The sequence below is a fragment of the Rutidosis leptorrhynchoides genome, chromosome 8 (assembly GCF_046630445.1).
Source record: "Rutidosis leptorrhynchoides isolate AG116_Rl617_1_P2 chromosome 8, CSIRO_AGI_Rlap_v1, whole genome shotgun sequence".
Taxonomy (NCBI): domain Eukaryota; kingdom Viridiplantae; phylum Streptophyta; class Magnoliopsida; order Asterales; family Asteraceae; genus Rutidosis; species Rutidosis leptorrhynchoides.
This window is the reverse complement of record NC_092340.1, coordinates 308,677,739-309,254,454: the sequence shown is the minus strand read 5'-3', so window position 1 is coordinate 309,254,454 and position 576,716 is coordinate 308,677,739. Positions and strand designations below refer to the sequence as shown.

Sequence of the window (576,716 nt, the reverse complement as noted above, 5' to 3'; positions counted from 1 at the left end):
ATAATCGTTATATATATCGTTTTCGAGTTTCTTAAATTAGTAGTCTCATTTTTATGTATATAACTCATTGTTAAAATACCTAATGAGATACATACTTATAATAAAATCATGTTAACTATATATATAACCATATATATGTCATCATATAGTTTTTACAAGTTTTAACGTTCGTGAATCACCGGTCAACTTGGGTGGTCAATTGTCTATATGAAACCTATTTCAATTAATCAAGTCTTAACAAGTTTGATTGCTTAACATGTTGGAAACACTTAATCATGTAAATAAAAATTTCATTTAATATATATATAAACATGGAAAAGTTCGGGTCACTACAGTACCTACCCGTTAAATAAATTTCGTCCCGAAATTTTAAGAAGTTGGAGGTGTTGACGTATCTTCTGGAAATAAATGCGGGTATTTCTTCTTCATCTGATCTTCACGCTCCCAAGTGAACTCGGGTCCACTACGAGCATCCCATCGAACCTTAACAATCGGTATCTTGTTTTGTTTAAGTCTCTTAACCTCACGATCCATTATTTCGACGGGTTCTTCAATGAATTGAAGTTTTTCATTGATTTGGATTTCGTCCAACGGAATAGTGAGATCTTCTTTAGTAAAACATTTCTTCAAATTTGAGACGTGGAAAGTGTTATGTACAGCTGCGAGTTGTTGAGGTAGCTCCAGTTGGTAAGCTACTGGTCCGACACGATCTATAATCTTGAATGGTCCAATGTACCTTGGATTTAGTTTCCCCCGTTTACCAAATCGAACAACGCCTTTCCAAGGTGAAACCTTAAGCATGACCATTTCTCCAATTTCAAACTCTATATCTTTTCTTTTACTGTCTGCGTAGCTCTTTTGTCGACTCTGGGCGGTTTTCAATCTTTGTTGAATTTGGATGATCTTCTCGGTAGTTTCTTGTATTATCTCCGGATCCGTAATCTGTCTATCCCCCACTTCACTCCAACAAATCGGAGACCTGCACTTTCTACCATAAAGTGCTTCAAATGGCGCCATCTCAATGCTTGAATGGTAGCTGTTGTTGTAGGAAAATTCTGCTAACGGTAGATGTCGATCCCAACTGTTTCCGAAATCAATAACACATGCTCGTAGCATGTCTTCAAGCGTTTGTATCGTCCTTTCACTCTGCCCATCAGTTTGTGGATGATAGGTAGTACTCATGTCTAGACGAGTTCTTAATGCTTGCTGTAATGTCTGCCAGAATCTTGAAATAAATCTTCCATCCCTATCAGAGATAATAGAGATTGGTATTCCATGTCTGGAGACGACTTCCTTCAAATACAGTTGTGCTAACTTCTCCATCTTGTCATCTTCTCTTATTGGCAGGAAGTGTGCTGATTTGGTGAGACGATCAACTATTACCCAAATAGTATCAAAACCACTTGCAGTCCTTGGCAATTTAGTGATGAAATCCATGGTAATGTTTTCCCATTTCTATTCCGGGATTTCAGGTTGTTGTAGTAGACCTGATAGTTTCTGATGTTCAGCTTTGACCTTAGAACACGTCAAACATTCTCCTACATATTTAGCAATATCGGCTTTCATACCTGGCCACCAAAAATGTTTCTTAAGATCCTTGTACATCTTCCCCGTTCCAGGATGTATTGAGTATCTGGTTTTATGAGCTTCTCTAAGTACCATTTCTCTCATATCTCCAAATTTTGGTACCCAAATTCTTTCAGCCCTATACTGGGTTCCATCTTCCCGAATATTAAGATGCTTCTCCGATCCTTTGGGTATTTCATCCTTTAAATTTCCCTCTTTTAAAACTCCTTGTTGCGCCTCCTTTATTTGAGTAGTAAGGTTAGTGTGAATCATTATATTCATAGATTTTACTCGAATGGGTTCTCTGTCCTTTCTACTCAAGGCGTCGGCTACCACATTTGCCTTCCCCGGGTAGTAACGAATCTCAAAGTCGTAATCATTCAACAATTCAATCCACCTACGCTGCCTCATATTCAGTTGTTTCTGATTAAATATGTGTTGAAGACTTTTGTGGTCGGTATATATAATACTTTTGACCCCATATAAGTAGTGCCTCCAAGTCTTTAATGCAAAAACAACCGCGCCTAATTCCATATCATGCGTCGTATAATTTTGCTCGTGAATCTTCAATTGTCTAGACGCATAAGCAATTACCTTCGTTCGTTGCATTAATACACAACCGAGACCTTGATTTGAGGCGTCACAATATATCACAAAATCATCATTCCCTTCAGGTAATGACAATATAGGTGCCGTAGTTAGCTTTTTCTTCAATAACTGAAACGCCTTCTCTTGTTCATCATTCCATTCAAATTTCTTCCCTTTATGCGTTAATGCAGTCAAGGGTTTTGCTATTTTGGAGAAATCTTGGATGAATCTTCTGTAGTAACCAGCCAATCCTAAAAATTGACGTATATGCTTCGGAGTTTTTGGGATTTCCCACTTTTCAACGGTTTCGATCTTTGCAGGGTCCACCTGGATACCTTCTTTGTTCACTATGTGACCGAGGAATTGAACTTCTTCCAACCAAAATGCACACTTAGAAAACTTAGCGTACAGTTTTTCTTTCCTCAATACTTCTAGCACTTTTCTCAAATGTTCTTGGTGCTCTTGATCATTCTTTGAGTAAATAAGTATGTCATCAATGAAAACAATGACAAACTTGTCAAGGTATGGTCCACACACTCGGTTCATAAGGTCCATGAACACAGCTGGTTCATTAGTTAAACCAAACGGCATGACCATAAACTCGTAATGACCGTAACGTGTTCTGAAAGCAATCTTTGGAATATCATCTTCTTTCACCCGCATTTGATGATACCCGGAACGTAAGTCAATCTTTGAATAAACAGACGAGCCTTGTAGTTGATCAAATAAGTCGTCAATTCTCGGCAGTGGATAACGGTTTTTGATGGTAAGTTTGTTCAACTCTCTGTAGTCAGTACACAACCTAAATGTACCATCCTTCTTCTTGACAAACAAAATAGGAGCTCCCCATGGTGATGTGCTTGGTCGAATGAAACCACGTTCTAATAGTTCTTACAGTTGGCTTTGCAGTTCTTTCATCTCACTGGGTGCGAGTCTATAAGGAGCACGAGCTATTGGTGCAGCTCCTGGTACAAGATCTATTTGAAATTCAACAGATCGATGTGGAGGTAGTCCCGGTAATTCTTTCGGAAATACATCGGGAAATTCTTTTGTGACGGGAACATCATTGATGCTCTTTTCTTCAGTTTGTACTTTCTCGACGTGTGCTAGAACAGCATAGCAACCTTTTCTTATTAGTTTTTGTGCCTTCAAATTACTAATAAGATGTAGCTTCATGTTGCCCTTTTCTCCGTACACCATTAAGGGTTCTCCTTCTTCTCGTACAATGCGAATTGCATTTTTATAACATACGATCTCTGCTTTCACCTTCTTCAGCCAGTCCATGCCAACTATTACATCAAAACTCCCTAACTCTACTGGTATCAAATCAATCTTAAATATTTCGCTACCCAGTTTAATTTCTCGATTCCGGCATATATTATCTGCTGAAATTAATTTACCGTTTGCTAATTCGAGTAAAAATTTACTATCCAACGACGTCAATGGACAACTTAGTTTAACACAAAAATCTCTACTCATATAGCTTCTATCCGCACCCGAATTAAATAAAACGTAAGCAGATTTATTGTCAATAAGAAACGTACCCGTAACAAGCTCCGGGTCTTCCTGTGCCTCTGCCGCATTAATATTGAAAACTCTTCCGCGGCCTTGTCCATTCGTGTTCTCCTGGTTCGGGCAATTTCTAATAATGTGGCCCAGTTTTCCACATTTATAACAAACTACATTGGCATAACTTGCTCCGACACTACTTGCTCCGCCATTACTCGTTCCAACACCATTTGTTCCTTTCGTTCTGTTAACCCCTGGTTCGTAGACCTCACACTTCACCGCGCTATGACCATTTCTTTTACACTTGTTGCAAAATTTGGTGGAGAACCCCGAGTGATACTTTTCACACCTTTGGCATAGCTGCTTCTGATTGTTGTTGTTGTTGCAGTTGTTATTGTTGTTGGGATGATTGTTGTAGTTGCTGTTGCTGCTGTTGTTGTTGTTGTTGTTGTTGTTGGGCCGTTTGTTGTAGTTGCGATTGATGTTGCGATTGTTGGGATAATTGTTGTAATTGCTGTTGTTGTTGTATTGGTGATTCTTATCACCGTTTTCCTCCCACTTTCTTTTGACTTGCTTCACATTGGCCTCTTCAGCCGTCTGTTCTTTAATTCTTTCCTCAATCTGGTTCACTAGTTTGTGAGCCATTCTACATGCCTATTGTATGGAGGCGGGCTCGTGTGAACTTATATCTTCTTGGATTCTTTCCGATAATCCTTTCACAAACGCGTCGATCTTCTCTTCCTCATCTTCGAACGCTCCCGGACACAATAGGCACAATTCTGTGAATCGTCTTTCGTATGTGGTAATATCAAATCCTTGGGTTCGTAACCCTCTAAGTTCTGTCTTGAGCTTATTGACCTCGGTTCTGGGACGGTACTTCTCGTTCATCAAGTGCTTGAATGCTAACCACGGTAGTGCGTACGCATCATCTTGTCCCACTTACTCTAGATAGGTATTCCACCATGTTAACGCAGAACCTGTGAAGGTATGCGTAGCGTACTTCACTTTGTCCTCTTCAGTACACTTACTTATGGCAAACACCGATTCGACCTTCTCAGTCCACCGTTTCAATCCGATCGGTTCTTCGGTTCCATCAAATTCCAAAGGTTTGCAGGCAGTGAATTCTTTATAGGTGCATCCTACACGATTTCCTGTACTGCTAGATCCAAGGTTATTGTTGGTATGTAGGGCAGCCTGTACTGCGGCTATGTTTGAAGCTAGAAAAGTACGGAATACTTCTTCATTCATATTCACGGTGTGTCGAGTAGTCGGTGCCATTTTCTTCAAAATAGTCAAATGGAACAAGTTAATCATACAGAATATTAAGAGTAGTTAATAGTATTTCGTAGCATAATATGAACTCATTTATAAAAGCTTTTTCTTCATATTAGCGTTTTATAAGTTTAAATTCGGGTAGTACCTACCCGTTAAGTTCATACTTAGTAGCTAATATACAATTCAACTACTACAATTCTATATGAAAAACTGATTGTAATAATATTTCGCGTTCAAACTTTTATACAATATTTTATAAACTTACAATACCGCTTATTTTACATAAAGCATGAAATATAGCACACAATAACTTTGATATAAGATAGTTGTGAAGATAATTCTAGCTAGTACACAAGTCGTTCAGCAAAGGCAATAAAGACACGTAATTCATACGTCCAGAAACAAGTCATGCATTCTGGTTTTACTAGGACTACTTCCCATCCTTGGTCTTGTAGAACATAACCGTTATGGCCGTTGATAAGACAGCGTGTTGTAACGTCGTCAAAGGGACGAGGGTTACGTAATGACCAACAGTCTCGTAATAACCTAAAAACCTCATTTCTTACCCCAATTACCGACTCCGTCACTTGTGTGAACGTTTTGTTTAATAGTTGTAGCCCAATGTTCTTTTTCTCACTTTGGTGAGAAGCGAACATTACTAACCCGTAAGCATAGCATGCTTCTTTATGTTGCATGTTAGCCGCTTTTTCTAAATCATGAAGTCCTATATTCGGATACATTGAGTCAAAATAATTTCTTAACCCGTTGCGTAAAATAGCATTTGGGTTCCCCGCAATATATGCGTCAAAGTAAACACATCGTAACTTATGGGTTTCCCAATGTGATATCCCCCATCTTTCAAACGAAAGTCTCTTATAAACCAAGACATTCTTGGAACGTTCTTCGAATGTCTTACAAACTGATCTCGCCTTAAATAGTTATGCCGAGGAATTCTGACCGACTCTAGACAAGATTTCATCAATCATGTCTCCGGGTAGGTCTCTTAAAATATTGGGTTGTCTATCCATTTTGTGTTTTTAAACTGTAAAATAGACAAGAGTTAGATTCATAAAAAAATACTTATTAATACAAGCAATTTTTACATATATCATAAAGCATAAGCACACTATATTACATATATTACACCACACGAATACAACTATCTTATTCCGACTCGCTTGTTTCTTCTTCTTCGATTTTGGTTCGTTTTGCCAAGTTTCTAGGGATATATGATGTTCCCCTAATACTAGCTGTCGTTTTCCACAACGGTTTAGAAAAACCTGGTGGTTTAGAGGTTCCCGAGTCATTGTTACAACTTAAGGACTTCGGGGGTTGACGATACATATAAAGTTCATCGGGGTTGGAATTAGATTTCTCTATTTTTATGCCCTTTCCCTTATTATTTTCTTTTGCCTTTTTAAATTCAGTTGGGGTAATTTCTATAACATCATCGGAATTCTCATCGGAATCCGATTCATCGGAGAATTGGTAATCCTCCCAATATTTTGCTTCCTTGGCGGAAACACCATTGACCATAATTAACCTTGGTCGGTTGGTTGAGGATTTTATTTTACTTAACCGTTTTATTATTTCCCCCACCGGTTCTATTTCCTCCTCTAGTTCCTCCTCTTCCGGTTCTGATTCTTCTTCCGGTTCTGATTCTTCTTCCGGTTCTTCTTCGGGAACTTATGAATCAGTCCAATATATATTCGACTCTTCGTTATTATTAGGTGAGTCAATGGGATTTGTGCTAGAGGTAGACATCTATCACACAATATCAAATATGTTAAGAGATTAATATATCACATAATATATACATGTTAATAATATATAGTTTCCAACAAAAATGTTAAGCAATCATTTTTAAAGAAAACACGGTCGAAGTCCAGACTCACTAATGCATCCTAACAAACTCGATAAGACACACTAATGCAAATTTTCTGGTTCTCTAAGACCAATGCTCGGATACCAACTGAAATGTCCCGTTCTTATTGATTAAAAACGTTCCATATTAATTGATTTCGTTGCGAGGTTTTGACCTCTATATGAGACGTTTTTCAAAGACTGCATTCATTTTTAAAACAAACCATAACCTTTATTTCATAAATAAAGGTTTAAAAAGCTTTACGTAGATTATCAAATAATGATAATCTAAAATATCATGTTTACACACGACCATTACGTAATGGTTTACAATACAAATATGTTACATCGAAATCAGTTTCTTGAATGCAGTTTTTACACAATATCATACAAACATGGACTCCAAATCTTGTCCTTATTTTAGTATGCAATAGCGGAAGCTCTTAGTATTCACCTGAGAATAAACATGCTTTAAACGTCAACAAAAAATGTTGGTGAGTTATAGGTTTACCCTATATATATCAAATCGTAACAATAGACCACAAGATTTCATATTTCAATACACATCCCATACATAGAGATAAAAATCATTCATATGGTGAACACCTGGTAACCGACATTAACAAGATGCATATATAAGAATATCCCCATCATTCCGGGACACCCTTCGGATATGATATAAATTTCAAAGTACTAAAGCATCCGGTACTTTGGATGGGGTTTGTGAGGCCCAATAGATCTATCTTTAGGATTCGCGTCAATTAAGGTGTCTGTTCCCTAATTCTTAGATTACCAGACTTAATAAAAAGGGGCATATTCGATTTCGATAATTCAACCATAGAATGTAGTTTCACGTACTTGTGTCTATTTTGTAAATCATTTATAAAACATGCATGTATCCGCATCCCAAAAATATTAGATTTTAAAAGTGGGACTATAACTCACTTTCACAGATTTTTTACTTCGTCGGGAAGTAAGACTTGGCCACTGGTTGATTCACGAACCTATAACAATATATACATATATATCAAAGTATGTTCAAAATATATTTACAACACTTTTAATATATTTTGATGTTTTAAGTTTATTAAGTCAGCTGTCCTCGTTAGTAACCTACAACTAGTTGTCCACAGTTAGATGTACAGAAATAAATCGATAAATATTATCTTGAATCAATCCACGACCCAGTGTATACGTATCTCAGTATTGATCACAACTCGAACTATATATATTTTGGAATCAACCTCAACCCTGTATAGCTAACTCCAACATTCACATATAGAGTGTCTATGGTTGTTCCGAAATATATATAGATGTGTCGACATGATAGGTCGAAACATTGTATACGTGTCTATGGTATCTCAAGACTACATAATATACAATACAAGTTGATTAAGTTATGGTTGGAATAGATTTGTTACTAATTTTCACGTAGCTAAAATGAGAAAAATTATCCAATCTTGTTTTACCCATAACTTCTTCATTTTAAATCCGTTTTAAGTGAATCAAATTGCTATGGTTTCATATTGAACTCTATTTTATGAATCTAAACAGAAAAAGTATAGGTTTATAGTCGGAAAAATAAGTTACAAGTTGTTTTTGTAAAGGTAGTCATTTCAGTCGAAAGAACGACGTCTAGATGACCATTTTAGAAAACATACTTCCACTTTGAGTTTAACCATGATTTTTGGATATAGTTTCATGTTCATAATAAAACTAATTTTCCCAGAATAACAACTTTTAAATCAAAGTTTATCATAGTTTTTAATTAACTAACCCAAAACAGCCCGCGGTGTTACTACGACGGCGTAAATCCGGTTTTACGGTGTTTTTCGTGTTTCCAGGTTTTAAATCATTAAGTTAGCATATCATATAGATATAGAACATGTGTTTAGTTGATTTTAAAAGTCAAGTTAGAAGGATTAACTTTTATTTGCAAACAAGTTTAGAATTAACTAAACTATGTTCTAGTGATTACAAGTTTAAACCTTCGAATAAGATAGCTTTATATGTATGAATCGAATGATGTTATGAACATCATTACTACCTCAAGTTCCTTGGATAAACCTACTAGAAATGAGAAAAACGGATCTAGCTTCAAAGAATCCTTGGATGGCTTGAAAGTTCTTGAAGCAGAATCATGACACGAAAACAATTTCAAGTAAGATTTCCACTCGAAATAAGATTGTTATAGTTATAGAAATTGAATTAAAGTTTGAATATGATTATTACCTTGTATTAGAAAAATAACCTACTGTAAGTAACAAAGGTTTCTTGATCTTGGATGATTACTTGGAATGGATTTAGAAAACTTGGAAGTAAACTTGCAATCTTGAAAGTATTCTTGATTTTATGAAACTAGAACTTTTGGAATTTATGAAGAACACTTAGAACTTGAAGAAAGAACTTGAGAGAGATCAATTAGATGAAGAAAATTGAAGAATGAAAGTGTTTGTAGGTGTTTTTGGTCGTTGGTGTATGGATTAGATATAAAGGATATGTAATTTTGTTTTCATGTAAATAAGTCATGAATGATTACTCATATTTTTGTAATTTTATGAGATATTTCATGCTAGTTACCAAATGATGGTTCCCACATGTGTTAGGTGACTCACATGGGCTTCTAAGAGCTGATCATTGGAGTGTATATACCAATGGTACATACATCTAAAAGCTGTGTATTGTACGAGTACGAATACGGGTGCATACGAGTAGAATTGTTGATGAAATTGAACGAGGATGTAATTGTAAGCATTTTTGTTAAGTAGAAGTATTTTGATAAGTGTCTTGAAGTCTTTAAAAAGTGTATGAATACATATTAAAACACTACATGTATATACATTTTAACTGAGTCGTTAAGTCATCGTTAGTCGTTACATGTAAATGTTGTTTTGAAACCTTTAGGTTAACGATCTTCTTGAATGTTGTTAACCCATTGTTTATTATAACAAATGAGATGTTAAATTGTTATATTTTCATGATATTATGATATATAATATATCTTAGTATGATATATATACAGTTAAATGTCGTTACAACGATAATCGTTACATATATGTCTCGTTTCGAAATCATTAAGTTAGTAGTCTTATTTTTACATATGTATTTCATTGTTAATACACTTAATAATATATTTACTTATCATTTAACATAATTAACTAAGTGTATCAATATCTTAATATGATTCATATGTATCTAGTAAGACGTTGTTATAACGATAATCGTTATATATATCGTTTTCGAGTTTCTTAAATTAATAGTCTCATTTTTATGTATATAACTCATTGTTAAAATACCTAATGAGATACATACTTATAATAAAATCATGTTAACTATATATATAACCATATATATGTCATCCTATAGTTTTTACAAGTTTTAACATTCGTGAATCACCGGTCAACTTGGGTGGTCAATTGTCTATATGAAACCTATTTCAATTAATCAAGTCTTAACAAGTTTGATTGCTTAACATGTTGGAAACACTTAATCATGTAAATAAAAATTTCATTTAATATATATATAAACATGGAAAAGTTCGGGTCACTACATATCACATTGGGGAGACCGTAAGTTACGCCGTGTTTTCTTTAAAGCGTTAAATGCGGGGAACCCAAATGCAATTTTACGCTACGGGTTAAGAACCTATTTTGACTCAACATATCCCAACATAGGATTTCTTGAATTAGAAAGAGCTTCTAACATGCAACATAAAGAAGCATGTTATGCTTACAGGTTAGTTATGTTCGCTTCTTACCAAAGTGAGAAAAAGAACATCGGATTGCAACTTTTAAATAAAACCTTCCCACAAGTGACGGATTCAGTAGTTGGGGTGAGAAACAAGGTTTTTAGATTATTACGGGGTTGTTGGACATTTCGAAACCCTCGTCCTTTTGACGACATTACAACATGTTGCCTAGCCAATGGTCATAACGGTTATTTTCTACAAGACCAAGGATGGGAAGTCGTCTTAGTAAAACCAGAATGCATGACTTGTTTCTGGACTTATGAACTACGTGTCTTTATTTTCTTTGCTGAACAACTTGCGTATTAACTAGGTTTATCTTCAAAAACTGTCCTGTATCAAAGTGTACTATATTTCATGTTATATGTAATATAGCGAAGTTGTAAGTTTGAAGAATATTAGTATGTGATATATTATTATAATCAGTTTTTCATATGGAATTGTAGTAGTTGAATTGTATATTAGCTACTAAGTATGAACTTAACGGGTAGGTAGTACCCGAATTTAAACTTATAAAACATTAATATGAAGAAAAAGCTTTTATAAATGAGTTCATATTATGCTACGAAATACTATTGACTACTCTTAATATTCTGTATGATTAACTCGATTCAGTTGGCTATTTTAAAGGAAATGGCACCGACTACTCGACACACCATGAATATGAGCGAAGAGGAATTTTGTACCATTCTTGCTGCAAACATAGCCGCAGTACAGGCTGCGCTACATACCAACAATAACTCTGAATCTAGCAATGTAGCTAACGGCACAAGAAATCATGTAGGATGCTCCTACAAAGAATTCACTGCCTGCAAACCTTTGGAATTTGATGGAACCGAAGGACCAATTGGATTGAAACGGTGGACCGAGAAAGTCGAATCGGTGTTTGCCATAAGTAAGTGTACTGAAGAGGACAAAGTTAAGTACGCTATGCATACCTTCACAGGTACTGCGTTAACGTGGTGGAACACCTATCTTGAACAGGTAGGACAAAATGCTGCTTACGCACTACCGTGGTCGGCATTCAAGCAATTGATGAACGAGCAGTACCGTCCTAGAAACGAAGTCAATAAACTCAAGGCAGAACTTAGAGAGTTACGAACACAAGGTTTCGATGTTACCACATATGAACGACGATTCACGGAGTTGTGCCTATTGTGTCCGGGAGCATTCGAAGATGAAGAAGAGAAGATTGACGCATTTGTAAAAGGGTTACCAGTAAGGATTCAAGAAGATGTGAGTTCACACAAGCCCGCTTCTATACAGAAGGCAAGTCGAATGGCTCATAAACTCATAAATCAGATTGAGGGAAGAATTAAAGAGCAGGCGGCCGAAGAAGCCAACACGAAACAACTCAAGAGGAAGTGGGAGGAAAACGGTGACAAGAGTCACCAGTACAACAACAACAACAACAATTACAACCACAATCGCAACAACTATCCCAACAACCGCAACAACAATCGCAACAATAACCGCAATCCTAACAATAACTACAACAAACATCCCAACAACAACAATAACTACAACAACCATTTCAACAACAATAACAACCCCAACAACAACCTCAATAACAACAACGGCAACAAAAACCAAAAACAGCCATGTCATAGGTATGAAGAAAATCATCAGGGGTTTTGCACGACATTTTGCAACAGGTGTAAAAGAAATTGTCATAGCGCGACAAAGTGTGAGGTCTACGGACCAAAGTTTAACAGAACTAAAGGAACAAATAATGTCGGAACAAGTAATGCCGAAACGAATAGTGTCGTAGCAAGTAATACCGACGCTGTTTGTTATAAATGTGGAAAATAGGGCCACATTATTAGAAATTGCCCGAATCAGGGGACTACTAATGGGCAGGGCCGTGGAAGAGTTTTCAATATTAATGCGGCAGAAGCACAGGAAGACCCGGAGCTTGTTACAGGTACGTTTTTTATTGACGATAAATCTCCTTATATTTTATTTGATTCGGGTGCGGATAGAAGCTATATGAGTAGAGAATTTTGTGCTAAATTAAGTTGCCCATTGACGCCTTTGGATAATAAATTTTTACTCGAATTAGCAAATGGTAAATTAATTTCAGCAGATAATATATGTCGGGATAGAGAAATTAAACTGGGTGATGAAACGTTTAAGATTGATTTAATACCAGTCGAGTTAGGGAGTTTTGATGTAATAATTGGCATGGACTGGTTGAAGAAGGTAAGAGCAGAGGTCGTTTGTTACAAAAATGCGCTTCGCATTATGCGTGAAAAAGGAAAACCTTTAATGGTGTACGGAGAAAAGAACAACGCGAAATTAAATCTTATTAGTAGTTTGAAGGCGCAAAAACTAATAAGAAAAGGTTATTACGTCATTCTAGCACACATCGAGGAAGTTAAACCTGAAGAAAAGAACATCAGTGATGTTCCCATCGCAAAAGAATTTCCCGATGTATTTTCGAAAGAATTACCGGGATTACCCCCACATCAATCCATTGAATTTCAAATAGATCTTGTACCAGGAGCTGCACCAATAGCTCGTGCTCCATTCAGACTCGCACCCATCGAAATGAAAGAATTACAAAGTCAGTTACAGGAACTTTTAGAGCGAGGTTTCATTCGACCAAGCACATCACCATGGGGAGCTCCTGTTTTGTTTGTCAAGAAGAAAGATGTTACATTCAGGTTGTGTATCGACTACCGAGAGTTGAACAAACTTACCATCAAGAATCGCTACCCACTACCGAGAATCGACGAGTTATTTGATCAACTACAAGGCTCGTCTGTTTATTCAAAGATCGATTTACGTTCTGGATATCATCAAATGCGGGTGAAGGAGGATGATATTCCAAAGACTGCTTTTAGGACGCGTTACGGTCATTACGAGTTTATGGTTATGCCGTTTGAATTGACTAATGCACCAGCTGTGTTCATGGACCTCATGAACCGAGTGTGGGCCATATCTTGACAAGTGTGTCATTGTTTTCATCGATGACATACTTATTTACTCGAAGAATGATCAAGAGCACGAAGAACATTTGAGAAAAGTGCTAGAGTTGCTGAGAAAAGAAAAACTGTACGCTAAGTTTTCAAAGTGTGCATTTTGGTTGGAAGAAGTTCAATTCCTCGATCATATAGTGAATAAAGAAGGTATTCAGGTGGATCCAGCAAAGATTGAAACCGTTGAAAAGTGGGAAACCCCAAAAACTCCGGAACACATACACCAATTTTTAGGGCTAGCTGGTTATTACAGGAGATTCATCCAATATTTTTCTAAAATAGCAAAACCCTTGACTGCATTAACGCACAAAGGGAGGAAATTTGAATGGAAGGATGAACAAGAAAAAGCGTTTCAATTGTTGAAGAAAAAATTAACTACGGTACCTATATTGTCATTACCTGAAGGGAATGATGATTTTGTGATATATTTTGATGCCTCAAAGCAAGGTCTCGGTTGTGTATTAATGCAACGAACGAAAGTAATTGCTTATAAGTCTAGATAATTGAAGATTCACGAGCAAAATTATACGACGCATGATTTGGAATTAGGTACGGTTGTTTTTGCATTAAAGACTTGGAGGCACTACTTATATGGGGTCAAAAGTATTATATATACCGATCACAAAAGTCTTCAACACATATTTAATCAGAAACAACTGAACATGAGGCAGCGCAGATGGATTGAATTGTTGAATGATTACGACTTTGAGATTCGTTACCACCCAGGGAAGGCAAATGTGGTGGCCGACGCCTTGATCAGAAAGGACAGAGAACCCATTCGAGTAAAATCTATGAATATAATGATTCACAATAACCTTACTACCCAAATAAAGGAGGTGCAACAAGGAGTTTTAAAAGAAGGAAATTTAAAGGATGAAATACCCAAAGGATCAGAGAAGCATCTTAATATTCGGGAAGACAGAACCCGGTATAAGGCTGAAAGAATTTGGGTACCAAAATTTGGAGATATGAGAGAAATGGTACTTAGAGAATCTCATAAAACCAGATACTCAATACATCCTGGAACGGGGAAGATGTACAAGGATCTCAAGAAACATTTTTGGTGGCCGGGAATGAAAGCCGATGTTGCTAAATATGTAGGAGAATGTTTGACGTGTTCTAAGGTCAAAGCTGAGCATCAGAAACCATCAGGTCTACTTCAACAACCCGAAATCCCGGAATGGAAATGGGAAAACATTACCATGGATTTCATCACTAAATTGCCAAGGACTGCAAGTGGTTTTGATACTATTTGGGTACTAGTTGATCATCTCATCAAATCAGCACACTTCCTGCCAATAAGAGAAGATGACAAGATGGAGAAGTTAGCACGACTGTATTTGAAGGAAGTCGTCTCCAGACATGGAATACCAATATCTATTATCTCTTATGGAGATGGCAAATTTATTTCAAGATTCTGGCAGACATTACAGCCAGCATTAGGAACTCGCCTAGACATGAGTACTGCCTATCATCCACAAACTGATGGGCAGAGCGAAAGGACGATACAAACGCTTGAGGACATGCTACGAGCATGTGTTATTGATTTCAGAAACAGTTGGGATCGACATCTACCGTTAGCAGAATTTTCCTACAATAACAGCTACCATTCAAGCATTGAGATGGCACCGTTTGAAGCACTTTATGGTAGAAAGTGCAGGTCTCCGATTTGTTGGAGTGAAGTGGGGGATAGACAGATTACGAATCCGGAGATAATACAAGAAACTACCGAGAAGATCATCCAAATTCAACAACGGTTGAAAACCGCCCAAAGTCGACAAAAGAGCTACACTGACATTTAAAGAAAAGATATAGAATTTGAAATTCGAGAGATGGTCATGCTTAAAGTTGCACCTTGGAAAGGCGTTGTTCAATTTGGTAAACGAGGGAAATTAAATCCAAGGTATATTGGACCATTCAAGATTATTGATCGTGTCGGACCAGTAGCTTACCGACTTGAGTTACCTCAGCAACTCGCGGCTGTACATAACACTTTCCACATCTCGAATTTGAATAAATGTTTTGCTAAAGAAGATCTCACTATTCTGTTAGATGAAATCCAAATCAAAAAAAACTTCATTTCATCGAAGAACCCGTCGAAATAATGGATGGTGAGGTTAAAAGACTTAAGCAAAACAAGATACCAATTGTTAAGGTTTGATGGAATGCTCGTAGAGGACCCGAGTTCACCTGGAAACGAGAAGATCAGATGAAGAAGAAATACCCGCACTTATTTCCAAAAGATACGGCAACACCTCCAACTGCTTAAAATTTCGGGACGAAATTTATTTAACGGGTAGGTACTGTAGTGACCCGAACTTTTTCATGTTTATATATATTAAATGGAATTGTTATTTACATGATTAAGTGTTTTCAACATGTTAAGAATCAAACTTGTTGAGACTTGATTAATTGAAATAGGTTTCATATAGACAATTAACCACCCAAGTTGACCGGTGATTCACGAACGTTAAAACTTGTAAAAACTATATGATGACATATATATGGATATATATATATAGTTAACATGATATTATGATAAGTAAGTATCTCATTAGGTATTTTAATAATGAGTTATATACATAAAAATGAGACTATTGAATCAAGAAACTTGAAAACGATATATATAACGATTATCGTTATAACAACGTCTTACTAAATACATATGAATCATATTAACATATTGATACACTATCTTTAATCATTATAAATGATAAGTAAACATGTCATTAATTGTATTAACAATGAACTACATATGTAAAAACAAGACTACTAACTTAATGATTTCGAAACGAGACATATATGTAACGATTATCGTTGTAACGACATTTAAATGTATATATATCACATTAAGATATATTAATATATCATAATATCATGATAATGTAATAATTTAACATCTCATTAGATATAATAAACATTGGGTTAACAACATTTAACATTATCGTTAACTTAAAGGTTTCAAATCAACATTTACATGTAACGACTAACGATGACTTAACGACTCAGTTAAAATGTATATACATGTAGTGTTTTAATATGTATTCATACACTTTTGAAAGACTTCAAGACACTTATCAAAATACTTCAACTTAATAAAAATGCTTACAATTACATCCTCGTTCAGTTTCATCAACAATTCTACTCGTATGCACACGTATTCGTACTCGTACAATACACAGCTTTTAGATGTATGTACTATTGATATATACACTCCAATGATCAGCTCTTAGCAGCCCATGTGAGTCACCTAACACATGTAGGAACCATCATTTGGCAACTAGCATGAAATATCTCATAAAATTACAAAAATATTAGTAATCATTCATGACTTATTTACATGTAAACAAAATTACACATCCTTTATATCTAATCCATATACCAACGACCAAAAACATCTACAAACACTTTCATTCTTCAATTTTCTTCATCTAATTGATCTCTCTCAAGTTCTATCTTCAAGTTCTAAGTGTTCTTCATAAATTCTATAAATTCTAGTTTCATAAAATCAAGAATACTTCCAAGTTTGCTAGCTTACTTCCAATCTTGTAAAGTGATCATCCAACCTCAAGAAATCTTTCTTATTTACAGTAAGATATATTTCTAATACAAGGTAATACTCATATTCAAACTTTGATTCAATTTCTATAACTATAACAATCTTATTTCGATTGGAAATCTTACTTGAACTTGTTTTTGTGTCATGATTCTGCTTCAAGAACTTTCAAGCCATCCAAGGATCCTTTGAAGCTTGATCTATTTTTCTCATTTCCAGTAGGTTTATCCGCAAAACTTGAGGTAGTAATGATGTTCATAATATCATTCGATTCATATATATAAAACTACCTTATTCAAAGGTTTAAACTTGAAATCACTAGAACATAGTTTAGTTAATTCTAAACTTGTTCGCAAACAAAAGTTAATTCTTCTAACTTGACTTTTAAAATCAACTAAACATATGTTCTATATCTATATGATATGCTAACTTAATGATTTAAAACCTGGAAACATGAAAAACACTGTAAAACCGGACATACGCCGTCGTAGTAACACCGCGGGCTGTTTTGGGTTTGATAATTAAAAACTATGATAAACTTTGATTTAAAAGTTTTTCTTTTGGGAAAATGATTTTTCTTATGAACATGAAACTATATCCAAAAATCATGGTTAAACTCAAAGTGGAATTATGTTTTTCAAAATGGTCATCAAGACGTCGTTCTTTCGACTGAAATGACTACCTCTTACAAAAACGACTTGTAACTTATATTTCAGACTATAAACCTATACTTTTTCTGTTTAGATTCATAAAATATAGTTCAATATGAAACCATAGCAATTTGATTCACTCAAAACGGATTTAAAACGAAGAAGTTATGGGTAAAACAAGATTGGATATTTTTTTGATTGTTGTAGCTACGGGAAATATTGTTACAATTCTATACAAATCATATCCTAGCTAACTTATATTGTATTATATATGTATTCTAATATATTATGTAATCTTGGGATACCATAGACACGTATGCAAATGTTTTGACATATCATATCGACCCATCTATATATATTATTTGGAACAACCATAGACACTCTATATGCAGTAATGTTGGAATTAGCTATACATGGTTGAGGTTGATTCCAAAAATATATATACTTTGAGTTGAGATCTAGCCTGAGACGTGTATACACTGGGTCGTGGATTGATTCAAGATAATATATATCGATTAGGGATGGCAATGGGCAAGAAAAAACCCGTGACCCGCGGGTACCCGATCCGTGATGGGCGGGTAAAATCATAAAATCTTACCCGTGGGCACGGGTACAGGTAAAACATTATACCCGCCAACGGGTCACGGGCGGGTCGCGAGTACATACTACCCGTAGCGGGTAAAACCCGACCCGCTAGTTTATGATACTTTTTTTTAATTTATCCGCAAATTTATACATACAATTATTAATTTAAAGGGGATTTTACTTGTAATACAATAATGATTAAAAATATAATATTACATATAAGTAAAAAACTTGACTTTCACGTCATATTACACATGTTTAATTGTACATATTGTTTATAATTAATAAAATTTACTAACTTTTATAGAAAAAAAAAATAACGAAGTTGTATATTATTATTACCCGCGGGTCACGGGTATCCGCGGGTCATGGGCATGGGCAAAATTTTTTTACCCGCGGGCGCCATCCCTAATATCGATTTATTTCTGTACATCTAATTGTGGACAAGTAGTTGTAGGTTACTAACGAGGACAGCTGACTTAATAAACTTAAAACATAAACGTATTAAAAATGTTGTAAATATATTTTGAACATACTTTGATATATATGTACATATTTGTTATAGGTTCGTGAATCGACCAGTGGCCAAGTCTTACTTCCCGACGAAGTAAAAATCTGTGAAAGTGAGTTATAGTCCCACTTTTAAAATCTAATATTTTGGGATGAGAATACATGCAGTTTTATAAATGTTTTACGAAATAGACACAAGTAAATGAAACTACATTATATGGGTGAATGATCGAAGCCGAATATGCCCCTTTTGCTTGGTAGCCTAAGAATTAGTAAACCGATCTACTAATTGACGCGAATCCTAAAGATAGATCTATTGGGCCTAACGAACCCCATCCATGGTTGCGGATGATTTAGTACTTCAATGTTGTTTTATCATGTCCGATGGATTTTCCGGAATGATAGGGGATATTCTTATATGCATCTTGTTAATGTCGGTTACCAGGTGTTCACCATATGAATGATTTTTATCTCTATGTATGGGATGTATATTGAAATATGAAATCTTGTGTTCTATTATTACAATTTGATAAATATATAGGTTAAACCTATAACTCACCAACATTTTTGTTGACGTTTAAAGCATGTTTATTATCAGGTGATTAATAAGAGCTTCCGCTGTTGCATGCTAATATGTGGACAAGATTTGGTGTTAGCATGCTTGTATAATATTATTTAAAACTGCATTCGAGATTTATTTTGTTGTAACATATTAATATTATAAACCAATATGTATTGGTAGTGTGTAAGTGTGATATTTTTAGATTATCATTTCTGGATAATCTAGGTGGTGTCTTTTTAACCTTGTCGATAAAATAAAGGTTATGGTTTGTTTTAAAAAAAATGCAGTCTTTGAAAAACGTCTCATATAGAGGTCAAAACCTCGCAACGAAATCAATTAATATGGAACGTTTATAATCGATATGAACGGGACATTTCAGATGTAGATCGATGATGTGTTATATCAGACAAGTTTATATCAACCGATCACTCGTGTTAAACCTGAAGAGATGAAGCATGAGGAATGAGATTTATTGGATAGAAAGGCACTTGGTGTAGTCCAGCTTTCTCTAGCCAAGAATGTCGCCTACAACATCGTCGGTGAGACCACGGCCAAAGGTGTGTTGTCTTTTCTAGACAACATGTACTAGAAAGCCTCGGCTTTAAATAAAGTCTTCTTGATCAGGTAGCTAGTTAATGCAAGGATGAAAGAAGGGTCTTTTACCGCAGATCTTGTAAATGAGTTCAATCTAATTTTGACTCGTTTAAAATTAGTTGATTTTAAGTTTGAAGATGAGATGGAAGCCTTTTTTAACTTATCTTTGTTGCTCGAGAATTGGTCTGGCACAGTTACAGCAGTTAGTGGATCATCCAGAACTACTAAGTTGACCTTTTAAAAGATTCGAGATTTAATTCTTAGTGAAGTAATCAGGAGAAAAGATTCTGCTGGCGAGAATACATCGACGGTGGTTAAAGATGCATTGATATGCCATGAGGATTTACTTGACGAATCTTGGGTTTTAGATATGGGTGCCTCGTATCATGCATTCCCGTACATTAATTAAAGAAAAAGAAAAAACAGTTACTGAAGCTGTTGATCTCGTGAAACGCGAGATGGGTGACCGAAAAGAGAAAATATTGGCAGGAGCGAACTTTGGGGGAAGCTGTAAATCTTGCATTTGAGAGATGAATCTCAATTTTGGAAGACCCCGCGAAACGCGCGGTGATGCTCGCAAAATGCGAGATAGTTTGTGTCCAACAAGTTTTCGGTTTTGGGAAATGATTCATTTTTTGCCCTATAAATTGTAACCCTTTTCTCATTAAATCTGAAAACACCTACAAAAAATCAATAAGAAAACTCTCTCTGTTCGGCCGTGGACTAAATCAATCGTTAGATTAAACGAATTGACATAAACATTTTAAATTCCTTAGTTCTTTACGTTTCTTACACTTTACTTTAACGTTATCTTTGTGTGTTCTTGTTAATTATATATTTGTTGGTCGGTGGGTGATAATTAGGGTTATCAATTTCTTGTTTAGGGCTCGCTAAATTCCTAACAAGTTTTATCTTCGGTAAAAATTCCACCTATATCTTTGTGTATTAAATTCTATATAATTTTTCATTGGTTGTGCTTGGAGTCGCTCTGTTATATCTTTGAAGTTTCCCGGGAGCACCTAAACCATTCTCGACTAAACACCGAACCCTCGGAAGAATGCCGAAGGCAGCTGAATCGACAAAAATTAGAGAACATATAAAGAACCACAAGACCTAACAAGCCGCCACGAAAGAGACCCCATTCGCAAAAAAACTGTCTCGCACTCATTTCAAACCACATCTTCAACTGAGAGATCACTGTCTGTTCCAAATCCAAAGGTGTAATCGAAAAAGAATAGACCCATACTTTATAACCACGGCTACAAGCATACATAAAATCCATGACCGGACCCACGCCTACCACCACCACCCTTGTCCCCTGTTAACCACGAGTCAACATGGTTGTAGGTCACTCGACCAGCCCGCGGAGGTCGAATTCCTGCAGCCGCTAACAGCCAGCCTTCAGCAGTGGCCCCCACCAATAGGGTGGCGACCACCAATTCCGCCCGTAAGAAAAATATCCAGTCCCAAAAACGTCCAAACAGCCACCAGTGACCACCACTAACTAAGTGGTGAGAAACCATTACTGTCAACACATCTAGAAATGCCAGAAACTGGAGTGATTTAGCCACCATACTACAGCAGCAGCGAGTGGCCACAACCAACTAGGCGATGTGCCACCATCTGCTGCCATTAAAGGCAGCTTTGGCGAGGCTCGATGCTAGAAAAATGCTCGAAATCGACGTCAATATGCATAGACAAACCCACCACAAGAACGATAGTGGAGAGAGAGGATACGACCGCCGGATCAAAATCTCTGGACACCGAAAAAAAAGGAGGTTCATGGCTTCCAGAAAAAAGCAGAGAGAAATGCAAAAAAGAAGGTAATGGAGAGAAGATTTGAAAAGGGAAAAGGAAAGAAATGACAGAAGCCAATAGAGAAAATCTGAGTTTGGTCGTACCTCCGGAGAGATGCCAGAGGTCGGTGACCTGATATACCAAATAAGAAACTAGTCAAAATATTAGACAGAAGCTGAAGAAATCGTCGGAGGAAAAATTGTTTCAATTAATTAAATTTATTTAAGAACGACGATGTTCTATATGAAAAAATGTAATAAACATTTTTCGGGCTATCCCATGCTTAAGGTATAAAACCAAAATAAAATTAGGAACATGGAGTAAAAACTCAAGAACATAATGTTTATTTTGATCAATAAATTACAATATGTTTGGCACACTAGATTGGATTAATCAACAACAATTTTGAACTTTACTCTACTCAAAAAACTATAAAGAAAAATAGAAAATAAATGGTGATCGGTGGTGGTGGTGGTGGTGGTGTGGTGGTTAATGGTGGTTCAAGGTGGAGGTGAAATGGGTATAAGAGTTGGTGGAGCTTGGGAGTATTTGTGTGTGTATTCATGGTTTTCAATCTCTCAGCTCACACACAATAGAATGAGGTTGGTGTTGTTTCGTGTGGCTGGTTTTTGATCAAAGAGATGATATAAGGCATGTGGAAGGATGGCCTAAAAATAAATAGATTGTTTGCTTTTGAGGTAATTGGATAGTTGGTTTAAACTATTCTAAAAGTGGGTTTATGCATTGGTTTTGTGTAAGTATAGGGTCGTGACATATAGAATGTATTTTAACAAATCACGCAAAAGTAACAAACTCTGTTAAGTTAGTTTCTATCTAAAACATGAGGTCGTTTCGCTACCGAAGGTTAGTGTCAAGAATAATTTTCAAACTTGAAGAAGTGACTTCATCAAATTACATATAAAATTGCTACATTTTACAGTAAGAATGCATGGGTATAGAGAAGGCAGATAAAGGCAGTTAACGATATATGCATAGATATTTGATGTAACACCTACATGATAGAAGTGAAGAAGTTGGTTTGTGATACGATGGAATATGATATTTTGTTATCGAGCATGAATTAAAACCGAGTTTAGAAGACATATTGTGGACATGGCAGGGTGATCAACAAAAAGCAACTACGGCAACAAAACCAACGGAGATCATTCGTCATCAACATAAGTGATTGATTTAGCATATGTATACGGCAACATAAGTGTACGGTTGCTTATAGGTGGTATAGTAGCGCTTAGAAACGACAATGACGAAGAGCTGTTCGTGGAGAGGCTGAAATCGAGCAACTTGCTGCATTTAATTCGCTCTTGCGCAGTATTCTTGCTCTGATGGAGATGATAAATGGTGTTGGACGATCGCTTCTAATATTGTCTTCTTGTATTCTTCGATTTATCAATTATTAGATTGCTCAATGGATGTTTGTCAAAACACCTACTGGAACAAGGTTATCCCTTTTAAAGTTTTAATTTTTATTGACGTTTGTTGCTTAATCGTCTCCCGGATAAGAAGAATCTTCAGGTTCGTAATATTATTTGCGCAAGTTATTCATCTTCGGATTGTGGCCATTCTATGGAGGATGTTGCTCACATATTTTTTCTTTGCCCGACTGCGACCCAAGTCTGGTTCTCCACTGTTGTGTGGGTTAGTGTCTCTTTACCTAGATGGACGAATGGTTTGGACTTCAGCTGCTTCTACAAACCCAAAGAAATCCCATGTGCTTCACTATAGCCACGCTTTGGTCCATATGGAGATTCAGAAATGATGTTGTTTTCAAGTCTGGATTATTTAAGAAGGGTTACATTTTAGATAACATAATTGTATCTGCTTTCGAATGGTTACATTCTAGATCTTTTTTTCCTAAGGCTGATTGGAATGTCTGGCTCTAACATCCTACGAATTTTTTGTAATTTTCTATCTCCTTGCTAGTTTTTAATATATTCTGATGTTCTAAAAATTTATATTACCCTATTTTATTAATTTTAACAATGTTGACACCTGTATAACCCCATTTAGTATATTTAATGAGTTCTTGTAAGCATATAACTAATAATTTCTGGTTCTTGCAAGCATACAACAATTAACGTCAACGTGTTATAGGTGATGAGGGAAGTCAGGAGTTCGACCTCCATGAGATTCAAAATATTTTTGTTGAGGTTACTTGCTCATTTAATGGGCCTTGGAGGTCTCCGACGTCTTGCGTTCCAACCTCACCCGAAGGGTTTTACCACACGCGATGCCCGAATGAATTCGTTGTGGGGGTTTCCTCTTCAGGGGAGGTAGGACTATAATATTCATCATAGGAAATGATCGGATGGTGGGTCCTGACTTGTTCAGACCCCGTCAATGACTCCTAACTTATAGATTTCATACTTTCTTACATAAATCCATAAACAATACAAGAAAATAAGATGGCTAATCAAAATTCTAGTAATAACTAACACTAAATAAAGGGCTACTAAAGAGCCATGCCAAAATATCGGTGATAATGCTAAAAACGAACATATATTTCATAGCATTATTCCTCAAGAAAGACAAGCTTTTAGTTGCAATTGTTCTATTTACAAGTGATATTCGTTTAAATAATAAAAGGTGAAGACAAAAGACAGATTCGACGAATTGAAGACGCAAACGACCAAAAAGCTCAAAAGTACAAAAGACAATCAAAAAGGTTCCAATTATTGATAAGAAACGTCTCGAAATTACAAGAATACAAGATTCAAAACGCAAAGTACAAAATATAAAATTGTACGCAAGGACGTTCGAAAATCCGGAACCGGGACCAGAGTCAACTCTTAACGCTCGACGCAACGGACTAAAAATTACAAGTTAACTATGTATATAAATATAATATAATATATAATTAATTATATTAATTATATATATATTATATATATATATATTAAAAACCGTCGGCAGCAAGAAACTCCAAGGGTGTGAGCTGTAAATACATCTCCGCGACTCGCGGAGTTTTAAGGGCATTTTGCCGCGAGTCGCGGAGCCCCAAATTTCACTTCTGGCTATAAAGCAAACCGAATTCTGATCAAATTTCATATCTTATTTCTCAATCTCTCTCTCAATATATACGTAATATATATATAATTTATATTTTAATTTTAATTTTAATTTTAAATCCTAATAATAAGGGTATGTTAGCGAATGTTGTAAGGGTGTAAGTCGAAATTCTGTCCGTGTAACGCTACGCTATTTTTAATCATTGTAAGTTATGTTCAACCTTTTTACATTAATGTCTCGTAGCTAAGTTATTATTATGCTTATTTAAAACGAAGTAATCATGATGTTGGGCTAATTACTAAAATTGGGTAATTGGGCTTTGTACCATAATTGGGGTTTGGACAAAAGAACGACACTTGTGGAAATTAGACTATGGGCTATTAATGGGCTTTATATTTGTTTAACTAAATGAAAGTTTGTTAATGTTAATATAAAGATTTACAATTGGGCGTCCCTATAAATTACCATATACACTCGATCGGACACGATGGGCGGGGTATTTATATGTACGAATAATCGTTCATTTAACCGGACACGGGAATGGATTAATAGCCACTAGAATAATTAAAACAGGGGTGAAATTACATTCAAGGGTAATTGGTGTAATTGTTAACAAAGTAGTAAAACCTTGGTTTACACGCAGTCGATAACCTGGTGTATTCATTAAACAAAGTATTAAAACCTTGTTACAATTCGAATCCCCAATTAGTTGGAATATTTATCTTCGGGTATAATAATAATTTGACAAGGACACTTGCAATTTATATTTATGACTGATGGACTGTTATGGACAAAAACCAGACGGACATATTGAATAATCCAGGACAAAGGACAATTAACCCATGGGCATAAAACTAAAATCAACACGTCAAACATCATGATTACGGAAGTTTAAATAAGCATAATTCTTTTATTTCATATTTAATTTCCTTTATTTTATATTTAATTGCACTTCTAATTATCGCACTTTTATTTATTTTATTTTATCGCACTTTTAATTATCGTACTTTTTAATTATCGCACTTTTATTATTCGCAATTTCATTATCGTTATTTACTTTACGCTTTAATTTAAGTCTTGTATTTATTTTATATTTTACATTAGGTTTTAACTGCGACTAAAATCTTAAAATCGACAAACCGGTCATTAAACGGTAAAAACCCCCCTTTATAATAATAATATTACTTATATATATATTTGTATTTTTAATAAAAGTAACTAATATAGCGTTGAGCTTTGTTTAAAGATTTCCCTGTGGAACGAACCGGACTTACTAAAAACTACACTACTGTACGATTAGGTACACTGCCTATAAGTGTTGTAGCAAGGTTTAAGTATATCCATTCTATAAATAAATAAATATCTTGTGTAAAATTGTATCGTATTTAATAGTATTTTCCTAGTAAAATAATAACTATTTTATATACACCTCGCTTCACATCAAGTATTTTTGGCGCCGCTGCCGGGGAAAACTATTAAAAGTCGGAAGCGCAACGCTAATATAAAAAAAAAAAAAAGATTTTTTGTTTACTTTTATTAAAATTCGCTTTTGTAAAAATACGTTTTTAAAAATATAAAAAGAAAAAACAAAAATATAAGTATTTTTAAGATTTTGTTAAATATTTAAGTTTTATAAGTTTCTTTATCTTTATTTTAATTTATAAAAATATAAATTTTATTAAATATCTTTTATTTAATTAAAAATAGAAAACAGAAAACATAAAAAAAAAAAATAAAGAAAACGCGTAAAAATTACTACCTGTCAACTGAATTTCTGAACCCCGCGACTCGCGGGGTTTTCTTCTTTAATTGACGCGACTCGCGGAGACCTTCTGACACACGGACAAAAACCCTAATCAAGCATTGATTACGGGTTATTTTTAATTATTATTATTATTAAAACCTAATTATTATTATTATTATTATTAGTTTTAATTTTACTTTTACTTTTTATTTATATATTTTAGTTAAATTAGTTTTATTAAATTATAAAATTAGTAGTTTAATAAAATAATAATATAAAAATAATATTTTTATAAAAATTGTACTTTTTACAACTTTTTGTATATTTTTATATTTTGTACCTTTTTAATCGTTGTAGCGTAATATTTGTATTTTTTTAGCTCATATTTAATTTTAAACTTAGTTTTTGCTATAGTTATTTTTACTCCTATATTTTTAGGCTTTGCCGTAGAATTCCTTAAGTGCTTTTTCTTTAGACTAAGATTTAGGTGCTTTAGAATTTTGCGACGCCTTTTTAAGTTTTAGTTTCTTTTTAAGTTATTTCCATTTGGGATTTAGTTTTTCCTTGTAAGCTTTAATATTTTTAGACCTTTTACTATGTACCAATTATCATTCCAATTAGTAATTTCAATTTGCGATTATAATTTTAAGTTAGTTGTAGTAATAAGGTTAGGTTAGTTAAGTATTTTTAAGTTTTTATAAGTTTCTTTTATTTTTCCGTCACCTTTTATTTTTCAACCATTTTTCTTTTTCGACCTTTTGCGACGAACTCTTTTTCTCTCTTATTTCTCGCCATTCTAGTTTTTAGGACTTAGAATTTTTTCTACTTCTTATCTAAATTTCTTAAAATTACGAAAATTTATTTTAAGTGGTTAAATTAATAGACATCAAAATTTTCTGGTTCGTAGTAATAGTTGGATTTGTACGTGGACCGGGTTATTGGAGCCAAACAGTCCTCAATTATATTGAGACCAAACGAATCCTGCCCCTCTGCTGCATCTTTTGGCTATTCGAAACGTGGGCAAAATCAGAAAAGTCTATTGATTGGATAACTTATTATAATTTTTCTTTCCTTTTAAAAACTAATAGGATATTCAGTGAATGCACCGAGCAAGACGTTCATCACCTTTTGTACGTTCACCACCTGTAACTCGATCAAGACATCGTTTAACAAATATAACCGCCGTTGATTTTTCTTTAGAATCGTCATCCAGTCGACCAAGTACTTCAGTTCAAATTTCCGATAATCCATTTTTTGAACCCGACCTCACAATTGAGAATCCAGAAAATATTCAGGAACGGTTCGTAGATCCTGAACCACTAAACTTTCCTCCGGAACCACCAATCATTCAAACAGAGATTGTTGAGGAACGAACTATTAAATCAGAATCATCTATTGATACCGATTCAACAAATTCAATTATGGAGAATCTGGAACCTTTAAGTATGGAAGACCGAATGAGAGCTAAACGCACTGGCCAAGGTCACGCAATTACTCATCCAGACATTAATGCGCCAGATTATGAAATCAAAGGACAAATTCTACACATGGTGACTAATCAATGCCAATTTAGTGGTGCGCCGAAGGAAGATCCAAATGAACATCTACGTACCTTTAATAGGATCTGCACACTATTTAAAATTCGAGAAGTGGAGGATGAACAGATATATCTCATGTTATTTCCCTGGACTTTAAAGGGAGAAGCCAAAGATTGGTTGGAATCGTTACCTGAAGGGGCGATCGATACATGGGACGTTTTAATTGATAAATTTCTTAAACAATTCTTTCCTGCATCTAAAGCCGTAAGACTTCAAGCAGAAATTGTTACGTTCACACAGAAACCAAATGAAACTCTATATGAGGCGTGGACAAGATATGGAAAGTTGTTAAGAGGATGTCCGCAACATGGTTTAGACACCTATCAAATAGTACAAATATTCTACCGAGGATGCGACATCACTACAAGAAAAGACATAGATATAGCAGCTGGTGGTTCTATTATGAAGAAAACCGAAACTGATGCTTACAAAATTATTGATAATACTGCTTCCCACTCACATGAGTGGCACCAAGAAAAAGATATCATTAGATCATCTAAAGCAGCTAGATCCGATTCTAGCCATGACTTAGATTCCATTTCGGCAAAGATAGATGCTTTCGAGAGACGAATGGAAAAGATGACTAAGGATATTCACTCAATACGAATTAGTTGTGAGCAGTGTGGAGGACCACATTTGACAAAAGATTGTCTCAGTATTGAATTAACAATGGAACAAAGAGAGAATATTTCATACATAAACCAAAGGCCTGGAAATAATTATCAGAATAATTATCAACCGCCAAGACCGATTTACAATCAAAACCAGAATTATAACCGAAATATTCCATACAATAACCAACAAGGTCCTAGCAATCAACAAGTATCTAATAATACTTACAATCAGCAAAGACCTAATTTTCAAAACAAACCACCGCAACAAACCGATGATAAAAAGCCGAATTTAGAAGATATGATGACGAAGCTAGTTGAAACTCAAACGCAGTTTTTCACATCTCAGAAACAAACCAATGAACAAAATGCTCAAGCATTTAGAAATCAACAAGCTTCTATTCAAAATCTGGAACAAGAAGTAAGTAACCTAGCAAGGTTAATAGGTGAAAGAAAACCGGGAAGTCTACCTAGCGATACAAATGCTAACCCCCGGAATGAAACAGCTAAAGCTATTACCACAAGAAGTGGTACAACACTTAAACCACCTGAAATACCTGTAACTTCTGATGAAACTATTCCTACTCCACAAGAACCACAACCTGATCAAGAAAAGGAAAAAGAACCGGTAGTTGAAAAGGTTAATGAAGATAACACAGTTAAGGATAAACCTTATGTTAAACCATATCAACCACCACTTCCTTATCCAAGTAAAATGAAGAAAGAAAAACTTGAAGCCGAGCAATCCAAATTCTTGGATATGTTTAAACAGATAAATGTAAATCTTCCTTTCATTGATGTGATTTCAGGAATGCCAAGATATGCTAAATTCTTGAAAGATCTAATCACGAATAGAAAGAAAATGGAAGAACTCTCGGCTGTTACTATGAATGCTAATTGTTCAGCAATGCTGTTGAATAAGATACCAGAAAAATTATCTGATCCAGGAAGTTTCACAATTCCATGTTTTCTGGGTAGTCTTAGTTCAATAGAAGCATTGGCAGACTTAGGTGCTAGTATAAATCTAATGCCGTATTCACTATATGCTAAACTAGACCTTGGAGAATTAAAACCAACAAGAATAAGCATACAACTAGCCGATAGATCAATAAAATATCCTAGAGGGATAATGGAGAATATGCTAGTTAAAGTTGGTACTTTAGTATTTCTAGTAGATTTTGTTGTTTTGGACATGGAAGAAGATTCTCAAGTTCCTCTCATATTAGGAAGACCATTCTTAAACACGGCTAAAGCAATGATAGACGTGTTCGGTAAGAAACTGACCCTAAGTATAGAGGATGAGAGTGTTACCTTTTCAGTTGATAGAGCAATGCAACAACCACAATCTGCAGATGATACATGTTATTATATTCAAACTATAGATGCACATGCAGAATTATTAGAAGAATTTCCAGAATTACAAGGAACGGGAGAATGTTCTTTAGGAGAAGGTAATGAACCAATTGATGAAGCTGAAATGTTAGCTACACTTATAGCTAATGGATATGAACCAACAACATAAGAAATTCAAATGCTAAAAGAAGAAGACAGATATCGATATAAATCATCGATAGAAGAACCTCCGAAATTAGAGTTAAAGCCACTTCCAAACCATTTGGAATACGCTTATTTACATGGTGAATCTGAATTACCTGTAATAATATCGTCTTCTCTTACTGAAAATGAGAAATCACAACTCATTTCTGTGTTGAAAGCTCATAAACCAGCCATTGCATGGAAGATTCATGATATTAAAGGAATAAGTCCTTCGTATTGCACACATAAAATCCTTATGGAAGAAGGTCATAAAACGTATGTGCAACGCCAATGAAGACTAAATCCTAATATGCAAGATGTAGTTAAGAAAGAGATTATTAAACTGCTAGATGCAGGTTTAATTTATCCAATCTCTGATAGTCCATGGGTAAGCCCAGTTCAATGCGTACCTAAGAAGGGTGGTATGACTGTCATTATAAATGAGAAAAATGAGCTTATTCCTACTAGGACTGTAACAGGATGGCGTGTATGTATTGATTATAGAAAATTAAATGACGCCACCAGAAAAGATCACTTTCCCTTACCTTTCATAGATCAAATGTTGGAAAGATTAGCCGGAAATAGTTACTATTGTTTTCTAGATGGATTTTCCGGATATTTTCAAATTCCAATAGCACCCGAAGATCAAGAGAAAACCACATTCACGTGCCCTTATGGTACTTTTGCTTACAAACGCATGCCATTTGGACTTTGTAACGCCCCTGCAACCTTTCAAAGGTGTATGATGGCGATTTTTCATGACATGATAGAAGAATGCATGGAAGTATTCATGGATGACTTTTCAGTCTTTGGTGATACATTTAAATCATGTCTAGTTAATCTGGAACGAATGCTAATTAGATGCGAAAAATCAAATCTAGTACTTAATTGGGAGAAATGCCATTTCATGGTTAAAGAAGGCATCGTTCTTGGACATAAAATTTCAAAAGAAGGGATTGAAGTGGATAGAGCTAAAGTAGATGTAATTGCTAAACTTCCACATCCCACTAATGTTAGAGGAGTTAGGAGTTTTCTAGGGCATGCCGGTTTTTACCGACGTTTCATAAAAGATTTTTCTAAAATTGCCACTCCTATGAATAAACTCCTAGAAAAGGATGCGCCATTTATCTTTTCAGATGTGTGTATCAAATCTTTTAATATTCTTAAAGAAAAACTCACTAATGCGCCGATCATGATAACACCAAATTGGAATCTACCATTTGAACTAATGTGCGATGCAAGTGATTTTGCAATGGGAGCCGTTTTAGGACAAAGGATTGAAAAACGATTTCAACCTATATATTATGCTAGTAAGACATTACAAGGAGCACAAACGAACTATACAACTACTGAAAAAGAACTCCTTGCTATTGTCTTTGCATTTGACAAATTTCGATCATATCTAGTTCTAGCAAAAACGGTGGTCTATACCGACCATTCTGCTCTTAGATACCTATTTTCAAAACAAGATGCTAAACCAAGATTAATCCGTTGGATCTTACTCTTACAAGAGTTTGATATTGAAATCCGAGATAAAAAAGGAGCAGAAAATCTCGCCGCTGATCATCTTTCTCGTCTTGAAAATCCCGAATTAGAAGTTCTGAATGAATCGGCCATACAAGACAACTTTCCTGATGAATATCTATTGAAGATAGATTATAAAGAAATCCCATGGTTTGCAGACTATGCAAACTACTTAGTTTGTGGATTTCTTGAAAAAGGATTATCGTACCAAAGACGAAAGAAATTCTTTAGTGATATAAAACACTATTTCTGGGAAGATCCACATCTGTTTAAAAGTTGTCCCGATGGAATAATACGCCGATGTGTATTTGGAGATGAAGCTAGTAAAATTTTAAACCATTGTCACACAGGACCAACAGGAGGGCATTATGGGCCTCAACTAACAGCAAGAAAAGTTTATGAAGCTGGATTCTATTGGCCTACAATTTACAAAGACGCACACCTTCTTTGCAAATCATGTGATGCATGTCAAAGGACCGGAAAAATAAGTCAACGTGATGAAATGCCACAAAATGTCATCCAAGTATGTGAAGTATTTGACATTTGGGGTATTGACTTTATGGGTCCATTTCCAAAATCTCATAATAATCTATATATACTCGTAGCCATTGATTATGTATCTAAATGGGCGGAAGCACAAGCTCTCCCAACTAACGATGCACGAGTTGTAGTCAATTTTTTAAAACGTATTTTTGCAAGGTTTGGAACACCGAAAGCTTTAATAAGTGATCGGGGTACTCATTTCTGTAATAATCAACTTGAGAAAGTTCTTAAAAGATATGGAGTAACTCATAAAATCTCCACCGCATATCATCCACAAACAAGTGGACAAGTTGAAAATACCAACCGAGCTTTAAAACGTATTCTAGAGAAAACCGTAGGATCAAATCCGAAGGAATGGTCCATTAAATTGGAGGATGCACTCTGGGCTTTTAGAACAGCCTACAAAACTCCAATTGGAACCACACCTTTTAGACTTGTTTATGGAAAAGCATGTCATCTTCCAGTAGAAATTGAACACAAAGCATTTTGGGCTTTGAAGACATGTAATCTTGATTTACATGAAGCCGGACGTCTACGATTAAGTCAACTAAATGAATTAGAAGAATTAAGACATGAAGCATACGAAAATTCGTTAATCTATAAAGAAAGAACGAAGAAATGGCATGATAAAAGAATCAGAAGTTCAAAAGAATTTAAAGAAGGAGACAGAGTTCTTCTTTTCAATTCACGATTCAAGCTATTTCCTGGAAAATTGAAATCAAGATGGTCTGGACCATTCATAGTCAAAAGAGTTTTCCCATACGGAACGATAGAATTGATAAATTCAAATGGGATTGAATTTAAAGTTAATGGTCACAGAGTTAAACATTACATACATGGTCCGATGGAAGTCGACAACGAAGTTAATCACAATTTCGACACCACAGCTAACTAAGTGTGGGGAGAATCAAGTCTTTAAAGGATAATATGTATTTCTGTTAGAGTTAGATTGTCTGTTTTCGTGTAGTTCTCGAAAATGGAACACGTATGGTCTTTCCCTAGCAGACCCTAAAGAACTAGTCTTCTCCCCCCATTCTGAATTTTTATTTTTTTTTAGGTTTTTACGAAATGAAGACTGCCTGTGAACTAAACCATGGTCTAATGCTACACGCTTTGATCACTAAAAGAAATAATGATATACTACCGAGCGAATTAGTATCAGTAATCAGAGAAAGAATGGACGGAGTTAGAAAAGGATCCAGATGCGAAGATAATAAGTTACAATTTGGTAAAGGAAAATCAAAATCCGCAGCGAAAAGAAGAGCACGACACCTAGAACGATGTCACAAATGCGGAAAATGGTCACATGGAGGTAAATGTTCAAATAATCAAACCTATTCAAATACCGAATTTGTTACTTTATGCAGAGAAGGACCGTTCATATGTTTAGAAGAAAAGACACTGAATGCTCGAGGTTACGCCTTTGGAGCCATGGAAAATCAATTAAACCGACTATCTTATGAATATAATAGATCATATAACTAAGAAATCTATTTCACAGGTATGTCTGTACAGTTTTTAGTCTTTATTTTTATTTTTAACCTTTTGATAATAAACGCTAATTTGTTCGCTAAAAAGTATTAAATTGTTATTGAATAAAATTAGGTTTGGCGACCGAAATTATTGATATCATTCAAAAATTTATTACATCACTGCGAAATTTAACGTTTATTCTTAAGGTATAAATATCTTTAATCAATCAACCCAAAATATTTCAAAAATTCGTCATGAGTTAAATTAGGTCTTGGAACCGAAATTACTTTACCGAAAAGAGGGGCGCATATTTTTGATAATATTTGATTGATTAAAGTGGGATAAAAAAAAAAAGACAAAAAGATTTTTAATTTTTTTTACCATATTTTTAAAATTAATATTTAAATCTTAAATTAATATTGTAAACTTTGTAAAAACAATATTTTTAAAATTGTAAATATTTGAAAAATTAATATAAGTTTGGTATGAATTTATGAATTTTTAAATTAAGTTTGGTGTGAATTTTTAATTTTTAAAATATGAAATTTTAATTTTATGCATTTCAAATTTTAAGTTTGGTGTGAATTTTTAATTTTTAATTTTTAATTTTGAATTTTATATTTAAGTTGTGTGAATTTAAAAACAAAAATTTACTTTATCTCATTAAGTTAAAAATATGATTTTTAAAATTCGTCGTAAGTTGAAGACTAGGTCTTTGAACCGAAATTGCTTTACCCGAGGGAGGGACGAGAACTTTTATTATCATTATTTTTAATCTTATTGATTTAAAGTATGCCAAAAACATTGAAAAAACCCAAAAATCTTAGCTTTTAAAACAATCGCTACAAAAAGACAAATTTTAAAATTTTGTCGAGGGACGGACTAGGACATCGATCCGAAACGACCTCATCCTAAATAACAAGGGAAACAAAATTTTAAAATTAATTTCTTAATTGTTTTCAAAAGTTAAAGATTATATAAAAAAAAAAAAAAAAAAAAAAAAAAGAACAAACTCCGCGACTCGCGGAGTTTGAAGTACAAAACCTCCGCGACTCGCGGAGGGATCAAAAATCAGAAAAAAAAAATAAAAAGAGCTGCACGATCAGTTCACTTCCCCCACACAAAAACACCCAAAAACTGCTGCGATATACTGCCGAAAAAACCCGAAAATCACCCCCAAAAATCCCAATTTTTAACCGTTAATCACCAAATTTTTTGCTAAAATCATGTTGAGAAGGATGATATCTAAGAATTACTCAAGAAAAACGGTAAATTTCTACACCTAAACACCATTAATTCGAAATTAGGTGTTCTTGAGCTATTTTTTCCCCAATTTGATTTTGATGCTTTTTAGTGTAATTAGACTTAAATTGTTTATGTATTATGCTTGTATAACCTAGATTGATGCTGTTTAACATGATTATAAGCCTTAAACTTCAAATTTTGAATAATCTAGGGTTTGTGTTCTTGAGCAAATTTGGGGCTTTTTGATATAAACAGGTTATGGCCGATTTTTGTCATGAATTGTTGCTAAATTGAGTAGTGTAACATGTCTAGGTAGTTAAATGATCCAAACTTTGAGCCTAAACATGATTTTGAGAATTAAAGTGGACTTTTTCAAGTTCAAAATTCATGAACTTGATTTTTGAAAGATAATGCCATTTGAGACTTGTTTGATTGTTAGTAATGATTATTTTGACATGTTATTTGAGTTGAATACTTATGAACTTGGCGAAAATTTTCGTATATGCTTATTTGAAAAAGTGTAGATTTGATAAAAATGTGAAAATAAGCTTAAGTTTGATATAAATTGATAATGTCATTGTAATTATTTTGATTGATGATTTTGCTGACACTAATGCATATTTGGATGCACAAAATTTGTGCTTGATGTGTTTTGCAGAATGAAAGGGGTGAATCTTCATCCCAAGCCCGCCATGCTCCTGCTGAGAATTTGGAACAACAGGAGGTAGATAACTACTACAAGCAGGATGTACCTCATCCAGTCATGACCTTTTCCGATATGCATTTGGAAGAGTTGCACCCGAACCTGAGATTTGACAGACTTTGGATAGATTATCCAAAATATCAACGGGGTTTGCATACTCTTCATTCCAAGGTTGTTGAGGTACCGAGGGTCATAGAATGGGGACCCTTGGAAGCTGTAGAATTGGCCGGGCCAATTAGGGAATTACTTGTACAGAGGTATGGTAATTCTTCTTTTAATGACTGGATATGTTTATTCACCATACGCAGACCTGTATATAAAGTATGGTGTGAAGAGTTGTTATGTAGTATAGAGTTGAATGATCGGGTAGCTAGTTTAACCGATCGTTCTTTTATTAGATTTTTGTTAGGCGGTTCGATGCGCCACATGTCTTTACTAGACATGGCTCAGGCTTTACGTATATATACGCCTGAGGAGTTAGCGTCTGCCGATTGTAGAGGATTGATACTAAACGGTAGAAAGATAGATGAGAATTTTGATACACACGGTGTGTGGAGTCAAATGACAAGCCATCACCGTTTCAAAGGGGGAAACTACTCTTATTTGGATATAGATAGAGCCGAATTAAGAGTGATACATAGGTTTTTAGCCAATTCGATTACACAAAGGGGTAAGAACAAAGAAAAGGTAAATGAACAAGATTTGTTTTACCATATGTGTATTCGAGACCCACACAGCGCTGTAAGTATACCATATTGTGTGGGTTATTATTTATCAGCTATGGTTCGGGGGATGCGTCCACATAGCATAATAGGAGGTAGTATTTTTATTACTTTGATTGGTGAATATCTCGGTGTGGATATAAGTCGGGGGGGATTATTAGTAGAAGAGCCGGAACCCCGCGACACTATAGGTTTAAATGTATACCATGGTGCGAAAGTTTTGAAGCGGCGAAATAACGCCGCAGTACGATACAATGGTAGACATCCACAGGTAGAGAGAAACCAGCAGCAAGGTAATGTAGGAGGGGGGAATGAGATGCAAGAAATGCATAGGTTTATAGCTTCTCAGGAATACGAAAATGCTAGACAGAGAGCATTTGAAGATTGGCAAGTTCATCAGAACCAGATCATAGCGCATTGCCAACATATAGGTAGAAACTATATTCCTACACCGAAACCCGTCTTCCCTCCTTGGTCGATAGAGATGCAGCCACCATATCCTACGTATGACCCTGCCGAAGCATTCTATAGCACTTATGGTTATGCGTGGAACCCCTATTGGTACCAATATCATCCTTAGTTTATTTATTATTTTTTATTATTTTGTAATTTGTAATTATTAATATGTTTAATACTTTTGTTAATATTGTAATCATTTTTATAATTATCTAACTTTTATTTTTAGATTTTAATAATTTTTGAATGTGGGGTAATATACCAAACTTCAAAAATATGTATATATGTTTGCAGTTTATCTTATGTACACAACAGGGTAAAACAACGCATTTTCAAAGACTGGCATTAAGTTCAGCAAAAGCAACTAATTTTGACGACAAGATGCAAAATATATGTGAAATAACAACAAGACGGAATGAACAAATGATGTGCACCATTTATCATTCAGCAAACAAACGCCAATATATTTGGAAACTTTGGTAAAAATTTAATCATTTTTACACAAATCACCCTCAATAATTTAAATTGTTACTGATTTCTTGCAAATGAGGGCATTGCAAGATCTTAAGTGTGGGAAGGGGTTAAATTCTTTCGGATTTTAAAATTTTTTTACACTTGGTTACCATTAAAAATACTAGTAAAGCAGTAGTTGTATTAGAATCTAGTGCTCTCTGATAATAAAGAACAGCCCTGGTCTTATATACTGACTACCCAATTCTAGTAAAATTTTTCAAAATTTTCAATTAAATGAATTCAAAATCATGTTTATACATATTTATGAACGATAAAACTAGGTTTTAACACCGAAATTATTGTTACCTCGGAAAGGACATAAATTGAGAAACAAACTAAAATGTTAAAATTCATTTAAAATGGAATAGAGGACGATAAAAAGAAAAATAAAAAGCCAAGTGTGGGAAAATTTACCAAGTTATTTTAAACATATGTCACATATATCTGTAACAAATAACTGAAAATACTTTTGCTTTGGACTAAACTAAACTGTTTTACCCGATGAAAGAAAAGAAGAGATGGATCTACACGATGAATCAATTCCATCATTAAAAGGAAGTAAAGTCTTCCGAAAAAGAAACGCGCTTCTTGATTTAGGTCATGAAGTTGTCGTTCAGACCAGCTGTAGGTTGACGAAAAATCTAGAAAAGTCATCACTAAAATCAGCAGGAAATCCACGGACCTCAGCATTAAACAGGGTCGCCAAGTGGTCAGATTTATCCTAACCATGAGAAGGATTTATCTCGTACAATGGGGGGCACCATGCAATTTAGCTGGATAAGACTAATGAATCAGATCCCCAGAAAGGATAATCTCCTTAAAGATTAAAAATCAGCTTTTAAGACTGATATTACTCAATCCTAGAGATTGACCTTAAAGATTGAGAATTCAAACTCATGGAATTCGATGATATCTAAACTCGAGCTTAAACGAGAAAATATTTTGATCAAAATTATAAACCGATTTGTTTTCTGAAAACCCATTTTCAATGCGTTCATTACCATTGAACGTAAAATCCTAGGAATTCACCTGGAATTCATTAGGTCACCTGAACTAAATCGGGTGTCAACCGTAAGAACGGTGGTTGCATAGTGGTCAAAGACAGGACCTTGTGCCAGACCAAAAAAATTATAAGGGTGAGCTTTACTATTGCTCCTACCAAGGATAGTAATTGCGTCCGACACGTTATAGACCATAATCAAAAGCATGTCACGGGACATTGCCTTAACAGTTACTTGTTCAACGCTTTCCTTTACAACCGGACGGTAGTTTGCCGAAAGGTAATATACGGGACAAGTAAACTGGACGTGTTGCTTTCCAAATACAAGGTTAGCAAGTGGGTGACACAAAACCGCAAGTTTTGAGCTAAAATTTTCAAATCTGAAACCCACCAAACCCACAAAAATATTTTGCAAACACCGGTAAAGGGTTATTCCGGAAAACTTATCTAGGGTAAAAACTAGATTTCAAAAGATCAAATGTTTTCATAAAGATCCAATTTCCTTAATGGATCTAAATTTTTATAGTCATGTGGGACTGTAAACCATATCGTTACTACCATTGTTTATACCGCCGTATAGAAATCACTGATGTACAAAGTGTGAAGAATAAAGAAGTGATTCTAGTATTTCAAGACAATATTGCTTGAGGACAAGCAACGCTCAAGTGTGGGAATATTTGATAATGCTAAAAACGAACATATATTTCATAGCATTATTCCTCAAGAAAGACAAGCTTTTAGTTGCAATTGTTCTATTTACAAGTGATATTCGTTTAAATAATAAAAGGTGAAGACAAAAGACAGATTCGACGAATTGAAGACGCAAACGACCAAAAAGCTCAAAAGTACAAAAGACAATCAAAAAGGTTCCAATTATTGATAAGAAACGTCTCGAAATTACAAGAATACAAGATTCAAAACGCAAAGTACAAAATATAAAATTGTACGCAAGGACGTTCGAAAATCCGGAACCGGGACCAGAGTCAACTCTTAACGCTCGACGCAACGGACTAAAAATTACAAGTTAACTATGTATATAAATATAATATAATATATAATTAATTATATTAATTATATATATATTATATATATATATTAAAAACCGTCGGCAGCAAGAAACTCCAAGGGTGTGAGCTGTAAATACATCTCCGCGACTCGCGGAGTTTTAAGGGCATTTTGCCGCGAGTCGCGGAGCCCCAAATTTCACTTCTGGCTATAAAGCAAACCGAATTCTGATCAAATTTCATATCTTATTTCTCAATCTCTCTCTCAATATATACGTAATATATATATATAATTTATATTTTAATTTTAATTTTAATTTTAAATCCTAATAATAAGGGTATGTTAGCGAATGTTGTAAGGGTGTAAGTCGAAATTCTGTCCGTGTAACGCTACGCTATTTTTAATCATTGTAAGTTATGTTCAACCTTTTTATATTAATGTCTCGTAGCTAAGTTATTATTATGCTTATTTAAAACGAAGTAATCATGATGTTGGGCTAATTACTAAAATTGGGTAATTGGGCTTTGTACCATAATTGGGGTTTGGACAAAAGAACGACACTTGTGGAAATTAGACTATGGGCTATTAATGGGCTTTATATTTGTTTAACTAAATGAAAGTTTGTTAATGTTAATATAAAGATTTACAATTGGGCGTCCCTATAAATTACCATATACACTCGATCGGACACGATGGGCGGGGTATTTATATGTACGAATAATCGTTCATTTAACCGGACACGGGAATGGATTAATAGCCACTAGAATAATTAAAACAGGGGTGAAATTACATTCAAGGGTAATTGGTGTAATTGTTAACAAAGTAGTAAAACCTTGGTTTACACGCAGTCGATAACCTGGTGTATTCATTAAACAAAGTATTAAAACCTTGTTACAATTCGAATCCCCAATTAGTTGGAATATTTAACTTCGGGTATAATAATAATTTGGCAAGGACACTTGCAATTTATATTTATGACTGATGGACTGTTATGGACAAAAACCAGACGGACATATTGAATAATCAAAGATTGAAATCTAATGTAATAAACCAGACGGACCGCTATTAAATCTAATGTAATAAACCTAATCAAAGATTGAAATCTGAACGATACACGAATCGAGACTTGTTCCCGGAATGATTAGTACCTTAGAATGACCTTGAAGATCTCCAAAAATCACCTAAGTTCGTCAAAAAGTGGCTGGAATTCGTCAGGATGCGATTAATTGTCATTGAGAAACCACAATTAATTTTGTTCCATCTTTACGCAATTAAAGCGGCGCCAAAAACTTGATGTGTGAAATCTAGTATATAAATTATCTCTGGAAATATGACTGGTTAAAGATTACTACACACTTACGGGCAGTGTACCCGATCGTGTAATAGTATAAAAATGGTAATTCCAAGTATCGTTCCAAGGACAGTATTAACGTGAGAATTAAGTTTGAAACTAATAAAAGTAAACTAAGTTAAACTATGAAAATTGAAATTACGAGATAGTTTGTTTTGCGGCTATTTAACGATTAGCCAAATCAAGATAGCTTTAAAAGTAAAAGACAATATTTTTGGATTTTTAAGTTTAGATAAAAGAAATACAGACTCAACGGGAAAATAAAGATATTGGAATTCAATGGATAGAAGAATGTTCGCCTAGATATCCTATTCGCAGTGTTGGATGATTTGTTATTAAGCACTAGCTCTATTGATCAATGCACGCAATTACAGAGTCGGTTTACCCAGAGTTCTCTTTCAGCAAACACGTCAAACTAGGATTAATTGGCTTAGGGTTCCCTTTTACCAAATACCATCTTTCGTTTGTGACTTAGTAACTAGCTAATTATAAGATTAAGATTCAATTGGTTACGCGTTCGCTCCACACAATTCACCCCTATTTTGTTCAATTACGTTACCCGGTTTACCCCCTTGGTCCAGTAAGCACCCAATCGGTTAAGACAAATCAATTGGGAATTAGATCACTAAATTGAAACAGGGTTCCCTCTGTTCAAACAAGATTCACTAATCAACCTAGTATCAATAATTAACACCCACAAGAATGGTTCTTAATCAAAACTCATAATTATCATGCATCAATTAATAAAACCTCAAAGTAACATCCAAACACTTGCAAATATTCAATCTAGACAAACATTAAGAGTTTAGCCTACAATCATGGCTGAAATCAAAATAACAATCAAAAACATAGAGAAATTTATTGTTGATAACAAAAGAATAAACCTAATCAAAGATTGAAATCTGAACGATACACGAATCGAGACTTGTTCCCGGAATGATTAGTACCTTAGAATGACCTTGAAGATCTCCAAAAATCACCTAAGTTCGTCAAAAAGTGGCTGGAATTCGTCAGGATGCGATTATGATTGATTAGGGTTAAATTCGGGCTTAAATACTTGCCAAAATAGCTGAACCGACAGGACTGTCGCGCCGCGACCTTATTTGTCGCGCCGCGGAGAAACACGTGAAAATTGAACCTTCTTATCCCACATTCTGATCTGGAAACTAGTGAAATGCCGTGCCGCGGAGGCCTCTGTCGCGCCGCGGTAAATAACTGAAACTGAATCCTTCGGCTATTTTCACTATTTCTTCACTTAAATCCTTGAGAAACCATAAAACCTGATGTATACTTAATGTTTTCATCCTCGATGCACCAGTAGTAACAAACGATTAACAAAGTGCCTTAAAAACATCATAAATCACCGCTTATCAACAATTACCTCTTCAAACTCGAACCTTCTCAATATCATCAATATAACCGCCAAATCGTATCCAAATGGACCAAAATGTAACTGATATCGCTAATGAAAATGTGTATAAAATACGCGATATCAAACCACCCCACACTAGAGTTTTGCTTGTCCTCAAGCAATTAAACTCGAAAATAATCTTCTACAATATAATAATGTCTTCAAATATGAATGTAGAACCAATGAATCAAGAAACCAAACAAGCATCTAGCGTGGGCACGATTTGGCAAAAATAACAACCATGGTTCCCACTTGCATTCCCCCGATGTAACTTCCCAAACCGCAATCAAAATGAATCATTATAATAACCAAAAGTAATCTCGATAACGTACCATAATGATGAAGTAGAGAATCTCGAATATAATCTTCAATGGAACCGGGAATCAAGTGGGAACCTAGCACCAAGGAATAAGCAATCGAACACATGTGCTAAGAGAACACACGGGCTACCCCGCAATTGGTCAAGCCAAGCCTCCCACAGTACCTAACATCGTGAGATGTCGGTAGAAAATAATGTGCTTAGGAGGATACACATTACGTCCGGATATCATCGATGGTTATGAGGTAACCGTCTAATCCGTTAAGTCAACCATAAAGATTGAAGTTCATCAGGCTTAAAAGCTGATATCTTACCTTTCCGGAGGTTATCCACTGGGAATCTGATCAATCACTGACATTTTGTGTATCATGGTGCGCTTCCCATTAAGCTAGCAAATCTCCCTCATTGAGATAAGCTTCGACTACCAGTTTCCCTGTTTGATGTTGAGGCCTGGTAGATTTCCAGTCGATTTTAGCAATGACTTTTCAAGACTTTTCGTCACCCTACAACTGGTCTGGACTACAACTTCTGAAACAAATCAGCAAGTGTGTCGTTCGGGAGACTTGACTCCCTTAAGGATGGAATGGATACATCCTGTATGGTCATAAAAGGTGGTCGAGCGCATACATTGTCCTTGTTAGGAGAAACAATGAAGACCGCCCTATAAAGTTTTCGATCTAGCGTATGGCCCGGCTTCGACCACACGATCCAATCACCGTTCATACGGTTGACACCCGTTTTTGTACAAGTGACCTACGTATGAACTGAATGTTCATGTAGGATTTCACATTCAAAATAATGAACGTGTTTTGAAAGTTCAAGACTTTCTCCTCTAACAGTACCTCATCGTGAAATGATGGGTAATGAAATGGCACGCTTAAGAGGTATACGAACCAAGTAGGACGATCGGAAGACTTTACTTCCTTATGAGTGGATCTGAATCACTCGGAAGTGCCAATCTGTTTCAATTGACACCGGTTTTGAAAAATCCCGAAAACCTTCGGGTTCCATAGCTTTTGGCTATGGGTTGTGTTGTCTAAGCAAACACAAGCACGTAGCTATTGCTCCTAAAAAGGACAGCACTGGTGAAGATCAAGGCTCCTCTTCCCACAGTATCACACCATTAGATGATGTAATAATAAAATGATATAGTTTCAGAAGTATGCTATACCAAGTAACCAAAAAGTTTTTGATCTGGCACGTGATTCGGTCACAATCACGCTATGCAATCACCGCTCTCTCACGGTTTACACCCGTTTTGGTACAGGTGACCTACTATTTAGTTCCCCGAACTAGTAGGATTTCATGTTCAATGGTAATGAACATGTGGAACCACTTTGGCTTCTTTAAACATAATGAAATAAAGATATCAAGCCATACTTAAACAAGGGTTTTGGTCGAATTTTTAACTACATTTTATATTTTTTTTTTCTTTTTTCACTAACTAATTTTTCATTTTTTTTTTTTTATATTTTTCCCTAAATTTTTCAAATTTTTTTTTTTTTTTTTTTTTTTCGACCAAAACCCCGTGAAACGTTAAGTCTTTTAGATGTCAAAACCAAAATAATGATGATTCTATTAATAACCAACCCGAGAGATTTTACATCCCCCACCCCACACTTGATGGATTAAAATCAAAAGGGTAAGAAAAATAAAAACTTATCGAGCATAACCACAGATCGTGGAATGACAGTGACAGATGGCGCTGAACTGACTGCCAGCATAAGAACATTGTCCATTCCCGATTCTCACACCAATATCATCACTCAAGTAGTTTTGCTGAACTTAATGCCAGACTTGAAAACTCGTTTCACCGACAAACCTATGAAAAAGAAAAAAACACACCAAATACATAAATGGGCAAGGTGGTACCACCCGGTACCGAAACGCCTTGCCCCTAATAAGGTCTCAAGTTCATCATATGAAAAATAAAAATATCAAGTACAACCAAATCGAAATGAAAATAGTTTTAAACGAATACAACAAAGATCACGGGCTCGCAGGCCCTCGTCACTGAAAACCGCCATACGGCCAGCTGCCGTATGGGTACTGCTGCTGAAAACGCTCTCGCGCGTTCTCCAACCTTTCCTGCTCGTCATAAATCGGGGCCTGAACACGTGGCCGAACATCACTGCGGTAATAGACTGGTGTCTGAGCTGTGGTGCCATAGTAATTATTCGGATCGTAATAATAGAGGCGATCATTGTGGCGCTGCCAGTCATTGCCATAGGCAATCCACTGCTGATCATGGTTTATCTCATCTAACCTTTCCTCCTGCCTAGAATTACTCGTCTCTATTCTTTGTTGGCTCGCCCACATGCGGTTATCATGTTCCCGCTGATCACCCCGAAAATCACTAAACCCTCTCGACATACCAACCTGTATATTACCCACTGATGAAACCAAACCATCCCAAATTTCTTGGGAAATTCCCCATTGCTGCTCACCCCCTGCTTGCACATTTGGAGCAACCGGCTCCGGCTCATTTACACCCTGATTAGCACCCCCAACCTCGGGTGCTTGTGGCTCAACAAACGGCACCACAACATCTCGACTCGCATTCCACATAACGAAATTAGCATTAAAATAAAACCTTAGATTAAAAGGTTTCATAATCTGCAGCTGATCAGTCAATCTGGTGCACCTGCTGAAATCTATATTGAAAAATTTTGCAATTCGCGTAACATAATGGCCACCAAGAATTGGTCGTGTGGCTCGAGTCTCTCGTGAATGATTTGACAAATATGTGCCAATAAGATTGCACAAATCCACATGTGCACCTCGCGTATACCTAAACAAAATCCATAACTCGGTGGAATTTACTTTATCATTCCCATTCCGTCGAGCACAAAAAGTACTTGATAAAAATTTTTGAAACAACCGTAAATCCTTTCGTTGAATATCAGAGCCCTTGGATTCATTAGACACGAATGGTACCAAACCCGATATTTCCTCCCAAAAATCTCGCTCAAGATAACCTTCCTGACTACCAATAAATTCTGTTTCCTGTAAATACCGTTTCAAAAGATTGTCGGTCCACCCTTCAAACAAATTCAACGCTCGCGCTAAATCGAATCGACTCATCGCCCTTCTCTCGCCCCCCAATCGAAAAGTTAAGAACCCTTTATCTTCCCCATTTCGTCTAGTACGGAAGCTAAGAGAGGAGAAAAATTCAACAATTAATTCCCTATAAAGATCCTCCCTTAGGGACATAGCGCGTTCCCATGAATCTAGTTCGAACCCACAATAAGACATCGACAATATGGACGCAATTTCCTCTTTAACCTCATCAGATGCTCTGTCTAACTCATCCCAGCTGAAGAACCAAGTAGCTTGGATGTTTCGAACCGAAATAAATGCATAGTACTGAGAAAAGTTTTCCTGAACGGTTTCCAACCAAACTTCCGGGTTTGTTCGTCGTTCTTCCTCCATACGGGCTTGAGCCGTGGAGGAAGATGGTGCATTAGTTCTGTTTCTCTGCACAAATTAAACAAAAACAAATCCAAACACAAAACATTTAAGAGTTAGCGTTAAGCGAAGTCAACATGTTCCACATACTTGCATCAATTGCCATTAAAACAAATATAAAATACTTGATGTGAATTATATATATATTTAACATACAGTCATATATATATAAGTAATATTATATATATATTTTATTTATTTTAAAATCATTATTATTAAAAGTGAATGATTTTAAAATTTTTTTACACTTGGTTACCATTAAAAATACTAGTAAAGCAGTAGTTGTATTAGAATCTAGTGCTCTCTGATAATAAAGAACAGCCCTGGTCTTATATACTGACTACCCAATTCTAGTAAAATTTTTCAAAATTTTCAATTAAATGAATTCAAAATCATGTTTATACATATTTATGAACGATAAAACTAGGTTTTAACACCGAAATTATTGTTACCTCGGAAAGGACATAAATTGAGAAACAAACTAAAATGTTAAAATTCATTTAAAATGGAATAGAGGACGATAAAAAGAAAAATAAAAAGCCAAGTGTGGGAAAATTTACCAAGTTATTTTAAACATATGTCACATATATCTGTAACAAATAACTGAAAATACTTTTGCTTTGGACTAAACTAAACTGTTTTACCCGATGAAAGAAAAGAAGAGATGGATCTACACGATGAATCAATTCCATCATTAAAAGGAAGTAAAGTCTTCCGAAAAAGAAACGCGCTTCTTGATTTAGGTCATGAGGTTGTCGTTCAGACCAGCTGTAGGTTGACGAAAAATCTAGAAAAGTCATCACTAAAATCAGCAGGAAATCCACGGACCTCAGCATTAAACAGGGTCGCCAAGTGGTCAGATTTATCCTAACCATGAGAAGGATTTATCTCGTACAATGGGGGGGCACCATGCAATTTAGCTGGATAAGACTAATGAATCAGATCCCCAGAAAGGATAATCTCCTTAAAGATTAAAAATCAGCTTTTAAGACTGATATTACTCAATCCTAGAGATTGACCTTAAAGATTGAGAATTCAAACTCATGGAATTCGATGATATCTAAACTCGAGCTTAAACGAGAAAATATTTTGATCAAAATTATAAACCGATTTGTTTTCTGAAAACCCATTTTCAATGCGTTCATTACCATTGAACGTAAAATCCTAGGAATTCACCTGGAATTCATTAGGTCACCTGAACTAAATCGGGTGTCAACCGTAAGAACGGTGGTTGCATAGTGGTCAAAGACAGGACCTTGTGCCAGACCAAAAAAATTATAAGGGTGAGCTTTACTATTGCTCCTACCAAGGATAGTAATTGCGTCCGACACGTTATAGACCATAATCAAAAGCATGTCACGGGACATTGCCTTAACAGTTGCTTGTTCAACGCTTTCCTTTACAACCGGACGGTAGTTTGCCGAAAGGTAATATACGGGACAAGTAAACTGGACGTGTTGCTTTCCAAATACAAGGTTAGCAAGTGGGTGACACAAAACCGCAAGTTTTGAGCTAAAATTTTCAAATCTGAAACCCACCAAACCCACAAAAATATTTTGCAAACACCGGTAAAGGGTTATTCCGGAAAACTTATCTAGGGTAAAAACTAGATTTCAAAAGATCAAATGTTTTCATAAAGATCCAATTTCCTTAATGGATCTAAATTTTTATAGTCATGTGGGACTGTAAACCATATCGTTACTACCATTGTTTATACCGCCGTATAGAAATCACTGATGTACAAAGTGTGAAGAATAATGAAGTGATTCTAGTATTTCAAGACAATATTGCTTGAGGACAAGCAACGCTCAAGTGTGGGAATATTTGATAATGCTAAAAACGAACATATATTTCATAGCATTATTCCTCAAGAAAGACAAGCTTTTAGTTGCAATTGTTCTATTTGCAAGTGATATTCGTTTAAATAATAAAAGGTGAAGACAAAAGACAGATTCGACGAATTGAAGACGCAAACGACCAAAAGGCTCAAAAGTACAAAAGACAATCAAAAAGGTTCCAATTATTGATAAGAAACGTCTCGAAATTACAAGAATACAAGATTCAAAACGCAAAGTACAAAATATAAAATTGTACGCAAGGACGTTCGAAAATCCGGAACCGGGACCAGAGTCAACTCTTAACGCTCGACGCAACGGACTAAAAATTACAAGTTAACTATGTATATAAATATAATATAATATATAATTAATTATATTAATTATATATATATTATATATATATATTAAAAACCGTCGGCAGCAAGAAACTCCAAGGGTGTGAGCTGTAAATACATCTCCGCGACTCGCGGAGTTTTAAGGGCATTTTGCCGCGAGTCGCGGAGCCCCAAATTTCACTTCTGGCTATAAAGCAAACCGAATTCTGATCAAATTTCATATCTTATTTCTCAATCTCTCTCTCAATATATACGTAATATATATATAATTTATATTTTAATTTTAATTTTAATTTTAAATCCTAATAATAAGGGTATGTTAGCGAATGTTGTAAGGGTGTAAGTCGAAATTCTGTCCGTGTAACGCTACGCTATTTTTAATCATTGTAAGTTATGTTCAACCTTTTTACATTAATGTCTCGTAGCTAAGTTATTATTATGCTTATTTAAAACGAAGTAATCATGATGTTGGGCTAATTACTAAAATTGGGTAATTGGGCTTTGTACCATAATTGGGGTTTGGACAAAAGAACGACACTTGTGGAAATTAGACTATGGGCTATTAATGGGCTTTATATTTGTTTAACTAAATGAAAGTTTGTTAATGTTAATATAAAGATTTACAATTGGGCGTCCCTATAAATTACCATATACACTCGATCGGACACGATGGGCGGGGTATTTATATGTACGAATAATCGTTCATTTAACCGGACACGGGAATGGATTAATAGCCACTAGAATAATTAAAACAGGGGTGAAATTACATTCAAGGGTAATTGGTGTAATTGTTAACAAAGTAGTAAAACCTTGGTTTACACGCAGTCGATAACCTGGTGTATTCATTAAACAAAGTATTAAAACCTTGTTACAATTCGAATCCCCAATTAGTTGGAATATTTATCTTCGGGTATAATAATAATTTGACAAGGACACTTGCAATTTATATTTATGACTGATGGACTGTTATGGACAAAAACCAGACGGACATATTGAATAATCCAGGACAAAGGACAATTAACCCATGGGCATAAAACTAAAATCAACACGTCAAACATCATGATTACGGAAGTTTAAATAAGCATAATTCTTTTATTTCATATTTAATTTCCTTTATTTTATATTTAATTGCACTTCTAATTATCGCACTTTTATTTATTTTATTTTATCGCACTTTTAATTATCGTACTTTTTAATTATCGCACTTTTATTATTCGCAATTTCATTATCGTTATTTACTTTACGCTTTAATTTAAGTCTTGTATTTATTTTATATTTTACATTAGGTTTTAACTGCGACTAAAATCTTAAAATCGACAAACCGGTCATTAAACGGTAAAAACCCCCCTTTATAATAATAATATTACTTATATATATATTTGTATTTTTAATAAAAGTAACTAATATAGCGTTGAGCTTTGTTTAAAGATTTCCCTGTGGAACAAACCGGACTTACTAAAAACTACACTACTGTACGATTAGGTACACTGCCTATAAGTGTTGTAGCAAGGTTTAAGTATATCCATTCTATAAATAAATAAATATCTTGTGTAAAATTGTATCGTATTTAATAGTATTTTCCTAGTAAAATAATAACTATTTTATATACACCTCGCTTCACATCAAGTATTTTTGGCGCCGCTGCCGGGGAAATTATCTTAAAAGCCGGAAGCGCAACGCTAATATAAAAAAAAAAAAAAAAAAAAAAGATTTTTTGTTTACTTTTATTAAAATTCGCTTTTGTAAAAATACGTTTTTAAAAATATAAAAAGAAAAAACAAAAATATAAGTATTTTTAAGATTTTGTTAAATATTTAAGTTTTATAAGTTTCTTTATCTTTATTTTAATTTATAAAAATATAAATTTTATTAAATATCTTTTATTTAATTAAAAATAGAAAACATAAAACATAAAAAAAAAAAATAAAGAAAACGCGTAAAAATTACTACCTGTCAACTGAATTTCTGAACCCCGCGACTCGCGGGGTTTTCTTCTTTAATTGACGCGACTCGCGGAGAGACCGGATTACAGAAAAAAAAATAAGAGCTGCAAACGATCAGTTCACTCTCCCACACAAAACACAGCAAAAATACTGCGAAAACAGACCCGAAAAAACCCGAAAATCACCCCCAAAAATCCCAATTTTTAACCGTTAATCACCAAATTTTTTGCTAAAATCATGTTGAGAAGGATGATATCTAAGAATTACTCAAGAAAAACGGTAAATTTCTACACCTAAACACCATTTAATTCGAATTTTAGTGTTCTTGAGCTATTTTTTCCCCAATTTGATTTTGATGCTTTTTAGTGTAATTAGACTTAAATTGTTTATGTATTATGCTTGTATAACCTAGATTGATGCTGTTTAACATGATTAGAAACCTTAAACTTCAAATTTTGAGTAATCTAGGGTTTGTGTTCTTGAGCAAATTTGGGGCTTTTTGATATAAACAGGTTATGGTCGATTTTTGTCATGAATTGTTGCTAAATTGAGTAGTGTAACATGTCTAGGTAGTTAAATGATCCAAACTTTGAGCCTAAACATGATTTTGAGAATTAAAGTGGACTTTTTCAAGTCCAAAATTCATGAACTTGATTTTTGAAAGATAATGCCATTTGAGACTTGTTTATTTGCTAGTAATGATTATTTTGACATGTTATTTGAGTTGAATACTTATGAACTTGGCGAAAATTTTCGTATATGCTTATTTGAAAAAGTGTAGATTTGATAAAAATGTGAAAATAAGCTTAAGTTTGATATAAATTGATAATGTCATTGTAATTATTTTGATTGATGATTTTGCTGACACTAATGCATATTTGGATGCACAAAATTTGTGTTTGATGTGTTTTGCAGAATGAAAGGGGTGAATCTTCATCCCAAGCCCGCCATGCTCCTGCTGAGAATTTGGAACAACAGGAGGTAGATAACTACTACAAGCAGGATGTACCTCATCCAGTCATGACCTTTTCCGATATGCATTTGGAAGAGTTGCACCCGAACCTGAGATTTGACAGACTTTGGATAGATTATCCAAAATATCAACGGGGTTTGCATACTCTTCATTCCAAGGTTGTTGAGGTACCGAGGGTCATAGAATGGGGACCCTTGGAAGCTGTAGAATTGGCCGGGCCAATTAGGGAATTACTTGTACAGAGGTATGGTAATTCTTCTTTTAATGACTGGATATGTTTATTCACTATACGCAGACCTGTATATAAAGTATGGTGTGAAGAGTTGTTATGTAGTATAGAGTTGAATGATCGGGTAGCTAGTTTAACCGATCGTTCTTTTATTAGATTTTTGTTAGGCGGTTCGATGCGCCACATGTCTTTACTAGACATGGCTCAGGCTTTACGTATATATACGCCTGAGGAGTTAGCGTCTGCCGATTGTAGAGGATTGATACTAAACGGTAGAAAGATAGATGAGAATTTTGATACACACGGTGTGTGGAGTCAAATGACAAGCCATCACCGTTTCAAAGGGGGAAACTACTCTTATTTGGATATAGATAGAGCCGAATTAAGAGTGATACATAGGTTTTTAGCCAATTCGATTACACAAAGGGGTAAGAACAAAGAAAAGGTAAATGAACAAGATTTGTTTTACCATATGTGTATTCGAGACCCACACAGCGCTGTAAGTATACCATATTGTGTGGGTTATTATTTATCAGCTATGGTTCGGGGGATGCGTCCACATAGCATAATAGGAGGTGGTATTTTTATTACTTTGATTGGTGAATATCTCGGTGTGGATATAAGTCGGGGGGGATTATTAGTAGAAGAGCCGGAACCCCGCGACACTATAGGTTTAAATGTATACCATGGTGCGAAAGTTTTGAAGCGGCGAAATAACGCCGCAGTACGATACAATGGTAGACATCCACAGGTAGAGAGAAACCAGCAGCAAGGTAATGTAGGAGGGGGGAATGAGATGCAAGAAATGCATAGGTTTATAGCTTCTCAGGAATACGAAAATGCTAGACAGAGAGCATTTGAAGATTGGCAAGTTCATCAGAACCAGATCATAGCGCATTGCCAACATATAGGTAGAAACTATATTCCTACACCGAAACCCGTCTTCCCTCCTTGGTCGATAGAGATGCAGCCACCATATCCTACGTATGACCCTGCCGAAGCATTCTATAGCACTTATGGTTATGCGTGGAACCCCTATTGGTACCAATATCATCCTTAGTTTATTTATTATTTTTTATTATTTTGTAATTTGTAATTATTAATATGTTTAATACTTTTGTTAATATTGTAATCATTTTTATAATTATCTAACTTTTATTTTTAGATTTTAATAATTTTTGAATGTGGGGTAATATACCAAACTTCAAAAATATGTATATATGTTTGCAGTTTATCTTATGTACACAACAGGGTAAAACAACGCATTTTCAAAGACTGGCATTAAGTTCAGCAAAAGCAACTAATTTTGACGACAAGATGCAAAATATATGTGAAATAACAACAAGACGGAATGAACAAATGATGTGCACCATTTATCATTCAGCAAACAAACGCCAATATATTTGGAAACTTTGGTAAAAATTTAATCATTTTTACACAAATCACCCTCAATAATTTAAATTGTTACTGATTTCTTGCAAATGAGGGCATTGCAAGATCTTAAGTGTGGGAAGGGGTTAAATTCTTTCGGATTTTAAAATTTTTTTACACTTGGTTACCATTAAAAATACTAGTAAAGCAGTAGTTGTATTAGAATCTAGTGCTCTCTGATAATAAAGAACAGCCCTGGTCTTATATACTGACTACCCAATTCTAGTAAAATTTTTCAAAATTTTCAATTAAATGAATTCAAAATCATGTTTATACATATTTATGAACGATAAAACTAGGTTTTAACACCGAAATTATTGTTACCTCGGAAAGGACATAAATTGAGAAACAAACTAAAATGTTAAAATTCATTTAAAATGGAATAGAGGACGATAAAAAGAAAAATAAAAAGCCAAGTGTGGGAAAATTTACCAAGTTATTTTAAACATATGTCACATATATCTGTAACAAATAACTGAAAATACTTTTGCTTTGGACTAAACTAAACTGTTTTACCCGATGAAAGAAAAGAAGAGATGGATCTACACGATGAATCAATTCCATCATTAAAAGGAAGTAAAGTCTTCCGAAAAAGAAACGCGCTTCTTGATTTAGGTCATGAGGTTGTCGTTCAGACCAGCTGTAGGTTGACGAAAAATCTAGAAAAGTCATCACTAAAATCAGCAGGAAATCCACGGACCTCAGCATTAAACAGGGTCGCCAAGTGGTCAGATTTATCCTAACCATGAGAAGGATTTATCTCGTACAATGGGGGGGCACCATGCAATTTAGCTGGATAAGACTAATGAATCAGATCCCCAGAAAGGATAATCTCCTTAAAGATTAAAAATCAGCTTTTAAGACTGATATTACTCAATCCTAGAGATTGACCTTAAAGATTGAGAATTCAAACTCATGGAATTCGATGATATCTAAACTCGAGCTTAAACGAGAAAATATTTTGATCAAAATTATAAACCGATTTGTTTTCTGAAAACCCATTTTCAATGCGTTCATTACCATTGAACGTAAAATCCTAGGAATTCACCTGGAATTCATTAGGTCACCTGAACTAAATCGGGTGTCAACCGTAAGAACGGTGGTTGCATAGTGGTCAAAGACAGGACCTTGTGCCAGACCAAAAAAATTATAAGGGTGAGCTTTACTATTGCTCCTACCAAGGATAGTAATTGCGTCCGACACGTTATAGACCATAATCAAAAGCATGTCACGGGACATTGCCTTAACAGTTGCTTGTTCAACGCTTTCCTTTACAACCGGACGGTAGTTTGCCGAAAGGTAATATACGGGACAAGTAAACTGGACGTGTTGCTTTCCAAATACAAGGTTAGCAAGTGGGTGACACAAAACCGCAAGTTTTGAGCTAAAATTTTCAAATCTGAAACCCACCAAACCCACAAAAATATTTTGCAAACACCGGTAAAGGGTTATTCCGGAAAACTTATCTAGGGTAAAAACTAGATTTCAAAAGATCAAATGTTTTCATAAAGATCCAATTTCCTTAATGGATCTAAATTTTTATAGTCATGTGGGACTGTAAACCATATCGTTACTACCATTGTTTATACCGCCGTATAGAAATCACTGATGTACAAAGTGTGAAGAATAAAGAAGTGATTCTAGTATTTCAAGACAATATTGCTTGAGGACAAGCAACGCTCAAGTGTGGGAATATTTGATAATGCTAAAAACGAACATATATTTCATAGCATTATTCCTCAAGAAAGACAAGCTTTTAGTTGCAATTGTTCTATTTACAAGTGATATTCGTTTAAATAATAAAAGGTGAAGACAAAAGACAGATTCGACGAATTGAAGACGCAAACGACCAAAAAGCTCAAAAGTACAAAAGACAATCAAAAAGGTTCCAATTATTGATAAGAAACGTCTCGAAATTACAAGAATACAAGATTCAAAACGCAAAGTACAAAATATAAAATTGTACGCAAGGACGTTCGAAAATCCGGAACCGGGACCAGAGTCAACTCTTAACGCTCGACGCAACGGACTAAAAATTACAAGTTAACTATGTATATAAATATAATATAATATATAATTAATTATATTAATTATATATATATTATATATATATATTAAAAACCGTCGGCAGCAAGAAACTCCAAGGGTGTGAGCTGTAAATACATCTCCGCGACTCGCGGAGTTTTAAGGGCATTTTGCCGCGAGTCGCGGAGCCCCAAATTTCACTTCTGGCTATAAAGCAAACCGAATTCTGATCAAATTTCATATCTTATTTCTCAATCTCTCTCTCAATATATACGTAATATATATATAATTTATATTTTAATTTTAATTTTAATTTTAATTTTAAATCCTAATAATAAGGGTATGTTAGCGAATGTTGTAAGGGTGTAAGTCGAAATTCTGTCCGTGTAACGCTACGCTATTTTTAATCATTGTAAGTTATGTTCAACCTTTTTACATTAATGTCTCGTAGCTAAGTTATTATTATGCTTATTTAAAACGAAGTAATCATGATGTTGGGCTAATTACTAAAATTGGGTAATTGGGCTTTGTACCATAATTGGGGTTTGGACAAAAGAACGACACTTGTGGAAATTAGACTATGGGCTATTAATGGGCTTTATATTTGTTTAACTAAATGAAAGTTTGTTAATGTTAATATAAAGATTTACAATTGGGCGTCCCTATAAATTACCATATACACTCGATCGGACACGATGGGCGGGGTATTTATATGTACGAATAATCGTTCATTTAACCGGACACGGGAATGGATTAATAGCCACTAGAATAATTAAAACAGGGGTGAAATTACATTCAAGGGTAATTGGTGTAATTGTTAACAAAGTAGTAAAACCTTGGTTTACACGCAGTCGATAACCTGGTGTATTCATTAAACAAAGTATTAAAACCTTGTTACAATTCGAATCCCCAATTAGTTGGAATATTTATCTTCGGGTATAATAATAATTTGACAAGGACACTTGCAATTTATATTTATGACTGATGGACTGTTATGGACAAAAACCAGACGGACATATTGAATAATCCAGGACAAAGGACAATTAACCCATGGGCATAAAACTAAAATCAACACGTCAAACATCATGATTACGGAAGTTTAAATAAGCATAATTCTTTTATTTCATATTTAATTTCCTTTATTTTATATTTAATTGCACTTCTAATTATCGCACTTTTATTTATTTTATTTTATCGCACTTTTAATTATCGTACTTTTTAATTATCGCACTTTTATTATTCGCAATTTCATTATCGTTATTTACTTTACGCTTTAATTTAAGTCTTGTATTTATTTTATATTTTACATTAGGTTTTAACTGCGACTAAAATCTTAAAATCGACAAACCGGTCATTAAACGGTAAAAACCCCCCTTTATAATAATAATATTACTTATATATATATTTGTATTTTTAATAAAAGTAACTAATATAGCGTTGAGCTTTGTTTAAAGATTTCCCTGTGGAACGAACCGGACTTACTAAAAACTACACTACTGTACGATTAGGTACACTGCCTATAAGTGTTGTAGCAAGGTTTAAGTATATCCATTCTATAAATAAATAAATATCTTGTGTAAAATTGTATCGTATTTTCCTAGTAAAATAATAACTATTTTATATACACCTCGCTTCACATCAATCGGTTAACAGCCCCCTTTAGTTGGAGCGTGAGTGATTGAACCCTCAAACTGATCATTATTTTCGAATTTTTTGTGTCATTGGTCCCTCCATTATACACAAAAAGCTAACAACGTCCCTCCGCCTTTTTTGGCTAACAACATCCTCTATTATCCCATTTGAACATACAGAGTCCCTCCGTCAACCATCTGTTAGAAATGTCTGTTAAGTCATGACATGTGCATTGCATGTGAAGGTGAATTCGACTTTTTACCTTCTTTTTCATCTGAATCTTCAACAAACCCTAATTTACGAAATTTATAACTCGTACAGTGTTCTTAGTCACCATTCACTCATGAACTCAAAATGCAACCTCATCAATTCGTGATTCTTAACAAAATATGAGTTTAGAAACTTGATCTAGAACAGAATCTAAAGCCTCATGATCAACTTCTATCGATTATCATCAATAAAAGCATAGTGAATTCGATCGTGTTCATCGTTTGTTCGAAAAATAAAAAGATCGATGAGTTGTGGAAGATTATATTTACTCCATCAAAATATGATCTGAGAACAGTTTTGAAAACATCATAACCTAATCATGCTACGCGAAGCCTAAAATCGAATGGAGAATCACTTCTGAACTCAAGATTTTGAAATAAAACTATTGTTCTTCACGGTCCGCGTTTTAATTCGAGAATTATAGTATGTTTCTGAATCAATTGATGATTGACGAGTGTTAAGGTGATGATTACGAACACATTTCATGATGTAATCATGACCTCAAAGTGTCTGATTTTCGAAATCGAATTTGAAGTTCATCAATGGTGGTTGTCATAGAGGAGGTGTTTCAATTAGGATCATATTAAACGAATACCATGTTGTTTTTCATATGTTTCCTTTCCATCAAAACATCACACACACACACACACACACACACACACATATATATATATATATATATATATATATATATATATATATATATAAACACACAAAGATAACTATGCCAAGAGACACACTAATAAATGTGAAAACACCCAAATGCCTCTTACCCTCGCAGTTGGATCGGGAGAAAAACAAACGGCCTAACTAGATCATTTTTTCCTCGCATTTGTTGCTATGAATATACTGAAATTCCCTAATATGGTTGTGTATTGCTTGACCGTGTGTTCCATTCGCAACAAATAAGAAAAAATTGTCTTTATTTATTTATTTATTTATTTATTTATTTTATTAACCTTTTAGCGCTCTCTTAAGTGGCGAATCTAAGATTATAATTCAATGGGGTCCTTAATTTTTTTTTTCCAGTACTAAATATATTTGAATGATATTTTAGTGGTAGCTTATTTTTACAAAACTACAAATTCAAAAAATATAAGGGGTCCGATTAGTTAAATTTGATGGTGTAGTTTATAATATAAAAGAAAAAACTATAAATCTGAAAAATATATGAAGCCCTGCAGTTAAATTTAGTGGTGTCCTATACAATTTAAAAAATATATTTTCTACTAAAACTTTTCGAACTAGTGGTGTTCCGTGAATTTACGGGCTTCTTACTAAACTCGCCACTAGTTCCCTTTTAGTTCGAACTTTCGCGTTTTCATTTTTGACTGCTAATTAAGGTTGGTCCAAGTTCACTTGTGGACGTAGGTCCATTGAAGTTTTGTTAAGTGTTGGGACATGTAATCGTTATAAATACTCGATCAATACATTATTACCTACAGATTTTGTCATCTAACACTAACTAACTGCCGTTAAAAAAGACCATATAAGCAAACCTTTTAATCAATCTGAGTAATTAAATTACTCCATATATATTACGAACTCACAGCACTTCTTCAAAAGTGTGGAATCTATATATAAGAAGAATCCCCAACCATCTCAAACGAAGGTGTTGCGGAGTCGAGTGATTGGTGTTGATGAGAAATCTGATTCGACTAGTGTGGAATCTATATATAAACCTGTTAATACAGGTAAGATGATGAGGACCTGGTTAAGCCTGATGCACAGATCGAAGATGATGAGCTGAATACATTGAATAAGCATGGGAAACTAATGGATCAAGATGATAAGTGTAGCGTCAATGCTACAACGAGTTCATCAGATGAAGAGGATGGGAAGAAGCTAGGTAAATCCTACTACTCTCCTAATCTTCATGTTATGTCTCCTGTTGACAAGGAGAATCTTGAAAGTAAGGATGCACAAAATGGGAAAGAAGTCCATAATACAAGTTCTAAAAACTATATGAAGGCGCTTGGTGGGCAATCTGAAAAGCATAAGGTACAGTTTTACTTGTATGAATCGGATGAGATTCTGGATGATGGTATTGATGTGGAAATCCCGATAGAGTCGGTTCAAGAAGCGTCAAGTCGATATAGTAATACTTTGTACGGGTATTTTCTTAGTAAGCGGATTGCTTTTCCGGTGGTTCAGAGCTATGTGATGAATGTATGGAAAAAGTTCGGTATTGAAAAAGTGATGATGAACGCTAAGGGATTTTTCTTTTTCAAGTTCAACTCGGAAAAAGGTATGGGAGAAGTCTTGGAGAATGGTCCTTGGATGATTAGAACTATCCCGATTATTTTGAATAAATGGTCTCCGGATATTTCTCTTACTAAAGAGAATGTAACGAAAGTGCCAATATGGGTTAAGTTGCATGATATTCCTCTTGCGGGATTTACCGAAGTTGGTTTGAGTGCTATATCATCGAAAGTGGGTCGTCCGATGATGTTGGATTCCCTCACAAGCATGATGTGTTTGGAATCGTGGGTTCGTCCAAACTATGCGCGTGCCATGATAGAAGTTTCTGCCGATAAATATTTAAAAGAATCTCTTCGTGTTGCTACTCCAAATTTGCGTAATAAGGAGAAAGTGTTAGATACGGTTCGGGTAGAATACGAATGGAAACCTCCAAGATGCTCGGAGTGTAAGGTGTTCGGACATTGTGACTTACAATGCCCTTATAGAGTTCCAGTCATAGAGGAGAAGAAAAGGGTAGATGATGATGGTTTTACTATTGTGAACAAGAAGAATGCGAAGGTGAATGGTCTGAAACAGAAGGATGGCTTTGCATTTGGGAAAAACAGACAAAATGTAGTATATCGTCCTATTAAGAAGACTCCCAAGGCACCTAGTGTGAGTAAGGTGACTAATCATGATGATGTAGGAACGAGCACAAAGGAGAAAGGTATAAAGGTTAATAATTCGTTTGGAATTCTTATTGATGAACTGAGCGATGTAGAATCTGATGAAGATGAAACGGCAAGATTTATAGCAAGAAAAAATGATACCAAGACAAGAGCCCCATTTGGCATGAAATCGGGGTGGTTGTAGGTGGAATTATTAGTCCTGGTCTAAGTGTGTCGTATGTGTTATTGATTTTGCTAGTCCTTTTGTTGTGTAGGTTCTAGCTTGGTTTTGTTTTGGTAGTTTGTGAGGCCGCAAGACACGCTTGCGGTTGCTGTTCTTTATTGTTTGTTTTTATTATTTTTTATAAATAATATTTACCGGGTGAATCCCTTTACCAAAAAAAAAAAAAAAAAAAAAAAAAAAAAGCACTTCTTCAAAAGGATGTATATGTAAATGTGTATAAATGGATGCACAAGTGAAACAACAAATTAAATGGGCCTGGAGTTCGCCTTTCAACGATTCAAGGACACGCAAATGGGCCTCAAGAGCTACGCTATAAAGGGATTATCATTAAAAAAATAGTTAACGATTTACCCGCGCAAGGTGCAAGGCGCATGGTGCATGTTTGCGACCTTGCTTCCCGGTGGACGCAAGGACGCAAGGTGCCTCTTGCGACCTTGCTTCCCGGGGATGCAAGGACGCAAAGTGCCTCTAGCTCCTGCCTGACATCATGATCAATGTTTTCTTCCAGACATTTCAACAAACACCTTACGTGCATCTTACGTGATACGATTTTTTACGAGTTATTTTGAAATGTGATTGCTTTGATTAATCAGGTAGGAGCAAGATAATTAGTTGCAAAAAATAAATATATTACTCCGTATTGTATATACTTTAACTTAAAGGCCAGTCACAAAAAATAAACTAAGCAGCTAGTGAAGAAGAGAAGTAAGTGATCTGTGCCAAGATTCTTATATTTGGTACAATAATAATAATATTGTTTATATGCTCTTCCCTTTAATTACTATATGTATATGTATATGTATTGTGCATAAATAAAGGTGCATGTACGTATTTTCAGGATTAATGTCCTATAAATTTTATGGCTTATATTACTCAGCATTCGATTTATGTATATCATGATCAACCTTATTTTGTTATAGCATATCAAGTAGTTGACTTCCAAAGTTATGCATGTAAGGTGTTTGATGAAATGTCTGAATGAAAACATTGATTATGACATCAGGCGGGAGCAAGAGGCACATTGCGTCCTTGCGTCCCCGGAAAGCAAGGTCACAAGAGACACCTTGCGTTCTTACGTCCATCGAGAAGCAAGGTCGCAAAACAGGCACCTTGCGTCCTTGCGCCTTGCGGGAGCAAATTGTCAACTTTTTCTTTTATGAATTCTGAGTCAAAAAAAGGGGACAAAAAATGACCATTTTAGTGATAACCCCCGCTAAAAAAGAGGGAAATGGGCCTCAGGGGCTTAGAGCTCACTATTTTGACAAAATCCAATTGTCCAAATATGCATATATCAGCTTGAGCTATATGGGTTCCTGATCAATCCTTAATTAGCGATGTTACTTAATTACGGATTGAGTGCAATAAGATTGTAATGGGGGATGGAATGTTTGATGATTATTTTGGGCTCCGATGATCGTCTTTCACTTTAACTATCAAGTGATCAACCACCCCGACCCGGTCTTGATTGTTAATTAGCATATTTCACCTTTGCGCAATGTAAAAATCCCTTGGGCAAGATCACAAGTGGAAATTACAAAGGCTTAGGTAAAATGGCAGAGAATCAACAACCTATAAATGAGAGGCCAAGCTCCCTATTTATAGTATTCGAAATATCCGCGGTTTGCGAGTTACTTAACTATCCGCGGAAACTCAGCGGATTAAACCGCGGTCTTGCATTAATGCGAAAACATAACCGCTGTACTTACTTTCAGTGAATATTCCATAGCTTTGCATTATAATTCGCGTAGTTTTGCCTTTGGCTTTTAGCAAATAAAATATACATATACAACGCCATGTATATGAACAAGTCCCCCCAGTTTATTATGATGCATTTTCGCGAAGCTAATGCATCATGATAAACTCTAAAAATAAAGAAATGCTTCTTAAAATAGTTCGCAAACAATATTTTATATTTTTTACCGCTCATTTATTACCGTTGTTTTGATTAAGCTCAACGCGTAATTACAACGGTAACTTTCGTCAATCTGTCAAATCAGCACGCTGTAACGGCTAGAAAATTACCGTTTACACGTTGCGGTAATTTCAGCCATTTAAATGCAATGATTATCTTTTCAACTTGCTCGCCCTAATTCCAATTATAAATAGCTGTTTATTCCGCATAAAAACTTTACGCCTTTCTCTCCCAATTTCGCATTCAATCGTATTCTGCCAATCACAATCATACTTTGCAATTAGCCAATCCAACCTTCAATTTCATCAATTCAACCTCCGATTTAGCTTTTCTTTTCATCAATGGATTCCTCTTCGTCTATGCACACTCCGGGGGGTTATGTTTCCTATATGACAGAAACAAAACTCCAAACCTTACAAGAGTGGTATCCGCCACTTGCACAATTTGTGCCTACCGTACCTTTACCAGAAGAGCGAGCTGACACTCCCCCTAAGGGGATGATCACTGTATACGAGGCTGCCATCTCTCAAGGCAACCTTCGATTTCCTCTTACCACATTTTTTCGTAGTGTCTGCGAATACTATAAGATTGCCATGGCGCAGCTCCATCCGAATGCGATTAATAAAATTGTTCTGTTCGAGATGTACTGCAATGCCACCAATGTACAACCACTGCTAAACGTGTTTCGCACGTGTAACAGTCTGATTTTATACGATGTGGGATGGTTTTCATTCCGCAGCAAGATGGGCATGATGGTTTCGCCCAATGACTCAATAGGCAACTGGCGCGGTTCGTTCTTTTACATCAACGACACCGTGTATGTGGACAGCAACATACCAAAAACATGGTGTACAGAACTTGATCCCGATCTCAATGAGAAACCTGTACTTGATGATCTTGAGCATGATATTCTCAAGACACTCAAAAACGCAGGCCTAATTCTGCGAGCTTATTCAAATGTACCGCTGTACATCGGCAGAGTTTCAATTCAATGGCCATGGAGCGACTATGACGCGCTTTTGGTTGACCAGGCAAAAAATGGTATTTCGCTTAAAATTATCGCATAATCTTTCTATAGTTTTCGCAGTATATTTTTGCTTTTCATAACACTATATACTTTTCATTTTCTCAGTGATTGCTCTTGACCTTATCATGAGGTCACCTGATATTAGCAGGATCTGCCCTGCTCGTCGCCTAAAGAATGGCGACGGGGAGATTATTCTTATTGATGAGCCCATCATCAACACGCTTTATATTACCGGTGGAGAGGACCGAGGCAAGCGAAAAGTTATGGAAGGGCCCCCCACTCCACGTAAAAGACGACTACGGTCTCTTTCTGAACAAGAAACAAGTAAGCGATTGCTAAGTTCGCAGTATTCGTTCATTATGCGCTTTGTTATTTTCGCATAGATTCACTACATTTGTTTATCTGATTATAGTTGTTCTTTCAGAGTCATCCGCTGAAACCACCCCGCTCTACAACATTAGAGGGAGCATTCCTACAGATGTTTTTGAAGTGCCCGAGCGTGAAGATTTATCTCTTCCATCTGACGCAGAAGCGTCTAATCAAGAAGGAGAAGGAGAAGCTGATGCAGAAGAAACCGCGACCGCAGAACATGCCAACAAATTATACCGCAGACTCTATAAATTTCTCCCCAAGGAGACAAAGGATAAATATCGCAGTTTATCATACCCCGAAGATGCAAGATAGTGATTGTACAATTGTTATAATGCTCTTTGTCTTACTGTTGATAGCATGGATCGATTCACCGAAATGTCGGATGAATATGATGAGGCGGTGAAGGCTGCCAACGCCTAGGAGAAAAGAGCACAAAGAGCTGAAGCAAAGCTTAAAAAGGCAACGGAAGAGATCGCCAGGCTTAATAGTATGGCGAACACTGCGGAACATGAGTTCGCTCAGCTTGTCAAGTATTTACCCAAGTTCGTGGACAAAGTAATGGATTCAAAACTTGTTACTGAGAAATTTCAGGCGTATGCCCAAGCCGCAAAACTTGCAACACGCTGCGAATGGCATGACCTTTTATGCAAGCTTGGCGACCTTTCTCAACCCCTACCTTCTGACATGGAGAATGAAATATGTGCCACAGACGATGCTCGCGAAGCACTTGAGAAGGCGAAGAAGGAGGTTGAGAAGGTGAACATTCCTGCCTTGGAGGAGCTCAGTCAGCGTGAAGGCGTTTCGTTCGCAGATATTAAAGCATTAGAGCTTTAAGTTTATGTTAGCTATTTTTCGATGTATGCTCGCAATCTTAAATTGCGTTTTAATGTAATTATTCGCGACGCGTTCGCTCTGAATATCAATCACTTATTTACAATTCGCAGTTGCAACTTCTTTTATTTATATAGCGCTTCACTTTAACATTTATCCATAATTCAGACTTGTCCATTGCAATTTCCGCATTCGCTATTGTGCACATAACAAAGTGTACTTTATGCGAAACAATCTTTTAACATTATGAATCTTCTAAGTCCGACACATCGATCCATAGGCAAATTTTAGCATTGCGAAGCATCTAAGTGTTGGCAAGATCAGACACTTAGGAAATTTTATCCTTTCGCAATTATTTTCAAATTAACACAAGTGGGCAATTTCATCACCTGGTTTTTATCAACTTATTCCACAATGCATTTTTGCATTTTCATAACATTTAAGCAGGCTATGCTTAGCGAAAATCATGCCACCTTACTTAAAGCATCGGCAAAGCAAACATTAACTTAGTGTTATAAAAGGCAAATAATTGTATTCTGCAAAATAAGCACTACGCGTGGTCACACGCAGTGTTTTCGCTTAAAGAAACAATTACTAACACTGAAATTAACTTTGCTTTATTCATTATTATTTCCCATTACAAGATTCGAAACATAAACACAACATATCACGCATTAATGAAATTTGCCATAGTATCTTATTACAACTTTTTACTGCAAACTTTTGCACTATGCAGGGTGAATTGAATGCCCCTTAATACCGATATTTGCACTTGCCATAACCATAGCGCAGAAAGGCTCCACTTCCGCAGAAATCAGCGTACCAATGCCCTTGTTGGCAGAAAATTTTAGCATACCATGTATGGTAGATGGTATAGCGCCAAACATGCGCAAAGCTGTGCGCCCACGTATCATATTGAATTGCGATTGATTTCGCATTATGTACAGATTCAATAAAGCTTGGCGCCTTAGCGACTCGTCGCTGTCATCAACTATCTCCATTTGTAATTCCAACTGGCCAACGGGCCAGGATGACTCTCCTGAGAACCCAGCAAGTGAAACCACATTAGGTTTCATCAAAGCCTGAATGTTCGCGGGCAACTTGCTAAAGCATTGTTCGTACATGACGTTGACACTGCTACCAGTGTCCACATGTACCTTCATTATCATTATACCAGTATTCGCAATGCGACATGAAACCACTACAGGTTTATCAACATCCGCAGTCAAGCTTGCAGGTGGAAATGTAATAGAGGGACATTTCCAACTAACAATCTGTTCTGAAATTTGCAGTACCGACATTTCACCCTGCACTTCTACCACGTTGATCACCTGGATTCCGCGCTGATTTTCTTTTTTGCTCACCATTTTTACCCCCAGATTTTTTACTGCGGGAGCCTTTCGCTCAACCGCGTTTGACGCATTCGAGGTGTTAGCTTCTGTAGGCATTATAATCGCATTCGCGGTATTTTGTGCGATTAAATGGTCCAGCTTGCCTTGCTCGTATGCTTCTGCAATGAATTCCGCCAAATCTCTGCAACGATTGGTGTCATGACCGTAATCGTCATGGAAAACACAAAATTTTGATCTATCGTGCCTGTTATTTTCTCCCAAACGCTGCGGATCAGGAAAAGGCTTAGCAACTCTTTCTTGCAACAAAATTTCCTTGGGTGTTTTTGTTAGCGTCTGAATGATGTTGAATGATTCATTGCTCCACTTTCGCGTAGAATAGCGATCACGGCGACCATATCCATGATTATCATTTTGGCCTTGAAACCTGTCATTTCGAGGGTATCCACCGCCGCCATTTCTCCGCGGAAGACCTGATCCGCGGTAATTATCACTGTTACCATCGCGAAAAGAGTCATTGTCATCTCGCCAACTTTTGTCTCTACCCCATCCACACGCAGGGGTTATACTGCTATCCTCTCCACCGTGGAGATAATCATATGTTTCCTGTTGAACTTTGCCAAAAGTCAGCGGGACATCTCTTCGCAACCTCTGCACAAGAGTAGGATGTCGTTGTGGGTTAATAGCATGCAAGAAACCAAAAATTTTATGATCTTCATTCAATCGTGAAATTTTTTGGCACTCGTAAATGTACCACGTAAGTAGTGCGCTTAGAGTCTCCTTGTTGCCTTGCTTAATATCGTGACATTCTATGTGTGTCTTTTTCTGCGGTAATAGATTTTGAAACTGCAGCAAAAAATTTTCGCGCAAATCTACAAAGCCAATGATACTGCGAGATTGCAAACTATGAAACCATTCCCTTGCTGACCCTTGCAAGGCCATGAGGAACACTCTACACGCGACTGGTTCATCCCAGTTATAAGTGCTTACTACGCCTTCGAAGCGTTGTAGAAAATCCAAAGGATCGGTTAGACCCGAATACACTCCCAGAGTTGCCGGCACGATCGGCGGAGAAACAATTGGATAATCAGAAATGTGCTGGACAAACTTGTCCGCAGCAGTGGTGATTTCTATTGCCTTTTTTGTGCGAGTATCTGCATTCTCCGCACAAAATTTAGTAAGCATGTCTTGCAAAAAATTTGGTTGATCAAATTTATGTTGCATTGACTTTGGCGCAATGCTTCTGAAAGCATCCGCCAAAAAATTCTGGGCATTTTCTCTGCGAGCAGTGTCAGATGTGTCACCTTCTTCCCCATAGCGAGGGAAAGGTGTTGGTGGTCGCTTTCGCTTAATTTGTGGATTTTTAACAAACTCTTCTACGCTGTCCGAATCATCAGAAAATTCGCTCTCTTCTCTTGGTGTTTTTGCCATTTTTGATTTGTACGCAGAGTTCAAATGAATGCGATCTTCTGTATTATCACTATCACTATCATTATGCTCAAGAACTAGACGATCAACTTGTGATCCTGAATCATTCAATGGCCATAAGTAAGTGCGCGGTATGCGAGATTCGCAATTACGCTTAGCATCTCTCTTAGCTTGCTCGATTGCAGTACCAACAATTTTGTCAGTTCGCAGACTAGATTTTCTAGATAAAGCTTTTGGTCGCTTCCCATCAGCAATTGTTTCATTGCGATTTTGCAGCAAAGTTCTTCGCTTAATCATTTTTTCAGCAGCAACTTCTGGCTGTGAGTCACTAGCATTGTTTTCAGCAGATGTTTTAGCGATCGGTTCTTGAACCGATTTTCCCGCGGTTATACTAGCATTTGTTTGCAATGGAAATATCACGACGTTCTGTGAATCACCAGGCAGTGCATCAGCATTCGCAGAATCACCAGTTTGCTTTACATTTGTCATCATGATTGTCGAGCAGATCGACTGATCGCGTATTCCAAAAGCACCTGCAAATCATCACAACAAAAACACGATTGAAATTAAACCGTCGAATTAATTGTTTAACGGCATAAAACAAAAAAATTTCAGTTTAATTCGTAAATCGGGTCCCACGGATGGCGCCAATTGATCAATCCTTAATTAGCGATGTTACTTAATTACGGATTGAGTGCAATAAGATTGTAATGGGAGATGGAATGTTTGATGATTATTTTGGGCCCCGATGATCGTCTTTCACTTTAACTATCAAGTGATCAACCACCCCGACCCGGTCTTGATTGTTAATTAGCATATTTCGCCTTTGCGCAATGTAAAAATCCCTTGGGCAAGATCACAAGTGGAAATTACAAAGGCTTAGGCAAAATGGCAGAGAATCAACAACCTATAAATGAGAGGCCAAGCTCCCTATTTATAGTATTCGAAATATCTGCGGTTTGCGAGTTACTTAACTATCCGCGGAAACTCAGCGGATAAAACCGCGATCTTGCATTAATGCGAAAACATAACCACTGTTCTTACTTTCAGCGAATATTCCATAGCTTTGCATTATAATTCGCGTAGTTTTGCCTTTGGCTTTTAGCAAATAAAATATACATATACAACGCCATGTATATGATCAGTTCCGATTTTCTGTCTTTTTGAATTGATTCGATGAAACTGTCTCTTCTCTCTTTTCTTTTTGTATATTATTATTATTATTATTATTATTATTATTATTATTATTATTATTATTATTATTATTATTATTATTATTATTATTATTATTATTATTATTATTATTATAAACTAAATACAAAAAATGAATGGCCCCTGATTGGTCGGGATACTATTCACAACTTTTACCTTTTTTGACGTTTTTACTATTCTGGTTTTTTATTGACGTAACAACGAAGTGCGTTTCACGTTTTTTTTTATGGTGTAGACATATATATGTACGACAATTGTTACTAATGAATTTTTATAATAACTTTCTTTGTTTCTTTCTGTTCGAGTTTGTGGATCAATGAAGTGGGCCAAAACACACATCTTGTTATATAACAAAGGCAATATTAGCAAACCATTTTGACTAAATATAAAAATGAAAAAATTTTAACCCTTAAATTCATAAGAAACTTTGAATTAAGATCATTGGATCAAACTTAATAGTAATATTTGCAAATATATGCGAGACCAACATGTGTATTTAGAATCATAATATATAAAGGAAAACGGAGTAATTTTGGATAAGGCATTTTGAATGTGTTAATTTTAAGGAATATCCAAAGCTATTTTTTTAATAACTTCGAACGGGTAATGTAATCTATAGTTTCTATTAAAATCCTATAATGATAATGTCATTATTAGGCTATTTCCTTTGTTAAGAAAAAAATCAAATATAAAAAGGAAAAAATCTAAGTCATCTTGATGATGTCATTAACATTAATTAAATATTTTATTATTTATTTAGAATTCTTATCATATATACCCTTCTTAACTTTAATAATAACATATTTACCCACTTACATATGATTATATCATATGAGCCCATTTTAAACATATAAACTCATCATATTTACTCATTTATTCAATCTTAATGCGATACGTCTTTATGCCCTAATTTACTTAGCGGCAATTATTCATGCTTGCTTTTTTTCTTTTCCGAGCTATGTACTATGATTAGAAAAATAATAATTGTGATCAAAATTGAAAGTAAGTGGTGAGAGAATAAATGTAGTTCATTTATTCTGACTAAGTTAAGTATATCAATATGTTTGTAAAAACAATGACAAGTTTCTTAGTCGGAATATGTGGTTCCACGAGTCATTAAACTAAATGACTTTAGTATTTACCTTCACTTAATACATTAAACACATCGTTAAACTGTTTCATTTAAACAAACCCGTGATTCCACGTGTCATTTCACTAGTTAAAATCCTATAATGATATTGTCATTATTAGGCTAATCTACTTGTTAAGAAAAAAATAAAAAAATAAAAAAATAAAAAAATAAAAAAATAAAAAGAAAAAAAGAAAAAAATCTAAGCCCTTAAGGTAATGTCATTAATCTAATTAATGACTAATTAAATTAAATCTACTTATTTATTTATTTCATGTTTTTGGGGAATTCACTCTCATTAATTATTAATTATTATTATATTATTATTCAAATTTAAATATGAGTTCTATTTACTAGATTAATTATTAAGTTATATATGTATGTGAAATACACGTCTCAATAAAAGGTTGTAATGTAGACTTTTGACAATAAAAATAGTAACTGTGATAAAAAAAAATTAGAAGGTGATGGTGAGAGAATAAATATAATTCATTTATTCCGACCAAGTTAAATACATCAATGTGTTTGTAAAACAACGACAAGTTTCTTAGTCGAATTCCGTCAGGTTATTAAACTAAATGACTTTAGCGTCTATAATTTCTATTAAAATCCTATAATGATGATGTCGTTTAAATTTACTTAATACCTAAAATATACCATTAAACTGTTTCATTTAAACAACTCTGTAGTTCACGGGTCATTTTACTGGTATCTATTAAATATCTAAAATGATGATTTTAAAAGTAAATATTTTCTATGCATAAAAATAATTCAAAATAAAGAAGAAATATCTTAAAACATCTTTGATGATGTCATTATTTTATATTAATTTAATTAAAAAAAATATGAAATCTTTTATAAAAAGAAATACTAATCTCTCCTAATATAATAATTGTTATAAAAATACTCAATGAATACATTTATAAATTTTAAAGCATATTGTACAACCTTTATATAATAAAAAGACATTTATTATTACTAATAATTATTATCAAAAATAAAAATACTCAACTTTAGGCAAACCTTATTATTATTATTATTATTTATTTTTATTATAATAATTGTAATTATAATTATAATTTTTTTTTGAAAAGCAAGTTATAATTGTAATTATTATATTATTATTATTATTATTCAAATATAGATTCTCTTTACGAGATTAATTAAGTTACATATGTATGCGAAAATACATGTCTCTGTATATTTGTAAAAACAACGACAAGTTTCTTAGTCGAACGGGTCATTAAAATAAATGACTTTAGCATTTACATTCACATAATACCTAAAACATGTCATTAAATTGTTTCGTTTAAACAAACTCGTGATTTCACGGATCATTTCACTAGTATTAATATTAATAGGGTATTTTAAGATATAGTTATTAACAAGGTGGCAAAATTCGCTATTCGGGGATTAATCGGTCAGGACTTTCGAAGAATTAATCGATAATTCGGGGATTAATTGGGGATTAATCGGATTGTACTGTATACATTTAAATATTAAATTTTAAAAATTATATGTGTAAATATAGATAAAAACCATAAATATAAAAATAAACTTTAACATAATTGTCTAAAATTATTCATTTTGCTCAAAAATATAGAGTTAAAGTTTAAATTCATGTAAAAATGTTAACTATTTTTGACTTTGACCGACTTTGACTACCTAATTCGATTTTGACTCATCAATTGATGTTGACCATTTAATTAAACGGATTTTCAGAAATCGGAACGGATTGCTCTTAGAAATAATTAATCGGGGATTAATCGGCGAGTAATCGGGTTTTTTACAACACTGGTTATTAATATGCAAGCATGAGATCACGAAATTTAGTAACTTCAAATGGGTAATCAATTTTCTTAATCACTTTTTGACGACTTAACTGACTATTAGAACCTAAATTAAATTCCAGACAAGATTTAAAATCCATGAAAATTTGATTCTACCATTTTCACGACGTTTATTATTATATTTATTTTAGTATTTTTATATTTTTGTAAATAAAATTTCTTACTTAAAAGTCGAATGTCCTCTCAGAAACAATCTTTTTATCCGTCGAATAAAGAGATGGATGACTTTTTCTACTCTTGAGAGTGTTTCACTCTGGGTGGAGAAATAACTTGTCTTTTATTCTCGGACAGGGGAATGATTGTCTACATATCACCTTCCCCATACACCACTCATGTGATATTGAGTTTTGTTGTTGTTGTCGGTTGTTTTTGTATGTATTAATAACAATTACGGAGTAGAATTGATTCTTAAAGATTATACATTAAATAAACCAAGCTTATCAAGTTGGTCATTATTGACTATTTCGACATATTTACGACATTAAATAGTAAAATTTTAAATATCTTTCAAAATCAAGATAACTTTTTCTTTTTAGTGAAAATTTAAATTATTTTCATGATTTTTTTTACATATACTTTATATATAATGTTGTGGTAAATGACTACATAATATCATCATATTTTAACTTGGTGTGTACATTTAATCATATAGATATATTCAATATTAACTGTAGTGACCCGAACTTTTCCATGTTTATATATATTAAATGAAATTGATATTTACATGATTAAATGTTTCCAACATGTTAAGCAATCAAACTTGTTAAGACTTGATTATTTGAAATGAGTGTCATGTAGACAATTTATCACCCAAGTTGACCGACGATTCACGAACGTTAAAACTTGTAAAAACTATATGATGATGATTATGATGATGATGATGATGATGATATATATATATATATATATAGTTAACATGATATTATGATAAGTAAGTATATCACTAGATATATTAACATTGAGTTATATACATAAAAATGAGACTACTAAGTTAAGAAACTCGAAACGATATATATAACGATTATCGTTATAACAACGTCTTACTAAATACATATGTATCATATTAAGATATTGTTACACTATATTTAACATGATAAAATGATAATTATATATATCATTAAGTATATTAACAATGAACTACATATGTAAAACAAGACTACTAACTTAAGAATTTTGAAACAATATATATACGTAACGATTATCGTTGTAATAGTATTTTAACATATATATATATATATATATATATATATATATATATATATATATATATATATATATATATATATATATATATATATATATATGATGTTAAGATATATTCATACACCATGTTATCATGTTAACATAACAATTTAACATCTCATTTAAGTATAATAACAATGAATTAATTACATTTAACAAGATCATTAACTTAAAGGTTTCAAAACAACACTTACATGTAACGACTAACAACGACTTAACGACTCAGTTAAAATGTATATACATGTAGTGTATTTAGATGTATTAGTACACTTTTGAAAGACTTCAAGACACATATCAAAGTACTTCTACTTAACAAAAATGCTTACAATTACATCCTCATTCATTTTCATCAATAATTATACTCGTATGCACCCGTATTCGTACTCGTACAATACACAGCTTCTAGATGTATATACTATTGGTATATACACTTAAATGATCAACTCCTTAGCAGCCCATATGAGTCATTAAACATGTGGGAACCATCATGTGGGAACCATCACAAAATTACAAAAAATATTATAAATCATTCATGAATTATTTACATGAAAACAAACTTACACATCCTTTATATCTAATCCATATACCAACGACCTAAAATACCTACAAAAACTTTAATTCTTCAATTTTCTTCATCTAATTGATCTCTCTCAAGTTCTATCTTCAAGTTCTAAGTGTTCTTCATATATTCTATAAGTTTTAGTTTCATAAAACCAAGAACACTTTATAGTTTGCAAGATTACTTCCAAGCTTTCTAATCCATTCCAAGTAATCATCCAAGATCAAAAAACCTTTATTAATTACAGTAGGTTATCCCTCTAATTCAAGGTAATACTCATATTCAAACTTTGATTCAATTTCTATAACTATAACAATCTTAATTCGAGCAGAAATCTTACTTGAACTTGTTTTCATGTCATGATTCTACTTCAAGAACTTTCAAGCCATCCAAGAATCTTTTGAAGCTAGATCATTTCTTGTCACTTCCAGTAGGTTTACCTACTAAATTTAAGGTAGTAATGATGGTCATAACATCATTCGATTCATACATATAAAGCTATCTTATTCGAAGATTTAAACTTGTAATCACTAGAACATAGTTTAGTTAATTCTAAACTTGTTCGCAAATAAAGTTAATCCTTCTAACTTGACTTTTAAAATCAACTAAACACATGTTCTATATCTATATGATATGCTAAGTTAATGATTTAAAACCTAGAAACAAGAAGAACACCGTAAAATCGGACACACGCCGCCGTAGTGAAATCGGGGACTGTTTTGGGTTAAAAAAATAAAAAGTATCTTAATCTTTGAATTGGAAGTTTGTTTTCTGGAAAAATGATATTACATATGAACATGATACTATATCTAAAAATCATGGTTAAACACAAAGTGAAAGTATGTTTTTCAAAATGGTCATCAAGACGTCGTTTTTTCGACGGAGATGACTACCTCTTTAAAAAATGACTTGTAACCTGTATTTCTGACTATAAACTTATACTTTTTATGTTTAGTTTAATAAATTTTAGTTCATTATGAAACTATAGCAACTTGAATCACTCAAAACGAATTTGAAACGAAGAAATAACGGGTAAAGCAAAATTGGATAAACTTGCTAGTTTTTGCTACGAAAATTTTGTAACAAATCTAGACTAAACATATCCTAACTAATTTATATTGTATTATACAAATTATGTAATCTTGGGATACCATAGACACGTATACAATATTTTGACATATCATATCGACCCATCTATATATATTATTTGGAACAACCATAGACACTCTATATGCCGTAAGGTTTGAGTTAGCTATACAGGGTTGAGGATGATTCTAAAAATATATATATACTTTGAGTTGTGATCTAGCCTGAGACGTGTATACACTGGGTCATGGATTGATTCAAGATAATATATATTGATTTATTTCTCTACATCTAACTGTGGACAACTAGTTGTAGGTTACTAACGAGGACTGCTAACTTAACAAACTTAAATCATAAAAACGTAATAAAAAATGTTGTGAATATATTTCGATCATACTTTGATATATATGTACACATTTGTTATAGGTTCGTGAATCGACTAGTGGCCAAGTCTTACTTCCGGCAAAGTAAAAATCTGTGAAAGTGAGTTATAGTCCCACTTTTAAAATCTAATACTTTTGGGATGAGAATACATGCAGCTTTATAAATGTTTTACAAAATAGACATAAGTACGCAAAACTACATTCTATGGTTGGATTATTAAATCGAATATCGCCCTTCAAGTCTGGTAGCCTAAGAATTAGGGAAATGGCCCCTAATTGACGCGTATCCTAAAGATAGATCTATTGGGCTTAACAACCCCCATTCAGGTTATGGATGGTTTAGTACTTCGAGATTATTATACAGACGAGAGGTTCTGTTTTGGGGATATTCTATGCATTAAGTTAACGTTGGTTACCAGGTGTTCAACATATGAATGATTTTTATCTCTATGGAGTTTGCGAAATGCCTGATATGAGATGTGTTATAAAAAATAAAATCTTGTGGTCTATTATTATGATTTGATAATATATAGATTAAACCTATAACTCACCAACATTTTTATTGACGTTTTAAGCATGTTTATTCTCAGGTGATTATTAAGAGCTTCCGCTGTTGCATACTAAAATAAGGACAAGATTTGGAGTCCATGCTTGTATGATATTGTGTAAAAATTGCATTCAAGAAACTTATTTTTGATGTAATATATTCTTATTGTAAACCATTATGTAATGGTCGTGTGTATACGGTATATTTTAGATTATCATTATTTGATAATCTACGTAATGCTTTTTAAACCTTTATCGATAAAATAAAGGTTATGGTTGTTTTAAAAATGAATGCAGTCTTTGAAAAACGTCTCATATAGAGGTCAAAACCTCGCGACGAAATCAATTAATATGGAACGTTTATAATCAATATGAACGGGACATTTCAGTTGGTATCCGAGCGTTGGTCTTAGAGAACCATAAATTTACATTAGTGTGTCTTATTGAGTTCGTTAGGATGCATTAGTGAGTCTGGACTTCGACCGTGTTTACTTGAAAAACGATTGCTTAACATTTTTGTTGGAAACTATATATTGTTAACATGTAAATATTATGTGATATATTAATCTCTTAACGTGTTTGATATTGTGTGTTAGATGTCTACCTCTAGTACAAATCCCATCGACTCAACTAATAATAATGAAGAATCGAATATAGTTTGGGAAGATTCACATATTCCCGAAGAGAAACCGGAAGAGGAGGAACCGGAAGAGGAGGAACCGGAAGAAGAGGTTCCGGAGGAGGAAATATTAGGAACCATAGAAAAATAGATAAATAAAAGAAAATCCTCAAACAATGGACCAAAGTTAAAAATGGTCAATGGTGTTTCCGCCGAGGAAGAAAAATATTGGGAAGATTACCAATTTTCCGATGAATCGGATCCCGATGAGGATTCCGATGATGTTATAGAAATTACCTCGACCCAATTTGAAAAGGCAAAAGAAAATAATAAGGGAAAGGGCATCAAAATAGAGAAACCTGATTCCAACCCCGATGAACTTTATATGTATCGTCAACACCTGTATTTCTTAACTTGTAACAATAACCCGGGAACCTCTAAGCCACCAGGTTTTTCTAAACCATTTGTGAAAACAACGGCTCGTATTAGAGGAACATCATATATCCTTAGAAAATTAGCAAAACGAAACAGGTCCGAAGAGGAAGAAACTAGTGAGTCGGAATAAAGAGTTGTAATCATGAGGTGTAAAATATGTAAAATAAGTGTGCTTGTACTTTTCTTTTTGTATGTGAAAATTGCTTGTATTATTTGATAATTATCTTTTACAAATCTAACCCTCATCTATTTTTACAGTATTAAAACAAAAATGGATGTTAAGGATAGACAATCAAAAATTTTAGAAGACCTACCCGGGGACATGATTGATGAAATCTTGTCTAAAGTCGGTCAGAATTCATCGGCACAATTATATACGGAGAAATTAGTGTGTAGAACATTTGATGAACGTTCCAGGCATGCCTTAGTTTATAAAAGGCTTTCATTTGAAAGATGGGGTATATCACATTGGGGACACCGTAAGTTATGCCGTGTTTTCTTTAAAGCGTTAAATGCGGGGAACCCAAATGCAATTTTACGCTACGGGTTAAGAACCTATTTTGACTCAACATATCCCAACATAGGACTTCGTGAGTTAGAAAGAGCTTCTAACATGCAACATAAAGAAGCATGTTATGCTTACGGGTTAGTGATGTTCGCTTCTCACCAAAGTGAGAAAAAGAACATCGGATTACAACTTTTAAATAAAACCTTCCCACAATGACGGATTCAGTAGTTGGGGTGAGAAACAAGGTTTTTAGATTATTACGGTGCTGTTGGACATTACGAAACCCTCGCCCCTTTGACGACGTTACAACATGCTGTCTTGTCAACGGCCACAACGGTTATGTTCCATAAGACCAAGGATGGAAAGTAGTCTTAGTAAAACCAGAATGCATGACTTGTTTCTGGACTTATGAATTACGTGTTTTTATTGCCTTTGCTGAACGAATTGCGTATTAACTAGGATTGTTGTCACAACTGTTTTGTATCAAAGTTATTGTGTGCTATATTTCATACTATATGTATAATAGCGGTATTGTAAGTTTGTAAAATATTTTATAAAAGTTTGAACGCGAAATATTATTATAATCAGTTTTTCATATAGAATTGTAGTAGTTGAATTGTATATTAGCTACTAAGTATGAACTTAACGGGTAGGTACTACCCGAATTAAAACTATAAAACGCTAATATGAAGAAAAAAGCTTTTATAAATGAGTTCATATTATGCTACAAAATACTATTGACTACTCTTAATATTCTATATGATTAACTTAATTCTTTTGAGCTTTTTTTGAAGGAAATGGCACCGACGACTCGTCAGAATTTGAACATGAGCGAGGAAGACTTCCGTGTTTTCCTTGTAGCAAACATAGCTGCGGTACAGGCTGCAATGCAAAACAACAACAATAACTCTAAATCTAGCAATACAAATAACGCCACAAGAAATCATGTAGGGTGCTCCTACAAAGAATTCATTGACTGTAAACCTTTGGAATTCGATGGAATCAAGGGTCCAATCGGATTGAAAGGGTGGACCGAAAATGTTGAATCGGTGTTTGCCATAAGTAAGTGTACTGAAGAAGACAAAGTAAAGTACGCTACGCATACCTTCACAGGTACTGCGTTAACATGGTGGAATACCTACCTAGAGCAAGTGGGACAAGATGCTGCGTACGCACTACCGTGGTCAACATTCAAACATCTGATGACTGAGCAGTATCATCCCAGAAACGAGGTCAATAAGCTCAAAGTAGAGCTTAAAGGATTACGAACACAAGGTTTCGACATTACCACATACGAACAACGATTCACAGAGTTGTGTTTATTGTGCCCAAGAGCGTTCGAAGATGAAGAGGAGAAAATTGACGCATTTGTAAAAGGGTTACCAGAAAGGATCCAAGAAGATATAAGTTCACACGAGTCGGCCTCCATACAAAAGGCGAGTCGAATGGCTCATAAACTCATAAATCAAATTGAGGAAAGAGTTAAAGAGCAGGCGGCCGAATAAGCCAACACGAAACAAATCAAGAGAAAGTGGGAAGAAACCAGTGACAAGGGTCACAATTTTAACAATCAACACAACAATCACAACTACAATCGCACCATTTTTCGCAACAACAAACGCAACAACAACAACAACAACAACAACAACAACCACCCCAGCAACAACTACAACAACTGTTTCAACAACAATAACAACCGCAACAACAACAATCCCAATAATAACAACAAGAGGCAGAAACCATGTCAGAGGTGTGAAGGATACCATCCGACTGGGCTCTGTACGGCAGTGTGTACTAAGTGTAAAAGAAAGGGCCATGGTGCGACAAAGTGCGAAATCTACGGATCAATGGCTAAGGGAAAAAATAATGTCGGAACAAGTTATGCCGACATTACCTGTTTCAGATGCGGGAAGAAGGGCCATTACAAAAATGCGTGTCCAAATCAGGGGGATACTAATGGGCAAGGCTGAGGAAGAGTCTTCAACATTAATGCGGTTGAAGCGCAGGAAGACCCGGTGTAATGACCCGGAATTTTACGACCAAATTTAAACCTTGATCTTTATATATTTCCGACACGATAAGCAAAATCTGTAATGTTGAGTCTAGAAAGTTTGAAATCTATATTCGGATAATCAGTTAACCTTGGACCAAGCCCGAAGATTCACGAACCATTAATTATAAATAAAAATGTATATATATAAATAACAATATATGTAAATAAATATACATATAAAGATACGGTTATATAAATAGAAATATAAAAATATATATATATATTATATAGATATATACAAGAATAGATACTGATATATATATATATATATATATATATATATATATATATATATATATGTATATATATATATACATAATTCGGATGATTATACAGATATAGTTTTGTACAAACACAATTTATAAACAGATGGGTACGCTTATATCACTATCTGCTTTTTCATTTTTTTTCTTCTGTCTTCTATGCGTCTGTGATTCTTTGTCGTCCACCAACAATCAAATTGATCAATAAATACTACTAAGTTTTCGTATCCATTTGCAATCCCCATGAAACCATCATCACGACAAAACCCTCAAAAATCACTCACCATAACCGCCATCTTCCACCACTTTGAATCTTTCAATCTCTTCTCTACCACTCTAACTTGAAAGTGTAATAAACTATTATATCACTACAACAACATATCATGATTATCGGCTTACAACGTTACTGTGTTGCTGCTACTTTACCCTATCGATTTGCTTCTCGATCGGACCAAACCCACAACCCACCACATCACCACCAAGAAACCCATCGAGCCTAACCACATGTCTCCTGCTTCAGCTACTATTTTGTTTACAGTTGAACAAGACCAAGACTCCAACTTTTCTTCTTCGGTTTATCAATTATCGCCTCCTTCAACCATCAACCCACGACCATAGAACCACCACTCTAATCCGCCACCGTACACCATCGAACCAACCATCACGTTTATCTCTCTATATCTATCTCTCTCTCTCTCTAGACCGAGAACCACCACTATCATTAAGGCTACGATCACCACCCCATCAAATCACCTAGCTTCTTCGAATCAACCTCACCTCTGATCTTCTTCCTTCTATCTTGTTCGATCACCACATTCATCATATAAAATCATCACCATCTTGAACTTTGCTGCACGACATACTGCTGATATGTTTTAATATTTTTGTTTCCTCTCGAGCCACAACCAACCGGTGCCGATATCTATTTTGTCCACTCTATTTATTTAACTATGATGATAAGGATAAAGAATGATGATGAATTGAATAATTATAAAGTGCCTTTTTCTTTTCTTTTCCTTCTGGCCGACGGATACAATGGAGCCAAACCCCACCCATTAATCTAAGTTTGGACTATATTAAATCATGCAAGTGGACGACTTTTGAGAGTCTATTTTTTTTTATTTTGGTCGACAAATTGAAAACAGAAAGACACAAAACCCCAAAAGAATCCCACACTCAATCCATTCCTTGCTTTCTTTTGTAAAAGTTAGATTTAATATTGTATTTATGACCAGATGTCGAGCTGTTATGGTTGATTATAGAAAATGACGTGGATATATGATGGAAACGTACCTAGGATTCCAAATTCAACAAACTAGGTGAATCAGTTTTCCTTATATAAATATCGAGCCACTGTTGGGCCAATACGTTTTCTCTTAGGGCCGAAATATAAATTTCTTTGTTATAGTATTGGACTTGCAACATGATCTGCTGGGCCGAGAAGTTGCTAGTCTGTTAGACTTTGAATTTCCTGTTGGGCCATGAGCTTTTAAAATTTCTGTTAGGCTGAGAATTGAATGGTGATCGAGATGTTGGTATATGGTGGTGATTGAGAATGATTTTTATGATGATGATGCTGTGCGTGTAGATGATAATGATAATTAGGATTGATGATGTTAAGAAGATGAAACCATATGGGTGTTCAAAATAGGTTAAATATATTTTAGGAGTAAAATAAATCAGAAAAACAGAAGGTGCTTGGATGGTTGGGCAATGGGTTATGGAGCGGGATGTCTCGGGGTCGAGACCCGGCTGAGCCATTTTTTTTTAAATCCGATTATCTTGAGGTAGTTTCATCTTTTTATTATTATTATTATTATTATTATTATTATTATTATTATTATTATTATTATTATTATTATTATTATTATTATTATTATTATTATTATTATTATTATTATTATTATTATTATTAATAGAAATATAAGTATTATTATTATCATTACTATTAATTAAAAATTTTCATGTTATTAAAATTTACATTATTAATTAAATTGTTATTTTTATCATTATTATCATAATTAGTATTATTATTAGGTATTATTATCAATATTATGGTTTTCATTATAAAAAAAAATAACTTATTATTATCATTATTATTATTATTAGAGATTATCATTATCATTTTATTTTTAGTATTATCATTATTAAGAAAGTTATTATTATTATTATTAGTAAATTCTTATTTTCAAAAATATCATTTTAACGAATAACTATAAAGATAGCATATAACCTAAGATATAAAATAAGTAAAGGTTTTAAATTGAATTTGGTATAAATTCTACATAACTATAAATAAATAAATAATATACATATTAATAAATGAAGGAATGAGATTTCCATTATATTTATTGATAAATATACAAATGATATAGGTTCGTGAATCCGAGGCCAACCTTATACTTGATCAATGATGTTATATGTATTTTTACTACAAAATACAGTATGGTGAGTATATAGTCCCCTTTTAAACTCTAAATATTTTTGGGCTGAGAATACAGGCGCTACTTTTATAAATGATTTACGTTATGGAAACAAGTGACAAAAATTACGTTCTACGTTGAGTTGTACCACTGCATATCTCCCTATAACTTGGTAACTATTAATTACATGGGCCAGTGTAAACGCGAATCTTGTTGATAGATCTATCGGGCTGACATCCCCAACCGGGCTGGACGACTAGTTTTCAACGGTTGCACAGTACTTCGTTTAGGTGGCTACACTTGGTACGGTGTAGTGCGATTATATATAAAGGGAATATGTGATGTTTATTATTTGTAAAGTTTGGTTACCAGGTGCTCAACAAACTTAGAATGTCTTTCATACACTTGCGAGTGTACTATGTTTAAATATTTGAAATCTTGTGGTCCATAGTTATAACGCTGCTAGCAACAAAACCTATATATCTCACCAACTTTATGTTGACGTTATAAAGCATATTTATTCTCAGGTACGAATTAAGTCTTCCGCTGTGCATTAGCTCATACTAAAGACATTACTTGGAGTCGATCATCGCAATGGAACCAAATGTTGAAGACTTTGTCTAGGTGGATAAGGACGAGTCTTTACAGGTGGTATCAGAGCGGTGGTCTTAGCGAACCAGGTCTTGCATTAATGTGTCTGACTAGTAGTTGTTAGGATACATTAGTGAGTCTGGACTTCGACCGTGTTTACAAGTCAAAAAGTTTTGCTTATCATTTCTAGTCATAAATCACCTGCTTATCATCCTTAGGAAATTGCCTGCTTATCATTCATAAGTCTAGACACGTCTTACTGCATTTACTGCATTGATAGTGTATAGACAAAATTCATATCTTAGTGTATCTGATAATTCATATCTTAGCGCATCTGTAGACTTGCCTGACATATGCTGTAAATTCCTCTGTAGTATACGAAATCCTTAGGACTATATATATATATATATATATATATATATATATATATATATATATATATATATATATATATATATATATATATATATATATATATATATATATATATATATATATATATATAGATATTCTATATAGTTAGAATATCATCCGATATCCGAAAATCATTTCACATCGAAGATCCTTTTCTTCTACCAAACTGCCCTCTTGGCGATGAACCATAAGCACTTACCGGCGAACCTATTCGAAACACCATTTTCTTTTTCATTTCTAGAGTATCTCATCACAATTATATACTGTCCCATATTTCGAATCTTATTCATTCACTCGCTTCAACTGCCAATCATCCGGGTATAATAGAAGAAGTCAACGAGCTTCGCGTTCGGATAGTGGCTTTAGAGAATATAGTACGAAGGTTACAAACACCAGCAGCAGCATAATTAGCACCACCATCATCAACGTCAACAGTACTCTTATCACCCCCAAACCACAACCGCGCCGTAACTCTCAACATCACAATCTGTATCTCGGATATCAACCTCACACGCTTCAATATCACCATCTGTACTTCGAGTATGATCTTCGTTCTACATATCATTTTACATCGATTATCTTCGCTTTACGTATCGTTCTACCTCATTTATCTTCATTCGAAATGACGATTATGTAATCTCTAATGTTTTAGAGACCATGTAATCAGTTACTAACGATAAATCAAATGAGTTTAATATCTTATTGACTCATTAAATCCATGATTACATCAGAAGAAAATATATATGCAAGTATATTTTCATAAAGATTATAATTAAAAATTCTTTCGTACAAACTGTTAATGATGAAAATATTTTAACAGGTAGGTAGTACCCGAGGAATATTTAGATTTCACATTAATAAGTTACACTGTACATCCTTCGAATCTGATTCAACGGCCATTTACTATCCTACTTATAACTACCGATATACGTATCCGTTCACCACAGAACAACCATTTCCATTCAAATTACATATTTGGATTTTGACCTATCAGAATCCAACAATTGGCATAACGAAGAAAACATTGGACAAAATAAAAAGTGTTAGAAACAAACAAATTAACTATGATGAATTTTGTTAAGATTCCACGCTAACTGTTCCTAGCTAACTGTTCCTAGCTAACTGGTTACATTTTATTTATCGCAATTTACATTCTCGCAATTTTATTTATCGTCATTTAATTTCTGTTATTTACTTTTACGCACTTTAAATCGGGACACATGTACACAATGCATCGGATTAATTCTGAGACAATACGTTGTACACGGGTCATGATATATATTTATTTTACCCACCTTAAATAACGGGACACGTATACAAGGTTTCGACCTATCATATCGACCCATCTATATATATATTTCGGAACAACCATAGACACTCTATATGTGATTGTTAGAGTTGGCTATACAGGGTTGGAGTTGATTCCAAAATATATATATGGTTTGAGTTGTGATCAATACTGAGACCGGTACACGGGTCACGATACGTATTAAATAATTATATATTAAATTATATATGAATTCATTTGACTATTGGACAATTGGACTATTGGACTGCTAACTTTGGACAATTAAAATGAAATAAAATATTGATTATAACATATGAAACTAAACAATTCTTCAAGTTTGCCACTTGATTTCATCTTAAACCTCATTTGTACCTAGACAATTACAATCCGCGTTCAAGTCTTTTCATGATTCTTGAAAATACCTCAACCGAAAAGTTGAACCAACCACACTTCATCTACGAAAGAAAAGATTTATGCACCTGAGAAACTCTCGAACCCAAAGTCATAGTTTAACACGTACCGCGTCGAATTCTTTATCATTCATTAACAAAAACAACCTTACAATTCCTTTTCAAAGTAGCCAAATTTTGTCACAGCTCCAGCAAGTCAATTTCGACTTTACAGTTAGACTAATCTTATTATAACCTTGAAATATAGACGTTGTCTCCTCACCTTCGTTACCGGAAAATCTTTTATGTTTCACCCTGCTACCATCAGCGTTTAACCATCTAAAAATACAATTATCCTAAAACCACCTTGGTTTGATAACCGATGACCCGGATCCGTTAACTTTAAAAATGCTGATGAAGCAGCATGTTGTAGATGGTCTTAATGGTCAAAAGTTGATAATAAAGAAGGAAGTGTTAGGAACGCTCGATAGAAAATTCTGAAAGGACCCGTCCTAATCCACCTGGACGAAGTCATCAACATTTGGTCCCATTGCGATGATCGGCTCCAAGTAATGTCCTTATATTGAGCAAATGTACAGCGGAAGACTTAATTCGTACCTGAGAATAAACATGCTTTAAAGTGTCAACCAAAAGGTTGGTGAGTTCATAGGTTTATCATAACAATCATTTCAATATGTTAATAGACCACAAGATTTCATAATCATAAACATAATACACTCGCAAGTGTATGTAAAGCATTCTAAGTGGTTGACCACTTGGTAACCATACTTAACATTTAATCAACGTCGCATATTCCCTTTATTATGAAATCTTACTACACCGTACCAAGTGTAGTCACCAAAACGAAGTACTGTGCAACCGTTGAATACTGGTCGTCCAGTCCGGTTGGGGTTGTCAGGCCCGATAGATCTATCAACAGGATTCGCGTTTACAATACCCATGTAAATAATAGTTACCAAGCTACAGGAAAATATGCCAGTGGTACAACTCAACGTAGAATATATTTTTAAGTACACGTGTCTATTTTGTAAACATTTATAAAAGCAGCGCATGTATTCTCAGCCCAAAAATATATATTGCAAAAGCAATTAAAAAGGGAGCAAATGAAACTCACTTTTGCCTTGAAGGTATTTAATTCGACTTGGTCTCCGATAGATATCACGAACCTAACCATATATATAATATATCAATATATTTTCTTTTTAAGTAATTGTTACATATATATATACTTTTAAGTAATTGTTACATATATATATACTTTTAATACTTTTAATATTTTCTTAGTTCGTAGTTAGCAGTCCGATGTTAGTGGTCCAAAATTAGTTGCTTAAATAAAATAAATAAAGACCCCATCGTATTCGTATTGATCAGAATTAATCTCGACCCATGGTACCATGTTGTCAAATGACGTGTTGCGTACATAAAGTACCGTGTTGTCAAATGACGTGTTGCGTACAATCATGAGGTCTTATGATTAATCTTCTCGTGTTGTTTACGGGTGGTCCTGAAATATATAAAATCAAATCATAAGTAATTATATATAAAATATCATATTAATTAGAAAAGATATGATTAATTTACTTTTTCTCCAAATATTTTCGTAGCTAAACTAGCTTCGGATACCCAATCTTGCTTTAGTCGTAGTTTCTTCATTACAACTCCGTTTTTGTTGGTTCAACTTGCCACTTTCTTGGAACGAGTCAAATTTTAAGAATATGAACTGAAAATACCTTAGTTTGTATTTGAAATCATAGGTTATAGGTCAAACTTTGGTGAAACTTATGAAAGTGATTATTTTCCATCATAAAAACAACATTTAATGATCATTTTTCTAAAAATACTTACACTTTGAGTTAAACCATGAAATTTTTATGTGTTAACATATTCATAAGAAATATCATTTTTCCAGAACATGAACTTCCAATTCAAAGTTCAAGATGGTTTTTAATTATCCAACCCAAAACAGCCCCCGGTTGCACTCCGACGACGTAGATTCAGTTTTTAAGATGTTCTTTGTAAAACCGAGTTATATCTTGTTAGGTTAGCATATCATTATGATATATTACAGGTCTTGAAGTATTTTAAAAGTCAAGTTAGAAGGATCTATTTAGTTTGCGAACAAGTTTGAAATCATTCAAACTATGTTCTTGTTGTTAAAATTTTATACCACAAAATAAGATAGCTATATGAATATGAATTGAATAAGATTATGAACAAGGTTACTACCTCAAGTTACTTGGACAAAGTTACTGCAAAAGATAAGAAATAATCTTGGAATCAAAGAGTTTTGGAGTTAGATCAAAAGGTTGGAAGTAAACTTCTTCAAATGGGTGGTTATTTTGATATGTTCTTGAAAGAGTTTTCTTATGGTGTTTAAGGCTTGTAATTGAAGCTAAATGATGGGAAAAATGCTTGGAGATGATCAAGTATGAAGTTAGGAGTATTTTGAGAGAGAAATTAGGGTGTAGGTATGAGAAAATGGAGTGAAGAAATGGTGTTCATTTATAAAAACGTTTTTAGTTTATAAAGAAAGAAAAGGATTCCTAATTTTGTTTTCTTACTAATAATTCATACTACTTGACAAATTCTAGTTACCTCATATCTAGGGCAGTAATAATTTTGATTAGGATGTTGATTTGATGTGTATATACCAATAGTAAATACGTATAGAAGCTGGGTATGATACGGGTACATATACCCTAGATATACGTATAGAAATCTTGAGGAAACGGAAGGAGAATTCAAATATAGCTATCTTTTGTGAATATACTTATATTGTTTTATGTATTTAAGTCCTTAAAAAGTGATTAAATACATTATATATACGATACATGTATAAGCATTATAGATTATAAGTATATATATCAAAGAATGTTACGTATAGTTATCGTTTTGAAAACTTAAGTTAGTAGTTTCAAAATATACTTATAACTCATTGTCATTAGTACACAATGAGATGTTAAACCATCCTAAGGTCATGGTAAATATATATAAATACATATATATACACAAACGTATAATTATCGTATGTTATATAGTTCGTGATATCATCGGTCATATTGGACGGTCAAACGTTGTGTAAAACTCTTTTCAAAAACACAAGTCTCAAAAATTTGGATTTCTTATCATGTTGGTATGGTTTAATTTATGTAAATATTAATCTCATAAGTATAATTTGGTCGGAAAATTCCGGGTCATTACAGTACCTACCCGTTAAAGAAATTTCGTCCCCGAAATTTGATAGAGGTTGTTATGGATAACAATAAGAAGGTTTTCATGACAAATATAAGGTGATAATGGAGTTTTATCATCATTGAGTAATGTAGATAAAACGATTAGATTATGCGAAGAATATAAATGAGACTATCGTAAAAGAGTGAGATGAGTAAAATATATTCGTCTTAACCGATGACGTAGTTATGATTGATTTTCGAGATTTAAGGGATTTAAAGAGAATCTTACGTAATAAGATTTGGTTCTTTGGTGATTAAGGAAATCAGGATCTTCTTTGATTATATGCAATAATCTGTTTCGATTGCTCTGTCGGATATTTCACTATAAATTCACCCCTTCGTTTCCTTATTTTTCACGACTCACACCTTCTATTCTTTCTCCCTTGATTCTTACTTTAAAACATTCATCAATATGCTTCATCCAGTCCTGATTCTTGATATACTCCTAACTTTTATATCTGTCATTCTTCTTTTTCATCTACCACCAGAAGAATCTATTTACTTCTACTATACTCTTGTGTTTATAGTGTTTCTAATTCTCCCGTGTCTCTATATTGCTATCTGCATCGATATACACGGTTAGTAATTTCGGGGTTATTATCGAAGTTTATATTCTTCATTATTTTTCGGAGCTTCATGCTTTCGTTTTCTCTTCCCGACTTCGAGTCAAGCGAGTAATGGTCCGGAATTCGTAGATATGAAATTCAGAATGAACATAGCTAATGCTCTAAGAAGAAAATGGTAATAGAACGATTTTGATTTGTTAAATTACCAGAATACCCTGGAGAAGACCGAGTCATCCAGAAAAATATTCTCTTGATATGTTTAGAGATTAGATAGAATGTAAGAGTCATGTAAATGGCACACGATGACAGTACTGTGAATCATCATGCTTCATTAGAAACTCAGCATGACTTACTGTAATATAATGACGTTGATCAAGTATCATTATATTATACTAATCCATGCTTCAGTTCCCAACACTACTTCAAAACATTCATATTTTAAAATCGATGGTTTCAGAATTTAGAAACTAACACAGTTTCTTTTATGTTGCAGATATTACGGAGAGATAAATGATCTCAGATAAGAATAGTTGTGAAAATATCGCCAGAAATATGGAGGATATTTATAATAGAACGTACGAGAATATCTTAGAATTTCTAATATCAATGGATGATGAAGAAGATTTGTCTGTGAAGGTTTAGAATGAGAAATAAGATGTTTGCTAACGATTTCAGCAGGCACAGAATCATTTGGATTATTTGAAGGCAAACTTATTCTTTGTGATTTGTCCACGGCTTTCTTCATAGTTTCACATAATCCGCTTTTCGGTACTAAATTTTCTATCGAGCGTTCCTAACACTCCTTTCTTTATCATTAAACTTTTGGCCATTAAGATCATCTACAACATGCTGCTTCGTCAGCATTTTCAAAGTTAACTGATCTGGGTCATCAGTTATCAAACCGAGGTAGTTTCAGGAGAATTGTGTTTTTAGAATGATTAATCGCTGATGGTAATATTGTGGAATATAAAAGGTTCCCCAGTAACAATAAAGAGTACGCATATATATCGCGGTTATAATAAAGTTGTTTCGGATGAAAAGTCGGAGTTGACTTGCTGGAGCTGTGACAAAATTAGCTACTTTGGAAAGGGATTGCAAAACGATCTTCGGTAATAACAATGTCAAAGGAACTAGAACAGATACGTGTCAAACGTTTACTCAGTTTCCGAGGGTTTTTCAGGTGCATAACTATATGCATCAATCTTTTCTTCCGTAGATGAAGTGCGGTTGGTTTATCCTCTCGATTGAGGTGTTTTTAAGAATCATGATAGATTTGAACGCTGATTGTAATCGTCGAGATACAATGAGGTTTAAGATGAAATCAAGTGGCAATCTTGAAGAAATGTTTAGTTTCATATGTTATAATCAATATTTTAATTCATTTTAATTGTCCAATGTCATTAGTCCACAGTCGATAGTCCACAGTAACAGTCCAATAATTCATATATAGTTTAATATATAATATACGAATTAATTAATACGTGTCGTGACCCGTATACCTCTCAGACTCGATCACAACTCAAACTATATATATTATTGTAGAATCAACCTCAACCCTGTATAGAGAACTCGATCATTACTGCATATAGAGTGTCTATGGTGATTCCAAATAATATATATAGATGCGTCGATATGATATGTCAAAACATTGTATACGTGTCCCGATATTTAAAGTGCGTAAAATAATTACAGAAATTAAATGACGATAAATAAAAGTGCGATAATTAAATTGTGATAAATAAACTGCGATAAATAAAATGTAATCAGTTAGCTAGGAACAGTTAGCTGGAACAGTTAGCGTGGATTCTTTACAAAATTTTTCATAGTTAATTTGTTTGTTTCTAACAGATTTTATTTTGTCATATGTTTTCTTCATATGCCACTTATTGGATTCTGGGAAGTCAAAATCCAAATATGAAATTGAATTAAAATGGTTATTCTGCGGTGAACGGATACGTATATCGGTGGTTGTAAGTAGGATAGTAAATGACTATTGAATCAGCTTCGATGAATGTACAATGTAACTTATTAAGATGAAATCTAATTATTCCTCGGGTATTACCTACCCGTTAAAAAAAAATTCACCATTAATATTTTGTACAAAAGAACTTTTAATTACAATCTTTATGAAAACATATATACATATATATTTTCTTCAGATGAAATCATGAATTTAATGAGTTAATATGATATTAATCTCATTTACTTTTTGGTTTGAGCTAGAATAAGAAATCTCTAAAACTTTTTGAGACCACATATTCTTTGCAGAATATCAATGAAGTTATGGATCAATACTTCATCGTTCATTATTGTTGGTACTCCTTGGTATCTATGGTGCGTATGATGTTGATGTTTGTGGGACAGATTATGATATCGAGACGTGTGATGCGGATGTTGTTTGTTAGTGGTGATGATGGTATTGTTGATGTTATTGATGGTGGTGCTGATTATGCTGCTGGTGCTGCTGCTGGTGTTTGCAACCTTCGCACCATGTTCTCCAAAGCCGTCACGCGAGCGCAAAGTTCGTTAACTTCTGCTAGTACACCGGGATGATTGGCGGTTGGAGCGAGCGAATGAACAAGATTTGTAATATGGGATAGTATATAATCGTAATGAGATACTCTATAAATGAGAGAGAAAATGGTGTTTCGAATAGGTTCGCCGGTAAGTGCTTCAGGTTCATCGCCAAGAGGGCAATTTGGTGGATGGAATGGATCACCTTCTTCTTGTCTCCAGTGATTTAGTATATTACGAACCCATCCCCAATTCATCCAGAATAGATGATGGGAAATTGGTTGATCCATTCCGGTGACGCTGCTTTAGGATCCCGAATGGAAATCCATATCGGCATAACTGTCGGAATCTGAAGAATTCGAACTAGATGCGGAATCCATCTTGTATAATGGGGAAAATGAATTTTTGGTATGGAATAGATTATAGGAGTTAGATTTGGTACTCTTCAATACATAATTTACATATGTATATATAATACCAAAATCCCGTAAATTACGGAGAATCTTTGAAAAGATATCAGTCAAAGTTCGCAATAACAGATATGCTAAGATAAAAATTCGTTTATACACTATCAATGCAGTAAATGCAGTAAAACGTGTCTAGACTTATGAACGATAAGCAGGTAATTTTCTAAGGATGATAAGCAGATGATTTCCGACTAGAAATGATAAGCAAAACTTTTGACATGTAGACACGGTCGAAGTCCAGACTCATTAATGCATCCTAACAACTACTAGTTAGACACACTAATGCAAGACCTGGTTCGCTACGATCACCGCTCTGATACCAACTGAAAGGACCCGTCCTAATCCACCTGGACGAAGTCATCAACATTTGGTCCCATTGCGATGATCGGCTCCAAGTAATGTCCTTATATTGAGCAAATGCACAGCGGAAGACTTAATTCGTACCTGAGAATAAACATGCTTTAAAGTGTCAACCAAAAGGTTGGTGAGTTCATAGGTTTATTATAACAATCATTTCAATATGTTTATAGACCACAAGATTTCATAATCATAAACATAATACACTCGCAAGTGTATGTAAAGCATTCTAAGTGGTTGAGCACTTGGTAACCATACTTAACATTTAATCAACGTCGCATATTCCCTTTATTATGAAATCTCACTACACCGTACCAAGTGTAGTCACCAAAACGAAGTACTGTGCAACCGTTGAATACTGGTCGTCCAGTCCGGTTGGGGTTGTCAGGCCCGATAGATCTATCAACAGGATTCGCGTTTACAATACCCATGTAAATAATAGTTACCAAGCTACAGGAAAATATGCCAGTGGTACAACTCAACGTAGAATATATTTTTAAGTACACGTGTCTATTTTGTAAACATTTATAAAAGCAGCGCATGTATTCTCAGCCCAAAAATATATATTGCAAAAGCAATTAAAAAGGGAGCAAATGAAACTCACTTTTGCCTTGAAGGTATTTAATTCGACTTGGTCTCCGATAGATATCACGAACCTAACCATATATATAATATATCAACATATTTTCTTTTTAAGTAATCGTTACATATATATATACTTTTAATACTTTTAATATTTTCTTAGTTCGTAGTTAGCAGTCCGATGTTAGTGGTCCACAATTAGTTGCTTAAATAAAATAAATAAAGACCCCATCGTATTCGTATTGATCAGAATTAATCTCGACCCATGGTACCATGTTGTCAAATGACGTGTTGCGTACATAAAGTACCGTGTTGTCAAATGACGTGTTGCGTACAATCATGAGGTCTTATGATTAATCTTCTCGTGTTGTTTACGGGTGGTCCTGAAATATATAAAATCAAATCATAAGTAATTATATATAAAATATCATATTAATTAGAAAAGATATGATTAATTTACTTTTTCTCCAAATATTTTCGTAGCTAAACTAGCTTCGGATACCCAATCTTGTTTTAGTCGTAGTTTCATCATTACAACTCCGTTTTTGTTGGTTCAACTTGTCACTTTCTTGGAACGAGTCAAATTTTAAGAATATGAACTGAAAATACCTTAGTTTGTATTCGAAATCATAGGTTATAGGTCAAACTTTGGTGAAACTTATGAAAGTGATTATTTTCCATCATAAAAACAACATTTAATGATCATTTTTCTAAAAATACTTACACTTTGAGTTAAACCATGAAATTTTTATGTGTTAACATATTCATAAGAAATATCATTTTTCCAGAACATGAACTTCCAATTCAAAGTTCAAGATGGTTTTTAATTATCCAACCCAAAACAGCCCCCGATTGCACTCCGACGACGTAGATTCAGTTTTTAAGATGTTCTTTGTAAAACCGAGTTATATCTTGTTAGGTTAGCATATCATTATGATATATTACAGGTCTTGAAGTATTTTAAAAGTCAAGTTAGAAGGATCTATTTAGTTTGCGAACAAGTTTGAAATCATTCAAACTATGTTCTTGTTGTTAAAATTTTATACCACAAAATAAGATAGCTATATGAATATGAATTGAATAAGATTATGAACAAGGTTACTACCTCAAGTTATTTGGACAAAGTTACTGCAAAAGATAAGAAATAATCTTGGAATCAAAGAGTTGTGGAGTTAGATCAAAAGGTTGGAAGTAAACTTCTTCAAATGGGTGGTTATTTTGATATGTTCTTGAAAGAGTTTTCTTATGGTGTTTAAGGCTTGTAATTGAAGATAAATGATGAGGAAAATGCTTGGAGATGATCAAGTATGAAGTTAGGAGTATTTTGAGAGAGAAATGAGGGTGTAGGTATGAGAAAATGGAGTGAAGAAATGGTGTTCATTTATAAAAACGTTTTTAGTTTATAAAGAAAGAAAAGGATTCCTAATTTTGTTTTCTTACTAATAATTCATACTACTTGACAAATTCTAGTTACCTCATATCTAGGGCAGTAATAATTTTGATTAGGATGTTGATTTGATGTGTATATACCAATAGTAAATACGTATAGAAGCTGGGTATGATACGGGTACATATACCCTAGATATACGTATAGAAATCTTGAGGAAACGGAAGGAGAATTCAAATATAGCTATCTTTTGTGAATATACTTATATTGTTTTATGTATTTAAGTCCTTAAAAAGTGATTAAATAAATTATATATACGATACATATATAAGCATTATAGATTATAAGCATATATATCAAAGAATGTTACGTATAGTTATCGTTTTGAAAACTTAAGTTAGTACTTTCAAAATATACTTATAACTCATTGTCATTAGTACACAATGAGATGTTAAACCATCCTTAGGTCATGTTAAATATATATAAATACATATATATACACAAACGTATAATTATCGTATGTTATATAGTTCGTGATATCATCGGTCATATTGGACGGTCAAACGTTGTGTAAAACTCTTTTCAAAAACACAAGTCTCAACAATTTGGATTGCTTATCATGTTGGTATGGTTTAATTTATGTAAATATTAATCTCATAAGTATAATTTGGTCAGATAATTCTGGGTCATTACAAATTCGGTACTGAAAATCGAATTGAGCACACCATGAAGGAAATAAAGAACAAATACAAGGATCAAACCCTATATTCAAAGAATCCATATGATTCTGTATCTGATGAAATCTTTAGCGAACACCTTGCTTCTGAATCTAAACCCTTACGGGTAAATCTTCATCATCATCCTTCGATATTAGAAATTTCAAGATATTATCGTATCTTCCATTGAAAATATCTTCAGTACTTCTGAAGATATCTTCAAAATACTCTCGTCCGATATTATCTCTCCGCTCAATCTGTACTACATCATAAAAGAAACTATTTTAGTTCTAAATTCTGAAACCTTCAAGTTTAAAATAGGAATGTTTTGAAGTAATGTTGGGAACTGAAGCATGAATTAGTATAATATAATGACACTTGATCAACGTCATTATATTATAGTAAGTCATGTTGAATTTCTAATGGAATGTGATGATTCATAGTACCATCATCATGTGCTATGTTACACGACTCTTACATTCTATATAGATTCTAAAAATATCAAGAAAATATTTCTTGATGATTCGGTCTTTTCCAAGATATTCTGGTAATTTGACAATCAAAATTGTACCATTACCATTTCTTTCTTAGAGCATTAGCTATGTTCATTCCGAATTCCATACCTACGAATTCCGGACCATTGCTCGCTTGACTCGAGGACGGGAAGAGGAAACGAAAGAATAAAGCACCAAAAATAGAAATTGGAGTATAAATCGCAGCAAATAGAAGAGAGCATTAACTATGGATGACAATGATTATAGAAGAAAGAAGCAGGGACATCGAGGTATAAGGGAAAATATAAAACCCAACAACCACCCAGAAATTACAAACCGTGTATATCAATACATATAGCAATATAAAGACACGGGAGAACTAGAAACACTATGAACACAAGAGTATAGTAGAAGTAAATAGATTCTTCTGGCGGTAGATGAAAAAGAAGAATTACAGATACGAAAGTTAGGAGTGTATCAAGAATCAGGACTGGATGAAGCATATTAAAGAATGAGTAGAGGGAGAAAGAATAGAAGGTGTAGAGAATAAGAAAAACGAAGGGGGTGGATTTATAGTGAAATATTCGACAGAGAAATCGAAACAGATTGTCGCATTAAATCAAAGAAGATCCTGATCGCCGAAGAACCAAATCTTATTACGTAAGATTTTCTTTAAATCCTTTAAATTACGGAAATCAATCATAACCACGTCATCGGTTAAAACGATTCCATATTTACTCATTTCACTCTTTTGTGATAGCTTCACTCGTACGCTTCACATGATCGAATCGTTTTATCTATATTTCCCAATAATGATAAAACTCCATTATCACCTCATTTTCGTCCTGAAAACATTCCTATTGTTATCCATGACGACCTCTATCAAATTTCGGGGACGAAATTTCTTTAACGGGTAGGTACTGTAATGACCCGGAAATTTCCGACCAAATTTAAACCTTGATATTTATATATTTCCGACACGATAAGCAAAATCTGTAATGTTGAGTCTAGAAAGTTTGAAATCTATATTCGGATAATCAGTTAACCTTGGACCAAGCCCGACGATTCACGAACCATTAATTATAAATAAAAATGTATATATATAAATAACAATATATGTAAATAAATATACATATAAAGATACGGTTATATAAATAGAAATATAAAAATATATATATAGATATATACAAGAATAGATACTGATATATATATATATATATATATATATATATATATATATATATATATATATATATATATATATATATATATATATATATACATAATTCGGATGATTATACAGATATAGTTTTGTACAAACACAATTTATAAACAGATGGGTACGCTTATATCACTATCTGCTTTTTCATTTTTTTTTCTTCTGTCTTCTGTGCGTCTGTGATTCTTTGTCGTCCACCAACAATCAAATTGATCAATAAATACTACTAAGTTTTCGTATCCATTTGCAATCCCCATGAAACCATCATCACGACAAAACCCTCAAAAATCACTCACCATAACCGCCATCTTCCACCACTTTGAATCTTTCAATCTCTTCTCTACCACTCTAACTTGAAAGTGTAACAAACTATTATATCACTACAACAACATATCATGATTATTGGTTTACAACGTTACTGTGTTGCTGCTACTTTACCCTATCGATTTGCTTCTCGATCGGACCAAACCCACAACCCACCACATCACCACCAAGAAACCCATCGAGCCTAACCACATGTCTCCTGCTTCAGCTACGATTTTGTTTACAGTTGAACAAGACCAAGACTCCAACTTTTCTTCTCCGGTTTATCAATTATCGCCTCCTTCAACCATCAACCCACGACCATAGAACCACCACTCTAATCCGCCACCGTACACAATCGAACCAACCATCACGTTTATCTCTCTCTATCTATCTCTCTCTCTCTAGACCGAGAACCACCACTATCATTAAGGCTACGATCACCACCCCATCGAATCACCTAGCTTCTTCGAATCAACCTCACCTCTGATCTTCTTCCTTCTATCTCGTTCGATCACCACATTCATCATATAAAATCATCACCATCTTGAACTTTGCTGCACGACATACTGCTGATATGTTTTAATATTTTTGTTTCCTCTCGAGCCACAACCAACCGGTGCTGATATCTATTTTGTCCACTCTATTTATTTAACTATGATGATAAGGATAAAGAATGATGATGAATTGAATAATTATAAAGTGCCTTTTTCTTTTCTTTTCCTTTTGGCCGACGGATACAATGGAGCCAAACCCCACCCATTAATCTAAGTTTGGACTATATTAAATCATGCAAGTGGACGACTTTTGAGAGTCTATTTTTTTTTTTTTGGTCGACAAATTGAAAACAGAAAGACCCAAAACCCCAAAAGAATCCCACACTCAATCCATTCCTTGCTTTTTTTTTGTAAAAGTTAGATTTAATATTGTATTTATGACCGGATGTCGAGCTGTTATGGCTGATTATAGAAAATGACGTGGATATATGATGGAAACGTACCTAGGATTCCAAATACAACAAACTAGGTGAATCAGTTTTCCTTATATAAATATCGAGCCACTGTTAGGCCAATACGTTTTCTCTTAGGGCCGAAATATAAATTTCTTTGTTATAGTATTAGACTTGCAACATGATCTGCTGGGCCGAGAAGTTGCTAGTCTGTTGGACTTCGAATTTCCTGTTGGGCCGTGAGCTTTTAAAATTTCTGTTGGGCTGAGAATTGAATGGTGATCGAGATGTTGGTATATGGTGGTGATAGAGAATGATTTTTATGATGATGATGTTGTGCGTGTAGATGATAATGAAAATTAGGATTGATGATGTTAAGAAGATGAAACCGTATGGGTATTCAAAATAGGTTAAATATATTTTAGGAGTAAAATAAATCAGAAAAACAGAAGGTGCTTGGATGGTTGGGCAATGGGTTATGGAGCGGGATGTCTCGGGTTCGAGACCCGGCTGAGCCATTTTTTTTAAATCCGATTATCTTGAGGTAGTTTCATCTTTTTATTATTATTATTGTTGTTATTATTATTATTATTATTATTATTATTATTATTATTATTATTATTATTATTATTATTATTATTATTATTATTATTAATAGAAATATAAGTATTATTATTATCATTACTATTAATTAAAAATTTCATGTTATTAAAATTTACATTATTAATTAAATTGTTATTTTTATCATTATTATCATAATTAGTATTATTATTAGGTATTATTATCAATATTATGGTTTTCATTATAAAAAAAATAACTTATTATTATCATTATTATTATTATTATTATTATTATTATTATTAGAGATTATCATTATCATTTTATTTTTAGTATTATCATTATTAATAAAGTTATTATTATTATTATTAGTAAATTCTTATTTTCAAAAATATCATTTTAACGAATAACTATAAAGATAGCATATAACCTAAGATATAAAATAAGTAAAGGTTTTAAATTGAATTTGGTATAAATTCTACATAACTATAAATAAATAAATAATATACATATTAATAAATGAAGGAATGAGATTTCCATTATATTTATTGATAAATATACAAATGATATAGGTTCGTGAATCCGAGGCCAACCTTATACTTGATCAATGATGTTATATGTATTTTTACTACAAAATACAGTATGGTAAGTATATAGTCCCCTTTTAAACTCTAAATATTTTTGGGCTGAGAATACATGCGCTACTTTTATAAATGATTTACGTTATGGACACAAGTGACAAAAATTACGTTCTACGTTGAGTTGTACCACTGCATATCTCCCTATAACTTGGTAACTATTAATTACATGGGCCAGTGTAAACGCGAATCCTATTGATAGATCTATCGGGCTGACATCCCCAACCGGGCTGGACGACCAGTTTTCAACGGTTGCACAGTACTTCGTTTAGGTGGCTACACTTGGTACGGTGTAGTGCGATTATATATAAAGGGAATATGTGCTGTTTATTACTTGTAAAGTTTGGTTACCAGGTGCTCAACAAACTTAGAATGTCTTTCATACACTTACGAGTATACTATGTTTAAATATTTGAAATCTTGTGGTCCATAGTTATTACGCTGCTAGCAACAAAACCTATATATCTCACCAACTTTATGTTGACGTTATAAAGCATATTTATTCTCAGGTACGAATTAAGTCTTCCGCTGTGCATTAGCTCATACTAAAGACATTACTTGGAGTCGATCATCGCAATGGAACCAAATGTTAAAGACTTTGTCTAGGTGGATAAGGACGGGTCTTTACACTCGGAGCTTGTTACAGGTACGTTTCTTATTGATAATACATCTGCTTATGTTTTATTTGATTCGAGTGCGGATAGAAGCTATATGAGTAAGGATTTCTGTGCTAAAATAAGTTGTCCATTGACGCCTTTGGATAATAAATTTTTACTCGAATTAGCAAACGGTAAATTAATTACAGCAGATAAGATATGTCAGAATCGAGAAATTAAACTGGTTAGCGAAACGTTTAAGATTGATTTGATACCAGTAGATTTAGGGAGTTTTGATGTGATAATCGGCATGGACTGGTTGAAAAAGGAGAGAGCGGAAATCGTATGTTACAAAAATGCGATTCGCATTGTAAGAGAAAAAGGAAAACCCTTAATGGTATACGGAGGAAAGAGCAACGAGAAGCTAAATCTTATTAGTAATTTGAAGGCGCAAAAACTAATAAGAAAAGGTTGCTATGCCGTTCTAGCACACATCGAAGAAGTCAAACCCGAAGAAAAGAACATCAATGATGTTCCCGTCGCAAAAGAATTTCCCGATGTATTTCCGAAAGAATTACCGGGACTACCTCCACACCGATCTATTGAATTTCAAATAGATCTCGTACCAGGAGCTGCACCAATAGCTCGTGCTCCATACAGACTCGCACCCAGCGAAATGAAGGAACTCCAAAGCCAATTACAAGAACTCTTAGAGCGTGATTTCATTCGACCAAGCACATCACCATGGGGAGCTCCTGTTTTGTTTGTCAAGAAGAAAGATGGTACATTCAGGTTGTGTATCGACTACCGAGAGTTGGACAAACTTACCATCAAGAACCGTTACCCACTACCGAGAATCAATGACTTATTTGATCAACTACAAGGTTCGTCAGTTTATTCAAAGATTGATTTACGTTCCGGATATCATCAAATGCGGGTGAAGGAGGATGATATTCCGAAAACAGCTTTTAGGACGCGTTACGGTCATTACGAGTTTATGGTTATGCCATTTGGTTTGACTAACGCACCAGCTGTGTTCATGGACCTTATGAACTGAGTGTGTGGACCATATCTTGACAAGTTTGTCATTATTTTTATCGATGACATACTTATCTACTCAAAGAATGATCAAGAGCACGAAGAACATTTGAGAAAAGTGCTAGAGTTGTTGAGGAAAGAAAAACTGTACACTAAGTTTTCAAAGTGTGCATTTTGGTTGGAAGAAGTTCAATTCCTCGGTCACATAGTGAACAAAGAAGGTATTCAGGCAGATCCGGCAAAGATTGAAACCGTTGAAAAATGGGAAACCCCGAAAACTCCGAAACACATACGCCAATTTTTAGGATTAGCTGGTTACTACAGAAGATTCATCCAAGATTTTTCCAAAATAGCAAAACCCTTGACTGCATTAACGCATAAAGGGAAGAAATTTGAATGGAAGGATGAACAAGAAAAAGCGTTTCAATTGTTGAAGAAAAAGTTAACTACGGCATCTATATTGTCATTGCCTGAAGGGAATGATGATTTTGTGATATATTGTGACGCCTCAAAGCAAGGTCTCGGTTGTGTATTAATGCAATGAACGAAGGTAATTGCTTATACGTCTAGACAATTGAAGATTCACGAGCAGAATTATACGACGCATGATTTGGAATTAGGCGCGGTAGTTTTTGCATTAAAGACTTGGAGGCACTACTTATATGGGGTCAAAAGTATTATATATACCGATCACAAAAGTCTCCAACACATATTTAATCAGAAACAACTAAACATGAGGCAGCGTAGGTGGATTGAGTTATTGAATGATTACGATTTCGAGATTCGTTACCATCCGGGGAAGGCGAATGTGGTAGTAGACGCTTTGAGTAGAAAGGACAGAGAACCTCTGCGGGTAAAAGCTATGAATATAATTATTCGTACTAACCTTACTACTCAAATAAAGGAGGCGCAGCAGGGTGTCGTAAAAGAATGGAATTTGAAGAATGAAATACCTAAAGGATCGGAGAAACACCCTAATATTCTAGAAGACGGAACCCGGTATAGAGTCGAAAGAATTTGGGTACCAAAGTTTGGAGATGTGAGAAAAATGGTACTTGGAGAAGCACATAAAACCAGATACTCAATACATCCCGGAGCAGGAAAGATGTACAAGGACCTCAAGAAACATTTTTGGTGGCCGGGTATGAAAGTCGATATTGCGAGATATGTAGGAGAATGTTTGACGTGTTCTAAGGTCAAAGTTGAATATCAAAAACTATCAGGTCTACTTCAACAACCTGAAATCCCAGAATGGAAATGGGAAAATATTACCATGGATTTCATTACTAAATTGCCAAGAACTGCAAGTGGTTATGATACTATTTGGGTAATAGTCGATCGTCTTACCAAATCAGCACACTTTCTGCCAATGAGAGAAGATGATAAAATGGAGAAGTTGGCACGATTATATTTAAAGGAAGTTGTCTCCAGACATGGAATACCAATCTATATTATCTCTGATAGGGATGGCAGATTTGTTTCAAGGTTTTGGCAGACACTGCAACAAGCATTGGGGACTCGTCTAGACATGAGTACTGCTTATCATCTACAAACTGATGGGCAAAGTAAAAGGACAATACAGACCCTTGAAGACATGCTACGAGCATTGTTATCGATTTCGAAAACAGTTGGGATCGACACCTACCGTTAGCAGAATTTTCCTACAACAACAGTTATCATTCGAGTATTGAGATGGCGCCGTTTGAAGCACTTTATGGTAGAAAGTGCAGGTCTCCAATTTGTTGCAGTGAAGTGGGGGATAGACAGATTACGGGTTCGGAGATAATACAAGAAACTACCAAGAAAATCATCCAAATTCAACAACGATTGAAAACCACCCAGAGTCGATAGAAGAGCTACGTGGACAGTAAAAGAAAAGATATAGAATTTGAGATTGGAGAGATGGTCATGCTTAAGGTTTCACCTTGGAAAGGCGTTGTTCGATTTGGTAAATGGGAGAAACTAAATCCAGGGTACATTGGACCATTCAAGATTATAGATCGTGTCGGACTAGTAGCTTACCAACTTGAGTTACCTCAACAACTCACGGCTGTACATAACACTTTCAACGTCTCGAATTTGAAGAAATATTTTGCTAAAGAAGATCTCACTATTCCATTAGACGAAATCCAAATCAACGAAAAACTTCAATTTATTGAAGAAACCGTCGAAATAATGGATCGTGAGGTTAAAAGACTTAAGAAAAACAAGATACCAATTGTTAAGGTTCGATGGAATGCTCGTATAGGACTCGAATTCACCTGGGAGCATGAAGATCAGATGAAGAAGAAATACCCGCACCTATTTCCAGAAGATTCGTCAACACCTTCTACAGCTTAAAATTTCGGGACGAAAATTATTTAACGGGTAGGTACTGTAGTGACCCGAACTTTTCAATGTTTATATATATTAAATGAAATTGATGTTTACATGATTAAATGTTTTCAACATGTTAAGTAATCAAACTTGTTAAGACTTGATTATTTGAAATGAGTGTCATGTAGACAATTGACCACCCAAGTTGACCGACGATTCACGAACGTTAAAACTTGTAAAAACTATATGATGATATATATATGTATATATATATATATAGATATATATATAGTTAACATGATATTATGATAAGTAAGTATATCACTAGGTATATATATATATATATATATATATATATATATATATATATACATATATATATATATATATATATATATATATAGTTAACATGATATTATGATAAGTAAGTATATCACTAGGTATATTAATAATGAGTTATATACATAAAAATGAGACTACTAAGTTAAGAAACTCGAAACGATATATATAACGATTATCGTTATAACAACGTCTTACTAAATACATATGTATCATATTAAGATATTGTTACACTATATTTAATATGATAAAATGATAATTATATATATCATTAAGTATATTAACAATGAACTACATATGTAAAACAAGACTACTAACTTAAGAATTTCGAAACAATATATATACGTAACGATTATCGTTGTAATAGTATTTTAACATATATATATGATGTTAAGATATATTCATACACCATTTTATCATGTTAACATAACAATTTAACATCTCATTTAAGTATAATAACAATGAATTAATTATATTTAACAAGATCGTTAACTTAAAGGTTTCAAAACAACACTTACATGTAACTACTAACGATGACTTAACGGCTCAGGTAAAATGTATATACATGTAGTGTATTTAGATGTATTAGTACACTTTTGAAAGACTTCAAGACACATATCAAAGTACTTCTACTTAACAAAAATGCTTACAATTACATCCTCATTCATTTTCATCAACAATTCTACTCGTATGCACCCGTATTCGTACTCGTACAATACACAACTTCTAGATGTATATACTATTGGTATATACACTTCAATGATCAGCTCCTTAGCAGCCCATGTGAGTCATTAAACATGTGGGAACTATCATTTGGCAACTAGCATGAAATATCTCACAAAATTACAAAAAATATTATAAATCATTCAAGAATTATTTACATGAAAACAAATTTACACATCCTTTATATCTAATCCATATACCAACGACTAAAAATACCTAAAAACACTTTAATTCTTCAATTTTCTTCATCTAATTGATCTCTCTCAAGTTCTATCTTTAAGTTCTAAGTGTTCTTCATATATTCTATAAGTTCTAGTTTCATAAAACCAAGAACACTTTCAAGTTTGCAAGATTACTTCCAAGCTTTCTAATTCATTCCAAGTAATCATCCAAGATCAAGAAACCTTTGTTACTTATAGTAGGTTATCTCTCTAATTCAAGGTAATACTCATATTCAAACTTTGATTCAATTTCTATAACTATAACAATCTTAATTCGAGCAGAAATCTTACTTGAACTTGTTTTCGTGTCATGATTCTACTTCAAGAACTTTCAAGCCATCCAAGAATCTTTTGAAGCTAGATCATTTCTTGTAACTTCAAGTAGATTTACCTACTAAACTTAAGGTAGTAATGATGTTCATAACATCATTCGATTCATACATATAAAGCTATCTTATTCGAAGATTTAAACTTGTAATCACTAGAACATAGTTTAGTTAATTCTAAACTTGTTCGCAAATAAAGTTAATCCTTCTAACTTGACTTTTAAAATCAACTAAACACATGTTATCTATCTATATGATATGCTAACTTAGTGATTTAAAACCTGGAAACACGAAGAACACCGTAAAACCGGACATACGCCGTCGTAGTGAAATCGGGGGCTGTTTTGGGTTAAAAATATAAAAAGTATCTTAATCTTTGAATTGGAAGTTTGTTTTCTGAAAAAATGATATTACATATGAATATGATACTATATCCAAAAATCATGGTTAAACACAAAGTGGAAGTATGTTTTTCAAAATGGTCATCAAGATGTCGTTTTTTCGACGGAAATGACTACCTCTTTAAAAAATAACTTGTAACCTGTATTTTCGACTATAAACTTATACTTTTTCTGTTTAGTTTCATAAATTTTAGTTCATTATGAAACCATAGCAACTTGAATCACTCAAAACGGATTTGAAACGAAGAAATGACAGGTAAAACAAAATTGAATAAACTTGCTAGTTTTAGCTACGAAAATTTTGTAACAAATCTAGACTAAACATATCCTAACTAATTTATATTGAATTATACATATTATGTAATCTTGGGATACCATAGACACGTATACAATGTTTTAACATATCATATCGACCCATCTATATATATTATTTGGAACAACCATAGACACTCTATATGCAGTAATGTTTGAGTTAGCTATACAGGGTTGAGGTTGATTCCAAAAATATATATACTTTGAGTTGTGATCTAGCCTGAGACGTGTATACACTGGGTCATGGATTGATTCAAGATAATATATATTGATTTATTTCTGTACATCTAACTGTAGACAACTAGTTGTAGGTTACTAACGAGGACTGCTAACTTAACAAACTTAAATCATAAAAACGTATTAAAAAATGTTGTGAATATATTTCGATCATACTTTGATATATATGTACACATTTGTTATAGGTTCATGAATCGACCAGTGGCCAAGTCTTACTTCCGGCAAATTAAAAATCTGTGAAAGTGAGTTATATTCCCACTTTTAAAATCTAATATTTTTGGGATGAGAATACATGCACCTTTATAAATGTTTTACAAAATAGATAAAAGTACGCAAAACTACATTCTATGGTTGGATTATTAAACCGAATATCGCCCTTCAAGTCTGATAGCCTGAGAATTAGGGAAATGGCCCCTAATTGACGCGAATCCTAAAGATAGATCTATTGGGCTTCACAACCCCCATTCAGGTTATGGATGGTTTAGTACTTCGAGATTATTATACAGACGAGAGGTTCTGTTTTGGGGATATTCTATGCATTAAGTTAACGTCGGTTACCAGGTGTTCAACATATGAATGATTTTTATCTCTATGCAGTTTGCGAAATGTCTGATATGAGATGTGTTATAAAAAAATGAAATCTTGTGGTCTATTATTATGATTTGATAATATATAGATTAAACCTATAACTCACCAATATTTTTGTTGATGTTTTAAGCATGTTTATTCTCAGGTGATTATTAAGAGCTTCCGTTGTTGCATACTAAAATAAGGACAAGATTTGGAGTCCATGCTTGTATGATATTGTGTAAAAACTGCATTCAAGAAACTTATTTTTGATGTAATATATTCTTATTGTAAACCATTATGTAATGGTCGTGTGTATACGGTATATTTTAGATTATCATTATTTGATAATCTACGTAATGCTTTTTAAACCTCTATCGATAAAATAAAGGTTATGGTTGTTTTAAAAATGAATGCAGTCTTTGAAAAACGTCTCATATAGAGGTCAAAACCTCGCGACGAAATCAATTAATATGGAACGTTTATAATCAATATGAACGGGACATTTCAGTAACCATCATGATTAAGTCCCACAAAATCGCGAGTAATAAACTAGTTTGATTAAAATATTGAGAACCAAATCATTTAAATGTAAATAGTTTAAACGAGTATAAAAATAGCCCGCATTGTTGCGAAGAATAACTTATATATATATATATATATATATATATATATATATATATATATATATATATATATATATATATACCACCTAAGTGGTGTATGAGAGATGTGAGATGTAGACAATCCTTCCCCTATCCGAGAATAAAGACAAGTCATTTCTCCACCCAGAGTGAAAACACTCTCAAAAGTAGTGAAAGTCATCCCTCTCTCTATTCGACGAATAGAGAGATTGCTTCCGAGTGGACCTCCGGCCAATAAGTAGGAGAATTTTTTTTTTAAAATTAAAAATAAAATTGAGACGCCATGAAAATAGTAAAATCAAACTTTCATGGGTTTTAAATCCTGCCTGAAATTTACTTTAGGCTCTAAGAGTCAGTCAAGTCGCCAATAAATCGACGCTTGCTGTCGACTCAATAACTAGAGCCGACATATATATATATATATATATATATATATATATATATATATATATATATATATACACACACACACACACATGACATATTCCTCTTTTTTGTCTTTTCTTTCAAATTTACAATTTACTCTCCTAGCACTTGGGTAGTAATTGTAGTTTATTAGTGGTATAAAAGTTAAATTCACTATTTAATATAACTCATCAAACAAAACCCACCAAATTTTTTTAATAGATTTATCTTTCTGTTTACCGCGAATTAGGTTTCACCGCCATGACCGTTCAACTCGAAATAATTTTACAAACAAATTGCAATAAATTGTATTCAAAATGGAGCTTCGATGCACTACCAACGGGCAAGGGAGCATTTCTTTTTAACATTAAATATGGAAGTAATTTGAATTTACAGTTTAATTCCGTAAAATATTTTTGAACACGCAAATATAACTATTATAATATTAATTATATATGACGACTCTCCCGATTACCATTAGTTTTCTGAAATGATTAACAACTTTTCAAAAACCAAACTCGCGGGTTAAACTTTTATCCAAAAAATAATTGTATATAATAATCTTAAAATAATATAACTTATAAATTACTAATGTTACGTTTCACTACAAATTTTGAATGCATTCTAATTATTACTTAGTATATAATTTATATATTAAAAAGATATTAATGGTGAGAAAAAAATTGTAAACATTAAGTTACTAAAACTACCCAAAACCACTTTTAAAATTTGTCAACACCACAGGCTTTTAAACTCAAAAGAACTTTTGAAATTCGTCAACATCACGAGGTCATAAACTCAAAAGGAATTCTTAAAATTTGTCGACACAACGGGGTCTTAAACTTAAAAGATTTTAAAATTTGTCGACACTACGGGGTCTTAAACTTAAAAGATTTTTTAAAATTTGTCAACACCACGAGCTCTTATATAACTCTTATACTTCTCCTATTTTTTTTAGTATCGTTATTTACATACCATTATGAACAGCAAATTACATTTTTTACAGAGTTTTTTACACACCCGTGTAACGCAAGAGCGCAAAAACCTAATTCTATGACAATATACATATAATATAAATAACACCAAAAACATTTCATTTACACGTAAATCACATTTCATCGCTGATTCGCCACCATGAAAGTACCACCCATGACACCTTTCTCACATCGCGTTGGGAGGTAAGGGGGAGGGAGTTTTACCGTTCATGTCACGTATGAGATTGATGCGGGTTTCCTCCTAGGCACCCAGTTGGGGGCGGATATAGCAACTGCGTGAGATGCTAGTGTGGGTGGTTAAGTCCCCTGAGTGATCCAAACTAACTGATGTTCAAAAAAATATATAATAATGATTAAGGATAATAATATTATAGTTATAATAATTTATAATAACAATAATACCATAATAATAATAATAATAATAATAATAATAATAATAATAATAATAATAATAATAATAATAATAATAATAATCAATAATAATAATATACTCCGTATATGATAACAATTATATTTATAATTGTTAAGATTTGATTTTTTATTTTATTTTTTAAAGACAAGTATTTGCTAACATTTTACATATGCCTTTTTATCTTTAATTTGGTGGGTGTGTTATAGATTTATAGACATCATGACACATAAGACCTTTTATCATCACTTTGGTGTGTTATTTTGAAATAAAAAAGAAGAACATGTGATATTGAAAATATTTTTGCAAGATGGGAGAAATCTAATGATCTAATAAAATATGGACTGAGTTTAGCTTAAAAATTAAGTCCCGAGTAAACCACTATCATGTTGATAGAATAATACATGTAGAACATTAAGTCTTATTAATAATTAATGAAATTTACCTTTATTTTTTATTTTGCTATTTATTCAATTTATTTACATATGTACTTACATTTTTTAACTTACAAAAAAACTATTATTTTAAATAAATTATAACTAAGTGTTTAACCATTTTTACAGGCCTCGAATCGCACGGGCTTAATGATATAATGAATGCGATTTATCTTATTTAACTTTTAAGTGATTTATCAACAGCCGTGCATCGCACGGGTTTAAAAGCTCCGTTTCAAATTTGACCGTTCATAGACCTATCCAAGGTCATACTTTCCACTATTAACCTTAGTCATAATATAGAAAGCGATTTAGGTCCTAGCACAACAAATATTAACCCCACCTGATATCTCGTAGATTGTCTTTACAATTAACGACATGTAAAAACTTGACCAATCGAGGCTTATCAACCACTCGCGCGATCATCTCCCGCAGTTGTATAACCCGGCACCAACTGCTGCCCTGGAGGGAACCCGTATAAATCTGAGGGCATGGCCTGTAAAACCCTCCCTCCCAGCTTCCCCCGCAATGCAATGTGCGAAAGGCAACTTTTGGTTGATTTCAAGGTGAGGGGATACTTTTTTTGCAATGTTGTAGTCCTCGAGAGTCAAACTCCTGACCTTTAACAAAGAGTATCAGACCACAACCACTTGAGCTACAACACAAAGTTCTCGAACATCAGATAGTTTAAAATATGCTCTCACTTTCCATCTAGCCAAAGGAATACTTGAGTATATGTTGGAAAACAAATTATACAATGAATAGCTTCTAAAACATTTCTAAATGACATTCCTATTAAACAAAATGACTAAAATTCTAGCTTGTTTTTAGTATATATAAACAAATAAACAAAGAGTGACGTGATTTCCATTAATTTTCTATAGCACTTTTATTGAAGTTTTAGTACATGCATTGATGTGTTTATATAGTATAATCTATTCATGTATACATAATACCTTAATCAAATACCAAAGGGCTTCTAACCCAGCGATATGAAGTATTCTCATTAACCTCGAGGTTATGACTTCAAATCCTGTCGTGGACAAAAAAGGGTGTGTGTGTGTGTGTGTGTTGGCGTTCCAAATAAAACTACTTTCATAAAACATCAATCTGTGGCATAAAGGTTGTGACAACCCGGAAATTTTCGAACAAATTTAAACTTCATCTTTATATTATTCCGACACGATAAGCAAAGTTTGTTAAGTTGAATCTCAAAAATTTTAAACTATGTTCATACATTCATTAACCTTGACCGAACCCCGACGATTCACGAACCAATATATGTAACTTGTTTTGTACATAAATGTACATATATACTATAACTAGAGAACGTTAATAAATGTTCTAGGTATATGTCACTGTACATTAAACATCTTGGTCTAAATACCTATTGGATATATTTACTTACGGAGTTAAAAGATAATTTTAAATGATTGAATTATCAGATACATTGAATTATGATTACAGATCTCTATTGTGAGGTCCACATTGATTTGAGAAATCGTTCCTTTTTAACGGTATTCGGAATATTTGGTAAAGTGATCTACACATGAAAACAAAGTGTCAAATAACGAGAATTAGACAAAAGTTAGTGGAAGACTAAATTATATAATAATCAATTGATTTAGATTCAAATGTACGAAAACGTTTATCGATATAATAGAACTAGATTATTAATGTCTTTGTTTAAATAACGTAAGTTGATAGATATGTGAATAGCTTGCAACGTATATTAAAACGTGTTTATGATATACATGATTTTAAATTAATAGTAACACTCGCTTATTGATTCGATTGATATTTGGACATGTCAAGTAGTACGTTAAGAAGTTAAAGTAAACACTAGTACACAAATGAACTATATCTATTTAAGTTTTAGAATGTAAACGTTATATGGTACAATATTTTCTATTATGTAAACGATTTTAAATTATACTTTGAAAAATAAATATCTTTTGAAAGACTACATAATATATTACTAAATAAATATTTCTAACATGGTTAAATTACATTTCTAAATGAAAATATATTTATATTTTACAAAGTGATAGAATATAATATTAACTTACTCATAAAACGTTTTGATTTAAAATAATATTATTAAATATACTTTGATATATAACGAGGCATTGATTTGTAGAAGCAAATGACCAAAACACTCGATTGCCCAAGTTACACTTCAAGTGATATAGTTTATTTACAATTTAAGTCAATTTATTGTTAAAGGTTCACGTCGCGTATCATTTAATACAAGTTTTCTCAACGTACGAAATAGCGTTCGAGAAACCATAACCGAGATGTAAGTCGAGCGTGAATGAGCAAGTCATCAGAACTTATATTATGAGTCAACTTTACACATAAATATAATATAATATATATAAAATTATAAAGATTAATTATATATATAAATAATTATTTGAAACTGTCGGCAAGAAAAAGTTAAGCGAAAATGAGCTGGCCAAGTAGCCCATGCGATCGCATGGCTACAAGGCACTAACCCCATGCGATCGCATGGGGGTTAGGTGCAGCAAAGTTGTTTAAATTCGATCGAATTCTGTGTTTTCTGAATCACAATTCACTTCTCTCCGTATATTATTTATTCAATTTAAATTATTAATATTAATATTATTATTATTATTAAGATTAATAATATTATTAATCTTATTATTATTATCAAGTAGTATTAATAATATTATGTATTATACATAAAATACTACGACGAAGTCATGAGCGAGTTATTTCAAACGGATTTTTCGAGCGGGATAGAGCTAAGGAAATTATGGGTTATAGCTATGGAGGTTATGGGTATGGTTCGGGGGTATGCTCGTGAGATCAATTTAGTGTTTACCATTTCCGTTGCGTCCGCGTACTTTTCCTGCAATATTGAATCTCAATATTGATACGTGAGCACTCATATCCTTACTCTTATATACTAATAGTGTACCCCTGACTAGTACTCGAGTATATAGGATTATGCATGCTTGTATGTTTATTTTTCGTCGTTATATAGTTTATGATAAATCATGAATTTAATACATATGCTACTGAGATAAAATATATGATATGCATGTCGTTGGAAAGTTGGCGAAAAATTAATAACTTTTCATTTAGAAAGCGTATGGTTTTGATGAACGGATTAAAAGATATAGTCAACTGAATTATCATTAATTTTTGTATTATTATTAAAATGATTATTATTACAATCTTCGTTATCGTTATCGTTATCGTCATTATTATTATTATTATTATTATCTAATAATTAATATTATTATTATCATTAAGGTTATTATTAATATTATCAATATTATTATTATTATTATTATTATTATTATTATTATTATTATTATTAAAATAATTAATATTTTTATCAAAACTATCATTTTATTATTTTTATCGTTATTATTATCATTAAAAGTATCATTAACATTAAAACTATCATTTTTATTAAAATTATCATTTTTAATAGAAATATCATTGTTATTATAAAATATCATTATTATTATTAATATCATTTTGGTATTATTATTAAAAATTATCATTTTGAATAGAATTATTATTTTATAAAATATTATCATTACAGTTAATATTAAAAAGTAACGTTATTATTAAAGTTATCTTGATTAGAATTATCATTTTATCATAATTAATATCATCATTAGTAAATATAAATATTGTTATTATTATTATTAGTAAAATAATAATAATTATTATTATTACAAAATAATACAACTTTTACTCATTGTTATTATTATCAATATTATTTTATCAAATAATTATGTGATGCGAATATATTTTTACCACACGTAATATAATTACATTAATAATACATACCACTATATTTTTATGATATTAAGTGAACTTTATAAATTTTATTACTTAAGATATATAAAAGTATATTTTTATCATATATAAATTTAAATATAAATTTTTACTTATTAATAAATGATTTGTATTCTTTACTTTAATAAAAATATGATAAATATATTTAAATATATAAAATGATTATATTTAAGTTATATAATAAGCATGTATAGATTTTGAAAGTCATTTTGGACCAAGTTGACTTTTGTTGACTTTTGCATATCAGTCTCGAGCATTAGGATTGTGATACACTATGACCTGACCTAAATTGTTAGACATTTATTTGACCAACATATACTAATATAGGTTCGTGAATCCGAGGTCAACCTTGCACTTGTTCAATGCCGTCATATGTATTTATACTACGAAATACAGTATTGTGAGTTTCATTTGCTCCCTTTTTAAATGCTTTTGCAATATATTTTTGGGACTGAGAATACATGCGCTGCTTTTATAAATGTTTTACGAAATAGACACAAGTAATCGAAACTACATTCTAAGGTTGAATTATCGAAATCGAATATGCCCCTTTTTAGTCTGGAAATCTAAGAATTAGGGAACTGGCCCCTAATTTAGGCGAATCCTAAAGATAGATCTATCGGGCCCAACAAGCCCCATCCAAAGTACCGGATGCTTTAGTACTATGAATTTATCATGTCCGAAGGGAGTCCCGGAATGATGGGGATATTCAATATGCATCTTGTTAAGGTCGATTACCAGGTGTTCACCATATGAATGATTTTTATCTCTATGTATGGGATGTATATTTATGAGAAATGGAAATGAAAATCTTGTGGTCTATTAAAAATGATGGAAATGAATATTGATGATAAACTAATGAACTCACCAACCTTTTGGTTGACACTTAAAAGCATATTAATTCTCAGGATTGAGAGAAATCTTCCGCTGTGCATTTGCTCATTTTAAAGATATTACTTGGAGTCATTCATGGCATATTTCAAAAGACGTTGCATTAAAGTCGTTGAGTTCAATAAAGATCATGATTAAGTAAATGACAGATTAGGTCATTTATAGTTGGATATTATGAAATGGTATGCATGCCTGTCAACTTTCGATGTAATGAAAGTTTGTCTTAAAACGAATGCAATGTTTGTAAAATGTATCATATAGAGGTCAAATACCTCACAATGTAATCATATGTTATTGTATTCGTCCTTATGGATTAGGACGGGTCGTCTCAAAGGTTAATAAAAGGAAACCCCAACCGGCTAACAATCAACAGTTAATTCAATAATGTGGGCAATATACCTGACTCATTTCGCAATTGTGGCTATGGGGGTGACAGGATTCGAACTCCTCACCTTTGCATATTTGTGGTAAAATGCCACGACACATTACCAACTGAGCTACTAATCATTGGCTTCACCAAACATAAATGTTAAGTGTGAAGATTGAACGAAAATGAAAAGGATCGAGCACGTGTGATCTCACAGATCGCGAGTTGGAGCTCGCCGATCGCGAAGAGTGGCTTGATTACAAGGCAAGTTAGGAAAACGTGAAGAAGTGGTTCAAACATTTTGAAAGCTAGAAATCAAGACCCTCGCGGATCTTGAGGGTAGGTTCGCGAAACCCAAAGTTTTTCGTGTCCAACAAGTTGCACAATTTAGGAAACGATTTCATTTTTGCAATATAAATTGTAACCCTAATTCAACCACTGCTCAACTTGAACCGGATTCAACAGATGCGCAAGTTGCTCAAGTTTTTCGTGTCCAGCAAGTTCCCTTTCATACAATCCTTGAACCATATTCAACAGCTGCTCAATCTTGGGAACGGTTAAAGAGCATTTTTCAGGATAACAGTAACTCTCGTGCGGTGTATCTTCAACATCAATTAACGAACACTCGTTTGGATAACTTTCTAAACATATCAACTTACTTTTAAGAATTAAAATCCATCGTTGATCAGCTTTCTAATGTGGGTCCAACAATTAAGGATGATCAATTAGTTTTACAACTAAGGTGCTGTTTTTTTTTAAGATGTTTTTGTCTGAAGATCTGCAAACCATGTCTGTAGAGAAGATGTGGCCTAAAGGTCTGTAAGCTGAACATTGAAGACTGTTTGTTTTTATATCTGCTAAATACAATATAAAATCCCGAATTATTATAATTTCAGGTTTTTATCTAAGAACATAAAAATTGTTGAACTAAAAAGTAATAAGAAAATATTTATAATAAGAATCATAACTTAATACAGTAACTTAATTATATCACAAAAATTAAAATATCATAACATTTAGAATTTTTATCGTAAGTTTTGAACTTTGGGTATTACAATTACAATAGCATACAATATAACTAAACTATTAAAAATTCAACTTGCAAAAGGAGTAGATTTCAGATACAATCGATAAACATAAATGAAATATAAAATACAGGTATCATATTTTCTCATTATTTGCAACATTCATCAAATAGTCGCTAAACAACAACATGAAGAAACTCGCTTGTAACAAAAATCTCAATCTCAAACTCAAACAACATTCATTCATCATCAAAGTTATTGATTAGTCAAAATAGATCTCAAACCAAAACAAACTACACTCACCTACCACATATTATCCCAAATAAGAAATTGTGTTGTAACCACATTGTAAATATAGTTCGAACAATTATACCCACATATAGAGATGTTATCTCAAACAAGAAATCAAAGCCAAAAACAAAATTAAAATTTTGGAGTGCAACCGTGTGTCGCCGTTGCTAGTAGTGCCGCTGCTGGTGGTGGTGCCGCCGTTTCTAGTAGTGTCGCCGATATTGGTGATGCCGCCGGAGGGTGCCGCCACTAGAGTTAGAAGATGGTAAGGTTGGTGGTGAAGGAATAGAAGAGAAGAGAAAAGATAGGTAACAAAATGGTAATGGTATCTGTAGTTGTCAATGTTGAAGAGAAGAGGATGTCTTATAATTTTAGAAGCAGTAGTTTAGAGCTCTGAAATTGAAGACATTTTAAGACCCTATTTTGTCTTATGTCTTCAGAAAAACAAACCGTCTTTAACAAAAACGTTTGCCCGCCCGCAGACATAACACATAATAAGGTTTGGAATGGAAAAAACAAACAACACCTAATTGTAGGCCATACCAAAAATTATGATGGTGTCAGGTCCATTCTTAAGCATAATAACCCTCTCCCATGTATTTTTTTTTTTTTTTTCTTTCTAAAAAGCAAGAAATTTTATTGATAAAAGGAGATGTTACAAAGAGGAGAGCAACACGAGCAACACGAATTAGAGTGAAACTCGAGGACCTACACTAGACATAAAGAAGGAGACTAACAATACGTGGATTCCCCAACTTCAATTATAATCTCATCAATATTACCATCAGTATTACCTTCATCATCTACTAATACAGAAAAAGGATTACTTGTTTCAATTCTATCTTTGGAATAAGTCGTCTTATTATTACCTTCACCATCAATGCCGTTCCCTTTATCCCCTTTCTTCAAAACATTATGAATATGACTTTTATGGGACTGACTTTGTTGACTATTCTTCTTAACAGATTCATTGATATTTATATCCTCATAAGCCTTTCTTTGATTAAAATTACCTTGCCATTGATCTTTATATCCTCTCCCATGTATTTACAAGGCCCGATCTAAACTCGTCATTGATGAAACTCGCAAGATGAAGAAGCCTCTAACACTACTACTGCTACTAATACATCTCTTATTTCTACTACTTTTAAGCAACCTCAGACCATCACTAACAACTCCACTATGAAAAACTATGGTGCAAGCAATAGGGGACGTAGATACAAAAAAGAAACAATCAAAATCGTGGTGGAGGTAATCGTGGCGGTGGACGAGAAGCTTCTTATATCAAGTTAATTACCCAACCTAACCTCCATGGGCTTACGGCCCTTGGCCAAGTACAAAAATCAATGGACTTCAGCACCCTGTCCATATCCTACCACTTATTGGGCTCGACAAACACTGGAGCTCGGTAACCCACTCGATCTCCTAGGCCTACGTCCACAAGCATATGAAAATTCTGTTGCAGGTAATCCACACCTACTGATATAGTGGTAGCGATGCACAACATGACACTTAATATGCCTGACAACAACTGGTACCTCGACATCGGTGCTACATCCCATTTGACGGATCAACAAAGTAAACTCTCGTCTTATGTTCAATCAAGCTAGCCAAAATTATAATAGGTTGTGATGGTATATGGTCATTCTGTTATCTCTCACATTAATCGCCCTTTATATCTATCTAACGTTCTCTATTGTTCAAACCTCATTTAGAATTTAATTTCAGTTCATAAGGTTTCTATTGAAAATAATATCTCAACTGATTTTAATCTGTTTGGTTTTACTCTGAAGGAATTTTCAAAAGGGACCCCATAATGCGGTGTTTTTGCACATGTGATTTAGTTTTATCATGTTGGCAGCGTAATAGCAACGGTGACATCAGTTATAGAAATGATTCTCTCTTTCGTGATCTATTTGTAGTGTCGGTTTATCAAATAACTCTGATACATGCGAATGGACCATTGGCAATGATGATCAATTTCAAGTTTGTACAACACGTAATCACATCGATGATGGGATACTTCCGATTTCTAAGCATGTCGCAAGATGGGTCAAGATCATTCCTAGGAAGGTTAACATCTTTTTATGGAGAGTAGCTATTGAAGACTCTCAACGAGAATAAATGTATCTAAAAGAGGGTTGGAAAACCAAGACATAAGTTGATTGTGACCATCGGGTAGAATCTATCGATCAATCTTTTTCTCGTGAACGACGACGCTTGCTTTTATGGGCAAAAGTTCGCAGGTGGTTGGATATCAAATTTCCTCATTTCGATTCATGGTCCACCCTTATAGATTGGTTCGACTCCCTTACACAATCTATGATGGTAAAGGATCCTTATGGTTTTTTGCAGCTACCTTATGACATATTTAGAGGTTTTGAAACGATCTTTTGTTCACTAAAAGATTGATAAAGAAGGAGACTTTATTTGATTATATTTGTATTATTTCTTTTAATTGGTTTTGTAGTCGTAGTCGTATTAATTTATAATGGTGGTATGATTAGCTCATGAAGTCCTTGTAAGTTAGTTTTTCTCCTAGCTTCTGGTTAGGGTGTGATGTTAATCAAATTTGTTGTTCCCAAAAAATTAGCACCGGTGATCAACCCACTCAACCACTCCTTGTTGCGCCGTCATAATATACCTTCTCCTTTTATTGTTTTTTCAACGAATTTATGGCGTCATCTTCTCCAACATCCCGGCGATAGTGTTCTAAATTCCCTTAGAAACAAAAACATTTTATCCATTGTATTCTAGCAATAAAAATAATGTTTGTCATTCTTGCATACTGGAAAGCACATCAGATTGCCTTTTATGCTTCAAATTTCACGACTCATGGTAAACTAAGTTCAAATTCAGGCGCACCTTACATTAATCCAACCTATTATGGGAGCCTAGCCAGAGCTTTGTAATACCTCACAATTACTCGACCCGGCATCTCATATGCGGTTCAATGAGCGTGCTTGCATATGCACGCTCCACGTGAATCTATTAGTTCACAATAACTTGATTATGAACACTAAACTCTCAATAAACAATAGATACAAATTATATGAACAAAATTGAGAGAACACGAATGATATATAATATGAAAGACAAAGTAATCGTGCTTAAGAGATACAAAATACAATGAACATCGTACCCCTATTTATACAAGGTTAAACCAAATCTCCAAGATTTGGTTTCCAAAACTACTTGACTAAAAGATAGGAAAAGATAAACTAAAACTTATTAATATTCTAAACAAATCAGTGTTTATCTTCTAGAGATAATATCAAATCAAAACGTGATCTTCTAAATATTTATCCAGATCTCCAGAATTCCCATAGCTTCTTTACCAAGTAATTAAACCGTTCACACAAACAGATTCTACAACTTGCATCTCCAGACTCTAACTTCCAGACTCTAACTTCCTGCAAAACATTTTGACTCATCAGATCTTATTCCAACAATCTCCCCCTATCTGATGATGTCAAAAACTACCCTTTCTACTTCTTCAGTTTTGCAAGCTCTTTTTCGATCAACCTACATTTGCTCTTCATTGACTTAATGCTCTTCAACATAAACAACTTACCTTCCAAATGTTTCAACAATTTAACCCGAAAAGGATGATTCTGTTCATTCGTACACCTAGTCAACAGTCCAAGCAACAAGTTAATATCAGCACCTTCAAACTGCTCTACTCTAATCAGCATCCTTTGGTTTCTAGTCGTTTTAATCATCAGAGCATCTAGATATTCAACATAACATTCATCAATGAACTGCAAATGTTCTGGAACAGAGTATCTACCAACATGTCCTCTAAATCTTCTCTCTTTCATCTCCAAATTGAACATACTACAGAAAACTTCATAGTCCTTCGAGCTAATAAAACCTTCTTCAAACACAAGATGAACTAAATTACAAACTTTCTTAAACACTTCATCAACAATTTCCTTATCTCCCTCACATCTTTGAATACAAACAGCCAACCCTCTCCATTCACAAAAACCAAGTCTCAAAATATGACTCACTTTCACCTTTATTCTTCTATCAGACAAATGGGTCATGGTTAATAACAAATTCACCTCAGTTTCAATCTTCACAATCTCAACACTGACAACATCTCCTTCATACCTTTTAAACCTAAACCTTTTATTCATCAAAGACCTCAGCCTCTCTTGAGCAGCAGCAATATCAAGAACACTTTCTTGACCACCAACTATGATTTGATTTGAGTACCACTTTCACCAACATCGGTTTGAACACCAGATTGATCAACACTAGCACCACCCTCTTCAACATTCATTTGTACATCCTCACCTGTGTCAACACCATCACCTGTACCCATTTGACTTACATTTGCAACCACAACTTGAACATTTTCAACATTTTCTTGAGAAACTGCTTGATCACCATCATCTCTAACTTGATCACCATCATCTCTAACAACAATCTCATCTTCAACCATTGGAACAACTTCAGCATCAACAACTTCAGTTTCAATAACCTCAGCTTCAATTTCAGTTCTTTCATTATCATTATTCTCCCCCTCAACCTGTAACTCCCCCTCAATATGAGCCCTTTTGGAAGACTCACCATCACCACCTGCAGCTAACCTCTTTCGTTTCTCCCCCTTTTTGACATCATCTTGAGAGAGAGCAGATAAGAATCTCCAAATTTCAGCTTGATCATCCTTAATAGACTTGATATCGGAGGCAAAACCAGCAAAACACTCTTTAATTTCTTCAACACCCTGCATCTTAGCCTCCAAACTGCTCAATCGATCACCAAAACCTGCAATATCACCAGAACCCTGTACAATCCCAACCAACCTCCTAACCTCCAACACCTCATTATTTGAAACCAAATTATTATTAAAGTTAGAATGAAGTTTATTAATTTGTGACTGCACACCCTGAAGCTTGTCATCAAACTCCTGAGCCATAGAAGTCAAAGCTTGAGAAAAGCCAACCTCTGTGACTGGTGCCTCAGCCTGCAATGTAGAACCAGTTGGGATTAATAAAGGTTGTATGTCCTCAACACTTACCTGTTGTGAAGTAGAGTGATCCTTGGACAAAGAAGTTATTGAGACTTGTACTTCATCCTGTGATCTGAATGAAGCATTGGCAGCCTGTGCAAGAATGTGTAAGAATTGGACATTTGGAGAGTGGAGTGGCAGACTGATGTCTGAGGTAGGTTTAGCCATAGATTGGTCTTGAGTTTGGTTTGATAAGTCCAGGATTGGGACTTGATTTAAGTTATCTGAGGGGGTTAATTCAGTAACTGTAATGAGGTTATCCAAGCTCACTATCCTAGATGGTTTAGGCTGGGTTAAAGTACTCCCCTCACCAACCTCTAGCAGAGGTGGTGGAGTTGTACTTGCAGCACCTTGCCTAATAGATGTTTGATGTGCATCTATGGGTGCTGGAACAACTAGGTTTGCAGACATGTGAATATTCTCAGTATGAGCTGGTGAGCTCACAAGGTTGTTTAATGAAGAATTTTGTTCTTGAGCAGTGGGAGAAGGTGGGTTTGAATTGAGTGGGATTTCCTCATCCATCCCTTCTGCCTGCTCTGTTTGTGTAATATCATGGGTTGGAGTATACCGTTAATTCCAATGATACCAAAAAGGCTCTCGTTATTGGTTTTAGCCCCAATAAGGCTCTAGTGTGCGGTTCATCCGCGGGTTACAAGCTTGTGTATTCAAAGTTGTTCCCTGTTTCGAAACAACCACACGTCGAGTAAAATTACCGAGCCAACTAAACCCGGTGTCGGTGTAGGGCGGAAAAGATACTCGAGAATGACAATTTGTACAATTCAATTCAATTCAATTCTTGGGTAACAACTTTGATTCTGATTGCTCAGAATCTGCAGGTTGGTCTGCACGGCCAAGATTGACCCAATGCATCATAACAGAAAGTTATCAAAAAGATTGACACAATCATTATCAAATTAATACTCCTGACAAAAAATTTTTTAAAAAGTTACCATTAACTCCCTTTATTAATATCAAATTTGACCCTTTTATTTTAGGAAATAGAATAAAGAAAAAAAAAATTTAGCCTAAAAACGAAATTTAAAAAAAAACTTTATTTGACGAAAGAAGGAAACAAATTTATACACAAAAATACACTTGAGTAAACTTTCCCAGACTCTGAACAATATTACGTCACCCAGACTCTAAGAAAATAATTCAGACTCAAGAAATATCATTACTGGACAACATTTCAGCTGATGGATTTAACATTCCAAGTTGTCCAAGAAGATAAAAATGCCTTTCTTCAGGAAGTGCTTTAGTGAAAATATCTGCCAATTGATCTTTTGTGCCAATATGTTTTAACACCACTTTGCCTTTCTCAACACAATCTCTTATAAAATGATGCCTGATCTCTATATGCTTAGTCCTGGAATGAAACACTGGATTTTCAGTAATAGCAATAGCACTTTCATTATCACACATGATTGGAGTTTTGGTTAAAGTTAATCCAAAATCCAATAGTTGATGTTGCATCCAAAGCAATTGAGCACAACAACTCCCTGCAGCTACATATTCAGCTTCTGCTGTTGAAGTAGCAACTGAATTCTGCTTTTTACTTGACCAGATCACCAATTTGCCACCTAACAATTGACAACCACCAGATGTGCTTTTTCTGTCTAACTTACAACCTGCATAGTCTGCATCTGTATAACCAATTAGATCAAACCCTGAGTCTTTAGCATACCAAAGACCCAGGTTAGGAGTACCTTTCAGGTATCTAAAAATTCTTTTCACAGCCTTATAATGAGACTCTTTAGGATCTGACTGATAACGTGCACACATACATGTAGCAAACATTATATCAGGTCTACTAGCAGTTAAGTATAACAAAGATCCAATCATACCTCTATAGGTTGATTGACAAGTTGGTTTTCCAGATTCATCTTTATCAAGCTTTTCAGAAATACTCATTGGGGTTCTTAAAGTGGAACAATTTTTAAAACCAAATTTAGTAAGCATATCAGAAACATAATTACTTTGGTTAATAAAAATACCCTCTTGACTTTGCTTAATTTGAAGCCCAAGAAAATAGTTTAGAGTACACAAATTACTCATCCTATATTCTTTTGACATTATATCTGAAAACCATTTTCTCAAAGTTGGATTAGTAGACCCAAAAATAATGTCATCAACATAAATTTGAACCAGTAACACATCACCTTTCTCCTTTTTGATGAATAGAGTCTTGTCAATAGCTCCTCTAGAAAATTTCTTTTCTAGAAGAAATGTTGACAGAGTATCATACCAGGCTCTGGGAGCTTGTTTCAGACCATACAAAGCTTTCTTCAACCTGTAAACATGCTTTGGAAACTTCTTATTTTTGAAACCAGGAGGTTGTTTCACATACACCTCTTCTTGCAAAATACCATTCAGAAAAGCACTCTTCACATCCATTTGAAACACCACAAAGTCTTTATCTGAGGTATAAGCTAGAAACAATCTGATTGCTTCAATTCTAGCAACAGGAGCAAATGTCTCATCATAATCTATACCTTCTTCTTGTCTATACCCTTGAGCCACCAACCTTGCTTTGTTTCTAACCACAATACCATCTTTATCAACCTTGTTTCTATAAACCCACTTAGTGCCAATTGCAGTTTTACCTTCAGGTTTTGGAACCAATTCCCACACATCATTTCTTTCAAACTCTGTCAATTCTTCAGTCATAGCTTCAACCCAATCATTATCTGACAATGCTTCATCTACTTCTTTGGGTTCAATGAGTGAAAGAAAATTTGAGAAGAAACAATAATTAGCAATTGCAAAATCAGACACAGGTGTCTGAGATGAAGAACCAGTTTTAGGTAAACCAGTAGGATCTACAACATAATCTTCAAGATGCTTTGGAATAACAATATTTCTAGAAGATTTTCTAATAGGAACAACAGGATTCACAGTAGTATTGGAAGGTGGATCATCTTCATGAATAACAATTGGCTCATCTTCTTGTTGAACTTCTTCAGTGAGAGCATTATCTGCAGAATGTTTCAGTCCAGACAAATTAAATTCATCTGTCTCAGACTCTGAATCTAGAGTCTGAGTATTGTTACCAGAAATTAAATTTGACAATTCACCAAGTGCAGAATGCTCAGAACTAGAGAATTGATCCATTTCAATGGGACTTTCATCAAAGGAAACATTAATGGATTCTTCAATCTTCATCCTCCTCTTATTATACACTCTATATGCTTTAGACACAGAAGAATAACCAATAAACACACCTTCATCAGATTTTGGCCTCATCTTTTCAAGCTGATCCCTTTGATTCAAAATATAGCACTTACATCCAAATACATGAAAGTAATGAATAGTAGGCACCTTTTTATGATACAATTCATAGGGAGTTTTGCCATGTCTCTTCACAATTAATGACCTGTTTTGAGTATAACAAGCTGTATTGACAGCTTCTGCCCAGAATCTGAGTGCAACATTTGATTGACATAACATGGTTCTGGCTGCCTCAATAAGTGTTCTATTTCTTCTCTCAGCAACTCCATTCTGTTGTGGAGTTCTAACAGCTGAGAAATTTTGACCAATTCCAGATTCTTCACAAAATTCAATTAAAGTAACATTCTTGAACTCAGTGCCATGGTCACTTCTCAATTGTTTAACAAGAACACCTTTTTGAACCTGCTCTTTCTTGATTAAATTAATGATTTCTTCAGGAGCATCACTCTTTGCAGCTAAAAAGATAACCCAGGTAAACCTTGAATACTCATCAACAACAACCAAAGTGTATCTTTTCCCACCTAGACTACTAGTGTTCATTGGACCAAAAAGATCCATATGAAGCATATGAAGTGGATCACTAATAGTAGCTAGGGATTTTGAGGGAAACTTTGTTTTGGTTTGTTTACCCATAATGCAAGCAGAACAAGGTTTATCTTTCTTGAAAGGTTGCTGAGGCAAACCTCTAACAAGCTTCTTTTTGGAAAGCTCATTAATATTTTTAAAATTCAGATGAGATAGCCTTTTATGCCAAAGCCAATTAAGTTCTGGAACAGACTGAGAATACAAGCATGTTTCAATTTCAGAATCAACAGAATCCAAATCCAGCATATACACATTTTGAAATCTCCAGGCAACAAGAGTTGGTCTTCCTTTAGGATCATAAATAATTCCAGCTTTCTTTCTTATTCTGATCTCACAATCTTCATCAGCAATTTGACTCACACTTAGCAGATTATGCTTTAACCCTTCAACTAAAGCAACTTTCTTGAATGACACACTTCCAGCAATAACAGTACCATAACCAATAGTTTTTGCAACAGAATTATCACCATATCTCACAGAAGGACCCTTTTCTTCTACAAACCCTACAAGATGCTCTTTGCATCCAGTCATGTGTCTTGAGCAACCACTGTCTAAATACCACTTATTACCCTGCTACACAAGACACAAGCAAAAGAAAAATGATTAAATCTTAGGGGGAACCCACTTTGCAGTGGGTTCAGATGGAGTGTCTTTAACTCTCCATACAAAAGCTTTGTTACCAATCCAGATCAACTTATCCATCACTGTTTTCAAAACACCTTTATTTTCACAAACTTTAGGTTTCCATACCTTTTTGAAATTTTCAGGAAAACAAGATGATTTTGAGAATTTTTCTTGACCCTTTAATCTTTCACTAAGCTTTGAAATTCTCCTTTTCAGTTTTTTAATAGTCTTAGCCTGTTTTGACTTTGACTTTCTTTTAGTTGACCATTTAGGATCTGGACAAGTGACACTATCAGAAGATGATTCAGTATCACTTATGCTACTTGATTCTTGGGTGTCAGATTCTAGGTCAGAACATACACTTTCACTTTTAGAGACTAAACTGTTAGAGTCTGAAGGTTTCAATAGTTCAGACTCTGATGGATTTCTACAATCTAAAATTATAGTCTCTGAAGGTTTAACAGGTTCTAATGATTTTACAAACTCAGTTGATCTTACAAAAGCATTAGTTAAAATTTTTCTCTCACCATCAAATTTTATAAAAGTATTTGGTAAAATGTCAGGCTTAAATATAATAGGATCAACTTCCACATTATTATCTAATGTGTAGTTTTCACCAAGTATAGCTTTGACATCATTTGGTACTTGCTTAGCAATAGCATCAGAATTCTTTTTGGAAGAAACACACCAAGATTTGCAAATATTTTCATAATGGTTTGCCTTTTTAATTGATCTTCCTAATTCAGTATTTAACCGTTTAGTTTCTTCTGAATATGCCATTTTGTATGTGTCAAGTTCTACCTCACATTCTTTTAATACTTTAATTTCAGCATCTTTATCTTTGATGGTGTTCTTAAGCTCAATGATCTGTGTTCTTAACCTGTCACTATCTTCTAAGCACCAATTGAAATCAAGCAACAAATACTGAAACATTCTCACTTTTTCATTATTAAGATAGTTTACAAAGTTTTGTACCTTATAGGCAGAACCTTTGTTACAAGTAGAGTCTTTATCCATCTTCTCAATAGCTTTCAAATCTTCCTCAAACTTGCTAGACTCACCATCCTTTTCAATTATAGCCATCAGACACTTATCCTCTTCATCATCAGATGATGAATCTTCATCTTCCCATGCTTCTGTGTACAATGCTTTCTCCTGTTCTTTATTCTTCAACTTTTCTGCTTCACCTTTCATCTTCTTGTACTTGAGTTTATACTTTCTTGCTCTGTCAACAGGTTTGTTGAAACTTGAACCTCCTTCACTCTTGGACCAGCAATCAGCAGCTATATGACCTACCTTGCCACACTTGAAACATTTAGCTTTCTTTGGATCAAAAGAACTCTTGCCTTTACCCTTCTTAAAACCAAACTTCTTCTGCTCAATCCTTTGAGTCAAAAGAGCCACTTGACTTTCCAGATCCTGAATCTCCTCATCTACATCAGAATCACTATCATCAGAGGTCTCATCACTTTCAGAATCAACCCTACTAGAGTAACTAGAGAACAATTGCTTGTTCTTCTTAGTAGTAGCTATCAATGCAGCTTCTGGATCTTTAACAACTCTCTTAGCATTGATCTTGTTCTTCAACTGTGATTCTTCAAAGTTTGACAATATGCCAAACAACTCACTTAGTTCATAAGTGTCTATCTTTTCACTGATTACCATTGATGTAATCACAGATTCAAAGTTTGAAGGTAACAGTTCAATGAACTTTTGACACAACACTTGTTGTGTTTTCTCTACACCAACACTTTCAAGATCATTAATCAGAACCTGGAATCTTGAATGAAGATCACTCAATGATTCTTTAGGCTGAGCAGCAAAATTTTCATAACACCTTATCAGATTCTTTTTCTTCTGAGTCTTAACAACTGTGACACCTTCATAGTCATTAAGCAAGAGATCCCACATAGCTTTTGCAGTTTTAGCATGACTGATCTTCCTGAGAATTGGAACAGTAACACCATTACCTATAATACTTCTTATCTTGCTATCAAGCTTGAACTTTATGGCTTCTGCTTCTGTCCACTTATCTCTTGGTTTTTCACGAAGATAAGCAGGTTGAGCAGAAGCAGTACTTGTAGCAGGAACAGCTTCAACCATTGTACCAGGTATAATAGGTCCTACTGTAAGGACTTGTTCAGCATCTTCATGAATCGAACCAAGAAACCATAGAACTTTTAGTTTCCAGGTTGCAAAGTCTGTGCCATCGAAAATTGGCACTCCTTTACCAGCCATAACTGGAGTTGGGATGGTACTGGAGGACATCTTTGAACAATATATGGATCGTTTTAAGATTACCGAATTGGATTTACACCAAACCCGCTCTGATACCAGTTATTAGTTCACAATAACTTGATTATGAACACTAAACTCTCAATAAACAATAGATACAAATTATATGAACAAAATTGAGAGAACACGAATGATATATAATATGAAAGACAAAGTAATCGTGCTTAAGAGATACAAAATACAATGAACATCGTACCCCTATTTATACAAGGTTAAACCAAATCTCCAAGATTTGGTTTCCAAAACTACTTGACTAAAAGATAGGAAAAGATAAACTAAAACTTATTAATATTCTAAACAAATCAGTGTTTATCTTCTAGAGATAATATCAAATCAAAACGTGATCTTCTAAATATTTATCCAGATCTCCAGAATTCCCATAGCTTCTTTACCAAGTAATTAAACCGTTCACACAAACAGATTCTACAACTTGCATCTCCAGACTCTAACTTCCAGACTCTAACTTCCTGCAAAACATTTTGACTCATCAGATCTTATTCCAACAGAATCTCACATACTAGCTATCAAGCATATAATAAAGTACTTACATCTGACTAAATCCATATCGCATGATCTTGTTGCTTACACTATTGGGGTGGTTGCCCCTTAACATGGAGGTCTACTTCCGAATATTGCTTCATCTTATAAGGGAACAACTTAATCACTTGGACTTCTAAATGACAGTCTCTATGTCTGGTTCTAGCACCGAAGCCGAGTACGATGGAGTAGCAAATGTCGTGGCTGAGTCTTGTTGGCTTAAAAATCTGCTAGTGGAACTCTAATGTCCAATTTGTAAGGCAACCTTGGTTTTTCTTGTGAGCATATAAGTGCAACATATCTATCGGGAGCTTTTCAATATATATATATATATATATATATATATATATATATACTAGGTTTTTTGAGCCCGTGCGTTGCACGGGTGTGTAAAAAACTGTGCAAAAATGTAATTTGCAGTTCATATTGGTATGTAAATAGCGATATTAAAAAAATAGAAAAAATATAAGAATTGTTTAAGAGCCCGTGGTGTTGACAAATTTTAAAAATTCTTTTCAGTTCAAGAGCCCGTGGTGTTGACAAATTTTAAAAACTCTTTTTGAGTTTAAGAGCCCGTGGTGTTGACGAATTTTAAAAGTTTTTTGAGTTTAAGAGTCCGTGGTGTTGACAAATTTTAAAAGTTGTTTTGGGTGGTGTTACTAACTCAATGTCTACAATTTTGTTTTCTCACTATTAATATCTTTTTAATATATAAATTATATACTACGTAATATTTAGAGTACATTAAAAATTTGTCATGAAACGTAACATTAGTAAAGTATAAGTTATATTATTTTAGAATTATTATATACAATTATTTTTTGAATAAAAGTGTAACCCGCGAGTTTAATATTAAAAAAATTGTAAGTAATTTTAACAAAATAATGGTACTCTAGGGAGTCGTCATGTATAATTAATATTATAATAGTTATATCGCGTGTTTATAAATATTTTAAGAAATTAAACTGTAAATTCAAATCACTTCCATATTTATTGCTAAAAAGAAATGTTTCGTTGGTAATGCATCGAAGCTCCGTTTCGAATACAGTTTATTCCATTTTATTCGTAAAATTATTTAGAGTTGAGCGGTGATGGCGGTGGAACCTAACTCGCGAAGAACAGAAAGATAAATCCGTTAAAAAAAATTAGTGGGTTTTAATATATATTCCTAATATAAATATATAATAATAATAATAATAATAATAATATATAATATATATAATAATATATTCCTAATATTTTAAGTATAGTAAAATACGGAATACATTTTAGATATATATTATTATATATTATTATTATTAATTATTAATATTATATATATATATATATATATATATATATATATATATATATATATATATATATATATATATATATATATATATATATATATATATATATATATATATATATATATATATATGATGTAACGACCCTGGAATTTCCAACATTTATTTATTAATAATTATTATTATTAATACGTGTGATTAAACGAATGTATGTTATTACATTTACATGTTGCCTTGATTGCCCGTACTTGACTTTTAAGAGCCCGAAACGTCTTTGTGACACCCGGAACTTTCACGAATAATATTTTTAGATATTATTTACATTCATGATTAAATTTATTAATCATTTTAATTAACTAAGACTATTAGTTAGTTACTTGGGCTTTAATTGGTTTAACTTGTGATTTATTTGAACTTGGGCTTTGTTAGTGTAATGGACTCATGTTATTGGACTTCCAAGCCCACCCTACATTATTAGTGGACTTAATTAGCCCAACACTACTTGTAAGTATCAATTAGTTCATGAACTAGTTGGTTAAAGAAGACTTGGAATCTAGTTTCACACCTTCCCCATGCATGCACCCTTAATACCCATCTTTTGTAAGCTTTTCATCCAAGTATCCAACAAACAAACTTCTCCCTCCTAAAATTTGCAGCAAAACCGTGGACTTAGGGCCACCATATGGAGGTTTTGATTTCATTTTTACTTTACTACTTCATTACTTGTAAACCTCATTCAAACACACACACATACTTGCAACTTCTTTCTCTCTTTTCTCTCTTGCTTTTCTCTCAAATCTAGTAAGTAGCAAGATAACTTTTCTCTCCTTTTTACTTCTAAAAACTGAATTCTACATCTTCATCATCATCATTCTTTTATTTAAATGTTACTTGTCTTTGATTTAAATCATGTTGTTGTTACTTACTTTGTAGTTTCTTGTTACTTAATTACTAGCTTTCAAGAATCAAACTTACTAGTTTGAATTCTTCATTTATCTTGTAATTTCAAGAACACCCAAGAACTAAACTTACTAGTTTATGTTCTACATATATTGTTTCAAAAGATATAAGTTCATTGTTGTTGAAATCATACTTGTAAGTCATGGAAGTAAACTTAAAGTTTACTTTACTTAAAGATCAACTTTGGTTGAATCTTTAAAGTATGAGCAACCCTTGAACTAATTACTTGTTTAATTAACTTGTTTCTTTATTTTATACACTTTAATTTCATGTAGTTAGTTTATATGGTCAAGTACTACAAGTTAGTCTTGATCTCATATCTCTTGAACAAATTAAGTTAACTTTGAAAGTTCAAGAACACACAAATAAGTTTTCCTTAAATATAACTTTGGATCTAGACTTTTGAGTCTTGGATCTTCAAGATCAAACTAAGAACTATGTTCTACTACTTATGATCTTGATTAGTTAGTTAACTTCCAAGTTTATAGTTCATGTAAGTGTCAAACCTAAGACTTTGATGTAACTTTGGTTCATCAAACTTCATGCAACTCTTAAGTGAGTTGTGCTTCATGTCTTAGACTTGCACATGGGTTATGATGGTCAAGACTTGGTTAAGATGATGTAGATACATCAATGATTTGTACACTTGAAGCTATATGCATCAAGGATGAGAACCATGATGAACATCAAGCACCAAGACCACCGGAACCCTTTTAAACTCACTGTTCTGTCCAAAACCTACTGACCTGATGATTCTGGAACAGACCAGTAGACCTGGGCTGTTCTAACCTTGATTTTTAGATAGAAATTTTCGAGTAGATAACTTTTCATATAGGACTCGTCTTAATCCGAGTTACGGTTTAGGATTTATGGCCCTCCGATCGTTACTATGTCCTTTAACGTTGTGCAGAAATTTCTGACCTACTCGCACTTAGACCGTCGCCACGGCCAAACCAAGACGAGTTTGCTTCTGTAAATTTTACCACACTTAAGGGACTCATAGACGGAGCCATGGCCACTGGTCTCACCTTAATTCAGTAAGGGTAGAGGCCGTGGTGACTGACTGAAGTCAGACTTTGTTGAAAACTACTTTCATAAACGAAACTTACTTTACGCCTTTTGTTTGATGATGAATGATGATGACCCTTAAGACCTTAATTACATACTTTTAAACCTATTAAGACGATTTACTGACTTAGTACTATTTGACTTAGGTTGAGGACTTCGGACCATTTACTTGCACACCTTTCCCGACTACTACTTTACCGCTACATATCATTGTGAGTTATAGCATTCCCTTTTTACTTTAACTTATTTTGGGAACTGAGAATACATGCGGATTTTATGTTTTACATACTAGGCACGAGTACTTAAACTTATATATGTGTGGGTTATACAACGGCATAAACATTCCCTTTAGCTCGGTAACGTTTAATCATTGGTTTTTGAACCGTGAACGCGAATCTTAGATATGGATCCATAGGGTTTGACATCCCCACTCGGGCTAGTCGCGCTAGCAGTCAACGAGTGTTTAATACTTCGTAAACATACGCACTCGCCAAGTGTACTTTCAGGGGGTATTTTTAAACGTTAAGTTAGTTACCAAGTGCCCACGGTTAACATATACTTTATCATACTGTTTTGAAACGCTCTTTGTAGCACTGAAATCTCGTGGCCTACCTTACATACTGTTATACTTAAACTATAGCTCACCAACCTTTGTGTTGACGTTTTTAAGCATGTATTTCTCAGGTGCTTGAGGTTGCTTCCGCTGTGTACTAAGTCGTGCTGTAGAACCCGCTGCTTAGAGTTGTTATCGCATGACTACTTATCTTGCATTCAAACTTATTTACTTTTGAAACTATGTTATGTAACGACCTTTGGGGTCACGTACACTTATTTATTTGCTTCTACTTAGTGAAGCATGCTTTTGAAATGTAAAACATTTGATGTCGGTTATGACATCACCTTTTTATCGTGAATGCAATTTCTTTAATTACAGCATATAGTACTTAACCTTGTAATGATCCTGTTGTTGATGATTCGTACACGATGGTTTTGTACGGGGCATCACATATGAAAAAGTTATTAATATTATTTATGGATACTTATATATATATATATATATATATATATATATATATATATATATATATATATATATATATATATATATATATATATATATATATATATATATAGGCAGGTTCAAACGAAAACCAATAAAAATGTGAGAACTGCGAGAACTATTTAGTTTAATAGTTTTTATGCGTTTAAATGCAACAAATTACATGTAAATGTTAATTAATGCACATATCATTAACAAACATATGTTCATTATCTCAAATTACATGTTAAACTGTTAATTATATGTAATTGTTCACATGTTCGGAAACAAATATGCACATATGAACTAGAAAACTATATATTTAATTATATAGGTAAAATATAAGTGTTTTTCAAATATTTTATGTTCATTCATACTCTTCGTCAAGGTTTATGTGTGATTCAATCTAGTTACATGTAAAAATCTTTATAAATCAAAAGTTCTCGCGGTTCTCGCCTTTTTTTATGGTTCTCGTTTGAACTTTTGGGTATATATATATATATATATATATATATATATATATATATATATATATATATATATATATATATATATATATATATATATATATATATATATATATATATATATATAGAGAGAATTCAGTTCAACATCAAAGGATAAAGCATATAGAACTTTCATTTGTTAGGGAGAAGGTAGCACGTGGAAAAGTTCGGGTATTGCATGTTCCCACTCTTTATCAAACGCGAATATATTCACGAAATGTCTACGCCGGATATTGTTTGATGACTTCATGTTCAGTCTCTGCATTTGTTTACCTCGAGCTTCGATTGAGGAGGTAACAGATATAATAGGCAACCATAACAAACAATGTATAGATTTATGATAAATAAATGCCAATGTATATCTTCACCTAAAATAGTGGAAGACTGGCCACGGAGGTTCGCCTGCAATGACTCATGGTCACAGAGGTTCGCCTGCAATGACTCCAGGCTGCTCGCAAAGCGGGTAGTCGCCCTGGAATTAGTCAGTTAAATGTTGGATACACAGGTTACCAAAAAAAGAAAAATTAGTGGAAGACTGGTTGCATGATGTAGCCTGGCTAGCAATTGTCAATATATAGACTGTTGTAGAGTTAATGAAAATCATCGAGATCGAACAGCTTACATTATAACTTTTAGCTAGTATCATTTTGGCAAATCACATATTGTGCTTGCTTGCATCATCACGATATTTTGTTATCCCTGTAATCTAATACTAAGAAGCAAAGAAAATAAGTAAAATTTAAAATAAAATAAAAACTTAAATTGTCCCAAGAAATGGATCATGAGTCGGGCAACTTTTTAATAAATTAGACAAAATATTAAATTCAATTATTACATTAAAGAAATGTGAAATTCTTATCCCCTCGAATGATGAATTACGTAATTCTTAATTAAAGAGAATACCTTGGAAATTCATAAGGAATTTACTTGTTTATGTACTGTTCCATTCGATCTTTTAAGTCCGAACATCACCTCGATGGTTAGGCACAGAGGCGAAGCCAGGATTCAAGGATAGGGGATGCATTTCACAAAAATTAAATATCAACATAAAATTTTTATATATATATCGTAACTATGAGATATTTAAGGGATACTTGTATTTATTATTTGGGGATATTGACAACTAATATACAATTTTTAATCACTATATAAAACGCTTATTTGAAGAGTTGGGGGATGCAAAGCATCCACATGCATCCCACTGTCTCCGCATCTGATTAGGTAACGATGCCCTTAAAGTCTATATGTGATAGATAGCCTCTTGTAATCATGACATCTTTTCTATTTACTACTTGAACATAGTTTCTTTTTAAAAAAGGAATTGCTTAATTCCACAAAAAGAAAAGTCTATTTTTACGAGGTATAACTAAAAATTATTATGAAATCGACCATAGATCAATTCCCTTTTTGGGAGCGTCTAGAGTACATTCTTAATTCTGAGCTTCATGTTACTCCTACCAAGAAACATGCCAGGTATACGGAAAACGAATTATACAATCATTCCATCGACTTTCTAGGTTATCGTTCAAGTGTGCGGCTAGAGCCTTCAATGATACGTAGTAAAATGCTAGAAAATACATTTCTAATTGATAATGCAATTAAAAAGTTTGATACTCTTGTTCCAATTACACCTCTAATTAAATCATTGGTTAAATCAAATTTTGTATAGATACCAAATTGACTATTTAGACTATGTTGCCTATAAATAAAAGGGATTTGTTGGGAGAAAAAAAAAAAAGAAGCCCGGCTTTATATATATATATATATATATATATATATAAGGAATACGACAACACATGTATCGACAGAGATTAGATAACAACTAGATAAGTGGTTCGCGCGTTGCAGTGGATCTGTTGATGGCGAGGAATGCAATTAATATTACGCACTTGGTGGTTCTCTTCGTCTACTGTTGTGAAGCCACATGATTTCACGTATCTGTATATACAAAGAGCTTTATTTTTTAAAAAGTGATGTACAAATATACAATATACAAAGACTCGCAGCTACTCAACTACTTACCATAAACTACAAGTATGGTAGCTGGACTTACTGCGAGATTATGCCATAGTATCACTTAGGTGCTTAGCACATGACAAAACATCAATTCAAGAATCGAACATGTGACTACTTCTCCTTGTCCCATATTCGACAAAACGTCATCGATGTTGACCATCATTCGTTGCTTGTAGAACTGTAAGGGCAAATTAGAATGTATCAATATCTAGGGTATATACTTTAATTAATAATCACATGTATACACAATTAATAGAGCAAATATATCTTGGCGTTGTAGAAACGCTTCAATCTCAGTTGATGATACCATAAATTGCTCAACATTACAGTCAACAGTATCATGTACATTAGCATGTAAGCTAGCTAGTATTACCATCTATATCTATATTTAATAATATAAAACAACATGAAGAAAAATTGATCAAGATAAAGCACTAATGTATTAACTACAAAAAACAATCAAGTATTATTTAGTGATAAAAGCATGAATAACAAATTAGCAATTAATTAGACACCATTGCAAACAGTAAGAGAGTTGATCAATACTAATACCCAAACTTTTATCATTATGACCTAATCTATGACTTAGTCATGTATCTGTTTATTAGTTTATTTATGTTTTTAATAATTTCAAGCAAGAAACTATTTAATAGCAAAGCATAACCATATACTCTATAATTAGGCAGAAGTTCGTTATAGACCATACTCAATCTAGTAGCAGTAATAATGAACATTAAAATAATAACAAATCATTACCACTACCATGAAGAAGTGCAAAAACTGGAAGACAACCAACATGTTCTGATTTCAATGGATCATCAAAGGCCTGACATGCTTTTTGATTCGATTTTAGGGTATCAAAATGTGGCGGTTAATGTTACACAATATTGAGGAACACCTAAATTACCAGTTGCACATTCGAGGGATTAAAAGATTGTGAAGATAGAACCAATCTCTTCAACAAATATAATTTCAATAAGGAAAACCACATCAGGTAGTGTAGCAATAATATAAGTTGCAGTTCACAAAAGGGTAACCACAATTGCATTGTAAGAAGGATAGTGAGGCACTAACTCGATGATTAAAACGTAGCATAAAAAGTATATGGTGACAGGCGCGATATGCAGTTGAAGAATTACTTCTTCAGCATCAGAGTAGAGCCACCACCAACTGAAAGAAACAATAATAATAATAACATGAGTTGTTTGCACAAAGATACAGTAACAAACAAAGGGAACACCAACACGTAAGGGCAAGGTGCACATGAAAACAAATTGAAGAAACATAAAACGTAAGTAAACTAACATTCTGATCCATTAACGTAGCTTACCCGTAGATACATACCCTTAGGTTTTAAACAAACAACGGGAGCACGTCTCAACAAAGGTTTCTCTAATAGGGATGTCGTTAGCCATATATTTCTAGTGCTGTTTCCACAATTTTAAAACAATTGCCGGCGTGGTCCTTCATGTTCAAGCAAACAGTCAGAGTGTAAGACGTCCCATGCCGGATACCTAACTTAGAAAAAGTCACCTTCAAACATTCAGCAGAGAAAGAGCCAAATATCCTGTAATAAAAACAAACAACAGCATAAAATACGTTATATAGGATATTAAATCAACTTACACCATCTAAGTTAACAAAACAATGCAGAAGAAACTACCTCCCTCCACCCATCTACTTAACAAACGGCAGAGATTCGATGTTAGAGGACGTCGTTGATGCCTCATTAACAACAGGACAACGGGAACAACAGAGCTGGATAAACTTTTACCCATATTTCAAGAACAAAATTCTGTCACATGACTACTAAATGCATAAGCTGTTGTAAAACCCAAAATTAGTAGCGACACAAAAGAAAACAAATCCAAAACAGAAGAAACGGCACAGATAAAACAAAAAATGTACTTAATTAGAAGCTACGAAATCTCCACAAAAGTCCTAAAAAGTAGAAGTACCTGATTATAAATAATTTAGGTATATTGGTTAATACTACGCACCAAATGATTTTTCTGAATTAGGTTTTAGGGCTTATATAAGAACTGGAACACGAAGAAAGTAATTAACATAATCACAATTTAAAATAAGCACAAACTTGTATGGAACAACAGTTGTGGATTCTTCGGCAATCCTAATCGCTTAAAAATTGAATCAACACATAGCTACATGTACTTATAAAGTCATACATATTTAACAGATGCCAAATAACAACAGTCACAGTATGTTGATTGACACCTATATCAGCAACTAAAAAAGTTTTGATACATTACAATTACAATTCAAATAATAAAGATGTCTAAAATTGAGCTTAAACACTATTTCAACACTTAATAAGACCAATTGATGTCGTAATCTAAATAACTGATCTGATTGTACCCAAACTAAACCAAAATTTTAACACTTAATAATTCCGATTTAAAAAAATATATATATCGAGCCAACCTCGAACTCAAAATTTCAGCAACAAAATCGACCAAAAAAAGAAGCTTACATGAATCAGATGAATTGTTCAAAGGATAAATAAATCACCTTAAAAAGTTGCTGTGGACCAAACGCCGAGGGCTCAAACCCTAATGGTGGTAGATGGTGTACAGTGGATGGTGATTACCGAACAACCCATCATGTCACAGTTTTGCAAATCATATAGTTTAAGATATCGGTCAATAGAAATCGTACCGCAGCGGCTGCGCTAACCTGAAATACTCAAGTTCACAATACATTAATACACTAACATAATGCTCTAGTATGCATATATCAGTATGCATATCAATCCTAATGAAGCTTAATATATTGAGTGTATATTATTATTTATAATTTAAGAGAGGGTTCTAATAAGAAGTCAAATTATACATAAGAATTGAAAGAAATATTATGGACCCGGTCATTTGCTTACTTTATGATTATCATCAAGTACCCAGATGAACATCTCCACAATGATAATTTCTTTTGTGGGTTAACTCACCATCAGCAAAACAACAAAATCAAAAAGAAAAAAAAAAATCATATTCAAGAACAAAAAAAAAAAAACTTCTTTAACTTAAATTAATAATCTTCTGAATGTATTCAAGCCTCAAAATCTATCAAATAAAATTAGAAGGGTCAAGATACTAACCTGATTAAAACCTGATTAAAAGATGTACCAAAACCGATTGATAGCTGCAATTGCTTATTACGTTGTTGTTAACCCGGAATCATCAATTTGCTTCTAACGGAATAAATTATAATCATCGATTTGATTCTAATGGAATAAATTATAGTATATGATTGGATTTTGGTAAAAAAATCATCAGAATCATCGATTTGCTTCTAACAGATTGATTGGATTTTGATATTAAAAAAAAAAAAAAAACTAAGCGGTCTTCTCCAGAGAAAAAGTAGTGTGGTTTTTTTTTTTTTTTTTTGGAATGTTACTGCTATACTGTACAGTTTACTGTTATACTGTAGTTGGTTTGCTTTATTTTTTACTGAATTAGTATAGAGTATAATATAATAATATAATATAATGAATATGACGTTTATTTGTTAGTCACCTTCATTGATCCATCGGTGTTTCTTTACATTAAATTGCTAAAACAACTTCAAGTGTAGTCGACAACATTCTACACAACACCAATATATATATTTCTATTAAAATAAGATAAAAAAAATACATCTAAAATAAAATACACAACATTACAAACAATTCATATACATATACATACAAACAAGGTTACAAAATTCGCTATTCGGGGATTAATCGGTCGGGACTTTGAAAGGATTAATTGACAATTCGGGGATTAATCGAAGATTAATCGGATTGTACTGTATACATTAAAATATTAAGCTCGACTTGAAGGAACTTTTATTGACCGAGGACATGACTTCTGATAGGCTTACGTGGAGGACTAGAATTAGAATAGACGAGTAGGTTGTTGTTTGTTTTGCGTTTGTGGGTCTGTGTGTTTGTGTGTTTACCTGGACCTCTTCTTGGTTTTGTGTATGTATGTATGTGCTGGTTCGTATGAGTTTGTTTGGTTGTAGGGTATGTATGTTTGCTTGTGTTGGTTTGTTTGCATGTTTATGTTTAGGGTTTGGGTTATGGTTGCTAGCATGTGATGTAGGTATGTTTTTGGGTATGCATGTTTATGTTTGTTGGTATGCGTGCTTTTTTGTTGGCCGTCATGTCTATGGTTGTATGCTCGTATGTTCTCGTATGTATGTATGCGTATGCAGGTATGTTGGTATGTAGTGTAGCATTTCCCGTCATCCCTTGAGCTTCGCACGGCAGTCTAAGGTACGTTCCCATATATATATATATATATATATATATATATATATATATATATATATATATATATATATATATATATATATATATATATATATATATATATATATATATATTTTATGGCTCTACTAAGTGAGTCAACGGCAAGCATCGATTTATTGGCGACTTTACCGCCACTTAGAGCCTAAATTAAACCCCAGGCATGATGTAAAACCCATGAAGATTTGATCTCACCATTTTCATGGCGTCTCGTTTGTATCGTTTTTTTTTTTTACTTTCTGGCCGGAGGTCCCTGGAAGCAATCTCTCTATCTGACGAATATAGAGAGAAAGGAATTTCTCTACTCTTGGGAGTGTTACACTCGGGGTGGAGAAATGATCGCTCTTTATTCTAGGATAGAGGAAGGATTGTCTACGATCAACCTCCCCCATACCCCACATTGGTGGGATTGGGTATTGTTGTTGTTGTTGTAAAAATTATATGTGTAACTATAGAAAAAACCCCATAAATATAAAGACATTTTTAATAAAATTGTCTAAAATTGTCCATTTTCCTTCAAAACTATAAAATTCTAGTTTAAATTCATGTTAAAATGTTAATCATTTTTTACTTTAACTAACTTTGATTACCAAATTCGATTTTAATCCATCAATTGACGTTGACCGTTTAATTAAACGGATTTTTAAAAATCGGAACGGATTGCTCCTAAAAATGATTAATCGGGGATTAATCGGCGAGTAATTGTGTTTTTTACAATACTTCATACAAATATATATTACTCAGTGTACTCTCTAAAGTATGCATATAGGTGTGCAATGTACTTTGAATATTCCTTGTATGCAACGAACCTTCAAAGTTGGTTTTAACTTCTAAGGTTTACATATGCAACCAATGACCATAACGCACAAGCAATGGACAACATTTTCCAACAATTTGTACTCTACACTTTATAAAATGTATATTGTACACGTTGAAATATACATAAGAGTAAATAACGCACTTTTAAGTACTTATACAAAGTACATTGCTCCCGTATCTATATCTAAAAGAGTACGATGTGTTTTTTCAACTAACCAAAATATCACCAAACGTTATTTATAGACTTTTTGATACACTCGTACATACATTACACAAATCATCTAATCAAAATAATATCATAACATCGTATCCACCAAATCCTGATCCAGTTAAGCGGTTACTAGATAGCAGTCAAACAACTTATTAACGTTACAGAAAAATAATACTATTTAGGTATAGAAAGTTAGCTTAAAAATTAGCATAACATACCATATCAATCATTTAAAAAAGGGTTATAAAAGATGACCCCTTTTCAAAAATCAAACGATAATTAACATGTTAAACTGATGCTAATTTTTAAACTTACTTAATCATACACTAATATCACTTCTCAAAATCTTTAACTTTCTCTTTGGCTTCAAAATCGTTGACTTTTTCTTTGACTTTTTCATCCGATATAACAGGATCTGGCAACATGAGTGTCCTTAAACCGGGCCTAAGTTCACGATCAAAAAACTCATCGTATTCAACTCGATCACCGGCTTTTTTCTTAACTTCAACGACTCGTAAACTCGGTGTTAACTCAAATATCTCAGCCGCAATGGTTAACGGGCCTTTTACGCCTTCTCTTGATCCTTCCAAACTGACCCGAAAATCCTTTTTACGAACTTTAAAACTAGTCACTTTCGCGATATCTTCAAGTTTCGATATGATAGTTGGTATTGAAGCACTCGAAACAAATCTCGACTCCTCGCCCCCATCTTCAAACAACCCGGACAAACTAAACCCTCGAGAGAACGAAATCAAGTCAAACGCGTTCAAACTCGCAGGCCTAGGTAAAGTCACAAGCCGTTTTCGGGCATCAAATTCGGTTGGTGCCTCATGACATTCATCCAATGAATAATCAATCCCATCGGATTCGATTTCATCTTCCCCTTCAGTTACACTATATATTTGATCATCTTCAAAGTAAAATTTAACATGTCGAAACCCTTTCTTAAACCATCGATTTTCCATAATCTCGGGTATGGTCATTCGGGTTTCGGGGTTTGTATGAAGTAACCGTTTCAATAAACGCGTTAATTCCGGTGAGAACCATCTGGGACACCGGAATTCGCCTTTATAAATTTTTTTATACATAACCATAACATTTTGATCATTAAAAGGTAAATAACCAGCCATTAATACAAATAAAATCACACCACAAGACCAAACATCAACTTTAGCCGCTTCATAACCTTTTCGGCCCAAAACTTCGGGTGCCACGTAAGCAGGGGTCCCACAAAACGTATGAAACAGCCCATCTCCTCGAATTTGATCAGAAATAGCACTTAGCCCAAAATCAGAAACTTTTAAATTACCATCTTCATCTAATAATATATTTTCGGGCTTTAAATCTCTATGAAAAACACCACGTGCATGACAAAATCCTACAGCAGAAATTAATTGTTGGAAATAGTTTCTAGCAATTTCTTCTTTTAATCTACCTTTAGCAACTTTATTAAATAATTCACCTCCTTTAACATATTCCATAACGAAAAATATTTTAGCTTTTGTAGCCATTACCTCGAAAAGTTGTACGATATTTGGATGTCTAACACGTCTTAGAATTGAGATTTCGCGTTTAATATGCGAAATCAAACCGCCTTTTAAGATTTGTTCTTTATCGATAACTTTAATCGCAACGAATTCGTTCGATTTAACGTTACGAGCAAGGTAAACTTTTGAGAAGCTACCGTGACCAAGAAGTTTACCGATCTCGTAACGGCCTAATAAAAGACCCTGGCCTTCTTTTCGAGTTGTTGAAGGTGAATTTAGTGCCATAAAAGTGGAATTTTTGATTAATTTGGTGTGGTTTTGAGTTGAGATTTAATAGTTAGATTCAAGATTTGAAATGGGTTATTGATTGTTGTTGAGAATTGAAGTTTTTTAATTGAGGTGGGTGGAGTTTGTTGATGATGTTTGTGAGGTGTAAAGAAACAGACAATAACTTGTTTGTATCGTGGGTTGTATTAATATTTGTATTTATATATTTATTTTTCATATAAATATAAATAAATAAATAAAATAAGATAAGATATAGATGACAAAAAAATTCGTGATACCCAACGAATGTCATTCATGGTCCATGACTATTTCAAGTAAATTATTACTATGCTCACGTGGTAAAGTTTCTCGTTCTAAGACTAGGACTAGAATCCACTAAGGCCACTCCCTATCGTAACTAAACTATTCATCCTCTTAACCTTTCACATCAACGCCACATCAATACCAATATCCTATAACTAACTCATAATTAAACACTCCCTATCATGGCTAAAACAATACTCCTCTTAATATACAACGTACAAGCAATAAAGCATCAAGTCCAACAATAAAAAGCACTGGGACTCGCAATTCCTATAACTCTTCCGTTAAATCTATGGTGAAAGCGGGTAACTAACGCGGGTAACTAAGTGGTACCTATGGTTAGTTACGGGTAATGGGCGGGTAACTAACCATAGGAGGTGGTCTAACAATGCTATATTAGCACTCTCTTCTCAAAACTAAACCAAGAATTAAATATTTCTAACAGTGGCACTCTTTCTTTCCATTAATTAATTAAATGTACAAGTTTAAAAGCAAAAAGTACTATATATATTAACAATCCCTTTCGTCCTAAAATATTTCAAACGCACAAATGAAGAGATGAATTGGAGGGCGGCTCCTTAGGCGACATCTTGGGCACCTTGCTGCCATTAATGTCCTCCTGGGTGAAGGTGTGGGCGGGAGGGAGGACAAGACCATTGGGACCAGCCCATTGGGACCAGCATTATTATTATTACTACCTTTATCTTGTACTGTATATATAAATTTGACGATTGATATTTACATCTCTACTTTCTCCATCCAAAATATATCATTTTTCTTTAAATAACGATAACATTAAAACAATGTTTTTCATCCATAGATGAAAAGACGAACTAAGATACAAACAAATCAAAAGCGCTGCAAGGCTCGAAAACAGTAAACGATCCCTACCACTAACTAAGGAGCAAATGCTAACTAAACCCGGGCCTTAAACCAATAGTTACAAGCAAGACCAAAACAAAAAACCAAAACAAATTAACATATGACAAACATCCTAGGAACATCAACACGAGCACAAACTACCCGACAACCTTTTTACCTTTTCGCGTCTTTATGATCGCCTTATCAACAACAACGTCCACCTTCAATATACTAAATAACTTGCCCGCCCGATTTTCAATCTCATAAGAAGAAACCTTTGTCGAAGAGCTACCAATCCTAAAACCCGACACGAGAGGAGGGAGCGAACATTCCATCGCAAGACCTTCGAAAAACCAAGGTTCTGATCCATATCAATGTCACAAACAGCCTCCCGGGCTCCCCCAACTACGCAACCCGAATTCAAACCCGAAGTACCAACTCCATTCTTGTCCGCTCCACTATTCTCCGTTTCTACTTCGTCCTGAACCACAACATCCACAACTCTACCATCGCCATTACCGGAACCCGACGATCCCACATCACACTTCTTACATATACCTCCAGATAAAAGAGCCACAAACATCTGAATGAACCTCGGAATTGGTAGCAATATCCGTCGAACAAAAAGTAGGGGAACACGGATGCACCAAGCCCACATCATCGTGTAGCGAGCCAAACTTTAGGTCAGAACCCAAGCCTTCTTTGCTGGGGCTCAAGACAGGAGGAGCACTCTCCTGAGGATCCAAACTGCCATCTGAACTCGAAGTCGCCGAAACACAATTCAAATGTGAAAATTGAGCATAAAAAACTGAAGAAGTGGAGCATTCGCTTGCCTATCATCAACCAAAACAACATCTGGGCAATTAGAAACGATAAAACTATCATTATTACATTGTATTATATTATATTATATTATATTTATAATGTATAGTTTTACTCTTTACTTTATTTTTTATTTTATTACATAGTATTATATATTTAATTTAGTTATAGTTTTACTCTTTATTTTTATTTTAAGTTTTTGCTATCTAGTGATGGTTTTTATTTAACCTTTTGTTTTACAATTATACATCAAGTGTAGTAATTAGCTATATCTTATTTTTCTATTTGTTAAGTGGACAATTAATTTGAGAAAACCTAGAAAGAAATAGTGGACTATTAATTTGGGACGAAGAGAGTACTGTGTTACTTCTATTAATTTGGGACGAAGAGAGTACTGTGTTACTTCTATAAATTTGGGACGAAGAGAGTACTGTGGTACTTCTAATTTTCTCCTTATTACAAATATCTGTATTGTCATTTTTTTTTTTTGAAAAGCTGGTTTTGGAATCACTGACAGAGATCAAAAGCTTCCCGTCCGATCATTTCTCACGAACACACGCGTTTTTGAGCGGATACCAGACCGCATAATAGGGACCTGATCTAATAATACATTCGTGCATGTGGATCGAGCCGAATTCCTGCTACGGGTAGGTAAAACCTCTCTCACGGACTTTTTACAGAGCCATTGGACCTTTACGTGCTCAAAACTCAAGGTATTGGGGTTAAAACATTGGGCCACTGATGATGGAAAACCACACCTAAAATATTTATACTAACTAAATGGTTTTGTAACATCCCGTTTTCTTCATACGTGTCTTAAGGTACTTAGTTAATCGTTCGAACGTTTATATTTCGAATATGGATCTGATTGGAGCATTAAACCTCAACCACTTATCTCATTTAATTCATTTCCTTTTTCCTTTTCTTTCCATTTTCTCTTCCAAAACATAAAACCCATTTGGATTAAAGGTGAGATTCGAAGGTGAAGACTTGTGATTCGATCTTTGGAGCAAATAGGAAATTTGTTCTCCTCGTTTTTAGCTACGACTTGATAGTATTGGTAAGTCTTAACTCCATGTTTTGAGTTTTAGTTAATTTATGGCTAGGGTTTTGGCCATTTGAGTCTTGTGAGACCCATTTGGAAGTTAAATGGGTGAATTTGGGTTATATTGATGTAAGGAAACCCTAATAACTATAATCTAGGGTTTGGTTATGTAAATCGAGATTTGTAAGTGTTAGATGGTGTTATTAGTCACTAATACACTTGTAAATGATGAAAGAATTGTTAATGGGTCATGTTGACGAAAATTGCAAGTGTAAGTGTCAAAATGAGTCAAATGTATAATAGTTGACCTAATTGGGTGAAATGGGTATGGAATGCCCATTGTTCGGGTTAGTTGGTGTTAGTAGACTTACATCACTTGTTCCTAGTGATTTATGACAAGTCTTAGCCATTAATGTGCGGTTTTGGTGTAGTTGAGCCATTTAATGCAAATTAGGTCATTAAATACTCAAGTGTGAGTATTGTGGTTAATTCCACTAGTTGTGTATTGAATATGTACTTAATGTATTAGGTACCTTGCTCGAAGCATAAGGAAGTGTTAAATCACCACCGACGTGTTAAGGTGAGTGGAATAATTATATATGTAGGTATATGATTTATTTGCTTGTGGGATATGGGTTTAAGTTCGATGTTGACGATACCATATCCTAGAGTATATTGTTTGTTTGGATGAGGGTTAAAGTTCGATGTTGACGAAGCCATACCACTATTGTAGTGACGTTAGTTGATGAGGGTTTAAGTTCGATGTTGAAGATACCTCATATGTGGGTTTAAGTTCGATGTTGACGATACCACATTTATTGGGAAGAATGGGGATTAAGTTCGATGTTGACGATACTATTCGTAGGGCTAGCCTTGGGATTGAGTACTAATGGATGTTGTGAACATCAATGTTTGTGTATTGTGTTATAGCATATTATATTGCGCGTGATTATATGATATTGTTATACTAGCTTGTGTTATCGGAGGTTTTGCGTTATACTTTAAGATGGTATGCTAATTGTAATGCTAGTATGTATGCAGAATTGTGTAAGTGTTTGCAAGTGAGTAAGTTATATATGTATATGTATAATTATTGCATTCACTAAGCTTTGCTTACCCTCTCGTTGTTTACTTTTTAGGTACGAACGCGAAAAAAGGGAAAGGGGTTGCCGGGAATTAGATATTCCATTATTGATGCTTGTGGAAGCTTTTTGGAAGTCGACCTAGCGTTTTGGGTAGTTTAGCCCCAAACCATGCTCGAGTGTCGTTTGGTTTAAAACTATCAAATATGGGTCGATTTTGTATTACTTTTGATTAAGGGTCTTCGTGCCCGTGATGTAAACTTTAAACATGTTGTACGTTCGAGTGGGTTGTATGAAATGGTTTACGTTATGTAACAAATTATTTTCGGGCGTAAATGGTTGATTAAGTTAAAAACAAAAAATTGTCCGGTTGAGTTCGGGTTGGGTTGTTTCAAGTGGTATCAGAGCATGGTCTAAGGGATTTAGGCGACTTGAGATAGGTGCCTAGACTTAGACTTTATTGTGTATGCGCGTTATGCGGGACTTGTAGGAGACGGGTCGGACCGGGGATTGGTTAGTGCCTAGGTTTAGGTGGACTAACTATGCGCTAATTGTTTTGTGTTGTGTTTTGCAATCATCAAGCAAGATAGACGTTGTACTAGCGAGTTAATGCAACGTGCTCGCGTAACAATGATTAGCTACCATTGTTACGGGTTCAAATCGTGTCAAACAAGCGATGTACGACGATTATTGAGCAAGATGGGGAGGTGTGGTGTTCATGTATATTGTGTCATGTCTTATCGTTCGTTATTTAATTTACTTTGTTTTATAGAATGAAGATGTGAAATGGACATGATACCAATGAAGGAGGCACGAGCGAGGACGTTGAACTCACGACCAAGGTTGAGGCCATCTTTAAAAGGCTAAAAATGGAATTTCTTGACGATGACCGAAAGGTTTTCCAAGAATCGGTTGATGGGCAAGTAACCGAAATGATAAATGAGCGAATGAATGCCGCGATCGAGGAGACATTAGAAGATAGAAACATCATCCTCGTGGCGAAGGGGGTGATGGTAACGGTGGGATGGAAGGCGGGACTTCCATTACAAAAATTTCAAGGATGCTCAACCCCCGATGTTGTGCGAGATCCGTTGAAAAGTACACGTTGGATTTCCGATATCGAGGGAGCTTTCCGTACCGCGAAATGTCCTCCCGAGAAGAAGGCGAGGTATGGTTCTAGCATGTTACGAGAAGAGGCGAAGTTGTGGTGGGATGATAAAATCCAATTATATGGTGAAGAGCAATGCATGAGCTTGACGTGGGAGGAGTTTAAGAAAGAATTCTTCAAAGAATACCGAACTTCTTCTGACCTTGATAGAATCCGGGACGAGTTGCACAATTTGCGACAAGGTTCAATGGACTTGGTTACTCTCAAGTCTACCTTCTTGGCAAAGACTCGTTTTTGTCCGGAATATGTTGGCGACGATCACAAGTTGATGAAGGATTTCTACCGTACCATGGATGATGAGTTTAAGGGTAAGATTAGTCAAGGAGCAGCTAAGTCTTTTGAAGAGTTATTTGAATTGGCTCGAGGTTTTGAGCCGGAGGTTCCAAGAAAAAGCGATTTCACTTTTTCTAAAATAAAATTTGAAGGATCAAGTCATTCGAACTTTTCAAACAAGAAGTCAAAGAAAGGTTCCGAAAGTGTAAATAGTGTGAAGAAAGGAGGTTTCGGGAGCTTTATCCCTACTTGCTACAATTGTGGGATACGAGGTCATTTGGCTCAGGATTGTACAAAGCCTCGTTCAACAAACAAGCTCACTTGTTTTAATTGCAACAAAGAAGGGCACCGAAAGTCGGAGTGTCCAGACTTGAACACCGATCATGTTAAACGGTTGGAGAAAGCGGCGGGCACGGCTAGGGGTCGCAAGTATTTGATGACGAATGAGGAGGCCAAGCAATCCAACGAAGTCGTTTCAGGTACTTTCATGGTTAACTCTAATCCGGCACAAATCCTATTTGATAGTGGTGCTAATTTATCGTTTGTTTCTCCAAGATTTGTGCCAAAGTTAAATAAACCGCTAGTTAAGTTAAGTCATCCGGTAGAATTTGAAATAACGGATGGCAAGACGGTGCTAGTGATTGATGTGTGTAGAAATTGTAATGTTGTGTTTGGTGCCGAAAGTTTTAAAATCGATCTCATTCCGATGACTTTGGGTGATTTTTATATCGTCGTTGGTATGGATTGGCTCGATCGTTATAGAGCCGATATTACATGCCATGATAAGTTTATTCGGGTAAAGATCCCGAGTGGGGGAGAGTTAATTATTCACTGTGATATACGAAGAAGACTTGTGCCGATATGCACTTTTGCACGGGCACGTCATTTTCTTGTTAGTGGTGGCATGGCTTTTCTTGCCCATGTTGTTGATACTCGTGATGAGCCTCCACCCATTCGTGAAATTCCGGTAGTGAATGAATTTGAAGACATTTTTTCGGATGAGTTACTGGGTGTTCCGGCGGAAAGACAAGTTGAATTTCGCATTGAGTTGGTTCCGGGGGCTACCCCCATTGCTAAAACTCCTTATCGTTTAGCACCAACGGAAATGCAAGAGTTGTTAAATCAAACCCAAGAGTTGCTTGAGAAGGGTTTCATTCGACCGAGTGCTTCGCCATGGGGCGCTCCGGTTTATTTGTGAAGAAGAAGGATGGTAGTATGCGGATGTGCATCGATTATCGGGAGTTGAATAAAGTGACGATCAAGAATCGTTATCCATTGCCTCGGATTGACTATTTTTTTGACCAACTCCAAGGTGCAACGTATTTCTCTAAAATCGACCTACGGTCCGGCTATCACCAAATGCGGGTCCGCGAGGAAGATATTGAGAAAATGACTTTTCGAACGCGTTATGGGCATTTTGAGTTTGTAGTTATGCCTTTTGGTCTTACGAATGCACCGGCGGCATTCATGGATCTTATGAAGCGAGTGTGCCAACCTATGTTGGACAAGTAGGTAATTGTGTTCATTGAGACATACTTGTTTATTCGAAGAGTATGAAGGAACATGAACATCATTTGCGTGGTGTGTTGAAGATGTTGCGGAAGGAGAAGTTGTATGCTAAATTCTCCAAATGTGAATTTTGGCTAAGGGAAGTTCAATTCCTTGGCCACATTTTGAACAAGGATGAGTAGATCCGGGGAAGATAGAAACGGTGAAGAGTTGGGGACAACCGACTACGCCTACGGAAATCCGGAGTTTTCTCGTATTGGTCGGTTATTATCGTCGGTTTATCCAAGACTTTTCTAAGATTGCTTCTCCATTGATGAAATTGACAAGAAAGAATGCTAGATTTAATTGGGAGAACGAGCAAGAAATTGCTTTTCAATTGTTAAAAGAGAAGTTATGCCAAGCTCTGGTGTTAGTATTGCCGGAAGGTGTAGAAGACATGACGGTTTATTGTGATGCGTCTTTAAATGGGCTCGGGTGTATTCTAATGCAAAGAGGTAAAGTCATCGCTTATGCCTCTCGACAATTAAAGGAACACGGAACGAGATATTCGACTCATGATCTTGAGTTGGCGGCGGTTGTGCATGCGTTGAAAATTTGGCGCCATTACTTGTATGGTGTTAAGTCTACGATTTATTCGGATCAGAATAGTTTGAAACATCTTTTTAATCAACGAGATTTGAATTATCGTCAACGTAGATGGATGGATGTGGTGAAAGACTACGATTGTGAGATACTTTATCATCCGGGCAAGGAGAATGTGGTCGCGGATGCGTTGAGTCGAAAGAGTCAACATCTAGCGATACGAGTAAGATCGTTACGCATGACTATTACTAACGATTTTCTTGTAAAGCTTGGTGAGACTCAAATCGAAGCTTTTGTTAACAACAAACATGAGGAGCGAATCGTGGGCCAAATGGAGCTCATTACCTTAGGCCTGCATGGTTTGTTATTCTTTCAAGGACGAGTGTGGGTGCCTAAAATGAGTGATAATCGACGAGTGCTACTTGATGAAGCTCATAAGTCAAAGTATTCCATTCACCCGGGCGCAACGAAAATGTATCTTGATTTACGAAAGGAGTATTGGTGGCCGGGCATGAAGCGCGATATTGTTAAGTATGTTGAACAATGCGTCACGTGTTTGCAAGTTAAGGCCGAACACCAAAAGCCATATGGTATGTTACAACCGTTAGAAATCCCGAAATGGAAATAGGAGCACATTACCATGGATTTCATTACAAAGTTACCAAGGACGGCGAGAACCCAATTTGATTCGATTTGGGTGATAGTTGATCGGTTGATGAAGAGTGCCTTGTTTCTTCCCATTCGGGAAGCGATATCATCGGAGACTTTGACTAAGTTGTTCATCAAAGAAGTGATATCAAGGCACGGGGTTCCTATATCTATTATTTCTGATCGAGATACCCGTTTTACATCTCGATTTTGGGAAAAGTTTCATGAAGATATGAGTACACAACTGAAATTGAGCACGGCGTATCATCCTCAAACGGACGGTCAAACCGAACGTACAAATCAAACATTGGAGGATATGTTACGGGCGTGTATTATCTATTTCGGTGGTATTTGGGATGAGCACTTACCCTTGGTGGAATTCTCGTACAATAATAGCTATCATGCAAGTATTGGAATGCCACCGTATGAGATGCTTTATGGGCGAAGGTGTCGAACTCCCATTTGTTGGGGTGAAGTGGGTCAAAGAGAAATCGGGAGTACCGATTTGGTTTTAGAGACGATTAGCAAGATCGATATGATTCGGGCTCATTTGAAAAAGGCTCAAGATAGACAAAAGTCGTATGCCGACAAACGAAGGTGACCGATCGAATTACAAGAAGGCGACATGGTGATGCTTAAAATTTCGCAATGGAAAGGTGTCATTCGGTTTCGAAAACGAGGAAAGTTAGCTCCTCGGTTTATTGGTCCGTTTAAGATTTTAGCTCGTGTTGGTGAAGTTGCGTATCGTTTGGAATTACCCGAAGAGCTTGCGGGGATCCATAATACATTTCATGTTTTCCATCTCCGTAAGTGTCTTGTGGATGATCCTTCATGGGTACCATTAGATGAGATTGAGCTAAACAACAAGTTAGAGTATGTTGAGAAGCCGATTGCTATACTCGATGAAAAAGTAAAGAGGTTGAGACATAAAGAGGTGAGAACTTTTAAAGTTCAATGGAGTCGTAGTAAAGGTTTCGAGTTTACATGGGAACCCGAAGAGTTTGTATTGGTGTATCTTCCGGCTTGTCATGCGGCTTGGATCGCGAGGACGCGCTCCGATTCAAGTGGGGGAGAGTTGTAACATCCCGTTTTCTTCATACGTGTCTTAAGGTACTTAGTTAATCGTTCGAACATTTATATTTTGCATATGGATCTGATTGGAGCATTAAACCTCAACCACTTATCTCATTTAATTCATTTCCTTTTTTCTTTTCTTTCTATTTTCTCTTCCAAAACATAAAACCCATTTGGATTAAAGGTGAGATTCGAAGGTGAAGACTTGTGATTCGATCTTTGGAGCAAATAGGAAATTTGTTCTCCTCGTTCTTAGCTACGACTTGATAGTATTGGTAAGTCTTAACTCCATGTTTTGAGTTTTAGTTAATTTATGGCTAGGGTTTTGGCCATTTGAGTCTTGTGAGACCCATTTGGAAGTTAAATGGGTGAATTTGGGTTATATTGATGTAAGGAAACCCTAATAACTATAATCTAGGGTTTGGTTATGTAAATCGAGATTTGTAAGTGTTAGATGGTGTTGTTAGTCACTAATACACTTGTAAATGATGAAAGAATTGTTAATGGGTCATGTTGACTAAAATTGCAAGTGTAAGTGTCAAAATGAGTCAAATGTATAATAGTTGACCTAATTGGGTGAAATGGGTATGGAATGCCCATTGTTCGGGTTAGTTGGTGTTAGTAGACTTACATCACTTGTTCCTAGTGATTTATGACAAGTCTTAGCCATTAATGGGCGATTTTGGTGTAGTTGAGCTATTTAATGCAAATTAAGTCATTAAATGCTCAAGTGTGAGTATTGTGGTTAATTCCACTAGTTGTGTATTGAATGTGTACTTAATGTATTAGGTACCTTGCTCGAAGCATACGGAAGTGTTAAATCACCACCGACGTGTTAAGGTGAGTGGAATAATTATATATGTAGGTATATGATTTATTTGCTTGTGGGATATGGGTTTAAGTTCGATGTTGACGATACCATATCCTAGAGTATATTGTTTGTTTGGATGAGGGTTAAAGTTCGATGTTGACGATACCTCATGTATGGATTTAAAGTTCGATGTTGACGAAGCCATACCACTATTGTAGTGACGTTAGTTGATGAGGGTTTAAGTTCGATGTTGACGATACCTCATATGTGGGTTTAAGTTCGATGTTGACGATACCACATTTATTGGGACGAATGGGGATTAAGTTCGATGTTGACGATACCATTCGTAGGGCTAGCCTTGGGAATTGAGTGCTAATGGATGTTGTGAACATCAATGTTTGTGTATTGTGTTATAGCATATTATATTGCGCGTGATTATATGATATTGTTATACTAGCTTGTGTTATCGGAGGTTTTGCGTTATACTTTAAGATGGTATGCTAATTGTAATGCTAGTATGTATGCGGAATTGTGTAAGTGTTTGCAAGTGAGTAAGTTATATATGTATATGTATAATTATTGCATTCACTAAGCTTTGCTTACCCCTCTCGTTGTTTACTTTTTAGGTACGAACGCGAAAAAAGGGAAAGGGGTTGCCGGGAATTAGATATTCCATTATTGATGCTTGTGGAAGCTTTTTGGAAGTCGACCTAGCGTCTAAGTGAATACAAGGAATTTAACTACTACTCATCATCATGTAAGGAGCAATAAAACACATAATAGAATTAATCATAACCATTGAATAAATTGAAATAAAAGGAATCATTGTTACCGAATGATTACAAGTGGCCATGATCAATCCAAATGTGTTTAGCAGTCAAAATAATGATGAAAAGAAGATAAAAATTCGTAACCTAAGTTGCAGATGGTACAAATTCGTAATAAAAATTGCATAACCTAATTTGGGGTTAAAACCCGACTATATATAGAGTTTCCAAAAAGTCAGTAAACCGCCACGTGTCGCTTTACGTGACACACTTTCACGATCTGCGACTTCCCCCAAAACGCGATGAAGTAGCTCAAAATGCGACAGAATGATCAGGACCGGATTCTCACAGCTAGCTGCAGTTATCGCGTTCCACCCTTACATGTCGCGATCTGCGACATTTCCAAACGCGACAACAATTACCAAAACGCGATAGACACTGTTGATCTTCATTTTTTCACTTTTTTTTTTTTACTGTTTGTCTTCATCTTGATCTTGATTTTGGCTAAGTGTTCAATAAAATCTTCAATAAAATCTTCAATAATGAACCTTTAAACTCAATCTTAACCTTTATCTTCATTTAAGCTCAAACACACTAATATAATCTTTAAAAATCCTCAAAATATGCATGAACGAACAAGATAACGCATGACTATAAATATATGAATAAGGCATTATCAGCCACAAAGCCCAATAACTCGTAAGAGTCATTTTAAGTTGACTCAAATTCTGTATTTTCTTTGAAACCCTCTAAAATAACTCGTAAAAGTCAGATGTCTATAAAATACTTAAACCGAATACCCACATGTGACATCAACGAGTATAATCTCACTTTTTCAGAGGTTGTAAATACTTGCCAATTGTATGACCCGGACATGTTCTCTTTTTGGCAATGACTTTCACACAATGGACCCCAACTTTTCTAGGAATGGGTACCACTGAGGTATTTTTATTTTAAGTTGTTACTCACTTCATTCCAAATCTATAATCCAGTATTCCATTCTGAGCCGATCTAAATTAATTGTCCACTTCCAATAATAAATAAGAATAAAGAGTTAAACAACGATGTAGATAAAAGGTAAATGATAAAAAATTGTAATTTAAACAAATGTATAATGTCATAATGACATTTTTAAACTATTTGTTTATGTCTGATGACAATAGTATTGAAACAGAGAGAATATATTATAAAAATTTATTTTTATTTCAGTCAATCAAAATAGATTTTGGACAGTAAAAAAGAGATTTTTTAAATGAAGAAATAGTTTAGTAAAATAACAATATTTAACACGAACAGTTTAGAATTTAGAGTTTTGGGTTTAGGGACTAAACCCAAAACCCAAAACCCTAAACCCTAAGCCCTAAACACTAAATCGAGTTAAATCTTGAAAAAAAAAACGTCACATATGATGGAAAAGAAACGCTCGAAGAATAACATTGATGCATGTTATGAGTTTTTTCATCGAGCGTTTTCCTGTTAAAATAATAACATTCATCATAAATTGACTTTTTAAATGTTCATATTTTCGTGTGCTCTTAATGTTGAAATTTTTTTTTCCCCTAAACCCAAAACTCAAAACCCCAAACCCTAAGCCCTAAACCCTAAACCCTAAACTCTAAATCGGGATAAATCTTGAAAAAAACTTCACATATGATGGAAAAGAAACGCTCGAAGAATAACATCAAGGAATAACATTACGGATGATGTATGTTATGAGTTTTTTCTTCGATCGTTTTCCCGCCAAAATAATAACATTCATCACAAAGTGTCTTTTTTAAATGTTCATATTTTCGTGTGCTCTTAATGTTGGAATTTTTTTCTTTGAAAAAACGAAAAAATAAGAAAATAAATTTGACTTCCCCTTCGCTCCAAAAAAGTGCCCCCCTCTTAATTATGACCCATATATATATATATATATATATATATATATATATATATATATATATATATATATATATATATATATATATATATATATATATATATATATATATAAAAGCTAGTGAAAATAATGAGAAACATATACAACATCATAACCTAAATCAGTAATTCAATGTTTTCACTACATTCAAAGGTTAATATTTAACATATGGGTTAAAGCCACAAATTGGCTTTATACTTTCTCAAATATCTTGATGTCGCCCATATACTCATTTGCGTCCCACTGTCGTTTACAAATTTTTAAAAAATGTACCAATGTCAACATTCCGTTACCGGCTACCTGCTGAACCGGTAAAGTTAATTAATAAACTTTTCTTTTTTCATTTTATATGTCCCGATGTCGCCCATATACTTTCAGTTTCTGTTCCGATGTATCATCGACTTGTCATGACTACTTAGAAGCCACATCATCAATTGTTTTCGTTACAGGTAAAAAAGTATAATGGGCGACATCTGTACATTTTTTGAAAATTTGTAGACGATAGTGGGACGCAAATGGGTATATGAGCGACATCAGGACATTTGCGAAAGTATATAGCCAATATGTGGCTTTAACCCTTAACATATTAACAATTTACAAAAGATGATACTCTGTATAATATAATTTATTTATTTATTTATTTTTTTATTATTATAGAGGATAGAAGAGAGAGGAGAGAGTTTGTAAGAGTTGCAAGTAATATTAACATGAGACAACAATTGATCAATGAACGGTATTCATTGCCGAGTATTTCAAAATCAAACTACCTAATTGAGTGCATTATCGCTCATTTGTCATTACTATCTACAAACCAATTAATTTTGGATACATAAACACCAACCATGATTGTTAGTCACATAAACATCAAGCATGATAGTTGGTCACATAAACACTAATCATGATTGTTGATTTAGAACTTGAAAGCTTTCCAACGGGACATTTGATAAGAAGGAAAAGGACATGATAACCTTTATGTTAGTAGTGTAATTAACTAAAGTAGATGGGCATATTAATCTTTTACATGACGTATATAATTGAGCTAACGCCGGAATGAATCATATTAGACTCATCCTAACGTAGCGTGAGATTTCATTTTTAACGCCTCAAACTCCTAATTGGCATGTGATGTGAGGTAACATGGAATTTGACACTCAGACGCTCTTAACCATGACGCCCTAGGAGCGTCAGTCACAAAACCAACCGAATGTAATGAGCGCGTTTGGGGTATTTCAACTAATCAGATTCCACCATTCATTTTTATATATTATTAATTTATTTATTTTATACTCAACTTTTAATAATATTTTACCACATCACTCAAAATATTTTCACTCACTCGAATTTAACATTCACAACTATTTAACTTCATTGTCACGTTACAATCAAAAATCCACTTTTTCACCCAACTACACCTGAGCGTCAGAGTTAGGAATAGTCATATGAGTGTGCTGTAACTTTTGATCGTTGTTATGTAAGTTATTAACATTCATAAATGTAACTTTACTTTTTCTTTAAAGATTATATAAATTTTCAAGCATTTGTCAAATAAACTTCTCTTTTTTAAACAAAATTTTTTCAGAACTTAATATATGAAAAATCATTCATAAAAATTCGTCATAAAAAATAATCATAATACTAACTCCAAAGTAAAATTATGGTAGTTCAACTACATCATTGGCATTATAATCTTCAAAAAATAAAAAATTGTTGGTGCATAATTAGTCCCCGAATTCATTATAATCAAGTTATAGTGCTTTATTGTTTAACTTTCTATGCTGGTATACAACCGCACGGTTGCAGGAATGCAACCGTACGGTTAGACAGGCAACTGAACGGTTGCAAGGTGCAACCGCACGGTTGCAACGTGCTGTGTGTATTTAATGGGTATTAAGGGTTCATTGTTAGGGTTACGAATCCTAACCTATCCTACACGTACAATTCGATACCCTGGTGTTCTAGCATTCATTATAGTCGATCTTTAACATATCTAAGTCGATTTTGTCATTAAGATCAAAGCTTTACATTGGATTTTGAGTATAAAACCCAATAACGAGATTTTCTGCACTCGTTATTGAATCTAAGATCGTTTAATCCTGTTTACACGATCCTACAAGTGGTATCAGAGCTTGTGTGATTGATTAAACGCTCGGTTTTTGTCTAAATCGTTTTATAAATTGTGTTTTTAGTGTTTTTGGCTAAAACCCACTTAAAATCATAATTTTTTGCGTGTTGATTCGTGTTTTTGTTGAGTAAAAGTGTTAATCTGGTCAATAACTATATTTTGGACGTAAAACAATCAGTGATTTTGTTCCAGATTGAGTGCTAGATCGACCAAAACCTTAAACCCTAGTTTCTGTGCAGTTTTCTGCCCAGATCCGACCATGCATACAACCGCACGGTTACACTCTGTAACTGCACGGATACATCAACCGAATACCACAACCGCACGGATACTCATTGCATCTGTGTAATCTTCACCCGTTTAAACCACAACCGTATAACTTTACAACCGTACGGGTATACTCTGCATCCGTCCGGTTATACCTTACACCCGTATTACTTTATCCGGTTACACTTTGCAACCGTGTAACTTACATCCGTGTCAAATTTTGCATCTGTGTAATACAACCGTATAGTGCAACCGTACGGTTACAATGTCAGACGTGTTTGAATCTTCTGAAATGCAATCAGCTCTTGTAGGTACTTCGTCATCAGGTCTACATCACTTATTGAAGACAGAAAATGAGATTGATAGTTCTTATTGAGTACCTAGGCTTGAATCTTTGGATGATTTTGCAGAATGGAAACCTAGGTTTTTGATTTCGTTAAACGGAATTGACTCTAAGTTGTATAACTTCTTGAAGGTAGAATATGTTTTTCCGACTAAGGATCATGGGGGAAACAAAGACACCCATGGAACTGTCTGCATGTGAGCGTGAAGATAATAATCTTGAGTGCAAAGCATACAGCCATCTTACTCAAGCACTGTCTAAGGAAATATTCCATCAGTTTGAAATGCATTTAACAAATTATGCTTTGTGGAATGCTCTAGAAAGTGGAAATGAGGGGACAGCTGAGTATAGAAAAACAAAAGGTAAGGTTCTGAAGAAAGAGTGGAAGAATTTTGCTATTCAGCCCGATGAATCTTTAAAAGATGTTGTTGCTAGATATCGTCACCTGTTGACCGAACTTAAACGTGTTGATATTGTTTTTCCAACCAAGAAGCTAGTACAGTGCTTTCGTGAGGGACTACCGATTAAGTGGGATCCAATGATTGTTGAAATTGAGAGGTCCTTTGCTATCATGGATAATTCTTTAAGTGCGTTTGTTACTAAGCTACAGGCAAAGGAGCTCGAGTTTCAAGAGAGATTGAAGAGGTTAGAGACTGTTCAGAATCCAGTGAAGTATAAAGCACCAGAAATTGGTTCAGCTGAGAAGAAGCACGCCCAACCACAAACAGCCTTTACTTTAAATACAGAGAAAATAACGTCAAGTTATGTCAGTCCAGCACCTCAAAGTGTTCTTTATCAAACAACTTCAAATAAGGAGGCAAGTACTGAGGTTTTGAGAATAGAGAATATTCGCTTGCGTACAATTAAGGGAGTTGAGGAGGATATGGCGTTAGTCTCTATGGTAGTGAATTCTTACAACGATTTGCTATATGGTAGAATTGGTAACAGTCATTTGAAACAAGAAGACTACGATCAGATAGATGAAAACGAGATGGAGAAAATGGACATTCTATGGGCTATGGGAAGTGTAATTCGCAGGGCAAAGAAATACATTGAAAAGACTGGTGAGAAAAACTTGGGTGTGAGCAAGAATACCAAGTTTGGCTTCGACATGAACAAAGTAAGGTGTCACAATTGTCACGAGTTGGGTCATTTAAAGCGAAACTTGAAATGTCCCGTTCTTATTGATTAAAAACGTTCCATATTAATTGATTTCGTTGCGAGGTTTTGACCTCTATATGAGACGTTTTTCAAAGACTGCATTCATTTTTAAAACAAACCATAACCTTTATTTCATAAATAAAGGTTTAAAAAGCTTTACGTAGATTATCAAATAATGATAATCTAAAATATCCTGTTTACACACGACCATTACATAATGGTTTACAATACAAATATATTACATCGAAATCAGTTTCTTGAATGCAGTTTTTACACAATATCATACAAACATGGACTCCAAATCTTGTCCTTATTTTAGTATGCAACAGCGGAAGCTCTTAGTATTCACCTGAGAATAAACATGCTTTAAACGTCAACAAAAATGTTGGTAAGTTATAGGTTTAACCTATATATATCAAATCGTAACAATAGACCACAAGATTTCATATTTCAATACACATCCCATACATAGAGATAAAAATCATTCATATGGTGAACACCTGGTAACCGACATTAACAAGATGCATATATAAGAATATCCCCATCATTCCGGGACACCCTTCGGATATGATATAAATTTCGAAGTACTAAAGCGTACGGTACTTTGGATGGGGTTTGTTAGGCCCAATAGATCTATCTTTAGGATTCGCGTCAATTAGGGTGTCTGTTCCCTAATTCTTAGATTACCAGACTTAATAAAAATGGGCATATTCGATTTCGATAATTCAACCATAGAATGTAGTTTCACGTACTTGTGTCTATTTTGTAAATCATTTATAAAACCTGCATGTATTCTCATCCCAAAAATATTAGATTTTAAAAGTGGGACTATAACTCACTTTCACAGATTTTTACTTCGTCGGGAAGTAAGACTTGGCCACTGGTTGATCCACGAACCTATAACAATATATACATATATATCAAAGTATGTTCAAAATATATTTACAACACTTTTAATATATTTTGATGTTTTAAGTTTATTAAGTCAGCTGTCCTCGTTAGTAACCTACAACTAGTTGTCCACAGTTAGATGTACAGAAATAAATCGATAAATATTATCTTGAATCAATCCACGACCCAGTGTATACGTATCTCAGTATTGATCACAACTCAAACTATATATATTTTAGAATCAACCTCAACCCTGTATAGCTAACTCCAACATTCACATATAGAGTGTCTATGGTTGTTCCGAAATATATATAGATGTGTCGACATGATAGGTCGAAACATTGTATACGTGTCTATGGTATCTCAAGATTACATAATATACAATACAAGTTGATTAAGTTATGGTTGGAATAGATTTGTTACCAATTTTCACGTAGCTAAAATGAGAAAAATTATCCAATCTTGTTTTACCCATAACTTCTTCATTTAAAATCCGTTTTGAGTGAATCAAATTGCTATGGTTTCATATTGAACTCTATTTTATGAATCTAAACAGAAAAAGTATAGGTTTATAATCCGAAAAATAAGTTACAAGTCGTTTTTGTAAAGGTAGTCATTTCAGTCGAAAGAACGACGTCTAGATGATCATTTTAGAAAATATACTTCCACTTTGAGTTTAACCATAATTTTTGGATATAGTTTCATGTTCATAATAAAAATCATTTTCCCAGAATAACAACTTTTAAATCAAATTTTATCATAGTTTTTAATTAACTAACCCAAAACAGCCCGCGGTGTTACTACGACGGCGTAAATCCGATTTTACGGTGTTTTTCGTGTTTTCAGGTTTTAAATCATTAAGTTAGCATATCATATAGATATAGAACATGTGTTTATTTGATTTTAAAAGTCAAGTTAGAAGGATTAACTTTTATTTGCGAACAAGTTTAGAATTAACTAAACTATGTTCTAGTGATTACAAGTTTAAACCTTCGAATAAGATAGCTTTATATGTATGAATCGAATGATTTTATGAACATCATTACTACCTCAAGTTCCTTGGATAAACCTACTGAAAATGAGAAAAATAGATCTAGCTTCAAAGGATCCTTGGATGGCTTGAAAGTTCTTGAAGCAGAATCATGACACGAAAACAATTTCAAGTAAGATTTCCACTCGAAATAAGATGGTTATAGTTATAGAAATTGAATTAAAGTTTGAATATGATTATTACCTTGTATTAGAAAGATAACCTACTGTAAGTAACAAAGGTTTCTTGATCTTGGATGATTACTTGGAATGGATTTAGAAAACTTGGAAGTAAACTTGCAATCTTGGAAGTATTCTTGATTTTATGAAACTAGAACTTTTGGAATTTATGAAGAACACTTAGAACTTGAAGATAGAACTTGAGAGAGATCAATTAGATGAAGAAAATTGAAGAATGAAAGTGTTTGTAGGTGTTTTTGGTCGTTGGTGTATGGATTAGATATAAAGGATATGTAATTTTGTTTTCATGTAAATAAGTCATGAATGATTACTCATATTTTTGTAATTTTATGAGATATTTCATGCTAGTTGCTAAATGATGGTTCCTACATGTGTTAGGTGACTCACATGGGCTGCTAAGAGCTGATCATTGGAGTGTATATATCAATAGTACATACATCTAAAAGCTGTGTATTGTACAAGTACGAATACGGGTGCATACGAGTAGAATTGTTGATGAAACTGAACGAGGATGTAATTGTAAGCATTTTTGTTAAGTAGAAGTATTTTTATAAGTGTCTTGAAGTCTTTCAAAAGTGTATGAATACATATTAAAACACTACATGTATATACATTTTAACTGAGTCGTTAAGTCATCGTTAGCCGTTACATGTAAATGTTGTTTTGAAACCTTTAGGTTAACGATCTTGTTGAATGTTGTTAACCCATTGTTTATTATAACAAATGAGATGTTAAATTGTTATATTATCATGATATTATGATATATAATATATATTAGTATGATATATATACAGTTAAATGTCGTTACAACGATAATCGTTACATATATGTCTCGTTTCGAAATCATTAAGTTAGTAGTCTTATTTTTACATATGTATTTCATTGTTAATACACTTAATAATATATTTACTTATCATTTAACATAATTAACCAAGTGTATCAATATCTTAATATGATTCATATGTACCTAGTAAGACGTTATTATAACGATAATCGTTATATATATCGTTTTCGAGTTTCTTAAATTAATAGTCTCATTTTTATGTATATAACTCATTGTTAAAATACCTAATGAGATACATACTTATAATAAAATCATGTTAACTATATATATAACCATATATATGTCATCGTATAGTTTTTACAAGTTTTAACGTTCGTGAATCACCGGTCAACTTGGGTGGTCAATTGTCTATATGAAACCTATTTCAATTAATCAAGTCTTAACAAGTTTGATTGCTTAACATGTTGGAAACACTTAATCATGTAAATATCAATTTCATTTAATATATATATAAACATGGAAAAGTTCGGGTCACTACAGTACCTACCCGTTAAATAAATTTCGTCCCGAAATTTTAAGCAGTTGGAGGTGTTGACGTATCTTCTGGAAATAAATGCGGGTATTTCTTCTTCATCTGATCTTCACACTCCCAGGTGAACTCGGGTCCTCTACGAGCATTCCATCGAACCTTAACAATCAGTATCTTGTTTTGTTTAAGTCTATTAACCTCACGATCCATTATTTCGACGGGTTCTTCAATGAATTGAAGTTTTTCATTGATTTGGATTTCGTCCAATGGAATAGTGAGATCTTCTTTAGCAAAATATTTCTTCAAATTTGAGACGTGGAAAGTGTTATGTACAGCCACGAGTTGTTGAGGTAGCTCCAGTTGGTAAGCTACTGGTCCGACACGATCTATAATCTTGAATGGTCCAATGTACCTTGGATTTAGTTTCCCCCGTTTACCAAATCGAACAACGCCTTTCCAAGGTGAAACCTTAAGCATGACCATTTCTCCAATTTCAAACTCTATATATTTTCTTTTACTGTCCGCGTAGCTCTTTTGTCGACTCTGGGCGGTTTTCAATCTTTGTTGAATTTGGATGATTTTCTCGGTAGTTTCTTGTATTATCTCCGGACCCGTAATCTGTCTATCCCCCACTTCACTCCAACAAATCGGAGACCTGCACTTTCTACCATAAAGTGCTTCAAACGGCGCCATCTCAATGCTTGAATGGTAGCTGTTGTTGTAGGAAAATTCTACTAACGGTAGATGTCGATCCCAACTGTTTCCGAAATCAATAACACATGCTCGTAGCATGTCTTCAAGCATTTGTATCGTCCTTTCGCTCTGCCCATCAGTTTGTGGATGATATGCAGTACTCATGTCTAGACGAGTTCCTAATGCTTGCTGTAATGTCTGCCAGAATCTTGAAATAAATCTGCCATCCCTATCAGAGATAATAGAGATTGGTATTCCATGTCTGGAGACGACTTCCTTCAAATACAGTCGTGCTAACTTCTCCATCTTGTCATCTTCTCTTATTGGCAGGAAGTGTGCTGATTTTTTGAGACGATCAACTATTACCCAAATAGTATCAAAACCACTTGCAGTCCTTGGCAATTTAGTGATGAAATCCATGGTAATGTTTTCCCATTTCCATTCCGGGATTTCGGGTTGTTGAAGTAGACCTGATGGTTTCTGATGTTCAGCTTTGACCTTAGAACACGTCAAACATTCTCCTACATATTTAGCAATATCAGCTTTCATACCTGGCAACCAAAAATGTTTCTTAAGATCCTTATATATCTTCCCCGTTCCAGGATGTATTGAGTATCTGGTTTTATGAGCTTCTCTAAGTACCATTTCTCTCATATCTCTAAATTTTGGTACCCAAATTCTTTCAGCCCTATACCGGGTTCCATCTTCCCGAATATTAAGATGCTTCTCCGATCCTTTGGGTATTTCATCCTTTAAATTTCCCTCTTTTAAAACTCCTTGTTGTGCCTCCTTTATTTGAGTAGTAAGGTTAGTGTGAATCATTATATTCATAGATTTTACTCGAATGGGTTCTTTGTCCTTTCTGCTCAAGGCGTCGGCTACCACATTTGCCTTCCCTGGGTGGTGACGAATCTCAAAGTCGTAATCATTCAATAATTCAATCCACCTACGCTGCCTCATATTCAGTTGTTTCTGATTAAATATGTGTTGAAGACTTTTGTGGTAGGTATATATAATACTTTTGACCCCATATAATTAGTGCCTCCAAGTCTTTAATGCAAAAACAATCGCGCCTAATTCCAAATCATGCGTCATATAATTTTGCTCGTGAATCTTCAATTGTCTAGACGCATAAGCAATCACCTTCGTCCGTTGCATTAATACACAATCGAGACCTTGCTTTGATGCGTCACAATAAATCACAAAATCATCATTCCCTTCAGGCAATGACAATATAGGTGCCGTAGTTAGCTTTTTCTTCAATAATTGAAACGTCTTCTCTTGTTCATCCTTCCATTCAAATTTCTTCCCTTTATGCGTTAATGCAGTCAAGGGTTTTGCTATTTTGGAGAAATCTTGGATGAATCTTCTGTAGTAACCAGCCAATCCTAAAAATTGACGTATATGCTTCGGAGTTTTTGGGGTTTCCTACTTTTCAACGGTTTCGATCTTTGCCTGGTCCACCTGGATACCTTCTTTGTTCACTATGTGACCGAGGAATTGAACTTCTTCCAACCAAAATGCACACTTTGAAAACTTAGCGTACAGTTTTTCTTTCCTCAATACTTCTAGCACTTTTCTCAAATGTTCTTCGTGCTCTTGATCATTCTTTGAGTAAATAAGTATGTCATCGATGAAAACAATGACAAACTTGTCAAGATATGGCCCACACACTCGGTTCATAAGGTCTATGAACACAGCTGGTGCGTTAGTCAATCCAAACGGCATAACCATAAACTCGTAATGACCATAACGCGTCCTAAAAGCAGTTTTTGGAATATCATCCTCCTTTACTCGCATTTGATGATATCCAGAATGTAAATCGATCTTCGAATAAATTGACGAGCCTTGTAGTTGATCAAATAAGTCGTCAATTCTCGGCAGTGGATAACGGTTTTTGATGGTAAGTTTGTTCAACTCTCTGTAGTCAATACACAACCTAAATGTACCATCCTTCTTCTTGACAAACAAAACAGGAGCTCCCCATGGTGATGTGCTTGGTCGAATGAAACCACGTTCTAATAGTTCTTGCAGTTGGCTTTGCAGTTCTTTCATCTCGCTGGGTGCGAGTCTATAAGGAGCACGAGCTATTGGTGTAGCTCCTGGTACAAGATCTATTTGAAATTCAACAGATCGATGTGGAGGTAGTCCCGGTAATTCTTTCGGAAATACATCGGGAAATTCTTTTGCGACGGGAACATCATTGATGCTCTTTTCTTCAGTTTGTACTTTCTCGACGTGTGCTAGAACAGCATAGCAACCTTTTCTTATTAGTTTTTGTGCCTTCAAATTACTAATAAGATGTAGCTTCATGTTGCCCTTTTCTCCGTACACCATTAAGGGTTCTCCTTCTTCTCGTACAATGCGAATTGCATTTTTATAACATACGATCTCTGCATTCACCTTCTTCAGCCAGTCCATGTCAACTATTACATCAAAACTCCCTAACTCTACTGGTATCAAATCAATCTTAAATATTTCGCTACGCAGTTTAATTTCTCGATTCCGGCATATATTATCTGCTGAAATTAATTTACCGTTTGCTAATTCGAGTAAAAATTTACTATCCAACGGCGTCAATGGACAACTTAATTTAGCACAAAAATCTCTACTCATATAGCTTCTATCCGCACCCGAATCAAATAAAACGTAAGCAGATTTATTGTCAATAATAAACGTACCCGTAACAAGCTCCGGGTCTTCCTGTGCCTCTGCCGCATTATTATTGAAAACTCTTCCGCGGCCTTGTCCATTCGTGTTCTCCTGGTTCGGGAAATTTCTAATAATGTGGCCCAGTTTTCCATATTTATAACAAACTACATTGGCATAACTTGCTCCGACACTACTTGCTCCGCCATTACTCGTTCCGACACCATTTGTTCCTTTCGTTCTGTTAACCCCTGGTCCGTAGACCTCACACTTCGCCGCGCTATGACTATTTCTTTTACACTTGTTGCAAAATTTGGTGCAGAACCCCGAGTGATACTTTTCACACCTTTGGTATAGCTGCTTCTGATTGTTGTTGTTGTTGCGATTGTTATTGTTGTTAGGATGATTGTTTTAGTTGCTGTTGTTGCTGTTGTTGTTGTTGTTGTTGTTGTTGTTGTTGGGCCGTTTGTTGTAGTTGCGATTGTTGGGATAATTGTTGCGATTATTATTGTAATTGTTGTTGTTGTTGTATTGGTGATTCTTATCACCGTTTTCCTCCCACTTTCTTTTGACTTGCTTCACATTGGCCTCTTCAGCCGTCTGTTCTTTAATTCTTTCCTCAATCTGGTTCACTAGTTTGTGAGCCATTCTACATGCCTGTTGTATGGAGGCGGGCTCGTGTGAACTTATATCTTCTTGGATTCTTTCCGGTAATCCTTTCACAAACGCGTCGATCTTCTCTTCCTCATCTTCGAACGCTCCCGGACACAATAGGCACAATTCTGTGAATCGTCTTTCGTACGTGGTAATATCAAATCCTTGGGTTCGTAACCCTCTAAGTTCTGTCTTGAGCTTATTGACCTCGGTTCTGGGACGGTACTTCTCGTTCATCAAGTGCTTGAATGCTGACCACGGTAGTGCGTACGCATCATCTTGTCCCACTTGCTCTAGATAGGTATTCCACCATGTTAACGCAGAACCTGTGAAGGTATGCGTAGCGTACTTCACTTTGTCCTCTTCAGTACACTTACTTATGGCAAACACCGATTCGACCTTCTCGGTCCACCGTTTCAATCTGATCGGTCCTTCGGTTCCATCAAATTCTAAAGGTTTGCAGGCAGTGAATTCTTTGTAGGTGCATCCTACACGATTTCCTGTACTGCTAAATCCAAGGTTATTGTTGGTATGTAGCGCAGCCTGTACTGCGGCTATGTTTGAAGCTATAAAAGTACGGAATTCCTCTTCATTCATATTCACGGTGTGTCGAGTAGTCGGTGCCATTTCTCGTTAAGTTCATACTTAGTAGCTAATATACAATTCAACTACTACAATTCTATATGAAAAACTGATTATAATAATATTTCGCGTTCAAACTTTTATACAATATTTTACAAACTTACTATACTGCTTATTTTACATAAAGCATGAAATATAGCACACAATAACTTTGATACAAGATAGTTGTGAAGATAATTCTAGCTAGTACACAAGTCGTTCAGCAAAGGCAATAAAGACACGTAATTCATACGTCCAGAAACAAGTCATGCATTCTGGTTTTACTAGGACTACTTCCCATCCTTGGTCTTGTGGTACATAACCGTTATGGCCGTTGATAAGACAGCGTGTTGTAACATCGTCAAAGGGACGAGGGTTACGTAATGACCAACAGTCTCGTAATAACCTAAAAACCTCATTTCTTACCCCAATTACCGACTCCGTCACTTGTGGGAACGTTATGTTTAATAGTTGTAGCCCGATGTTCTTTTTCTCACTTTGGTGAGAAGCGAACATTACTAACCTGTAAGCATAGCATGCTTCTTTATGTTGTATGTTAGCCGCTTTTTCTAAATCATGAAGTCCTATATTCGGATACATTGAGTCAAAATAATTTCTTAACCCGTTGCGTAAAATAGCATTTGGGTTCCCCGCAATATATGCGTCAAAGTAAACACATCGTAACTTATGGGTTTCCCAATGTGATATCCCCCATCTTTCAAACGAAAGTCTCTTATAAACCAAGACATTCTTGGAACGTTCTTCGAATGTCTTACAAACTGATTTCACCGTAAATAGTTGTGCCGAAGAATTCTGACAGACTCTAGACAAGATTTCATCAATCATGTCTCCGGGTAGGTCTCTTAAAATATTGGGTTGTCTTTCCATTTTGTGTTTTTATACTGTAAAATAGACAAGAGTTAGATTCATAAAAAAAATACTTATTAATACAAGCAATTTTTACATATATCATAAAGCATAAGCACACTATATTAGATATATTACACCACACGAATACAACTATCTTATTCCGACTCGCTCGTTTCTTCTTCTTCGGTTTTGGTTCGTTTTGCCAAGTTTCTAGGGATATATGATGTTCCCCTAATACAAGCTGTCGTTTTCCACAACAGTTTAGAAAAACCTGGTGGTTTAGAGGTTCCCGGGTCATTGTTACAACTTAAGGGCTTCGGGGGTTGACGATACATATAAAGTTCATCGGGGTTGGAATTAGATTTCTCTATTTTTATGCCCTTTCCATTATTATTTTCTTTTGCCTTTTTAAATTCAGTTGGGGTAATTTCTATAACATCATCGGAATTCTCTTCGGAATCCGATTCATCGGAGAATTGGTAATCCTCCCAATATTTTGCTTCCTTGGCGGAAACACCATTGACCATAATTAACCTTGGTCGGTTGGTTGGGGATTTTCTTTTACTTAACCGTTTTATTATTTCCCCCACCGGTTCTATTTCCTCCTCCGGTTCCTCCTCTTCCGGTTCTGATTCTTCTTCCGGTTCTGATTCTTCTTCCGGTTCTTCTTCGGGAACTTGTGAATCAGTCCAATATATATTCGACTCTTCGTTATTATTAGGTGAGTCAATGGGATTTGTGCTAGAGGTAGACATCTATCACACAATATCAAACATGTTAAGAGATTAATATATCACATAATATATACATGTTAATAATATATAGTTTCCAACAAAAATGTTAAGCAATCGTTTTTAAAGAAAACACGGTCGAAGTCCAGACTCACTAATGCATCCTAACAAACTCGATAAGACACACTAATGCAAATTTTCTGGTTCTCTATGACCAACGCTCGGATACCAACTGAAATGTCCCTTTCTTATTGATTAAAAACGTTCCATATTAATTGATTTCGTTGCGAGGTTTTGACCTCTATATGAGACGTTTTTCAAAGACTGTATTCATTTTTAAAACAAACCATAACCTTTATTTCATAAATAAAGGTTTAAAAAGCTTTACGTAGATTATCAAATAATGATAATCTAAAATATTCTATTTACACACGACCATTACATAATGGTTTACAATACAAATATGTTACATCGAAATCAGTTTCTTGAATGCAGTTTTTACACAATATCATACAAACATGGACTCCAAATCTTGTCCTTATTTTAGTATGCAACAGCGGAAGCTCTTAGTATTCACCTGAGAATAAACATGCTTTAAACGTCAACAAAAATGTTGGTAAGTTATAGGTTTAACCTATATATATCAAATCGTAACAATAGACCACAAGATTTTATATTTCAATACACATCCCATACATAGAGATAAAAATCATTCATATGGTGAACACCTGGTAACCGACATTAACAAGATGCATATATAAGAATATCTCCATCATTCCGGGACACCCTTCGGATATGATATAAATTTCGAAGTACTAAAGCTTCCGGTACTTTGGATGGGGTTTGTTAGGCCCAATAGATCTATCTTTAGGATTCGCGTCAATTAGGGTGTCTGTTCCCTAATTCTTAGATTACCAGACTTAATAAAAAGGGGCATATTCGATTTCGATAATTCAACCATAGAATGTAGTTTCACATACTTGTGTCTATTTTGTAAATCATTTATAAAACCTGCATGTATTATCATCCCAAAAATATTAGATTTTAAAAGTGGGACTATAACTCACTTTCACAGATTTTTACTTCGTCGGGAAGTAAGATTTGGCCACTGGTTGATTCACGAACCTATAACAATATATACATATATATCAAAGTATGTTCAAAATATATTTACAACACTTTTAATATATTTTGATGTTTTAAGTTTATTAAGTCAGCAGTCCTCGTTAGTAACCTACAACTAGTTGTCCACAGTTAGATGTACAGAAATAAATCGATAAATATTATCTTGAATCAATCCACGACCCAGTGTATACGTATCTCAGTATTGATCACAACTCAAACTATATATATTTTAGAATCAACCTCAACCCTGTATAGCTAACTCCAACATTCACATATAGAGTGTCTATGGTTGTTCCGAAATATATATAGATGTGTCGACATGATAGGTCGAAACATTGTATACGTGTCTATGGTATCTCAAGATTACATAATGTACAATACAAGTTGATTAAGTTATGGTTGGAATAGATTTGTTACCAATTTTCACGTAGCTAAAATGAGAAAAATTATCCAATCTTGTTTTACCCATAACTTCTTCATTTTAAATCCGTTTTGAGTGAATCAAATTACTATGGTTTCATATTGAACTCTATTTTATGAATCTAAACATCCCATACATAGAGATAAAAATTATTCATATGGTGAACACCTGGTAACCGACATTAACAAGATGCATATATAAGAATATCCCCATCATTCCGGGACACCCTTCGGATATGATATAAATTCTGAAGTACTAAAGCATCCGGTACTTTGGATAGGGTTTGTTAGGCCCAATAGATCTATCTTTAGGATTCGCGTCAATTAGGGTGTCTGTTCCCTAATTCTTAGATTACCAGACTTAATAAAAAGGGGCATATTCGATTTCGATAATTCAACCATAGAATGTAGTTTCACGTACTTGTGTCTATTTTGTAAATCATTTATAAAACCTGCATGTATTCTCATCCCAAAAATATTAGATTTTAAAAGTGGGACTATAACTCACTTTCACAGATTTTTACTTCGTCGGGAAGTAAGACTTGGCCACTGGTTGATTCACGAACCTATAACAATATATACATATATATCAAAGTATGTTCAAAATATATTTACAACACTTTTAATATATTTTGATGTTTTAAGTTTATTAAGTCAGCTGTCCTCGTTAGTAACCTACAACTAGTTGTCCACAGTTAGATGTATAGAAATAAATCGATAAATATTATCTTGAATCAATCCACGACCCAGTGTATACGTATCTCAGTATTGATCACAACTCAAACTATATATATTTTGGAATCAACCTCAACCTTGTATAGCTAACTCCAACATTCACATATAGAGTGTCTATGGTTGTTCCGAAATATATATAGATGTGTCAACATGATAGGTCGAAACATTGTATACGTGTCTATGGTATCTCAAGATTACATAATATACAATACAAGTTGATTAAGTTATGGTTGGAATAGATTTGTTACCAATTTTCACGTAGCTAAAATGAGAAAAATTATCCAATCTTGTTTTACCCATAACTTCTTCATTTTAAATCCGTTTTGAGTGAATCAAATTGCTATGGTTTTATATTGAACTCTATTTTATGAATCTAAACAAAAAAAGTATAGGTTTATAGTCGGAAAAATAAGTTACAAGTCATTTTTGTAAAGGTAGTCATTTCAGTCGAAAGAACGACGTCTAGATGACCATTTTAGTAAACATACTTCCACTTTGAGTTTAACCATAATTTTTGGATATAGTTTCATGTTCATAATAAAAATCATTTTCCCATAATAACAACTTTTAAATCAAAGTTTATCATAGTTTTTAATTAACTAACCCAAAACAGCCCGCGGTGTTACTACGACGGCGTAAATCCGATTTTACGGTGTTTTTCGTGTTTCCAGGTTTTAAATCATTAAGTTAGCATATCATATAGATATAGAACATGTGTTTAGTTGATTTTAAAAGTCAAGTTAGAAGGATTAACTTTTATTTGCGAACAAGTTTAGAATTAACTAAACTATGTTCTAGTGATTACAAGTTTAAACCTTCGAATAAGATAGCTTTATATGTATGAATCGAATGATGTTATGAACATCATTACTACCTCAAGTTCCTTGGATAAACCTACTGAAAATGAGAAAAATAGATCTAGCTTCAAAGGATCCTTGGATGGCTTGAAAGTTCTTGAAGCAGAATAATGACACGAAAACAATTTCAAGTAAGATTTCCACTCGAAATAAGATGGTTATAGTTATAGAAATTGAATTAAAGTTTGAATATGATTATTACCTTGTATTAGAAAGATAACCTACTGTAAGTAACAAAGGTTTCTTGATCTTGGATGATTACTTGGAATGGATTTAGAAAACTTGGAAGTAAACTTGCAATCTTGGAAGTATTCTTGATTTTATGAAACTAGAACTTTTGGAATTTATGAAGAACACTTAGAACTTGAAGATAGAACTTGAGAGAGATCAATTAAATGAAGAAAATTGAAGAATGAAAGTGTTTGTAGGTGTTTTTGGTCGTTGGTGTATGGATTAGATATAAAGGATATGTAATTTTGTTTTCATGTAAATAAGTCATGAATGATTACTCATATTTTTGTAATTTTATGAGATATTTCATGCTAGTTGCCAAATGATGGTTTGAACATGTGTTAGTTGACTCACATGGGCTGCTAAGAGCTGATTATTGGAGTGTATATACTAATAGTACATACATCTAAAAGCTGTGTATTGTACGAGTACAAATACGGGTGCATACGAGTAGAATTGTTGATGAAACTGAACGAGGATGTAATTTTAAGCATTTTTGTTAAGTAGAAGTATTTTTATAAGTGTCTTGAAGTCTTTCAAAAGTGTATGAATACATATTAAAACACTACATGTATATACATTTTAACTGAGTCGTTAAGTCATCGTTAGTCGTTACATGTAAATGTTGTTTTGAAACCTTTAGGTTAACGATCTTGTTGAATGTTGTTAACCCATTGTTTATTATAACAAATGAGATGTTAAATTGTTATATTATCATGATATTATGATATATAATATATCTTAGTATGATATATATACAGTTAAATGTCGTTACAACGATAATCGTTACATATATGTCTCGTTTCGAAATCATTAAGTTAGTAGTCTTATTTTTACATATGTATTTCATTGTTAATACACTTAATAATATATTTACTTATCATTTAACATAATTAACCAAGTGTATCAATATCTTAATATGATTCATATGTACCTAGTAAGACGTTGTTATAACGATAATCATTATATATATCGTTTTCGAGTTTCTTAAATTAATAGTCTCATTTTTATGTATATAACTCATTGTGAAAATACCTAATGAGATACATACTTATAATAAAATCATGTTAACTATATATATAACCATATATATATATCATCGTATAGTTTTTACAAGTTTTAACGTTCGTGAATCACCGGTCAACTTGGGTGGTCAATTGTCTATATGAAACCTATTTCAATTAATCAAGTCTTAACAAGTTTGATTGCTTAACATGTTGGAAACACTTAATCATGTAAATAACAATTTCATTTAATATATATATAAACATGTAAAAGTTTGGGTCACTACAAAACTGCACTAAACCAAAGCAGCAAGGATTCCATAACCCATTTCATAATCAGAAGCGTGAATCGAAAAATACAGTCAATGTTCCTATTATGGATGAGTCATCAAAGACTTTAGCAGTTACATGATGAGTCCTATGACTGGTCTATCGATGTAACTAATGCTTTCGATCGTCATGCAAATGTTGTGAGGATTCAAATGTCTGAGGAAGAGGCAGCAAAAGAAAAGGCGGAAAAGGAAAAGATGGGTTGTGTTGGAAGAGATAAACAATGCAAATGCCTAGGATGCAGAATGGAAGATAGGATTGACAGAGCATGGTACTGGGCGAATTACTTGCGTCGAGGGTATGTAAACAAGAGGGTGCAAGAGAAGTTTAAGTGGGCCATTCACAGTGATGGGGATATTTGGGCAGACAGTGAGTCATCCTCTTCAGATGACTCCTCAAAGAAATCTTGTGTGTATGTTGGTCAGTCTTCTGTGTGCAACTCAGCAACTGTTAGGAAGAAGACATTGAATGAGGAAAGGTTGGTCAATTTGGATCTTGGTTCGAATAGCTCTAGTTCAGAGTCGAAATCAGAATCCGAATCAGAGTCTGGTGAAGTTAAAGAGAAGGCTCCACATCTCTATGCGTTTATGACAGACTCTTCAAACAACTCTAAGGTAACGCCTGAAACTAATACTGTTTGTAATAATTGTGTTAGCTTAGACTTGCAACTGCATGAACTTAGGGAGTCAGTAAAGACGTGTAGTAGATGTGTGACTTTAGAGGATCAGGTTAAAAGATTGTCTGACATTTGCCTAAACAGTAATAACTGTACGGCCTTAGAACAGGAAATTGATATGCTTCAAAAGGGAAATCAACTTCTTAAGAAGCAGTTTGAGGATAATATGTACCTTAAATCTAGGTAAAATGAGTTTAGGGAAATAATTAAAACCTTAGACGATCAAGTGACCGATTTGAAGTCGAATGTGCTGTTAAATACTCAGACCATTATGAGACAGATCACTGAGATAGATGAGCTTAAGCGAGATAAACAATCCTTTAGGATTAGTTATGAGACTGAAGGAGATAAGGCTTATATCTAGGTCTGCTTTCATGCTAGAATATTGTCAAAATGTAAGAGGAATAGAAACTAGTGGTGATTATAAATAGTGTCCTCCTCCATTTGAGCATGACTATAGTTTCTCACATCCTGAGAAACAGTTCGGTGAAGATTATGTTCCCATTCAACCGACCGAACAAGATAAGGGTAAAGGGATAGGTACTTCTGGAGCTCCTAGTGTAGGAGTTGATAAGACTGAAAAAGTAGAGAAACCTAACACTAAAATAGTTAAAATTTTGAAAAATCCTGCAAATCAGAGACCGATAAAGATTAGGAACCGATCGCCAATTAAATTTGTTCAAGGTCCTAGTTTTAAGGAGGAGGACTTCTTGAAACCAGCTTGTAATTCACAATCAAAGTATGTTCCTCCATCGAAACGGTCTCCTGAGAGAACTCCTGAGAGATCCCCTGTGAACAGGAGGTCTCCACCCAGATATTTTAGAAATAGATCTCCACCTGCTCGTAGACATAGCTTCAATTCCTATTTTAGGAATGATAATGTAGAAACTGTGCGTACATGTTTGCATTGCGGGTTAGTTGGTCATCGGGCGGTTCACTGTACTAAACGATTTGTAGCACCCAGAAGGAGGATTGAGCTGAGTCCCCCTAAAAGTTTTCAAAAATTTCGATCAGCCTCTCCTAAGAATCAGATGTCATCTAAACCTAACTCTCAAGGGTCAAGTCAACATGTGATTTATAAGAATTTGTCAAAGACTGAAAAGAGTGAAAGGGTTAAGCAAGATAATATTTATTTTAAGAAACCCTTACATAAAATTCAAATGTGGGTGACAAAGGAGGGTTCTAATGGGACTTATGGTTCGGGTACTACCTTCAGGGAAAATGAAATGGTTGTTAATGTAAATGGGAAACCCATTGCCGAAAAGGCGTGGGTATCCCCCTCAAACTAATCATTTATCTTTTTGCTTGTGCAGGTCGCCTACAGTCCAAACAAAAACACTTGGATTGTTAAGGAAAACTCAAATCATTCTGTTGTCTGTGATATGGGTTGTGCCGATTGATCTAGATATCTGGGGACATCTTCTAGAGGGTATTCTGACTTAGAATTCCATCACCCCCAAAATCATCATATCATTTCATCATTATTAGTTTTCCGCTCAAGCATGGGTTTATAGCGACTGGTAACTGTGTTCTTACGGAGTATGCAATAAAATTGAGATAAATAAAGCCTTCTGAATCGAAAGGTATAAGTTTAAGATAGAAGCTCATGGCTGACAGGGTTGCTAGAAACATCGTGAGATGTTCCTGTTCAATCAAATCGAAAGTACATCGAGGTGATAGCGGACATCGTCAATATATTGTGCTCAATTGACTACCTAATAAATTTATACGATCTCAAGTGAGGACTAAGTTTAAGATTATTTACCCATGTGTGCAAGTGATTTTCAAAAAGTCTGGGAGGAAAGTCTGATAGGTTTATTGATTTTCAAAGACTGAAAGTGTATGTACTTGAAAATCAAAATGGAACAAAAAGTTCTGAATAAATTTAACAAGGTTAAATATTGCAAAATATAGTTCAGTTTTGATCCCATGAATTGGTTGATTAATTCATCTTCTCACAAAAATATGAAGTTATGTTGTGCTAGCTGTATAGTTTGTTCTTGATAGTTTTATTTATTTTCATGCTTGTGATAGTCACTATATGGTTAGTTTATTGATTTAATTCATCATAATATATATATGCATGCATTATTTTACTTTTCCATAGTTTGAATTATAAAATGAAAAAGATAAAAAGATTTAGTGTGTTCTTAATATTTGTGCATGTTTCATACTGTATATTTTGCATTTGCATTTTGGTGGTTACTTCATAAACTCTGTATGAGTGGACCAGGGGGAGTAAGCAAGTGTGAAAGAGTTAGTAAAAGAGATCCGTAAAAAGAAAAGTTTATTAAGTCGGGTATTAATTTAATTGACTTAGGTTAAAATACTTTTGGATCTGGAAATGATGGGAAAAAGTTGAGATTTTATGGTTTAGATTAAATAAGTGAGATGAATTGATTGAGAATTAAAGCTAGAATTGAAGATTAAATGTTAATGGTTAAATTGCTACCGGATGGTTACACAATGCAACCGCACGGTTACACAATGCAACCGCACGGTTACACCATGTAACCGCCCAGTTACGTGTAATTAAAGAGTTTTTGAACTTCAGTTACAACCGTACGGATACAATTTGCACCCGCACGGTTGCATAATTTTTGGGCCGGATACAACCATGCAACCGTACGGTTGCAAGATGGATATATATACCCCAACTCAGAACCGTGAGTTGTTTGTGCTCAAAATTGGTTAAGTGTAAAATTCTTCATAAATTGCAAAGTGCTAAGGGGAGTTTTTGATCTCGTTTTTCTGATTCTACTTGAGTTTCTCATCAATTTCATCTACAACAGGTTCTATTTCATCCATTAAATCTCTTGTTATAATTAGTTTTTATTTTGTATGAACTTAAGATCAATATACGGAGTGTTGATGTGTTTTAACTGAAATTGTTGTTTTAAACATGCTAATCGGAGGTATTAGATGCTATTACAATGATTTATTTGATGATCAACACTTGGTTTGGTGGATTTGGGTTTTGAAAGCCATAACTGTTCGGATGAATACAATCGCACGGTTGCAAACCTGTAACCGCACGATTGTGCTTGCAATCGAGTACTATTCTGTGCATCCGCACTGTTGCACAGCAGTTTTAAAAATTTAAACAGGCATTGGTGCATCCGTATAATATAGATCATACCCGTACGGTTACACTTGCAACTATTTCCGTTTCCATTACAACCGTACGGGTACATGTCAGAAACACTAATTTTGATTTTTAGCTAATAATTTTTGTGTTCGCGATATTGTGGCTGTGTATTTCAGATATTTCTGGAACTCCCGTTTCAAATGTTCCTACTACCAGGGCTACCAGTTCAGGTTCTGGTCAGTCACGTGCTGAAAAGAAGTCTAAACCAAGAAGGGTAACAAAGTCTCGATCTAAGAAGGCTGCTGAGCATAACAATGAGTTGCAGGTTGGACCCAACAACAACATGCTTGCAAACTTGAATAAGATTGATACTTTGGCTGATTATCATGGGATTATGGAGTTTCTTGAGCATTCTCAGATTTACACGGCTATCACTATTGATGTGCCAGCATATGTTTCTCATCAACGAGATTTTTGGAAGAATGTTTCTTTGTCTAAGGCAATGGATGGTGAACGGAGGGTTGATGTGCTAAACAGTGTGGTTCAGGGTAAGCCAATTGTTGTTACTGAAGGGCATATCAGGAGGCTGTTGGACTTTCATGATGCAGCGGATATGAAAACTAGGCTTAATTTGGGACTTGTCAAAGGCTGTTTCCAGAGATGCAAGTATTCTGGAGATTTGACAAAGTCAAAAGTGTTGAAGTCAGGTTTCTGTCCAACTTTTAAATACTTGGCCCATATTATCGTTCATTGTCTGAGCTCGAGAAGGGAAGGTCATGATGATTTGAATTTTGTGATGCAATCTATGATGGTGGCTTTAATTCTGAATCTTCCGTTTAACTTCTCTAGGGTTATTTTTGATTACTTGATCGAGAACAGCAAGTTTAAGTCTGATCCTTATATGCTATATCCTCGATTTCTCCAGCTTGTTATTAATTCTCAATATACCGAGCTTATCAGGGAGGATAAGGACCTCATTAAGCTAAACGTTATGACAAATGATTTGGTAAGGCATATGATTTACTACAAGGGTAAAGTGGCACCACCAAACCGTCCTTTGTTTGGGCATTTGAAAAAGGCTGATTATGTGGCAAGGAACCCTAGAATGTGGAGAAATGAAGATAGTGATTCCGACAAAGAGGATATTGTTCCTAATTTTGCTGAAACGGAGGATGAAGATGAGGTTGTCGAGGTTGGGACTCAATCGGGTCGAATATCTGATGATCTGGAGAACTTCAGTTTGGAAGATGAGGTGACTGAAGGTGGTGAGTTATTGATGTCATTAAAAAGGAAAGACATTCAGGTGGATGAACCTCTGAGAAGACCGAAAAGAAATAGAGGTCATGTAAGAAGGGCTGTAAATCCTTCAGGTGGGGCTTTTGATACTCAAAGAGCTGAGGAACCGTCTATTCAGCGTGTTTAGGCACCTTCGGTACCACCTGTTCAACCTACTCAACAAGTCACAACACCTCAAGCTGCTTCTACTAGGAGGATAGCTCATTGGCTCTTGCAAATACTAATCCTGCATTTGTTACTCTCCAAGCTACAGTGCTCAAACTGGTTAATAAGGTTGATGATGTGATTAACAAGGATAAAGACAGAAATAAGAAGGTGAATGAGTTGCAAGCTCAAATGAACTCATTGACCTCCAAACTTGAGAAATCACAGAAGTTAGCTGCTGACCTGAAACAATTGACAGAAAAATGGGCAAAGAGAATCAGATGATTGGATCATTGTGATAGGAGGTTCAAGGATAAGTTAGGGGCCGATCCTCAAGATGGGTTAATTCGTTTGAAGTTAGAGCACAAAGATGATGATCTCTTGTCTACAGAAAGCGAATCCTCTTCAGACTCTTCATCTGAGGGGACTGACAACGTCAGTCAGATACAGGAGGTACATTTTCCTAAACATCTGTATGTTGATATTCATAAGTTAACATATTTTTTGGACCATCAAGGTACAATGATTAGCACGCTAGACTATGATGTGGAGGAGGGGTAAATTGTACATACAATGACAGATGAAGAGATAGCTAGAATGTTTGGTATAGAGGTAGATAAGTTGATTGCTGCTGAAAAAGCTCCCAATACTGCTGGTATGCGTGAAAAGAGGCATTCAAGTGATGGCAGTGCTGAGGAAGTTATTGTTGAGGATGCTTCGGATGATGAGAATGTTGCTGATAGTGCTAATGAAGATGACTTGCCAGAGTTTGCTGATCTTTTTAATCAACAAAGTGATGATGTTCTGAATAGGAAAGTGAATGAGAAGAGAACGGCTGAAGAAGGTGAGTCATCTGGCGTGAATAAGGAGGGTGAGAATCTTGATACAATAAACAAACAGAAAAACAAGGAATGGAGGGAGTATCAGAGATCCTGCTCCAAAACATGGTGTAAGGAAGTACCGTTATAACCAAAATACAAGTTATATCACGATCGAATGGGCAAGGTTACAAGAGGAAAGATTCTCATTTGGGCGTATTTGAAAGATTTGAATTGCTTTGCAGTACGTAGAGAGAATGGGGTGGATTATTTTAAGCATGCTGTTGATATGAAAACACTTCCATACTTTGAGATGATGGAACTTGCGAGATTGACACTGCTTTATCATGAATCTGATGGATGGGGGCAGTGAATGCAGTTTAAGATTAGAAAGGAATTCAAGTACGGCTGGTCTGTGTTAGCAGTTTCTAAAAGTTTCTTATCGTACTGATCAATCAACTGGGAACATTGTTAGAGTGGTTAGGTATAAACGTGCAAAGACTATGAGGTTTGCACCGGTTCGTAAAATGCCACAGAATTTTGGTGATCGTTTCAGATGGTGGTATTATGATGGAAGAACAGAAGAAGCGGTGATTGTGTTGGATAATCCTGATGGTACCTTGGATCAGATAAGGATTATTGATCCAAGGTGGATTCGAAATTTGTGCAAGAATGATATCAAGGTGTTAAGGAAACACCCAATATTTCATGAGTTGCCGAATACTGATAAGGCAATTCAGTTTAATCGTGCTATTCGTACTTGTTATGCTTATGATATCCATGCTTAATGTCTATCTTGTGTTTCTGTTTTCATGAACTGTGAACCTGAATTTAAATATTTCATTTTCAAATTTATTTCGATTTGGTTGTAATTACTTGATTTTAACGTCTTAATATTCATATTATTGAATGTGTTTGACTGTTGATTAGTTGTTTTGCAGGGAAAGTACAGTTTGTGGTTTTAGATAATTAACTGGGTCCTAGGGGGAGTTTGTTGGTGCATAATTAGTCCCCGAGTTCATTATAATCAAGTTATAGTGCTTTATTGTTTAACTTTCTCTGCTGGTATACAACCGCACGGCTGCAGGAATGCAACTGTATGGTTAGACAGGCAACCGCACGGTTGCAAGGTGCAACCGCACGGTTGCAACGTGCTGTGGGTATTTAATGGGTATTAACGGTTCATTGTTAGGGTTACGAATCCTAACCTATCCTACACGTACAATTCGATACCCTGGTGTTCTAGCATTCATTATAGTCAATCTTTAACATATCTAAGTCGATTTTGTCATTAAGATCAAAGGTTTACATTGGATTTTGAGTATAAAACCCAATAACGAGATTTTCCGCACTCGTTATTGAATCTAAGATCGTTTAATCCTGTTTACACGATCCTACAAAAATTTAGATTAATAGATCAAGTAGAGGTCATCTTTTCCCTTGTTACATTGTCAACTTTATTTCAGTTTGAGTGTAAAGACTTAGGTGGTGTTTGTTTTACAAAATATTTTTGTCTGATGATCTGCGGACAACGTATGTAAAGAAGATGTGGACTGAAGGTCTGCATGGTGAATATTGAAGACTGTTTGTTTTTATGTCTGCAAAATAACTTAATCATGTCTACAGCAGTTAGAAACAAATTTCTAAGTCTGCGAGGTTGCAGACAGAATAAGACATTATTTTATCTTATGTCTTCAGAAAAACAGTCAGCAATAAAAACGTCAGTGAGTGCGCAAACATAAGACATAATAAGATCTGCAGACTAAAAAACAAAAGACATCTTGGAGTTAATAATAGATTAGTGTTTAACACCCGGTAAATGTACGAACACAATTCAATTTAAGAACAATCAAGAACAACTATATAGGTCATTTATTGATGGAGTGCAGAGAGTAAAAGGTAAGGATTGTGCTTTGTATTTATAGGGTAATCATAACTACTAGAAGATTGAAAGTTTCTATTGTGCAACTTTCGCGCATAATAATACCAGTAAAAGGAAATAATCATATATATATAAGAAGATAATCATGAGACATATATTGAACCTTTGAGTCACATATTAATAGTGTGCGGAGAGTAAAAGGAAAGCACTATGCTTTGTTTTTATAGGCAAATCATAAGTTCTTGAAGATTAACCGTTTATATTGCATAATTTTCATACATAATACCAGTTAATGTCCTTAATGAAAATCGGTGCATGAATGACGTATTGGGAAGAGATGCCTTAAAGACGCAGTGATGGGATGTAGAGCTAATAATAGATAGAGAAGCACTATGTGGTTCTCAGATGTGATGCCATGCGCGTATGCACCACATTGCACTGTGTTGATGATTTTAGCATGATCCAACATCATTTCAATTGATTGGATTGCTAAGTTGAAAGTGATTAAATCGTTGAAATGCTACACGAATATGGAGAGTGTGGAGTACACCTTCATAAAGGGTATTATTGTTTGAGGTAATGTAAATAAGCTTGAAAATAATGTTTGGAAAAATAGAAATGTGAAACGCGACTTGAAAGGTCAAACGCACCAAACCACATAATGAAAAAGAACTTCAAGCGTGCAGTGGCTTTAAGCCACGATGCAGCTCTTGGACCCGCGGCGCGGCCTAAAGGGTGAAATACTGGCTGAGAGTTTTGCTTATTTTGGGTGTTTGGATCTTTGTTAAGCCGCGGCGTGGGTCTTTGGGCCGCAGCGTGGCTTAACACACGGACGCTGAAAAGGTGTCATTTCAACCCAAAATGTGCATTTGATCCCCAAACGTTTTGGGGTTGTTCCAGGACATTTTAATACGGTTTTTTCATGTATTTAGACTATTTTAAACATAAATGCATGAATATTAACTTCCAAGTCATGTATGGGTTATAATTGAAAGGGTGTATCTCTTCAAGACACCTTTGACCCATTATAAATACATTCTTCATGTATTGAGAAAAGGTTTCAGGATTTTAACCTTTCTTGCACACTTCAACATTCAAACAAATTGAATATGCTTTCTGCAATTGTAGAGTTGATTTCTTTTAGCCAAGACATCAATTCATATTTGTCTTATCCCAATTGAAATTTCGTGCAACCCGTGGCTAAGTGGGTCAAAATATTCGATTAGGAAAGTGAACACACGATTCAAAGATCAATCGGGAGTCATTACCGTTTCAGGCACGAAAGCAACACTAACACCTATTTTCTATAACATTCTAATCGAATAGCTTTGATCACCATGTTCGATAAAACGGTGAAAGAGATGACTTTAAGGTTTGCAAAATTGGAGAAGTTTGAAGGGGCAGATTTTAGGAGATGACAAAAGAAGATGCAATTTCTTTTGACTACATTGAAATTGATTTATGTGTTGTCAACTCCAAGGCCCACTGAATAGGATGAAGAGACAATAGAACATGCCCGGTTAAGGAGCAAATGGGACAACGATTACTTGATGTGTCGTGGCCACATTCTAAACAGTATGTCCGATATTTTATTTGATGTTTACAATTCGGTTGAATTGTCAAAGGAACTTTGGGATATATTGGAGGCCAAATATATAGTCGAGGATGCATCTAGCAATTTACCCAACATAACATAAGCTTGGATGAAACTTTCTCGGTTTCTTCCATCATAGATAAATTGCCATTCTCATGGCAAGATTTTAAACACACACTTAAACACAAGAAAGAAGATATGAATGTGAATGAGTTGGGTAGTCACTTGAGAATTGGGGAATCAATTCGGGCACAAGATAGTGGCAAGGTAAAGGTTAAAGAAGTGGTATTTTCTTCAATTAACATGATTGAAGATAAGTCCCATGGGAACAAATTCAACAAGAAACCAAACAACAAGAAACATAAGTTTGATGGCAACAAGAATGCGTCTAATAAGAAGGACAAGAAGTCTTGTTGGAGATGTGGCAAACCCAGTCACTTTAAACGGAATTGCAAAGTCAAGATGGTAGAAGGAGGAAGAACATCGAGTGCGGGCCAAGGATCAAAGGATCCTACTCCTAATCAAGGTCAAATTTTTGACTTTGTGATTATTCCAATTAAGAACTATGTTTCACATATTTATGATGCATTCTATGTACATGATGATACAATTGGATGGTTCATAGATTCGAGTGCAACTTGCCATGCTTGCAAGGATCGTGAATGGTTCAAGACTTTTGTACCGAAAAAGGATGTTTTTCACATGGGCAACGAATCTATTGCTAGTGTTGTTGGTTATGGAAATGTTGTATTGGAGTTTAGCTCCGGAAAAACTATTACTCCTTATAATTTATTGTATGTACCTAACTTGCGTAGGAATCTTATATCTAGTCCCATATTAAATAAATGTGGCTATAAACAAGTGTTTGAAAGTGACACGTATATATTGTCTAAAAGTGGTGTGTTTGTTGATTTTGGGTATTATAATAATGGTATGTTCATGCTTAATCTCAAGAATGTTCCTAAGGCCATAAATTCTACTTGCATGATTAGTTTTAGTTCTTGTGATTCCAATTTATGGCATGCTCGTTTAGATCATGTGCATTATAATAGAATGTATGAAATGTCCAAGGATGATTTAATACCAAGTTTTGATAAACATTTAGATAAATGTAAAACTTGTATGTTAACCAAAATCACTTGACAACTTTTTTAGGAGATAAACCGGAAATCTTTGTTACTAGAACTAATTCATATTGATCTATGTGATTTTCATGCTACTCCTTCAATGGGTAACAAGAAGTACATGATTACTTTTATAAATGATTTGTCTAGGTATTGATATGTGTATCTTTGCATTTTAAAGATGAAGCTTTAGACAAATTTAAAATCTATAAAACTGAAGTAGAATTGCAACTTGATTGTTCAATTAAAACATTGCGTACCGACCGAGGTGGAGAGTATTATTACCTGGATTATTTCCAATCGAAAGTAGTGATTCACCAAACCATGACTCCTTATACACCACAAAAAATTGGTGTAGGTGAAAGGAAGAATAGGGCACTTAAAGAGATGGTTAATTCCATGTTGTCCTACTCGAGTTTGAGTGAAGGGTTTTGGGGGCAAGCCATGATGACGGCTTGTTACATCTTGAATAGGGTTCCCAATAAGAATGGGAAGATGACTCCTTATGAACTTTGGTTTAAGAAACGTCCCAATTTTCATTACTTGCGTGTTTGGGGATGTAGGGCGGTCGTGAGACTTCCGGAACCCAAGAGGAAAATGTTGGGTGAAAAGGGTATTGATTGCATCTTTATTGGATATGTTGAGCATTCTAAGGCTTTTAGATTCTTTGTCGTTGAACCAAATGATGCAATTTCGGTTAATACCGTGATCGAATCTAGAGATGCTATTTTTGATGAATCAAGGTTCACTTCAATACCTAAACCAAAGGATATAGGACCTATTTCAAGTACCTCCCAAGGTGCTCAATTGGAAGAAATTCCAAGTGAGACACCCGAACCTCGTAGAGGGAGTAGGAGTAGAATTCCTAAGTCGTATGGTTCTGATTTTCAACTTTATTTAGTTGAAGGATCAAGAGATAGTGTTATATCTCAACTCTATTATTGTCACAATATAGAGGAATATCCGAGAACATATGATGAGGCTATGAGGTCTCGCAACGTTACTTTTTGGAAAGAAGCAACTCATGACGAGATGGACTTGTAACATCCCGTTTTCTTCGTATATGACTGAAGGTACTTATTTAATTGTTAGAATGTTATATCTTATTCATTTATGTGTTTAAACATTTTTAAGTGTTAATTTGTTATATTACGCATGAGAAGGTATATGTGTACGGGTATACACATGGTTTAGGAGGGGTATTAAGTCATGTGAGGCTTAAGGTTGAAGTTTAATGCGTATAAGAAGCGAGAATGAAGGGTTCAAGTCATGTTTTTCATTGTGAGTTTATAATATGGAAAGGTGGTCAGACTGCGACCATTGTCGCGCCGCGGAGAGGAAGGTCGCGCCGCGACATATAACGCGAATCAAGAGTCAGGAATGTGACGACCCGAAAATTTCCGACCAAATTTAAACTTTATTCTTATATGATTTCGACACGATAAGCAAAGTCTGTAATGTTGAGTCTTGAAAACTTTGGAACAGTTTACATGAATGCATTTGACTTTTTGACTACTCCCGACGATTCACGGACAATTGTTGCAAATATATATATATATATATATATATATATATATATATATATATATATATATATATATATATATATATATATGTATATATATATATATATATATATGTATATATATATATATATATATATATATATATATATATATATAGGAATTGGAAATAATAAAAATTTAACCATTTAAATTAAGAATTATTAATATTAATATTAAGTATTGTCATTAAGAATTATTGTTATTAATATTATTATTATATATATCATAAAATTAATAACAGGTAATATTAATATTTAATATAATAAATTTAATTATAAGTTAAACTATAATTGTTACAGTAATATTATTATTACTTTCAATATTAATATATATATTAGTATTGTTATATTATTATGAAAATGGATATAAATGAAAAATGTTATATTGTCATTACTAATATTATTGTAATTAGTATTATTATTAGTAACATTAAAAATAGTATTATTATCATCATTATTATTAAACTTATTATTGTTATCATTATTATTACGCTTGTTAATGTTGTTATTAATATTAGTATTATTATCAATGTTATTTTCTATTGTTATTATTATTTTTTCATAAATATTAGATGTTAAAATTCATAAAAATAATGTATATATACATTTACTATATAATTATACAAATACAGATATATATATATATATATATATATATATATATATATATATATATATATATATATATATATATATATATATATATATATAATACAAATATTTATATGTAAATTTTAGTTATGTATTTATATATATAAATATATATAAACAGATATATAAATGGATATATAAATAACATATACATAAATACATATATATTTAGGTAATACAATTAAATATACAATTATTTAAGTATATAAGGTTATATACATATAGATACAACTGGTACATATTCTGTTAGATATCCTAATCACTTTAATTTATTTATCTGTTATCCAAATCTTGATTGGTACGAAAGAAATCAGAGATTTTAACCTGTTCTTATTTGTTTTCCCTTCCTATTTCTGATTTGCATATCTGTCGACCAACTTGTTGATACAAAACAAAACTTAACGAATCTGGTACTGTGTTAGTATCTCATTTACACTTTATACTAGAGTAGACTCAATTCAGTAGAAGAAATGGAAAAGAAAAATCAAATAAACATCTAAAGAAAACCGTTCACCCCTGTTCTTCCACTTTTTAGCCAAATTTCGAATTCGAGTTTTATTTCAAAATCTAATAATGCCATTCTGTTAGAAAACATTCATTCAAACTATTTGGAAACTTTCAATTGCCAATTTTTAGTATCGAGTAAGAATTTCGAAGTCAAAGTTTTAGAAATAAAAAGTCAAACAACGTTCTATGATCGAATTCGTGTTTTCTGTTAAGGTTTAGGTTCAATTGAGTGTTCAGAAAGTTTCTAGGAGATAAATTAGACTTTTTCATGTTATGATCGTGGTCTCAAACAACTTCAATTTCAAAATCAAACTTTGAGTTCAAGTTCCTTTTCGCGAGTCCAGTATCTGTTACCATTCAAAAACTTTTTTTTTTTAATTCACAAGCTTAACAAACAAATGATTCCTGTTTTGAACCCATGTACTAGTCAAACCTGTGTATATACTATCATGATTATTTGGGTGTTGGTCAATCGTGATCGTAATGAGGAAGATGAAGAAAAGGAACCAGGAAAAATAAATGGGTTATGTATGTTAGGGTACAGTTTAAATCAGGAAAAGTGAAAATGGTTGAGTGGTTAAAGGGGTTGTCGTGTGAGCGAGAGGTCGCGGGTTCGAGCCCAGGCATGGGCTGTTTTCATTTTGGACTTCATCCCTTTGAGGTAGTCTTCCTTTAATTATTTATTATTACTATTATTATTATTATTATTATTACTTATTAATATTAATTATTATTACTTATTATTGTTATTAATATGATTATTATTGTTATGATGATTATTGTTATTGTTATTAAAATTAGTACTAAAATTATTACTGTCATTAACATTATTAATATAAGTAATAATTATCAATTATTATTATTACTATGTATTAGAAATAACATGATTATTATTAGTATTATTATTATTATTATGAAGATTTTTGTTAGTATTAATATATAAGCATGTATATTGTTATTATTATGATTGTATCTTTAACAACATCATTACTATTATTAGTATTATTATTGTTGTTACCATAAGTAATATTACTTTTACTATCATTATTATTATTTTTATCATTATTAATATTATTTTAACTATATTAGTATTACTATCAATATCATTATTTTAAAAACTATTAGGATTATGAAAGTAAAAGTTTTAAAAATGTTGTTAAGATTATAAATATAAAAAAATTATAAATATGAATATCAATGTTATTATGAAATTCATATGTAAGGTTAAAACGAAATATTATTATTATTATTATTATTATTATTATTATTATTATTATTATTATTATTATTATTATTATTATTATTATTATTATTATTATTATTATAATTATTATAATTATTATCACTATTATTATTACTGTTTCAATTACAAATAAAAATATATATATAAAAACACATTACCATTATATTAATATTTTTAATACTATATCTTGTTATCAATTAAACTATATTAAAATTTAATATGATAATTATTAATTAAATACAATGTATGAATTAAATATATTAAGTTTATCTATATAACATAATATAATAAGTATATTAATAATAATAACAACATATAAATTCGTTCGATTACAAGTACAAGTTTTAATAAATATACAAATGATATAAGTTCGTGAATCCGAGGCCAACCCTGCATTGTTCAATATAGTCATATGTATTTTTACTACAAAATATATTAGGTGAGTTTCATTACTCCCTTTTTAAATGCTTTTACAATATATATTTTTGGGACTGAGAATACATGCGCTTTTATAAATGTTTTACGAAATAGACACAAGTAATCGAAACTACATTTTATGGTTGAATGATCGAAGCCGAATATGCCCCTTTTTGCTTGGTAGCCTAAGAATTAGTAAACCGATCTACTAATTGACGCGAATCCTAAAGATAGATCTATTAGGCTTAACGAACCCCATCTAAAGTACCAGATGCTTTAGTACTTCGAATTCGTTTTTATCATGTCCGAAGGATTTCCCGAAATGATAGGGGAATTCTTATATGCATCTTGTTGTAATGAATGATTTTTGTCTCTATGCATGGGACGTATATTTATGAGAAATGGAAATGAAAATCTTGTTATCTATTAAAATTATGAAAATGATCAATTATGATAAACTAATGAACTCACCAACCTTTTGGTTGACACTTTAAAGCATGTTTATTCTCAGGTATGAAAGAAATCTTCCGCTGTGCATTTGCTCATTTTAGAGATATTACTTGGAGTCATTCATGACATATTTCAAAAGACGTTGCATTCGAGTCGTTGAGTTCATTAAGATTATTATTAATTCAATTATTAGTTGAATATATTATGAAATGGTATGCATGCCGTCAACTTTCGATGTAATGAAAGTTTGTCTTTTAAAAACGAATGCAATGTTTGTAAAATGTATCAAATAGAGGTTAAGTACCTCGCGATGTAATCAACTATTGTGAATCGTTTATAATGTATATGAACGGGTCCTTTCAAGGAACCAGATTAAACAGCTCGAATTTTATGTGCATTGCCGTGCCGCGACAAATGGGGTCGCGCCGCGACCCACTGGGTGAACTGGTTCCGATTTTAGCTTTTAAAAAGAGTGAATCAAGGGTATTTTCATCTTTTCGCGTGTAGATCTGATTGAGACTTTAAGTCTCAGCCACTTACCCTTTTTATTCATTTTCTTTTCCATTTTCTTCTCTATTTTTCCTCTCAAAACACTAAATCCACTTAGATTCAAACTAAGAATTGAAGGTGAAGAATTGTGAATCGATCTTAGGAGCAAGAAGTAATATTGTTCCTCTCGTTCTTAACTTCGAGTGGATAGTGTTGGTAAGTCTTAACTCCGTATTTTGAGTTTGATTAATTTATGGCTAGGGATTGGCCATTTGAGTCTTGTAAGACCCATTTGGGGACTTAATGGGTGGATTTGGGTTAGTATGATGAAAGAAAAACCCAAAAGGTGTTAGTCTAGGGTTTTGGTCATATGGATTGAGGTTGTAAGTGTTAAATGGTGTTGTTAGTCACTATTACACTTGTAAATGATGAAAGAATTGTTAATGGGTCATGTTTGGACAAAAATTGTAAGCCTAAGTATCAAAATTGGTCAAATGGGTAATTGTTGACCTAGTTGGGTGAAATGGGTATGAATTACCCATAAATTGTGTTAGTTGGTAATAGTAGACTCTAATCACTAGCTTTTAGTGATTTATGACGAGTCATGGCCATTAATGGGCGGTTTTGGTGGATGTGAGTCATTTAATGCATTTGGGTCATTAAATGCTCAAGTGGAAGTATTGTGGTTGGTTCCACAAGTTGTGTATTGAATGTGTACTTAATGTATTAGGTACGTTACTTTGAAGTTTCGGAAGTGCATAATCATCATCTTGGTGTTAAGGTGAGTGGAATAATTATGCGTGTACGTATATAATGTATTTATTTATGTAGTGTGAATGTGGTATTGTCGCGGTGTTTAAGACATCACATTCTAGGTAACGAGTGGAATTGTCGAGGTGTTCAAGACACCACTCATTGTTTTGATTGACATGTGGAATCGTCGCGGTGTTCAAGAAGCCACCTTGTCATGGGAGTGGAATTGTCGCGGTGTTCAAGACACCACTCATTGTTTTGATTGACATGTGGAATTGTCGCGGTGTTCAAGACACGACATTGTCATGGGGGTGAGTTAGTCGCGGTGTCCAAGACATCACCCGGGGGATTAGTGATTACGCGGTGATTAAGTAACAATAATGGATGTTATGAACTTCGACGGCCTTTCAAGTACCGTTCCCTTGTTCGATTGGTTAACCATGGTTGTGTGAATTTGTATTTGGCATATTAAATTGTGAACCATATGCTATTGTTATTGCTAGCTTATTGTGAATCGCGGATAGTAGTTTATGCATGATGTTTGCATGGTTGTCGAATTGCTAGCTTGTATGCGGTATTGTGTTTGTGATTGCAAGTAAGTAGGTTATATATGCATGTGTATACTTGTTGCACTCACTAAGCGTTAGCTTATCCCTCTCGTTGTTTATCTTTTTAGATGCAGGTGCGGAGAAGGGAAAGGGGGTTGTTGGATACTAGTTCCCCATGTTGGATTTGTGTTGAAGCTTTTGAAGCCGACCTAGCATTTTGGGTAGTTTAGCCCCAAACCATGCTCGGGTGTAGTTTGGATTAAAACTATCATTTTAAGTGGGTCGAACTTGTATCACATTTGATTAATGGCCTTCGTGCCTTTTGTAAACATTTAACTTGGGATATTGTTAAATGGGTTGTATGTAACCGTTTAATTGGGCGCTAATGGTTTATTATTTTTTTAAAAAAAATTTACTCGTGTTTAATACAGGTTGAGTTGTTTCAAGTGGTATCAGAGCATGGTCTAAGGGATTTAGGCGACTTGAGATAGGTGCCTAGACTTAGACTTTATTTTGTGTGCGCTTTATGCGGGACTTGTAGGACTTCGGGTCGGATCGGGTTTGGTTAGTGCATAGGTTTATGTGAACTAACCTTGCGCTATTTGTTTTGTGATGTATTTAAAATCCATCAAGCGAGATAGACGTTGTACTAGCAAGTTAATGCGATATGCTCGCGTAGCAATGACTAGCTACCATTGTTACGGGTGCAAATCGTGTTAAACAAGCAAAGTACGACGATTGTTGAGCAAGATGAGGTGGTAGGATGTATGTGTGTATATATATGTGTTATGTCTTTTCGTTTCAATGTTTAACCTCTTCCGTTTTATAGAATGAAGATGAGAAACGGACACGACACCGATAATGGGGGCACGAGCGAGGACCCCGAGTTTACGGCCAAGGTTGAGGCCATTTTGAAAAGTCATCATGCGTCTTTCATAGAAGATGTTAAGAAGATTTTTCTAGATACGATTGACGAGCAATTAGTCAACGTAGTAAAGGAGCAAATTAAAGTTGTCCTTCAAGAGGACAATGTTGGAAGACGAGAGTTTTTCTATAAGAATTTCAAAGATGCTCAACCTCCCACTTTTGAGGGCGAACGGGATCCACTTAAGAGTGCTCGATGGATCTTCGATATGGAGGGGGCTTTTCGTACTTGTGAATGCCCTCTTGATAAAAAGACGAGGTATGGTTGTAGCATGTTAAGGGGCGATGCTAAGTTGTGGTGGGACGCGAAAATCCAACTTTATGGTGAAGAACAATGCATGGAATTCACTTGGGATGAATTCAAGGCAGAATTTTTCGACAAATACCGAACTTCGGCCGATCTTACAAGGCTTAAGGACGAATTACGTTCCTTGAGGCAAGGGTCGATGGATTTGAACACTCTAAAATCCGTTTTCTTGTCCAAGACCCAATTTTGCCCGGAGTATATCGAGAATGATAAAATGTTGAAGGAAGACTTCTATCGAATCTTGAACGATAGTTATCAAGAGAAGATTAGTGTAAATGTGGTGAAGAGTTTTGATGAGTTGTTCAATATGGCCAAGGGTTTTGAGGCACTTGTGTTGAGAAAGAGTGGCTTTACTTTTGGCAAAAGGAAGTTTGAAGCTACTAGTCATTCGAACTTTTTAAACAAGAAGAACAAGAATGGATCCGAGAGTGTTGGTAGTGTGAAGAAAGGTGCTTCTGGATATTTTCCTTATTCTTGTCACAATTTTGGACGAAAGGGGCATATGGCCCATGATTGCACCAAACCATCTTCTACAACCAAACTTACTTGTTACAATTGTGGTAAAGAAGGGCACCGAAGGCCGGAGTGTCCCGATTTGAATAATGATAATGTTAAGAAGTTGGAGAAGGCGGCGGGCACGGATAAGGGGCGAAACTATTTGATGACCAATGATGAGGCCAAGCAATCCAATGAAGTTGTCTCAGGTACTTTCATGGTTAACTCTAATCCGGCAAGGATATTATTTGATAGCGGTGCTAATTTGTCTTTTGTGTCGCCTCGATTTGTGCCTAAGCTTAACAAACCACTAGCTAAGTTAAGTCATCCGGTAGAAGTTTAAATAGCGGATGTTAAGACGGTGCTAGGGGTTGATGTGTGTAAAGATTGTAATGTTGTGTTTGGTACTGAAACGTTTAAAATCGATCTCATTCCGATGACCTTGGGTGAGTTTGATGTTGTTGTTGGTATGGATTGGCTAGATCGTTATAGAGCCGATATTGCATGCCATGATAAATTCATTCATGTCAAGACCCCAAGTGGGGGAGAGTTGATTATTTATGGCGATAAACGAAGAAGACTCGTACCATTATGCATTATGCACGGGCACGACGTTTTCTTAAGAGTGGTGGTATGGTTTATCTTGCCCATGAAGTTGATACTCGTGATGAGCCACCATCCATTCGTGAAATTCCGATGGTAAATGAATTTGAAGACATTTTTTCGGATGAGTTACCGGGTGTTCCGGCGAAAAGACAAGTCGAATTTCGCATTGAGTTGGTTCCGGGAGCCACTCCCATTGCTAAAACTCCTTATCGTTTAGTGCCGACGAAAATGCAAGAGTTGTTAAATCAAACCCAAGAGTTACTTGAAAAGGGTTTTATTCGACCGAGTTCCTCGCCATGAGGTGCTCCGGTTTTGTTTGTGAAAAAGAAAGATGGTAATATGCGGATGTGCATCGATTATCGGGAGTTGAACAAAGTGACAATCAAGAATCGTTATCCATTGCCTCGGATTGACGATTTGTTTGACCAACTCCAAGGTGCAACGTATTTTTCTAAGATTGACTTGCGGTCCGACTATCATCAAGTGCGGGTACGTGAGGAAGATATAGAGAAAACGGCTTTTCGAACACGTTACGGGCATTTTGAGTATGTGGTTATGCCTTTTGGTCTTACGAATGCACCGGCGGCATTCATGGATCTTATGAACCGAGTGTGCCAACCTATGTTGGACAAGTCGGTAATTGTGTTCATTGACGACATACTTGTTTATTCTAAGAGCATGAAGGAACATGAGCACCATTTGCGTGAAGTGTTGAAGACGTTGCGGAAGGAGAAGTTGTATGCTAAATTCTACAAATGTGAATTTTGGCTAAGGGAAGTTCAATTCCTTGGCCATATTGTGAATAAAGAAGGTATTCACGTAGATCCGGGGAAGATAGAAACGGTGAAGAATTGGGGAAAACTGACTACGCCTACGAAAATTCGAAGTTTTCTCGGATTGGCCGGTTATTATCGTCGATTTATCCAAGACTTTTCTAAAATTGCTTCTCCCTTGACGAAGTTAACAAGGAAGAACTTGAGGTTTAATTGGGAAAACGAGCAAGAAATTGCTTTCCAATTATTGAAGGAGAAATTATGTCAAGCTCCGGTGTTGGTATTACCGGAAGGAATTGAAGATATGACGGTTTATTGTGATGCTTCTTTAAATGGAATCGGGTGTGTTCTAATGCAAAGAGGTAAAGTCATCGCTTACGCCTCTCGACAATTAAAGGAACACGAAAAGTGATACCCGACTCATGATCTTGAATTGGCGGCAGTGGTACATGCGTTGAAAATTTGGTGCCACTACTTGTATGGTGTCAAGTGTATGATTTATTCGGATCATAAGAGTTTGAAACACCTCTTTAACCAATGAGATTTGAATTATCGTCAACGTAGGTGGATGGATGTGGTAAAGGATTATGATTGTGAAATAATTTATCATCCGGGTAAGGCGAACGTGGTTGCGGATGCGTTAAGTCGAAAGAGTCAACATCCGGCAATACGAGTAGGGTCGTTACGCATGATCATTACTAACAATTTTCTTGTAAAGCTTGGTGAGATTTAAATAGAAGCGTACGTTCACAACAAACATGAAGAGCGGATTGTGGGGCAAACGGAGTCTATTACTTTAGGCCCGCATGGTTTGTTGTCTTTTCAAGGAAGAGTGTGGGTGCCTAAGATGGGTGGCTACCGACAAGTACTACTTGATGAAGCACATAAGTCAAAGTATTCCATTCATCCGGGTGCAACGAAGATGTACTATGATTTGAAGAAAGAGTATTGGTGGCCCGGTATGAAACGTGATGTTGTTAAGTACGTTGAACAATGCGTCACGTGCTTGCAAGTTAAAGCCGAACACCAAAATCCTTACGGTAAGTTACAACCGTTAGAAGTTCTGAAATGGAAATGGGAGCACATTACCATTGACTTCATTACAAAGTTACCAAAGACGGCGAGAGCCCAATATGATACGATTTGGGTGATAGTTGATAGATTGACGAAGAGTGCTTTGTTTCTTCCCATTCGGGAAACGATATCGTCGGAAACTTTGTCCAAGTTGTTTATCAAGGAGGTGATATCGAGACATGGGGTTCCTATATCTATTGTTTCGGATCGAGATACTCGTTTCACTTCTCGATTTTGAAATAAGTTTCATGAAGATATGGGTACTCAATTGAAAATGAGCACGGCGTATCATCCTCAAACGGACGGTCAAACCGAACGTACGAATCAAATGTTGGAGGATATGTTAAGGGCGTGTGTTATTGATTTCGGTGGTAGTTGGGATGAGCACTTACCATTGGTGGAATTCTCGTACAATAATAGCTATCACACTAGTATTGGAATGCCACCTTATGAGATGCTTTATGGGTGTAGATGTCGAACTCCTATTTGTTGGGGTGAAGTGGGTCAACGAGAAATCGGGAGTACCGATTTGGTTCTAGAGACGAATAGTAAGATTGAGATGATTCGGGCTCGACTTAAAGCGGCGCAAGATAGACAAAAATCTTATGCCGATAAAGGTAGGAGGCCGATCAATTTTCAAGAAGGTGACATAGTGATGCTTAAGGTTTCGCCGTGGAAGGGTGTTATTCGATTTCGAAAGCGAGGAAAGTTAGCTCCTCGGTTTATTGGTCCTTTCAAGGTTTTGGATCGTGTTGGTGAGGTAGCTTATAGACTAGAGTTGCTCGAAGAGCTTGCGGGGATCCATAACACGTTTCATGTTTCCCATCTCCGTAGGTGTCTTGCGGACGACTCTACTTGTGTACCGTTAGATGAGATTGCGTTGAACAACAAATTAGAGTACGTGGAAGAGCCGATTGCAATCCTTGATGAAAAGGTTAAAATGTTGCGGAACAAAGAAGTTAGAACTTTCAAAGTGCAATGGTGACATCGAAAGGGTTCCGAATTTACGTGGGAATCCGAAGAGTTTGTTTTGGTTTATCTTCCGGCTTGTCATGCGGCTTGGATCGCGAGGACGCGCTCCGATTCAAGTGGGGGAGAGTTGTAACATCCCGTTTTCTTCGTATATGACTTAAGGTACTTATTTAATTGTTAGAACGTTATATCTTGTTCATTTATGTGTTTAAACATTTTTAAGTGTTAATTTGTTATATTACGCATGAGAAGGTATATGTGTACGGGTATACACATGGTTTAGGAGGGGTACTAAGTCATGTGAGGCTTAAGGTTGAAGTTTAATGCGTATAAGAAGCGAGAACGAAGGGTTCAAGTCGTGTTTTTCATGGTGAGTTTAAAATATGGAAAGGTGGTCAGACTGCGACCATTGTCGCGCCGCGGAGAGGAAGGTCGCGTCGTGACATATAACGCAAATCAAGAGTCAGGAACCAGATTAAACAGCTCGAATTTTATGTGCATTGCTAAGATGCGACATATGGGGTCGCGCCGCGACCCACTGGGTGAACTGGTTCCAGTTTTAGCCTTTAAAAAGAGTGAATCAAGGGTATTTTCATCTTTTCGCGTGTAGATCTGATTGAGACTTTAAGTCTCAGCCACTTACCCTTTTTATTCATTTTTTTCTCCATTTTCTTCTCTATTTTTCCTCTCAAAACACTAAACCTACTTAGATTCAAACTAAGAATTGAAGGTGAAGAATTGTGAATCGATCTTAAGAGCAAGAAGTAATATTGTTCCTCTCGTTCTTAGCTTTGAGTGGATAGTGTTGGTAAATCTTAACTCCGTATTTTGAGTTTGGTTAATTTATAGCTAGGGTTTGGCCATTTGAGTCTTGTAAGACCCATTTGGGGACTTAATGGGTGGATTTGGGTTAATATGATGCAAAAAAACCCAAAAGGTATTAGTCTAGGGTTTTGGTCATATGGATTGAGGTTGTAAGTGTTAAATGGTGTTGTTAGTCAGTATTACACTTGTAAATGATGAAAGAATTGTTAATGGGTCATGTTTGGACAAAAATTGTAAGTCTAAGTATCAAAATGGGTCAAATGGGTAATTGTTGACCTAGTTGGGTGAAATGGGTATGAATTACCCATAAATTGTGTCAGTTGGTAATAGTAGACTCTAATCACTAGCTTTTAGTGATTTATGATGAGTCATGGCCATTATTGGGCGGTTTTAGTGGATGTGAGTCATTTAATGCATTTGGGTCATTAAATGCTCAAGTGGAAGTATTGTGGTTGGTTCCACAAGTTGTGTATTGAATGTGTACTTAATGTATTAGGTACGTTGCTTTGAAGTTTCGAAAGTGCATAATCATCATCTTGGTGTTAAGGTGAGTGGAATAATTATGCGTATACGTATATAATGTATTTATTTGTGTAGTGTAAATGTGGTATTATCGCGGTGTTTAAGACACCACATTCTAGGTAACGAGTGGAATTATCACGGTGTTCAAGACACCACTCATTGTTTTGATTGACATGTGGAATCGTCGCCGTGTTCAAGACGCCACCTTGTCATGGGAGTGGAATTATCACGGTGTTCAAGACACCACTCATTGTTTTGATTGACATGTAGAATTGTCGCGGTGTTCAAGATACCACATTGTCATGGGGGTGAGTTAGTCTCGGTGTTCAAGACATCACCCGGGGGATTAGTGATTACGCGATGATTAAGTAACACTAATGGATGTTATGAACTCCGACGGCCTTTCAAGTACCGTTCCCTTGTTCGATTGGTTAACCATGGTTGTGTGAATTTGTATTTGGCATATTAAATTGTGAACCATATGCTATTGTTATTGCTAGCTTATTGTGAATCGCGGATAGTAGTTTATGCATGATGTTTGCATGGTTGTCGAATTGCTAGCTTGTATACGGTATTGTGTTTATGATTGCAAGTAAGTAGGTTATATATGCATGTGTATATTTGTTTCACTCACTAAGCGTTAGCTTATCCCTCTCGTTGTTTATCTTTTTAGATGCAGGTACGGAGAAGGGAAAGGGGGTTGTTGGATACTAGTTCCCCATGTTGGATTTGTGTTGAAGCTTTTGAAGCCGACCTAGTGTTTTAGGTAGTTTAGCCCCAAACCATGCTCGGGTATAGTTTGGATTAAAACTATCATTTTAAGTGGGTCGAACTTGTATCACATTTGATTAATGGCCTTCGTGCCTTTTGTAAACATTAAACTTGTGATATTGTTAAATGGGTTGTATGTAACCGTTTAATTGGGCGCTAATGGTTTATTATTTAAAAAAAAAAAAATTTACTCGTGTTTAATATGGGTTGGGTTGTTTCAGGACTCTATCATGGAAAATATACATGGGTTCTAGCTAATTTGCCTCCCGGTTGTAAACCTTTGGGCAACAAGTGGATCTTTAAAAGGAAGATGAAAGTTGATGGATCGGTTGATAAGTTTAAAGCACGTTTGGTCATTCAAGGCTTTAGGCAAAAGGAGGGCATAGAAAATTTTGATACATATGCTTCGGTTGCTCGTATTAACACGATTTGGAGGAGGATGTTTATATGAAGTAACCGGAAGGTTTTGTCATGCTGGGACAAGAGACAAAGGTGTGCAAGTTGATTAAGTCTTTGTATGGACTTAAGCAAGCACCGAAACAATGTCATCAAAAGTTTGATGATGTTATTTTGTTTCATGGCTTTATGATCAACCAATCGGACAAGTGTGTGTATAGCAAATTTGATCAAAAGGGGAATGGTGTGATCATTTGCTTATATGTGGATGACATGTTGATCTTTGGTACGAACCAAGATCAAGTTGACAAGACCAAACAATTTTTTCATCGAAGTTTTCTATAAAGGATATGGGTGTAGCTGATGTGATTCTTGGGATAAGGATCAATCGTGGTGAGAATGGCATCACGATAACGCAATCTCATTATATTGAGAATATTCTCAAAAGGTTTAATTTTGAGGATACCTCCCGGGTTAATACTCTCATTGATCCTAATATCAAGCTTTTACCCAATACGGGTACGGCTGTATCTCAGCTAAATACTCGCAAGCTATAGGGTGTCTAATGTATGCAATGACTTGCACTAGACCGGATATTGCTTTTGCCGTGGGGAAATTGAGTAGATTTAAAAGTAACTCGGGTTCTCACCATTGGCAAGTTGTGAATAGAGTATTTAAGTATTTGAAGCTGACCAAGGACTTTAGTATCACTTATACTGAATTTCCTTCTATTCTAGAAGGATATTCAGATGCAAGTTGGATTACCAATGTAGAAGATCATTCTACTACAACTGATTGGATATTCCTACTTGGTGGAGGGGCAATTTCTGGGCTTCTAAGAAGCAAACATGTATTACAAATTCGACCATGGAGTCATAATTTGTTGCGTTGGCTGCGGCTGGAAATAAAGCTGGGTGGTTAAGGAATTTGGTATATGAGATTCCTTTGTGGCCAAAGCTCATTCCTCCGATTGGTATACATTGTGATAGTGCTCCGACGGTGGCTAAGGCTCATAGTCACATGTATAATGGAAAGTCTAGGCACCTAGGTGTTAGACACTCCATGAAGCGTGAATTAATCACGAATGGAGTGATCTCCATTGATTTTGTTAGATCGAAACAAAATCTAGCGAATCACTTGACCAAGGGATTAGCAAGGGAATTGGTGCACAAGTCGGCTATTGATGTGGGATTGAAGTCCATCTAGATCTTTCAAAGTGGGATACCCAATTCTCTTCTAGTACAACGCTAGGAGCTTGAATTCAATGAGGAAAGCCTATTTGAGAAGATTGGAACACAGGTTTTCATATAATCCCAAGGTATGTGTTCGGGCCTGTAAGATAAGGTAGGGTTGAAGCTTATAACTTCTTAATAGTTCTCTTAAAAAATTGCATTGCAGGAGCGAGATTAAATAGAGCTACCTAAGTGGACATGAAGTTGAGCTGCTTCAAGAAAGCTTTGGACTTAGTTTTCTATATGTTTGATGTACGCAGAGGTGTATATGAAATAGTTTTATATTTTACAACGAAAAACTATTAAATGTGATACAATTTTACACAAGATATTTATTTATTTATAGAATGGATATACCTAAACCTTGCTACAACACTTATAGGCAGTGTACCTAATCGTACAGTAGTGTAGTTTTTAGTAAGTCTGGTTCGTCCACAGGGAATTTTTTAAACAAAGCTTAACGCTATATTAGTTTTAATTTATAAAAATACAAATATATATAAGTAATATTATTATTAAAAAGGGGGTTTTTACCGTTTAATGACCGATTTGTCGATTTTTAAAACTTTAGTCGCAGTTAAAACCTAATGTAAAATATTAAATAAATAAAAGACTTAATTTAAAGCGTAAAGTAAATAACGATAATGAAATTGCGATAAATAAAAGTGCGATAAAATAAAATTGCGATAATTAAAAATACGATAATTTAAAGTGCAATTAAATACAATGACAATAAATAAAAGTGCGATAATTAGAAGTGCAATTAAATATAAAATAAAGGAAATTAAATATGAAATAAAATAATTATGCTTATTTAAACTTCCGTAATCATGATGTTTGACGTGTTGATTTTAGTTTTATGCCCATTGGTTAATTGTCCTTTGTCCTGGATTATTTAATATGTCCGTCTGGTTTTTGTCCATAACAGTCCATCAGTCATAAATATAAAGTGCGAGTATCCTCGTCAAATTATCCTTATACCCGAAGTCAAATATTCTAACTAATTGGGGACTTAAACTGTAACAAGGTTTTAATACTTTGTTATCAATTATGCCAAGTGTCCTTGTACATAATTTCACCCCTGTTTTAATAATTCTAGTGGCTATTAATCCATTCCCGTGTTCGGTTGAATGAACGATTATTCGTACATATAAATATCCCGCCCATCGTGTCCGATTGAGTGTATATGGTTATTTATAGGGACATCCAATTGTAAATCTTTATATTAAAATTAACAAACTATCATTTAGTTAAACAAATATAAAGCCCATTAATAGCCCATAGTCTAATTTCCACAAGTGTCGTTCTTTTGTCCAAACCCCAATTATAGTACAAAGCCCAATTACCCAATTTTAATAATTAGCCCAACATCATGATTACTTCGATTTAAATAAGCATAATAATAACTTAGCTACGAGACATTAAATTAAAAAGGTTGAACATAACTTACAATGATTAAAAATAGCGTAGCGTTACACGGACAGAATTTCGACTTACACTCTTACAACATTCGCTAACATACCCTTATTATTAGAAATTAAAATTAAAATTAAAATTAAATATATATATATATATATATATATATATATATATATATATATATATATATATATATATATACGTTTATAGAGAGATTGATAAAAGGATATATAAAACGATCAAAATGTGTTAGCTTTTATAGGCATTTTTGTCCAGGGTATCTCCGCGAGTCGCGGTCCCTTTGCACTACAAACTCCGCAAGTCGCGGAGTTCGTAAACCCAGCTCACACAAGTTTGGATCCTAGTCTGCCGACGGTTTTAATATATAAATATAATATATATAATATATATAATTAATTATATATTATATTATATTTATATACATAGTTAACTTGTAATTTTTAGTCCGTTGCGTCGATCGTTGAGAGTTGACTCTGGTCCCGGTTCCGGATTTTCGAACGTCCTTGCGTACAATTTAATATCTTGTACTTTGCGTTTTGAATCTTGTATTCTTGTAATTTTGAGACGTTTCTTATCAATAATTGGAACCTCTTTGATTGTATTTTGTACTTTTGAACTTTTTGGTCGTTTGCATCTTCAATTCGTCGAATCTCTCTTTTGTCTTCACCTTTTATTATTTAAACAAATATCACTTGTAAATAGGACAATTGCAACTAAAAGCTTGTCTTTCTTGAGGAATAATGCTATGAAATATATGTTCGTTTTTAGCATTATCAAATATTCTCACACTTGAGCGTTGCTTATCCTCAAGCAATATAGTCTTGAAATACTAGAATCACTTCTTTATTCTTCACACTTTGTACATCAGTGATTTCTATACGGCGGTATAAACAATGGTAGTAACGATGTGGTTTACAGTCTCACATGACTATAAAAATTTAGATCCATTAAGGAAATTGGATCTTTATGAAAACATTTGATCTTTTGAAAATTCATTCTAGCTTTTACCCTAGCTAAGTTTTTCGGAATAACCCTTCACCGGTGTTTGCAAATTATTTTTGTGGGTTTAGTGGGTTTCAGATTTGAAAATTTTAGCTCAAAACTTGCGGTTTTGTGTCACCCACTTGCTAACCTTGTATTGGGAAAGCAACACGTCCAGTATACTTGCTCCGTATATTACCTTTCGGTAAACTACCGTCCAGTTGTAAAGGAAAGCGTTGAACAAGCAACTGTTAAGGCAATGTCCCCTGACATGCTTTTGTTCATGGTCTAAAACGTGTCGGATGCTATTACTATCCTTTGTAGGAGCAATAGTAAAGATCATCCTATAATTTTTCTGGTCTGGCACAAGGTCCTGTCTTCGACCATGCTATGCAACCACCGTTCTTACGGTTGACACCCGATTTGGTTCAGGTGACCTAATGAATTCCAGGTGAATTCTTAGGATTTTACGTTCAATGGTAATGAACGCATTGAAAATAGGTTTTTAGAAAACAAATCGGTTTGAAATTTTGATCAAAATATTTTCTCGTTCAAGCTCAAGTTTAGATATCATTGAATTCTATGAGTTTGTAATTCTCAATCTTTAAGGTCAATCTCTAGGATTGAGTAATATCAGTCTTAAAAGCTGATTTTTGATCTTTAAGGAGATTATCCTTTCTGGGGATCTGATTCATTAGTCTTATCTAGCTAATTTGCACGGCGTCCTCCCCATTTTACAAGACAGATCCTCTCATGGTTAGGATAAGTCTGACCACTTGGCGACCCTGTTTTATGCTGAGGTCCGTGGATTTCCTGCTGATTTTAGAGATGACTTTTCTAGGTTTTTCGTCAACCTACAGCTGGTCTGGACGACAACTTCATGACCTAAATCAAGAAGCGCGTTTCTTTTTCGGAAGACTTTACTTCCTTTTAATGATGGAATTGATTCATCGTGTAGATCCATCTTTTCTTTCAAATATATTACAGTAAATTGGGTAAAACTGTTTAGTTTAGTCCAAAGCAAAAGTATCTTCAATTATTTATTACAGAAATATGTGACTTATGTTTTAAATAACTTGGTAAATTTTTCCACACTTGGCTTTTATTTTCCTTTTTATTGTCCTCTATTCAATTTTAAATGAATTCTAACATTTTGGTTTGTTTCTCAATTTATGTCCTTTCTGAGGTAACAATAATTTCGGTGTTAACACCTAGTTTTATCGTTCATAAATATGTATAAACATGATTTTGAGTTCATTTAATTGAAAATTTTGAAAATTTTTACTAGAATTGGGTAGTTAGTATATAAGACTAGGGCTGTTCTTTATTATCAGAGAGCACTAGATTCTAATACAACTACTGCTTTACTAGTATTTCTAATGGTAACCAAGTGTTTAAATAAAAATTTTTTAAAATCCGAAAGAATTTAACCCCTTCCCACACTTAAGATCTTGCAATGCCCTCATTTGCAAGAAATCAGTAACAATTTAAATTATTGAGGGTGAATAGCGTAGAAAAATGATCAAATTTTACCAAAGTTTCCAAACATATTGGCGTTTGTTTGCTGAATGATAAATGGTGCATATCATTTGTTCATTCCGTCTTGTTATTACATCACATTTATTTTTTATCTTGTCGTCAAAATTAGTTGCTTTTGCTGAACTTAGTTCCAGTCTTTGAAAATGTGTTGTTTTACCATGTTGTGTACATAAGATAAACTGCAAACATATATACATATTTTTGAAATTTGGTATATTACTCCACATTCAAAAATTATTAAAATCTAATAATAAAAGTTAGAAAATTATAAAAACTATTACAATATTAAAATAAATGTTAAATGTAGTAACATTACAAAAATAAATAAAACTAAATAAACTAGGGTTGATACTGATACCAGTAGGGGTTCCATGCATAACCGTATGTGTTATAAAATGCTTCAGCTGGGTTATAAGTAGGATACGGTGGTTGGATCTCTATAGACCAGGGAGGGAATACGGGCTTTGGAGTAGGAATATAGTTTCTACCTATATGTTGGCAATGTGCTATGATATGGTTTTGATGAACTTGCAAATCTTCAAATGCTTGATGTCTAGCATTTTCATACTCTTGTGAAGCTATAAACCTTTGCATTTCTGTCATTTCATTTCCCCCTCCCACATTACCTGGCTGTTGATTTCTTTCAACCTGTGGATGTCTTCCATTATATTGTACTGCGGCATTATTTTGCCTCTTCAAAACCTTAGCACCATGATATACATTTAAACCAATTGTATCATGGGGTTCTGGTTCTTCGATTAATAATCCCTCCTGACTTATATCCACATCGAGATACTCAGCAATTAATGTAATAAATATACCACCTCCTATTATACTGTGCGGTCTCATCCCCCTAACCATAGCCGATAAATAATAACCCAGACAATAAGGTATACTTACAGCGCTTTGTGGGTCTCGAATACACATGTGGTAAAATATATCTTGCTCATTTACCTTTTCCTTATTTTTACCTCGCTGTGTAATCGAGTTCGCTAGAAACCTGTGAATTACTCTTAACTCAGCTCTATCAATATCAAGATAAGAGTAATTTCCCCCTTTAAATCAGTGATGGCTAGTCATTTGACTCCATACACCATGCGTATCAAAATTTTCATCAATCTTTCTACCATTTAATATCAACCCTCGACAATCGGCAGATGCTAGCTCCTCAGGCGTATATATACGTAAGGCCTGAGCCATGTCTAGTAGAGACATGTGGCGCATCGAACCTCCTAACAAAAATCTAATAAAAGTTCGATCGGTTAAACTAGCTACCCGATCATTTATTTCTATACTACACAATAATTCTTCACACCATACTTTATATACAGGTCTACGCATGTTGAATAATCGTACCCAATCGTTAAAAGTAGAATTACCATACCTCTGTGTAAGTAATTCTCTAATCCGTTCGCCCAATCCTACGGCTTCTAACGGTTCCCATTCTATTACCCTAGGTACTTCAACAGCTTTAAAATGAAGAGTGTGCAAGCTCTTTTGGTATTTTGGATAATCTATCCAACGTCTGCCTAATCTCAAGTTCGGGTGCAAATCTTTCACGTGCATATCTGAAAATGTTATAACTGGATGAGGTATATCTTGTTTGTAATAGTTATCAACATCTTGTTGTTCCGCATTCTCAGGAGGAGCAATGCGAGCTTGGGATGAAGATTCACCCCTTTTAGTCTGCAAAACACATCAAACACAATTTTTGTGAATCCAAATATGCATTAGTGTCAGCAAAATCATCAATCAAAATAATTACAATGACATGTTCAATTTATATCAAACTTATGCTCATTTTCATATTTTTATCAAATCTACACTTTTTCAAATAAGCATATACGAAAATGTTCGCCAAGTTCATAAGCATTCAACTCAAATAACATGTCAAAATAATCATTATTAGCAATTAAACAAGTTTCAAATGGCATTATCTCTCAAAAATCAAGTTCATGAATTTTAGACTTGAAAAAGTCCACTTTAATTCTCAAAAATCATGTTTAGGCTCAAAGTTTGGATCATTTAACTACCTAAATATGTTACACTACTTAATTTAGCAATAATTTATGACAAAAATCGGCCATAACCTGTTTATATCAAAAAGCCCCAATTTTGCTCAAGAACACAAACCCTAGATTACTCAAAATTTGAAGTTTAAGGCTTCTAATCATGTTAAATAGCATCACTCTAGTTATACAAGCATAATACATAAGCAATTTAAGCATAATTACACTAAAAAGCATCAAAATTGAATTGGGTATAAAATTGCTCAAGAACACTAAATTTTCGGATTAAAGGGTGTTTTGGTGTAGAAATTTACCGTTTTCCTTGAGTAATTCCTTGATAGCATTCTTCTCAACATGATTTTGTGAAAGATTTGATGAAAAATGGTCAAAAATTGCGAATTTGGGAGGCTTTTTTTTTCGGGTTTTTTCGGCAGTATTTTGGGTGTGGGATGTTGGGGACTGATCTGTTTTTTTGCGTTTTATTTTTTTTCTGGAACTTGCAAACTCCGTGACTTGCGGTGTTTCCCTATTACAAACTCCGCGAGTCGCGGCGTTTATTTTTTTTTAAAATCTTTAACTTATAAAACAAATATTAATTAATTTTAAAAATTTGTTTCCCTTGTTATTTAGGACGAGGTCGTTTCGGATCGATGTCCTAGTCCGTCCCTCGACAAAATTTTAAAATTTGTCTATTTAAAGCGCGGTTTTAAAAGCAAAAATTTTTGGGTTTTTTAATGTTTTTGGCATACTTTAATTCAATAAGATTAAAAATAATGAAAATAAAAGTTCTCGTCCCTCCCTCGGGTAAAGCAATTTCGGTTCAACGACCTAGTCTTCAACTTACGATAAATTTTAAAAATCATATTTTTAACTTAGCGAAATAAAGTAAATTTTTGTTTTTAAATTCACACCAAACTTAAATTTAAAATGCATAAAATTAAAAAAATTCACACCAAACTTAATTAAAAATTCATATTATAAATTCACACCAAACTTAAATTATATTTTTGTTTTTATACATACAAACTTATATTAAAAATATTAATTTTCCAAATATTTACAATTTTAAAAGTTTACAATATTTATTTAATATTAATTTATTAATTTTTTAAAAACATGGTAAAAATAAAATTAAAAATCTTTTTGGCTTTTATCCCACTTTAATCAATCAAATATTATCAAAAATATGCGCCCCTCTTTTCGGTAAAGTAATTTCGGTTCCATGACCTAATTTAACTCATGACAGATTTTTGAAATATTTTGGGTTGATTGATTAAAGATATTTATACCTTAAGAATAAACGTTAAATTTCGCAGTGATGTAATAAATTTTTGTATGATATCAATAATTTCGGTCGCAAGACCTAATTTCATCGAATACCAATTTAATACTTTATAGCGAACAAATTAGCGTTTATTATCAAAAGGTTAAAAATAAAAATAAAAATAAAAACTGTACAAACTTACCTGTGAAATATATTTCTTAGTGATATGCTCTAGCCCACTCATAAGATAGTTGGACTAATTGGTTTTCTATTGCAACATAGGCGTAACCTCGAGCATTTAATGTTTTTTCTTCTAAACATATGAACGGTCCATCTCTGCATAAAGTAACAAATTCGGTGTTTGAATAAGTTTGATTATTTAAACATTTACCTTCGTGTGACCATTTTCCGCATTTGTGACATCTTTCAAGGTGTCGTGCTCTTCTTTTCGCTGCGGATTTTGATTTTCCTTTACCAAATTGTAACTTATTATCTTCGCATCTGGATTCTTTTCTTACTCCGTCCAATTTTTCTCTGATTACTGATACCAGTTCACTCGGTAGTGTGTCATTATTACGTTTAGTGATCAAAGCGTGTAGCATTAGACCATGGTTTAGTTCACAGGAAGTCTTCATTTCGTAAAAACCTAAAAACAATAAAAATTCAGAATGGGGGGAGAAGACTAGTTCTTTAGGGTCTGCTAGGGAAAGACCATTCGGGTTCCATTTTCGAGAACTACACGAAAACAGAAAATTTAACTCTAACAGAAATACATATTATCCTTTAAAGACTTGATTCTCCCCACACTTAGTTAGCTGTGGTATCGAAATTGTGATTAACTTCGTTGTCGACTTCCATCGGACTATCTATGTAGTGTTTAACTCTGTGACCATTAACCTTAAATTCAATCACATTTGAATTTATTAATTCTGCTGTTCCGTATGGAAAAACTCTTTTGACTATGAATGGTCCAGACCATCTTGATTTCAATTTTCCAGGAAATAGCTTGAATCGTGAATTGAAAAGAAGAACTCTGTCTCCTTCTTTAAATTCTTTTGAACTTCTGATTCTTTTATCATGCCATTTCTTCGTTCTTTCTTTATAGATTAACGAATTTTCGTATGCTTCATGTCTTAATTCTTCTAATGCATTTAATTGACTTAACCGTAGACGTCCAGCTTCATGTAAATCAAGATTGCATGTCTTCAAAGCCCAAAATGCTTTGTGTTCAATTTCTACTGGAAGATGACATGCTTTTCCGTAAACGAGTTTAAAAGGTGTGGTTCCAATTGGAGTTTTGTAGGCTGTTCTAAAAGCCCAGAGTGCATCCTCCAATTTTATGGACCATTCCTTCGGATTTGATCCTACGGTTTTCTCTAGAATACGTTTTAAAGCTAGGTTGGTATTTTCAACTTGTCCACTCATCTGTGGATGATATGCGGTGGAGATTTTATGAGTTACTCCATATCTTTTAAGAACTTTCTCAAGTTGATTATTACAGAAATGAGTTCCCCGATCACTTATTAAAGCTTTCGGTGTTCCAAACCTTGCAAAAAGACGTTTTAAAAAGTTGACTACAACTCGTGCATCGTTAGTTGGGAGAGCTTGTGCTTCCGCCCATTTAGATACATAATCAATGGCTACGAGAATATAGAGATTATTATGAGATTTTGGAAATGAACCCATAAAGTCAATACCCCAAATGTCAAATACTTCACATACTTGAATGACATTTTGTGGCATTTCATCACGTTGACTTATTTTTCCGGCCCTTTGATAAGCATCACAGGATTTGCAAAGAAGGTGTGCGTCTTTGTAAATTGTAGGCCAATAGAATCCAGCATCATAAACTTTTCTTGCTGTTAGTTGAGGCCCATAATGCCCTCCTGTTGGTCCTGTGTGACAATGGTTTAAGATTTTACTAGCTTCATATCCGAATATACATCGGCGTATTATTCCATCGGGACAACTTTTAAACAAATGTGGATCTTCCCAGAAATAGTGTTTTATATCACTGAAGAATTTCTTTCGTTTTTGGTACGACAATCCTTTTTCAAGGAATCCACATACTAAGTAGTTTGCATAGTCTGCAAACCATGGAATTTCATTATAATCTATCTTCAATAGATATTCATCTGGAAAGTTGTCTTGTATGGCCGATTCATTTAGAACTTCTAATTCGGGATTTTCAAGACGAGAAAGATGATCAGCGGCGAGATTTTCTGCTCCTCTTTTATCTCGGATTTCAATATCGAACTCTTGTAAGAGTAAGATCCAACGGATTAATCGTGGTTTAGCATCTTGTTTCGAAAATAGGTATCTAAGAGCAGAATGGTCGGTATAGACCACCGTTTTAGCTAGAACGAGATATGAACGAAATTTGTCAAAAGCAAAGACAATAGCAAGGAGTTCTTTTTCAGTAGTTGTGTAATTTGTTTGTGCTCCTTGTAACGTCTTACTAGCATAATAAATAGGTTGAAATCGTTTTTCAATCCTTTGTCCTAAAACGGCTCCCATTGCAAAATCACTTGCATCGCACATAAGTTCAAACGGTAGATTCCAATTTGGAGTTATCATGATCGGTGCATTAGTGAGTTTCTCTTTAAGAATATTAAAAGATTTGATACATTCCTCTGAAAAGATGAATGGAGCATCCTTTTCTAGGAGTTTATTCATAGGAGTGGCAATTTTAGAAAAATCTTTTATGAAACGTCGGTAAAAATCGGCATGCCCTAGAAAACTCCTAACTCCTCTAACATTGGTGGGATGTGGAAGTTTAGCAATTACATCTACTTTAGCTCTATCCACTTCAATTCCTTCCTTTGAAATTTTATGTCCAAGAACGATGCCTTCTTTAACCATGAAATGGCATTTCTCCCAATTAAGTACTAGATTTGATTGTTCGCATCTAATAAGCATTCGTTCAAGATTAACTAGACATGATTCAAATGTATCACTGAAGACTGAAAAGTCATCCATGTAAACTTCCATACATTCTTCTATCATGTCGTGAAAAATCGCCATCATGCACCTTTGAAAGGTTGCAGGGGCGTTGCAAAGTCCAAATGGCATGCGTTTGTTAGCAAAAGTACCATAAGGGCACGTGAATGTGGTTTTTTCTTGGTCATCGGGTGCTATTGGAATTTGAAAGTATCCGAAAAATCCATCAAGAAAACAATAGTAACTATTTCCATCTAATCTTTCCAACATTTGATCAATGAAAGGTAAGGAAAAGTGATCTTTTCTGGTGGCGTCATTTAATTTTCTATAATCAATACATACACGCCATCCTGTTACAGTCCTAGTTGGAATAAGCTCATTTTTCTCATTTGTAATGACAGTCATGCCACCCTTCTTAGGCACGCATTGAACTGGGCTTACCCATGGACTATCAGAGATTGGATAAATTAAACCTGCATCTAGCAGTTTAATAATTTCTTTCTTAACTACATCTTGTATATTAGGATTTAGTCTTCGTTGGCGTTGCACATACGTTTTATGACCTTCTTCATAAGGATTTTATGTGTACAATACGAAGGACTTATTCCTTTAATATCATGAATTTTCCATGCAATGGCTGGTTTATGAGCTTTTAACACAGAAATGAGTTGAGATTTTTCATTTTCAGTAAGAGAAGACGATATTATTACAGGTAATTCAGATTCACCATGTAAATAAGCGTATTCCAAATGGTTTGGAAGTGGCTTTAACTCTAATTTTGGTGGTTCTTCTATCAATGATTTATATCGATATCTGTCTTCTTCTTTTAGCATTTGAATTTCTTCTGTTGTTGGTTCATATCCATTAGCTATTAGTGTAGCTAACATTTCAGTTTCATCAATTGGTTCAGTTCCTTCTTCTAAAGAACATTCTCCTGTTCCTTGTAATTCTGGAAATTCTTCTAACAATTCTGCATGTGAATCTATAGTTTGAATATAATAACATGTATCATCTGCAGATTGTGGTTGTTGCATAGCTCTATCAACTGAAAAGGTAACACTCTCGTCCTCTATACTTAGGGTCAGTTTCTTACCAAACACGTCTATCATTGCTTTAGCCGTGTTTAAGAATGGTCTTCCTAATATGAGAGGAACTTGAGAATCTTCTTCCATGTCCAGAACAACAAAATCTACTGGAAATACTAAAGTACCAACTTTAACTAGCATGTTCTCCATTATCCCTCTAGGATATTTTATTGATCGATCGTCTAGTTGTATGCTTATTCTAGTTGGTTTCAATTCTCCAAGGTCTAGTTTAGCGTATAGTGAATACGACATTAAATTTATACTAGCACCTAAGTCTGCCAATGCTTCTATTGAACTAAGACTACCCAGAAAACATGGAATTGTGAAACTTCCTGGATCTGATAGTTTTTCTGGTATCTTATTCAACAACACTGCTGAACAATTAGCATTCATAGTAACAGCCGAGAGTTCTTCCATTTTCTTTCTATTTGTGATCAGATCTTTCAGAAATTTAGCATATCTAGGCATTCCTGAAATCACATCAATGAAAGGAAGATTTACATTTATCTGTTTAAACATATTCAAGAATTTGGATTGCTCGGCTTCAAGTTTATCTTTTTTCATTTTACTCGGGTAAGGAAGTGGTGGTTGGTATGGTTTAACATAAGGTTTAGCTTTAACTGTGTTATCTGCATTAACCTTTTCAACTACCAGTTCTGTTTCCTTATCTTGTTCAGGTTGTGGTTCTTGTGGAGTAGGAATAGCGTCATCAGAAATTACAGGTATTTCAGGTGGGTTAAGTGTAATACCACTTCTTGTGGTAATGGCTTTAGCTGTTTCATTCCGGGAGTTAGCATTTGTATCACTAGGTAAACTTCCCGGTTTTCTTTCACCTATTAACCTTGCTAGGTTACTTACTTCTTGTTCCAAGTTTTGAATAGAAGCTTGTTGATTTCTAAAGGCTTGAGCATTTTGTTCATTGGTTTGTTTTTGAGATGTGAAAAACTGTGTTTGAGTTTCAACTAGCTTCGTCATCATATCTTCTAAATTCGGCTTTTTATCATCGGTTTGTGGTTTGTTTTGAAAATTAGGTCTTTGCTGATTGTAAGTATTATTGGATACTTGTTGATTGTTAGGACCTTGTTGGTTGTTGTATGGAATATTTCGGTTATAATTCTGGTTTTGATTGTAAATCGGTCTTGGCGGTTGATTATTCTGATAATTATTTCCAGGCCTTTGGTTTATGTATGAAACATTCTCTCTTTGTTTCATTGTTAGTTCAATACTGAGACAATCTTTTTTCAAAAGTGGTCCTCCACACTGCTCACAACTAATTCATATTGAGTGTATATCCTTAGTCATCTTTTCCATTCGTCTCTCGACATCATCTATCTTTACGGAAATGGAATCTAAGTCATGGCTAGAATCGGCTCTAGCTGCTTTAGATGATCTAACGATATCTTTTTCTTGGTGCCACTCATGTGAGTGGGAAGCAGTGTTATCAATAATTTTGTAAGCATCAGTTTCGGTTTTCTTCATAATAGAACCAACAGCTGCTATATCGATGTATTTCCTTGTAGTGATGTCGCATCCTTGGTAGAATATTTGTACTATTTTACAAGTGTCTAAACCATGTTGCGGACATCCTCTTAATAACTTTCCAAATCTAGTCCACGCCTCATATAGAGTTTCATTCGGTTTCTGTGTGAACGTAACAATTTCTCCTTGAAGTCTTACGGCTTTAGATGCCGGAAAGAATTGTTTAAGAAATTTTTCAACTAAAACATCCCATGTATCGATCGCCCCTTCAGGTAACGATTCCAACCAATCTTTGGCTTCTCCCTTTAAAGTCCAGGGAAATAACATGAGATATATCTGTTCATCCTCAACTTCTCTTATTTTAAATAGTGTGCAGATCCTATTAAAGGTATGAAGATGTTCATTTGGATCTTCCTTCGGCGCACCACTAAATTGGCATTGATTAGTTACCATGTGTAGAATTTGTCCTTTGATTTCATAATCTGGCGCATTAATGTCTGGATGAGTAATTGCGTGACCTTGGCCAGTGCGTTTAGCTCTCATTCGGTCTTCCATACTTAGAGGTTCCAGATTTTCCATGATTGAATTTGTTGAATCTGAATCACTAGAGGATTCTGATTTAATGGTTCGTTCCTCAACAATCTCTGCTTAAATGATTGGTGGTTCCGGAGGAAAAATTAATGGTTCAGGATCTATGAATCGTCCCTGAATATTCTCCGGATTCTCAATTGTGAGGTCGGGTTCAAAAAATAGATTATCGGAAATTTGAATTGGAGTACTTGGTCGACTGGATGACGATTCTAAAGAAAAATCAACGGCGACAATATTTGCTAGATGTCTTGATCTGGTTACAGGTGGTGAACGTATAAAAGGTGGTGAACGTCTTGCTCGGTGCATTCACTGAATGTCCTATTAGTTTTTAAAAAGGAAAGAAAAATTAAATAAGTTATCCAATTAATAGACTTTTCTGATTTTGCCCACGTTTCGAATAGCCAAAAGATGCAGCAGAGGGGCAGGATTCGTTTGGTCTCAATATAATTGAGTACTGTTTAGCTCCAATAACCCGGTCCACGTACAAATCCAACTATTACTACAAACCAGAAAATTTTGATGTCTATCAATTTAACCACTTAAAATAAATTTTCGTAATTTAAAGAAATATAGAGAAGAAGTAGAATAAAAATCTATGTCCTAAAACTAGAATGGCGAGAAATAAGAAAGAAAAAAAAGCGCGTCGAAAAAGGTCGAAAAAGAAAAGGGTTGAAAAATAAAAGGCGTCGAAAAATAAGAAAGAAAAAAAAAATGACTTATAGAACTTTAAAACACTCGACTAACCCAACCTTATTATTATCACTAACTTAAAATTAAAATTGCAAATTGAGATTACTAATTGGAGTGATAATTGATACATAGGTAAAAGGCGTCGAAAAATAAAAATAAGAAAGTAGTGCTTCAAAACTTAAAAAGGAACTAAAAACTAAAAATTAAAAGTTGCGTCTAAAAATGATAAAGCTTACAAGAAAAACTATATCCCAAATGGCAATATCTTAAAAAGGTACAAAAACTTAAAAAGGCGTCGCAAAATTCTAAAGCACCTAAATCTTAGTCTAAAGAGAAAGCACTTAAGGGATTTTACGGAAAAGCTTAAAAATCTAGAAGTAAAAAATAACTATGGCAAAAACTATGGATTAAAACTAAATATGAGCGAAAAATACAAAAAATTACGCTAAAACAATTAAAAAGGGACAAAATATAAAAATATACTAAAAGTTGTAAAAAGTACAATTTTTATAAAAATATTATTTTTATATTATTTATTTATTAAAACTATTAATTTTACAATTTAATTAAACTAATTAAACTAAATATATAAAATAATTAAAACTAAACTAAATTAATTAATTAACAAAACCTAATTAGGGTTTTTAAATAAATAATAATAATAATTACACGTAATTAATGCAGAATTAGGGCTTCTGCTCGTGTCAGGGTGGCTCCGCGAGTTGCGGTGCCACGTACCAGAAAATCCCGCGAGTCGCGGAGGTTAAAATTTTAAATGCACAAATATCGTTCGATAGGTTCTGTAGTTTTTTTTAAATTATATTTTATATATTTTTCTATTTTCAATAATTATATAAAATATAATAAATAAAAACTTATATTTTAAAACTAAAATAAAAAAATAGAAATACTTTATAATTTTATAAATAAAAATCTTAAAAATAGATTTATATATATATTTTTTTTCTTTTTCGGTTTTTAAATTTTTATATTTTTTTAATATTTAAAATGTATTTTTACAAAAACTAAATAAAACTTAATAAAAATTCTCTTTTTTTTTTTATGTGTGTGGCGTTTCGCTTCGTCGTTCCCCGGCAGCGGCGCCAAAAATACTTGATGTACGCAGAGGTGTATATGAATTAGCTTTATATTTTACAACGAAAAACTATTAAATGTGATACAATTTTACACAAGATATTTATTTATTTATAGAATGGATATACTTAAACCTTGCTACAATACTTATAGGCAGTGTACCTAATCGTACAGTAGTGTAGTTTTTAGTAAGTCCGGTTCGTCCACAGGGAATCTTTTAAACAAAGCTTAACGCTATATTAGTTTTAATTTATAAAAATACAAATATATATATAAGTAATATTATTATTATAAAAGGGGGTTTTTACCGTTTAATGACCGGTTTGTCGATTTTTAAAACTTTAGTCGCAGTTAAAACCTAATGTAAAATATTAAATAAATAAAAGACTTAATTTAAAGCGTAAAGTAAATAACGATAATGAAATTGCGATAAATAAAATTGCGATAATTAAAAATACGATAATTAAAAGTGCAATTAAATACAGTGACAATAAATAAAAGTGCGATAATTAGAAGTGCAATTAAATATAAAATAAAGGAAATTAAATATGAAATAAAATAATTATGCTTATTTAAACTTCCGTAATCATGATGTTTGACGTGTTGATTTTAGTTTTATGCCCATGGGTTAATTGTCCTTTGTCCTAAATTATTTAATATGTCCGTCTGGTTTTTGTCCATAACAGTCCATCAGTCATAAATATAAAGTGCGAGTATCCTCGTCAAATTATCCTTATACCCGAAGTTAAATATTCCAACTAATTGGGGACTTAAAATGTAACAAGGTTTTAATACTTTGTTATCAATTATGCCAAGTGTCCTTGTACATAATTTCACCCCTTTTTTAATAATTCTAGTGGCTATTAATCCATTCCCGTGTCCGGTTAAATGAACGATTATTCGTACATATAAATATCCCGCCCATCGTGTCCGATTGAGTGTATATGGTTATTTATAGGGACGTCCAATTGTAAATCTTTATATTAAAATTAACAAACTATCATTTAGTTAAACAAATATAAAGTCCATTAATAGCCCATAGTCTAATTTCCACAAGTGTCCTTCTTTTATCCAAACCCCAATTATAGTACAAAGCCCAATTACCTAATTTTAATAATTAGCCCAACATCATGATTACTTCGATTTAAATAAGCATAATAATAACTTAGCTACGAGACATTAAATTAAAAAGGTTGAACATAACTTACAATGATTAAAAATAGCGTAGCGTTACACGGACAGAATTTCGACTTACACCCTTACAACATTCGCTAACATACCCTTATTATTAGAAATTAAAATTAATATATATATATATATATATATATATATATATATATATATACACGTTTATAGAGAGATTGATAAAAGGATATATAAAACGATCAAAATGCGTTAGCTTTTATAGGCATTTTTGTCCAGGGTATCTCCGCGAGTCGCGGTCCCTTTGCACTAAAAACTCCGCAAGTCGCGGAGTTCGTAAACCCAGCTCACACAAGTTTGGATCCTAGTCTGCCGACGGTTTTAATATATAAATATAATATATATATAATTTATATAATTAATTATATATTATATTATATTTATGTACATAGTTAACTTGTAATTTTTAGTCCGTTGCGTCTAGCATTGAGAGTTGACTCTGGTCCCGGTTCCGGATTTTTGAACGTCCTTGCGTACAATTTAATATCTTGTACTTTGCGTTTTGAATCTTGTATTCTTGTAATTTTGAGATGTTTCTTATCAATAATTGGAACCTCTTTGATTGTATTTTGTACTTTTGAGCTTTTTGGTCGTTTGCGTCTTCAATTCGTCGAATCTGTCTTTTGTCTTCACCTTTTATTATTTAAACGAATATCACTTGTAAATAGGACAATTGCAACTAAAAGCTTGTCTTTCTTGAGGAATAATGCTATGAAATATATGTTCGTTTTTAGCATTATCAATGTTCATGAATGGATTGGGACATATGGCTCCTAATAGTGTCAAGTTGTATTGTAGATAGTATGAAACTTGTGTGTATGTTATCGTCAGGTTTTCAAATGAATTGAAGGGTTCAAACTATTAGAGCACCCTAATTTGCGAATTCTTGACATGTGTAATATACTATGTGTAAATTCAATCCATGTGACATTTACACTTATGCATTAGTATTCTGTTTGTTGGAATTTTAGTAATCAAGGATCATACTAAAATGGGGGGGGGGGGGGATTTGCTGGTGATTTTAGCATGATCCAACGTCATTTTAGTTAATTAGATTGCTAAGTTGAAAGTGATCAAACCTTTGAAATGCTACATGAATATGGAGAGTGTGAAGTACACGTTCGTAAAGGGTAATATGGTTTGAAGTAATGTAAATAAGCTTGGAAATAATGTTTGGAACATTAGAAATGCGAAACGCGACTTGAAAGGCCAAACGCACCAAACCACATAGTGCAAAAGAGCTTCAAGTGTACAGTAGCTATAAGCCACGACGCGGCTCTTGGTCCCACGGCGTGGCTCTTGGGCCCGCGGCGTAGCCTAAAGGGTGAAGTGCTGGCCGAGAGTTTTGTTTATTTTGGGTATTTGGATCTTTGTTAAACCGTGGCGCAGGTCTTTGGGCCGCGGCGTGGCTTAACACACGGACGCTGAAAAGGTTTCATTTCAACCCAAAAGGTGCATTTGATCTCCAAATGTTTTGGGGTTGTTCCAGGACATTTAAATACGGGTCTTTCTTGTATTTAGACTATTTTAAACATAAATACATGGATATTAACTTCCAAGTCATGTACGGGTTATTATTGAAAGGGTGTGTCTCTTCAAGACACATTTTGACCCATTATAAATGCATTCTTCATGTATTGAGAAAAGGTTCCAAAATTTTAACCTTTCTTACACACTTTCAACATTCAAACAAATTGAATATACTGCCTACAATTGTAGAGTTAATTTCTTTTACCCAAGACATCAATTCATCTTTGTCTTATCTCAACTGAAATTTCGTGCAAACCGTGGCTAAGTGGGTCGAAATATTCGATTAAAAAAGTGAACACACGATTCAAAGATCAATCCAAAGTCATTACCGTTTCAGGCACGAAAGCAACACTAATACCTATTTTCTATAACACACTGCACGTTATGGTTATGATGTTACAATACATTATGTGCTGCTATGATCAACTTAATTGATCAAGTTCACTCGCGTCTTAATTTGTTGTAATGACATTTATAGAATTTCATAAATCATCCCAAGATAGCTCAGTGGTTGATATAATGAATTTAGTTTCAAAACTAACAAGTAGCATACAATATATGCTTTCCTCATTACTTGTAGAATTTCATACTACATAATGGGATGGTAGACGACTCGGATACATCACATCTCTTCTCGATCAATAATACTGGTACAACTTAGTTGTTTGTATAATTCTTGGCGATTCTTGTTGGAGGAACAAGGATGTTTAGATCTGATCACTAAATGCGTGGTATTGAGGTATGTGATGATGAATGTATGCTTGTTGGCGATTCCCCGAAGGTAGTATGAATGTATCGTACTCTACGCCACCAAGATACGAAGGTAACTCATTGTGAGTTGTGTGTATGTGCTGTTATGACTTAGAGTGAATGCCTTCTTCAGAGACCATGTTCTCCTTTTATAGGGTCACTTCATAGCTTCTTCTCCAGTTTTCTAGGTAAGGATCAGTTTAAGATAATCTTTGATATGACAAAGTGAACTTTCCCCTTGGTCGACTGTGATCTCTGCTGTGGAAGAAAGCGAGCCTGATACATTCCTCTTTTGTCATTTGGACGTTAGTAGAAGTAATCTGGTCAACTCGTTTACTTCTCTCCTGCAGCATATGTGATCTTGTGACTTCAGGATAAGTCTTTGTCCGTTGGTAACCGTGATCTCTTCGTGACTACGTACCTTCGGAACTTATATCTCGTATAATAGATACGGTTCCTTATTAAGTCAGAATACTAAGATCACATTTTGGGAGTATTCCTCTTTTATCATTTGGGCACTAGTATTAGAATTTGAAGGTATCCCGCCCTTGATTTGTATTTGACATATGTATTCTTGTGACCAATCCTTATGTCACCAACCCTTGATAATCGCGATACCTTCGTTAGCTTAGCTTCGGCTATTTGCTGGATAAGGGGGTACACTATCATTATTAAAGCAGACATTTTCCTTTGAGTGGTTAGAAAGCATTCCAAAAAGACGAAGATTGACACACAAAGTATTAGAATCATATGCAAAATTTCGTTGTTGATGCCTTGATAATCGCTTTAAAACACATAGATTTAGAAAATGTTATCACTTTTTTTCTTGTGTGTCTGTGTGTGTGGTTGTTGGGGGGGGGGGGGGGGGGGGGGCTTTGTCTCATCATATGAAAATATTAATGATCAAATGAATATGTACAATGAACGAACAAAAACGGCACAAGGCAAAGTTAAGTATCCACAACTAAAACCAACGCTACAATTCCAACAAACAAAGCACTATGCAGAGTTCAACACAAAAAAACTTCGAAAAATCTTCGAAGGGGTCTTCATGAGAGAACTACATTAGAGTCAATCCATTAAGTTGACATTAACTTCAGCCAAACCAAACAGACGCAGAGAAGTTTTAATAATATAAAGCGGAATTGAGGTGGGTTGGCAACAATGGCGGAACTAGGATTTTTAACTGGGGGAAAAAAAAATTAAAACTGTAGAAATTTTTTTGGACAGAATATGGAGATTTTGAGGCAAAAAATTGATGTTTTTGGGCAAATTATAAAGGTTTTTGGACAAAATTTGAGGGTTTTGGGGCAAAAGTTGAAGATTTTTGAGCAAAATTTGAAGGTTTTGGGGCAAAAGTTTGAGAATTTTAGGCAAAATATGATTGTTTTTTGGCAATATATGTAGGTTTTGGGGCAAAATATGTAAGTTATGAGACAAAAAAAATATCCACCGGGGGCAAAGTCGAAAAACTCAAAATTTTTACACTGAAAAAAATTCACTGGGGCGAGCGCCCCCTGACCCCTGTAGTTTCGCCCCTGGTTGGCAAACTTATATCGGTGGGTATGACAACCTTGGAGCCATAAACAAGGTTGAATGGCCTTTCCCCGGTGCCACTGCAATATTTTGGAGTTGTTCGAGCCCATAGAACAGTAGACAACCATCAACCCATCCAGTATGACTTACACCAAGCCATATGCAATAATGTTATAGTTTTGGCTACGCAACCAACTCTTCTTTAATGTTTGACAGACTACGTAGTCAACCATCATGTGAAGTGGTTGACTACAGGTAAAAAAGGTGTAATCAATCACTCTATACGTGTGGTCTACCAAAATAATGGTCGACCTGTGTATATTGCCAATTTTTTGAAAAAAATGTATATTGTTTAAAAACTTTGAAAAAACATATTTTTTCCAATTTCCCTATTAAAAATTCTAGTATTTTTCATGGCTGCGTCTCGAGGCTCTAAAATGTATCTAAAAATGAGTGGTTTATACTCTGATTCATTATTGGAATAATAAACTTCAACCTCAATTCATAGGTGCGTCTCAATTTTATTTTTTAATATTATTTTATTTTATTTTGTTTTTTAATATTATTTTATTTTTTAATATTATTGGTAAAATCAAATTTTCATTGGTTTTAACTCCTGCCTGAAATTTAATTTAGGCTCTAAGAGTTAATCAAGTCGCTAACAAATCGACGTTTGCTGTCGACTCAATAACTAGTGCCGTGAGGTCGCCAATAATGTGGCACTAATGATGTCCATATTGTATTCATTACAGGAAACGGGGCGCATGTATGACGGATTGGGAAGTAATGCCTTAAAGACATATGAGAAGTCTACTAGAATAAGCAAAAACCAACATTCTCTCTGTTTTAGGAAATTTCTAAATAGTTTTTTCAACTAAAATTCAACCTAAATTGTTAGGTGATATGGACTAAATGGTTTATTTTAGTGCGGTGTCGTCAGGTCACTAAGCGTCAATCGGTGATATCTAGAGGAACCGATAGTTTTAAATTTATAATAGCGAGACCTAAATCTACTGTTTCTTCCTACGTGTGAGCAAGGGAAGTACGACCTAGGGTCGTTCATTTATGAAGACAACATAATCGAAACAATTACAATCGCAAACTGGTCTTATCCTGGTAGATGGTTTAAATAAGGAGTAGTTTGGTGTTTGGTTTTTCTAATTCTAATAAAGTAAAGATAAGCAAATAAAGCAAAAAAGATAAAAAAATTTGTAGTTAAAGCAAGTGTATGTTATGATTTTGCTAGTTACACAATGTTGAAAAGGTGAACTGCTCGGCTCATGGATAGGTATTGATCCGAGACTTGTTATGTTATACCTTTGCATCCCAGTCAAATGATCGACATGTGATGCCAGTACCCCCGATCGTGCGTTGATTTTCACGTGTCAAGCGTGAGGGGCAATCCAGGAGGAACAGATCAACACTTTAATATTTATAAGGTTGTAGCTTAAATCTAACTATCTCTCCTAATCCTAAAAGGGGTAGTAGCGGAAGTAAGACCTATGGTCGTTCGTTTGAAGAGAACAATGCAGTAGGAAGTAAGCGTCTCCTTACAATCGGGTTTCTAACTTAGTAGGTTAAAAAGGGCTGATTCGTGGGTTGCGGTAATAATAAAAGACGGGAATTAAAGTAAGCAGATAAATAATAGTTGTAAATTCAGTTTATGGGAAGGGTGCATGCTATGATTTCATTAGTCACTATTTATAGGATTATTAGTGTCGAGATACTTAACTAGGTATTAGTGATTGGCACATGCAATGTTTTAGCTTAAACTCCTACTAATTTATTAGTATGTCATTGAAAGTTTAGGTTTGGGGATTTTGATTAGACATTCTGATATCTTACCCTCGACGTCTACCCAAGACCATAAGGTAAGGTTAAAAACAGTCGGTCTTTGATTTTCTAGAAACCTGCTAGTCAGGTGACAGTCATGTCGTGGACTATCGAAATGGGTTACCAACTTATATAAATTCCAACCGTTCTTAACACTACATAGGTAATCCAATAAATATCTTAGCTAAAACGTGATAAAGCGATAAGATTTCTTAAATATAGATCTTTCTATAAACCTATGGGTGAAAAGTACTGGACATATAAGGTGTCACTTAGTGGGTACTAAAGTGGTCATTAATTCGACAGTCTTTTCATCTTTGTTTACAAAAACTTGTTTTCGAAAGACTTAGTTACGATACATGTTTATATATTTGCTTTATGATATCAAATAAAAGAGACTCTAGTTATAGGTTCACTTACGATACCGTGGTAAATCCCTTTTCATGTTTCTAGACCATGTTTTACAAAATTGATCGATGGTATAATGTACTTTATTTATTCCTCGGGATTATATTTATAGTAACAAGTGAGTAAAAATGTTTCCAATATCGATACTTCACGATGTTTATTTATATAGATTCCATAATGCTCTAATGGTACTTACTACAATAGGTGTGCCTATAAAACCACGATATTATGGGTCTCATAAAGTTCGCATAGTGTTGTATTCAGTCATATATTTGACAAAGATAGTTACTTTATATGCAGGTTCGCGACGTCTCAATAATAAAGTTAAAAACCACGTTCTTTGATTAAAAGCGATTTGAATTCATAAAGACAATATTTGTCAGACAACGCAACACTATATCGCATCTCTATATTTTTCCCATAATAATTAACTAACTACATCATAACAAACACACAAGATAACTATTCGCAAGTCATGACAATTCGAAGCATAATGATAAATAAAATAAACATTATAAAAATTAAAATAGATAAAAAGGATATAATTGGTCGTAGATTAATAACAAGTTCTAGTTCTGAATATACAAAAGTTGACAACTTCCGACGCACCGTGCTCCTTACAAATTTCGTTCCTAACTCCAGATATTTATCACTAATTAAATGATAACTTTAAGTTAATCTAAAAGCTAACTACTAAAATAATTGAGTGTTTAATGAGATGTAGAATGAAGTATGTGCTGAGATGTGGAAGTTGGAGGGGTATTTATAGGATTGAAGTCCTCAATATTGCACACAAAGTCCCACCTGAAATTGCAAACTGGCACTTGGTTTGGGTGTCAGAATACCGACATGCATGCAACCCTCAGGCTGAAAACAACAATAAAAATGCGATCTTCGAAAAAATCCCTCGAAATGGAGCAAAAAGGGGCCGGTACCGACACCTGAGGGTGTCGGTTTTGGTTAAATTCTTGGTACGGAGGGGTGTGAGCCCCGATTTTTTTGCCATGCCTCGGTTCGACACCCAACACGAGTGCGGTTCCAGTATTTGTTTTATGAATTCCGGCAGGTACACGGGTGCCTGTTCTGGCACCCTACCTAGGTATCGATTCCGGTACCCATGGTGGTGGTATCGGTCGGTTTTAATCTCTGAATGCTTGTTTTACGGTGCGTTTCTCGATCATTCACTGTTATGGCCCTGGTTTTTTCGTTATAACTCCGTTTTCTTTGATTCTTACGCCATTGGATTCTGTAGTGACCCGAACTTTTTCATGTTTATATATATTAAATGAAATTGATATTTACATGATTAAGTGTTTCCAACATGTTAAGCAATCAAACTTGTTAAGACTTGATTAATTGAAATAGGTTTCATATAGACAATTGACCACCCAAGTTGACCGGTGATTCACGAACGTTAAAACTTGTAAAAACAATATGATGACATATATATGATTATATATATAGTTAACATGATATTATGATAAGTAAGTATCTCATTAGGTATTTTAACAATGAGTTATATACATAAGATTGAGTTTATTGAATTAAGAAACTCGAAACGGAATATATAACGATTATCGTTATAACAACGTCTTACAAAATACATATGAATCATATTAAGATATTGATACACTATGTTTAATCATGATAAATTATAAGTAAACATGTCATTAAGTGTATTAACAATGAACTACATATGTAAAAACAAGACTACTAACTAAATGATTTCGAAACGAGACATATATGTAACGATTTTCGTTGTAACAACATTTAAATGTATATATATCATACTAAGATATATTAATATATCATAATATCATGATAATGTAATAATTTAACATCTCATTAGATATAATAAACATTGGGTTAACAACATTTAACATGATCGTTAACTTAAAGGTTTCAAATCAACATTTACATGTAACGACTAACGATGACTTAACGACTCAGTTAAAATGTATATACATGTAGTGTTTTAATATGTATTCATACACTTTTGAAAGACTTCAAGACACTTATCAAAATACTTCTACTTAACAAAAATGCTTACAATTACATCCTCGTTCAGTTTCATCAACAATTCTACTCGTATGCACCCGTATTCGTACTCGTACAATACACAGCTTTTAGATGTATGTACTATTGGTATATACACTCCAATGATAAGCTCTTAGCAGCCCATGTGAGTCACCTAACACATGTGAGAACCATCATTTGGCAACTAGCATGAAATATCTCATAAAATTACAAAAATATGAGTAATCATTCATGACTTATTTACATGTAAACAAAATTACACATCCTTTATATCTAATCCATATACCAACGACCAAAAACACCTAAAAACACTTTCATTCTTCAATTTTCTTCATCTAGTTGATCTCTCTCAAGTTCTATCTTCAAGTTCTAAGTGTTCTTCATAAATTCTATAAGTTCTAGTTTCATAAAATCAAGAATACTTCCAAGTTTGCTAGCTTACTTCCAATCTTGTAAAGTGATCATCCAACCTCAAGAAATATTTCTTATTTACAGTAAGATATCTTTATAATACAAGGTAATACTCATATTCAAACTTTGATTCAATTTTTATAACTATAACAATCTTATTTCGAGTGAAAATCTTACTTGAACTTGTTTTCGTGTCATGATTATGCTTCAAGAACTTTCAAGCCATCCAAGGATCCTTTGAAGCTAGATCCATTTTTCTTATTTCCAGTAGGTTTACCTACTAAAATTAAGGTAGTAATGATGTTCATAACATCATTCGATTCATATATATAAAACTACCTTATTCGAAGGTTTAAACTTGAAATCACTAGAACATAGTTTAGTTAATTCTAAACTTGTTCGCAAATAAAAGTTAATCCTTCTAACTTGACTTTTAAAATCAACTAAACACATGTTCTATATCTATATGATATTCTAACTTAATGATTTAAAATCAAAAAACACGAAAAACACCGTAAAACCGGATATACGCCGTCGTAGTAACACCGCGGGCTGTTTTGGGTTAGTTAATTAAAAACTATGATAAATTTTGATTTAAAATTTGTTCTTTTGGGAAAATGATTTTTCTTATGAACATGAAACTATATCCAAAAATCATGGTTAAACTCAAAGTGGAAGTATGTTTTCCAAAATGGTCATCTAGACGTCGTTCTTTCAACTGAAATGACTACCTTTACAAAAACAACTTGTAACCTATATTTTTGACAATAAACTTATACTTTTTATGTTTAGATTCATAAACTTAAGTACAATATTAAACCATAGAAACTTGAAACACTCAAAACGGTTTTAAAACGAATAAGTTATGGGTAAAACAAGATTGGATATTTTTGCTTGTTGTAGCTACGTAAAAATTGTTAACAAATCTATATTAATCATATCCTTGCTAACTTATACTGTATTATACATGTATTCTAATATATTATGTAATCTTGGGATACCATAGACACGTATGCAAATGTTTTGACATATCATATCGACCCATGTATATATGTTATTTGGAACAACCATAGACACTCTATATGCAGTAATGTTGGAGTTAGCTATACATGGTTGAGGTTGATTCCAAAAATATATATACTTTGAATTGTGATCTAACCTGAGGTGTGCATACACTGGGTCGTGGGTTGATTCAAGATAATATATATCAATTTATTTCTGTACATCTAACTGTGGATAACTAGTTGTAGGTTACTAACGAGGACAGCTGACTTAATAAACTTAAAACAGTAAAACGTATTAAAAAATGTTGTAAATATATTTTGAACATACTTTGATATATATGTACATATTTGTTATAGGTTCGTGAATCGACCAGTGGCCAAGTCTTACTTCCCGACGAAGTAAATATGTGAAAGTGAGTTATAGTCCCACTTTTAAAATCTAATATTTTGGGATGAGAATACATGCAGTTTTATAAATGTTTTACGAAATAGACACAAGTAAATGAAACTACATTATATGGGTGAATGATCGAAGCCGAATATGCCCCTTTTGCTTGGTAACCTAAGAATTAGTAAACCGATCTACTAATTGACGCGAATCCTAAAGATAGATCTATTGGGCCTAACGAACCCCATCCAAAGTACCGGATGCTTTAGTACTTCGAATTCGTTTTTATCATGTCCGAAGGATTTCCTGGAATGATAGGGGATATTCTTATATGCATCTTATTAATGTCGGTTACCAGGTGTTCACCATATGAATGATTTTTATCTCTATGTATGGGATGTATATTGAAATATGAAATCTTGTGGTCTATTATTATGATTTGATAATATATAGGTTAAACCTATAACTCACCAACATTTTTGTTGACGTTTTAAGCATGTTTATTCTCAGGTGATTATTAAGAGCTTCCGCTGTTGCATACTAAAATATGGACAAAATTTGGAGTCCATGCTTGTATGATATTATGTAAAAACTGCATTCAAGAAACTTATTTTTTATGTAATATATTCTTATTGTAAACCATTATGTAATGGTCGTGTGTAGACGGTATATTTTAGATTATCATTATTTGATAATCTACGTAATGCTTTTTAAACCTTTATAGATAAAATAAAGGTTATGGTTGTTTTAAAAATGAATGCAGTCTTTGAAAAACGTCTCATATAGAGGTCAAAACCTTGCGACGAAATCAATTAATATGGAACGTTTATAATCAATATGAACGGGACATTTCAGTTGGTATCTGAGCGTTGGTCTTAGAGAACCAGAAAATTGCATTAGTGTGTCTTACCGAGTTTATTAGGATGCATTAGTGAGTCTGGACTTCGACCGTGTTTTTCTTCAAAAACGATTGCTTAACATTTTTTTGTTGGAAACTATATATTATTAACATGTAAATATTATGTGATATATTAATCTCTTAACGTGTTTGATATTGTGTGATAGATGTCTACCTCTAGTACAAATCCCATTGATTCACCTAATAATAATGAAAAGTCGAATATATTTTGGGAAGATTCACAAATTCTCGAAGAGGAACCGGAAGAGGAGGAACCGGAAGAAGAGGAACCGGAAGAGGAGGAATCGGAAGAGGAGGAACCAGAAGAAGAAGAGGTTTTGGAGGAAGAAATATTGATACCTATAGTAAATAGATTAAATAAAAGAAAATCCTCAACCAACGGACCAAAGTTAATAATGGTCAATGGTGTTTCCGCCGAAGAAGCAAAATATTGAGAAGATTACCAATTTTTCGATGAATCGGATCCCGATGAGGATTCCGATGATGTTATAGAAATTACCTCGACCCAATTTAATAAAGCGAAAGAAAATAATAAGGGAAAAGGTATAAAAATTGAGAAACCCGATTCCAACCCCGATGAACTTTATATGTATCGACAGCATCCGTATTTCCTAAAATGTAACAATGACCCGGGAACCTCTAAACCACCAAGTTTTTCTAAACCATTATGGAAAACGACGGCTCGTATTAGAGGAACACCATATATTCCTAGAAAATTAGGAAAACGAACCAAGTCCGAAGAAGAAGAAACCAGTGATTCAGATTAGAGGGTTGTAATCATGTTGTGTATTATATGTATTGTAGTGTGCTTGTACTTTTATGTTCTATGTAAAAATTGCTTGTATTGTTTGTTAATTATCTTTTACGAATCTAATCCTTGTCTATTTTACAGTATAAAAATAAAATGGACGTTAAGGGTAGACAACCGAATATTTTAGAAGACCTACCAGAGGATATGATTGAGGAAATCTTGTCTAGAGTCGGTCAGAATTCATCAGCACATTTAGTTATGGCGAAATTAACTTGTCAAACATTTGAAAGACTTTCCAGAAATGCCTTAGTTTATAAAAGGCTTTCCTTTGATAGGTGGGGTATATCACATTAGGGAGACCGTAAGTTACGCCGTGTTTTCTTTAAAGTGTTAAATGCGGGGAACCCAAATGCAATTTTACGCTACGGGTTAAGAACCTATTTTGACTCAACATATCCCAACATAGGATTTCGTGAATTAGAAAGAGCTTCTAACATGCAACATAAAGAAGCATGTTATGCTTACGGGTTAGTGATGTTCGCTTCTTACCAAAGTGAGAAAAAGAACACCGGATTGCAGCTTTTAAATAAAACCTTCCCACAAGTGACGGATTCAGTAGTTTGGGTGAGAAACAAGGTTTTTAGATTATTACGGGGCTGTTGGACATTACGAAACCCTCGTCCTTTTGACGACATTACAACATGCTGCCTAGCCAATGGTCATAACGGTTATTTTCCATAAGACCAAGGATGGGAAGTCGTCTTAATAAAACCAGAATGCATGACTTGTTTCTGGACTTATGAATTACGTGTCTTTATTTCCTTTGCTGAACAACTTGCTTATTAACTAGATTTATCTTCAAAACTGTCCTGTATCATAGTGTACTATATTTCATGTTATATGTAGTATAGCGAAGTTGTAAGTTTGAAGAATATTTGTATGTGATATATTATTATAATCAGTTTTTCATATGGAATTGTAGTAGTTGAATTGTATATTAGCTACTAAGTATGAACTTAACGGGTAGGTAGTACCCGAATTTAAGCTTATAAAACGCTGATATGAAGAAAAAGCTTTTATAAATGAGTTCATATTATGCTACGAAATACTATTGACTACTCTTAATATTCTGTATGATTAACTCGATTCAGTTGGTTATTTTGAAGGAAATGGCACCGACTACTCGACACACCATGAATATGAGCGAAGAGGAATTTCGTACCTTTCTTGCTGCAAACATAGCCACAGTACAGGCTGCGTTACATACCAACAATAACTCTGAATCTAGCAATGCAGCTAACGGCGCAAGAAATCATGTAGGATGCTCCTACAAAGAATTCACTGCCTGCAAACCTTTAGAATTTGATGGAACTGAAGGACCAATTGGATTGAAACGGTGGACCGAGAAAGTCGAATCGGTGTTTGCCATAAGTAAGTGTACTGAAGAGGACAAAGTTAAGTACGCTACGCATACCTTCACAGGTACTGCGCTAACGTGGTGGAACACCTATCTTGAACAGGTAGGACAAAATGCTGCTTACGCACTACCGTGGTCGGCATTCAAGCAATTGATGAACGAGCAGTACCGTCCTAGAAACGAAGTCAATAAACTCAAGGCAGAACTTAGAGAGTTACGAAAACAAGGGTTCGACGTTACCACATATGAACGACGATTCACAGAGTTGTGCCTATTGTGTCTGGGAGCATTCGAAGATGAAGAAGAGAAGATCGACGTGTTTGTAAAAGGGATACCAGTAAGGATTCAAGAAGATGTGAGTTCACACGAGCTCGCTTCTATACAGAAGGCAAGTCGAATGGCTCATAAACTCATAAATCAGATTGAGGGAAGAATTAAAGAGCAGGCGGCCGAAGAAGCCGACACGAAATAACTCAAGAGGAAGTGGGAGGAAAATGGTGACAAGAGTCACCAGTACAACAACAAGAACAATTACAACCACAATAGCAACAACTATCCCAACAACCGCAACAACAATCGCAACAATAACTGCAATCCTAACAATAAATACAACAAACATCCCAACAACAACAACTACAACAACCATTTCAACAACAATAACAATCCCAACAACATCCTCAATAACAACAACGGTAACAAAAACCAAAAACAGCCATGTTATAGGTGTGAAGAAAATCATCAGGGGTTTTGCACGACATTTTGCAATAGGTGTAAAAGAAATGGTCATAGCACGACAAAGTGTGTGGTCTACGGACCAAAGTTTAACAGAACTAAAGGAACAAATAATGTCGAAACAAGTAATGCCGAAACGAATAGTGTCGGAGCAAGTAATACCAACGCTGTTTGTTATAAATGTGGAAAACTGAGCCACATTATTAGAAATTGCCCGAATCAGGGGAATACTAATGGGCAGAGCCGTGGATGAGTTTTCAATATTAATGCGGCAGAAGCACAGGAAGACCCGGAGCTTGTTACGGGTACATTTCTTATTGACGATAAATGTGCTTATGTTTTATTTGATTCGGGTGCAGATAGAAGCTATATGAGTAGAGAATTTTGTGCTAAATTAAGTTGCCCATTGACGCCTTTGGATAGTAAATTTTTACTCGAATTAGCAAACGGTAAATTAATTTCAGCAGATAATATATGTCAGGAGAGAGAAATTAAACTGGGGGATGAAACGTTTAAAATTGATTTAATGCCAGTCAAATTAGGGAGTTTTGATGTAATAATTGGTATGGACTGGTTGAAAAAGGTGAGAGCAGAGGTCGTTTGTTACAAAAATGCGATTCGCATTATGCGTGAAAAAGGAAAACCTTTAATGGTGTACGGAGAAAAGAACAACGCGAAATTAAATCTTATTATTAGTTTAAAGGCTCACAAACTAATAAGAAAAGGTTGTTACTCTAGCACACATCGAGGAAGTTAAACCTGAAGAAAAGAACATCAGTGATGTTCCCGTCGCAAAAGAATTTCCCGATGTATTTCTGAAAGAATTACCGGGATTACCCTCACATCGATCCGTTGAATTTCAAATAGACCTTGTACCAGGAGCTGCACCAATAGCTCGTGCTCCATACAGACTCGCACCCAGCGAAATGAAAGAATTACAAAGTCAGTTACAGGAACTTTTAGAGCGTGGTTTCATTCGACCAAGCACATCACCATGGAGAGCTCCTGTTTTGTTTGTCAAGAAGAAAGATGGTACATTCAGGTTGTGTATCGACTACCGAGAGTGGAATAAACTTACCATCAAGAACCGCTACCCACTACCAAGAATCGACGACTTATTTGATCAACTACAAGGCTCGTCTATTTATTCGAAGATCGATTTACGTTCTGGATATCATCAAATGCGGGTGAAGGAGGATGATATTCCAAAGACTGCTTTTAGGACGCGTTACGGTCATTACGAGTTTATGGTTATGCCATTTGGATTGACTAACGCACCAGCTGTGTTCATGGACCTCATGAACCGAGTGTGTGGGCCATATCTTGACAAGTTTGTCATTGTTTTCATCGATGACATACTTATTTACTCGAAGAATGATCAAGAGCATGAAGAACATTTGAGAAAAGTGCTAGAGTTGCTGAGAAAAGAAAAACTGTACGCTAAGTTTTAAAAGTGTGCATTTTGGTTGGAAGAAGTTCAATTCCTCGGTCACATAGTGAACAAAGAAGGTATTCAGGTGGATCCAGCAAAGATTGAAACCGTTGAAAAGTGGGAAACCCCGAAAACTCCAAAACACATAGGCCAGTTTTTAGGACTAGCGGGTTACTACAGAAGGTTCATCCAAGATTTTTCCAGAATAGTAAAACCCTTGACTGCATTAACGCATAAAGGGAGGAAATTTGAATGGAAGGATGAACAAGAGAAAGCGTTTCAATTGTTAAAGAAAAAGTTAACTACGGCACCTATATTATCATTACCTGAAGGGAATGATGATTTTGTGATATATTGTGACGCTTCAAAGCAAGGTCTCGGTTGTGTATTAATGCAATGAACGAAGGTAATTGCTTATGCGTCTAGACAATTGAAGGTTCACGAGCAAAATTATACGACGCATGATTTGGAATTAGGTGCGGTTGTTTTTGCATTAAAGACTTGTAGGCACTACTTAAATGGGGTCAAAAGTATTATATATACCGACCACAAAAGTCTTCAACACATATTTAATCAGAAATAACTAAACATGAGGCAGCGCAGGTGGATTGAATTGTTGAATGATTACGACTTTGAGATTCGTTACCACCCGGGGAAGGCGAATGTGGTAGCCGACGCTTTGAGCAGAAAGGATAGAGAACCCATTCGAGTAAAAGCTATGAATATAATGATTCACACTAACCTTACTACTCAAATAAAGGAGGCACAACAAGGAGTTTTAAAAGAGGGAAATTTAAAGGATGAAATACCCAAAGGATCGGAGAAGCATCTTAATATTCGGGAAGACGGAACCCGGTATAGGGATGAAAGAATTTGGTTACCAAAATTTGGAGATATGAGAGAAATGGTACTTAGAGAAGCTCATAAAACCAGATACTCAATACATCCTGGAACGGGGAAGATGTACAAGGATCTCAAGAAACATTTTTGGTGGCCGGGTATGAAATCCGATGTTGCTAAATACGTAGGAGAATATTTGACGTGTTCTAAGGTCAAATCTGAGCATCGGAAACCATCAGGTCTACTTCAATAGCCCGAAATCCCGGAATAGAAATGGGAAAACATTACCATGGATTTCATCACTAAATTGCCAAGGACTGCAAGTGGTTTTGATACTATTTGGGTAATAGTTGATCGTCTCACCAAATCAGCACACTTCCTGCCAATAAGAGAAGATGACAAGATGGAGAAGTTAGCACGGCTGTATTTGAAGGAAGTCATCTCCAGACATGGAATACCAATCTCTATTATCTCTGATAGGGATGGCAGATTTATTTCAAGATTCTGGCAGACATTACAACAAGCATTAGGAACTCGTCTAGACATGAGTACTGCCTATCATCCACAAACTGATGGGCAGAGTGAAAGGACGATACAAACGCTTGAAGACATGCTACGAGCATGTGTTTTTGATTTCGGAAATAGTTGGGATCGACATCTACCATTAGCAGAATTTTCCTACAACAACAGCTACCATTCAAGCGTTGAGATGGCGCCGTTTGAAGCACTTTATGGTAGAAAGTGCAGGTCTCCGATTTGTTGGAGTGAAGTGGGGGATAGACAGATTACGGGTCCGAAGATAATACAAGAAACTACCGAGAGTATCATCCAAATTCAACAACGGTTGAAAACCGCCCAAAGTCGACAAAAGAGCTACGCCGACATTAAAAGAAAAGATATAGAATTTGAAATTGGAGAGATGGTCATGCTTAAGGTTGCACCTTGAAAAGGCGCTGTTCGATTTGGTAAATGAGGGAAATTAAATCCAAGGTATATAGGACCATTCAAGATTATTGATCGTGTCGGACCTGTAGCTTACCGACTTGAATTACCACAACAACTCGCGGCTGTACATAACACTTTCCACGTCTCAAATTTGAAGAAATGTTTTGCTAAAGAAGATCTCACTATTCCGTTAGACGAAATCCAAATCAACAAAAAATTTCAATTCGTCGAAGAACCCGTCAAAATAATGGATCGTGAGGTTAAAAGACTTAAGTAAAACAAGATACCAATTGTTAAAGTTCGATGGAATGCTCATAGAGGACCCGAGTTCACCTGGGAATGAGAAGATCAGATGAAGAAGAAATACCCGCACTTATTTCCAGAAGATACGTCAACACCTCCAACTTCTTAAAATTTCGGGACGAAATTTATTTAACGGGTAGGTACTGTAGTGACCCAAACTTTTCCATGGTTATATATATTAAATGAAATTGATATTTACATGATTAAGTGTTTCCAACATGTTAAGCAATCAAACTTGTTAAGACTTGATTAATTGAAATAGGTTTCATATAGACAATTGACCACCCAAGTTGACCGGTGATTCACGAACGTTAAAACTTGTAAAAACTATATGATGACATATATATGATTATATATATAGTTAACATGATATTATGATAAGTAAGTATCTCATTAGGTATTTTAACAATGAGTTATATACATAAAATTGAGTTTATTGAATTAAGAAACTCAAAACGGTATATATAATGATTATCGTTATAACAACGTTTTACTAAGTACATATGAATCATATTAAGATATTGATACACTATGTTTAATCATGATAAATGATAAGTAAACATGTCATTAAGTGTATTAACAATGAACTACATATGTAAAAACAAGACTACTAACTAAATGATTTCGAAACGAGACATATATGTAACGATTATCGTTGTAACAACATTTAACTGTATATATATCATACTAAGATATATTAATATATCATAATATCATGATAATGTAATAATTTAACATCTCATTAAATATAATAAACATTGGGTTAACAACATTTAACATGATCGTTAACTTAAAAGTTTCAAATCAACATTTACATGTAACGACTCAGTTAAAATGTATATACATGTAGTGTTTTAATATGTATTCATACACTTTTGAAAGACTTCAAGACACTTATCAAAATACTTCTACTTAACAAAAATGCTTACAATTACATCCTCGTTCAGTTTCATCAACAATTCTACTCGTATGCACCCATATTCGTACTCGTACAATACACAGCTTTTAGATGTATGTACTATTGGTATATACATTCCAATGATCAGCTCTTAGCAGCCCATGTGAGTCACCTAACACATGTGGGAATCATCATTTGGCAACTAGCATGAAATATCTCATAAAATTACAAAAATATGAGTAATCATTCATGACTTATTTACATGTAAACAAAATTACACATCCTTTATATCTAATCCATATACCAACGACCAAAAACACTTACAAACACTTTCATTCTTCAATTTTCTTCATCTAATTAATCTCTCTCAAGTTCTATCTTCAAGTTCTAAGTGTTCTTCATAAATTCTATAAGTTCTAGTTTCATAAAATCAAGAATACTTCCAAGTTTGCTAGCTTACTTCCAATCTTGTAAAGTGATCATCCAACCTCAAGAAATATTTCTTATTTACAGTAAGATATCTTTCTAATACAAGGTAATACTCATATTCAAACTTTGATTCAATTTCTATAACTATAACAATCTTATTTCGAGTAGAAATCTTACTTGAACTTGTTTTCGTGTCATGATTCTGCTTCAAGAACTTTCAAGCCATCCAAGGATCTTTTGAAGCTAGATCCTTTTTTCTCATTTCCAGTAGGTTTACCTACTAAAATTAAGGTAGTAATGATGTTCATAACATCATTCGATTCATATATATAAAACTACCTTATTTGAAGGTTTAAACTTGAAATCACTAGAACATAGTTTAGTTAATTCTAAACTTGTTCGCAAATAAAAGTTAATCCTTCTAACTTGACTTTTAAAATCAACTAAAAACATGTTATATATCTATATGATATGCTAACTTAATGATTTAAAACCGAAAAACACGAAAAATACTGTAAAACCGGATATACGCCGTTGTAGTAACACCGCGGGCTGTTTTGGGTTAGTTAATTAAAAACTATGATAAACTTTGATTTAAAATTTGTTCTTCTGGGAAGATGATTTTTCTTATGAACATGAAACTATATCCAAAAATCATGGTTAAACTCAAAGTGGAAGTATGTTTTCCAAAATGGTCATCTAGACGTCGTTCTTTCGACTGAAATGACTACCTTTACAAAAATGACTTGTAACCTGTATTTCTGACTATAAAATTATACTTTTTATGTTTAGATTCATAAACTTAAGTTCAATATGAAACCATAGCAACTTGAAACACTCAAAACGGTTTTAAAACGAAGAAGTTATGGGTAAAACAAGATTGGATATTTTTGCTTGTTGTAGCTACGTGAAAATTGATAATAAATCTATATTAATCATATCCTAGCTAACTTATACTGTATTATATATGTTTTCTAATATATTATGTAATCTTGAGATACCATAGACACGTATGCAAATGTTTTGACATATCATATCGACCCATGTATATATGTTATTTGGAACAACCATAGACACTCTATATGCAGTAATGTTGGAGTTAGCTATACATGGTTGAGGTTGATTCCAAAAATATATATACTTTAAGTTGTGATCTAGCCTGAGACGTGTATATACTGGGTTGTAGGTTGATTCAAGATAATAAATATCAATTTATTTATGTACATCTAACTGTGGACAACTAGTTGTAGGTTACTAATTAGGACAGCTGACTTAATAAACTTAAAACAGTAAAACGTATTAAAAAATGTTGTAAATATATTTTGAACATACTTTGATATATATGTACATATTTGTTATAGGTTCGTGAATCGACCAGTGGCCAAGTCTTACTTCCCGACGAAGTAAATCTGTGAAAGTGAGTTATAGTCCCACTTTTAAAATCTAATATTTTGGGATGAGAATACATGCAGTTTTATAAATGTTTTACGAAATAGACACAAGTAAATGAAACTACATTATATGGGTGAATGATTGAAGCCGTGATAATGCTAAAAACGAACATATATTTCATAACATTATTCCTCAAGAAAGACAAGCTTTTAGTTGCAATTGTTCTATTTACAAGTGATATTCGTTTAAATAATAAAAGGTGAAGACAAAAGACAGATTCGACGATTTGAAGACGCAAACGACCAAAAAGCTCAAAAGAACAAAAGACAATCAAAAAGGTTCCAATTATTGATAAGAAACGTCTCGAAATCACAAGAGTACAAGATTCAAAACGCAAAGTACAAGATATTAAATTGTACGCGAGGACGTTCGAAAATCCGGAACCGGGACCAGAGTCAACTCTTAACGCTCGACGCAACGGACTAAAAATTACAAGTTAACTATGTATATAAATATAATATAATATATAATTAATTATATTAATTATATATATATTATATATATATATTTAAAACCGTCGGCAGCAGGAAACTCCAAGGGAGTAAACTGAAAATACCTCTCCGCGACTCGCGGAGTTTGAAGGGCTTTTTGCCGCGAGTCGCGGAGCCCCAAAAATCATTCCTGGCTATAAATCAACCCGAATTCTGATCAAAAACGATATATATCCTTTTTTTCTCTTCTCTTCATACGAAGTAATATATTTATATTTATAATTTATATTTTAATTTTAATTATAATTCTAATAATAAGGGTATGTTAGCGAATGTTGTAAGGGTGTAAGTCGAAATTCTGTCCGTGTAACGCTACGCTATTTTTAATCATTGTAAGTTATGTTCAACCTTTTTATATTAATGTCTCGTAGCTAAGTTATTATTATGCTTGTTTAAAACGAAGTAATCATGATGTTGGGCTAATTACTAAAATTGGGTAATTGGGCTTTGTACCATAATTGGGGTTTGGACAAAAGAACGACACTTGTGGAAACTAGGCTATGGGCTATTAATGGGCTTTATATTTGTTTAACTAAATGAAAGTTTGTTAATGTTAATATAAAGATTTACAATTGGGCGTCCCTATAAATTACCATATACACTCGATCGGACACGATGGGCGGGGTATTTATATGTACGAATAATCGTTCATTTAACCGGACACGGGAATGGATTAATAGCCACTAGAATAATTAAAACAGGGGTGAAATTACATTCAAGGGTAATTGGTGTAATTGTTAACAAAGTAGTAAAACCTTGGTTTACACGCAGTCGATAACCTGGTGTATTCATTAAACAAAGTATTAAAACCTTGTTACAATTCGAATCCCCAATTAGTTGGAATATTTATCTTCGGGTATAATAATAATTTGACAAGGACACTTGCAATTTATATTTATGACTGATGGACTGTTATGGACAAAAACCAGACGGACATATTGAATAATCCAGGACAAAGGACAATTAACCCAAGGGCATAAAACTAAAATCAACACGTCAAACATCATGATTACGGAAGTTTAAATAAGCATAATTCTTTTATATCATATTTTATTTCCTTTATTTTATATTTAATTGCACTTCTAATTATCGCACTTTTATTTATTGTTATTTCATTTTATCGCACTTTTAATTATCGTACTTTTTAATTATCGCAATTTAATTTTTATCGCATTTTTATTATTCGCAATTTCATTATCGTTATTTACTTTACGCTTTAATTTAAAGTCTTGTATTTATTTTATATTTTACATTAGGTTTTAACTGCGACTAAAGTTTTAAAATCGACAAACCGGTCATTAAACGGTAAAAACCCCTCTTTATAATAATAATATTACTTATATATATATTTGTATTTTTATAAAAGTAAACTAATATAGCGTTGAGCTTTGCTTAAAGATCTCCCTGTGGAACGAACCGGACTTACTAAAAACTACACTACTTTACGATTAGGTACACTGCCTATAAGTGTTGTAGCAAGGTTTAAGTATATCCATTCTATAAATAAATAAATATCTTGTGTAAAATTGTATCGTATTTAATAGTATTTTCCTAGTAAAATATAAGCTATTTTGTATACACCTCGTTCGACATCAAGTATTTTTGGCGCCGCTGCCGGGGACAACTCTTAAAAGCCGGAAGCGCAACGCTAATATAAAAAAAAAAAAAAAAGATTTTTTTTAGTTTAATTTTATTAAAATTCGTTTTTGTAAAAATTACGTTTTAATTATTCAAAAATATAAAAAGAAAAAAAAACAAAAATATAAGTATTTTTAGGATTTTGTTAAATATTTAAGTTTTATAAGTTTCTTTATCTTTATTTTAATTTATAAAAATATAAATTTTATTAAAAAAATCGTTTATTTAAATTAAAAACAGAAAACAGAAAATAATAAAAAAAAAAAAAAAAAAGAAAAACGCGTAAAAAGTAAAACCTGTCAACTGATTTCTGGATCCCCGCGACTCGCGGGGTTTTCCTCTTTATTCACCGCAACTCGCGGAGGGTTTCTGACACACGGACAAAACCCTAATCACGGGTTTTAATTTATTATTATTATTATTAATTACTTAATTATTATTATTATTATTAATTTTAGTTTTATTTTTACTTTTTACTTTATATTTATGTATTTAGTTTTAATAAGTTTTTATTAAATTGTAAAATTAATAGTTTAGTAAAATAAATAATATAAAAATAATATTTTTTGTACTTTTTACAACTTTTTGTATATTTTTATAATTTGTACCTTTTTAATCGTTGTAGCGTAACTTTTGTATTTTTAGCTCATAATTAATTTTAAACTTAGTTTTTGCTATAGTTATTTTTACTCCTAGATTTTTAGGCTTTGCCGTAGAATTCCTTAAGTGCTTTTTCTTTAGACTAAGATTTAGGTGCTTTAGAATTTTGCGACGCCTTTTTAAGTTTTAGTTTCTTTTTAAGTTATTTCCATTTGGGATTTAGTTTTTCCTGTAAGCTTTAATATTTTTAGACCTTTTACTATGTATCAATTATCATTCCAATTAGTAATTTCAATTTGCGATTATAATTTTAAGTTAGTTGTAGTAATAAGGTTAAATTAGTTAAGTATTTTTAAGTTTTTATAAGTTTCTTTTATTTTTCCGTCACCTTTTATTTTTCAACCATTTTTTCTTTTTCGACATTTTTCGACGCGCAATCTATTTCTCTCTTATTTCTCGCCATTCTAGTTTTTAGGACTTAGAATTTTTTCTACTTCTTCTCTAAATTTCTTAAAATTACGAAAATTTATTTTAAGTGGTTAAATTGATAGACATCAAAATTTTCTGGTTCGTAGTAATAGTTGGATTTGTACGTGGACCGGGTTATTGGAGCCAAACAGTCCTCAATTATATTGAGACCAAACGAATCCTGCCCCTCTGCTGCATCTTTTGGCTATTCGAAACGTGGGCAAAATCAGAAAAGTCTATTGATTGGATAACTTATTATAATTTTTCTTTCCTTTTAAAAACTAATAGGATATTCTGTGAATGCACCGAGCAAGACGTTCATCACCTTTTGTACGTTCACCACCTGTAACTCGATCAAGACATCGTTTAACAAATATAACCGCCGTTGATTTTTCTTTAGAATCGTCATCCAGTCGACCAAGTACTTCAGTTCAAATTTCCGATAATCCATTTTTTGAACCCAACCTCACAATTGAGAATCCAGAAAATATTCAAGAACGGTTCATAGATCCTGAACCATTAAACTTTCCTCCGGAACCACCAATCATTCAAACAGAGATTGTTGAGGAACGAACTATTAAATCAGAATCATTTAGTGATACCGATTCAACAAATTCAATTATGGAGAATCTGGAACCTTTAAGTATGGAAGACCGAATGAGAGCTAAACGCACTGGCCAAGGTCACGCAATTACTCATCCAGACATTAATGCGCCAGATTATGAAATCAAAGGACAAATTCTACACATGGTGACTAATCAATGCCAATTTAGTGGTGCGCCGAAGGAAGATCCAAATGAACATCTACGTACCTTTAATAGGATCTGCACACTATTTAAAATACGAGAAGTGGAGGATGAACAGATATATCTCATGTTATTTCCCTGGACTTTAAAGGGAGAAGCCAAAGATTGGTTGGAATCGTTACCTGAAGGGGCGATTGATACATGGGACGTTTTAATTGATAAATTTCTTAAACAATTCTTTCCTGCATCTAAAGCCGTAAGACTTCAAGCAGAAATTGTTACGTTCACACAAAAGCCAAATGAAACTCTATATGAGGCGTGGACAAGATATGGAAAGTTATTAAGAGGATGTCCGCAACATGGTTTAGACACCTGTCAAATAGTACAAATATTTTACCAAGGATGCGACATCACTACAAGAAAAGACATAGACATAGCAGCTGGTGGTTCTATTATGAAGAAAACCGAAACTGATGCTTACAAAATTATTGATAATACTGCTTCCCACTCGCATGAGTGGCACCAAGAAAAAGATATCATTAGATCATCTAAAGCAGCTAGAGCCGATTCTAGCCATGACTTAGATTCCATTTCGGCAAAGATAGATGCTTTCGAAAGACGAATGGAAAAGATGACTAAAGATATTCATGCTATACGAATTAGTTGTGAGCAGTGTGGAGGACCACATTTGACAAAAGATTGTCTCAGTATTGAATTAACAATGGAACAAAGAGAGAATATTTCATACATAAACCAAAGGCCTGGAAATAATTATCAGAATAATTATCAACCGCCAAGACCGATTTACAATCAAAACCAGAATTATAACCGAAATATTCCATACAATAACCAACAAGGTCCTAGCAATCAACAAGTATCCAATAATACTTACAATCAGCAAAGACCGAATTTTCAAAACAAACCACCACAACAAACCGATGATAAAAAGCCAAATTTAGAAGATATGATGACGAAGCTAGTTGAAACTCAAACGCAGTTTTTCACATCTCAAAAACAAACCAATGAACAAAATGCTCAAGCATTTAGAAATCAACAAGCTTCTATTCAAAATCTGGAACAAGAAGTAAGTAACCTAGCAAGGTTAATAGGTGAAAGAAAACCGGGAAGTTTACCTAGTGATACAAATGCTAACCCCCGGAATGAAACAGCTAAAGCTATTACCACAAGAAGTGGTACAACACTTAAATCACCTGAAATACCTGTAACTTCTGATGAAACTATTCCTACTCCACAAGAACCACAACCTGATAAAGAAAAGGAAAAAGAACCGGTAGTTGAAAAGGTTAATGAAGATAACACAGTTAAGGATAAACCTTATGTTAAACCATACCAACCACCACTTCCTTACCCGAGTAAAATGAAGAAGGAAAAACTTGAAGCCGAGCAATCCAAATTCTTGGATATGTTTAAACAGATAAATGTAAATCTTCCTTTCATTGATGTGATTTCAGGAATGCCAAGGTATGCTAAATTCTTGAAAGATCTAATCACGAATAGAAAGAAAATGGAAGAACTCTCGGCTGTTACTATGAATGCTAATTGTTCAGCAGTGCTGTTGAATAAGATACCAGAAAAACTATCTGATCCAGGAAGTTTCACAATTCCATGTTTTCTGGGTAGCCTTAGTTCAATAGAAGCATTAGCAGATTTAGGTGCTAGTATAAATCTAATGCCGTATTCACTATACGCTAAACTAGACCTTGGAGAATTGAAACCAACCAGAATAAGCATACAACTAGCCGATAGATCAATAAAATATCCTAGAGGGATAATGGAGAACATGCTAGTTAAAGTTGGTACTTTAGTATTTCCAGTAGATTTTGTTGTTTTAGACATGGAAGAAGATTCTCAAGTTCCTCTCATATTAGGAAGACCATTCTTAAACACGGCTAAAGCAATGATAGACGTGTTCGGTAAGAAACTGACCCTAAGTATAGAGGATGAGAGTGTTACCTTTTCAGTTGATAGAGCAATGCAACAACCACAATCTGCAGATGATACATGTTATTATATTCAAACTATAGATGCACATGCAGAATTATTAGAAGAATTTCCAGAATTACAAGGAACAGGAGAATGTTCTTTAGGAGAAGGTAATGAACCAATTGATGAAGCTGAAATGTTAGCTACACTTATAGCTAATGGATATGAACCAACAACAGAAGAAATTCAAATGCTAAAAGAAGAAGACAGATATCGATATAAATCATCAATAGAAGAACCTCCGAAATTAGAGTTAAAGCCACTTCCAAACCATTTGGAATACGCTTATTTACATGGTGAATCTGAATTACCTGTAATAATATCGTCTTCTCTTACTGAAAATGAGAAATCACAACTCATTTCTGTGTTGAAAGCTCATAAACCAGCCATTGCATGGAAGATTCATGATATTAAAGGAATAAGTCCTTCGTATTGCACACATAAAATCCTTATGGAAGAAGGTCATAAAACGTATGTGCAACGCCAACGAAGACTAAATCCTAATATGCAAGATGTAGTTAAAAAAGAGATTATTAAACTGCTAGATGCAGGTTTAATTTATCCAATCTCTGATAGTCCATGGGTAAGCCCAGTTCAATGCGTGCCTAAGAAGGGTGGCATGACTGTCATTACAAATGAGAAAAATGAGCTTATTCCTACTAGGACTGTAACAGGATGGCGTGTATGTATTGATTATAGAAAATTAAATGACGCCACCAGAAAAGATCACTTTCCCTTACCTTTCATAGATCAAATGTTGGAAAGATTAGCCGGAAATAGTTACTATTGTTTTCTAGATGGATTTTCCGGATATTTTCAAATTCCAATAGCACCCGAAGATCAAGAGAAAACCACATTCACGTGCCCTTATGGTACTTTTGCTTACAAACGCATGCCATTTGGACTTTGCAACGCCCCTGCAACCTTTCAAAGGTGTATGATGGCGATTTTTCATGACATGATAGAAGAATGCATGGAAGTATTCATGGATGACTTTTCAGTCTTCGGTGATACATTTAAATCATGTCTAGTTAATCTGGAACGAATGCTAATTAGATGCGAAAAATCAAATCTAGTGCTTAATTGGGAGAAATGCCATTTTATGGTTAAAGAAGGCATCGTTCTTGGACATAAAATTTCAAAAGAAGGAATTGAAGTGGATAGAGCTAAAGTAGATGTAATTGCTAAACTTCCACATCCCACCAATGTTAGAGGAGTTAGGAGTTTTCTAGGGCATGCCGGTTTTTACCGACGTTTTATAAAAGATTTTTCTAAAATTGCCACTCCTATGAATAAACTCCTAGAAAAGGATGCGCCATTCATCTTTTCAGATGAATGTATCAAATCTTTTAATATTCTTAAAGAAAAACTCACTAATGCACCAATCATGATAACACCAAATTGGAATCTACCATTTGAACTAATGTGCGATGCAAGTGATTTTGCAATGGGAGCCGTTTTAGGACAAAGGATTGAAAAAAGATTTCAACCTATATATTATGCTAGTAAGACATTACAAGGAGCACAAACGAACTATACAACTACTGAAAAAGAACTCCTTGCTATTGTCTTTGCTTTTGACAAATTTCGATCATATCTCGTTCTAGCAAAAACGGTGGTCTATACCGACCATTCTGCTCTTAGATACCTATTTTCAAAACAAGATGCTAAACCAAGATTAATCCGTTGGATCTTACTCTTACAAGAGTTTGATATTGAAATCCGAGATAAAAAGGGAGCAGAAAATCTCGCCGCTGATCATCTTTCTCGTCTTGAAAATCCCGAATTAGAAGTTCTGAATGAATCGGCCATACAAGACAACTTTCCTGATGAATATCTATTGAAGATAGATTATAAAGAAATCCCATGGTTTGCAGACTATGCAAACTACTTAGTTTGTGGATTCCTTGAAAAAGGATTATCGTACCAAAGACGAAAGAAATTCTTCAGTGATATAAAACACTATTTCTGGGAAGATCCACATCTGTTTAAAAGTTGTCCCGATGGAATAATACGCCGATGTGTATTTGGAGATGAAGCTAGTAAAATTTTAAACCATTGTCACACAGGACCAACAGGAGGGCATTATGGGCCTCAACTAACAGCAAGAAAAGTTTATGAAGCTGGATTCTATTGGCCTACAATTTACAAAGACGCACACCTTCTTTGCAAATCCTGTGATGCATGTCAAAGGGCCGGAAAAATAAGTCAACGTGATGAAATGCCACAAAATGTCATCCAAGTATGTGAAGTATTTGACATTTGGGGTATTGACTTTATGGGTCCATTTCCAAAATCTCATAATAATCTATATATACTCGTAGCCATTGATTATGTATCTAAATGGGCGGAAGCACAAGCTCTCCCAACTAACGATGCACGAGTTGTAGTCAACTTTTTAAAACGTCTTTTTGCAAGGTTTGGAACACCGAAAGCTTTAATAAGTGATCGGGGTACTCATTTCTGTAATAATCAACTTGAGAAAGTTCTTAAAAGATATGGAGTAACTCATAAAATCTCCACCGCATATCATCCACAAACAAGTGGACAAGTTGAAAATACAAACCGAGCTTTAAAACGTATTCTAGAGAAAACCGTAGGATCAAATCCGAAGGAATGGTCCATTAAATTGGAGGATGCACTCTGGGCTTTTAGAACAGCCTACAAAACTCCAATTGGAACCACACCTTTTAGACTTGTTTATGGAAAAGCATGTCATCTTCCAGTAGAAATTGAACACAAAGCATTTTGGGCTTTGAAGACATGTAATCTTGATTTACATGAAGCCGGGCGTCTACGATTAAGTCAACTAAACGAATTAGAAGAATTAAGACATGAAGCATACGAAAATTCGTTAATCTATAAAGAAAGAACGAAGAAATGGCATGATAAAAGAATCAGAAGTTCAAAAGAATTTAAAGAAGGAGACAGAGTTCTTCTTTTCAATTCACGATTCAAGCTATTTCCTGGAAAATTAAAATCAAGATGGTCTGGACCATTCATAGTCAAAAGAGTTTTCCCATACGGAACGATAGAATTAATAAATTCAAATGGGATTGAATTTAAAGTTAATGGTCACAGAGTTAAACATTACATACATGGTCCGATGGAAGTCGACAACGAAGTTAATCACAATTTCGACACCACAGCTAACTAAGTGTGGGGAGAATCAAGTCTTTAAAGGATAATATGTATTTCTGTTAGAGTTAGATTGTCTGTTTTCGTGTAGTTCTCGAAAATGGAACACGTATGGTCTTTCCCTAGCAGACCCTAAAGAACTAGTCTTCTCCCCCCATTCTGAATTTTTATTTTTTTTAGGTTTTTACGTAATGAAGACTGCCTGTGAACTAAACCATGGTCTAATGCTACACGCTTTGATCACTAAAAGAAATAATGACATACTACCGAGTGAATTAGTATCAGTAATCAGAGAAAGAATGGACGGAGTTAGAAAAGGATCCAGATGCGAAGATAATAAGTTACAATTTGGTAAAGGAAAATCAAAATCCGCAGCGAAAAGAAGAGCACGACACCTAGAAAAATGTCACAAATGCGGAAAATGGTCACATGGAGGTAAATGTTCAAATAATCAAACCTATTCAAATACCGAATTTGTTACTTTATGCAGAGACGGACCGTTCATATGTTTAGAAGAAAAGACAATGAATGCTCGAGGTTACGCCTATGCAGCCATGGAAAACCAATTAAACCGACTATCTTATGAATATAATAGATCATATAACTAAGAAATCTATTTCACAGGTATGTCTGTACAGTTTTTATTTTTATTTTTATTTTTAACCTTTTGATAATAAACGCTAATTTGTTCGCTAAAAAGTATTAAATTGGTATTGAATAAAATTAGGTTTGGCGACCGAAATTATTGATATCATTCAAAAATTTATTACATCACTGCGAAATTTAACGTTTATTCTTAAGGTATAAATATCTTTAATCAATCAACCCAAAATATTTCAAAAATTCGTCATGAGTTAAATTAGGTCTTGGAACCGAAATTACTTTACCGAAAAGAGGGGCGCATATTTTTAATATTTGACTGATTAAAGTGGGATAAAAAGACAAAAAGATTTTTAAATTTATTTTTACCATGTTTTTAATCTTAATATTTAAATCTTAAATTAATATTGTAAACTTTGTAAAAACAATATTTTTAAAATTGTAAATATTTGAAAAATTAATATAAGTTTGGTATGAATTTATAAATTTTTAAATTAAGTTTGGTGTGAATTTTTAAAATATTAATTTTTAATTTTATGCATTTTAAATTTTGAGTTTGGTGTGAATTTTTAATTTTAATTTTGAATTTTATATTTATGTTGTGTGAATTTAAAAACAAAAATTTACTTTATCTCATTAAGTTAAAAATATGATTTTTAAAATTCGTCGTAAGTTGAAGACTAGGTCTTTGAACCGAAATTGCTTTACCCGAGGGAGGGACGAGAACTTTTATTATCATTATTTTTAATCTTATTGATTTAAAGTATGCCAAAAACATTAAAAAAAAAAAAAAAACCCAAAAATCTTAGCTTTTAAAACAATCGCTACAAAAAGACAAATTTTAAAATTTTGTCGAGGGACGGACTAGGACATCGATCCGAAACGACCTCGTCCTAAATAACAAGGGAAACAAAATTTTAAAATTAATTTCTTAATTGTTTTATAAGTTAAAGATTATAAAAAAAAAAAAAAAAAAAAAAAAAAAAAAAATATAATAAACTCCGCGACTCGCGGAGTTTTCAGTGAAAACCTCCGCGACTCGCGGAGGGACCAAATTACAGAAAAAAAAATAAAACAGCTGCACACGATCTGATCACTCACACACACACAAAAACACCCAAAATACTGCGAAAAGAACCCGAGAAAACCCACGAAAATCATCCCAAAAACTCGATTTTTCACCGTTAATCTTCAAATTTTTCACTACAATCATGTTGAGAAGGATGATATCTAGGAACTACTCAAGAAAACAGGTACAATTACACCCCAAATCACCTTTAAATCCGAATTTTAGTGTGTTCTTGAGCATATTTTCATAATTTGAATTTTGTTAATTTTTAGTGTAATTAGTGTTAAATTGTTAGTATATTATGCATGTATAACCTAGATTGATGCTTGTTAACATGATTTGAAGCCAAAAACTTCAAAATCTTTAGAATCTAGGGTTTGTGTTCTTGAGCAATTTGGGGCTTTTTGATATAAACAGGTTATGGCCGATTTTTGTCATGAATTATTGCTAAATTGAGTAGTGTAACATGTCTAGGTAGTTAAATGATCCAAACTTTGAGCCTAAACATGATTTTGAGAATTAAAGTGGACTTTTTCAAGTCCAAAATTCATGAACTTGATTTTTGAAAGATAATGCCATTTGAGACTTGTTTATTTGCTAGTAATGATTATTTTGACATGTTATTTGAGTTGAATGCTTATGAACTTGGCGAAAATTTTCGTATATGCTTATTTGAAAAAGTGTAGATTTGATAAAAATGTGAAAATAAGCTTAAGTTTGATATAAATTGATAATGTCATTGTAATTATTTTGATTGATGATTTTGCTGACACTAATGCATATTTGGATGCACAAAATTTGTGTTTGATGTGTTTTGCAGAATGAAAGGGGTGAATCTTCATCCCAAGCCCGCCACGCTCCTGCTGAGAACTTGGAACAACAGGAGGTAGATAACTACTACAGGCAGGATGTACCTCATCCAGTCATGACCTTTTCAGATATGCACTTGGAACAGTTGCACCCGAACCTGCGATTTGACAGACTTTGGATAGATTATCCAAAATATCAACGGGGTTTGCATACTCTTCATTCCAAGGTTGTTGAGGTACCAAGGGTCATAGAATGGGGACCCTTGGAAGCTGTAGAATTGGCCGGGCCAATTAGGGAATTACTGGTACAGAGGTATGGTAATTCTTCTTTTAATGACTGGATATGTTTATTCACCATACGCAGACCTGTATATAAAGTATGGTGTGAAGAGTTGTTATGTAGTATAGAGTTGAATGATCGGGTAGCTAGTTTAACCGATCGTTCTTTTATTAGATTTTTGTTAGGCGGTTCGATGCGCCACATGTCTTTACTGGACATGGCTCAGGCTTTACGTATATATACGCCTGAGGAGTTAGCGTCTGCCGATTGTAGAGGATTGATACTAAACGGTAGGAAAATAGATGAGAATTTTGATACACACGGTGTGTGGAGTCAAATGACAAGCCATCACCGTTTTAAAGGGGGAAACTACTCTTATTTGGATATAGATAGAGCCGAATTAAGAGTAATACATAGATTTTTAGCTAATTCGATTACACAAAGGGGTAAAAACAAAGAAAAGGTAAATGAACAAGATTTGTTTTACCATATGTGTATTCGAGACCCACACAGCGCTGTAAGTATACCATATTGTGTGGGTTATTATTTATCAGCTATGGTTCGAGGGATGCGTCCACATAGCATAATAGGGGGTGGTATTTTTATTACTTTGATTGGTGAATATCTCGGTGTGGATATAAGTCGGGGGGGATTATTAGTAGAAGAGCCGGAACCCCGCGACACTATAGGTTTAAATGTGTACCATGGTGCGAAAGTTTTGAAGCGGCGAAATAACGCCGCAGTACGATACAATGGTAGACATCCACAGGTAGAGAGAAACCAAGAACAAGGTAATGTAGGAGGGGGGAACCAGATGCAAGAAATGCAAAGGTTTATAGCTTCTCAGGAATACGAAAATGCTAGACAGAGAGCATTTGAAGATTGGCAAGTTCATCAGAACCAGATCATAGCGCATTGCCAACATATAGGTAGAAACTATATTCCTACACCGAAGCCCGTCTTCCCTCCTTGGTCGATAGAGATGCAGCCACCATATCCTACGTATGACCCTGCCGAAGCATTCTATAGCACTTATGGTTATGCATGGAACCCCTATTGGTACCAATATCATCCTTAGTTTATTATTTTTTTTATTATTTTGTAATTTGTAATTATTGATATATTTAATATTTTTGTTAATATTGTAATCATTTTTATAATTATCTAACTTTTATTCTTAGATTTTAATAATTTTTGAATGTGGGGTAATAAACCAAACTTCAAAAATATGTATATATGTTTGCAGTTTATCTTATGTACACAACAGGGTAAAACAACGCATTTTCAAAGACTGGCATTAAGTTCAGCAAAAGCAAGTAATTTTGACGACAATGATGCAAAATGTATGTGAAATAACAACAAGACGGAATGAACAAATGACGTGCACCATTTATCATTCAGCAAACAAACGCCAATATATTTGGAAACTTTGGTAAAAATTTAATCATTTTCACACAAATCACCCTCAATAATTTAAATTGTTACTGATTTCTTGCAAATGAGGGCATTGCAAGATCTTAAGTGTGGGAAGGGGTTAAATTCTTTCGGATTTTAAAACTTTTACTTTATACACTTGGTTACCATTAAAAATACTAGTAAAGCAGTAGTTGTATTAGAATCTAGTGCTCTCTGATAATAAAGAACAGCCCTGGTCTTATATACTGACTACCCAATTCTAGTAAAATTTTTAAAAAATTTTCAAATAAATGAATTCAAAATCATGTTTAAACATATTTATGAACGATAAAACTAGGTTTTAACACCGAAATTATTGTTACCTCGGAAAGGAGATAAATTGAGAAACAAACTAAAATGTTAAAATTCATTTAAAATGAAATAGAGGACGATAAAAAGAAATAAAAAGCCAAGTGTGGGAAAATTTACCAAGTTATTTTAAACATATGCCACATATATTTGTAACAAATAACTGAAAATACTTTTGCTTTGGACTAAACTAAACTGTTTTACCCAATGAAAGAAAAGAAAAGATGGATCTACACGATGAATCAATTCCATCATTAAAAGGAAGTAAAGTCTTCCGAAAAAGACACGCGCTTCTTGATTTAGGTCATGAAGTTGTCGTTCAGACCAGCTGTAGGTTGACGAAAAATCTAGAAAAGTCATTACTAAAATCAGCAGGAAATCCACGGACCTCAGCATTAAACAGGGTCGCCAAGTGGTCAGATTTATCCTAACCATGAGAAGGATTTATCTCGTACAATGGGGGGGCACCATGCAGAATTAGCTGGATAAGACTAATGAATCAGATCCCCAGAAAGGATAATCTCCTTAAAGATTAAAAATCAGCTTTTAAGACTGATATTACTCAATCCTTGAGATTGACCTTAAAGATTGAGAATTACAAACTCATGGAATTCAATGATATCTAAACTCGAGCTTAAACGAGAAAATATTTTGATCAAAATTACAAACCGATTTGTTTTCTGAAAACCCTATTTTCAATGCGTTCATTACCATTGAACGTAAAATCCTAGGAATTCACCTGGAATTCATTAGGTCACCTGAACTAAATCGGGTGTCAACCGTAAGAACGGTGGTTGCATAACATGGTCAAAGACAGGACTTTGTGCCAGACCGACAAATTATAAGGGTGAGCTTTACTATTGCTCCTACCAAGGATAGTAATTGCGTCCGACACGTTATAGACCATAATCAAAAGCATGTCACGGGACATTGCCTTAACAGTTGCTTGTTCAACGCTTTCCTTTACAACCGGACGGTAGTTTACCGAAAGGTAATATACGGAACAAGTAAACTGGACGTGTTGCTTTCCAAATACAAGGTTAGCAAGTGGGTGACACAAAACCGCAAGTTTTGAGCTAAAATTTTCAAATCTGAAACCCACCAAACCCACAAAAATATTTTGCAAACACCGGTAAAGGGTTATTCCGGAAAATTTATCTAGGGTAAAAACTAGATTTAATTTTCAAAAGATCAAATGTTTTCATAAAGATCCAATTTCCTTAATGGATCTAAATTTTTATAAGTCATGTGGGACTGTAAACCATATCGTTACTACCATTGTTTATACCGCCGTATAGAAATCACTGATGTACAAAGTGTGAAGAATAAAGAAGTGATTCTAGTATTTCAAGACAATATTGCTTGAGGACAAGCAACGCTCAAGTGTGGGAATATTTGATAATGCTAAAAACGAACATATATTTCATAACATTATTCCTCAAGAAAGACAAGCTTTTAGTTGCAATTGTTCTATTTACAAGTGATATTCGTTTAAATAATAAAAGGTGAAGACAAAAGACAGATTCGACGATTTGAAGACGCAAACGACCAAAAAGCTCAAAAGAACAAAAGACAATCAAAAAGGTTCCAATTATTGATAAGAAACGTCTCGAAATCACAAGAGTACAAGATTCAAAACGCAAAGTACAAGATATTAAATTGTACGCGAGGACGTTCGAAAATCCGGAACCGGGACCAGAGTCAACTCTTAACGCTCGACGCAACGGACTAAAAATTACAAGTTAACTATGTATATAAATATAATATAATATATAATTAATTATATTAATTATATATATATTATATATATATATTTAAAACCGTCGGCAGCAGGAAACTCCAAGGGAGTAAACTGAAAATACCTCTCCGCGACTCGCGGAGTTTGAAGGGCTTTTTGCCGCGAGTCGCGGAGCCCCAAAAATCATTCCTGGCTATAAATCAACCCGAATTCTGATCAAAAACGATATATATCCTTTTTTTCTCTTCTCTTCATACGAAGTAATATATTTATATTTATAATTTATATTTTAATTTTAATTATAATTCTAATAATAAGGGTATGTTAGCGAATGTTGTAAGGGTGTAAGTCGAAATTCTGTCCGTGTAACGCTACGCTATTTTTAATCATTGTAAGTTATGTTCAACCTTTTTATATTAATGTCTCGTAGCTAAGTTATTATTATGCTTGTTTAAAACGAAGTAATCATGATGTTGGGCTAATTACTAAAATTGGGTAATTGGGCTTTGTACCATAATTGGGGTTTGGACAAAAGAACGACACTTGTGGAAACTAGGCTATGGGCTATTAATGGGCTTTATATTTGTTTAACTAAATGAAAGTTTGTTAATGTTAATATAAAGATTTACAATTGGGCGTCCCTATAAATTACCATATACACTCGATCGGACACGATGGGCGGGGTATTTATATGTACGAATAATCGTTCATTTAACCGGACACGGGAATGGATTAATAGCCACTAGAATAATTAAAACAGGGGTGAAATTACATTCAAGGGTAATTGGTGTAATTGTTAACAAAGTAGTAAAACCTTGGTTTACACGCAGTCGATAACCTGGTGTATTCATTAAACAAAGTATTAAAACCTTGTTACAATTCGAATCCCCAATTAGTTGGAATATTTATCTTCGGGTATAATAATAATTTGACAAGGACACTTGCAATTTATATTTATGACTGATGGACTGTTATGGACAAAAACCAGACGGACATATTGAATAATCCAGGACAAAGGACAATTAACCCAAGGGCATAAAACTAAAATCAACACGTCAAACATCATGATTACGGAAGTTTAAATAAGCATAATTCTTTTATATCATATTTTATTTCCTTTATTTTATATTTAATTGCACTTCTAATTATCGCACTTTTATTTATTGTTATTTCATTTTATCGCACTTTTAATTATCGTACTTTTTAATTATCGCAATTTAATTTTTATCGCATTTTTATTATTCGCAATTTCATTATCGTTATTTACTTTACGCTTTAATTTAAAGTCTTGTATTTATTTTATATTTTACATTAGGTTTTAACTGCGACTAAAGTTTTAAAATCGACAAACCGGTCATTAAACGGTAAAAACCCCTCTTTATAATAATAATATTACTTATATATATATTTGTATTTTTATAAAAGTAAACTAATATAGCGTTGAGCTTTGCTTAAAGATCTCCCTGTGGAACGAACCGGACTTACTAAAAACTACACTACTTTACGATTAGGTACACTGCCTATAAGTGTTGTAGCAAGGTTTAAGTATATCCATTCTATAAATAAATAAATATCTTGTGTAAAATTGTATCGTATTTAATAGTATTTTCCTAGTAAAATATAAGCTATTTTGTATACACCTCGTTCGACATCAAGCCGAATATGCCCCTTTTGCTTGGTAACCTAAGAATTAGTAAACCGATCTACTAATTGACGCGAATCCTAAAGATAGATCTATTGGGCCTAACGAACCCCATCCAAAGTACCGGATGCTTTAGTACTTCGAACTAATTTTATCATGTCCGAAGGATTTCTCGGAATGATAGGGGATATTCTTATATGCATCTTGTTAATGTTGGTTACCAGGTGTTCACCATATGAATGATTTTCATCTCTATGTATGGGATGTATATTGAAATATGAAATCTTGTGGTCTATTATTATGATTTGATAATATATAGGTTAAACCTATAACTCACCAACATTTTTGTTGACGTTTTAAGCATGTTTATTCTCAGGTGATTATTAAGAGCTTCCGCTGTTGCATACTAAAAGAAGGACAAGATTTAGAGTCCATGCTTGTTTGATATTATGTAAAAACTGCATTCAAGAAACTTATTTTTGATGTAATATATTCTTATTGTAAACCATTATGTAATGGTCATGTGTAGACGGTATACTTTAGATTATCATTATTTGGTAATCTACGTAATGCTTTTTAAACCTTTATAGATAAAATAAAGGTTATGGTTGTTTTAAAAATGAATGCAGTCTTTGAAAAACGTCTCATATAGAGGTCAAAACCTCGCGACGAAATCAATTAATATGGAACGTTTATAATCAATATGAACGGGACATTTCAGATTCGCTTTTACGATATCTACAAAATAGGCCAAGAAAAAGTAATTTTTGGAATTTTTTTTCGATAAAGTATATTGAATGGGTAGTATAACACGGTTGAAAACGTGAATTTTAGCGCGTTATCAGCACGTCACTGGGAAAATACGCCGGATTTGTTTATTCTCATTAGACAAAAATGCCCTTTATGTCCGACGTCCACTGTGATAGTTACATGATAGTGTAGAAGACTCTGCACAGTCCGTGCTATCGGAATAGGCGGCATATAAACTATTAACCTTGGTATGTAGGGTGATTCTAATCGTTCTTATGCATTACGAAAGTACTCAAGATTATACCTAACCGAGAGACATGATGCAACTTAATGCTTTCATTCAAGAGTGGTCATTTGAAAGAAGTTAGGTTCTAGTTAAAGAAAATAACATTAATACACCATGGCCAAGCTAAGTTTTAACTTCCATGAACACTTAAGGTTACCCTAAAATTTGCATTCGTTTATGATTTAAACAAACAATTCTTTGATTTAACTAAAGAATCCCTAAGCTTAGTACAATGCTCAAGCCATGTTAAGGCATGATGTACTTCACCTATCCTAGAGGTTGTTTCCAAAGTTGTACATGGCAATGTTACAACTTACTACAAATGTTGTGCTTCAATACGTTCTTATTATGCTTATTATGCTGGTGAATACACCGCATAGCTCGAAGGCTAACTTTGTACTCTGAGCTCTTAGACGGAGCTTCCATTATAAAAGCTTCATCTGTCATAGTTCATAGTGTAAGTGGATGTACTACAACTATTGTGCCTCCTTCCAGTGCACTATGTATCTGGGAGTGTTTTCTTAACTAATGTTTTGACACAGATAGTATACTATGTATTGAGGTTCGCTACGTCCCTATAAAAGAGTTGATAACGATGTTATATTAGTTGGAAAAGAGATTTAGTTTAATAGAAAATCGGAAGGATTATGACAGCATCCCAGTTCACGTTTATAATTCAACAGTGTAACTAACTACATCGTAACGTATACTTAAAGATAACTACTCGCTAATCATGGTAATAACAACATCTAGCATAATAATAATGGAAGACATTGTGAAAGATAGATAATGGATAGAAATAACCGTAGATTAAACGTGTTCTGAAATTACAAAAGTGACATCTTCTGAAGCACCTCCGATCTGCTACAGACGTACTACATTTAGCGCTAACTCTGGATATTTATTGCTTTTTGATAATTAATATTATAATCATAAAGAGAGAAAATAATGAGTGAGTGAGATTGTGAGTGAGGCAAGTGTGTGGAAAGTCGATTACAAATGACCCTTTTTTATAATGAAAATCATCCTGGGCAAGCCAGGTAAACATATCGAGTGGAGTGCATGTTCCCAGGTGAGACAACTAGGTAAGCCACTCGTGTGTGGCAGTCGTGTGATCCAGCCGTATTAACATCTCGTGTGGGCAGCCCATGTGATCTGGTTGGGTGCCTTGCAAGTGCTAGGGTAAACAGGTCGGGTAGCTTGTTTTGATTTGTTCCTTGATCGTAATTTCGATTCTTCTGCATGGTCTTCATAATTACTTGATCTACAAAATAAAGCAAATAAACACTTAATTCTTCGATGAAGTTAATTAATTGATTATTTTAGGTCTTAATATCGGGGCTAAAAACATGACGCTTTAGCCGATATCAATTATCCCACACTTAGACTTTACTTAATATCGGAGGTAAAAACGTGACTTTTGAAGTTTTCTTTCTAATTCCTAAGCGGTTTAAATTTATTATAAGAGTGGACATAAAGTGATTCTTTTATGTTAGGGTTGAAACTATCTAAGCAAGCATGAGAGGAGGTTACATAACTTTGGCTACTGATGTCGTTTTAGCAATACGAACTTTTAAATTTATAAAACCTAAACTACTAACTACACTAAAATGCATCTAAGGAGAAACAAATCCCAGTTAATGTGGTATAGTATTTGACAAGCTTGTTCTTCCGAAGAGAGGCGGATATTTAAGTTTTGAGATTTTCGATTCGTTAATATTTCTCGAGAAAGAAATAGTATTGATTGTTTAAGTGATTTTGGGGTGGTAAAGAGCATATAAATAAATAAGATAAATTAAATATAATAATAAGCGGGTGTTTACTCAGATGTCATTCCCTTTCACATTCGGACATTTAGATTAAGAATATATTTTCAAATGACCTTAAGTGTCAAACGCAGATAGTGGCTTGGTGCACCAACTACCCTCAAAGTATGCCCAACTGTGACTTGGATGCTACTAAGGTTATCGTTTGGTTATACTACGGGACTTAATATGGCTTGATACGATCGATGAAATCATATTGAAAAGTGAAATATCACGATTCTAAGTGTTTTTGCAATTCAATTTACATGTAACCCCTTTTGATCATGGGAAAATAACGAGCTATTCATACCGGCAATTGGTGTATTAACACAATATAACTATCTACACACGCAACGAGAATCAAGACTAAGAACAATGGGTATATTTACTTAAGCTCGTAAGATAAACAACATAAATCATTTCAAAAACCAGGTTTTAATCGCCGGTTGTTATCATGTTACCGGCTGTTGTTATCTAACGTCGTCTGTTGTTATCCAGCCGACGGTTGATGTGACGAACAAGCTAAGCCACCGGCTAGGCATAGACTGTCGCCGGTTAAACCAAGCTCTTTCTAGATTTTATCAGAAACCTAAGTGTTCTATCATCCGCGGTCGGCTAGCCATAAACATCTTCCGGCTTAGAACGTTAATAGACAGAAAATTAACCTAATAGTCATAGACACCTCTGGGCCGCTGGTCGCTGTCACGAGGCTGCCGACCTAACTTGCACAAAAATAGCCCGAATGTTTACAACTTAATCAGTCTAAGTAAACACTAATTAATTAGCCTCTAAGCGTGGCATAAATAAATATATAAATAATTGAAGGCATTATTAAATTTCATAAGTAAATAAACATGTAAATAATTAAAGCATATAGATAAGGCATATAAATAATGCATATTAACAAAGTACATAAATAATAAACGAAATATAAGAGCAAAGAAATAAGAAGATGACTTTATTAAAATAAAGCGTAATTATAAAGGATGAGCGGATCCACAAGTTGATTCATACTCCAAAGCATAAAAACTACTTTTCAATCCAAAAAACCCCCAAAAGAGGTTGGAAACTAAAATATATACTAAGGATGATCCACCTCATTAATCCAAACCCAAAGGGGTTTGGAGAATTGTGGTCCCTAAAAAGAGAAAAGAAGAGAATAATTGGTGCATTTAAATGACAAGGTGAAGGCCTCCTTTTATAGGTTGAAGGAGAGCCTTTTACATGTGTTTTCTAGCAATGTGGGACAAATAAACATGACCAAAATTCATTTTGCAACTCAGCCTCAATTTTCATGGCTTCTCGTCACTGCTACCTATCGATTCAGACCAAACTTATAAAATGAAAGTTGTAGAGATTTGTCTAATGGTCATATGGACATTTGATTCGCCTTAAACGGATTCCGGATGAGTAAGTTATGGTCAAAATAGTGGAAAAAATCCGAATCTTCTCGCAACAGTCGTCTTTTATCGCTTCCAGCCGCTATCTGAAGTTGATTCAGATCAAACTTATAAAATGAAAGTTGTAGAGTTTTGTCTTATGGAAGCCTGGGCTTTGAATTTACTTTAAACGGATTCGAAATGATTGAGTTATGGTCAAATAAGTGACAACACACATTCTTTATCTTTTAATATTTCTTCTAAATTAGCTTCAATAATTCTTCTATTGTACATGTTTTAATCACATATATTTTTTTGCGTCGTTAGTAGCCTTTGCACATTTTTTCTTAAATAAGAAAATGAATTGGTCATTTATTTGTAAAAATGAGGAAGATAGTATCATAAAAAGGGTAGAAAAATATGTATAATGTTGGTGCTATTAAATCCATCACGCTTGAACTTTGCTTGCTCTCAATCAAACTCAATTTAAGCTTAAAGAGACTCATCATTTTTTAGATGCAAAGATCATATGTTTTGAAAACAAGGATCAACTAATGCTAATGAATTAAGAGCTCGATGATAAGTTTACTTTGGGGGATAAATTCTTCCAACTTTATATGCAATTTTATAGAATACTTTCAAGACCAACCATTCCAGACAGGACCTTAGGTGTCCAGGTGCTAAAGCACCCATCGGGCTTAGCTGTACAAATCTCAAAGGTCATGGAGTTACTCAACCTAGCCGCGGGCTTTCTTATGACACCCATATAGCCAACGTTCGACCAATTTATCCTGACCAGATGATCCCGATAAGCTAGGTGATAAAGCACCCCTCGAGTTTACTTGTGGAGTACTCAAAGGCCTAAAGTTGAAATACCCAATTAAAGTAGACTATAATGAAAAAAAATTTGTATCGCTTAGAAAAAATTGATAATTTAGAAAAATTTTGATAATTTAGAAAATTTTTGATAATTTTAAATTTTTTTGAAATTTATGCCAAGAATTTTATATAAAAATAAGAACAAGTGAATGATTCATTTCCCCCACACTTAAGATCGTGTAATGTCCTCGTTTGCACAAAATCAGACTACATCAATTATATAAAGGAATACAAAATAGTATAAGAGAGTGAGAACTTCTCTAGAGTGATGAGCTATAAGCGGAAAGCGATAAAGAGCGAGCCTGAAATCCACACATGCTAGTCGGTCGTTCCCAATTCACCACGTTTATTCAAACAAAAAGTAAGTATAATAAATACATACTTATTTATTAACGAGTCTAAAGCTTGACTCAACTCCACATTTTGTTCTTACGGGGTTTTACTCCCCTACACTTATCGGGCGACATATGAAATCAGTGGAAAACATTCAACGAATTAGTAAGGTTAGCCACTCATTGAAATCTTAGGTTGTAAAGAAAAAGTATAAAAATTTATTTATTTATTTATTTGGAAATTTTAAAAATTACTCGAGTGTCAATAAATGACTATCCTTTGTATGTGGTACGCAGCAGGTTGGATTTTTTTGCCGGTTCATGCCAAAACGGGTTGTCATACACCAAATTTCAACGACTTATTTATAAAAGGTAGACGATTTCTGAAAGAGGTGGTGATTCATGAAGTGGTTCTTCACTATTGATGTGATGACCCGGAAATTTCCGATCAAATTTAAACTTTAATCTTTATATGTTTCCGACACGATAAGCAAAAATCTGTAATGTTGAGTCTCGAAAGTTTTGAAATCTATATTCATGTAATCAATAACCCTTTGACCATGCCTGACGATTCACGAACAATTATGTGTATATATATATATGTATATACAAAATATACTTGTTAATTGAAAACGTTAACAAGGTATTAGATATATATAATACTTTACATGAACGTATTTTGTTCGACATAAGTTTATTATATTTATCGATGAGATTAAAAGATAATATCAATTGATTGAACTATCAGATACAATGTGATATGATTAAGGTCTCTGTTGTGAGGTCTACTGTGATTTAAGAAATCTATTTTTTTAACGGTATTCGGAATAAATGGTAAAGTGATTTACAAGTAAGACAAATGTGTCAATTGACGAAGGTTAGACAAATGTTAGTGAAGAATTGAATTTCATAATACTTGATTGATCTATTTTCAAACATGCGAAAACATTTTTCGATATAATAGAACTTGTTATTAAATATCTTTGTTTATATAACGTAAGTTTGAATATTGGTTGTTAGATATATATATATATATATATATATATATATATATATATATATATATATATATATATATATATATATATATATATATATATATATATATAACTTGCAACGTGTATTTAACACGTGTTTATGTATATTAAGTATATATGATTTCAAATTAATTAAGTAAACGATAATAACACTTGTTTACTTGATTCGATTATGTAAGTAAATATACAGAATAATTAAGTTACTACTAAAATAGGTAATATATATATGAATTCTAAACATAGGTAATATTAGATGTATTGTAAATTATAAATAGTAAAGATTTAATAAGTTACTGTATAATAAATATTATATAATTAGTAAGTATGATACAATAAATAAATTGTAAATGTAATTATAAGTTAAAAATATAGTTATTAATATTGTTATTATTACTTTCATTATGATTAAAGGTAAATGCTAATATTAACATTATTAATATCATTGTTATTAGTAAAAGTTGTAAATCTAATTATTATCAAGATTATTAAAAGTATTATTATTAACTTGATTACAAAAATTATCATTTTATTTAAAATGGTTACTTTCATTATCTTTACTAATATTATTATGATATTTATATTATCATTATTAGTAATATTACTAATTTTGTTATCAAAGTTTATTATTAATGTTTGTATAATATTATAATTCCTTAATATGTAAAATACTGAAATAATTAGTTATATAAATATTCATATAAATAGATATACAGATATTATACAGATTATATATACAAATATATATAAATATATATAAATACAATATATACGTATATAAATACAGGATCGAAGTATTCTGTTTTCAGTCATTTTCAAAACTTTATATAATTTGTTTATATCTCTTAAACGAATTCCAAATCGAATCAAATCACCACAACATAACAAAAATCAGTGTATGTCTTAATCTGCTTTTTATTTTTTTATTTAATTTTCGTACTGAATGAGCAAGGCCTGTCGACAACCTTCGGGCCATAAAACAAACGATTACTAGGTGTTTTGGAAGACTTATTCAATCCTTCCTTATCAATTATCAGTTATACTTATTTTTTTATTGAATTAAACAGAAAAGAAAAAAAAGTATTCAGTTCATACCTCTGTTCGCGTTTAATTTTCTGAAAAACTCTAATTCGATTTTAATTGAAAAATGTGTAAATGCAGAAGTGTTAGGAATATTTTACTCAAAATTTTTGCAAAGTTTCAAACTCCAAATCCTTCTATCGATTCCTAATTTGTGAGTCAAAGTTAATTATCCAAAAGTCAAAGATTTTGTTCATAGGAAAATTAGAAATCGTTCTTATGTTTTAAGTCAAATTAAGAGTACAGAAACTTTCTAGGTTAGATTTAAAAACTTTTTCATGTTATAATCCCAGTCTAAAATATTCAATAATCTCGATTTGAATTTTAAGTTCATACGCGATTATTTTTTTTCTTTTCTGTCTCAGCTGTTTAATTTTTATTAAAAACTCTGTCAATTTAAATTCACCATACATGTTATTACTAGTATTTAAGTCTTAAAGTTAAATCAAATAATTAATTGGAGTTGGAATGGATACTAGTCGATGGTCATTTAATGGAGAAGAAGAAGGAATAAGAAGAATTTAATTTTGAGTTATAAATAATTGGGAGGGATAGAAAACAGAAAATGGCCAATAGCCCAGACAGTTAAGGGAGTGAGCGGGTGTCCAGGAGGTCGCGGGTTCGAGTCTCACCAGTGACAATTCTTTTTAGATGGAGTTTTGAAAGGGTATATATTTTTATTTCATTTCAATTAACATCATAATTATTACTATTATTATTATTGTTAGTATTATTATTATTATTATTATTATTATGATTGTTATTATTATTATTATTATTATTATTATTATTATTATTATTATTATTATTAGTATTATCATTAAGGTTATTGTTAGTATTACTAATATGATTGAAAACTGTCATTATTTTTAGTATCATTATTAGTATGAAATTGATTAATAAGATTATTGCCATTATAAACCTTTGTATTAATATTAACATTTTTATTATTATCATTAACATTAGTATTATTATTATTATAAGTAGTATTAATTATATTATCATTATTATTATTATAATGATTATTATATTTAGAATTGTAATTATTAAAAATTCGTATTTTTACAACTATATTATGAGAATCATTTTTAAGAAAACTATCGTTTTTTTATCATTTTTATATATAATTATTAGTATTATTATCTTTACTTTAGTAATATTATAATTATTAATTTTACAAATAAAAGAGAATTATATATCAAAAGTATATTACATACTATATTTCTATATGAAATATTATTAACTATAACAATAACTAAATTACATATAGTGCATAATAATATTTTAAAGTATTATAAGTAATAATGTAAACACAATATATAAATATAAATATTAATTTTAATATATTATATATACATAATAATAAGTTACCATTTAACAATATATTATAATAAGTTTATATACAACTTTGTTCGATTACAATTATATGTGTCAATATATATACAAATGATATAGGTTCGTGAATCCGAGGCCAACCTTGCACTTGTTCAATGATGTTATATGTATTTTTACTACGAAATACAGTATGGTGAGTTTCATTACTCCCTTTTTATATATATATTTTTGGGACTGAGAATAAATGCGTTGCTTTTATAAATGTTTTACGAAATAGACACAAGTACTTAAAATTACATTCTATGGTTGGATTATTAAACCGAATATCGCCCTTCAAGTCTGGTAACCTAAGAATTTAGGAAAATGGCCCCTGATTGACGCGAATCCTAAAGATAGATCTATGAACCTTGACAAGTCCCATTCGGGGTACGAATGCTTTAGTACTTTGAGATTATTATTATACAGATGAGAGGTTCTGTTTGGGGATATTCTATGCATTAAAGTTAACGTCGATTACCAGGTGTTCAATCCATATGAATGATTTTTAATTCGCGGGTTACGCGTATTATTTTATACTCGGGTTACGTGTACAATTAAATATATGAAAATCTTGTGGTCTATTAAAATGATGGAAATGATTATTTATGTTAAACTAATGAACTCACCAACCTTTTGGTTGACACTTTAAAGCATGTTTATTCTCAGGTATGAAAGAAATCTTCCGCTGTGCATTTGCTCATCTTAGAGATATTACTTGGAGTCATTCATGACATATTTCAAAAGATGTTGAATTCTAGTCATTGAGTTCATCAAGATTATTATTAAGTCAATTATAGTTAGATATATTATGAAATGGTATGCATGCCGTCAACTTTCGATGTAATGAAAGATTGACTTTTCAAAAACGAATGCAATGTTTGTAAAATGTATCATATAGAGGTCAAGTACCTCGCGATGTAATCAACTGTTGTGAATCGTTTATAATCGATATCGACTTCGTCCGGATGGATTAGGACGGGTATCTACAGTTGGTATCAGAGCCGTGGTCTTAGCGAACCAGGTCTGCATTAGTGTGTCTAACTGATAAGTCGTTAGGATGCATTAGTGAGTCTGGACTTCGACCGTGTCTTCATGTCAAAAGTTTTGCTTATCATTTCTAGTCGAAAATCATCTACTTATCATCCTTAGGAAATTACCTGCTTATCATTCTTAGTCTAGACACGTCTTACTGCATTGATTGCATGAATAGTGTATAGACAAAAATTCATATCTTAGCGTATCTGCTAAATCATATCTTATCGTATCTATTACTGTAAACGTTGCCTGATATATTCCGTAAATTCCTCCGTAATTTACGAAATCTTTTGTTCTATATATATGGATATTCCATGTAATTAGAATACCATCCGTTAGCCAAAATCATTTCATATCAAAAAATCCTTTATCCAATCGTACGAAATGGAATTCGTCATCAGTTCAAGTCACTCGGATTCCGAAATGGAATCCCATTCAAGCTCCGAAAGCAGCTTGACTGGAATGGATCAACCAATCAGCCATCATCTATTTTGGATGAATTGGGATGGGTTCGTAGCCTCCTCAATCACTGGAGACAAGAAGAAGGCGATCCTTTCCATCCACCACATTGCCCTCTTGGCGAAGAACCTGAAGCACTTACCGGCGAACCTGTCCGAAACACCATTTTCTCTCTCATTTCCAGAGTATCTCGTCACGATTATATACTACATCAAATTCTAGATTTTATTTATCCGCTCGTCCGAACCAACAATCACCCTGGTGTAATAGAAGAATTCAACGAGCTTCGCGCTCGGGTAGTGGCTTTGGAGAATATGGTGCAAAGGTTACAAACACCAGCAGCAGCACCAGTAGCATAACCAGTACTACCATCATCAACGCCAACAGTATCATTACTACCCCCAACCACAATCGCATCATAAACCTCAACTTTACACTCTGTCCCACGAGCACCAATGTCATACGCCCTGTAGATACCAAGGAATACCAACAACAATAACTGATGAAGTATTAATTCATAACTTCATTGGAGAAACATTCCGCGGAGATTATGTAATCTCTAAAGTCTTAGAGATTATCTAATCTAGCCCTAACCATAAATCGGGTAAGCGAACCAAAATGATAGAAGGAAGAATAGAAACCCTGACAAAAATAGTGTGTGATTAACAAGCTAAACTTGTTTTACCAACAGCATCAATAGTACCGTCAGCGTCACCAGCATCGTCAGTACAGTCAACATCAGAATCAACAACACCTATAACATCACAAACTCCGTCAGCTCAAGAATCACTATGGACATCATTACGAATCAATAACGCGTATATTGTATCAACGAGTTATGAAGAATTAACTCATTCCCTTTGAAGAAATTATATGTATATTATATATATATATATATATATATATATATATATATATATATATATATATATATATTTATATATATATATATATATATATATATATATATATATATTGAAATAAAAATAAATCTTCCGTGCTAAGCTATTGTGTGTGAATCTTAACTACTTGGTTAATTCATATTACAAATATGCAATAATGTACGTCCTTCGGCCGCAACTTAACCAGCGTTAACTACAATCTCTGTCGCAATTCAACAAATTCCAATTCATAATAAATCAAGTATATATTTGATTTTACACTTTCATCATCGATGTACCCGAAACTTTTCAGATAACATCATTCGTACTTTGCAAGGATTCACAGGAATTTAATGAAAATCAACATCACGCCTCAGCAAATAACGAAGTATTGATTCATAATTTCAATATTATTGAAGAAATACTTATGTAATCTCTAAAGCCTTCAAGGGATTATTCAATTCTAGTTCCAACTGTAAATCGAATGAGTTTAATTTAGTATTAACTCATTAAAATCTATGTTACATCTGAAGAGAATATATACATATATATTTTCATAAAGACTGTAATAAAATTCTTTTGTACAAAATATTAATTGTGAAATTTTTTAACGGGTAGGTAATACCCAAGATATATATATATATATATATATATATATATATATATATATATATATATATATATATATATATATATATATATATATATTCACAATAAATATGTTACATTCTTCGAATCTGATTAAGCAAATTATCAACTATACTTCCTACTTTCACAATAATATACATTCTTTTATAGAAATTAAAACAACCATACTCATTCAAACCCAATTACATATTCTGATTTTGAAATCTCAGAATTCAATTCGAGATATAACCAGTATCATCACTTTTAGATTCCTACATCTTTCAAAGTTATACTTTGACTTCAAAACTGTGTTAGAACATCAAATGTATATTAACGATTACAATCTGTGTTCAAACCCTTCAAAAATTTCTGAAGACACTTCAAATAATGAGCAATTGAGATGATGATCTAACCACATATTACCCACAGTTATGTACTTAAAAAGCTCTCGAAACCAAAGTCATAATTCAACACATATCTGTGTCAGATCTTTTGGCATTTATTAGCAAAAATAACTTTGCAATTCCTTTTCAAAGTATCAAATTCTTTCACAGCTCCAGCAAGACAACTTCGATTTTTCATTCGGAGTAGCCTTATCATAATATATGATTACCCTTTTGTTACCGAAAAAACCTTTCATATTCCATCGTGTTAGCAATAAACTGACCGACAACTTCACTGATCTTTGACTTTCCGAAAAATCATTATATTTATCGAAATCCCATCATTTACTCATCCGTATCTTGTAACGAGAATTGCCATACGAATCATCAGAAATTAGCAACCAGTATTTTGAAATCTCACAGCATGTTTACGCCAACAGTTATATGTGTACGTAAAACGTCTATCCCTTGGACTTACATACTTTGAATGTGAAGTTCTGAAAAATATTTTGAACTGCAAGCTAGTTCTTGAAATGCTGACAAAGCAGCAAAAACTGTAAACGACCTTAACAGTAAAATTTTGATGATAATGAATAGGTGTGCTGGCAAAGCGCAGAAAAAGAGAAGTCTTGGAACTGGAAATCGGATTGAGCAAAGTATGAAGGAGGCTGTGGACAAATCACAAAGACTGAACCTGACTTCAAAGGATCCAAATGATTCAGTATCTACTGAAGTCATTAACGAATACCTTGCTCCTGACTCTAACCCTCTGCGGACAATATTCTTCATCATCCTCGAATATTAGAAATCCTAAGATATCAACGTATCTTTCATTATAAATATCCTCCATATTTCTGAAAATATTTTCTTAATTATTCTTATCTAAAATCATTTACCTCTTCGCGCTATCTGAATTACATCATAAAAGAAACTATTTTTGTTTCTAAATTCTGAAACATTCGAGTTTAAAATAGGAATACTTTTTAAGTAGTGTTGGGAGCTGAAGCATGAGTTAGTATAATATAATGACACTTGATCAACGTGATTATATTACAGTAAGTTATGCTGAGTTTCTAAATGGAACGTGATGATTCACAGATCATAACATCGTTATGTGCCATGTTATACGACTCATATATTCTACTTAATCTCTAAAAATATCAAGAACATATTTTCTTGATGATTCGATCTTTTTCGAGGTATTCTGATAATTTGACAAGTCAAGATCGTTTCATTACAATTTCCTTCCTAGAACATTAACAATGTTCATTCCGAAATTTATATCTGCGAATTCTGGACCATTATAAGCGGTGCTTAATCACAAGAAGAAGAAACGAAAGGACAAAGCTCCGAAACAGAATTTGGGGTATAAATCGCAGCAAATAAAAGAAAGTATTAACTGGAGATGACAATGATTATGGGAAACCGAAGCAGGGGCATCGAAATATAAGAGAAGATTTAAAACCCAACAACCACCCATAAATTATAAACCGTATATATCAATACATATAGCAATATAAAGACACGGGAGAACTAAAAACACTATAAAACCAAGTGTATAGTAGAAGTAAATAGATTCTTCAGGTGGTAGATGAAAAAGAAGAATGAAAGATATGAAAGTTAGGAGTATATCAAGAATCAGAACTGGATGGAGCATATTAGCGAATGCTATAAAGTATGAATTGAGGGAGAAACAATAAAAGGTGTGAGTTGTGGAAATAAGGAAAATGAAGGGGATGGATATATAGTAAAATATCCGACAGAGCAATCAAAACAGATTATTGTATTTAATCAAAGGAGATCCTGATTTTCTTAATCGTCAAAGAACCAAATCATATTACGAAGATTTTTTTTTATCCCTTGAATTCTGGAAATCAATCATAACTACGTCATCGGGTAAAACGATTCTACATTTACCCATTTCACTCTCTTGCGATAGCTTCACTTATACTCTTCGCATAATCAAATTGTTTTATCTAAATTACTCAATGATGATAAAACTCTATTATCACTTCATATTCGTCATGAAAACATTTTTATAGTTAGCCATGACGACCTCGATCAAATTTTGGGACAAAATTTCTTTAACGGGTAGGTACTGTGATGACCCGGAAATTTCCGATCAAATTTAAACTTTAATCTTTATATGTTTCCGACACGATAAGCAAAAATCTGTAATGTTGAGTCTCGAAAGTTTTGAAATCTATATTCATGTAATCAATAACCCTTTGACCATGCCTGACGATTCACGAAAAATTATGTGTATATAGATATGTATATACAAAATATACTTGTTAATTGAAAACGTTAACAAGGTATTAGATATATATATAATACTTTACATGAACGTATTTTGTTTCGATATAAGTTTATTATATTTATCGACGAGATTAAAAGATAAGATCAAATGATTGAACTATCAGATACAATGTGATATGATTAAGGTCTCTGTTGTGAGGTCCAATGTGATTTAAGAAATCTATTTTTTTAACGGTATTCGGAATAAATGGTAAAGTGATTTACAAGTAAGACAAATGTGTCAATTGACGAAGGTTAGACAAATGTTAGTGAAGAATTGAATTTCATAATACTTGATTGATCTATTTTCAAACATGTGAAAACATTTTTCGATATAATAGAACTTGTTATTAAAATATCTTTGTTTATATAATGTAAGTTTGAATATTGGTTGTTAGATATATATATATAACTTGCAACGTGTATTTAACACGTGTTTATGTATATTAAGTATATATGATTTCAAATTAATTAAGTAAACGATAATAACACTTGTTTACTTGATTCGATTATGTAAGTAAATATACAGAATAATTAAGTTACTACTAAAATAGGTAATATATATATGAATTCTAAACATAGGTAATATTAGATGTATTGTAAATTATAAATAGTAAAGATTTAATAAGTTACTGTATAATAAATATTATATAATTAGTAAGTATGATACAATAAATAAATTTTAAATGTAATTATAAGTTAAAAATATAGTTATTAATATTGTTATTATTACTTTCATTATGATTAAAGGTAAATGCTAATATTAACATTATTAATATCATTGTTATTAGTAAAAGTTGCAAATCTAATTATTATCAAGATTATTAAAAGTATTATTATTAACTTGATTACAAAAATTATTATTTTATTTAAAATGGTTACTTTCATTATCTTTACTAATATTATTATGATATTTATATTATCATTTTTAGTAATATTACTAATTTTGTTATCAAAGTTTATTATTAATGTTTGTATAATATTATAATTCCTTAATATGTAAAATACTGAAATAATTAGTTATATAAATATTCATATAAACAGATATACAGATATTATACAGATTATATATATACAAATATTTATAAATACGATATATACGTATATAAATACAGGATCAAAGTATTCTGTTTTCATTCATTTTCAAAACTTTATATAATTTGTTTATGTCTCTTAAACGAATTCCAAATTGAATCAAATCACCACAACATAACAAAAATCAGTGTATGTCTTAATCTGCTTTTTATTTTTTTATTTAATTTTCGTACTGAATGAGCAAGGCCTGTCGACAACCTTCAGGCCATAAAACAAACGATTACTAGGTGTTTTGGAAGACTTATTCAATCCTTCCTTATCAATTATCAGTTATACTTATTTTTTTTATTGAATTAAACAGAAAAGAAAAAAAAAAGTATTCAGCTCATACCTCTGTTCGCGTTTAATTTTCTGAAAAACTCTAATTCGATTTTAATTGAAAAATGTGTAAATGCAGAAGTGTTAAGAATATTTTACTCAAAGTTTCTGCAAAGTTTCAAACTCCAAATCCTTCTATCGATTCCTAATTTGTGAGTCAAATTTAATTATCCAAAAGTCAAAGATTTTGTTCATAGGAAAATTAGAAATCGTTCTTATGTTTTAAGTCAAATTAAGAGTACAGAAACTTTCTAGGTTAGATTTAAAAACTTTTTCATGTTATAATCCCAGTCTAAAACATTTAAGAATCTCGATTTGAATTTTAAGTTCATACGCGATTATTTTTTTTCTTTTCTGTCTCAGCTGTTTAATTTTTATTAAAAACTCTGTCAATTTAAATTCACCATACATGTTATTACTAGTATTTAAGTCTTAAAGTTAAATCAAATAATTAATTGGAGTTGGAATGGATACTAGTCGATGGTCATTTAATGGAGAAGAAGAAGGAATAAGAAGAATTTAATTTCGGGTTATAAATAATTGGGAAGGATAGAAAACAGAAAACGGGCAATAGCCCAGACGGTTAAGGGAGTGAGTGGGTGTCCAGGAGGTCGCAGGTTCGAGTCTCACCAGTGACAATTCTTTTTAGACAGAGTTTTGAAAAGGTATATATTTTTATTTCATTTCAATTAACATCATAATTATTACTATTATTATTATTGTTAGTATTATTATTATTATTATTATTATTATTATTATTATTATTATTATTATTATTATTATTATTATTATTATTATTATTATTATTATTAGTATTATCATTAAGGTTATTGTTAGTATTACTAATATGATTGAAAACTATCATTATTTTTAGTATCATTATTAGTATGAAATTGATTAATAAGATTATTGCCATTATAAACCTTTGTATTAATATTAACATTTTTATTATTATCATTAACATTAGTATTATTATTATAAGTAGTATTAATTATATTATCATTATTATTATTAAAATGATTATTATATTTAGAATTGTAATTATTAAAAATTCGTATTTTTACAACTATATTATGAGAATCATTTTTAAGAAAACTATCGTTTTTTATCATTTTTATATATAATTATTAGTATTATTATCTTTACTTTAGTAATATTATAATTATTAATTTTACAAACAAAAGAGAATTATATATCAAAAGTATATTACATACTATATTTCTATATGAAATATTATTAACTATAACAATAACTAAATTACATATAGTGCATAATAATATTTTAAAGTATTATAAGTAATAATGTAAACATAATATATAAATATAAATTTTAATTTTAATATATTATATATACATAATAATAAGTTACCATTTAACAATATATTATAATAAGTATATATACAACTTTGTTCGATTACAATTATATGTGTTAATATATATACAAATGATATAGGTTCGTGAATCCGAGGCCAACCTTGCACTTGTTCAATGATGTTATATGTATTTTTACTACGAAATACAGTATGGTGAGTTTCATTACTCCCTTTATATATATATATATATATATATATATATATATATATATATATATATATATATATATATATATATATATATATATATATATATTTTGGGACTGAGAATACATGCGTTGCTTTTATAAATGTTTTACGAAATAGACACAAGTACTTAAAATTACATTCTATGGTTAGATTATTAAACCGAATATCGCCCTTCAAGTCTGGTAACTTAAGAATTTAGGGAAATGGCCCCTGATTGACGTGAATCTTAAAGATAGATATGAATGATTTTTAATTCGCGGGTTACGCGTATTATTTTGTACTCGGGTTACGTGTACAATTAAATATATGAAAATCTTGTGGTCTATTAAAATGATGGAAATGATTATTTATGTTAAACTAATGAACTCACCAACCTTTTGGTTGACACTTTAAAGCATGTTTATTCTCAGGTATGAAAGAAATCTTCCGCTGTGCATTTGCTCATCTTAGAGATATTACTTGGAGTCATTCATGACATATTTCAAAAGACGTTGCATTCGAGTCATTGTGTTCATCAAGATTATTATTAAGTCAATTATAGTTAGATATATTATGAAATGGTATGCATGCCGTCAACTTTCGATGTAATGAAAGATTGTCTTTTCAAAAATGAATGCAATGTTTGTAAAATGTATCATATAGAGGTCAAGTACCTCGCGATGTAATCAACTGTTGTGAATCATTTATAATCGATATGGACTTCGTCCAGATGGATTAGGACGGGTATCTACAATGTATAACAACCCTCATTTTTCCACTCTAAAATGACTAAAATGCCCTTAGGGTTTCATTGCTGTTTGTACATCAGTATTATTATTATTAGGGTTGTTTTCTGGACATAATAAATGAAGTAATTAATACTAGTAATTATTGAACTAAACCCTAACCCTAACCCTAGTATTTATTATTATTATTATTATTATTATTATTATTATTATTATTATTATTATTTTTATTGTTATTCCTATTATTATTATTATTATTATTATTATTATTATTATTATCATTATTATTATAAGTGTAAATATATGTAAATGAATATATAACTATGTGTTTATATATAAAAAGATTAAGTAATGGGTTATAAATATAAAATTTATAAAATAAATATTTATATGTATATATATCGAATTATATATAAATATATGATTAATAAAAGTAACTTCAAATAAATAAAAGAAAATGAAAGATTCTAGATTGTTCCATTTAATTTTAAATAATATATATATATATATATATGGGTAAGTCGGCCGAAGAAAAACAAAAGAAAAAAATAAATTAAATGTATTATTACTTTCATTATTTGAGTCCAACTTATTTTCAAAGCAATTTCAAGTATAAATACAACACATAACCCTCATAAAATTTCATAACTTTTTCTCTCATTCCTCTCAAGCTTAAAGAAAATTATTGTGAGTCTTTCTTTCTTTTTCTTTCTTTTTTTCGATTTCTTTTTCTTCTTTTTATTTCGGTCGGTCGAAATCAAACAAAAACAAAAAAAAATAGTTTTTCAATTTATAAAATTTTTATAAACACATGATAATTAGATACATAGTTAATAAAGTTTATAAAAAATAATTTTTAAGATTTATGAGTCGAATTACTAATTTTTATCATTTTTTTTGTGTTTCTATTCTTCCGATACAAAAACAAAATATATAATAAATATATATCGAGTTAATTAAATTATATTATATATTATGCATGATAATTATTATTAATTAATATAAGATCTAGAAAAAATAATGTTACTGATTTATAATATGTTTTTCTATTTTATTTAATTAAAATAATTTAATATGTATATATATATATATATGGTATATGTTTTTATTTATAAAAAAATAGGAAAAAGGCTAAATAAATTATACAATTATTTTGTTAATAAAGTATGATATTAAGCTTAATTATTTTGGTCAGTACATAATTTATAAAAATTAAATTCGAATTTATGTAGATTATTACTTTTGCAATTCGAAAATCATTAAATATTGGATTAAATATCAAAAAAATATTATAAAAAAATGTTTACTAATGAAAACTCTTATTATTAATATTCTATGGTAAAACATATTTTTATATATTATTTTAATCAATAGATCAATTATTTTCACTATTATATGTATTCAGTTTATAAATATATAACAAAAATCAAATTTAAATAATCTACAACCTATAAATTAGTAAGAATAATTTTTATCGTTTGTAATAAGGTTATAATAATTGTTCAAGTCTAAAATTTGATTTAAATGTTATTATAGGTATTTAATCTATATTTACATACTATTTGGTTATTATTAATATAAATAAAAGGAAAATAATTATGTAAAACATCAAAAATAATAATAAACTTTTAAAAACTGTTTAGAACAGTAGTAAGACTTATAAAAATAATTTTTGAAATTATTGGAGTATTATTTATAATTAAATACGAATTATCTAGTAATTAGAATTGTAAAAGGGAATAAAATTCGTAATAAAAATATATATTAATAATAAAAATATATATATAACTTTTCTAAGTTTAATAAACTTTTAGGAATCTGCAAAAAATATAAAATTATATTTTTGGGTCAAAATTATATTTATTCCATAATTAAGCTTGTATTATATGTAAACTTCGATAAATTAGGAAAATATATATATATATATATATATATATATATATATATATATATATATATATATATATATATATATATATATATATATATATATATATATAATAATAAACTATTATCTAAGGTTTTTATATGATTATGTTACTTATTTTAATCAGTAGATAAATATGGAATATTATTTTTAATATAATATAGATATTTACTTGATTTAATGTAATTAGAAATAATAAGATAATTATGAATTATAAATAAATAAATATAATAAATATAATTTATTTATTAATAGTATACTTTTATTATTATATAATAATTAAAAAGTTTATAATACTAATTATATTAGTACATTATTAATACAATATTAATAAATAGTTATAGGATAATTATTAATACTTTCGTTATAAGTATGAATTAAATAAATGATGGGTCATTAATAAATATAATGTAATAACATAGATTATAACTTAGACTTAATGTGAAGGTTATAATCGAAAGATAACGTGCACTAATACGAACCTCACCGCTACGTACGGCCTAGGGTGGTCCTTGTTGCCTTATGGGAATCGGTTGTGAATTTCGAATGCCAAGACATAGATTCTGGTCAAGAATCCTTGGCGCCCAGTAACAACAGATCATCAGAGTGACATATCTGATAGCAACGGGGTTTGAGAAAGTTGTACAACGTCTTGCTAAAGATTATAACCCGAACTTTCTATAATTGGAAGTTACTAAGAATGGAAACTTTTCATAAATAGTAACCTTCTGAAAATGGAATTTATTTTAGAAAACCATTATCATTAATATAGTTATTATACTTATGTCTATTGGACAATATCTGATCATACATTCTATCTCTAGGTTGAGATTTCGATCACGTTCTTCCGTTCAATTCATTTCTCTTGAGGAATAACTCTTCTGTGCTACTAAGGTGAACTCATAGTCCCGCTTTTACATATTTTATTGAATTTTTTATAAATCTTGGGGTGAGACACATGCTTACTTTTAAATGATTTACAATTTAGACACAAGTGCCTAAACTTTTTGATATGCAACTTCGTGAGACTTTTGTTAACTTGTATTCTTACATGCAAATCCCCACCATAATATCGTTAATTACTGGAATTGAAATGTTGCAAGCTTAGTTATTGTGAGTAGGCCTATTGAGAGCGACGTCTCTACCCATTGACCGATCGTCAAGGGGGTACATAATAATGATTACCGACACCCGTACAGTGTCAGGGGTTATTGTTTAGCTCGATATTATAACTCATGGCATATTGAATATTTTGATGTTTTGAACTAAATCTTGTGGTCTAAACTTATTGAATATATAAACCTATGTTGTTCACTCACCCATTGTGTTGACAATTTAAGCATGTTTGTCTCAGGTGAAGAATAGCTTATGTGCTACCCTATGTTGCTTTGCTAGCTGATGCATTGAAGTCCGCATTATTTATATCTTAGAACTTGTTAAACACTTATTTCATTTGAGTTTATCATGTAAAACAATTTCGTTTCCGCTGCAATTAAATTATTGATTTTATTAAACGTCTCATTTAGAGTCGTTCTCGTTATATAATTGTGTAATGATATTGAAATGTCATATTTATCACCGGCCCTATTTGGGGGTATGACAGAGTGGTATCAGAGCCAGGTTTGTTATAGAGAACTAGGATTGCATTTATGTTTGCCTTATATGTTAGTTAGGGTGCCTTAGCAATCTATAGGACTATAACTTTTCTTGACTTAAGATTTTAGTGCCTTTACTTATTATTCCTTTCCGTGATTTTACGTGTACCTTAGAAACATTATGATTTCTTTCTTTCCTTTCTTTTAGGATGTCGAGCTGCAACCCGATCATTATTTCTGACTCCGAAGAATCTAATATGGAAAGATCCGTTCACACTCCAGCTTATAGACCCATTTCTCCACCAACATCTCCAATTTACCAACCGGCTACTCCTCCCGCATCACTGGTCTACACGCCTGCCACTCCACCACACTCACCGGTGAAGAAAGAGCCACATGATGACTACGATGGGAATGATGAGGGTGATGATGAAGAGGTTGAAGAACACCTCGAAGGTGAAGATGATTCCGAGGGGGAACCCGAGGAAGAGTCTGAACCTGAAGAAGAGGAAGTTCAAGAACCAACTAATGAGGAGGCTAATCTGGCTTATGATGGTCTTGGAGTTATATGCAGTTTAGAAGATGATTTTGATGAGAAAGTTGAACCTCCTGTTACCAAGACTCCCTCACCTAAGAGGAAGGAGCCGGAGACTCCCGCTACTGATGATGCTAGTTCATCCAAGAAGCCAAAGGTTTCTGAGTTTGTCTACTCCGAGTATGAACATGCTCTGGTTCGGTGTGATATCATGAATCTACAGAGTCGTACTGAAACTATGAGAGATACATTTCGTGATCACTTGGCTATGATGGAGAAGCGCATCGACTCACAAATAGCGAGGTGAAGAGAGTCTATGACAAGTTCTCCGTGATGTTTTCTAGGTAAGAGAGGGAGCTCGACCACCAGCGTTACGCACTGGTGGAATTGGAGAAGTTTGTAATGTACTTCAAGGGGTACATTAAGGATCATTTCAAGCCTCCGTCACCTAAGAAATATTAGATCTTAGGATTCTCATTTATTTCCATTTCCGTTATTTATGTAAAGGCATATTCCTAAGTTACATTAATTTTTTATTCATGTAAAACTAGTGGTTTTATGGTTTAATTCCAAGTATTTTGATTACATCTTGTTATTCCTACCATCTATCATACTTTATTCGTATCTGTTTGGATATATCAGTTTGGTTGTATGTTGTGTGGACCTTGTGCATTTATTAAACATATCACTTATTAGCACCATGAACTCTTCAACTAATATTGTATTTATGTATTGAAGAACGATGGCTCAATCAACTCGAGGTGCTACCAATATCTCGAATGTCTCTCTGACTCCTGCACAATTCCAATAGCTGTTGGCTACCACTCAAGGCAACCATAATAATCATCAAGGGAACAACCAAGGAAATCCTCCCACTTCTTGCAGTTACAAGGAGTTTATGAATTGCAAGCCTCCGTCTTTTAAGGGGAGTGAGGAAGCTGTCGAACTGACTCGTTGGTTCGAAAAGCTTGAATTCATCTTTCGTATCTGTAACTGTGCGGATGTCGACCGAGTAAAGTATGCCACTCACATGCTAAGTGGCCTAGCTCTAACATGGTGGAACGGCTATGCCCAAACTGTAGGGCTAGATGCTGCAAACGCCATCCCATGGCCTGTTCTGAAACGAATGATGATAGATAAATTCTGTTCGCAATTCAAAAGCTGGAAGTTGAGTTCTGGGAATTGAAGGTAAAAGGAACCGACATTGAGGCCTATACAAACAGGTTTATAGAGTTGGTTACTTTGTGCCCATATATGGTACCAAATGAACAGAAGAAGATATAGAGGTACATAGAAGGTCTTCCTGAAGAGATTCAGGGAAATGTCATTGCTGCTAGTAAGGAGATCTTAGATGCAGTGATACTGATGACCCAGAACCTCATGATGGCTAAGAGGAGAAAGGTCGCGGCAAATAAATAAGCCGAGGCTAAGACAAATGAGGGCAAAAGAAAATTTGAATCTGCTCAAGGATCGAACCAAGGTTCAAATAAGAAAGTTGCCGAAAATTCAAAAGGAGGTTACTCTGGGAAACAACCTTACTGTAAGCGTTGTGAGAAACACCATTCTGGGTGGTGCAAGGCTGAGTGCATCAAGTGTAAGAAGATTGGTCATATAGCCAAGAATTGTAGAGTTGCAGTTCCTCCAATGGATACTCCTGCAACCAAAGCCAACGCAGTCGTTCCTACATGCTATGACTGTGGTGAGAAAGGGCATTTCCGCAACCAGTGTCCAAAGAAAAAGGGTAACACGGGAAATGCTAAGAGCCGGGCGTTTGTGATGACTGCTGAAGAAGCCCGTGATGATGATGAAGTGAGAACGGGTACGTTTCTTGTTAACAACTTCTATGCTACTGTTTTATTCGATTCTGGTGCTGATAGAAGTTATGTGTCTACTGAATTTTGTGCCTTATTCACTAAAAAACCACAAGCCTTAGAAATTAAGCGTCTTGTAGAAGTAGCAAATGGTAAGGTAATGAGAGTAGACAACGTGTATAAAAACTATGATCTGATTTTAGCTGACAAACACTTTAAGATCGACCTATTGCCAGTCGAGTTAGGGAGCTTTGATGTAGTCGTAGGGATGGATTGGTTACGCCCATTAAGAGCTGCAACCATGTGCTATGAGAAAACCATTAACATACCTCTTGAAAATGGGGAAACCTTAATTGTTCAAGGGGAGATGAGTGGTTCCAAACTCAACATCATCTCTTGCATCAAGACCCGCAAGTATCTAATAAAGGGATACCGGGCCATTTTGGCTTATGTTAAGGAAGTCGAATCGGAAGAAAAACGCATTGAAGATGTACCGGTAGTTAGAGACTTTCCTGAAGTATTTTCCGAAGAACTCCCTGGTCTCCCTCCCCAACGACAGGTTGAGTTTCAGATTGATTTGACCCCCGGTGCTGCACCTATTGCAAAGGCACCATAGCGCTAAGCTTCACCAGAGATGAAGGAATTATCCACCCAACTCCAAGAACTTTTGGAGAAAGGTTTCATTCATCCTAGTTCGTCTCCGTGGGGAGCACCTGTACTTTTTCTCAAGAAGAAAGATGGTGCATTGAGAATGTGTATTTTATTACCGTGAACTCAACAAGTTAACCATCAAGAATCATTACCCACTCCCACGTATTGATGACTTGTTTGACCAGCTGTAAGGGTCAAGCATCTACTCGAAGATTGATCTTAGGTTCGGTTATCATCAACTAAGGGTCAAGGAAGCTGATGTTTCTAAGACTGCTTTCCGAACTCGTTACGGACACTATGAGTTTCTTGTCATGCCTTTTGGATTAACCAATGCTCCTGCTGTATTCATGGATCTTATGAACCGTGTATGCAAACCTTATCTTGACAAGTTCGTGATCGTCATTATCGATGACATTCTAATTTACTCCAAGAGCGAGAAAGAGCATGAGCAACACTTGCGATTGATTCTAGAGCTCTTAAAGAAGGAACAACTGTATACTAAGTTCTCCAAGTGTGAATTTTGGCTACGAACCGTGCAATTTCTCGGACATGTAGTTGATAGTGAAGGAATACATGTCGATCCGGCGAAAATCCCCGCTATTCAAAAATGGGAAGTGCCTAAGAGTGCAAAACATATTCGGCAATTTTTGGGACTTGCTGGTTATTACCGAAGGTTCATCAAAGATTTTTCTATTCTAGCCAAACCTCTTACCAAGCTAACTCATAAGGGGAAAAAGTTTGAGTGGTATGAAGAACAAGAATCTGCTTTCAAGATTCTGAAAGATAAATTGACCACAGCCCCGATTCTATCATTACCTGAAGGTACTGAAGATTTTGTAGTCTATTGTGATGCCTCGAATCAAGGTTTCAGATGTGTTTTGATGCAATGTGAAAAGGTTATCGCCTATGCATCGAGACAGTTGAAGAAACATGAGAAGAACTATACCACACATGACCTAGAATTAGGAGCCGTGGTATTTGCACTAAAGATGTCGAGACATTACCTCTATGGGGTTAGAATCACGGTGTATACCGATCATAAAAGTCTTCAACATATCTTTGATCAGAAGCAATTGAACATGAGACAAAGGCATTGGATCGAATTATTAAATGACTACGATTGTAAACTTCGATATTATCCTGGAAAGGCGAATGTAGTTGCCGACGCCCTTAGTAGAAAGGATCGTGTTAAACCGATCCGAGTTCGAGCTTTAAATATACGTATTCGTACAAATCTTACATCTCAAATTCGTGAAGCACAACTTCAGGCATTGAAGGAAGAGAATGTCCAGCTTGAGGGACTGAAAGGTCTCGAAAAGCAACTTGAACTCAAGGGAAATGGAACAAGGTATTTCAGTAACCGAATCTGGGTCCCAATTTTCGTAAATCTTCGAGAACTAGTCTTGGATGAAGTACATAAGACTAGGTATTCTATTCACCCGGGTTCCAGTAAAATGTATCACGATGTGAAAGAGTTTTATTGGTGGCCTAATCTGAAATCTGACATTGCTGATTATGTGAGCAAGTGCCTTACTTGTTTGAAAGTTAAGGTCGAGCATCAAAAGCCGTCTGGTTTACTTCAACAGCCGGATATTCCGCAGTGGAAGTGGGAATGCATCACTATGGATTTCATTACTAAGTTGCCCAAGACTTCAAACGGCAACGATACTATTTGGGTCATAGTGGATCTTCTCACTAAATCTGCACATTTCTTACCGATCAAGGAAAACGACAAGATGGAGAAATTGTCACACAACTATATATCAAGGAGATTGTCTCACGTCATGGAGTTCCTATCTCAATCATATCTGATCGTGACCGTCGATTTATTTCTAGATTTTGGAAAACTTTACAATCTGCTCTTGGAACTCAACACGACATGAGTACATCTTATCATCCGCAAACTGATGGTCAAAGTGAACGAACCATTCAAACGTTGGAAGATATGCTTCGTGCTTATGCTATCAATTTCGGCAAAGGTTGGGATAGACACTTGCCTTTAGCAGAATTTTCATACAACGACAGCTGTCACTCAAGTATTAAGGCTGCACCTTTTGAAGCCTTATACGTACAGAAATGTAGATCCCCACTGTGCTGGGATGAATTAGAGGACAAACAGTTAACTGGTCCTGAAATCATACATGAAACTACCGAAAAGATCATTCAGATTAAGAAACGATTAGTAACTGCCCGTAATCGACAAAAGAGTTATGCTGATAATTGTCGGAAAGATATAGAATTCCAAGTTGGTGATAAAGTCATGTTGAAAGTATCCCCTTGGAAGGGCGTTGTTCGTTTTGGTAAACGAAGCAAATTATGTCCACGTTATGTTAGACCTTTCAAGATTATTGAAAGGATTGGTCCTGTGGCATATCGATTAGAATTACCCACTGAGCTTAATAATGTGCATGATGTATTTCATGCCTCGAATCTTAAAAAAGTGTCTTGCTGATGACACACTTGTTATTCCATTGGATGATATCCGCGTTGATGATAAAATGCACTTTGTTGAAGAACCGATAGAGGTTATGGATTGTGAGGTTAAAGGCTTGAAACAGAGCTCTATTCCTATTGTTAAGATCCGTTGGAATTCACGAAGAGGCCCCGAGTATGCCTGGGAACATGAAGACCAGATGAAGCGGAATTATCCTCATCTTTTTCCAATCGATGATGAAACTGAGAAGTCTTCCTGAAACTTCGGGACGAAGTTTAAATTAACGGGGAGGTACTATAACAACCCTCATTTTTTCCACTCTGAAATGACTAAAATGCCCTTAGGGTTTCATTGCTGTTTGTACATCAGTATTATTATTATTAGGGTTATTATCCGGACATAATAAATGAAGTAATTAATACTCGTATTTATTGAACTAAACCCTAACCCTAACCCTAGTATTTATTGTTATTATTATTATTATTATTTTTATTATTATTATTATTATTATTATTATTGTTATTCCAATTATTATTATTATTATTATTATTATTATTATTATTATTATTATTATTATTATTTTTTTTTTTTATTATTATTATTATTATTATTATTATTATTATTATTATTATTATTATTATTATTATTATTATAAGTGTAAATATTTGTAAATTAATATATAACTATGTGTTTATATATAAAAAGATTAAGTAATGGGTTATAAATATAAAATTTGTAAAATAAATATTTATATGTATATATATCGAATTATATATATAAATATATGATTAATTAAAGTAATTTTAAATAAATAAAAGAAAATGCAAGATTCTAGATTGTTCCATTTAATTTTATATATATATATATATATATATATATATATATATATATATATATATGGGTAAGTCGATTGAAGAAAAAAATTGAAAAAAATAAATTAAATCTATTATTACTTTCCTTATTTAAGTCCAACTTGTTTTCCAAGCAATTTCAAGTATAAATACAACCCGTAACCCTCATAAAATTTCATAACTTTTTCTCTCATTCCTCTCAAGCTTGAAGAAAATTATTGTGAGTCTTTCTTTCTTTTTCTTTCTTTTTTTTAGGTTTCTTTTTCTTCTTTTTATTTCGGTCGACCGAAAATCAAACAAAAACAAAAAAAATAGTTTTGCAATTTATAAAATTTTTCTAAACACATGATAATTAGCTACATTGTTAATAAATTTTATAAAAAATTATTTTTCAGATTTATGAGTCCAATTACTAATTTGTATCAATTTGTTTGTGTTTCTATTCGGCCGATACAAAAAAAAATAATAATATAATAAATATATATCGAGTTAATTAAATTATATATTATGCATGATAATTATTACTAATTAATATAAGATCTAGGAAAAATAATGTTACTGATTTATAATATGTTTTTATATTTTTATTAATTAAAATAGTTTATTATGTATATATATATATATATATATATATATATATATATATACGGTATATGTTTTTATTTATAAAAAAAAATAGGAAAAAGGCTAAATATATAAACTTAACTATTTAGGTCAGTACATAATTTATAAAACTTAACTATTTAGGTCAGTACATAATTTATAAAAATTAAATTCGAATTTATGTAGATTAATATTACTTTTGCAATTCAAAAATCAATAAATATTGGATTAAATATCAAACAAATATTATAAATAAATGTTAACTGATGAAAACTCTTATTATTAATATTCTATAGTAAAACATATTTTTATATATTATTTTAGTCAATAGAGAAATTATTTTCACTATTATATGTATTCGGTTTATAAATATATAACAAAAATTGAATTTAAATAATCTAGAACCTATAAATTAGTAATAATAATTTTTAAATTTTTTAATAATGTTATAATAATTGTTCAAGTCGAAAATTTGATTTAAATATTATTATAGGTATTTAATCTATATTTATATACGATTTGGTTATTATTAACATAAATAAAAGGATAATAATTATGTAAAACATCAAAAATAATAATAAACTTTTAAAAACTGTTTAGAACAGTGGTAAGACTTATAAAAATAATTTTTGTAATTATTGGAGTATTATTTATAATTAAATGTGAATTATCTACTAATTAGTATTGTAAAAGGGAATAAAATTCGTAATAAAAATATCGAATAATAATAAAAATATATATAAAATTTTTCTAAGTTTAATAAACTTGTAGGAATCTGTCAAAAATATAAAATTATATTTTTGGGTCGAAATTATATTTATTTCATAATTAAGCTTGTATTAGATGTAAACTTAGATAAATAAGGAAATATATATATATATATATATATATATATATATATATATATATATATATATATATATATATATATATATATATATATATATATATATATATATATATATATATACATATAAATATAAAATAAAATAAAATATTATCTAAGGTTTTTATATGATTATCTTACCTATTTTAATCAGTAGATAAATATAGAATATTATTTTTAATATAATTAAGATATTTACTTGATTTAATGTAATTAGATATAATAAGATAATTAAGAATTATAAATAAATAAATAAATATAATTTAATTATTAATAGTATACTTTGATTATTATATAATAATTAAAAGTTTATAATACTAATTATAGTAGTACATTACTAATACAATATTAATAAATAGTTATAGGATAATTATTAATACTTTCATTATAAGTATGAATTAAATAAATGATGGGTCATTAATAAATATAATATAATAATATAGATTATAACTTAGACTTAATGTGAAGGTTATAATCGAAAGATAACGTGCACTAATACGAACCTCACCGCTACTTACGGCCTAGGGTGGTCCTTGTTGCCTTATGGGAACCGCTTGTGGAGTTCGAATGCCAAGACATAGATTCTGGTCAAGAATCCTGGACGCCCGGTAACAACAGATCATCAGAGTGACGTATCTGATAGCAATGGGGTTTGAGAAAGTTGTACAACGTCTTGCTAAAGATTATAACCCAAACTTTCTATAATTGGATGTTACTAAGAATGGAAACTTTTCATAAATAGTAACCTTCCGAAAATGGAATTTCCTTTAGAAAACCATTATCATTAGTATAGTTATTATATTTATGTCTATTGGACAATATCTGATCATACATTCTATCTCTAGGTTGAGATTTCGATCACGTTCTTCCATTCAATTCATTTCTCTTGTGGAATAACTTTTTTGTGCTACTAAAGTGAACTCATAGCCCCGCTTTTACATATTTTATTGAATTTTATAAATCTTGGGGTGAGACACATGTTTACTTCTAAATGATTTACCATTTAGACACAATTGACTAAACTTTTTGATATACAACTTCGTGAGACTTTTGTAACTTGTATTCTTACATGCAAATCCCCACCATAATATCGTTAATTGCTGGAATTGAAATGTTGCAAGCTTAATTATTGTGAGTATGCCTATTGAGTGCGACGTCTCTACCCATTGACCGATCGTCAAGGGGGTACATAATAATGATTACCGACACCCGTACAGTGTCAGGGGGTTAATGTTTAGCTCGATATTATAACTCATGGCATATTGAATATTTTGATGTTTTGAACTAATCTTGTGGTCTAAACTTATTGATTATATAAACCTATGTAGTTCACTCAACCATTGTGTTGACATTTTAAGTATGTTTGTCTCAGGTGAAGAATAGCTTATGTGCTGCCTTATCTTGCTTTGCTAGCTGATGCATTGAAGTCCGCATTATTTATATCTTAGAACTTGTTAAACACTTATTTCATTTGAGTTTATCATGTAAAACAATTTCGTTTCCGCTGCAATTAAATTATTGATTTTATTTAGTTATCAATAATGTACAAAATGTTTCTAAGAGTGTTAAGATAGAAGTGGTCTAAGAGTGTTTAGTTATCAATAATGTACAAAATGTTTCTGCATTAGTGGTAACTAAACACTCCTAGGAAACAATAACTCTCGATCAATTTAATATGCAATATGTGTATGATTAAATTTAATTTTTATCATTGTTCTAAAAGGTATTTTTTAAAAAGTTTTATAAAATAATGAGACAAATAGTAAGTTGATAAGTTATTATATTATAATAAGAATAAAAAAGATATTGATAAGGTAAGTAAAAGTTAAAGGTTTGGTGACACATTTTATCTTAGCGTTAATTAATTGATTGATGGAGAGAAGGGGAACCGTTCATTTAAAGGGTTGTATTATTTGTTGATTTAGACCACCCATTGTAATTGTAATTGTAATGATAATAATTGTACATATACTAATTGACGTGAAAAAATTGGTCGCCCCATCACGCACCAAACCACACCACAAACAAATTTACAATACACCCCTTAACAACGCTAAACATGTCAAATTTACAGGGGTTAAAATTGGTCGTCCCATCACGGACCAAACCACACCACAAACAAATTTACAATACACCCCTTAACAATGCTAAACATGTCAAATTTACAGGGGTTAAAATTGTAATATTAATATCTTTTTTTAAAAAAACTCCAACCACATTGACGTGAAAAAATTGGTCATCCTATCACGGATTAAACGACAACACAAAACAAATTTACAATACAACCCCTAACAATGTTAAACATGTCAAATTTGCAGGGGATAAAATTGTAATAATAATATCCTTTTTTAAAAAACTCCACCCACATTTTTAACGGGTCGTATCTTCCCGCTCGCCGCGAGTTCAATTCTTCCGACGTCACCGTTTAACTCGGAAAAAAATTATGAACACAACAAAACTAAGTACGCACGAAACAGACGCTTTTAGAAAACGCTAAATATTTCGGGTCATTTTTCATACATATACACAGACGCACAATAAACGAGCCAAACTAACTACATCACACCCATGGTTCTGTCTTCCTTTTTTACGCGATTTTCCCGGTTCTAAAAATGTTCATGCCATTAGGTACACTAGGTACTAACCACGTGGATCTAACCACACTCTCATCACCGCGTTTTTGGTTCTGTAACTATATAACGCTACGTTAAATGTAAATACGCAGCCGAAAAGGCCCCGCTGCATCAAGCGGGCTGATCCGGATCTAGTTATAATTAATAATTAATAATATAATTAATAATAATAATAATAATAATAATAATAATAATAATAATAATAATAATAATTTTATTTTAAACATCCTACGGTTATCTTTGAGATTTTTAATAGAGTCAAACGTTCAAATAAGAATCAAAGAGTTGAAACTGCGAGAACCATTAAATTTACAAGAATTTACATGTGAGTAGCTTGAATCGCATATAGATGTCGATAAAGAGTAAAATTGAAAGAAAAAAAATAGTTTGAAAAAAAAATCATAATCTAACTATATAATTTCTCGCACACATGTGTAGATTTGTTTGTGAACATGTGAACATTTCATATAATTCACAATTGAACATGTAATTTGCGGTTGTGAACATTTATTCGCCAATTATATGAGCATTAAATAGCATTTATATGTAATTTGTTGAATACAAATGCATAAAAATCATGTAATTAGAAGGTTCTCGAAGTTCTCGCATTTTTTATGATTCTCGTCTGAACATCTCTCATTTAATAAATAGTACAAATTGGGTTATTTTTAAGATACTTAAACAGTACAAAATGTTTGTACATTAGTGTTAACTAGACATTCTTAAAAGCAAACTACTTCGACCAATTTAATATACAACATGTATAATTATTATTTTTTAATAATTCTTAAGGGTATATTTAAAAGAAATTTAAAATTATGTGACAAATAGTGAGTTAACTAGTGTAACGCCCTCGCAATGCGTCGGGTTTTTGAGTCATCGAAAGTTTTCGTTTTTAATCACGCTGTGTTTTAGTTTTACTAACTGAGTATGTACTAGTATACACATCAATAGTTTTCGCGGTCTCGTGAGAAATTAGTTTGTTCCATACATTTCATTACAATTTACTTATCTATGATTGCAACCGATCTATATATATATATATATATATATATATATATATATATATATATATATATATATATATATATATATATATAATATTATTCACATTAATATCCTCGTTATTTGTTTACAGTTAAAATACAAATACAATTTTTGATAGTTTTACAACCTAAAATTTGGATCATAAAAGGTCTGCCCCAGTAATACAGGCCCAAAGGAGGCCAAAATGTAGCATGTGACTTCTCAATTATATACTCCGTATCTTATCATCTAATTAGTGTATAGTGTATTTCGACTTTTTCTCTTTGTAATTTATTTTTCTTTTTATTCTTTATCTACAGGTGCTACAAACAACTCCTATTTTAGAGTTGGGGTTTGAAGATGAAAAAGATATGAATCGCTACCTTTCATTCCTTTTGTTAGTATATCTACATCTATTGTTCGTTTCCTCCGTCATCTGATTTTTTTTGGGTGGTCGACGGCGGTTATCGACAAGGGTCTTCAGCGCCCATCTTTTTCCGGCGATAATCCTTTCACATCGTATTTCGATCAACTCACAATCTTTTTAATAAATTGATTTTTCTAACCTTCTGTTAATCTACTTAAGAACAACAAGTGTCGTCAAATAATTTTCAGCGTTTCTGAAAATGGACAGTTGAAACGCCGTCCCATCGACACTGCCTCGGTATCCATTTCAGTGCCGATTTTTCAGTGTCTAGTTTTCGACGCTGAAAAACTAGGTGTCCATTTTTTTGATTATTTTGTATTTACTTGATCTTTTTTTATTGGTCCACGTCATGTTTTCTCTCGTCAAGATTTTCAAATATGGATATCGAACCACACTTTTATTTTCTCTCAGCTAAGTCAATTTCAATGTCTCTATTGGACACTGAAAATAGATGTCGAACGACATCTCGTTCTATATCCATTACCATCGTAGGGAAAAAAAACCCCGATAATTATTAATAATCAGGTTTTCAATTCACCCCAAAGTTAAAGGTTGGGTGACACATTTACTCTTAGACCATGGATAACGCAACGTTGGTCTCCCCACCTACGCCTAGGTGGCAAGACAAACGTCCCACAAACGCCTATAATAGGTCATTTTTGGGCAATTAGATGGTGATGTTGGAGTTTCTAAAACTTTGGAAAAGATGATGGTGGTGGTGACTTGGCATGCTCTGATTGTATGGCTAGAATAGTCGTTGAAGAAACAGCCGTTGGTTTTGTTTTTGTTTTTTCCCCTATATAAACACATTACATTATTTATGTTTTTCACATTTCATTCTCACAGCCTATAACAAAATGGATTTCTTAGCTCTAAATATTGATATTTTGTTTGATACTACTTCGTCCGATGATGAAGAATTGGAGATGGGCGAAACGTCAACACAACGTGTGAAACGAAATTCACGACTTTATATTACTAAAGAACGTGAAACTGCGGATGTTGCATTACAGAACGTCTATTTTTCACCAACACCGACATATCCACCACACATATTTAAGAGACAGTTTCGTATGAGGATTCAGTTATTTCTCCGTATCTCACAAGGTATTCTTCATTACTCCAACTCTAGTGATTCTGTTCCAAAACATTTTACTTTTTTCCAACAACGTCCGGATGCACTAGGCCGTCTTGGGTTTACCACATTTAAAAATGTACATCTGCGATGCGCCAATTAGCATACGGAACAGTCGCGGATGCTTAATGAATATTTAAAAATGGGTGAGAAAACGGGATATGTTTCTTTAAATAATTTTAGTAAGTGTTTAATTGACTTATATTGGCGACAATATTTGAGAAAGCCGACGACAAGTGACATTGCTCGGTTGTATTCAATGCATGTGGAGAAACACGATTTTAAAGGAGTGCTGGTAGTATTGAATGTATGAATTGGGAATGAAAAATTAATCACGTGGGATGGAAATGTCAATATTGTAAGTAACTAGGGGGTGAATAGTTACTTAATGGTTTCTTAAAACTTTTTCGAAATATTGGAAAATCAAATCATAAGTTTTAAGTGTGGAGGCGTTTGTGTTTGTTAATGCAAGTGTGTAAAGAATGTAAAGTGCACAAACACAAGGATTTATAGTGGTTCGGGTGGATGTTAACTAATCCACCTTAATCCACTCCCCGATTCACTAATCAGGAGTTAGCTTCACTAAGCATTTCTCCAAATCCATTGGAGATTCGTTTACACCAAATGATCTTCAATAAGCCACACCAACACTACTCCTTGATCACACTCGTCTTCACCTTGGACAAGCATCAATTTCCCAATGGTAATATGAATAATTTCTTAGTTCCCTTTAAGGAAGAAGGATCACTAGAAAAGATGATGTTCTTATCACAAGATCAATTCTACTAACTCAATCTCTCCTAGTTCTTCAATAGGTCACACCAACCTTACGTAGATCAAACTTGTCTTCACCTTGGACAAGTATTAATTCTCAATGTGATTAATCAACATCCTAGATCCCTTTAAGGAAGTTGAATCACTAAGTAAGATGGTGTTTCTTATCACAAGAACTATTTAACTTCCTTGACCCCCTAAGGAAGTATCTCACAAAGTAAACTTAAAGGTACAAATGATAAGCATGAAGTTTACAATGTAATTCTACTTAGTGTAAGTAGAATTTCTCTTTCTCTCTTATAATTTCTCCATAGATATGTGCTTGAGGCTTTGGATATTAGTTGATATGACTTTGAAAGTATGTTGGAAAGAGGTGTACTTCTATTTTGTCAAAGTGGTGTATTTATATTCCAAGAAAATCTTGACAGACCAAACTGCGGTCGATCTACGGTCGACCTTGGAGTCAACCGCGGAGCCTTCTGTCAGCTTTTCAATATATCAGTTGGAGCTCCTTTTTCTTTGAATTTTTGGCTTATTTACCCAATATAGAGCCTTCAAAAGATGCTTAATACACCTGGAAGTCCTTGACCTTCATCTTATACTTTGGATGCCTTCATTGAAGTGGACATGAGCTTGTAATAGAGGAAAGTCACAAAGTCCTTCTTTTGTGTCATTGATTTCCCATTATGACAAATGCAGATTTTTTATGCTTTGACAACCCACAACACTCCAAACATCATATCCCATGTCTTCATCAATTTGTCAATACTTTGATGGATGTATCTTGCCTCATTGGTTGCTTGCAACAAATCAAATGAGACTAATTTGAATCTTGTAAAGTCTCTTTGGGAGTTGCATTTATCCTTTGACAAGCCACAACAAGACAAACACCATATCCCATGTCTTCAAACTATTTGTCAACATTTGATTGCAAGTATATGCATTCATTGGTTACTTGCAACCTTCCAAATAAGACCAATGTGTTTTTTCATGCAAACTTTTAGGAGTTTACACTAAACTCTTATTAAGCATGTAAGTAATGCTTAATGGTTAATCAAGTGGAGAGTACCTCTTTAGTTGGGACTTTAATGACAATCCTAATCATATCTATATTTATGTTAGATTTAAAAGGATGACTTTGCAAAAGGACTTTTAGCAATACTTGTGCGTTTAACATTAATCACAAGCTAAAGTGTTATTAAGACGTCATTAAGTGTGATTAACCAAGATTAGTGTTTTAGTGACTAAAACTCATTTGGATATGAAAGAGAAAACTATTCTAAGCATGTTGAAATAAGTTTTGTAAATTATAGATGTCCCGAAGTAGTCAAACTTTTTTTGATCAAAAATTCAGACGGAGAGAACTCTGGTCGACCCACGGCTGACCGTGGATTCAACCGTGCACCTTTTTCCTTAAAACCAAGGTACGAGGCTTCCACGGTCTGACTTGCAATCGACCGAGGACCTAGCCGTGCTCATCCAGGATTTTATAAATGACTCTTTTAACTTTGTTATTATGTGTATTTGTCGTTTGCTAGAGATTGTGTAGGCTCGTGAACTTGTGTTGTTTTATACGCTTTTTAAGCACATAAGATTTGGTGTCATCATCAAAATGTAGTGACCCGAACTTTTCCATGTTTATATATCTTAATTGAGATTGATATTTACATGACTAAATGTTTCCAACGTGTTAAGCAATCAAACTTTTTAAGACTTGATTAAATGAAATAAGTTTCATATAGACAATTGATCACCCAAGTTGACCGGCGATTCACGAACGTTACAAATTTTTAAAAACTACATGTTGTGGTATATATAGACATATATATATGGTTGACATGAGATTATGATGAGTAAGTATCTCACTAAGTATATTAACAATGTGTGATATACATAAGAAATGATATTACTAAGTTAAGAAACTCGAAATGATATATATAACGATTATCGTTATGATAACGTCTACTAAATACATATGTATCATATTAAGATATGGATACACTATATTTAACATGATAAAATGATATTTAAATATATTATTAAGTGTGTTAACAATGAACTACATATGTAAAAACAAGACTACTAACTCAAGAATTACGAAATGAGACTTATATGTAACGATTATCGTTGTAACGATATTTTAATGTATATATCATATTAAGAGATATTAATACATCATAATATCATGATAACATAATAATTTAACATCTCATTTGATATAATAAACATTGGGTTAACAACATTAATTGAGATCGTTAACTTAAAGGTTTCAAAACAACACTTACATGTAACGACTAACGAAGACTTAACGACTCCATTAGAATGTATATACATGTTTTGTTTTGATATGTATTCTTACACTTTTGAAAGACTTTAAGACACATATCAAAGTACTTCTACTTAACAAAAATTCTTACAATTACATCCTCATTCAGTTTCATCAACAATTCTACTCGTATGCACCCGTATTCGTACTCGTACAATACACAGCTTTTAGATGTATGTACTATTGGTATATACACTCCAATGATCAGCTCTTAGCAGCCCATGTGAGTCACCTAACACATGTGGGAACCATCATTTGGCAACTAGCATGAAATATCTCATAAAATTACAAAAATATTAGTAATCATTCATGACTTATTTACATGAAAACAAAATTACATATCTTTTATATCTAATCCATATACCAACGACCAAAAACACCTACAAACACTTTTATTCTTCAATTTTCTTCATCTAATTGATCTCTCTCAAGTTCTATCTTCAAGTTCTAAGTGTTCTTCATAAATTCCATAAGTATAGTTTCATAAAAATCAAGAATACTTCCAAGTTTGCAAATCTACTTCCAAGCTTTCTAATCCATTCCAAGTAATCATCTAAGATCAAGGAACCTTTGTTATTTATAGTAGGTTATCTTTCTAATTCAAGGTAATATTCATATTCAAACTTTGATTCAATTTCTACAACTATAACAATCTTATTTCGAGTGAAAATCTTACTTGAACTGTTTTTGTGTCATGATTCTGCTTCAAGAACTTTCAAGCTATCCAAGGATCCTTTGAAGCTAGATCCATTTTTCTCATTTCAAGTAGTTTTATCCAGAAAATTTGAGGTAGTAATGATGTTCATAATATCATTCGATTCATACATATAAAGCTATCTTATTCGAAGGTTTAAACTTGTAATCACTAGAACATAGTTTAGTTAATTCTAAACTTGTTCGCAAACAAAAGTTAATCCTTCTAACTTGACTTTTAAAATCAACTAAACACTTGTTCTATATCTATATGATATGCTAACTTAATGATTAAAAACCTGAAAACACGATGAACACCATAAAATCGGATATACGCCGTCGTAGTGAAACCGGGGGCTGTTTTGGTTTGGATAATTAAAAACTATGATAAACTTTGATTCAAAAGTTGTTCTTCTGGAAAAATGATTTTTCAAGAAACTATATCCAAAAATCTTGGTTAAACTCAAAGTGAAAGTATGTTTTTCAAAATGGTCATAAAGATGTCGTTCTTTCGACGGAAATGACTACCTCTTTAGTAATTGACATGTAACTTAAATTTCCGACCATAAACCTATACTTTTTCTGTTTGGATTCTCAAATTAGAGTTCAATATGAAACCATAGCAATTTGATTCACTCAAAACGGATTTAAAATGAAGAAGTTATGGGTAAAACAAGATTGGATATTTTTGATCTTTTTAGCTACGGGAAATGTTTAACAAATCTATACAAATCATATCCTAGCTAACTTATATTGTATTATACATGTATTCTAATATATTATGTAATCTTGGGATACCATAGACACGTATGCAAATGTTTTGACATATCATATCGACCCATGTATATATATTATTTGGAACAACCATAGACACTCTATATGCAGTAATGTTGGAGTTAGCTATACAGGGTTGAGGTTGATTCCAAAAATATATATACTTTGAGTTGTGATCTAGCCTGAGACGTGTATACACTGGGTCGTGGATTGATTCAAGATAATATATATCGATTTATTTCTGTACATCTAACTGTGGACAACTAGTTGTAGGTTATTAACGAGGACAACTGACTTAATACACTCAAATCTTTAAAACATAATAAAAATGGTTGTAATTATATTTTGATCATACTTTGATATATATGTACATATTTGTAAAGGTTCGTGAATCGATCCGTGGCCAAGTCTTATTTTCGAGGAAGGAAATATCTGTGAAAGTGAGTTATAGTCCCACTTTTAAAATCTAATATTTTTGGGATGAGAATACATGAAGGTTTTATAAATGATTAACAAAATAGACACAAGTACGTGAAACTACATTCTATGGTTGAATTATTGAAATTGAATATGCCCCTTTTTATTAAGTCTGGTAATCTAAGAATTAGGGAACAGACACCCTAATTGACGCGAATCCTAAAGATAGATCTATTGGGCCTAACAAACCCCATCCAAAGTACCGGATGCTTTAGTACTTCGAAATTTATATCATATCCGAAGGGTGTCCCGGAATGATGGGGATATTCTTATATATGCATCTTGTTAATGTCGGTTACCAGGTGTTCACCATATGAATGATTTTTATCTCTATGTATAGGATGTGTATTGAAATATGAAATCTTATGGTCTATTGTTACGATTTGATATATATAGGTTAAAACTATAACTCACCAACATTTTTGTTGACGTTTAAAGCATGTTTATTCTCAGGTGAATACTAAAAGCTTCCGCTGTTGCATACTAAAATAAGGACAAGATTTGAAGTCCATGTTTGTATGATATTGTGTAAAAACTGCATTCAAAAAACATATGTCGATGTAATATATTTCTATTGTAAACCATTATGTAATGGGCATGTGTAAACAGTATATTTTAGATTATCATTATTTGATAATCTACGTAATGCTTTTAAAACTTTTATTGATAAAATAAAGGTTATGGTTGTTTTAAAAATGAATGCAGTCTTTGAAAAACGTCTCATATAGAGGTCAAAACCTCGCAACGAAATCAATTAATATGGAACGTTTATAATCAATATGAACGGGACATTTCAGTTGGTATCCGAGCGTTGGTCTTAGAGAACCAGAAAATTTACATTAGTGTGTCTTATCGAGTTTGTTAGGATGCATTAGTGAGTCTGGACTTCGACCGTGTTTTCTTTAAAAATGATTGCTTAACATTTTTGTTGGAAACTATATATTATTAACATGTAAATATTATGTGATATATTAATCTCTTTACATGTTTGATATTGTGTGATAGATGTCTACCTCTAGCACAAATCCCATTGACTCACCTAATAATAACGAAGAGTCGAATATATATTGGCAAGATTCACAAGTTCCCGAAGAACCGGAAGAAGAGGAAACGGAACCGGAAGAAGAGGAACCGGAAGAAGCGGAACCGGAAGAAGAGGAACCGGAAGAAGAAGAGGTTTCGGAGGGGGGAATAGTAGGAACCACAGAAAACTGGTCAAATAAAATAAAATCCTCAACCAATGGACCAAAGTTAATAATGGTCAATGGTGTTTCCGCTAAGGAAGCAAAATATTGGGAAAATTACCAATTTTCCGATGAATCGGATCCTGATGAGGATTCCGATGATGTTATAGAAATTACCCCGACCCAATTTAATGAGGCAAAAGAAAATAATAAGGGAAAAGGCATCAAAATAGAGAAATCTGATTCCGACCCCGATGAACTTTATATGTACCGTCAACACCCGTATTTTCAATATCGTGACAATAACCCGGGAACCTCTAAACCACCAGGTTTTTTTCTAAACCAATGTGGAAAACGACGGCTCGTATTAGAGGAACATCATATATCCCTAGAAAATTAGGAAAAAGAACCAAGTCCGAAGAAGAAGAAACCAGTGATTCAGATTAGAGGGGTGTGAGCATGTTGTGTAATAAATGTATTGTAGTGTGCTTGTACTTTTATGTTCTATGTAAAAATTACTTGTATTGTTTGTTATTACGAATATAATCCTTGTCTATTTTACAGTATAAAAACAAAATGGACGTTAAGGGTAGACAACCGAATATTTTAGAAGACCTACCAGAGGATATGATTGAGGAAATCTTCTCTAGAGTCGGTCAGAATTCATCAGCACATTTAGTTATGGCGAAATTAACTTGTCAAACATTTGAAAGACTTTCCAGAAATGCCTTAGTTTATAAAAGGCTTTCCTTTGATAGGTGGGGTATATGACATTGGGGAGACTTTAAGTTACGCCGTGTTTTCTTTAAAGCGTTAAATGCGGGGAACCCAAATGCAATTTTACGCTACGGGTTAAGAACCTATTTTGACTCAACATATCCCAACATAGGATTTCGTGAATTAGAAAGAGCTTCTAACATGCAACATAAAGAAGCATGTTATGCTTACAGGTTAGTGATGTTCGCTTCTTACCAAAGTGAGAAAAAGAACATCGGATTGCTGCTTTTAAATAAAACTTTCCCACAAGTGACGGATTCAGTAGTTGGGGTGAGAAACAAGGTTTTTAGATTATTACGGGGCTGTTGGACATTACGAAACCCTCGTCCTTTTGACGACATTACAACATGCTGCCTAGCCAATGGTCATAACGGTTATTTTCCACAAGACCAAGGATGGAAAGTCGTCTTAGTAAAACCAGAATGCATGACTTGTTTCTGGACTTATGAATTATGTGTCTTTATTTCCTTTGCTGAACAACTTGCGTATTAACTAGATTTATCTTCAAAACTGTCCTGTATCATAGTGTACTATATTTCATGTTATATGTAATATAGCGAAGTTGTAAGTTTGAAGAATATTTGTATGTGATATACTATTATAATCAGTTTTTCATATGGAATTGTAGTAGTTGAATTTTATATTAGCTACTAAGTATGAACTTAACGGGTAGGTAGTACCCGAATTTAAACTTATAAAACGCTAATATGAAGAAAAAGCTTTTATAAATGAGTTCATATTATGCTACGAGATACTATTGACTACTCTTAATATTCTGTATGATTAACTTGTTTCATTTGACTATTTTGAAGGAAATGGCACCGACTACTCGACACACCTTGAATATGAGCGAAGAGGAATTTCGTGCCTTTCTTGCTTCAAACATAGCCGCAGTACAGGCCACGCTACATACCAACAATAACTCTGAATCTAGCAATACAGCTAACGGCGCAAGAAATCGTGTAGGATGCTCCTATAAGGAATTCACTGCCTGCAAACCTTCAGAATTTGATGGGATCGAAGGACCAATCGGATTGAAACGGTGGACCGAGAAAGTTGAATCGGTGTTTTCCATAAGTAAGTGTGCTGAAGGAGACAAAGTGAAGTACGCTACGCATACCTTTACAGGTATTGCGTTAACATGGTGGAATACCTATCTAGAGCAAGTGGGACAAGATGCTGCTTACGTGCTACCGTGGTCAGCATTCAAGCACTTGATGAACGAGAAGTACCGTCCCAGAACCGAGGTCAATAAGCTCAAGTCAGAACTTAAAGGGTTACGAACACAGGGATTCGATATTACTTTGTACGAAAGACGATTCACAGAATTGTGCCTATTGTGTCCGAGAGCGTTCGAAGATGAGGAAGAGAAGATCGACGCGTTTGTGAAAGGGTTACCGGAGAGAATCCAAGAAGATATACGTTCACATGAGCCTGCCTCCATACAAAAGGCATATAGAATGGCTCACAAACTAGTGAACCAGATTGAGGGAAGAATTAAAGAACAGGCGACCGAAGTGGCCAAAGTGAAGCTAGTCAAAAGAAAGTGGGAGGAAAATGGTGATAAGAGTCACCAATACAACAACTATCCCAACAATCGCAACATCAATCGCAACTACAACAAACGGCAAAACAACAACAACAACAACAACAACAACTACAACAATCATCCCAACAACAATAACAACCGCAACAACAACAACAACAACAACAACAACAACAATCAGAAGCAGCTATGCCAAAGGTGTGAAAAGTATCACTCGGGGTTCTGCACCAAATTTTGCAACAAGTGTAAAAGAAATGGTCATAGCGAAGCGAAGTGTGAGGTCTACGGACCAGGGGTTAACAGAACGAAAGGAACAAATGGTGTCGGAACGAGTAATGGCGGAGCAAGTAGTGTCGGAGCAAGTTATGCCAATGTAGTTTGTTATAAATGTGGAAAATCGGGCCACATTATTAGAAATTGCCCGAACCTGGAGAACACGAATGGACAAGGCCGCGGAAGAGTTTTCAATATTAATGCGGCAGAGGCACAGGAAGACCCGGAACTTGTTACGGGTACGTTTCTTATTGACAATAAATCTGCTTACGTTTTATTTGATTCGGGTGCGAATAGAAGCTATATGAGTAGAGATTTTTGTGCTAAATTAAGTTGTCCATTGACGCCATTGGATAGTAAATTTTTACTCGAATTAGCAAACGGTAAATTAAATTCAGCAGATTATATATGCCGGAATCGAGAAATTAAACTGGATAGCAAAATATTTAAGATTGATTTGATACCAGTAGAGTTAGAGAGTTTTGATGTAATAGTTGGCATGGACTGGCTGAAGGAGATGAAAGCAGAGATCGTATGTTACAAAAATGCAATTCACATTGTACGAGAAGAAGGAGAACCCTTAATGGTGTACGGAGAAAAAGGCAACACGAAGCTACATCTTATTAGTAATTTGAAGGCACAAAAACTAATAAGAAAAGGTTGCTATGCTGTTCTAGCACACGTCAAGAAAGTACAAACTGAAGAAAAGAGCATCAATGATGTTCCCGTCGCAAAAGAATTTCCCGATATATTTTCGAAAGAATTACCGGGACTACCTCCACATTGATCTGTTGAATTTCAAATAGATCTTGTACCAGGAGCTGCACCAATAGCTCATGCTCCTTACAGACTCGCACCCAGCGAGATGAAAGAACTGCAAAGCCAATTGCAAGAACTATTAGAACGTGGTTTCATTCGACCAAGCACATCACCATGGGGAGCTCATGTTTTGTTTGTCAAGAAGAATGATGGTACATTTAGGTTGTGTATTGATTACAGAGAGTTGAATAAACTTACCATCAAAAACCGTTATCCACTGCCGAGAATTGACGACTTATTTGATCAACTACAAGGCTCGTCGATTTATTCGAAAATCGATTTATGTTCTGGATATCATCAAATGCGAGTAAAGGAGGATGATATTCCAAAAACTGCTTTTAGGACGCGTTATGGTCATTACGAGTTTATGGTTATGCCGTTTGGATTGACTAACGCACCAGCTGTATTCATGGACCTTATGAACCGAGTGTGTGGGCCATATCTTGACAAGTTTGTCATTGTTTTCATCGATGACATACTTATTTACTCAAAGAATGATCAAGAGCATGAAGAACAATTGAGAAAAGTGCTAGAAGTATTGAGGAAAGAAAAATTGTACGCTAAGTTTTCAAAGTGTGCATTTTGGTTGGAAGAAGTTCAATTCCTCGGTCACATAGTGAACAAAGAAGGTATCCAGGTGGACCCGGCAAAGATCGAAACCATTGAAAAGTAGGAAACCCCAAAAACTCTGAAGCATATACGTCAATTTTTAGGATTGGTTGGTTACTACAGAAGATTCATCCAAGATTTCTCCAAAATAGCAAAACCCTTGACTGCATTAACGCATAAAGGGAAGAAATTTGAATGAATGATGAACAAGAGAAGGTGTTTCAGTTATTGAAGAAAAAGCTAACTACGGCACCTATATTGTCATTGCCTGAAGGGAATGATGATTTTGTGATTTATTGTGACGCATCAAAGCAAGGTCTCGGTTGTGTATTAATGCAACGAACGAAGGTAATTGCTTATGCGTCTAGACAATTGAAGATTCACGAGCAAAATTATACGACTCACGATTTGGAATTGGGTGCTGTTGTTTTTGCATTAAAGACTTGGAGGCATTATTTATATGGGGTCAAAAGTATTATATATACCGACCACAAAAGTCTCCAACATATATTTAATCAGAAGCAACTGAATATGAGACAACGCAGGTGGATTGAACTGTTGAATGATTATGATTATGAGATTCGATACCACCCGGGGAAGGCGAATGTGGTAGCTGACGCTTTGAGTAGAAAGGACAGAGAACCTATACGGGTAAAAGCTATGAATATAATTATTCGTACTAACCTTACTACTCAAATAAAGGAGGCGCAACAGGGGGTTGTAAAAGAAGGAAAGTTGAAGAATGAGATACCCAAAGGATCAGAGAAACATCTTAATATTCGGGAAGACGGAACCCGATATAGGGCTGATAGAATTTGGGTACCAAGGATTGGAGATGTGAGAGAAATGGTACTTAGGGAAGCACATAAAACCAGATATTCAATACATCCCGGAGCGGGAAAGATGTATAAAGATCTCAAGAAACACTTTTGGTGGCCGGGTATAAAAGCCAATATTGCTAAATATGTAGGAGAATGTTTGACGTGTTCTAAGGTCAAAGCTGAACATCAGAAACCATCAGGTCTACTACAACAACCTGAAATGTCGGAATGGAAATGGGAAAACATTACCATGGATTTCATTACTAAATTGCCAAGGACTGCAAGTGGTTATGATACTATTTGAGTAATAGTTAATCGTCTCACCAAGTCAGCACACTTCCTACCAATGAGAGAAGATGACAAAATGGAGAAGTTGGCGCGATTGTATTTGAAGGAGGTTGTCTCCAGACATGGAATACCCGTCTCTATTATCTCTGATAGGGATGGTAGATTTGTTTCAAGGTTCTGGCATACGTTGCAACAAGCATTAGAGACTCATCTAGACATGAGTACTGCCTATCATCCACAAACTGACGGGCAGAGCGAAAGGACAATACAAACGCTTGAAGACATGCTACGAGTATGTGTTATTGATTTCGAAAACAGTTGGGATCGACACCTACCGTTAGTAGAATTTTCCTACAACAACAGTTATCATTCTAGTATTGAGATGGCGCCATTTGAGGCACTTTATGGTAGAAAGTGCAGGTCTCCGATTTGTTTGAATGAAGTGGGGGATAGACAGATTACGGGTCCGGAGATAATACAAGAAACTACCGAGAAAATCATCCAAATTCAACAACGATTGAAAACCGCCCAGAGTCGACAAAAGAGCTACGCGGACAGTAAAAGAAAAGATATAGAGTTTGAAATTGGAGAAATGGTCATGCTTAAGGTTTCACCTTGGAAAGGCGTTGTTCGATTTGGTAAACGGGGGAAACTAAATCCAAGGTACATTGGACCATTCAAGATTATAGATCGTGTCGGACTAGTAGCTTATCAACTGGAGCTACCTCAACAACTCGCGGCTGTACATAACACTTTCCACGTCTCGATTGAAGAAATGTTTTGCTAAAGAAGATCTCACTATTCCTTTGGACGAAATCCAAATCAATGAAAAACTTCAATTCATTGAAGAACCCGTCGAAATAATGGATCGTGAGGTTAAGAGACTTAAGCAAAACAAGATACCGATTGTTAAGATTTGATGGAATGCTCGTAGAGGACCCGAGTTCACCTGGGATCATGAAGATCAGATGAAGAAGAAATACCCACATCTATTTCCAGAAGATTCGTCAACACCTTCAACAGCTTAAAATTTCGGGACGAAATTTATTTAACGGGTAGGTACTGTAGTGACCCGAACTTTTCCATGTTTATATATATTCATTGAGATTGATATTTACATGACTAAATGTTTCCAACGTGTTAAGCAATCAAACTTGTTAAGACTTGATTAAATGAAATAAGTTTCATATAGACAATTGATCACCCAAGTTGACCGGCGATTCACGAACGTTACAAATTTGTAAAAACTACATGTTGTGGTATATATAGACATATATATATGTTTGACATGAGATTATGATGAGTAAGTATCTCACTAAGTATATTAACAATGTGTGATATACATAAGAAATGAGATTACTAAGTTAAGAAACTCGAAATGATATATATAACGATTATCGTTATGATAACGTCTATTAAATACATATGTATCATATTAAGATATGGATACACTATATTTAACATGATAAAATGATATTTAAATATATCATTAAGTGTGTTAACAATGAACTACATATGTAAAAACAAGACTACTAACTCAAGAATTACGAAACGAGACTTATATGTAACGATTATCTTTGTAACGATATTTTAATGTATATATCATATTAAGAGATATTCATACATCATAATATCATGATAACATAATAATTTAACATCTCATTTGATATAATAAACATTGGGTTAACAACATTAATTGAGATCGTTAACTTAAAGGTTTCAAAACAACACTTACATGTAACGACTAACGAAGACTTAACGACTCCATTAGAATGTATATACATGTTGTGTTTTGATATGTATTATTACACTTTTGAAAGACTTTAAGACACATATCAAAGTACTTCTATTTAACAAAAATGCTTACAATTACATCCTCGTTCAGTTTCATCAACAATTCTACTCGTATGCACCCGTATTCGTACTCGTACAATACACAGCTTTTAGATGTATGTACTATTGGTATATACACTCCAATGATCAGCTCTTAGTAGCCCATGTGAGTCACCTAACACATGTGGGAACCATCATTTGGCAACTAGCATGAAATATCTCATAAAATTACAAAAATATTAGTAAACATTCATGACTTATTTACATGAAAACAAAATTACATATCCTTTATATCTAATCCATATACCAACGAACAAAAACACCTACAAACACTTTCATTCTTCAATTTTCTTCATCTAATTGATCTCTCTCAAGTTCCATCTTCAAGTTCTAAGTGTTCTTCATAAATTCCATAAGTATAGTTTCATAAAAATCAAGAATACTTCCAAGTTTGCAAGTCTACTTCCAAGCTTTCTAATCCTTTCCAAGTAATCATCTAAGATCAAGGAACCTTTGTTATTTACAGTAGGTTATCTTTCTAATTCAAGGTAATATTCATATTCAAACTTTGATTCAATTTCTACAACTATAACAATCTTATTTCGAGTGAAAATCTTACTTGAACTGTTTTCGTGTCATGATTCTGCTTCAAGAACTTTCAAGCCATCCAAGGATCCTTTGAAGCTAGATCCATTTTTCTCATTTCCAGTAGTTTTATTCAGAAAACTTGAGGTAGTAATGATGTTCATAATATCATTCGATTCATACATATAAAGCTATCTTATTCGAAGGTTTAAACTTGTAATCACTAGAACATAGTTTAGTTAATTCTAAACTTTTTCGCAAACAAAAGTTAATCCTTCGAACTTGACTTTTAAAATCAACTAAACACATGTTCTATATCTATATGATATGCTAACTTAATGATTTAAAACCTGGAAACACGATGAACACCATAAAATCGGATATACGCCATCGTAGTGAAACCGGGGGCTGTTTTGGTTTGGATAATTAAAAACTATGTTAAACTTTGATTTAAAAGTTGTTCTTCTATGAAAATGATTTTTCATATGAACATGAAACTATATCCAAAAATCTTGGTTAAACTCAAAGTGAAAGTATGTTTTTCAAAATGGTCATCAAGATGTCGTTCTTTCGACGAAAATGACTACCTCTTTAGTAATTGACATGTAACTTAAATTTCCCACTATAAACCTATACTTTTTATGTTTGGATTCTTAAATTAGAGTTCAATATGAAACCATAGCAATTTGATTCACTCAAAACGGATTTAAAATGAAGAAGTTATGGGTAAAACAAGATTGGATATTTTTGATCTTTTTAGCTACGGGAAATGTTTAACAAATCTATACAAATCATATCCTAGCTAACTTATATTGTATTATACATGTATTCTAATATATTATGTAATCTTGGGATACCATAGACACGTATGTAAATATTTTGACATATCATATCGACCCATGTATATATATTATTTGGAACAACCATAGACACTCTATATGCAGTAATGTTGGAGTTAGCTATACAGGGTTGAGGTTGATTCCAAAAATATATATACTTTGAGTTGTGATCTAGCCTGAGACGTGTATACACTGGGTCGTGGATTGATTCAAGATAATATATATCGTTTATTTCTGTATATCTAACTGTGGACAACTAGTTGTAAGTTATTAACGAGGACAGCTGACTTAATACACTCAAATCATTAAAACATAATAAAAATGGTTGTAATTATATTTTGATCATACTTTGATATATATGTACATATTTGTATAGGTTCGTGAATCGATCCGTGGCCAAGTCTTATTTTCGAGGAAGGAAATATCTGTGAAAGTGAGTTATAGTCCCACTTTTAAAATCTAATATTTTTGGAATGAGAATACATGAAGGTTTTATAAATGATTTACAAAATAGACACAAGTACGTGAAACTACATTCTATGGTTGAATTATCGAAATCGAATATGCCCCTTTTTATTAAGTCTGGTAATCTAAGAATTAGGGAACAGACACCCTAATTGACGCGAATCCTAAAGATAGATCTATTGGGCCTAACAAACCCCATCCAAAGTACCGGATGCTTTTGTACTTCGAAATTTATATCGTATCCGAAGGGTGTCCCGGAATGATGGGGATATTCGTATATATGCATCTTGTTAATGTCTGTTACCAGGTGTTCACCATATGAATGATTTTTATCTCTATGTATGGGATGTGTATTGAAATATGAAATCTTGTGGTCTATTGTTACGATTTGATATATATATATATATATATATATATATATATATATATATAGGTTAAACCTATAACTCACCAACATTTTTGTTGACGTTTAAAGCATGTTTATTCTCAGATGAATACTAAGAGCTTCCGCTGTTGCATATTAAATAAGGACAAGATTTGGAGTCCATGTTTGTATGATATTGTGTAAAAACTGCATTCAAGAAACATATGTCGATGTAATATATTTCTATTGTAAACCATTATGTAATGGTCATGTGTAAACAGTATATTTTAGATTATCATTATTTGATAATCTACGTAATGCTTTTAAAACCTTTATTGATAAAATAAAGGTTATGGTTGTTTTAAAAATGAATGCAGTCTTTGAAAAACGTCTCATATAGAGGTCAAAACCTCGCAACGAAATCAATTAATATGGAACGTTTATAATCAATATGAACGGGACATTTCACAAAACAAAGTGGTTAACATTTGAATATTATCATTGGATCAGTAACCACCAAATATACTAGAGGTGATGACAGTCACCCGAGGATCATGCTTGAAGCGGTTGTTCATACGATATGTGGATATGGCATTCTTTTTTCAAGATGGCTGGTTCTAACAACGATATAAGTGTTAAATCATTCTCCGTTGTTTGATTTGCTTAAAAAAGATATAATTCAACCGCCACCGTTTGATGTAAACGGAAACGATTATCCTTTTGGTTACTATTTAGTAGACGATATATATATCCTGATTTGACAACATTAATGAAGGGATTTTCGACTCCTATTGAGGAACAATGAATCAAGTTTACCAGATTTCAAGCAAGTGCTCGAAAGGTGTGGAGCGTACATTTGGTGTTTTACAAGGGGGGCTTGCTATTTTAACAACTTCGGCACGAGTTATGAGGGTCAACAAGATGAGGAGGATAATGTATATTTTGCAGAACATGATACAAGAAGATAACGTGTTTGCACTATATTCATGGGAAGAAGAATAGCTCGAGGAGGAAGAAATTATGTCTCATCGAAATATTAGGAGAAGAGTCAGGGATCGTCGCTCAGAAGAAAAGGAAATCCGCGATAAATACGTACACGATCAACTACGTGAGAATCTAACGGAGCATATTTGGAGGCTTCCAACAAACTTTTGTTTTACAAACTAGCTGTAATCTATGTTTAATGTTTTTTAATTATTGTAATTTTTAATTTTAGAATATTTATGTGAGTTTTAATCCAAAGAAACTAAGAAAATCCTTGAAATCCAAGGGAACACTATCGACCCTTGGATTCTTTATCATCAATGAACCAAATTGAAACACTAAAATAAAAATGGAGGGTAGTTTCATCTTTTTATAAATTAAATTAAAAGATACAGCAACAAAAACCTGTGCAGCTCGCCATTTGATATCGTTAAACCCTAAAATTCATCACTTCGGCGATTGATACACGATATCCGGCGATTGATATTTCTCCGGTGAAATCAGACAAATTAATTCGTTCGATCCTATTACATTCGTTCACACAGATTAATTAGAATACGATTCAATAAACATTCGCTCAATCCGAATTACAAAATCAGTGTTCAATCAAATTCATCTTGACCTTCAATTAAAGGAATGGAACCAGAATACGATCTCGGTGATGAAGAAATTAATGAAGACGAAAAAGATGAATGTATGAAAATTTTTCTTCTTGAATCACACGTGATTAAAAACACGATACTGTTTTAATTATAACTGCAATAAATATGTTTATGATTGTATGATGGAAGTGAACATGTTACTCATATTAATTTCATATTAATCACAATCACATGTGATTAAAAACACGTTACTGTTTCAATAAATGTTTATGATTGTATACAAAATTGAGTGCACATGTAGTTTCATTGTAATTGGCTGACTGATTCAATTGATTTTGCGAGTGCAGGGTGTTTTGAGCTTGGAAGTTATTGATCAAGGATGGCGAAAAAATTGGGCGGTGGTGCTGAGGCCACATGCTCTATCCAAGCAGTATAAGTACAGAGCAAATTCCAGTCTTGTGTTGACTACTGATTCTAGGACACTTAATACTCATGAACCAACCAGAGAACTTGAGTCTTTGTATGGAAGGATTGATCCTGTAAGTATAGGTGTCCGAGGGAGACCAGTAGCTGAATTAGTTGAACAAAGCACGTTGAGTGATCTGGAATCGAGTAAATGTGTCACAATTGAAGATTATTTTTAATATTTTACCTCTCAATCTGGTATAATTGCTTCATATTATTATATTAGTTACACATGTACACCATAATCGAACGTTTTAGTTCTTCGATTACCAACAAAACGAAAATAAAAGGTTTTTTTTGGAGATTCTAGCTTCGTCTTCTGAGTATGAATTACACCCTTTTTGCCCCGGTGAAGAAGATTCAATTCAAAAATTGATTAATCATCATAGATTTTCGTTTGAATATTCGGTGGACCCTCACATGAAAGCCAATGTGTTACTTCAGTATCACTTTTCTAGGTAGACATTTGGTGGGAATCTCGGTTCTGACCAGCAAAGGGTGGTTTTGAAAGCTAGCCGGCTGGTTCAAGCCATGGTTGATGTTATTTGTAGGAGTTCTGAAATTATATTTTTGTATTTCTCAGATTTAGTAGATCAAAATCATGATTCCTTTATTATTTTTTTTTTTTTTTTTACATATTTAGGTGTTTAGAAACCTAATTTGAGTTCATCATTTATTAGATGTACACAATTGACCCTATGATCTTTGTAGAACTTGTGAAGCCTAATGTGTGCTGATTTTGTATTAGTTGTGACACTGATGTGCTGGTTGAACTCATAATTTGGAAATTACTTGGCTTACGTTGGCTACATGTAGTTGCAAAATTTGATAATGAGAGAATCATTTTTTATTATTGTTTCACACAATGTTAATCAACAGTTATGTATATGATTAATGAGGTTGGATAAGCCAAGCAATCTGATTAGATAAGCCAATCACATGTGATTAGATAATCCATCACATGTGATTGGTGAGTCAACAGTTGTGTTAATAATTTATGCATTGGATAAGCCAACAGTTGTAGAATCATCTTTGTTATTAAATGATTATATAATCACATGTGCTTGGCTTATGAATCATATTTTATTGATTGGTAGAATCACATGATCGTCTTTGTTATATAATCACAATATTGGCTTTAAAATCGCATGGGTTAGCCTTCACAATCACAAGTGATTTGCCTTCACAATCACATGTGATCGACCTTCACAATCACCCGTGATCGGCTTGCAGAATCACTTGTAGGTGTTTAATAATTCTAATCAACTATAGTACATAAAACAAAATACATATATTCACATGTGATGGACTTTTACAATAACATGTGATTAGCTTTTACAATCACATGTGATATGGTCTTACAAATTACATATGATTGACATGCAGAATCACATGTGATTGGCTTGCAGAATCACATGTGATTGACTTGCAGAATTAACTGTTAATAATTTCAATCAATCATAGTACATAAAACAAAAATACATATATTAACATCTAAACCATTAGCGTATCATCTACATCTTATCAACCATTAAAAATACATATGTTAAACCATTAGCATATGATGTACCAAAAGACATATATGTTAAACCATAAGAGATTACTTTAATAGAGTTTTTACAATCACATGTGATTGGATTTATTCTGAAGAACAGTAGCACATCTTCTTCATATGAACATGAACCAATGTGTTTTTATGTTGATTCCTTCATGACAGTTGTTTGAAATCATGTTCCTAACGCTCGTTGATCGAATTCATAGCCTGAAACAATCTACAGCTTCTGAATTTTATCATTGAAGATTGTTTCACTTATTATCATTAACTTTGACCTTCAAATTCATGATCAAATCACGATGTTAGGATCTGAAAATTTCCCAGATAGTTGCACGAGATGAACTATTCATTTTTAATTATCGCCTTATGATTTTGGATTGTTCCGGAGACCATAACGCCATGAGTTTATGGTTAACGACGAACACGTTGTTAGGATCTGAAACTTTCCTAAATAGTTGCAAGAGATGAATTCAACTGGAGCTCCCCACCTGCTGATTTGAGCAATGCCAGTTGGAGCTCCTCCTTTAAATAAAAAACAACGAAGATATGAGAAAAAAAAATTAGGAATTTGTATTGGTGTACAATAGAAAAATCCTTCTTAATAGATAAATAAGATCTCATTTCTATATCACAAGATGCAGTTCCATAATCACATAACTTAGTCACATTTTTGTCAGCTATGCGGATAATATATTCCCCTAGCTAATCAATTTAAATCCCTAATTTGTACTTTATATGTCTTGCTACATTGTTCTTCATGCTTTCGTTAGCAACTAGCAAGTTAACCATAAAACTTTGACAAAATAACCTTAGCATACCTTATGTATTAGTCCATCATTTATAATCGAATAGCTAAACTTATCAAACAATTCACGCAATGCCTCCACTTCATTAACAGAAACTGCAAGAATCATTTACTCTATTCAATGTTCTGAGACATATCACTTTATCACAACAATCAAAACCTAACCTACTGTATTTATTCTAAAATACAAAAGTAACAAAAAAGCAAGAAACACACATGGTGAATTACGAGCTAGGCGTCATACGTCATCATATGTCGGAGCATGCGGTTTAACAGTACGGTTTCCTTGTGCATCAAAACACGAAGGTACGGTATAGATAAAAAAAAATTCGACTAAAACTGCAAGCGGAATTAAGGCCACATTACATATGGTCTATATGATACAAATACATATGGTCTATATATACATATAATTTATTATCTGACAATATCAACAAACTGAAATTAACTTACCAAGGTTGGCGAGCTTGCCGCCGCTCCAATGGTTGCCGGAGATATGTCGAATTTTGTTCCGATCAGATGTATAACGTTGAATCGAATTTGTATTCTTGATACCAAAAATTGAAATTATCAGTAGACATAAACTTTAGGTATTTGTAGAAGATGAACGTGATTTGAATTTTGAAACCCTAAAAGATGAACGTGATTTGAATTTGTGTAGAAGACACTGATCGATCCACGATGTCATCGTGTAAAAACTTTTTGTTTAGAATGGACGAAAATACCCTCCTCTAATGTTTTTTTGTGTTTTAATCTTGGCCATTAATGATAAATAAACAATCCAATGACTCATATGCATCCCTTCAATCTCAACCTAATTTTAAGATTCAAATGAATATTTCTCATATTTATGTTATTGTAATTTTTAATTTTTTACGTTATATAAATTGTTGTAATTTTTATTATTTATGAATTTATAATTAAAATTATGTAACGTTTTAATTATTTTATAAATCAATATTTTAAATAAATTTATGTCTTATATTTAAAATAGTAAATCAAAATTAAATGGCATCATCTCTTCCTACAAACGCCTCTCATTACAACTCTTACTTTCCCTTATTATTATCATGTCTATGTAATAAGTCAAAAACTACCCGTTATTCACTCCGTGTCACAATTACCAATTATCCGTAGCCTTATAGTTAATTAACGGGTGATGATATGTACACAATCATTTTTTACATATACACAATCAAACATGTTTTACAGTATTGTACAGTACAACACTGTAATCATTTTTTACATATACACAATCATTTTTTACAGTATTGTACAGTATGTGTAAAAAATGAGTGTGTACACATCACTTCTAAAAAAAAATTGATTGATGGAAAGAAGGCGAACCGTTCATTTAAAGGGTTTGTATTATTTGTTGACTTAGACCACCCATTGTTTGGGGACCACTAAGGGCCGACCATTAAAGGGTCAAAAGGTCCCTTGAATAGAGGCAAGCATTAGATGGTTGTTTAAGAAAAACAATGTTTTGCTTACTGTAATCTGGGTACTATAAAATTCATATTTCTACTTTTAATATTACTCCGTATAAAAATAAATCTGATACGTCATAGAGATGATAGGATTTTTGGCCATTTTTTATTCAGAAATAATAGTTACTAGTTGGCTTAGTATGGCTTTCTATCTATCACATGTTATATAACATGAAACTATATCAAATGTTTGATAACAGCACATGATTAAGACCATTACTAGATGCTTGATTAAATCATAACAATAATCACTATCAGTATAAACTAGTCCGGATCCGGCCCGCGCGATGCGGCGGAGGCTTTCGGCTTTTGTATTCATATTTAACGTAGCGTTGTGTATTTACAGAGGGGAAAACGGCTCATGTCTTAAGCGCCGTTTTAAATGTCGTTGTTTTAAGCGTTTTTAAAAAGTGTCCGTTTTGAACGTAGTTAGTTTCGTTTTGTTCCAAAAAAAAAAATTCGAGTGTAACGGTGTTGTCGGAAAAATTTAACTTGCTGCGAACAGAAAGATACGGGATGTCGTTGTGTTAAGCATTTTTTAAAAAGTGTCTGTTTCGCGTATAGTTAGTCCCGTTGGGTTCGTGAGACTTTTTCGAGTTGAACGGTAGTCTCGAAAAAATTTAACTCGCACCGAGCGAGAAGATAGGGCCCGTTATAAATTCGGGGGCATTAGTTTCTTTTATTTTAATAAAATTATATGTTTACACTTTTTACCCCTGGAAAAGTGTAAACTTGAGGGGTTGTTGTGTAAATTGAGCTGAAGTTGAGGGACCTATTGTAGTGTGAACGCAAACGCAAAACTACAACTGAAAATAACTAAAACTACACATTTGACTTGTGTTTTAGTATATAAGGGTTAAAATAAAATTTAATATATAGTACTCATTCTTCATCATTTCTCATATTTACTCCTCATTTTTTAACGATAAACTTACATATTCAACACAAATATAATGTCTTCACCAAAATTCAAAATAACCTTCTATTCAATGGGGCATCTCAATATCTCTCATATTGAATTTCTAAAAGTGACAAAGTAAATGGTAAACTGAAGACCATTCCAGCGGTGGCTGAGTGGTATCCTTGGTTTCACTTCGGTGGGGCCAGGGCAAGGGGTAGCAGTGGATTCAAGTTCGAATCCCACTCTTTAAAAATACCCGTGGTCGGCTTACTTACCATAAGCCGGGTTGCCCCTGGGAAGGTTTTACCGACCTATTCAGGACCCAGATCCGACCCGCCTGCCCCTCGGGATGGTTTAAGGTTCGGATCCCTGTAATATGGTTCGGGTTTCCTGCCCGAACGCGTGTGTATTTGCAAATGATGACTAGGCTTCGGTCCGGACTGATGCAAGCTTGCCGTTCAAAAATAAAAATGGTAAACTGAAGAAAATGATAATTTTTACAATAAAAATCTTAGATGAAATAATGTTTTTATTATAAAAAGTTTCCTTTAGTTAGCCTTTTTCTTAATTTGGTTTACTAGATTAAACAAGTTTTTTCACCTTGTTAGTTAGTCGTTTGGTTTGGTTTGGTTAATTGGATCAGGGTTCGTTTTTGGATTCTTCTGTATCGGTTGTATTGTTTGATCTTCGGATCTATTTTAATGTTAACCATAACCCACTAGCTCCTGAGAATAAACAATCCAGTACCAACAATGTCTCATATGGGAGTGGTAAATCTTCTTCAGATAGACAGAGAGTGTGGAGAGATATTCGCAAGTGGAAATGTTCTTCAAGATTCCTTAATATGAAGAGGATGGCTAGGAAAATTCACAAGAAGAAAAGTAAGATCGGCTAATTCTATCCTTGCACTATCCAAGAGCTTCGAAGCAAATGACCAAACCGTTGAATCTTGCCCTAGTTTCAACAAAAATTTTGATGATTTCTCAAAGCAAATTGGTGTGATATGGCAGGAGCGCTCTTGAAGTCAGGTATCTTTAGTGTCGTAGTTTTTTTGTTTATCCATGATGATTATTACTTTAAATATTCGTGGCTTCAATCGTGATGGTAAATTTGGTTGGGTACAAAGAATTTGTAAAAACGAAAAACCTAGTTTATTGTTGTTGCAAGAAACTAAGTTAAAAGAGGTAAAAGAACAGTGGATTCACTCTCTTTGGGGTTCAAATCGGGTCGGTTTTGTCCAAAAGGCTGTAATTGGGAGTGCAGGAGGGCAAATGATTTTATGGGATGATAGAGTGTTTCAGGTCAATCAAGTTGTTTCAAATGAGTTCTATTTAGCAATTAAAGGTCATTGGGAAGGAGTCGATAGGGAAATTGCAGTTGCGAACGTCTATGGGCCTCACGACGACATCGGAAAGACTAAATTCTGGAGTAATTTAGACGACTTATTAAGCTTTAAGGACTTAGCGTGGGTGGTTAGCGGTGATTTCAACGAAGTTAGATTAGAAGACGAAAGATTGAACAGCGAATTTCAAGAAGGAAGTGTCAAACCCCGTCCAAGACCCCCTGGACGGAATCATCAATCTGGTCTCATTGCGGTAGTCGACTCCAAAAGTATCTTTAATTTGAGCAAAAGTACAGCGGAAGACTCTATTCGTACCTGAGAATAAACATGCTTTAAAATGTCAACATAAAGTTGGTGAGATATATAGGTTTGATGCTAGCAGCGTTTTAACTATGGACCACAAGATTTAAAGTTTATAAACATAATACACTCGCAAGTGTATGAAAAGCATTCTAAGTAGTGGGCACCCGGTAACTAGCCTTAACAAGAGTGTGTACCCCTGAGTTATGATAATATGTGCACCGAATCAAGTGCGTTCCGTTAACCTCGAAGTACTAAACACCCGTTCTTCTAGTTTAGTAGTGACTAGAACAACATCTGGGTGGGGGTGTAAAACCCGATAGATCTATCTTTAGGATTCGCGCCTACCAGTTCATAAACCAATAGTTAAAGTTACCAAGCTAGGGGATTTTTTTGATTCGAACCCATATAGAACGTAATTTTAGTCACTTGTGTCCATAACGTAAATCATTTATAAAAACAGCGCATGTATTCTCAGCCCAAAAATATTTAGAATTTAAAAGGGACTATATACTCACATAATGTATTTTGTAGTAAAATACATATAACATCATTGAATAAGTGTAGAGTTGGCCTCGGATTCACGAACCTATATCATTTATATATTTATTAATATCTATAACTGAAATCAATTAAATATATATATTATTATTAGTGATATAGTTTTTGTATTAATAACTTTTATATACATATTTCATTAATTAATTAAATGTATTCATTTTATATATGGAAATATTAATATAATTAGGTTAAATATGTTTTTATATATATATATAACATTTGTTTGTGAACCTAGTAATTTTTATAACACTTAAATGATAATAACGATAATACTTACTATTAACAATAACAATAATAATGTTTATGATTCCAATATAAAAATAATAATAATAATAGTGATATAAATAATAGTTTTTAATCAAAAGAAAAGTTACTAATAATAATAACAAAAATAATGATTTTTGGTAATAACACTTAATAATGATAATTATATTAGTAGTAATTATGACAATATTAATAATTTTACTTATAATAATAATAATAATAATAATAATAATAATAATAATAACAATAATAACAATAATAGTAATATGAAAAATAATGATATTTAAGTAAATAATAACTACCTTAAATGTTTTCCAAAAAGGATGCCCACAACCAGACTCGAACTCACGACCTCCCGTTACCCCTTCAACACTCTGAACCATCGGGCTATCGCCCATTATCTGTGTTATGTCCTCCTTAAATTTTTATAAACCGTATTATAATACCTATTATCTTCTTCTCCCTCACAAGGATATACAAATCGACCAGAGATCAGACCCTCATTCATAACCAGTTATTAATTAGTTTCAGGGTTTAATTATATACAGCAACCACTAGAGTTTGTTTGAATTTATTTAACAGAAAAGAAATTTAAAAAAAAAAAAACAGTATCATCGTGTTTATGCAACGGTTTGAACTCGATCCCGATTTATGAGTTCTACTTCATTTCAGATTATAGTTATAACATGAAAAAGGTCTTAAATTATACTTAGAAACTTTCTGTGACTCGATTTGAACCTAAAACTTCAAACTGAAATCTAATTTCGCGATGAACATCACCTTTTGAAAATAAGGTTTGACTCTCAAATTGGAGCTCCATAGCAAGAATTGGGATTTAAAACTTTTCAGATAGTTTTAATGAATCAGTTTCAACAACTCTTCATTAATAGATTTTAAAAATAAAACACGAATTCGGAGTTTGACTATAATATTCGGTAACAGAGGTTCACGAATAGTTTTCATCAGTTTTCTGATATTATACCCACTTTATGGAACTTGCAAGTAATTGAAACAGGTAAAGGTGTTTGATAAGTGAAAGAATTCGTAAATAACAAGCTGTTCGATTTATGGAAGAGGTGTGGGCTCGACAATTGCTCACAGGCGAACAGAAAATCAGGAAAAAAAAATTTGCATCAGATAGTGACTAAAAAAAAACGCGTACGTATCTGCTTGGAAAAAAAAAAAATCTGCGTAATGTATTTTCTGAATTTCCTTTTAATATCAGTTTATTTATATATATATAGCTGTATTAGTATAATTATATTTATATTATATATTTATTCTTATCAATTAGTAATTATAGTTATAATAATAATACATTTAATATTATAAATAAAAATAAAAACTTATATTAATAATATCATGGTATTAGCAATTATTTTATTATTATTAATGATGGTGAGAAAGGAATTAGTAATAATAATGTTATTTATCTTAATATAATACTAATTATAATTATAATAATAATAACATTAATAAAAATGATAACCCTAATACTAATAATAATATTAATAGTAATTTTTAAATGTAATAATCATAATATTGTTAATAACACTAATACTAATAATACTAGTAACGATGATAACCATATCAATCTATATATATCCTGTTACATGTTTAATTCTGATTGATTAAGGTGCATCTCAAAATATTATATATGAACCTTTATATTTATTTTAATATATGAATATATATATAATTATATAATTTTATAAATCTTTATAATTAATAAATATTTTAATAATACTATTACTAATATTACTAGTAAAAATAAATGATAAATAATAATATGATGACTGATAATTTTAATAAATTTAATTAATAAAAAAAAAATGATAATGATAATAATAATACTAATTATATTAGTATTGATAAAAATATTTATATATATATATATATAATTTATATATATTTAATTACTTATTTATTTACAAATAAATTGTTCGTGAATCATCAGGCTTGGTCAAAAGGGTAACTAATTATCCGAATATAGATTTCAAACTTTCTAGACTCAACTTTAAGGTTTTTGCTTATCGTGTCGGAAACATATAGAGATTAGAGTTTAAATTTGGTCGGAAATTTCCGGGTCGTTACAGTACCCACCCGTTAAAGAAATTTCGTCCCCGAAATTTGATAGAGGTTGTCATGGATAACAATAAGAATGTTTTCATGACGAATATGAGGTAATAATGGAGTTTTATCATTATTAAGAGATATAGATAAAACAATTCGCTCTTGTGAAGCGTACGAGTGAAGCTATCACAAAAGAGTGAAATGAGTAAATATGGAATTGTTTTAACCGATGACTTGATTGTGATTGATTTCCAGAATTTAAGGGATTTAGGGAAAATCTTATATAATAAGATTTGGTTCTTCGGTGATTTAGAAAATCAGGATCTTCTTTGGGTTAAATGTGACAATCTGTTTTGATTTCTCTGTCGGATACATTGCTATAAATCCACCCCCTTCGTTTCCTTATTCTCCACACCTTCTATTCTTTCTCCCTCTACTCATTCCTTAATATGTTTCATCCTATCCTGATTCTTGATATACTCTTAATTTTCACATCTGTCATCCTTCTCTTTCATCTACCACTGGAAGAATCTATTTACTTTTACTATACTCTTGGGTTTATAGTGTTTCTAGTTCTCCCGTGTCTTTATATTGCTATCTGTATCGACATACACAGTTTATAATTTCGGGGTTTTTATCGGACTCTATATTCTTCATTATTTTTCGAAGCTTCATGCTTTCGTTTCCTCTTCTCGTCCTCGAGTCAAGCGAATATTGGTCCGGAATTCGTAGGTATGAACATAGCTAATGCTCTTAGAAAGAAATGGTAATGGCACGATTTCGATTTGTCCAATTATCAAAATATCCTGGAAAAGATCGAACTATCAAGACGATATGTTCCTAATATGTTTGGGGATTAGATAGAATGTAAGTGCCGTGTAACATGGCTCATGATGATGGTACTGCGAATCATCACATTCCATTAGAAACTTAACATGACTTACTATAATATAATGAAGTTGATCAAGTTTCATTATATTATACTAATTCATGCATCAGTTCCCAACACTGCTTCAGAACATTCCTATTTTAAACTCGAAAGTTTCAGAATTTAGAAACTAACACAGTTTCTTTTATGTTGTAACGCAGATGTTACGGAGAGATAAATGATCCCAGATAAGAATAGTTGTGAAAATATCTCCAGAAATATGGAGAATATGTATAACGGAAGATATGATGATATTTTATAATATCTAAGATAAGGTGATGATGAAGAATATCTGTCTGTGAAGGTTTAGAATAAGAAGTAGGGTTTTTACTAACGGTTTTAGCAGGCACTGAATCATTTGGATTCTTTGAAGGAAGATTCAGTCCTTGTGATTTATCCACCGCCTGTTTCATAATTTGCTCAATCCGTTTTCCAGTTCCAAACCTCCTCTTTTTCTGAGCTTTACCAGTACATTATATTTTATCGTCAACTTTTAACTACTAAATTCATTTACAGTTTTTGCTGCTTCATCAGCATTTCAAGAACTACTTCATAGTTCAGGGTGTTTTTCAGAAATTTCACATTCGGAGTATGAAATTCTTAGGGATAGACGTTATAGACATGACGGGAGAAATTCTGCCAAAGAAACGACGAGCTGCTGGTACATTGAGAAGTCGAAGTGGAGCTGTGACAAAATTAGCTTCTTGAAAAGGGATTGTAAGGTTGTTAAAGAATTCGACGCAGATACGTGTTAAGCTATGAATTTGGGTTCGAGAGTTTTCAGGTGTGTATCTGTACGCATAAATCTTTCTTCCGTAGATGAGGTGCGGTTGGTTCATCTTCTCGATTGAGGTGTTTTCAAGAATCATGAAAAGATTTGAACGCGGATTGTAACTGTCGAGGTACAAATGAAGTTTAAGATGAAATCAAGTGGCAAACTTGAAGAATTGTTTAGTTTCATATGTTATAATCATCATTTTAACTCATTTTTTTTTTAAGTGTCCAAAGTTAGCAACCCAATAGTCCGATTGTCCAATGATCCAATAATTCAACAGTTCAATATATTCATATATAATTTAATATACATAATTAATTAATACGTATCGTGACCCGTGTACCGGTCTCGGTGTCGATCACAACTCAAAGTATATATATATTTTGGAATCAACTCCGACCCTGTATAGCCAACTCCCACCTTCACATATAGAGTGTCTACGGTTGTTCCGATATATATATATAGATGGGTCGATATGATAAGTCGAAACCTTGCATACGTGTCCCGTTATTTAAAGTATGTAAAATAAATAAATATATATCATGACCCATGCACCGTGTTGTCTCAGAATTAATCCGACGTATTGCGTACATGTGTCCCGACTTAAAAATGCATAAAAGTAAATAACAGAAATTAAATGACGATAAATAAAATTGCGAGAATGTAAATTGCGATAAATTAAATGTTAATCAGTTAGCTGGGAACAGTTAGCCGGAACAGTTAGCGTGGAATCCTTAACAGATTTTCAATTAGTTAATTCGTGTGTTTCTAACAAATTTTATTTTGTTCAATGTTTTCTTCTTTATGCCACTTGTTGGATTCTGATAGATCAAAATCTGAATATGAAATTTGAATGAAAATGGTTATTCTGGGGTGAGCGGATACGAATATCGGTGGTTGTAAATAGGATAATAGATAATCGTTGAATCAGATTCGAAGAATGTGCAGTGTAACTTATTAATGTGAGATCTAAATATTCCTCGGGTACTACCCACCCGTTAAAATATTTTCATCATTAACAGTTTGTATAAAAGAATTTTTAATTACAATCTTTATGAAAATATACTTGCATATATATTTTCATCGGATGAAATCTTGGATTTAATGAGTCAATAAGATATTAAACTCATTTGTTTTATCGTTAAAACTGGATTACATGATCTCTAAAACATTAGAGATTTCATAATCACCATGTCGAACGAAGATATATGAGGTAGAACGTTACGTAAAGCGAAGGTAATCGATGTAGAACGATATATAGAACGAAGATTATACTTAAAGTACAGATGATGATATTGAGGCATATGATGTTGATATCCGAGGTACAGATCGTGACGTTGAGATTTATGACGTGGTTGTGGTTTGAGGGTGATAAGGATACCATTGACGTTGAGGATGGTGATATGGATTATGCTGCTGGTGCTGTTGCTGGTGTTTGTAACCTCCGCACCAGATTCTCCAAAACCATTACTCGAGCACGTAGTTCGTTAACTTCTTATATTACTACGGGATGATTGACGGTTGAAGCGAGCGAATGAATAAAATTCGAAATATGGGATAGTATGTAATGGTGATGAAATACTCGGAAAAAGGGGAGAGAAAATGGTTTCTCGAACAGGTTCGCCGGTAAGCGCTTCAGGTTGAAAAGGGCAATTTGGTGGATGGAAGAGATCTTCGATGTGAAATGATTTTTCGGATGTCGGATGATATTCTACATATATAGAATATCTATGTATAATACCAAAGATTTCTACAGAGGAATTTACGGCATATGTCAGGCAAGTCTACAGATACGCTAGGATATAAATTTTGTCTATACACTATCGATGCACTAAATGCAGTAAGACGTGTCTAGACTTAAGAATGATAAGCAGGAAATTTCCTAAGGATGATAAGCAGATGGTTTCCGACTAGAAATGATAAGCAAAACTTTTTGACAGGCAGACACGGTCGAAGTCCAGACTCACTAATGTATCCTAACAACTACTAGTCAGACACACTAATGCAAGGCCTGGTTCACTAAGACCACCGCTCTGATACCATTATGTCAAACCCCGTCCAAGACCCCCTGGACGGAATCATCAATCTGGTCTCATTGCGGTAGTCGACTCCAAAAGTATCTTTAATTTGAGCAAAAGTACAGCGGAAGACTCTATTCGTACCTGAGAATAAACATGCTTTAAAATGTCAACATAAAGTTGGTGAGATATATAGGTTTGATGCTAGCAGCGTTTTAACTATGGACCACAAGATTTAAAGTTTATAAACATAATACACTCGCAAGTGTATGAAAAGCATTCTAAGTAGTGGGCACCCAGTAACTAGCCTTAACAAGAGTGTGTACTCCTGAGTTATGATAATATGTGCACCGAATCAAGTGCGTTCCGTTAACCTCGAAGTACTAAACACCCGTTCTTCTAGTTTAGTAGTGACTAGAACAACATCTGGGTGGGGGTGTAAAACCCGATAGATCTATCTTTAGGATTCGCGCCTACCAGTTCATAAACCAATAGTTAAAGTTACCAAGCTAGGGGATTTTTTTGATTCGAACCCATATAGAACGTAATTTTAGTCACTTGTGTCCATAACGTAAATCATTTATAAAAACAGCGCATGTATTCTCAGCCCAAAAATATTTAGAATTTAAAAGGGACTATATACTCACCTAATGTATTTTGTAGTAAAATACATATAACATCATTGAATAAGTGTAGAGTTGGCCTCGGATTCACGAACCTATATCATTTATATATTTATTAATATCTATAACTGAAATCAATTAAATATATATATTATTATTAGTGATATAGATTTTGTATTAATAACTTTTATATACATATTTCATTAATTAATTAAATGTATTCATTTTATATATGGAAATATTAATATAATTAGGTTAAATATGTTTTTATATATATATATAACATTTGTTTGTGAACCTAGTAATTTTTATAACACTTAAATGATAATAACGATAATACTTACTATTAACAATAACAATAATAATGTTTATGATTCCAATATAAAAATAATAATAATAATAGTGATATAAATAATAGTTTTTAATCAAAAGAAAAGTTACTAATAATAATAACAAAAATAATGATTTTTGGTAATAACACTTAATAATGATAATTATATTAGTAGTAATTATGACAATATTAATAATTTTACTTATAATAATAATAATAATAATAATAATAATAACAATAATAACAATAATAGTAATATGAAAAATAATGATATTTAAGTAAATAATAACTACCTTAAATGTTTTCCAAAAAGGATGCCCACAACCAGACTCGAACTCACGACCTCCCGTTACCCCTTCAACACTCTGAACCATCGGGCTATCGCCCATTATCTGTGTTATGTCCTCCTTAAATTTTTATAAACCGTATTATAATACCTATTATCTTCTTCTCCCTCACAAGGATATACAAATCGACCAGAGATCAGACCCTCATTCATAACCAGTTATTAATTAGTTTCAGGGTTTAATTATATACAGCAACCACTAGAGTTTGTTTGAATTTATTTAACAGAAAAGAAATTTAAAAAAAAAAACAGTATCATCGTGTTTATGCAACGGTTTGAACTCGATCCCGATTTATGAGTTCTACTTCATTTCAGATTATAGTTATAACATGAAAAAGGTCTTAAATTATACTTAGAAACTTTCTGTGACTCGATTTGAACCTAAAACTTCAAACTGAAATCTAATTTCGCGATGAACATCACCTTTTGAAAATAAGGTTTGACTCTCAAATTGGAGCTCCATAGCAAGAATTGGGATTTAAAACTTTTCAGATAGTTTTAATGAATCAGTTTCAACAACTCTTCATTAATAGATTTTAAAAATAAAACACGAATTCGGAGTTTGACTATAATATTCGGTAACAGAGGTTCACGAATAGTTTTCACCAGTTTTCTGATATTATACCCACTTTATGGAACTTGCAAGTAATTGAAACAGGTAAAGGTGTTTGATAAGTGAAAGAATTCGTAAATAACAAGCTGTTCGATTTATGGAAGAGGTGTGGGCTCGACAATTGCTCACAGGCGAACAGAAAATCAGGAAAAAATTTTTTGCATCAGATAGTGACTAAAAAAAAACGCGTACGTATCTGCTTGGAAAAAAAAAAAATCTGCGTAATGTATTTTCTGAATTTCCTTTTAATATCAGTTTATTTATATATATATAGCTGTATTAGTATAATTATATTTATATTATATATTTATTCTTATCAATTAGTAATTATAGTTATAATAATAATACATTTAATATTATAAATAAAAATAAAAACTTATATTAATAATATCATGGTATTAGCAATTATTTTATTATTATTAATGATGGTGAGAAAGGAATTAGTAATAATAATGTTATTTATCTTAATATAATACTAATTATAATTATAATAATAATAACATTAATAAAAATGATAACCCTAATACTAATAATAATATTAATAGTAATTTTTGAATGTAATAATCATAATATTGTTAATAACACTAATACTAATAATACTAGTAACGATGATAACCATATCAATCTATATATATCCTGTTACATGTTTAATTCTGATTGATTAAGGTGCATCTCAAAATATTATATATGAACCTTTATATTTATTTTAATATATGAATATATATATAATTATATAATTTTATAAATCTTTATAATTAATAAATATTTTAATAATACTATTACTAATATTACTAGTAAAAATAAATGATAAATAATAATATGATGACTGATAATTTTAATAAATTTAATTAATAAAAAAAATGATAATGATAATAATAATACTAATTATATTAGTATTGATAAAAATATTTATATATATATATATATAATTTATATATATTTAATTACTTATTTATTTACAAATAAATTGTTCGTGAATCATCAGGCTTGGTCAAAAGGGTAACTAATTATCCGAATATAGATTTCAAACTTTCTAGACTCAACTTTAAGGTTTTTGCTTATCGTGTCGGAAACATATAGAGATTAGAGTTTAAATTTGGTCGGAAATTTCCGGGTCGTTACAGGAAGAGCCAAACTTTTTAACGGTTTCATTGATCGTTCCAATTTACTAGAAGTTCCACTCAAAATATTAAATGAGCAAGATCGTGGCATCTGGTTAAATGAGAGCAAATTGTTGATCGATAAGGAACGTCAAAAGGCAAGTATGTTAAAACAGAAAGCTAAAATGAAGTGGGCGTTGGAAGGGGATGAGAATTCGAGGTATTTCCACTCATATATACGTAGGAGGCAAAATGAAAATAATGTTATGGGTTTGAATATCAATGGATTTTGGGAGGAAGAACCTGAGGAATTAAAAAAAGACGCGCTACGCTTCTATGAAAACTTGTTCAAGGATCCGTATGAAAATTCCAGTCATCTACCTTTCTTCACTGGTCTCCCTTTTCGTAAACTAGATGATATAGCCGCAACAGATTTAGAAAGGCCTTTCACTGAAACTGAGGTATGGGAGGTCATCAAGAATTGTGATGGCTCGAAATCACTGGGCCCGAATGGTTTCAACTTCAAGTTCTTCAAACAAATTTGGGAAATAATCAAACACGATCTAATGACAACCATTGAATGGTTCTGGAATAGTGGGGAGATTTCTAGAGGATTTAATGCGTCTTCATAACACTTATTCCTAAGAAGCCAAATGTGATCTCCATAACGGACTACAGACCCATTAGTCTTATCGGGATCTATTTCAAGATTGTATCTAAGCTACTTGCCAATAGGTTATGTAAAGTCATTCCTACTCTTATTGATTTCGAGCAGAGTGCATACATGAAAGGACGGTTCATACTTGATGGGGTTCTAATTGCAAACGAGGTCATTTTTGATTTGTTAAAAAGAAAAGGGAAAAGCTTCTTATTCAAAGTCGTTTTTAAGAAAGCGTTGATAGTCATAGATGGGATTTTCTTTTTGACACGATGGAAAATATGGGTTTCAAGGAAAAGTGGATGAAATGGATTCGATCTTGTCTCTCTTCTGCCTCAATATCGGTGCTTCTAAACGGGTCTCCAACCAACGAATTCTCCTTGAAAAGAGGAGTGAGATAAGGAGACCCTTTGTCTCCTTTTTTATTTATTATTGCAGCCGAAGCTCTTAACCGTTTATCTAAAGCAGCTACAGAAATAGGTCTATCACGAGGAGTAGAAATTGGAAGTGAAAATGTCGTTGTCTCGCACTTGGAATACGCTGATGACACCATCTTCTTCGGGGAATGGAGCCGATCAAATATACCCAATATTATGATTTTACTCAAAACATATGAGGCAGTTTCGGGTCTGGAAGTCAATTTCCATAATAGCTCTGTGACGATCGCTCCAAATCCATATGGAGGAACACATCATTCATCGATTTCATTGCGAGGTATTTGACCTCTATATGATACGTTTTGTAAACATTGCATTCTTTTGAAAAGGCACGCCATAAATGAATATTTAAATCAAAGATTTTCGACATCTGATGATTTCTACATATAGACAATCACCGTAATTAATAGTTTACAATAGTAGTTTCGTTGATAATGCAGTCAAAATAAGATACATGGTGATGATTTGGTGAATGCAACGTTTCCTTGAAAAATATGCTATGTAAGACTCCATGTACATAGCTTGTCTAACATATAAGCAAACAGCGGAAGACTTCTAGGGAACCTGAGAATAAACATGCTAACAAGTGTCAACACAAAGGTTGGTGAGTTCATAGTTTTAGTGTTTCGCATAATCTGTATATAAAAGTGGATCACAAGATTTCAGTTGTTTCATCCAGAAACGTTTATCAAAATATTCTACAAGATTGAGCACCCTGGTAACTAAGCTTTAACGTTATAATAAGTACCCCTGTTTTAACATACATGGAACCAACATGTACAATACACGCAAACCAACGTGTACTAAACTCAAATAGCATACGTCTGTTTTATAGTTCAGGCTAGGGTTTCTATACCTGGAACATACGGGGATCCTATGGATCCATATATAACTACTCGCGCCCACTAGTTCTTATAACCGGCAGTTACTAGTTACCAAAGCTAAGGGATTTTCGGTTCAAACTCGGTGTAGAATTTAGTATGTACTTGTATCCATTGCGTTTAAAATAAAGTGCATGTATTCTCAGCCCAAAAATATAGATTGCAAAAGCAATTAAAAAGGGAGCATATGAAACTCACCTTAGCAGCATATAAAGTCGTTCACCAAAATGTGACCGAAACTCGGATTACCAAATAACCGTAGATCTCAACCTAGAGAACATATGTTGGTCAATAAATGTCTATCAAGCTAGGTCAGGTCATAGTGTATCACAATCCTAATGCTCGAGATCGACATATAAAAGTTATCCAAAGTCGTTTCAAAAAGTTAATTTTGGCAATAGTTCAACAAAACGAGACGTACCTTATATAAGGATTCATTTACTCAGTTGGTAATATTCAAAAATTCAATTTATCAATTTTGGCGATTTCTAAATAAAAAGTTATTGATTTTTCGCCAGCTTTCCAAAAACATGTATATCATATACCTTTTACCAGTAATATATGTATTTAATTCGTGATTCATTATAAACTGTTTAACGACGAAATTTAGCATACACGCATGCATAAATATATATACTCGAGCACTAGACATGGATACACAATTAATATATAAAAGATAAGATATGAGTGCTCACGTATCAATATTGTGATTCAATATTGCAGGGAAAGTATGTAGACGCAACAGAGATGATAAACACTAGGTTAGACTTGCGAATAATACCCACGTACATTACCCATAACCTCCATAGCTATAGCCCATAGTTTCCTTAGCTCTATCCCGCTCGAAAAGCTTATTTTGAAAATAACTTGCTCATGACCTCGTCGTAGTATTTTATGTATAATAATACTAATAATAATACTAACACTACTAATAATAATAATAAGATTTATAATAATAATAATAATAATAATAATAATAATAATAATAATAATAATAATAATAATAATAATAATAATAATAATAAATAATAATAATAAATACAGAGAGCATAAATGGAGAGATATATGTGTGTGAGTGTCGACAAACTGTCCAATTTATAGAAGAATTCTGATTTCTGACCCCAATGCGATCGCATGGGTTTTATGCCTATTTCTCATGCGATCGCATGGCCCTCTGATCCAGCTCACAATCATTTGTTGTTTTGTTTGTCGACATATTTAAATATAATATATATAATATATATAATTTAAATAATTGATTATATATTATATTAAATTCATGTGCATAGTTGACTTGTAATTTTCATTCCGATGACTCGTACGTTGTCACTCGACTTATGTCCCGGTTCCGGTTTCTCGAACGCATTTTTGTACGCTTAGAAAACTCGCAATTTACGTTTTGTGACTCGTACCTTTTGTCAAAATATAATCTTAAATTATCAATAAACTATATCATTCAAAGTGCATCTTAAACTTTCGAGTGTTTTGGTCATTTACTTCTATAAATCATTGTCTCGCTATTTGTTAATATATATATATATATATATATAATAACAAATCGTTTTATGACCAAGTTAATATATATTTTCAACATTCATAAACACGTTTTAAATATACGTCGCAAGTTATTCATACAATTAATATTCCAACTTATCATATATATTCAAATAAATATTTAAACCAATAAGTTTAATGTACGGTATCAAACAATTAATACATTGTTACGTTTTTAAGTAATAGTATACATATATGTATCTATATACATATAATTGTTCGTAAATCGTCAAGAACAACCGAAAGGTATTTGAATATATGAAAGTAGTTCAAAAATTTTGAGATTCAGTTTTACAGACTTTGCTTATCGTATCGAAAATGTTAATCATACAAAGATTAAGTTTAAATTTGGTCAGAAATTTCCGGGTCATCACAGTACCTACCCGTTAAAGAAATTTCGTCCCGAAATTTGAGTGAGGTCGTCATGACTAACAATAAAAATGTTTTCATGACGTATATGTATTGATAAATAGAGTTTTATCACCGTTGAATAATATGGATAAAACAATCCGATTATTCGAAGCATATGAGAGAAGTTATCGTAAAAGAGTGAAATGAAGAATAGAGATTCGTCTTAACTCTTGACGTATTAACGATTAATTTCCGTAATTTAAGGAATAGAAAATCTTCATAATCTAAATAAGATTTGATTCTTCGAAATTTAAGGAAATTAAGATTTCTTTTGATTAAATGCGTAATTTGCCTCGATTGCTATGTTTGATATTTCGGTATAAATTGACCTCTTCCATTTCATTATTTTCATCACTCTTACATCTTCTTCCTCATTTCCTATTTTCAAAAGATTGTGAAAAATGCTTCATCCAGTTCTGATTCTTGATATACTCCTAACTTTCATATCTGTCATTCTTCTTTTTCATCTACCACCGGAGGAATCTGCTTACTTCTACTTTGCCCTTGGGGTTATAGTACTTTTAATTCTCCCGTGTCTTTATGTTGCGATAAACATTGATATACAAGGTTTGTAATTTATGTGTTGTTATCGGGCTTTATATTCTCCCTTATATTTCAAAGTTCCTGCTTCTGTCTTCTATAATTATTGTCATCCCCAGTTAATGCTTTCTTTTATTTACTGCGATTTATACCCCAATTTCTATTTAGGAGTTTTGTCCCTTCGTTTCTTCTTCTTGTGACTAAGCATTGCTTGTAATGGTCCAGAATTCGCAGATATGAATTTCAGAATGAACATTTTTAATGTTCTAAGAAGAAAATGGTAATGGCACGATCTTGATTTGTTAAATTACCAGAATACCCTAGAAAAGACAGAATCATCAAGAAATATTTTCTTGATATTTTAGAGATTAACTAGAATACAAGAGTCGTATGACATAGCACATGATGATGTTATGATCTGTGAATCATCACGTTCTATTTAGAAACTCAGCATGACTTACTGTAATATAATCACGTTGATCAAGTGTCATTATATTATACTAACTCATGCTTCAGCTCCCAACACCACTTCAAAAATATTCATATTTTAAACTAGAAGGTTTCAGAATTTAGAAACTAAAATAGTTTCTTTTATGATGTAACACAGATATCATAAGGAGAAAATTGATTTCCGATAAGAATGATTATGGAATTATCTCCAGAAATACGGAGGATATTTATAATGAAAGATACAATGATATCTTAGAATTTCTAATATCAGAGGATGATGAAGAATATTGTCCGCAAGGGTTTAGATTCGGAAGCAAGGTATTCGTTAATGGCTTCAGCAGATACTGAATTATTTGGATTCTTTGAAGGCAGGTTTCGTCCTTGTGATTTATCCACGGCCTCCTTCATACTTTGCTCAATCCGTTTTCCAGTTCCAAACTTTCTCTTTTTCTAAGCTTTGCCAGCACACTATCCTTTATCATCAAATTTTTTTACTGTTAAGGTCGTTTACAGTTTTTGCTGCTTCATCAGCATTTTTTAAGATTTCGAGAACTAGTTCGCGGTTTAAGGTGTTTTTCAGAAACTTCACATTCGAAGTCTGTAAGTCTTGAAGGTAAACGTTATATGTATATATATAACTGTTAGCAAAAAATTGCTACGAAATTCAAAATACTGATTTGCTAATTTCCAGTAGTTGGTATGACAATTGTTGTTACAAGTTGTATATGGGTACTTGATAGAGTTTCAATGAATAATTATCGTGATTTTTCAGAGAGGCTTAATGATCAATGAAGTTGTTGATAAGTTTACTGCTAATGTGGTGGAATATGAAAGGTTCCCTGGTAATAATGATGAAGGGGTAATCGTTATAATAAGGCTTATTCGAATGAACAATTGAAGGTGATTTGCTGGAGTGGTGACAAAACTGTCTATTTTGAAAAGGGATTGAAAAGTTATTTTAGCTAATAAATGCCAAAGGGTCTGACACGGATATGTGTTAAACTATGACTTTGATTTCAAGGATTTTTCAAGTACAAGACTGCGGTAACATGTGGTTGGATCATCATCTCGATGATTCATTATTTGAAGTGTCTTCAGGAATTTCGAGGGATTTGAACATAGATTGTAATCGTTAATATTCATATGATGTTCTAGGAATTTGAATGATACAAATACTTTTCTGGGTTCTATGATGTTCTAGCACAGTTTTGAAGTCAAAGTATAGCTTCGAAAGATGTAGGAATCTAAGAATGATGTCTTTTGTTAAATCTTGACTTGAATTTTGATTTGTCAAAATCAAAATATGTAATCAAATTTGGATGAGGATGGTTGCTTTGATTTTTATAAAAGAATATATATTGTTGTGAAAGTAGTGAGTATAGTTGATGATTTGTTGAATCAGAATCGAAGAATGTAACATATTAATTGTGAATTTATATATCCCTCGGGTATTACCTACTCGTTAAAATATTCTCACCATTAACAGTTTGTACAAAATAATTTTCTTAATTACAATCTTTATGAAAATATACCTATATATATAGTTTCCTTAGATGTAATCATGGATTTAATGTGTTAACATAATATTAATCTCATCTGGTTTTCGATTAAGACTAGAATATATAATCTCTAAAACTTTTAGAAACTACATATTCTCTGCAGAATATTTCTTTGATGAAGTTATGAATCAATACTTCATCGTTTGTTGTTGTTGGTATTCCTTGGTATCTATGGTGCGTATGACGTTGATGTTCGAGGTACAGATTGTGATGTTGAGGTGTGGGATGTGGATGTTGTTGTTGGTGGTGGTAATGATACTGTTGGTGTTGATGATGGTGGTACTGTTGATGCCGGTGATGCTGCTGGTGCTTGTAACCCTTGCACCATATTCTCTAAAGTCACTACCCGAGCGCGAAGCTCGTTGACTTCTTCTATTACACTGGGATGATTGTCGGTTTGGACGAGCGGACGAATAAGATTTAGAATGTGAGATAGTATATAATCATGACTAGATACTCTGGAAATGAGAGAGAAAATGGTATTACGAACAGGTTCACCGGTAAGTGCTTCAGGTTCTTCGCCAAGAGGGCAATGTGGCGGATGGAAGGGATCACCTTCTTCTTGTCTCCAATGACTAAGCAGGCTACGAACCCATCCCCAATTCATCCAGAATAGGTGATGGCTGATTGGTTGATCCATTCCGGTTACACTGTCTTCCGAATTCAGGTTAATATCCATATCGAAATAGCTGTCGGAGTTTAAGGAATTTGAACTAGATACGTGATCCATCTTGTATAATTAGGGAGATGATTTTTGATATGAATTAGATTATAGAATTTAGTTTGGTATTCTTCAATACATAATTTACGTATGTATATATAATACCAAATTCCATAAATCACGGAGAAATTTTCGGAAGGTGTCAGGAAAAGTTTACAGTAACAGATACGCTAAGATATGAATTTTCGTCTATACACTATTTATGCAATAAATGCAGGAAAACGTGTCTAGACTTAAGAATGATAAGCATGTAATTTCCGACAAGAAATGATAAGCAAAACTTTTAACATGTAGACACGGTCGAAGTCCAGACTTACTAATGTATCTTAACAACTATCAGTTAGACACACTCATCCAAGACCTGGTTCACTAGGACCAACGCTCTGATACCAACTGTGACGATCGCTCCAAATCCATATGGACGAACACGTCATTCATCGATTTCATTGCGAGGTATTTGACCTCTATATGATACGTTTTGTAAACATTGCATTCTTTTGTAAAGGCACACCATAAATGAATATTTAAATCAAAGGTTTTCGACATCTGATGATTTCTACATATAGACAATCACCGTAATTAATAGTTTACAATAGTAGTTTCGTTGATAATGCAGTCAAAATAAGATACATGGTGATGATTTGGTGAATGCAACGTTTCCTTGAAAAATATGCCATGTAAGACTCCATGCACATAGCTTGTCTAACATATAAGCAAACAGCGGAAGACTTCTAGGGAACCTGAGAATAAACATGCTAACAAGTGTCAACACAAAGGTTGGTGATTTTATAGTTTTAGTGTTTCGCATAATCTGTATATAAAAGTGGATCACAAGATTTCAGTTGTTTCATCCAGAAACGTTTATCAAAATATTCTACAAGATTGAGCACCCTGGTAACTAAGCTTTAACGTTATAATATGTACCCCTGTTTTAACATACATGCAACCAACATGTACAATACACGCAAACCAACGTGTACTAAACTCAAATAGCATACGTCTGTTTTATAGTTCAGGCTAGGGTTTCTATACCTGGAACAGACGGGGATGTCAAGCCCTATGGATCCATATATAACTACTCGCGCCCACTAGTTCTTATAACCGGCAGTTACTAGTTACCAAAGCTAAGAGATTTTCGGTTCAAACTCGGTGTAGAATTTAGTATGTACTTGTATCCATTGCGTTTAAAATAAAGTGCATGTATTCTCAGCCCAAAAATATAGATTGCAAAAGCAATTAAAAAGGGAGCATATGAAACTCACCTTAGCAGCATATAAAGTCGTTCACCAAAATGTGACCGAAACTCGGATTACCAAATAACCGTAGATCTCAACCTAGAGAACATATGTTGGTCAATAAATGTCTATCAAGCTAGGTCAGGTCATAGTGTATCACAATCCTAATGCTCGAGATCGACATATAAAAGTTATCCAAAGTCGTTTCAAAAAGTTAATTTTGGCAATAGTTCAACAAAACGAGACGTACCTTATATAAGGATTCATTTACTCAGTTGGTAATATTCAAAAATTCAATTTATCAATTTTGGCGATTTCTAAATAAAAAGTTATTGATTTTTCGCCAGCTTTCCAAAAACATGTATATCATATACCTTTTACCAGTAATATATGTATTTAATTCGTGATTCATTATAAACTGTTTAACGACGAAATTTAGCATACACGCATGCATAAATATATATACTTGAGCACTAGACATGGATACACAATTAATATATAAAAGATAAGATATGAATGCTCACGTATCAATATTGTGATTCAATATTGCAGGGAAAGTATGTAGACGCAACAGAGATGATAAACACTAGGTTAGACTTGCGAATAATACCCACGTACATTACCCATAACCTCCATAGCTATAGCCCATAGTTTCCTTAGCTCTATCCCGCTCGAAAAGCTTATTTTGAAAATAACTTGCTCATGACCTCGTCGTAGTATTTTATGTATAATAATACTAACACTACTAATAATAATAATAAGATTTATAATAATAATAATAATAATAATAATAATAATAATAATAATAATAATAATAATAATAATAATAATAATAATAATAATAATAATAAATAATAATAATAATAAATATAGAGAGCATAAATGGAGAGATATATGTGTGTGAGTGTCGACAAACTGTCCAATTTATAGAAGAATTCTGATTTCTGACCCCCATGCGATCGCATGGGTTTTATGCCTATTTCTCATGCGATCGCATGGCCCTCTGATCCAGCTCACAATCATTTGTTGTTTTGTTTGTCGACATTTTAAATATAACATATATAATATATATAATTTAAATAATTGATTATATATTATTTTAAATTCATGTGCATAGTTGACTTGTAATTTTCATTCCGATGACTCGTACGTTGTCACTCGACTTATGTCCCGGTTTCGGTTTCTCGAACGCATTTTTGTATGCTTAGAAAACTCGCAATTTACGTTTTGTGACTCGTACCTTTGTCAAAATATAATCTGAAATTATCAATAAACTATAACATTCAAAGTGCATCTTAAACTTTCGAGTGTTTTGGTCATTTACTTCTATAAATCATTGTCTCGCTATTTGTTAATATATATATATATAATAACAAATCGTTTTATGACCAAGTTAATATATATTTTCAACATTCATAAACACGTTTTAAATATACGTCGCAAGTTATTCATACAATTAATATTCCAACTTATCATATATATTCAAATAAATATTTAAACCAATAAGTTTAATGTACGGTATCAAACAATTAATACATTGTTACGTTTTCAAGTTATAGTATATATATATATGTATCTATATACATATAATTGTTCGCAAATCGTCAAGAACAACCGAAAGGTATTTAAATATATGAAAGTAGTTCAAAAATTTTGAGATTCAGTTTTACAGACTTTGCTTATCGTATCGGAAATGTTAATCATACAAAGATTAAGTTTAAATTTGGTCAGAAATTTCCGAGTCATCACAAGCTCTCTCTTCGGTATCGGGATTGAGGACCATGATCTAGGAATCATGGCAAATAGAATAGGCTATAATGCAGGCTCCTTCCCTTTTAATACTTAGGAATGCCTGTTGGTGCGAAAATGAAAAAAGTCAGTGATTGGGCTCCCAACAACAACGACGACGACGACGATGACGACAACGACAACAACAACAACAAACTATAAATTCACTTATCACATAATGACGCCTTAATGACACTTTAGCGTGTAATTAAAATTAAACACATAAGTGTTGCAAAATATTATTTTGTACCTAATTCCTAATCATCCTTTCTAAATCTAAAATATATCTAGACATGTTTAGGATGGTCATTAAGTCCCAACTAAAGAGATGCACTCCACTTGATTAATCATTAAGCATTGCTTACATGCTTAAGTGTGTTTATCTCTTTATGATTAGTGTAATTCTCTAGAAGTCTTCATGTAAAACAAATTGGTCTTATTTGGAGTCTTGCAAGTAACCAATGAAAGCATATACTTGCAACCAAATGTTGACAAATGCATGGAATACTTGTGATATGATTTTGGAAGCTTGTGGTTTGTCCAACTGATATATTGAAAAGCTATCCAGAAACTGCAAGGTCGATCTACGGTCGACCGTGGGGTGATCCACACACGGTCTGGAAAGATTTTTTGTCTTTAAATACCAAGCCATGGAGCATTTGAAGGATACCTCTTTCCAACACACTTTCAAAGTCATATCAAATAATCTCCTAAGCCTCAAGCACATATCTATGGAGAGATTATAAGAGAGAAAGAGATATTCTACTTACAATAAGTAGAATTACATTGTAAACTTTATGCTTGTCATTTGATTATTTAAGTTTACATTGTGAGTACTGCCTTGGGGGGTCAAGGAATTTAAATAGTTCTTGTGATATAAAAAACACCATCTTACTTAGTGATTCAACTTCCTTAAAGGGGTCTAGGAAGTTGATTAATTCCCTTAGGAATTAATACTTGTTCAAGGTGAAGACAAGTTTGATCTAAGTAAGATTGGTGTGACTTATTGAAGAACTATAAGAGATTGAGTTAGTAGAATTGTTCTTGTAATAAGAACACCACTTGATTTAGTGATTCTTCTTCCTTAAAGGGATCTAGGAAGATGATTAATTTCATTGGGAATTAATACATGTCCAAGGTGAAGACAAGTTTAATCTAGGTAAGTTGGTATGGCTTATTAAAGAACTATTGGTGTAAACGGATCTCCACCGGGTTTAGAGAAATGCTTAGTGAAGCTAACTCCCGATTAGTGAATCGGGGAGTGGATTAAGGAGGATTAGTTAATATCCTCCCTAACCACTATAGATCCTTGTGTTTGTGCACTTACATTCTTTACATACTTGCATTAACCAACACAAATGCTTCCACACTTAAAACTTATGTTTTGATTGTTAAAGATTTTGAAAAAGTTTTAAGAAGCTACTAAGTAACTATTCACCGCCCCTCTAGTTATTTACAATACCCTTTATAATGTGAGCTATATCCAAGAAAAATGCAAGTAATGCTTCGAGGAGCAAGCTTGTGAGGGGAGTAGTCACAAAGATATGGATAAACTTGACAACCAAAAGTCTGAAAAGTATCATAATGAGGTAAAGTCTTGAAGAGAAGCTCATATGGTGATTTATTTTGTAGCACAACAGTTGGAAAACATTTAATAATAAAATTCATCGTGCTAAACGCATCTACCCATAAAGAGCTAAGAGCATGAGCGTTAAACATCATCGTAAGTACCGTTTAAGTGATGTGTCGATGTTTACGTTCTGCCCTACTCTTCTGCTGAGGAGTATAAGGGCAAGATATCTGGTGATAAGTACCATTTTCTTCAAGGATAGTATGTACTCGAGCATGGAGAAATACAGTGCCACCATCACTTTGAAAGATTTTTACTTTACACTCAAATTGAGTTTGTACAAACTTTAAGAAAACAACAATATAAAAATCGGTTTTTTGTTTGAGAGGGTTAAACTATGTAAACTGTGAGAAGTCATCCACAAATATTACATAAAACCGATAACCATTAGTAGATAAAATAGGTGCAGGACCCATAAATCACAAAGAATTTATTCAAACACAATACAACAACGTTTTTCATTATAATGAAACGATAAATGTTTACTCTCTTTGAGAGTTGAAAAAAAGAACAAATACCACGTTTAGGTAATATAGAAGATACATGCAACCGACCTAGCTTATTGAGAAAACATATAACATCAAATGACACATTCCCTAAGCGGCTGTGCCACTCTTCAAATGACCCACGATGTGTGCTAGAATATAATTGTGCTAAAAAATGCCTTCTGCCCTCTTTCCAGTATGTATAAATCATTGCGACATCAACCCGTGGCGAGAAGTTCCCTTATGTGACGATTCTGGATAACGAAAGCATAGTCATTAAATGAGATATCAATTGGATTATCAGATGTAAGCTTACTAATACATAATAATTTTTTAGTAAGTAATGGAACAACAAGGATATCTAGTAAGCGTATGTCCTAGGAAAGTAAAACGAACCGATTTTGGAAATCGAAAGTGTGTTATCGTCACCAATGGTTACACGACCGTTACCTGCATATTTTGTAAAAGAATCCAAGTGCATAGCCGATGGAGTCATATGAATAGTAGCCCCGGAGTCGATATACCAATCAGGTGTATCATGAGAAACATGAAATTAGCTTGAAAACCTTGTGCAAGATTGGCGTCAATAGAGGGTGTCTGAGCAGCATAGGTAGTGACTTCGGGACAAGCAGATGCATAATGGCCATTGTTCCTACATAACTGACAACGAGGTTGGCGACGCCCACGACTTCTTCCACCAGAATAATTATTTTTGCCTCGCCCTCATCTACGGGAGGGTCCAGAATAGGTTCCGCCAGAATTAGAAGAGGCAGAGAAGGCTGCTTGTAAAGTAGCCGTAGGTTGTAGGGAATTTAAGAAAAGTTTATGGCTTTCTGCTTGTGAAACCAAATCCTAAAAGCTAGAACGAGGCTTGATGGCTCGTTAAGTAGTAGAAAAGTTTTCAAAAGTAGATCCCAAACTGAAGAGAAACCAATGATATTTGTCTAGCTCATCAATCGAATGACCTATAACAGTGAGTTGGTCACATAAAGACTTGAACTTTTTTCCATCTTCTGCTACTGTGGACGTACCTTTTTGTAGCTGATGAAGCATATCGCGAAGAGTGTGAACATGATGAGTAGAATCTTGAATGAACGAATCTTCAAGGGCGAACCAAACTTCACGAGCAGTTTTAAAAAAACAACAATTGCCATGGCCTCTTCAATAAGAGAGGCATGTAGAATAAGTAGCGCAGGTTGATCACAATTAGTCCATCTAGCGAGGGATATAAATTCAGTAGGTGGAGTCTGATCCGAAGTAACAGAAGACTCAGCAGAATCGGTGGTGGATGAGAGACATAAAAAAAAACCATCGATAAAACCCGTAAGCTTTTGGTAGGCAAGAAGTGGAAGCATTTGATGCCTCCAAAGTAAGTAATTAGATGAAGAAAGTTTAATGGTTAACATGTGAAGGATGATGTTTAAGGGAAGGGTACCATCTGTGGGATTAGAGGAAGTCATAGTCGAGATTTTTGTTGAAGAAGAATAAAGACAGTAGGCGTCGTAAAATGTTGAAAAGGGATCGTGGAAATTTTGTTAGGCTGATACCATATCAGGGTTCAATTCTCCACACAATTGGGGAGTTTTTATTAATATATTTATAGTACAAATACAAAGAGTTTGAGTACAATATACATTCCTAAACAATAGGATCTTTGACTTAATGAACAAGTAAAAAACAAACTGAACGTTATGTGCTAATATCTTAAAAAAATTGATCGTCGGGGTGGCCGATCCCGACCACTTAACCCATGCTAGGTCGGCTCCTGAACGTTGCTTAGAATCATAACTCAATATTTGATTGGTTAATGCACATATGTTTTTGTAAGTGTTGATCCGCATACCACCAAAATTATCTGTACACCACTAAGTGTATATTATAATGATGTACAATATAACCTTCTTAAACAGTTTTAGCGGTGTATGGATAAATTTTGATGGTGTACCAATCATTGACCATATTAATAAACCAACATCAAAGCTTTCTACAATAACGTACAATTGTTTTGAGATTAGTTGATTAGACGATAAAATAACAAGCCTGTGTTAGTTTCATGTTCACTAAGCACACACTCAGCACGCCCCTAACAAGGCGTGTAGGTGGTCATATTATTTGATGAGCGTGCTCATTGGTTGCACGTGGAGGTTCAAGAGCGTGTAGGCGACGTGAATGTTTTTGAGTGGTCATTTTTTAATTTTATCCCTTTTTTACCTAACTTTCAAACATATTTTATCATATCACTCAACACGCCACTCAACACACCACTTTACTATTTACCTGTTTACTAGCACGTCCGCCAAACTCCTCACTCCTACTCATCAACACGTCACTTTTGCCTATCATTGTTAAAAATAGTCTCATAAGTTATGTATAAGCCAACTCCATAGTTGTTTAAGAAAATATTATGGAATTGAATTGTCAACTTTTAAATGTATTATCACGTTTTGAAAAATATAAGATAGCTATAGTTAGGTATACTTGTTACGTCTAGAAAGCAAGTGTAACGTGAGTACGTGACACAACTATTTTAGTTAAACTTGAGTCTATCTTAACGTAACTAACAACTGTCAATGGAAGTATCGGGTTGGTCAAACACGTGGCAGTTGATGAATGGTAATGACGTGCTTTAATTTCGTCAATAAAAAAAATTAATCAAAAAGGTGAATCAAGAGGTTGACTTATCAATAACCAATCCAATAAGTTTATTATTTTGGTATCGGCTAAAACGTACTCTTAATTGTGTTAGCATAAATGTCAACTTAATAAAATTGTTAAAGAAGAAAAAGAATTTCGACTCAGTTGTTCGTGCTGACTCATAGCAAACTAGGAGACGTACCAGGTTAGTATATATACCATCATATCACAATTTACCCTTATGGCTATGCCCTTCTGTAGTCATTTTGGCATGCAAACAGATACGTAGAAAGTAGAAACATAGATAAAGTAGAACACTATGCAATCTCGTTAATGATGTAATAATAGGAAATAAAATGTAAACAATTATAATCAATGAAAAAACATATAGTAAAGGATTGTGATATATTCATCACTCAAGTTGATAAATCAATCACACATGTGCATAAACATATATAATTCATATATATGGCGAATCTGTGAATTTGAGTAGGTGATTGATATATTACACCCTATAATAAACTGATAGATAAGAAACATAAAGAGAAGCTATTTATAAGTAAAGTTGTTACCATCTATATTGTATCAATAATGTCACTTTGTTAAAACACGGGTATACTTTACCGATCGTCTATGTGATTCACATCAAACTATAACAATGATCTTTATCTATTGAGCATAATATTATTCAAACTTGACTTTCTACCTATTATACGAGGAACCCCACTTTAAACGAGCACATTGGCTCTTCTCATAGCAGGTAAACCTCGAGCATCCCGTGTTGGAAAATTACGGCCTCACTAATTCCCAACAAACGCCCAATGAAAAACAGTAAAGAAATAAGAACAATACACAACACAATATTTAACGTGGAAACTCCAAAACAGGAGAAAAACTACCGGCCCCCAAAGAGAGAAATACACTATATCACAAATTGTTACAATGATATAGATGACTCTCTTAAGCCAACTACACTCTCCAAAATATTTAACTAATACAACTCTCAAACAAGGGTAAGAAAGAAAGAAATAATCAAATACTTAAAGTGTATTGATTGGTGCAATTTGGAAGTAATCCCATAAGCTCCTTTTATAACCAAAGAGATTACTTCTTACTCTTTCCATCCACGGATGTGGGACTAAGCAAAAAACATTTCTTCTACTAGCCAAAAAATTAAACCAACAAATCTTCACCTTTTGGATAGAAGAAGATAACCATGCTTCCACATTGCAAGGATAATCGATGTAGACGCTTCCTCGACGACAACTTCAAGATCCTTATCTTCATGTCGTTGACATTATCTCCCAAGAGACAAAACTTGCATCTTCATCGAACATTGTCAAGACCCGACAATCATTGTCATCACAGACAATCATAACTCTTAACAAGAATTATCATACTCCACCATTAAGAGTATAACACTTAGAATATCACATTCCAAGCATTTCACCTCGACACATGTTGTTAAACAACCAGCTGAAAATTTATGGTGCAACTTCCTGTTCGGCTTTCCCTGGAATTTTCATCAGCTACAACATCAGTTTCCACCACATAACCTGCATCAATGCCAAACCAATGCCCATGTGCAATTGTGGAACCGCTAACGAACATACCTTTCCATGGTGGCGCGGACACACCATGAGGATGGTGTAACTTCATAGGAATTCGTCACTCTCCGTAACAATGGAGAAAATGTTAGCGTCTTTGGAGCCATTTGCCGGATTAGCTCCACCTGGACAATTAACCCTTATATGCCCAGTCTTCCGACACCTCCAGCATACCAGATTCTTCCCAGAGTTTCTCTTTCGCCTATCCGAACACAACACTATCGTATCTCCTGATGACGAGACCCCGTTACCTTCCAGTCTTTTCTCCTCGGATAGGAGCTTGCTAGTAACGTCTTCAAACTTCAGAGTTTTCTTCCCATACATCAAAATAGGTTTCATGTGTTCATAAGACGATGATAAAGATAATATCAACCTCAAAGCTTTATCTTCATCATCCGTTTTTAACTCCAATAGCCTCCAGTTCTGAAACAATACCTTTAAGAATAATTAGATGGTTTGAAATCTTTGAACCCCCATCCATACGCAGAGTATGAAATTGTTCTTTAAGACACAACCGATTTGAGATGCCCTTGCCCTGGTACAACTGCTCTAGTTTAACCCAAAGCTCCTTTGCTGTTGATAACCCGTGCACATTTGCAAGAACGTTCTTTGCAAGACACAAACGAATCGCACTTACTGCCCTCAAATCCATATCATCCCATTCTTCTTCATCGAACTTACCGCTAGAATCACTGTCGGGGACAAAGGTGGGTTTACCTTTCAATGCCTTGTGTAACCCGGACTGAATCAACACATCCTTGACTTGAACCTGCCATAAGCCAAAATTGATCATCTCATCAAATTTCTCTACATCAAACCTCATTGGACTGAACTTCGACATCGTATCCGTATCCTATAAACAACACTTTCTCTGATTTTGCTCACGTTTCGAATAGCCAAAAGATGTAGCAGGTAGCCAGGACCCTTTAAATCGGAAATTCACAACTCGCCACTAACAAATCCAACTATTACTACGAATCAGAAAAAATATTGTCTAACCAGATACCCTATACGACCAATAGAACTCGTTTCTGATGTGGACGATCCACTCCCGTGGCAACCATAGAGCATACTCCGACTCCTATAACCGAGACCCCCATCAAACCTGACGCTCTGATACCAGTTGTTGGGAAATTACGGCCTCACTAATTCCCAACAAACGCCCAATGAAAAACAGTAAAGAAATAAGAACAATACACAACACCAGATTTAACGTGGAAACTCCAAAACAGGAGAAAAACCACCGGCCCCCAAAGAGAGAAATACACTATATCACAAATTGTTACAATGATATAGACGACTCTCTTAAGCCAACTACACTCTCCAAAATATTTAACTAATACAACTCTCAAACAAGGGTAAGAAAGAAAGAAATAATCAAATACTTAAAGTGTATTGATTGGTGCAATTTGGAAGTAATCCCATAAGCTCCTTTTATAACCAAAGAGATTACTTCCCACTCTTTCCATCCACCGATATGGGACTAAGCAAAAAACATTTCTTCTACTAGCCAAAAAATCAAACCAACATCCCGAACCAATGGCATCACCCCGATGTCGGGTAAAGCAACTTCTACTAGAGATCCCTAAATAGGTTCAAGAGAATGCCTTGAAGATTTTAGAGTGACAAGGATCGAACCCGAGATCTCCAACTTCATTAGGAGTCCTGAAGGCCGCTTGAGCATGTTAAACAATGTTAGACGGTATATTAGAATATGTATAGCCCAACCCGATTGCGGAGTGGGCTCGGTCCATTAGGTTAAATTAGGTTTGGGGTTTCTATGTAATCCTATAAATAGTTGATGAATAAAGCATATTACCTACGGGGAATTCATTGTTTAACATGGTATTAGAGCCAAAGATATAGAAGAAGTCTTAAAAAAAAAATTACGTCATCCTCCGATCACTAATTAATTGTGGTGATTCGGAGGGATCCTTGTACCTCTTTTGCTTCTATAACTTTTTTTTTTCTCAAATCACTCTCAAACATAATAAACCTACCAAAATTTTTTTTTTCATGTAATGCGGCTGCTGATCATGCCTTATCCTAAGGGTCCAAAAATTTTCACGAAAAAATTACGCCGTTGATACCTGTGTTTTGGTCACTTTTTCATCACAACACCTAAACTTTAAATTTTGCGTCGTTGGTACCTATCGTTTGCTTTAATTACATGGTTGATACCTCAGATTAACTATAGTTATGTATTAATCGTGAACCCTTCACATGTGCAACGCATGTGAGGGTAATTTCGTCCGATTAATCTAAATCTAAGCCTTTAATTCACACCTGTATACGACGAAGGTGTACGGATGTGTGGCGACAACCATTTAGATCTCAGTTAATCAAATTTCTGCCATGGAGGAACGTGCACTCCTTTTTTCTTCAAGCTCTTCGTTGCTTCATAAACAATTGAAATAATTTTTTGCAAATGATCGGCATCACCGGCGAAGATGTACGGTAACGATTGAAGGATTGCTTTATAACTTCCGGTAAGTTGAGCTATTTCAAATTCAAATCTAAATCTATATTAATTATTATTCTATCTCCCTCTTCATTGATAACATCATATATATATATATATATATATATATATATATATATATATATATATATATATATATATATATATATATATATATATATATATATATATATATATAGAACTCCAATCTTGTGAGAACCTGAGAACTCATAGTCGAGCAAAATAAGTAAGCGGCCGAACAAAAAGTTTCATGGTCAAGCAATTTTTTTGGCTGGTGAGAATGTAGAACATACATGTAGAATATGCATGTAGAACAGAAAAATGTAGAAAAGAAAGATGTAGAACATGTTCAAATTTTCAATTTTTTTTCAAATTGGACCCGATTTCTACTAAATATAATTTTGTAGAACATAAATAAGTTCAAATTTCTCCAAATTAGTTCGAATTTCACCATTTTTGTTCGAATTTCACACGTTCTAAATCAAAATCAACTTTTTTTTTTTTTTGATTTAGCCCGATTTAGAGTTTAGGGTTTAGGGTTTTCGGGTTTACACCGTAAACCCTCAACCCTAAACCCTAAATCCTAAACCATAAACCCTAAACTCTAAACCGTTCGTGTAAAAAACTCATTCTAAACCCTAAATCTAAACCCTAAAATCTAAACCCTAAAACCCTAAATATAAACCCTAAATCTAAACCCTAACTTAATTCGATGAAAATTGATGTAGAACAAGTGTAGAACAGCATGTTCTACATGCTGTTCTACATCATGTTCTACATAAAATGTAGAACAAGCAAACAATGCATCTAAAGACTAAAAATAAAAATTGCTCGACTATGGCTATTTTTTGTTCGGCCGCGTAACTTTTTTTGCTCGAATACCTAGTTCTCAGAGTTCTCATTCCTAAAATGTTCTCATTTGATCCCTCTACTATATATATATATATATATATATATATATATATATATATATATATATATATATATATATATATATATATATATATACCTATAATTAAATAAAAAATAATTACTATTACTAAATAATATATATAAATACTTATATATATATATATATATATATATATATATATATATATATATATATATATATATATATATATATATATATATATATATATACCTATAATTAAATAAAAAATAATTACTATTACTAAATAATATATATAAATACTAAAACTGAAATTAGAACTTCAAAATCATTATAAATTAGTACCTGCGGGATATGAAGATGTTTTATCCCAATGAGATTTACAAATTGAAGCATCGTAACCGAATAATACTAATCCTTCAGCAACAAGTTTCCTCAATTCATCCTTTCGTTTGCAAATATTGTTTTTCTCGAAATTTTTTGCGGTGTCGGATTTCGCTGAGTAATATTCGCACACGCCGTAAAGCTCGAACAATTCAATTTTAGTTTTAACTAGTACCGGACCGGCCGGCGCATTGCGGCGGAGTGTTTCGGCTTGAATATTTATATTTAACGCAACGTTATATGTTACAGACGGAAAAACGGCTCATGTTGTAAGCCCCGTTTTGTATGTCGTTGTGTTTAGGTTTTTTATTTTAAAAGTGTCCGTTTTCAACGCAGCTAGTTTCATTTTGTTCGTAAAATTATTTTGAGTTTAATGGTGGTGTCGGTGGACAGTAACGCCCGACGAACAGAAAGATAAGACCGGTTATTTTGTGGGGTGTTTATAGATGAAATATTGATGTTACGCTTTATACCCCTGAAATTTACAGTGTGAACCCCTGGAGAATTTAATGGTGGGACATAGTTAAAGGGTGTTACGTGGAAATTTTCGGTGTGAGCATGGGGTGTGGGGCAATTTTTTTTTGGCGAGTACGACACCAATTCCCACGTATATTAGTATATGTATAATGTTACCATATTAGTCAAATTAGATTGTAATTCGCGTTTAAATTACGGAATTTCGATTTGGGGATTTATCCTTTCGTCGAAACTTACGATTGGTGTCAATTGAAGGCCTTTAATGTGGAATTTAAAATATTTGGTCGGACAAAATTACCTCACATGCGTTGCACATGTGAGGGGTTAACGATTAATACATAACTACAGTTAATCTGAGGTATTAACCACGTAATTAAAGCAAACGATGACGCAAAATTTAAAGTTTAGGCGTTGTGACGAAAAAGTGAACAAATCATAGGTACCAACGTTTTTGACAATTTTCTATTACGGAGTATCTTTTCTATTATTCATGATTTAAGAACCTAGTGCAATAATAATCGGCGAGGGGATGAGCTGCCTAGCTTGACTAGGTTCCAAACTCCGAAAAAGAGGAATATAAGAAGAAAAAACTCTCTTGTTTTGCAGCGTTGAAGAAGATTATATCGGCGATAAATGTTCAAAGCCCAAGTCCTGCTCAATCCTTAGGCAAACAAGCCACGACGTAAAATAAACGTTACGGAAAAGGACACGCAGTCAAACAACGCAACCAATCATCGATATCAATCAATTCGATACAACAAATTAGTAGAAAATTGTGTTTTTATTTGTCCTTTTTATGTTTAGTGTTTTCTTCCAGTCTTGAGCTTTCGCGATTTCGCCACTCGGACTGCGGGGGAGTGTTAGACGGTATATTAGAATATGTGTAGTCCAACCCGATTGTGTAGTGGGCTCGGTCCATTAGGTTAAATTAGGTTTAGGGTTTCTATGTAATCCTATAAATAGTTGATGAATAAAACATATTACCTACGGGGAATTCATTGTTAAACAACGATATCAGCAAAATCAGTATATTCGGTCCAACAAATGAGAAAAAAATTTCTTTTATTTCTTTATTTAATATTTATTGTTTTCTCTCCAGTCCAAACTTTTGCGATTTCGCGGTTCAGACTGCGGGGGAGTGTTAGATAATAGGTTCGGCCCAAGTTCGATATGTGGGCTTGGGTCCGTTAGGGTTCTTAGCATTCTAGGGTTTGTAATCATTATATATCGTATCAATAATAAAGTCATATTCACGGGTTCCATTCTATAACAGAAACAACACAAATTTTTTAGACGATTAGGTCCACTGCATCAGCACAGTCCAGTTATATTATTTCTTCTATCTTTTGTGCTTCATACAATCAAATAGATCTGAATAATACTCGTGAATTATTGATTTTGAATATATATTTTAATACATGTAAACATGACATGAATAAAAAAATAAAAAAATAATGAAAATGAAGAGTGGTGAACTACGGGACATTGCCTAAGTGGTATACGAGAGGAGACATGTTTGTCTCAACGCGTAGGCCAGATTTAATTCCTACTTCCATCAATTAGCTTCTTGGATGGGGTTTTTCCATCCTTCAACCGTATTTCCTGGGTTGCTGCGATTTGAATTTCCTCCTAACGCTTGTGTGAGTGGTATATGATTGCGAAGGTGGTTAAGTCCCCTCTGAATGATACGATACCGCCGTTCAAAAACATGAAAAGTGGTGAAACAAGTTCCAAAATTAAAATGAAATTAAGTTGACTCTTCGAACATGCGAAGAGACCATAAATGCCAGCTAGTTGTTGTAGCTAATAACAACTCTTATAATTGTTACTAAGGGGTTAGGGCATGCAAGAAATATACTTTGTACGTTAATAAAAATCAACCACCTCCTAAAAACAAATACTCCTTGTACCATTATTTTTAGGATCAATTTTGTTTTTAATAACAAGTCTAAGGGTTATCGTTAGCATTTTCCAAGAAGATAATTGTCTAAAATCATTCACATTGTTCAAAATTCTTAAAATTCAAGTTTAAATCTATGTTAAAATATCATTAATCGATTAATTAAAAAGATGATCGGGAGCAATCGGAGTTTTTTACAACAGTGAGTATATAGATTTATTCAAAGTTTATTGAATATAGTCAATGCCCCTAGGTTGAGAGAGTACGTGTGTAATATATAACTAAATAGGATATGGAATCTATATAGTATTTGTCGTAAGTTTATTGACATTATGTTAGTTGAGCACAAGGATATATTTTTGGGAAATCTTCTAACATTTTTATTATTTTTAGATTATCATATGGTTCGAATAGCATATCATGTAGTTGGGTTAGGCCCGCCCAACCATCTGACTTGTTGGAGAAGTATACCCTATAATAAGCGATAAGGGGTCTCCAAGTTATTGGGCTAATGGGCTTATAACCAAACTCCATTATTTATATGAGCTTGGTTAACCAATTATGTAACGGCAACCTAACTACTACCATAGTTAAACATAAAACGTGATAATTGTCAATTAGCAAGTTCTTTCGTATAGTTTACATATAGTCAGTAGCGGAGACATGAAGGGACGGATGGGTGCTGACTCCTGAGCCTCCCACAATGAGCCTATAATAATCTGAATGAAAATGTACTTATACATTTATACATATAAATAATATTTAGTACATTTTTATAAATAATATTATATACATCTTTATAAAATCTAAATGAATTAAATTAAGTTAACGGAGTTGTTGGTGCATGTAATCCCCAGCCGTAGATAGTTTATCATTTAATACATTTAGTCATGTAATTACGTTGATTGTTGACTATTGATTATATATGTGTGTGTGTACTCATTTATTTAAACAAATCAATATGTTAAACTGCATACATAGTCGGTCGTAGGTTCTTCAATCTCTTCAAATATTCTTAGAAGAAGCGGAATTTAAGATTTGATATCACTACCTTAAATATCATTTTATTAGAGACGGTTATGAAAAGAAACTGATAGATGTGGTGTAGATAGACACTACGACCCAAAGGGCTGATCTCCTCACAAAAGCTTTTGATAAACCAGGTTTTATTAAAAGAGATAGGTGTTAAGGTCTTAACAGATGTGGTTCCTGTCATTGAGGTTCCTGACACAACAGAACTGGACAAAAAGGCTGAGGAGTAAATGTTATTGAACTGCTTGTAATTTTGTGTACATTTGCATGATAGATTTAGGTATTGCATGTTTAATTTCTGTTGGCATTATAGTTAGGTTATTTTTGATTTGGCTGCATGTTCTTCTATGTTATGTTTATTTTCCTTTGCTTTTGTGAAGAGAAAACAGAAAAACCATAAAAATTAGAAAACCAGAAAAATAAATAAAAAGTTAAAAAATAGAAAATCCATAAAAAAAACTGAAAATCTTGAAAATGAGTTGCTTATTCTATGTGTGGGGAATTGATTGCAATACTGAACTGACATGTTGCTGATAGAGTAAGTAGTACAGGATAGTTGACGATATATTATTAGGCTTTACTGACCTAATTCTAGATAGAGATGATCAAACTAAGAATGCGTAAATATCATGATGAAGAAATCATGGACAGATTTACAGCGGTTGAGGGTAGTCACCTAATTATCATTGAATATGTACTGTGAAATGAGTTTTCAGAAACTCAACAGATGGTTGAGGTCTCCCCTACTACGATTTATACTCGGTAGCAAAGGATAATTTTGTAAGTCCCCAAGGTGAACATACTTTGTCTAGGATGCATACTTGTTTCTTCTTACCATTAATTCTTGGACCGAAATTCCACATTATACATGTTGGGTGTCCACAGGGGTTGTTCTCTCTATGAACGGGTTGAGAAGTGCAATCCTTGTATCACAGACATTGAATGATTTAAATACGCAACATCGTCGGGTTACATATTTCAATAGTTTTTCGTGAAGATTCAACTAAAGTCAAAGACAGTGGTGCATCATCATTTCACATATAGTGTTTTTGTTTATTTTGTTTTTATGTTATGCTTTATAGCATTGAGAAAAGTGAAACATCAGAAAATCCAAAAAAAAAAAAAAAAATATATATATATATATATATATATATATATATATATATATATATATATATATATATATATATATATATATTGTGTGCTGTAGTATACTTCTTTTATTTATGTTTAGTATGTTTGTAAATAAAGATGATTCACCACACCGCAACACAAAGAATCGTTGATCGAGAATTGAACAACTTTGAAGGGTTCCAATTTAACTTAGTCTGAGACAACAGATGTTTCAATCGGATTTTTATTCGAACGATTTTGTTATCTACATCCGAGGGGGGAGAAGATCGTGATTCATCAGAAATAGAGAACTCAAATCATTGGGTCCACAATGCTAAATATTAGCTTGACCATACATCTTTTGTCTGTGGTATTAGGTTGTACCTATTGGCCTAGATAGCAGAGGACATCTTCTGTAGGATATCTTAGCATATCATTCCATCACTCAAATACATCACTACCATCCATCCATCATATATCATACGATTTCCGTTCAAGTATGGGGTTTATAGTGACCGACATGCGTCGTGTCAAAGTATGCAATAAAATTTGAGACAAACAATGTTATCTGAAACGAAATGTGTAAATTTAAGGTAGAAGCTCATGGCTGACAGGGTTGTTAGAAACATCGTGAGATGGTTCTGTTCAATCAAATCGAAAGTACATTGATGTGATAACGAACATCGTCAATAGATTTGTGCTCAATTGACCACCTAATAAATCGTGCGATCTCAAATGAGGACTAAGTTGTTAATCATAATCTAGCATTGAAAAATGTTAATGTAATTAATTTAACGTGATCATCGAAGTATAGGATGAAAGTTAGTGAATGCCTGTTGATATATTTGAAAATTGTCCTGTATATGCTTCGTTGAATATGAAATTGTATGAATCCTGAAACAACATGTCAAAATAGTTCAGTTTAGATCCCTGAATCAAAATGATTGAAACAATATGATAAATCAACTCACAAAAACATGTATTATGTCATAGTCTGTGCTGTTCTTGATAAATGATAATATATGTGCTCATCGTGAAAACGTTTAATTCCTGATGATTCCAATGCTTAATGAATTAGATGTTTAAAGTTGCATGTGCAAAATGGCAAATATTAAATGTTGAAGTTTTATTGCATATGCTTAATATAATATTGTTTATCATGAGACACTGGCACTTGTACAATATTTTGCATTTTAGCTTTGCATGTTTTATATATGAAAAATCTAAAAACTAATAAAAATTGCATCATGGTTAATTTACATGTAGTCACGGTTCTATAGCTTTACAACTCAGATCTCAAAGTGTTCACTGTGTAAGAAACCTTGTTGTTTAAAATATGAAAGTTAGTTAGTGTGAAGCTTAATGGAACAAAGTGTAAGTAAATTATACTGTAGAGATCAGTCTCAGGGGGAGTGGACGTGAAAAGGATAGTGATAGCTGAAATCGAAAAGTTTTAAGCTTTTAAACCTAAAGACAATCGGCCGTGTGAGTACACACACTCGACCGAGTGAGTACACACACACGAACGACTGTGTACTTTGAAAAATATGGTGTGTAGGAAACACACTCGGCCGAGTGAGTCACACTCACGGCCGAGTGAGCGACACACTCGACCGAGTATGTCTGATAGTATTAAAGAGTCTGTTTGACAGACGGCTCAAACACTTGTGTGTTCTGGGCAATTTTTCAAGAGATTTTAGAAGATAAGAAAGGAGCTTTTGATCTTGCATTTTAGAAACAACATTTGATCGTGATCTCAGCACCACAAACGAGGTAATCCAATTCGTTTTAGAAATTATGAGATTTTGTTGATTTTATGTCCTTATCTTAAGGTTTTAAATCAAGTGCTTTTTTAGACAAAATTTGTTAAAATTGTTGTTATACTAGTGCTTATCGGTCTTTTTAGTATACTTTGAGACCAGATTCCGAGCCTAAAACAACAGATTTGATCGAAATAGCAATTTAGGTGAACTCAGATCTGCAAGCACACACTCGACCGAGTGTGTGACATACTCGACCGAGTGAGTCTGCACACTCGACCATGTGTATACACGGACGACCGTGTGTCTATACACACACGACCGATTGTGTTCAAGTAATAGTTTTTGATAAATTGTGATATTTTTGCTATTTTGGTTACATTTGTTAGTTTATGAAATATTATTCTGAACGTTTGGTATAGCTTTGTTATAGAATGTCAGGTGGATTGTTCGTTGGAACTTGGATGTTTAATCTTGACCGTAGGAAAGTTTTGGCCAAACACCGACCAGTTCAAGTGGAATCAAAGGTCATTACGACTCGTACCACTCATGATCAATGGAAAGGCCTAGACTGTCTGACTTTCATTGAGATAGGAGACTATTATTGTCCCAGGTTAGTGCGGGAATTCTATACAAGTGTAACACTAGAAGAGGGAAGAAAAAAGAATGTCCATGCGAACTTCTTGGGACAGAGTTTTAGATGGACCCTGGATGAGTTCTCGGATCATTTACAAGTACCTTACTGGGGAGCCAAAATCTACAGTCCTAGTAAAGACCTTAGAAAGATTCCTAGCAAATTTTGTGCTGGAGGTTTAGTTACTCATATTTGTAAGCCGGGGTACACTCTGGGTAACAATAGAATTGAGGTTAGAGATAGTGATATTTGAGACGATTTGGTACCTCATCTAAGGATTATCAAGAGAAATGTCACGTTTAGATATATCAGTGATGATGTACTATCTGGAAATGAAGCGGTTCTTTTGTATTGTCTCATGGAGGGTATTAAGGTGTGTTGGTTAGTGATTCAATAATAATATTGAAATGTTAACCACTTTGTTTTGATGATGACACCAAGTCTTGTGTGCTTAAACAACGTATAGAACAACACAAGTTCACAAGCCTACACAATCACTAGCAAACGAACAATACACAAAACTGTTGAGCCAAAAGAGTCATTTGAAAAATACTGAAGGAACACAGTTAGGTCCACGGTCGACCGCATGTCTGACCTTGGATGCCCTGTACCTTGGTTCCACGAAACAAGGTACAAGGTCAGCAGTGGGTCGACCGCAGTTTCTCCTGTTCGGATTTTTGATCAAAAAATGTTTGACTACTTCGGGGCATATATAATTTATGAAACTTATTTAAACACACTTAGAATAGTTGCCTTCTTCATATCAAAAAGAGTGTTTGTCACTAAAGCGCTAATATTGGTTAATCACACTTAATGACAACTTAATGACAACTTAATGACACTTTAGCTTTGGATTAAAGATAAAAACATAAGTGTTACAAGATATCATTTTAATACTAAAATTTATCTAGACATAATTAGGATGGTCATTAAGTCCCAACTAAAGAGATGCTCTCCTCTTAACCCTTGAAACTATACTTACATGGTTAAGTATAATTAACTTGGAAGATTAGTGTAACTTTCAAGAAGTCTTCACTAGTGTTAAAATGTCATCTTTGACATGTTGCAAGCCACCAATGAAGATAGATACTTCCACTCATAAGTTGACAAAGTGTTACATACATGGGTTATGGTGTTTGGAGTTTTGTGGTTTGTCAAAATACTTCAACTAGATTCAAACTAGTTTGACTAAGATGTAACAAGGATTCTAAAGAGATACTTCCATTAAAGAAAGACAAATGGCTGAAGTCATGGGTTATGGAGTGTTGAAAGTAACCAATGAAAGTATATACTTGCAACCAAATGATGACAAATGCATGGAAGATTTACAAAAAGAAGTTTGATAGTTTCTAATTGTCATGGAGCAAAAATTCAGCATTTACCTCTTTTGGAATCAATGACAAAAGTCTCAAGAGAAGATGCTTTCCTCATTTGCAAGCAACCAATGGAGCTAGATACTTCCATCCATGTATTGACAAATTATTGAAGACTTAGCAAAGGCATCAGGAAGAGGGGCGTAGGGATATGAAGTTTAGAGTATTGTGGTTTTTCACAAGATTAGATGTTGACACATGCATAAAAATCTTACAAATTTTTTTTTGGAACATGCATACTTACCTCTTTTGAATAAGCAAGTTTATGACAATGGTAAACCAAGGAAAAGATGCCATCCTTATTTGTAGAATGCTTCCAAGACCATTGCAAGTAACTTTAAATCTTTGGTTAGATGATTCAAATGGCTAAGTATGCCCATCACCTTGCATTTCTATTGCCTATTTAAACAAGGCTTGAAGATACTTGAAGATCACCTCTTTCCAACACACTTCCAAATCAATATGAGTTGATCTTCTAAGCTTCAACAACATATTTTTAGAGAGATCATGATTAAGAGAGAAAGAGAGATTCTACTTAATTAGTAGAATTATGTGTAAACTCCAAAGCTTAATTTCTATCATTTGTGAGTTACATTCTTTGATAGTAATCAAAGAAGTAGTATAGTTCTATTTGGAGAATTTGTAATAGTGGGTGACATACTAGCTTTAGGTTAGTTCTTGTGGTAAGAACATCATTGTACTTAGTGATCCCTCTTTCTTAAAGGGAATTAGAAAGTTGGTTCATATTTTCATTGGAAAATTGATGCTTGTCCAAGGTGAAGACAAGTGAGATCTAGGTAGTCTTTGGGGTGATCGAAGATGGTGATGATGTAGCTTATTGAAGAGCTTTTGGTGTAACCGGATCTGCACCGTATTTGGAAAAAGCAAGTGAAGATAACTCTCGATTAGTGAATCGAGGAGTGGATTAAGGTGGATTAGTTAACATCCACCCGAACCAATATAAATCCTTGTGTTTGTGTTCTTTATGTTTATCTTTTGCAAACACATACGATTTTATGTTAAAACTCATACTTTGGTCTTAAGACAACAAAAGTAATCGAAAAAGTTTTAACAAATCACTAAGGAACTATTCACCCCCCTCTAGTTCCTTACAATTGGTATCAGAGCGGTTGCTCTAATCTTTGCTCAAAAACATTTTTGTCATGTCTAAAAAAAAAAACTATTTTGTGAAAATACCCGAGTCAAAGATCTTGGAACTAAGCTCTACTTGTTTGGAGAACGCAAAGGAGATTTTGGATGAGTTAGTCTTGAATCATGATGAAAATTTTCATATGAGAAGCAACTTGGACATGTCTAAAAGGATAAGATCTAGTGTTTGAGAAATGTACTAAAATGGGTTGGGGCGAGAATATTTAATGTTAACAACCCCGGACCCAAAAACATTGGGTACCACGTCTTGTGTCTCTAACAAGTTGTAGGTTTGTTAACAAGTGTGATGGAAGATGATGTAATCACAAGTACTCAAAACACATGTCCTTGATAAATATGTCACACCGAGCACAAAGAACATGATGACATGATTTAATGTTTGATGGATATATTTGAAGTACCATTATCGGTAGAGGTAACATTTCTTGCAAATAAACATGCTACTTGAATTCTAGCTTGCTATGTGCATATATCTTAACATGCTAGTTAGGTTACAACTTATTTGAAAGTAGAAACATGTTATACATATAATTGGGTAAAATGTCTTATGTACTTGCTAGTAAAATTACAACTAAGATAAAAACATGTCAATATATGCATTGCATCAATACATATTCTTGTTAGATGTGATGATCGGGAAATTTCTGACCAAATTTAAACTTAATCTTTGTATGATTAACATTTCCGACACGATAAGCATAGTCTGTAAAACTGAATCTCAAAATTTTTGAACTACTTTTATATATTTAAATACCCTTCGGTTGTTTTCGACGATTCGCGAACAATTATATGTAAATAGATACATATATACTATAACTTGAAAAGTTAACAATGTATTAATTGTTTGATACCGTACATTAAACTTATTGGTTTAAATATCTATTTGAATATATATGATAAGTTGAAATACTTATTATTAAAATTTATTTATAAATAACTTCTAATGTGTATTTAAAAACTGATTTATGTATATTAAAAAGATATATACATATATATAATTTCAAGTTATTTAGTAAACGATAGTAACATTCGTTTATTGATTCGATTGATATTCAGATAAGTTAACTAAAGCGTTTAAGATGAACCAGTATGCTACAGTATTTTCAAATTGCTACAGTACCCAAAATGCTACAGTGTTTTCGAAAATCACTACTTGCTACAGTGAAATTGAATTTGCTACAATGAATTGCTACAGTAAAAAATTGACTTTGCTACAGTAGCTTTGCTACAGTAAACACTATTTTAAAATGTATTTTAACAAATAGCGAGACGATGATTTATAGAAGTAAATGACCAAAACACTCGAAAGTTTAAGATATACTTTGAGTGGTACAGTTTATGGATAATTTAAGGCTATATTTTGACAAAGGTACGTGTCACGAAACATAAAGTATTAGTTTTCTAAGTGTACGAAAATGCGTTCGAGAAATCAGAACCGGGACATAAGTCGAGTGGCAACGTACGACTTATCGGAACAAAAATTACAAGTCCACTATGCACGTGAATTTAATATAATATATAATTAATTATATAAATTAATTATATTATATTTATAATTAAATAATATGTCGACAAACAACGAGACAAAAATTTGTGAGCTGTAAATCCTTCCCATGCGATCGCATGGGAAATGTGCTTGAAGGCCATGCGATCGCATGGCAGTCTGTATCTGGCCACATCTATAAATTCGAGCATTTTTCTGATTTCTGATGCACTCCAACTCTTATCTATCTCTCTCGTATTATATTTATATATATTATTATTATTATTAAGATTAATATTATTATTAATCTTATTATTATTATTATTATTATTATTATTATTATTATTATTATTATTATTATTATTATTATTATTATTATTATTATTATTATTATTATTATTATTATTATTATTATTATTATTATTATTATTATTAGTAATATTATTACATAAAATATTACGACGAGGTTATGGGCGTGTCACTTTCAAAACGGGTTTTCGAGCGGGATAGAGATAAGAAAACTATGGGTTATAGCTATGGGCATTATGGATAATGTTCAAGGGTATTGTTCTCAAGTCAAACCTAGTGTTTATCATCTTCGTTGCGTCTACGTACTTTTCTGAAATATTGAATCACAATATTGATACGTAAGCATTTATATTTTATCTTTTATAAATTAATAGTGTATCCATGTCTAGTGCTCGAGTATATATGTTTATGCATGCTTGTATACTAAATTTCGTCGTTAAACAGTTTATAATGAATCACTAATTAAATACATATACTACTGGTAAAAGGTATATGATATACATGTTTTTGAAAAGCTGGCGAAAAATCAATAACTTTTCATTTAGATATCGAATAGTTTCGATGAACGGATTAAAAGATATGATCAACTGAATTATGATTGACGTTAATCGAAATTGCTTTTGAATCTGCAATTAAGATTTAAACAACTTGTTTACGAGATTGATAAAGTGAACTTTTAAATATTACCAACCGAGTAAATGAATCCTTATATAAGGTACGTCTCGTTTGTTGAACTATTGTCAAAATTGACTTTTTGAAACAACATTGGATAACTTTTGTATGTCGATATCGAGCATTAGGATTGTGATACACTATGACCTGACCTAGCTTGATAGACATTTATTGACCAACATATGTTCTCTAGGTTGAGATCTACGATTATTTGGTAATCCGAGTTTCGGTCACATTTTGGTGGACGACTTTATATGCTGCTAAGGTGAGTTTCATTGATCCCTTTTTAATTGCTTTTGCAATATATATTTTTGGGCTGAGAATACATGCACTTTATTTTAAACGCAATGGATACAAGTACATACTAAATTCTACACTGAGTTTGAACCGAAAATCCCTTAGCTTTGGTAACTGTAACTGCCAGTTATAAGAACTGGTGGGCGCGAGTAGTAGTATATGGATCCATAGGGCTTGATATCCCCGTTCGAGCTAGAGCGCTAGCCTTTTAACGGACGTATGCTATTTGAGAAGCGTACACGTTGGTTTGCGTGTATTATTAAGATGATTATACAAAGGGTACAAATTATATATACGTTAAGTTTAGCTACCAGGGTGCTCAATTTTGTAGAATATTTTGATAAGCGTTTCTGGATGAAATAACTGAAATCTTGTGATCCACTTTTATATACAGATTATGCGAAACACTAAAACTATGAACTCACCAACCTTTGTGTTGACACTTGTTAGCATATTTATTCTCAGGTTCCTAGAAGTCTTCCGCTGTTTGCTTATATGTTAGACAAGCTATGTGCATGGAGTCTTACATGGCATATTTATCAAGGAAACGTTGCATTCACCAAATCATCACCATGTATCTTATTTTGACTGCATCGTCAATGGAAGTACTATTGTAAACTTATTTACGGTGATTTTCTATATGTAAAAATCATCAGATGTCGAAAACCTTTGATTTAAATATTCATTTATGGTGTGCCTTTTCAAAAGAATGCAATGTTTACAAAACGTATCATATAGAGGTCAAATATCTCGCAATGAAATCGATGAATGACGTGTTCATCCATATGGATTTGGAGCGATCGTCACATTAGATCTTACGAACATAAAACTAATCACCCAAGATAAAATGTGATGGTCATTTGAGTGAATTCATCCTTGAGTTAAAATATAAAGGGTCATTCTCATTAAAGTGCTTCAACAAAGCATATACTCAAGAAAAAATTCTAGTATTAAGAGAGGATAAATGATAAGATCACAAAAGTATCATGAAGCGTCCCGTTCATATCGAATATAAACGTCACGTAATCAATGGTGTCATTGCGAGGTATTGACCTCTATATGTGACATTTTTCAAAATTTGCATACGTTTTTATAATACAAACCATAACCTTTATTATAATCAAAGGTTCAAACAGCATAATAATGATTATCATTTAGCGATAATCTTAGTTTTACAAACTTTACATTTGATAATAACAATACGATTTCCAACATATTTCACATTACAAATCTTCCGATATGCAGTTTTATTTTTGACACAAATATGCATACTCCAAATCCTGCTTAAATTCGGCATAATGCAGCGGAAGCTTTTAATTATCACCTGAGAATAAACATGCTTAAAACGTCAACATAAAGTTGGTGAGATATAGGTTTAATGCTAGCAGCGTTATAAATATAGACCACAAGATTTAATATACATAAACGTTTTAATAAAAATATTCTAAGTGGTTGAGCACTTGATAACCATACTTAACATTTAATCAACGTCGCATATTCCCTTTATTATGAAATCTCACTACACCGTACCAAGTGTAGTCACCGAAATGAAGTACTGTGCAACCGTTGAATACTGGTCGTCCAGTCCGGTTGGGGTTGTCAGGCCCGATAGATCTATCAACATGATTCGCGTTTACAATACCTCATGTAAATAGTAGTTACCAAGTTACAGGGAAGTATGCCAGTGGTACAACTCAACGTAGAATATATATTTTTAATCACTTGTGTCCATAACGTAAATCATAAAATGCATGTATTCTCATCCCGAAATATTTAGAGTTTAAAAGTGGGACTATATACTCACTTTTGCTTTGAAGATATTTAACACGACTTGGTCTCCGATAGATATCACGAACCTAACCATATATATAATATATTAACATATTTTCTTTTTAAATAATCGTTACATATATACTTATAATACTTTTAATATCTATTAGTCCGTAGTTAGCAGTCCGATGTTAGTGGTCCACAATTAGTTGCTCAATAAAATAAATAAAGACCCCATCGTATTCGTATTGATCAGAATTAATCTCAACCCATGGTACCATGTTGTCAAATGACGTGTTGCGTACATAAAGTACCGTGTTGTCAAATGACGTGTTGCGTACAATCATGAGGTCTTATAATTAATCTTCTCGTGTTGTTTACGGGTGGTCCTGAAATATATAAAATCAAATCATAAGTAAATATATATAAAATATCATATTAATTAGCAAAGATATGATTAGTTTAGTTTTACTCCAATTAATTTCGTAGCTAAACTAGCTTCGGATACCCAATTTTGTTTTAGCCGTAGTTTCTTCAATATAACTCCGTTTTTGTTGGTTCAACTTGCCACTTCCTTGGATCGAGTCATTATTTATGAATATAAGCTGTAAATACCTTAGGTTGCATTCGAAATCACAGGTTATAGGTCAAACTTTGGTGAATCTTATGAAAGTGATCATTTCCGTTGTAAAAACAACATCTAGATGATCATTTTTACAAAAATACTTACACTTTGAGTTACACCATGAGATTTTTATATATTAACATATTCATAAGAAATATCATTTTTTAAGAATATAAACTTCTAATTCAAAGTTTAAGATGGTTTTTAATTATTCAACCCAAAACAGCCCCCGGTTGCACTCCAACGATGTAGATTCAGTTTTAAGGTGTTCTTTGTAAAATAAAGTTGTATCTTGTTAAGTTAGCATATCATTATGATATATTACAGGTTTTGAAATGTTTTAAAAGTCAAGTTAGAAGGATCTATTTAGTTTGTGAACAAGTTTGAAATCATTCAAACTATGTTCTTGTTGTTATAATTTGTATATTCTTAGTAAGATAGTTATAATTGAACAAGATGATGAACAAAGGATATACCTCAAGTATGATGAAGAAAGTTACTGAATAAACAAGATATGAACTTGTTCTTGATGACTTGGAAGATTAAGAAGTGAAATCATGAAAGAAACAAAGGTTGTAAGTAAGTTTATATCTTGATTTAAGATAATTAACTTACATGAATTGAATCAATGTTTAAACATAGTTTTACCTTGATTATGAAGCTAGAAACTTATGAAGACCTTGAAGAACACTGGAAGGTTGAAGATGAGAGAGTTTAGAAGATCATTTATCTTAAAATAAAGTTGATATGGAAGTATATGTATGTATATAAAAAAACGTGTATATGTATGTATATATATATATAGATTTTAAGTTTTGATTTTTAGCTCATAAGTCTTCCTAATTGATCCCACATGTTGTTGACTAACAATGACTGCTAAGATCAGATAATTGAGGTCTAATAATTGGTATTTATCAATAGTAAATACATCTAGAAGCTGCGTATAATATGGGTACATATACCCTAGGTATACGTGTAGAAATCTTGAGAAAATGGAACGAGAATTCAAATATAACTATCTTTTGTGAATATACTTATATTGTTTTATGTATTTAAGTCCTTTAAAGTAATTAAATACGTATTTATATGATACTTGTATAAGCATTATAGATTATAGGTATATATGTCAAAGAACGTTACGTATAGTTACCGTTTTGAAAACTTAAGTTAGGAGTCTCAAAGTATACTTATAACTCATTGTTATTAGTACACAATGATATGTTAAACCATCCTTAGATCATGTTAAATATGTATAAATATGTATATGTACACAATCGTATAATTATCATATATTATATAGTTCGTGATATCATCGGTCAAATTGGACGGTCAAACGTTGTGTAAAACTCTTTTCAAAAACACAAGACTCAACAATTTGGATTGCTTATCATGTTGGTAATGTTTAATTTATGTAGATATTAATCTCATATGTATAAAACATTCAGAAAAATTCGGGTCGTTACATATCATAACAAACAAATCTTAGGAGACATCAACAGGAGACAAATTAGATCTTAAGTGTATAGTCTAAGTTCTCCGTTTTATAGGTATAGTGTAGATTTCCAAAGATCAACTTTGTAGTCTTACTAAAGGGGTTGTATATGATTTATATCATCTATGCTTAATGAGATACATTTGTGATGATAGAACTCATTCTAGGCTTACACCTAAATGATATTATTCTTGTCTAAATTGTTAGTAGTCATTCATAAAAATTTCCAGTTAAATGCATAAGCGTTTGTTGAGTTGTTAAAATGTCTAAAACGTACTTAGACATATTAGGATGAATGATTTTAAATCTTTGAGGTTAGAAAACTTTAAGAATAATTCATTCTCTTAATTTCTAAACTAGGACTAGGTTTGCGTCAAATGAACACCTAGAACAAACGAATGAAGTGAAAAGTTTCACTAACCTTTTATACGTCAAAGAGTTAGATAATCTTATCCCATACAAATGCTTATTCAAACTCTTTGTCTTGAGTCTTAAACTTACATGCAATGATATTGATAAAAGTATGATGAGTGTTCTCAAATTCTTACTCAACTCATGAATCAAAGTGACTCTAAAATGCACTCTTAAATCAACCTAAAAAAATACACTTAAAATTTTGGTATGATAAGTGTTAAGGCATTAGACACACCTATGGAAGAAATTAATGCTAGATTATCACTCAAAGGTGTAGGTGTGACTCTAAAGGTAAGTACGTCTCTATGTTACGCTTTAGAAATCAAAACATAACTAGTTCTAAATAGACGCCCGAGTAGCCTTAAGGAATAATCGAACATACATGAAAAGGCTATATCTTTGCACGTTGAAAGTTTTGATAGACTTAGGGCATTCTTACTTGATAATGCATGAGAAAGGTAAAAAGTTTATAATACATTATTTGCTAAGAAGTATTAGAATGAAATCTTAATTATGCAAATAAATGTTCATAGCTTGTTCATTGATCCAATTAACCATTTTTCTTGAGACAAGTTCTTTGAACTCATGGATGATAAGTTTGAAATATATTTGATAGAGAAACTTGAATGCTTTATGGTATGCTTTACACTCTAGGCTTAACTCTAGGCTTCCGCTCATTATACACTAGGCGTAAACTGCATAATGTTTATCACTTATATGTGCCATATATGTGTTAATTGCTTGTATAAGTGTGTGTGAAACATCTGCATGCCATATTTGTATGCTTATGTGTTTGTATATGTGCAAATCTACTTGTCAAACTCACATGCTCATATGATCTTCATGCTTGACAGCTTGAGTTATCTCTTTCGAACCTATGTTTCTTGAAACCACCTTGAAAGATGTTACCATACTCACTTAAGGATCATTAACTTGCTAATGGAATTTTATTTGTGAGGGCATTGTGCTTAATATTTGCTACATCCAACATGCCATATATTTTTCATCATGCTTATGTGCTTACATGCTTATGATTTATTAACATGTTGAAAAATTATGCTTGGATATTTTTATGCTCACAATCTGATAAGAACACTCCAAATTGTTAATTAAAATACATGGATAATATTAACCGGTTAACATTATTCATAGTCAAGTTAACATATGTTGACATGATGATAATTATCTTAGATCATAATTATTGAGTGCCTGATAAGTAATTGGATATTAGCTTGTTTGCCATGAATTCTGTGATTGCTTGTTATGTTATATCATTTAAGTGCACTCTGGGACTATATTTGAAAAGATAACTAAATAAGTAGTGATTTAACGTATATCGTATTTTGATATTAACTGCGAGTTAAATGCCTACCCAATCTAGTTATTTAGGTTATGAATATGTTCATCAATATTCATGCTATGGAACATGCCTTTATTTAATTATCATGATTACTTGCATTCTATGCATGATTGTTACTTGTAGTGTGAACTATAATTGAGCTTATTATATATGATTGCTTGTTTTGATATGATATATGCTTACTATAATTATTCTTGTGTTCTATCTATGCATATATTTCTAAATGCTTGTGAGACTTCAAACGCACTGTTATGCTCATCACCCAAGTAAAGGAAGGTCCAAATATGTCACACTTTCGAACCGTTAAAAGGATCTTTAGAGAAATCTAATGGTGGCTATGCATCATGAATATCATGTGCCTTGGAGATTCGGATAATGATGGATAGCTACTATTTAGAAGAGTGGTGTATGTGCATTAGTTGATTTATGCATAACCTCTTGGCTCTCAAAGGAACAAACACCTGTAGCTCTCTCCACTACCAAAGTCGAGTATATAGCGATTGAAAGATCATGTGCTCAAGGCTTATGGATGAAACAAACTTTCCTCGATTAAGGTACCACTTCTTTCGAAACTCATATATGTGTGCATACTCTTGCTAAAATTGGACTAGTCAACCTAATAAGTGATTATTTTAACACCAATTTATCTTTGATCATTACATGATAAGTGAAACATTAACATGCTCTATATGTTTAGGTTATACATATGTTCATCACTAAGTATACAAAGAGATATGCTCTTAGTTGAATAACTTGAAACTTAGTGATAACTTATCATGTGGATAACGTTTCGACTGGTATGCTCATAATGTTGAATAGATGTGCCTCATGCATGTTTTAAGCTTATATATAAATTAGATCGTTATGCATGATTACGTATATTAGCTTCAGCATGCTACTCTTACTTGTGCTCTTACAATATGTATTCAACATGCAATGTGTAATATGTTTGACATGCTATGATATGTGCAATATGTATGCCATGATTGTGTCTTTACATGCTTGTTTGAAACTACTATGATGGTATCTATAGTGTTGCATGATATGATTACGTGTGCTACCCTTACTTGTTTGTCATGCTATGTTATGCTTGTGTTTTAACATGTTTGTTTGAACCTACTTTCTTTCATACATGCTCTAGCATCTAAGTTTATGATTGTTATGCATGATTATTTGCTTGACAATTGATATCATGTATAGTAGCTTTTGCATGCTACTCTCACTTATGTTTTCACATTGTGCTATGTACAATTTATATACCATGCTATGCTCTATGGTTCTACATGCTTGTTTAAAACTACTTGATTCTATACATGCTTGAAATTGGTAGAACTAGTAAATGTTGGTACTTTATGAAAGTGTTGCAAGATATAGTAAGTCTTCTGCTTACTACATGTTACATCACAAATTCATGCTATACTATTCATTAACTCTGATATGTGGTGGTTCATACGCACTTTTGATCTAACATGCTCTCTAACAATCACATATATTAGTCAAATTGCTCGCTCCACTATCTTAGTTATGTATGACGCAAAATGATTCTTATGCTTGCTATATGTTATTATATGTATGCACTAACCCTTCATTATAGGTTTATAAAGCTCATTGTGTTCATATGATTCCTAATGATACGCCTATTTCGGCATTAGGCGCTTATGCATATCACGTGCTTGCACGCGCTTACTAATTAAAGTACTGCACCGACCCTAGGGTGCACACAGACGATGATGCGCCCAGATGAGGTGCGCACAAACGAGGTGCATCCCTTCTAGGGTGCACCCAGAATGGAGTGCGCCCGGAGAGGAGTGCGCCGTGTGCCCAGACGGGGTACACACAGGCAATTAGAAGGGGGTGCACCAGACGACCAATGGGGTGGACACAGCTTTGCTTAGTGCACAAGAAACAATCTTATCCTTAATTAACTGTTATCCTTTCCTAACTATAATTCCTTTATTTATGGATATTATTTGGGAAGGATCTAGAATGAATTAAGGGACTTTTAGGGTTAGGGTTTCACTATAAATATAACCCTAACCTCATTCATTCAACACATCCTTTACGGATTAACAATCATCTAAGGAACAATATGTGATAACAATTTAACAATCACATCCTTTACAGATCAACCATCCTCTACGGAATAAGATCATAACAATTTAATGATCTTCTACAATTTATGAGGTATGGCCTGAAGCCCCTCACCTAGGGTTTTACCAACACCTCGTGTAGGGTTTTTCCCTCGCCGACAATTACTCCGGCCTCAACCATAACCGCCCTTTCATAGATCATCATCTCAATAAGGGTTATCCACGGTAACCGATGACCGGAGTGTTAACTCCACTGATATCTAAAAAACCTACTCTTGCACTCGATCATACTTCTTTCCCTAGCCGCAGATTTATGTTCGATCAAATGGCGCCATCCGTGGAACACGTCAACCACATGTGTCTCTTCGTGCCAACCAGAAAATTAACAAGTCAGCTGGACTTCGCATCTGTAAGTCTTCAATATGATTTGTATGAACCGAATTGTACATGTTTTTATTATGGAACCGATAGCATAAAGTAATACTCCGTAGTTGCTTTATGTTGATTAAAACATTAGTTTTACAAATTGAAGTTAACGGATTAATTTATTTTGCATAAAGATCAATGAATAATGATATTGAGATTTAACGATCTCGTAAATAGCTACGAGATACAGCACTATAATACGTGAACTATTGGACCCCACCTGTTGGTCACTTGCTACAATTAATTAGTATTACAATTCATCGATGTTCAAATATCTTTTGTTAATGTACTGTAACGAAAACACGACTCTGAACACAATCATGATGCATTTGGGTTGATCACGATGCCTTCGGGCTGATCTACAACATGGCTTTACGTGTTCTTACTATCAACGTGTTTAACAGAAGCAATCAATTTCCAGTAAAATTTGTTTAAACGGCAGATCGGTTAAACGGAAACCGTGTCACTTAGAAACTGAAACTTGATATTCAAACTTGGAAGTTAAGGGTCTGTTTTTAGATCTCATCCACCGAATAATTATCAAGTTGATGTTTCCTCATTCGAGTGTGTCGAATTGTTACGAATACTCTTCCGGTTGGATCACAATACCCCGGGCACGAACGTAACGCCTTCGGGCAAACTACAACAGTTTGGCATCTCCGGGTGGATTGTAACACATTCAGGCAGATCCAAGCTTGTTCCAACATGACCGAGATCTAAGCTTAGTTTTTTTTGAACATGAACTATGAGCTTTACGCTCCTATCTCATGGATACGCGGTTTGAGAGATGTCATGAGACTTCTGGTCACGCTAACGATTGACCTACAACAATATGTCTCATATTCTTATCATTCGATGATCTAACGAGTTACATCTAGCTCGAATATAAAAATCAGAATTGCGATTATGGATATTCTGGTTATGATCATGAATACAGTGTGCAGCATTGGCTACTATCTACGTGGTTTCTTACAATTAATTTTTGACTGTTGTGGTTACAATTAATCTTTGCTATTGGATTTTATCTTGTGATTTTTTCTTACAAACGATCGAACATTAATACTAAAATCCCGATATTGATCGAACATTAAGTTCACGAACTCAACTCGATCTCGATGCCTTCAGGCTTATTAGCGAGGCTTAATCCACGAAAATATTGGGCAATAATGTTTCGTGAAGCTTGATATGCGAAGTTTAATGTATGCATAGCTGGTGTATCGAGCAAATTTCAATACAACTAAATATTTTAATTGTATTGAAATGGAGGCTAGCATGATACTAGGGTATAACTAAGGGAAAAACGGTGTTTCCTTCCTCGTGAATGGTTGCACATGGTAAAACGTCTTGACAAGTTGGTTGTGCATACCTTACTTAGGAATCGTGTAATACGAATCACTGCCGGTTTATACCCCATGATATTACCATCCGTGCAATCCCCGATTTACAATTGCTTCGCGTTTCTTGCTTAAGTCCATGGCATACGACTATAAGTCCATGGCCGCATCGCTTCACGTTTATTATTTAAGTCTGGGGCACACGACTGTAAGCCCATGGATGCATTTACAATCGCTTCGCGTTTCTTGCTTAAGTCCATGGCGTGCACTGTAAGCCCATGGCCGCATCGCTTCGTGTTTCTTGATTAAAGTCCATGGCATGTACTGTAAGCCCATGGACACATTTTTTTACTGCTTCGCGATCAATGCCTAAGTCCATGGCGTATGACTGTAAGTCCATGGACACACACTATTTTTGCGCTCATTCTATTGCACGTACTTTAAGTCCGTGACATATGACTGTAAGTCCATGGACACACATTATTTGTGCGCCCATCCTGTTGCGTGCACTTTTCTTTAAGTCCATGGCATATGACTATAAGTACATGGACACACACATTTTTTGTGCGCACCGTTGCGTTTCGTGCGTGTTGTTTAAAGTCCATGGCGTACAACTATAAGCCCATGGCCACATTTTATTATCATTATGCAAACATCGTTTAAGTCCATGGTGTACGGTTGAAAGCCCATGGCCGCAATTTATTACTGTTTCGCGTTTATGCTTAAATCCATGGCATACGACTGTAAGCCCATGGTCACATTTTCAATTGCTTCGCAAATTGCAATAATCCATGGCATACGATTGTAAGCCCATGGTCGCGTCTACAACTGCTTCGCATTTATTATTTAAATCCATGGCGTGCACTGTATGCCTATGGTCGATCCCTTCATTTTTAATGCTAAAGGTCCATGGCATATGACTATAAGCCCGTGGACACGCACCATTATATTTAGCATACATCGTTTAAGTTCATGGAGTGCACTGTAAGTCCATGGCTATGCATTTAATATAAGCATTATTGTGCTTTGGACACTTTGCTTTATGTCCATGGCATACGACTATAAGCCCATGGGCAATCAGTACTTGTCTGCACCTCAATGTGTTTGGCGTGAAATTGTTTCAATCAATGGCGTATGACTATATTGATGCACCTTGTTCGAGACTCGTGCATAGTCACCGAATTCATGGCATATGACTGTAAGCCCATGATCGAATTTAATGTACACTTCGTACAAAGTACGTTATCTAACAGTTGCACCTCACACGCACCTAAGTCGTATTTCTCAAGACCATGATAGCTTGTGTAAGTTCATGGCTGCACATATGTGGATGTAAATGTATTTTTGCATTGCCATGCAGGATGGTGTTAACTTGACACTTAACAATGATATGAGTGTAACTAGTATGAAGGAATATTTTTCTTTTTTGACGAACACTAGCTCACCTTAATACTCTTTTGTGGGTTGGATTTTTTGCGAGACATTTCTCCATTACGATATATATATATATATATATATATATATATATATATATATATATATATATATATATATATATATATATATATATATATATATATATATAGTGGTAGGATCAAGAGGGAAGTAATCAATCGGGGGGAAGCGGGGGGAAGCAAATTTTTTTTTTCATTTTTTGAAAAAACCTTGTTCACGAACATTATAGATGGGATGAAAATATGAACATTTAGTAGAGACACTTTTGATAAATGTTTTTATTTTGGCGGGAAAACGCTCGAAGAAGTAATATATAACAATTCTCGTGTTTTTCGAGCGTATGTTGATGTTTTAGCTATTGGGTTTTAGACATTAGGGTTTAGATATTAGGGTTTATAGGGTTTAGATATTAGGGTTTAGAAATTTAGGGTTTAGGGTTTAGATTTAGGATTTAGATTGAGTTTTTAACACGAACGGTTTAGAGTCTAGGGTTTAGGGTTTAGGGTTTAGGGTTTGGTGTTTTGGGTTTATGGAATAAACCCAAAACACCAAACCCTAAACTCTAAATCGGGCTAAATTTTACTTCACAAAACATGAAAAAAAAAACGTTCATATTCTTCACGAACAATATTATCTTGAATGTTATTTTTGTCTATCGTTTTCCCGCCTAAATAATAACATTCATCACGAAGTGTCTCTTCTAAATGTTCATATTTTCGTGTGATCCTGATGCCGGAAAAAAAAATTCCAAAAAAAACGAAAAAAAAATATGTTGCTTCCCCCCGATTGGTTACTTCCCCATTGATCCTACCCATATATATATATATATATATATATATATATATATATATATATATATATATATATATATATATATATATATATATATATGCACTCTTTTGCCATATCGGTTAAGCTCGTGGATATAACAACGCAATCATTACGCTCATAGGGAATTGATCCACCCTGTATGAGATTCGTAATGAATAGAGGTGTTTGATTACTCTTCGACACACATTGTTACGTGCTCCTACCTTTTAAGGGATGATCTCTAGCTCCCGCGTGGCATAAGCCTATTTGGTTATAAGGCTAGATTTTAGGGTGGGTAACAGACATTGGTTTGCCTATACCAACACTCTCTCGCAGACTAGAAGACTGCAAGTCGACTATAAAGAATCGGGCATTGGTTTGATCGTCCTAAGCATTGACGTGACTTAGATGACTCTTGATGCAATAAGCATCGGTTTGCTATTGAAAACGTTCCGCAACAGTACGCGTATACATTTACGTAGATCTTGAGTATAAATGGACATGCATTGGCTTGCCTATGCGATGCACCTGTTGATGGAGCACTCATGTACGATTACCTTCGCGTTAATTCAAGGATTCCTCAATATGACCGAGTACGGAGCTCGCGAGTCAGAAATGCCTTGAATGCAACTACGATCTCCGATTTATCATCTTGTTGCTTCAACAGGCCTCCAACGTGTATAGCTGGAGATGCCTCAACGTGGCCATGAGATTTAGAACTCAAAGTCGCTAGCGAGATGTCTTCAATGCAAACTGCGAATTTCGAACACTGTTTGGTTCAGGAAAGCCTCACTTTACAAGAGTACGATTCATGAGTAGACCATGACTGTGTGCTCTGGCCCACTCTTCACTAAGTCCATGTCACGTATTGCCCATGGCCGTTATTTCTAAAGTCCATGGATGCATGGCAGTTCTTTATAAATCTATGGTCGTTTAATGCTCATGGATATTCTTTGTAGGTCCATGACCGCGTAATGCTCATGGCCGTTCTTGCAATAGTTCGACACGACATGTTTCCCTATGTCATACCAAACTGGAGTAGTGGTAGTATACTATACTAGTATATTGTCTTTCTGGTAAAGCGCATGTAGCATCTTTGTTTTGCGTATACGATGAAGATCTTTTTTGAGATACTCGAGGACCGACTAAATCTTGAATTACGATTATAAACTACGACAACGTTTTCTGTATTACTCGATTATCGATTGCATCCAGGAAACTAATTACGGTAACAGGTTTGTTCTTCAAACATAAACCCAACAAATACCATCGGCCATCGTTACGGTCAAGCCAACGATGGTGGACTTATTTAACCACCCTCTCTGGATCATCATCTAGGTTAGGGTTATTCACGGTATCCGGACCGGAGAGTTAAATTCGTAGAGTCCTTAAACGCTTATTCACTGCAATCAACATGAATTCAGTCTTCGTGATGTTTAGGTGCATTACGTGTTATCACATAGCGCATGATATACTTAGTACGCATCAGTGTTACGCACAAAACGTGTATTACGCATGTATGATTGGCACATAAGACGCGCACAATGATTCTTCTCATCATAATGCGTTCATGGCCATATTACGTATTGTGTGATTACTTGGCGCGTTATCGCGTTGCATTTTAATGCATTGAAAATAGCGCCATTATATAGTGACTTACCATTTGATGTTACTGCTATATTAGGTTACGTGCGGTGGCATATGCTGAAGTTCGATATGATATCTTTTCTATCAATTGTACCGAACTTGGGGGACTTGATGATACGTCTATATCGACATTAGGCGCTCATGCGTATCACGTACTTACACACGCTTACTAATTAAAGTCCTGCACTGACCCTAGGGTACACACAGACAATGATGCGCCCAGATGAGGTGCGCACAAACGAGGTGCACCCCTTCTAGGGTGCACCCAGAATAGAGTGCGCCTAAAAAGGAGTGTGTCGTGCGCCTAGACGGGGCGCACCCAGGAAATTAGAAGGGGTGCACCAAACGACCAATGGGGTGCACACAGCTTTGCTTAGTGCACAAGAAACAATCTTATCCTTAATTAACTGTGATCCTTTCCTAACTATAATTCCTTTATTTATGGATATTATTTAGGAAGGATCTAGAATGAATTAAGGGACTTTTAGGGTTAGGGTTTCACTATAAATATAACCCTAACCTCATTCATTCAACACATCCTTTACGGATTAACAATCCTTTAAGGAACAACATGTGATAATGATTTAACAATCACATATCACATCCTTTACAGATCAACCATCCTCTACGGAATAAGATCATAACAATTTAATGATCTTCTAAAATTTATGAGGTACGGCCTGAAGCCCCTCACCTAGGGTTTTACCAACACCTCGTGTAGGATTTTTCCTTGCCGACGATTACTTCGGCCTCAGCCATAACCACCCTTTCGTAGATCATCATCTCAATAAGGGTTATCCACAGTAACCGATGACCGGAGTGTTAACACCGCTGATATCTAAAAACCCCACTCTTGCACTCGATCATACTTCTTGCCCTAGCCGCAGATTTATGTTCGATCAATTCCTTACTTGGTCTTATGACTATGTATGTTTCAAGGGGAGCAATACTATCTTCCACTGTGTACTAACCCTTTTTCTATGAGTCTTATGTTTCATATTTCAAGGGGGAGCTCTATTATCAATTGCTATGTAAGATTCAAGGGGGAGCATTACTCTAGGGCGTGCTTAGTTCCAGGGGGAGCTAACATTTTTTCTTCGACAAAAGGGTGAGAAAGTGTATGGTAAGTGATATTAACACATGTGTTGTATTATATGCTTAAGCACACTTACATAGGTTTGTCATCATCAAAAAGGGGTAGAATATTGGTAAGTGATCCAATAATAATATTCAAATGTTAACCACTTTGTTTTGATGATGACACCAAGTCCTGTGTGCTTAAACAACGTATAGAACAACACAAGTTCACAACCCTACACAATCTCTAGCAAACGACCATGATGGGTGATCATTCGTGTTATCAACTTATAATTATATAAAAACAATGATCAAACACTTAACCAATTAACACAAACGCCCAGGCAACAAAAACCCGATCATTATAGCAACTAGCAAATATACAAGCAAGGTTCGTTCTACAGGGAGTAATTTACATGAATCTCAAAACACTAGTAATTATCCTAAGTTGGTTAGGGGTTTTTAAGAAAGATTTGATAAAGTGTTGATTAAGCTAAACTTAAACTAAAAGAGATTAACAAATAAGAGAGAAACGTATCCACTTGATTGTTCAACCTTTTGCCATGGATTAACCTAATTCATTCATTACACAACAACGTTCAAACATATAGTTTCATTTCCATTCGTCAACTTCCATAAAACCTCAACCAAATGAATTTCGTTAACTCCTGTAGACTCATTTCAAAAGATCAAACTATGTTATGAGTGAAATCATTGAGACATCGGTTTTGGATTAAAATCCCTTAAAATCTTTTAATTATCAAAATCCCTTAAGATAATTAAACACTACTATGTTGAATAAAAGCCAATTGAAAACCAAATCAATCAAGAACCCACTCCCTTGAAATCCCCAATTTGTTTATCTAGATCACCAAAGGTGTTAAAGTACAAATTGCTTCACTAATCAAATCCATAAGAAAAGCTAGGCAACTTATATAATCAAAGTAAAGTTTTCAACAATCAAAGTAATGGATCTTCGACCAAGCACAACAATCATCAACTCATTCCACACCCAATTCATAGATTAGGGCAAAATCCCAAGCATCAAGTTTACAAATCAATTGAACACAAGTAATCTAAGCTATAATCATTGCATAAACAAGAAATAATTCAAAGAAATAACAATTGTTCATCATTACAACTGAAATGGAGAAAAGCTACTACCCAAATGGAGAAGAAACACTAAAAGGGAGAATGGATGATGGAGATGAAGCTTCAATCTTCATGGATTTGGAGTTAGGAGCATGAAATTGACCTTTATCTTGATGGAAGCATGATTGGAACCATTTTAGGGCTCTGAAACGGCCTAAGAAAGCAGCACTCTACCAAAAACCCCAAAAATCGTTTAAATAGTCGAGCTGAGTTATTGGCCGAATACAGACTTGGAACGACGTTCCGGAAGGTAGAATGACATTCCTAAATGTGGAACGATGTTCCTAAATGTGGAACCACATTCCTGAAAGTGCCCAGAAAGTCTGTTCTTGTTCTGACTTCGATTTCCCATTTTCTAGTGCTTCGGAACGACGTTTCGGCCATTTGGAACGCCGTTCTTGCTTGAAACTTGGCCTTTTAACCCCAAAACTTCACTTGATTCAATCCTTATCCCTAATGGTGGATTTCTCATGCATAAATATGATCTTTTAGACCACTTATGCCCCGAAATGAGCATATACCATAAATCGCTCACTAATCATCACAAATTGTATCAAAACGGCACGAATGTAGGGAGATATTGCGAAGATAAATATGTATATTTTTGGGCAATATCAAATTCCCCACATTTGTACCTTGCTTGTCCTCAAGCAAGCCTAAACTCAACCATATCTTCATAATGTTGACTAACTTTGACTAATACAAACTTGCAATTTCAAGTATGGTCATTTCAACTTTTCAAACTTTGAACAAACTCAAAAATACTTGACAACTCCAAAGAATTACCTCAATGCTTTTGTCAATCTTCAAAGGACTTCAAATTGAACAATATCACAAGAAAAATATTCAATCGATCATATCCAAACCCGATTTTTTCAATTTTCAACTATGACTTTCAAGACTTTGACCAACTTTGACTTTCAAGCCATTTCAACTATTACCAACCAAAACTTAACAAACCATAATCTTCTTAAATTCTTCAACAAACTCAACTCAATAAATCAATCAAATTCAAGCCTAAACCTCATTTTTTTTCAAGCATCCTCTAAATCAATCACAATTCAAGCCTAAACCACTAAACTCTTCATTTCTTTCAACTCAATAATCAAACAAACAAACATGCTCCCTAGAAAGGCTCAAATATCCACAAGATTTCGCAATTTAAGAATAATCAAAACTAGAATCGAGCTTTTTAGCGCAAACCTTTCTAGGAGCATTCAATAGAACATCACAAGCAAAGACTTCACCTTTTCACCCTATTTCATCACCACCAAGTCAAGGATTGCCCGCACGCTTCATTTTGGAACAATGGAGCACCAAGTCTCATGAGTTACCCAAGAAAATCGTTTAAGCCTTAAGGAAGACAAGGCTTTAAGAAAACCATTTTTGTTTTTGAAAAGGAAAAACGAGTCAAGTTGTGAAACTACACAAGTTTTCCGAAAATTTTATGGTTAAAAATCTTTGTGCATTCCAAAGCCATCCTGATTTTTGGACAACCGCACGGATGGTTAATGCCCCAGTATATCACTGAAGTGAACTACCTTCCGGTGTCGAAAGCGATGAGACACTAACTATCTTGGGCTCATAAAGGCGATGTGCATACAAGCCACCCCGGTGGTTGGATGGCCGCACGGGTAGCTACTTTCCCGGTATATCACCGAAGTGAACTACCCTCCGGTGACGAAAGCGATGAGAAAGTAACTACCTTGGGTGTAAGATTGGTGGTGGGTCTATTGCGCGATACTTGATAGATTTACTTTCAAGCGTAGGTCTTTTGGTACACAACTTAACTTGGAAGACTTTACTTCCAAGTTTGGAAGACTTTACTTCCAAAATAAAACATGGGAGGACTTGACTCTCCTGGGAGTGTCAAAGCTTAGATCTTTTATTCACTCGCTACTTCCCACATAACAAGCTTTTATGCTTATATTGAGAAAGGGTAGGAAGTAGAAACTACCCCTCCATAATTAATCGAACAAAGGTGCCATACATTTTGGCTATGACGTGTGCTGTCTAGCAATACTAGCACGAAGCCATTGCTCTTCATCAAGAAGATAGCACAATGTGAAGCTCGGTGGCTCCTTTTCTCACGGTATGATACATCGGTTGAGACATCTTGAAATGATAAGAGAACCAATGTCAATATGAAATGGTGCGGATTAGGAAATATCCCACACCACGTAATGCGAAATTCGGGAGACTTCACTCTCTTGAAATGGATGGACTTGAGTCATCCTGAAGTGTTAAAGCGTAAAGCTTTAAACACTTGGTTTTTGAAGCATACATGGAAGACTTTACTTCCATACAACAATTTTGATTCTCTTTAAAAATTTTAACTTTAAACACATGAATCATTTTGAAAGTGGAAGAATTTACTCCCACTTGAACTATTGCAAAAAAGAAAGGAAAACTTTACTTCCTCATTAGGAACGTCGTTCCTAAAACGGCCTAGAAGGTGCTACTATTTAGGGTAAGATAAAGAACGTCGTTCCATTCCTTGGAACGTCGTTCCCGCAACTATCTAGAATTCTTTCTGTTTAAGTATGAGATAAAGAACGTCGTTCCATACCCTTGAACGTCGTTCCTGATCCATATTTGCAGTTTTGCAATGTTTAAATTCAAACAAGCACCATCCTACCCAAATCACCAACAGTTTTTGGTCTTTTCAAATTTTCCAAATGCATGAAATGCAACTGCATGTCAATGCAAGCTTATAAAAATGCAAAAGCAAACAATTCTACATGAAATGCAAACTATCATGAACAAATATACACAAGTGTGATCATTTAAAAAGTAAGTTATGGCTTTATTTGACCAAAATGTTTCACTTAATTCAACAAGTTACTTGGGAAAATTTTAAAATTTTGTGATAATTTTATAAAAATAAGTCCACGAGAATTTATCTGTGCCCCCACACTTGAGATCATGTAATGCCCTCATTACATGAATCGAAATAGCTTATAAATTCGAGAGGACAAAATGAAAAGTGGAAGAGAAATAGAGATACCCGAGAACAAAGGCCATTTTCACAAGTGATTATCAAATTGCATGAAGTTATCTTATCAAAACCGCATCACCAAACTTCCTTTTTGTTTTGATTTTGATTAATGAGTCTTTATCTTGACTAGTCCTCGTCTTCTTAACATTCCTTATCGGGGTGGTTCTCCCCCACACTTTATCGGACGACATGTGAAATCGGTGGAAAAAGTTCCACGAATCAAGAGAGTGAGTATAATACCCCGTCAAAATCTACTAACGGTGTATTAACTCTAGTCCTACAGTTTAGCGGTCACGCCCTCTATATGAGACGTTTTCGAAAAGTATTCGCATTAAATATAAAAAGAAAGTCATTTATTAAAGAAATGTAACTTAAAAGTAGTTGAAATAAATGACCAACGTAAGTAAACCCAAAACATTATGATGAGTAAATAGTTTCAATGCAAATATTTATTCTTGAAGTAAAACATGACTGAAAATATGCCGGATAACATTCCAGTTCTAGCAGCAAACAAGCATGACAACTTCTGTAAAGTGGAAGCACTACCTCTATGGACCTGAGATAAAAACATGCAAAACATCAACGAAAACGTTGAGTGAATCTACAGGTTTAGTAAAGCATTTCGTAAGTTAGGCCACAAGATTTCTGAAAAACATCGTAAAAATTATACATAAGCATGAGCACTTGATTATAAAACTTTAGCCCACGGATAGCTAGGCTACACGTCTTCCTTTTACCCATTCTAAGCATACACCGATCAAGTGTACAAGTAAAAATAAAATAAGCACCCGTTATGTTGGGGTGAGGTTTGAATAAACCTAACGGTACCGTCCCTATAAGTCGAGCTTACATAAAGTAACTAATATAATCAAGCTAAGGGATTTTTGATCGGAACTCATATGTATATCGTTTAAGTACTTGTGCCTAATATGTAGAACATTTGTAAAAAGCATGTTATCTCATCCCTGTAAAAATGTAGTAGGGACTGTTGACTCACCTTAGCAAAAGCACTGAATTCTCTTAGTAAAATCGTACAGTAGTCGAACAATCACGACCGAACAACGCAACCTAGTTAAATATGTCATCTTAAGTATACATATAGGTCACACTATGTCAACCCATAGTGTACGCAAAGTCCTAGTGCTCAGACTGACTCAATAAGCAATTAAAAGTCAACTAATCCAAACAAGTCAACAAAAGTTAACCAAAGTCAACTCAAAAGTCAACTTGGTCACTGTGTTCAACTAGAGTCAAACATCTCAGTAGGTCATGCAAACATAATCAACATGTCAAACCTAAGTCAAGTATCACATTACAGATCATAGTTAAGCAAATTGCACATTCGCAGTTTAACGCATGTCTTTAAAATACGCGCATCATAGAAAGATACAACTATAACTCATATCACATAATTCAAGAAATCATGGAAAACTCCAGATCACAACTAGACTTAAAATATATTCCAAAAAGTCCGGCCAATGCCTCATACGACGTCTACAAGTTGGGTTTCAGAAAAGGTCTAGTTGCGGTTTACCAAATCAGTTTCAGAACGCGCGTCAGTTTTGAAACATTTATCCAAAAATATAGAAAATAGATTTTGATGAACGGCCAATTGTAAATTACTCCAGACATCTCAATGTTTTAGTAATAAAATAATCAAAGACATATCTTTAGCCAATTTGTACAGTTTAATCAATCTTTACAGACTCTTCAGTTTTAGTCAACAAACAGACATATCATTTAATCGAGCTTATAACTCATGGAAAATCATGTTTTCACAAGTTGATATACAAATGAAATACATCAAGGAACATATAAACTAACATACTCCAGAAGATCAAAACCTCAATCAATTTATAGTTCACTCTAGATATTTTCTTTCACATTCGAAAACAGTTTCAGCTCTCTTTAAAACATGAAACTTCGTTTTGACGCACCGAGAGCATCACAAAAGCTTTTGACGCAAATCTTAAGTCTAACATGCATGATTTTTTGCAAAGATTACAGTAGTACACTTTTCATTAAATCATAAATTACATAACCCAGAAAATTCGTATATCATGTAAACCCTAACGAAAAATTCGATTAATCATATCTTGAGCATACTATAACGAAATCAAGTGAAATCAAAGTTCAAATTCAATAGTTTTTCGATACCTTTCCATCTACACATTAAAAGATCAGTACACAATTCAATTTTATCAGATTTACAAGATTTAAATTCGTTTTTCATGCAAACAACATAAATTGACCAATTAAACGATAAACAACAACGCAAAACATCATTAATTGAGCACTAGACTTGATTACACTATGTAATTGAATAAAAATCTGAATTATAGAAATTAGGGTTTGCAAATATACCTTAAAACACAAATTGGTTGATGCTAGGGTGTGTAGAACGATCTAGGGAACAACTTTGATCTTCAAGACTTGATCTAATTTTAAGTGGTGATGGTGGTTGTGGGGTGATGGTGGCCGACGGCTTCCAAGGGGGGAGGGAGAGAGCAAAATCGAATAGCTCAAGAAAATAATGAGGGTTTGTGATCTAATTTTCTATTTATAGTCTATATTAGGGCCTAATTAAACTAGCAATTGACCTTGTAGCCCAAGTTAAGTCCATTAAGGAAGGGGGAGGGGGTGTTCGGCTGTGGGGCCCTACAAGGGGTGTTCTGGGTTCGTTTTTCTTAATTATTCATATGCGCGTGGTCTGTTTCGAATGCCGTTAACCGTACCGAGTCTCCGGAACGTTAACTAGTCGTTGAAACGCAATCACCAGGTTTAATTCATTAAATAAATAACAAATTAAATAAGTTTTTCTTAAAGTTAATAATTATTAAAAATCGTCCCACGATAACCCCATAAACGATTCACCACAAACAATATCAATTTTACCATCCAACCAATCCTTCGCCCTACCCCGCAACAAGCTAGTAGCGAGTCTTGTCCTCTTCTCGGGAGGGCATTCAATAGTGCGAAAACACCCTTCGACATCCGAGATCCATGTTGTGCTTATCAAAGGATCGGGTTTCCCGTCATACATCGTAGGTTTAGTCCTCATGAAGCTCTTATGACAACGCTTCATTTCACCACTACTTCGAAATTCGGAAAACTTCCTATCCATTTCTTTTCGTAACGCTCCCAATTGCTCCGCAACGGCGCCCGTAACTATAGCGTTAAACTCATCGTCACCGCCCCATCTTGCTCAACACTCATTGTACTCCACTTGATAAACACGATTTGCACCCGTAACAATGGTAGCTAGTCATTATTACGCGCACACGCCGTATCAACTTGTTAGTACAACGACCGCCTCACTCGATGATATAAACCAACACAAACAAAAATTCTACATGATATAGACACGCGCAAGAATAATATCACGATACAAGCCACAATCCTAGTTAGTTCACCTACACGCTAAGGCACTAACCAAATCCTTGTCCGACCCGTTCTCCTACAAGTCCCGCAACAAATAAGCACACACAAAAGTCTAAGTCTAGGCACCTATACTACATACAGAAGCTAATGCTTAGTGAGTGAGAATATACTACATACATATATATATGCATAAAATGGACACGCCACACAAATATAATCAAGTAGCACATACCGGAGTCTGAGCATAAAGGCAAGCTAATCTATGCATACCGTACGATCGCTATACAACAAGCTAATATATCAACAATGTAAGTACACAAACAATGAAATGAAAACGCCATCAAGCTACACCAGGAGGGTTAGCTACATCACAACAATATGACAATATATATAACAATGCGTAAACTGCCTAAGGTTAACCCCTTAACCTAATACCAAATGAAGATTGGCCGAAACTACACGAACCTTAGTAACTCTGCACCACACGCGACTACTATCTTCAATACCATCAACACATCGAGGTTGGCCGAAACTACACGAGCCTTAGTGAATCTGCACCACACGTGACCATTACCTCAATAAGATGACCGAATCTACACGCGTCATCGTCAATCCGCACCACACGTGACTCACCTCCCAAATCAAAACCCACGGTTCCGGGATTATATAAATCCACATCATCGGGGTTACTCAACCTCAACTCAAACACCAACCTCACGCCATCGGGGTTATATAAATCCACATCACAAGCCCATGTGATAACGTACACACGAAGTGTGCACCTCGCCAAAGGTGGTCAACCAAAACGCACAACCGTGCCAATTGGACCTATTACACAAGTCCATCAAATCCACCTATATGTGAAGTGAGCTTTATAGCCGAGGATCACTTCACCCAACCCGCACCCATCCTATACATACATATGCACACAGTATATTGACACTCACCTTGAAATCTTGATGGATGCAAAACCCAAAATCCGCAATCGCCAATGGAATGTACCTATTCCATTGATCACATAATAAACAACACAATTAGGGTGGATTTACAAACCAACCCAAATTGAAACTTAGTGCAAATTCAACCCAAATGCACTTTCAAGGACAAACCGCTCCCAAACTAACCAATAATCACTAATACAAGTGAGAATGGTCCTAATATGCCAATTAACCCAAAACTTAAGTGTTGAACACTTGCCTTAACCAAAATGACACCCAAACCCTAATTTTGACCCATTTCAAAATTAGTCAACCAAATACACCCAAATGGGTTTCAATACTTCCATAATCACTAAACCTAGTGATTTAACCCATTTTACAAGCCTTAAGCTTGACCAAAACATCAACCAACCCAAAATCCACCAACGACACTATAAAACCCGATTATAAGCATTAGTAAACTCACTTCATGAGTTTAAATAGGTTTCACAACAATTCAAGTTCAGACCCTAACTTTGAATATCAAATCAAATAATGAAATTCGGAGTTAGGACTTACCAACGCTACTAAAACGTAGTCAAGAACGAGATGAACAACTTTAACACTTGAGCTTTCACCCGAATCGACCTTCTTCTTCCCCGAATCGAGCTCTCTCTCTCTCTCTCTCTCAAATGGGTTTATCTCTCTAAAAATGGTTGAGAGTGTTTGTGTGGGTGTAAAATGAGATAGAGATAAGGTTTGGAACTGATCTCAAGCATATAACCCGTTCCCAAAGTGAAAAGACATAAATACCCCCATTTTAAACCCAAAAACGAGCTTAAAATAGACTTCCTGCACATTAGTCGCGTTTCGCGACTACAGGTCGCGTTTCGCGACACCCCAAACGCGACAAACCAACTTGGAACGCGACGATGTGACCAGGACGAAGGTTTTTAAAGCTGTCGCGTTTTGACCATGTTTGTCGCGGATCGCGACAATCCGAAACACGATATTCTTGCTTGAAACGCGATAATACCAGTTCTTAGAAGTTCAGGGACTGAAGTTGGCGCTTTCTGGTGCACACATTTACTGACACTTTCAGGAACATTTTCAGATGTATTAAAAAATTCAGGGTGTTACAACTCTCCCCTACTTAGATTCGATCACATCCCTGTGATCCTCGTCACTTAATCGTCCGGACCCACACTCTATGGTCCTCAAACATACGTTCCAATCCGACTTCCACCACATTTCTCATTAACCCGAAGATTGTTCCATTTACCAAACACACACTTGCACCCATTCCGAGACATGCAATGCACACAATATTCGAAGTCTACAACGATCACTTAGAATACGCGGATTCACCATGTATTCTTCCAACTCCTCTAGGAAATTCTTCTCAATGAGTCACCTTCAACAACTAAATCGTCACCCGCGATTTATCGAATCCGTAAATCCGAGCACTAAAACTTGCTCAATCCCTCACATCGGGAAAAACTCAACCAATCTCGTACCGAGATATCAACCCTTTAGCGTACCCTTACCAGTACAATACTAAAGTAACCACATACCAAAATAAGGTCAACAATCTAACCGATGAAGACCGAATAAAAGCGAATCCCTACACATAACAGTTACCACTTAACATCCCCTGTAGTGCGCAAACACAGCTAATACAACTACCGCAAATATGTGAGCAAAACATGGCTATTGCATCACTAATCACACAACATGGTCCTCACGACCGAACCATCGACGTTTGAACAACCAACAGTTCTCAAATCCAACAACATGAAGGTTGGCCGAAACTACACGCGCCTTAGCGAATCCGCACCACACTCGACTCACTACCTCCACCGCAACAATCAATTGGGATTGGCCGAACATACACGCGCCCTAGTGAATCCGCACTACACGAGAGTCACTATCCCAATAGAATGGCCGCATCTACACGTGTCATTGTGAATCCGCACCACACGCGACTCACTTCCTAAAATCACAACACAGGAATGGTACTCCCATTCCCCACCGGTACTCACATTTCCCGATAACGTTATACCATGCCGATATAACACTACTCCCAACACCATACAAACTATATGGTCAAACATACACGCGTCATGGTGATACCGGCTCCGTGGTTCACACCATACGCATTGCAATGATGCTACCGGCTCTGTGGTTCACATCGTAACTCAAGTCATACTCCCCTTAAGGCGCTACCGGCTCCATGGTTCACACCTTACAACACCCGTACCATGATGCTACCGGCTCCGTGGTTCATACCATAGCACACAATTAAATACAATATATATACATGTATAATTATTCCACTCACTTGGAATCTTTGCACACGCATCATACGTATGCGCACAAAACGCCATCATAATCGAGCAAGAACCACCTATATCGCACATAGGCACAAAACAATAATTCTCTAGAAGAGAATCCAATACGCACATCCCTTAACCGGGGATCTCACCTTGCTCATCAAACACGTCCATTTATCTCCCAATGAGATTCACCACATTACCACCTTGGTGATAATTTAATTCCAAAACCATAAGTATGATTTATTTCCAAACTGTACTTTTACCACAATTGACCAACGTAGATGTCAACACTTGCCCCGAATCCATACGGGCTCCGTCCAACATCCACTTACTAAAAACCTCTCCGTGCGGGAGTACAGACTCTCCCACTTAGAACTCCGTTCCATAACCACATCATTGAGATAATAGTATCCCACAACATACATATCATAATACCTTGCTCTGTCCTTGAGCATACGAAGGATTTCGGATCGTCCTTCTCCACTTCATTCAAATCGCTCATTAACACGAACACAAAACATCACTCTTGCAATTGTCCGATTGCTATGGCTTGTTAAATTCCGCTTAGTCACTCATGTACATAAGGGTTTCTATAGGGTACCCTAAGTACGATGTAACCACAACCATCGAAGTCGCACATCACGCCAGCAGGTATCAAAAGGCACCTGACATCGTGTTACGTAGACTCCATTACCAACATACATTGAGATCAAACACTCGATCTCTGGGGTTCCATCCACCCGATGAACCTCATGGTTCACCATCCTCAACACAAAAGCGAACACACGCTTACCAATCGAACACCAAAGCCCATTCTCATGGCTTGGTAGAAACGTTTCCCAAACACTAAGGAATGCATGGTTGCACCAAGTCTTACGCCCTTCATCCGTCAATCCAAGCACCACCATAGGGTAATTCCATTAGGAATGTCAACCATAACAATAATATGCACAACACAATGCATTTAACAAACCCAAACTCATCGACACAAAATAAATAATCAAGGACATATTTATTAAAAATGAAAAGTACCTTAATGTCTTCACGCCACACCCGTCCCCGCTAACTCGGGACACTCCAACTTGCGATGTCCTTCTCCTTGGCAATTAAAGCACACCGTGCCATCACCCTTTGGCACCGAACATTCTCAAAACTTGTGACCTCTCACGCCATAATTGTAACACCTAGATGCACTAAAATCCGATATACCCCTCCGTATATCACCCATGCTCACACTGACACCCTTAGTTCTCTTACTTGGAGCACCATACGAATCAACCCTTCTCTTACTTAAAGGTTCACCAACTATCTATCGCGAATGCGATTCGAAACCCCTAGCCACGGCGAATAACTCCGCGAACGAGTTCACTTGACCAAAGCTAATCTTGTTCCGCAAGTCATCATTCAAAGTTCGATAGAAATCTCCCATCAACATACTATCTCTTCCATTATACTCCGAGAAAAAACGAGCCTTCGCCATAAAGGTCGTCTTGAGAGTATTCAAATCCATAGAACTTTGTTGCAAATTTCGCAACTCATCACGCAAATTCGACAAATCGGCTTATGTCCGGAACTCCTCGAAGAATTCCTTCTTAAAATCATCCCACGATAACCCCATAAACGTTTCACCACTAACAATATCAATTTTACCATCCAACCAATCCTTCGCCCTACCCCGCAACAAGCTAGTAGCGAGTCTTGTCCTTTTCTCGGGAAGGCATTCAATTGTGCGAAAACACCCTTCGACATCCGAGATCCATGTTTTGCTTATCAAAGGATCGAGTTTCCCGTCATACATCGGAGGTTTAGTCCTCATGAAGCTCTTATGACAACGCTTAATTTCACCACTACTTCGAAATTCGGAATACTTCCTATCCATTTCTTCTCATAACGCTCCCAATTGCTCCGCAACAGCGGCCGCAACTCTAGTGTTAAACTCATCGTCACTCGTCTCGATTCCGTTTCTCGTCATCATTCTAAAGAATGCAAAACGATTAGTCCATGAACGTATAAAACCACACGCACAACACCGCCCCATCTTGCTCAACACTCGTTGTACTCCATTTGATAAAAATGATTTGCACCCGTAACAATGGTAGCTAGTCATTATTACGCGCACACGCCGTATCAACTTGTTAGTACAACGACTGCCTCGCTCGATGATATAAACCAACACAAACAAAAATTTTACTCGATATAGACACACGCAAGAATAATATCACGATACAAGCCACAATCTAGTTAGTTCATCTACACACTAAGGCACTAACCAAATCTCCGTCCAACACGTTCTCCTACAAGTCCCGCAACAAATAAGCACACACAAAAGTCTAAGTCTAGGCACCTATCTATAACTGTGACGATCGCTCCAAATCCATATAGACAATACATCATTCATTGATTTCATTGCGAGGTATTTGACCTCTATATGATACGTTTTGTAAATATTGCATTCTTTTGAAAAGGCATACCATAAATGAATATTTAAATCAAAGATTTTCGACATCTGATGATTTTTACATATAGACAATCACCGTAAATAATAGTTTACAATAGTACTTTCGTTGACAATGCAGTTAAAATAAGATACATAGTGATGATTTGGTGAATGCAACGTTTCCTTGAAAAATATTTCATGTAAGACTCCATGCACATAGCTTGTCTAGCATATAAGTAAACAGCGGAAGACTTCTAGGGAACCTGAGAATAAACATGCTAACAAGTGTCAACACAAAGGTTGGTGAGTTCATAGTTTTAGTGTTTCGCATAATCTGTATATAAAAGTGGATCACAAGATTTCAGTTGTTTCATCCAGAAACGTTTATCAATAGATTCTACATAACAGAGCACCCTGGTAACTAAACTTTAACGTTATAATGATAAATACCCCATTCGTTTTAATACACGCAAACCAACGTGTCCTAAACTCAAATAACACACGTCCGTTAAAAGGCTAGCGCTCTAGCTCGGATGGGGATGTCAAGCCCTATGGATCCATATACTGTTATTTACGCCCACCAGTCCACATCCTATGATTGGCAGTTACTAGTTACCAAAGCTAAGGGATTTTTGGTTTAAACTCAGTGTAGAATTAAGTATGTACTTGTATCCATTGCATTTAAAATAAATTGCATGTATTCTCAGCCCAAAAATATATTGCAAAAGCAATTAAAAAGGGAGCAATGAAACTCACCTTAGCAGCACATAAAGTTGTTCATCGTAATGTGACCGAAACTCGGAATATCAAATAATCGTAGATCTCAACCTAGAGAACATATGTTGGTCAATAAATGTCTATCAAGCTAGGTCAGGTCATAGTGTATCACAATCCTAATGCTTGATATCGATATACAAAAGTTATCCAATGTTGTTTCAAAAAGTCAATTTTGACAATAGTTCAACAAACGAGATGTACCTTATATAAGGATTCATTTACTCGACTGGTAATATTTAAAAATCCATTTTATCAATCTTGTAAACAAGCTGTTTAAATCTTAATTGCAAATTCATAAGCAATTCCAATTAACGTCAAATATAATTCAGTTGATCATATCTTTTAATCCGTTCATCGAAACTATTCTATGTCTAAATGAAAAGTCATTGATTTTTCGCCAGCTTTCCAAAAACATGTATATCATATACCTTTTACCAGTAATATATGTATTTAATTCGTGATTCATTATAAACTGTTTAGCGACAAAATTTAGCATACAAGCATGTATAAATATATATACTCGAGCACTAGACATGGATAAACAATTAATATATAAAATATAAAATATGAGTGCCTACGTATCAGTATTGAGATTCAATATTGTAGGAAAGTACGTAGAGGTAACGGAGATGATAAACACTAGGTTTGATTCACAAATATACCCCCAAACATTACCCATAACCTCCTTGGCAATAACCCATAATTTCCTTAGCTCTATCCCGCTTGAAAACCATTTTGAAAGTGACACGCTCATAATCTCGTCGTAGTATTTTATGTATAATACTAATTAATATTAATAATACTAATAATAATAAGATTAATAATAATATTAATCTTAATAATAATAATAATAATAATAATAATAATAATAATAATAATAATAATATAAATAAGTTATACGGAGTGTAAGATGAAAGAAATATGTATCACAAAAACTGAATTCGATCGCTTTATAAAGACTTCGCCTGAAAAAGTACCCCATGCGATCGCATGGTATTTGTTCAAGGCCATGCGATCGCATGGCCCTCTGATCCAGCTCACAAACTTTTGTTTTCTTGTTTGTCGACATATTTATTTATTAATATATAATATATATAATTTATATTAATTAATTATATATTATATTATATTCTCGTGCATAGTTGACTTGAAATTTTTGTTCCGATAAGTCGTACGTCGTCACTCGACTTATGTCCCAGTTCCGGTTTTTCGAGTGTCCCTTCGTACGCTGAGAAAACTTGTAATTTATATTTTGGGACACGTACCTTTGTCAAAATATAGCCTTAAATTATCCCTAAATTATATCACTCAAAGTGTATCTTAAACTTTCGAGTGTTTTGATCATTTACTTCTATAAATCATTGTCTCGCTATTTATTAAAATACATTTTAAAATCATTTGAAATTGTTATATCGCATATTGTTTATACATTTAAACTTAAATTCATGTAATTCATTTATGTGTCATCGTTTATTTCTCAAACGTTCTAATTAACATAACTAAATATCAATTGAATCAATAATCGAATGTTATTATTGTTTTCAAATAACCTGAAGCTATATATTCATAAATATATATTCAATATACTTAAACACGTTCTAAATATACGCTGCAGGTTGTTCATAGATTCAATTCTAACAGTTAATATTCCTTATTATTGTATGTGTCCAAATTATGTTATTTAAACAAACACTTTACCATTAATTCCGAATACCGTTAAACATGAATGATTTCCCAAATCAACGTGGACCTTACAACAGAGACCCGTAATAATATCATAATCCTTAAGGGACTCAGTAAATATCTTTTAATTCAATCGTTTAGCTTAATCTTTTAACTTCATAGTTAAATATATCAATCAGATAATCAAACCAAAATGTTTAATGCACAGTATCATTTACTTAACACTTTGTTACGTTTTTAAGTTATAGTATATGTATCTATTTACATATAATTGTTCGCGAATCGTTGAGAACAATCGAGGGGTAATTGAATAGTTCAAGATTTTGAGATTCAACTTCATAGAATTTGCTTATCGTGTCGGAAACGTTAAAGATTAAGTTTAAATTTGATCAGAAATTTCCGGGTCATCACAGTACCTCCCCGTTAAAGAAATTTCGTCCCGAAATTTGAGTGAGGTCGTCATGGCTAACAATAAAAATGTTTTCATGATGAATATGAGTTGATAAATAGAATTTTTATCACCGTTGAATAATATGGATAAAACAATCTAATTACTCGAAGCGTATAAGGGAAGTTATCGTAATGGAGAATAGAGATGCGTCTTATCTCTTAACGTAGTAACGATTGATTTTCGGAATTTAAGGAATAGAAAATCTTCATAATTTAAATAAGATTTAATTCTTCAAAATTTAAGGAAATTAGGATTTCCTTTGATTAAATGCGTAATCTGCCTCGATTGCTATGTCTGATATTTTGCTATAAATTGACCTCTTTCGTTTCATTTATTTTCACCACTCCTATAATCTTCTTCCTTATTTCATACTTACAAAAGATTTATGAAAATGCTTCATCCAGTTCTGATTCTTGATATTTTCTTGGCTATCATATCATTCATTCTTCTTTTTCATCTGTCACCAGAGGAGGTTATTTTCTTCTACTATTACCTTGGGGTTATATTTTTTTTCATTCTCCCGTGTCTTTATATTGCTATACGCATTGATATACACAGTTCGTAATTTCGCATTGATATACACGGTTTGTAATTTTGGGGTTGTTTTCGGGCTTTATATTTTTCATTATATTTCGGAGCTTCATGCTTTCGTTTTCTCTTCCCGACTTTAAGTCAAGCGAATAATGGTCCAGAATTCGTAGGTATGAATTTCAGAATGAACATAATTAATATTCTAAGAAAGAAACGGTAATGGAACAATCTGACTTGTCAAATTACCAGAATACCTCGAAAAAGACCGAATCATCAAGAAAATATTTTCTTGATATGTTTAGAGGTTAAATAGAATGAAAGAGTTATGTAACATGGTTCATGATGAGGGTATGATCTGTGAACCTTTATCACGTTCCATTAGAAACTCAGCATGACTTATTGTTATATAATCACGTTGATCAATTGTCATTATATTATACTAACTCATGCTTCAATTCCCAACACTACTTTAAAAACATCCATTTTTTGAAATTTTCAGAAATTAGAAACTAAAATAGTTTCTTTTATGATGTAACACAAATAGCGTGAAGAGATAAATAATTTCGGATGATAATAGTTATGAAGATATCTTCAGAAATATCGAAGATATTTATAATGAAAGATATGATAATATCTTAGAATTTCTAATATTAGATGATGATGAAGAATATTGTCCGCAAGGGTTTAGATTCGGAAGCAAGGTATTCGTTAATAGCTTCAGCAAATACTGAATCATTTGGATTCTTGGAAGGCAGGTTTCGTCTTTGTGATTTATCCACAGCCTCCTTCATACTTTGCTCAATCCGTTTTCCAGTTCCAAACCTTTTCTTTTTCTGAGCTTTGCCAACACACTATTCTTTATCATCAAACTTTTTACTGTTAAAATCGTTTATAGTTTTTGCTGCTTCATCAGTACTTTTCAAAATTTCGAGAACTAGTTCGCGGTTTAAGGTGTTTTTCAGAAACTTCACATTCGAAGTAAGTAAGTCTAGGAGATAGACATTATATGTATATATATAACTGTTGGCGTAGAATTGTTGCGAAATTTGAAATACTGATTGCTAATTCCCGGTAGTTGGTATGGTAATTACCGTTACAAGATGCGGATGAGTACATGATAGGGTTTCAATGAACAATTATAATGGTTTTTCGGAGAGACTTTAAGTCACAGATTAATGAATTTGCTGGTACATTTACTGTTAATGTGGTGGAACATGAAAGGTTCCCCAGTAACAAAAACGTATATGCCAAAGTTACAAGTCTGAAAGGTCGTCGTTGACTGGTTGATCGATTGATAATACTGGATACTTTGAAAAGGAATTGCAAGGTTATTTTCGGTAAAAACAATGCCAATGGATCTTGCACAGATTTAAAGTCAAAGTATAGCTTTGAAAGATGTCACCGGTTTAGAGTTATGACATGGATTCTGATCCGTCAATATCAGAATATGTAATTTAATTTGTATGAAAACGATTGTATATCATTGTGAGCATTGTTAATAATTTTTGGATCAAAGTTGAAGAATGTACAGTGTAACATATTAATTGCAAACTTAAATATTTCCCGGGTATTACCTACCCGTTAAAAAAATTTCACAATTTATACTTCGTACAAAGAATTTTCGTTACAGTCTTTATGAAAATATCTGTATGTATATTTTCTTCAGATGTAATACATATTTAATGAGTTAATATCATATTAAGCTCATTTGATTTTTGGCTTGAATTAGAAATGAATAATCTCCAAAACATTAGAGATTACCTAATCTTCGTGGAGTATTTCACTAATTAAATTAATACTTCATTATTTATTCTTATTGATATTCCTCGGTGAAGGATGTTGATGCTAGTGGAATTTTTGTAAACCTTACAAGGCACAGATGATGTTTTCTGGAAAGTTTTGAGTACATCGAAAATGAAAATGTAAAATCAATTATGTAATTGAATAATACACTTGGTTTATTAGGAAATGGAATTCATTGAGTTGAAACAGAGATTGTAGTTAATGATTGTTAAGTCATTAACGAAGGATGTATAGCATATTAGTAACATGAACTAACCGAGTAGTACCTACCAGTTATGATTCACATGTAATAGCTTAGTACGAAAAGATTTATTTTGTTTTCAAATTTCACATATGTATATAAAATATACATATATTTTCTTCAGGGAAAATGAGTTAATACTTCATAACTCGTTGATACAATATACGCGTTGTTGATTTGTGATGATGTTGGTGATTATGAAATTGGCGGAACTTGTAGTGCTACAGGTTTTTCCGGTGTTGGTGATACTGACGATACTGTTGATGCTGCTGGTAAAACAAGTCTAGCTTGTAAATCGTGCACCATTCCGGTCAGGGTTTCTACTCTTCCTTCTATCATTTCGGTCCACTCATCTAATTTATGGTTACGGCTGGAATAGATTATCTCTAAGACTTTAGAGATTACATAATCGCCGCAGACTCCAATGAAATTATGAATCAATACTTCATCGGTTATTGTTGTTGGTACTCCTTGGTACCTATGGTGCGTATGATGTTGATATCCGAGGTATAGATTGTGATGTTGAGGCGTGTGATGGGGATGTTATTTTTGGTGGTGGTAATGGTACTGTTGGTATTGTTATCGGTGGTACTGTTTATGCTGCTGGTGCTGTTGCTGGTGTTTGTAATCCTTGCACCATATTCTCCAAAGCCACTACCCGAGCACGAAGCTCGTTGACTTCTTCTATTATACTGGGATAATTGGCGGTTCGGACAAGCGGATGAATAAGATTTACAATATTGGATATTACATAGTCGTTGCGAGCTATTCTGGAAATGAGGGTGAAAATGGTGTTACGAACGGGTTCACCGGTAAGTGCTTCAGGTTCTTCGCCAAGAGGTGAATGTGGTAGATGGAAGGGATCACCTTCTTCTTGTCTCCAATGATTAAGTAAATTACGAACCCATCCCCAATTCATCCAGAATAGATGATGGCTAATTAGTTGATCCATTCTGGTTACACTGTCTTCGGAATTCAGGTGAATATCCATATCGGAATAGCTGTCAGAGTTTAAGGAATTTGAACTAGATACGGGATCCATCTTGTATAATTAGGGAGATAATTTTTGATATGAATTAGATTATAGAATTTAGTTTGGTATTCTTCAATACATAATTTACATATGTACATATAATACCAAATTCCATAAATCATGGAGAAATTTTTGGAAGATGTCAGGAAAAGTTTACAGTAACAGATACGCTAAGATATGAATTTTGTCTATACACTATTCATGCAATCAATGCAGTAAAACGTGTCTAGACTAGGAATGATAAGCAGGTAATTTCTGACAAGAAATGATAAGCAAAACTTTTGACATGCAGACACAGTCGAAGTCCAGATTTACGAATGCATCCTAACAACTATCAGTTAGACACACTAATGTAAGACCCGGTTCACTAGGACCAACGCTCTGATACCAACTGTGATGATCGCTCCAAATCTATATGGACAATACGTCATTCATTGATTTCATTGTGAGGTATTTGACCTCTATATGATACGTTTTGTAAATATTGCATTCTTTTGAAAAGGCATACCATAAATGAATATTTAAATCAAAGATTTTTGACATCTGATGATTTTTACATATAGACAATCACCGTAAATAATAGTTTACAATAGTACTTCCGTTGACAATGCAGTCAAAATAAGATACGTAGTGATGATTTGGTGAATGCAACATTTCTTTGAAAAATATGCCATGTAAGACTCCATGCACATAGCTTGTCTAGCATATAAGTAAACAGCAGAAGACTTCTAGGGAACCTGAGAATAAACATGCTAACAAGTGTCAACACAAATGTTGGTAAGTTCATAGTTTTAGTGTTTCGTATAATCTGTATATAAAAGTGGATCACAAGATTTCAGTTATTTCATCCAGAAATGTTTATCAATAGATTCTACATAACAGAGCACCCTGGTAACTAAACTTTAATGTTATAATGATAAATACCCCATTCGTTTTAATACACGCAAACCAACGTGTCCTAAACTCAAATAACACACGTCCGTTAAAAGGCTAGCGCTCTAGCTCGGATGGGGATGTCAAGCCCTATGGATCCATATACTGTTATTCGCGCCCACCAGTCCACATCCTATGTACTGGCAGTTACTAGTTACCAAAGCTAAGGGATTTTTGGTTTAAACTCAGTGTAGAATTAAGTATGTACTTGTATCCATTGCGTTTAAAATAAATTGCATGTATTCTCAGCCCAAAAATATATTGCAAAAGCAATTAAAAAGGGAGCAATGAAACTCACCTTAGCAGCACATAAAGTTGTTCATCGTAATGTGACCGAAACTCGGAATATCAAATAATCGTAGATATCAACCTAGAGAACATATGTTGGTCAATAAATGTCTATCAAGCTAGGTCAGGTCATAGTGTATCGCAATCCTAATGCTCGATATCGACATACAAAAGGTATCCAATGTTGTTTCAAAAAGTCAATTTTGACAATAGTTCAACAAACGAGACGTACCTTATATAAGGATTCATTTACTCGGCTGGTAATATTTAAAAATCCATTTTATCAATCTTGTAAACAAGCTGTTTAAATCTTAATTGCAAATTCATAAGCAATTCCAATTAACGTCAATTATAATTCAGTTGATCATATCTTTTAATCCGTTCATCGAAACTATTCGATGTCTAAATGAAAAGTCATTGATTTTTCGCCAGCTTTCCAAAAACATGTATATCATATATCTTTTACCAGTAATATATGTATTTAATTCGTGATTCATTATAAACTGTTTAGCGATGAAATTTAGCATACAAGCATGTATAAATATATATACTCGAGCACTAGACATGGATACACAATTAATATATAAAATATAAAATATGAGTGCTTACGTATCAGTATTGAGATTCAATATTGTAGGAAAGTACGTAGACGTAACGGAGATGATAAACACTAGGTTTGATTCACAAATATACCCCCGAACATTACCCATAACCTCCTTGGCAATAACCCATAATTTCCTTAGCTCTATTCCGCTTGAAAACCATTTTGAAAGTGACACGCTCATAATCTCGTCGTAGTATTTTATGTATAATACTAATTAATATTAATAATACTAATAATAATAAGATTAATAATAATATTAATCTTAATTCTTAATAATAATAATAATAATAATAATAATAATAATAATAATAATAATAATATAAATAAGTTATACGGAGTGTAAGATGAAAGAAATATATATCACAAAAACTGAATTCGATCGCTTTATAAAGACTTGGCCTAAAAAAGTACCCCATGTGATCACATGGTGTTTGTGCTTCAAGGCCATGCGATCGCATGGCCCTCTGATCCAGCTCACAAACTTTTGTTTTCTTGTTTGTCGACATATTTATTTATTAATATATAATATATATAATTTATATTAATTAATTATATATTATATTATATTCTCGTGCATAGTTGACTTGAAATTTTTGTTCCGATAAGTCGTACGTCGTCACTCGACTTATGTTTCGGTTCCGGTTTTTCGAGTGTCCCTTCGTACGCTGAGAAAACTTGTAATTTATATTTTGGGACACGTACCTTTGTCAAAATATAGCCTTAAATTATCCCTAAATTATATCACTCAAAGTGTATCTTAAACTTTCGAGTGTTTTGGTCATTTACTTCTATAAATCATTGTCTCGCTATTTATTAAAATACATTTTAAAATCATTTGAAATTGTTATATCGCATATTGTTTATACATTTAAACTTAAATTCATGTAATTCATTTATGTGTCATCGTTTATTTCTCAAACGTTCTAATTAACATAACTAAATATCAATTGAATCAATAACCGAATGTTATTATTGTTTTCAAATAACCTGAAGCTATATATTCATAAATATATATTCAATATACTTAAACACGTTCTAAATATACGTTGCAAGTTGTTCACAGATTCAATTCTAACAGTTAATATTCCTTATTATTGTATGTGTCCAAATTACGTTATTTAAACAAACACTTTACCATTAATTCCGAATACCGTTAAACATGAATGATTTCCCAAATCAACGTGGACCTTAAAACAGAGACCCGTAATAATATCATAATCCTTAAGGGACTCAGTAAATATCTTTTAATTCAATCGTTTAGCATAATCTTTTAACTTCATAGTTAAATATATCAATCAGATAATCAAACCAATATGTTTAATGCACAGTATCGTTTACTTAACACTTTGTTACGTTTTCAAGTTATATTATATGTATCTATTTACATATAATTGTTCGCGAATCGTTGAGAACAATCGAGGGGTAATTGAATAGTTTAAGATTGACAAAATTTCATTCCTCGTCCCTGAACTTTACATCGATTTTGACTCCTCGTCCCTTTTCTTTTTTTTGTGCATTCCTCGTCCCTAAACTATCAAAAGAGTACATCCCTCGTCCTCCCGTCTACTTTCTGTCAAAACCTGCCGTTACCCCTTATCACGTGCATGTCATGTGAGGGTATTTTTGTCATTGTTTTTTCTTCTTCATTAAAATCCTCACATCCAAACCCAGATCAATTTAGGGGTATCTCTCTCCTCTCTCACATCCAAAAACAGCAACAAATTAATTAGCTATCTTCTTGGATTAGCGATTAACACAATTAATTAAGTAACCAAACCATCTTTAAAATCCATAGCCACCTCCGCCACCACCGGAGGTCACATAACCCGTAACCACTACCACAACCGCCGAAGGTCACATAACTCGTAACCACCACCACCACCACCACCGTCGAAGGTCACATAACCCGTAACCCGTAACCCGTCATCTTCCCTTTCGTTTTTTACCTTCAAACGCAAACCACCACCAATAGATCTGGAAACAAACCTCCACACCACCAGATCTGGAAACAACCACCAGATTTAAAGGTTTCAGGCTAGTATTCATTATCAAGGTTTTTGGCTGCTATTTAGATTCAAAGAAAATCAGATTCAAAGATTTAAAGGAAATCAAATTCAAAGATTCAAAGGTTTCAAGCACAAACCGGATTCAAAGGTTGCTGATTTACTCATCTGAGTAGAACCCATTTGCAGCTTCAAAGGTTGGTGATTGGTCATATGATTCAAAGGTTGCTAGTTTCAACCACCTAATGCATTTTAATTGATGTTTCATGTAATTGTTGCAATTTAATTATGATCTCAGTCAACAACCAGATGCATTTTAATTGATGTTTCATGTAATCTTGTGTTGTCCATCCACCCAACAAGAAACTTACTGTTTCAAAACAAAACAAACAAAAAGTATCCGATGTCACCAAGTGCACGGCGACTCTTGTTTCGTCAGACCCACTCTTCATAACAACGAACTGAGACAGTTGCAACAATTAATTAGAGTTTGTGGAACTAATTCGAACAACTTACAAAGTTAGGGTTCATCTTCAATTTGTGAAAAAGAAAACGAATTGGGAAGAAGAAGAAGAATTCTAATTCAAAAGAGAAAGATAGAATTTAAGATTTTTTGAAGGAGTACAATTTCAGCAGGGTTTAGTGTTACGATTTGGTTCAGAAATGATTTTTTTTTTTTTTTTGGTTTTACGATTAGAGAAAAGAGATGAAGACACTGCTCGTTTGGTTTTAAATTTTGGAGAAAGGGACTGAAGCAATGATTTAATCAAGACAAAATTGAATATTGAAGAAGAATACATAATTACGCTTCTCGTCCCTGTAGTTTAATGACCTTTTTACCCTCACATGATCTGCACGTGATAGGTGTTAACGGAAAAATAGACAGAAAGTAGACGGGAGGACGAGGGATGTACTCTTTTGATAGTTTAGGGACGAGGAATGCACAAAAAAAAGAAAAGGGACGAGGAGTCAAAATCGATGTAAAGTTCAGGGACGAGGAATAAAATTTTGTCTTTAAGATTTTGAGATTCAACTTCATAGACTTTGCTTATCGTGTCGCAAACGTTAAAGATTAAGTTTAAATTTGATCAGAAATTTTCGGGTCATCACAGTAACATCCCTGCTTTTTTTTTAAAGTCACAACGGAAGTCCTGTTTATAAAATATGACACGTAATATAAACGACACCTGTATTACATTACAGTAATATCATATCAAATATTAAAAGTCCATTACATATATTAAAGACTGGGTGTTACGTTAAAACAACGACACTAGTAACAAAAGATGCGACATCAGAGTTTTGACTTGTCAAACATATCTTCCAGCATCCCATCTTCACCCTGATATCTAACATACAATAGAATTTAACCTGCAAAGGGTTGAAATGTGGGGGATTAGCAAAAAATGCTAAGTGAATGGAATCTATCTAACGGATCAAGTCTAAGCATCAATCCAGCAACCACATAAAACTATGCTAACGTCCTAACCGCATACAAACAAAGACAACGACAATATGAGGATCGGCAGCTTGTACGAGCACACGACTCCTAGCTGATCAGGATAGAGTCTACCGATAATCCTCACTACTAGATTCATAGTATATAGTCATTCGGACGCAGGGGATGCGTCATTCAAACTATACTCCACAATCAGTAGCCTTTGGACCCAACCTCCCTAGGCTCGGTTGACCTCATACGGACTCTAACCTCCCTAGGCTCGGTTATGAGTCCCCAGCCTCCCCAGGCCTGGCTGGCGTCATACTCAGTGCACATAATATCACACAATATAATCAACATGTAATAATTCACTAACATGTTAACCATTATCTAAACATGGCAATCGGATATAACACTAATATAATAAATAGAGTAAACAACAATAGCACATCTTGCTACTCAAACTCTATCCGAAGATAGACCCACTCACCGATCGCTGGCAACTCGGTAGTCTAATGTCACCGAGTCTTCTCCTCGTCTGTTTCACCTGAGAATAAACACTAAACAAGTTAGTAAACCGCATCACATTTAATAACTATATCTCGTTCTATATATATATATATATATATATATATATATATATATATACACACACACACACACACTACACACACATATGTACACAATATATATTTATACACATATACACATATATATATTCATACATATATATTCATATACAAAACGCCTAAACCCATTCGAACGGGTCGCAAGCAAAACGGTTAATCAACACATATATGCACACTTATATATACGTATACATACTTATATATACATATATATACTCTTACATATATACACTTCTATATACCCTAAACATGTCCAAACGAGCGGGTCCTGAGCCACGCGGGTGGTCAAACAACATACACAAACCACAAAACCAAGATACGAGCAACCGAGCTGCGCACCACGCCAAGCTACTGCGCACCACGAGGGCGAACAGCAGCAAAACACAGGCGTACATCAGCTATTAAGCTGTAACAGCAGCTGAAAATAGCAGCAGCAAAAGCTGCACATCAGGTAGAAAAACAGCAGCAGTAAACCCTATTGTCCAGCAGGGTTTCGACCCCAAAATTTATGTTTCGAGCAGTGTTTTAGACAAGAAATATATTCACAATGATACACAACATATATACAATATTGAACTAACATCTAACAAGTTAAATGACACACTTATGAACAAGATTTAACACAAATAGTACACATAAACCTATTAAAAACCAAGTCAAAACCAACAAATGGGTCACGAGCTAAAACAAGCACTCCTAAATTAATATGAATGGGTCGGGGTCCAAACGGGTAACCAAAACACCTCACACACCAAAAAAAAGACGCAAACCGCCACCACCGACCGCCAACCGCCACCACTGACCACCAGCTGCCGCTGGCAGCCATGGTGGCAGCGGTGGCAGCCCATCGAACAAGAGCAACAGCAGCTTTTAGCTGCTGTCCACACCCATGGTACCTCAAATATTGTTGTTTCTTGCTATTTCAAGTTCAATACAAATCCACAAACAATCACTAGTAATTATCTAAGTATAATCTAGCATAAACCAAGCAATTACATCAACCAATTCCAAGATTCAAGAACAAATTATCACTTTTTCATCTTTTTCACTAAACTAATATAAACAATAAAATAATAATGATTAATGCACAAAAGAGGACTAACCTTGTTAGGAAAGCAAGAAGACACGAATTAAACCTAGCAATTCTTTCAATTCCTTCATTAATCAAAACTAGGATTTCATGGTGGTGGTGATAGGTTCGTGACAGAGAAAATGAGATGGAGAGGGAAGGAACAACCACAAAATAAAGATTACAATTGACTTCATCATCTTCACAATTTAGGAGATTAAATTTCACGTATGTGTGTGTGTGTTTTTGATCGATAGAAACAAGGGAAGGGAAAGAAAACACGAACAGTAAAATAAACAATGGATGAGGCGGTTTTTGACTATAAAATGGGTATTAAATCACTTACCCGATAAAACACGGGTATTTACATGTTTTCAGAAACGCAACCCACCACAGTCGGGAGACCAAACAAAGTCCAAATTTACTAAATAAAATATCACTGTAACCCTTGTCATAAAACACACTCACTGAACTAATAATTAATTAAATACACCCAATAATTATTTCATTCATTAAAATGCTCTTTAAAACATTAAACGGACAAAAAGGGCAAAATAGATAATTTCACCTAGACCCGACATCAGGATGTTACAAATCTACCCCCTTAAAGAGATTCCGTCCTCGGAATCTGGTCAATCAAGGTCAACAAAGGTCATGGGTACACCAAACCACCACAACAGGTCACAACTAGACCTAAGTCAAAATGAGTCTTACAGTCACAATCGTTATAAAGTTCTGTCCATCTCTCATCGGTCAAGTGAAAACTCGTTGGTCAAAAGTCAAACACACTCTCCACTAAGATTACTACCCAATGGTCAAAACTCCCTTATACGCTGATCGACAAGTTTACTTACAATACACGATACCCGAATCTTTCCCCTCATACTCTAGTCTAGGTTTTACACACTAAGTCTCGAGTCACCACTAATGACCCACTACATGATATCTATCAATCATAATTCGGGGTTATCCTCGGGTCACGTTCATCGAATTTCCCAAATCAACTCAGTCTAAAACACTGATTAATGGCTATCATTTACCTTAGAACACACAAACTTAGCTAATTTCATCACTACAATATCGCTAAGTCAATTCGGATTACACTAAATTACCCAAATTCCGTAATGTAAAACCTGTTTCAATCCTGATATTCAAGAATTTCGTTGAAATTCGCTTATCCGAGTCAATATTCACTTAATTATTCAACGACTAATTTGCATTTCTGGTCCACTCATCCATCGTAGAAACGCTTACCAACACAGTCCAAGTCAAATCTAATCACTAAATCACGAATCCCGAGTATAGAATAACCACCATCCCATACTGGAAGTAATTATCTACTGGTTAATTTCCTCAAATAACCTTAATTCATCTGTCTGGTATCACTAAAGTTACTCTTCAAAGGTCGTGACTAGGTTATGATTCCATCAAAATCCTCAATCCAAACCTATCAAATCAATAGCTTACACAAAATCTAGGTACATTGCCTTCGTTAGTACCAAATCATCTAAGTCAACCTTTAGTTGATATCCTCCGAAATTCAAAACAGACTATCAATCACTGCATCTCCTCCAACTCCCGAAACTACTGTATGATTTACCATGATGTATTCCGTTGGCCAGTCGTAATACCTCATCCTAAATCATATCTTCATTTCGTGCATTTCGGAGTAAGATCCTAATCGAATCCGTCAATCAATCGTAGCCTATTTACTCTGATCACTAATAGTTATAATCCACTAATAACAAATATATTCTGAACGCAGGGTTTCTAAATTTGTTATCTGATTACAACTATTTTGGCACATTTTCACTGTTCAAATGTACCTAACTAATCCTTCTTTCGCCACACGCTAATAAATTCTAACACTTCTCACTAAATCCTCTACAGTTACAATATCCCCTGAACATGGTATTATCAACTTACATCGATTCATCCTTAAGTGATACTAATCGCAACTTCACTTACAGTCGGTCACTCACCCTAGTCTTAGGGTCAACTCACACCCAAAACTCAATCCCCGGTCAAGTCAAAGTCCATCTCTACCTACCAAAGAGACCAAGATATGGAAACAGCCTGCGCTTACATTTTAAGGACCACACGCAAGGTCACGTCAGGCCAAGGAAGGAAAACAATTTCTTAGGAGAACCCTATGGGTCCTACACAACAAGTCCAGTCATACAGGGATACTACTGGTCCAGTCACATCTATTGGTTCTGTCACTATCTATTAAGCATACAGGCTATGTCTCAAAAGGACATTAACTAAGGCTCAAGTATATGGTCAAGACATAAGTAGACTACATCCCTAAAACAGTCCCTACGGGTCACTGCGTGTGTCCCGACGATCATCAGTCAATAGTAAGGAAAAAGACTTCCCTACAGGTCTTGATTCTCACCAACTCTGCAATAGCAACATAAACTAAGTCTGGACTAATAGGCCAATCGCATTCAGGATAGCTATCCAATATCTAAAGCATGACACTATTACAACAATACTAAAATGTCACGTCAACAAGTTGCACGCATTACAAATAACCTGTCTCAACTAGCATGACAACCCATTACAATAATTAAGCCACTATGCACTACTAAGCAGGAAACTAGTGTAAGGACATCTAAACAGTTTCCACTGTATCAAGCAACAAATGTCTAGCATACATTTCTACATTGATGACTTACTATTTGCAACTACATATTACCAACTGTAATAATAAAAATTACAAAAATGTAATAAACACGTACCGTCAGTCGAGTTGTCATATGTATCACCAGCCTCTGACACATCTGGTATGCTCCAACTTCTGTGGGTTTCCTTTTCTCTTGTCCGACCACGAGAGTAGAAGATTACCCGACTGAAGAAATCTGTGCCCCAGAACCCACCCCAGAACTCACTCTCCGATCTATCGAACACAGAAACACTTCGTGTCCCATATACTGAAAATCCAATATATATACTACCTCTGAAAGAACCTAACTTGGTCTTTTTATCTGTCATATCACATCTCGTAGATTTCATCGATAGAATAAATCATATCCCAAGGTAGGGCGACTTGTACCTATCACCCCCTACCTTTTACAAAGAACACATATCGATCCATCTTGATTCTTCTACTTGGTTAAGTCCACTAAACTTCCTAGATTACTAACTGATTTAACCTGGAATACCCAAGAGGTCAACTACTCAAATTCTGTCTAGCAAAATCCTTTCCTTTATTATTACTATTATTATTTTATTATTTTTCTACTGGTGATGACTGCTTCTGTATCGAATAATGGTACTGTTGTCGAGCTATTACTGAGGTTGCATAATTAGTGACCGAGAAATATTACCCACCACAATTTCATCTAAACAGAAACTGAATACCCACCTAACATTGACTAGACCGTCTGATCTGAAGGCACAATATCCGAGTCCACCTACACTTACTGCTCTAACTCATATTACCTATCAATAACCTTCGGTAATTGTCCTTACAATCCTGACATCAGTATTCGAGATTATGTACCTGATACACATCTGTACTCTGTAGCTCTGACTGTTACAGGGGCGTTGGGGGTCATAGCGTCACCATCACAATCAGCCATACTGTACTGCACAACATCTCACACCAAAGCTTAGTATAACACTGGTTAGAAACTAAGAACTAACGTCGTTATACCTATTCCATTCAATTAACCCATCCCCCAAGATATGTTTGACTCGACACTTGATTTGGGAACATGTCACTTCCGTGAACATGCTGCCAAATCCACGCTCTGATACTAACTTATAACACCCCTGATTTTTTTTAAAGTCACAGCGGAAGTCCTGTTTATAAAATATGACACGTAATATAAACGACACCTGTATTACATTATAGTAATATCATATCAAATATTAAAAGTCCATTACATATATTAAAAACTGGGTGTTACGTTAAAACAACGACACTTGCAATAAAAGATGCGACATCAGAGTTTCGACTTGTCAAACATATCTTCCAGCATCCATATTCACCCTGATATCTAACATACAACAAAACTTAACCTGTAAAGGGTGGAAATGTGGGGGATTAGCATAACTGCTAAGTGAATGAAATCTATCTAACGGATCAAGTCTAAGCATCAATCCAGCAACCACATAAAAGTATGCTAACATCCTAACCACATACAAACAAAGACAACGACAATATGAGGATCGTCGGCATGTACGAGCACACGACTCCTAGCTGATCGGGCTAGAGTCTACCGATAGTCCTCGCTACTCGATTCACAGTATAGTCATTCAGAAGCAGGGGATGCGTCATTCAAACTATACTCCACAATCAGTAGCCTTTGGACCCAACCTCCCCAGGCTCGGTTGACCTCATACGGACTCTAAAATCCCCAGGCTTGGTTATGAGTCCCCAGCCTCCCCAGACCAGGCTGGCGTCATACTCAGTGCACATAATATCACACAATACCATCAACATGTAATAATTCACTAACATGTTAACCATTATCTAAACATGGCAATCGGATATAACACTAATATAATAAATAGAGTAAACAACAATAGCACGTCTTGCTACTCAAACTCTATCCGGAGATAGACCCACTAACCGATCGCCGGCAACTCGGTAGTCTAATGTCATCGAGTCTTCTCCTCGTCTGTATCACCTGAGAATAAACACTGAATGTTAGTAAACCGCACCACATTTACTAACTATATCTCGTTTTATATATATATATATATATATATATATATATACACACACACACACACTACACACACATACACACATATGTACACAATATATATTTATACACACATATATATATATATATATATTCATACATATATATATATATTCATATACAAAACGCCTAAACCCATTCGAACGGGTCACAAGCGAAACGGTTAATCAACACATATATGCACACTTATATATACGTATATATACTTATATATACATATGTATACTTATATATACATATATATATACACTCTTACATATACACTTCTATATACCCTAAACATGTCCAAACGAGCGGGTCATGAGCCACACGGGTGGTTAAACAACATACACAAACCACAAAACCAAGATACGATCAACCGAGCTGCGCACCACGCCAAGCCACTGCGCGCCACGCGGGCGAACATCAGCAAAACAACGGCGGACAGCAACTATTAAGCTGCAACAGCAGCTAAAAACAGCAGCAGCAAAAGCTGCACATCAGGTAGAGAAATAGCAGCAGCAAACGCTGCTGTCCAGCTGGGTTTCGACCCTAAAATTTATGTTTCGAGCAGTGTTTTAGACAAGAAATATATTCACAATGATACACAACATATATACAATATTTAACTAACATCTAACAAGTTAAATGACATACTTATGAACAAGATTTAACACAAATTGTACACATAAACCTATTAAAACCCAAGTCAAAACCAACAAATGGGTCACGAGCTAAAATAAGCACTCCTAAATTAATATGAGTGTGTCGAGGTCCAAACGGGTAACCAAAACACCTCACACACCAAAAAAAGATGCAAACCACTGCCACCGACCGCCAACCGCCACCACTAACCACCAACTGCCACTGGCAGCAGTGGCAGCCCACCGAACAGTAGCAACAGCAGCTTTTAGCTGCTGTCCACACCCATGGTACCTCAAATATTGTTGTTTCTTGCTATTTTAAGTTCAATACAAATCCACAAACAATCACTAGTAATTATCTAAGTATAATCTAGCATAAACCAAGCAATTACATCAACCAATTCCAAGATTCAAGCACAAATTATCACTTTTTCATCTTTTTCACTAAACTAATATAAACCCTAAAATAATAATGATTAATGCACAAAGAGGACTAACCTTGTTTGGAAAGCAAGAAGACACGAATTAAAGCTAGCAATTCTTTCAATTTCTTCATTAATCAAAACTAGGGTTTCATGGTGGTGGTGATGGGTTCATGACAGAGAAAACGAGATGGAGAGGGAAGGAACGGCCACAAAATAAAGATTACAATTGACTTCATCATCTTCACAATTTAGGAGATTAAATTTCATGTATGTGTGTGTGTTTTTGATCGATAGAAGCAAGGGAAGGGAAAGAAAACACGAACAGTAAAATAAACAAGGGATGAGGCGGTTTTTGACTATAAAATGGGTATTAAATCACTTACCCGATAAAACACGGGTATTTACCTGTTTTTAGAAAAGCAACCCACCACAGTCGGGAGACCAAACGAAGTCCAAATTTAATAAATAAAATATCATTGTGCCTATGACAACCCGGAAATTTCTGACCAAATTTAAACTTTAATCTTTATATGTTTCTGACACGATAAGCAAAGTCTGTAATGTTGAATCTCAAAAATGTTAAACTATGTACATACATTCGTTTAACCTTGACCAAACCCTGACGAACCATTATAATTGGATTGGAATATATATGTATGTATGTATGTATATATATATATATATATATATATATATATATATATATATATATATATATATATATATATATATATATATATATATATATATATATATATATATATATATATATATATATATTATAACTTGAAAACGTTAACAAAGTATTAGGTATAATACTTTACATGATCGTATTTGACGACGAAATTATAGGATAATATCAAATGATTGAATTATCAAGTTATATTGTGTTATGATTACGAGTCTTTGTTGAGAGGTCCACTTTGATTTGAGAAATCTTTCCATTTTAACAATATTCGGAAAAATGGTAAAGTGATTTACAAGTAAGAAGAACTAGGTCAATTAACGATAACTGGACAAAGGTTTGTAGAGATTAACTTTCAACACAATGATTGCCTCGTGTCTTTTGATAAGATAATATTTAAAACGTTTTATGACATAGATGAAATCTTTTAAAGAATGAATTTGAACATATACGATAAGTCGAAATGTTAATTGTTAGAACTAAATATATAAAGAACTTGCAACTTGTATTTAAAACGTGTTCATTAAATATATATGTTTTCAAATTAGTTATGTACACGATAGTAACACTCGCTTAGTGATGCGATTGATATTTAAAACGCTAGTACATAAATAAACTATATCTATTAAATTGAAAATGTTATATGATATAATATCTATTAAATTGAAAACGTTTTGGATTTTAATTAATATTATCACGTTAATGAATATCGAGACCTTGATTTATAGAAGCAAATGACCACAACACTTAAATGTAAAGATTATACTTTGAGTAATATAGTTTATCGATGATTGGGTCGAATTATTAATAAAGGTACACGTCGCATAACGTAACGTGTTAGTTTTCAAAGCATACAAAAATGTGTTCGAGAAACCGGAACTGGGTCATAAGTCGAGTGACAATGTACGAGTCATCGGAACGAAAATTTCAAGTCAACTATGCACGTGAATTTAATATAATATATAATTAATTATATAAATTATATAAATTATATAAATTAAATATATTATATTTATATTATAAAAATATGTCGACAAACAAGAAAACAAAAATTTGTGAGCTGGATCCTCAGGCCATGCAATCGGATGGCCAATGCTCCTTAGACCCATGCAATTGCATGGGGGAGCTGGTGGCTGAATGTCTATAAATATCGAGCTCGTTCTGTATTGCACACACACATATAATTATTCATTACTTCCTCAGTATATTATTTATTATTATTATTATTATTATTATTATTATTAAGATTAATATTATTATTTATCTTATTATTATTAATAATTTTAGTATTATTATAATTATTACATAAAAGTACTACGACGAGGTTCTGCTTGCGTGTTTTTAAAATGAGTTTTTGAGAGGGATAGAGCTAAGGAAATATTGGGTTATAGCTATGGAGTTTATGGGTATGATTCGTGGGTATGCTTGTGAGGTTAATCTAGTGTTTATCATCTCTGTTACGTCTACGTACTTTCCTGCAATATTGAATCTCAATATTGATATGTGAGCACTCATATCTTATCTTTTATATATTAATAGTGTATCCCTGTCTAGTGCTCAAGTATATATGTTTATGCATACTTGTATACTTTAATTTTATCGTTAGATAGTTTATGATGAATCACGAATTTGATACATATGTTATTGATGTAAGGTATATGATATGCATGTCGTTGGAAAGCTGTCGAAAAATTAATAATTTTTTATTTAGAAATCGTGTGTTTTCGAGAAACGGATTAAAAGTTATGGTCAACTGAATTATAATTAACTTTAATTGAAATTGCTTTTGAATCTGCAATTGATATGTAAACAACTTGTTTATAAGATTGATAAATTGGATTTTCAAATATTACTAATCAAGTAAATGAATTTCTATATAAGGCACGTCTCATCTTATTGAACAATTGTCAAAGTTGACTGTCTTATCATGTTTTAAAACTTTATAAACACTATAATCTGATTTTCAAGTATTGGAAAACTATATGAAAATCATGTTCGATTGCCATGATAATTCAAGTATAATATAGCTCCTGAAATAAATAATATTTTGAGTTTGATAAACTATAAATTCTTTCAATTATCAAGACTTATACTATGTTAATAAACATGTATAGATTTAAAGATCATATTGGGTCAGATTGACTTTTGAGATGACTTTTATTAACTTCTGCATGTCGGTCTCGAGCATTAGGATTGTGATACACTATGACGCAACCTAGTTTGTTAGACATGTATTCACCAACATATGTTCTCTAGGTTGAGATCTACGGTTATTTCGCATTCCGAGTTTCGGTCACATTTCGATGAATGAATTTATGTGCTGCTAAGGTGAGTTTCATTTGCTCCCTTTTTAATTACTTTTGCAATATATATTTTTGGGCTGAGAATACATGCAATTTATTTTAAACGCAATGGATACAAGTACATACTAAATTCTACACCGAGTTTGAACCGAAAATCCCTTAGCTTTGGTAACTAGTAACTGCCGGTTATAAGAACTGGTGGGCGTGAATAGTTATATGTGGATCCATAAGACTTGACATCCTTGTCTGTTCCAGGTATAGAAATCCTATCCTGAACTATAAAACAGATGTATGCTATTTTAGGTTAGTACACGTTGGTTTGCGTGTAATGTACATGTTGGTTGCATGTATGTTAAAACAGGGGTACTTATTATATAGACGTTAAAGTTTAGTTACTAGGGTGCTCAATCTTGTAGAATATTTTGATAAACGTTTCTGGATGAAACAACTGAAATCTTGTGATCCACCTTTATATACAGATTATGCGCAACATTAAAACTATGAACTCACCAACCTTTGTGTTGACACTTTTAAGCATGTTTATTCTCAGGTTGTGACGATCGCACCAAATCCATATGGATGAAAACGTCATTCATTGATTTCATTGCGAGGTATTTGACCTCTATATGATACGTTTTGTAAACATTGCATTCTTTTGAAAAGGCACACCATAAATGTATATTTAAATCAAAGGTTTTCGACATCTGATGATTTCTACATATAGACAATCACCGTATATAATAGTTTACAATAGTACTTCCGTTGACAATGCAGTTAAAATAAGGTACATGGTGATGACTTGGTGAATGCAACGTTTTCTTGAAAAATATGCCATGTAAGACTCCATGCATATAGCTTGTCTATCATATAAGCAAACAGCGGAAGGCTTCTAGGGAACCTGAGAATAAACATGCTAACAAGTGTCAACACAAAGGTTGGTGAGTTCATAGTTTTAGTATTGCGCATAATCTGTATATAAAAGTGGATCACAAGATTTCCGTTGTTTCATCCAGAAACGTTTATCAAAATGTTCTACAAAATTGAGCACCCTGGTAACTAAACTTAACGTATATATAATTTATACCCTTTGTATAATCATCTTAATAATACACGCAAACCAACGTGTACGCTTCTCAAATAGCATACATCCGTTAAAAGGCTAGTGCTCTAGCTCGGACAGGGATATCAAGCCCTATGGAACCATATACTACTACTCGCGCCCACCAGTTCTTATAACTGGCAGTTACTAGTTACCAAAGCTAAGGGATTTTCGGTTCAAACTCAGTGTAGGATTTAGTATGTACTTGTATCCATTACGTTTAAAATAAAATGCATGTATTCTCAGCCCAAAAATATAGATTGCAAAATCAATTAAAAAGGGAGTAAATGAAACTCACGCATATAAATATTGTAAATCAGTTAATAAAGCATTTGCATGTATTCTCCGCCCAAAAATGTAGAGAGTAAATGGGATCATATGAAACTCACGCATATAAATCTAGTATTTTCAATATTTATAAACAGTCGCATGTATTCTTAGCCCAAAAATATATTGAGTAAAAGGGATCATATGAAACTCACCTTAGCAGCACATATAGTTGTTCATCGTATTGTGACCGAAACTCAGAATATCAAATAATCGTAGTTCTCAACCTAGAGAACATATGTTGGTCAATAAATGTCTATCAAGCTAGGTCAGGTCATAGTGTATCAAAATCCTAATGCTCGAGATCGACATACAAAAGTTATCCAAAGTCGTTTCAAAAGTCAATTTTGAAAATAGTTTAACAAAACGAGACTTACCTTATATAAGGATTCATTTACTCGGTTGGTAATATTCAAAAATTCAATTTATCAATCTTATAAACAAGTTGTTTAAATCTTAATTGCAGATTCAAAAGCAATTCCAATTAACGTCAATCATAATTCAGTTGATCATATCTTTTAATCCGTTCATCGAAACTATTCGATATCTAAATGAAAAGTTATCGATTTTTCGTTAGCTTCCCAAAAACATGTATATCATATACCTTTTACCAGTAATATATGTATTTAATTTGTGATTGATTATTAATAGTTTAACGACGAAATTTAGTATACAAGCATGTATAAATATATACACTCGAGCACTAGTATGTATACACTATTAATTTATAAAAGATAAAATATGAGTGCTTACGTATCAATATTGAGATTCAATATTGTAGAAAAGTACGTAGACGCAACAGAGATGATAAACACTAGGTTTGATTCACAAATATACCCCCGAACATTACCCATAACCTCCTTGGCAATAACCCGTTATTTCCTTAGCTCTAGCTTGCTCGAAAACTCGTTTTGAAATCATTTGGTCATCACTCCGTCGTAATATTTTATGTATAAATAATACTAATAATAATAATCATAGGATTATTAATAATAATAATAATTTTAATAATAATAATAATAATAATAATAATAATAATAATAATAATAATAATAATAATAATAATAATAATAATTATAATATAAGTAGAGAGGATAGAGAAAAAGATGATAAATTCGGCCAGAAACCTGGGCTATTTATAGAAGAATTCTGATTTCTGACCCCCATGCGATCGCATGGGTTTTGTGCCTATATGCCATGCGATCGCATGGCCCTCTGATCCAGCTCACAAACTTTTGTTTTCTTGTTTGTCGACATCATATTTAATTATATATATATATAATTTATATAATTAATTATATATTATATTAAATTCATGTGCATAGTTGACTTGTAATTTTTGTCCCGATAAGTCGTACGTCGTCACTCGACTTAAGTCCCGGCTCCGGTTTTTTATGAACGCATTTTCGTACGCTGAGAAAACTAGTACTTTACATTTTGTGACACGTACCTTTGTCTAAAATTAGTCTTAAATTAATGTAAAATTAACCCACTCAAAGTGTAACTTAATCTTTTGAGTGTTTTGGTCATTTACTTTAATAAATCAAAGTTTCATTATTTAATCAAGTATATTCAAATCCAAAACGTTTTATATCTAGTTAAATATTATATTTAATCATATTATTAAATATATATTTTCAATATTGATAAACACGTTTTAAAATACACATCGCAAGTTATTCATGTATCCAATTCTAACAGTTAATATTCCTTATTATTGTATGTGTCCAAATTACGTTATTTAGACAAACAATTTACCATTTATTCCGGATACCGTTAAAATGAATGATTTCTCAAATCAACGTGGACCTCACCATAGAGACCCGTAATAATATCATAATCATTAAAAGACCTGATAAATATACTTTAATTCAATCGTTTAGCATTATCTTTTAACTCCATAGTTAAATATATCAATCAGATAATCAAACCAATTAGGTTAATGCACAGTATCATATACGCAACACTTTGATACGTTTTCAAGTTATAGTATATACATATGTATCTATTTTCATATAATCATTCGCGAATCGTTGAGAACAATCGAAGAGTATTTGAATAGTTCAAGAATTTTGAGATTTAACTTCATGAACTTTGTTTATCGTGTCGAAAACGTTAATCATATAAGATTAAGTTTAAATTTGGTCAGAATTTTCCGGGTCATCACAGTACCTACCCGTTAAAGAAATTTCGTCCCGAAATTTGAGTGAGGTCGTCATGGCTAATAATAAAAATGTTTTCATGACGAATATGAGTCGATAAATAGAGTTTTATTACCATTTGAATAATATGGATAAAACAATCCAATTACTCGAAGCGTATGAGAGAAGTTATCGTAATCGAGTGAAATGGAGAATAGAGATGTGTCTTATCTCTTGACGTGGTAATGATTGATTTCCGGAATTTAAGGAATATAAAATCTTCATAATCTAAATAAGATTTGATTCTTCGGGAATTAAGGAGATTTTGCGTAATCTGCCTCGATTGCTATGTCTGGTCTTTTGCTATAAATTCTTCTGTTTCATTATTTTCACCACTCCTACATCTTCTTCCTCGCTTCATACTTTCACAAGATTGTGAAAATGCTTCATCCAGTTCTGATTCTTGATATTATTCTGACTACCACCACAATCATCCTTCTATTCCAACTCCCACCGGAGGAATCTATTTACTTTTACTTCGCTCTTGGGGTAGTGGTTTTCATAATCCTTCCTTGCATTTGTCTTTCCATAATTATTGACATCTACGGTTAATGATCTCTTCTATTTGCTGTGATTTATACTCCTCTTTATATTTAGAAGCTGTGTTATTATTTTCTCTTCTCGACCTTAAGGTAAGCGGATAATGGTCCAGAATTCGTAGGTACGAAGTTTTGAATAAACATAGTTAATGTTCTGAGAAGGAATTTGTAATGGCACGATCTTGATTTGGTAAATTACCAAAATATCCGAAAAGATAGAACTATCAAGAAGATATGTTCTTAATATGTTTGGAAATTGGGTAGAATGTAAGAGTCGTGTAAATGGTACATGATAACGGTATGTTCTGTGAATCATCACATTCCATTAGAAACTCAACATGACTTACTGTAATATAATCACGTTGGCCTGACGTCATTATATTATACTAATTCATGCTTCAGTTCCCAACACTACTTCAAAACATTCATATTTTAAACTTGAATTTTTCAGGATTTAGAAACTAACACAGTTTCTTTTATGATGTAACACAGATAGCATGAAGGAATGAAAAATTTCAGATAATCACGAAATTATCCTCAGAAATATTGAGGATATTTATAATGAAAGATACGATGATATCTTAGAATATTCAAGTTAAGATGATGATGAAGAATATTATCCGTAAGGGTTTTAGAGTAAGGAGTAAGGTATTCGTTAATGACTTCAGCAGACACTGAATCATTTGTATTCTTTGAAGGCAGGTTTAGTCTTTGTGATTTATCCACAGCCTCCTTCATACTTTGCCCAATCCGTTTTCCACTTCCAAACCTTCTCTTTTTCTCAGCTTTACCACCATACTATTCCTTATCATCAAACTTTTGACTGTTAAGGCCGTTTACAGTTTTTGCTACTTCATCAGCATTGTTCCAAAATTCGGAGAGCTAGTTTTGCAGTTTGGGTGTTTTTCAGAAACTTCACATTCGAAGTATGCGAGTCTAGGAGATAGACATTATATGTATATATATAACTGTTGGTGTAGAATTGTTGCGAGATTCAAAATACTGATTGCTAATTCCCAGTAATTGGTATGGCAATTCTTGTTACAAGATGCGGATGAGTACACGATAGAGTTTCAATGAGTATAAGGATTTTTCGGAAGATCATGGATAAATGAAGTTGTTGGTAAATTTACTGCTAATGTGGTGGAACATGAAAGGTTCCCCAGTATCAAGAACGTATAAGTCAAGGTTATAATAAGGCTAATCTGAAAAATCGAAGTTGACTGGTTGGAAGTGTGATAAAACTGGATACTTTGAAAGGGATTGCAAGATTATTTTCGATATTAACAACGCTAAAGGATCTTGCACAGTTTTGAAGTCAAAGTATAGCTTTGAAAGATGTAGAGATCTAAGAATGATGTCACCGATTCAGTGTTATGACTTGGATTCTGATCTGTCAATATCAGAATATGTAATTGAATTTGTATGAAAACGATTGTATATCGTTGTGAAGATAGTGAGTATAGTTAATGATTTTTGAATCAAAATTGAAGAATGTACAGTGTAACATATTAATTGTGAACTTATATATTTCTCGAGTATTACCTACCCGTTAAAGATTTCACAATTAATATTTTGTACAAAAGAATTTTTATTACCGTCTTTATGAAAATATATGTATGTATATTTTCTTCAGATGTAATACAGATTTAATGAGTTAATATCATATTAAGCTCATTTGATTTTTGGCTTGAATTAGAAATGAATAATCTCTAAAACATTAGAGACTTCATAATCTTTGCGGAGTATTTCGCTAATGAAATTAATACTTCATTATTTATTCTTATTGCTATTCCTTGGTAAAGGATGTTGATTTTCGTGGAATTCTTGCAAACTTCGCAAGGTGCAAATGATGTTTTCTAGAGAGTTTTGAGTGCATCGAAGATGAAAGTGTAAAATCAACCATGTTATTGAATAATACACTTGGTTTATTATGAAATGGAATTCATTGAGTTGAAACAGAGATTGTAGTTAACGATGATTAAGTTGCTAACGAAGAATGTACTTCATAGCATATTATGAATTTAATCGAGTAATATTTACCCTTTTTCAATTCATACATAATAGCTTAGTACGAAAAGATTTATGATGGTTTTAAAATTTATATATACAAGATATACATATAAATTCTTCAGGGGAAATGAGTTAATATTTCATAACTCATTGATACAATATACGCGTTATTGATTCGTAATGATGTCCACGGTGTTTTTCTTGAACTGGCGGAGCTTGTGATATTAGAGGTGCCGATGATTCTAATGATGTTGATAGCACCGACTGCTGGTGAGGCTAAGGGTATTGTTGATGTTGTGATATAACAAGTCTAGCTTATAAATCATACACCATTCCGATCAGGATTTCTACTTTATCTGATTTATGGTTAAGGCTAGAATAGATAATCTCTAAGATTACAGATTATATAATCGCCGTAGGATATTTCTCCGATGAAGTTATGAATCCATACTTCATCGTTTGCTGTTGTTGATACTCCTTGGTATCTATGGTGCGTATGATGTTGATGTTCGAGGTACAAATCGTGATGTTGAGGCGTGTGATGTGGATGTTGGTGGTGGTGGTAATGGTACTGTTGGTGTTGTTGTCAGTGGTACTAGTGCTATTGGTGCTGAGGATGGTGATGTTACTGGTGTTGGTGATACTGCTGGTGTTTGTAAATTGTGTACCGTGCTCTCTAAAGTTGACACTCGAGCTCGAAGTTCTTTAACTTCTTCTACTAACCCTGGTTGGTTATTGGTGTGAGGTAGAGGTCGGATATCTTTTCTTGTTCCGTTAATGGTAGCTTCAAGATGAAAAATTCTCGCAAAAAGAGTATAAACGGTGTTGCGAACAGGTTCGCCGGTAAGCTGATCGAGTACTCCGACATTAGGCGGTAAGTTCGGCTCGTGGTATGGAGTACCTTCTTCATTTCTCCATAGGGTAAGTATTTCGCGAACCCATCCCCATTTTCTAAAGAAATCACGGTAGTTGATCGGTCGGTGCGGTCCCGTCACGCTGTCTTCGGAGTTGGAGGGACTTGGTCTATTCGAGGAGGCCATCTTACGTGTTCACAGAAAGTTATGAAATGATTCTTGGTATGAATTGAGGGTTAAATACTGGATGATACCTTCGTCTTCTCGCATACATATATATAGTAAAAGGATTCCGTAATTTACGGAGGAAATTTCAAAAAACGCCAAATAAGATTCACTGTAGTAGATATGATAGGATATGATTTGTCTATACACCGTGTATGCAATAAATGCAAAAACACGTGTCAAGACGTAAGATTGATAAATATGTAATTTCCGACAAGAGTTGATAAGCAAAACTTTTGACATGCAGACACAGTCAAAGCCCAGACTTACGAATGCATCCTAACATCTATCAGTTAGACACATTAATGCAAGACCTGATTCGCTAAGACCAACGCTCTGATACCAACTGTGACGATTGCACCAAATCCATATGGACGAAAACGTCATTCATTGATTTCACTGCGAGGTATTTGACCTCTATATGATACGTTTTGTAAACATTGCATTCTTTTGAAAAGGCACACCATAAATGTATATTTAAATCAAAGGTTTTCGACATCTGATGATTTCTACATATAGACAATCACCGTATATAATAGTTTACAATAGTACTTCCGTTGACAATGCAGTTAAAATAAGGTACATGGTGATGACTTGGTGAATGCAACGTTTTCTTGAAAAATATGCCATGTAAGACTCCATGCATATAGCTTGTCTATCATATAAGCAAACAGCGGAAGGCTTCTAGGGAACCTGAGAATAAACATGCTAACAAGTGTCAACACAAAGGTTGGTGAGTTCATAGTTTTAGTATTGCACATAATCTGTATATAAAAGTGGATCACAAGATTTTCGTTGTTTCATCCAGAAACGTTTATCAAAATGTTCTACAAAATTGAGCACCCTGGTAACTAAACTTAACGTATATATAATTTATACCCTTTGTATAATCATCTTAATAATACACGCAAACCAACGTGTACGCTTCTCAAATAGCATACGTTCGTTAAAAGGCTAGTGCTCTAGCTCGGACGGGGATATCAAGCCCTATGGATCCATATACTACTACTCGCGCCCACCAGTTCTTATAACTGGCAGTTACTAGTTACCAAAGCTAAGGGATTTTCGGTTCAAACTCAGTGTAGGATTTAGTATGTACTTGTATCCATTACGTTTAAAATAAAATGCATGTATTCTCAGCCCAAAAATATAGATTGCAAAAGCAATTAAAAAGGGAGCAAATGAAACTCACGCATATAAATATTGTAAATCAGTTAATAAAGCATTTGCATGTATTCTCCGCCCAAAAATGTAGAGAGTAAATGGGATAATATGAAACTCACGCATATAAATCTAGTATTTTCAGTATTTATAAACAGTCGCATGTATTCTCAGCCCAAAAATATATTGAGTAAAAGGGATCATATGAAACTCACCTTAGCAGCACATATAGTTGTTCATCGTATTGTGACCGAAACTCAGAATATCAAATAATCGTAGTTCTCAACCTAGAGAACATATGTTGGTCAATAAATGTCTATCAAGCTAGGTCAGGTCATAGTGTATCAAAATCCTAATGCTCGAGATCGACATACAAAAGTTATCCAAAGTCGTTTCAAAAGTCAATTTTGACAATAGTTTAACAAAACGAGACTTACCTTATATAAGGATTCATTTACTCGGTTGGTAATATTCAAAAATTCAATTTATCAATCTTATAAACAAGTTGTTTAAATCTTAATTGCAGATTCAAAAGCAATTCCAATTAACGTCAATCATAATTCAGTTGATCATATCTTTTAATCCGTTCATCGAAACTATTCGATATCTAAATGAAAAGTTATCGATTTTTCGTTAGCTTCCCAAAAACATGTATATCATATACCTTTTACCAGTAATATATGTATTTAATTTGTGATTGATTATAAACAGTTTAACGACGAAATTTAGTATACAAGCATGTATAAATATATACACTCGAGCACTAGTATGTATACACTATTAATTTATAAAAGATAAAATATGAGTGCTTACGTATCAATATTGAGATTCAATATTGTAGAAAAGTACGTAGACGCAACAAAAATGATAAACACTAGGTTTGATTCACAAATATACCCCCGAACATTACCCATAACCTCCTTGGCAATAACCCATTATTTCCTTAGCTCTAGCTTGCTCGAAAACTCGTTTTGAAATCATTTGGTCATCACTCCATCGTAATATTTTATGTATAAATAATACTAATAATAATAATCATAGGATTATTAATAATAATATTAATTTTAATAATAATAATAATAATAATAATAATAATAATAATAATAATAATAATAATAATAATAATTATAATATAATATAAGTAGAGAGGATAGAGAAAAAGATGATAAATTCGGCCAGAAACCTGGGCTATTTATAGAAGAATTCTGATTTCTGACCCCCATGCGATCGCATGGGTTTTGTGCCTATATGCCATGCGATCACATGGCCCTCTGATCCAGCTCACAAACTTTTATTTTCTTGTTTGTCGACATAATATTTAATTATATATATATATATATATATATATATATATATATATATATATATATATATATATATATATATATATATATATATATAATTTATATAATTAATTATATATTATATTAAATTCATGTGCATAGTTGACTTGTAATTTTTGTCCCGATAAGTCGTACGTCGTCACTCAACTTAAGTCCCGGTTCCGGTTTTTCGAACGCATTTTCGTACGCTGAGAAAACTAGTACTTTACATTTTGTGACACGTACCTTTGTCAAAAATTAGTCTTAAATTAATGTAAAATTAACCCACTCAAAGTGTAACTTAATCTTTTGAGTGTTTTGGTCATTTACTTTTATAAATCAAAGTTTCATTATTTAATCAAGTATATTCAAATCCAAAACGTTTTATATCTAGTTAAATATTATATTTAATCATATTATTAAATATATATTTTCAATATTGATAAACACGTTTTAAAATACACATCGCAAGTTATTCATGTATCCAATTCTAACAGTTAATATTCCTTATTATTGTATGTGTCCAAATTACGTTATTTAAACAAACAATTTACCATTTATTCCGGATACCGTTAAAATGAATGATTTCTCAAATCAACGTGGACCTCACCATAGAGACCCGTAATAATATCATAATCATTAAAAGACCTGATAAATATACTTTAATTCAATCGTTTAGCATTATCTTTTAACTCCATAGTTAAATATATCAATCAGATAATCAAACCAATTAGGTTAATGCACATTATCATATACGCAACACTTTGATACGTTTTCAAGTTATAGTATATACAGATGTATCTATTTTCATATAATCATACGCGAATCGTTGAGAACAATCGAAGAGTATTTGAATAGTTCAAGAATTTTGAGATTTAACTTCATGAACTTTGTTTATCGTGTCGAAAACGTTAATCATACAAGATTAAGTTTAAATTTGGTCAGAATTTTCCGGGTCATCACACAGGTTCTTAGAAGTCTTCCGCTGTTTGCTTATCTGTTATACAAGCTATGTGCATGGAGTCATACATGCTTTATTCAAGAAACGTTGCATTCACAAAATCATCACCATGTATCTTATTTTGACTGCATTATCAACGGATGTATTATTGTAAACTATTAATTACGGTGATTGTCTATATGTAGAAATCATCAAACGTGAAAAACCTTGGAATATGATATTCAATTATGGTATGACATTTTCAAACGAATGCAATGTTTACAAAATGTATCATGTAGAGGTCAATACCTCACTGTGAAATCAATGAATGATGTATTCGTCCAAAGGGATTTTGACGAATCCTCACAGTTGGTATCAGAGCTTGAGGTTATAGGGAACCGAAATCTGCATTAGTGTGTTTAACTGGTAATTGTTAGGATGCATTAGTGAGTCTGGACTATGACCGTATCTGTTTTTACCGAGTTTTGCTTACCATTTATTGTCGTAAATTACCTGTCTATTATCTTAAGTCTAAACGTGTCTTACTGCATTGATTGCATAGATAGTGTATAGGCAAAATTCATATCTTGGCATATCTATTACAGTAAACTTTTCCTGACATCTTCCGTAAAATCCTCCGTAATTTATGGGATTTTGGTATTATAAATACATATGTAAACTAAGTATTAAGGAATACAAACTAGTCCTATAATCTATTTCATTCCAAAAATCTTTTCCCTACTCTGTACGAGATGGATCCTTCAACTAGTTCAAGTTCATCGGATTCCGACAGCTATTCCAATATGGATATCCACCTGAGCTCCGAAAGCAGTGTAACCGGAATGGATCAACCCATTAGCCATCATTTATTCTGGATGGATTGGGGATGGGTTCGTAGCCTCCTCAATCATTGGAGATAAGAAGAAGGTGATCCCTTCCATCCACCATATTGCCCTCTTGGCGAAGAACCTGAAGCACTCACCGGCGAACCTATAACGACCCTCATTTTTCCATTCTATATTTTTCCAATATTAAATGCCCAAACAATATAATCAAAACTTAATGATTAAACTTTAATCAACAATTGTTAAGTATTAAGAGTTAGAAAACATATTAATTAACTTTGTGCAATAATTGACAAGTTAATAAAAGATGAAAATAATAAAGTGTTAGTCGACACTCACTGCTAATTAAAATTTATGCATTTATGTAATATTATAACTAATAACCTATAAGTAATAAATAAAAATTGACATTTATATAAATAATAAAACAATTGGGAACTAAATATATACAAGTCATGAATTAGTAAAAAGAAATAATACTTATCATGTAGTAAATGTAAAAATAATAATAGTAATAATAGTAATAATAATGAGACTAAAGAATCTTAAACAATTACATCCTTATGTTGACTAAAAATTAAAATAAAATATATATATAAACTAGTACCACCTATTGTTGACTAAAAATTATAAAACAAAATAAAATCATTAATTAGAACATCCTTATATTGACTAACACTCTAATACTTGCACTATATAAACTCCTAGTTTCTCATTCACAAATCACACCAAAATCCTCTCTCAAAAACAATCTCTCCCTCTTCCTCTCTTGTGGTATTCGGATCTTCAAGCTTGTTCTTCGTGTTCTTCAAGAATATTCAAGGAGTTCTTCAAGATTTTTAAGGCTTTGATCTTCCATCTTCATCGTGTTCATCTTTTCTTTGTTAATTATCTTGAATCTTCAATGGTATAACATAAACCCTAAATTATTTACATAAACTTTAATCTTTGTTAATTCATATTCATATTATAAACTTGTTATTCATAAGTATATACATAAACACTCCTAGATTTATATATACATATATACATGTAAAAAAAATATATTTTTATGTATATATACGAATTATATATACATATACATATTAAAACCTTAAACCCTAATACTACTTATACTAGTACTTAACATGTATACACTATTACTATTACTAGCACCTATAACCTACTACTTATATTGTAGCACAAAAACATTTTGGGATATGTATTAGAGATGTATAGATCTTCGAACTTTCTTGACGAATGGTTTCTACGAGATTCTAGGCAGAGGGTTTGGATTTCCGATTTAAAGGGTCCTATGGCTCAAGCCCCTAGATCTAAATTAGCCATTCGAAGGGAAAGGGGTGATTGGAAGCTTATCTAATACGGAAAGTATCCTAAAATGAAAAACACTCATAAAAGTAGAAACTCTCTAGTCATAGAAACTTAGTAAAATAAGAAACTTTCTAAAAATGGAAACTTTATAAAAATAGTAACTTACTAGGAATAGAAACTTAGTAAAACAAACTATACTTAAACACATACTTAAACTTAAACATGGGCAAAACACTTAACTACTCTTAAATGTCAATAGGTTGACTTTCCTTCTCACTCGTTCAACTCTTTATTCCGAGGAATAACTCTCTCTCTACTTACTAAGGTGACTTTCATAGCCCCACTCTTATTGTTATAGCACTTTTTATACTTACTGGGGTGAGACACATGCTGCTTTTATACTTTAAACAACTTAGACACAAGTACGAACCTAAACTGTACTATGACTAGCTTATGCTACTAAGACCTCACAGTGATATTTTTTAATTGCTTTCAGGATAAGGCATTCTTAATTATTGGGGGTAGGCCTATCGGGAGTAACGTCCCCGATACATTTGACCGTGATGTCTTTGTATTACTTAATAATGATTTAAACATGGTGATAAGGTACTGCCAACTTATCATCGGGGCAACAAAACACACGTTTAGTCTAAAATATCACGAATCAGTACTACTTTTGGATCTGCGAGATCTACTTTTTGATCCTGCGGGAGATCAACTTTACAACTAAATCTTGTGGTCTAAAAACAACGATAACTACTTTTGCTAAACCTATGAACTTCACTCAACCTTTTTGGTTGACACTTTAGCATGTTTTGTCTCAGGTGCTGTTTGATTCAAGCTTTCTTATCTACTACTTATGTGATGCTACTTGGACTTAGGATCAAGAGATATCGCATTTATTACTTCTGCATATGAACAATTACTTTATCGTTATTTCCATTATTGTAACGACATTTCATTTTCCGCTGCGTACTCAATAAAGTTAAATTTTCTCATTTAGTATTGTTCTCGTATTATAATATGTCGGTTTATTTGATATTAGTAACGTTTCTTCCAGACCCTATTGGGAGGACGTTACAGATTGGTATCAGAGTATAACCAGGTTGTTATAGAGAACCAGAATTGCATTTTTATGTGTGCCTTACTTGCTAGCTAGGATGCCTTAGCAATCTAGGAAACTATAACCTTTCCTGCCTTAGACTTAAAGCATTTAGAATTGCCTTATAATCTTAACAATCATGCTTTACCAAACTTGACTTAAAGATTCTAATCAAAGTCTCTTTCCGAATGTAGGACTACAACTTTCCTTGACCATAGTGCCTTTAATTGTTGCCTTTAACTGTTAAATGCTACACTATACTTTAGAAACTTTACTTATCTTAGAATGCCGAGCTAATCTAAGAACTCTGCTCACTTTCCTGAGTACTATCCAATTACACCACCGCATCTAAATGCGACACAATGATTTCAGAAATTCTTGACATTCATAAGTCATCTATCATGGTTATGTGTATTACATATGTATTACATGAAATATTATCCATGATTTTGAAATTATTATAATTGTTACTACTCACACTCAAACGTATATAACTCTCTATTATATCACGTACCTATATGCCTTATGCCTTTATGCATCGGTTTGCGAATTGAAAAATGTCATTGGGTTATCACAGTATACGAATTGAAAGTCTTTAATCAAAAGATTATTAGATTACATACTTATCACTTTATGATCTCGACACGTCATACTGCCATTATTAAAGTAAAGACACATCATATCTTATTATATCTTATCGTATCTATCCTAATAGATTTTTGTCTAACACTTTTCCTAAATTCCCTCCATAAATTACGGAAATCTTTTTGCTATATACACGTATTCGAGGAGACGAATATATCATCCAGTATTCAAAACTAATCTCATATCAAAAACCCTAATTCCAAACACATAATATGGATTCCTCGAACTCTTCGAGCTCCAATGGCAGCGTAACCGGAATGAACCAACCAATCAGCCATCATCTATTTTGGATGAATTGGGGATGGGTTCGTAGTAAACTTAATCAATGGAGACAAGAAGAAGGTGATCCCTTCCACCAACCGAATTCACCTCTTGGTGAAGAACCTGAAGCACTTACTGGCGAACCCGTTCGAAACACTATTTTCACCCTCATTTCCAGGATATCCAGTCACGAATATATAATATCTAAAATTTTAGATCTTATTCATCCACTTGCCCGAACCGCCAATCATCCTGGAATAATAGAAGAAGTCAACGAGCTTCGCGCTCGAGTAGTGGCTATGGAGAATATGGTGCGAAACCTACGAACACCAGCAGCAGCACCAGCAGCATAACCAGTACCACCAGTACCATCGGCATCACCACCAACATCACCAGCTTCACCAACGACAACATCCGCATTCCACGCCTCAACATCACACTCAGTACCTCAAACATCAACATCATACGCCCCATAGATACCAAGGAATATTAGTAATAATGAGTTAAGAAGTATTGACTCATTCTTCCTGAAGAATTACATATGTATACTTTATATATATGGATTGGAACAATAATAAATCTTTTCGTACTAAGCTATTACGTGTGAATCTTAACTAGTATGTACTACATGGTTAATTCATATCACAATATGCTATGATGTACATCTTTTGTTAATAACTTAATAATCGTTAATCATTGGTTCAACACAATAAACTCCATTTCGTAATAAACCAAGTGTATTACTCAAATACATGATTGATTGTATACTTTAATTTTCGATGTACTCGAAACTTTCTAGAAAACATCATTAGTGCCTTATGAATTTCACAAGAATTCCACGAGCACCAACATCATATACCGAAGTATATCAATAACAATGAACGATGAAGTATTGATTCATAACTTCATTAGTGAAATATTTCACGACAATTATGAAATCTCTAAGGTTTTGGAGATTATTTATTCTCGTTTCAATAGCAAATCAAATGAGTTTAATATCATATTAACTCATTAAAACCATGATTACATCTGAAGAATACATATATGAACGTATATCTTCTTTTTTGTACAAACTGTTAATTGTGAAAAATATTTTAACGGGTAGGTAAAACCCGAGAGATATTCATATCTCATATAAATATGTTACATTGTACATTCTTCCATTCTGATTCAGCAGTGGTTAACTATACTACTTACATTCACATGATATATGTATATGTTCACCAAAGAACAACCATTTTCATACAAATTCAGTTACATATTCTGAATTTGACATATCAGAATTCAAGTAAAGCTATAGCAGATGTTATCTTCCTAAAGATCACTACATTCATGAATTATATTCATTCGTATTCTATGATGAATTATCACATCAAACCACCAAAATTATCATTCATTACTTTTGAAATCAACAACGCCTATTCGTCAACCATTAGATCCATTGACGATTACAATCAGCGTTTAATCATCTAAAAATAAAATTTCTTGAAACCATCTCGGGTTGTCAATCAATGATTCAGATTCGTTAACCTTGAGAATGCTGACGAAGCAGCAAATGCTATAGATGTTCTTAAGGGCTGACAGTTTGATAATAAAGAATGGTACGTTGGAAAAGCCCAAAAGAAAATTTGGAACTGAAAAACGGATTGAGCTAACCATGGAGGAGACCAAGGACAAACACAAGGGCCAAACCCTATATTCAAAGAATCCAGGAAATTCTGAATCCGGTGAAATCTTTAGAGAATATCTTGCTCCAAAGTCATGTTAAAAGCTTGCGGAAAATTTTTCTTCATCAACTTTCGAACTTAGAAATTCCAAAATATCATCATAAATATCCTCTATATTTCGGAAGATATCTTCATAACGATTCATGTCCGCAATTAAGTATCTCTTTGCGATATCTTTATAAAGGAAACTGTTTTAGTTTCTATATTCTGTAAAATTCGAGTTTAAATTATAAATGCTTTGAAGAAGTGATTGGGAATTGAAGCATGAGTTAATATAATATAATGACGTCAGGCCAACGTGATTATATTACAGTAAGTCATGCTCAGTTTTTAATGGAAGATGATGATTCATAGATTTTATAATCATCATTTGCCATGTTACACGACTCTTACATTCTATTTAACCTCTAAACATATCAAGAAAATATTTTTCTTGATGATTCGGTCTTTTTCGGATATTCTTGTAATATGACAAATCAAATCGTGCTATTACCTTTCCTTTCTACTTTATATATTATGATCATTCAAAACTTCATACCTATGAATTCTGGACCATTACTCGCTTGACTTGAAGTCGGGAAGAAGAAACAAAAACATAAAGCTCCGACATATAAGGGAAAATATAAAGCCCGATAACGACTTCGAAATTACAAACCGTGTATATCAATGCGTATAGCAATATAAAGACACGGGATAATTAAAAACACTATAACCCCAAGAGCATAGAAGAAGTAAACAGATTCCTCTGGCGGTAAAAGAAAAAGAAGAATGACTGCATAGATGGTCAATATAATAACCAGGATCAGAACTGGATTTAGCATTTTCTTAATCTTTTGAAAGTTTGAATTGAGAAAGAAAGTATAGAAGTGGTGAAGATAATGAAACGGAAGAAGCTAATTTATAGCAAAATTCCAAACACATCAATCGAGGCAAATCACCGCATTTAATCAAACAAATCTCAAAATTTCGTAAATACCGGAGAATCAAATCTTATAGATTACGAAGATTTCCTTTAATTCCTTAAATTCTGAAAATCAATCGTGACTACGTCAAAAGTTAAGGTGAACATTTAATTTTCTCATTTCACTCTTTTATGATAGCTTCGTTTATACTCTTCCTATAAACGAATCATTTTATCCATATTATTCAATAGTGATAAAACTTTATTTTTCAACTTATATTCATCATTAAAATATTCTTGTTGTAAACAATGAAGATCTCTATCAAATTTCATGACTGTGATTTTCACGAACTCCTCTCTGTTTGTCTGCCCTAATATTGTGGCTTAAAATGCTCAAGGTTTTAAATGAGCTCAATACCATTCATAACATATTTCATATATCCAATTTACTGAAATGACTTGTATAACATCATCATTTTGAATGATCTTCGCATTAATGATAAAATGCACTTCGTTGAAGAACCTATAGAAATCATGGAAGGAGAGGTCAAACAAACGCGTAAAAGCAACATACCTATCATTAAAGTCTGTTGGAATTCGCGTAGAGGCCCCGAATATACCTGGGAACGCAAAGACCATATAAAACGGAAATATCTCCATCTCTTCTCAACTGCTGATGCAAACGAGGAAACTACCTAAAAACTTCGGGACGAAGTTTTCAATAACGGGGAGGTACTATAACGACCCTCATTTTTCCATTCTATATTTTTCCAATATTAAATGCCCAAACAATATAATCAAAACTTAATGATTAAACTTTAATCAACAATTGTTAAGTATTAAGAGTTAGAAAACATATTAATTAACTTTGTGCAATAATTGACAAGTTAATAAAAGATGAAAATAATAAAGTGTTAGTCGACACTCACTGCTAATTAAAATTTATGCATTTATGTAATATTATAACTAATAACCTATAAGTAATAAATAAAAATTGACATTTATATAAATAATAAAATAATTGGGAACTAAATATATACAAGTCATGAATTAGTAAAAAGAAATAATACTTATCATGTAGTAAATGTAAAAATAATAATAGTAATAATAGTAATAATAATGAGACTAAAGAATCTTAAACAATTACATCCTTATGTTGACTAAAAATTAAAATAAAATATATATATATAAACTAGTACCACCTATTGTTGACTAAAAATTATAAAACAAAATAAAATCATTAATTAGAACATCCTTATATTGACTAACACTCTAATACTTGCACTATATAAACTCCTAGTTTCTCATTCACAAATCACACCAAAATCCTCTCTCAAAAACAATCTCTCCCTCTCCCTCTCTTGTGGTATTCGGATCTTCAAGCTTGTTCTTCGTGTTCTTCAAGAATCTTCAAGGAGTTCTTCAAGATTTTTAAGGCTTTGATCTTCCATCTTCATCGTGTTCATCTTTTCTTTGTTAATTATCTTGAATCTTCAAAGGTATAACATAAACCCTAAACTATTTACATAAACTTTAATCTTTGTTAATTCATATTCATATTATAAACTTGTTATTCATAAGTATATACATAAACACTCCTAGATTTATATATACATATATACATGTAAAAAAAATATATTTTTATGTATATATACGAATTATATATACATATACATATTAAAACCTTAAACCCTAATACTACTTATACTAGTACTTAACATGTATACACTATTACTATTACTAGCACCTATAACCTACTACTTATATTGTAGCACAAAAACATTTTGGGATATGTATTAGAGATGTATAGATCTTCGAACTTTCTTGACGAATGGTTTCTACGAGATTCTAGGCAGAGGGTTTGGATTTCCGATTTAAAGGGTCCTATGGCTCAAGCCCCTAGATCTAAATTAGCCATTCGAAGGGAAAGGGGTGATTGGAAGCTTATCTAATACGGCAAGTATCCTAAAATGAAAAACACTCATAAAAGTAGAAACTCTCTAGTCATAGAAACTTAGTAAAATAAGAAACTTTCTAAAAATGGAAACTTTATAAAAATAGTAACTTACTAGGAATAGAAACTTAGTAAAACAAACTATACTTAAACACATACTTAAACTTAAACATGGGCAAAACACTTAACTACTCTTAAATGTCAATAGGTTGACTTTCCTGCTCACTCGTTCAACTCTTTATTCCGAGGAATAACTCTCTCTCTACTTACTAAGGTGACTTTTATAGCCCCATCTTATTGTTATAGCACTTTTTATACTTACTGGGGTGAGACACATGCTGCTTTTATACTTTAAACAACTTAGACACAAGTACGAACCTAAACAGTACTATGACTAGCTTATGCTACTAAGACCTCACAGTGATATTTTTTAATTGCTTTCAGGATAAGGCATTCTTAATTATTGGGGGTAGGCCTATCGGGAGTAACGTCCCCGATACATTTGACCGTGATGTCTTTGTATTACTTAATAATGATTTAAACATGGTGATAAGGTACTGCCAACTTATCATCGGGGCAACAAAACAAACGTTTAGTCTAAAATATCACGAATCAGTACTACTTTTGGATCTGCGAGATATACTTTTTGATCCTGCGGGAGATCAACTTTACAACTAAATCTTGTGGTCTAAAAACAACGATAACTACTTTTGTTAAACCTATGAACTTCACTCAACCTTTTTGGTTGACACTTTAGCATGTTTTGTCTCAGGTGCTGTTTGATTCAAGCTTTCTTATCTACTACTTATGTGATGCTACTTGGACTTAGGATCAAGAGATATCGCATTTATTACTTCTGCATATGAACAATTACTTTATCGTTATTTCCATTATTGTAACGACATTTCATTTTCCGCTGCGTACTCAATAAAGTTAAATTTTCTCATTTAGTATTGTTCTCGTATTATAATATGTCGGTTTATTTGATATTAGTAACGTTTCTTCCAGACCCTATTGGGAGGACGTTACAGAACCTGTCCGAGACACCATTTTCTCTCTCATTTCCAGAGTATCTCGTCATGATTATATACTATCTCAAATTTTAAATCTTATTCGTCCGCTCGTTAGAACCGACAACCACCCCAGTGTAATAGAAAAAGTCAACGAGCTTCACGCTCGGGTAGTGGCTTTAGAGAATATGGTGTGAAGGCTACAAGCACAAGCAGCATCACTGGCATCAACAGTACCACCAACACCAACAGTACAATTACCACCACCAACCACAACCGCGTCGTAAACCTCAACTTTACAATCCATCCCACGAACACCAGTGTCATACGCCCTGTAGATACCAAGGAATACCAACAACAACAAATGATAAAGTATTGATTCATAACCTCATCGAAGAAATATTCTGCAGAGAATATGTAGTTTTTAAAAGTTTTAGAGATTATATGTTCTAGTCCTAGTCGAAAACCAGATGAGATTAATATTATGTTAACTCATTAAATCCATGATTACATCTAAAAGAAAATATATATGTAGGTATTTTTTTACAAACTGTTAATGGTGAGAATATTTTAACTGGTAGGTAATACCCGAGGGATATATAAATTCACAATTAATATGTTACATTCTTCGATTCTGATTCAACAAATCATCAACTATACTCACTACTTTCATAACGAGATATATTCTTTCATAAAAATCAAAACAACCATACTCATTCAAATTCAATTACATATTCTGATTTTAACATACTAGAATCCAAGTCAAGATATAACCGATATCATCACTCTTAAATCCCTACATCTTTTAAAGCTGTACTTTGATTTCAAAACTATGCTAGAACATCACTCCTATTCATAAAACCCAGAAAAATAATGACGATTACAATCTGCGTTCAAACCCTGCATAATTCTTGAAAACATCTCAATTAAGAAACAATCGAGATGATGATCCAACCACATGTTATCCACAGTTATGCACCTGGAAAACTCCCGGAACCTAAGTAGAAGTTTAAAATGCATCTATAATCTCTTGGCATTGTTATTACCGAAAATAACTTTACAATCCCTCTCCAAAATAGTCAATTTTGTCATATCTCAAGCAAATCAACATCGACCTTTCATAGGCCTTATTATAACTTTGATATATAAGTTTGCCCTTCGTCATCGTTACCAGGGAACCTTTTATATCTCGCCACATTAGAAGTAAACTTACCAACAACTTCATTGATCTTTAAGCCTCTCCGAAAAATCACTATACCTATTCATTGAAACCCTATCATGTACTTATCTGCATCTTGTAATGGTAGTTACCATACCAAAAAGCTTGAATCATTATTCTCGAATTTCGCAGCAATTCTACGCCAACAGTTATATATATATACATATAACGTCTATCTCCAAGACTTACATACTTCGAATGTGAAGTTTCTGAAAAACACCCTAAACTGCGAACTAGTTCTTGGAACTCTGAAAAAGCTTAATGAAGCAGCAGAAACTGTAGACAACTGTAACAGTCAAAAGTTTGATGATAAAGAATAGTGTGTTGGCAAAGCTCAGAAAAAGAGAAGGTTTGGTACTGGAAAACGGATTGAGCAAACTATGAAGGAGGCTGTGGACAAATCACAAAGACTAAACCTACCTTCAAAGAATCTAAATGATTCAGTTTCTGCTGAAGTCATTAACGAATACCTTGCTCCTGACTCTAAACCTTTACGGACAAATATTCTTTATCATCTTTCGATATTAGAAATTCTAAGATATCATCGTATCTTTCATTATAAATATCCTCAATATTTCTGAAGATATTTTCATAACTATTCTTATCTGAAATCATTTATCTTTTCGCGATATCAGTGTTACATCAGAAAGGAAACTGTTTAAGTTTCTAAATTCTGAAAAGTTTGAACTTAAATTATGAATGTTATTGAAGTAGTATTGGGAACTGAAGCATGAGTTAGTATAATATAATGACACTTGATCAACGTGATTATATTACAGTAAGTCATGCTGAGTTTTTAAATGGAACGTAATGTTTCACAGATCATAACGTCATCATGTAGCATGTTACATGACTCTTGTATTCTACTTAAACTCTAAACATATCAAGAAAATATTTTCTTGATGATTCGGCCCTTTCCGAGGTATCCTGGTAATTTGACAAATCAAGATCATGCCATTACAATTTCCTTCATAGAACATTAACTATGTTCATTCCAAAATTCATATCTGCGAATTCTGGACCATTACTTGTTGTGCTTAATGGATAGAAGAGAAAATAGAGCATGAAGCTCTGAAATAGAAATGGAGGTATAAATCGTAGCAAAAAGGAGAGAGCATTAACTGTGAATGTCGATGATTATAGAAAGACAGAAGCAGGGACTCTGAAAAATAAGGAAAGATATAAAGCCCAGCGATAACACATAAATTACAAACTGTGTATATCAATAAGTATTGCAACGTAAAGACACGAGAGAACTAAAAACACTATAAAGCCAAAAGTATAGTAAAAGTGAATAGATTCCTCCGGCGGCAGATGAAAAAGAAGAATGATAGATATAAAAGTTAGGAGTATATCAAGAATCAGAACTGGATGAAGCATACTGACGAATACTTTAAAGTATGAGTTGAGGGAGGAAGAATAGAAGGTGAGCTGTGGAAATAAAGAAACGAAGGGAGTGGATTTATAGGGAAAAATCTGACAGAGCAATCGTGACAGGTTATCGCATTTAATCAAAGAAGATACTAATTTCCTTAATTACCGAAGAATCAAATCTTATTACGAAGATTTTCTCTAAATCCCTTGAACTCCGGAAATTAATCCTATCTACGTCAAAAGATATGCCGAATCAACATTTATTCATTTCACTCTTTTGTGATAACTTCACTCGTACTCTTCACAAAATCGAATTGTTTTATCTATATTACTCAATGATGATAAAACTCTAATTTTCAGCTCATATGCGTCATGAAAACATACTTATTGTCAGCCATGACCATCCCAATCAAATTTCGGGGACGAAATTTCTTTAACGGGTAGGTACTGTGACAACCCAAAAATTTCCGACCAAATTTAAACTTTAATCTTTATATGTTTCTGACACGATAAGCAAAGTCTGTAATGTTGAATCTCAAAAATTTTAAACTATGTTCATACATTCGTTTTACCTTAACCAAATCCTGACGAACCATTATAATTGGATTAGAATATATATGTATGTGTATATATATATATATATATATATATATATATATATATATATATATATACATATATATATGTTATAAATTGAAACCTTTAACAAAGTATTAGGTATAATACTTTACATGATCGTATTTGACGATGAAATTATAGGATAATATCAAATGATTGAATTATCAAGTTACATTGTGTTATGATTACGAGTCTTTGTTGAGAGGTCCACTTTGATTTGAGAAATCTTTCAGTTTTAACAATATTCGGAAAAATTGTAAAGTGATTTACAAGTAAGAACAAATAGGTCAATTAACGATAACTGGACAAAGGTTTGTAGAGATTAACTTTCAACACAATGATTGCCTCGTGTCTTTTGATAAGATAATATTTAAAACGTTTTATGACATAGATGAAATCCTTTAAAGAATGAATTTGAACATATACGATAAGTTGAAATGTTAATTGTTAGAACTAAATATATAAAGAACTTGCAACGTGTATTTAAAATGTGTTCATTAAATATATATGTTTTCAAATTAGTTATGTACACGATAGTAACACTCAAGTGATGCGATTGATATTTAAAACGCTAGTACATAAATAAACTATATCTATTAAATTGAAAACGTTATATGATATAATATTTTCTATTACGTAAACGATCTAATTTATATTTCGAAATATAATTATTTATGAAAAACTAAATATTATAAATATTTCAACTATATATAAATGTACAATTTTTATTTTTAAAATATATATATGATTTTAATTGGATACAAAAACATTTTGGATTTTAATTAATATTATCACGTTAATGAATATCGAGATCTTGATTTATATAAGCAAATGACCACAACACTTAAATGTAAAGATTATACTTTGAGTAATATAATCTATCGATGATTGGGTCGAATTATTAATAAAGGTACACGTCGCATAACGTAACGTGTTAGTTTTCTAAGCGTTCGAAATTGTGTTCGAGAAACCGGAATTGGGTCATAAGTTGAGTGACAACGTACGAGTCATCAGAACGAAAATTTCAAGTCAACTATGCACATGAATTTAATATAATATATAATTAATTATATAAATTAAATATATTATATTTATATTATAAAAATATGTCGACAAACAAGAAAACAAAAATTTGTGAGCTGGATCCTCAGGCCATACGATCACATGGCCAATGCTCCTCAGACCCATGCGATCGCATGGGGGAGCTGGTGGCTGAATGTCCATAAATGTCGAGCTCATTCTGAATTGCACACACACATATATTCATTCATTACTTCCTCCGTATATTATTTATTATTAATATTATTATTATTATTAAGATTAATATTATTATTTATCTTATTATTATTAATAATTTTAGTATTATTATAATGATTACATAAAAATACTACGACGGGGTTCTGCTCGCATGTTTTCAAAACGAGTTTTTGAGAGGGATAGAGCTAAGGAAATATTGGGTTATAGCTTTGGAGGTTATGGGTATGATTCGTGGGTATGCTTGTGAGGTTAATCTAGTGTTTATCATCTCCGTTATGTCTACGTACTTCCTGCAATATTAAATCTCAATATTGATACGTGAGCACTCATATCTTATCTTTTATATATTAATAGTGTATCCCTGTCTAGTGCTCGAGTATATATGTTTATGCATACTTGTATACTTTAATTTTATCGTTAGATAGTTTATGATGAATCACAAATTTGATACATATGTTATTGATGTAAGGTATATGATATGCATGTCATTGGAAAGCTGTCAAAAAATTAATAACTTTTCATTTAGAAATCGTGTGTTTTCGAGAAATGGATTAAAAGTTATGGTCAACTGAATTATAATTAACATTAATTGAAATTGCTTTTGAATCTGCAATTGATATGTAAACAAATTGTTTATAAGATTGATAAATTGAATTTTCAAATATTACTAATCGAGTAAATGAATTTCTATATAAGGCACGTCTCGTCTTATTGAACAATTGTCAAAGTTGACTGTCTTATCATGTTTTAAAGCTTTATAAACACTATAATCTGATTTTCAAGTATTGGAAAACTATATGAAAATCATGTTCGATTGCCATGATAATTCAAGTATAATATAGCTCCTAAAATAAATAATATTTTGAGTTTGATAAACTATAAATTCGTTCAATTATTAAGACTTATACTATGTTAATAAACATGTATAGATTTAAAGATCATATTGGGTCAGGTTGACTTTTGAGATGACTTTTGTTAACTTCTGCATATCGGTCTCGAGCATTAGGATTGTGATACACTATGACCCAGCCTAGTTTATTAGACATGTATTCACCAACGTATGTTCTCTAGGTTGAGATCTACGGTTATTTCGCATTTCGAGTTTCGGTCACATTTTGATGAATGAATTTATGTGCTGCTAAGGTGAGTTTCATTTGCTCCCTTTTTGATTACTTTTGCAATATATATTTTTGGGCTGAGAAGACATGCAATTTATTTTAAACGCAATGGATACAAGTACATACTAAATTCTACACCGAGTTTGAACCGAAAATCCCTTAGCTTTGGTAACTAGTAACTGCCAGTTATAAGAACTAGTGGGAGCAAATAATTGTATATGGATCCATAGGGCTTGACATCCCCGTCTATTCCAGGTATAGAAACCCTAGCCTGAACTATAAAACAGACGTATGCTATTTGATGTTAGTACAAGTTGGTTTGCGTGTATTGTACATGTTGGTTGCATGTATGTTAAAACAGGGGTACTTATTATATAGACGTTAAAAATTAGTTACCAGGGTGCTCAATCTTGTAGAATATTTTGATAAACCTTTCTGGATGAAACAACTGAAATCTTGTGATCCAACTTTATATACAGATTATGCGCAACATTAAAACTATGAACTCACCAACCTTTGTGTTGACACTTTTAAGCATGTTTATTCTCAGGTTCCTATAAGTCTTCCGCTGTTTGCTTATCTGTTATACAAGCTATGTGCATGGAGTCATACAAGCTTTATTCAAGAAAATGTTGCATTCACAAAATCATCACCATGTATCTTATTTTGACTGCATTATCAACGGATGTAGTATTATAAACTATTAATTACGGTGATTGTCTATATGTAGAAATAATCAAATGTCAAAAACCTTGGAATATGATATTCAATTATGGTATGCCATTTTCAAAAGAATGCAATGTTTACAAAACGTATCATGTAGAGGTCAGCATCTCACTGTGAAATCAATGAATGATGTATTCGTCCAAAGGGATTTGGACGGATCGTTACAGTGACCTTTGTCATAAAACACACTCACTGAACTAATAATTAATTCATTCATTAAAATGCTCTTTAAAACATTAAACGGACAAAAAGGGCAAAATAGGTAATTTCACCAATACCCGACATCAGGATGTTACAATATGTCAAGTCGCCTAAATCCCTTAGACCATACTCTGATACCACTGAAAACGACCTAACCCGTCGTATTCCGACCCATATTTTTTTTTCTTTTTTAACGTAATAATATTTACAATATTTAGGTCCCAATTATGTTTCCAAAAACATCATCATTACAATAGTAAGTTTAATCGACTTTAAAACATACATTACATAAGTTGAAATACAAAACGGGCATACAACCCAAGACCCGTTTGACATAACCAAAAGGTAAACCTTGACCCGACTAATTTACTTTTCAACAAAACCGAGCATGGTAATTGGGAATGCTACCCAATCCTAATCAAAAGTCTAAAGCACAATCTTCTAAAGCAAGCCGCAAAGCACTAGTCCCCATGCTTACCCAAGCTGCCACCTTGCGAACCTATAAAAATGTAAACAACGAGAGGGTAAGCTAATGCTTAGTGAGTGAGAATAAACTACATACATACATATATATATATATATATATATATATATATATATATATATATATATATATATATATATATATATATATATATATATATATATATATATATATATATATATATATATATATATATATATATATATATATATATATATATATATATATATATATATATATATATATATATATATATATGCATAAAATGGACACGTTACATAAATATAATCAAGTAGCACATACCGGAGTCAGAGCATAAAGGCAAGCTAATCTATGCATACCGTACAATCGCTATACAACAAGCTAATATATCAACAATGTAAGTACACCAACAACGATATGAACAACACCATCAAGCTACACCCGGAGGGTTAGCTACATCACAACAATATGACAGTATATATAACAATGCGTAAACTGCCGAAGGTTAACCCCTTAACCCAATACCAAATGGAAATTGGCCGAAACTACACGAGCCTTAGTTAATCCGCACCACACGCGACTACTATCTTCAATACCATCAACACATCGAAGTTGGCTGAAACTACACGAGCCTAAGTGAATCCGCACCACACGTGACCACTACCTCAATAAGATGACAAAATCTACATGCGTCATCATGAATCAGCACCACACGTGACTCACCTCCCAAATTAAAACCCACGGTTCCGGGATTATATAAATCCATATCATCGGGGTTACTCAACTGCAACTCAATCACCAACCTCACGCCATCGGGGATATATAAATCCACATCACAAGCCCATGTGACAACGTACACACAAAGTGTGCACCTCGCCAAAGGTGGTCAACTAAAACGCACAACCGTGCCAATTGGACGTATTACACAAGTACATCAAATCCACCTATATGTTGTAGTGACCCAAACTTTTCCATGTTTATGTATATTAATTGAGATTGATATTTACATGTCTAAATGTTTCCAACGTGTTAATCAATCAAACTTGTTAAGACTTGATTAAATGAAATAAGTTTCATATAGATAATTGATCACCCAAGTTGACCGGCGATTCACGAACGTTACAAATTTGTAAAAACTACATGTTGTGGTATATATAGACATATATATATGGTTGACATGAGATTATGATGAGTAAGTATCTCACTAGGTATATTAACAATGTGTGATATACATAAGAAATGAGATTACTAAGTTAAGAAACTCGAAATGATATATATAACGATTATCGTTATGATAACGTCTACTAAATACATATGTATCATATTAAGATATTGATACACTATATTTAACATGATAAAATGATATTTAAATATATCATTAAGTGTGTTAACAATGAACTACATATGTAAAAACAAGACTACTAACTCAAGAATTACGAAACGAGACTTATATGTAACGATTATCGTTTTAACGATATTTTAATGTATATATCATATTAAGAGATATTCATACATCATAATATCATGATAACATAATAATTTAACATCTAATTTGATATAATAAACATTAGGTTAACAACATTAATTGAGATCGTTAACTTAAAGGTTTCAAAACAACACTTACATGCAACGACTAACGAAGACTTAACGACTCCATTAGAATGTATATACATGTTGTGTTTTGATATATATTCTTACACTTTTGAAAGACTTCAAGACACATATCAAAGTACTTCTAATTAACAAAAATGCTTACAATTACATCCTCGTTCAGTTTCATCAACAATTCTACTCGTATGCACCCGTATTCGTACTCGTACAATACACAACTTTTAGATGTATGTACTATTGGTATATACACTCCAATGATCAGCTTTTAGCAGCACATGTGAGTCACCTAACACATGTGGGAACCATCATTTGGCAACTAGCATGAAATATCTCATAAAATTATAAAAATATTAGTGATCATTCATGACTTTTTTACATGAAAACAAAATTACATATCCTTTATATCTAATCCATATACCAATGACTAAAAACACCTACAAACACTTTCATTCTTCAATTTTCTTCATCTAATTGATCTCTCTCAAGTTCCATCTTCAAGTTCTAAGTGTTCTTCATAAATTCCATAAGTATAGTTTCATAAAAATCAAGAATACTTCCAAGTTTGCAAGTCTACTTCCAAGCTTTCTAATCCATTCCAAGTAATCATCTAAGATCAAGGAACCTTGGTTATTTACAGTAGGTTATCTTTCTAATTCAAGGTAATATTCATATTCAAACTTTGATTCAATTTCTACAACTATAACAATCTTATTTCGAGTGAAAATCTTACTTGAACTGTTTTCGTGTCATGATTCTGCTTCAAGAAATTTCAAGCCATCCGAGGATCCTTTAAAGCTAGATCTATTTTTCTCATTTTCAGTAGTTTTATCCAGAAAACTTGAGGTAGTAATGATGTTCATAACGTCATTCGATTCATAAATATAAAGCTATCTTATTCGAAGGTTTAAACTTGTAATCACTAGAACATAGTTTAGTTAATTCTAAACTTATTCGCAAACAAAAGTTAATCCTTCTAACTTGACTTTTAAAATCAACTAAACACATGTTCTATATGTATATGATATGCTAACTTAATGATTTAAAACCTGGAAACACGATGAACACCATAAAATCGGATATACGCCGTCGTAGTGAAACAGTGGGCTGTTTTGGTATGGATAATTAAAAACTATGATAAACTTTGATTTAAAAGTTGTTCTTTTGGGAAAATGATTTTTCATATGAACATGAAACTATATCCAAATATCTTGGTTAAACTCAAAGTGAAAGTATGTTTTTCAAAATGGTCATCAAGATGTCGTTCTTTCGACGGAAATGACTACCTCTTTAGTCATCAAGTGAACCTATACTTTTTCTATTTGGATTCTTAAATTAGAGTTCAATATGAAACCATAGCAATTTGATTCACTCAAAATGGATTTAAAATGAAGAAGTTACGGGTAAAACAAGATTGGATATTTTTTTTATCTTTTTAGCTACGGGAAATGTTTAACAAATCTATACAAATCATATCCTAGCTAACTTATATTGTATTATACATTTATTCTAATATATTATGTAATCTTGGGATACCATAGACACGTATGCAAATGTTTTGACATATCATATCGACCCATGTATATATATTATTTGAAACAACCATAGACACTCTATATGCAGTAATGTTGGAGTTAGCTATACAGGGTTGAGGTTGATTCCAAAAATATATATACTTTGAGTTGTGATCTAGTCTGAGATATGTATACACTGGGTCGTGGATTGATTCAAAATAATATATATATATCAATTTATTTCTGTACATCTAACTGTGGACAACTAGTTGTAGGTTATTAATGAGGACAGCTGACTTAATACACTCAAATCTTTAAAACATAATAAAAATGGTTGTAATTATATTTTGATCATACTTTGATATATATGTACATATTTGTATAGGTTCGTGAATCGATCCATGGCCAAGTCTTATTTCCGAGGAAGGAAATATCTGTGAAAGTGAGTTATAGTCCCACTTTTAAAATCTAATATTTTTGGAATGAGAATACATGCAGGTTTTATAAATGATTTACAAAATAGACACAAGTACGTGAAACTACATTCTATGGTTGAATTATCGAAATCGAATATGCCCCTTTTTATTAAGTCTGGTAATCTAAGAATTAGGGAACAGACAACCTAATTGACGCAAATCCTAAAGATAGATCTATTGGGCCTAACAAACCCCATCCAAAGTACCGGATGCTTTAGTACTTCGAAATTTATATCATATCCGAAGGGTGTCCCGGAATGATGGAGATATTCTTATATATGCATCTTGTTAATGTCGGTTACCAGGTGTTCACCATATGAATGATTTTTATCGCTATGTATGGGATGTGTATTGAAATATGAAATCTTGTGGTCTATTGTTACGATTTGATATATATAGGTTAAACCTATAACTCACCAACATTTTTGTTGACGTTTAAAGCATGTTTATTCTCAGGTGAATACTAAGAGCTTCCGCTGTTGCATACTAAAATAAGGACAAGATTTGGAGTCCATGTTTGTATGATATTGTGTAAAAACTGCATTCAAGAAACATTTGTCGATGTAATATATTTCTATTGTAAACCACTATGTAATGGTCATGTGTAAACAGTATATTTTAGATTATCATTATTTGATAATCTACGTAATGCTTTTAAAACCTTTATTGATAAAATAAAGGTTATGGTTGTTTTAAAAATGAATGCAGCCTTTGAAAAACGTCTCATATAGAGGTCAAAACCTCGTAACGAAATCAATTAATATGGAACGTTTATAATCAATATGAACGGGACATTTCAGTTGGTATCCGAGCGTTGGTCTTAGAGAACCAGAAAATTTGCATTAGTGTGTCTTATCGAGTTTGTTAGGATGCATTAGTGAGTCTGGACTTCGACCGTGTTTTCTTTAAAAACGATTGCTTAACATTTTTGTTGGAAACTATATATTATTAACATGTAAATATTATGTGATATATTAATCTCTTAACATATTTGATATTGTGTGATAGATGTCTACCTCTAGCACAAATCTCATTGACTCACCTAATAATAACGAAGAGTCGAATATATATTGGCAAGATTCACAAGTTTCCGAAGAACCGGAAGAAGAGGAAACGGAAGAAGAGGAACCGGAAGAAGAGGAACCAGAAGAAGAGGAACCAGAAGAAGAAGAGGTTCCGGAGGGGGGAATAGTAGGAACCACAGAAAACCAGTCAAATAAAAGAAAATCCTCAACCAATGGACCAAAGTTAATAATGGTCAATGGTGTTTCCGCTAAGGAAGCAAAATATTGGGAAAATTACCAATTTTCCGATCAATCGGATCCTGATGAGGATTCCGGTGATGTTATAGAAATTACCCCGACCCAATTTAATGAGGCAAAAGAAAATAATAAGGGAAAAGGTATCAAAATAGAGAAATCTGATTCCGACCCCGATAAACTTTATATGTACCGTCAACACCCGTATTTTCAATATCGTGACAATAACCCGGGAACCTCTAAACCACCAGGTTTTTCTAAACCAATGTGGAAAATGACGGCTCGTATTAGAGGAACATCATATATCCCTAGAAAATTAGGAAAAAGAACCAAGTCCGAAGAAGAAGAAACCAGTGATTCAGATTAGAGGGGTGTGAGCATGTTGTGTAATAAATGTATTGTAGTGTGCTTGTACTTTTATGTTCTATGTAAAAATTGCTTGTATTGTTTGCTATTACGAATCCAATCCTTGTCTATTTTACAGTATAAAAACAAAATGGACGTTAAGGGTAGACAACCGAATATTTTAGAAGACCTACCAGAGGATATAATTGAGGAAATCTTGTCTAGAGTCGGTCAGAATTCATCAGCACATTTAGTTATGGCAAAATTAACTTGTCAAACATTTGAAAGACTTTCCAAAAATGCCTTAGTTTATAAAAGGCTTTCCTTTGATAGGTGGGGTATATCACATTGGGGAGACCGTAAGTTACGTCGTGTTTTCTTTAAAGCATTAAATGCGGGGAACCCAAATGCAATTTTACGCTACGGGTTAAGAACCTATTTTGACTCAACATATCCCAACATAGGATTTCGTGAATTAGAAAGAGCTTCTAACATGCAACATAAAGAAGCATGTTATGCTTACGGTTTAGTGATGTTCGCTTCTTACCAAAGTGAGAAAAAGAACATTGGATTGCAACTTTTAAATAAAACCATCCCACAAGTGACGGATTCAGTAGTTGGGGTGAGAAACAAGGTTTTTAGATTATTACGGGGCTGTTGGACATTACGAAACCCTCGTCCTTTTGAAGACATTACAACATGTTGCCTAGCCAATGGTCATAACGGTTATTTTCCACAAGACCAAGGATGGGAAGTCGTCTTAGTAAAACCAGAATACATGACTTGTTTCTGGACTTATGAACTGCGTGTCTTTATTTCCTTTGCTGAACAACTTGCGTATTAACTAGATTTATCTTCAAAACTGTCCTGTATCATAGTGTACTATATTTCATGTTATATGTAATATAGCGAAGTTGTAAGTTTGAAGAATATTTGTCTGTGATATATTATTATAATCAGTTTTTCATATGGAATTGTAGTAGTTGAATTGTATATTAGCTACTAAGTATGAACTTAACGGGTAGGTAGTACCCGAATTTAAACTTATAAAACGCTAATATGAAGAAAAAGCTTTTATAAATGAGTTCATATTATGCTACGAGATACTATTGACTACTCTTAATATTCTGTATGATTAACTTGTTTCATTTAACTATTTTAAAGGAAATGGCACCGACTACTAGACACAGCTTGAATATGAGCGAAGAGGAATTTTGTGCCTTTCTTGCTTCAAACATAGCCGTAGTACAGGCCGCGCTACATACCAACAATAACTCTGAATCTACCAATACAGCTAACGGCGCAAGAAATCGTGTAGGATGCTCCTACAAGGAATTTACTGCCTGCAAACCTTCAGAATTTGATGGGACCGAAGGACCAATCGGATTGAAACGGTGGACCGAGAAAGTTGAATCGGTGTTTGCCATAAGTAAATGTGCTGAAGGAGACAAAGTGAAGTACGCTACGTATACCTTCACAGGTATTTCGTTAACATGGTGGAATACCTATCTAGAGCAAGTGGGACAAGATGCTGCTTACGCGCTACCGTGGTCAGCATTCAAGCAATTGATGAACGAGCAGTACCGTCCTAGAAACGAAGTCAATAAACTCAAGGCAGAACTTAGAGAGTTACGAACACAAGAGTTCGACGTTACCACATATGAACGATGATTCACAGAGTTGTGCCTATTGTGTCCGAGAGCATTCGAAGATGAAGAAGAGAAAATCGACGCGTTTGTAAAAGGGTTACCAGTAAGGATTCAAGAAGATGTGAGTTCACACGAGCCCGATTCTATACAGAAGGCGAGTCGAATGGCTCATAAACTCATAAATCAGATTGAGGGAAGAATTAAAGAGCAGGCGGCCGAAGAAGCCAACACGAAACAACTCAAGAGGAAGTGGGAGGAAAACAGTGACAAGAGTCACCAGTACAACAACAACAACAATTACAACCACAATCGTAACAACTATCCCAATAACCGCAACAACAATCGCAACAATAACCGCAATCCTAACAATAACTACAACAAACATCCCAACAACAACAACAACAACTACAACAACCGTTTCAACAACAATAACAACCCCAAAAACAACCTCAATAACAACAACGACAACAAAAACCAAAAACAGCCATGTCATAGGTGTGAAGAAAATCACCAGGGTTTCTGCACGACATTTTGCAACAGGTGTAAAAGAAATGGTCATAGCGCGACAAAGTGTGAGGTTTACGGACCAAATTTTAACAGAACCAAGGGAACAAATAATGTCGGAACAAGTAGTGCCGAAACAAATAGTGTCATAGAAAGTAATATCAACGCTGTTTGTTATAAATGTGGAAAACCGGGCCACATTATTAGAAAATGCCCGAATCAGGGGAATACTAATGGGCAGGGCCGTGGAAGAGTTTTCAATATTAATGCGGCAGAAGCACAGGAAGACCCGGAGCATGTTACGGGTACGTTTCTTATTGACGATAAATCTGCTTATGTTTTATTTGATTAGGGTGCGGATAGAAGCTATATGAGTAGAGAATTTTGTGCTAAATTAAGTTTCCCATTGAAGCCTTTGGATAATAAATTTTTACTCGAATTAGCAAACGGTAAATTAATTTCAGCAGATAATATATGTCGGGAGAGAGAAATTAAACTGGGGGATGAAACGTTTAAATTTGATTTAATACCAGTCGAGTTAGGGAGTTTTGATGTAATAATTGGCATGGACTGGCTGAAAAAGGTGAGATCAGAGGTCGTTTGTTACAAAAATGCGATTGGCATTATGCGTGAAAAAGGAAAACCTTTAATGGTGTACGGAGAAAAGAACAACGCGAAATTAAATCTTATTAGTAGTTTGAAGGCGCAAAAACTAATAAGAAAAGGTTGTTACGTCATTCTAGCATACATCAAGGAAGTTAAACCTGAAGAAAAGAACATCAGTGATGTTCCCGTCGCAAAATAATTTCCCGATGTATTTTCGAAATAATTACCGGGATTACCCCCACATCGATCCGTTGAATTTTAAATAGACCTTGTACCAGGAGCTGCACCAATAGCTCGTGCTCCATACAGACTCGCACTCAGCGAAATGAAAGAATTACAAAGTTAGTTACAGGAACTTTTAGAGTGTGGTTTCATTCGACCAAGCACATCACCATGGGGAGCTCCTGTTTTGTTTGCCAAGAAGAAAGATGGTACATTTAGGTTGTGTATCGACTACCGAGAGTTGAATAAACTTACCATCAAGAACCGCTACCTACTACCGAGAATCGACGACTTATTTGATCAACTACAAGGCTCTTCTGTTTATTCGAAGATCGATTTACGTTCTGGATATCATCAAATGCGGGTGAAGGAGGATGATATTCCGAAGACTGCTTTTAGGACGCGTTACGGTCATTACGAGTTTATGGTTATGCCGTTTGGATTGACTAACGCACCAGCTGTGTTCATGGACCTCATGAACCGAGTGTGTGGGCCATATCTTGACAAGTTTGTCATTGTTTTCATCGATGACATACTTATTTACTCGAAGAATGATCAAGAGCACGAAGACCATTCGAGAAAAGGGCTAGAGTTGCTGAGAAAAGAAAAATTGTACGCTAAGTTTTCAAAGTGTGCATTTTGGTTAGAAGAAGTTCAATTCCTCGGTCATATAGTGAACAAAGAAGGTATTTAGGTGGATCCAGAAAAGATTGAAACCGTTGAAATTTAGGAAACCCCGAAAACTCCGAAACACATACGCCAATTTTTAAGGCTAGCTGGTTATTACAGGAGATTCATCCAAGATGTTTCCAAAATAGCAAAACCCTTGACTGCATTAACGCATAAAGGGAGGAAATTTGAATGGAAGGATGAACAAGAAAAAGCGTTTCAATTGTTGAAGAAAAAGTTAACTACGGCACCTATATTGTCATTACCTAAAGGGAATGATGATTTTGTGATATATTGTGACACCTCAAAGCAAGGTCTCGGTTGTGTATTAATGCAACGAACGAAAGTAATTGCTTATGCGTCTAGACAATTGAAGATTCACGAGCAGAATTATATGACGCATGATTTGGAATTAGGCGCGGTTGTTTTTGCATTAAAGAATTGGAGGCACTACTTATATGGGGTCAAAAGTATTACATATACCGACCACAAAAGTCTTCAACACATTTAATCAGAAACAACTGAACATGAGGTAGCGCAGATGGATTGAATTGTTGAATGATTACGACTTTGAGATTCATTATCACCCGGGGAAGGCAAATGTGGTAGCCGACGCCTTGAGCAGAAAGGACAGAGAACCCATTAGAGTAAAATCTATGAATATAATGATTCACACTAACCTTACTACTTAAATAAAGGAGGCGTAACAAGGAGTTTTAAAAGAGAGAAACTTAAAGGATGAAATACCCAAAGGATCGAAGAAGCATCTTAATATTTGGGAAGACGGAACCCGGTATAGGGCTAAAAGAATTTGGGTACCAAAATTTGGAGATATGAGAGAAATGGTACTTAGAGAAGCTCATAAAACCAGATACTCAATACATCCTGGAATGAGGAAGATGTACAAGGATCTCAAGAAACATTTTTGGTGGCCAGGTATGAAAGCCGATGTGGTTAAATACGTAGGGGAATGTTTGACGTGTTCTAAGGTCAAAGCGAAGCATCAGAAACCATCAGGTCTATTTCAATAACCCGAAATCTCGGAATGGAAATGGGAAAACATTACCATGGATTTCATCACTAAATTGCCAAGGACTGCAAGTGGTTTTGATACTATTTGGGTAATAGTTGATCGTCTCACCAAATCAGCACACTTCCTGCCAATAAGAAAAGATGACAAGATGGAGAAGTTAGCACGACCGTATTTGAAGGAAGTCGTCTCCAGACATGGAATACCAATCTCTATTATCTCTGATAGGGATGGCAGATTTATTTCAAGATTCTGGCAGACATTACAGCAAGCATTAGGAACTCGTCTAGACATGAGTACTGCCTATCATCCACAAACTGATGGGCAGAGCGAAAGGACGATACAAATGCTTGAAGACATGCTACGAGCATGTGTTATTGATTTCAGAAACAGTTGGGATTTACATCTACCGTTAGCAGAATTTTCCTACAACAACAGCTACCATTCAAGCATTGAGATGGCGCCGTTTGAAGCACTTTATGGTAGAAAGTGCAGGTCTCCAATTTGTTGGAGTGAAGTGGGGGATAGACAGATTACGGGTCCGGAGATAATACAAGAAACTACCAAGAAGATCATCCAAATTCAACAACGGTTGAAAACCGCCCAAAGTCAACAAAAGAGCTACGCCGACATTAAAAGAAAAGATATAGAATTTGAAATTGGAGAGATGGTCATGCTTAATGTTGCACCTTGGAAAGGCGTTGTTTGATTTGGTAAACGAGGGAAATTAAATCCAAGGTATATAGGACCATTCAAGATTATTGATCGTGTCGGACCAGTAGCTTACCGACTTGAATTACCACAACAACTCGCGGCTGTACATAACACTTTCCACGTCTCAAATTTGAAGAAATATTTTGCTAAAGAGGATCCCACTATTCCGTTAGACGAAATTCAAATCAACGAAAAACTTCAATTCGTCGAAGAACCCGTCGAAATAATGGATCGTGAGGTTAAAAGACTTAAGCAAAACAAGATACCAATTGTTAAAGTTCGATGGAATGCTCGTAGAGGACCCGAGTTCACTTGGGAATGAGAAGATTAGATGAAGAAGAAATACCCACACTTATTTCCAGAAGATACGTCAACACCTCCAACTGCTTAAAATTTCGGGACGAAATTTATTTTACGGGTAGGTACTGTAGTGACCCGAACTTTTCCATGTTTATATATATATTAATTGAGATTGATATTTACATGACTAAATGTTTCCAACATGTTAAGCAATCAAACTTGTTAAGACTTGATTAAATGAAATAAGTTTCATATAGACAATTGATCACCCAAGTTGACCGACGATTCACGAACGTTACAAATTTGTAAAAGCTACATGTTGTGGTATATATAGACATATATATATATGGTTGACATGAGATTATGATGAGTAATTATCTCACTAGGCATATTAACAATGTGTGATATACATAAGAAATGAGATTACTAAGTTAAGAAACTCGAAATGATATATATAACGATTATCGTTATGATAACGTCTACTAAATACATATGTATCAGATTAAGATATTGATACACTATATTTAACATGTTAAAATGATATTTAAATATATCATTAAGTATGTTAACAATGAACTACATATGTAAAAACAAGACTACTAACTCAAGAACTACGAAACGAGACTTATATGTAACGATTAGCGTTGTAACGATATTTTAATGTATGTATCATATTAAGAGATATTCATACATCATAATATCATGATAACATAATAATTTAACATCTCATTTGATATAATAAACATTGGGTTAACAACATTAATTGAGATCGTTAACTTAAAGGTTTCAAAACAACACTTACATGTAACGACTAACGAAGACTTAACGACTCTATTAGAATGTATATACATGTTGTGTTTTGATATGTATTCTTACACTTTTGAAAGACTTCAAGACACATATCAAAGCACTTCTACTTAACAAAAATGCTTACAATTACATCCTCGTTCAGTTTCATCAACAATTCTACTCGTATGCACCCGTATTCGTACTCGTACAATACACAGCTTTTAGATGTATGTACTATTGGTATATACACTCCAATGATCAGCTCTTAGCAGCCCATGTGAGTCACCTAACATATGTGGGAACCATCATTTGGCAACTAGCATGAAATATCTCATAAAATTACAAAAATATTAGTAATCATTCATGACTTATTTACATGAAAACAAAATTACATATCCTTTATATCTAATCCATATACCAATGACCAAAAACACCTACAAACACTTTCATTCTTCAATTTTATTCATCTAATTGATCTCTCTCAAGTTCCATCTTCAAGTTCTAAGTGTTCTTCATAAATTCCATAAGTATAGTTTCATAAAAATCAAGAATACTTCCAAGTTTGCAAGTCTACTTCCAATCTTTCTAATCCATTCCAAGTAATCATCTAAGATCAAGGAACCTTGGTTATTTATAGTAGGTTATCTTTCTAATTCAAGGTAATATTTATATTCAAACTTTGATTCAATTTCTACAACTATAACAATCTTATTTCGAGTGAAAATCTTACTTGAACTGTTTTCGTGTCATGATTCTGCTTCAAGAACTTTCAAGCCATCCAAGGATCCTTTGAAGCTAGATCCATTTTTCTCATTTCCAGTAGTTTTATCCAGAAAACTTGAGGTAGTAATGATGTTCATAACATCATTCGACTCATACATATAAAGCTATCTTATTCGAAGGTTTAAACTTGTAATCACTAGAACATAGTTTAGTTAATTCTAAACTTGTTCACAAACAAAAGTTAATCCTTCTAACTTGACTTTTAAAATCAACTAAACACATGTTCTATATCTATATGATATGCTAACGTAATGTTTTAAAACCTGGAAACACGATGAACACCATAAAATCGGATATACGCCGTCGTAGTGAAACCGGGGGCTGTTTTGGTTTGGATAATTAAAAACTATGATAAACTTTGATTTAAAAGTTGTTCTTCTGGGAAAATGATTTTTCATATGAACATGAAACTATATCCAAAAATCTTGGTTAAACTCAAAGTGAAAGTATGTTTTTCAAAATGGTCATCAAGATGTCATTCTTTCAACGGAAATGACTACCTCTTTAGTAATTGACATGTAACTTAAATTTCCGACTATAAACCTATACTTTTTCTGTTTGGATTCTTAAATTAGAGTTCAATATGAAACCATAGCAATTTGATTCACTCAAAACGGATTTAAAATGAAGAAGTTATGGGTAAAACAAGATTGGATATTTTTGATCTTTTTAGCTACGGGAAATGTTTAACAAATCTATACAAATCATATCCTAGCTAACTTATATTGTATTATACATGTATTCTAATATATTATGTAATCTTGGGATACCATAGACACGTATGCAAATGTTTTGACATATCATGTCTACCCATGTATATATATTATTTGGAACAACCATAGACACTCTATATGCAGTAATGTTGGAGTTAGCTATACAGAGTTGAGGTTGATTCCAAAAATATATATACTTTGAGTTGTGATCTAGCCTGAGATGTGTATACACTGGGTCGTGGATTGATTCAAGATAATATATATCGATTTATTTCTGTACATCTAACTGTGAACAACTAGTTGTAGGTTATTAACGAGGACAGCTGACTTAATACACTCAAATCTTTAAAACATAATAAAAATGGTTGTAATTATATTTTGATCATACTTTGATATATATGTACATATTTGTATAGGTTCGTGAATCGATCCGTGGCCAAGTCTTATTTCCGAGGAAGGAAATATATGTGAAAGTGAGTTATAGTCCCACTTTTAAAATCTAATATTTTTGGGATGAGAATACATGCAGGTTTTATAAATGATTTACAAAATAGATACAAAATAGACACAAGTACGTGAAACTACATTCTATGGTTGAATTATTGAAATCGAATATGCCCCATTTTATTAAGTCTGGTAATCTAAGAATTAGGGAACAGACACCCTAATTGACGCTAATCCTAAAGATAGATCTATTCGGCCTAACAAACCTATCCAAAGTACCGGATGCTTTAGTACTTCGAAATTTATATCATATCCGAAGGGTGTCCTGGAATGATGGAGATATTCTTATATATGCATCTTGTTAATGTCGGTTACCAGGTGTTCACCATATGAATGATTTTTATCTCTATGTATGGGATGTGTATTGAAATATGAAATCTTGTGGTCTATTGTTACGATTTGATATATATAGGTTAAACCTATAACTCACCAATATTTTTGTTGACGTTTAAAGCATGTTTATTCTCAGGTGAATACTAAGAGCTTCCGCTGTTGCATACTAAAATAAGGACAAGATTTGGAGTCCATGTTTGTATGATATTGTGTAAAAACTGCATTCAAGAAACATATGTCGATGTAATATATTTCTATTGTAAACCATTATGTAATGGTTATGTGTAAACAGTATATTTTAGATTATCATTATTTGATAATCTACGTAATGATTTTAAAACCTTTATTGATAAAATAAAGGTTAAGGTTGTTTTAAAAATGAATGCAGTCTTTGAAAAACGTCTCATATAGAGGTCAAAACCTCGCAACGAAATCAATTAATATGGAACGTTTATAATCAATATGAACGGGACATTTCATATGTGAAGTGACCTCTATAGCCGAGGATCACTTCACCCAACCCGCACCCATCTTATACATACATATGCACATAGTATATTGAAACTCACCTTGAAATCTTGATGGATGCAAAACCCAAAATCCGCAATCGCCAATGGAGCGTACATATTCCATTGATCACATAACAAACAACACAATTAGGGTGGATTTACAAACCAACCCAAATTGACACTTAGTGCAAATTCAACCCAAATGCACTTTCAAGCACAAACCGCTCCCAAACTAATCAATAATCACTAACACAAGTGAGAATGGTCCTAATATGCCAATTAACCCAAAACATAAGTGTTGAACACTTGCCTTAACCAAAATAACACTCAAACCCTAATTTTGACCCATTTCAAAATTAGTCAACCAAATACACCCAAATGGGTTTCAATACTTCCATAATCACTAAACCTAGTGATTTAACCCATTTTGCAAGCCTTAAACTTGACCAAAACATCAACCAGCCCAAAATCCACCAACGACACTATAAAACCCGATTACAAGCATCACTAAACTCACTTCATGAGTTTAAATGGGTTTCACAACAATTCAAGTTCAAACCCTAACTTTGAATATCAAATCAAATAATGAAATTCGGAGTTAGGACTTACCAACACTACCAAAACGTAGCCAAGAACAAGATGAACAACTTTAACACTTGAGCTTTCACCCGAATCGACCTTCTTCTTCTCTGAATCGAGCTCTCTCACTCTCTCTAAAATGGGTTATCTCTCTAAAAATGGTTGAGAGTGTTTGTGTGGGTGTAAAATGAGATAGAGATAAGGTTTGGAACTGATCTCAAGCATATAACCCGTTTCCAAAGTGAAAAGACACAAATACCCCCATTTTAAACCAAAAAATGAGCTTAAAATAGACTTCCTGCACATTAGTCGCATTTCGCGACTACGGGTCGCGTTTCGCGACACCCCAAATGCGATAAACCAACTTGGAACGCGACGATGTGACCAGGATGAAGGTTTTTAAAGCTGTCGCGTTTTGACCATGCTTGTCGCGGATCGCGACAATCCGAAACGCTATATTCTTGCTCAAAACGCGAGATTCTTTTTCTGATGTAAATTCTAAAAATGCATAAGTGTTAGGTTGAATTTTAGTGGCGCTTTCTGGTGCACACATTTACTGACACTTTCAGGAATATTTTCTGATGTATTAAAAATTCAGGGTGTTACACATGTATCTCACTGAGTTCTTGAGGTAGTTTCAGCCTGTACGCTACCGGTCCGATTCTCTCGGTGATCTCAAACGGTCCAATATATCTCGGACTTAGCTTGTCTCTTTTACCAAAACGCACTACACCCTTCCAGGGCGATACTTTAAGCATAACCTTATCTCCAACTTGAAATTCTAAATCTCGCCTTCTCACGTCGGCGTAACTCTTTTGACGACTTCGAGACATTTTCAGTCTCTCTTGTATCTGCACGATCTTCTCAGTTGTTTCGTGTATGATCTCAGAACCAGTCAATTGACTATCTCCTAACTTAGTCCAACATACAGGTGATCTGCACTTTCTGTCAAACAGTGCTTCAAAAGGCGCTGCCTTTATACTAGCGTGATAACTATTGTTATAGGAGAACTCTGCTAATGGTAGATGTCTATCCTATCCAATTTCAAAATCAATAACACATGCCCTCAACATGTCTTCTAGTGTTTAGATGGTTCTTTCACTCTGTCCATCAGTTTGCGGGTGATATGCTGTACTCATATCTAAGCGGCTTCCCATGGCATCTTGCAAAACTTGCCAGAATCTAGATGTAAATCTGCTGTCTCTGTTGGAGATAATGGATATCGGCACTCCATATCGAGAAACCACTTCATTTATGTATATCTGTGCCAACTTCTCCATCTTATCTGTTTCCTTAATCGATAAAAAATGAGCAGACTTTGTGAGACGATCAATGATATCCCAAATCATATCATAACCTCCCACAGTCTTGGGTAACTTAGTGATAAAATCCATAGTAATACATTCCCATTTCCACTAGGGAATCTCTGGCTATGTCAGCAATCCTGACGATTTCTGATGCTCAGCCTTGACTTTTGCGCAAGTCAAGCACTTACCAACATAGGTCGCTATATCTACTTTCATGTTAGGCCACCAATACAGTGCCTTAAGATCTTGATACATCTTGTCGGATCCAGGGTGATTAGAATACCTTGTCTTGTATGCCTCGTCTAGCACTAGTTCCCTTAATCTGCCAAATCTCGGTACCCAAATTCTATCTATGAAGTATCGGGTCCCATCTTCTAAACTGACAAACTTCTTGTCTATCCCTCTAAGGGACTCAGTGGTAACGTTCTCCTCCTTTAATGCCTCTAGTTGTGCATCGCGTATCTGTGAAGTAAGGTTCATTCGGACAGTCAAGTTCAATGATCGAACTCGGATAGGTTTAATCTTTTCCTTCCTACTTAAGGCATCTGCAACCACATTAGCCTTGCCAGGATGATAGCATATGTCGCAGTCGTAATCATTTGATAGCTCAATCCAATGTCTTTGCCTTATATTGAGCTGTTTCTGGTTGAAAATATGTTGTAAACTCTTGTGATCCATAAAAATAGTGAACTTAGTACCCTACAATTAATGTCTCCACATCTTCAGTGCAAAGACTACAGCACCAAGTTCCAAATCGTGAGTTGTATAGTTCTGTTCATGTATCTTCAATTGTCGTGATCCATATGCAATCACTTTCTTATGTTGCATCAACACGCAACCAAAATCCTTTCGTGAAGCATACAGTAAATCACGAAGTCCTCGGTTCCTTCGGGTAAAGACAAGATCGGCGCAGTAGTTAATTTCTCTTTTAATAACTGAAATGCGGACTCATGTTGCTCAGTCCATTCATACTTCTTACCCTTGTGAGTCAATGCTGTTAATGGTTAGGCAATAGTAGAAAATCTCTTAATGAATCTTCTATAATAACTGGTGAGACCTAAGAATTATCGTATCTGCGTTGTCGACTTAGGTGTCTCCCATTTCTTAACCGTTTCTATCTTCGCAGGATCAACTTGAATACCATTGACACCTACGATATGACCCAAAAATTGCACTTCTTGCAACCAAAAATCACACTTCAAAATTTCGCGTACAATTGCTCTTTCCTGAGCATCTCTAGTAGCAGACGAAGATGTTGTTCATGTCCTTCCTTATTCTTAGAATATACCAAAATATCATCTATAAACATAATAACAAACTTGTATATATGTGGCTTACACACACGGTTCATGAGATCCATGAACACAGCCGATGCGTTCGTCAATCCAAACGGCATTACTGTGAACTCATGATGTCCATAGGGTGTTCTAAACGTTGTTTTTGGTATATCTGTCTCCTTTACTCTCATCTGATGGTAACCTGACCTCAGATCAATCTTAGAGTATCATCCTGATCCTTGCAACTGATCAAATAAATCATCAATCCTCGGTAATGGATATCTATTCTTAATATTCAGCTTATTTAGTTCCCTATAATCAATACAGAGCCTCATGGATCCATCTTTCTTCTTCACAAACAGAACAGGAGCTTCAATTCTAAAGTATTTAGACATGTGGTTGCCTTCTTGCACTATCCACAGATCACGCATTATGGCCCTAATGTTCTTCACCATTTGGGGAGCTCTTCAGCACAGAATAGCACAACATGCGAGTGTCGATTAAACAACATTATAGAAATAGACTAACAACGAGTAGTGGTGCATAGTAACGAGTAGTGAGTCGTAGGGATTTCCATAGCGATGAACAATACTTAGTGCTGATAAGTAATAGTAAGTAGCATTAAGCAACAACTAGTAATGACAAACAACAACGAGTAGTGATTGATATCGACCAGGAGTGAGGAGTAATGTTGAATAGTAGTTAGCAATGATCGATAGTAAGGAATTGTGGTATGAGATGATGGTTATGTTCAAAATATGTCAACTATTGATAGGTAGTGACAAGTGGGGTCATTAGTGATGAGTTACAGTATATATATGTGTTATCAATGGATCCTAAAAGACTATTATGTTCATTTTGTAAGTAGTGTATATTAGAAAAAATTTCTTCGACTAGCCTCACATTCCTTATGTCATGCTGTCGGGACTTCCATATAAGTTACCGTAATGTAATCTCGGTCATTACATTATGCTGACTCATACTTTCATTTCGACATTACAAGTTCAGATTAGCAAAACACGTACGGTTAATCCATTGTATGTAGCGAGAATCTATGTGTACTTTTACCAATTGAAAGAAATACTAAACTGAAAATCTGAGATGATAGCGTTATTGGCCTCAAAAAACTACTGAATTTAGACTCAAAATTCACATTCATACGATTTTTCTATGATTTTATAAAAATCGACAAGGTTCCTTATATTTTAAATAAGTGCTGAAATATTCCAGAATTACAGTCAGGTGAGTTATAAATCACTGCGACTTTTCTACAAAACGTTAGGGTCGAATATTTGGATATGTTATAACTGACTTCATTACGAAACCTTTGACGTGTATTTCAAAGCAAACAGAGATGAACTTATAAAAATTCCAGAAGTTGACTGTACACTATATTATACAAATACGTAATGAAAGTGTATGAAACACGTGTTTTAGTTTAGATCAACTTTAGTGTAAATGTTCACATTGCATAACTCTGGTGTGAATAAGTAGCAGTAGTGGTAAGAATAATGTTCATCAACTTACGTATCAATAGAATAAGAAAGGAATAACATTCAAAATACGAAAGTACAATAAAAGATCTCAAAGTGGTAGAATATGTCTCACAAAACAAATAACGAAACACGTCTGCTAATCATAACACGAGACAAGATATCATAGATGACGCACGATAAGACAAACTCTCTATCACTCAGAGTCATCTTCATCTGGAAATTTCCGCTCTAAACAGAGAAAACTCGGTTCAACATGATCTTTAAAGGAGGCCAACTCGTTGTAGGTCAGCATACTTTTCGCTAAGACGTTCATAGTCTTCTTGGATAGCTGTTGTGACCTTTTGCTCTTCTTCTAACACGGAAACTCTGGCTACGAATCTCCTAACAATCTTCTTTAATTCTCGAACTTCATCGGTAGGGGATGATGAAGGCCTTGCAACACTAGTAGTTGGTATATTAGAACTGTGACGAACAACACGAGGTAGTGAAGTACTCGAGCCATAGTAACGCGTAGCATCATTGTCATGAGAACTAAATGCAATCTTTCGCTTACGGGGATTCTTAGGGGGTGGCAATACACGGGATCTAGTAAGTGTAGCGGTGGAGTAATAGGAAAAATCAGATCTTGGGGTTTTGGTTTAGTAGTGAGTAGTTTCTTAGACTCTTCTTCATCATCGGATTCCTTTTCCTTCTCAGATCCCTTTTCTTCATTAGAATCTTTCTCATCCACAGATTCCTCTTCTTCATCAGAATCATCTTGGTCGAGATAAGCAATTAAAGGGTTATCCTCAGCATTAGAATCGTCCTCGTCCTCTTTAGGCTCAGGTTGCCCAACAGTCTCAGACAATACCTCTTCATCCGTACAGGGTGTAAAAGTACCCCGAGCACTCAAGGAAGTATCGGACTCAGTATCCGCATCCCAAGCACTTAAGTAAATATCATGAAGAAACTTCATCTGGTTACATTATAGGAGTACGCTCGCATTAGGACATCTATTATACGAAAAGAGTAGGCATCTATATATATATATATATATATATATATATATATATATATATATATATATATATATATATATATATATATATATATATATACTAAGCAGACATAGAATCAAGTAAAGTGGTAAGTAGTGTAACTACAGCCTATGTAGCTTAACTACTCTATAGTTACAGTCTAGACTCAAAAGGCGTCCAAAATTTGACTTTCTAATGCAGCCTAGTCCTAGGTAACCGATCTGCTCTGATACTAAATATAATACCTCGTTAGAATCCACTAACGGTGTATTAACTTTGGTCCCATAGTTTAGCGGTCACACCCTCTATATGAGACGTTTTCGAAAAGTATTAGTATTAAATGTAAAAAGAAAGTCATTTATTAAAGAAATGTAACTTAAAAGTAGTTGACATAAACGACCAACGTAAGTAAACCCAAAACATTATGATGAGTAAATAGTTTCAATGCGAATATTTATTCTTGAAGTAAAACATGACTGAAAATATCGCTGGATAACATTCCAGATCTAGCAGCAAATAAGCATGACAACTTATGTAAAGTGGAAGCACTACCTCTATGGACCTGAGATAAAAACATGCAAAATGTCACCGAAAACGTTGAGTGAATCTACTGGTTTAGTAAAGCATTTTGTGAGTTAGGCCACAAGATTTCTGAAAAACACCGTAAAAATTATACATAAGCATGAGCACTTGATTATAAAACTTTAATCCGCGGATAGCTAGGCTACACGTCTTCCTTTTACCCTTTCTAAGCATACACCGATCAAGTGTACAAGTAACAACAAATTAAGCACCCGTTATGTTGGGGTGAGGTTTGTCAAACCTAAAGGTACCGTCCCTATAAGTAGAGCTTACATAAAGTAACTAATATAATCAAGCTAAGGGATTTTTGATCTGAACTCATATGTATATCGTTTAAGTACTTGTGCCTAATATGTAGAACATTTGTAAAAAGCATGTTATCTCATCCCTGTAAAAACGTAGTAGGGACTGTAGACTCACCTTAGCAAAAGCACTGAATTCTCTTAGAAAATCGTACGATAGTCGAACAATCTCGACCGAACAACGCAACCTAGTCAAATAGATCATCTTAAGTATACATATAGGTCACACTATGTCAACCCATAGTGTACGCAAAGTCCTAGTGCTCAGACTGACTCAACAAGCAATTAAAAGTCAACTAATCCAAGCAAGTCAACCAAAGTCAACTCAAAAGTCAACTCGGTCAAAGTGGTCAACTAGAGTCAAACATCTCCATTAGGTCATGCAAACATAATCAACATGTCAAACCTAAGTCAAGTATCACTTTACAGCTCATAGTTAAGCAAATTGCACATTCGCAGTTTAACGCATGTCTTTAAAATACGCGCATCATAGAAAGATACAACTATAACTCATAGCACATAATTCAAGAAATTATGGCAAACTCCAGATCACAACTAGACTGAAAATATATTCCAAAAAGTCCAGCTAAGGCCTCATACGATGTATACAAGTTGGGTTTCAGAAATGGTTTAGTTGCGGTTTACCAAATCAGTTTCAGCACGCGCGTCAGTTTTGAAACATTTCTCCAAAAACATAGAAAATAGATTTTAATGAACGGCCAATAGGAGATTACTCCAGACATCTCAATGTTTTAGTGATAAAATAATCAAAGACATATCCTTAGCCAATTTGTACAGTTTAACCAATCTTTACAGACTCTTCAGTTTTAGTCAACAAACATACATATCATTTAGTCGAGCTTATAACTCATGGAAAATCACATTTTTGCAAGTTAACATACAAATGAAATACATCAAGGAATACATAAGATAACATATTCCAGAAGATAAAAACCTCAATTAATTTCTAGTTCACTCTAGATATTTTCTTTCACATTCGAAAACAGTTTCAGCTCTCTTTAAAACATGAATCTTCGTTTTGACGCACCGAGAGCATCACAAAAGCTTTTGATGCAAATCTTAAGTCTAACATGCATGATTTTTTGTAAAGATTATAGTAGTACACTTTTCATTAGCCAAATCATAAAGTACATAACCCAGAAAATTCGTATATCATGTAAACCCTAACGAAAACTTCGATTAATCATAACTTGAGCATACGATAACGAAATCAAGTGAAATCAAAGTCCAAATTCAATAGTTTTTTGAAACCTTTCCATCTAAACACATTAAAAGATCAGTCCACAATTCAATTTTATCAAATTTTCAAGATTTAAATTCGTTTTTCATGCAAACAACATCAATTAACCAATTAAACGATAAACAACAACGCAAAACATCATTAATTGAGCACTAGACTTGATTACACTATGTAATTGAATAAAAATCTGAATTATAGAAATTAGGGTTTACAAATATACCTTAAAACACAAATTGGTTGATGCTAGGGTGTGTAGAACGATCTAGGGAACAACTTTGATCTTCAAGACTTGATCTAATTTTGAGTGGTGATGGTGGTTGTGGGGTGATGGTAGCCGACGGCTTCTAAGGGGGGAGGGAGAGAGCAAAATCGACTAGCTCAAGAAAATAATGAGGGTTTGTGATCTAATTTTCTATTTATAGTCTAGATTAGGGCCTAATTAAACTAGCAATTGACCTTGTAGCCCAAGTTAAGTCCATTAAGGAAGGAGGAAGGGGGTGTTCAGCTGTGGGGCCCTATAAGGGGTGTTCTGGGCTCGCTTTGCTTAATAACTCATACGCGCGTGGTCCGTTTCGAATGCCGTTAACCGTACCGGGTCTCCGAAACGTTAAGTAGTCGTTGAAATGCAATCACCGGGTTTAATTTATTAAATAAATAATAAATTAAATAAGTTTTTTTTAAAGTTAATAATTATTAAAATTAATTATTTTATCGTTTAACTGAGTTCCGTAATCTGAAAAGCTTTCTAGGCGATTAACTTAATCGTAACGTTTTCTAGTTATTTCGCTATCCGAAATAAGTTCATAAATTAATATAACATATTAATTCAAGTAATCCACTAGGATCAAGTATGCATTTATTTTCATTATACACACAAAGTCTACGTAAACACCGTTAAATATTTAACGGACAAATAATGATAGTAAACGGAAAAAGTCAGGTTGTTACAGTGAGCCAATCATTAACCTCTCGGGTGGTGTATACGAAGAGAATGATCTTCTTCATTTGCATGAAGAAGATTGAACTAACCCGAGAGTCAACAAAATATTCTCTTCCAAACACGGTTTTGAACATGAGGTTCGCTTTCTTAATCGGCTCACACAAACACGAATCATCAACCTCGGGTTGCAAAACCTCCTTAAAATCATCTATACCATACCCGAGAGGATTGTTATACACTTTGAAAGTTTTGGGTATGATATTCTCAACCTCACTTCCTTTATCATCATCTTCACTATCATCATCACTATCATACTTGCCATCGCCAAGTGGATTATCATGGATTGTGAAAACATTGGGTGTTGGTAAAGTTTCACTCACTTCATCAACTTCCTCAACACTCTCACTAACTTCTTCATACTCCTTACCATCATCTTCACCTTCATCATTATCCTTATCGCCATCTTCATTCTTTTCTTCATCATTGGTCATCGAAGATTCGAGTACTTGTGCAATCTCCACTACTTCGGTCTTGGCATAAAAGCTTACATCATCATCATCATCATCATAAAAGACCCAATTTTTCGACCGAGAAGTAGAGACTATGGGTGAAGTGGGTGGTGAAATGGTAGTGGATACAAAATCTTCAACTAAAGGGAGCATGGAACTCACGGTTTTCTCTAAGGTTTGAATTAAAGCTTGTTAAATTTCTAACATTTCCCTCAAATCTATTCTCTCTTGAATTAAATCTTCCATATGGTTAAGGTGAGTTCTCACAACGTTTGAGAATAAATCCGAATCGATCTCCTCTTGTTGTTGATTTTGAAATTGAAATTGAGAAGAGTCCCATGTCGAGTCATCCCCCTCATAACAATAGTCCATTGGTTGACTCATAAAGTCAAAATTAGAAATAGGACCATTATTACAAGGTTGGTCAATGGGGGCGAAATCATTCATGTAACTATCATCATAACCCCCGTCTCGATAACAACCATCATAAGCACCACAATAACCATCCGTCTCGCCATTAGCTTGACCCAAATCCATATACCCATTATCATTCATACCCATGTAACCATCATTCATATATCCATAACCATCATTCATACCCACATAATCACCATTGTTGCCTAAATAACCATTATCATCGTTCATGCCTTCATAGTCATTGTTCATGACCATATAACATTGTCATCATTCATGCCCAAATAACCATTATACAAACCTATGTGACTTGAGAATTCGCGATTCTTGACATCAAGTAGTCACACAAAGCATCATACTCCGCCATCTAGCTTAATCACACCACAAACAAGCAAGTGTTTTCCGAATACAAGCAAATATAAATAAAAAGTAACTTTTGCAAGAATGAGATTCTTACAAAAGGATCGGAGAACTACTAGCAAATATTTCAAAATCTAATTAAAAACCGCTCCCCGATAGAGGCGCCAAAAAGTTGATAGGTGATCGTTCGTGTTATCAACTTATAATTATATAAAAACAATGTCAAACACTTAACCAATTAACACAAACTCCCGGGCAACAATAACCCGATCATTATAGCAACTAGCAAGTATTCAAGCAATGTTCGTTTCACAGGGAGCAATTTACATGAATCTCAAAATACTAGTAATTATTCTAAGTTGGTTGGGGGGGGGGTTTATTATAGATTTGATAAAGTATTGATTAAGCTAAACTTAAACTAAAAGAGATTAACAAATAAGAGAGAAACGTGTCCACTTGATTGTTCAACCTTTTGCCATAGATTAACCCAATTCATTCATTACACAACAATGTTCAAACATATAGTTTCATTTCCATTCGTCAACTTCCATATAACCTCAACCAAATGAAATTCGTTAGCTCCCATAGAATCATTTCAAAAGATCAAACTATGTTATGAGTGAAATCAATGAGACATCAGTTTTGCATTAAAATCCCTTAAAATCCTTTAATTATCAAAATCCCTTAAGATAATCAAACATTACCATGTTAAATAAAAGCCAATTGAAAACCAAATCAAATCAAGAACCCAATCCCTTGAAATTCCCAATTTGTTTGTCTAGATCATCAAAGGTGTTGAAGTACAAATTGCTTCACTAATCAAATCCCTAAGAAAAGCTAGGCATCTTATATAATCAAAGTAAAGCTTTCTTCAATCAAAGTAATGGATGTTCAACCAAGCATAATAATCATCAACTCATTCAACACCCAATTCATAGATTAGGGCAAAATCCAAGCATCAAGTTTACAAATCAAGTGAACACTAGTAATCTAAGCTATAATCATTGCATAAATAAGAAATAATTCAAAGAAATAACAACTATTCATCATTACAACAACAATGGAGAAAGTTATTACCCAAATGGAGAAGAAACACTAAAATGGAGAATGGATGATGGAGATGGAGCTTCAATCTTCATGGATTTAGAGTTTGGAACATGAAATTGACCTTCATCTTGATGGAATCATGATTGTAACCCTTTTAGGGCTCCAAAGCGGCCTAAGGAAGTAGCTCTCTCTACCAAAAACAACAAAAATCATTTAAAAAGTCGAGCTGAGTTTTTGCCGAATACAGACCCGGAACGACATTCCAGAAGGTGGAATGACTTTCTAAATGTGGAATGACGTTCCTAAATGTGGAACCACGTTCCTGAAAGTGCCAAGAAAGTCTGTTCTTGTTCTGACTTCGATTTCCCATTTTCTAGTGCTTCGAAACGACATTTCGGCCATTTGGAACGTCGTTCTTGCTTGAAACTTGGCCTTTTAACCCCAAAACTTCACTTGATTCATTCCTTAACCCTAATGGTTGATTTCTCATGCATAAATATGATCTTTTAGACCACTTATGCCCCGAAATGACCATATACCACAAACCGATCACTAATAATCACAAATAGTATCGAAACGCCACGAATGTAGGGAGATATTGCAATGATAAATATGTATATTTTGAGAAATATCATACTTACATAAAACCGTAGAGTCAAAAGAGTGATTTAAAAAATACTGAAGGAGCACGGTTAAAAGGACCCGTTCATACCGATTATAAACGATTCACAATAGTGGATTTCATTGCGAGGTATTTGACCTCTATATGATACATTTTACAAACATTGCATTCATTTTTAAAAGACAAACTTTCATTACATCGAAAGTTGACAGGCATGCATACCATTTCATAATATATCCAAACTATCAATGACTTAATAATAATCTTGTTGAACTCAACGACTTGAATGCAACGTCTTTTGAAATATGTCATGAATGACTCCAAGTAATATCTCTAAAATGAGCAAATGCACAGCGGAAGATTTCTTTCATACCTGAGAATAAACATACTTTCAAGTGTCAACCAAAAGGTTGGTGAGTTCATAAGTTTATCATAAATAATAAAATTCATCATTTTGATAGACCACAAGATTTAAACACAGTACACCTATCTCGTGTACAAAACCATTTTTCATAATGCTTGGCAGAGTAGGTTCGTATCCTTTTCTCCCCCGTAGGTTGCCTCGCGATTTTTAATAACCGTACACATATCTCGTGTACTAAATATAATACACATAACCTGTGTATAAAAATCATTCTCTCGATACATAACATTCAATTTGATTTCATTGCTCAACATGGTAACTGACCTTAACATATAATGCGCATCAATAATATCCCAAAAACAGAACATCTCGTCTGTATAATATATAAACTTCTAAATACTAAACACCATGCCCACTAGCTCTTCCGTCTAGTGAACATTCTGGGTGGGGGTGTTAAACCCGGTTGCTACCTTTTAGGATTCGCGTGAATTAGGGCCATACCCGTTCCTAATTCTTAGACTACCAAGCAATAATAATCAGGGGAAATATTCACAACAATTAGTGGTAATTATAACGTCCAACTAATACAATAATAATCCACAGAACTTCTGTCTGCATAATAATTCATTCGAGGAATGTTTTGCTTGTGTCATATCGCTTCAAACATTTATAAAAGTATTTCATGTATTCTCAGTTCAAAATATATTTCAAAAGCATTTAATAAAGCAGTTATGAAAACAGCGCAAAAATGTAAAGAGTAAAAGGGAATCAAATGAACTCACAATACAATATTTTGTAGTAAAAATATTCGTACGACGATACTGAACAATGCAGGGTTGGCCTCGGATTCACGAACCTATATCATTTGTATGTATATTAAAACATATACTTGTAATTGAACAAATATATATATTATTATTAATGATATAATTTTTATATTAATAACCCATATTTTTCATTATTTTTATTAAATATATTCATTTTTATATATTTTAATAACTAAGATATTAATATAGTTTAATTATGTGTATTAAGTATATGGTTATACGAATATTATTTATTTGTTGAATTAATGATGGTAATAAGATAATGGTAAATATACTATTAGATTTAATAATAATAATAATAATAATAATAATAATAATAATAATAATAATAATACACAAAGTAAAATTTTTATATAAAATGATAATTTTAATAATACTTATAATGTTACTAATAATGATACTACTAATAATATTCTTAATAATAATTATACTAGTTTTTAGTAAAATGATAGATTTAAAAATTAATGATACATTTAGTATTAATGATAACAATAATAATACTGATAACAATACTTACATTAATATTAGTAATAATAATAATAATAATAATAATACAAAATGTTAATACTTAGTAATGATAATAATATTAGTAATAATTTACTTACGATGATCATAATAATAATAATAATAAGTGATACATAATAATACTAATAATCATAATACTACTAATAATAACAATAATATTAATCAGAATAATAACAATAATAATAATAATAATTTTTTATAATGAAAAACTACCTCACGAGCTTAAAAAAAACAGCTGCCAACAGCTGGGCTCGAACCCAAGACCCCTTGAATACCCGCAAACACCCATCACCATTTATCCATTTCTGTTTATCTATTATAATCTATCTTTTTATATTTATACCCGTAATCCGTTTTCCATCTTCTTCTTCATCATCACAAACAAATCGACCTCTTAACCCAAATCCTAACAGTTAGTTTAATGAATTGAATTTAAAATATGATTTTGAAATAGAATCGATCTGTCTGGTTATCTGAACTGATAAAAAAAATATAAAAAAAATAGAAACTGTAACAGTTCGTTTGAACATCCACGAACTCAAAATCTGTTTCGAATTTATAGGACGTTTTAGATGATGATTATAAAATAAAATGTGTTCTAAATCATTCACACAAACTTTTGAAATCTCTAATTTAACTTCAATTGCAACAGCTAACTCGAATTTGATCAAGAACGTTCGTTTGACTTTTTAATTTAAAAAACTTTGACTCTAAAATTCATATTCGATAGAAAGAATTAAATCTTCAAACTTTTCGGATCATTTGAATAATTCCTAACAAAATTACATTTATAGATTTTGTAATTTCTTTTGAATTCGAACCTTTTTAAAATTTTTGACGCGAACAGAGGTTGCGAAGCAGTATTTGATTTTTCTGATTAATTGTTCATATGAAAGCAGTTGATAGTGATTGAAATTGATAATGGTACTGATGAATTGAATGGTTTTTCAATAACATAGAGTAACTCTTTGGATTTATAGCAGAAGTGGTCGACCAGTATAGTTCATCAGGTACGAAGGAAATAAAAAAAATAAAATCAGATAACGACCTTCAACAGAATTTGGATGTATTGTGATCTTAATTTCACGAGTTGTACTGGTTTTCAAGACAAAAACAAAATTATAAACAGATTGATAGTTACATGAAACTAAATCTGATTCTTTTCTTGATTTTTCTTATATAAAATTAATATTAATAATAAAAATTTTATTAATAATAAATAATAATACAATTAATAATACTAAAATATTATTAAATATAATAACATAATAATGCTCTTAATATTAATACAATTTATAATAATATACTAGTAATAATATTAATATCCTTACTAATGATAATAATAACAATTACTATAACATTTATAAAAAATATTATTATTAATAATAATAATATTAATTATAATAATACTATATCAATTTATATATAGATATGATAATATATCTAACACTGATTTTAATAATGATGAATAAAGAAAATTTTAATATTATTAATGATACTAAAAATATTATTAGTTATAATAATATAAATTTTATTAATGATAATAATAATACTAACCATAATAATATAACAATTTGCTGATTCTCAGTAATTGGTATGGCAATTCTCGTTAAGATGTGAATGAGTATATGAATAGGTTTTAATGAACAAATATAATGCTTCTTCGGAGAGACTTTAGCCAATGAGTAATGAAGTTGCTGGTAAGTTTACTGCTAATGTGATGGAATATAAACGGTTCTCCGGTAACGATGATGAAGGGGTAATCTTTATAATAAGGTTTATACGAATGAAAAATTGAAGTTGATTTGTTGGAGCTGTGACAAAATTGGTTATTTGAAAAAAAAAATTGCAATGTTATTTTTGGTAATAACAATGTCAAAGAAGCTAGCACAGATACGTGTTAAACGTTTACTCAGGTTCCGAGTGTTTTCAGGGGCATAACTATATGCATAAATCTTTCCTTCCGTAGATGAAGTGCGGTTGGTTCATCCTCTCGATTGAGGTGTTTTCAAGAATCATGAAAGGTTTGAACACAGATTGTAATCGTCAAGATACAAATGAGGTTTAAGATGAAATCAAGTGGCAAACTTGAAGAAATGTTTAGTTTCATATGTTATAATCAATATTTTAATTAATTTTAATTGTCTAATGTTATTAGTCCACAGTTAGTAGTCCACAATTAGTAGTTTAACAATTCATATATAATATTCGAATTAATTAATACATGTCGTGACCCATTGTATACATGTCTCAGACTCGATCACAACTCAAAGTATATATATTATTTAGAATCAACCTCAACCCTGTATAGCTAACTCGAGCATTACCGCATATAGAGTGTCTATGGTTATTCCAAATAATATATATAGATGACGTCAATATGATATGTCAAAACATTGTATACGTGTCCCGATATTGAAAGTGCGTAAAATAAATAACAGAAATTAAATGACGATAAATAAAATTGCAAATTGGGATAAATACATTACGATAAATAAAATGTAGTACGGAATTAACAGTTAGCTAGGAACAGTTAGCTAGGATTTTGTTAGCGTGGATTCTTAACAAAATTCCTCATAGTTAATTTGTCTGTTTCTAACAAATTTTATTTTGTCAAATGTATTCTTCATTATGCCACTTATTAGATTCTGATAGGTCAAAATCCAAATATGAAATTGAATGAAAATGATTATTCTGCGGTGAACGGATACGTATATCGGTGGTTGTAAGTAGGATAGTAAATGACTGTTGAATCAGATTCGAAGAATGTACAGTGTAACTTATTAATGTGAAAACTAAATATTCCTCGGGTATTACCTACCTGTTAAAATATTTTCACCATTAACAGTTTGTACAAAAGAATTTTTAATTACAATCTTTATGAAAACATATATACATATATTTTCTTCAGATGTAATATGGATTTAATGAGTTAATATGATATTAATCTCATTTGCTTTTCGGTTTGAGCTAGAATAAATGAACTCTAAGACTTTAGAGATTACATAATCATCGCCTAATAGTTTTTTAATGAAGTTATGAATCAATACTTCATCGTTGATTCTTATTAGTACTTCCTTGGTATCTATGGTACGTACGACGTTTATGCTCGAGGTACAGATTGTGATATCGAGGTGTAGGATGCGGATGTTGTTGTTGTTGGTGGTGATGGTACTGTTGGTGTTGTTGCTGGTGGTACTGTTGCTGCTGGTGCTGTAACCTTCGCACCATATTCTCCAAAGCTACTACCCGGGCGCAAAACTCGTTGACATCTTCTATTACATCTGGATGATTGGCGATCCGGACGAGCAGATAAATAAGATCTAGAATTGTAGATATTATTTAATCGCTACAAGCTATTCTGGTAATAAGGGTGAAAATGGTGTTTCGGACTGGTTCGCCGGTAAGTGCTTCAGGTTCATCGCCAAGAGGGCAATATGGTGGATGGAAGGGATCACCTTCTTCTTGTCTCCAGTGATTAAGTAGACTACGAACCCATCCCCAATTTATCCAGAATAGATGATGGCTAACTGGTTGATCCATTCCGGTCACACTGCTTTCGTAGCTTAAGTGTGTTTCCATATCGAAATAGCTGTCGGAATCCGAGGAACTTGAACTAGTGGTGAGTTCCATTTCATACGATTGAATAAAGGATTTTTCGATATGAAATGATCTTCTGGCTATCGGATGGTATTCTAATTACATAGAATATCTATATATATAGAACAAAAGATTTCATAGATTACAGAGGCATTTACGGAATATATCAGGCAAAGTTTACAGTAACAGATACGCTAAGATATGAATTTTGTCTATACACTATTCATTCAATTAATGCAGTAACATGTGTCTAGAATAAGAATGATAAGCAGGTAATTTCCTAAGGATGATAAGCAGATGATTTCCGACTAGAATTGATAAGCAAAACTTTTGACATGCAGCTAAGGTTGAAGTCCAGACTCATTAATCCTAACAACTACTAGTTAGACACACTAATGCAAGACCTGGTTCGCTAAGACCACCGCTCTGATACCAACTGAAAGGACGCGTTCATACCGATTATAAACGATTCACAATAGTTGATTTCATTGCGAGGTATTTGACCTCTATATGATACATTTTACAAACATTGCATTCGTTTTTAAAAGACAAACTTTCATTACATCGAAAGTTGACAGGCATGCATACCATTTCATAATATATCCAAACTATCAATGACTTAATAATAATCTTGTTGAACTCAACGACTCGAATGCAACGTCTTTTGAAATATGTCATGAATGACTCCAAGTAATATCTCTAAAATGAGCAAATGTACAGCGGAAGATTTCTTTCATACCTGAGAATAAACATGCTTTCAAGTGTCAACCATAAGGTTGGTGAGTTCATAAGTTTATCATAAATAATAAAATTCATCATTTTGATATACCACAAGATTTAAACACAGTACAGCTATCTCGTGTACAAAACCATTTTTCATAATGCTTGGCAGAGTAGGTTCGTATCCTTTTCTCCCCCGTAGGTTGCCTCGCGATTTTTAATAACCGTACACATATCTCGTGTACCAAATATAATACACATAACCTGTGTATAAAAATCATTCTCTCGATACATAACATTAAATTTGATTTCATTGCTCAACATGGTAACCGACCTTAACATATAATGCGCATCAATAATATCCCCAAAACAGAATATCTCATCTGTATAATATATAAACTTCGAAATACTAAACACCACGCCCACTAGCTCTTCCGTCTAGTGAACATTCTGAGTGGAGGTGTTATACCCGGTAGCTACCTTTAGGATTCGCGTGAATTTGGGCCATACCCGTTTCTATTTCTTAGGTTACCAAGCAATAATAATCAGGGAAAATATTCACAACAATTAGTAGCAATTATAACATCCAACTAATTCAATAATAATCCACAGAACTTCTGTCTGCATAATAATCCATTCGAGGAATGTTTTGCTTGTGTCATATCGCGTCAAACATTTATAAAAGCATTTCATGTATTCTCAGTTCAAAATATATTTCAAAAGCATTTAATAAAGCAGTTATGAAAACAGCGCATGTATTCTCAGTCTCAAAAATGTAAAGAGTAAAAGGGAATCAAATGAACTCACAATACAATATTTTGTAGTAAAAATATTCGTACGACGATACTGAACAATGCAGGGTTGGCCTCGGATTCACGAACCTATATCATTTATATGTATATTAAAACATATACTTGTAATTGAACAAATATATATATATTATTAATGATATAATTTTAATATTAATAACCCATATTTTTCATTATTTTTATTAAATATATTCATTTTATATATTTTAATAACTAAGATATTAATATAGTTTAATTATGTGTATTAAGTATATGGTTATACGAATATTATTTATTTGTTGCATTAATGATGGTACTAAGATAATGGTAAATATACTATTAGATTTAATAATAATAATAATAATAATAATAATAATAATAATAATAATAATAATAATAATAATAATAATAATAATAATAATAATAATAATAATAATAATAATAATAATAATAATAATAATAATAATAATAATAATAATAATAAAAATACACAAAGTGAAAATTTTATATAAAATGATAATTTTAATAATACTTATAATTTTACTAATAATGATACTACTAATAATATTCTTAATAATAATTATACTAGTTTTTAGTAAAAGGATAGATTTAAAAATTAATGATACATTTAGTGTTAATAATAACAATAATAATACTGATAACAATACTTATATTAATATTAGTAATAATAATAATAATAATAATAATAATAATAATAATAATAATAATAATAATAATAATAATAATAATACTAAATATTAATACTTAGTAATGATAATAATATTAGTAATAATAATATTAGTAATAATTCACTTACGATGATCATAATAATAATAATAAGTGATACATAATAATACTACTAATCTTAATACTACTAATAATAGCAATAATATTAATCAGAATAATAACAATAATAATAATAATTTTTGATAATGAAAAACTACCTCACGATCTTAAAAAAATAGCTGCCACCAGCTGGGCTCAAACCCAAGACCCCTTGAATACCTGCAAACACCCATCACCATTGATCCATTTCTGTTTATCTATTATAATCTATCTTTTTATATTTATAACCCGTAATCCGTTTTCCATCTTCTTCTTCATCATCACAAACAAATCGACCTCTTAACCCAAATCCTAACAGTTAGTTTAATGAATTAAATTTAAAATATGATTTTGAAACAGAATCGATCTGTGTGGTTTTCTGAACTGATAAATATATATATATATATATATATATATATATATATATATATATATATATATATATATATATATATATATATATATATATATATATATATATATATATATATATATATATATATATATATATATATATATATATATATATATATAAATAGAAACTGTAACAGTTCGTTTGAACATCCACGAACTCAAAATCTGTTTCGAATTTATAGGACATTTTAGATGATGATTATAAAATAAAATGTGTTCTGAATCATTCACACAAACTTTTGAAATCTCCAAATTAACTTCAATTGCAACAGCTAACTCGAATTTGATCAAGAACGTTCATTTGACTTTTTAATTTAAAAAACTTTGACTCTAAAATTCATATTCGATAAGAAGAATTAAATCTTCAAACTTTTTGGATAGATCATTTGAATAATTCCTAACAAAATTTCATTTATAGATTTTGTAATTTCTTTTGAATTCGAACCTTTTTAAAATTTTTGACGCGAACAGAGGTTGCGAAGCAGTATTTGATTTTTCTGATTAATTGTTCATATGAAAGCAGTTGATAGTGATTGAAATTGATAATGGTACTGATGAATTGAATGGTTTTTCAATAACATAGAGTAACTCTTTGGATTTATAGCAGAAGTGGTCGACCAGTATAGTTCATCAGGTATGAAGGAAATAAAAAAAATCAGATAACGACCTTCAATAGAATTTGAATGTATTGTGATCTTAATTTCACGAGTTGTACTGGTTTTAAAGACTAAAACAAAATTATAAACAGATTGATAGTTACATGAAACTAAATCTGATTCTTTTCTTCATTTTTCTTATATAAAATTAATATTAATAATAATAATTTTATTAATAATAAATACTAATACAATTAAGAATATTGAAATATTATTAAATATAATAACATAATAATGCTTTTAATATTAATACAATTTATGATAATATACTAGTAATATTATTAATATCCTTACTAATGATAATAATAACAATTACTATAACATTTATAAAAAATATTATTATTGATAATAATAATATTAATTATAATAATACTATATCAATTTATATATATCAATTTTCATATCTATATATTATTTGTTGTTAATAATATATCTAACACTAATTTTAATAGTGATGAATAAAGAAAATATTAATATTATTAATGATACTAAAAAATATTATTAGTTATAATAATATAAATTTTATTAATGATAGTAATAATACTAACCATAATAATATAACAATTTATACTTATCAAATTTTTATATATGTATATATACTTTATATAATCGTATTAATGATACCAATATTAATATTAATATTAATGTTAATAATAATAATAATAATAATAATAATAATAATAATAATAATAATAATAATAATAATAATAATAATAATAATAATAATAATAATAATAATAATAATAAATGTGATATTAATATATCAATTATTCTTTAATTTGACATATAATATGTTACCATTTATTATATTATATCTATTAATTATATAATTTATTGAATTACTTATGTATAGAACCATATATATTTACATTTTTATTTATACGCAGCTGTTCGTGAATCGTCGAGAATAGTCAAAGTCAAATGCATTCATGAAAATTAGTTCCATCATTTTGAGACTCGGTTTAATAGACTTTGCTTATCGTGTCAGAATCATTTACAGATTAAGTTTAAATTTGGTCGGAAATTTTCGGGTCGTCACAACGGTTAGGTCCACGGTTGACCGCAGGTCTGACCGTGGATGCCCTGTACCTTGGTTCTACGAAACAAGGTACACGGTCGACTCTACGGTCAGCCGTGGGTCGACCACAGTTTCTCCTATCTGGATTTTTGATCGAAAAATGTTTGACTACTTCGGGGCATCTATAATTTATGAAACTTATTTAAACACGCTTAGAATAGTTGCCTTCTTCATATCAAAAAGAGTGTTTGTCACTAAAGCGCTAATATTGGTTAATCACACTTAATGACAACTTAATGACACGTTAGCCTTGGATTAAAGATAAACACATAAGTGTTACAAGATATCATTTTAATCCTAAAATTTATCTAGACATAATTAGGATGGTCATTAAGTCCCAATTAAAGAAATGCTCTCCTCTTAACCCTTGAAACTATACTTACATGGTTAAGTATAATTAACTTGGACAATTAGTGTAACTTTCAAGAAGTCTTTACTAGTGTTAAAATGGTCATCTTTGGCATGTTACAAGCCACCAATGAAGATAGATACTTCCACTCATAAGTTGAAAAAGTGTTACATATATAGGTTATGGTGTTTGGCGTTTTGTGGTTTGTCAAAATACTTCAACTAGATTCAAACTAGTTTAACTAAGATGTAACAAGGATTCTAAAGAGATACTTCCATTAAAGAAAAGACAAATGGTTGAAGTCATGGGTTATGGAGTGTTGCAAGTAACCAATGAAAGTATATACTTGCAACCAAATGATGACAAATGCTTGGAAGACTTACAAAAAGAAGTTTGGATGGTTTCTAATTTTCATGGAGCAAAAATTCAGCATTTACCTCTTTTGGAATCAATGACAAAAGTCTCAAGAGAAGATGTTTTCCTCATTTTCAAGCAACCAGTGGAGCTAGATACTTCCATCCATGTATTGACAAATTATTGAAGACTTGGGATATGAAGTTTGGAGTATTGTGGTTTTTCACAAGATTAGATGTTGACACATGCATATAAATCTTACAAAAAAAAAATTTTTGGAAGGTTGTTATTTGTCAAGCATCACATGCATACTTATCTCTTTTGGATAAGCAATTTTATGACAATGGTAAACCAAGGAAAATATGCCATCCTTATTTGAAGAATGCTTCCAAGATCATTGCAAGGAACTTTGAATCTATGGTTAGATGATTCAAAAGGCTAAGTATGCCCATCACCTTGCATTTCTATTGCCTATTTAAACAAGGCTTGAAGATACTTGAAGATCACCTCTTTCCAACACACTTCCAAATCAATATGAGTTGATCTCCAAAGCTTCAACAACACATTTTTAGAGAGATCATGATTAAGGGAGAAAAAGAGACTCTACTTAATTAGTAGAATTATGTGTAAATCCAAAGCTTAATTTCTATCATTTGTGAGTTTGTAAATTACATTCTTTGATAGTAATCAAAGAAGTAGTATAGTTCTCTTTGGAGAATTTGTAATAGTGGGTGACATACTAGATGTAGGTTAGTTCTTGTGGTAAGAACATCATTGTACTTAGTGATCCCTCTTCCTTAAAGGGAATTAGGAAGTTGGTTCATATTTCAATAAAGGAAATTGATGCTTGTCCAAGGTGAAGACAAGTGAGATCTAGGTAGTCTTTGGGGTGATCGAAGATGGTGATGATTAGGGTTGATCATTTGGTTGGTTTTCGGTTTAATGGGTTTTTTCGGTTTGGTTTTTTTGGTTTTCAAGAGTTTTTTTTAGAACCAATAACCAAACCAAAGTTAACAAAACCAAACCAATCCAACCAAATAAAAAATCGGTTTACATGGATTGGCTTTGGTTAAACCAAATTAAAACTTATAGATAAAAAAATGTATTTTTTTTTTGAAAAAAACGACATATATTATTGATTAAACTACAAGTATACTAAACTATAAGTAGTCCAAGAGTATACAAGTTGTATACTAAACTATATCAAATTATCAATGAAGTAATGAACTATATAAAGTGATAAACACCATTGGAGGCATGGAGGCTGGAGCATAGTAACTATCATAATTAAAAACGGGACAAGCACTTCATCAACAACTTAGTTTTCAGCCTTCCAAGTATAAAAATTCATAATACGGAGTAATTGATAAACAACATCGATTGCGAAAATGAAATCAAACTATTAAAAACATTAAACTCAAACAAAAACATAAAAAATAATCCGTACTTAAAATCCAAAATAAAATCAAAATAATCAAACATCGTGAGCAGCCTTATTGATCCAACTCGAGTCTCATGGCTCCATCGCAAGTTTGGTTGCTCATCTCAAATAACACAGACTTCAATCATTTCCAAGTTCTACAATTACATGATGAAAAGACATTAATAAGTCATTCATGTCAAGACCAATATAATATAGTAAATAATGCAAAATGATAGTAGTTCAAGTTAAATATCAAATATAACCAAATTACCTTTTTTCAAACTTTATAGCATATCTTTTCTCAAACTTTATTTTGTATGTAAAAAACTTCACCTACTGCCCTACTAAATGTTGTAACAACTATTACCTAATGATAATTCTACTATATTACCATCAGTTTATATATAAACATAATAGTAATTCAAAATAAACTAATCAAAAAATTTACATATATAAGAGATATATGCCTTTTTCACTAGGTGAACCTTGATATGTACAATACAAATGGTAATTAAAAAACATGGCATTCAACATGTTAGCAAGAACCCATAATAAACTAATAAGAAACCGTACCATAGTGAGGCATGAACATAGTGAGGACATAAATTGAATCAATAAAGTTATGAATTTAACCTATAAAAAGCCCTAATCAGCAAGCATGAATATAAATTAAATCAATAAAGTTATGAATTTAACAAATTTGTATTAAAACATACCATAGTGAGGAATTGTTGAACTGAACCAAATAAGAACAGTAGCATACCTAGCGGTACCACTTTGACGATCAGAATGAATGATTTTTGATTTGTGCATTTTGATTATTTCACAACACAATTTATAGCAAAACAATCTTCACAAATATGGAATTGATTTTGATTTTAGAGAAAAAAATTGAACTGATTGATGTATAAAATTAGGTTAATTGGTATAATGGAGAAGATTTTTCCTTAGAGAGTTGACTGAGAAGAATTAGTAAAAATAATACGTACGCGGTTTGCTTTTACACGGTATAAATATAAACTAAATGTAAATAAATAAAATATTTAATATTTAATATATATACCATAAATAGATGTATATTTCAGTTTTTTGGTTTGAAACCAAATGTGTACTTTACAAACCAAATTCAAACCGTAAACCGTTAATAATTTCGGGTGAAACCAAAAAACCAAACCAGAACCAAATAAGCCAAACCATTTTAACCAAATCCTTTTGGTTTGGTCGGTTTCGTGGGCGAAACCATTTAATGCACACCCCTAGTGATGATGTAGCTTATTGAAGAGCTTTGGTGTAACCGGATCTCCACCGTATTTGGAGAAAGCTAGTGAAGATGACTCTCGATTAGTAAATCGAGGAGTGGATTAAGGTGGATTAGTTAACATCCACCCGAACCACTATAAATCCATGTGTTTATGTTCTTTACGTTTATATTTTGCAAACACATTTGATTTTATGTTAAAACTCATACTTTGGTCATAAGACAACAAAAGTAATCGAAAAAGTTTTAACAAATCACTAAGGAACTATTCACCCCTCCTTTAGTTCCTTACAAGGTGAATTTTGGTCACATCCTCATTCATATAATGAAGGACGTTCTGGAATCAGACAGACCGTTCCCTTACGTTGTAATTTTGAACCATTTATTTGAGGAACTAGATCTATTTTAAGACAATTACTCCATGAAATCAGTACCATAAGATTCTATCGTGGGATAAGATGTCAAGTGATTATCTTTTAATGCTTGTGTTTAAGTAATGTATGTTATGTTTGATCTGTAATTTGAGGAGGCTAGTCTGTTAGCCTAATGATTCTGATGTGTAATATGTTAACTGTGACCTCTGAATGATGTAATCGTACTCTAATACTTAGTGTGATGAGCGTGTTTGATATATTGATAATGTGTATGATTATAATAATATTGATACCCCGTGTTACATGGCGGTAATTGCATAATGTTTGTTTTTGTTTTGAGTTTCTTATAGTTGTTCAGTATGTCTCAAGAACAACAGCATTCATCAGATGAAACAGTTCCTATTAAGAATGAAATACCTTTGTCATCAGAATTGCCTGGACTGATTGGACGCAGTGATACAAATTTCTTAGCTTGTGTTGATGAAACTGGCCCCGAGGCCAAGAAGAATTTTGTGGATATTATTAAGTTTCTGAAGAGATCAAGGATCCTCAACGCAATTACTCTTGAGAGTACACCTTACTTTTCGCATCAAAGAGCTTTCTGGGATGCTGCTAAGGTTGTAATTGAAGATCAACGAAGAGTGTTAAATCAGCTCGGTTAATGGCACGATGGTTCGAATTACTGCTCAACCATTCGGGAAGATATTGGTTTTCCTGATAATGACACAATGCCAACCTCGTTACCGGAATTAAAGGTTCGAAGGTGTTTGAAATGTTGTGGTTATGCTGGTGACATCACTAAAGCTGTGAAGCGTACAAGGTTCAGCAAACAGTATAGGTATTTGACATATGTGCTTTTGAGATGTATTATCATAATGAAGGGTGGTTCTGATGAGATGACTGAGACTTACAGTTCTATGTTCATTGCCCTGGTTCTTAACGCTGATTTTAATTTCTCGGAGGTTATTTTTGATGAAATGGTGCTAAATGTTAAGAAGAAGGTTCATCTGGTGTTTCCTAGGTTTGTGCAAATCATGCTGGAGAAACAAGTTCGGGGTTTAGTAAAGATTCCACAGGATGTTCTGAAGCAGAATCATCTTAATGATCAATCTTTCAATCGATTCATGCAGCATAGAGAGGGTTCTATTGAAGTCCCTGAGAAAAGGTTGATTAGCCATCTGGCTAAATTAAACTACGTGTCTCCTGAAGGCTTGAATTGCTGACATGAGAATAGCACTTTTAGTGATGAAACTGATATCACTATTACTGGTGTTGATGAAGAAGTTAATCAGCCCTGCCTAGAAAAATTGGACCTGGATTGCGAGATGAAGATGATGTGACAGCTCTTGATGATAGTCAAACAGAGCTGGTGAAAAAAAAGTTGGCTGAAACGCCAAATGTGTCCACCAAGCAACGGCAAAAGCGTTTAAGGTTTATGGTTAAGGAAAAGGATGGTAGTTCGTCATCCACAACAAGGTCACAACTGAGAGTAAATCCTACTTCTCAACCTGCTGCTGATGCTGCAACTGGTGGTGCTACTCAAAATCAACTAACACAACATCAACAACATCGAGAACAAGTTCAAACATCACTGCAGCCAACTGTGATTGCTGGTGATTCTCCCGGTATGTTAAGCAGACGGCTTCTGCAGTTATCGACTGATATGGCTAGGTTACAAAAGGCTGCTGATGAGGGTAAAGTTAAGCGACAAGCTGAGATTTCTGAAATGAGAAAATTAGTTGATAAACAACAACTAAAAATTGATGATCTTGAGAAGACTGTTAATAGTCAAGCTTAAACCATCGTGTCTCTTCAAACTGACACACGTGAGCTGACTGAACAGTTGAATGAATGGGAGAAGAAGGTGATTGTTGAGGAACTTGAGGATGAACCAAATCCTTTTGGTCATTTAGATTAGGAAGAAGATCTGAATCTTGAAGTTGCTAAAGGTTACAAGGAGGATAACCCACTGTACGTTACTCCACTTCAAGTAATAACCATTTCTAAATATTTAGCTATGCAGAATCGCCTTAATTATACTACTGTTTATGATAGTTTAGAAGAAGGGGAGATTCCTCCAGATGTCTCCGAGACTAAGAAAGAAATGATGGAGCGTCTAGAGCGAGAAGCTAAGGCATCAGCTGATGCAGAATCGAGAGCATCATCATTGGGAGCAAATAAGTTCGATGATGATATGAGTGAATCAGAAGCAGTTGATGAGAGCGATAACAGTTTTGATGAGGTTATTATTGAAGATGAGCCCACAGAGCCTTATCTTAGATATGAAAGTTTTGAGGATGATGACCTTCCAACTTTTGCTGATTACTATAAGATGAATGATGAGGTGTTGAATAGAAAATGTCAAGAGAAAGAGCAGAATGAATAAGAAAACGGGCGTACGGAGAAAGATAGTCAAATATGAACCCGTGAAGTACATGCGAAAGGTTCCGGTGAGGAAAATGCTGCAGAACTTCAGCCCACATTTTCGTTGGTGGTATTATGACGAACGCTCAGAGGAAGCGGTCATTGTATTATATAAGGATGGAAGCGATGAGAATGATAGTATCAGGGTGCTAGATCCAGTCTGGCTTTGAAACTGCTGTGAAGAAGATATGTTTACCCTGTACTATAATAGGATGCTGTATCACCCAGAGAACTGTGTGCAAGCTGAACAGTATTACAGAGTGGTCAAACTTTGTTATCTCAAGAACTGGGTGACTAATCCTTACGTTGATTAATGGCTGAATTTTTCATATGTACCGGCTAGGTCTTAGGGGGAGTTTGTTGGTACATGTAATCCCCAGCCGTAGATGGTTTATCATTTAATACATTTAGTAATGTAATAACATTGATTGTTGACTATTGATTATATATGTGTGTGTGTACTCATTTATTTAAACAAATCAATATGTAAACTGCATACACAGTCGACAATGTGTGTCCACACACACGACCGACTGTGTGACACAGTCGACCGACTGTGTGACACACTCGACCGAGTGTGTCTGTGCTGCAGTATATATATGGGTTTAAGCCTCTTTGTTGAGGTTACACATCCCTACAACCCTAATATGTTTTGCTTTCGTCTCCTATGATACCAATACCCTAAACCACCGAATTACCACGTCTAGGCATCTATCTAATCTAGATTCAACCCTAGGTTTGACCCAATCAATCTCGACACGACCCAATTCTCAGTTTAACTCGTTTCTAGTAAATTCCGCCTCTATTTATGATCATAAGCGACCTAAGATCCATCAAATCGACATCTACAAGAGTAAGTATAATATACAGAGTAAAATAAATACAATATGTTAACATGTGTAGTTGTTTCCTTTAATTGTGTCTAAAAGCTACAAAATGAGAAAATAAAAAAAATTCGGAAGCAAAAGCCACCAAAGCCTCATCACCTTTCAAAACCCTCCACCCTTTCAAAACACTCCTAACCACAAAAAAACCACCAAGCATCAAAAACCCTCCTAACCTTTCTAACTATCCAACCTTCCTACCACCCTACCACCCTACGTTCCTAACTATTCCTATCTGTATATATACATGACCACTTCTTGTTATTTACTTCACATTCTATTTACATTCTATAATTAATAAATACATATAATCACAAAGGAATGCAACTTAAGAAACAAAAAGTTGGAGCAGAGTAGGAAACTAACAAAAGTCTTCACAAGTTATTTTATATTCAAAGATAAATCCCTAACTAAACTTAGATATTAATATGTTATTAAGTGTTATTAGTCATAGTCATATAGTGTTCACATATCAAATGAAATGTCACCCGTGGTCTGCGAAAGTTTTAATAAATTGATTAACAAAGAATCATAATAAACGAATTTTCATACCTTCTATCGAAACTAGCCGAAAGCGATCGAAACAAACCCTTGCATAACTAGTGTTATGGTGGCTATTTTAGAAAATAATCGGAAATTATAAAACGGATAACTTTGTATTAGATCGAGCCTAAGGATTCTTACTAGTGATCAATTATTATTAATTAGTTGCCTTGGACCAAAATATAATTAAATGACTAAAAAAAAGTTAATAAAATCAGTGGAATCAGACTTCTTGTTGCTTTGCAATACATATGAAATGAGAAAGATATGATTTATATATTTACATATTTATTCCCTAGAGTCTTATATGTTCTACAAATTACATATGAAGAATATAAATTTAAACATAATTTTTATTATTAAATATTATGTTATACAAATATATAATGGAAACTTATAAAGTATTTACATACAAATTTAGAAATGGGTTTTTGGAAACGGTATGAATAAGAATAAGAATTAGGAGGTAGATTGATGATTTTAAATTTACATTATTGGTTTTGTAGACTTTGTAACGGAATCTGGAGTATCTATATGAAATTGTGAGCTTTACACGTTTACTCATGTACGGATGTCCGTACTTTTCTTTCAGCGTTATCTTGATCCGCTTTTTTAATTATATTGTTATCGCTATCGTCATCTCTTGTGCTTTATGATTCTATATACTTGAGTTGGACTAAATGAGATTTAAATTGTTGTGTAACTTTTGAGAAAACATTTTTGAGAAAAAAATGATTTTTGAGAAAACCCTTGTGCGAAAATGTTTTTTGGTAAACTTGATGAACTTATTTGTTTTGAGCGTTCTTAATTCATTTCATTAGGTTACATACGTACGGTGAATATAATTCTGGTGTTGGTTGGTATGTTAACTGTGCTACCATAGAACCCTAGATTTTAGACAGGAGATAGGTATACCGAGTCAACTACTTGTGGAGGTATCACAGACACGTCATTGTGGCAACCAGTGAATTGGCACTAACTGTGGCGGTGTGATTTTTCACGGCGTCTCTACTTTATATTGTGCTCGTGGGAGAGCGTTTGATTTATTTGGGGGTCATATGGATGCATCCTAGGATATGTTATGAAATGATTATGATATGATTATGTAGAGCGGTTGTGTTGTATAGTGCCATACACACCTTCTGATTTAGAGAACAACCTGGACTCGCGACCAGTGTGTTATTGCGCGAGATATGATATAATGTGGCACCGTAGGTGCGATTCTCATATTCTGTAATGTAGGTGTACTCGGTATAAAATAACCCAACCCTTCATTGCTCCAGCCTTTATTTCATTACTCTAGTGTTGTGGTGTTAATCGATGGATGATTTTATAAAATAAAATATATTTATTATTCCGTTCACTCTTATCAATTGAAATATCATTGTTATTATTATTTGTTTATATCTTTCAGCATCCGCGCGCTGAGCCATTAGCTCAGCCGCATTTTCTTTCTTGCGGAAGGTAATCAGGGTAAAATGGGATGAGCGTAAGAGCTTCAAAATATGAAGATGCCTTAGAGACCTACCTATCTAATGCCTTAGTATGGACTTATATTATTTTAAGAGAGTTCAAATTTCATTAAAGATAATATATACAATTAATAATCATTATGAGACTTTAATATTATTAATACATGTGACCTCTCGTTCCTTGTTGGAAATGAGGTGTAACAGAGCCCAACCAGAGTGAAAAAGTAATAGGCCATAATTAATCATTTTTCTTATGTCACCATCAATTCAAGCTAATATAACGTCACACCGCCTAAATGGGACCGGGGGTCATATGTGACTAACCAATATCATAACACAAGTGTAAAGCGAGAACGACTCTAAATGAGACGTTTTTATTAAAAATCAATGTATTTAAAGCAGCGGAAAGTATTAAGTCATTACAAATGTAAATCCAAAATGTAAATGTAAACTTAAAAGTTTTAATGCAAATATATGAATGTAAAAATGCGGACTCCAAAAGCAGCAAAGTCCAAATAGCAAATAATCTCTAGCAATCTTCACCTGAGACAAAACATGCTTAAAGTGTCAACCAAAAATGGTTGAGTGAACAACATAGGTTTAATATAGTTTTAGACCACAAGATTTAGTTATCAAAAGTAGTGCTGAAGTTATGATATCGAAACTAAACAAAGTTACCACATGACACCTTGAACTGTCATTGTCATTTAATCATTATTATGTAACCAAAGACCAACGGTAAACTGGTTAGAGACGTTACTCTCAATAGGCCTACTCACAATAACTAAGGTTGTGTTTATACGTAGCAATTAACGATATCATGGCAGGGATTTAGCATGAAACAAAGCATGTCAGCACAGTTAAACGGTTTTCGGGTACTTGTGTCTAAGCGTAAAACAGTTTGAAATCAAGCCTATGTATCACCCCAAAAGTTCAAAATAAGTATATTAAGATAGTTAAAAAGCGGGGCTATGAAGTTCACCTTAGTAGCAAGTAAGTTAATCCACGCAAGTAGTATGAACGGAGTATGAAATCGGAGATCTCAACCTAGAGATATAACGTTTAATTAGTTAATGTCTAACAGACATAAAGTTTGTTTATTAATATAGTAACTACATTAACTGTGACGGTTTTCGAGAAAAAGTTCCTATTTCTCAAAAGTTTCTATTTTTGGAAACATACTATTTATGGAAAGCTTCCACTTATAGTAAGTTTCTAGTTTAAAGAAGTTCAGGTTATAATTCTTCACAAAGATGTTGTACAATCTTGCCCAAACTTCATTGCTATCATGCAAGTCACTCGAATGATTAGTTGTTACCGGGCGCCCAGGATTCTTGACCAGAATCTAAGTCATGGCATTCGAAATCCACAAGCGGTTCCCATAAGGCAACAAGGACCACCCTAGGCCACAAGTAGCGGTGATATTTGTAGTCTTTGTACGTTATCTTTAATTATAAACTTCACGTTATAGGTGTATACACATAACGAATTATTAATGTACTTATTAATTATATATATGTGATAATATACTTAGTGTAATTAAAGTGTTACCATATAGATAAGTTCATAGGTTATAATAATATTATTATTATCTAATTAATCAACCATTATGTAATCTTATCATTATATGTGTTACATATATAAATATACACCTATGTGATACATACATATATATTCTTTATTATTATTATACATATATGTGTTTATAGATTATATGATATATATGTATATATTATATGTATGTGTTACATATACATTAGTGTAAAGGTGATACATATATACATATAACTACTTATCAACTTTTATAATTTCTTATAACATATACATGATACATATGCACACTCATACATACATACACACGTACATATACATACATATATATTTATACATATACACGTATGTATACATCTAAATATATACACAAGCATATACCTACCTATATATATGTACATACATATGTATGCATGCATGCATGCATGTATGTTTCGTTATCATTATAATTTACTAATCAAAACTCATGCACATATAATCATAAACCTTTTATTTGTATTAATCATAATCATAACCTATTTATACCCTTTAACCTATTAAACTAGTTTCATCATGATTCTTTATCTTACTAACCCTAAACCTTATCATAATACTTCATGTACATAATTCATTAATCCATAAACTTATTCACAATCTTTTAACCATTTACTTATCTAGTTTATATATCAAGATCATAATCTTTCATTATATCCTTCTTAACCTTATTACTAATAAATTAACATACTTAATCTTATTAACATAATAACTAATCATATTCATTAACCCTAATATCTTTAATCATAATCAATTCATATTCGTAATCTTTTATCATACTTGTAACCTTATTCATTATCTTTTATTATAAACATGTTCATCATATCTATAAACCTTTATCTATTTTAATTAACTTCATAACAACAATCATAATCATAACTATATTCATACTTATAATACATCTTATAATCATTCTTTTAACTCATTCATTAATCATATTAAATAATATAATACGTAAAGTAAATTAATTAATAGGTAACATGAAACTAGGGTTTAGGGCTACCTTAATAGATTAGAGATCAAGAACAGGGTGTTGATTAGAACCAAAACAGGAGCAGATTACAGCAGGAAAAACACGACCCAAAAGAGGGTTTTCTTGGATTGTTTGAACACGACAGCAACAGCAGGATACCAAGCAAAAACGCAGAAACAAGGGGTTGATGATGGGTTGTTTTAGGTGTCGAATACAGCAGGTAAAAGGCTGTAGAAGATGGCGAATCACAGCTGCAATATAGCAGCCTGTTGGGTTCAAAAAAGGCAGCAGGATTAGCGACTGCAGGAGCTGCATAAGGTCACGAATTACTGGCTGTTTGGAGGATATTTGGGCGACGAATGCAGGCTGTTTATGGGGGATTGATGGAAGTTGATTTGCAAAAGGTTTGGAGGCTGTTTTTAGTCGACTGTAAGAGGGAAAAGAAGGCTGGAATTAGTCGACTAATGCAAGTAAAAATGAAATGTCCCATTCATATTGATTATAAACGTTCCATATTAATTGATTTCGTTGCGAGATTTTGACCTCTATATGAGACGTTTTTCAAAGACTACATTCATTTTTAAAACAACCATAACCTTTATTTTATCTATAAAGGTTTAAAAAGCATTATGTAGATTATCAAATAATGATAATAAAAATATACCATTTACACACGACCATTACATAATGGTTTACAATAAGAATATATTACATCAAAAATAAGTTTCTTGAATGCAGTTTTTACATAATATCATACAAGCATGGACTCCAAATCTTGTTCTTATTTTAGTATGCAACAGCGGAAGCTCTTAATAATCACCTGAGAATAAACATGCTTAAAACGTCAACAAAAATATTGGTGAGTTATAGGTTTAACCTATATATTATCAAATCATAATAATAGACCACAAGATTTCATATTTCAATATACATCCCATACATAGAGATAAAAATCATTCATATGGTGAACACCTGGTAACCGAAATTAACAAGATGCATATAAGAATATCCCCTATCATTCCGGGAAATACTTTGGACATGATAAAAACAACATCGAAGTACTAAAGCATCTGGTACTTTGGATGGGGTTCGTTAGGCCCAATAGATCTATCTTTAGGATTCGCGTCAATTAGTAGATCGGTTTACTAATTCTTAGGCTACCAAGCAAAAGGGGCATATTCGGCTTCGATCATTCACCCATATAATGTAGTTTCATTTACTTATGTCTATTTCGTAAAACTTTTATAAAACTGCATGTATTCTCATCCCAAAATATTAGATTTTAAAAGTGGGACTATAACTCACTTTCACAGATTTTTACTTCGTCGGGAAGTAAGACTTGGCCACTGGTCGATTCACGAACCTATAACAAATATGTACATATATATCAAAGTATGTTCAAAATATATTTACAACACTTTTAATACATTTTGATGTTTTAAGTTTATTAAGTCAGCTGTCCTCGTTAGTAACCTACAACTAGTTGTCCATAGTTAGATGTACAGAAATAAATTGATATATATTATCTTGAATCAATCCACGACCCAGTGTATACACATCTCAGGCTAGATCACAACTCAAAGTATATATATATATTTGGAATCAACCTCAACCCTGTATAGCTAACTTTAACATTACTGCATATAGAGTGTCTATGGTTGTTCCAAATAATATATATAGATGGGTCGATATGATATGTCAAAACATTTGCATACATGTCTATGGTATCCCAAGATTACATAATATATTAGAATACATGTATAATACAGTATAAGTTATCTAGGATATGATTAATATAGATTTGTTACCAATTTTCACGTAGCTACAACAAGCAAAAATATCAAATCTTGTTTTACCCATAACTTCTTCGTTTTAAATCCGTTTTGAGTGTTTCAAGTTGCTATGGTTTCATATTAAACTTAAGTTTATGAATCTAAATAGAAAAAGTATAAGTTTATAGTCGAAAATACAGCTTACAAGTCATTTTTGTAAAGGTAGTCATTTCAGTCGAAAGAACGACGTCTAGATGACCATTTTGGAAAACATACTCTCACCTTGAGTTTAACCACGATTTTTGGATATAGTTTCATGTTCATAATAAAAATCATTTTCCCAGAAGAACAATTTCTAAATCAAAGTTTATCATAGTTTTTAATTAACTAACCCAAAACAGCCCGCAGTGTTACTACGACGGCGTATATCCGGTTTTACGGTGTTTTTCATATTTTCCGATTTTAAATCATTAAGTTAGCATATCATATAGATATAGAACATGTGTTTAGTTGATTTTAAAAGTCAAGTTAGAAGGATTAACTTTTGTTTGCGAACAAGTTTAGAATTAACTAAACTATGTTCTAGTGATTTCAAGTTTAAACCTTCGAATAAGGTAGTTTTATATATATGAATCGAATGATGTTATGAACATCATTACTACCTCAGGTTTTGTGGATAAACCTACTGGAAATGAGAAAAATAGATCTAGCTTCAAAGGATCCTTGGATGGCTTGAAAGTTCTTGAAGCAGAATCATGACACGAAAACAAGTTCAAGTAAGATTTCCACTCGAAATAAGATTGTTATAGTTATAGAAATTGAATCAAAGTTTGAATATGAGTATTACCTTGTATTAGAAAGATATATTACTATAAATAAGAAAGATTTCTTGAGGTTGGATGATCACTTTACAAGATTGGAAGTACGCTAGCAAACTTGGAAGTATTCTTGATTTTATGAAACTAGAACTGATAGAATCTATGAAGAACACTTAGAACTTGAAGATAGAACTTGAGAGAGATCAATTAGATAAATAATATTGAAGAATGAAAGTGTTTGTAGGTGTTTTTGGTCGTTGGTATATGGATTAGATATAAAGGATGTGTAATTTTGTTTACATGTAAATAAGTCATGAATGATTACTAATATTTTTGTAATTTTATGAGATATTTCATGCTAGTTGCCAAATGATGGTTACCACATGTGTTAGGTGACTTACATGGGCTGCTAAGAGCTGATCATTGGAGTGTATATACCAATAGTACATACATCTAAAAGTTGTGTATTGTACGAGTACGAATACGGGTGCATACGAGTAGAATTGTTGATGAAATTGAACGAGGATGTAATTGTAATCATTTTTGTTAAGTAGAAGTATTTTGATAATTGTCCTGAAGTATTTCAAAAGTGTATGAATACATATTAAAACACTACATGTATATACATTTTAACTGAGTCGTTAAGTCATCGTTAGTCGTTACATGTAAATGTTGTTTTGAAACCTTTAGGTTAACGATCTTGTTAAATGTTGTTAACCCATTATTTATTATATCTAAAGAGATGTTAAATTATTACATTATCATGATATTATAATATATTAATATATCTTAGTATGATATATATACAGTTAAATGTTGTTACAACGATAATCGTTACATATATGTCTCGTTTCGAAATCATTAATTTAGTAGTCTTGTTTTTACATATGTAGTTCATTGTTAATACACTTAATGACATGTTTTCTTATCATTTATCATGATTAAACATAGTGTATCAATATATTAATATGATTCATATGTATTTAGTAAGACATTGTTATAACAATAATCGTTATATATATCGTTTCGAGTTTTTTAATTCAATAAACTCAATTTTATGTACATAACTCATTGTTAAAATACCTAATGAGATACTTAATTATCATAATATCATGCTAACTATATATATAATCATATATATGTCATTATATAGTTTTTACAAGTTTTAACGTTCGTGAATCACCGGTCAACTTGGGTGGTCAATTGTCTATATGAAACCTATTTAAATTAATCAAGTCTTAACAAGTTTGATTGCTTAACATGTTGGAAACACTTAATCATGTAAATATCAATTTTATTTAATATATATAAACATGGAAAAGTTCGGGTCACTACAGTACCTACCCGTTAAATAAATTTCGTCCCAAAATCTTAAACAGTTGAAGGTGTTGACGTATCTTCTGGATATAAGTGCGGGTATTTCTTCTTCATCTAATCTTCTAGTTCCCAGGTGAAATCGGGTCCTCTACGAGCATTCCATCAAACCTTAACCATTGGTATCTTGTTTTGTTTAAGTCTTTTAACCTCACGATCCATTATTTCGACGGGTTCTTCAATGAATTGAAGTTTTTCATTGATTTGGATTTTGTCTAACGGAATAGTGAGATCTTCATTAGCAAAACATTTCTTCAAATTAGAAACGTGGAAAGTGTTATGTACAGCCGCGAACTGTTGAGGTAATTCAAGTCGGTAAGCTACTGGTCCGACACGATCAATAATCTTGAATGGTCCAATATACCTTGGATTTAATTTCCCTCGTTTACTAAATCGAACAACGCCTTTCCAAGGTGCAACCTTAAGCATGAACATCTCTCCAATTTCAAATTCTATCTCTTTTCTTTTAATGTCGGCGTAGCTCTTTTGTCGACTTTAGGCGGTTTTCAACCGTTGTTGAATTTAGATAATCTTCTCGGTAGTTTCTTGTACTATTTCTGCACCCGTAATCTGTCTATCCCCCAGTTCACTCTAACAAATATGAGACCTGCACTTTCTACCATAAAGTGCTTCAAACGGCGCCATCTCAATGCTTGATTGGTAGCTGTTGTTATAGGAAAATTCTGCTAACGGTAGATGTCGATCCCAACTGTTTCTGAAATCAATAACACATGCTCGTAGCATGTCTTCAAGCATTTGTATTGTCCTTTCGCTCTGCCCATCAGTTTGTGGATGATAGGCAGTACTCATGTCTAGACGAGTTCCTAATGCTTGCTGTAATGTCTGCCAGAATCTTGAAATAAATCTGCCATTCCTATCAGAGATAATAGAGATTGGTATTCCATGTCTGGAGACGACTTCCTTCAAATACGGTCGTGCTAACTTCTCCATCTTGTCATCTTCTCTTATTGGCAGGAAGTGTGCTGATTTGGTGAGACGATCAACTATTACCTAAATAGTATCAAAACCACTTGCAGTCCTTGGCAATTTAGTGATGAAATCCATGGTAATGTTTTCCCATTTCCATTCCGGAATTTCGGGTTGTTGAAGTAGACCTGATGGTTTCTGATGCTCTGCTTTGACCTTAGAACACGTCAAACATTCCCCTACGTATTTAGCAACATCGACTTTCATACCTGGCCACCAAAAATGTTTCTTGAGATCCTTATACATATTCTCTGTTCCAGGATGTATTGAGTATCTGGTTTTATGAGCTTATCTAAGTACCATTTCTCTCATATCTCCAAATTTTGGTACCCAAATTCTTTCAGCCCTATACCGGGTTCCGTCTTCTCGAATATTAAGATGCTTCTCCGATCCTTTGGGTATTTCATCCTTTAAATTTCCCTCTTTTAAAACTCCTTATTGCATTTCCTTTATTTGAGTAGTAAGGTTAGTGTGAATCATTATATTCATATCTTTTACTCGAATGGGTTCTCTGTCCTTTCTGCTCAAGGCGTCAGCTACCACATTTGCCTTCCCCGGGTGATAACGAATCTCAAAGTCGTAATCATTCAACAATTCAATCCATCTGCGCTGCCTCATGTTCAGTTGTTTCTGATTAAATATGTGTTGAAGACTTTTGTGGTCGGTATATATAATACTTTTGACCCCATATAAGTAGTGCCTCCAAGTCTTTAATGCAAAAACAACCGCGCCTAATTCCAAATCATGCGTCGTATAATTCTGCTCGTGAATCTTCAATTGTCTAGACGCATAAGCAATTACATTCATTCGTTGCATTAATACACAACCGAGACCTTGCTTTGAGGCGTCACAATATATCACAAAATCATCATTCTCTTCAGGTAATGACAATATAGGTGCCGTAGTTAACTTTTTCTTCAACAATTGAAATGCTTTTTCTTGTTCATCCTTCCATTCAAATTTCCTCCCTTTATGCGTTAATGCAGTCAAGGGTTTTGCTATTTTGGAAAAATCTTGGATGAATCTCCTGTAATAACCAGTAGCCCTAAAAATTGGCGTATGTGTTTCGGAGTTTTCGGGGTTTCCCACTTTTCAACGGTTTCAATCTTTACTGGATCCACCTGAATACCTTCTTTGTTCACTATATGACCGAGGAATTGAACTTGTTCCAACCAAAATGCACACTTTGAAAACTTAGCGTACAGTTTTTCTTTTCTCAGCAACTCTAGCACTTTTCTCAAATGTCCTTCGTGCTCTTGATCATTCTTCGAGTAAATAAGTATGTCATCGATGAAAACAATGACAAACTTGTCAAGATATGGCCCACACACTTGGTTCATGAGGTCCATGAACACAGCTGGTGCGTTAGTCAATCCAAACGGCATAACCCTAAAATCGTAATGACCGTAACGCGTCCTAAAAGCAGTCTTTGGAATATCATCCTCCTTCACCCGCTTTTGATGATATCCAGAACATAAATCGATCTTCGAATAAACAGACGAGCCTTGTAGTTGATCAAATAAGTCGTCGATTCTCAGTAGTGGGTAGCGGTTCTTGATGGTAAGTTTGTTCAACTCTCGGTAGTCGATACACAACCTGAATGTACCATCTTTCTTCTTGACAAACAAAACAGGAGCTCCCCATGGTGATGTGCTTGGTCGAATGAAACCACGCTCTAAAAGTTCCTGTAACTGACTTTGTAATTCTTTCATTTCGCTGGGTGCGAGTCTGCATGGAGCACGAGCTATTGGTGCAGCTCCTGGTACAAGGTCTATTTGAAATTCAAAGGATCGATGTGGGGGTAATCCCGGTAATTCTTTTGGAAATACATCGGAAAATTCTTTTGCGACGGGAACATCACTGATGTTCTTTTCTTCAGGTTTAACTTCCTCGATGTGTGCTAGAATGACGTAACAACCTTTTCTTATTAGTTTTTGCACCTTCAAACTACTAATAAGATTTAACTTCGCGTTGTTCTTTTCTCCGTACACCATTAAAGGTTTTCCTTTTTCACGCATAATGCGAATCGCATTTTTGTAACAAACGACCTCTGCTCTTACCTTCTTTAACCAGTCCATACTAATTATTACATCAAAACTCCCTAACTCGACTGTTATTAAATCAATCTTAAATGTTTCATCACCCAGTTTAATTTCTCTATCCCGACATATATTATCTGCTGAAATTAATTTACCATTTGCTAATTCGAGTAAAAATTTATTATCCAAAGGCGTCAATGGGCAACTTAATTTAGCATAAAATTCTCTACTCATATAGCTTCTATCTGCACCCGAATCAAATAAAACATAAGCAGATTTATCGTCAATAAGAAACGTACCCGTAACAAGCTCCGGGTCTTCCTGTGCTTCTGCCGCATTAATATTGAAAACTCTTCCACAGCCCTGCCCATTAGTATTCCCCTGATTCGGGCAATTTCTAATAATGTGGCCTGGTTTTCCACATTTATAACAAACAGGGTTGGTATTACTTGCTCCGACACTATTCGTTTCGGCATTACTTGTTCTGACATTATTTGTTCCTTTAGTTCTGTTAAACTTTGGTCGGTAGACCTCACACTTTGTCGCACTATGACCATTTCTTTTACACCTATTGCAAAATGTCATACAAAACCCCTGATGATTTTCTTCACACCTATGACATGGCTGTTTTTGGTTTTTGTTGCCGTTGTTGTTATTGAGGTTGTTGTTGGGATTGTTATTGTTGTTGAAACGGTTGTTGTAGTTGTTGTTATTGTTGGGATGTTTGTTATAGTTATTGTTGCGATTGTTGTTGCGGTTTTTGAGATAGGTGTTGCGATTGTGGTTGTAATTATTGTTGTTGTTGTACTGGTGACTCTTGTCACCGTTTTCCTCCCACTTCCTCTTGAGTTGTTTCGTGTTGGCTTCTTCGGCCGCCTGCTCTTTAATTCTTCCCTCAATCTGATTTATGAGTTTATGAGCCATTCGACTTGCCTTCTGTATAGAAGCGGGCTCGTGTGAACTCACATCTTCTTGAATCCTTACTGGTAACCCTTTTACAAATGCGTCGATCTTCTCTTCTTCATCTTCGAATGCTCCCGGACATAATAGGCACAACTCTGTGAATCGTCGTTCATATATGGTAACATCGAACCCTTGTGTTCGTAACTCTCTAAGTTCTGCCTTGAGTTTATTGACTTCATTTCTAGGACGGTACTGCTCGTTCATCAATTGCTTGAATGCCGACCACGGTAGTGTGTAAGCAGCATTTTGTCCTACCTGTTCAAGATAGGTGTTCCACCACGTTAACGCAGTACCTGTGAAGGTATGCGTAGCGTACTTAACTTTATCCTCTTCAGTACACTTACTTATGGCAAACACCGATTCGACTTTCTCGATCCACCGTTTCAATCCAATTGGTCCTTCGGTTCCATCAAATTCTAAAGGTTTGCAGGCAGTGAATTCTTTGTAGGAGCATCCTACACGATTTCTTGCGCCTTTAGCTGCATTGCTAGATTCAGAGTTATTGTTGGTATGTAGCGCAGCCTGTACTGCAGCTATGTTTGCAGCAAGAAAGGTACGAAATTCCTCTTCGCTCATATTCATGGTGTGTCGAGTAGTCGGTGCCATTTCCTTCAAAATTGCCAACTGAATCGAGTTAATCATACAGAATATTAAGAGTAGTCAATAGTATTTCGTAGCATAATATGAACTCATTTATAAAAGCTTTTTCTTCATATTAGCATTTTATAAGTTTAAATTCGGGTACTACCTACCCGTTAAGTTCATACTTAGTAGCTAATATACAATTCAACTACTAAAATTCCATATGAAAAACTGATTATAATAAAATATCACATACAAATATTCTTCAAACTTACAACTTCGCTATATTACATATAATATGAAATATAGTATACTTTGATACAGGACAGTTTTGAAGATAAACCTAGTTAATACGCAAGTTGTTTAGCAAAGGAAATAAAGACACGTAATTCATAAGTCCAGAAACAAGTCATGCATTCTGGTTTTACTAAGACGACTTCCCATCCTTGGTCTTGTGGAAAATAACCGTTATGACCATTGGCTAGGCAGCATGTTGTAATGTCGTCAAAAGGACGAGGGTTTCATAATGTCCAACAGCCCCGTAATAATCTAAAAACCTTGTTTCTCACCCCAACTACTGAATCTGTCACTTGTGGGAAGGTTTTATTTAAAAGTTGCGATCCGATGTTCTTTTTCTCACTTTGGTAAGAAGCGAACATCACTAACCCGTAAGCATAACATGCTTCTTTATGTTGCATGTTAGAAGCTCTTTCTAATTCACGAAATCCTATGTTGGGATATGTTGAGTCAAATAGGTTCTTAATCCGTAGCGTAAAATTGCATTTGGGTTCCCCGCATTTAATGCTTTAAAGAAAACACGGCGTAACTTACGGTCTCCCCAATGTGATATACCCCACCTATCAAAGGAAAGCCTTTTATAAACTAAGACATTTCTGGAAAGTCTTTCAAATGTTTGACAAGTTAATTTTGCCATAATTAATTATGCTGATGAATTCTGACCGACTCTAGACAAGATTTCCTCAATCATATCCTCTGGTAGATCTTCTAAAATATTCGGTTGTCTACCCTTAACGTCCATTTTATTTTTATACTGTAAAATAGACAAGGATTAGATTCGTAAAAGATAATTAACAAACAATACAAGCAATTTTTACATAGAACATAAAAGTACAAGCACACTACAATACATATAATATACTACATGATTACAACCCTCTAATCTGAATCACTGGTTTCTTCTTCTTCGAACTTGGTTCGTTTTCCTAATTTTCTAGGAATATATGGTGTTCCTCTAATACGAGCCGTCGTTTTCCACAATGGTTTAGAGAAACCTGGTGGTTTAGAGGTTCCCGGTTCATTGTTACATTTTAGGAAATACGGATGTTGTCGATACATATAAAGTTCATCGGGGTTGGAATCGGGTTTCTCTATTTTTATACATTTTCCCTTATTATTTTCTTTCGCTTTATTAAATTGGGTCGAGGTAATTTCTATAACATCATCGGAATCCTCATCGGAATCCGATTCATCAGAAAATTGGTAATCTTCCCAATATTTTGCTTCCTCGGCGGAAACACCATTGACCATTATTAACTTTGGTCCGTTGGTTGAGGATTTTCTTTTATTTAATCGATTTACTATAGGTATCAATATTTCTTTCTCTGGAACCTCTTCTTCTTCCGGTTCCTCCTCTTCTGGTTCCTCCTCTTCCGGTTCCTCTTCTTCTGGTTCCTCCTCTTCCGGTTCCTCCTCTTCCGGTTCCTCTTCTTCCGATTCCACTTCGGGAATTTGTGAATCTTCCCAAAATATATTCGATTCTTCATTATTATTAGGTGAATCGATGGGATTTGTACTAGTGGTAGACATCTACCACACAATATCAAACACGTTAAGAGATTAATATATCACATAATATTTACATGTTAATAATATATAGTTTCCAACAAAAAAATGTTAAGCAATCGTTTTTGAAGAAAAACACGGTCGAAGTCCAGACTCACTAATGCATCCTAACAAACTCGGTAAGAAACACTAATGCAATTTTCTGGTTCTCTAAGACCAATGCTCGGATACCAACTAAAATGTCCCGTTCATATTGATTATAAACGTTCCATATTAATTGATTTCGTTGCGAGGTTTTGACCTCTATATGAGACGTTTTTCAAAGACTGCATTCATTTTTAAAAAAACCATAACCTTTATTTTATCTATAAAGGTTTAAAAAGCATTACGTAGATTATCAAATAATGATAATCTAAAATATACCGTTTACACACGACCATTACATAATGGTTTACAATAAGAATATATTACATCAAAAATAAGTTTCTTGAATGCAGTTTTTACATAATATCATACAAGCATGGACTCCAAATCTTGTCCTTATTTTAGTATGCAACAGCGGAAGCTCTTAATAATCACCTGAGAATAAACATGCTTAAAACGTCAACAAAAATATTTGTGAGTTATAGGTTTAACCTATATATTATCAAATCATAATAATAGACCACAAGATTTCATATTTCAAAATACATCCCATACATAGAGATAAAAATCATTCATATGGTGAACACCTGGTAACCGACATTAACAAGATGCATATAAGAATATCCCCTATCATTCCGGGAAATCCTTCGGACATGATAAAAACAACATCGAAGTACTAAAGCATCTGGTACTTTGGATGGGGTTCGTTAGGCCCAATAGATCTATCTTTAGGATTCGCATCAATTAGTAGATCGGTTTACTAATTCTTAGGCTACCAAGCAAAAGGGGCATATTCGGCTTCGATCATTCACACATATAATGTAGTTTCATTTACTTGTGTCTATTTCGTAAAACATTTATAAAACTGCATGTATTCTCATCCCAAAATATTAGATTTTAAAAGTGGGACTATAACTCACTTTCACAGATTTTTACTTCGTCGGGAAGTAAGACTTGGCCACTGGTCGATTCACGAACCTATAACAAATATGTACATATATATCAAAGTATGTTCAAAATATATTTACAACACTTTTAATACATTTTGATGTTTTAAGTTTATTAAGTCAGCTGTCCTCGTTAGTAACCTACAACTAGTTATCCATAGTTAGATGTACAGAAATAAATTGATATATATTATCTTGAATCAATCCATGACCCAGTGTATACACGTCTCAGGCTAGATCACAACTCAAAGTATATATATTTTTGGAATCAACCTCAACCCTGTATAGCTAATTCCAACATTACTGCATATAGAGTGTCTATGGTTGTTCCAAATAATATATATATATATGGGTCGATATGATATGTCAAAACATTTGCATACGTGTCTATGGTATCCCAAGATTACATAATATATTAGAATACATGTATAATATAGTATAAGTTAGCTAGGATATGATTAATATAGATTTGTTACCAATTTTCACGTAGCTACAACAAGCAAAAATATCCAATCTTGTTTTACACCATAACTTCTTCGTTTTAAATCCGTTTTGAGTGTTTCAAGTAGCTATGGTTTTATATTGAACTTAAGTTTATGAATCTAAACAAAAAAATTATAAGTTTATAGTCAAAAATACAGGTTACAAGTCATTTTTGTAAAGGTAGTCATTTCAGTCGAAAGAACGACGTCTAGATGACCATTTTGGAAAACATACTTCCACTTTGAGTTTAACCATGATTTTTGGATATAGTTTCATGTTAATAAGAAAAATCATTTTCCCAGAAGAACAAATTCTAAATCAAAGTTTTCATAGTTTTTAATTAACTAACCCAAAACAGCCCGCGGTGTTACTACGACGGCGTATATCCGGTTTTACGGTGTTTTTCGTGTTTTTCGGTTTTAAATCATTAAGTTAGCATATCATATAGATATAGAACATGTGTTTAGTTGATTTTAAAAGTCAATTTAGAAGGATTAACTTTTATTTGCGAACAAGTTTAGAATTAACTAAACTATGTTCTAGTGATTTCAAATTTAAACCTTCGAATAAGGTAGTTTTATATATATGAATTGAATGATGTTAAGAACATCATTACTACCTCAGGTTTTATGGATAAACCTACTGGAAATGCAAAAAATACATCTAGCTTCAAAGGATCCTTGGACGGCTTGAAAGTTCTTGAAGCAGAATCATGACACGAAAACAAGTTCAAGTAAGATTTCCATTCGAAATGAGATTGTTATAGTTATAGAAATTGAATCAAAGTTTGAATATGAGTATTACCTTGTATTATAAAGATATCTTACTGTAAATAAGAAAGATTTCTTGAGGTTGGATGATCACTTTACAAGATTGGAAGTAAGCTAGCAAACTTGGAAGTATTCTTGATTTTATGAAACTAGAACTTATAGAATCTATGAAGAACACTTAGAACTTGAAGATAGAAATTGAGAGAGATCAATTAGATAAATAATATTGAAGAATGAAAGTGTTTGTAGGTGTTTTTGTTCGTTGGTATATGAATTAGATATAAAGGATGTGTAATTTTGTTTACATGTAAATAAGTCATGAATGATTAATAATATTTTTGTAATTTTATGAGATATTTCATGCTAGTTGCCAAATGATGGTTCCCACATGTGTTAGGTGACTCACATGGGCTACTAAAAGCTGATCATTGAAGTGTATATACCAATAGTACATAAATCTAAAACCTGTGTATAGTACGAGTACGAATACGGGTGCATACGAGTAGAATTGTTGATGAAACTGAACGAGGATGTAATTGTAAGAATTTTTGTTAAGTAGAAGTATTTTGATAAGTGTCTTGAAGTATTTCAAAAGTGTATGAATACATATTAAAACACTACATGTATATACATTTTAACTGAGTCGTTAAGTCATCGTTAGTCGTTACAAGTAAATGTTGTTTTAAAACCTTTAGGTTAACGATCTTGTTAAATGTTGTTAACCCATTGTTTATTATATCTAAACAGATGTTAAATTATTATATTATCATGATATTATGATATATTAATATATCTTAGTATGATATATATACAGTTAAATGTTGTTACAACGATAATCGTTACATATATGTCTCGTTTCGAAATCATTAAGTTAGTAGTCTTGTTTTTACATATGTAGTTCATTGTTAATATACTTAATGACATGTTTACTTATCATTTATCATGATTAAACATAGTGTATCAATATCTTAATATGATTCATATGTATTTAGTAAGACGTTGTTATAACGATAATCGTTATATATATCGTTTCGAGTTTCTTAATTCAATAAACTCAATTTTATGTACATAACTCATTGTTAAAATACCTAATGAGATACTTACTTATCATAATATCATGTTAACTATATATATAATCATATATATGTCATCATATAGTTTTTACAAGTTTTAACGTTCGTGAATCACCGGTCAACTTGGGTGGTCAATTGTCTATATGAAACCTATTTAAATTAATCAAGTCTTAACAAGTTTGATTGCTTAACATGTTAGAAACACTTAATCATGTAAATATCAATTTCATTTAATATATATAAACATAGAACAGTTCGGGTCACTACAAAAAAGGAGAGGTTTTTGTGATTATTTTTGTGGTGCATATTATGGAAAATCTTGTGGCTTTTTATAGATGAGTTCTAGAGTCCTAATCCCACTAGAATTACTTGAAGATCAAGGAGTAGTATTAGGATTATACTAAGATTTGTTTTGCTTAATGATCAAGTTTATTTCTTTTTTTTATATAGCCTAACCGATTTATTATTTAGTACATATATTTTTTTTTTATTTTTTTCGGCATTCTTAATTATATATTTTTGTTTTATTATTATTAAAGTTACATTTAATTGAAATACATTTTATTAAATCATTTAATTATTAGTCCAAGTCTTTTATAAATTTTTACTTAGTTCTTAATAGTTTTTAATTTATAAATATCTCATTTAAATTATACATATAGTTTATATATAAAAAAACACAAAAAGACATAAACTTATATTAACACGAAATATTGATCAAAAATTTCTATTTAACTAAAGTTTTGTTAACAAACTTTATTAGTACAATAGTCCTAATAGTGGAACAGTAAAAACGGAAATGGAAAATTGAGGGTCGTCATAGTACCTCCCGTTAATAAAAACTTCGTCCGAAGTTTTAGGTAGACTTCTCGAATGCATCTGCGGTTGAGAAGAGATAGGGATATTTCCGCTTCATCTGGTCTTCACATTCCCAGTTATACTCAGGGCCTCGTCGTGAATTCCAACGGATTTTAACAATAGGTATAGTGCTTTGTTTCAAATTTTTTTTCAGTTTGATCCACGACCTCAATTGGTTCTTATATGAAATGCATCTTATCATCAATGTGAATGTCATCCAAAGGAATAACGAGTGTGTCATCAGCAAGACACTTTTTCATATTTGAGACGTAAAACATGTCGTGTACATTACTAAGCTCATCTGGTAGTTCCAATCGAAAAGGCACTGGTCCGATCCTTTCGATAATCTTGAAAGGTCCAATAAAACGCAGACTTAGTTTGCTTCGTTTACCAAAACGAACGACGCCTTTCCAAGGGGATACTTTCAACATGACTTTATCACCAACTTGGAATTCTAAATCTTTTCGACGAATATCAGCATAGCTCTTCTGTCGATTGTGGGCAGTTTCTAATCGTTTCTTAATCTGAACGATCTTTTCGGTTGTTTCATGAATGATTTCCGGACCAGTTAATTGTCTATCCTCTAGTTCATCCCAGCACAGTGGAGATATACATTTTCGTCCGTACAAGGCTTCAAAAGGTGCAGCCTTAATACTCGAGTGGTAGTTGTTATTGTAAGAAAATCCAGCCAAAGGTAAGTGTCTATCCCAACCTTTGCCAAAATTGATAACATAAGCACAAAACATATCTTCCAAAGTTTGAATGGTTCGTTCACTTTGACCATCGGTTTGCGGATGATAAGCAATACTCATGTCGAGTTGAGTTCCAAGAGCAGATTGTAAAGTTTTCCAAAATCTAGAGATAAATCGACTGTCGCGATCTGAAATGATTGAGATAGGGACTCCATGACGTGAGACAATCTCTTTGATATAAAGTTGTGACAATTTCTACATGAAGTATAATGATAAGGTTTAGGGTTAGTAAGATAAAGAATCATGATGAAACTAGTTTAATAAGTTAAAGGGTATAAATAGGTTATGATTATGATTAATACAAATAAAAGGTTTATGACTTTATGTGCATGAGTTTTGATTAGTAAATTATAATGATAACGAAACATACATGCATGCATGCATACTTATGTATGTACATATATATAGGTAGGTATATGCTTGTGTATATATTTAGATGTATACATACGTGTATATGTATAAATATATATGTATGTATATGTACGTGTGTGTGTGTGTATGTATGAGTGTGTATATGTATCATGTATATGTTATAAGAAATTATAAAAGTTGATAAGTAGTTATATGTATATATGTATCACCTTTACACTAATGTATATGTAACACATACATATAATATATACATATATATCATATAGCTATAAACACATATATGTATAATAATAATAATAAAGAATATATATGTATGTATCACATAGGTGTATATTTATATATGTAACACATATAATGATAAGATTACATAATGGTTGATTAATTAGATAATAATAATATTATTATAACCTATGAACTTATCTATATGGTAACACTTTAATTACACTAAGTATATTATCACCTATATATATATATATATATATATATATATATATATATATATATATATATATATATATATATATATATATATATATATATATATATATATATATATATATATATATATATATATATATATATATAATTAATAAGTACATTAATAATTCGTTATGTGTGTACACCTATAACGTGAAGGTTATAATTAAAGATAACGTACAAAGACTACAAAAATCACCGCTACTTGTGGCCTAGGGTGGTCCTTGTTGCCTTATGTGAACCACTTGTGGATTTTGAATGCCATGACTTAGATTCTGGTCAAGAATCCTGGGCGCTCGGTAACTGATGTTATGCGAGGTGTATATAAAATAGCTTTATATTTTACTAGGAAATACTATTAAATACGATACAATTTTACACAAGATATTTATTTATTTATAGAATGGATATACTTAAACCTTGCTACAACACTTATAGGCAGTGTACCTAATCGTACAGTAGTGTAGTTTTTAGTAAGTCCGGTTCGTTCTACAGGGAAATCTTTAAACAAAGCTCAACGCTATATTAGTTTACTTTTATAAAAATACAAACATATATATAAGTAATATTATTATTATAAAGGGGGGTTTTTACCGTTTAATGACCGGTTTGTCGATTTTAAGACTTTAGTCGCAGTTAAAACCTAATGTAAAATATAAAATAAATACAAGACTTAAATTAAAGCGTAAAGTAAATAACGATAATGAAATTGCGAATAATAAAAGTGCGATAAAATAAAATTGCGATAATTAAAAAGTACGATAATTAAAAGTGCGATTAAATAACAATAAATAAAAGTGCGATAATTAGAAGTGCAATTAAATATAAAATAAAGGAAATTAAATATGAAATAAAAGAATTATGCTTATTTAAACTTCCGTAATCATGATGTTCGACGTGTTGATTTTAGTTTTATGCCCCATGGGTTAATTGTCCTTTGTCCTGGATTATTTAATCTGTCCGTCTGGTTTTTGTCCATAACAGTCCATCAGTCATAAATATAAAGTGCGAGTGTCCTCGTCAAATTATTATTATACCCGAAGTTAAATATTCCAACTAATTGGGGATTCGAATTGTAACAAGATTTTAATACTTTGTTTAATGAATACACCAGGTTATCAACTGCGTGTAAACCAAGGTTTTACTACTTTGTTAACAATTACACCAATTACCCTTGAATGTAATTTCACCCCTGTTTTAATTATTCTAGTGGCTATTAATCCATTCCCGTGTCCGGTTAAATGAACGATTATTCGTACATATAAATACCCCGTCCATCGTGTCCGATTGAGTGTATATGGTAATTTATAGGGACGCCCAATTGTAAATATTTATATTAACATTAACAAACTTTCATTTAGTTAAACAAATATAAAGCCCATTAATAGCCCATAGTCTAATTTCCACAAGTGTCGTTCTTTTGTCCAAACCCCAATTATGGTACAAAGCCCAATTACCCAATTTTAGTAATTAGCCCAACATCATGATTACTTTGTTTTAAATAAGCATAATAATAACTTAGCTACGAGACATTAATATAAAAAGGTTGAACATAACTTACAATGATTAAAAATAGCGTAGCGTTACACGGACAGAATTTCGACTTACACCCTTACAACATTCGCTAACATACCCTTATTATTAGAATTAAAATTAAAATTAAAATTAAAATATAAATTATATATATATATTTTACGTATATATGAGAGAAGAGAGAAATAGAATATATTTTGCGATCAGAATTCGGTTGGCTTTATAGGGATTTTTGATTTTTGGGGCTCCGCGACTCGCTGTGAATTTTGCCTTCAAACTCCGCGAGTCGCGGAGTTTGAAATTCCAGCTCACATCTTGGAGTCTTTCTCTGCCGACGGTTTTTATTATATATATAATATATATATAATTAATATAATTAATTATATATTATATTATATTTATATACATAGTTAACTTGTAATTTTTAGTCCGTTGCGTCGAGCGTTGAGAGTTGACTCTGGTCCCGGTTCCGGATTTTCGAACGTCCTTGCGTACAATTTTATATTTTGTATTTTGCGTTTTGAATCTTGTACTCTTGTAATTTCGAGACGTTTCTTATCAATAATTGGAACCTCTTTGATTGTCTTTTGTACTTTTGAGCTTTTTGGTCGTTTGCGTCTTCAATTCGTCGAATCTGTCTTTTGTCTTCACCTTTTATTATTTAAACGAATATCACTTGTAAATAGAACAATTGCAACTAAAAGCTTGTCTTTCTTGAGGAATAATGTTATGAAATATATGTTCGTTTTTAGCATTATCAAATATTCCCACACTTGAGCGTTGCTTGTCCTCAAGCAATATCGTCTTGAAATACTAGAATCACTTCTTTTTTCTTCACACTTTGTACATCAGTGATTTCTATACGGCGGTATAAACAATGGTAGTAATGATATGGTTTACAGTCCCACATGACTATAAAAATTTAGATCCATTAAAGAAATTGGATCTTTATGAAAACATTTGATCTTTTGAAAATTAAATCTAGTTTTTACCCTAGATAAGTTTTCCGGAATAACCCTTTACCGGTGTTTGCAAAATATTTTTGTGGGTTTGGTGGGTTTCAGATTTGAAAATTTTAGCTCAAAACTTGCGGTTTTGTGTCACCCACTTGCTAACCTTGTATTTGGAAAGCAACACGTCCAGTTTACTTGTTCTGTATATTACCTTTCGGCAAACTACCGTCCGGTTGTAAAGGAAAGCGTTGAACAAGCAACTGTTAAGGCAATGTCCCGTGACATGCTTTTGATTATGGTCTATAACGTGTCGGACGCAATTACTATCCTTGGTAGGAGCAATAGTAAAGCTCACCCTTATAATTTTTCGGTCTGGCACAAGGTCCTGTCTTTGACCACTATGCAACAACCGTTCTTACGGTTGACACCCGATTTGGTTCAGGTGACCTAATGAATTCCAGGTGAATTCCTAGGATTTTACGTTCAATGGTAATGAACGCATTGAAAATAGGGTTTTCAGAAAACAAATCGGTTTGTAATTTTGATCAAAATATTTTCTCGTTCAAGCTCGAGTTTAGATATCATTGAATTCCATGAGTTTGTAATTCTCAATCTTTAAGGTCAATCTCTAGGATTGAGTAATATCAGTCTTAAAAGTTGATTTTTAATCTTTAAGGAGATTATCCTTTCTGGGGATCTGATTCATTAGTCTTATCCAGCTAATTTGCATGGTGCCCCCCCCATTGTACGAGATAAATCCTTCTCATGGTTAGGATAAATCTGACCACATGGTGACCCTGTTTAATGCTGAGGTCCGTGGATTTCCTGCTGATTTTAGTGATGACTTTTCTAGATTTTTCGTCAACCTACAGCTGGTCTGGACGACAACTTCATGACCTAAATCAAGAAGCGCGTTTTTTTTCCGGAAGACTTTACTTCCTTTTAGTGATGGAATTGATTCATCGTGTAGATCCATCTCTTCTTTTCTTTCATCGGGTAAAACAGTTTAGTTTAGTCCAAAGCAAAAGTATTTTCAGTTATTTGTTACAGATATATGTGACATATGTTTAAGATAACTTGGTAAATTTTCCCACACTTGGCTTTTATTTTCCTTTTTATCGTCCTCTATTCCATTTTAAATGAATTTTAACATTTTAGTTTGTTTCTTAATTTATGTCCTTTCCGAGGTAACAATAATTTCGGTGTTAAAACCTAGTTTTATCGTTCATAAATATGTATAAACATGATTTTGAATTCATTTAATTGAAAAAAAATGAAAAATTTTACTAGAATTGGGTAGTCAGTATATAAGACTAGGGCTGTTCTTTTTTATCAGAGAGCACTAGATTCTAATACAACTACTGCTTTACTAGTATTTTTAATGGTAACCAAGTGTTTAAGATAAAAATTTTAAAATCCGAAAGAATTTAACCCCTTCCCACACTTAAGATCTTGCAATGCCCTCATTTGCAAGAAATCAGTAACAATTTAAATTATTGAGGGTGATTAGTGTGAAAATGATTAAATTTTTACCAAAGTTTCCAATTATATTGGCGTTTGTTTGCTGAATGATAAATGGTGCACATCATTTGTTCATTCCGTCTTGTTGTTATTTCACATATATTTTGCATCTTGTCATCAAAATTAGTTGCTTTTGCTGAACTTAATGCCAGTCTTTGAAAATGCGTTGTTTTACCCTGTTGTGTACATAAGATAAACTGCAAACATATATACATATTTTTGAAGTTTGGTTTATTATCCCACATTCAAAAATTATTAAAATCTAAGAATAAAAGTTAGATAATTATAAAAATGATTACAATATTAACAAAAGTATTAAACGTATCAATAATTACAAATTACAAAATAATAAAAAATAATAAGTAAACTAAGGATGATATTGGTACCAATAGGGGTTCCAGGCATAACCATAAGTGCTATAGAATGCTTCGGCAGGGTCATACGTAGGATATGGTGGCTGCATCTCTATCGACCAAGGAGGGAAGATGGGTTTCGGTGTAGGAATATAGTTTCTACCTATATGTTGGCAATGAGCTATGATCTGGTTCTAATGAACTTGCCAATCTTCAAATGCTCTCTGTCTAGCATTTTCGTATTCCTGAGAAGCTATAAACCTATGCATTTCTTGCATCTCATTCCCCCCTCCTACATTACCTTGTTGCTGGTTTCTCTCCACCTGTGGATGTCTACCATGGTATCGTACTGCGGCGTTATTTCGCCTCTTCAAAACTTTCGCACCATGGTATACATTTAAACCTATAGTATCGCGGGGTTCCGGCTCTTCTAGTAATAATCCCCCCCGACTTATATCCACACCGAGATATTCACCAATCAAAGTAATAAAAATACCACCTCCTATTATGCTATGTGGTCGCATCCCCCGAACCATAGCTGATAAATAATAACCCACACAATATGGTATACTTACAGCGCTCTGTGGGTCTCGAATACACATATGGTAAAACAAATCCTGTTCATTTACTTTTTCTTTGTTCTTACCCCTTTGTGTAATCGAATTAGCTAAAAACCTATGTATCACTCTTAATTCGGCTCTATCTATATCCAAATAAGAGTAATTTCCCCCTTTGAAACGGTGATGGCTTGTCATTTGACTCCACACACCGTGTGTATCAAAATTCTCATCTATCTTTCTACCGTTTAGTATCAATCCTCTACCCTCAGGCGTATATATACGTAAAGCCTGAGCCATGTCCAGTAAAGACATGTGGCGCATCGAACCGCCTAACAAAAATCTAATAAAAGAACGATCGGTTAAACTAGCTACCCGATCATTCAACTCTATACTACATAACAATTCTTCACACCATACTTTATATACAGGTCTACGTATGGTGAATAAACATATCCAGTCATTAAAAGAAGAATTACCATACCTCTGTACAAGTAATTCCCTAATTGGCCCGGCCAATTCTACAGCTTCTAAGGGTCCCCATTCTATGACCCTCGGTACCTCAACAACCTTGGAATGAAGAGTATGCAAACCCCTTTGATATTTTGGATAATCTATCCAAAGTCTGTCAAATCTCAGGTTCGGGTGCAACTCTTCCAAATGCATATCGGAAAAGGTCATGACTGGATGAGGTACATCCTGCTTGTAGTAGTTATCCACCTCCTGTTGTTCCAATTTCTCAGCAGGAGCATTGCGGGCTTGGGATGAAGATTCACCCGTTTCATTCTGCAAAACACATCAAACACAATTTTTGTGCATCCAAATATACATTAGTGTCAGCAAAATCATCAATCAAAATAATTACAATGACATTATCAATTTATATCAAACTTAAGCTCATTTTCACATTTTTATCAAATCTACACTTTTTCAAATAAGCATATATGAAAATGTTCGCCAAGTTCATAAGCATTCAACTCAAATAACATGTCAAAATAATCATTACTAGCAATTAAACAAGTCTCAAATGGCATTATCTTTCAAAAATCAAGTTCATGAATTTTAGACTTGAAAAAGTCCACTTTAATTCTCAAAATCATGTTTAGGCTCAAAGTTTGGATCATTTAACTACCTAGACATGTTACACTACTCAATTTAGCAACAATTCATGACAAAAATCGGCCATAACCTGTTTATATCAAAAAGCCCCAAATTTGCTCAAGAACACAAACCCTAGATTACTCAAAATTTGAAGTTTAAGGCTTCTAATCATGTTAAACAGCATCAATCTAGGTTATACAAGCATAATACATAAACAATTTAAGCCTAATTACACTAAAAAGCATCAAAATCAAATTGGGGAAAAATTTGCTCAAGAACATCAAATTTCGAATTAAATGGTGTTTAGGTGTAGAAATTTACCGTTTTTCTTGAGTAATTTTTAGATAGCATCCTTCTCAACATGATTTTAGCAAAAGATTTGGTGATTAACGGTTAAAAATTGTGATTTTTGGGGTTTTTTCTCGGGTTTTTCGGGTGCAGTTTTCACAGCTATTTTTCTGTTTTTGGGGTTGAAACTGAGCTGTTGCAGCTCTTTATTTTTTTTTCTGTAATCCGACTCCTCCGCGACTCGCGGAGGTTTTGCACTTCAAACTCCGCGACTCGCGGAGTTTTTTTTTTTTTTTTTTTTTTTTTTTTTTTTTTTTTTTTTTTTTTTTTAATAATCATTATCTTTTGAAACAATTAAGTACTTAATTTTAAAATTTTGTTTCCCTTGTTATTTAGGACGAGGTCGTTTCGAATCGATGTCCTAGTCCGTCTCTCGACAAAATTTTAAAATTTGTCTTTTTGTAGCGATTGTTTTAAAAGCTAAGATTTTTGGGTTTTTTCAATGTTTTTGGCATACTCTAATTCAATAAGATTAAAAATAATGATAATAAAAGTTCTCGTCCCTCCCTCGAGTAAAGCAATTTCGGTTCAAAGACCTAGTCTTCAACTTACGACGAATTTTAAAAATCATATTCTTAACTTAATGAGATAAAGTAAATTTTTGTTTTTAAATTCACACAACTTAAATATAAAATTCAAAATTAAAAATTAAAAATTAAAAATTCACACCAAACTTAAAATTTAAAATGCATAAAATTAAAAATTTATATTTTAAAAATTAAAAATTCACACCAAACTTAATTTAAAAATTCACAAATTCATATCAAACTTATATTAATTTTTCAAATATTTTAAATATATTGTTTTTACAAAGTTTACAATATTAATTTAAGATTTAAATATTAATTTTAAAAACATGGTAAAAATAAATTTAAAAATCTTTTTGTCTTTTTATCCCACTTTAATCAATCAAATATTATCAAAAATATGCGCCCCTCTTTTCGGTAAAGTAATTTCGGTTCCAAGACCTAATTTAACTCATGACGAATTTTTGAAATATTTTGGGTTAATTGATTAAAGATATTTATACCTTAAGAATAAACGTTAAAATTCGCAGTGATGTAATAAATTTTTGAATGATATCAATAATTTCGGTCGCCAAACCTAATTTTATTCAATACCAATATAATACTTTTTAGCGAACAAATTAGCATTTATTATCAAAAGGTTAAAAATAAAAATAAAAATAAAAACTGTACAGACATACCTGTGAAATAGATTTCTTAGTTATATGATCTATCCCATTCATAAGATAGTCGGTTTAATTGGTTTTCCATGGATGCATAGGCGTAACCTCGAGCATTCAGTGTCTTTTCTTCTAAACATATGAACGGTCCGTCTCTGCATAAAGTAACAAATTCGGTATTTGAATAGGTTTGATTATTTGAACATTTACCTCCATGTGACCATTTTCCGCATTTGTGACATCTTTCTAGGTGTCGTGCTCTTCTTTTCGCTGCGGATTTTGATTTTCCTTTACCAAATTGTAACTTATTATCTTCGCATCTGGATTCTTTTCTAACTCCGTCCATTCTTTCTCTGATTACTGATACTATTTCGCTTGGTAGTATGTCATTATTACATTTAGTGATCAAAGCGTGTAGCATTAGACCATGGTTTAGTTCACAGGCAGTCTTCATTTTGTAAAAACCTAAAAAAAAATAAAAATTCAGAATGGGGGGAGAAGACTAGTTCTTTAGGGTCTGCTAGGGAAAGACCATTCGGGTTCCATTTTCGAGAACTACACGAAAACAGACAATCTAACTCTAACAGAAATACATATTATCCTTTAAAGACTTGATTCTCCCCACACTTAGTTAGCTGTGGTGTCGAAATTGTGATTAACTTCGTTGTCGACTTCCATCGGACCATGTATGTAATGTTTAACTCTGTGACCATTAACTTTAAATTCAATCCCATTTGAATTTATCAATTCTATCGTTCCGTATGGGAAAACTCTTTTGACTATGAATGGTCCAGACCATCTTGATTTCAATTTTCCAGGAAATAGCTTGAATCGTGAATTGAAAAGAAGAACTCTGTCTCCTTCTTTAAATTCTTTTGAACTTCTGATTCTTTTATCATGCCATTTCTTCGTTCTTTCTTTATAGATTAACGAATTTTCGTATGCTTCATGTCTTAATTCTTCTAATTCATTTAGTTGACTTAATCGTAGACGTCCGGCTTCATGTAAATCAAGATTACATGTCTTCAAAGCCCAAAATGCTTTGTGTTCAATTTCTACTGGAAGATGACATGCTTTTCCATAAACAAGTCTAAAAGGTGTGGTTCCAATTGGAGTTTTGTAGGCTGTTCTAAAAGCCCAGAGTGCATCCTCTAATTTAATGGACCATTCCTTCGGATTTGATCCTACGGTTTTCTCTAGAATACGTTTTAAAGCTCGGTTGGTATTTTCAACTTGTCCACTTGTTTGTGGATGATATGCGGTGGAGATTTTATGAGTTACTCCATATCTTTTAAGAACTTTCTCAAGTTGATTATTACAGAAATGAGTACCCCGATCACTTATTAAAGCTTTCGGTGTTCCAAACCTTGCAAAAAGACGTTTTAAAAAGTTGACTACAACTCGTGCATCGTTAGTTGGGAGAGCTTGTGCTTCCGCCCATTTAGATACATAATCAATGGCTACGAGTATATATAGATTATTATGAGATTTTGGAAATGGACCCATAAAGTCAATACCCCAAATGTCAAATACTTCACATACTTGGATGACATTTTGTGGTATTTCATCACGTTGACTTATTTTTCCGGCCCTTTGACATGCATCACAGGATTTGCAAAGAAGGTGTGCGTCTTTGTAAATTGTAGGCCAATAGAATCCAGCTTCATAAACTTTTCTAGCTGTTAGTTGAGGCCCATAATGCCCTCCTGTTGGTCCTGTGTGACAATGGTTTAATATTTTACTAGCTTCATCTCCAAATACACATCGGCGTATTATTCCATCGGGACAACTTTTAAACAGATGTGGATCTTCCCAAAAATAGTGTTTTATATCACTGAAGAATTTATTTCGTCTTTGGTACGATAATCCTTTTTCAAGGAATCCACAAACTAAGTAGTTTGCATAGTCTGCAAACCATGGGATTTCTTTATAATCTATCTTCAATAGATATTCATCAGGAAAGTTGTCTTGTATGGCCGATTCATTTAGAACTTCTAATTCGGGATTTTCAAGACGAGAAAGATGATCAGCGGCGAGATTTTCTGCTCCTCTTTTATCTCGGATTTCAATATCAAACTCTTGTAAGAGTAAGATCCAACGGATTAATCTTGGTTTAGCATCTTGTTTTGAAAATAGGTATCTAAGAGCAGAATGGTCGGTATAGACCACCGTTTTTGCTAGAACGAGATATGATCGAAATTTGTCAAAAGCAAAGACAATAGCAAGGAGTTCTTTTTCAGTAGTTGTATAGTTTGTTTGTGCTCCTTGTAACGTCTTAATAGCATAATATATAGGTTGAAATCGTTTTTCAATCCTTTGTCCTAAAACGGCTCCCATTGCAAAATCACTTGCATCGCACATTAGTTCAAATGGTAGATTCCAATTTGGTGTTATCATGATCGGCGCATTAGTGAGTTTTTCTTTAAGAATATTAAAAGATTTGATACACTCATCTGAAAAGATGAATGGCGCATCCTTTTCTAGGAGTTTATTCATAGGAGTGGCAATTTTAGAAAAATCTTTTATGAAACGTCGGTAAAAACCGGCATGCCCTAGAAAACTCCTAACTCCTCTAACATTGGTGGGATGTGGAAGTTTAGCAATTACATCTACTTTAGCTCTATCCACTTCAATTCCTTCTTTTGAAATTTTATGTCCAAGAACGATGCCTTCTTTGACCATGAAATGGCATTTCTCCCAATTAAGTACTAGATTTGATTTTTCGCATCTAATTAGCATTCGTTCCAGATTAACTAGACATGATTTAAATGTATCACCGAAGACTGAAAAGTCATCCATGAATACTTCCATGCATTCTTCTATCATGTCGTGAAAAATCGCCATCATACACCTTTGAAAGGTTGCAGGGGCGTTACAAAGTCCAAATGGCATGCGTTTGTAAGCAAAAGTACCATAAGGGCACGTGAATGTGGTTTTCTCTTGGTCCTCGAGTGCTATTGGAATTTGAAAATATCCGGAAAATCCATCTAGAAAACAATAGTAACTATTTCTGGCTAATCTTTCCAACATTTGATCTATGAAAGGTAAGGGAAAGTGATCTTTTCTGGTGGCGTCATTTAATTTTCTATAATCAATACATACATGCCATCCTGTTACAGTCCTAGTAGGAATAAGCTCATTTTTCTCATTTGTAATGACAGTCATGCCACCCTTCTTAGGTACGCATTGAACTGGGCTTACCCATGGACTATCAGATATTGGATATATCAAACCTGCATCTAGCAGTTTAGTAATCTCTTTCTTAACTACATCTTGCATATTAGGATTTAGTCTTCGTTGGCGTTGCACATACGTTTTATGACCTTCTTCCATAAGGATTTTATGTGTGCAATACGAAGGACTTATTCCTTTAATATCATGAATCTTCCATGCAATGGCTGGTTTATGAGCTTTCAACGCAGAAATGAGTTGTGATTTATCATTTTCCGTAAGAGAAGACGATATTATTACAGGTAATTCAGATTCACCATGTAAATAAGCGTATTCCAAATGGTTTGGAAGTGGCTTTAACTCTAATTTCGGAGGTTCTTCTATCGATGATTTATATCGATATCTGTCTTCTTCTTTTAGCATTTGAATTTCTTCTGTTGTTGGTTCATATCCATTAGCTATAAGTGTAGCTAACATTTCAGCTTCATCAATTGGTTCATTACCTTCTCCTAAAGAACATTCTCCTGTTCCTTGTAATTCTGGAAATTCTTCTAATAATTCTGCATGTGCATCTATAGTTTGAATATAATAACATGTATCATCTGCAGATTGTGGTTGTTGCATTGCTCTATCAACTGAAAAGGTAACACTCTCGTCCTCTATACTTAGGGTCAATTTCTTACCGAACACGTCTATCATTGCTTTAGCCGTGTTTAAGAATGGTCTTCCTAATATGAGAGGAACTTGAGAATCTTCTTCCATGTCCAAAACAACAAAATCTATTGGAAATACTAAATTACCAACTTTAACTAGCATGTTCTCCATTATCCCTCTAGGATATTTTATTGATCTATCGGCTAGTTGTATGCTTATTCTGGTTGGTTTCAATTCTCCAAGGTCTAGTTTAGCGTATAGTGAATACGGCATTAGATTTATACTAGCACCTAAGTCTGCCAATGCTTCTATTGAACTAAGACTACCCAGAAAACATGGAATTGTGAAACTTCCTGGATCAGATAATTTTTCTGGTATCTTATTCAACAGCACTGCTGAACAATTAGCATTCATAGTAACAGCCGAGAGTTCTTCCATTTTCTTTCTATTTGAGATTAGATCTTTCAAGAATTTAGCATATCTTGGCATTCCTGAAATCACATCAATGAAAGGAAGATTTACATTTATCTGTTTAAACATATCCAAAAATTTGGATTGCTCGGCTTCAAGTTTTTCTTTCTTCATTTTACTCGGGTAAGGAAGTGGTGGTTGGTATGGTTTAACATAAGGTTTATCCTTAACTGTGTTATTTTCATTAACCTTTTCAACTACCGGTTCTTTTTCCTTATCTTGATCAGGTTGTGGTTCTTGTGGAGTAGGAATAGTTTCATCAGAAGTTACAGGTATTTCAGGTGGTTTAAGTGTTGTACCACTTCTTGTGGTAATGGCTTTAGCTGTTTCATTCCGGGGGTTAGCATTTGTATCACTAGGTAGACTTCCCGGTTTTCTTTCACCTATTAACCTTGCTAGGTTACTTACTTCTTGTTCCAGATTTTGAATAGAAGCTTGTTGATTTCTAAATGCTTGAGCATTATGTTCATTGGTTTGTTTCTGAGATGTGAAAAACTGCGTTTGAGTTTCAACTAGCTTCGTCATCATATCTTCTAAATTTGGTTTTTTATCATCGGTTTGTTGTGGTGGTTTGTTTTGAAAATTAGGTCTTTGCTGGTTGTAAGTATTATTGGATACTTGTTGATTGCTAGGACCTTGTTGGTTGTTGTATGGAATATTTCTGTTATAATTCTGGTTTTGATTGTAAATTGGTCTTGGCGGTTGATAATTATTCTGATAATTATTTCCAGGCCTTTGGTTTATGTATGAAATATTCTCTCTTTGTTCCATTGTTAATTCAATACTGAGACAATCTTTTGTCAAATGTGGTCCTCCACACTGCTCACAACTAATTCGTATTGAGTGAATATCCTTAGTCATATTTTCCATTCGTCTCTCCACAGCATCTATCTTTGCGGAAATGGAATCTAAGTCATGGCTAGAATCGGCTCTAGCTGCTTTAGATGATCTAACGATATCTTTTTCTTGGTGCCACTCATGTGAGTGGGAAGCAGTGTTATCAATAATTTTGTAAGCATCAGTTTCGGTTTTCTTCATAATAGAACCACCAGCTGCTATATCTATGTCTTTCCTTGTAGTGATGTCGCATCCTTGGTAGAATATTTGTACTATTTGACAGGTGTCTAAACCATGTTGCGGACATCCTCTTAACAACTTTCCATATCTTATCCACGCCTCATATAGAGTTTCATTTGGTTTCTGTGTAAACGTAACAATTTCTGCTTGAAGTCTTACGGCTTTAGATGCAGGAAAGAATTGTTTAAGAAATTTGTCAACTAAAACATCCCATGTATCAATCGCCCCTTCAGGTAACGATTCCAACCAATCTTTGGCTTCTCCCTTTAAAGTCCAGGGAAATAACATGAGATATATCTGTTCATCCTCCACTTCTCGGATTTTAAATAGTGTGCAGATCCTATTAAAGGCACGTAGATGTTCATTTGGATCTTCCTTCGGCGCACCACTAAATTGGCATTGATTAGTCACCATGTGTAGAATTTGTCCTTTGATTTCATAATCTGGCGCATTAATGTCTAGATGAGTAATTGCGTGACCTTGGCCAGTGCGTTTAGCTCTCATTCGGTCTTCCATACTTAAAGGTTCCAGATTCTCCATAATTGAATTTGTTGAATCGGTATCACTAGATGATTCTGATTTAATGGTTCGTTCCTCAACAATACTTGTTTGATTGATTGGTGGCTCCGGAGGAAAGTTTAATGGTTCAGGATCTACGAACCATTCCTGAATATTCTCCGGATTCTCAATTGTGATGTCGGGTTCAAAAAATGGATTATCGGAAATTTGAACTGAAGTACTTGGTCGACTGGATGACGATTCTAAAGAAAAATCAACGGCGGTTATATTTGCTAAATGTCTTGATCTAGTTACAGGTGGTGAACGTACAAAAGGTGATGAACGTCTTGCTCGGTGCATTCACTGAATATCCTATTAGTTTTTTTTTTTTTTTTTTTAAAAAAAAGGAAAGAAAAATTATAATAAGTTATCCAATCAATAGACTTTTCTGATTTTGCCCACGTTTCGAATAGCCAAAAGATGCAGCAGAGGGGCAGGATTCGTTTGGTCTCAATATAATTGAGGACTGTTTGGCTCCAATAACCCGGTCCACGTACAAATCCAACTATTACTACGAACCAGAAAATTTTGATGTCTATTAATTTAACCACTTAAAATAAATTTTCGTAATTTTAAGAAATTTAGATAAGAAGTAGAAAAAATTCTAAGTCCTAAAAACTAGAATGGCGAGAAATAAGAGAGAAAAAGAGTTCGTCGCAAAAGGTCGAAAAAGAAAAAATGGTTGAAAAATAAAAGGTGACGGAAAAATAAAAGAAACTTATAAAAACTTAAAAATACTTGACTAACCTAATCTTATTACTACAACTAACTTAAAATTATAATCGCAAATTGAAATTACTAATTGGAATGATAATTGGTACATAGTAAAAGGTGTCTAAAAATATTAAAGCTTACAGGAAAAACTAAATCCCAAATGGAAATAACTTAAAAAGAAACTAAAACTTAAAATGGCGACGCAAAATTCTAAAGCACCTAAATCTTAGTCTAAAGAAAAAGCACTTAAGGAATTCTACGGCAAAGCCTAAAAATCTAGGAGTAAAAATCACTATAGCAAAAACTAAGTTTAAAATTAAATATGAGCTAAAAATACAAATATTACGCTAAAATGATTAAAAAGGGACAAAATATAAAAATATATAAAAAGTTGTAAAAAGTACAATTTTTATAAAAATATTATTTTTATATTATTTATTTAATAAAACTACTAATTTTACATTTTAATAAAACTAATTAATACTAAATAAAACAAATTAAATAAAAAGAAAATCTTAAAATAAAACTAATAATAATAATAATAATAATTAGGGTTAAATAATAATAATAATTAATTAAAACCCGTAATTAATGCTGAATTAGGGCTTCTGTCCGTGTGTCAGGTACCCTCCGCGAGTCGCGGCAATTATTGCATCAAACCCCGCGAGTCGCGGGGTTTAGAATTTCAGATCTGGAGCAGTTTGAAATTTTTACGCGTTTTTTTTTATTAATTTTTTTTTTATTTTCTGTTTTTAATTTTTTCTATAAATAAAAGATAGTTAATAAAACTTATATTTTTATAAACTAAACTAAAAATAAAGAAACTTATAAAACTTAAATATTTAACAAAATCTTAAAAATACTTATATTTTTGTTTTTCTTTTTATATTTTCGAATATTTAAAACGTATTTTTACAAAAACGACTTTTAATAAAAGTAAACAAAAAAAAATCTTTTTTTTTTTATATTAGCGTTGCGCTTCCGGCGTTTAAGAGATTCCCCGGCAGCGGCGCCAAAAATACTTGATGTCAAAGCAGAGGGGTATAAAATACTATTAATTTTTACAGAAAATACTATCAAATACGATACAATTTTACACAAGATATTTATTTATTTATAGAATGGATATACTTAAACCTTGCTACAACACTTATAGGCAGTGTACCTAATCGTACAGTAGTGTAGTTTTTAGTAAGTCCGGTTCGTTCCACAGGGAAATCTTTAAACAAAGCTCAACGCTATATTAGTTTACTTTTATAAAAATACAAACATATATATAAGTAATATTATTATTATAAAGGGGGGTTTTTACCGTTTAATGACCGGTTTGTCGATTTTAAGACTTTAGTCGCAGTTAAAACCTAATGTAAAATATAAAATAAATACAAGACTTAAATTAAAGCGTAAAGTAAATAACGATAATGAAATTGCGAATAATAAAAGTGCGATAAAATAAAATTGCGATAATTAAAAAGTACGATAATTAAAAGTGCGATTAAATAACAATAAATAAAAGTGCGATAATTAGAAGTGCAATTAAATATAAAATAAAGGAAATTAAATATGAAATAAAAGAATTATGCTTATTTAAACTTCCGTAATCATGATGTTCGACGTGTTGATTTTAGTTTTATGCCCCATGGGTTAATTGTCCTTTGTCCTGGATTATTTAATCTGTCCGTCTGGTTTTTGTCCATAACAGTCCATCAGTCATAAATATAAAGTGCGAGTGTCCTCGTCAAATTATTATTATACCCGAAGTTAAATATTCCAACTAATTGGGGATTCGAATTGTAACAAGGTTTTAATACTTTGTTTAATGAATACACCAGGTTATCAACTGCGTGTAAACCAAGGTTTTACTACTTTGTTAACAATTACACCAATTACCCTTGAATGTAATTTCACCCCTGTTTTAATTATTCTAGTGGCTATTAATCCATTCCCGTGTCCGGTTAAATGAACGATTATTCGTACATATAAATACCCCGCCCATCGTGTCCGATTGAGTGTATATGGTAATTTATAGGGACGCCCAATTGTAAATCTTTATATTAACATTAACAAACTTTCATTTAGTTAAACAAATATAAAGCCCATTAATAGCCCATAGTCTAATTTCCACAAGTGTCGTTCTTTTGTCCAAACCCCAATTATGGTACAAAGCCCAATTACCCAATTTTAGTAATTAGCCCAACATCATGATTACTTTGTTTTAAATAAGCATAATAATAACTTAGCTACGAGACATTAATATAAAAAGGTTGAACATAACTTACAATGATTAAAAATAGCGTAGCGTTACACGGACAGAATTTCGACTTACACCCTTACAACATTCGCTAACATACCCTTATTATTAGAATTAAAATAAAAATTAAAATTAAAATATAAATTATATATATATATTTTACGTATATATGAGAGAAGAGAGAAATAGAATATATTTTGCGATCAGAATTCGGTTGGCTTTATAGGGATTTTTGATTTTTGGGGCTCCGCGACTCGCGGTGAATTTTGCCTTCAAACTCTGCGAGTCGCCGAGTTTGAAATTCCAGCTCACATCTTGGAGTCTTTCTCTGCCGACGGTTTTTATTATATATATAATATATATATAATTAATATAATTAATTATATATTATATTATATTTATATACATAGTTAACTTGTAATTTTTAGTCCGTTGCGTCGAGCGTTGAGAGTTGACTCTGGTCCCGGTTCCGAATTTTCGAACGTCCTTGCGTACAATTTTATATTTTGTATTTTGCGTTTTGAATCTTGTACTCTTGTAATTTCGAGACGTTTCTTATCAATAATTGGAACCTCTTTGATTGTCTTTTGTACTTTTGAGCTTTTTGGTCGTTTGCGTCTTCAATTCGTCGAATCTGTCTTTTGTCTTCACCTTTTATTATTTAAACGAATATCACTTGTAAATAGAACAATTGCAACTAAAAGCTTGTCTTTCTTGAGGAATAATGCTATGAAATATATGTTCGTTTTTAGCATTATCAGTAACAACTGATCATTCGAGTGACTTGCATGATAGCAACGAAGTTTGGGCAAAATTGTATAACATCTTTGTGAAGAATTATAACCCGAACTTCTTTAAACTAGAAACTTACTATAAGTGGAAGCTTTTCATAAATAGTAGGTTTCCAAAAATAGAAACTTTTGAGAAATAGGAACTTTTTCTCGAAAACCGTCACTGTTAATATAGTTGCTATATTAATAAACAAACTTTGTGTCTGTTAGACATTAACTAATTAAACGTTATATCTCTAGGTTGAGATCTCCGATTACATACTCCGTTCATACTACTTGCGTGGATTAACTTACTTGCTACTAAGGTGAACTTCATTGCCCCGCTTTTTAACTATCTTTATATACTTATTTTGAACTTTTGGGATGGGACACATGCTTGCTTTCAAACTGTTTTACGCTTAGACACAAGTACCCGAAAACCGCTTAACTGTGATGACATGCTTTGTTTCATGTTAAATCTCTACCATGATATCGTTAATTGCTACGTATAAACGCAAACTTAGTTATTGTGAGTAGGCCTATTGAGAGTGACGTCTATAACCAGTTGACCGTTGGTCTTTGGTTACATAATAATGATTAAACAAAAATGACAGTTCAAGGTGTCATGCGGTAACTTTGTTTAGTTTCGATATCATAACTTCAGCACTACTTTTGATAACTAAATCTTGTAGTTTAAAACTATATTAAACCAATGTTGTTCACTCAACCATTTTTGGTTGACACTTTAAGCATGTTTTGTCTCAGGTGAAGATTGCTAGAGATTATCTGCAATTTGGACTTTGCTGCTTTTGGAGTTCGCATTTTTACATTCATATATTTGCATTAAAACTTTTAAGTTTACATTTACATTTTGGATTTACATTTGTAATGACTTAATACTTTCTGCTGCTTTAAATACATTGATTTTTAATAAGAACGTCTCATTTAGAGTCGTTCTCGCTTTACACTTGTGTTATGATATTGGTTAGTCACAAATGACCCCCGGTCCCATTTAGGGGGTGTGACAGATATTTTTTTTTCGGCATTCTTAATTATTTATTATCTAAATTATATATTTTTGTTTTATTATTATTAAAGTTACATTTAATTGAAATACATTTTATTAAATCATTTAATTATTAGTCCAAGTCTTTTATAAATTTTTACTTAGTTCTTAATAGTTTTTAATTTATAAATATCTCATTTAAATTATACATATAGTTTATATATATAAAAACACAGAAAGACATAAACTTATTTTAACTGGAAATATTGATCAAAAATTTCTATTTAACCAAGGTTTTGTTAACAAAGTTTATGAGTACAATAATCCTAATAGTGGAACAGTAAAAACAGAAATGGAAAATTGAGGGTCGTCATATATAATTTTGTTAATTTCAGTTTAGCTTCAAATTCGTGTTTACGCTTGAATCACAATCGTTCAGTGTATATATTTGCATAAGTATATTTGAGCATAGGCAAGATAGGCAACCGTCTGGGGCCCAAAAATTTAGAATGACCCAAAATTTTGAATATGTAAATATTTTTCTCAGTATATTTTATTAAATCAAATATAAAATTGTCAATTGAAGTTAAAATACCATGTTTTTAATAGTTAAATACAATGTAATTAAATAAATAGATAAATTGAAGTATTATTTTTTATGCGTAGTAAAAAATGTTAACGCATATGTGGGCTCATTTTTATTTTCGTCTAAGGCCTTTAAATTTTTGAGATGACCCTGTATATTAATATTAATATTAATATTAATATTAATACTTATATACTAAATGTGATGGGAAAGTGTGTAGTTTCAATTATATTGGATTGTAGTTTTGAGTTTGCGTTCACATTACAACCGGTCCCTCAACTTTGGCTATATTTACACAACGACCCCTCAAGTTTACACTTTTTCAGGGGTTAAAAGTGTAAATATATAATTTTATTAAAATAAAAGAAAATAATTTCACCCGAATTTATAGCGGGCCCTATCTTCTCGCTCTGCGAGTTAAATTTTTCCGAGACCACCGTTCAATTCGGAAAAATCTTACGAACCCAACTGGACTAACTATACGCGAAACGGGTAATTTTTTAAAAACACTAAACACAACGACAACCTGTATCTTCCCGCTCGCCACGAGTTAAATTTTTTCGACGGCAGCGTCAGACTCGAAATAATTTTATGAACAAAACGAAACTAACCACGTTTGAAACAGACACTTTTTAAAAAATGCTAAACACAACGACAGCCCGTATCTTTCTGTTCGCCGTGAGTTAAATTTTTCCGACAGCACCATTACACTCAAAAAAATTTATTGAACAAAACAAAACTAACTACGTTCGAAACGGATACTTTTTAAAAAATACTTAACACAACGACATCTAAAACGGCTCTTAATACATGGGCCGTGTTTTTAACACCCCAGATTTTTTTTTAATACACATCGGAAGTTACATACATATATTAATCACATATAAAGTTATATTACACAAAATTACTGGTGTTACTTAATTAAAGACCATATTATAAAATCGTATACATAAAACATCAGAGTCACACTGTATCAAACATCTTCAGTCGCCCTGCGATACCCACCAAAAGCCGCTAATACACACCTGCAGGGCAAAACACTGTGGGGGAGTTATCATAACGCTAAGTGAATGGCAATATCTAGGTGGACATCACTACAAGCATCAAGCACAGCTTAAAGACACTGGTCACTAATCACTTAAAGGCATAAACAAGAGGACCGGCAACCCATAGCTGATCAAGCTGGAATATACCGATAGTCCACACTACTGAATCACTGGAATAGTCTTCCAGACGTGACACACTCGTCATTCATACTATACCACTAATCAGTAATGCTTAGACCCAATTCTATTATCCCGAATGAGGTAAACACAATTGACCTCTTACGTCAGGAACACCATCAACGTGACGCCGGAATTCACCCACGACGTTAGCACTGGGTGCGCACATAATCACATATAGTCACAATACTGGTCACAGACTCATTATACAGTCTAATTATAAGCATGGCACGGGTCACTATACTTGTCACTGTATAATCACATCCATAAAGATAATCCCACTCACCGATACCAGCACAACTCAGTGATCTAATGTTACTGAGTCTTCACTTCCACTTTGTCACCTAAAAACAATACGCACAAGTTAGTAAATCGTATTTCACTTACTAACTTTACAATAATATCAAAATCACTTTACACAATACATGCGATACATGTTGTCTTATACACAACACCATACGGAGTATATATATATATACATACACTACATATATATATATATATATATATATATATATTATACACGTGTATGTAAACACGCATATATATATACACGTATATATATATCGTATTTCACTTACTAACTTTACAATAATATCAAAATCACTTTACACAATACATGCGATACATGTTGTCTTATACACAACACCATACGGAGTATATATATATATATATATATATATATATACATACACTACATATATATATATATATATATATATATATATATATATATATATATATATTATACACGTGTATGTAAACAAGCATATATATATACACGCATATATATATACACGCATATATATATATATATATTACATACACGTATATATATTCGTACATAATAATTTGCATACTAATGTCTATATATGCCTATATGTGCAAATTACACATGCCACACCTATGTACATATAAATTAATACACTATCATATAATAATTATGTACATAATCTCATATGTATGTTCAAGTAGTTATAACGATGCAATAAATATAATAAAGAATGGGTCAATGGTCAAAACGAGTGATCGCGTAAATCCATCTATATATATATATATATATATATATATATATATATATATATATATATATATATATATATCCATATCTATATATGTATACACACATATATATACACTATATATGTATCCATGTATTTATATAGATATACACATATACATAATATATATACATACACACTTATATATATATATATATATATATATATATATATATATATATATATATACACACACATATATATATACACTATATTCAATACCAATAAACGGGTCATGGCAAAATGGGCAAATAATTCACAACGTATTTACGCACCCAAACTAAAACTCACAAAATGGGTCAAGGCGAAAATGACTGAAACCAAAATATTCCTAAATAAACACGAACGGTTCGGGGTCCAAACGGGTAAACCAAACCACCTTGTGCATCAAAAATGCAAACCATCGTCGCCCGACCGCCAACCGCCACCACCAGCCACCGGCTGCCGCAAGCAGCCATGGTGGCAGCAGGCTGCGAACAGCAGCAGCAGCAAACACAATAGCAGCAGCAACAGCTTTTAGCTGCTGCTTTTTGGTCAGAAACAAAGGAAAAACAACAGCGGTAGCCCACGAAGGAGCCACCACGACCAGCCACCTGCTGCCGCCGGCAGCGTGGTGGCCTTGGTCAGAAACAGCAGCGGCAGCAGCCTTGGCTGTTGTCCAATTCCATGGTGGTGCAAGTTTGGTTCTTGCTAGCTTTCTTGCACCTAAATCAAACCCACAACCAAATACAAACAATACACTAACAAAATCTAGTATAAATTAAGCATTTAGCAAGTATTTTATCACTAGTTCCATGTTTCAAGAACAAACTTACAATCTTTAAAAAAAATCTAACATAAACCCTAATTTAAAATGAAAGAATCACAAATTAGAAAGACATACCTTTGTTGATTGATGATGGAGATACAAGTAACATGAATTAAAGCTTTCTAGTTGTCATCATCATTATTAAAATGGAAGCTAGGTTGATGATGGGGTTAGGTCACGATGGGAACAAGAAGGGTTAAAGAGAAAACCCATTTACTGGAAAATAAAAGAACATGGGGCGGTTTTGGGTTAATTAAATGGGTATTAAACCCATTCCTCATAATACACGGGTATTTAACTGTTTACATATTTCTTTCATATTCAATTCGGTAAACCAAACAATGTCATAAATAAATAATTAAACTTGTTTCGGGACCCTGGTCATAAAGTGAACCCAATGGACCAATAATTAATTATAAACAATTAATAATTAATTATTACATTAAAATGCACTTTAAAATACATAAAGGACAAAAGGTAAATTTCACGTAGGACCGAATTCAAGATGTTACAAATCTAACCCCCTTAAAGAAATTCCGTCCTCGGAATTTAATCAATCACAGTCAACACGGGTTCTGGGTATCTATTATCACTACACCGGGTCACAATAAGAACCAAGTCAGAACACATCTTATGATCACACGCGTTACTAGGTTAAGTTTATTACTCCAACTGTCACGTTAAAAAAAAAAACTCGCCGGTGTAAAGTCAATCATACTTTCCCGTTTTTCTCTTTTTTTTTCAACACCTCATCCAGATTAAACACAATCTACCAAATAAGATTACCATTTCTAAATATCAATAGCTCACAATACATATCAAAATCACATTACTTATATGCATATAAGTCACATTGTACACACGGGTTAAAAGTCAATATAAACTGGAAAGGTCACCAAATCAATGGTCTATGTCAGTTTCACACTATATTGTTTATGAACACTAAGGAATTCACGTCAAAATCCGGCACTTTATGTCAATCAATCTCATTTAGGGGTTATTCCTAATTCAATTCCATCAAATTTCAGAATTAGTTAAGTCCGGGTCATAGGTCAAAACTAACACTAACCTTTATACACAAGGAATTTAGCCAATTCCTTAAATATTATAACGCTAGGTTAACACTAACCACAACAAAGTAACCCGAATCCCGCAATTAAATACCTAATTCAAATTTATATTTAAGAATTTTATCATACTCTACGTAACTACGTCAATATTTACCCGATAATTTGTCACATAAATCGTGTCTGACACTATTAAAGTTACCTGAGAAAGGTCATCACTTGTTCAAAATTCTGTCGGAATCCACAATTCAAACCTATTTAACCAATAACTACACAAAGTCTAAGTACATAACATCTGTCAATACCACGTAAATGGAGTCAACTTTCGGTCAAAATCTTCTGAAAATCACAATAAATGATCAATCACGTCTAGTCTATCACTTTCTACATCTCCTCCGACTCGAAAATACTATATGATTTACCACAATGTATTTCCGTTGGCCAGACGTAATACATTATCCCAAATCATATTTTCATTTCGAGTATCTCGGAGCAAGACCTTATTCATGTTCACCAATCTATCGGGAGTCTCATCCACACTAGTCACTATTAGTTACAATTCACTAATAAGAAACAGTTTTACACAACACTAGGTCTGCATATCTAAACTTCAACACTCGGTTACCACCACTATTGCCTGTTCAAAATCGATTACTACCAACCCTTGTGTCCACACCACGCAAAAAGAATCCTACACTGTTGCGTCTTATCATTCAAAACTATTAAAACCATGCACGGGGTCTCAAAAGTTAAATATTCAAGTTCAATTCCTTCAGTCACATCAAGCATCCTGCCCATTAAGGAAGAATGAAAACTACACTTAGGTCACTTTCACATACAACACAAACAATCAATGTCTTAATACGAAATATTATTACATCACATCTACAAGATATAGCATAAATCACAAAGTGCAATAACAACTTACAAGATGTAATAAAAACTCACTGGAGGTCAAGTCAACGAAAACATTAGTCTCTACCTTCAATTCACCATAGGTACTCGATATCTATTCCCACTCAGGTCAAGGTTTCTTATTTTCTAAAGTGACAACACAAGAAATTTTACTCTCACCCACTTCACATGGGTCACTACTAAAAGATCGGATTCACCCAACAAGAAAAACACTTCCCTAAGTCAATACATTGATTCCTAGACAACCAATCCAATTATGCAAGAGTACGGTAGGGCTAGACGTACCTACTCATTCAATTATATCCCATATACAAACAATTCAGATATTATATGGCCACAACATAAAGTTCAAGCCTATACTCAATAATCCAGGGATTTCTACTCTTTACTAAATCTTATAAGACACCACGTATGTCTAGCGGTCAACATTAAGGAACAATATTTTATATAAGCCCTACTCCACACTATCAGGTCACATTTATCAATATGTTAAATCTAGGCTAACAAACAAAACACAATTCAATATCACATAACTTACTTAAATTATGGCAACCACCTTGCATGCGAATAGCAACCAAATCCCAAAAAGCATGGAAAACACACAGCATGCATCACATCCATCAAAGCCTAAAAATCATAGCCATCAATTCACGAGGAACATGGCAATAAGACTCAAAGTTAAAGTCCTTTATCACTACACGAGTAGACTACTACCCACTCTTAATCCCTATGGGCCACCACGTGTGTCCCATTAACTGGAGGGATATACATTGCATATCAATTTTACACAACTTTATCAGACCATGCATATCATATCCTTAAGACAAGCAACAGATATCACGGTCAAGTTATGATCTACATACATGCAAATCGTAATTAATGTAATCATAAAATACAGGGTTCAAGTCAACCATCATACACAGATGGACTCATATTCAACCCTACGCCTCAAGGACAACTACAGTTGTCCCGTCTGTCAAAGGAAGGATATCCATGTCATATAAATTCCTACACATTCTTATCAGATCAGGCATATCATTTTATCAATTCTCACGTAACAGATAAGTCACATGCAATTTTTATAACCAAAATTCACAAGGAGCATGGCAATATGTCACATACATCATATCTGACAAGCCATAAAGAAAATGAACTTCAGATTACATAAGCCCTAAGACTTTATTAGACTATGCATATCACTATATCCAGTCAAGCATAGTAGACACGTCGCATGTGGTATCATATGCAGTACAAAATCAATAAATCTCACTAATCAGGGCAAGCATATCTAATGCATCACATGTGACAAGTCTCAGAAACATAGCAGTCAGTAAGAAACATGGCAACCATCATAAGGAAATAAGATCCCAAAAATGTCACTAGTAGCTTCAGACACAGTTATTGTGACTGAAGCCGTCAAACCACTAGCTACTTTTACCTTATTAGGAAGAAGCAATCACGTCACAACTGGTCTTAATCGAGCACAATATAACAAACATAGATAGGCATTTGTTCGCAATTAAATGGTACATAATAATTAAAATAATGTAACAAGGGCGTACCCTTTTCAAATAAGAAGACATCTTCTCATCTATCTCACAATCAACACATCAATATCACCTGCACCCCTGACCCTGCCTCAACACTAGTATCTCATCACCGAAGCGACCGTAGTCGAAATTTGCTCTGGTTGTCGCCATTCCATCTCATATATCTTTTTCTCCAGATCTCGTAAGTCATTCCATCACTAGATATTACATCAGACTTAATCCATCTCGATACTTTGATGCGATGTTCTTGACTTGTCACAATCAATCCTGAAATCATCCAACGGAGCTCTGACAATGCTGAGGGTCAACAAGGCATCCGCAGGGTTTGATCGATAGCCATACCTGTCTTTATCACAACATCTCACACAAAAGCTTAGTAGATAATTCGTTAGTACCTATCATTAACCATAATTATCAAATCACATGGCACCTATATTCACTTATCCCTTTCCCCCACTTGTATGTTTGACACAACTCGGGGTTTGGGAACATGCCTCTCACGTGTACATGCTACCAAACCTATGCTCTGATACCAAGTTTTAACACCCCAGATTTTTTTTAATACACAGCGGAAGTTACATACATATATTAATCACATATAAAGTTATATTACACAAAATTACTGGTGTTACTTAATTACAGACCATATTATAAAATCGTATACATAAAATATCAGAGTCACACTGTGTCAAACATTTTAGTCGCCCTGCGATACCCACCAAAAGCCGCTAATACACACCTGCAGGGCAAAACACTGTGGGGGAGTTAGCATAACGCAAAGTGAATGGCAATATCTAAGTGGACATCACTACAAGCATCAAGCACAGCTTAAAGACACTGGTCACTAATCACTTAAAGCCATAACCAAAAGGACCGGCAACCCATAGCTGATCAAGCTGGAATATACCGATAGTCCACACTACTGAATCACTGGTATAGTCTTCCAGACGTGACACACTCATCATTCATACTATAACACTAATCAGTAACGCTTGGACCCAATTCTATTACCCCGAATGAGGTAAACACAATCGACCTCTTACGTCGGGAACACCATCGACGTGACGCCGGAATTTACCCTCGACGTTAGCACTGGGTGCACACACAATCACATATAGTCACAATACTGGTCACAGACTCATTATACAGTCTAATTATAAGCATGGCACGGGTCACTATACTTGTTACTGTATAATCACATCCATAAATCTCACTCACCGATACCAGCACAACTTAGTGATCTAATGTTACTGAGTTCTCACTTCCACTTTGTCACCTAAAAACAATACGCACAAGTTAGTAAATCGTATTTCACTTACTAACTTTACAATAATATCAAAATCACTTTACACAATACATGCGATACACGTTGTCTTATACACAACACCATACGGAGTATATATATATATATATATATATATATATATATATATACACACACACACACACATACACTACATATACATATATATATATATATATATAAACACACTCGCATATATATACATATATATATTATACACGTGTATGTAAACACACATATATATACACGTAATATATATATATATATATATATATATATATATATATATATATATATATATATATATATATATATATATATATATATATATATATATATATATATATATATTACATACACATATATATATATTCGTACATAATAGTTTGCATACTAATGTCTATATATGCCTATACGTGCATATTACACATGCCACACCTATGTACATATAAATTAATACACTATCATATAATAATTATGTACATAATCTCATATGTATGTTCAAGTCGTTATAACGATGCAATAAATATAATAAAGAATGGGTCAATGGTCAAAATGAGTGATCGCGTAAATCCATCTATATATATATATATATATATATATATATATATATATATATATATATATATATATATATATCCATATATATGTATACACACATATATATACACTATATATGTGTGACAACCCGGAAATTTCCAACCAAATTTAAACTTAATCTTTATATGTTTCCGGCAAGATAAGCAAAGTCTGTAATGTTGAAATTTCAAAAACTTTGAACTGTGTTCATATAATCAATTACTTTTGGTTGTGCTCGATGATTCACGAACATTTATGTGTATAGATATGTATATATTATATATAGTTATATTAATTGGAAAACGTTAACAAAGTATTAAGTGTATAATACTTTACATTAAACGTATTTGTCTCAATATATGTTTTATATGACGGAATTAAAGGATATTATCAAACGATCGAAGTAGAAGATATTTTGATAGCACCTAACATAATTGTTACGGGTCTCTATTGTGAGGACCACTTCGATTTAGAGAATCTTTCCCTTTTGATTATATTTGGAATTAGATATATAAAATAACCTGCAACGTGTATTTAAAATAAATTTATATATATTGTATATGTAGATTCAAAAATATTTTTGTGTTTGATAATAGCACTCGTTTATGGTTAAATAAATATTTCGTTTATATTTAAGGTGTACAAATTTATATTTTTATTTTACAATGTGATAATATATAATAGTAATTTAGATATAAAACATTTTGATATACTTTAATAGATAATGAGACGATATTTTTAAGAAGCAAATGACCAAAACACTCGAACGTTAAAGTGACACTGCGAGTAATATAGTTTATTGATAATTTAAGACTATATTTTGACAAAGGTACGAATCACGAAACGTAATGTACAAGTTTTCTAAACGTACGAAAGGATGTTCGAAAAACTGAAACCTGGACATAAGTCGAACGTAAATGTACAAGACATCGGAACCAAAATTACATGTTAACTAGGCACGAGAATATAATATAATATATAATAAATTAATATAAATCATATATATTATATATTTATTTAATTATGTCAACGAACTAGCAAACAAAAAGGAAATGAGCTGGTATCCTAAGCCATGTGATCGCATGGCCATTACACACAGAAACCATGCGATAGCATGGGGTCTGAAGGCAGGCCACTTCTATAAATTCGAAAGTTTTTGCTCGAGAACACACACAAATATCTCTCTACTCTCTGATTATATATAAATTATTGTTATTATTATTATTATTATTATTATTATTATTATTATTATTATTATTATTATTATTATTATGATTATTATTATTATTATTATTATTATTATTATCATTATTATTATTATTATTATTATTAAGATTATTATTAATCTTAGTATTATTATTAAGTTGCATTATTATTATTAGTATTATTATTACATAAAATATTACGACGAGGTTATGAGCGGGTTATTTTCAAAACGAGTTTTGAGCGGGATAGAGCTAATGAGAATATGGGTTATAGATATAGAAGATATGGGTATTGTTCGCAAGTTGAACCTAGTGTTTATCATCTCCGTTGCATCAACGTACTTTCCTGCAATATTGAATCACAATATTGATACGTGAGCATTCATATCTTATCTTTTATAAATTAATAGTGTATCCATGTCTAGTGCTCGAGTATATATGTTTATGCATGCTAGTATGCTTTAATTTTGTCGATAGATAGTTTATGATGAATCACGAATTTGATACATATGCTACTAATATAAAGTATATGATATGCATGTCGTTGGAAAGCTATCGAAAAATTAATACCTTTTCATTTAGAAATCGTGTGTTTTTGAAGAACGGATTAAAATTTATGGTCAACTGAATTATGATTAACATTAATTGAAATTGCTTTTGAATCTGCAATTGATATTTAAACAACTTATTTATAAGATTGATAAATTGGATTTTCAAATATTACTAATCGATTAAATGAATTTCTATATAAGGCACGTCTCGTCTTGTTAAACAATTGTTAAAGTTGACTGTCTTATCATGTTTTGAAGCTTTATAAACACTATAATATGATTTTACAAGTATCGGAAAACTATGTGAAATAATAAAACATTTTCGATTGCCATGATAATTCAAATATAATATAACTCCTGAAATAAATAATACTTTGAGTTTGATAAACTATAAATTCGTTCAATTATCAAGACTTATACTATGTTAATATAATAAACATGTATAGATTTAAAGATCATATTGGGTCAGGTTAACTTTTGAGATGACTTTTGTTAACTTTTGCATGTCGGTCTCGAGCATTAGGATTGTGATACAATATGATCAGACCTAGCTTGTTAGACATGTATTGACCAACATATGTTCTTTAGGTTGAGATGTACGGTTATTTTGCATTTCGAGTTTCGGTCACATTTCGGTGAATGACCTTATGTGCTGCTAAGGTGAGTTTCATTTGCTCCCTTTTTAATTGCTTTTGCAATCTATATTTTTGGGCTGAGAATACATGCACCTTATTTTAAACGCAATGGATACAAATACATATTAAATTCTACACTGAGTTTGAACCGAAAATCCCTTAGCTTTGAAACTAGTAACTGCCAGTTATAAGAACTGGTGGGCGCGAGTAGTAGTATATGGATCCATAGGGCTTGACATCCCTGTCTGTTCCAGGTATAGAAACACTAGCCTGAACTATAAAACAGACGTATGCTATTTGAGGTTAATACACGTTGGTTTGCGTATATTGTACATGTTGGTTGCATGTATGTTAAAACAGGGGTACTTATAATAACGTTAAAGTTTAGTTACCAGGGTGCTCAATTTTGTAGAATATTTTGATAAACGTTTCTGGATGAAACAACTGAAATCTTGTGATCCACCTTTATATACGGATTATGCGCAACATTAAAACTAGGAACTCACCAACCTTTGTGTTGACACTTGAAAGCATGTTTATTCTCAGGTTCCTAGAAGTCTTCCGCTGTTTGATTATATGTGATACAAGCTATGTGCACGGAGTCATACATGCTTTATTCGAGAAAACGTTGCATTCACAAAATCATCACCATGTATCTTATTTTGACTGCATTATCAACGGATGTGGTATTGTAAACTATTAATTACGGTTATTGTCTATATGTAGAAATCATCAAATGTCAAAAACCTTGGAATTTGATATTCAATTATGGTGTGTCTTTTCAAAAGAATGCAATGTTTACAAAACGTATCATGTAGAGGTCAGTACCTCACTGTGAAATCGATGAATGATGTGTTCGTCCAAAGGGATTTTGACGGATCATCACAGTTGGTATCAGAGCTTGAGGTCATAGGGAACCAGAATTTGCATTAGTGTGTTTAACTGGTAATTGTTAGGATACATTAGTGAGTCTGGACTATGACCGTATCTGTTTTTATCTAGTTTTGCTTATCATTTCTTGTCGAAAATTACATGCTTATCATTCTTAAGTCTAGACACGTTTACCTGCAGTTATTACATGAATAGTGTACAGACAAAATTCATATCTTAGTGTATCTGCTAATTCATATCTTAGCGTATCTGTTACTGTAAACTTTTCCTGACATCTTCCGAAAATTTCTCCGTAATTTATGGGATTTTGGTATTATATATACATATATAAAATATGTATCGAAGAATACCAATCTAAATCCTATAATCTATTTCATATCAAAAATCATTTTCATGATTATACAAGATGGATCCCGCAACTAGTTCAAATTCCTTAGATTCCGACAACTATTCCGATAAGGATTTCCACTCGAGCTCCGAAAGCAGTGTGACCGAAATGGATCAACCAATTAGCCATCATCTATTCTGGATGAATTGGGGATCTATTTGTAGTCTACTTAATCATTGGAGACAAGAAGAAGGTGATCCCTTCCATCCACCACATTCCCCTCTTGGCGAGGAACCTGAAGCACTTACCGGTGAACCTATCCGAAATATCATTTTCTCTCTCATTTCCAGAGTATCTCGTCATGATTATATACTATCTCAGATTCTAGATCTTATTCATCCGCTCGTCCGAACCGACAACCACCCCGGTGTAATAGAAGAAGTCAATGAGCTTCGCGCTCGGTAGTGGCTTTAGAGAATATGGTGCAAAGGTTACAAGCACCAGCAGCATCATTGGCATCAACAGTACCACCATCATCAACACCAACAGTATCATTACCATCACCAACAACAACATCTGCATCCCACACCTCAACATCACAATCTGTACCTCGAACATCAACGGCATACCCACCATAGATACCAAGAATACTAACAACAACAAACGATGAAGTATTGATTCATAACTTCATCGAAGAAATATTCTGCAGAGAATATGTAGTTTCTAAAAGTTTTAGAGATTATATATTCTAGTCCTAGTCGAAAACCAGATGAGATTAATATTATGTTAACTCATTAAATCCATGATTACATCTAAAGAAAATAAATATGTAGGTATATTTTCATAAAGATTGTAATTAAGAAAATTCTTTTGTACAAACTGTTAATGGTGAGAATATTTTAACGGGTAGGTAATACCTGAGAGATATATAAATTCACAATTAATATGTTACATTCTTCGATTTTGATTCAACAAATCATCAACTATACTCACTACTTTCATAACGAGATATATTTTTTCATAGAAATCAAAACAACCATACTCATTCAAATTCAATGACATATTCTGATTTTAGCATATCAGAATCCAAGTCGAAATATAACCGATATCATCACTCTTAGATCCCTTCATCTTTCAAAGCTGTACTTTGATTTCAAAACTGTGCTAAAACATCACTCCTATTCATAAAACCCAGAAAAATAATTATGAACATCATATGACGATTACAATCTGCGTTCAAACCCTGCATAATTCTTGAAAACATCTCAATTAAGAAACAATCGAGATGATGATCCAACCACACATTATCCACAGTTATGCACCTGGAAAACTCCCGGAACCTAAGTAGAAGTTTAAAACGCATCTATAATCTTTTGGCATTGTTATTACCGAAAATAACTTTACAATCCCTCTCCAGAGTAGCCAATTTTGTCACATCTCCAGCAAATCAACATCGACCTTTCATTCGAATAGGCCTGATTATAACTTTGATATATAAGTTTGCTCTTCGTCATCGTTACCGGGGAACCATTTATATCCCACCACATTAGCAGTAAAACTATCAACAACTTTATTGATCTTTGATTGTCCGAAAAATCATTATATTCATTGAAACCCTATCATGTACTCATCTGCATCTTGTAACGGTAATTGTCATATCAAAAAGCTTCAATCATTATTCTCGAATTTCCCAACAATTCTACGTCAACAGTTATATATGTACATATAACGTCTATCTCCTAGACTTACACACTTCGAATGTGAAGTTTCTGAAAATCACCTTAAACTGCGAACTAGCTCTCCGAATTTTGGAAAAATGCTGATGAAGCAGCAAGAACTGTAAATTGACCTTAACAGCCAAAAGTTTGATGATAAAGAATAATGCGTTGGCAAAGCTCAGAAAAAGAGAAAATTTGGTACTGAAAAACGGTTGAGCAAACCATGAAGGAGGCTGTGGACAAATCACAAAGATGAAATCTACCTTCAAAGAATTCAAACGATTCAGTATCTGCTGAAATTGTTAGCAAACACCTTACTTCTTATTCTAAACCTTCGCAGACAAATTTCCCGCATCATCGAATCTTTCAGTATAAATATCCTCGATATTTCTGAAGATACCATCATAACTATCATTGTCCGAGATTATTTATCTCTTTGAGCTATCTGTATTACATCATAAAGGAAACTGTTTAGTTTCTATATTCTGTAAACCTTCGAGTTTAAATTATGAATGTTTTTGAAGTAGTGTTGAGAACTGAAGCATGAGTTAGTATAATATAATGACACTTGATCAACGTGATTATATTACAGTAAGTCATGTTGAGTTTCTAATGGAATGTGATAAAGATTCTCAGATCATACCATCATCATGAACCATCTTACATAACTTTTTCATTCTATTTAACCTCTAAACTATCAAGAAAATATTTTTCTTGATGATTCGATCTTTTCTGGATATTCTGGTAATTTGACAAATCAAATCATGCTATTACCTTTCCATTCTACTTTGTATATTATGATCATTCGAAACTCCATACCTACGAATTCTGGACCATTATTCGCTTGACTTAAAGTCGGGAAGAAGAAACAAAAGCATAGAGCTCCTAAATATAAGGGAAAATATAAAGCTTGACAAAAACACATAAATTACAGACCGTGTATATCAATACGTATTGCAACGTAAAGACACGGGAGAATTAAAACATTATAACCCCAAGGTAATAGTAGAAGAAAATAACTCCCTCTGGTGGCAGATGAAAAAGAAGAATGAAGGATACTATAGCCAGAAAAATATCAAGAATTAAGACTGGATTTAGCATTTTTACAATCTATCTAGATGTATGAAATAAGGAAGAAGATTATAGGAGTGGTGAAAATAAATGAAACGGAAGAGGCCAATTTATAGCTAAATATCAGACATAGCAATTGAAGCAGATTATCGCATTTAATCAAAGAGGATAATAATTTCCTTGATTACCGAAGAATCAAATCTTTTATAGATTTCAAGGATTATCTTTAAATTCCTTGAAATCCGGAAATCCACCGTAACTACGTCAAAAGTTAAACCTCTATCTCAACCTTTGGTGACAGCTTCACTCGTACGCTTCACATAATCGAATCATTTTATCTATATTAGTCAATAATGATGAAACTCTGTTTATCAACTCATATTCGTCATGAAAACATTCGTATTGTTATCCATGACGACCTCGATCAAATTTCGGGGACGAAATTTCTTTAACGGGTAGGTACTGTGACAACCCGGAAATTTCCAACCAAATTTAAACTTAATCTTTATATGTTTCCGACACGATAATCAAATTCTGTAATGTTGAAATTTCAAAAACTTTGAACTGTGTTCATATAATCAATTACTTTTGGCTGTGCTCGATGATTCACGAACATTTATGTGTATAGATATGTATATATTATATATAGTTATATTAATTAGAAAACGTTAACAAAGTATTAAGTGTATAATACTTTACATTAAATGTATTTGTCTCAATATATGTTTTATATGACGGAATTAAAGGATATTATCAAACGATCGAAGTAGAAGATATTTTGATAGCACCTAACATGATTGTTACGGGTCTCTGTTGTGAGGACCGCTTCGATTTAGAGAATCCTTCCCTTTTGATTATATTTGGAATTAGATATATAAAATAACCTGCAATGTGTATTTAAAATAAATTTATATATATTGTATATGTAGATTCAAAAATATTTTTGTGTTTGATAATATCACTCGTTTATGGTTAAATAAATATTTCGTTTATATTTAAGGTGTACAAATTTATATTTTTATTTTACAATGTGATAATATATAATAGTAATTTAGATATAAAATGTTTTGATATACTTTAATAGATAATGAGACGATATTTTTAAGAAGCAAATGACCAAAACACTCGAACGTTAAAATGACACTGCGAGTAATATAGTTTATTGATAATTTAAGACTATATTTTGACAAAGGTACGAATCACGAAACGTAATGTACAAGCTTTCTAAACGTACGAAAGGACGTTCGAAAAACCGGAACCGGGCATAAGTCGAACGTAAACGTACAAGACATCGAAACCAAAATTACATGTTAACTAGGCACGAGAATATAATATAATATATAATTAATTAATATAAATCATATATATTATATATTTAATTAATTATGTCGACGAACTAGCAAACAAAAGGGAAATGAGCTGGTATCCTAGGCCATGCGATCGTATGGCCATTACACACAGAAACCATGCGATCGCATGGGGTCTGAAGGCATGCCACTTCTATAAATTCGACAGTTTTTGCTCGAGAACACATACAAATATCTCTCTACTCTCTGAATATATATGTATATATATATATATAAATTTATTATTATTATTATTATTATTATTATTATTATTATTATTATTATTAAGATTATTATTAATCTTAGTATTATTATTAAGTTGCATTATTATTCTTAGTATTATTATTACATAAAATATTACGACGAGGTTATGAGCGGGTTATTTTCAAAACGAGTTTTGAGCGGGATAGAGCTAATGAGAATATGGGTTATAGATATAGAAGATATGGGTATTGTTCGGGGGTATTGTTTGCAAGTCAAACCTAGTGTTTATCATCTCCGTTGCGTCTGCGTACTTTCCTGCAATATTGAATCACAATATTGATAAGTGAGCATTCATATCTTATCTTTTATAAATTAATAGTGTATCCATGTCTAGTGCTCGAGTATATATGTTTATGCATGAAAGTATGCTTTAATTTTGTCGATAGATAGTTTATGATGAATCACGAGTTTGATACATATGCTACTAATATAAAGTATATGATATGCATGTCGTTGGAAAGCTATCGAAAAATTAATAACTTTTCATTTAGAAATCGTGTGTTTTCGAAGAACGGATTAAAAGTTATGGTCAACTGAATTATGATTAACATTAATTGAAATTGCTTTTGAATCTGCAATTGATATTTAAACAACTTGTTTATAAGATTGATAATTTGGATTTTCAAATATTACTAATCGAGTAAATGAATTTCTATATAAGGCACGTCTCGTCTTGTTGAACAATTGTTAAAGTTGACTGTCTTATCATGTTTTAAAGCTTTATAAACACTATAATATGATTTTACAAGTATTGGAAAACTATGTGAAATAATAAAACATTTTCGATTGCCATGATAATTCAAATATAATATAACTCCTGAAATAGATAATACTTTGAGTTTGATAAACTATAAATTCGTTCAATTATCAAAACTTATACTATGTTAATATAATAAACATGTATAGATTTAAAGATCATATTGGGTCAGGTTAACTTTTGAGATGACTTTTGTTAACTTTTGCATGTCGGTCTCGAGCATTAGGATTGTGATACACTATGATCAGACCTAGCTTGTTAGACATGTATTGACCAACATATGTTTTCTAGGTTGAGATCTACGGTTATTTTGCATACCGAATTTCGGTCACATTTCGGTGAATGACCTTATGTGCTGCTAAGGCGAGTTTCATTTGCTCCCTTTTTAATTGCTTTTGCAATCTATATTTTTGGGCTGAGAATACATGCACCTTATTTTAAACGCAATGTATACAAGTACATACTAAATTCTACACTGAGTTTGAACCGAAAATCCCTTAGCTTTGAAACTAGTAACTGCCAGTTATAAGAACTGGTGGGCGCGAGTAGTAGTATATGGATCCATAGGGCTTGACATCCCTGTCTGTTCCAGGTATAGAAATACTAGCCTGAACTATAAAACAGACGTATGCTATTTGAGGTTAATACACGTTGGTTTGCGTGTATTGTACATGTTGGTTGCATGTATGTTAAAACAGGGGTACTTATAATAACGTTAAAGTTTAGTTACCAGGGTGCTCAATTTCGTAGAATATTTTGATAAACGTTTCTGGATGAAACAACTGAAATCTTGTGATCCACCTTTATATACGGATTATGCGCAACATTAAAACTAGGAACTCACCAACCTTTGTGTTGACACTTGAAAGCATGTTTATTCTCAGGTTCCTAGAAGTCTTCCGCTGTTTGATTATATGTGATACAAGCTATGTGCACGGAGTCATACATGCTTTATTCGAGAAAACGTTGCATTCACAAAATCATCACCATGTATCTTATTTTGACTGCATTATCAACGGATGTAGTATTGTAAACTATTAATTACGGTGATTATCTATATGTAGAAATCATCAAACGTCAAAAACCTTGGAATTTGATATTCAATTATGGTGTGCCTTTTCAAAAGAATGCAATGTTTACAAAACGTATCATGTAGAGGTCAGTACCTCACTGTGAAATCGATGAATGATGTGTTCGTTCAAAGGGATTTTGACGGATCATCACAATATGTATCCATGTATTTATATAGATATACACATATACATAATATATATACATACACACTTATATATATATATATACACACACACACACACACACATATATATACACACAAATATATATATATATATATATATATATATATATATATATATATATATATATATATATATATATATATATATATATATATATATATATATATATATATATATATACACTATATTCAATACCAATAAACAGGTCATGGCAAAATGGGCAAATAATTCACAATGCATTTACGCACCCAAACTAAAACTCACAAAATGGGTCAAGGCGAAAATGACCAAAACCAAAATATTCCTTAATAAACACGAACGGTTCGGGGTCCAAACGGGTAAACCAAACCACCTTGTGCATCAAAAATGCAAACCATCGTCGCCCGACAGCCAACCGCCACCACCAGCCACCGGCTGCCGCCAGCAACCATGGTGGCAGCAGGCTGCGAACAGCAGCAGCAGCAGCAAACACAATAGCAGCAGCAACAGCTTTTAGCTGCTGCTTTTTGGTCAGAAACAGAGGAAAAATAGCAGCGGAAGCCCACGAAGGAGCCACCATCAGCCACCTGCTGCCGCCGACAGCGTGGTGGCCATGGTCAAAAACAGTAGCGGCAGCAGCCTTGGCTGTTGTCCAATTCCATGGTGGTGCAAGTTTGGTTCTTGCTAGCTTTCTTGCACCTAAATCAAACCCACAACCAAATGCAAACAATACACTAACAAAATCTAGTATAAATTAAGCATTTAATAAGTATTTTATCACTAATTCCATGTTTCAAGAACAAACTTACAATCTTTAAAAAAAAGCTAACATAAACCCTAATTTAAAATGAAAGAATCACAAATTAGAAAGACATACCTTTGTTGATTGATGATGGAGATACAAGTAACATGAATTAAAGCTTTCAAGTTGTCATCATCATTATTAAAATGGAAGCTAGGTTGATGATGGGGTTAGGTCACGATGGGAACAAGAAGGGGGAAAGAGAAAACCCATTTACTGAAAAATAAAAGAACATGGGGCGGTTTTGGGTTAATTAAATGGGTATTAAACCCATTCCTCATAATACACGGGTATTTAACTGTTTTCATATTTCTTTCGTATTCGATTCGGTAAACCAAACAATGTCATAAATAAATAATTAAACTTGTTTCGGGACCCTGGTCATAAAGTGAACCCAATGGACCAATAATTAATTATAAACAATTAATAATTAATTATTACATTAAAATGCACTTTAAAACACATAAAGGACAAAAGGTAAATTTCACGTAGGACCGAATTCAAGATGTTACAGTGTTCCCCTCTATAAATACACAACGCTACGTTAAATATGAATACGCAGCTCGAAAGCTCCCGCTACAACGCGCGGGCTGGTTCGGACTAGTTTTATCTATATATGAATTATACATGAATATATGTTGTTGTATTAGTGAAGATGATTGAGTCATAAGTATGAAATAAAATCAGTAAGAGAAATGAATGTTTATTGCTTGCTAGTTATTGTGACAATGTATTGAAGGTTGAACGGAATTTGTTACATGTGTGTTTTTGTGAAGGTGATGGAGTTGGTGAATTGTATAGAAAAGCTTATGAAACTAATGGTGATGATTGATGATAGTATTTATTGTTAGGATTTAGGACCCAACAAGACAGATGATTTAAACCAATCACCAAACCCACAAACGACAAATGAATAATTAAATCATAGAACGATAAATAAATTAATAAAACGACACAAGGATTTAACGTGGTTATATCCCAACTCTAAACACGGAGAAGTGTTTACTCCACGGTGGCAAACCAGAGTTTTTTCACTATTAATTTCGTGCACACATTGTATTGGTTACATAGGGAGTATATATAGGCAAATCTAAACAAGGAAACAACTTAACGGGCAAGAAAACTCAATTCTAGAATTTTCTCCCGTCAGAACCATTCTCGCGACCGCAATGAATTTCTGGTGTTCACGAGTTTTGTTTTCTCAGCACAGATGTCATTCTTGCGACCATAACTCTAAACTCGCGGTCAACAGTTTCACAGATTCAGCAAACCTTGTTTAATTCGAACTTCGCACTCCAACATTTATATTACCATACTATCATCCCTTACATCACTTAGAATTACTACAATGCACATCACAATATTAGACTTAAGAAATTTTAGTATATTCATATAAATATCTAATTATCGACGTGTGAATACAACTTTGTTATGAATTGTGGATCGAGTTTTTATCATAGTTATTTGATTATCGAGTAAACATCCCTTATCTGCGAATCATGGCTCCGTATATTTAATTATAGGGGTATACCCTATTTTCGACTCTACATTTCTTAATCGATCCGAATCATTTTTATATAATACCACACCTAGTGTTACTAAAATAGTAAATAGATTCAACTTAGAATTTCGATTAATCAAACGTCTAAATCTATCAAAGTATAATTAAACAATTGTTGATTTTCATTCTATTTCAGTCTGAAGTATCAAGTATTTATCACAACTAAGTCTTCAACATTCAAACATCATACTCTCAGTAAAATACCTTATAATTATCCTGCAAACTTTAGCAAAATACCGAAATCGTTTAACTTATCTTATTCCATATGACTTGCATATTCAAGAGGGAGTTGATGCTTCACATTAGATTGAAGATATATTATTTTTCCTATTTGGATTAATAGTTTTGTTCGTAAGTGTTGAAACAAAACTAAAGTATCTTTAAATATCACTTTATTAAAGTTAGATTATTTAATGTAAATATCTTAGTTGTGATTGCGAAAAAGAGGATGATGGTTTTGGATTTTTGTGTGGATTAGGTTATCCGGCCCATTCACATTCACCTTTTTGTCACGTTGGTTTTGGATTTTTACGTAAGTGATAAAGTATTTTAAAGTATGGTTGGTTGGTTTTGTGGGTTAAGTTACTTGATATAATCCAAATCCATGTATTACACTCTTAAAAATATTACTACTTTCACTAAAAGATACTCCGTAATAGATATATAAAGTCACTAATGCTTACTATTTTGAAAAATCAAATTATTGTACACACACGTAAGAGGGTGCTTGTAATTGCATTTTTAAAATAGTTCTTACATTGTATATATAAAATTAGGCTTTGAGCTCGTGTGTTGCATGACTGCTCAAAAACTGTTTCAAAGCAATTACGGAATTGAAAGACTATATAGTACTAAGGAAACAATTGTAGTTTAAAAAAAGCGTCTTATATAATATTTGTTATGAGATAGATTATGCATGTATATGCAATAACATATGTAAACGACCTAATATTCAAACCTAAAAATAGATAACAGAAGCAATTGAACAATTGTATTCAACAACAAATATGTTGAATCCAAATTTTAAAAAGATAATAAAAAATCAAACAACATGTCAACATTATAAGATTACCGAATTGATTCACTCATAATACATTGCTAACAATGCTATATAACTCACCACACAAATATTAAGTCATATCATATATATTAAGACTTAAGAGACTATATGTACCATCTTTATCTCTAGACATCTTAGTTTTATATTACTGCAAAATGAATTACAAAAATAAAATATTTTAGGTTTTGAATTTTACAATTGGAAAGTTAAAGTGAGACTGATTTGTTATATAGACAAAAAAGTAGGTTCTGAGTATTTTGCTTCCTAGTGCCTAATGTCCAATAAACTTGTTCAAGATTCACATTTTGCTTCTAGTCCCCAAATAACCAGAAGCGTAATCATTTAATGTAAACGTTAAACATTATTTCTATAATTAGCTCCAGGATATCCCTACATAAGCACTAAAGCAGACCAACCAAGTTTTTGATAAAGAGAGACTGGTGTACATCTTTTGAAAAAGGATTTGCAGGGCAAGATATCATTTTGCATTGGTTGTTAATGTTGGGCTCGCACTTCCACCAATGGCATACATCAAATATAATCATTGTTTACTACATGGAAATATCATTGTTTGCATCTCCAAAATTATTTAATTTTATTTTTTAATAAAATTGAGTCCCCTGTATCCCATGAACCGAATATATATCGTACACCAAGAATATATCAAATCAATAATTGTTGTTTGTACAATGGAACGTTATAGTCTTTCAACAACTGAATGTACAAATTTAGTCTTTCATTATTCACATGTGTCGAACACAACTTACAATTAGGTTATAAGAAATGTAAATCACCTCTTTGTTGTTTGTGTGATAGTCCTTCGGCAAGTGTTTGAGACCAAACGTTACTGAAAATCATGCAAATGACGTGTGAGCCTAACTGCTCCATGTACATTGACAACTCTGCAAGTAGCGCACGTTAAACCAGAAACAATGATCAATCAAAGTAATATGATAAACAACATACGTAAGAATATTTAGACAAAACATGTATTGATTGGCAAGAACCCAACTTGTCGACTTACCTAGTGGGATATGTCTAAAAGAAACAAAGATGACCAACAACAACAAAACTCAATACCACATGAGTGGTGTATGGGAGAGGTGAGATGTAGACAATCCTTCCCCTATCCGAGAATAAAAACAAGTCATTTCTCCACTCAGAGTGAAACACTCTCAAAAGTAGAGAAAGTCATCCCTCTTTCTATTCGACGGATAAAGAGATTGCTTCCGAATGGACCTCCGGCCAATAAGTAGGAATTTTTTTTTAAAAAAAAAAGTAAAATAAAATTAAAAATAAAATTGAGACGCCATGAAAATGGTAGAATCAAATTTCCATGGGTTTTAAATCCTGCATGCAATTCAATTTAGGCTCTAAACGGCAGTCAAGACGCCAATAAATCGACGCTTGCTGTTGACTCAAAAATAAAGCCGAAAATGCACATGAGATGCACATGAGAGAATGCACATGAGAAAATGCAATAAGTAGGAAACAAAGATGACCGTGTATATAAAATGCACATGAGAGAAGCTTCGGAATATAACTTGGGTGTTGTTTGTATCACCATCATTGCTTATCCAATCCCAAACTGTCTCACCATCTCGAATAAATTGTCGAACTGATTTACAAATGATTAGGCTTCAATGATACAAATCCATGAACGGCTATCCAATTACAAAAAAAAAAAAAAAAAAAAAAAAAAAAAAAAAAAAAAAAAAAAATAATAATAATAATAATAATAATAATAATAATAATAATAATAATAATAATAAATACATAATTGTAAAAGTGTGAGAAACACATACCTATGTTCCTAAAACTTCATATATTCATTATTTATGGCTCGAATGGTTGAATCAATGGATTAGAAACACCTAATTTGTTCAAGCAGAAAACGGTGATTAAGGATAACATTTTTTCATTTTTTGTTAATTTTTTATTATATTATTATTATGTTTCAATATTATATTATTATTATTTTGTTTCAATGTTTCAATTGAACGGTTTGATCATCGTATTTGATCAATTAAACTAATTCTTCCTGTTTAATTTTGGCCACCGTTTATTTAGGGTTAAATTAGGTTACAGCCGTTTAAGATAACAGGGAGGGAGATTATGTTTGACTTTTACAATCTTTAAGTAAATACTCCGTATTATTTATTTAATTAAGTACTCCGTATTTAGTGTTCTCCCATTTTATCTATACAGATGGATTATATACTTGGCAGAATATGAGCTAATTAAGGTTAATGACAAATCAACTATTTTAAACTCTCTTTTATATAAAGATATAGATAGATAGATAGATAGCGTTTTAAAAAGGCATTACTCTAAAAAAAAAAAAAAAAAAAAAAAAAAAAAAAAAAAAAAAAGGCACTCTCTAACAAATATATATAATCATTCTTTTAAACACTTGTTGATAATTATGATTATTTACTTTTAGCTAACACAATAATCAAATAGTTCTCTCAAAACTCACTACCAAACACCCCGAACCAATATGCCACATGAAATGAATAGCAATGTGCTAAAATTAAATTTTTATTTGCTTACATTTTACAACATCAAACTAATTTAACAAGATTTTTCTTTATGCTAGTTGATTGTGAGCAACTAGGGGTTTTATTTATATTAGGTTTAATTTGGAGACTAATTGATCAATGACAAGGGGTTTTATAAATCTTTGTAGGGATTTTATTGAGTGTAACGTTTGATGGTTTCATGAAAACATTTGGTTTGTGAAAACAAGATGACTATTCAAAGGAAAAATAAAGTACAAAAAAGATGTCAATAGTGACGAAAGCTATTGGAATGCCTTTATCTTTTTGTAAAGTGATAATCATTTCGTAATCAATTGCATGAAGTTCCATGCAAATTGCTTACGATGGTAAAAAAAGAAAGAGGCCAGATTTGCATTAACATACGATTAAAATTGAATCTAAAGATATTCGAAAGTAAAAGGTAAAAGAATTTTCGTTAAAAGAAAAAAAAACCATCAAACATACTAGTTTCAAATTTTGCATGTCGATAGACCAACCATTTGCATATTTACTCAATTATTAGATATCATTTTTATATATCACTGTGAACTCCAGTGGCGAAACTTAAATGTTTACAGTTGGAGGGGTCAAATTTTATCTAATGTGTGATATGTTTCTTAACAAGAAAAAACGTTAACTTTGATGAACAAAATTGCATATTTTATACGTATTTTAGGTGACAATATCGATCATAATTGTACATTATCTAAGTTAACTTGTTAAACTATAATTTTAAAATTGATTTCAAGGTAAAAATGCCCAAAAGATATGAAAGAAGTAAGTAGATTGTGGATGAAAACAAAATCTGCGCAACTTCACCATTTTCGTCATATCTTCTTCATACGAACTCCGATTTAGTTGATTCAAAAGTCCAAACGTCCGTAACTCAAAGGGCTAAAAAATACCATTAATTACTGAAACTTTTGGAGGGACGAGGGCCCCCTCCTGCCCTAATAAAGCTTCGCCCCTGGCAGTGGCGGAACTAGGAAAAAAATTAAAACTGTAGCAATTTTTTTGACAAAATATGGTTTCGAGGCAAAATATTGAGGTTTTTAAGCAAATTATGAAAGTTTGTGGGCAAAGTTGAAGATTTTTTTGGGAAAATTTAAAGGTTTTTGGCCAAAAGTTGGAGAATTTAGGCAAAATTTAAAGGTTTTCAGGCAAAAAATATAGGTTTTGAGGTAAAAAAAAAATCATGGTAAATTTATAATACGTATAAAAGAATTTATATTACTAAAAATCTATCAATGGGAATGAAGTTAATGTGCGACTTAATTGTACATATAGGGCTTTTGAAATTTTGAGCCGCTTAAAAATTAAGGGCTACGTTTAGTTGCATATTTCACACAAGTGGTTGAGACACCCTCTAGTTTTATAAGTTAAACTACTCTTATCTATAACACCTGTCATGGAAACACATTGCTGCCACATCAACGCTACCTCAGTAGCTTTTTCTATCACTTAACACAACACTTTCACTAATATCCATGACTACCATCACATTGACCCGACATTTAAATTTTATAATTATTATGATTATTATTATTTTTACTATTATTAATACTATTATTAATATTTTTATAAATCGTATAAATAAAATAATAATTAAAAAATTCAAATATAAATTATATTAAAATAGAAATTTTTATTAAAATAAAAGAACACATTAAATAAATTTAAAAAACAATACATAATTAAAAACTACAAATAAAAAAGATAGAATTTAATCTTCTACGTCGTCCGACTTGTACTCCTTGGCGTATTTTATTGTGAGCTGGTTACGATATTTCGTAACCAAATCATATTGTTCCGGAGGTATGTCGTAGAAACCGGTTGAGATAGGAGTCTCAAACCGTCAAACTTCGTACACGTTTGTGTTTCTTTTCGTAACTCCTCCATAGTAAACCTTATAGCAGTCGCGGAATCAATGACACGAGCTCGGACGTCTTCTGAAGATAAACGAGAAGCTGCATCCGAAGAACTATAACTTCTAGCAGTGTTGGATGTATCACAACCTCGAGGACGAAGAATAGGATCTCCTCGGAATAATGGCTCCAAATTTGGTACATTCGTGTTAGGTGTCTGAGACGGGCCGGGATCTTCTAGATTATTCGACTCGAGTTCTTGGCGTTTGTTATTGAAGCCTTCATAAGTTAAAAATTAAGGACAATCTTTTATACTTTTCTAAGCCTCTTCATACACGAATGTCTTATTAGTTTGAATATCGAAGCTTTTTCCCGCATGTTTCATAATATATGCTTCTGACTGTCCACTTTGCCAATGTATTGAAAGCTTCTCATAAATTCCAATGAAGATCTTGATGTCTTTACACATCTTACTCCATTTTTCGGTTAATTGATCTTGTCGTCAAGGCTCGTTCACCAAACTGATGTACTCGGCTCGGATGGTGACCTAAAATGTCCCGGTAGTTTGAGAGTTCCCGATAATGTTGTTTTAAGAAGCTCACGCCTAACATTCCACTAAAAATTCGACTTTCATCATCGGACCACATAACCTTAGGCCGTTCTCCTTTACCACGTGACTCGGTTTTTTCCATTTCTTCAACTTCTTCGGCATCAAATTGAGTTTCTTGGACCGTATCCGGATCGGGTTGGAAAATTTCTGACGGTGTGCTATTTGGTGTATTACCGTAAACGAATTGTTGTGGTAGTCCGAATCCCCCAAAACCGCCTTCTGATCGTCCGTAACCCGCGAAACCACCTTGAGGATGTGCGAAACCGCCTTAAGGATGTGTGAAACCGCCATGAGGAGATGCGAAACCGCCTTGAGGCGGCCCAAAACCATAGCCGAAACCGCCTTGTGGTGGATAATTTGGTCGGTGAAATTTTGTTGGGATCCCGAATTCAGAATCACTATGTTGTGTTGCGCGCTATCTTGCATTAACGAAGTCCACATATCATTATCCACATTGTTTGATGATTGCTCAATATTTTTTCTTTGTTTTAATCTTTTTTTTTTTAACTATTTGGAGTGAAGAGAGCGTTTGTTGTGTTTGAAATGTTAAAATGATGTAGTGTTTATATAGTATATAATAAGAAATAAATAAATAAATAATCCAACCGTTACACACCTAACGGCTATTTTTTATTTTCTTTTTTCTTTTTTTCAACGGCTACCTCAAATTTTATGCTTTAATTTTCTTTTTTTTCCAAAACAACAAACCCCCGTCGATCAAAATGTCAATGTTGGACAAAATGGAAGGCGGCCCTTATACGACGGACCATACCACCTTTGCTAGCAACGGCTCTGTCATACGGTGTCCTGCAACGGCGCCCCAACGGCGTGCCATTGCTATCTGTCTTAGTAGTCAAAGAAATTTCAGTGTCTAGATGTACGCGAACCAACTAGATGCTATTCTAGAAGCTCTGGGCAAGGTGGTCGGGGATGGTCGTTTGGTTCTTGAGAAGGCTAGAAATGGTGGTGTTAAACTTGATCACAATTTATTTGAAGTGGCATCTTCTAGTTTGTTTAAGGGAGATTTGGAATTAAATGTGTTGTCCGATCCTATAGTCAGTTTGAATTTCAATGCGAATTTGGTGTTTAAAATCGGGCCTATTTGTAAGGGGTGAAAAAAGATTGTTATGTTGTGATTCATTTATGAGGAATGTTCAGACTTATAAGGATCATTGTGACACGAAAGTTGGTAAAATTGGTAAAGTGGATAGTTTTTAATCTTAAGGACTTGCCAAAGCAAAAATGCTAGACTAAAGAAGCTGACAAAATGTAACGAGTTTGAATTCGCTTATCATGATGACGATGAGGTTGTGGGCCTGAGTGTGATGACCCGGAAATTTCTGACTAAATTTAAACTTAATCTTTTTATGATTTAATGTTTCCGACACGATAAGCAAAGTCTGTAAAGTTGAATCTCAAAATTTTGAACTATTCAATTACCCTTCGATTGTTCTCAACGATTCGCGAACAATTATATGTAAATAGATACATATACTATAACTTGAAAACGTAACAAAGTGTTAAGTAAATGATACTGTGCATTAAACTTATTGATTTGAATATCTAGTTGATATATTTAACTACAGAGTTAAAAGATTATGCCAAACGATTGAATTAAAAGATATTTATTGAGTCCCTTAAGGATTATAATATTATTACGAGTCTCTGTTGTGAGGTCCACGTTGATTTGGGAAATCGTTCATTTTTTAACGATATTCGAATTAAATGTTAAAGTGTTTGTTTAAATAACGTAATTTGAACACATACAATAATAAGGTATATTAACTGTTGGAATTAGATATATGAATAACTTGCGATATGTATTTTAAAACATGTTTATTAATATTGAAAATATATATTTAACAATACGATAAAATATAATATTAAATTGGTTGTAAAACGTTTTGATTTAAAAGTATATATACTTTGATAACGAGAAGATGATTTATAGAAGTAAATGACCAAAACACTCAAGTGTATAAGTTACAATTCTAGTGATATAGTTTATTGATAATTTAAGTCTATATTTTAGCAAAGGTACGAGTCACGAAACGAAAAGTACAAGTTTTCTCAGCGTACGAAAGGACGTTCGAAAAATCGGAACCGGGACATAAGTCGCGTGATGACGTACGACTTATCGGAACAAAAATTACAAATCAACTATGCACGGGAATATAATATAATATATAATTAATTAATTTAAATTATATATATTATATTAATATTTAAATATGTCGACAAAATAGAAGTTAAAAGAATGTGAGCTGGATCAGAGGGCCATGCGATCGCATGGCCTTGATGCCCAAAAACCATGCGATCGCATGGGGTACTTTTTCAGGCCAAGTCCTATAAATTGATCGAATTGGCTCTGGTCTCATTCATTTCATATACTCTGTAATTATTTACTTATTTATATTATTATTATTATTATTATTATTATTATTATTATTATTATTATTATTATTATTATTATTATTATTAGTATTATTATTATTAAGATTAATATTATTATTAAACTTATTATTATTAGTATTATTAATTAGTATTATACATAAAATACTACGACGAGGTTATGAGCGTGTCACATTCAAAAATAGGTTTTCGAGCGGGATAGAGCTAAGGAAATTATGGGTTATAGCTATGGAGGTTATGGGTAATATTCATGGGTACTGTTCGCAAGTCAAACCTAGTGTTTATCATCTCTGTTGCGTCTACGTACTTTCCTGCAATATTGAATCTCAATATTGATACGTGAGCATTCATATCTTATCTTTTATATATTAATTGTGTATCCATGTCTAGTGCTCGAGTATATATATTTATATATGCTTGTATGCTAAATTTCGTCGTTAAACAATTTATAATGAATCACGAATTAAATACATATATTACTGGAAAAATGTATATGATATGCATGTTTTTGGAAAGCTGGCGAATAATCAATGACTTTTCATTTAGATATCAAATAGTTTCGATGAACGGATTAAAAGATATGATCAACTGAATTATGATTGACGATAATTGAAATTGCTTTTGAATCTGCAATTAAGATTTAAACAACTTGTTTACGAGATTGATAAAATGGATTTTTAAATATTACCAGCCGAGTAAATGAATTCTTATATAAGGCACGTCTCGTTTTGTTGAACAATTGTCAAAACTGATTGTTTTATCATATTTTAAAGCCTTATAAAAACTATAGTTTAATTTTACAAGAATTGGGAAACTATGAAAAATGTTAAAATGATTCGATTACCATGATCATTCAACTACTGTATTGAGACAGATTGACTTTTTGAAATAACTTTTGATAACTTTTATATATCGATCTCGAGCATTAGGATTATGATACACTATGACCTGACCTAGCTTGATAGACATTTATTGACCAACATATGTTCTCTAGGTTGAGATCTACGGTTATTTGGTAATCCGAGTTTCAGTCACATTTTGGTGAACGACTTTATATGCTGCCAAGGTGAGTTTATAGATCCCTTTTTAATTGCTTTTGCAATCTATATTTTTGGGCTGAGAATACATGCACTTTATTTTAAACGCAATGGACACAAGTACATACTAAATTCTACACTGAGTTTGAACCGAAAATCCCTTAGCTTTGGTAACTAGTAGCTGCCAGTACATAGGATATGGACTGGTGGGCGCGAATAACAGTATATGGATCCATAGGGCTTGACATCCCCGTCCGAGCTAGTGCACTAGCCTTTTAACGGACGTATGCTATTTGAGAAGCGTATACATTGGTTTGCGTATATTATTAAGATTATTATACAAAAGGTACTTATTATATAGACGTTAAAGTTTAATTACCAGGGTGCTCTATTACGTAGAATCTTTGATAAACGTTTCTGGATGAAACAACTGAAATCTTGTGATCCATATTTACATACAGATTATACGAAACAATAAAACTATGAACTCACCAACCTTTGTGTTGACACTTGTTAGCATGTTTATTCTCAGGTTTCCTAGAAGTCTTTCGCTGTTTGCATATATGTTAGACAAGCTATGTGCATGGAGTCTTACATGACATATTTTGCAAGGAAACGTTGCATTCACCAAATCATCACAATGTATCTTATTTTGACTGCATTGTCAATGGAAGTATCATTGTAAACTATTATATTACGGTGATTGTCTGTATGTAGAAATTATCAGATGTCGAAAACCTTTGATTTAAATATTTATTTATGGTGTGCCTTTTCAAAATAATGCAATGGTTACAAAACGTATCATATAGAGGTCAAATACCTCGCAATGAAATCGATGAATGACGTGTTCGTCCGTATGGATTTGGAACGATCATCACAGTTGGTATCAGAGCGTTGGTCCTAGTGAACCAGGTCTTGCATGAGTGTGTCTAACTGATAGTTGTTAGGATGCATTAGTAAGTCTGGACTTCGACCGTGTCTGCATGTTAAAAGTTTTGCTTATCATTTCTTGTCGAAAATTACATGCTTATTATTCTTAAGTCTAGACACGTTTTCATGCATTTATTGCATAAATAGTGTATAGACAAAAATTCATATCTTAGCGTATCTGTTACTGTAAACTTTTCCTGACATCTTCCGAAAATTTCTCCGTGATTAATGGAATTTGGTATTATATATACATATGTAAATTATGTATTGAAGAATACCAAACTAAATTCTATAATCTAATTCATATCAAAAATCATCTCCCTAATTATACAATATGGATCCCGTATCTAGTTCAAATTCCTTAAACTCTGACAGCTATTCCGATATGGATATTCACCTGAATTCCGAAGACATTGTAACCAGAATGGATCAACCAATTAGCCATCATTTATTCTAGATGAATTAGGGATGGGTTCGTAGCCTACTTAATTATTAGAGACAAGAAGAAGGCGATCCCTTCCATCCACCACATTGCACTCTTGGCGAAGAACCTGAAGCACTTACCGGCGAACCTATTCGAGACACTATTTTCTCTCTCATTTCCAGAGTATCTCGTCACGCTAATATACTATCTCAAATTCTGGATCTTATTCATCCGCTCGTCCGAACCGCCAATCATCCCGGTGTAGTTGAAGAAGTCAACGAGCTTCGCGCTCGGGTAATGGCTTTGGAGAATATGGTGCAAAGGTTACAAGCACCAGCAGCATCACCAGCATCAACAGTACCACCAATAACAACACCAACAGTACCATTACCACCACCAACAACATCCGCATCGCAAACCTCAACTTCACAATCTGTCCCACGAGCATCAACGTCATACGCACCATAGTTACCAAGAAATACCAGCAACAATAACCGATGAAGTATTAACTTATTTCCTCTGAAGAAATTTTATGTATATTTAATATATATGAATTTTGAAATCAAAAAATAAATCTTTTCGTACTAAGCTATTACGTGTGAATCTTAACTGGTAGGTACTACTCGGTTAGTTCATATTACTAATATGCAATGATGTACATTCTTCCTTAACAACTTAACCATTGTTAACTACAAGAGTTCCATAAGCACCAACATGATTCACTGAGGAAATATCAATAAAACTGAATAATGAAGTATTGATTACATTAGTAAAATACTCCACGAAGATTATGAAATCTTTAATGTTTTAGAGATTATTCATTTCTAATCCAGCCAAAAAAATTAAATGAGCTTAATATGATATTAACTCATTAAATCTGCGTTACATCTGAAGAAAATATACATACATATATTTTCATAAAGACGGTAATAAAAATTCTTTTGTACAAAATATTAATTGTGAAATCTTTAACGGGTAGGTAATACCCGGGAAATATATAAATTCGCAATTAATATGTTACACTGTACATTCTTCAACTTTGATTCAAAAATTATTAACAATGCTCACAACGATATACAATCATTTTCATACAAATTCAATTACATATTCTAATATTGACGGATCAGAATCCAAGTCATAACTCTGAAACTGTGACATCATTCTTAGATCTCTATATCTTTCAAATCTATACTTTGACTTCAAAACTGTGAAAGATCCTTTAGCGTTGTTTTTACCGAAAATAACCTTGCAATTTCTTTTTCAAAGTATCCAGTTTTATCACACTTCCAACCAGTCAACTTCAACTTTTCAGATTAGCCTTAATGTAATCTGGACATATACGTTTTTGTTACTGGGGAACCTTTCATGTTCCACCACATTAGCAGTAAATTTACCAACAACCTCATTGATCCTTGATCTTCCGAAAAATCCTTATACTCATTGAAACCCTATCATGTACTCATCCACATCTTGTAACAATAATTGCCATACCAACTACCGGGAATTAGCAATCAGTATTTTGAATTTCGCAGTAATTCTACGCCAACAGTTATATATATACATATAATGTCTATCTCCTAGACTTATTTACTTCGAATGTGAAGTTTCTAAAAAACACCCAAACTGCGAAACTAGTTCTCCGAATTTTGGAAAAATGCTGATGAATCAGCAAAAACTGTAAACGACCTTAACAGTAAAAAGTTTGATGATAAAGAATAGTGTGTTGGCAAAGCTCGGAAAAAGAGAAGGTTTGGAACTGGAAAGCGAATTGAGAAAAGTATGAAGGAGGCTGTGGACAAATCACAAAGACTAAACCTACCTTCAAAGAATCCAAATGATTCAGTATCTGCTAAAGTCATTAACGAATACCTTGCTCCTGACTCTAAACCCTTGCGGACAATATTCTTCATCATCCTCTAATATTAGAAATTTTAAGATATCATCGTATCTTTCATTATAAATATCCTCCATATTTCTGAAGATATTTCCATAATTATTCTTATCTGAAATAATTTATCTCTTTGCACCATCTATATTATATCATAAAAGAAACTATTTTAGTTTCTAAATTCTGAAACCTTCAAGTTTAAAATATGAATGTTTTTGAAGTAGTGTTGGGAATTGAAGCATGAGTTAGTATAATATAATGACACTTGATCAACGTGATTATATTACAGTAAGTCATGCTGAGTTTCTAAATGAGACATGACGATTCACAGACCATACCGTCATCATGTGCCATGTTACACGACTCTGGTATTCTATTTAACCTCTAAGAATATCAAGAAAATATTTTCTTATTGATTCGGTCTTTTCCAGATATTCTGGTAATTTGACAAATCAAGATCGTGCCATTACAATTTCTTTCTTAGAACATTAGCTACGTTCATTCCGAAATGTATAGCTACGAATTCTGGACCATTATTCCCTTGACTTAAGGTTGGGAAGAGAAAATGAAAGCATGAATCTCCGAAATATAATGGAAAATATAAAGCCCGATAACAACCCCGAAATTACAAACCGTGTATATCAATGCGTTTAGCAATATAAAGACACGGGAGAATGAAAAACACTATAACCCCAAGGTAATAGTAGAAGAAAATAACTTCCTCTGGTGGTAGATGAAAAAGAAGAATGATAGATATGAAAGTTAGGAGTATATCAAGAATCAGAACTAGATGAAGCATTTCACAATCTTTTGGAAGTATGAAATGAGGAAGAAGATATAGGAGTGGTGAAAATAATGAAACGGAAGAGGTCAATTTATAGCGAAATAGCAGACATAGCAATCGAGGCAGATTACGCATTTAATCAAAGAAAATCCTAATTTCTGCAAATTCCGAAGAATCAAATCTTATTTAGATTATGAAGATTTTCTATTCCTTAAATTCTGAAAATCAATCGTTACTACGTCAAGAAATAAGACGAATCTCTATTCTCCATTTCATTCTATTATGATAACTTCTCTCATACGCTTCGAGTAATCGGATTGTTTTATCCGTATTATTCAATGGTGATAAAATTCTATTTATCAACTCATATTCGTCATGAAAACATTTTTATTGTTAGCCATGACGACCTCACTCAAATTTCGAGACAAAATTTCTATAACGGGTAGGTACTGTGATGACCCGAAAATTTCTGACTAAATTTAAACTTAATCTTTTTATGATTTAATGTTTCTGACACGATAAGCAAAGTCTGTAAAGTTGAATCTTAAAATTTTGAACTATTCAATTACCCTTCGATTGTTCTCAACGATTCGCGAACAATTATATGTAAATAGATACATATACTATAACTTGAAAACGTAACAAAGTGTTAAGTAAATGATACTGTGCATTAAACTTATTTATTTGAATATCTAGTTGATATATTTAACTATGGATTTAAAAGATTATGTCAAACGATTGAATTAAAAGATATGTATTGAGTCCCTTAAGGATTATAATATTATTACGAGTCTCTGTTGTGAGGTCCACGTTGATTTGGGAAATCGTTCATTTTTTAACGATATTCGAATTAAATGTTAAAGTGTTTGTTTAAATAACGTAATTTGAACACATACAATAATAAGGTATATTAACTGTTGGAATTAGATATATGAATAACTTGCGATATGTATTTTAAAACATGTTTATTAATATTGAAAATATATATTTAACAATACGATAAAATATAATATTAAATTGGTTGTAAAACGTTTTGATTTAAAACTATATATACTTTGATAACGAGAAGATGATTTATAGAAGTAAATGACCAAAACACTCAAATGTATAAGTTACAATTCTAGTGATATAGTTTATTGATAATTTAAGTCTATATTTTGGCAAAGGTACGAGTCACAAAACGAAAAGTACAAGTTTTCTCAGCGTACGAAAGGCGTTCGAAAAACCGGAACCGGAACATAAGTCGCGTGATGACGTACGACTTATCGGAACAAAAATTACAAATCAACTATGCACGGGAATATAATATAATATATAATTAATTAATTTAAATTATATATATTATATTAATATTTAAAAATGTCGACAAACTAGAAATTAAAAGAATGTGAGCTGGATCAGAGGGCCATGCGATCGCATGGCCTTGATGCCCAAAAACCATGCGATCGCATGGGGTACTTTTTCAGGCCAAGTCCTATAAATTGATCGAATTGGCTCTGGTCTCATTCATTTCATATACTCTGTAATTATTTACTTATTTATATTATTATTATTATTATTATTATTATTATTATTATTATTATTATTAAGATTAATATTATTATTAATCTTATTATTATTAGTATTATTAATTAGTATTATACATAAAATACTACGACGAGGCTATGAGCGTGTCACATTCAAAAATAGGTTTTCGAGCGGGATAGAGCTAAGGAAATTATGAGTTATAGCTATGGAGGTTATGGGTAATATTCATGGGTACTGTTCGCAAGTTAAACCTAGTGTTTATCATCTCTGTTGCGTCTACGTACTTTCCTGCAATATTGAATCTCAATATTGATACGTGAGCATTCATATCTTATCTTTTATATATTAATTGTGTATCCATGTCTAGTGCTCAAGTATATATATTTATATATGGTTGTATGCTAAATTTCGTCGTTAAACAATTTATAATGAATCACGAATTAAATACATATATTACTGGAAAAAGGTATATGATATGCATGTTTTTGGAAAGCTGGCGAAAAATCAATGACTTTTCATTTAGATATCGAATAGTTTTGATGAACGGATTAAAAGATATGATCAACTGAATTATGATTGACGATAATTAAAATTGCTTTTGAATCTGCAATTAAGATTTAAACAACTTGTTTACGAGATTGATAAAATAGATTTTTAAATATTACCAGCCGAGTAAATGAATTCTTATATAAGGCACGTCTCGTTTTGTTGAACAATTGTCAAAACTGATTGTTTTATCATATTTTAAAGCCTTATAAAAACTATAGTTTAATTTTACAAGAATTGGGAAACTATGAGAAATGTTAAAATGATTCGATTACCATGATCATTCAACGATTGTATTGAGTCAGATTGACTTTTTAAAATAACTTTTGATAACTTTTATATGTCGATCTCGAGCATTAGGATTATGATACACTATGACCTGACCTAGCTTGATAGACATTTATTGACCAACACATGTTCTCTAGGTTGAGATCTACGGTTATTTGGTAATTCGAGTTTCAGTCACATTTTGGTGAACGAATTTATATGCTGCCAAGGTGAGTTTATAGATCCCTTTTTAATTGCTTTTGCAATCTATATTTTTGGGCTGAGAATACATGCACTTTATTTTAAACGCAATGGACACAAGTACATACTAAATTCTACACTGAGTTTAAACCGAAAATCCCTTAGCTTTGGTAACTAGTAGCTGCCAGTACATAGGATATGGACTGGTGGGAGCGAATAACAGTATATGGATCCATAGGGCTTGACATCCCCGTCCGAGCTAGAGCACTAGCCTTTTAACGGACGTATGCTATTTGAGAAGCGTATACGTTGGTTTGCGTATATTATTAAGATTATTATACAAAGGGTACTTATTATATAGACGTTAAAGTTTAATTACCAGGGTGCTCTGTTACGTATAATCTTTGATAAATGTTTCTGGATGAAACAACTGAAATCTTGTGATCCATCTTTACATACAGATTATACGAAACAATAAAACTATGAACTCACCAACCTTTGTGTTGACACTTGTTAGCATGTTTATTCTCAGGTTTCCTAGAAGTCTTTCGCTATTTGCATATATGTTAGACAAGCTATGCGCATGGAGTCTTACATGACATATTTTGCATGGAAACGTTGCATTCACCAAATCATCACCATGTATCTTATTTTGACTGCATTGTCAACGGAAGTATCATTGTAAACTATTATATTACGGTGATTGTCTGTATGTAGAAATCATCAGATGTCGAAAACCTTTGATTTAAATATTCATTTATGGTGTACCTTTTCAAAAGAATGCAATGGTTACAAAACGTATCATATAGAGGTCAAATACCTCGCAATGAAATCGATGAATGACGTGTTCATCCATATAGATTTGGAATGATCATCACACTGAGAGATTTTTTAAGTGCAAAGCGTTCGATAAAAATTTAATTTGATCTTCTGTTAACATATCACGCTCGTAATTAACATTTTTCACCCGGAATAAACAACCTCCCGACCACGAACTGGGATCTCGCGACCACGAGATGCATTGAAGACAACATCTCGATTATTTTCTTTTCTTTTGCTATGTCTTGAGCCCGTTTGCTGCTGAAACTTTGCTAAAATCATCAAAAATAACCTCATAAATACTTCTTGAGCTGAAAACATTATTACTCTCATAATCATGAACCAAAATCGTCAAATCTTCTCTAAAATATAACAATAGAAACCAATATCATTAATAAATAAATATATAAATGAGGCGATATCATATTCCCTCACACTTGAACATTGCTTGTCCTCAAGCAAGACTAATCTCAAACATCAACACAAGTCTTCATATGGTAGAAATCTTTTCGAACCAAATTAACATCATTATGATCTTTAACTTCAAAACTTCTACAATTACCAAATAGATACCGGGTCGAACCAAGGTTGTAAGGTAGGTGTGTCATCCACAGTTGTCTTCGTGTTCAAGAAAATGACATTATTCCTGCATGCGCTCGTTTATCTCTTGTGATTTAGAGTAAGCACAATTGGAAGAAGGGTCATAGTTATAGTCCCATGTGACATGATACAATTGTTTTGGCTTTGGCCCCAATTGGCTCTCGTTTTTGAATTTAGCCCCAACAAGGCTCTATTGAAAATTTTAACCACGGCTTAAGGCATGTGTATTCAAATGTGTCCCGGTAACGGACAACCACACAGACAACATACTAACCCAGTATATTACCTTTTTGGCAAACTACCTCTGGTAGCCACGAGAAAGCGATGAGAAAGTACTTGTCAATTGTGAGACTTTAGTGTCATCCACAATCAATTTGGTAATGATCAATGACAAAAGAACAAATATCAAACTAATATGTCCTAAAATATACATATTTTATATCATTTATTTGGGCGATATCTAGCATAATTTATATGTTAATATATTATAAACTTTTGATGCTCATTATGTTAATGTTGATTATAGGATTATACGCGAGAAGTTGGTGCAAAGTGAGCTAATTATTGAAGAAATTCTGGAAGAAAAAAACTTTGGAAAATTTGCGCGTTGTCACAGTGGTGGCCATATCTCGATCATCCGGAGACCGTTGAAGACGATCTACCTGTCCAGATTACCGCGAGACATATATCTACACTAAAATGAAAATAGCTGTCGGATTTGGTGTTTGATAGTCATTGGTTATGGCTAGAAAACACGGCAGTTGTGTACAAAAAAATAGAAAATTATGCCGTTCAAGTTTTCTTCGCCTCTAAGTCAAGTTTTGCACTAAAGCCACCAGCTATGACCATTAGTGCCGCCGGCTATGATCTATTGTTTAGAAATTTTATACTCTAGAATTTTGCTTCTTCTCCAAGCCATTAGATCCGTCGGCTATGGTCATTATAGTCGCCGGCTGTGTAACCGAATTTCCCAAATTATAAATAGGTTCGAAGTTTTGCAGTTTTTGAGAGAGGTTTTTCAATATAAATAACCGAATTCTACACTAATCGGCTCAGGTAACACGGTAGCAGGAAAGTTCAATTTAGCACAAAATTCTAAGGACATAAAAGACCTATTCGCACCAAAATCGAACAATACACGAGCATGTATGGACTTGATTAGAAACATACATGTAATCACATTGTTAGTTGCAGTAGCAGTCTCAAGTGACACCAGAAATGCTCTTGCTTCTGCTGTTGGAGGGTTCTTCCTCTTCTGCCCACTCGAGGCAGTAAACCCTCCGGCTGATCCGAACGAGCCCCTGACCCTGCCCCAGGACTAACACTCTTCGATGGGCAACAAGTTGCACGATGCCTTGGCTGATGACAACTCTAGCACACACTACTTAAAAATGAACACATTTGAGACTCGTGAACAACAACACCACACCTTGGGCACCGCCTCGTAGCATCAGTACACTAACCACTACGCGATGCTATACAGTTACGGCACCAATCCCATCGACCCGATCCAGACCCAGAACCACTCTGATTACATTTACGCTTTGATCTAAATCCACTGGACTTCTTGGACTTAGACCCCACTGACTGGGCGTCTGTCCACCTTAGTATACCACATTTCCAAACATTCTATTTCTAGCAGCTTTGACATCACTTTCCACCATCTTGGCCATCACAATAGCCTGAGACATTGATGTAGCTTTCCTCACAGAAGTTCTGTACTCGGGCAGAATTATATTAACAAAATGTTGAATTTGAGATGATTCATCCGGCACCCACTTCTGAACAAACTACAACTTATCCATATATTGTTCCACTATCTCATCAGTCGTCATTTGAGGCGTCATCCTAATCTCTAAAAACTCAGTGTTAATATGTGACAACTAGGAAAATTCCAACCAAATTTAAACTTTATCTTTATATTATTCCGACACGATAAGCAAAGTTTGTTAAGTTAAATCTCAAGAATTTTAAACTGTGTTCATACATTCATTATAACCTCGACCAAATTCTGACGATTCACGAACCGTTATATATAAATAGATATGTATATATATGTATATATATGTATATGTATATATATATATATATATATATATATTATAACTTGAGAATATTAATAAAGTATTAAACGTATAATACTTTACACGAACGTATTTGTTTCAATATGTTTATCGATGGAATTAGAAGATAATATCAAATGATTGATTTATCAGATACATTGTGATATGATTACGGGTCCATGTTATGAGGTCCACTGTGATTTAAGAAATCTATTCTTTTTGACAACATTCAGAAAATGGTAAAGTGATTTATAAGTAAGAACGTGGAGTGTAAATAACTTAGATGTTGGATATCGATAAGTTAAGTAACTCGACATTTTTCATTAAGATGATTTCATACGTTTATTCAACCTTTGAACGTTATCCCATGTGTGATGACCCGGAAATTTTCGAACAAATTTAAACTTTAATCTTTATATTATTCCGACACGATAAGCAAAGTTTGTTAAGTTGAATTTCAAGAATTTTAAACTATGTTCATACATTCATTTAACCTCGGCCAAATTCCAATGATTCACGAACCATTATATGAACGGACATGATTATATATGTATATGTGTATATATTATAACTTGAAAACGTTAACAAAGTATTAGACGTATAATACTTTACATGAACGTATTTGTTTCGATATATGTTTAATATAATTATCAACGGAATTAAAAGATAATATCAAATGATTGATTTATCAGATACATTGTATGATCGTGAGTCTCTATTGAGAGGTCCACTTTGATTTAGGAAACCTTTCCTTTTTAACGATATTCGAAATAAATGGTAAAGTGACCTACAAGTAAGAACAAATATGTCAATTAACGATTACTGGACAAATGTTAGTAGAGATTAACTTTCAACACAATGATTGTCTCGTGTCTCTTGATAAAGTTAATTATTTAGTTTTCTTAATATTGAAAACATTTTACGACATAGATGAAACCTTTTAAAGAATGATTTTGAATATAACTAATTCTGGAAAACTAAATTATATTTATTCAATTGAGTTCAAATATATGAAAGCATTCTTCGAAATAATAGATTTTTAATTATTATAACGTTTCGATAAAAAGATGTGAATGTAATTAGTTTTAGAGAACTATAGTTATTCGATTTAGTATGGACACGTTTTTCGATATAATAGAATTTGATTGTTAAAATGTTTTTATGGATTTTCAATGATATGAAAATGAAAATAAAGATAAAATAAAAGTTTCTAATGAGCACTAAAAGACTACAACATTTCATCTCAAGATTTCAAGTTAAAATGATGGAAATCACTAAACCTGCGCACTTGCACGAGAAAAATCATAACTAAATCATACTGACTCAAAAAAGGATGATTCCAGTGTCCAGACGTCCGTAACTCAAAAATATACAACTTTCATGAAGACACCATACGCGGACCGCGTACCTATCTACGCGAAACTCGTAATGTTTGTCGACATAAAAAGTTTGTCGACATAAAAAGTTTGTCGACATAAAAAGTGATGGCGGGTTACCTTTTTCTTAAATTAGGCACAGTTTATTATTATTATATTCTATATTATATTATTATATTATTATATTATTATTTTATATATATATATATATATATATATATATATATATATATATATATATATATATATATATATATATATATATATATGAATGAAGTACTTGTGATTAGGAACTTAAAAACACGCACACACTCACATAAATAAATCACTCTTTATATTTCCTAGCTTAAATTTTAAATTAGTAGTATGGTACTGTAACAAGTGATACACGGGTATTTTAATTCGGGTTACAGACCGATTATAACTAAGAAAACTATGGGTTATTGCCAAGGAGGTTATGGGTAATATTCGGGGATATATTTATGAATCAAACCTAATGTTTATCATCTCCGTTATGTCTACGTACTTTCCTACAATATTGAATCTCAATATTGATATGTAAGTACTTATATTTTATCTTTTATATAATAATTGTGTATCCATGTCTAGTGCTCGAGTATATATATATTTATACATGCTTGTATGCTAAATTTTATCTTTAAACAGTTTATAATGAATCACGAATTAAATACATATATTACTGGTAAAAGGTATATGATATACATGTTTTTGGAAAGCTAGCGAAAAATCAATAACTTTTCATTTAGATATCGAATAGTTTCGATGAACGGATTAAAAGATATAAGCAACTGAATTATGATTGACGTTAATTGAAATTGCTTTTGAATCTAAAATTAAGATTAAAACAACTTGTTTACGAGATTGATAAAATGGATTTTTAAATATTACCAACCGAGTAAATGAATCCTTATATAAGGCATGTCTCGTTTTGTTGAACTAAAGTCAGAATAACTTTTTGAAATGACTTTTGAAAAACTTTTGTATGTCGATCTCGAGCATTAGGGTTGTGATACACTATGACCAGACCTAGCTTGATAGACATTTATTGACCAACATATATTCTCTAGGTTGAGATCTACGATTATTTGATAATCCGAGTTTCGATCACATTACGATGAACAACTTTATATGCTGCTAAGGTGAGTTTCATTTGCTCCCTTTTTAATTGCTTTTGCAATCTATATTTTGGGCTGAGAATACATGCACTTTATTTTAAACGCAATGGATACAAGTACATACTAAATTCTACACCGAGTTTGAACCGAAAATCCCTTAGCTTTGGTAACTATTAACTGCCGGTTATAAGAACTGGTGAGCACGAGTAGTTATATATGGATCCATAGGGCTTGACATCCCCGTCTGTTCCAGGTATAGAAACCCTATCCTGAACTATAAAACAGACGTATGCTATTTAAGTGTATAGTACATGTTAGTTGCATGTTAAACACAGGGGTACTTATTATATAGACGTTAAAGCTTAGTTACCAGAGTGCTCAATCTTATAGAATATTTTGATAAACATTTCTGGATGAAACAACTGAAATCTTGTGATCCACCTTTATAAACAGATTATGCATAACACTAAAACTATGAACTCACCAACCTTTGTGTTGACACTTGTTAGCATGTTTATTCTCAGGTTCCCTAGAAGTCTTCCGCTGTTTGCTTATATGTTATACAAGCCATGTGCATGGAGTCATACATGATTTATTCAAGAAAACGTTGCATTCACAAAATCATCACCATCTATCTTATTTTGACTGCATTGTCAACGGAAGTACTATTGTAAACTATTATTTACGGTAATTGTTTATATGTAGAAATCATCAGATGTCAAAAACCTTTAATTTAAATATTCATATATGGTGTGCCTTTTCAAAAGAATGCAATGTTTACAAAACGTATCATATAGAGGTCAAATACCTCGCAATGAAATCAATGAATGACGTGTTCGTCCATATGGATTTGGAGTGATCGTCACAGTTGGTATCAGAGCGTTGGTCCTGGCGAACCAGGTCTTGCATGAATGTGTCTAACTAATAGTTGTTAAGATGCATTAGTAAGTCTGGACTTTGACCGTGTCTGCATGTTAAAAGTTTTGCTTATCATTTCTTGTCGGATATTACATGCTTATCATTCTTAAGTCTAGACACGTTTTCCTGCATTTATTGCATAAATAGTGTATAGACAAAAATTCATATCTTAGCGTATCTGTTACTGTAAACTTTTCCTGACATCTTTCGAAAATTTCTCCGTGATTTATGGAATTTGGTATTATATATACATATGTAAATTATGTATTGAAGAATACCAAACTAAATTCTATAATCTAATTCATATCAAAAATCATCTCCCTAATTATACATGATGGATCCCGTATCTAGTTCAAATTCCTTAAACTCCGACAGCTATTTCGATATGGATATTCACCTGAATTCCGAAGATAGTGTAATTGGAATGGATCAACCAATTAGCCATCACCTATTCTGGATGAATTGGGGATGGGTTCGTAGCCTACTTAATTATTGGAGACAAGAAGAAGGCGATCCCTTCCATCCACCACATTGCCCTCTTGGCGAAGAACCTGAAGCACTTACCGGTGAACCTGTTCGAGACACCATTTTCTCTCTTCTTTCCAGAGTATCTCATCACGATAATATACTATCTCAAATTCTGGATCTTATTCATCCGCTCGTCTGAACCGCCAATCATCCCGGTGTTGTAGAAGAAGTCAACGAGCTTCAAGCTCGGGTAGAGGCTTTGGAGAATATGGTGCAAAGGTTACAAGCACCAGCAACATCACCGGCATCAACAGTACCACCGACAACAACACCAACAGTACCATTACCACCACCAACAACATCCACATCGCAAACCTCAACTTCACAATCTGTTCCATGAGCATCAACGTCATACGCACCGTAGTTACCAAGAAATACCAGCAACAATAACCGATGAAGTATTAACTCATTTCCCCTGAAGAAATTTTATGTATATTTAATATATATGAATTTTGAAATCAAAATAAATCTTTTCGTACTAAGCTATTACGTGTGAATCTTAACTGGTAGGTACTACCCGGTTAGTTCATATTACTAATATGCAATGATGTACATCCTTCCTTAACAACTTAACCATCGTTAACTACAATCTCTGTTTCAATCCAATGAATTTCATTTCATAATAAACCAAGTGTATTATTCAATTACATAATTGATTTTACATTTTCATTTTCGATGTACTCGAAACTATCCAGAAAACATCATCTGTGCCTTTTAAGGCTCACAAGAATTTCACGAGCATCAACATCCTTCACCAAGGAATATCAATAAGAATAAATAATGAAGTATTGATTTCATTAGTGAAATACTCCGCAAAGATTAAGTAATCTTTAATATTTTAGAGATTATTCATTTCTAATTCCAGCCAAAAATCAAATGAGCTTAATATGATATTAACTCATTAAATCTGTATTACATCTGAAGAAAATATACATACATATATTTTCATAAAAACGGTAATAAAAATTCTTTTGTACAAAGTATTAATTGTGAAATCTTTAACGGGTAGGTAATACTCGGGAAATATATAAGTTCACAATTAATATGTTATACTGTACATTCTTCAACTTTGATTCAAAAATTATTAACAATGCTCACAACGATATACAATCGTTTTCATACAAATTCGATTACATATTCTGATATTGACGGATCAGAATCCAAGTCATAACTCTGAACCAGTAACATCATTCTTAGATCTCTACATCTTTCGAAGCTATACTTTGACTTCAAAACTGTGCAAGATCCTTTAGCGTTGTTAATATCGAAAATAATCTTGCTATCCTTTTCAAAGTATCCAGTATTATCAACCATTTAACCAGTCAACGACAACCTTTCAGACTTGAAACTTTGGTATATACGTTTTTATTACCGGGGAACCTTTTATGTTCCACCACATTAGCAGTAGATTTACCAACAACTCCATTGATCTTTGACCTTTCAAAAAATCCTTATACTCATTGAAACCGTATCATGTACTCATCCACATCTTGTAACAGAAATTGCCATACCAACTACCAGAAATTAGCAATCAGTATTTTAAAATCTTGTAGCACGCCTACGCCAACATTTATATGTGTACATATAACGTCTACCTCCTAGACTTACATACTTCGAATGTGAAGTTTCTGAAAAACACCCTGAACTGCGAACTAGTTCTAGAAATGCTGATGAAGCAGCAAAAACTGTAAACGACTTTAACAGTCAAAAGTTTGATGATAAAGAATGGTATGGTGGCAAAGCTCAGAAAAAGAGAAGGTTTGGAACTGGAAAACGGATTGAGCAAAGTATGAAGGAGGCTGTGGATAAATCACAAAGACTGAACCTGCCTTCAAAGAATTCAAATGATTCAGTGTCTGCTGAAATCCTTAGTAAATACCTTGCTCCTTACTCTAAAACCTTTGCGGACGATATTCTTCATCATCATCATCATTATCTTAAATATTCTAAGATATTATCATATCTTTCATTATAAATATCCTCGATATTTCTGAAGATATTTTCATAACCATTCTTATTTGAAATCATTCATCTCTTCGCGCTATCTGTGTTATAACATAAAACAAACTATTTTAGTTTCTAAAATTCTGAAAAAATTCAAAAAATTGATGTTTGAAGTAATGTTGGGAATTGAAGCATGTGTTAGTATAATATAATGACACTTGATCAACGTGATTATATTACAGTAAGTCATGCTGAGTATCTAATGGAACGTGATAAAGGTTCACGGATCACACCCTCATCATGAACCATGTTACATAACTCTTTCATTCTATATAATCTCTAAATATATCAAGAAAATATATTTCTTGATGATTCGGTCTTTTCCAGATATTTTGGTAATTTGACAAATCAAGATCGTACCATTACAATTTCTTTCTTAGAACATTAATTATGTTCATCCGAAATTTATACCTACAAATTTTGGACCATTATCCGCTTGACTTAAGGTCGGGAAGAGAAATCAAAAGCATGGAGCTCCGGAATATAAAGGAGAATATAGGCCCGATAACATCCCCGAAATTTACAAACCGTGTATATCAATGCGTATAGCAATATAAAGACACGGAAGAATGAAAAACACTATAACCCCAAGGTAATGGTAGAAGAAAGTAACTTCCTCTGGAGGTAGATGAAAAAGAAGAATGACAGATATGAAAGTTAGGAGTATATCAAGAATCAGAACTGGATGAAGCATTTCACAATCTTTTAGAACTATGAAATGAGGAAGAAAATGTAGGAGTGGTGAAAATAATGAGACGAAAGGGGTTAATTTATAAGTGAAATAACAGACAGAGCAATCGAGGCAGGTGACCTCATTTAATTAAAGATCTTAATTTCCTTAAATTCTGAAGAATCAAATCTTATTTAGATTATGAAGACTTTCTATTCCATAAATTTAAGAAATCAATCGTTACTACGTCAAGAGATAAGACGCATCTCTATTCTCTATTTTACTTTATTACAATAACTTCCCTCATACGCTTCGAGTAATTGGATTGTTTTATCCATATTATTCAACGGTGATAAAACTTTATTTATCGACTCATATTCATCATAAAAACATTTTTATTGTTAGCCATGACGACCTCACTCAAATTTCGGGACAAAATTTCTTTAACGGGTAGGTGCTATGATGAACCGAAAATTTTCGAACAAATTTAAACTTTAATCTTTATATTATTCCGACACGATAAGCAAAGTTTGTTAAGTTGAATTTCAAGAATTTTAAACTATGTTCATACATTTATTTAACCTCGACCAAATTCCAATGATTCACGAACCATTATATGAACGGACATGATTATATATGTATATATGTATATATTATAACTTGAAAACGTTAACAAAGTATTAGACGTATAATACTTTACACGAACGTATTTGTTTCGATATATGTTTAATATAATTATCAATGAAATTAAAAGATAATATCAAACGATTGATTTATCAGATACATTGTATGATCGTGAGTCTCAATTGAGAGGTCCACTTTGATTTAGGAAACCTTTCCTTTCTAACGATATTCGGAATAAATGGTAAAGTGACCTACAAGTAAGAACAAATATGTCAATTAACGATTACTGGACAAATATTAGTAGAGATTAACTTTCAACACAATGATTGTCTCGTGTCTCTTGATAAAGTTAATTATTTAGTTTTCTTAATATTGAAAACGTTTTACGACATAGATGAAACCTTTTAAAGAATGATTTTGAATATAACTAATTCTAGAAAACTAAATTATATTTATTCGATTTAGTTCAAATATATGAAAGCGTTCTTCGAAATAATAGATTTTTAATTATTATAACGTTTCGATAAAAAGATGTGAATGTAATTAGTTTTAGAGAACTATAGTTATTCGATTTAGTATGGACACGTTTTTCGATGTAATAGAATTTGATTGTTAAAATGTTTTTATGGATTTTCAATGATATGAAAATAAAAATAAAGATAAAATAAAAGTTTCTAATGAGCACTAAAAGACTACAACATTTCATCTCAAGATTTCAAGTTAAAATGATGGAAATCACTAAACCAGCGCACTTGCACGAGAAAAATCATAACTAAATCATACTGACTCAAAAAAGGGTGATTCCAGTATCCAGACGTCCGTAACTCAAAAATCTACAACTTTCGTGAAAACACCATACGCGGACCGCGTACCTATCTACGCGAAACGCGTAATGTTTGTCGACATAAAAAGTTTGTCGACATAAAAAGTGATGGCGGCTTACCTTTTTCTTAAATTAGGCACAGTTTATTATTATTATATTATATATTATATTATTATATTATTATTTTACATATATATATATATATATATATATATATATATATATATATATATATATATATATATATATATATATATATATATGAACGAAGTACTTGTGATTAGGAACTTAAAAACACGCACATACTCACATAAATAAATCACTCTGTATATTTCCTAGCTTAAATTTTAAATTAGTAGTATGGTACTATAACAAGTGATACACGGGTATTTTAATTCAGGTTACAAACCGATTATAACTAAGGAAACTATGGGTTATTACCAAGGAGGTTATGGGTAATATTCGGGGATATATTTATGAATCAAACCTAGTGTTTATCATCTCCGTTACATCTACGTACTTTCCTACAATATTGAATCTCAATATTGATATGTAAGTACTTATATTTTATCTTTTATATAATAATTGTGTATCCATGTCTATTGCTCGAGTATATATATATTTATACATGCTTGTATGCTAAATTTCGTCGCTAAACAGTTTATAATGAATCACGAATTAAATACATATATTACTGGTAAAAGGTATATGATATACATGTTTTTGGAAAGCTAGCGAAAAATCAATAACTTTTCATTTAGATATCGAATAGTTTCGATGAACGGATTATAAGCAACTGAATTATGAATGACGTTAATTGAAATTGCTTTTGAATCTAAAATTAAGATTTAAACAACTTGTTTACGAGATTGATAAAATGGATTTTTAAATATTACCAACCGAGTAAATGAATCCTTATATAAGGCATGTCTCGTTTTGTTGAACTAAAGTCAGAATGACTTTTTGAAATGACTTTTGATAAACTTTTGTATGTCGATCTCGAGCATTAGGGTTGTGATACACTATGACCAGACCTAGCTTGATAGACATTTATTGACCAACATATATTCTCTAGGTTGAGATCTACGATTATTTGATAATCCGAGTTTCAATCACATTACGATGAACAACTTTATATGCTGCTAAGGTGAGTTTCATTTGCTCCCTTTTTAATTGATTTTGCAATCTATATTTTGGGCTGAGAATACATGCACTTTATTTTAAACGCAATGGATACAAGTACATACTAAATTCTACACCGAGTTTGAACCAAAAATCCCTTAGCTTTGGTAACTATTAACTGCCGGTTATAAGAACTGGTGAGCGCGAGTAGTTATATATGGATCCATAGGGCTTGACATCCCCGTCTGTTCCAGGTATAGAAACCCTATCCTGAACTATAAAACAGACGTATGCTATTTAAGTGTATAGTACATGTTGGTTGCATGTTAAACACAGGGGTACTTATTATATAGACGTTAAAGCTTAGTTACCAGAGTGCTCAATCTTATACAATATTTTGATAAACATTTCTGGATGAAACAACTGAAATCTTGTGATCCACCTTTATAAACAGATTATGCATAACACTAAAACTATGAACTCACCAACCTTTGTGTTGACACTTGTTAGCATGTTTATTCTCAGGTTCCCTAGAAGTCTTCCGCTGTTTGCTTATATGTTATACAAGCCATGTGCATGGAGTCATACATGATTTATTCAAGAAAACGTTGCATTCACAAAATCATCACCATCTATCTTATTTTGACTGCATTGTCAACGGAAGTACTATTGTAAACTATTATTTACGGTGATTGTTTATATGTAGAAACCATCAGATGTCGAAAACCTTTAATTTAAATATTCATATATGGTGTGCCTTTTCAAAAGAATGCAATGTTTACAAAACGTATCATATAGAGGTCAAATACCTCGCAATGAAATCTATGAATGACGTGTTCGCCCATATGGATTTGAAGCGATCGTCACACCATGCTTTACCAACATACTGTAATTTAAAAACTTGAAAACTATTATGAATATATATGATTCTACTTTTCTAAAATGTTTTATGATATAACGATTTCCATTATTTTAACCTTTAAACAAAATGATTCTTAAATATATTTAGTTTTGGAAAACAAAATTATCATATTTATTTGATTTAGTTTCAAACGTACAAAAACGTTTTCAGTTTAAAAAAGAACTTTATTATTAAAACGTATATAACTTTTATAAATATCTAGAACTACTTTTGACAGCTCATTACTTAACCAGTATGATAAATATAACGATATTTATATTTATTTTATTAAATATATATAACAATTTAAATTAATATTATATATATTTATACGCGTATTATACGTACATAGTTTTATACTTTTACTATACTTAAACTTTACCTTTACTTTATTTTTACTTTACTTTAACTTTAATAATTCACTTTAATAATTCATACTTTAATAATTCACTTTAATAATTCATACTTTAATAATTCACTTTAATAATTCATACTTTAATAATTCACTTTAATAATTCAAAAATCTATTATAAATAGAATTCAATAGGTTTCATTATTTCATAGAAACTTGAAAATATTTTTCTCTAAACTCTCTCAATCGATTTATATATATATATATATATATATATATATATATATATATATATATATATATATATATATATATATATATATATATATATATATATATATATTTACTCCGTATTATTTCAAGATATTATTAGTATACATAAAATATTACGACGGAGTGCTGTTCGAGTGATTTCGAAATTGTTTTTCGAGCGGAATAGAGCTAAGGAAATTATGGGTTATAGCTATGGAGGTTATGGGTATGGTTCGGGAGTATTGCTCGTGAGTCAAACTAGTGTTTATCATCCCCATTGCGTTTACGTACTTTTCCTGCAATATTGAATCTCAATATTGATACGTGAGCCCTCATAACTTAACTTTTATATATTATTAGTGTATCCCTGACTAGTACTCGAGTATATAGGATTATGCATGCTTATACGTTCGTTATTGTCGTTAGATAGGTTATGTCGAATCTTGAATTAAATACATATGCTATTAAGATAAGGTATTTGATATGCATGTCGTTGGAAAGCTAGCGAAAATTTGAGAATTTTTCATTTAGATATCGAATGGTTTCGATGAACGGTTTAGAAGTTATAGTCAATTGAATTTTTGTAAAAATGATTATTATTATCGTCGTTATTATCGTCGTTATAATCTAATTATTATTATTATTATTATTATTATTATTATTATTATTATTATTATTATTATTATTATTATTATTATCATTGTCGTTATTAATAAAAGATATTATTGTTATTTTTATTATTATTATTATCGTTATTATCGTTAAGGTTATAATTAGTATTATTATTATTATTATTATTATCATTCAAATAGTTATTAGTATTATCATTAATATTATTATTATTAGTATTATTGTAATTAAAACTAATATTAGTAACATCTAATTATTATGATTACTATTATTATTATTAATATAAACGCGATATAAAAGACGACTAAAAGCTATTAAACGAAGCGATTAGGAAATAATGAGTATGAGTATCATGATGAAATTAAGATATTTTAAGATATTGATTTAAAGGAAATATATCGTTTTCATTATTTTACTATTATTATTATTAAAAGTATTATTAATATTAAAACTATAATTTTTACTAAAATTATTATTTTTAATAAAAATATCATTGTTAATATGAAACATCATTATTATTATCATTTTAGTACTATTATTAATAAAAATTATCATTTTATCATTTTTAGAAAATATAATTATTGTTATTTTTATTAGTAGAAGAATAATAATTATTACAAAATAATACAACTTTTACTTATTATTATTATTATCAATATTATTTTATCAAATAAATATGTGATACAAAGATATTTTACTACGTATAATATAATTACATTAATAATACCTATCATATTATTTTTATGATATTAAATGAACTTTATAAATTTTATTACTTAAGATATATAAAAGTATATTTTTATTATATAAATTTTAATATAAAATTTTATGTATTAATAAAAGAACTATATTATTTACTTTAATAAAATCTGTTAAAAATATTTAAATATATAAAACGACTATATTTAAACTATATAATAATCATGTATAAATTTTGGAAGACATTTTGGTCAATATGACTTTTGTTGACTTTTGCATATTTAGTCTCGAGCATTAGGATTGTGATACACTACGACTTGACTTAAATTGTTAGACAAATATTGATCAAACATATAAATATATATACTTAATATAGGTTCGTGAATCCGAGGCCAACCTTGCACTTGTTCAATGCCATCATATGCTTAATTACTACGAAATACAATATTGTGAGTTTCATTTGCTCCCTTTTTAAATGCTTTTGTAATATATATTTTTGAGACTGAGAATATGATAATGCTAAGAACGAACATATATTTCATAGCATTATCCCTCAAGAAAGACAAGCTTTTAATTGCAACTGTTCTATTTACAAGTGATATTCGTTTAAATAATAAAAGGTGAATACAAAAGACAGATTCGACGAATTGAAGACGCAAACGACCAAAAAGCTCAAAAGTACAAAATACAATCAATGAGGTTCCAATTATTGATAAGAAACGTCTCAAAATTACAAGAGTATAAGATTCAAAACGCAAAGTACAAGATATTAAATTGTACGCAAGGACGTTCGAAAATTCGGAACCGGGACCAGAGTCAACTCTCAACGCTCGACGCAACGGACTAAAAATTACAAGTCAACTATGCACATGAATATAATATAATATATAATTAATTCTTAAAATTAATATATATATTATATTATATTTAAAAACCGTCGGCATAAAAAAACAAAGACTTTTGAGTCTCCCCAGCTGGCCATGCGATCGCATGGTCTGGAGGAAGAAACTCCATGCGATCGCATGGTGCACAGTTCCAGCCCACATGCCTATAAAAATCGAGCTTTGGTGTAACACCAAACACATCTTTTTCTTCTCCTCATTCATACGTAGTATATATATTTATATTTATATTTTAATTTTAATTTTAATTTTAATTTATAATAATAAGGGTGTGTTAGCGAATGTTGTAAGGGTGTAAGTCGAAATTCTGTCCGTGTAACGCTACGCTATTTTTAATCATTGTAAGTTATGTTCAACCTTTTTACATTAATGTCTCGTAGCTAAGTTATTATTATGCTTATTTAATCCGAAGTGATCATGATGTTGGGCTAAAAATATTAAAATTGGGTAATTGGGCTTTGTACCATAATTGGGATTTGGACAAAAGAACGACACTTGTGGAAATTAGACTATGGGCTATTAATGGGCTTTATATTTGTTTAACTAAATGATAGTTTGTTAATTTTAATATAAAGATTTACAATTGAACGTCCCTATAAATAACCATATACACTCGATCGGACACGATGGGCGGGGTATTTATATGTACGAATAATCGTTCATTTAACCGGACACGGGAATGGATTAATAGCCACTAGAATTATTAAAACAGGGGTTAAATTATGTACAAGGACACTTGGCATAATTGATAACAAAGTATTAAAACCTTGGGTTACACTCAGTCGACATCCTGGTGTAATTATTAAACAAAGTATTAAAATCTTGTTACAGTTTAAGTCCCCAATTAGTTGGAATATTTAACTTCGGGTATAAGGATAATTTGACGAGGACATTCGCACTTTATATTTATGACTGATGGACTGTTATGGACAAAAACCAGACGGACATATTAAATAATCCAGGACAAAGACAATTAACCCATGGGCATAAAACTAAAATCAAGACGTCAAACATCGTGATTACGGAAGTTTAAATAAGCATAATTCTTTTATTTCATATTTAATTTCCTTTATTTTATATTTAATTGCACTTCTAATTATCGCATTTTTATTTATTGTTATTGTATTTAATTGCACTTTTAATTATCGTACTTTTTAATTATTGCAAGTTTATTTTATCGCACTTTTATTATTCGCAATTTCATTATCGTTATTTACTTTACGCTTTAAATTAAGTCTTTTATTTATTTAATATTTTACATTTGGTTTTAACTGCGACTAAAGTTTTAAAATCGACAAACCGGTCATTAAACGGTAAAAATCCCCCTTTATAATAATAATATTACTCATATATATATTTGTATTTTTATAAATTAAACTAATATAGCGTTAAGCTTTGATTAAAAGATTTTCCCTGTGGAACGAACCGGACTTACTAAAAACTACACTACTGTACGATTAGGTACACTGCCTATAAGTGTTGTAGCAAGGTTTAAGTATATCCATTCAATAAATAAATAAATATCTTGGGTAAAATTGTTTCGTATTAAATAATATTTCCTTGTAAAATTTAATAGTATTTTATACCCCTTAGCTTTAACTATCAAGTATTTTTGGCGCCGCTGCCGGGGAACTTTCTTGCTTAAAAGCCGGAAGCGCAACGCTAAAAAGAAAAAAACAAAAAGATTTTTATTTTTAGTTTACTTTTATTAAAATACGCTTTTGTAAAAAAAATACGTTTTAATATATTCGAAAATATAAAAAGAAAACAAAAATATAAATATTTTTAAGAGTTTGTTAAATATTTAAGTTCTATAAAAGTTTCTTTATCTTTATTTTATAAAAATATAAGTTTTATTTAATTTATATAAATATATTACATAAATATATAAAACAGAAAATTCAAAACAGAAAAAAAAATATTAAAACTCGAGTCTGCTACTGTAGCAGCCGGTAACCTGGCCCAAAACCTCAGCTCATGCGATCGCATGAGCCCGAAGGCATAAACTCATGCGATCGCATGAGAGTGTCTGACACGCCAACTGCAACCCTAAAACTGCATTAATTACGGGTATTATTATTATTATTTAATAAACCCTAATTAGGTTTTATTATTTAATTAGTTATTAGTTTTTAGATTTAATTTATATATTTAGTTTAATTAGTTTAATTAAATTTTAAAATTAATAGTTTTATAAAATAAATAATATAAAAATAATATTTTTTATAAAAATTGTACTTTTTACAACTTTTAGTATATTTTTATATTTTATTTTTTTAATTGTTTTTAGCGTAATATTTGTATTTTTTGCTCGTATTTAGTTTTAATTCATAGTTTTTGCCATAGTTATTTTTATTTCTAGATTTTTAGGCTTTGCCGTAAAATCTCTTAAGTGCTTTTTCTTTAGACTAAGATATAGGTGCTTTAGAATTTTGCGACGCCTTTTTAAGTTTTAGTTCCTTTTTAAGATATTGTCATTTGGGATACAGTTTTACTTGTAAGCTTTAATATTTTTAGACGCCTTTTACCTATGTATCAATTATCATTCCAATTAGTAATCTCAATTTGCGATTATAATTTTAAGTTAGTGATAGTAATAAGGTTGGGTTAGTCAATTATTTTTAAGTTTTATAAGTCACACTTTTTCTTTCTTATTTTTTCGATCTTTTCTTTTTCGACCTTTTTCGACGCGCTCTTTTTCTTTCTTATTTCTCGCCATTCTAGTTTTAGGACATAGATTTTTATTCTACTTCTTATCTAAATTTCTTAAAATTACGAAAATTTATTTTAAGTGGTTAAATTGATAGACATCAAAATTTTCTGGTTCGTAGTAATAGTTGGATTTGTACGTGGACCGGGTTATTGGAGCCAAACAGTCCTCAATTATATTGAGACCAAACGAATCCTGCCCCTCTGCTGCATCTTTTGGCTATTCGAAACGTGGGCAAAATCAGAAAAGTCTATTAATTGGATAGCTTATATAATTTTTTCTTTCCTTTTAAAAACTAATAGGATATTCAGTGAATGCACCGAGCAAGACGTTCACCACCTTTTGTACGTTCACCACCTGTAACTAGATCAAGACATCTAGCAAATATTACCGCCGTTGATTTTTCTTTAGAATCGTCATCCAGTCGACCAAGTACTCCAATTCAAATTTCCGATAATCCATTTTTTTAACCCGACCTCACAATTGAGAATCCGGAGAATATTCAGGGACGATTCATAGATCCTGAACCATTAAATTTTCCTCCGGAACCACCAATCATTCAAATAGAGATTGTTGAGGAATGAACCATTAAATCAGAATCCTCTAGTGATTCCGATTAAACAAATTCAATCATGGAGAATCTAGAACCTTTAAGTATGGAAGACCGAATGAGAGCTAAACGCACTGGCCAAGGTCACGCAATTACTCATCCAGACATTAATGCGCCAGATTATGAAATCAAAGGACAAATTCTACACATGGTGACTAATCAATGCCAATTTAGTGGTGCGCCGAAGGAAGATCCAAATGAACATCTTCGTACCTTTAATAGGATCTGCACTCTATTTAAAATTCGAGAAGTGGAGGATGAACAGATATATCTCATGTTATTTCCCTGGACTTTAAAGGGAGAAGTCAAAGATTGGTTGGAATCGTTACCTGAAGGGGCGATCGATACATGGGACGTTTTAGTTGAAAAATTTCTTAAACAATTCTTTCCGACATCTAAAGCCGTAAGACTTCAAGGAGAAATTGTTACGTTCACACAGAAACCGAATGAAACTCTATATGAGGCGTGGACAAGATTTGGAAAGTTATTAAGAGGATGTCCGCAACATGGTTTAGACACCTGTCAAATAGTACAAATATTCTACCAAGGATGCGACATCACTACAAGAAAAGACATAGATATAGCAGCTGGTGGTTCCATTATAAAGAAAACCGAAACTGATGCTTACAAAATTATTGATAACACTGCTTCCCACTCACATGAGTGGCACCAAGAAAAAGATATCATTAGATCATCTAAAGCAGCTAGAGCCGATTCTAGCCATGACTTAGATTCCATTTCTGCAAAGATAGATGCTGTGGAGAGACGAATGGAAAAGATGACTAAAGATATCCACTCAATACGAATTAGTTGTGAGCAGTGTGGAGGACCACATTTGAAAAAAGCTTGTCTCAGTATTGAATTAACAATGGAACAAAGAGAGAATGTTTCATATCTAAACCAAAGGCCTGGAAATAATTATCAGAATAATTATCAACCGCCAAGACCGATTTACAATCAAAATCAGAATTATAACCGAAATATTCCATACAACAACCAACAAGGTCCTAGCAATCAACAAGTATCTAACAATACTAACAACCAGCAAAGACCTAATTTTCAAAACAAACCACCACAACCCGATGATAAAAAGCCGAATTTAGAAGATATGATAACGAAGCTAGTTGAAACTCAAATGCAGTTTTTCACATCTCAAAAACAAACTAATGAACAAAATGCTCAAGCATTTAGAAATCAACAAGCTTCTATTCAAAATTTGGAACAAGAAGTAAGTAACCTAGCAAGGTTAATAGGTGAAAGAAAACCGGGAAGCCTACCTAGTGATACAAATGCAAACCCCCGGAATGAAACAGCTAAAGCCATTACCACAAGAAGTGGTACAACACTTAAACCACCTGAAATACCTGTAACTTCTGATGAAGCTATTCCTACTCCACAAGAACCACAACCTGATCAAGATAAGGAAAAAGAATCGGTAGTTGAAAAGGTTAATGAAGATAACACAGTTAAGGCTAAACCTTATGTTAAACCGTACCAACTACCACTTCCTTACCCGAGTAAAATGAAGAAAGAGAAACTTGAAGCCAAGTAATCCAAATTCTTGGATATGTTTAAACAGATAAATGTAAATCTTCCTTTCATTGATGTGATTTCAGGAATGCCTAGATATGTTAAATTCTTGAAAGATCTGATCACGAATAGAAATAAAATGGAAGAACTCTCGGCTGTTACTATGAATGCTAATTGTTCAGCAGTGCTGTTGAATAAGATACCAGAAAAACTATCTGATCCAGGAAGTTTCACAATTCCATGTTTTCTGGGTAGTCTTAGTTCAATAGAAGCATTGGCAGACTTAGGTGCTAGTATAAATTTAATGCCGTATTCACTATACACTAAACTAGACCTTAGAGAATTGAAACCAACAAGAATATGTATACAACTAGCCGATAGATCAATAAAATATCCTAGAGGAATAATGGAGAACATGCTAGTTAAAGTTGGTACTTTAGTATTTCCAGTAGATTTTGTTGTTCTGGACATGGAAGAAGATTCTCAAGTTCCTCTCATATTAGGAAGACCATTCTTAAACACGGCTAAAGCAATGATAGACGTGTTCGGTAAGAAATTGACCCTAAGTATAGAGGACGAGAGTGTTACCTTTTCAGTTGATAGAGCAATGCAACAACCGCAATCTGCAGATGATACATGTTATTATATTCAAACTATAGATTCACATGCAGAATTGTTGGAGGAATTTCCAGAATTACAAGGAATAGGAGAATGTTCTTTAGGAGAAGGTAATGAACCAATTGATGAAGCTGAAATGTTAGCTACACTTATAGCTAATGGATATGAACCAACAACAGAAGAAATTCAAATGCTAAAAGAAGAAGACAGATATCGATACAAATCATCGATAGAAGAACCTCCGAAATTAGAGTTAAAGCCACTTCCAAACCATTTGGAATACGCTTATTTACATGGTGAATCTGAATTACCTGTAATAATATCGTCTTCTCTTACTGAAAATGAGAAATCATAACTCATTTCTGTGTTGAAAGCTCATAAACCAGCCATTGCATGAAAGATTCATGATATTAAAGGAATAAGTCCTTCGTATTGCACACATAAAATCCTTATAGAAGAAGGTCATAAAATGTATGTGCAACGCCAACGAAGACTAAATCCGAATATGCAAGATGTAGTTAAAAAAGAAATTATTAAACTGCTAGACGCAGGTCTAATTTATCCAATTTCTGATAGTCCATGGGTAAGCCCAGTTCAATGCGTGCCTAAGAAGGGTGGCATGACTGTCATTACAAATGAAAAAAATGAGATTATTCCTACTAGGACTGTAACAGGATGGCGTGTATGTATTGATTATAGAAAATTAAATGACGCCACCAGAAAAGATCACTTTCCCTTACCTTTTATTGATCAAATGTTGGAAAGATTAGCCGGAAATAGTTACTATTGTTTTCTTGATGGTTTTTCCGGATATTTTCAAATTTCAATAGCGCCCGAAGATCAAGAGAAAACCACATTCACGTGCCCTTATGGTACTTTTGCTTACAAACGCATGCCATTTGGACTTTGCAACGCCCCTGCAACCTTTCAAAGGTGTATGATGGCGATTTTTCACGACATGATAGAAGAATGCATGGAAGTTTTCATGGATGACTTTTCAGTCTTCGGTGATACATTTGAATCATGTCTAGCTAATCTTGAATGAATGCTGATTAGATGCGAACTATCAAATCTAGTACTTAATTGGGAGAAATGCCATTTCATGGTTAAAGAAGGCATCGTTCTTGAACATAAAATTTCAAAAGAAGGAATTGAAGTGGATAGAGCTAAAGTAGATGTAATTGCTAAACTTCCACATCCCACCAATGTTAGAGGAGTTAGGAGTTTTCTAGGGCATGCCGGTTTTTACCGACATTTCATAAAAAAAATTTCTAAAATTGCCACTCCTATGAATAAACTCCTAGAAAAGTATGCTCCATTCATCTTTTCAGATGAATGCATCAAATCTTTTAATATTCTTAAAGAGAAACTCACTAATGCGCCGATCATGATGACACCAAATTGGAATCTATCGTTTGAACTAATGTGCAATGCAAGTGATTTTGCAATGGGAGCCGTTTTAGGACAAAGGATTGAAAAATGATTTCAACCTATATTTTATGCTAGTAAGATGTTACAAGGAGCACAAACGAACTATACAACTACTGAAAAAGAACTCCTTGCTATTGTCTTTGCTTTTGACAAATTTCGTTCATATCTCGTTCTAGCAAAAACGGTGGTCTATACCGACCATTCTGCTCTTAGATACCTATTTTCGAAACAAGATACCAAACCAAGATTAATCCGTTGGATCTTACTCTTATAAGAGTTCGATATTGAAATCCGAGATAAAAGAGGAGCAGAAAATCTCGCCGCTGATCATCTTTCTCATCTTGAAAATCCCGAATTAGAAGTTCTAAATGAATCGGCCATACAAGACAACTTTCCTGATGAATATCTATTGAAGATAGATTATACTGAAATTCCATGGTTTGCAGACTATGCAAACTACTTTGTATGTGGATTCCTTGAAAAAGGATTATCGTACCAAAAACGAAAGAAATTCTTCAGTGATATAAAACACTATTTCTGGGAAGATCCACATTTGTTTAAAAGTTCTCCCGATGGAATAATACGCCGATGTGTATTTGGAGATGAAGCTAGTAAAATTTTAAACCATTGTCACACAGGACCAACAGGAGGGCATTATGGGCCTCAATTAACAGCAAGAAAAGTTTATGATGCTGGATTCTATTGGCCTACAATTTACAAAGACGCACACCTTCTTTGCAAATCCTGTGATGCATGTCAAAGGACCGGAAAAATAAGTCAACGTGATGAAATGCCACAAAATGTCATTCAAGAATGTGAAGTATTGGACATTTGGGGTATTGACTTTATGGGTCCATTTCCAAAATCTCATAATAATCTCTATATTCTCGTCGCCATTGATTATGTATCTAAATGGGCGGAAGCACAAGCTCTCCCAACTAACGATGCACGAGTTGTAGTCAACTTTTTAAAACGTCTTTTTGCAAGGTTTGGAACACCGAAAGCTTTAATAAGTGATCGGGAAACTCATTTCTGTAATAATCAACTTGAGAAAGTTCTTAAAAGATATGGAGTAACTCATAAAATCTCCACCGCATATCATCCACAAACAAGTAGACAAGTTGAAAATACCAACCGAGCTTTAAAACGTATTCTAGAGAAAACCGTAGGATCAAATCCGAAGGAATGGTCCATTAAATTGGAGGATGCACTCTGGGCTTTTAGAACAGCCTACAAAACTCCTTGGAACCACACCTTTTAGACTCGTTTATGGAAAAGCATGTCATCTTCCAGTAGAAATTGAACACAAAGCGTTTTGGGCTTTGAAGACATGTAATCTTGATTTACATGAAGCTGGATGTCTACGATTAAGTCAACTAAACGAATTAGAAGAATTAAGACATGAAGCATACGAAAATTCGTTAATCTATAAGGAAAGAACGAAGAAATGGCATGATAAAAGAATCAGAAGTTCAAAAGAATTTAAAGAAGGAGACAGAGTTCTTCTTTTCAATTCACGATTCAAGCTATTTCCTGGAAAATTGAAATCGAGATGGTCTGGACCATTCATAGTCAAAAGAGTTTTCCCATATGGAACAGTAGAGTTAATAAATTCAAATGGAATTGAATTTAAGATTAATGGTCACAGAGTTAAACACTACATAGATAGTCCGATGGAAGTCGACAACGAAGTTAATCACAATTTCGATACCACAGCTAACTAAGTGTGGTGAGAATCAAGTCTTTAAAGGATAATATGTATTTCTGTTAGAGTTAGATTTTCTGTTTTCGTGTAGTTCTCGAAAATGGAACCCGAATGGTCTTTCCCTAGCAGACCCTAAAGAACTGGTCTTCTCCACCCATTCTGAATTTTTAATTTTTTTTTAGGTTTTTATGAAATGAAGACTTCCTGTGAACTAAACCATGGTCTAATGCTACACGCTTTGATCACTAAACGTAATAATGACACACTTCTGAGTGAAATAGTATCAGTAATCAGAGAAAGATTGGACGGAGTAAGAAAAGAATCCAGATGCGAAGATAATAAGTTACAATTTGGTAAAGGAAAATCAAAATCTGCAGCGAAAAGAAGAGCACGACACCTTGAAAGATGTCACAAATGCGGAAAATGGTCACATGGAGGTAAATGTTCAAATAATCAAACCTATTCAAATACTGAATTTGTTACTTTATGCAGAGACGGACCGTTCATATGTTTAGAAGAAAAAACACTGAATGCTCGAGGTTACGCCTATGTAGCTATAGAAAACCAATTAAACCGACTATCTTATGAATGAGATAGATCATATAACTAAGAATACTATCTCACAGGTAAGTCTGTACAGTTTTTATTTTTTATTTTTATTTTTAACCTTTTGATAATAAACGCTAATTTGTTCGCTATAAAGTATTAAATTGGTATTGAATAAAATTAGTTTTGGCGACCGAAATTATTGATATCATTCAAAAATTTATTACATCACTGCGAAATTTAACGTTTATTCTTAAGGTATAAATATCTTTAATCAATCAACCCAAAATATTTCAAAAATTCATCATGAGTTAAACTAGGTCATGGAACTGAAATTACTTTACCGAAAAGAGGAGCGCATATTTTTGATAATATTTGATTGATTAAAGTGGGATAAAAGACCAAAAAGATTTTTAATTTTATTTTTACCATGTTTTTAAAATTAATTTATAAATCTTAAATTAATATTATAAACTTTTTAAATTAATATATTTAAAATTGTAAATATTTGAACAATTGTTATTTTTAAGTTTGTATGTATAAAAACAAAAATATAATATAAGTTTGGTGTGAATTTTTAATTTTTAAAAAATGTGAATTTTTAATTTTATGCATATTTTAAATTTAAGTTGTGTGAATTTAAAAATAAAAATTTACTTTATTTCGCTAAGTTAAAAATATGATTTTTAAAGTTCGTCGTGAGTTGAAGACTAGGTCGTTGAACCGAAATTGCTTTACCCGAGGGAGGGACGAGAACTTTTATTATCATTATTTTTAATCTTATTGAATTAAAGTATGCCAAAAACATTAAAAAATCCAAAAATCTTTACTTTTAAAACCGCGCTTTGATTTGACAAATTTTAAAAATTTTGTCAAGGGACAGACTAGGACAACGATCCGAAACGCCCTCGCTCCTAAAGGAAAACAAAATTTTTAGAATTTTATTAATTATATGTTTTAGAAGTTATAAGATTTTGTTAAAAAAAAAAAAAAAAAAAGGGCAAAACACTGTAGCCGGGTACCCATGCGATCGCATGGGAATCACCCTATCCCTCCATGCGATCGCATGGAGGCAAATTCCATGCCTGATACATACAGACAGCGAGTCTGTCTTCCTCACACCAACACACACACAAACACGAAACTCTCTCAAATCTTCACCAAATTTCATCATTTTTCCACCGTAATTCATCATTTTTCTTGCTCTAATCATGCCTAGATTCTCATTCTTCAGCAAAATGGTAAAAATTACACCCCTAAACTCATAAATTTGCTAGTTTTTGTGATAATTCCAATTTTTTACCTAATGCAATTTTGTTAATTTCTAGTGTAATTAGTGTTAAATTGTTATTATTTTATGCATGTATAACCTATATTGATGCTATTTAACATGATTTGAAGCCAAAAACTTCAAAATTTTTAGAAATCTAGGGTTTGTGTTCTTGAGCAATTTGAGGCTTTTTGATATAAACAGGTTATGGCCGATTTTCTTCATGAATTATTGCTAAATTGAGTAGTGTAATATGTTTAGATAGTTAAATGATCCAAACATTGATCCTAAACATGATTTTTGGAGATTAAAGTGGACTTTTTAAGTCCAAAATTCATGAACTTGATTAATTTGATATATTTGCCATTTGAGACTTGTTTAATTATTAGTAATGACTATTTTGACATGTTATTTGAGTTAAATGCGTATGAACTTTGTATACATTTTCATATGTGCTTATTTGAAAAGTGTAGAATTGTGAAAAATTGTGAAAATGTGTATAAGTTTAATTTTGATTTAACATGTTATAGTGATTGTTTTAAGTTATTATTTTGCTAACACTAATGCATATTTGGATGCACAAATTTTGTGTTTAATGTGTTTTGCAGAAAGCCGATATTGGAGGTTCAGGAGCATCATCATCTAGACGACCAGCACCAGCACCAGAACCAGAACCAGAAATGCAACACGAACAAGAACCACAATAACAGCCTGATCAGCACATACCTTATTATGATCCGGTACAGTTTGTTGATGAATTTATAGTATTCCCAATGAGGCCGCCAGTAGAATTCCCAACGATTCCTGAGCACACTCTGCATCCTAATCTAAGATTTGATAGGAGATGGAGAGATTACGAGACATATCAAAGGAACAAATTCAAATTGGTAACAAAAAATGTAGAGGTGCCAAGGGTAATCGATTGGGCCCCTTTGGAAACGGTCCATCTAGCTGACCATGTTAGACAGCTTTTAGTTCAAAGGTATGGCAGTTCTT

The 576,716-nt window shown here is 33.4% G+C and overlaps 2 protein-coding genes and 1 long non-coding RNA gene across 8 annotated transcripts; 1 reads left to right on the top strand and 2 right to left on the bottom strand.

Moving 5' to 3' along the window:
* Positions 1 to 132,998: 132,998 nt before the first annotated feature.
* LOC139862989 (uncharacterized) lies at positions 132,999 to 136,551 on the bottom strand. Of its 6 annotated transcripts, none has more exons than XR_011764350.1 (7): positions 136,369 to 136,551; positions 135,786 to 135,950; positions 134,920 to 135,078; positions 134,587 to 134,823; positions 134,331 to 134,426; positions 133,263 to 133,434; positions 132,999 to 133,178 (listed from the first exon to the last, which is right to left on the bottom strand). It is a non-coding gene; the product is annotated as an uncharacterized lncRNA (long non-coding RNA). The 6 variants fall into 6 exon arrangements; XR_011764353.1 differs by lacking the exon at positions 136,369 to 136,551 and adding an exon at positions 136,150 to 136,292 and having other exon boundaries at positions 134,920 to 135,051; XR_011764352.1 differs by lacking the exon at positions 136,369 to 136,551 and adding an exon at positions 136,150 to 136,291 and having other exon boundaries at positions 134,601 to 134,823.
* A 1,779-nt stretch (positions 136,552 to 138,330) lies between these two features.
* On the bottom strand, positions 138,331 to 140,519 carry LOC139862988 (CBL-interacting serine/threonine-protein kinase 12-like). Its single transcript, XM_071851644.1, has one exon. The coding sequence runs from the start codon at positions 140,362 to 140,364 to the stop codon at positions 138,925 to 138,927; it is 1,440 nt and encodes a 479-aa protein (XP_071707745.1). The 5' UTR covers positions 140,365 to 140,519; the 3' UTR covers positions 138,331 to 138,924.
* Positions 140,520 to 196,963: 56,444 nt separating this feature from the next.
* LOC139864406 (secreted RxLR effector protein 161-like) lies at positions 196,964 to 197,595 on the top strand. The gene is made up of 2 exons (XM_071852984.1): positions 196,964 to 197,239; positions 197,347 to 197,595. The coding sequence occupies exons 1-2, from the start codon at positions 196,964 to 196,966 to the stop codon at positions 197,593 to 197,595; spliced, it is 525 nt and encodes a 174-aa protein (XP_071709085.1).
* The last annotated feature ends 379,121 nt before the right edge of the window (positions 197,596 to 576,716 follow it).

Excerpts from the sequence above, each read along its gene's own strand:
- LOC139862988 (XM_071851644.1), bottom strand. The coding sequence starts at position 140,364 with ATGGCACTAAATTCACCTTCAACAACTCGAAAAGAAGGCCAGGGTCTT.
- LOC139864406 (XM_071852984.1), top strand. The coding sequence starts at position 196,964 with ATGACTTGCACTAGACCGGATATTGCTTTTGCCGTGGGGAAATTGAGT. Across the intron at positions 197,240-197,346 it reads GGCTTCTAAGAAGCAAACAT|CTCATTCCTCCGATTGGTAT; the intron begins GTATTACAAATT and ends TTGTGGCCAAAG.